The 536,529-nt window shown below is 37.0% G+C and overlaps 15 protein-coding genes, 3 long non-coding RNA genes and 2 other non-coding genes across 26 annotated transcripts; 11 read left to right on the top strand and 9 right to left on the bottom strand.

The window, feature by feature from the left end:
• Positions 1-21,738: 21,738 nt before the first annotated feature.
• LOC105839244 lies at positions 21,739-27,085 on the bottom strand. The gene has a single exon (XM_012685422.3). It carries the CDS (start codon positions 26,848-26,850, stop codon positions 21,739-21,741), a length of 5,112 nt encoding a protein of 1,703 aa, XP_012540876.3. The 5' UTR covers positions 26,851-27,085.
• Positions 27,086-51,636: 24,551 nt separating this feature from the next.
• LOC118646263 lies at positions 51,637-53,652 on the top strand. The gene is made up of 2 exons (XR_004963802.1): positions 51,637-52,410; positions 52,506-53,652. It is a non-coding gene; the product is annotated as an uncharacterized LOC118646263 (long non-coding RNA).
• A 16,855-nt stretch (positions 53,653-70,507) lies between these two features.
• Positions 70,508-72,118, top strand: LOC114254472. Its single transcript, XR_003625857.2, has 3 exons — positions 70,508-71,015; positions 71,564-71,692; positions 71,979-72,118. It is a non-coding gene; the product is annotated as an uncharacterized LOC114254472 (long non-coding RNA).
• Positions 72,119-75,981: 3,863 nt separating this feature from the next.
• On the top strand, positions 75,982-467,744 carry LOC105839462 (neuroligin-4, X-linked). 4 transcript variants are annotated; one of them, XM_036288015.1, is made up of 14 exons: positions 75,982-77,595; positions 130,212-130,252; positions 195,189-195,233; positions 231,795-231,862; positions 356,581-356,656; positions 390,708-391,412; positions 423,572-423,869; positions 432,369-432,521; positions 434,593-434,793; positions 454,938-455,130; positions 457,208-457,652; positions 462,153-462,426; positions 462,924-463,070; positions 463,346-467,744. In XM_036288015.1, the coding sequence occupies exons 6-14, from the start codon at positions 391,176-391,178 to the stop codon at positions 463,981-463,983; spliced, it is 2,586 nt and encodes an 861-aa protein (XP_036143908.1). In that variant the 5' UTR covers positions 75,982-77,595; positions 130,212-130,252; positions 195,189-195,233; positions 231,795-231,862; positions 356,581-356,656; positions 390,708-391,175; the 3' UTR covers positions 463,984-467,744. The 4 variants fall into 4 exon arrangements, with proteins under 4 accessions (XP_036143908.1, XP_036143907.1, XP_036143906.1 ...); XM_036288014.1 differs by lacking the exon at positions 130,212-130,252; XM_036288013.1 differs by lacking the exon at positions 231,795-231,862.
• On the bottom strand, positions 130,233-136,534 carry LOC114254361. Its single transcript, XR_003625727.2, has 2 exons — positions 135,603-136,534; positions 130,233-133,051 (listed from the first exon to the last, which is right to left on the bottom strand). It is a non-coding gene; the product is annotated as an uncharacterized LOC114254361 (long non-coding RNA).
• Positions 186,341-192,946, bottom strand: LOC118645955. Its single transcript, XM_036288010.1, has 2 exons — positions 190,893-192,946; positions 186,341-190,784 (listed from the first exon to the last, which is right to left on the bottom strand). The coding sequence occupies exons 1-2, from the start codon at positions 191,857-191,859 to the stop codon at positions 186,685-186,687; spliced, it is 5,067 nt and encodes a 1,688-aa protein (XP_036143903.1). The 5' UTR covers positions 191,860-192,946; the 3' UTR covers positions 186,341-186,684.
• On the top strand, positions 287,084-292,850 carry LOC118644091. Of its 2 annotated transcripts, XM_036288019.1 has the most exons (8): positions 287,084-287,678; positions 289,257-289,511; positions 289,617-289,764; positions 289,850-290,333; positions 290,419-290,617; positions 290,700-291,060; positions 291,129-291,453; positions 291,611-292,850. In XM_036288019.1, the coding sequence occupies exons 2-8, from the start codon at positions 289,260-289,262 to the stop codon at positions 291,927-291,929; spliced, it is 2,088 nt and encodes a 695-aa protein (XP_036143912.1). In that variant the 5' UTR covers positions 287,084-287,678; positions 289,257-289,259; the 3' UTR covers positions 291,930-292,850. The 2 variants fall into 2 exon arrangements, with proteins under 2 accessions (XP_036143912.1, XP_036143911.1); XM_036288018.1 differs by lacking the exon at positions 287,084-287,678 and having other exon boundaries at positions 288,953-289,511.
• LOC118645958 lies at positions 295,315-297,649 on the bottom strand. Of its 2 annotated transcripts, none has more exons than XM_036288024.1 (2): positions 296,432-297,649; positions 295,315-296,172 (listed from the first exon to the last, which is right to left on the bottom strand). In XM_036288024.1, the coding sequence occupies exons 1-2, from the start codon at positions 296,831-296,833 to the stop codon at positions 296,032-296,034; spliced, it is 543 nt and encodes a 180-aa protein (XP_036143917.1). In that variant the 5' UTR covers positions 296,834-297,649; the 3' UTR covers positions 295,315-296,031. The 2 variants fall into 2 exon arrangements, with proteins under 2 accessions (XP_036143917.1, XP_036143918.1); XM_036288025.1 differs by having other exon boundaries at positions 295,315-296,175; positions 296,435-297,649.
• LOC114254752 (F-box/LRR-repeat protein 4-like) lies at positions 299,377-304,084 on the top strand. Its single transcript, XM_036288023.1, has 4 exons — positions 299,377-300,113; positions 300,202-301,408; positions 301,484-301,808; positions 301,966-304,084. Exons 2-4 carry the CDS (start codon positions 301,297-301,299, stop codon positions 302,282-302,284), a joined length of 756 nt encoding a protein of 251 aa, XP_036143916.1. The 5' UTR covers positions 299,377-300,113; positions 300,202-301,296; the 3' UTR covers positions 302,285-304,084.
• On the top strand, positions 305,287-313,999 carry LOC118645956. Of its 2 annotated transcripts, none has more exons than XM_036288017.1 (8): positions 305,287-306,858; positions 308,441-308,701; positions 308,791-308,944; positions 309,029-309,509; positions 309,595-309,793; positions 309,876-310,236; positions 310,312-310,636; positions 310,794-313,999. In XM_036288017.1, the coding sequence occupies exons 2-8, from the start codon at positions 308,450-308,452 to the stop codon at positions 311,134-311,136; spliced, it is 2,115 nt and encodes a 704-aa protein (XP_036143910.1). In that variant the 5' UTR covers positions 305,287-306,858; positions 308,441-308,449; the 3' UTR covers positions 311,137-313,999. The 2 variants fall into 2 exon arrangements, with proteins under 2 accessions (XP_036143910.1, XP_036143909.1); XM_036288016.1 differs by having other exon boundaries at positions 305,287-307,686.
• On the bottom strand, positions 315,314-324,897 carry LOC105835848 (glyoxylate reductase/hydroxypyruvate reductase). The gene is made up of 7 exons (XM_036288022.1): positions 322,418-324,897; positions 320,611-320,714; positions 320,408-320,535; positions 318,570-318,759; positions 317,608-317,771; positions 316,938-317,231; positions 315,314-315,558 (listed from the first exon to the last, which is right to left on the bottom strand). Exons 2-7 carry the CDS (start codon positions 320,691-320,693, stop codon positions 315,443-315,445), a joined length of 975 nt encoding a protein of 324 aa, XP_036143915.1. The 5' UTR covers positions 320,694-320,714; positions 322,418-324,897; the 3' UTR covers positions 315,314-315,442.
• LOC105839573 (AP-1 complex subunit mu-1) lies at positions 349,203-351,849 on the bottom strand. Its single transcript, XM_012685986.3, has 2 exons — positions 351,611-351,849; positions 349,203-351,191 (listed from the first exon to the last, which is right to left on the bottom strand). The coding sequence occupies exon 2, from the start codon at positions 351,179-351,181 to the stop codon at positions 349,913-349,915; it is 1,269 nt and encodes a 422-aa protein (XP_012541440.1). The 5' UTR covers positions 351,182-351,191; positions 351,611-351,849; the 3' UTR covers positions 349,203-349,912.
• A 111-nt stretch (positions 467,745-467,855) lies between the features above and the next one.
• Positions 467,856-472,714, bottom strand: LOC105839463 (la protein homolog). Its single transcript, XM_036288020.1, has 7 exons — positions 472,199-472,714; positions 471,311-471,661; positions 470,057-470,199; positions 468,935-469,010; positions 468,578-468,832; positions 468,334-468,472; positions 467,856-468,132 (listed from the first exon to the last, which is right to left on the bottom strand). Exons 1-7 carry the CDS (start codon positions 472,520-472,522, stop codon positions 468,035-468,037), a joined length of 1,386 nt encoding a protein of 461 aa, XP_036143913.1. The 5' UTR covers positions 472,523-472,714; the 3' UTR covers positions 467,856-468,034.
• LOC114254479 lies at positions 468,183-468,287 on the bottom strand. The gene has a single exon (XR_003625864.1). It is a non-coding gene; the product is annotated as a small nucleolar RNA U6-53/MBII-28 (small nucleolar RNA).
• A 9,760-nt stretch (positions 472,715-482,474) lies between the features above and the next one.
• Positions 482,475-484,115, bottom strand: LOC118645954 (pre-mRNA-processing factor 6-like). The gene is made up of 2 exons (XM_036288009.1): positions 483,602-484,115; positions 482,475-483,174 (listed from the first exon to the last, which is right to left on the bottom strand). The coding sequence occupies exons 1-2, from the start codon at positions 483,923-483,925 to the stop codon at positions 483,037-483,039; spliced, it is 462 nt and encodes a 153-aa protein (XP_036143902.1). The 5' UTR covers positions 483,926-484,115; the 3' UTR covers positions 482,475-483,036.
• A 3,745-nt stretch (positions 484,116-487,860) lies between these two features.
• On the top strand, positions 487,861-491,635 carry LOC105831167 (origin recognition complex subunit 1-like). The gene is made up of 5 exons (XM_036288179.1): positions 487,861-488,639; positions 489,260-489,536; positions 489,750-490,015; positions 490,902-491,185; positions 491,268-491,635. The coding sequence occupies exons 1-5, from the start codon at positions 487,969-487,971 to the stop codon at positions 491,432-491,434; spliced, it is 1,665 nt and encodes a 554-aa protein (XP_036144072.1). The 5' UTR covers positions 487,861-487,968; the 3' UTR covers positions 491,435-491,635.
• A 2,851-nt stretch (positions 491,636-494,486) lies between these two features.
• Positions 494,487-503,418, top strand: LOC105833761 (tyrosine-protein kinase hopscotch). The gene is made up of 13 exons (XM_012675733.2): positions 494,487-494,600; positions 496,815-497,116; positions 497,253-497,612; positions 497,773-497,985; positions 498,063-498,343; positions 498,499-498,826; positions 498,908-499,064; positions 499,133-499,254; positions 499,348-499,501; positions 499,607-499,934; positions 500,667-501,082; positions 501,338-501,666; positions 501,846-503,418. The coding sequence occupies exons 1-13, from the start codon at positions 494,487-494,489 to the stop codon at positions 502,165-502,167; spliced, it is 3,426 nt and encodes a 1,141-aa protein (XP_012531187.1). The 3' UTR covers positions 502,168-503,418.
• A 1,592-nt stretch (positions 503,419-505,010) lies between these two features.
• On the top strand, positions 505,011-507,422 carry LOC105833757. Its single transcript, XM_028191015.2, has 3 exons — positions 505,011-505,174; positions 505,453-505,572; positions 506,005-507,422. Exons 1-3 carry the CDS (start codon positions 505,031-505,033, stop codon positions 506,209-506,211), a joined length of 471 nt encoding a protein of 156 aa, XP_028046816.1. The 5' UTR covers positions 505,011-505,030; the 3' UTR covers positions 506,212-507,422.
• Positions 507,423-507,580: 158 nt separating this feature from the next.
• On the top strand, positions 507,581-508,873 carry LOC105833762. Its single transcript, XM_028191016.1, has 2 exons — positions 507,581-508,154; positions 508,471-508,873. The coding sequence occupies exons 1-2, from the start codon at positions 507,931-507,933 to the stop codon at positions 508,607-508,609; spliced, it is 363 nt and encodes a 120-aa protein (XP_028046817.1). The 5' UTR covers positions 507,581-507,930; the 3' UTR covers positions 508,610-508,873.
• A 6,117-nt stretch (positions 508,874-514,990) lies between these two features.
• LOC114254503 lies at positions 514,991-524,905 on the top strand. Its single transcript, XR_004963714.1, has 7 exons — positions 514,991-515,143; positions 515,396-515,594; positions 517,516-517,777; positions 519,523-519,634; positions 520,728-520,864; positions 523,514-523,935; positions 524,022-524,905. It is a non-coding gene; the product is annotated as an uncharacterized LOC114254503 (transcript).
• Positions 524,906-536,529: the final 11,624 nt, after the last annotated feature.

Raw genomic sequence — 536,529 nt, 5'->3', positions numbered from 1 at the left:
CTTATTTTCATTTGAAACTGTATTTACCTTTTCTTTATTGCTTTTCCATTTCTTATATTTGACGCAGTCCTTTTTCATATGGCCTCGCTTTTTACAAAAGAAACGACTGACCTCTTGAGATGTTTGTTGCATCTGCTTTTGTTGCACCGTTGACTTCTTATTAAATACCTTAAGTGCTTTGTCCTCATATTTTTCTTCATGATGCCTGGCATCTTTACGCCTGCTATCCTCGTTTAGAAGTTTTCCTTTTACTAACTGCAGCGTGAGTTCATCTTCCGATCTGGTTTCCAATGCTGTAACAAGTGTGCTGTACGAGTCAGGTAAACTACTTAAGAGCATCGCAATTATTAATTTATCTTTGAGGATTTCTCCTAGTGCAGCCAATTCATCTACTATATTCAGCATATGATTAACGTGAGCTTCCATATCACCATTTTCTGCAAGCTTCATACTGCACAACTTTTTTAATAAATAAACCTGATTCGTGAGCGAAGCTTTTTGATGATAGTCTTGTAGCGCTTTCCATGCTTCCTTAGCTGATGCAGCATCCTTTATGTGTCGCAATTGATCGTCTTCGACCAACAAACCGATAGTGGCCCTTGCTTGCCTATCGTTCTTTAACCATGCTGTGTCAGGAGCTGAAGGCCTAGCCTCGCTAACTGTCTGCCACATGTCGTCTCTTATTAACAGTAATTCCATCTTATGTTTCCATACCTGATAATTTCTGTTATTTAATTTCGTAATTGAGAAACGTGTTTCTGCCATTGTTACGGGTGAATTGAGCCCATAACCTGTTAAAATAAACTTTGGTTTTCTTGAATACAGAGTTAAACTTTATTATATCCTTTATTGATATATATTATAGTAATGGCAGTCTTGCTGTATACACGTTTTACTTGTTTAATAAACAGAAAGAAAAATACTTGGAATTAATATCAGTTCAGTCGAGCGACTTAAAAAAACGTTATACAAAGCGTGGCTTTAGCCATAAGCACAAGAAGAAAGGATCGATATAATCGAGACATCGATGCGTCACGCTAGTGACTTATATATCGCCATCTTAACCGCGAAATATGAATTTTTACATTATATCCAACATTTATCAATATAATAATGCCGTATTTAAGAAAAACAACATTTAAATAACATGAATAAAATTTTTCGCATCATAATAAAATCGCTGTCAGTTATGCTTTAATAATTTAAAATTAAATTAAAGTTGGAACAAATGCAAACAAAATAATATTGCATCGCAAAACGTCAATTAGATTAAAGTCATTAAAGTTGAATAAGTCAATATATTTTTTAAACTAAATTAAATTAAAGCTAGTTTGCTTTAATTTAATTTAATTGCTTGTAAAATTAATTTTGTTAAGTTAAAAGTTATATAAACAAAAAACTGACTCATTATCAGTTAAAAGTTGGGTTAAATTAAAACAAGTTAAATTTAAAATTAATTTTCAAAACATTAATATATTTATATTAAATTAAAAATCATAAATTTATTTAAACTAAATTACTAAAACAATTATATTTAGATCAGAAATATATTCGATACTTTATTTAAATTAATTATTTAATTTACTTTATTATAAATTAAATTTATATAAAATTACAAATAAATATTGTCGTTTATATGAAAATGTATTTTTTCTTTTATAATTTTTTCTTTTACACAGATAATTTTTTAAAATTAATATGAAAACGATTTTTAACTTTAACTTGGGTATTTTTGAAACACAATTTTAATTTTTTTTATCTCTTTTTCACAGTGTTAAAAATTTATCTGTGTAAAGAAAAAATATAAAAAACAAATACGTTTCTATATAAACTACAACATTTTTTTGTTATTTAATATAACTTCAATTTACAAATAAAGTATTAAATACATATATTTCTGATGATTATAAAATCTTAAAAAAGTAACGCCAAGTACATAAACGCGTGCTTTCAAAAATGATTTTGAGATCAATAGAATTAGCCAGTATATTTAAAAAAAAGACTTAAAGCAATTTAATAAATTGATTAAAAAATTATATAAATAAAATTAAAAAATAATAAAATTAACAAAGTATATATTTTAAAAATTTAGAAAAACCCCATAAAAATTTATTCAAAAATTATTTAAAAAATAAAACTGTTATCAATGATAAGAGATAGTGAAACAAAAACTTGGTTCGTATCAATTGCATTCTTGTATATACATTTATCAATACTATAATATAGAGCTTTGAAAATACAGAAAAAACACGAGCCGGAAATGTCAAGTTTTTTGTTTCACTATCTCTTATCACTGATAACATTATCATTTTTAAATACTTTTTGAATAAATTTTTAAGTTAAGGGGTTTTTCTAAGCTTTTTAAAAATATACTTGGTTAATCTTATTATTTGTTAATTTTACTTATATAATTTTTAAGTCGATGTTTATTAAATTTCTTTAAGTCTCTTTTTTAAATATACTTGGTTCATTTTATTAATCTCAAAATTTTTTGAAATCACGCATTTATATATTTGGTATATCTTTTTTATCTTTTTATTTAAAATTTTTTAATGAAATTTTACTTTTTTTGTAAAAATAAAAGAATTACGTCTTTTTTAAATTACATTAAGTTTGATTATACATACTTTTGAATGTGTTAACTTCATATTTATGTATGTATATATATTTCTATAATCTAATATATTTTATTTAATATTTAATATATATATATATAATTTTTCACATTAGATTAACGTAGGAAAATTATGTACTAATTGTGACACTAAATCTATAATTGAAAAAACTGATGTAATAAAATCAAACAATATTCTTAATTTTTAAACTATGTTATTCAAAATTTGTATTAAAAAAATTAAAAATCTAAATATTAAATCTATACCTACGACAAAGATATCTGTCAATGTAAATAAGTACAAAATTATTAATTAATGCAATCTTTCACCACGTACAGTGCAAATATAATTAATGTACATTATACAAATATGTTATGTATTAAAAGAGCAAAAAAAGCGGTGTTAATGAATGATTTAAGTATAAAAAAATGCAATTGGCCTCAAAATGCTAAAAATGCATTCATATTTTTTTCAGAACAAATAAAATACATACTTTTGAATGTGTTAATTTCATATTTATGTATGTATATATATTTCCGTAATCTAATATTTTATTTTATTGGTTCTGCAAAGAATATAAATGCATTTTTAGGCCAATTGCATTTCTCTATACTTAAATCATTCATTAACACCGCTTTTTTTGCGCTTTTAATTCATAACACGTTTGTATAATGTACTGTACATCGATTATATTTTTACTGTACGTGATGAAAAATTGCACTAATAATTTTATATTTATTTACATTAACTTGAAATTTACTGTTCTTTAAGATGCCGTTTGGTTTTTGTATTTCATTTAAACAAGGAAGGAGAAATCATTGTAATCGCGGAATCATGCACAACTGTCTACAAGACGGTAAAGGGAGGAGGGGGATTTTTCAACAAAATCATTGTAGTAACATTTGTATGAAAACTACAAAAGATGTACTTCATGGTGCAAAAAATTCCATTTTTGCAGTTTGTATCTTGGCTCTAAAAAAATTCATGAATAATAAAATTCATGAAAGGTATGTGCTTCCTTAAAGTTAAATAATTGTATAAGTAATGCTATAAGAAAAAGTCATGTAATATTTTTAATATTATAAGAAATAATACGTAGAAACTTATTACTATTGCGTAACCATATAAAATATGTCTTGTGACGTGATAGCTCAGCTGCCACGAGTAGCAGCGTTCCTCCCCCGTCACAGGCTGCGAATTCGCGCCGTACGGGGAAAATAGGCGAGAGGCGAGAGGGGATCTTCATGGGGAACCGCGACAGACCTAGCGAGCGTAGCATTAATTTCTTATGATTTTGATTTCTTTGCACGGCGGCCGTCTTCCGATGGAATGCGACGAGAGAGAGCGAGAGAGGAGGAGAGAGAGCGACGACGATGCGGGGAAGGAGGAAGGACGCCACCGGTGCCCGGGAGAGACGAGCACGCGGCCCGCACGGGGATTCGGCGTGGCCCTGGGAGAGCCACGGCCGGAGCCTAAGGCGGCGGTGCCCGACGACACCACAACGGGACGTCCCGGAGGGCTGTGGAGGAGCCCGGATGGGACCAAACGCGTCGAGGGAGGCGTCGAGTCCTCTCACGAGGAACGGAGGTCTCCGCGTACGCTGCCACGGCTCGGGAAATGGCCCAGAGGGAGAAAGAATATTTTGCGGGGGCCTGCGAGGCCCCCGGAAGGATTACGGCGCGCACGTCCCTGCGTACGCAGGACTGCGTGCTTTGCAGCAATTGGGTCGCGGCGCGGAAACAATGCGCATGACTGGGCGGGGGGTCGCGGCGTCGATCCGGGATCGACCGCGATCCACCCCGCTTTTGCGTGCGAGCGGCTCAGCCGGGAAGTTGCGTGTCGTGTCCCTTAACAAAATTATCGGTGTGGCTTGTGCGAGGCCTCAATCAGGAAAAAGGGACGAGCCTGGAGACGAGGGAGGACGTCGCCAGGACATTATCGGTGAGGTGGCCTGTCCAGATAAGTTACTGTGAGCGGTTGCCGGCCGGCGAGGTGTTCCCGGGCCCGTTCTGCATCCGCTTTTGTGTTGGTGCGTGACTCGCGTGGACCGCAGGGCGGTCATACGTTCGTGTCATTAATTGGGAATATATCGGATGCAAGCGGGCGGGACGCCGAAGCGCCGAGCCACGGGGAGGACGATCGTGAAGACGCGTGGGTTCCGTCGGAGATTCCCCTCGACCGGGCGCGCCGCAAAGCCCTCGCGCGAGCGAGTATCGCGTCGCGAGTAGCGGGTGGACGGGGCTTCCGGTTTCGCGACGGTGTGTAGTGCGGTAGCGGCTGGCGATTATTGTGTGACCCCCGCGAGACACGTGGTTGCGTTCTCTAGTTGCCGGGAGTGTCGGCACGTTCGAACGTACGGAATTCATGTGCGCGGAAGATTCCATCGTCTGTCCTTGTCGGCCGCGCGCCTACCGCGGGAGCTTCCCGCGTATCGTTAGCGTCTCTGTTTGGTTTGATTCGCGCCGGGGCGCCGCCTTGTCGGAACGCCGCATGCCGCGTCCCGCGATATTATTGTTTTCGTCTGATTATTAATTTTTAATAAAGCTCGTTATCTGTTGAATTCAGAGCCTAATTTTCTGGTGTGTCGTCCGCCACTTCGTGTCACCGCATTCGCCTGCTCCCTTACGATTCACCCCGCCCTTCTACCGTTAGGCAGAGCTGGTCGAGATTGTCGCGCGAGGATCGAGGACACCTTGTCGTAACGATTTTCGCGAACTGACGCGTCGTCGAGCGCGTCTGGCGCCCAACAATTTTCGTGATAACGCGTGGCCGAGATTCGAGCGCGACAAACACGGCATCGGGGGTACCGGTTACCCTATCGGTCTCGCTGCTTTTTGCTCGCGGCTTTCCCGGTCAGGAAAAGTCGTGACAAAAATTTGGCGCCCAACGTGGGGCCCTCAAGTTGAGGGGGGCAAAGCGGTTATCGCGCACTATCGGGTCGAGCGGCTGGCGCGGGGAAAAGGAGGGGGGCTCCGAGTTACATTTTTTTTTTTTGGTCTCCCCTTTTCCCGCTTACACAGGCGAACTTTTCTTTTGGTGATATTTTGCATATATTGTGTTTGATATTTTGTGAATTATATTGAATTGATATTATTGAAAGTTTATGTTAATTGTCGGGCTTACGTCGGGAGACGAGAGAGGAATAAGTGGCGAGGGCAATTCCCTAAGAAAATTAAACGAGCCAGGAGAGGCTTTGTAGATTTTTTTTTTGTCGGTACGGGCGAAGTTTTTTTTTCTTTTCTTGTGAGCTAAAATACGAGAGTAAGTGTAAATTTTGGGCCGCGCAAGAATTTGCGAGAGGACGAAAACAACGATTGGAATTCCGAAGCGCGCTCGAGTTCGTACCGTTCGCTGTGTTGTTGAATGGCTCAAGGAAGATTTTGGTGATCTTGAGATCTTGTTGACGAGCGAGTAAGATAGCTATCGTCGAGTCTATTGTGTTGAAGAAGGAAAGAAACGGAAGGAATGCCCCGAGATCGCTGTAAACACGAAGTATTGTTCGCACTTATTTCTCGTCTCGCGGCGTACGCTCCAATGATATTATGAATATTATTTGCGATTGACATATGATGTGATATTTTTTTTTGACTACTGTTATTTACTATATTGTGTTTTGATATTGATATTTTCTTTTATTGTGTGATATATTGCTATTTCTTGTGTTTGTCGGCTGGTACCGAGGGAGGAGGAGAAAATAAGTGGCGATAGAGCGTGCAAGTAGAGTAGTGAGAAACGTCCGAAAGTTTTCCATTTCTCTCTCATAGTATTATCGAGCCTTTGAAGAGAGCACCGGATACGAGCCGTGGGACTTCTTTCCACGACGAATTAAATACCGGAGAGGGAAGTCGAGTATCGGAGGGCCAATTGCCAACGGCCAATGTAAAGAGCGAGCGATAACCATATCACGAGTAGATCACGTCGTGCTCCTAATTATTAATTTCTTTTTGCTAGTACGGGGTTGCTCGTACGTAAATACTTCCCGGCCGAAAGGCCGCTAGTAAAACTTTGGGAAGAGAGGCCGTAACGTTGAGCTTAGAGTTAAATTACCAAGGACGGAGATGTTATGATTTACGAAAAGAGCGTTGTTGCGAGCACGCAGAGAATTGAAAGGAAATCGCCATAAATACGAAATATTGTTCGAACTTATTTCTCGTCCCTCGGTGTGCGCTGCTGTATATGATTTATTTGAGTTATTGAATTTGATGATTTAATTGCTGAATATTTGAATTGTGTGCCTTATTATCTTTATGTGACTTATGCCATTTCGGTGAGAGATTTGACTTATCAATTTCTTTTTTTTCTTTTTCGTGATTTATCGCTTTGCGGGACCGGTCGGAGTGCTTTACGATTAATTAATGTTTTTTTTTCTCGTTTCTGTTTTTTTTTCTCATTACTTATTTTTTTTTTCTTTCGATCGTGTGAAGCCTTACTAATTTCTTTTTTCGTGGCATTCCACCAGCAATTCGGTGTTAACCGGTAATTGACGGATCGATGAATTAATACTCGATTTTGTGTGCAAACATTACCTCCGCGGGAGCCTAGCTCTAGAGGAATTATTTTTTTTGGTCGTCCTGTTATTATTGTCGGTCGCTCCTCGGGAGGAGAGGCTGTTTTGCTACTAATCTTTCAGAGCGGAGCATCTAAAAATTTTTTTTTCTTTTTCTCTCGGAATAACTTTGGATCTCTATCGTGTGACGTAGTGTTGTTTCGCAGGCCGATCAATTAATTTCGTGAACGGGGCGAATATTTGCACACGCGTACCTACACTTTTTTTTGTGCTGGTGGAAACATCGTCTTTATAACTAATCTTTGCTATTGACTTCCAATGTTTTTGGTATTGTGCTCTGTTTCCTTTTTGTGTATGAGTTAGTGTAATAATTCGACGGGATACTTTCGTGCGAGAGTCGCGTTTACCACTGGCGATTTGGTCCTTCTCGCGCAATCCACGACGAGTGTACCTTCGCGTTCGAGACCGGTATCGGGTTGTGCGGACACCGGGCGTCGCGGGGCGGCCCGAAATAATAGGGACGCGGGCAGCGTCCCCGGGGAGACCGCATGAACCGGCGAGGGAGAGACGACTCGTGGATCTTCACCGCCGACCGCGAACAGCTGATCGCGGAATTAGAGCGGCGCCGGTTATCTACAGACGGATCGGACTCCGTATTAGCGCTCCGATTACTGCGCCAGGGACAGGCCGCGTTTACGGGCGAGTCTGCGGAAGGGGCCGAGAGCCGTAAGATGTCGGACTCGGACCATCTAGCCCTACCCGAGGGGGAGGGGGACCGACCGGATAGCCCATATGAGGTTGCGAGGGGGCCGATCGGCCACGTTCACGCGGGGCCGTAGAGAGAAAGCGGGGGCCACTACCCCCGGGAGTGGGGGGGCGGCTCCATGGGTAACGCATACAATATTATGCGAAAATGGAACTTGAAGTTTTCGGGAACGCGCGGAGAGGACGCCGAGACGTTCTTGATACGGATCGAGGAGGGGCGCGAGTTCATTCCGTTGGACGATGCGGATATTTTGCGTTGTCTGCCGTTCTTTTTGTCGGGGATCGCGCTGCACTGGTTCCGGGGTAAGAAGGCGCGCTTGACGACCTGGGCGGCGTTTAAGGCCGCGTGGCGGGTGCGCTTTGGAGACCCGGACTTCCAATTCGCGCTACGGGACAAGATAATGCACCGTACCCAGGGGGAGCGGGAGTCCGTCGTCGACTATTTGACGTGTTTGGGCACAATGTTTGACCGTTTAACGCCGCCGTGGGGCGAAGCAGAGAAGATCGGGTACGCGCACCGCCACATGCTACCGCGCCTGCAAGCGATGGTGCCGCGGGAAGCGGTGACGGATTTAGACGCATTAGAATTGCTGGCGGCGCGCGCGGAGAGCTGTCACCGCGCCGCGCAAAGTTACCGGGCCCCACCACCCCCGGAGAGGTCATTATTTCCGGATCTCGCGTATCGGCCGCCGAGAGAAGGGAACCGTCACGGACGGACGACGGATACGATTGCCGCGTTGGGAGTGTCGACCCCCGGGGGGGGGGAGCGGAATGGCGAAAAACAAGAAGGAAAAGAGACCGGCCGCGGGTGGCGATGCGAGCGCGCAAGCCACGCCGGCCGCCCCGAGTACGTCTACGGCGACGCCAGGCCCGAGCGGGGCACGGGCACTTACTGGAAAGTGCTGGAATTGCGAGGGAACGGGACATTACGCGCGCGATTGTAAGGAGGTCCCGCGGATGCACTGCTATCGGTGCGGGAGGGCCGGGGTCACGACGCGCACTTGTCCCACGTGTTCGGGAAACGCGTAGGGGGGTCGCGACCCGGGGGCGGTCCGACTCCTGCACCTATCGGCCCCGAGGGTGCGGTTGCGACGATTCAGACCGACTATGTCTGCAATTCGTTCGGGTTGAGGGACTCCTATCTCTCCTTTCTTAACGTCGAGATATCGGGCCATAGCGTTCGCGCGCTGTTGGATTCCGGATCGAGCCGCACAATACTGGGGGCGGAGACGATTGATTTGGTGAAACGTTTAGGTTTTCGGTTCCGTCCGGCCGCGGATCGGCGGGTGACCACCGCGACCGGACAAACGACAAGAGTGAGGGGGGAGGTAGAGATCCCGTTCGAGCTGGGTAATCGGAAACGAACGGTGAGGGCGTACGCACTACCTACGGTCGGCTTATCGTGCATTCTGGGCATGGATTTTTTGTCGGCTTTCGGGATAGTCGTGAATTTTTCGGCGAAGACATGGGCTTTCGGGGACGACCCGACGAGGCAGTTCTCTCTGGAGACCGAGACCACCCGGTCGTTATCGGCCGCGTTAACGGGGGGGGGGGGCGACCGGCGGTCAGCGGACGGACGGTAAAAACGATTCTAGAGAGACGCGGGGAGAAGGGGCGGTACAACGCGAGGAGGCGAACGCGAGTCTAATGCCCGACACCTCACGGGGGGGATTGAGCGAGCTATCGGCCGCGGAAAATCGCGAATTAGCTGAATTTCTGAGAACTGAGGTTATCGGTGACCCTAAGAGACCAGGAACGACCACCCTAACGGAACATCGTATCGACGTCGGGGGGCACGCGCCGATAAAGCAGCGGTACTACCCCGTGTCGCCGAAAATACAACAGGCTATCTACGAAGAAGTAGATAAAATGTTGGAGGCCAGCATTATAGAACCCTCGAATAGCGAGTGGTCCACGCCCATAGTTATGATAAAGAAACCGAACGGCACGTATCGGTTCTGCCTGGACTTCCGGAAGTTAAATGACGTATCGAAAAAGGACGCGTACCCACTGCCGTACATGAACTCGATATTAGACAAGCTGCGAGCGGCGCGATACATATCGACAATAGACTTGAGTCAGGCCTACTTCCAGATCCCTCTGGAAAAGAATAGTAAGGAATATACCGCCTTTACGGTCCCAGGGAAGGGGCTCTTTCAATTTACACGCATGCCGTATGGGCTCACGGGAGCCCCCGCAACGTTTCAGAGACTATTGGATAGATTGATAGGGCCCGAGATGGAACCGTACGCGTTCGCTTATCTTGACGATATCGTTATCGTAACAAGAACTTTCGAGGAACACCTCCACTGGCTCGGGCGCGTGTTCAATCGTATCGGAGAGGCGGGCCTCACCATCAACCCGGACAAAAGCAAATTCTGTCGCTCGCAAGTCAAATACCTCGGATTTTTGGTACAACACGAAGGGCTAACGGTGGACCCGGAGAAGACGGTCGCTATACTAGAGTACCCGCCACTGCGCAACATTCGTCAGTTGCGTCGTTTCATCGGTATGGCGTCGTGGTATCGACGTTTTATACCACAGTGCGCAGCCCGGTTGGAGCCATTGACTAGTCTTCTAAGGAAGAACCGCTTTTGGGAGTGGGGGGACACTCAAAAGCAAGCTTTTAAAGTGATAAAATCGTGTCTCGTGAACTCTCCCACACTATCGTGCCCGGACTTTGAGAGGCCGTTTGTAGTGCAGACAGACGCTGGTTCAGTAGGCTTAGGTACTATCGCAGGAGATCGGGGGAGCCGAACACGTCATCGCGTACGCAAGTCGCTCGTTATCGGACGCGGAAAAGAAATACTCCACGACGGAACAGGAGTGCTTAGCGGTTGTTTGGGCAATTCGAAAATTCAGGCCCTATCTCGAGGGCTATCGTTTCACGGTGGTAACAGACCACAACAGCCTACGGTGGCTGCACAATTTAAGAAACCCTACGGGCCGACTAGCGAGGTGGGCGCTGGAGCTCCTAGAATACGATTACGTAATCAAATATCGGAAGGGGGCCATGCATCACGTACCTGACGCCCTCTCGCGAATGTACGAAGGGGGCGAGGAACTCTGCGCCGCGATCGCGACGGACGACCAGTGGTACGTCGGGCGGGAAGAAATAACGAGAAATCCGCGGCGGTACCCTGACTGGAAATTGGAGGGCGACGAGCTATATGTGAGAAAGACGCGCGGCATCGCGAGGGTTGTCGGCGACAGGGACCAATGGAAAAGGGTAGTACCAAGGGAGACGCGACGGGAAGTGATCCGCGAGAACCACGATCCTCCTCACGCCGGACATTTGGGGGTCGATAAGACGTACCAGCGAATTGCGTTGCGGTATCACTGGCCGCGCATGTATCGGGACGTGGCGGAGTACGTGCGTCGGTGTGACACGTGTCAGAGAACAAAGGTGGAGCAGGACGCTCCGGCCGGTTTGATGGGACAAAGAGTGATAGAGTCACCGTGGACGGTCGTCGCGGCAGACATTATGGGTCCTCTCCCAACCAGTAAAGCGGGACATTCGTATCTACTCGTCCTTCAGGATCTCTTCACAAAGTGGGTGGAGTGCTGCCCACTTCGAAAAGCTACCGGGAAGAGAATCCGCGAAGCGATAGAAGAGTTGGTCATTTATCGGTGGGGTACGCCGCGCGTGCTTCTAACCGATAACGGGACGGAGTTCGTTAACAGAGACATACAGGCTTTGACGCAGCGGTGCGGTATTCACCACGCGGTTCCGCCCTACCACCCGCAGGCCAACCCGGTCGAGCGCGTGAACCGCGTATTAAAGACGATGATCACCGCGTTCGTGGATAGGGATCACCGTGAGTGGGACGTGCACGTGCATGAATTTCGATTCGCGTATAATTCGGCACACCATACGTTTTTACAGGCGACACCGGCCTTTCTGAATTTGGGACGGGAGCCACCGCCGGTGGGACTGTATTGGGACGAAGCGGCCGTCGAGGTCGAGCGAACCGAACCGGCTGAGTGGCGAGAACGTATGGAGCGCCTCGAGGCACTGCAGGAGTGGGTGGTCGAGAACCTCGAGGCGGCCCAAGAGAAACAGGCGAAATATTATAATCGCCGACATCGCGACCGCCAATTTGAGGTGAGCGAACAGGTGCTGAAGCGGCACCACGTATTATCGTCGGGAGCGCGGCACTTTTCGGCAAAGTTGGCGCGAAAGTTTCACGGCCCTTTCGTGATAAGACGGATTCTGTCGCCGGTGGTCTACGAACTCGCCGATTTGACGGGGGGAGGTATTGGGAAGGTCCATATAAAGGACCTGAAGCCCTACCAGGAACCCCTGGATGTGTAGAATCCCTCCCGGGGCTGACCGTTACGCTGGGGCGCGAAAAGGGGAAGGAAAATGGGTGCCCTGCGCCCTGAATTTTTTTTTGTGTTGTTTTGTCTGGTGATGGTGGCTATATTGTTAATGTCGTCCAACAGGAATTTATCGTGGTCCGCGAAGACCGGACCGTGGTGGCTGCCCAGGTGAAGGGTGGGTCCACGAAACAGGTATACCGAGGGCCCATGGACGAGTTTATGGCCCGGTGGGCGGCCCTGTTCCGAAGGGTCGACGCAGAGTACCCGGGGTTTTGGGTAGATTTGACCCAAACCCTGGAGGACGAGAGGCGGCGAAGGAGGACAACACAGGGGGCCGTCGTATTGGAGGTGCCACTGTCCCGCACCGTGGCGACCCAAACCGAGCCGATATCGGGGGCGACGCGCTCCGTGGGGACGCAAGCCAGCCCCACCCAAAGAACTGTCGGGACCCAGACGGACTGGGGGGAGGAGACCGAGAGACGGGACCAGGGGACCCAGACGTGGAAGTCGGGAGCGGACCCGCGCACATTTGCCCGGACGGGGCTGGGCGCGATAGCCCGATTGTTGGACAGTCTCCCGTGGCCTGCGGAGGAGCGAGCAATGGCGGAGGGCGAGGACCAGAGCTCTCCCCGCGGGGGCCCGCGTAGGGGCCCGACGGCCGCGGAGGGGAGAGAGGAGCCCCGAACTCCTAGTGGCCAAGGGGAGAAGAAGGAGGCAGCCGCGAGGAAGGAGCCCCCGCGCCCCGCACAGAGTGACGAGGAGCCACGTAAGGCGGTGGAGAGGGAGAGGTGCTGGAACTGCGGGTCCCTCTACCACTTCACCAAACGGTGCCCCCGCCCGCGCAAGGATGACCACTGCTATCGGTGCGGGCGGCGGGGTACCACCGTGGGTGCGTGCCCGGATTGCCGGGAGGGGTACGAAGCCCAGGGGCCGTACCTCCCGGGGCGAGGACGGGAGGGCCCGGAGCCCGAACGACGGCGAGGAGGACCGCCGGGGAGCCTCCGAGACCCCCCCAAAAGTATCGGCAGAGGACGCGGGGGGAGCACGACGGAAGGACGACGCACGGAGGCCAGAGACCCTCCAAAGAAATAGGACCCCGCCTTGATGGGGGGCCCCGTTTTTTTTTGTTTTCTTGTGTTTTCTTGTCGGTTTTCCTTTTTTTTTGTTTTTGTTGTTTTGTTGTCTTGTTTTCCTTTTTTTTTCCTTTCTCTTTCTTTTTCCTTTTTTTGTTATTTTGTTTTGGTTGGGTCCAATTTTGTTCTTTGTTTTCTCTCCCTCAATTTTTTTTTTTTTTTTTGGTTTGGACCAGGGGCCTACAGTTTTTTTTGTTTTTGCGAGATCCCCCTGATTTCCCCGCGTCCCGACCCGGGTGGTCGTGGCCTGCCGTGCGGCCGCGAGAGTGGCGGGAACGGGGTAGCGCTACGGCGCGCCCCAGGATCGAACCATGCGTGTGGGGAGTGTCGACGGAATCGCGAGGGTAGAATTACGGATTGGGGTTATTTTTTTTTTCTTTTGTTCTGGTTGTTGGGTTGGCAACCGGATCCAAGTTGCCGCAAGGCGAATTAGAATTTTTTTTGGTGTTTCGTCCTTGGCGTGACCTCGGCTGTCGGGTGACCCGTGGAGATCTCGGAGGTGCTCGCTGGCCGGTGGCCGCAGGGCGGGCCGCCAAGCTGGTAGGGATCCTCTTGGCGTGGGGGAGTTGTGACGTGGTAGCTCAGCTGCCACGAGTAGCAGCGTTCCTCCCCCGTCACAGGCTGCGAATTCGCGCCGTACGGGGAAAATAGGCGAGAGGCGAGAGGGGATCTCCATGGGGAACCGCGACAGACCTAGCGAGCGTAGCTTCTTCTTATTAATTTCTTATATTTTTGATTTCTTTGCGCGGCGGCCGTCTTCCGATGGAATGCGACGAGAGAGAGCGAGAGAGGAGGAGAGAGAGCGACGACGATGCGGGGAAGGAGGAAGGACGCCATCGGTGCCCGGGAGAGACGAGCACGCGGCCCGCACGGGGATTCGGCGTGGCCCTGGGAGAGCCACGGCCGGAGCCTAAGGCGGCGGTGCCCACCGACACCACAACGGGACGTCCCGGGGGGCTGTGGAGGAGCCCGGATGGGACCAAACGCGTCGAGGGAGGCGTCGAGTCCTCTCACGAGGAACGGAGGTCTCCGCGTGCGCGGCCCCGGCTCGGGAAGTGGCCCAGCGGGAGAAAGAAAATTTCGCGGGGGCCTGCGAGGCCCCCGGAAGGATTACGGCGCGCACGTCCCTGCGTACGCAGGACTGCGTGCCTTGCAACAATTGGGTCGCGGCGCGGAAACCATGCGCATGACTGGACGGGGGGTCGCGGCGTCGATCCGGGATCGACCGCGATCCACCCCGCTTTTGCGTGCGAGCGGCCCAGCCGGGAAGTTGCGTGTCGTGTCCCTTAACAAAATTATCGGTGTGGCTTGTGCGAGGCCTCAATCAGGAAAAAGGGACGAGCCTGGAGACGAGGGAGGACGTCGCCAGGACATTATCGGTGAGGTGGCCTGTCCAGATAAGTTACTGTGAGCGGTTGCCGGCCGGCAAGGTGTTTCCGGGCCCGTTCTGCATCCGCTTTTGTGTTGGTGCGTGACTCGCGTGGACCGCAGGGCGGTCATACGTTCGTGTCATTAATTGGGAATATATCGGATGCAAGCGGGCGGGACGCCGAAGCGCCGAGCCACGGGAAGGACGATCGTGAAGACGCGTGGGTTCCGTCGGAGATTCCCCTCGACCGGGCGCGCCGCAAAGCCCTCGCGCGAGCGAGTATCGCGTCGCGAGTAGCGGGTGGACGGGGCTTCCGGTTTCGCGACGGTGTGTAGTGCGGTAGCGGCCGGCGATTATTGTGTGACCCCCGCGAGACACGTGGTCGCGTTCTCTAGTTGCCGGGAGTGTCGGCACGTTCGAACGTACGGAATTCATGTGCGCGGAAGATTCCATCGTCTGTCCTTGTCGGCCGCGCGCCTACCGCGGGAGCTTCCCGCGTATCGTTAGCGTCTCTGTTTGGTTTGATTCGCGCCGGGGCGCCGCCTTGTCGGAACGCCGCATGCCGCGTCCCGCGATATTATTGTTTTCGTCTGATTATTAATTTTTAATAAAGCTCGTTATCTGTTGAATTCAGAGCCTAATTTTCTGGTGTGTCGTCCGCCACTTCGTGTTACCGCATTCGCCTGCTCCCTTACGATTCACCCCGCCCCTCTACCGTTAGGCAGAGCTGGTCGAGATTGTCGCGCGAGGATCGAGGACACCTTGGCGTAACGATTTTCGCGAACTGACGCGTCGTCGAGCGCGTCTGGCGCCCAACAATTTTCGTGATAACGCGTGGCCGAGATTCGAGCGCGACAAACACGGCATCGGGGGTACCGGTTACCCTATCGGTCTCGCTGCTTTTTGCTCGCGGCTTTCCCGGTCAGGAAAAGTCGTGACAGTCTGTAATTCAATTTTAGTGGAAATTAGAGTAAATTTCCATTGAAAATTCTTCCATTTAAAGAATCTTTATAAACACACATGTCGAAAAATTTATCAATTTTACCGCACTAATTAGATATTTTTTTCACTATCAAAGTATTTAGTATGATAAAAATGAAACAAACGTTTAAAAAACAACAGTTATTCACGTAACTTTTTAAACAAATTCCGATGAAGTAATCAATAAATGTGTAATACACAAAGCGTGCACTATGTATGAAAATGTCGTTTACATGTTTTCAAATAATTTAACTGGAATTGATCACAGGGCCAAAAAGAAAATAAAGATGTCATTAGTGGAATTGTTCAACAGATAAAATTTGTATAAAATGTAAATTATACACACATAATTAATATTCATATTAAATTGACTTAAAAAAAACTGCGCCGCTTCTATGGAAAAAATTTCGAAGAAAACGTAAATAACATTTTCGTTGTGGCTTTGTGCGAAAAATAAATAAAAGGATTCATTGTAACTTGTTCTAGCCTGTAGCTAAACTAATAAAGTTAACAAAAAATAACTATTAAAAATAAGACTAGAGTGTAAAAAACTACAATTGATATAAAAAGTACCTTGAAAAAATCAATTTTGCAACAAATTTTTATAAACAAATTATTGTAAATTGACTGTACAAACTAATTATGCTAATCGGAAAAAATAACGAAAGAAATATTATAATATGTGTATAACATTTTTTGTGTCGTTCTTTGATGATTATGCTAAAAATAAATGTGTGTATAACAATTTGTTACAAAATTTTTAAAGCTTAAAAAATCCACACAATAACAAAATTATTACCAAATTATTTAATTTATTTTAATTAATTTTAAAAAATGACATATTAATGATGTATATAAAAAATATTAAATATAATAATTTGTTAATATTCTAAATTTTCTAAGTAAAGAAGGTGTCGGCCTCAAAAACATAATATATATATTTGCATTACGCGAACGAGCAAGACAGTAAGGGAGGCGAGCGAGATGAGAATAACAACGTGCAAGGAAGCTCAATCCGATTCTTGGGCTTCAGCATGCTGTTATTCTCATCTTGCTCACTTCTATTACTATCTCATTCGTTCTTAATGATCTCTCGCTCGCTCCTTTTACTGTTTCGCTCGTTCTTATTGAATGTCTCGTTCGCTCTTGTATTTTCTCGCTCGCACACATACGAAAAATCAATAACTCTGTTACCGTCATTTCGTCCACATAGCACGGAACACAACCAGGTAGCACGGACGCACACCAAACGAACGATTTTATTGACAGGGTCGAAAAGTGGATGTGGTACGTAGTTCTACATCCACGTTTGGCGCTGATGCTACATCCACATTTCGGTCGCACGAGAAAGGCCGCGGTGGCCGCTCTCAGGCTTCTCTCTGGTAAGAGCATGTCGGAGCATGGCGACGCAAACAAACCAAACGTATTGGAGTGCGTTAGGGTGAATAAGAGCATGTTGGAGCATGTGACGCGAACAGACCCAGAAACTTCGGTTCCGGCTCCTCCACCCTCGCGTCTCCGTCCTTGAAATCGGCAAGAAGAATGCAAAGAATGTCAAGCAGAGACTTCAAATTCCTTCTTCTTCTTCTTCTTCTTCTTCAAATCCCCCTGAATAATACAACGACCGATAGTATAAATATCTTTCCTCCAATCAATTTATGATAATTTTATTATATCATGTCGATCGATTATCTTTTTGATACCTCCACGTGGCGAATCCGAGAACAAATGGCGGAAATGCGTAGAAAGACCTATGGGGTCTGTTCGCGTCACATGTCCCAACATGCTCCTATTCACCCCAACGCACTCCAATACGTTGATTCCGATGACGCCAACCTATTAGAATGCGTTGGAGTGAGTAGGAGCATGTCGGAGCATGGCGACGCGAACAAACCATCTCTCTTGCAAGCTTCTGATTTGTTATTTTGTCCTCTTTCGTGAATGGAGGGGGACGAAATAACAAATCAGAAGTTTGCAAAAGAAACAAACATAGGCCTCAGGTGTAGTACCTCTCACTCTAAAGCAGGCGCGCGCTAACCTATCGCAATGCTCAGTCCATTCTATGGGTCTGTTTGCGTCACATGCTTCGACATGCTCCTATTCAGGGTGCATCCCGATAGAAAAGAATTAACGGAACGGAATAGAAACGGAATGGAAATATAAAGAGAGATTGACCAATCAGAGTAATTCCGTTTCAATTCCGTTCCGTTTTTTGACGAGCTGGATCCCCATGTACAGAACTATCTCGGAACGAAAAAGGAACGGACATACTTTCAAAAGTGGCAAAGCATATATCCTACTAATTAGGGTGTGTTCGGGGAGACGCTATTAGCGCTATCAGCATTAGTTTATCCTTGTTCTATTTTTAATGAGTAATGAAGATGAACTGATGCTGGTAGCGCTAATAGCGTCTCCTCGAACGCACCAGTAGGATATATCCTACTAAGGGTGCGTTCGGGTAGAGATACTATAACAGAGATTCGCCAATGCGTTAACGATTTCTAATTGGCTCCCGTCGCTTGGGGTATAACCGGAAAAGAGAAAGATAGATATAACTGACAGAGAAAGCCTAGCCGACCAAACCTGTCACCTGTCAAAAGAAAACAGAGTGTCTACGTGTCTATCAAATAGAATATAAAATCAGAGAGAAACCTGAGGTTGCATATATTTTTCTACGAGTCTAAATACAATGCTTAAATTATATTTATAATACATAATGTGTATATAAACATAATATGTATTTATATATAATAATATATAATTTCTTAATAATCAATTAATATTACTTAACCTTACATGGGAAAATTAATGAAATATGCCTAAACCTTTTTTTTAAATATATTGTGTTTTAATATTTATTTTGTTCACGATTATTAAATATCAATAACTACAAATAAAAAAATATATATATATTGTATTCTTGCATTTATAATCAAAATAAACCGCCATCAAAAACGTCATCCGATATCTGGTTTTACCCCAAGACGGCACATTGGCGAATCTCTGTTATATGGTTTGTTCGCGTCGCCATGCTCCGACATGCTCCTACTCACTCCAACGCATTCTAATAGGTTGGCGTCATCGGAATCAACGTATTGGAGTGCATTGGGGTGAATAGGAGCATGTCGGAGCATGTGACGCGAACAGACGCATAGTATCTCTACGTTCGGGGAGACGCTATTAGCGCTACCAGCATCAGTCTATCTTCATTACTCATTAAAAATAGAACAAGGATAAATTGATGCTGATAGCGCTAATAGCGTCTCCCCGAACGCACCCTAATTAGTAGGATATATGCTTTGCCACTTTGAGGGTGCAGTCCCATGTGGAGCGGATTATGCGGAAGCGGAACGAGCGGATCACCAATCACAGGATCGTTTCAACGGAATCTTTGAAAGAGTTCTATCAGAATGATCCCGCGATTGGTGATCCGCTCGTTCCGCTTCCGCATAATCCGCTCCATGGGACCTCACCCTTAAAAGTATGTCCGTTCCTTTTCCGTTCCGAGACAGTTCTATACATGGGGATCCAGCTCGTCAAAAAACGGAACGGAATTGAAACGGAATTACTCTGATTGGTCAATCCCTCTCCATATTTCCATTCCGTTTCTATTCCGTTTCGTTAATTCTTCTCCATCGGGATGCACCCTAAGATCGGTCTATGAATCCCGTCCTTAGACCCGTAGGTCTTTACTACGCATTTCCGCCATTTGTTCTCGGATTCGCCACGTGGAAGTATTAAAGAGATAATCGATCGACAAGATATAATAAAATTATCATCAAATTAATACACGTACCAAGTGCTCGGTGTAAACTAGAGCAGTAATCCAAAGGGCAAATAAGAAGAAAAAGAAGTGTGAAGTCAGGCGCGGTAAACAAGTGACAAACAGCATATAAAGATGGCGGTTCCCTCAGTTTCGCTAAATACACGAAATAAAAAACATGTTTTAGGCGTTTCAACACCCCTAGGATATATCGCCGGTGTTGGTAGAAGGTAGGTTTTAAACTGACGTATAATATTTACAAATATTTATTTTTTAATTATGTAGTGAATTATAACAAACTTAATATTAGCCGTATGGGTTATTAACCTCACTTTCTGTTCATTAGAGCAACTGGATTTACAACCCGATCACATATTGTCCCCGCTCGTGATGCCAATGATGTTTTGTAAGTAGAAAAAAACTACATTCTTTTTACAATAAAGAAGAGAATGTAGACTACACAAATTACATGTAATAATATATTGTTTTGAATACAGTAATGACAGACACGCTCCACCTACAAAATGTACAAAAAAAAAAGAAGAAGATAAAGACTTGAACGATTCTAATTATGATGAATTTTCAGGATATGGTGGTTATTTTTTTAGCAAGGTAAATAGAATTAACATTGTTTAGTTCCAATCTGTGGATTAAGGGGATGCTGGAGTTGTCTGTTTTACTGACAAAAGACAGTAATATTTATTTTGCAATATCTTTATTTTTTTTATAAATTTAGAAATCTTTCTCCAGAATAAAAGAATACGCATTGCTACCAGTCTGTGGAGTGGAGTTTCTATCAAAAACAGGAAAAAATTGTTAATTTCCCTGGCAGAACAATTTTCTACAAAATTCTAAAAAAACTACAAAAATTTACAAAAGTGTTCTAATTCTAGCATTTTTCTGTAGAAACTACAAAAAATGCTAGAATTGGAACACTTTTGTAAATTTTTGTAGTTTTTTTTTTAATTTTTATAGAATTTTTTTCACCAGAGTTGCTGTCACATCATAACAATGTTTGCTTAATATAAAAGATCTACAGTTTGTACTTACGAAGTTTGTATTCACAGACTAGTAGACGACGAGAACAAACTGTTGAATTTCAAAAATTAGATTTTAGTGCCTGATTGAGACGAAATTGCGAAACGAAAATTTAGGTTATATACACGTAAAAAGTCGATAAGTTGAGCAATAAAAAAAACATTTTTTTTGTTCTTGATATAAAGTCCAATTCACAGATGGATATTAATATGTGTACTTTAATTCTGGAAAAGAATTTCTAAATCTATAAAAGAAATATATACGAAATTTCATTAATGATGTGTACTGAATTGTCTAAAATGCATATACTCTTTTCATATGAAGAGTCTGCCCATTGATTATAATCACATTATTTGAAACATTAATTATTCTGCAATATTGTATTATTCAGGAGTGGGAGAGTCAATGGGGTTACACTAGTTTAGTTACCAAAAAAAACTGTATTTCTCAACTGTTCCACACTATTTACATAATTAAATTAAATAACAAAAAAGGGGTTATACTTTCGTGGTTGCGTGTACTTTTCACCACACTCGCGTTTGAGGTTGAAGAAAGCAAATGGGTTGATCGGAGACCCTTTAGCGAGCGGAATTCAAAGCAGAAATTAATCAGCGGAGCTTAGAGCGCGAAAATAAAGAGACTTCGCGTGAAAGCGGAGACGCGTCCGTGTAAGGTTCTGGCTAACGGTCGAGTGAGTCGGAGACAACGACCTCCGCCTTCGACCGATACGACAACTAAGAGAGATCGAGATCAGCCTATTGAATTCCGCCGCACCGTGATTTTGCGTGCCTAACTCGTGGCACCTCTCATTGTTGTTGTGGATGGAGCGTGTGAGATAAGTTAATCTTTTCTCAAAACATTGCCTTATTTGGCAATGTTTTGCGAAGAGAATCCTTCCAACCCACTCTTAACAATGCTTGCGATAAATTTAATCAGTTTTGATTTACCGTATGCGAGAATCCTAAACATTCCGCCCGCCTTGTCGTGAAGCGACGAAATATTTCGAGCAGGACACTGAGCGGCGCACCGCGCACCTGCCCGTGGTGTTTGTTGCGCGCGCCCTGAGCGCGCAGAGATCCCGATGGATGGCACTAGCGTTTGCTGCGCGCGACACGTGGTTTACGTGTTTACTTGATCATATGGTCGTCTTGAACGCGGCAAGTAAAACTAACGAATAAAAAGTGTGCGCAAGCTAACAAATGACGTTTATACAGCGATACGAAGAAATACATGTGGTGGCTGTCTCACGCGCCTATCGAGTCAGCCTGAGTTCCTGGCAGTGGCACAATCTGTACGATCGGGCGTACTAGCTCTGATTTAGCCGTCTTGACCGTAACCACGCGTGTGATTCCGTCGTCCCCCGGATGTAGTCGGATGATCCGAGCTAGCGGCCATCGGCTGGGAGGAGTCGTCTCGAGGCGAACCAAGCACAGGTCGCCGACCTGGGGTGCGACACTGTGCCTGTTCCATTTTGGTTTGGCGATGAGTCCGTGAATGTACTCACGCGACCACCTTTGCCAAAAGTGGTCGCGCATTGCCTGGATCCGGTGCCATCGAGACAGCGTGGATTCCTTATCCTTCGTCCGGGAGGGCTCAGGCACGGCTAGCAGCGGGGCGCCTATCAAAAAATGGCCCGGTGTAAGAGCCGAGATATCGTCAGGGTCGTCGGACAATGCCTGTAACGGACGAGAATTTAGACAAGATTCAACCTGTGCGAGGAACGTGCTCATTTCCTCGAATGTCAAGGTTGAATCGCCAATCACCCGACGGAGGTGGTGTTTAGCGGATTTTACTGCCGCTTCCCACAGGCCTCCGAAGTGTGGTGCGGCGGGGGGATTGAAGTGCCATCTGATTCCCTGTGCATTGACAGCGCAAGCAATGGATCGGCCCGCGTGTGTGGACGCGCGGAACATCCCTCGGAGCTCCCTGTCGGCGCCGACGAAATTCGTACCACAGTCCGAGAAGACGGCCTCGCAGAGGCCTCGGCGCGAGGTGAAGCGACGGAACGCCGCCAGAAATGCCTCCGTGGTATAGTCGGAGACGACTTCGAGGTGAGTAGCTCGAGTGCAAAGGCACACGAACACTGCTATAAATGCTTTGCGTGCTTTGTAGCCACGGCCTCCTGTGGTGCGAATGCTGATCGGCCCGGCATAGTCGACTCCGGTTCGGAGGAACGGACGTGTTGGAGTCACTCTTCCTGGAGGGAGGTTGCCCATGGGTGGCTGCGGAGTGGATCCACGCCATCGTGTGCAGGTCACACACCTGTGGAGCCAGTGTTTGACGATCGCTCGTCCTCGAGGCAGCCAGTACCGGAGCCGAAGCAATCCTAAGGTCAATTGCACTCCCCCGTGCAGTGATCTTCGGTGGCAGGAGTCCACGATGAGTTTGGCGATCCAGGAAGACGGTGGGACGATGAGCGGATGCCTCTCATCGCTCGACAGCGTCGCGTGCTTGAGTCGCCCCCCGACTCGCAGCACTCCCCTCTCGTCGAGGAATAGACTCAGCCGAGCTAGCGAACTCCGAGTGGACACCATGCGGCCTCGTGAAACCGCGGTGAATTCGGTGGTGAAATGCAACTCCTGAAGTAAACGGAGCCACTTATACAGCGCGGAGTCCAGCTCATCTGGTTGAATTGAGCCAGCGTCAGTGAGGGGTGGGTGCGTGCGCGGTCGTCTCCATCGCATGCACCACGCTGTAACCCGCAACAGTCGCTGCAGAGTTGGAAAACGAAGAAGCATGTCAGGCTCCGACACGGCCTTGGTCGTTGTTGAGTGCGTTGCGGAGCGTGATTCCGGCAATTTCTCCGGAGCTTCTGGACACTGACTCGAAGGCCAAGCTTCCTTGTCGTTAGTCAGCCACGGTGGTCCGGTCCACCAGAGAGGGTGCTCGATGAGCTCACTAGGCGTTATTCCCCGGGAGGCGCAATCGGCGGGATTGTGCAGTCCGGCGATGTGTCTCCACTGTGCCTCAGGAAGTCTCTCCTGGATGAGAGAGACGCGGTTAGCTACGAATGTCTTCCATCTTGATGCATGGCCCTGGATCCAGTGTAGGGTCACCGTGGAGTCAGACCACAAGTAGATTGGAGCTGTGGACAAATGTAACGTGTCTCGCACATGATGCGCGAGACAGCTGTGCAGTGCAGCGGCGCAAAGTTCGAGGCGCGGCATTGAGACCGGCCTCACCGGAGAGACTTTACTCTTTGCCGCCAGTAGGTGTACAGTGATGGTGTCACTGTGGCGGACGCGGAGATACACGGCGGCGGCGTAAGCTCGCTCCGAGGCGTCCGCGAATCCGTGGATTTCAACCTCGTTAGTGGTGGAAGGATCGCCAGTGCCCAACCACCTGTGCAGCCGCACTCGTGAAAGAAGCGGCAGCTCCTCGAGTAGACTCCGCCAGAGCTGCACTTCAGCAGCGGGAAGCGGGGAGTCCCAATCGAGGTTGCGCAGCCATGCGGATTGAATGAGGATCTTGGCCCGAACAGTGACAGGCGCCAACCATCCTAATGGATCGAAGAGTCGAGCCGTTTCCGAAAGAACGCTCCGTTTGGTGAAAGTCGTGACAACGCGCGAATGATATTGAATTGAGAAGGTATCCTCTGCTGGTTGCCATCGGAGACCTAGTGTGAGATGTTCGTTAGACTGCCAAGTGTGCTGCGTGCTTGGCGACAAGTGTTCCACCGGGAGGTCTGACAAAATGCTCGGACAGTTCGTGGCCCATTTTCGCAGCGGGAACCCGCCCGCCATGCACAACTCACGGAGCTCGCGGACGAGAGCGTTCGCGTCATGCAACGTGCCGGCGCCAGTAACGATGTCGTCGACATAGCAATCTCGGCGCAGGGAGGCGGCTCCCTGAGGGTAGCGAGCTTCCTCGTCGCATGCGAGCTGGTGCAGAGTGCGGATCGCGAGAAACGGTGCACACGCGAGGCCGTACGTGACCGTGTTTAATCGATATTCGCGCACGTGGAGTGAAGCTTCAGCTCTCCACAAGATCCGCTGCCAATCTCTGTCTTCAGGGTGCACGAGAATCTGTCGATACATTTTCTCAATGTCGGTAACGAAAACGTAGCGGTGCCATCGCCAACGCATTAAAACGTCTGATAATGCAGGTAAGCGGTTAGCACCGATAAGCAGGTGGCTGTTAAGGGATTCACCAGTCCTCGTGCGCTGTGACCCGTTAAACACCACTCTAAGTTTGGTGGTGGAGCTTGATTCGCGGAGTACCCCATGATGAGGTAGGTAATTTACCTGAGTGGAATTGACAGGAGCACTGATCTCCATATGTTGCAGGTTGGCGTACTCCGTCATGAAGGTGCGGTACAGTTCGCCGAATTGAGGATCCCGCTTGCCCTTTCGCTCCATGGTGAGAAGCAGTCGTTCGGCTGGCGTTCGAGTTTCCATCAGTGAGGTCGGTGCGGTGGCGAACGGCAGCCTCACCATGTATCTTCCGGTGGTCGTGCGCTTGTGGGTGCGCACGAAGAAGTTTTCACACCTCTCTTCATCAGGTGTGAGCGCGGCGGGAGCGGCGGGTGCCTTCTCTTGCTCCCAGAAGAGTTGCACTAATTTGGCGAGCTCATCGTCAATGGTGCATTGCAGTGAGCGACAGTGACCCTGAAGAGCGGATATCTCACTGCCGCCGGATAATATCCAGCCCAGTGACGTTTTCTGAGCGATCGGCATACGCGGTTCGCCTCGGCGGAGTCCCTCTTCAAGGATTGTTGCGCAAATTTCAGCTCCCAGAAGGAGTTCGATCTTATCCTGGTCGGCAAATTGAGGATCCGCCAAGGGAAGTCCTTGAATGTGGGCCCAGTTGTGACCATGCCGAGCTGACGAACCCTGGTAAAGAGTGAGGCGCGGCAGCACGAACGCGATAACGGCGAGGTGGGCGCCAGTGATTTGCGATGTGATGTCGAGGGCAACCTTTCCCTTGGTTGAGCCCGAGTGAGCTCCTCCGATTCCAACAATGGTAACGGTGGTTCTCGAGCGAGGTAGGCGGAGTTGTTGGACCAGGGCTTCTGAGATAATGGATACTTCAGATCCCTGGTCGATGAGAGCACGCACTGCGTGCGGCTCCCCATAGCGGTCGGCGACCATTACTCGTGCTGTGGCGAGTAGGGTCGCCTTGCGGTTGTCAGTGTGGCGCACGGCTGACAGAACACTGGCGTCGGCGGTTTTCTCCTGCACATATGCATCGTGTAGCATTGAGTTGTGTCGAGCGTTGCAAGAAAGGCAATTTCGCGACGACTGGCACCTCGCGACTTGGTGATTTCCAAGGCAGTTGAAGCAGCGTTTGTTGGTTTCCACAAAAGTTCTTCGATCCTTTGCGGATTTGTCCTTGAAGTCCGAGCAGAGCATCAGCGAATGCTTTCCCTTGCACAGAGGGCACTGTGGGGGCTCTGAGAATTGTTTGCCGAGGTGAGCCTTTACATTGCGGGTTGAATTGGATGCGGTCTTCGTGGCCCCCTTTGGATTCGCAGCGTTCAATGTGAGAATCCGTCGCGTCATAAAACTCACCAGAGTTTTATGATCGGCCGGCTCGGACAGGTCGCTGGTGGACGACTCCCACTCGAGACGTGTTCCAGAGTCGAAGAGCTCGACCACCAAATAGTTAAAGAGATCCATCCCGTGCGAGTTGATTGGTCTATTGATGCTTTCCTGAGCGTTCACGGCGGTGGTAACGGCGTTAAGGATACGATAGAGTTCGTCAGCGGTTTCTCCCTTCATCTTTGGCACGGCGGTAAACGTGGCGAAGTTGGAGCGGATCAGTTCTCTCTTATTCTCGTAGTGATTGTTGAGAGTAGTCCATGCGCGTTCATAGTTGTCGTTTGTCACAGTCAATGACCTTATCAATTTTTCAGCCGGCCCATGGACACACGACCGAAGGTAGTGGAGGCGCTCGACCTTGGACAGTGTAGCATTTTCCCCGATCACCGAGAGGAAGAGATCGCGAAAGGATGGCCAATCATCATACGATCCAGAAAATTGCGGCAATTTCATCCGTGGCAGCGAGGTTTTTTGAGTAGGATCACTTCCGATAGAGGACGGTTTGGAATCAGCTTTGAACGTAGCCGCGCATTCGAGAAGGGCGCTACGTTGCATTGCGTAAGTGTTTTCAGCTTCATCGCAAATGTCATTCCTTGCGTACTCACTCTCTTTGTAGTGCTCCTTCATGCTGGCTCTGATGTAGTCGTGCTGTTTCTCAAACTTCGTCCAAAGTTGCTCGAGGATCTTCAGGCGGGTCTCCACCGCGTTCAGCGTGATGTTTGCTTCGCCCATTTTTCGGAGGTTGACCATGGAGCGCGCCATGCGTCCCACGATCTCTTGCTGGCTGTCTATTATGGACTGCACGTCGACACTCATACTGTCGTATGCCACTGCTCACCGGAGAACTCACTACGCTAGACACTCCCGAACTCGCGGATGCCGGCACTTCTATCCGGCTCGAAGGACCAAAAATTTATTCAGGAGTGGGAGAGTCAATGGGGTTACACTAGTTTAGTTACCAAAAAAAACTGTATTTCTCAACTGTTCCACACTATTTACATAATTAAATTAAATAACAAAAAAGGGGTTATACTTTCGTGGTTGCGTGTACTTTTCACCACACTCGCGTTTGAGGTTGAAGAAAGCAAATGGGTTGATCGGAGACCCTTTAGCGAGCGGAATTCAAAGCAGAAATTAATCAGCGGAGCTTAGAGCGCGAAAATAAAGAGACTTCGCGTGAAAGCGAAGACGCGTCCGTGTAAGGTTCTGGCTAACGGTCGAGTGAGTCGGAGACAACGACCTCCGCCTTCGACCGATACGACAACTAAGAGAGATCGAGATCAGCCTATTGAATTCCGCCGCACCGTGATTTTGCGTGCCTAACTCGTGGCACCTCTCATTGTTGTTGTGGATGGAGCGTGTGAGATAAGTTAATCTTTTCTCAAAACATTGCCTTATTTGGCAATGTTTTGCGAAGAGAATCCTTCCAACCCACTCTTAACAATGCTTGCGATAAATTTAATCAGTTTTGATTTACCGTATGCGAGAATCCTAAACAGTATAAAATTTTCAAAAAAGTTAAAACTTTTTTAACCTTTTTATTATTTCATATTTCATGTGCATAAAATATTGTAACAAAAATGTTTTTAATCTCTAGTGAGTTAGGAGATGTCACACTTAAATTTTGTTTCTAGAATAAATTTATTATGTTATGCAATTAAGCCTTCAGAAAAGTAATATAATCTTGAGACCTTTATTATTTATATAAACAAAATAATTATTTTCAATATCTCATAGTTTTAGGAACAAATAATTAAACCATGCAAAACTCTACTAGCATATTTTCAATATATATGAATAAGATGTCACTTTCTATGAGAGATGTCACAAGTATTGAAAAGTTTTAAATAGACTGACTTTAACAGAAATTTGGATGTTTTGCTTATCTACAGTACACAATCAAGTTTAAATTTTGTATATTTGCAATTTGCATTGTGTGAGATGACACTATATACTAATGGATTAGTAGATAGTATAACAATACGTCAAATAGCAAATTGCATTTGCCGTGCATAATGTTTTAACTTTTGTTTTTAATTTAGAAAAATTGTTTTCTAAAGGAAAGTTGATGAATGTTATTAAATTATAAACTTAAAATTTTGATTTTATATTAAAAGATACAAGGTACAAGAACGTAATTTATATTTTTGAAATATTTTATTAAAAAATAAAATTAGACTTCTTCATAAAATGATACTTAAAATTATATTTAGAGAATTGCAGTCAGTGTTATACTTATTTCAAAAAGATTTCGGCTATTTCAGTATCTTTTGGTCATATTTTATAAAAGCTAGATTTTTTTAGTAATTTTTCACCAATTTTTCTACAAGATTTAAGAATCATGGATATTTTGCTATTTTAGATCTGTTTCAGAAATACATATGTAAATAAAAACATACGATAAAAACATTAAGTACAGTTTACTATAAATTTTTTATTGTAACTTTTATATACAGGATGTCTCTGACCATGTGGTTCAACACTCAAAGAGGTAGAAGGAATCGAGATGAACATAAAAGTCCAATATTGTCATGGGTTAAGTTAGGTTAGGTTAGGTTAGGTTAGGTTAGGTTGATAACTCTCTCGTTGTGCGCCACCTTGTCGTGGTGAGAGGGCTTCCCCGGTGGCTCTGGGCCCCGATCCCGGGTGGACTTCTCTGCCTGGGAGACGGGCCGCGGGCCGCTGGGGGTCTAAGAGCGCACGGTGCGGGGCCCGCTCGGGTCTTTGACCCGGATGGTTCCCGCACAAGAGGAGGCCAGCGACTCCTCCAGGGCTCCCCGCTAGAGGGGATAAGTCCCATCGCTGGTAGGGGATGGGGACCCCGACTTCAAACCCCCGGTGACCCGGCACCGTTAGGGGAGGATTTCTATCCTCCCCCCGGGTCGGGGAGTCCCGATTCTTTGGGGGGGGGCCCAGAGAGAGAGAACCCGGAAGGGAGCGCCGGAGAGGGGGGGCCCTCCATTTGGAGAATCCCACTTCCTCTCTCTGACGCGTGGGGGTGGGGCAAGTTGGTGTTTGGGGAGGTCGCCGGGGCCGCCCGGGCGTTTCCGGGGTCGGGGCCCGGCAACAAGGGATGGGACGGCTCCCGGGGCCGCTCGGACTTATTCCGAGGTCGGGGCCCGGGGGCTGGGCTGTCGGGGCCGCTCGGGGTAACCCGAGGTCTGGGCCTGGCGGCGTTGAGGGATGAGTAACCCGTCGGGACGGCTCCTGCGTCCCTTCGAAGTCGTCTCGGCGGGTAGGCGGAGCCCCCTCTCCGTGGAGGGCATTGCCCCGCGGAGGAGAAGCGTGCCGGTCGCCACGGCGGGCAAGTCCCTGGAGGAGGCGCAGCCTTCTGGGACCCATCCGTCCGTGGGGCCCCCCGGGTGGCGCCACCCATCACGGTGCCCGGGACGTCGGAGACCCGGGACCCCTGAAAGCCCGCGACGTCGTGGGCCTTGATGCCCCGGCCCGCGGGTTAGTAAGGGGCAGGAGCCCAGTGCCGGGGATGATTATTCCCCCGGCCCGAGGCATATGCCGGCCCCCCGGGGGAACTCGGGGCCCCGTCCGGGGATCGACTTGTCGGCCCTCGGGCGGGTGAGGGCATGCCCGGTCGGTGGAGCCGTGATGGGAAGTGGGATCCCTTGCATTTTTTTCTTAATTATGTCTTTGGGTTCAGGGAAAAGTGGGAAGCGCTGCAAGCGCATGGGAGAGATGGCCGGAGACTCAGGGTCGGAGGGCGAGTCCCGGGCCGGCAAGGGCCGCTCCAGAAAGGCGGCTCGGGGTGAGACTGCCGAGGGCGGTAGGGAGGGAGGCGTCTTACCCGCACCGTCGCTTGTCTCCACGGTGGCCGAGATCTCGGACATCGTGTCGGACAGCGGCGGCGAGCCGTCTGTGAGCGGGGGAGGCCACGTCGAAGGAGGGGAAAAAGGAAAAGGGAGGGGCAGACCTGCCACCACTGGCGATTACGCCCAGTTGGCACAGGCCAGGGTGCGCCTGGTAGATGTCTGCCGCAAGGAAATGGCCCTTGAGGAGGAGAGGGCCATACTGGACCCCATGACCGGGCTTACGGAGAAGCTGCGGAAACAGGGGTCCAGTATGATGGAGAAGTTCGCCGAGGAGTATTGGAGGGCCCCGGTGAACGATTTGGCGGCGGCTGTCGCCACGAGTGTTGAGGCGGTGTTAAAATGCACCACGATATCGAGAGGCCTCAAAAGCACCGTGGCGAAGCGAATACGGGAGGAGACCTGCAGGGCGGCGGCGTGTGCTACGCTGCTGTCGCTGCAGGCTCAGAACCCGCCGGAAGAAAGAGCGGCCGATAAGATGGCTGCTCTCAGAAGGGAGTTGGAGGCCGCTCGGAAAGAGAGCGGCCAACTCCAGGACGAGATCCGGGCCCTCCGGGACAGGGCGACCGAGCTGCCGCCCCTAGAGCAGCGACAGGCGGCCGCCAGGATTAGGTCGCCGTCCCCGCACGGGGGTGCCCGCGAGGTGCGGCTCTCCCTGCCGGGCGTCGGGGGACGCGCGGCGATGGATGTGGACCCGCCCCCCTCTCCGCCGCGGTTGGTGGAAAGGGGCGAGGGCGGGCCAGTCCCGGACAAAGGGACCGGCGTGGCGGGGGGGGGGTCCGGGCGGCGGAGGCGGCGGCGGGTTGGTCGCGCTCCCTCCGCTCGTGCTCCCCACACTGGGGGGGAAGGAAAGGTACATCCCGGACGAGGGAGCCGTGAGCGCCCAAATTGGACGCAGGCTCGCCGGGGTGGACCTCGAGGCGGCCGTCATGGCCCGACTGGACGATATCTTTGAAAGATGGCTGTCCGGAAGGCCCGAAGTGGCGGCCGCGGTCGCGGGTCAAGGGGCCCGCCGGCCCGGCGGCGTTGGGGGGGGTGGGCCGTCCGCGGCTCGTCCGCGGACTGGCCCCTCCCCCCCCGTCGCTGGCGAGGCGGCACGGGCCCCTTCTCCTCCCCCTGCGGGTGAGGGCGGCGGCAAGAGCCGCAAGAAAAAGAAAAAGAAGAAAAAGAAGAAGGGCGGCAGGGAATCGGGGGGCCCGGTTGCGGGCGCCCCCGGGCCCGCTGCAACGGTCGGGGCCGCCGCTCGGGGCCCGCGGGCCGCTGGGCCGGCGGGCGCGGGCGGAGTGGCCCCTAATGCGGACCAAGGATGGTCCGTGGCCGCGCGCCGGCGGGGGCGGGGCCGGGCTTCTGGGCCCGTCCCGGTTTCCGCGCCGGTTCCGCGGGGGGGCGGCGGGGCGACTCGCTCGTACGCGAGCGTCGCCTCCGCCGCCCCCTCGGGGGCCCGGGGTGGCGCTGTTCGGCAGAATAAGGGCGGTGCTGCTGGGGATGGGCGGGGGGTTCCGGTGCCCCCCGCCCCTTCGGCGGCCGCCGCCGGCGTGGTGGTGCGTCGCGCGCCGGGTGGTGGGGCGAGGAAGTCGCCGGCCACCTGAGCGGTCACTATCACGTGCGAGAATGGGGCCTACGCGGAGACCATGAGGGAGGCCAGGTCGAAGATAGACCTGGCGTCTCTCGGGGTCTCCGAGGTCAGGCCCAGGAGGGCGCAGACGGGGGCTCTGCTCCTGGAGGTCCCCAACAGAGACGGACAGGGCAGAGCCGACCGCCTGGCGGAGAAACTCCGCCAGGTGTTGGAGGGGAGAGAGGGGGTCAGGGTCACCCAGCCGGTCAAGATGGCCGAGCTTAGGCTGGGTGGCCTTGAAGAATCGGTCACGCCCGACGAGATCGTGCGGGCGTTGGCCGACAAGGGGGGGGTGTCCCACGGGGGATGTTAAGCTGGGGGAGCCCAGGAGAGCCCCGGGCGGCCTCTTCACCATTTGGGCGCGATGCCCCTTGGCGGCGGCGAACCGGATCGCCGCCGTCAACGGGGGGCGCCTGGTGGTGGGGGGCTGGTTCCGGGTGCGGGCGGAGCTCCTGGACGTGCGCCCTCTGCAGTGCTTCAGGTGCCTGCAGAGGGGGCACGTCAGAAGCACGTGCGGTAGCAGGGTGGACAGGAGCGGCACCTGCTACCGCTGCGGGAGGGCGGGGCACCGGGCGGCCGGATGTACGGCGCCCGTGAGGTGCCCCGTGTGCGCGGAGGCGGGCCGCCCCAGTGGTCACCGAGTGGGCGGTCCGCAGTGCGGCGCCCCGGTGGTCCGGGGCGGCCTGCCTCCGGCGCGGGGGGCGCGCTCGGACGCGGCCGCGCCGGGGGGCGCGGGGGGCCGCGCGTGTCCTTCCGGGGGTTCTGGTCCGGTCCTGGGCGGGGCTGCTGCCGCTGCTGCTGCGGCGGCGGCCGATGAACCCATGGAGGCGGACCCCTTGCCGGAGGGAGGCGGGGGACCGCCTCTACCACAGGGGTTGTCGCGGGCCGACCCTAAGGGCGCGGAGGACGCCTCTTTGAGTGTCCACAATGCGCCTTAGGGTCGTCCAAGCGAACCTCAACCACGCCCGCCGCGCCCAGGACCTGTTTATGCAGCGGCTTCTGGAGCGCGGCGGGGCGGTCGGGGTGGTCGCGGAGCTGTACCGGGTCCCGCCGGGGGACCCCGTCTGGCTCCGCAACGACGGCGGCACCGTGGCGGTGACGTGGCCGCACGGTGCTGCCGTCTCTTTCGGGTTGGGGGGGCAGGGGGCCTCCTACGTGTGGGCCCGGGGGAGGTGGTGGACATCGTGGCGGTGTACCTCCCCCCCTCCTGGCCCCTTCGGCGGGTCCAGCAACAATTGGACGAGCTGGGGGCTCGCATCCGAGCCTCCCTGGGACGGCCGACCCTGGTGGCGGGAGACTTCAACGCGAAATCTGCGTCTTGGGGTTCCCCGCGCACCGACGTTAGGGGGGAGGTCGTCGAGCACTGGGCGGCGGAGCTTGGCCTCGTCCTGCTCAATTTTGGCGAAGTCCCGACGTGCGTGGCGTGGAGGGGGGAGTCTATCGTGGATCTCACGTGGGCTTCCCCCTCTGCGCGTCCCTGGATAAGGGACTGGCGCGTCGTGGACGACGTCGAGACATTGTCGGACCACTGGTATATCGTGGTGGATGTAACGGTGGGCGGGGGGGGTGCCCCCGGGGGATGGGCGGACCGGCGCCGGGGCGCGCCCGGACCGTTTAAGAGGTGGGCCGTGGGAAAGCTGGATGAGGACCGGCTTCACGGCTTCCTCGCGGCCGGGACGTGGGCGGACGCCGGGGGTCCTCCCCTTGGGGCGGACCGTGCGGGGGACGGAGCGCGTGCCCTGTCGGGTCTCCTCACCCGGGCGTGCGATTTCGCGATGCCCAGGGTGGGGCGACGGGACCGGCGGTCGGTCTACTGGTGGTCCGGCGAGCTGGCCGGACTGCGGAGGGAAGCGGTCCGAGCCAGAAGGGGCTGGACGAGAGCCAGGAGGAGGATGAGAAGTTCCTCCCCGTCGCCCGGGCTCCTCGCCGCCGCCGAGGGGGCCTGGGACGGATATAGAGCCGCCAGGAGGCTCCTTGGCCGCGCCATTGCCGCGGCCAAGAACAGGGCCTGGGAGGAGCTCCTCCGCACCATTGACGACGATCCGTGGGGGAGGCCCTACCGGATCGTCATGGGTAAGATGGTGCGGGGGAGCGGGGCCCCTCCTCCCCTGCGGGACGGGGGGGGAGGGAACCCAATGAGGGAGATCGTGGAGACCCTCTTCCCGGCGGACCCGGCGGAGGCCGGGCCGTCGCCGTCTGGGCGGTGCCGACGAGGGCCCCTTCCGGACGGTGAAGGGTGGAGGGTCTCCGCGAGTGAGATCCGCGAGGCCATCGGGCGACTCCGGGGTGGGGGGGTGAAAGCCCCCGGCCCGGAGGGCATCCCCGGGCGGGTGATCGCCTGCTCGGGCGGCCTGCTGGGGGGCTCTCTCCGCCGGGTTTACGACGCCTGCCTGGAGGGGGGGGGTCTTCCCCGAGGTGTGGAAGGAGGCGCGCCTCGTGCTTCTCCCGAAGGAGGGCAGGCCCGGGGACCCCTCGGGTTATCGCCCGATTTGCCTTTTGGGCGAACTCGGGAAGGTGCTCAAGAGGGTATTGGCCTCGCGGATCTCGCGGTGCCTGGAGGCCGACGGGACTCGTGGACTGCACGAGTCCCAGTTCGGTTTCAGGCGGGGGAGGTCCACCATCGACGCCATCGGGGAGGTGGAGTCGATGGTGGCCCGTGGCATGGAGAAGGGGGGGGGGGTTGATCGCGGTGTCCCTAGACATCGAGAACGCTTTCAACTCCCTCCCCTGGTGCCACATCAGGGGGGCACTGAGGAGGGGGGGGTGCCTCCGTATCTCCGTAGGGTGGTGCGGAGTTACCTCTCCAATAGATGGCTGCTGGTGGGGGCGGGGCCCGGCGAGCCGGTTCGCCGGGTCCCGGTGACGCGCGGGGTTCCGCAGGGGTCGGTGTTTGGGCCGCTCCTGTGGATCCTCGCGTTCGACAGCGTCCTCAGGGTCCCCCTGCCCCCCGGTTGCCGGGTCGTGTGTTACGCGGACGACACACTGGTCCTGGCTACCGGGGGGGGAGAGATGGGAGGCGGAGGCGCGGGCGGGCGATGCGGTGGCCGCCGTGGTCGGACGCATCGGGGCCCTGGGCCTTCGCGTCTCGGTCAACAAGACCGAGGCGATGGCCTTCGGCCCGGGGAGGGCGAGGCCCGGGTTCGTCCGGGTGGCGGGCGGCCGAGTGGAGGTCGGCCGCTCCATCCGGTACCTGGGCCTGGTGTTGGACGACCGTGGGCGGTACCACGAGCACTTCGCTCGCCTTGCGCCTCGCTTGGGGAGGGCCGCGGCGGCATTGTCGCGGCTACTCCCCAACGTGGGGGGCCCGGGGGGGGGACCTGACGGCTGTACGCGTCGGTGATCCTCTCCATGGCGCTCTACGGAGCGCCAATCTGGGCCCGTGAGGGGAGGGGTAGCGACCTGGATTGGGCGATAACTCCCCTGCGTTCGACCGAGCGCAGGGTGGCCGTGCGCCTGTCCAGGTCGTACCGTACGGTGGCGGCGGCGGCGGGTGCCGTCCTCGCGTGTGTCCCGCCCTGGGACCTGGTCGCGCGAGCTAGGGCCGACGCGCACTGGGCCCTCAGGGCGGTGAGGCTGCGCGGGGGTGGGGTGGCGACGGCGCGGGCCGTCGGTGAGACGAAGGAGGTCGCCCGCCGGGAGATGATGGCGCGGTGGGAGCGCCGGCTCCTGGCGGGGGACCTCCGTTACGGCCGGAGGGTCATCGAGGCGGTCGGCCCGCTCTTGCACGGGTGGGTCGACCGCGTGAGGGGGAGGATGACCTTCCATGCGGCGCAGGTGGTCTCCGGGCACGGGTGCTTCGGGGACTACCTGTGCCGCATAGGTAAGGAGGATGGCCCAGGGTGCCACCAGTGCGGGGACGCGGCCGACTCGGCGCAGCACGCCCTGTCGGCGTGTCCCGCGCACGACGAGGCGAGACGGGCGATGGTGGAAGCCATTCGCCCGTCGGACCTCTCCCTGGGGGCGGTCGCGAGGGCCGCGATCGCCTCCGGGGAAAACTGGAGGGCGTTCGTCTTCTTCTGCTCCGTGATCATGGAGCGGAGAGAGGCGGACGAGAGGGTGAGGAGGGGGGAGATTAGTCCACCCTCCTCGCCCTCTGTGAGCGGGCGGGACGGTGGCGAGGGCCGCCGCCGCCGTCGCCGCTATCTCCGGGAGGTCCCGGCGCACCTCAGGGATGCGGGGATTACCCGGAGGGGAGAGGGATGACGGCGTGGGGGGGTTGCGGGGGGGGGGTGGCCGGGCGCGTCTAGCGCCGGGCTCCGCCCAACGTTTGCCCCCCCGCCGCCGATCGGATGGTTGGGGGGGGGCCCTCGTTGCTGGACGAGGGCCCGTACTCAAGATGGTCGATGGGGGGAGGAGTGGGGGTGCTTGGCGCCTGGGCCCGTGCGCCTCCCATGGGAGGGGCGGGTTCGTGCCTTCCCCCTCCTCTCCCCACTGAGAACGCGCTGCTCCGGTTTGGAGCGGTGACGTCGAGAGGCGGAACGGGCGGGGCGGCGCTGCGTCGATAGCGTCGACGACGGCGGCGCCGCCCCGCCCTTCCCCGGCCCGCGTCGCTGGAGCTTCGACGCCGGCCGGGGTGTGTAGGCGGGTGGACGGGCGAGCGCGTCGTGTGACGCCGCCCGTTCACCCGCCCTCCTCCGCTCGGTCCCGGGGAGTTGGGACCGGGCGAGAGGCATGATGTTGCGCGCCCCCCCCTCTGATTTTCTCCCCCTTGTCGGGGGGCGGAGGGAGGGGTGCGCAATCGGGGGAAGCGGCCTCCGCGACAAGTTCGGGGCGGGGACCGGGATCCCCGCTCGGCTGACCGACCCCGACGGGAGGTAGACCCGGGGGGTGGATGGCCTCCCTCGGGTTGGGGAGGGACGGAAGGGGGTTCTGTCCCCCTCCCGTCCCTCCACGGGAGGAAGGGTCGCCGGACCCATGGGGCGCGGGCTCCCCGGAAGTAATGCTACAGCGGTTCCCGGGGAGCCCGATGAAGCGCCCAGACGGCCATCCGGAGTGGTTTTAGTCGGTAGGCCTGCCCGTTGCACTCCGAGGGGGCGAGACCGCACAGGTCCGATTCGCACCCGAGGGGGCGGGAGTCCGACATACCCCGGGCTATTCCCGGAGGCCCGGGGATCCATGAGGATTTCCACTCCGTATAAAAAAAAAAAAAAAGGTTAGGTTGTTAAAAAAATTAATCGAAATATTAATTTTTCAAATTATGCGAATGAAAGCGCGTTGAGGGAAGGACTTGAGGCGCTCGAGCCATAGCATGGCCAACTATCTCAGTATATATATTTTTTAACTGTTAAGAAATAAAGTTAACGTATTTCAGAATGATATTTAAATTATATTTAGAAAATTACGACCAAAGTGTTGTATTTTAAAAATGTTTTAACCATTTTGGTAATTTTTGAAAAATTGCAGATTTTTTTAGTATCTTATTTTTCAACAACTTTTCTTTTTAACAACAAAATTTTAAGTTTAATCGGGGACATTGTGCTATTTTAGAACTGTTTCAGAAATGTTGCAGACATATTTTGCAATTAATAAAGTCTTTCATTTTTTAATTGAAATATTTCTGAGAGTTTTGAAAAATTAATGCTGTATATTGATGTAAGAAAAACTTTATTACTTCAAGCATATACAATGCCAAGAAGGGACTTGGTTTACATTTAAAATCTTAACCTTGCATTCATCTACACCTTAACTTATACCAGTTTAACCTATACTCTTAGTTTCCTAATCTCTATATTTTACATATGTTTCTTCAATCGTTTAACTTTCTTTCTATCCTATTCTCCAGTTGCATAGCTTCTCATTATCATATAAACCTATATATTCTATACACCTATAAACTTAAACCTAATGTATCTAATGTATCTTATCATATCTTACCCTATAAACGCAAGAATTCTTTTTATACAACAGATCTTTTCTCTTCAGCACCCATTGCTAAGAAGAGAATCCTTCATAGAATACAATATACATTTACTTAAATCATTTTTCTCGCTATATACTTCCAATATTTTAATATACCAATGACATAACGATATGATAGTTAAACTACTCTACCTCTTCCATTCCCTACATAAATTCATAATTCTATCCTCACCTACTCTACTTATAATTTCTATCCTTCTACTCCACGTGCCCCTAACCTATTCCCCTATCTACTCTCTACTCTCTGAAAGACAATGAACCCATCGCACAGCCTCTCCTCAGTCTTGCTCTCTTCGTCCTATTAAATTCGTTGTACTTGTTACTCCTTCTATTCTTCTTGTCACCCTTGCGTCCTCGACTCTTCTTTTAATCTTCACTTCTTCCTATATCTTATGTTTTTTCTCGTGTACCTCCTGCTTTATCTCTTTCTGTACTATTGTGAGCTGCTTTCAAGTCCTGATCCATAATCCAAAGAAGACCGCAACCCTTTTTTCTTTGCTTTTTCACACAGTCCGTACTATATGGATTCCAATAGAACTGTATCCTTTGCTCCTTTCCTTTTTACTCCTTTCCCATAGTTTTTCTTCTTGTCTTATCTCTCTTTTGCCGCTCTGACCTAACATTTTCTTGTTTCCTTGTTTCCGGTCCAGAAAGTCCTTTAGATTACTCTTCTCATTTTACTCCTCTCTCTTGTCTATCTTTCACCTCTTCATATCTCTTTTCTTTCCTGTTATCTAATGTGTATAGGGAGCGTCCCAGATGCGCACAGTAATAAACGGACACAGCAGGCTGAGTGAAACGGACACAGTAATAAACGGACACAGACCAAACGGACACAGTAATAAACGGACACAGTAACAAACGGACACAGTAACCAACGGACACAGTAACAAACGGACACAGTAATAAACTGACACAGTAACAAACGGACACAGTAACAAACGGACACAGTAACAAACGGACACAGTAATAAACGGACACAGTAACAAACGGACACAGACCAAATGCGCACACTGCACATGCGCACACTGCACGTGCGCACGGACCAAATGCAATCCATGTACATTGCAAGCAGAGTAAAGTCCACATAGGTTAGCGACTTGGACGGGGTGGGTGCGGGAGGGGGGCCGAAGGCCTCCCTTGCACCCCCCCCCGTGTGTGTGTGTGTGTGTGCGTGCAAAGCATTCACTGTATCACATGGGTTTGCGACTTTCCGAGTATGCATTTGGTCTGTGCGCATGTGCAGTGTGCGCATTTGGTCTGTGTTCGTTTATTACTGTGTCCGTTTGTTACTGTGTCCGTTTGTTACTGTGTCCGTTTCACTCAGCTTGCTGTGTCCGTTTATTACTGTGCGCATCTGGGACTCACTCTGTGTATAGCCATTATCCTAGGCCCGTTATCACTTCTCTCTACTGCATTTCTGATCCATCCTTTGTCTTCATAGAGCCTTACATTCCTCTTCTCTAGTGTACCACCGTTAACCTACCAGAACCAGAGTCTCCATCCATTTGCCTTTTCCACTTTTTCCTTGCGTGACCGTTCTGCAGGTGAATTGTTGTCCTCTCTTATACTTGTTCTTTCTGCATTCCCTTTCCTCCTCCTCTTCCTTACCCTTGTCATTTCCATCATCCAGGGCATGTGTTCTGAGTTCACTTTCTTCTTTATTCTAAATTTCCTAATCTTACCGAGACAATATTATTATCTATTCTACCTATCCTGCGTATTCTATAACTATATTACTTTCGCTTTCATTATTCTATACACTTTACCTCTTATTTTCATTTGGTCATTTCTCTAGAACCTTCGAACGTTAACTTAACCTAACTTAACTTTCTCTTGCTCATTTCTGTATTCATTCTATTAATTCCTTATAACCCTCTCTCACTTTCACTATGACACTCGTATCTATCTTATATCTTACCTATTCGATTCCTCTAATCCTCTTCTAACATTCTTTACCTCTTTTTCTATTCTCTTCTCTATACATTTTTCCGCGCACGACTACGTATTCTAACCTCCATTCCTATAATCATTTATCCAAATTCTGACCTTATCTCCTACTCCTACCGCGTTCCCTTCAATTATCCTACAACTTTACTCTCCTCTCTACTCTCTTACAACTATTTTCTCAACCTAAATCTCATTATTCCGACTATTCCTATCCCTATTCTCACACCGCTATCGCCACACGACCGCTCACTCTCACACCTCCTAACCAAGTCCCTATATTGATGTAATATTTGATGATATTAACAAATTGTGCTACCAGAAACATAACAAAACCTGCCAGTCTGCTGTATCAGTAGATTGGTGGTAGAAAACAAGCAAAATTTGCAACAATGCTTGCTTTCTACCACCAATCTACTTTCAAATTATGTCAACAGAACTATGCTAGCAAATGACGATAATACAAAAACAGTTGATGTCCAGATAAATAAGTTTATGTAAAATCGCGTAAATTTGTATTTATATAACGTTGACAACTTATTTTATATTTGCCTTTAACTATACTGAATTGAATCGAATACTGAATTGAAGCAACATTGTGGACAACAACGCACAATGTATTGCTAGCAGTTTAAAACCAGCTGTTTTTAACAAAATAACAACATCAAAATTATTCTGTATTGTCAGCAATAGAATACATAATAGGATGATATTATGTAATTTTATAAAGTATTATGACAACAGCGTGAATTCAAAATCAAATCATTTTTGACCAGAATATTGCCAACAAGTTGCTAGCAAAGACATCAAGTTGTGAAAGCATTAAATTGTCAACAAATGCAGATTTAGTTGCTACAATTCTGATCTACTATACATGATATAATTGCAAGCAACATGCTGACAACAAAAGAGATACGTTGATATTTGCATGGCAGATTGCTACTGTCATATCTGCTCGAATTTGTTAACAATTTGTTAGCAGACTACTGACATTTTGTTATCAGGAATTATATCATTAATGATATAGAGAATAATATTTTGATATGTCATTTAGGATCCTTTTGATAAGGATGATGAGGAAGCAGATGCAATTTACGAAGCTATCGATAAAAGAATGGATGAAAAACGTAAGGAATATCGAGAGAAACGCCTCAGAGAAGAATTGGAGCGCTATTGTCAAGAACGTCCCAAGATTCAACAACAGTTCTCAGACTTGAAAAGGGAGTTGGTCAATGTGACTGAGGACGAGTGGAAGAATGTTCCCGAAGTGGGAGATGCTAGAAATCGTAAACAGCGTAATCCAAGAGCAGAGAAATTCACTCCGTTGCCGGATTCCGTCCTGGCAAGAAATTTAGGGGGCGAGACGTCCACCAGCATTGATCCATCTAGCGGTTTAGCCTCTATGATGCCAGGTGTGGCGACCCCTGGCATGTTAACTCCTACGGGAGATCTCCATCTCAGGAAGATTGAACAGGCCAGAAACACATTAATGAACGTTAAGTTGAATTAGGTTTCTGACTCTGTAGAAGGCCAAATTGTGGTTGATCCAAACGAATATCTTACACAGCATGATACCTATTTATGGTGGTGACATAAAGTAAGGATTATTATACATGTTTAACTACAATGAGGTTCTTCAGTTTTTTTTCACTTAATCTAAAGACTTGATTAAATTTTGAGAATAATATTATGATTGATATATAGACATTAATTTTTTTTTAATTTTCCTCTAACTTTTTAAAAATTGTTTAAAATAACAGTGAAAAAGTGAAAGAGACAGAGAGAGAAAATTTTTAGAGAAAAAGAACATTTTAAGTAATTTAATCGTAAAAAAAAACATTTTTTTAAACTACACAAGAATAAAATTTAAAAACATTGTTTGAGATTATAAAAATAAAGTTGTATAGTTTTTGTGTAAAAATATAAAATATTTATGAATTATATACAATTCTTTTTAAATATGACACCATCCCAGACAGCACCTAAGACTAAAAGGTGACGAAAAGTTGACATTTTTAAGTTATCTTTTCGTTAAAGCCAAAAGATGTCAGTAATCCAGATAACAGAGATGAAAAGAAATGCTTAAAGAAGTCATTTTAGTGAATGGAGAAGTAGAAAAATAAATACATAAAGAATTCTTGAGGAATTAGCTACAATGAGTTTATATTGAAGTATTTCTTAAGAGTTCATTGTAATGAGTACCTTGCGATTTATTATTTGGAATATTTAGAGTATTCATAGAGAAGTCATTTTAAAGAATACTTGGCAAAGTAGAAAAATTAATACACAAAGAATTTTTGAGGAATTAGCCACAATAAGTTCATATTGAAGTATTAAGAGTTCATTGCAATGGAAACCTCGCGATTTATTATTTGGAATACTTTGAGTATTCATCAGAAATTACTCGAGTGTTTGGATAATCTCAATTACATTTTTATAATTATATATCGCTTAATAAATGCTAATTTATACTTTTGTACACGAAATGCGCTATATATAATTAACAAAACAATATATTAACAAATATGTATACATAAACAAAAAGTATTCATGGATCATAACGGGGCATTAGGATGCGTACGGTTTTTGAAGTCAAGCAACGTTGGCAATGGTTAACACTTGGATGGGTAACCGTTTTTTCAGGTACAGAAATTAAACATGCTTTAACAGGTACGACTATGGCTTGGATGAAACATGGTATAATCTTCTTCCTCTTACAAAATTAATCAAAATTTTTCATTTTTTAAATTTTTCTGAGAAACGTTCCAATATTATAAAAATCGGAACATTTATCAGAAATCTTGAAAATAAATTTTTTAATTCCGTTTGAGATATCTACTTGGAGAACTCCTAATGAATACTTTAAGAAGTTCTGAGAAATCCAACAAGTAATTTTATATAAATATTTTAAAAAGTCCTGAGGAATTTGAATCATGGTGTATGTAACTTTCTACGTTATTCTTAAAGTATTCTTGTATGAATTCCTCAGGTATTACTGTTCAGAGAGGAAGACTACTTTATGAATTCTCTAAGAAGACACTGTGTTATCTGGGTAAGACATTTTCGGCAAGTCGAAAAAGACAATATAAAACTGAAATCTTTTTGTCATCTATCTTTTGTTACGTTTTTGGCAAAGTAAAAAAAATATTTTTGACAAATCTAAAATAGTTATTTTAAATTTATATTTGACAAAATTATTTTAAAAATTACAAGAATATTCCATAGTGCATGTGCTTACAAAGATAATATAGAATTCACTTGTATTGACCGAGTACTTCGTGCCTGACGATCTGAGAAGAAAGCAAATGTAGCGAAAATATACAGGGTGTTTGGTAAAGATTTATGCAATTATAAGCAGGTAGAGCGCATCATGGTGGAAGGATAAGGTGTGCTCGTACGCATATGCTTTTTAACAGCCAATGAAAAGTTGCTTCTTGATATTGCCATCTTGCCGCGGTATTTTTAATTTGTTATATCATAATAATACCTCAATATCATCCAGACCAGAGTATTCAGACTCCAATTCTCAATAATTTGGAAAAAGGCCTTATTCTAAATAATTACAAATTATTAGAAGTGAAAATAATTGAAGGTGACAGTTGGGATAAAAATAACTCACACAGCACGGGGAGCTCTCGAGGAACTCACAAAATTTTTCATAAGTTTCATTTAAGCTTCCAAAAAATTCGCACGGAGCTCCCTGGGAGCTGCTATGTCCGCTTTTGAGAGCTCATTGAAAACTTCATTTGAGCTCGCAAAGAGTTTATAAATCATGTTTTAAGAGCTTCCTGCGAGCTTCAAAGTAATTCCTGGGAAGCTTTTATACAAGCTTCCTGAGAGCTTCATCTATATAAGTTCACAAGGAGTTCAGAAATTATGTTTTAAGAGCTCCCTGCGAGTTTCAAAATATTTTTCGGGAAATTTCTATATAAGCTTCCCGGGAGCTCTTATGTCCGCTTTTGGGAGCTCCTTCAGAAATTAGATGAAGCTATCAGGGAGCTTATATAGAAGCTTCACGGGAATTATTTTGAAACTCGCAGGGAGTTCTTAAAACATTATTTCTGAACTCCCTGCGAGCTTAAATAAAGCTCTCAGGGAGCTTTCAAAAGCGGACATAGGAGCTGCCGGAAAAAATTTTATTTTTATATTTTCTTAATTTTCGAAAGTTCTCTCTGAGTTGCGAAGGCCCACGAACTCTTTTCGTGTAACAAAAACAATATATACTACACTTTGCTGCTAGTGAAGTACTAACTGCTAGGTAAGCCGTGAGTGATGGTTTTCTTTTATAAGTCTTTTGGAGTAAATTTTCTCACGAGAAAAAGGAGCGCCGTGCCTTCGCCTAGTGGCGATCTTGCGAACTACTCGCGGCTATATGACTATACATACAGTACATTAATTGACCCGATATGTTCAATCTCTGGGAGTTTGTTTTGTCGAATTTTGTAAATTTCTTGAAAACTCAGCAAAACGAACTCCCTGGGAGCTTGTTTTGTCGAATTTTGTAAACTTCTTGGGAGCTCAGTAAAATGAACTCCCTGGGAGCTTGTTTTGTCGAATTTTGTAAGCTCCCCGGGAGCTCAGTAAAATAAACTCCCTGGGAGCTTGTTTTGTCGAATTTTGTAAGGTTCTCGGAAACTCAACAAAACGAACTCCCTGGAAGCTTGTTTTGTCGAATTTTGTAAGCTCCTCGGGAGCTCAGCAAAATGAACTCCCTGGGAGCTTAATCGAAGCTTTGTGCTGTATGGGAAAGAGACTAACTTTTTCATAATAGGGCCTAAACACAATGCCAGACAACAGGCAATAGGAACAGAAATAATGAAAGAGAGAAGGAATCTCTTTTCTCTTTCTCTTTTTTTAAAATGGCCGCATCTGAAATCTGCGCAAAACCGTACCGAAATTCGTCTTGAGTACGAGCACACTTGTATTCTTCCACCATGGAGCGCATTAAGCTGAACAGAAAAGTCCTTATCTTTTTTCCATTTTTGCAATAGTTAACGAGTTATTAACTTGTAAAATTTTCTGTATTAGCCCGGCCTACCGGCAAATGCAAATGCGTTGAGCGCTCGACCGCGGCGGCCGCCCCTCCCTAACGCTTGAACCTTGAGATTGCTAAGCGCGCGGGAGGAGTTACAACAAGCGGCAATTGCTACGCACAAGCGACGTGTAACGCGAAATTCTCTCTTCGAATTATGATAGTTTTTTACTTTTTTAAATAAAAATAAAATTTTTTAACGACAAAAAGTATGTGTGTACATACATGTACATACATGTGTACAAAAAATATCAGTTCTAATGCTTAAAGAACCCAGGTAGCAAGCTCACGTCATTTTGACGTCTCAAAATGGTCATTTACTGACTATTCTTGACGTCACAAAATGACGCCCTTATGACGTTAAAATGACGGTCGAATGTCACAAATTCCTGACGTCATGAAATGTACCGTATTTTGACGTCATAGAATGACGTGAACAATATGTTGTCAAAAAGATCTCTAAAAGATATCCCGTTTCTGAAAATCTGAAAATAACATAAAGAGACTTCTAAAAGATAACATATAATGTCAGAATGTTAACCAATGCGTCGTTTTTTGAGAACAGAAAGATATCATGAAACTAATATCTAAAAGATTTCTTAAATCGGATATCTTTAAAATGCAACTAGAGATTAAAAAATAAAATTAAAAAAAAATTTTTTTTTTATTTTTATCAACAGTACGTACTAATTTGGGACCAATTTTTATTAATTAATTGAATTTAAATTATATTATTTTATTTTATTCTTACTTGCCGCTGGTAGGTTTTGAACCCGGGACCTTAGGATTACAAACCTTGTACTCTATCTGCTACGCCAGTTTGAATCATCGATATGGGTACTTGTTATTGTCTACATATACCTATATGTTATAAACTGTCGCAATTATATTATTTTTTATAAGAGCAATTAAATTTTGCAAAACATATTAAAAATAAATAGCATTAACTTATTTACTTATTAATTTTATTGTTAAATTTAACTTTTTCCATAACCTTTATAATTTGATGGAAATTGCGCGAAATTTATTTAGCACTAATCATTGAAGCGTTCAAATGGTTAATTTGACCATTTTGAAATTATTTCCAAGATATCTAAATGTTTTCTTAAAAAAGTTCTCTTAAAGTTGAATATAATATGCTTATATAATATGCTTATGCCTTACGCCTTAAATCTCATTGTATAGACACCGCTTTAGACCGTGTCTAAAATACGTCTTAATGACGTCTTTATGTCCCGATTTTGGATGTATGCTGTCTGGGAAAATAATCGTCAGATCATGACTGAAATATGACTTCGAAATGACGTCATCATGACGTCAATTTTAGGTCATGTAAAAAAATGGTTATTTTGACGACATATGACCATTTTGGGACGTCAAAATGACGTGGGCTTGCTACCTGGGAAGCGATTACTAAATTTATTTTTTTAATAAATAACGATTATTTTGAATAAAAAATATTTTTTTGATGATAGTCTTTAACGTTGTAAACTGTCATTATAAATTTTAAAAGAAGCTGTTATTATATGCTCGAAACAAAATTTATACCTATATATATACTTCTTCAAAAAACATTAGAAAATTTTATTGATTAAAATGGAAATGACAATCAATTAAAATGCTTGTTTCAACTTTATATTTTTAATTAAAAATTAAATAACTAGGACACTTATATTTTTAATAACATTAATCCTTGTGATATACTTATAATACACGGAAAAAACTATGGTAAAAATTACGATGGTAAGTAGTAAACGCGGACCAAGAAGGAATTATGAAAATTTTTATTGTTTTTCATCAAATTACGATAATATTCACACTACTTGTATGATATAATTTTCTGAAATTTTTTCTTACAGTTTGTGGTTACTATCATAAATAATAAATCATACATAATTTTACTATAAAATTTTTTTCGTGTAAATTTACAAATATATGAATTTTTTAAATGTTTAAAAACTTATAAACAATATTTATTTAATTAAAAAAATTTTAGTATGTAATGTGTGTGTAGGGGGGGGGTTGTACATACCTAGTGAACACATTTTATAGCGGCAATATAACATGAAAGTTACATGTAATTTAACATTGTTATTCTTGTGATATGTAGGTGCTATATGACATGGAAATAATTTGTTACGTTATATTTGTTATACGCAAGTGATATAGCTGTTATGAGTGAGGCCCGATTGCGCACATAAGCGATTGGACACAGTAGTATTTCCTGATTGGACACGGACCCGATTAGACACGGACCCGATTAGACACGGACGCGATTGGACATGGACCCGATTGGACACGGACGCGATTGGACACGGACCCGATTAGACACCGACTCGATTGGACACAGACCCTATTGGACACAACAGCGATCGGACACATAGCGTTTAAATCGGACACACCCAGCAAACACAGAATATAGACGCAACATTGCACGAAAGTAACATGTGAGATAACAAATGTTACCTTACAATCATGTTAATGCAATTTAGATTGTTATTCGAGTACAATATAACGGTTTTATATTAATTTTTACATTTTTTTGTTATTTATTCACAATATTGAAATAATAGTAACATAACAACACTTATATAACGGATTTTATATTGAAGTTATATTGATGTTATATAATATTTTATATAATATTCGTATTGCGCAATACAGATCTATTATATTGATATTATATTTAAATTACGCGAGAAAGCTTTTGGCAATGCCATTTCGTGACGCGATACATATCCGCTGCCGGTGTTCTGGCAGAACAAGTCTGATGGTGCCGGTGTACTCGAGCGGTGCTGATTTAATTGTTAAGTGTGATCGTGATTAACGCGACGATGCGACGATTCTGAGTTTCAGCGCGATCCAGACCATCCACCAAGCCCAAGGAAGTCTTATCGCTGTGTCTTGCTGCATGAGACACAAGATCTATTTTATCCGAGACAATCCTTTTTATTTTTCCATTAAATTTTGTACTAAATTTACAATTTGGCAGTAGAAAATAATGTACAGCTATATTTTGTAATTATTTTCAATAATATGTAATTGATCATTCCAGATATTTAGTTTGCAAGATTGAGGTTAGTCTGCAAATTTATAGCAAATTTAATAAAACCATTAATCTCAATATAAGATTACAGTCATATAATTAAAATATAATTGTTGCATAACATTAATGTTTTATCTCAGTTACATGTTATATTTATATAATATAACTATAACTTTGTATGAGTGGGAAATTACAATTAACATAGACGTTACATGTAACGCACATATTATATTGCGTGTTACTTCCCGTTTTATTGTGCCAACATTGATGTTATGTAACTGTGTTTGCTGGACAGAATCAATTGCACACGGACCCGATTGCGCACCGACCCGATTGGACACGGATCCGATTGGACACGAACCCGATTGCGCACCGACCCGTTTGCACATGGACCCAATTGCACACGGCACGGACCCGATTGCGCACCGACCCGATTGCACACGGACTCGATTGCACACCGACCCGATTGCACACGGACCCGATTGCACACCGACCCGATTGTGCACCAACCCGATTGCACACGACCCGTTTGCACACGGACCCGATTGCGCACCGACCCGTTTGCACACCGACCCGATTGCACACGGACCCGATTGCGCACCGACCCGTTTGCACACGGAGCCAATTTCGCACCGACCCGATTGCACACGGACTCGATTGTACACCGACCCGATTGCACACGGACCCGATTGCACACCGACCCGATTGCGCACAAATATATTATTGTACGCACCTGAGCATTCAGTGCTTGTTAGAAATTGTCATTATTTATATACAGGGTGTCCCTAAGCACCCACGCCAATGCTTGTAAAGAGGTAGAAGGGATCGAGATGAACATACAGGTCCAATATTTTCTTGGGTTAGGTTTACAAATAATCGAGATATCAATTTTTTTAATTGTGCGAATGAGAGCGCGCCGCGGCGCGCCGTAGGAAGAGCCGAGCCGCTCGAGCCGTAGCGCGGCCCACTGTGTGAAGCATTGGCTGCCGGTGGCGGGGAGAAGGAGGAGAAGCGGCGCCGCTGCCTGTGCTTCGCCGCCCTCACGTCCCGCAGCACCGCGTCTAGACTTGCATCAATGGCCGCTCTCGCTTCCCACCGCACCGCGCTTAGACTCGCGTCGTTACGCACATTCGCAATTACTTGACAAAATTATTTAGCAAAGATAGGGACAAATTAAAACCGTAATAAACTTCTGTAATTGAGAAAGTCGAAAGAGAGAAAGCGATGGAAACTTATGGAATCTTAAAATAATTTAATTTCTATCGTAATTGTGAATATAGTAAATTAATGATAGTTTTCGGTACATTGACGATATATTCTTTCTTTTTCCTAAATATCTTATTTACAGTATCATACAACTCGAATTTTGTTTCTTATCGAATTGTATCGTACTGTTAAATCCTTGATAAAAACATTGATAAAAATTCGTAAATTTATTCGTCAAATCATTATCGTAAATTCACGATTGATTCTCAAATTGATAGTTTTTTTTTTCGTCTATTATAATATTTGCTACATCGAGTTCTCTCATCGTTATCTTTTTTCTCTTACACGATATATTCATAAATATTTCTTCATATTTAATCAAAATGATGCAACAATGGAACAAACTTTTCTAACAGAAAATGCGAGAACGATAGAAAATAATATCTTTTTTTTAAATTTGTTCCTTTTGATTTAGAGATGGATTATAAAATAAAAATCAATTAGATTTTCGTGTTGCTATTTTAAATAAATCACTGAAAATCTATCGTAATTAATAATGCAATTAAAGATAGCAGAAACTCTAAGTTTTCTATCGTCATAAAAGAAAACTTAGAGTTGTATTGACAATACGTGATGTTGAACGTTAATCTCTAAGCATAATTCGTAGAAGACGCATCGCCCCTAATCTATTGTTGCACGCGTACTGCACGCGTCGCCCGGCCGCGCGAGTCAGCTGGTTGCTATAGAGAAGAACGTTGTCATATTGCTGTTTATGTCGGTTCTCGAGCTGTCAAGCTCGTGTATTGGAGTGTTTTGAATAAATTCCGTTTTTTTAAGAAAACGTGCTATCCTATTTCGTGCGCACGGGAGTGCGCAATTGTGTACAGAGTTTGTAGAGCTGACGAATGCGAGAGCGCGACGCAAGAAGCGCAACACTATTGTGAAATCGTCACATCAACAGGGGGGCATTTTTCTAGATGTTATTACAAAGAATGTAACATATTATGGATAAGTATTTCTTTAATTGCATTATTAATTATGATAGATTTTCAGTGATTTATTTAAAATAGCAACACAAAAATCTAATTGATTTCTATTTTATAATCCATCTCTAAATCAAAAGGAACAAATTTAAAAAAATGATATTATTTTCTATCGTTCTCGCATTTTCTGTTAGAAAAGTTTGTTCGATTGTTGCATCATTTTGATTAAATATGAAGAAATATTTATGAATATATCGTGTAAGAGAAAAAAGATAACGATGAGAGAACTCGATGTAGCAAATATTATAATAGACGAAAAAAAAACTATCAATTTGAGAATCAATCGTGAATTTACGATAATGATTTGACGAATAAATTTACGAATTTTTATCAATGTTTTTATCAAGGATTTAACAGTACGATACAATTCGATAAGAAACAAAATTCGAGTTGTATGATACTGTAAATAAGATATTTAGGAAAAAGAAAGAATATATCGTCAATGTACCGAAAACTATCATTAATTTACTATATTCGCAATTACGATAGAAATTAGATTATTTTAAGATTCCATAAGTTTCCATCGCTTTCTCTCTTTCGACTTTCTCAATCACAGAAGTTTATTACGGTTTTAATTTGTCCCTATCTTTGCTAAATAATTTTGTCAAGTAATTGCGAATGTGCGTAACGACGCGAGTCTAGGCGCGGTGCGGTGGGAGGCGAGAGCGGCCATTGATGCGAGTCTAGACGCGGTGCTGCGGGACGTGAGGGCGGCGAAGCACAGGCAGCGGCGCCGCTTCTCCTCCTTCTCCCCGTCACCGGCAGCCAATGCTTCACACAGTGGGCCGCGCTACGGCTCGAGCGGCTCGGCTCTTCCTACGGCGCGCCGCGGCGCGCTCTCATTCGCACAATTAAAAAAATTGATATCTCGATTATTTGTAAACCTAACCCAAGAAAATATTGGACCTGTATGTTCATCTCGATCCCTTCTACCTCTTTACAAGCATTGGCGTGGGTGCTTAGGGACACCCTGTATATTCCCAGTGAACACATTTTATAGCGGCAATATACATGGAAGTTACAAGTAATTTAACATTGTTATTCTTGTAATATGTAAGTGCTATATGACATGGAAATAACCTGTTCCGTAATATTTGTTATACGCAAGTGATATAGCTGTTATACATCGTTTTGGCGTTACAGTTATTCAACAAAAATTGTATAATCGTAACATAACATGTTCGTATCAATGTTATTACGGAACGATGCGTCGTAGTTGACTCAGAAATCAGACAACATTATAACATCCTGAATGATAGATCTATTTGATAATAAAAAAAATTATTATAAAGATAATGTTTTCAAAAATAACGGTTTGTCTACAATTACTGCGCACAAAAAATGCACAAAATCGAAATTCATCATGTGCTGAATAAAAACAATAAGAAATGTATACTATTCAAATTGTCTTAGAATTACGATCTATATAGTTAACCATCTAATTAATCATTTGAACGCTTCAAAGATTAGTGCTAAATAGATCGCAATTTCCATCAAATTATTAAGGTTATGGAAAAAGATAAATTCAACAATAAAATTAATAAGTAAATAAATTAATGCTATTTATTTTTAATATGTTTTGCAAAATTTAATTGCTTTTATAAAAAATAACATAGTTGCGTCAGTTTATAACATATAAGTATATGTAGACAATAACAAGTACCCATATCGATGAGTCAAATTGGCGTAGCAGGTAGAGTACAAGGTTCGTCATCCTAAGGTCCCGGGTTCAAACCTAGCAGCGGCAAATAAGAATAAAATAAAAAATTGCATAATTTAAATTTAATTAATTAATAAAAATTTATTCTAAATGTAGTATGTGCGGTTGATAAAAATAATTTTAAAAAAATAAATTTATATTTTATTTTATTTTTCTTTGTAACTGTTGTGTAACGGTTAGATAACATGTAATTATAACATGTTATATTGCTGAGTCGGAAATTGTAATTTACATGTAAGTTACGTGTAATTTCAGAGTAACGTAACCTGTTATATTCGGTTACATTGCTGTTACACTGCTGCTATATTACTGTGTTTACTGGGTTTCTTATTTTATTACTCTTCCGCGAGTTTAATTCTCGTCAATTTATGTAAATTACGCTGCCTGAAAAATGTATCAACTCATTATTTATATTGGCAGTCAAATTGATTAGACACTTGCTCCAAATGTAAGAAGATACAAATTTGTATTTTGCGTAAGGTATTAGTTTTTGTAATAAATTCTTTACAGTTTTTCCTAGAAGGGATGGCTTTACAATACTATTATGAATTGCTCGTCAAATTGTGTTTTGTGACTGACGAACGCGACGTGAAATCGGATTGCTTTAGAGTTTCGACTTAAACAATATTAAATAGATAATTTATTTATAATGTTTACAATAATTATTTAGATAAGCATGTGTCTATCTTCGTTCTTTTTTTTTAAATAAATTAAGACAGACACATTTACCTGATATAGTAATTAGTTTACCATAAAAAGTTGAAACAACCAGCCCTAGGACATGAGAAATGTTTTCACATCAGTTTAAGACAAATATTGATAAATAATTGTCAATTGACAAATATTATAATTTGTAATACAAAAAGCTTGGTTTTTAAATAAATGTTATAATCTGATAGTATCATTACGAAGCCCTATTCAGTAGTGAACGATATGCTGTAGTTGATAATAGATGCAGAGAATATCTGTTTCTGTTGGAATCTTTCCAAGTTCATAATGCATAGGCATTAGGTATATTTTCAATTAGGTAAGAAATTAGTCGTATTTAATAATTATAATTCAATGTATTTAAACAGATATATATATGTACTTGTAATATAAATCATCCCTTTCTCTTGACAGGTTAGGTTAGGTTAGAGGATAAACAATGAGCCTTTTGATAAAAAATGTGCAATCGTTCATTGAGGCTTGTTATGATACAATTGCTTTATTTTTCTGCCTATATTTAGTGGTGCGTTATCAGTTGCTGTCACAAAAGAGCTGCACCAGCACTGGATAAATACTGGGACAACTCAAGGTCTATAATTTGGCATAATGTATTTCAAAATAATTACAATAATTATTTTAATATTTTGTATTATTTTACATTTTGCAGTTTTTTGTCTTTTTTAGATTGGAATTTGTGTTTCAATTATATATAAACAATGTAAAGGATTGCGATTCATTGAAATTTAACAAGGAGACTAATCCATGTTACATAAGTGTTTAAATGTAAAAATTAAGATTTTTATAATGACATTTAATTATTCAATAACGTTTTAATATGTGTAATATTGATAATCTTTTATAAACTTTTAGAAGATACGTGGAATTTAGCGCAGCTACTGCAAGTGTAGTTGAAGGATTTCCTTGCGAGAGGACAAAAGTGCCTCTCTATAGATATATATTATCAACAGATCTACACAAGATGTAAGGCCAACTATACAAACTGATAGATTTTGGATAGACATGAAACCGTTGCCAGAAAATACAACGTTTACACAAGTTATGAAAGCTGAAGATTTTACTTGTATTGGAATACAAACTGGAAGACCATAATAACAAGACTCCGATATAAATAAAATAAAATAGTTGTATGTATTTTCTTAAAGTCCAAATACAATGAAAGTATAATAAAAATACACTTATATACTTTGTTTATTGATGAAGTAAGATTTCCGTAAGAAAATAATACAAGTACAATAGAACTAATAACGCAAATATTGTCAAAACTATAATTAAACATTAAATAGATAAAATTGCACAAATAAGTATTAATATAGTAATATAGAAATGCTTATCGCCTGTAGTGCAAATTTTCAGTCGTCAGCATCAGCAAGGTGATCTCGTTGATGCTAGCGGCTGAAAACTTGCACCATTGCTTATCGCTTACATTGTATAATGCATACGGTGTATCACAGCGTCGTAAATAATACTGTTGTTTTGTACAAAACAATGACTTATATCTAAATCTTACTTTAAGTCTAAAAAAAAAAAAAAAACAGAAAAATGTACATCAGAAAATGTATATAGAAAATTCACATTTTGTACATACTTGTGTCAAATGTAGGATGTATCACTTATATTCTTTAACGAAAAGAAAAGAAAGCCTCTTTGGAAATATCAATTGTATCAAATTATAAATAGCACTCGAGATATAAAGCACATGCGCACATATATTTACATATATTATTTTAAATTTGATAATAATTACATACACACTGTTTTGCTTGTAATAATAAACTACTCTATAATTTTTTAATAAAATAATGTTAGTATACACAGGGGTATTCGACAACAAGTATGAAAAAAAAAATTTCAAAATCATTCAATGACTATAAATGACGAAATAACTTGAAAATTATAAATAATAAAATTACAATTAAGTTTTTTAATTATAAATGTTTAAATATTTACAATTACAAAACGAAGAATAAAATTTTGGCAAACACGTACTTAACACATACATAAAGTATTCAACACAGATAGGATAAACTTTAAGCAGTAAACTAAGTTAAATGTTAGAAACAACAAAGTTACGACTAAAAATTTTTTTCTTTAATTATAAATATTTAATTATAAACATTTATGTAAAACGCTCTTACAAACTCTAGATTATACAAATGCAATACTAATCAATATTAAATGGGCCTATAATTAATACTTATTTCAAGTATTGAAAGTGTTGTTAGTACTTTCAATGCTTAAAATAAGTAATAATTACTCGCCAATTTAATATTGCCAAGTATTACATTTTATAAGAGAATACATCATTTTATAAGTGAATATTTTTACGGCGATAGATATTACAATTAAAAATAACATGTTTGCCGAAATTTTGTTGTTTTTCGTTTTGTAATTGTAAATACTTAAGAGGATGCTAAACTGCCCATCAAACTTGATTGAGGTCAATAATGCAGAGTCATTATTTATCTTTGTTCATGAAAAAATTTGCTTTAAAATACAAGTTATATAGCTTATACTTACAAATAAATGGTGTCTCGCAGTTTGGAATAAAAGGAATAAGACTATATTTGTCAAATTACGTTTACAAGCCGTAAAAAAACATATTTATGTGATCAAAAATTTTATTCTTTTAAGCGCTTTTATTTTAAAAATATCTTTTTTGTACGGCTTGTAATCGTAATTTGACGATTATAATCTTATTCCTCAATCTATTCCGAACCCGGGAACACCATTCATTTGTACGTATAAGCTACATAACTTGTATTTTGAAGCAAATATTTTTATGAACAAATAAACTTTAAAAAATTTTTTGCATTTTTGGTCTTTAAATACAGGACACACGGATAATTGAAGAACGGTGACGTCATCAATTATAAATAGAAATTTGTGATTGTTAATATAAATATTTAAATAATATAATATTAAATTTATAATTTTTTATTATGTAAATGCTTTGCAAACACGTATGCATACTTACAAATAATATCATAAATGTTACTATAAACTTATAATTACAATTTTTTTTGTATATGATAACTGCAGTTATCATAAATAGTGTGAATTGTGGCGAAAAACATTTCAGCACGACTTTCAATTCGTTTGATCATTTCAGTATTCGCATGCGCGTTATCTCGCGATACACATATATGGTAATTCTTGTAGAATTGACCGACGCTTTGTCGCTTTCGCGAACCTAATCTTGGCTAATTTGTTAATTTGTGAAAAGACACTTAAGGGACCATACATTGACGCATGAGTAATAAAAAATACGGTATGCAACACGAATATAACAGCCTTTTGCACTCGTGCAGGTAAATACTCGTGCACAAAGGCCGACTTTACGCTCCTGTTACATACTGTGATATTTTACACAATACAAGGAAAATCGATAAGACTATTCTCAAATTTAAAAAGCAACTGGTTTAATAGAAATTTAGTGCGAAAATAGAGTTATCGGCAGATCTTTTTATTTTTTCGCGCATAAGAGTTGAGAAATTCTGACTACACCTCTTTACTAGACGGCATTTCACGACGTTTAAGTCGGAGAAGAAGTTTCAGTGAGGCGCGCGACGCGATAAAGGAAAAGTTCGACATTCATGACAGAATTTTAAAGTTTACGCCCGCGAGAATATGAATGTTTAATGGCCGCACCGGGTCGACCAGGAGGAAACGAGCGGTACACCGGCGAGCGCAATTTGATTTTTTTCGCGCGACACTGATATCCAACGGTAATGCAATTTACATAGCACGAAAAAAGAAACGTTCGTCGACGATTCTTCTTGTCTTCGTTTGCAATCCCGGAAGCATTTCAATTATCCGAGATCTGTTTGTATCTTGCAATAGTACTTCTTCACCGGAAGGCACATTTCAGTGTGTGCGTGTATGAAGTCGGCACCTTATCTTTTTACACCGCAAGTTTTGATACAAGTTTTATTTGCACTTGCGATAGTTTTACAGTTCCTAATAGTTTGTAGCAATAGTTCCGCCAAATTAATTAAAAATATGACACTTTGAAAGTACTTTACTCCTGTGGTGAAATGCCAACGTACAGGTTTAAAATTATTTAAAAATGATTAAAGGCCACAACTATTTCTAAAACCTATCTGTACCTATAGAACTTTTCAAGAATTCTGTAGAAAAAATAATTTTTTAATTTTAAATGCCACGGAAAGTTGGCATGTTTTCAAAGTGTCATTTTTTTTGTTAATTCGGCAGATTTGTATTGCAAGTGCATCAAAATTTGCGATGCAATAAGATAAGGTGCAAACTTTACATACAGCATTTCGTTATATTTGTTATATTTGCATTTGTTTTGCATGCGCTTTATAAAAAAGCAAGGATATTGTTAAATCACATTGCACAATAAATATATTTTATATACAGGATACTTTTTCTGTAACTTGATCTTTTAAAGATTGTCACTATTTTTTAAAAATAGAATTGCATATTTTTATTAAAGAACAAATTCAACCATATAGGCTATATTGGTCTTAAGATGACCTAACATAAAAAAATCACATTTAAATCGATTTTTTATCCAATTAAAAAAATGTTTTTAAAATCTCGCAAAATAATAAAACGTAAAAAATGGTGTTTATTTACAATATTTGCCCCTTTTAAACGAACAACTTTTTTCTTCGGTATTCTTTGTTTACCATTCTTTGTTTAAAAATAATAGAAATATTCTAAATGATCAAGTAGATACAGGAAACATCCTATCACTTCTTATCATTTAACTGAAATTAAAAGTTTGAGTATGTCTTGTATGAAGTTCTTTTACGTCGGATAATAAATATGAAATTAACGTAAAATACAATCATGTAGAATAGAATTATTATTAAGATTATAAAATTTCGGAACTAAATTGTACGTTATTTCAATATTTCACTGCTTACAACAAATGTTTTATATATTATATGATTTACTATTAAAACGCTAATGTACTAAAATGATAATTTAGCGGTAACACATAAAGAAAAATCAAAGATATATATATCTCACATACTTCTTTTCCGTTACGTGACTGAAGAAAAGATAAAATTATTCTTTAATTATAGAAAGGTTTTTTAAATCAATATTAATCCAGTTATAGAATCTCGAAACTGACAATAAGATGAAATACAAACACGTCTTTGCATCTCTGCATGTTATGTCCAAAACATTGCTGCTTTATAATGAATCACCATATGTATAATCGCAAAAGCATATAACAGCGGTCATGATTTCAATTAATGCCGGTTGTTCAATTGTGCAAATTTCTCTCTCTCTCTCTCTCTCTCTCTCTCTCTCTCTCTCTCTCTCTTTCTCTCTCTCCCTATTCGAGCACGAGTCAAGTCGGATCCCACGCGATTTGACTACGCAAAGCACGTATTTCGCGGCATCCATCGAGTCGTTAGAATTCAACCTCAGGCGCATTGTGCCCCGATTGTTGGAAATAATTAAGCTCTCTCCAGCACGCGGGCCGAAGCCCACGGGACAAAACGGCCCCCTGAGGGAAAGGAAGAGAGAAATAAAAATCGCTGAACTTCGGCATACGGATGACGACGTGACAAAACGCGTTTCATGTACGGAAAATTAATCGAACAGTAGCGCAACTTTTTTTTAAGCATTATCCGTCGGTCGGAAAAAAAGAATTCAACGTACGTGTTATCCGTACTACTGGCTGCTCAATACAATAATGTAGCATCAAAAGCGCGCATAAATCTCTCTTCTCATAAAAATGATTTATTACATTGCACGGTTTTGTTATTCATTATTATATTAATTTGTTTAATTTTTTATTTTTCTATCCATTTTTTTTTAAGTACTTACTTTATTATCTTGCGGCGTTGTCTTTCTTTACAATTTTTAAAATTTAATTAAGTACCCAAAGTGTTGCAAAGGAACACAAGCACCAATCGAATATACACACGAAAAGTGGGAGAGAAAATGTACTTTAGTAAAAAATAATAATTTTGCTCTTGATGTTTACATCGGGCAAAACGGAAAATGAAATGTATAAGTATATTTCAGATAGGTTTTAGCGAGTAGTGGTGAAACTCTCTTCTTTCATTTAAAACGTAACACCCATCTCATAAATGTGCACTTTGCGCATGAGGAAGGAGGTTGTTTCGTAAAAGTAGAAATTGTAAGAAGTAAAATACGGGATTAGGAAGGGGCCGTGTTTGCCATGGAGACGACTTCAAATGGATTTGCTTGCAGCAAAGTGAGCTCAGGTCGGTCGCGGCCGACGTAATCGCCAGAATCCATCCTGTTATAACTTATGCAAGTCTTCGCATAATCCGGGAGCGTCCACCTTCTGTGTTATACATTTTCAGAGTGCGCCAGAAAGCGCGTTGAACATGTAAATTTGGCGTTGCGCGGATTTTCATTTCAAACGCGGGGGCAATGACTAACGCGCGGGATGTAAAAATTTCCCTACGACGGATATTCATAGTTATTATCAAGCTATGACGCTTACACGAATAAAATTCACGTCCATACATCTGTCTCTTTATCTTACCTTAATGAACTCTATATTTGCATATGGAGATTTTCCCGTGCCATATGGATAGATTCAAAATATTTTCATCGAGGATTAGAAAACTTCAAGAAAGAGAGAACACAAGACCGATATTCATTTGGTGAATGAGTAGAAAATGTGTGGATAATCATCTTTTCTAATTAGAATTATTAACAAGTACTTGGGTATTCCATTGGTACTTCTTTTTCTACATGTGTTTCCGTTTTTGTAATGATCTGCACTTCTATATATTAAAGTCGTCACTTTTGAAAGACAGCGACAGGACTTGTGTGATTTATAGGTATTTTTTTTTATATCGGTATGCAAATCGATTGGAATCGACGGCTCGACTATAATTTACGATATAAAATGGACACACGCATCCATATACATATGCACTCGTTACAATAGCAATTCCACAAATTATTCTCATTTCGCCATCGCTTCTAACTTGATTATATATTAATATATAATTATTGTTAAGTGGAGCGTACATTTCATTCGGAGATTGTAGTAATTATAATGAAGCGTTAACTAAAAGTATGAATTAAAATACGATTATTCCTAATTATATCTGCGTTTAATCACCGACTAAATTTCTGATTTGCAATTTTGCCGTGCGAAAATTTAGTTGGGCATTCGTATATAATTTTTTTCTGAAAATTATTTAAGACTAGATAGTAATCTGCGAATCGCATTCGCATCTTACTTAAGCTATTGCTGTCAATTTGTAGATAAAACGTTTGAAAAAAAGCTTTTCTCTAACGTATGCATATATCTGCGCTTGAACGAATTAGCAAAGTACTCGAATCAAATGCTCTCTTAACGTTACTTGACTCGACATAGTCTTCTGTCTTCCACAGCTATGGTATTGGTTTTTCGCTTTTATTTTCCTCGAGAGAATGCCGGAGAGAGGTTCGAGGTACAAGTTGTAGCATGTGACGATAAGGGGGGACGATAAATGTTTAACTGTGAGAAATTTGTCACGAGAAGAAGATGCAGAAGATACAGCCAGTGTACATCGGGCTGCTGCGCGCGCGGGCTAGGATAAACCTCCCGGAAATCGCCAACAGTTTTCAACATTCGCCGGTGGAAGGGGGAGGAGACGAGGAGAGAAGGCATTCTCGAAAGCCCCGGTTTCCCCCACTTGCCGGCGTTTCCTCTCGTCTCTTCACCTGCGTGCTGTTCACTTAGCGCTCTCCCTCCGCTTTTTACCGGTCTCTTTCTTGCGCCCGCCTCGCAAGTTTCCGTGGTTTCTATCTCTGCTTATACACCCGCCGCTCCCCCACCCGCCTCGGTGCTTTTATCTTGCTCTTATCTTTCAAAAGACCGGCACGACGCGATGCTCCCGGGAAGTAATTCGCCGTGGTCTTGTTCGGCGCTTAAAGTAAAGTTTAAACCGCATCATTGAATCCATTGATCCTTCCCTCCACCTTTTTCCACTTCCCTGCCTATACCTGCCCCGGTGCAACTATTTCTTCAGATCCTCGCACCCGATTCCCTCTGTTTTTACGCGCCTCGTCGTTTTCAACCTGTTTGTCGCGTTCACTTGATTGTTATCGCGGTTTTTCAGAGGCTCGTTGCTATATAAAAACACATTTTTTTTTTGTCGTCATCTTTTCCCTCGCCTCCACATCAACCTTTTTGCGTTTCCATTTATAAACTGTTTCCCTCAGAATTTATCTTGTCTCGCGGTGGTCCCGCTCTATTAAAACTTTGCGTTCCCTTTGTCTCTAACTTTACCGCACCGCCTATGTGCCGGTCTTCATTTCTTCACCCCTCTCGTTTTCAACCGTATATCTCGTCTTTCCTTTATTTGAGCTTGTTGTCACCCACCTACTTTTAGTTCATTCATTTTCTTTCAAGTAGCACATACCGTCATTAACCATCGCCACTTGAGAGAGAGAGAGAGAGAGAGAGAGAGAGAGAGAGAGAGAGAGAGAGAGAGAGAGAGAGAGAGAGAGAGAGAGAGAGAGAGAGAGAGAGAGAGAGAGAGAGCATGGGATGTAGAATTATAGAAAACAATTAAGTTACACATTACATATATGTATATATGTGTATATATATGTATTTAAATAATATATATATAATTTAATTGGTTTTTTGTTATTTATTATTACATATATTTGATAATATGCTTACGTTTATACAAAGAAAATTGTTAAATTTATAATATTGAATTATGAATTTGAGTTTTATACACAGAGAGAAAGAGTTCTTTAGATTTCATAAAAATTTTATTCGACTATTCCAAAACATATATATTTCTTTGGTTTTAATAAATTGTATTAAATCTAAAGAAAATTTATTGAAACCAAAGAAATATAAACTTTGGAATAGTCGAACAAAACTGTTTATTAAATCTAAAGAAATCTTTCTCTCTGTGCATATGTATATATTTTTTTAAATTATTTTTATAGATAGTCTTTGCTCAATATTTTATTAATTTAACTAAAATAGATTACCTTAAGAATCTGAAATTTGATTCTAATTTAATTACTTATTAGATGCGCATGTTAATATGAATGCTATTTATTTTGAAACTAAGCAATTTAATTGGAGAAATAAATCAATTAGCAGTAGTTCTTTTAAGTACTATGTGTTAATTACTTTTGTGTTAAAACAATAAATTTCGACACTCGTGGAAGTTAAAAATAACAAAACATTATTTAGCTTTAAGTATTAGCTTAAATTTAATTAATTAATTCAACATTAAAATATTGTATATCTTGGAAAAATTTCAAAACGCTCAAAATATTTTATAACAAATGTCAGTTGTTGTAAATTGGCATATTAGCATTTATGCATAATAGCGAGCTACTAAGCAAATGAGTGATTGATCACTAGAATTCTTTATGTAATAACGAAGATATTACGAGGATCATAATCTCATCTTTTCCTTTACATTACATAAGTTTCTATTTTGTAGTGAGAATATACTTTGTTGCACTTACTTGACACAGAATTAAGTATGTCAATTCATTTTAGACTTTATTTTGGTTTCGTATATATATATATATATATATATATATATATATATATATATATGTATATATATACATACTTGCTAATTACATTAGTCATTTTACAGTACTGACGGCGATGTGCGGTAACTCTCTAATTATTACATCGATATGTGTGGTTGATCAATATCGTCGTATATCTACATATTATACATTATATTAATCTATATTCTGTTGAAATTGATTGGCTGTCTGGAGATATTGCAATAATAAGCAGTAATAAGAAATTACAATTATAATGTCACCATATAATGTCACGTAATTAAAAAAAGAGTGCAAAGACAATTTGTATTTCTCTAGATTTTAACAAATTTTAATAATTCGGATAGAAAGTTCTACCAAATGTTACAAAATTTATGGAACATATTACAAATATGATAATATTTATATAGTAAATAGTACAGAGGCATACAATTCGAATGCTAAAGCGTAATTCAATTTAAATTAAAATTTACTGAGTCTCAACATCAACCTCGTATTTCATCGCAGGTAGAGTGTACATGACAGGCATTTGGATTGCAATGCCTGCCATATGTCAGAATTTCAAAGGTGATTTGCTTTAAATAAAGACTTGTTATTATGATAACATGATAACATAACAAAGAATGAAATATTTTTAATTTTACTCTGTTTTTTGCGCGCATATCAATATTCGTATTTTTCTATCGTTACATTGTGACAGCACAGCAAAGAGATATCTTTCTTTCAATGTGATGATCCGTTCAAATACGTATAAAAAGAACGCGCTTTTTCAACGTTATATTTTCCAATATTAGCTATTTGTATAAATACAGAACTTTCGGAAACCGAAATAGGATTTTTATATTTTATTAATAACATTTTCCTATTATTTCGATATTATCTAACAAATTTCAGCATTTCTATCTCGCAGACTACGCGTTGCTCACTCGCAACAATAATATCGCTGCCTTGACGAGACGAATTTCCGCAAATCGATAAAAAACTTTTCAATGGTCGCGGGCGTAAAGGGATCACGCGTAAAAATACACGCGCATACGTACTTACGCGGAGGGGGAGGGGGGAGGGGGCGCGTTGAGAAACATGCAGAGATACAGACAAAAGGGGTGACCTATATACACACGCCGGGGGTACGTCTAATCTGCATTCGCTTTGACTTTTAAATTCCGCGACACAGACTTTACAATGGGGGCGAAGTGGTCGGCGAGATGGAGGCGCGAGGGAGGCAGGCGAGAGAAAGGGGGCGAAGGAGGGTGCCCGACGCGGAGATGCAACGGTGCCATTGCAACGTTGTAGTTCGGTGCAGACGTAGTTCGGTGTAGATTTGCCTAAGGGGTCAGAAACTCTTTTCATTTTCTACGTCCGTCCGTCCGTCCGCCCTCTTCGCCCCGTGCCTTCCCCACGACGCCACCCCTTTCGCCTTCTCTCTCTTTTTTTTTTTTTTACTTATACGCCCGTGCTTGGCAGAAAGGTTATCGTTTATCTCGTAAATACTCGCTCTTTTTAAATGCAAATGGCGAATTGTGTAAAAATAAATTATACGCCGTTCCTTAGACAGTATCCCTGTCCGTTTTCGCTACGTAATAATTTACACGTTCGGGTGCGGATGGAAAATATGGTCCGGCAAATGCAACGAGAATGCGCGATATTTCTTTTCCGTTTTACATGGGATATATCATTAAAAACCCGGCGAGGCATTTTTATTAGCACCCTTTCATGAGTGCAATTTATGTTAAATATGATCGAATTGTCGGTTGCGCAAACTTTTATTAACCTGATAATGGAATAATACTCGATGAGGAAGAGAGCGTGTGCCACGCTGGTGTTTATACAATTCTACTAAAATTAATGGTTGTAAAATTAATTGTGATGCTAACCGGCGTTAAAATATATGCTCGTCGGCATTGATGTAATTACTCGAATATTTTCGTTTGTGTTGTAACAGTAACAGGTGGTGATGCATTTTGTTGAGATATTTTCCGTGCGTATACATTCGTTTACCTTCGAAAACGTAAAACGTTATGGAAATCTAAAATTTTATCTTTCTGACACAGCGATAGTGATGGATGGCATCTATCGATAGAAATCCAGAACCATAAATTGAAATTGCAGCGCACCCCGGTATGTGCGTGACGTTACACCACCGACAATGCGTTTGTTCACTCTTCCACAAAGAGGTTGGATATTTTACAATGTCTAATCTTTATCGTTAAAACTTAAGCATTGAACACAATGGCACAGCTCAATATCAATAGAACAATTTTCAACGAATGTCCACGTCTCGCTCGTTTCATCTTCTGTCCTTCACGGTTCTCTCCATTGTGACGCAATTTCAAGTTCACCTTCTTCCAAGTTTAGGGTCAATAACGACGTTGTGTACTCTGCTGCTCTTACTTAAGGCGACGACATTGTCGTTAACGTGTCTAATATTTTCCTGTCACGTTGCATGGGTGCATAATATTCGCCAGTGAAAGTCAGACTAACGTAGCTTACGCTAATATTGTTACGCCTATTAATTAGCAAAGTTACTTCACACGGCACAAGCTGCAAACTTTGTCCCTGAGGGGGCGGAAGGAGAGGAGAAGGGGGGGGGGGAAGGTGAGCAGGAAGGAAGCTTTTCTCGTTTTCCTTCTCTGCGGCCAACTCGAGTCAACTGATTTAAGTAAGTCAATTTCCCCGTTACTTTATTTTAGCGCATTAGACGAAAAGTTACACCACTCTTCGTCGGTACAGAAAATCCTATCGAGCCGCTTTCTCCGTTCTTACGGAAACTGAGCTCAAGGAGAGATGCTCAAGTGCGTTTAATAAGTATGATTACTACTGAGTCCACGATTGCGAGTTCTCTTATTCCCCTTCATTCTAAAGACTGATTTTACGTTTGGCTTTATTTATAGAAAAAGAATTATACTTAAATTAAAATATGTTAAATAAATTATGGTGGAAATGAATAGAATTTCTGGTTACAGTCAAATGTTTTGTAATTCAATCGGAACATTTAAGTACTTATGATAACTACAAGGATTTGATTAACACTTTCTGGTTGGATGAACAAAACTTCTGGTATATAGCAGTTACGCGTAGTAGAGCCATTAGACAGTGGCGGCGCTTTATTTATTCTTCTCGTAAAAAGAAAACGATCCATAGTAGAATAAAAAGCGTAACATTTTTGATGAATGGGCTAATAAAATAATTTGTCAAGTCCCCAAAATTGGATTAAAAAATGAAAACTTAATGTATCTAAATTAATTCTGAATAATTTCCTACAATTACGTTTTATTTCAGACAGATATACCAGACAACACAAAGTCTAGAATCGAGGTCATAAAACGTTTTAGAGACAAAAAGAGTAGATGTAAAGAGTCTTATGACTCGATTTTGCGTTGTCTGGGATATTAATTTGGATCTTTCCAATTAATACAACCAAATTTTTTTCCAGTATAATCGAAATGCATGCGATTAAGTTTATCTGGTTATTTTAATAAAAATTAAGAATTGTTAATATTTTGCCAAAGTATTTCTTATATCCATTTTTAAGATTTAACCAATTATTTTTTTCAGTATGCACAATAGCAATTGCAAAAAGACATTCGTTTTATTTTTAAATACTCCTCCGATTAATCTCGGATCCTAATAATTTCGCGCGCCCGGAATTACTCAAAGCACATAAATCCCTTTCGACGGCTGGTATGATTAACTTAATTTAATTCTCTTATAAGTGCAAAACATACTCGTATATGCATATACGCAATTTGCGTTCTTTTTTTTACATAAGTTTTTATGCAATCTCACGCGGTGTACAATTGAATTATTCTTAAAGAGACGGTCGTATTAGCAATGATACCGAAAGGCAATCGGTTGCGTTCAAAAGACAGCCAGGGTATCGTGATAGACGAGGCGAAAGCAAAGAAACGAAGAAGAAGGAGACGCACGAATATAACGGGGGTGGCGCAGTGCATTTTCTTTTCAGCGCACAAAGCGGAGTTTCTCGGGACGAAAGCTGGAACATCGCGCCTCTCTCTCTCTCTCTCTCTCTCTCTTTCTCTCGCAGAAAGGAACGCTCCAAGGAGAAACGCTATTTCATCCTATCCAATCGCTTTGTCTGCACCGTGCCGAGGTTGACGGCCCCTTAACACAATTTTTCAAGTGGATCGCCGATGCCGCGACTCTCCCCTTTCGCCCCTCCCTCCCTTTCGTTTTCTTTACATATGTGCATATATACGTATACATTATATATTCCTTTTCCTTCTCGTGCCCTAACTCGAACGGACCGGTCCACCCCCCTCCCCCCCGATGCTCTCATCTTGGTACATCGCGAAGATCAAAAGGCGCGTTCAGCACGAATAAACATTGTGCACTTTAGTCCTCGGCAACGTCGACGGACTTCTACGCCGCGCACGTGCATCCTTTCGAAGTTGCGGAACCGTAAGACCCCCTTGTAAGACGCGCACGGAGTTTAAATGCAACGACGACGAAACTTGCGTCAGCGAAACTACCTTTCGGACTTCTTCTTCCGGGCTCGCGAATGGTACTTGCGCGACGATAGCGCGAATCACTCGAATAGATTACCGTGTCCCGCGCGAGCGATCGTATCGCGACCGGGAAAATTCAAAAGCGTTTCTCCGAAAATGCGCCGCGTGTTCGTATACAGCATTTCGTCGCGAGATCCGCGGCAATGCGCGCATTTACCGCGCGCGTGTACATAAGTCTCTCCCGCGACGGCGAAAGGATTACGCTCGTTTCGCACGACGTGTATACAGTTGCTCGATGACATTCCCGCGGTCCCGCCAACCAACCACCCGATCCCCCCGCAGCCCCAATCCTCGGAGTCTTCGTCGCCTTCCGAAAGCACCCCTATCGGCGTTTTGAATGTGTCGCCGCAATAGTTTACAGGTTGCGCGTGCACCGCGACTACGTGACGAGAACGCCCAACTAAATTAAACTAAACTAAAGCGCCGCATTTGTTCCCACGACGAGAGAGGGAAGGGGGGGGGGGTGTGTGTGTGAAAGGGAGAGTGAGAGAGATAGAGTAACGGTAACATATTACGTGTTACCGAAAACGCGTCTGTGGCCCCTGGACTCGCGCGTCCGACGCGGACTCGAACTAACGGGATGCAATTAATGTCTGTCAATTTTCAGAATTCAATATTCCGCGCTCCGCGGCGTCCGACGTGAGGTTGCAACGAGCGCTTTCCCGGCGCCCGTAACGATGCGTTAATATGATGCCGAAAGTGAAGTTAATGAATTTCTTCTCTCCCTCTCTCTCCCTCCTTTTCTCTCTCTCTCTCTCTCTCTCTTCCTCTCGACAGAATAGTTGAAAAAAAGACTTGTCGTTAATCTTAGAATATTGAAATACATCGCTGATATTAAATTACCAATTTTCAACCTCATTCCTTTCATTTGACAGAAACATTACGCAGTTTATTGTTACACTGAAAAATAAGTCAGTTGAATCAATACAGTTTGGGAAAATAAACGATAATTTTCATTAAAACAGACAAATTTGATTGCGTCGATTCTGATTCCGGCCGTACGAAAAAAAGTCTGGTTGCATTAATTGAAAATCTGATTCTACCGGTATGTCCGTCCCCGAAAGGGAACGAATCAAAATTCTCACGGAAATTATTAGATTCTTGATTTAATTTTTGCAGAACAAAAAACTGCTATCAAAATGCATCTCTCATTTGCTTTCATCTTCGAATAAAATTTCGAGAACTTTGGTTAAAAAGTGTAGATCTTACAACTTTTTTTTAACGAGAAATAGAACATTGCAGCAGGGCGACTGCTATATGTCAACATTTTTTGCAGATCCAATCCTTATAATTACCATATTAAAACATTCCAAAATACCAAATTTGATTATAACAACCAAAAATTTCGTTTACTTTCGCCAAAATTTGCTTAACCAAGCGTATATCTTGTTAATTCGATCACGACTGTTTCTTTTCTTCGCCTGACAGATTGAAACAAAAATATCCGCGCTACCCCTAAACGACGTACATACTTTAAGTTACACCGCATTTAGTTTATTACGCGCACGCCGAAAAGTTCAGGCGGTCTCGTTTCCGCGCTGCAGGTGCATCTCATTAGCCCCCTCGGTCGGTTAATGATGCTTCGACTTAACTTTCTCGCGCGGCATAAAGTTGGCCCGCGGCAATTTCTTACTCGGTTTCTTCCCGTCTCGGCCGCACCCCGGCAACGGATGTTCGACATTCCCGTCGCCCCGATTCGTCCCGTTTCCCACTCGATTTCCCGGCCGTCCCTCTTCCCCCGACGTCGAGCGGGAGAAAGCTTCTCGCTAATTGCTCGGGTTACATTATTGCGCGTTGTAAAGAACGAGTAATCAGCTCCTTAGTCCGCGGATTGGCACATGAATAACTTGGAGGGGCATTTTATATCGATGTTATACTCTCCATTGTATTCATACTTCGCGGAGAGAATTTTCTCTTAAAATTTACCCTCAAAATTTAATAATTGTGGGATAATGTGTGACCTCGAGGAATTTTACTACACTTTTTAGTAAAATGTACTAAAGTATAATAAAATTTACTATACTTTTAGTAAAATTTAATAAAAGTATATTAAATTTTACTAAAAAGTATAGTAAAATTCCTCGAGGTCACACATTATTCCACAATTACTAGATTTTGAGGGTAAATTTTAAGAGAAAATTCCCTCCGTGTTTGATTCCGTATTGTCGAGGAGACAGCATGCAAAAATAGACTGACAAAAATTAATACTATAAATACAAAACGGACAAATTAGCTGTATTATAACATCTAGCGATCGCGGTCGGTCCATTAAAAGTTTCGCAACCCTCCTCCGAGGAATATGCCGTGCTCGTTACGAGTGTCTTAGCTGATTGAAATTTCAAGATGTAAAGTTCAGCGAGTAGGCAATTTCAACTATTTAACGAGTCCCACTTCCTTTTCTTTCGGATCAACAAGTGCCTCCTTTTTTTCTTCTTCCAGAATCTTGTTGGAGATCGATCGTTATCTGCAAGATGAATCCAACCGTCTGGCGTGATAGAAAATCTCGGTGAACGATAATCCTAGAGCGTAACGAGGCAAAACTTTGTTAGCCTTAAAGGCGTGCGGGGCTGAGATTCGCAGTGTCTACTTGAAATTCCATAAGGCCGGGCTGGGATATAGCGTCACGCAGACGCGCGCGTGAACGCCGCCCCCCCCCCTCCCGGATAAAATTTATATTGGCGATGAAAATTCGACGTGGAAGCTCTCCGCAGAAAGGGCCATGCACTTAATCAGAGCGCAATTACGAAACGTCAGCGATTTATTTCACACGTGATTTCGCAAACAGTGGGTATTAGCATTAGCATTATCAATATTTGCGCTAACGCAGGGATTTTATATTAATTAAAACGGGGACGGGACGCGCCAGCCGTCCAGGTAAATACACACGTTGACATTCGCGTCCGATCGTTACGCATAATTGTCAATATAATCGTTGCAATAATTTATGATCATCCCGGGCGCGACGGTGTCGCGTAGGAGGACATGAAGCGGCATGTGTGTACATATCGCGTTATGTATAATACATCTTGGTATGTATACGCACAACGCGTATGCACGGATGCCGCGCCGGTCCATGCACGCGCAAATTATTGCACGCTCCACTTTGAAGACGCGCGCGCGGGCCGAGATATCCAACGGGGGGGGGGGGGTGAATGACACGTCATCCGTGAATACGTCTGGGCAATTTCATCGAGATGCTCGCGTCCGCGCCCCCAATAAACCGAATCTCAAAGCAATTTTCACTTTTATTGGACACTTCGGGACAAAACAGTCCTTCCCGACTCGGCGCGCCCAACTTCCCTCGCGCGGAACAGAAGGCTCCGCTCGTTGGCAAACTTTTTCGCTGCGCCTCCGTAAAAGGGGGCTGCGAAACGAGCCCCGCGAGACGTGCGCACGCACGCGTGTATCGTGTTACGCGTGAGAGAACTTGCGAGCCGATGGTTTACGGCGATAGGTGTATCGCGTCGCGGTGAAATTTGTCGTAGACTCTACCTATTAAAATTAATAGGGTGGGACACCCCCCCCCGTCGCGTTGTTGTGGCGTCCAAAAATTTTCGGCGCCTCGTTCATTGTGGGATATATCATTAATCACGGTAATTAATGTCGCTTTGTGGTTAGTTAGACACGGCCATTAATTACCATCATTTATTACCTATTATCGTAATAATCATAGTTATCATATAAAACGAAAGCTAGAACTCTCTATCGCGCGCAACGTCCGTCCGATCATTTTGTCCAACACATTTATGCATATTTTGTAGTAGCATCGTTTACGATTTGTAAAAAAAACAATTTCTTTTAGCACGGATGCATTTGATGCTTTTTGCAACAGGGAGGGAGAGAGAGAGAGAGAGAGAGGAGAGATTTCAATGATATTTTTAAAATAATTTCCGTTATTGGTGCAAATCCCCGCGCGGGAAAAAGTCCGGGATTACGTTAATAGCCGAAACATATTTTCACTTAAAAAGCTTTTCTGTAACCCAGACTTTAATGCGATTGAAACTCGTATAATAGAGAAAATCGGTTCGAATTCTGCTTATTAAAAATAATATTTTTCCCCCTTGAATTTCGCAAAAATTATTTTATTCCCCGCGTATCGAGCTCACGCCGCGCTTTAATCGGAAATTCTTTATTTTCCCTGCATTCCCCTTTTGGCAACGAACGGCGATCCCGGATTCATAGACCGGGTGTTTTTATCCACCGGTATACCGGGAGATATATGAAACGTGGACAAAACGCCACTGTAATATCTGTCTGCGCGATAATGTACCGCGCGCTCGGCGCGCATACGCCAGCCGTAGTACCGAAGTACGGTTAATTAATTATCCGCGGTGGTGCTCCACCTGCAAAAAGAGAGAGAGAGGCAGAGACAGAGAGAGAGAGAGCACGCGCAAATTGATAAGGTCCGTCCGGTAACACGGATCTAAGCTGTGATGCGTGCGCGCGCGCGAGCAAAGAGTTACATTAACCGACACGCAGGCGAACCCGCGTCTCTGTTTCGAAGCGTGTACACACACGGTGTAGCGGCCGTGTCGTGTAAATCGAGAATCAACGGGGGAACAACGCACGCACATAGATCACGTGTACACACGTGTGCGCGCGCGCGCGCGCTTGTACGCGCTTGTACGTGGATTTAGTTCCGCATCCGAGGCCATCCGACAACGGGGAACAATTCGGCACGCGAGTTAGATGAGCGGCCGGAGATGAGCCAGACGTGCAGTTCCGTGCCACGCGTTTACATCCCGTTGTTGACTTTACGACGATGCTACGCGGGGCGTGCGCCAAAGTGCGTACGTGGGGGTGCGCGCAGGGGTGCGTGCCGTATAGACTTGTCCGCTTCCTTCAGAGATACTTCAGGATTACTGCAATGAGTGTATGCCGTGTTCCCCGTGAATTTAACGTGGACGATGTATGAGCGATGGTACACACACACATACACACACGCGATCGTATTTGCCGAGTTACGTTGGCACACACACACACACCCACGCACGTGCCAAACTGACTAACAGGGATACGTGCAACGCGCTCTCCATATCGTTACAATATAGTGGCTCGTAAACTTGTAACATACATAAGATTCTACCACGAAATTCGCATATGCAGTTGGGGTGTGCGAATAAGATCGACCGTGTTGAATACTAAAAAGTTCCACGCGCGTCGAAGAACTTTTAATTATACTATATTAATGAGATCCGTATTTCTGGCTGTATTTCTGATTAAGAATTTGCTTCAGTTTTGAGATACGATACGTTAAACGGATCTTGAGAGTAAATCTGATATCCGCGTAATGGCATATTTGTAATTCAGCTGAGAAATGGAGAGATGGAGTTTGTCTTGAGCCTGGGTACTATCTCTCATGCTTCAGTAATTGATTCTTGAAACAGGCTAGTATATACATATACATTAATCATTTTTTAGGTCGCGACATCTCGTGTGAACAGATGCATTTTCGCCGTGACAAAGTCACCCGTCTGTCGGCGCCCTTAATTTTATATCAATAGACCATTGAATCGGAAAAAGTTGCATATTACTTTAATGTACTTTAAGGTGCGATTTAAAAACAATGGTTATTTACGTGAAAATTCTGACTTGAAATCTAAAAAACGATTTTTAAAACGTTAAAGTAAAAATTCCATAACATTATTGTGCATTATTATACATAAATAATTAGAAATTTGATTTTTGAAAATGGTAAACATTTGAAAAATAAGGTTTTGTTTTTAATCATTTTGTGCAAAAATGTCGATAGTGAAAAGTTCTAAATGTATCGCAAAATCCATATGTATCTTTCATAAAATATTATCTAAAAAAGAAATTTTATTTTTTGTTCTAGATTAAACTGTGTGGCAGTAATCGTGCACGCTGATTGGACGATCATCTCACCGATAGAATGGATTCAATGCTGCAATTTTGTTGAAAAATAAAATATTTGTATTTCTCCAGATATACAGCATATAAATGTTTTAAAACAGATTTTTAATTTACTTCATTTCCTTTCCAAAAAAAATGATCAAAAATGCTTATATATTTTCACACTCACAAAGGCGGACTTATTCCTTTAAAAAATAAAGTTTTCTTTTGATTTGCATCGGCAAAATATTTAGAAGAATAAATTTATTATGATTACTTTTTATATCTCGAGAACAGTGAAATTCTGTGATTTTAATGAATGGAGAAAAATAATGAAATTAAATCGCGAAGGATTCAATTTAAAGTTTTTCATTAATTAATTAAAATTACCATTTTCAATTTATTAAAAATCACACAGTCTTTTATTTCATTTTAAACAAAATATAGAAGACAATAGTAACGATATTTATTTTTAAGTACTCAAATGAAAAAGTTCTAATTTTTCAGATAATTGACAGATTTATAGCATTAATAGGATTAAAATTAACTTCTTATTCAAGAGGAAAAATATTCTAGTAATAACAATTGATATATATGGACATTTGTTTATTTCTTGAATTTGCGTTGCTCTTTGTTGATAGTACACCTTCTCGTGGAGAAACGTGAGAGACGTCCTACACCTTGACATAGTGGGAAAGTTGCCCAGTATCTCCGGAGGATTTATTCCGAAAGGGAAGCTCTAAGTGCACAAACGTATGCGATCGGGAAATGCTGCACAAAAGTCTCGCGTGATCGTCACATTGTTACAATCGCTTCGGGAGTGCTGTACAAAGTCTCGCGCGATCGTCGCATCGTTACAATCGCTCTGGGAGTGCCGCACAAAGTCTCGCGTGATCGTCGTATTGTTACAGTTGTTTTGAGAGTGCCGGATAAAACGGACTCATGCGATCGTCGTATTGTTACAATTGTTTTCGGAGTACCGCACAAAATCTCGCGCAACTGTAATAATTAACTGTATTTTCGTGAGTGTTTTGCCAACGAATCTGAGAGGAGGAGAAGGCCTGCGAAGCATCCGGCAGTGGCGGAGCAACTACGGGTTGAGGGTGCAATTTATCTTTTATGTATATTACTTATTATGTGCGACGTTTATTTTTATATGTAGATTGTTTCTTTTCAACAAAAAAATTATTTCAATAAAAATTATACTTTTATTCGAATGAAATGTGTTATAGAGAATTCCATTTAAAAAGAGGAAAAAATTCTATTTAGTAAAAATTACGTAATTACATTATTAAATATTTACAAAAAAAATGAATGAAAATTTGTTTGCGTGATGAATAAAAAAATATTAATTACTTTGGGCGTTTTAATAATTTAAATATATTTGTATTTTACAATTCAACGTAGTTTGCAACGTAGTTCAAAACTCCGCTGTGCATCATTTCTGTGAGTTTTAAATTATATTTTATTTTATATATTGAGAGAATATTTAAAAAAACAGAGATTTGTGAAAAAGACCATTGTATAAGATGTAATGCATTTATATATTGAGTAAAAATTGATAAATAAATATGACAGAAAAGATCATATTATAGATACATATGACAATTTATTGACTCGTTACTTTTAAGTAGAACACTTAAAATACCTAATTGTAAAGGACACAATTAGGAATTTTAATTGTTTTACTTAAATTTCTAAAAACAAGTAAGAATTTTATTAAAGATGAGTTAAGCACATTGTAGCGTAAGAGTTACGCGTCCTTTGTGTCAAAGATCCAGGTCAAATCCACGTAGAACATATCAGATTTTTAATTGAGCATCACTTCTTGGAAGGCAATGGCAAGCCACCGAGAGTACCTTTGCCAAGATAGTCTATGGAGCATGCATGAGCATGCAATTGGAGATTACGATCTTCAGTTATGAAGGACCGACTTGAGAGAGAGAGGGAAGAGAGAAGAGGCGGAGAGAGAGAGAGAGAGAGAGAGAGAGGGGGGGGGGATAGAGGCAAAAGGAGAAACAAGCGCATTATAAAAGAATGTGGCATGTGAATAATGGTTTATTAAATGCATTATAATTAATAGAATTTTAGAGTTATTTAATTGAAATAGAAAATAACAGTGGGATAAAATAACAATTAAAATAAATAATAATGAATATCCTAGTGAGAAATATTACATCAAATCGACATCGATTCGACATCAAAATCATCATTTCGATGTCGATTCGACGTCGAATTGATGTCGAATTCATTATCGTTTCTCGCTGGGATAATACTGATATTTTTTAGAATCTTTAAACTTTTACAGTTTAACTTAAAATTTTTCCGTGTACGGAATTAAGAATTATTATATGTATAAATGTATACAATTAACACATACATACAAGACCATAAATGTGTATAGTACAATTAAAATCGATAGGATAAGATCTACTATGACTGTTATTGGCCCTCAATTTTAATTATAAATATTAGAGTATATATTTTTTGGCCTGAAATAATTCACGCCGGTGCAATCTGTCTTCATTCAGTAGTCATCTCTGAAATTTTTATTTTTGATATTATATATAGTCTTCTCAAGTCGGATATTTTATCATGTGTCAAATATCAGTTTTCCGCGTAATGGATTGCTCTCGCAAGGCTGAGAGAGGAAGATTATTCGCACTGACTCGTTTATCACTTTTCAAAGTGAAAAACCGTTTTTCTTAATGGTAAAGTAAACATTCGATCTTATTAGCAGCATACTCGCATCATGAGAAATTGCAAGTGCACAAACTATACGAATTCAACGTGCGCGCGGCGCGCGCGAGCGAGCTTTATAGTATGCGCCACTAAAACGAAATATCAGCAGATAAACGCGCATACGCCCGTTGTAGTAAGTTCGCACCGACACACCTTACGATATACTAACGTGCGAATTGTCGGGAGTCGAACATATGATAGACGAACTTGGCGAGCGAGCATACGTGTGCTCGCCGTAACTTGCAATTGCAGTCCTATCGTTCGAAATCGCGTTCGTTAACTTTTCAAGCTAACTTCCTCCGGCTTAGCCATCCGCCCGGGATCCCCCGCGTTAATCACCGCGAGTAACGAGGTACTCGGGAGGGGCTGAAAAAGAATCCGCGAGACAGATTAAACTACTTTTGCGATCTATGTTAGGCAGATCCCGTTCAGCTCGGCGCTACGAGCTCATGTGTACGTACACCTTTTTGCAATGACCGCACATTTACGCGGCTCCTGAGCGAAACGAGACGTATCGTAGCAAATCGTGCGCGCTTCTGCCCGCACGAGATCTTGAGAGATCCGCGCGTCTGCGTGTCAGCTCGATGTCGCAAATTTGACACGCGTTCTCGACGACGAGACCTGCACGCGCTCCCCTGTCACGTACGCAGACGCTCCTTACATGCGCATACATACGTCTTGGTTGATCGCGGATATATACCGGCATAACGGCCGTAGCGGCAAGTTTACGGACGGATGTACGTACGGATGCACGGACGGACGTCGGGATCGATCCGTGGCCCTGGAAAAGGTGCGGGGTGCGGGGTCGGCAAGCAGCGCGAGGTGGATGGTGGCGCGGAGGGTCGCCCATCTCGTGACGGGAGGGAGAGAATGTTAGAGAGAGGGATAGCAGTCCTGGTGACTGCTGCGCCGTCGCGACGTCGCTCGTCGTCGAGGCCAGCCGAGTCCGCCCGACCAACGTTGGGGGGGGGGGGAGGAGGGTTGGCTCGTCTCTTTCTCCCTCTTTCTCCTCTTCCTCGTCCGTTCCCTCTCGCTCCAGTCTCTGTCAACCCTCTCGTGCTCTTCCGCTCCGTTATTACTGCCGTCTTCGTTCATCCACTCCACCGAATTGCCCGTCTCGCTTAGACCAGTCCGTTCCTCCCTCTCATCCTTCTCGGTCTCTCTCTCTCTCTCTCGCTTGCAACCCTCTCTCACCCTACATCTCCCACTATGCTCCCAGTCTCACTCTCTCACCGCGTAGCTCTGCAAAAACAAGCATACGGCTATCCCCAGTAGCACCCCGGCACACAGACCCGACCAGAACGTCACGTCGGGCGCCCCGCGTGCCTAGGGGTAACGTGGATCCTATCGTCTCCCTCGTCGCCCCGACACACGTCACACACGAGCGTCGCGCGTCACGTGCCACCTGTGCGTGACTCCCAGCACGTCACGATGTAATTCCACGACGGCGGCTAGCACTACTTACCCGCGCGCCGGCGGAAAAACGTCATTCCGAAGCAGACAAATTCCGCTCCGCAAATTTACCGGCGAGTCCTTCATCCAGCTCTTCGTCAAATAGACAAGTTCCTGGATTACGCGCGATAAAACGACATGTCTCTTGCCCCCGCGTAAATCCGGCGTACACACTAATTGTGATCTACTCCTATACAGTGTTGTCAGATATTGGACTCGCGCCTTCCTCGATCACCGACAGATACCAAGGCGACGCGAGGGTATAGTCGAGGTGTCGTCGGGTGATTCAGCCTTCGGGTCGTCGGGAAGTTGGTGATTGCGACCGCAGACAGAGAGATAGAGATAGAGAGTAAGAGAACCGCACGCGTACGTAATAGTCGGCGATAATTGTGCGGAAATGAACGTGCCGGGATCAAACGCCGGGGCAAATCGGTAGCGCGATGTTCTCCCAGTTCTCGCGATCGCGGAATCACGGATCCCGCTCCCGGGGACGTTCTGCAGTTCTCGGATAGTTACAGAGGCACGAGAGCAACCGGCGGGCACTATTCATCGAAAAGTTTGATGCTTACGCGCGAAATTGAAACTTGGCCCGCTCTCGTCGACGACAACGGTCGTTTTAGGATAGCGCTAGATTTGAAACGTTTTATGGGATCGGAAACCCGCGTGTTCCTCGGCGTTCTCTCTTCCTCTCTGTGTCCCGTTCCCGTTCGCTGCCGTCGCGAAACTTTCCCGGACTTTTTCGCAACGCGCGGGTTCGCGTCACGGAACTGGATAGTCATTAGGACGTTATCATCGCCGATGTCAGTCGAAACTTCGTCCGGCTGTCGATAATTCACGTGGGAATCGTCCGCGATCGTGGCTTCGTATCTCGTGTTCAGTCGCGCCTTTAATAACCGCATCGCGCGTGGTGATTGATCGTTTCCCAGTTTCTGAAACGGGAAACCGGTATTGTAACATACGTGAGTGATTAGCGGCCAGAAATGAACGTTCCTTCGATTATCGCTCACTCGTCGGCTCGTTCAACGTGTTATTACTGGACAGATTGGGCTTCTCCTGATGCCGACTCGGGTGTACTGTCCTGGCGCGGCCGAAATTCACGTCCTCGTCGAACGTGAGGGTTGAGTGGTGCCGCGAATTCGTCCCGAGGAGTTAAACACGCACTTTTCGCACGCGGGTTCCCGTGACTCTCGGCTTCGTCACGAGCGAGCGCGAGGGCGTGCAGTGCGGGGGTGGCCCTCATCTGTTGACGCGTTCGCGAGGGTGAATCGGTGCGGAGCGTGTTTCGGACAATACAGATTATTCCGGGCACGAGGACCGGATGCTACGCCGAGCGGCCGGCGGGACGTGGATTTACACGCCACGCTCAGCTGGAAAGGGAGATAGAGGGACTCTGACCGCTCTCGCTGGTAAGTCGATGTTTGACGAGTCTACTGTTGATCCGCCGCGCGAAATCCTCGACCTTTCGCCCCGATGACCCCGCGCCGTTATTAATCGTGAATTTATCGCGAGCCCGAATAAAAATGGAGACTGAATCGCACCGTAAATCTCCCACTGAACGAAAAGCTTTAGGGAAGCTCGATTAATAACCGTTAAGGATTAGAATAGATATCGTGAGACCGTTACTGGCAGTTTTTAAGCTTCCATTGATACATTGTACGGCGAAAGGAACTTGTGGTACTGCCGAGAACATTGGCTTTATAAACAATCTTGTTATATCGGAATCTCTCCCTGCAAAGAAACGACTGTATCGAAAATGTAAAATGCAATCTTGAGGAGCAAAGTTATTAGTCTTTTCTGTAGAGATAAGAAAGTTAAATTTATGACAATTCTAAAGTATAGAATTGTCATAGATTACTTCTGGTCTTCTAGCTGATTTAATAATACGTTTTTTCGAGTTCATCGGGCATTAGCCATAAAGTAATTGTCGTTCGATTGATTACAGCTGGCACTCAATGTTCTTCATTGTGTGAAATAACCATTTACTGATGAAACGATTATACTTCGACGAGTTTTCGTGAATATTCTTTTTACTCTTGAAAAAAAAAAAGGTACTTTTTATACCTTTTTCATGCCGTTCGAGTAATGGAAACTGGCGCTTTTCACGAGAAATGAAAAGCAAATTTAATTATTACTTTTAAAACTTATTCCATTCATAAATACAAGGAAATTATAAAAATGTTTATTTATCGATCAGAGACACAAATATAAATGGAACTGTTGAAGATAAAAACACTTAATACATTGTGCAAAAGAAAAATTCAGCAAATTGCGAGTACTGCAACTAACAATGTTTCTTTTAATTATAACATTTTTATTATTTTTGGATTTCGATTATAAACGTACTCGTAATAAATTTGGGATGAAAGTGAAGTTTTCACGAATAACTAGAAGTTGGATATAGCTGGACCGTCGTAAATAATTTTCCAAGTAGCAGTCCCCTATTGCGTATGCTCTCGCGATTAAATTGATTTACAATCGAACGAAGTTCATAGCGCGCGTCCTCGTAATTCCGTCCGCGATTGAATGCGCCTGACATTTTAACAACGATCGTAATGGCACGCCACACGCAAGCTTCGTCGAATCGTTATAGTTAACTATGCTCCGAATTAATTGATGAGCGCAATCGAATCTGACGGCGATTCCGCCCAAGTAAAACCAGTCGAATCGCGTTTAAACGTAATTATATGCCTGTAATATAATAGTCCCTGCGAGTTTGTGGATTCACTTTCAAATATAAACGTCTCAAATCCGGGTCACGTTGCTGCCATTATCGAGTATACGATTAGTACGGCCCGAATCGACGGCGATATACTCGTATCGAAATTTCGATTTTCATTTCGATACACCCTCGTATCCGCGGTATCGTTCTTAATCCCTGTCCGTCTTACCCTCTTGAGAACAAGACTCGTGTATTGCCTTATTTCTTACGGGAATTACTTGAAGGTAATTTTGAAAATTGCTCGGACTATTATCCGATCCTCGGCAAATCGAGTTAGTCTTTCCGTTTCCTGCCGGAAGAATACTCGCGGAAGTTTTTGCTACTTTTCAAATGAGCGCCAGCACGCTCAATCTTGTTTACTGGCGTTGCATTTTATTCGTACGCCTATGGCGTCTCCAATATCGGAAATGCTTTTCCAACTGTCTTCGATTTTCCACCCCATTTCCAGCGCTACGCATAAAGTTTTCTTATACCTCCCCCCCTTCTCCCTCTTCTCTTTCCCGCCGAGCATTCGATTCTTCCCCCGTAGACTTGATCTTAATCAGCGCTCATTGAATTTATAAAAGGAATGCTGTTGGTTTAATCCTTTCATATTATTGAAAACAGTTTTTTTTTTATTTCTAAATGTATACTCTTTTTTTTTTTCATGAATGTAGAAAGTAATTAAAATATAGATGTAATATTGATGAAGCAATGTAAATACATTAACTTTATTAAGAATCAAGAATTGAAATGGCTTCATGAAATCCTGTGGTAGATCACAGCTTGAATTCAGTGGCATCATTTTCGTAATAGCGCACATATCAACGTACGTGTTCGTCGTAATGATTTGGCCTCTCACATAATAGTCACGATAGCGACCTGCCATATTGACCCGATAGAACGTGCTCAGATGTACTTCACTCCATCATGTTCTCTCTCTCTCTCTCTCTCTCTCTCTCTTTCCTCTCTTCCTCCGTATTACTTGAATATTTATTTTTACGTATTTTTAATGAAAGAATAATCTGTCATGAGAACACTTTCAAGATATTGAAATAAAACAACGTTTGCGGAAATGAAATTTTATGGTTCGAGTATTATATACAAAATATATATCGAATAATAACGAACAATAATACGAAACAGAAATAACATATTATTAGCGTATTTGATTATTTCGCGTTCAGTTGTTTTTGTATCGCTTTGAATAGTTTTCAAGATAAGAGAAACACAACTTTACATTTTGATACGCCGCGGGACATAAACAAGATTGTAAAATTCTCGCGGTTGCCGAGCTTAAAAATTTTAATGAGCGGGTTTAGTAACGCATAAACCACATCTGACTCCCGGCAAAGCCTTAATTGTAGCTTTCGCAATGTACGCTTGCCAATTATAATGCACAATAAAGTGCGAGTTACTGTAGGACAGCGAGAGAAAAGTGCACGGAAATCCGGGATCAAGACACTTGAATTAGATCTTTCCGGTCTGTCGTAAATCCGTCTGAATAATAGAGACTTTCATATCGTACGCACGCCATCAACTGAAAACATTATGATTATTTAACTGAAGACATTGCGGTCGATAAGTAAACTTTCATGAAACGTAGTAGATGAAAGGAGAAATGATGATGATAACAAAATAAGTAAATGATGAGTTGCTAACTTTTTAAGCTAATAACAAATAATTAGCCGATGTTCCAATTTATTAGAGGCTTTAAATAATAATAAATAATCTCTTATAATTTGATTTTAATGTCTCTCTCTCTCTCTCTCTCTCTCTGTCTCTCTTTCTCTATAAAAGTAAGTAGTAAGAAAAATGTATTTTTTGAATGCATTTATATATAAATTTTTGTATATAATGAAGAACACAATTATAGTGAATATTTTTATTTTTTTAAATAAAATTCCAGTATAATATAGCTAAAAACGTGTACAATTACGTACTAATATTTTTACTAAATAAATGAATAAACATTATAATCGCGGGTAAAATGACGTATTCATGTATATAGGTTTGTTAACTACATTTTAAACGTGACTGCGTCAAATAATTAGTTCTTTGAGGTCGGTTATTTGTGTAAATATTGTAAATTTCACCATATGCAATTTATTGATCTTACCAACATATTTAAGTGTGAAATCGGCCGTTGAAAATTGTTTATATTTTTGTTTTTTAGTTATAACTTTTGAATAAAGCACAAAAGCATTTAAATGTATAAAATGTATAGAATTTGGAAAGCTTTTTGCTGATAAAAGTTAATTTTTTATAGTCAAAAAACGAAACTTTATTAAAACTCAATACAATTTAATTAATTTTTGAGGGTTGATTTCACTTTTGAAACACCTTTGATCGCCGATAAAGAAACGTATGTGTCTATTATTTTTGTCCACTCTGCAAGCGCTTGTATCGATTGTGTCAATAAATTCGGCGAGTAACACAAAGGTACACAAAATTCATCTGTAAGTTACATAAATGTGACAATACAAATGTGAAGGAATAATTAGCAGTTGCTACGCTATCAATTGTAATTCTGCTTCGTTTGCCTCTCTGAATTTGCGCGTTCGTAACTCGCCACGCAATTGTAAATAGACTCCCCGGGCGGAGGGGCGGCGACTTGTTACAAATCGTAAGTAAATGTGCCACGTGTTCGGGACTCCTGTTACTCTGCCGTGGAATAAAGAATATCGCTATTAAGCGGCGCGGTTTTCGACGTCGTGAGTTACGTTTCCAAGCTGGCGCGCGATTCTTGACGTCGTCGTCGTCGTCGTCGTCGTCGTCGCAGAATTTTCAAGCCGGTGCCGGATATGGTCGCATACGCGCTTTGCATATCAAGACGCGACTCGTGTGTATCAAGTTACTTTACCCTTTGTGCATCACCGGCCGAGGCACCAGGTTCATCTGTCTCTCCCGCCCTCTCTTGTTCGCGGGAGATGCACACGTGCCGCATACGTGTGTCCGATCGCGTCCCCCTCGTTCGCGTCGCTCCGTTCTGCTCCGTTTTGTTGGGATCCCGGCATCGTCCCGTCGTCGTTTGAGATTTTACGAGTTGATGCCTGCCCGGTAACCGTGTGATTACACGGCCGCGTTTCCCGAATGCCGTACGCGTGCCGTGCATTCACAAATACATGACGTTTTCGCATCACGCAAGATTGCCAACGAAGTCTCTCTCTCTCTCTTTCTTTCTTTCTTTCTTTCTAACAACGAAAACGGTTGAAATACTTTTTCACAAATTTGTTCTTACATATATCAAAGGAAAAAATATTAAGTATCGATCGAGACTTTAAAGTAAATATAGCGTACTATTGTGTTGCTGTTGTTCTTGTTTCTATCCGTCGGGATTATTAAAGTTTTAACGCTTTGAGGACCGGAGCTTTCTAATAAAACACTTTTTAAAAGATCTTGTTTTTTTAGAAGAATTGTAGAGGTCTGGTCTTAGGATTTTTTAATGCAAAATTTAATATGGAGTTAAAAAAACTCGAATCTTATCATGAATCTTAAAAGATTCATGATCTACATAATTTGTATGTTTCTTTCAGTTTTTTAAGATGCTCAAGATTGTTATTATTTTGACAATAATTTGACGATTCACTTGATATATTATTTCTAGCTTTAGTTTACGAATTCATTTTGGACTTATTGTTTATTTACTTTGACATTAATATCTCTTTTTATCTAACATATCAAGTTTTGATGTGGTCTTCAAGAAATCCATTGTATTTGCGTAATCTTCTATATATTAATTTACTTATTTTTTACAATGTAAAAGATTTTATTTATTTAACATTGTTTTTAGAATAAATAATAATAATAAATTTGGTTATTTTATCAAATCCATATTGCTTTGTTTATTGATCTCATTAATGTTGAATATTTTTAATTACGAGTCTATTTATACAGGAAAAGGTGGTAATACGGCCATCTATATTATCTCTGTTATTAGCTGATAAATTCTAGTAATTAGTTATGCTATCATTTGTTTGTTTAGTAGCCTACTGTTATATAATGATGCTAATTTGACAAAACACAACAGTCAACAGTTTGTTATAAGGCATTTTTACTTCTAAGAATTTTGAAAATTTTTAAAGGTATATTTTAACATTTAATTACACATACTTCCTCATTCTTTTTAAACTTAACCGCATTATCCAAATGTATGTACACTTGAATACTTTCTTATTATTTAACTTTTTATTCGGCTGTATATATTTTGAGTTATACAAAATTAAACGATGATATAGGACATAGGATGTTGTCAATATGGTCATCTAAGTGTGCTAGTAACATGGTGACTTTCGAGATTTCCATATTAACAAAATTCCTCGATAAATTGATTAAAAGCTGAATTAAAAATTGTTAATTTTTTTAAATTCTTTAAATGAATAAGGTTCTTTAGATTTAAGGTTATTTTTATTTAACTTCCATTAAATGTAAATAAAAATCATCTTTTTGATACAGTAACTTATTTTATATATAAATATATGTGTTTCTAACAAAATACTGTGATCTTTTTAAACAAAACCAATTTTTTGACATTTATTTTTGTGGTGGCCATATTACCCTCTTTATTTCTCTTTGGCCAATTATGCAGTATCGTTACATATTTATAAATAATATATAATATAATAAATATTTCATAACTTTGAATTGAAAATCTAATAAACAACACTTTGATGAATATAATCGTAAAATTTCAACTCAAAACATTGATTATTAACAAAGTTATTAAATAAAATATAAATGGATGGCCATACTACCTTCTCTATTATATTCTAGTTCATGATTGCGTTTTAAATTTGACAATCACATTGTCACGCAGTTTTAGGGCCGATAAATGCATTTAATATTTGATATGAAAATATTGTTAAGCAAAAAATTCGCTTTGATCGAAAAATATCACTTCCTTTTATTTCTCACATTAATAATCCATGTTATCGTCTTCAGCTTACGTCTACAGGGATACGTAATGTGGAAGTTACTTATGAAATATAAACCGTCAACTATTCTGACATTGAGAAAATGATAGAATGTACCGGGTAATAGCATGTCAGTTTTCCGTTTTATACGTGACAGAAAACGTGCACATTCTAGCTGTGATCTAGCGTGGATTCCACGGGCTCCATGTGACCCATCTCAAGGGAGATCTACGTTTTGTATTACCGCATTCCGCACGGTCGCCAGAAACCGATTTCCATCCGGGGTTTGATGAATGCACTTCCGCTACCATGGGACATTTAATTACCCGCGTCGAACGAGCAAAGTGTAAACAATCCTTAGCAAATTTGCAGTGCCAGCAAGTTAACCGTCTCTAAATTAACTGCTACGTTTATTCCCGTGGCGCCTGCAATTACACTCGATCGCGAGGTGTCATTGCGTGAAAATCGAATTAGACGTGCGAGAAGTGACCCACACCGAAAGAAAAGAAAAGGAAAAAAAAAACAACAACCAGGCTTTCTACCGAGGGAAGGCTCACGCGCGGTTAAGCGCTTCGTTCGCGTTTCATTAGGTCGCGCGTCGCCAGCGCTAAGCACCCTTGTCTTCCGCGAATTGTATACGTGTCGCGCGCAGGGTGTATACACCGCTGTATACACCACTCCGAATACCACGAGATACACTAAGGGGAGACGATTCACCACGCGCTGTCGTCTGATGTGGAATTGGCACAAGTGAAGACATTCTCACCCCTGGCGCGCACCGCCACAAACCCTCCCCGTGTATCCATTTGCCGGAGTAGCCCCCATTATTCACACGAATTTAACCGTGGCAGTATTAGCGTAAGTGACGTTCGCGACGTACAAAAGCGAGGTCGTATCAACGCGTGCCGTGGGTCGCGCGGGTCACCCCGGTGATCCACGCTGAACTCTCCGTACGGGTCGGCAGGCATTTCCGCTCCGAGGAGAAGCATAATCGTGAAATACCTTTTAATATCACCGCGTAAAATCCACGAAGTGAAACATAATCGTAAAATACTTTTTAATATGCGTAATAATATTATGTATAGTGCAATATTAATAATGTGGGTTATCAACGACCCACGCGGTGCTGCGATCAGTTTTTCGATTTGTGATGTTTAATACAAAGAATGGCAAACTGCCATAAGCAGTTACTTGTAATGCTGCTACCGTTATGGTTTTACCTTTTTTAACAATGGATTTTTTGTAACGGCGTTGTTTTCCTTTGGAACGTAGTTACATTTTTTTCTGTGATAATAACGAATTTCAAGGGTTTATTGTTTTACTTCTAATACATTTTAAATCTATTTGTGATAATTTGGTGCATTCAATTTTTAGTTTTCAGTTACTATTTATATAATCTATTAAACCAATCATATTATCACACGTATATAAAAGTATTTTTAAATGTGAAATTATCATGCCAAAATTTTTATCCGCAAACTTTAATGTGCGAGGAACTATAAACCTATTTATGAATTTAATCAAAATTATTAATATACCTTGTTAAACTTGTAGTGTCAAATTAAATTCAATTTGAGTCATTTTTTATTGTTTTATAGATCGTCACTGCTTCTAATCAATACGTCATTAATTTTGACAAGAAACATAGAGGTTAAATTTAATAAATCAACGATATATTGAATAGGTGCTTACTTAATATTAATAGGCCTTACTCAATATGCCATTAATTATATCTCATTGATTCAGTCAAATTAACCAAACATTGAGTAGGAGCAATGGCAATTCAGTGGAATTAACAGTGTAGAAGATAATACATCGTTTTAATTAATGTTATTAATTTTTAATCACTTTTCGCGCTTTTAATGATTTGGATACGTATATTGCGGGTAGATTATTGTGTGCTATATTGAGTTTATATTATTTCTCTTTTTTAAAATTTTATTATTATTAAAATTTAAAATAATAATTAAAATTAGACCCGATGAAAATGTAAAGTCAAACATAAAACTGAAATTGCTTATAGATATCGATTTGTAATGAATTTCAGCGGTGCCTAACAATTCATATAAGGACTGTTGTATATTAAGACCGACGAAATTGTAGTGCGCAGTTTATATGAACTGGAAAATTTTTACTAGATATCAAGATTCGCTATAGAACGATATAGGCAATCCCTTCTTTATGTTTAAAACATTAATTTTTTTTATAATTATACGATTAAAAAAATATTTACAAATATAATAAGGTGAATTTCAAATTCAAAAAACATATTAAACTACATTAATAAATTATCTAATTATACCTAGAATCTTGAATAAAATTTCTGGAAAATTTGGAAATATTCTCATAGAATTCTTTTATAAAATTGAATAAATATTGATTTCAATAAATAAGTATCTAATATATATATCTGCTAAAAGTATTTTTGCTCTATTCTACATATCATTTTGTATAGTAGATCTTCTTCCGTAATAATATTTTTGTAATTTTTTTAGTCATTGTGCAATACATACAGTGATCACGCATCTTGTATTAATTATACCTACATCTTACTTATATGAGGACAGTTCTTTATTTTATGTCTGTTCTTTATTTTTTTTTTTTAAGAAACTTACTGTCCTTTATTTCTGAAAATTTGTATGTCATTTTTATTTTCAGTATTTTTTATACCTTCTTTACTAAACTAATAACGATTTTATCAATTATGCATTGACTGGCTCTCTCTCTCTTTTTCATATCATTTTTGCATAATATTTAAATAAAAATTTAATAGTTTTTTTACAGCATTTGAATTTATAAAATTTTACTTATTTTACATAAACACATATTCAGGAGGGAAAAAACTTACATTGTACTTGTTTGTGAAAGGCGAGGGAAAAATAAAGATGTCCTTTATTTTCGTATATAAAAAAAAAATGTTTACCGTATACACTTGAGTTTACAAGTATAATAACCATGCCACGTGGTGGACAAATCGCCTAAAATTGATCCGGCATGAAACGTGTTAATTCGACGTTTATACGAAGACGACGGCGGCGTGGCGACACCGACAGACGGAGGACGGAGGGTAGCCGACTTAATTAGGAAACGTGCGCCCCTTAATTAACTAGTTAACGTACGCGCGATAAGGTGCGCCGCCTGCCGACACTCGTCGTCGATGCTATCGGGCACCGCGCCTGTTTGAATTCCGTTCTACATGAATTAGACGAAATCGCGAGATCCGCCGGCGCACACGCGGGGGTGGAAGGACTTCTCTATGGGAGAAAGCCGCGGTATTAAACCGGCATCATCGTGTTGAACTTTCCAGTTAACCGTCGGCGCCTGCAGAGATCGCGGTCGCCCGTTCGCTCGCTCGCATACGTACGGAGATTACCGTACAAATTTCATTCGCGCAGATTACGTTTCTCAGAGCAAACGAATGTATTTCGCCGGAGTCCCGCGAACTCGGTCATCACGAGGCACTGCTGGCGTAACATGATACTTGGCAAGGCCGACGTCTCTGTCTCTCTCTCTCTCTTCCTCTCTCTTTCTCTCTCTCGGTATTCTGCTCATCTCCGCCATTAAGATTGATATCTTTAATTCAATTGAAAAGCTTCAGCTGCCTCGCGAGGTAAGACGCTATCTTTGCGAGATCGGTCGCGCTCATCTAGACGATGATGCTTATTAATGCTATTACGCGAAACTGCAAATTGCAGATATATATATATATATGTATCAATCTGATATTTTAATTTGAATGTCATGGCCTAAAGAGCGTTTTAATTCGCGTAGGCAAGCAGCTCTTTGCGGAATTAAGTTTCTTCTCAAACGTCACCGAACACAAGATGTCTCACAGAAAACTAATAAGATGATACTGCCCGCTTAATTTTCTTACAAATTCATTTCCCCGAGAGAAAATACGCGCGCGCCGAAGCCGCGCGTTCCAAATTGGAAAGAGATCGCATCCCATTTCCCCCCTCGTCCGTAGAACCATATTTCTCGCGTGACAATATGCCGATTTATCGAATGCGCTCGCGCGAGATAATAAACACAATAGTGAAGCGGCGCGCGCGCCTACGAGAATATCGTTTATTCGCGCGTACGATATCATTAATCGCCATTGCGCGGGATACCTTATGCGCGAAATTGCAGCGCGAGAGTATACACGACTCGATAACGGCCGATGAAAAATCGCACATTAATTCCAGCCTATTTATTACATTAGAAACACTCGCTGTTATCCGACACTTATTTTTCATTCTGTCATCGTTAGCTGCAACAACCACGGCTGTTGCGAGCTATTAATCTTTTTTCCCCTCTCCCCCCCTCGCCACGACTCGCTCTCCATGCCGCCCCCGCAGCGCGTCTTACCCCCCTTCCCCACCCCTCGTTGCTCTACGTGTGCGTACGCGCGCTCATCCCTCTGATATAATTATAATGGATTGAGATGCGGCGCGCCGCCCGCGAGAAGTGATATCGAATATTCTGCTCGTCCGTATCACCTTGCACCACCACGGGGCGGAAACATCAGGTGGCCCTTGTGAATCCGTTTCTCTCTCGGCGAGAAGCGCGTCAGATAATTCCGCCGGCGACGGCAGACATTCGTCAGTGTCATTCGCGGAGAGGAGAAGCGCCCGCGGTATACGGTGGAAGAGAGAGGTTTTTTTTTTCCGCGCGCGGAGCTGTCTAGAAGATTCCCGGCGTCTGGGGTGGGAAAAAAAAGTTTGTCAACTAAATCCCGCGGAACTGGATTTGACAAAGCAGCAACTACAGACATCTCGGCCCGCGGTTCGAAACGCGTCGTATCCGTTCATTACTCGTTTCACGATTTTTTTTTAAAATTTCTATAAGTTCTTACTATTATTATGATTGTTAATACGATCGTATTATTTTAATTTTACTACAATTGCAGAGGGAAATATACAATTTTTGTATTATTCGTGAAATTTCAACAATCGTGGAACCACTTTCATAAATCCTTTGTGCCGGCCGTATTCCCGAGAGACGAACAGCGGAAAACGAGCACCCTTCAGTCTTCGTTGGTCCACGACGCGTTTGTTCCCGGTTTCCCTATGTGCCACGTTGCCTCCGGCAAGAGTGATATTATGCCGCCTGTTTGGAGTGAAAATTTCGACTGCCGTCGATTTTACTCGGGCAGCTCGTGCTGTAATTTGCGGGAGTACGAATTTATTTCGAATAGTCGTCGTGGGTTTAAATCGTCTTTTAATGGTCACACATATTTCTGTACGGCAACACAAACGAAACCTGTTTTTGAACACCAGACGGGACTGGCTATTTCCTATAGTTTTTTGCATTGTTGAATAGGAGTCTGCTTTCCGAATTCTGGTTCCCTCATAATTTTGAGAAGTTTACAATTAAAATGGCAAAAAAGTAATTTTTTTTTTTTTGTACTTTGTCATGTTGCAACTATGACGCGACGTACTGGAAAAGTTTTATTGCAATTAAAATTAATTATGTTGTTAGGACTTTTAGCCTTCAAAGGGAATTTTTTTTGCGTTGGCTTTGGTTAATAAGATACTCATAATTATCAATTAAATATGAAATATATGCGTATGTGAAAAATGGTTAAATAATATTCTTTGCTAAAATTCAAACATGATTAAATTTCTCTCTATTAATTTATAATTTCACTACTTTAAATTCGTCAATTTTTATATTAGATTTCAGAAAGATTTCTATACGTAACTTTTTACAACAATTTAGACATTTTTTAAATTTTGACACCCGTTATGTTGAATTTATTTTGAATTTATCAGTTCTGCTATCGAATATATATTCAGTTTAAAGAAATTAAAGTTGAAAGCTTTTTAATAAATTGTTAATAACAAATATTTTTTTGCAATAGATTTCATTTAACTAAGAATATTTTATTAATTATAGCCGACTACAAAAATTCATTTTAATAACTAAATGTCCTAATTACACGTTTAATTTTGATTGCAATAAAATTTCTCAAATACGTTATATCATATTTATACTAAAGTATATGAAAGTAGTTCTTTTTCGCAATTTAAACTGCAAATTACAGAACCGCATTTATATTTAACGTTCAAAAACTGTAGAAGATAACTAATTACGTTTTTCTTTGTTAAACAATGTAATATCCATGCAGATCGTACACTTAAAAATTGATATTCGAATCAGACAGATTTGTTCGCAAATCATAAATGTGGACTTTTGCATGTGCATCATTTTCTTATGCAAACGATTAGGAAAGATTTCAGTTGTAACGTCAGCGGAAATACTCGTTAACGCATGGAAGATTGCGCGAGCATGTGTGCGAGTATACGAGTGGTGGTGTCGGCAAATACGATGAAGATGTGTGTTCTTTTGATCCCAAGGGCAAAAAAGAGAAACTCTCGGAGAGCAGCGATGAAAGAAATTAACGAAATGTGTACTCAGAGAAAGAGAGAGAGAGAGAGAGAGAGAGAGTGTGTGTGTGTGTGTGTGTGTGTGTGTGTGTGTGTGTGTGTGTGTGTGTGTGTGTGTGTGTGTGTGTGTGTGTAAGGCTACTATCTTTGCTTTAAATAGTTTAGCTCAAAGAAAATTCAAACTGCTGTGCGTAATATTGATTTAAGTAAATATTGTTGAAAAATTAATTAACCTTTTTGTCTACACGTGGAAATGTTGAATACGATTATGCAAAAGTCTGCTGCAAACGTCACAGTCGCGAAACACGAGTTATTAGGTGTCGAGAATTTTGCAGCGAATTCGCAGCATTTCGCCGGAAAAATCACGATATCGATTTTATCAGATATTTGACTTTCTCGTCGGTTAGCTTCGATAATTATCGGGTCCGATTGCCCGCGCCGCGTCTCGAAATCCGCCAAATATCGGAAACAACGAGCTCAGCTTCGTTTCATTCAGACCGACCGAGACGCGTTCCTCGTGAAAATGGGGAGAGCTCGCGAGCGCGATTAAAAGGAGAGACACGACGCCGCCAACAGCCGCTCTAATTGAGAAAAATAAATTAAAAGCCAGGTGTGCGCGCGGTTAGAATGGAATATCTGAAGATCCCACGGTGCAACTGTACGCGAGTTGCAGCAACGATACGCGGGCGTTTCGATGACTGCACCGCGTCCACTAATTAATTTTTCATGCCTTTTTCGTGGTTCCAATTAAGCTCGAGGTGATCACGAGCTTAATCTCCAGTTCATCTCACGCTTCTTCGTTCGGAATAAAAGCTCGGCCTTGGAAGAAAAGGGCGCCGAGGAACGAGCGAAGAGCGTCGGGAAAGAACGGAGAAGAAACGGGTAAAACCGCACGGCCACGGTCTGCCTTGAAGCACGCTGCTCGCCCGTCGGTATCACAATGCGGCCACGTGCAAATGAGCTTTTAATGCCCGGAGCTCGCTGGTAAATAATAATTTAATCGCGCGCCGTACATCGCCGGTCTTTTTTTCCGACCGCCAGACGGTTGAAATAACCTCGTAATTCAGCTCCGACTAAAAAATACGATCGTAATATTACACATGCTTTTTAAACATGCTTACGGCTACGGCCCGCTTGATGCTGCAGATGTCTCGAAGCGTTCTTTGATTGGTCTCTGTTAGCAAAACTTGCCGTTCTGATTAATCAATCAAATACACCGAAACATTTCTAGTGTTAAGTGGACCTACCTTTCCACAATTTCAAAATTAACTTTATTGTTCTTGCCGAGTATTCTCTACTTTTCTACTAGTAGAGGAGACTTGTCTTTTTTTTAATTATATTTTTGATTTGTATGCAAATGAATAGTTGGAAATTGTAACTTGTTGTTTCAAGCAACTGGTCACTTAAGATCATATCTAAGGTTTTCCTTTTTTATAAATTATATCGCCTTAAAAAATATTGAATTCATGAATTAATATAATTACAAATATATAAATAATAAGAGCATTATTAATACTTATTTTATTAAAAATTTAACACAAAAGAGAATTATTGAATATTCAATAATTAATAAATAATAATAATAAAAGTAAAGAGTAAAATTGACTTGAATTTATTTTCCCAATTGATGTAATTTTATTTATATAAATTATTAATTTTATTATTACCACTTATCAATCACTGATATTAATATAATTTATTATAATATTTATGGTACAATTTAAAAAACTTGATAAATTTGATAAAAATATTAATTTAATTTTTATAATTACATTTATTGTCTGTAGACAACGAATGTAAAATATTTTATGATAAACCTTTTATGATAGGAAATAAAAATTTAGCATAGAATTGCATAATACATTATTATTAATTACTACATAAATTGATTAAAAATTAACATTAATTTTGTGTATGTATATTTAATTTTTAAAATATAATTTTTTAAATTGTTAGCACACATGCACAAAACACGATGCGACTTGGTTGTTATATTTTTGCCTGTATTATTCATTACTCATTAATTTCGTATTTTGGTTATTAAATGTTACTTGTATTAAGTTAAAATGTAAAATATTAATACGATACGATTTGGGTAAATGATATACGCGTTCAGCAAACATCTTCTTTAATATTTGAAACTTTATTACCAAAAAACTTACTATATAACATCTTTGATATATCAACTGCTTGTCTTGGAAGATAGATTATGTGAAAAAAATGATAAGAATCTAGAAGAGAGAAAATTCCTAGAGATCAGAAGCCTTTTTAAATTACCATTGCGTTTCTTTTACCGTCTCAAGCGAACTGGATCAATGAGTAGCGAGATGAAAAGAGACGAACGACATCCTGGGGGAGTCGATCTTATAATACTAACACACTGACGCAGTAGGTGATAGCACACTTGTTAGAGGGACGAGGTCGGCGCGTATCTTCCTGTTTTTAACTTTAACAGTATTGCACGAACATCGTTTCTTTTTACATTAAGTAACAACATGAGATATCCGGTGACGTAAATACCTTGGCGAAAATAGTACGTTTATTAAAAGTTTAAGATGTTTGCTAGGTATTTGATTGGAGTTTTGAAATATTTACTAAAATATTTATGAGATGGAAATTTAAACATGTAATTGTTTATGAAATGTTCACGATTACATTTGATATGCGTCTGAGAGATATTATGTTTCTATAACGTTGCAAATATTCAAGAGATATTTTATTAAAATATTTTGTATCAGTTTGAAACGTTTGTATCAGTTTGAAAATATATAACGTAACATATCTGGAACAATTAACTTATAATATATGACTATTTTGCCAGAAATTTAAATATTATTAGATTTCTAAATTAATTTTTTACAAAACTCCTCAAAAAATATTACATCAAGCAATTATTTTATCAAAATATTAATAAAAATTTCATAATACCATATCTTATATTGTGATTTTTATTTGCGCAAAATAAAACTAAACTCGTCTGACAACGATGCCTGCTCGCTTTTCATTTTGAGAAACCTCCATGTTGTAGGAATAATTACTAATAATTTATGAATAACTTAAGGGATGTTGTGAGATTATTTTGATACACATATGCTAAAATCAGTATTACGTGGAATGTCTTTAAAACATTCATTTCTTATGAAGTGTCTGAGTAACGTTTAATGACATATTTTCAAACTTTTTATTATAATTTTTTAAGAGAGGATTTGTTTGCAACATGCTTTTAAACAAATAATATAATGCTCATTGAAACTCTTCATAAACAATGTAATCATCTAAAATAAAAATAAATTTTTAACAAACAGGTAAAATTCTTTACAAACGGATATAAATACAATCTCTTGTTAATAATTTTTGCCAAAAATATTGACACAAATAAATAGAGATTTTCCTTACGATTGCTGAATTTTGGGGGGAAATCGGTAGCCGTTCTGGAGGTTCCGAAGTTTGGCACTTCTGCCGGAGACAGAACTCTCTTCGATTACTGCTATACAAAATGTCTACTTTCTTTACAATACTTTCTCTAAGAACAGAGCGAAGTCAGTCGCGGATTTTTTTGTCCGCCGGAAAGCCGGAAAATGATTCCAAAAGCTGAAATTTCCGGTCGAAAACCTAGCGATCGTTATGTACCGCGGTTATCGTTTATTTTAAATAAGTTTATCGAGCGCGTTCAGCTTGCTAGAAGCAATTTAGAAACAAAGCGAAAGAGATCGTAAGGTATATGAAATTATTTCTTTAGAATATCCTCTATTTTCAATTCAGTCAATTACTATGTTGCGATACACTACTATTACGTTATAAATAACGTATGGAGGAAAAAACGTGGCTAACAAAGGGAAGGAACTTGCAATTTTTCGTTTCAAATAAAACCGTTCGGATCTCGCTGAATCCCAGCTGTGCTTTTCATCGGTAGGTTTTTGCTTTGAAGCCGCATTGTTCATTTATCACACAAAGTATTTCGCTGATTCGTCGTTTTGCGTGCGCGACGCTGGGATACATCTTTTCAATCTCGCTCGCGTTGTCAGAGCGGCAAACGGGCTCTCGCGGTCTCGCCGTCCCGTAAATTCTTTTTTTCTTTTTTTGCTCTCCCTTTCCCGCGCGCGCCATAGTTTAAACCTTCGGCCTTTCGGCCGTACGTCTGAGAGTAAAACTTGAAGCGATAACCGTCGGAATTTTGTGCTATAAATTCCGTCACTCACGTTCACCTCGTAGTTTACAGCTCGCGTTAGCAAAGCGGCGCCCCTCCCCCCTCTCTTATCCTTCGTCCTTCCCGTAGCGTTTTAACTTCTCGAAAATTCCTTCCGGCGAGACATTTCGTTGTCCTCGGGGCTGCTGCACCCCGACGTTCGTCTTTGAGGATCGAGGATCGAGGCACGTATTCAAGAAACGCGCGCGCGTATTCCCTCGTTCCGGCGCACTCGTCTCGGGATCCGGAACTTTTTGCAACGAATGGCGAACGATAATGGCGCGCACCTCTCAATAACCTGACACGACGACCTCCCTCCCCCCTCTCACCCTCTTCCCAACCCTTGTCCCGCCTATCCTTCCTGCCTGCCTCGCGTTTCTTTCTTCCCCGAGCCGCATTCTCGTCTCCGGCATCGCATCTGGAGTCAATTTCGCTCTCTTCTCCGAGTCGCGTGATTTTCCCGATCAGTTCCGCCACCACGAACAACGACTGCCACCGCAGGCCGGAAAGGGGGAGGGGGAGAGGGGGGAGAGAAAAAAACCAGACGGGAAGCGAGAGATGAAAGCGAGAGACCGAGGGATGGTGCCCCGGGAACGTTGAACCGCCGTGTAAATCTCCCGTGAGATTTGCAAATAATCGAGACATTGCGTATAATGCGGAGCCTGAATGCCGCTTCTTTGAGAATTCCACCGTTCGCCGCTCTCTTTTTTTTCTCTCTCCTCTCAGACGGATCAAAGTAATAATATAAGTCTGATTTATTTCGAGAGAGTGGTTCAAAAGGGGGAGAAGGGTGGAGGGGAAGAGGTGGGAACTGTGGTAAACCCGCTTATCGGAAACCTTGTTAAACTCATCGCGCGTTATATCTGCCCGCCGGTTCATGTTCACATCTCATTCAAATTCATGATGTCTCGAAACTGGCTTACTTTCAAAATAAATAGCTCGTGTATTATCCGTACGTTATATTAACACCTCAGGCGTCCTGATTTCAGATGCGAAAAGTCAATAAAGTAGCATCACAATCCGCGGGAATTAATTAATTTTATAAAAGGACGAGAGGACGTGGACTTCTCTCGCACGCGCGCTTAAAATAAACTTTATAAATTGTCATTTTATAGTACGCAGAAATTATTGCAGTAGAAAGGGCTTGTGTTTTAGATATAACATTACCGCGCGTAATACATCAAAATATGTAAATCGGAGATAAAACGTATGTAAAATGTGAATGTAGTTGATAACGAATGGCGACGTCTCGCTCGTCATAGTATAGATTAACATATTGTGTGACATAAAAATACTAGAGCATGCATGGAAATATTCCAGCTTGGAACATTTTAAACTTGTTCATGTCGTAACAATAAGTTTCGCGACGACACCGTCGTTTAATATTACAACATATAATCTATTTTTGGTAAATCGCCAAAGTGAATTCCGCCATCTCAGGAAAGATTTCTAATATAAAAGATAAAAATATTTTTACTTAGAGGAAGGTCATCAATTGACATACCACTTTGTTTAGATAATATTTCTTAAATAAAAGTTAAATGTTAATATATTACGGTCAAAAATAATGTACTAATTAAAGGTAAAACTTAAAAACTTAAATGTAAATTAGAAAGTGTCTTCTATCAAATGATATAATATTCGTTATAATATTGTTTTACGTTTGGTGATTATTAATTTTTTTTAATGTGACATAACCAAAAATAAACGTCTGAAAAATTGGGCTCCAAAACTGGCATAATAGGCTACGTTTTTTATTTCCTCTTTTGTACGAAATATTTTCAAGTTAATATACAGAGTGTCCAAAAACACGACGGTCAACGTTTGTAAAAAAGTAGAAGGGATCGAGATGAACATAAAAGTCCAACATTGTCTTGGGTTACGTTAAATCGAGATATTAATGTATGGAATCTGCAAACAATTTAATTAATTTTTATTGTAATTGTGAACAGTAAATTAATAAAAGCTTATCATACATTCACGATAGGTTCTTTCTTCCGTGTTATGGCTCGAGCGAATCGAGCTCTCCCCTCGGCGCTCTTATTTGCATAATTTGAAAAATTAATACCTCGATTATTGGCGGACCTAACCCAAGACAATATTGGACTTTTATGTTCATCTCGATTCCTTTTACTTTTTTACGAGCGTTGACCCACATGTTTTAGAACACCCTGTATATAAACATTTTTAAAAGCTTTTTACTTTGATGTAAAACATTTTTTGTCGATTATACAAATGTTACGTCCAGCCTTATAGGATTTAATTCTTTATTCGGTAGGAAGGATATTTCAGGGAGAACAGGTAAGGCAGGGAAGAACGTAACAAAACGTGTAGAATTCCCGTAAGCACACAGTTTAAGAGAGGGTATGTGCCTCGGGTCGAACGCACTTTTTATGACTCAAAAATATAGGTCAACGTGCCGATAGGCCCGCTATAACCCGTTTCGAGTCGTACGTCTGTTGGTCCAAGTTTCGAGTCAACAAATTGAATCGCTTTAACTCGGGATTGGATCAGATGCAGTCTTTGTTCGGGATAGGCGAGGTCGTTATTAATTAAAATAAATGATAAAGTTTCACATAAAATTAACAAAAGTATTTATTCTAATAACAAATAAGAATGAAAATAAAAAGAAATACAAATAAACGCTAAAGTCGTGATTTGACAATTTTGTAATAACGGTATAATTAAATTTAAGACGCATAGTGAGTATGAATATAGTTGTATAAATATTAAATAAGTATATAGTGGGCGAAGAAAGGGAAACAAAGAGATTTTTGTTTTTTAATTCTACAGTATTAACGGTAAACGCGGAGCAAAGTAATAAACGAAGGGTTTATTAAATGGTTAGGTGGGGAAAACAGAGATGCTTGGAGTCATAAGAGGATAAAGCATAGCGGGGAAGAGTGGGGTGGAATGTCTTTGAATTCAGTGGAACTTATGTGAGAGTAACTTGAAGAAGGAGGAGGTGAACTAGAAAAAGAAAATGTTGGAGATATCTGAAGAACGTGTTCATGTTCTTCAGTAATTGGAGGCAAAGAGGAAGGTCGAGGAACACTAAGTTCTTCGAAGGTGGTAGCTGGAGAGAAGAGTCGAGGAACACAAAGTTCTTCGAAGGTGGTAGCTGGAGAGGAGAGTCGAGGAACACTAAGTTCTTCAAAGGTGGTAGCTGGAGAGAAGAGTCGAGGAACGCTAAGTGGGAAATTATTTATAAAATAATAGGAACGTGTCTTAAAAAATTAAAACGGAAGGGAGTAGATGAGTAACGTAAAAACAAAGAAAGAAATTGTGATTGTAGGACTTACTCATTACTGGTTCTCGAATAAATCCGTTGGAATCAAAGGGATTTTTTGACCGAATGGAACGACACTAAAGTTTACTTGCGCACTGATTCTACATGATTACTAACTAACTAACTCTCTTATTAACTGAACTGACTAAAAACTCTAAACGTAACTGAACTCACAACTAACTACTCTCAACTAACTGATTATTACTGACTGCTCAACTATTACTACTGATTTTCTTCAAGATTTGGTATTATATATACAGAGTCTTACAAGGGGAGGATCCAGATGTAGGCGATTCCAATATTCTAATTGGTAGGATTCTTTTTCAGGATTGTGTGGTGGGTGAATTCTACGTTTTCTTATTAGAAAAATAATTCTCTCTTTTGACCAATCATACGTTGAGTAATTCGTCAAAAGTTTCTCTGTTTCCTCCCACATTCCTTTAATTTTATCGAAGAGATTCGACCTATCGCGTAGGTTATCTTCCCTTTGGGTTTAAGAGATAAATAATTTTTTCTATCGTGCTAGACGTGCTACGGTATGGGTTGCAGATGGAGGAAGCGGTTATTTATTTTTTGCTTATGTTTAGATACTTTATTGCTCATTTTTTGTGAGGAAACGTGAAACTTTGCTTAGATCCCATGTTTGTTTTTGAATTTCTATCTTCAGAATTTATTATTTGTTGACTCAATATTCAAAAGGAGTCGGAATTATCTACTTGGTCGTTTCGTCCATCTATGTTTGTCATTACGTTTCGGAGACCGTTGAAACGGAATTTTTTTTGTAAAATTATTTGTTCCTCTGACGAAGGGAAATCGTGGAATCTGCCGGACGTAACACAAATATTCTATACTGTTCCGCACATGCAACATGTAGCGCAACTATATATAAATGTTATATTAGATTACATTCGTTTTTAGAAAATTTTGTGTACAAGAAAGTCATGGATTTTTTTATTATAATTTAAGTTTTTGAGATATATATTTTAACTGAAAATGAATTTTGCAGCTAAATTTCAGATGAAGCTTAGTAGAGCCGCGACATTTGCGTAGGAAAGTTTGCATCACACGTCACGATTAATTTGTTATGTCCTTGGCGCCGCCCCTTAATAACAAGTTATTACTTATCGATTGCAAATGTATTTCTTTTGTTTGTTATCACTCAATTGCGAGCTTACGAGAGCCGGGAAAAATTTCATATTCCTTCAAAGTAACTTATATATTGATGTGAGCTTATTTCACCGTCAAAGATTGTCTATGTCTTATGTTGAGCCAAGAACGCTCGGCACGATTGCGTTCCTCGAAGTGTTCAATGCATTCATCACATTGTTGTAACCATGCAAAAAACTCATTATCGTCGATGACACGTTCGAAATTATTTCCAGGAAAGAGAGATATTACTCTTCAACAATTTTAATATTGCAATACGCAGAAGCAAACAAAAATCAACTATTATCGCGAGTCTTCACATTATTATTCGCTAGCTTCGCGAGACTATTCGCGCGTCAATCAATATCAGAGATGTACCTCGTATTATTACATCCCTTCCATATTTCTTAATATTATTTTACTATATATTCAAGGGTAGAGATGACTCGACATATAAAATCTGAAACGCACCGAAGCCGATCGCAGATCAGCGGTGGTCGTTCAGGTGTTCATACCAGCAGTATCTCCATATTTTATAGTGCATTAAATATGTCGAATTTTGTACCAACGGAACAAAATTTGCGGGAAGCGTTACTTTTTTGCTTCCATTTGAAGAAATCGGCAGCAGAAAGTCTTTGTTTGCTGTCCGAAGCTTATGGGGATCGTGCTCCGTCAATTTTAACATGTGAGTACTGGTTTAAACAATTCAAAAGTGGATATTTTGATTTGGAAGACAAAGAGCGCTCTGGCCAAACGAAAAAGTTTGAAAAAGAATTAAAGGCATTGTTGGATGAAGATCAATGTCAATCGCTTAAAGAATTGGCAAAAGCATTAAATGGGACTGAAATGGTCGTCTCGAAAAGTTTGAAGTCGATGAGAATGGTTCAAAAGCATGGTAATTGGGTACCATGTGAATTGAAGTCAAGGGATGTTGAAAGACGTCTTTTCACGTGTGAATTGCTGCTTCAACGGCAAAGAAGGAAAGATTTTTTGCATCGTATCGTCACTGGCGATGCAAAATGGATATATTATGATAATTTCAAGCGTAAAAGATCATGGTGCAAGTCTGAACAATCAACATCAACAGCAAAATCGAATATCCATTGTTCGAAGGTAATGCTTTGTATTTGGTGGGACCAGAAGGGTGTGATCTATTATGAGCTGCTAAAATCTGGTAAAACAATTACTGAGGACTATTACCGACAACAATTAGTGCAGCTGAATCGAGAATTGAAAAAAAAAAGACCAGTATACGCTAAAAGACAGAACAAAGTAATTTTCCAGCATGACAACGCTCGGGCACATGTCGCTAAGTCGGTCAAGGAAACGCTAGAACTGCTCGGATGGGATGTTCTACCTCATCCGCCATATTCAGCGGATATTGCTCCTACGAATTACCATTTGTTTCAAAACATGCAGAACCAACATTTCAGTTCTTTTGAAGATATAAAAAAATGGCTCGATTCATGGATAGCCTCAAAAGACGAATCATTCTTCTACCGAGGAATCCATCTTTTACCAGAAAAATGGGAAAAAGTTGTAGCTAAGGATGGACAATATTTTTAATAATAGGTATTTATCACTTTGTTTTGAAATAAACACTTATTTTTATACAAAATCTTTTAAAACTAAGTTTTAGTACCTATTTAACTGGAGATAACTCTATCTTATTACATGATGGAGAGCATACAAGCAACATTCAGATTTCTAAAAATTTTGATATTTATAATAATAATAGTAACGATAATAATACCACCCAATGTTAAAATCAAATCAAATTAAATCTCTAACCGACGTGAAAGGAAACCTTTTCCAATCTATTTTGCTTTAAAAACGATTACAATGGTTTGGTTAAACAACTAAAGAATACTATTTGCAATAATTTCTATTTAAAATACCTCAATATATACATGTATGGATGTATGTATATATAATTAGCCAAAAATTAAATTTAACTCACTAAAAAATTTTTTAGATTTTAAACGCTTTGCAATTAATAAGAATTATAAGTTCCACACTTATTTTTTACTTGCAGAAGACAAACCTATAACAATTGTCCTAAAAGGTTTTTTTAATATTCAGGATTGGGTAAGTTAATATATTTTTTTAACTAAATTAAATTAAAGTTAATGAATTATAAAATTGATTTAGTTAAGTTAAAACTTACATGAATAAAAAACTAACTAGTTAAAGTTACGGTAATATCAATTTAACCCAAGTTAAAGTAAAAGTTTATTTTGAGAAGCTTTATTTATGTTAAATTAAAAAGTCATGTAATTTATTTAAATCTGATTACCAACATAATTACAGTATCGATCATCAAATATATTTAATATTTTATTTGTAAATTAAGTTATAATATTAATTATATAAAATAACAAAAAAATATTGTTTTTATGCAGAAATGTATATTTATTATATAATTTTTTCTTTTACCTAGATACAATTTTTAATTTAGGAAAAAAGTTAATAAATTAAAGTTTACATTTTAGAAATAACTGGTTAAAGTTAAAAGTTAAATCATTTAAAATTAAACTAAATTAAATAAAAAAATTATTAACTTTTTAAGTTTATTAACTTTCAATTTTTGATAGTTACTATCCAACCCTTTATAATATTTCAAACTCAATAATTGAGAAAGTAAATTTTCTGGGAATTTAAATCAACTTTCGTATATAAATCAATTATAATTTAAGTCATTATGCCATCTTTAAAATTAACTTAAGCGCTATACATATACACACTTTCTGAACTTAAAAAAATACAATTTTTTTTTAATTCCAGAGTCTATCGGAATAAATTAGCAACAATAAATCAATTATTCAATACTATTGGTGTCAAACTTTTGGACATGTTTTTAAGAACACCTCACAACAGATTGGAATAAGAATCCAGACATCAGCCAAATGTTATAAGTTGTTATAACTGTTCTGGTGATCATCCGGCGAGTTTTACGGGGTGCTCTTCCTTCATTAAATTCATGGAAAAACATCATCTTAAGCAGAAAAATTTAAAAGATTTTAACACTCATCAAGATTTTTTTGTTAAAAATAAAAACTTGCATATCAATATTACTAACATTTATTTTAACTCTAATTCTAAACAATCTATTTCTTTTAATACGGCTAAATCTTCTAATTTGTATGGCTCCACACAATACAAAAAATCATATGCTGATTCTAATATTTAATAAATTTTGCAATTTATTTTTAAATTATATTTTTATATTTTTAATGCCGAAATTTCTTGCCGAACATGGTTACTAAATGAATAAATATCTATTAGTGTGATAAATTCATCTTTGGAAAACTAAAGCAAATAATGAGGCCCTCAAATTATTAATAATTATATTCGATATCTTATGTGACTCAAATTAATAATTAAAGTGCTATAATCAAATGATAATAAAAAAAAGAAAATATTGCACTATCAACACGCAATTTTTAATATTTTTATGTTTTAAAGATATAGGAAACATTATTCCAAAAGATATGAAATATTTTGAATCTTGGGATATGCACATGTATTGTTTCACAAAATCTGAAAAGTAAACATAAGTAATAAGTATACAAGAATTTTTCATGTAGCCGTATTTTCACGACATTATAGTATTTTGGGTATCAATGTAGCGAATTAATAGTAAAATGCCTAAACGGTAAGAAAGTGTAGCTACAAACTGTGACTGTAAAAAATTTTTGTAAAATTACAACTATAATAATGGGTAATTTTGAGACCAACTATAATAGTTGTAAATTTACTTTTGTCTATAATTTTGCAGTGTACAGGTAAAAAAAATTTTATGTCATAAATTTGTTTACAGTGTATACCTGTATACACAAGTGTAAAAAACAAATTAGGAAATTATTGCAAAATTTATTAAACAAAATTACATACACAAGAAAATTTACAACTATTATAGTTGGTTTCAAAATTACCTACTATTATAGTTGTAATTTTACAAAATTTTTTTACAATGCAGAATGAAATGGCTCAAAGTAAAAATAGAAAAACAGAAAATCCGGGAAAAACGCAAAATCAGAATTTAAATGGTTTTGGGTTTATGTATTTGCCAAAAAACCAAAATTGAAACCAGTTTTGAAATCTTTTTATTAAACTGTAAACGTAACCCCAAACCTTAATTTGATTTGGTCCGGGCCCTGATCAACAATTATTTTTCGAATTTTAAACCTCTCTAATCTTAGAACTAAGTAAATAAATTCAAACTAAAAAATATATAATTATATGTAATCGTGTTATATATAATCATATTACATTTGAATATATATAAGAATGTGCATGCATATTAGTTATATAAGATCATATATTGTATCAGTTTTTGATCCAATTATATTATAATATATATGGTAAATTATATTCATATATAATTGCATTAGTCCATTTTTCTCGGAATGCGAAATATCATGTGGAATAATATATATATACATATATATAATTAACTTATAAAAAGATCTGTGTGTGCTCTGTTTGTGTAAAATAAGATAAAAGAATAAAAGAATAAAAACTACATGTCATTTTTTATAATTTTTGAGTATTGTTAATAAATGTTTTGATAAGTGTAATATTGTCGTAATTTCACTTATTTTATGTTCCTGATAGTTACTATATCCTCTGGAGAGTATGCTTTGCTCGTCTATGCACTGTTAAGACGGGATATTTTTTAACCGTCCTGCATTGACCTTGAGTAGGACGAGGTCTTATTGATAGCTTCTATGGATATTCTCTAGAGAGTGCGCTTTGGTCGTCTAGAGTGCTATCAGTAGTCTCTTGCTATCAGTAGGACAAGGTCTTAGGCCTGTGGCACACGCTTTCGGTAAGACGTAACAGTAAGGTTTTGACCAATCACATACTCGATTTAGCCAGTTACGGTTACTGTTACGTTTTATGGAAAGCGTGTGCCATAGGCCTTACTGATAGCTCCTATGGACGACCATAAGACATTTATCTTTCCAGGATAAAAATAAGATAATATCGAGAAGATCTCGGGATCAATTTTGCTGTGTGGAAATGCAGTGCAAAGCTTAGTTCTGGGAAATAAGATGCCGCTTTAAGAGGCTATTGTCAATATTGGCAATCTTTTTTTATTGCAGCCTTTTTTACAATCATTATCAGATATTGCAATATTAAGATGAGATTGATAATTCTTATTCTTCTTTGTTAAATTAGATTTAATGCATTACAATTACTCGGAAAAAAATATGAGTAAAATTACACCTGTTATAATGGATAATTTTGAGAATAGATATAAATTTTCGCGTGTTTACAATTTTGCAATACACAAGTAAAAATAATTTAATTCGTAATAAATTTGTTTACAATATATACACAAGTGTAAAAAACAAATTTAGGAGTTGTTGCAAAATTGTTCATATACAAATAGATATAATTTTACACAAATTTTTTATAGTGTAACACTTTTGCGGAAAAAGCCGTGCAGCTTTGTCTTTATCCACCCATAAAATGAAAAAAGTTTCATCAAATCTTCTTCAAATCAAATTGAATCAGGAATATTCTGACATAAATTTCCATTGTCATATCTATATAGTTGTCTGAGAAAATTAATAGGACAGAGTCAAGATTATCTTATTTTAGATTTAAGAATTTTTTCATTTAAGAATAAAATATTTTTCTCTTAGCAATAATTATGATTGTTCCTATCAATCTTATTTTATGGTACATAAAAGAGTAATGACATTCAATTAATCTAGAAAGCTTTTCTGTAGATGCGTATTTTCTGGTAAATTTAATGATTTTTTTTATAAAAAAACAATTTATTTTACAATAAATTTTTTATAGTTTTTTTAATACTATAGTCTTTTTTATACTTACCTTTTTAAACGTTTCCTTTCATGGCCATTTTAATTAAGCTGTCATTTGCGAATATGAATTAATGTTTAAACATTCAGCATATTGCGAATTAACATTTAATCATTCTACATATTTAATCATTAATACGAATACAAATTAATATTTAAATATCCAAAGCTATAATTTCTGATTTCGATATTCCGAATTATATTAATTAATTTGTATATTATTATGTTCTAAAATTATACACGAAACTGATACCTTCTTTAATATGGTATTTTCCGATGCTGCAGGTAAGTTGTCATTAATTGCAACGAGCGTAATTTATGCACAGATGTATGAGCTGCAGCTGCAAATAAATTGTTTACCGGTAATGGGCAATGCGCAGTGGTACTATAAATTGTAATTGAATTATTACGACCGGCATTATATCGCGCTTGCCTTTAATCAAGCCCATCCGATAACAAAGTTAACGATAAAGATTGCGCCGCACGTTATGGCAAATATATTAACTTAGACCGTTTACGCGTGTTAAAATATTTAATTGAATAAGAATTCGTTATTTCTAGCTTTGTTTTTGCAATGCGACGTAATCGAATGCTGTGTATGTACATGTATTGCGTGTTGTAGAATATCAAAGGGAATGATTAATGTTTGTGCATAGAACTCTATCTCTTTGTGATAAAACAAAATGGAATATCATCCAATGGAAAGCTTCCAATCTGTAGCACAGAGTGAGTTTCCATTAAATTTCTACGATCGTATAGTTTTCCGGACTTGCATAAATGGTAGGCTTGATTAAAATGAACAAAGACACGGACCGATGTTTTCTAGGTAAATCGGGACATCCGAGAGAGTTTCAATCTTAATTACCTTTTTGTCTTTCTTTGAGACATCTTAAGAAATAATTCCTTTTCCTAAAAATCGGATCATACGATTCATGAAAATAACTAATCTGGAGAATTTTTGTATAACAATGACAAAAATTACAAGTAATTAATACTAATGATAGTTTCCGAGAACGATATTAAGGGGATGCTGGATTGCCTCTGAAACTTGATCGGGGTCGATAATGTAGAGTCATTTTCGTGCACATTATGAGATTTCGTATATATTTCTTTTTTATATTTGGAAACTCTTTTCCAGAATTAAAGTACACATATTAATATCAATCTATGAATTGGCTTTTATATCGAGAACAAAAAACATTTTTTTTTTTATTACGCTACTTATCGACTTCTTCCGAATCCGCACTCAAGAATACATATGAAATTTTCGGACAAATTTTTTTCTCATACCAAAAGCTACTAACTGTTTTGAAAGCACATTATATGTTATTCTTTCCTATAATGACAAACCTGCATAATAGTTATTTTGTACGTATAGAATCTTGAAAACTTAGTATAATTTTCTAATTTTTTTCTGTTTTTTAAAGAAAATTGTATCTAGCAGGATTTGTTTATTGTTTATACTTTAATTCTGGAGAAGGATTTACAATTCTATGAAATCAATTAAGAGCCAAGCTTGTCAGAAAATAATTAGCGTTTAATCGGTAAAACAGACGACTCCAGCGTCCCTTTAATACGATAGTTAATTTCGTTAATGGTGACCACTATTGATGAAATAGCAGGGAACAATAAGCGCGCGCAGAAAACACGCGCCAGCGGGAGAATTTCAAGTAAACGCTCGTGTAGTACAATCGCAATCAGGCCAATCAATTGTCCTCTTTTTGCGGCACGCGTGCGGTAGCCGGTGCTCTTCTTTAAACTCGTCGCATGATCAAAAAGACCAGAAGAGAGCGCAGGGAAACCACCTACCGCGCGGAGCGGAGATGGGAGAAAGAGAAAGAGTAGAACGGAAAGAATGTAAGGGGGACAAATTGTACGAAAACTAGATTCGCGCGCGCGGTTCTTGAAACGAACACGCGAGTCGTGGCGGACTCGAGCGCACTCGGAAAAGTAATTAGCATAATAAATTAGCTCGCAAATAAAAGCGGTCCGCGCGCGTGCGGCGCGGGAAGCACCGGCTAACGACATCGCTCTCGTGATTAGGATAACAAAGAGAGCTCGCGGCCTCGCTCCGAAGGGAGTAGTTTTGCTTTACAGAGGTGCACGCCAGCGAAACGTCAATTAGTGCGGCGAATGAAAGGACGGGTTGGGGAGGGAGGGCGAAGGAACAGGCGAGGGGGGAAAAAAATGTTGTGACGCCAGATGGAAGGAGCAAAGGAAAAGACGCGGGTAAAGAAGCGGGGCACAGCGGGAGCGAAGGAGACGGGTGCGTCTTTTGTGTCGCGCGATTTTCATCCGCGGCACGGCCATGGTGTTGTTGTTGTTTTTTTTTTTTTTTTTCACGGTTACGACCCACCACGACCTCGCCTTTCTCGCTGTCGACGACAAGGAGGGAGGGAGGGAGGTTTAGTTCCAGGCGCCGAAGGTGGGGGGTCGAAAAACGTTCCTTGAAGCAGAAGCGGGTGAAATTAGTTTAGCGTCACTTCGTTTCGGTATCCACGGTTCATGGGGCGCGCTTCGAACTTGGTTCTCGGCAAAAGAGTCGGAACTTCTTTTTCCGCTCATTCAGTTCAGGTACTTCTCGAACCCCGAGAGGAGAAAGAGAGCCGCGTGTAAAGAGTACGAGGGAATATCTGCTACGAAATCCCTCCTCGCTCTCTCGGCAGGGAATCTTACTCCTTGCTCTCGAGTTTCATTGCGGAACTTGGTCGCAGCAGCAGCGGCAGCGGCGGCGGCGGCGGCAGCGGCAAGAGCGCTGCAAGCTGATTTTTCTTTTTTTTTACGCGAGGATTTCATTCTGTACGAGTGCTTTTTTGCTAATCTTGTAAAGTAAAGAGCGAATCTTTTTGCGACCGCTCAGACGCACGAGAGAATTCTCCGTAATTACTGAGGATATCGCAAGGTGCCTTTTTCGTTCGAATTTTGCGGGGATCTTGCTCTCCTTCCCACTGTACTTGGAGGCTACATTCATAAAGCATTTATTCGTCCCATTAATTAGTAATCCCCCCTCCCCCCCCCGCGGAAACGATACACTGCGAGGGCTCATTAGTTATTTAGCTCCTTTAAACTTGCGCCTTTGTTTACTACGGGCGAGCGCCAAAACAATATATATATTGTACTGATTCATTTTATAAGCGCGCCATAGTACGTTTACGAAATCAGGAAATTTACGTTTAATGAAACCCAGGGTGAAGCTGTAGTCCGTGAAACTTATGGCGCTGCATACGTCGTACGATCGGACGTTAAAGGTTAATCAGACCGGCGATGAAACGCGAATTTCGCACAATCACGAGCGGTCGTAAACATCGGGGCGTAAATTGTGAGAGAGAGGATTGCGCTATATATCTCGGTGAAGAAGTCGGGGAGGGGTGGGAGGGGGAGCGGAAGCGAGAAACAGAGAGAGAGAGAGAGAGAGAGAGAGAGAGCGAATCGTCATAAAGACGTCATAAAAGCCCCGTCGGTGGGAGAGGTACAGCCGATATTATTCGCGCGGCCGTCAGGAATTGCGCCTTATCTATAATTTGGTTTTTCAGGGTGAGACGAATGTGCGCGTCTCTCGTAGTCGCGTCGTCGTCGCCGTTGTCGTCGTCACGTTTGGCCTCGTAGTCGCGTCGTCGTCGTCTGGCGCGATACATTCCGCGCGTTTCTCGGCAGCCGCAACTTTACGTCCGTCGGGCCATATCTCCTGAGTTTTCACTTAAACAGAGGGAGGGAACAATCGCCACGTATCTTTCCTTTTATTTCTATCATTCGGGCAACGAAACTAGCGCGCGCTTCTAGTGTCCCTCAGGGTTTCTCACCTCCTGTTTCGCGCCCGGCCACTCAACGTTGCCTCGTCATCGGGGTCCTCGAGTTTTACGTGCCTTCGTCTCTACTACGAGCCCAAAATTTATTTACTGCTGTTTAACGCCTTGCCTTTCAGCTGACATTTCAGCGGGGGAGCAGCGAGCAACGCTAGCCGGCGCGTACAGCTGAGCCAATCATCGCAATCTTGTTTCCTCATCTCTTATCCCCGGTTCGCTTTCGGCCATTTGGGAATTGCTCGTTTCTGCCGTCGGACTCGCGTTATTTTCCTTGCGTCATTACACCCGCATTGGAAAGCTCATTGCGCGCGTTTTATGACATTTATGTTAGTTATCGTTTTCCCGTTGATCGCTCAATTGTATTTGAAGGGACGCGCGCCGTAGGTTTTTGTCGTGAAACATCTGTCCGCCCGGTTTTTTAGTCGAATAATTCTCCCAGGTGTATCGCACTCCGGCGAATTTTTAGTTCTATCCTGTGCAGCGATTTATAATTTAACCGGATTTGTCCTAATTTAAAAAGAGGTATATAATAAGGAAGGGAGCAGGCAGTGGAAAGTGCTCTTAAAAACAACGAACTGTGCGCGTAGCGGTCACATGCAGGCGACACGGTAGAAAATCGTGATTTTGCAGAAGGCGGCGGGTTCCGTGCCGCAAAATAAAAAGAACATTTATCGGCGGTCGCGCACCGATGTACCGTCGTTTACGAAAAAACCATTTCTTAACGACGAGGAGAGAGAGAGATTGATTGATTGATCTTTTATTAGCTTTCTCAGCTATTTTCAATACATATATATACAATTTTATGCTACATCATTAAAAACAAATTCTTTTAGCATTCGTTTAAACATTTCTAAACGATTACAATGTTTAACTTCGTGTGGTAATGCGTTGTACATTAACACACCCTCATAAAATAAACTTTTTTGCGCGCTTCTTGTTTTTCAGAATTCAATAACAATATCTCCTGTCTGCCTAGTTTCGCGTTCTCCCTCTACTATTTTAAGTCTATTACTAAATTGCTCCGGCATCATATTATTTAAGATCTTAAAAATAAATATGCACATATTGTAATACAGCCTTTGTCTTATGGTCATAAATTGCAACGCTTGGTGCATACATTTAACTTTGGTACGTTTGTCACATTGCAATATGACTCTCATAGCTCTATTTTGCGCTATTTGGAGCCTACTTAACTGTGTATCCCCCATATCTATTAGTAGCGTTGCACAATACTCAAAGTGAGGTGCTATAATTGTCTTGTATATCGTACATCTAGTGTAAGCCGAGATAAAGTTCCCTATTCTATTTAAAAAACTTATTTTCTTCCCTATTTTCTTTAGCATGTAATCACAGTGACCGCTGAATCTAAGTCTATCATCAATAATTATGCCCAAGTACTTTATTATTTCTACGCGCTCAATCTCATTTCCATCCAAACATCTCACAATAGTATTGCCTCTCAATTCTTTCCTTATACCTCTAACTAACATATATTTTGTTTTCCCCGCATTCATCTTCAGTTTATTAATATTCATCCATTCCTCCACTACGTTAAATGCAATATTCAATTTTCTCTCTGTCTCCGCACTACTCTCACCTGTTACATATATTAACGTATCGTCCGCAAACATTTTTATATTACACACATCCGAGCAAACGTTAACAATATCATTCATATATATTATAAACAACAATGGGCCCAATACCGAACCCTGTGGCACTCCGTATTCTGTAGTCAGTATCTTAGACCATCTATCATTAAATTGAACTTGTTGCATTCTATCTTTTAAGTACGACCTAAACCATTAAATTCTAGAACTGTTCCTGTAATACCATACTGGTATAATTTCTCTAATAATCTTCCTCTATCAATTGTCTCGAAAGCCCGTTTAAGATCTATAAAAATAACTCCTACTATTTGTCTCTCACTAATAATCAATTTCCATTTATCTATAACTGTTTGAATTGCTGTTTCACACGAGTAATTTTTTCTAAATCCTGACTGATGTTCCGTTATAATATTATTACTTTCTAGGTAGACCTCAATTTGCTTTTTAACTATTATCTCTAATACTTTTTCATATATTGGTAATATATTAATAGGCCTATAATCACTTGCCTTCTTAGGTTTCTCTACTTTTGGTATTGGAATTATCGTAGATGTTTTCCACTCTTTCAAGAAACAACCCTCATTCAATGACTTATTTATTATATCACAATATTCCTCTTCTATGACACAAAATACCGTTTTTAATATATTGCTAGTTATTCCTTCTTCTGTACCTTTCTTTTTTGGTAATTCCCTAATGATTTTTCTTACTTGTTCTGTCGTAATTGATTCAAATTTTTCTAGCTCTCCCATCTTTTCAATACAATAAATAGTTCTCTTATTTGTGCTCGTTGTATAATTCTTATCTATAGATTTTATTATGTCTTTAATACTTTGTGTATAGTATAAGTTAAATTTATCAGCTATATCACACTCTATATTATTGTCTAATATTTCAAAATCTATTTTTCCTACAACTTTCGCGCCTATTGGTCCTCCTCTAATAATTTCTTTTAATGATTTCCACATAGTTGTGGGATTGTTACTATTATGATCAATCATGTTTTCATAATATTCTTTTTTCTTTGTTCTAATTAAACTAACTACTGCATTTCTTTCTATTTTAAATTGTTGCCAGTTTTGTTCCGTGCTATCGTACAGTGCTTTTCTATAAGCCTCATCTCTTCTAGTCGCTACCTCTTCTATTTCCTTTGAATACCATTTTTTCCCTTCCCATATTTTCGGTATTTAAAAAATTTTTTTAGGTGCTGAGATGTCTAGCGCATCTACAATACTATTAATTAAATTCTTTGCCTTTACATTAATATCTAACTCATTAATATCTAAATCATATCTTTTTTCTAAATTACTCTCCACTAGCTTAATAAACTCATGCGCATTATATCTACTATAATCCCTGCCACTGAATTCTTTATATTTATTTACAGTTTTGTTCGTATTTATCACGACTTTTATCCACGCATGATCCGTTATCTTAGGTTCGTACTTGACTTCTACATTTATATCTTTATTCGCAAAAACTAGATCTATAATTGTTTTACTATTTTCGGTAACTCTCGTTGGTTTATCCACATATTGCTTCATACCTAGACTTTGCATAGTCGTTAGTAGTTTATTTGTATAAAGAGTTTGTCATACAATCTATATTAAAGTCTCCTAATATTATACACTCTTCTTTTATCGTTAATTCTTCTACTATTTCCTCAAAGAATCCTATAAACTGTCCATGTGACGCACTCGGTGAATGATATATTACCATTAACACTCCTTTAAATAATTTTTCTTTCACTTCTATTGCAACGCACCACACAATCCTTTCTAATTTTTTCAATACTACTATTTCATACTTGATATCATCTCTTACATACAGAGCAACCCCCCCCCTGTATTTCTATTTTCCGCGTCGCATCTAACCACACTGTATCCCGGTACACTTATTTCACTGTCTTCAATTTCCGCAATCAGTCTCGACTCCGACAATGCAATAACTGCCGGATTTAATTTCTTCATAATCTGAGACTGTATTTCGTCCTTATGTGCCATTAAACTTTGCGCATTTGTATATATTATCTGATCCTCTTCTTTCTGTAATTGCTATTTTTTGGCTTCCCATCCACCTCTCCTCTTCTCCTCTTCGATAGCCTTCTTATATGTCGGGCATTCCGGATTCAGAGCATCATGATCGTCTTTTATTTTTAAATTATATGTTTTTATTTTAAACATACAATTTACACATTTGTTCTGCTTCTCTCTACATTCACTTGCTTTATGCTTTCCTGTACATTTATGACACGTTTCATCTCTCGTACAGTTTTTTGCAATGTGGTAGAATCCCCAGCACTTGAAACATCTCTTTATGCTGAAGTGATTGAACACAGAACATTTTCTCCAGCCTATATTCAACTTTTTTTTTTTTAACATCAATTCATGTGTTACTTCATCTACTTCAATTATTAAAGATCTACCTTCTTTTCCTTTTCTTCTAGATTGACTATCATCCATATTTTTTCTTTTCGGGATTTTCTTAACTATGCTTATACGAGATTCACCAATACTATTCTGTTTCTTTATTGTATCTATTAGCTCATCGTCATCCAACTCTATTTCTTCCTCGCTAATATTAACAATTTTTATTTTCGGCTTCTTTTGTAGTGATTCTGTAACATTATAATTGTCACCTAGTTTAGACTGTACTACATCTTTTAATTTATCTATTTCTTCTCCGGTCTCACATCCTAGAATTACTGTTCCTTTTCTTCCTTTTCGTACCTTTGTTATCCCCATTGGCATATTCTTAATATCAACTTTTTCTTTTATTATTTTTTTAGTGGTCTCACTTTCTTGCTGAGTCTTCGGTTTGATGATTATGATGTTTTCCTTCTTTTTCTTTATTGCCTCACTGTAACTGCCGCGCACATTTTCCGCTGACGCCTGCATTCCTCCTCGTATTATTTTTCGTAGGTCTTTCATTTCTTGTTTAATAGCTTTTATTTCCTCTTGCACTGTTTCCTTAATCAGCATTTTTATTTCTCGTTTGCATGCCATTTCATCTTTCATCTCTCTCATAGTTCTTACTAGCCAATCAATTTTCGTATCCATGCCCACGTTGACTCCTATCGCTCTGCTTCCGCCACTTCCCGTAGAACTTAGTCTTTCTCTTCCGCTTCCCGTCTGTATTGGTGTTTTTTTCACATCTATATCTTTTTCACTGTCTACTGTAAACTTCTCATATGGGCCAGGACAAGACACGTATTCTCGATTTCTGTCATACACCTTATGTTTACTTGCACATCCAGGATGGAAGAAAAGTTTGACACATGACTTAATTACATGTCACAACCTGACTGTTTATTTCCTTCTTACATGCGGCACATCTATATTCCGCATATTCATCGACCATATTATAGTAGGTATCGGCTGATGCCGATCCTATCGATACGGGCGCCCACTCACGTACGTAACTTTAATTAATATACACGTCACTATAAATGTCTACCTGTCGCGACATGTATGACCCGCATGGAAAATATACTGATTTTCCGCATAGATCCACGCACTCTCGCTAGAAAACTTTGGTCCTATTTGGTCCTTACGCGTATTCTTACAGCCACAACACTTTTTTATAATTTTCTGTTACTTCTTAATCACTTTAAATTAACTGCATTTGCGGAGCGATCTTTGACACGTCCATCACGCAGCAGGGAGAGAGAGAGAGAGAGAGAGAGAGAGAGAGAGAGAGAGAGAGAGACTGAGAGAGAGGGAGGGAGGGGGGAAAAGAAGAAGAGAGACGCGGCGTTGGTGGTTGGCGGTATATTTACTTCGATTCCGGTAATTAAACCTCGTTAAACTACTTTGGCGCTTAATTGCTGGGTTAATTAAAACGCTGACACTACCCGGCGCGATGAAATTAACAGATTCATCGTGCCGAGCGGATTAAAAGTCCGTGCCTTGCGTAAATCGCGTTATCCGGCGACATCGCTGGGGGGCACACTTTTGTCGCGAATCAGCCTGCGAGAGACAAGGACAGACGTGCTGCTGTACGCAATGTACGCCACACATCGCAGCCACTATACGTTCTCGTGACTGTCGTCTTTCGCTGCTGAAGCTGCAAAGCATCTGCATCCGGCTGCTTCTGCAACGTGTTTCGTCGTTGACGTGCAGTCCGAGCGGAGTTTCCGAAATGTCTGCGTTGACCCCGTGTCGAAAGTTAACTCCGCGTCTTCAAGAGGGTGCAGCCAAAGAGAAAGAGAGAGAGAGAGAGAGAGAGAGAGAGAGAGAAGATAACTTTGATCCAAAGGCGTTGCCAAGGGATCGTCCCACTTGGTCTTTTTTTCCCACGTTCGACTCTCTCCTCTCGAACGCTCTCTCATCTCCTTTCGTGGCTCGTTTACTGCCGCTTGCAGTTTGCAGCTGCGGATGCGATACCCGTGTGCGATGCAGCTGCGACTTTAACTCGACCAATGAAACGGCAACCGATTCGACCCCGTCTAATTCGCCATTGCTCTCTCGTTGCTCCACTCCAAGCCAATTTTCTTCTCCGTTTTCTTTGCATCGAAAGCCGGTTTTCTTTCGCGTCATCGAAAACGCAAGAGTTTGTCTAAATAACTGGAAATGAGTTTCCTAAGAGAGCAAAACGGATGTATAATAGAACAAACGTAATGGCGGAGTAGAAAAGGAAGTTGTTAGCATTACCGTGGTCGAATTGTTCGTTGGGTTAGTAAAATCGACATTTTTGAGATGAAAAAAGTGCTTGTTTAGCTAATTATCCTTTTCTTGCAATCGTTAATTTTTTAAACAGTGGACTTAAAATAAAAAAACCTTAAAATGTATATTATGTTTATATTTTATTAGGGAAGAAGTTAAATATTGTATTAGTTAATAATCAATATTTTAATTACATTTAAGAAATCTAAACTAAACATTACATTAAATGTGTGTACGTCAATGTGTTTAAATGATTCTAAACCCAAAGTTGTGAAATATTTATTACTTAGATTGCTATCTATAAAAATGTGACTGCGTAATGGTTCAAAGAAAAACAGAGATGCCGTAAAAAAATAGATTTAAAAAGGTAGTTTTGATTTAAAACGCAGTGTATTGTGAAAAAATTGTACATTTATTTAAAATGAAGAGAAAATATTATAGAGTTTATGCAAATGTGTATATCCATACACATCTGTTTCATATTGCATAGACTACAGTATCTATGTATAACACATGTAATATAAACTATAAATTAGCAGTAGAATTATAAATTAATAAATAACTAATATTTTGACAAGATTAAAAGAAGCTTTAATTCTGCTAATGAAATAACAACCAATTCGACTTTATCTCATTTACTCTTGTTGCTTTACTCCAAGCCAATTTTTCTCTCCGTTTTCTTTGCAACAAAAGCCGATTTTCTTTCGCGTTAACGAAAACGTAAAAGTTTGTTTAAATAACTAAAAATAAGTTTCTAAAGAGAATAATTAATTAAATTAATTAATTAAATCAACTCATACGACAGGACGCTTATAGTAACGGAAATATTTAAAAAATAAGATATATGGCCATTATTTTTATCCATTCTTCCTCTCTAAATATAATATTAAATATTTATAATATTAAATCTCTATTTTTCTTTCTCTCTCGTGAAGAAATCTTTGCTATTCGGGAGTATAAATTATCACTCGACTGACCCTCTCTTTATGTTCACTATTATTCAATATACATATATACTATAGTTTTCACGCTACTGTTTTCTAAGGAAAATAACGCGCTGATCTAGTTGGCGAAACGCTTCCATTTTTCTCAATCCGTTCGGAACGCAAACAAGGGATATCTCAATTTATCTTTTCCCGAGGACTACGGAGTGCTCGGGGTATATCTGTATAGCGTGTTGCTTCGCACGGAGGCGTGCGTTTATGCGAGGCGTGAGTGTTACTCTTGGCGTTGTATAAAGTACCCGTTTTCGTTCGCGTCTGTATACGAGGCAGGCTACTCGATCCGCGCAAAATCCCGATTACGGTCCGGCTTTGTGCCGTCGAGTGTTTCGATATCGCCGGGTGTCTCGTTAATCACGGATTCCTTGGAAAATTGGAGGCGAAAATCCCGGTACCAAGGTCGACGCCGCGCCGTCAGACGGACGGGCACACGTGAGGGCGTTTCACTAATGTGCGTCGTGCGGTCCGAGTCGAGGATGATATTTTGGTTTTGGCACTAATGGACCCGGCAAAGTTTTCGAATTGTTGAACGCGACAGTCGCTCCCGACAAACCGCACGACTTTTTGCGAAAAATGTCGTCTCACCCCCGGGGAGATTTCGGAAAATTCGTGAGATAACGAGCACGCGTATAAATAGATCCGCTCTGCGAATGATATTGCCAAGACGGCAATTGAGAACTCATAAAGGGAGATACGGCGGGCATGACGTGTACGTGTACGGGCGAGAAATATGGGCAATATCGTTCCGTATCGGCTTCCATGCTTCAGTTTTCTTCCCCCTCATTTAGGGATCCCGGCATCTATGGACTGAGCTAAGAGCATAATAACTTTTCTTATCTCTGTTTTGCCGCGCGGAACATCTATAATATCCAACTCGTACGAGAGACACCCGGGCAATTGCTTACGTAATGGCGCAATATCTTCGCTTCAACATTCCCTGACGACCGCGTTATTGATGATATACCCCGTGCACTTACGCGAACTCCTGAAGAAGTTAATCCGTTTAATAAGATGAGGCTGATCGCAGCGAAAGAGGACACTTTTTCATCATCATTCATTAATTTATCTCCTTGTCACCCGCCTACTGTACTTTAGCGCTTCCCGTATCATTCTTTAAATACACCGTCCTAATAAAAGCGTGCATTGACCGGGGCTTGGATTTTCGCGGACCACCCTCTAATTGACCCAGTTCGGCAAATGAGTATCTCACGGTACAGTCGATGCCGCAAGTTATCACCCGAAATCTCTGCCGCCATTCCCTCCGGAGGGGCAGTAACAGCTTTCGGGAATCTTGACGTTGAGAAAGTGTTGATAACGATAATTCTGGAAAAAGTACAATTAAATTGCAATCACGGAGGGACTATATTAAATTTTAAGCGCCTTACATTTTTACGCGGATGGAATTATTCTCGCGGAGGCGCTTCCCAGAAACTGAAATTTTCATGTCTACGGCGCGCGTTAAAAAGTTCATGAAGATTTCCGCAAAAATATTACTGCAGAGATATACCGCAGGAGAGATTCCCAGATTCTGACAAAAACAGTATGTTTATTGAAAATTTATAAGAGGTTCGCTTAAGTGTTTGCTTAAGTGTTGAGTAGAGGTTTACTTCAAACTTTAAAATGTTTATTTCAAGTGTTTATGAGTTGGAAATTTATGGAATTCTTTATGAAATGTTCATGGCTGTGATAGGAAAGTGTTGTATGACATCTTCGAAATGTTGCAAATGTTATTTTTGGGTTATTTTAATAAAATACAATAAAGTGCAAGACACAGTGTAAGCTTAATCTTTCATGATCGTTTTAATAAAATGGTTCTATGATGCAAGCTTCGAAATTAGAAGAAAAAAAGTAATTAATTCAACAAGATATGTAGTTGTGGGCTGCCAACTACAGATATATTCAATATAACAATATATGTTATTGCAATATCAACATTATACTTGCATTAATAGCAAATATTATTGTATTGAGTATAGTTGGCAGCCCGAAACTACACATTTTATTGGATCAATTACTTTTCCTTTTGTGTACATACATATTTTAGTTCTGTACAAACGTTTTCAACGTCTACTTAATACTTAAGAAAACATCTTATAAATTTTCAATATAAAACTATTTTTGTTAGGTTTTAGATATCATTAGGTTTCTGAATATCCTGAAATACGTTTCTCATTTACCTTCGATTCCAATTTTGGAGACCCGTATCAAGAAACGATAACTATTGCGCCAGTTATATTCTATTTTGGTATGGTGTTTTATTAATGAGAAATAGAACTATGTCGCGTCCATCTGACGGGGGTGTCGTGTACTACTCGCCAGAGATTTCCATGTTCTAGAGAGTTTATTAATCATTTATGAATGGAACGTTTGGGAGATGTCGTGAACTCTTTGTTTGATGCACAGAATGTTACGGAAGAACGTCCGGATTGTGGACGTAAACGAAATAATATAATTATACATTGTGAAAGCGTGGGGAAAGGGGCGTGAGGCAAAGTCACCGATAAATTATCTTTCCTTTAATAATTGCATTGTTCTTGATTATGATAATTACGAAGGAGATTTGAGAAGTACGCGAACTACCCGGTGTCTCATGGCACGAGTCGCATGGACTCGTGGCCGTCAAGCCCTTGTAATCAACGACCTCGTGGGTTGAAAAACTCGGTTGTGAAGGTCGATAGCGTGCACGGGGACCTCGTATGGAGGACCCGGGGCCGTTCAGGCTACCGAGACGCCGCACAGTGGGCCAGAATTGACTTTTTTCGTTCAAAATGGTCTAGAGACCTCAATATTTAACCAAGTAGAACAAATTTTTTTTTAAATTACTCGTAAAAAGGTACCAAAGAAGACTGTCTGAGCCGATTTTTAACCAATTTCATCCCTCAGGGCATACAACCCCATATTCTCATTGAAAAATACAAAATACCATTACGTGATAATGACAACACATAAAACGGTAACTTTTACCTGCAAAACCTTACGTATGGACTCAGTGACATCGAAACAATACAAACTTACATTACAACAATGACTGCATGACTTCATGACTTTATGTAATCGAAATAAAAAATATAATAAATTATACTTATAACTTAGTACGACTCGAATCAGCTGCACTTAGGATGAAAAATGTACCTAGAATGTGCTACAAGGAGGCTTCGAGTTTACATTCCATGGGGTTTTGTTTTTTTTTTCTTTTTGCAAATTTAATTTTTTTATTTTTGTAAATTTTTTTGTTTTTGAATTAATACTGAATTTTGAATTAATAAGTCCAGTAGATCCTGTGCTTTCGGATCAATATTTTTAGGTTTTTTGTGCCATTGAATTCTTAAACTTGCTATATAAGGATCCGAGGAAACAAATAATTTTTTATGAGGTCTTCAGAGATCAAGATACATACATGAAGATATATATGGAAAGTAAACATTAAGCAATCTTTATTATTCTATTACAAGTTAAAAATGCAAAGTTATCTTAATTTGAAAACTGATGTACAAATCAAAACAGAAAATTAAAATACAAAAAACATAAAAATTGATTAAAGATTTTTGAATCAAAATTAATTTAAAAAATTTTTTTAATTACAAAAATGTAAAAAATTAAATATACAAACAAACCAAAAACCATGGAATGTAAACTGGAAGCCTTCTCGTGGTACATTCTAGGTACACTTTTCATCTCAAGTGTAGCTGATTTGAGTCGTACTAAGCTACAAGTATAATTTATTATACTTTTTATTTTGATTACATAAAATCATGAAGTCATGCAGTCATTGCTGTAATGTGAGTTTGTATTGTTTCGATGTCACTGAGCTCATACGTGAAGTTTTGCAGGTAAAAGTTACCGCGTTATGTGTTGTCATTATCAATGAGAATATAGGATTGTATGCCCTGAGGGATGAAATTAATTGAAAATCGGCTCAGACAGTCTTCTTTGATACCTTTTCACGAGTAATTTAAAAAAAAATTTGTTTTATTTGGTTAAATATTGAGGTCTCTAGACCATTTTGAACGAAAAAAGCCAATTCTAGCCCACTGTGCGCCGCACAGTGGGCTAGAATTGGCTTTTTTCGTTCAAAATGGTCTAGAGACCTCAATATTTAACCAAATAAAACAAATTTTTTTTTAAATTACTCGTGAAAAGGTACCAAAAAAGACTGTCTGAGCCGATTTTCAATTAATTTCATCCCTCAGGGCATACAACCTTATATTCTCATTGATAATGGCAACACATAAAGCGGTAACTTTTACTTGCAAAACCTCACGTATGAGCTCAGTGACATCGAAACAATACAAACTCACATTACAGCAATGACTGCATGACTTCATGATTTTATGTAATCAAAATAAAAAGTATAATAAATTATACTTGTAGCTTAGTACGACTCGAATCAGCTACACTTGAGATGAAAAGTGTACCCAGAATGTACCACGAGAAGGCTTCCAGTTTACATTCCATGGTTTTTGGTTTGTTTGTAATTTTAATTTTTTACATTTTTGTAATTAAAAAAATTTTTTAAATTAATTTTGATTCAAAAATCTTTAATTAATTTTTTATGTTTTTTGTATTTTAATTTTTTGTTTTGATTTGTACATCAGTTTTCAAATTAAGATAACTTTGCATTTTTAACTTGTAATAGAATAATAAAGATTGCTTAATGTTTACTCTCCATATGTATCTTCATGTATGTATCTTGATCTCTGAAGACCTCATAAAAAAGTTATTTGTTTCCTCGGATCCTTATATAGCAAGTTTAAGAATTCAATGGCACAAAAAGCCTAAAAATATTGATCCGAAAGCACAGGATCTACTGGACTTGTATTAATTCAAAATTCAGTATTAATTCAAAAACAAAAAAATTTACAAAAATAAAAAAATTAAATTTGCAAAAAGAAAAAAAAACAAAACCCCATGGAATGTAAACTCGAAGCCTCCTCGTAGCACATTCTAGGTACATTTTTCATCCTAAGTGTAGCTGATTCAAGTCGTACTAAGTTATAAGTATAATTTATTATATTTTTTATTTCGATTACATAAAGTCATGAAGTCATGCAGTCATTGTTGTAATGTAAGTTTGTATTGTTTCGATGTCACTGAGTCCATACGTGAGGTTTTGCAGGTAAAAGTTACCGTTTTATGTGTTGTCATTATCACGTAATGGTATTTTGTATTATTCAATGAGAATATGGGGTTGTATGCCCTGAGGGATGAAATTGGTTAAAAATCGGCTCAGACAGTCTTCTTTGGTACCTTTTTACGAGTAATTTAAAAAAAAATTTGTTCTATTTGGTTAAATATTGAGGTCTCTAGACCATTTTGAACGAAAAAAGTCAATTCTGGCCCACTGTGCGGCGTCCCCGCCGGCTATGTGGTTTGGTGGTTTGGGACGTTTTGCGACATACCGAGAATTTAGAACATAAAAATCGGGATATCAGCGACCGCACACGTAGGGCGGAGGGGGAAAGCTGTGCCGGTGCAGACGAGTCCAAGGCACAGCTCCAGTGATTTCCGGGGGGGATAATCTCCACGAAGGAAACGAGAATCAGTCCGCATCCGCGGGGAGAATCCGAACGAGGAGCGGCACGTATGGTCACGTACGTGCGAAAATTATCACGTGGGGGAAAAAGAAGGAAAAGAGTAACGTTACGCAATTAATATTAAATTGAAATTATGTTTGATAAGTTAAATGGAATTACGAAATGATTCGCGCCTGAAATTCTCATTTGCGATCTCGTACGAAGTTTGCGTGGAGGGAGAGAAGTGCCGGTAAATGATGAGCGAAAGTGACAGGGGGGCGGGAGGGGGAGGATGCTGCGGCGCGAAAATGAGATCAAGCGAAACTGAGAACACCGAGCGAAAAAACGACTGTCGGACTTCTCCTCTCCCTTCGAATGTGCGGCCCGCTTTGTCCTTTTTTTTTCCACAGCTTTCACGGTCCACGAACGCGCCGACGACGACCTTTTGTCATTGCCGACGACAAATTTGACGGGCTGGCATTAATCTCGGCTCTATTACCGGGCGGCGTCGCGCGGTAATTTCTACTTCCTGAATTTTCGCTGGTACCGCCGACAGAAAAACTGCCGGAACGAATTACAAGCCCGGCGACTGAAAGAAATAGGACGCGCGAGGGGATGTGTCAGTGTGTAATCGTACAGCTGGAATTCTCTCTGGAGGAGTCCTTTTTTCCTCCCCCCTCCCCCTCCACGAACATCCGCGGTATGCCCGGTAAAACGTACGTGTGTGCCAGCGTGACTCACGTCGTGATTTGTAATTGGGTGAGAGATAGCGCGTACGGCGAAAAAATTTTTCGGGCAGTTTGTAAAACCGGAGCGGCGAATATACGGCGAAAGAGGGAAAAATCTATCGTACAAAGTTCCGCGAATAATAATCGTGGACACGCTCATGAATATCCCTCCGCTTTCTACTTTAACGGCGAACAATACGATTTGAATGGCGCGGACTTTCCAATCGTCTCATTTTAATTGGATACGAATAATTAAGAGAATAAATGAGATTTACGTTAGATAACTCTCAACTCTCTGTTGAATGTGTGGTCACATCCCGGTGGTGATCTCGTCATCTCTGTGCGGGGAAAGACAATGGAACGTATTCTAATTAGAATTTACTTTCATTTTTGGTTTACGTACCGTTATTAAGATATACGAGTTTTGATGTGAAATGCCGCGTGTAATTTGGAGAATGTCGGGCGGTTCGCGAACCAGTTTCCAGGGACTATAGTCGTAAGTTCCTTGTTAGCATGTAAACTTTGACCAACTGCGTATCCATTAGCAAGAGCAAACACGACATGATTAATGTATATACAAGGTAAATATTAAATAATTCATATTTATTGTTCTCGGCATAAATTGATATCAATATTTAATCAAAAACGAAAACATTTGAGGGATAAAATTTGAACAATGCGCATTTCACGATTGAATAATGCCAAAAATAACGCACGTTGCTGTAAATGATGATAACAATTTTGTGGGCATTATTTGATTAAATTGCAATTTCAGGATAATAAAAACTAATTGTTAAAATTTGAAAAGAGCTCTTTCCGGGGGAAAATAATTGCGAAAGAAATAATCACGAGCGCGATTTGTACGCGGAAATTCGTACGAGGGTATAATTTCTTCTTGGTGTTTCCCGAATCGAGGATCGCAGTTAACAGCAAGAAATTTGGCTGTTTCACATTAATCTCGGCCCCGCTATTCGTCGATAGGAGGAGAGCTGCCGCAATTTTTGCCTCCTGAATTTCAATGGCTCGTCCCGCTGAAAAACCGTCGCAGCGATTTACTCCATGTCAACCATCAAGAGAACAGGAACGTCGACGTGTATAGGCAACAAGGAAAAAGGAACGCGAAGGAAAATTACCGTGCACGCTGCCACCGAAATAAAAGCAGCTGCTGCCACTCGCAGCGAGAATATTTGACTTCCACTCTATATTAGATATGCTAATTTTTCTAAAGTAATTTCTCTACCTCGTACATTAGCTTTCGCTCTTAACTTTCGCGTTTCCTGGATACTTCGCGTACCGTAGCGACTTGGCGAAACAAAAGGCTTCTTTCAAAGTAAGTAGAAATTGTAGAAAATTATTTTAATAAGAGACCATAGTACACAGACCGATTTATACTTATCTTGAAAGATTTAATTAATTTACTGTTCTCATTATCAGTGTTAATGTTAATAAATTAATATCTAATGTAACAGTGGATTAGATGAAAGTTACTGAATGCATACTGGTTACTTAAATGTTATCTTATCAATATTTTATATTTTTACTTGGTATAAGCAACATTAAGTAATAAAAATAAATAAGAAATGAATAAAGAGGCAAACGTTTAATGGATATATAATATATTTTGTTTTGTGAATGTTAATAATAATAATAAAAATCTGGTACAAATAATGTCAAATTTTTGATTTACGAATTTATATAATTGATAATAATGTAATCATGCAATTTTATATTTAACTTTTATATTTTTATAACAGAAGAAGTTTAATATTTAAGAATTTTTAACATTTTGTATATAAAGTATACATATTTGCAATTATTATAAAGATTAAATCAATATTTTTACAAAATTTATAGCAAATTTCTTAAATTATATTATCACAAATTATATTACAATAAATGATACAAGACTAAAATGAGATAATAATAAATCTAATAATAGATGTGAATAAAATATATTAATTAGATAAATTCAAACTGATTCTACTTTGATCTTATTTTTTTATTACTGGTACTATTAATTATTTATTAATTATTTGATTTTTTATTGATAAATTATTTAAATAATTAACATTTATTATATTAATAATATTGGTTGACGATTCCTTATATTTTTAACTTTTTTAATTAATAAATTCAATATTTTTAAAAGCGATTTAAAAAACCCAAAGATATAAACAATAATTGCCTAATTCGTATTTTGCAGCATGTTGTAAAAAAAGGCTTATAATAAATTAATTTAAGAGAAAAGGTTAAACATTACAAGAGCAAATATCTGAAACATCAAGCTACAATTTCCAACGTTCATTTGCCTACAAATCTTCCCAAATGGAAAAATATGTATACAGTAAAATATAACTTAAATATATATTCGGCAATTCTCTCTCCTAATAATGGAAAATTTATATTTGACAAGCTTTTGTCACTAAAAAGTCCTGTTTAAATATAAGTGAGATATATAAGTTAAAATGATATTTGATAGCGTAATTATTGACAGCGGGAATACTAAAGCTTGATATTTTATAGTTGAAAGATTTAGGTTGGCATGAAAGAGTAACCGACGGAAAGTCATAGAATGTAGGTGCGATAAAGAGTGACGAAAAGGGAAAGCGGGCGGGAAGGACGAGAAATTAAACGGACGTCGTCGAGAATTGCTGGGTAATTGAAAACCCGACTGCAGGACAAGGAACGATATCTCGTCGCGAACCTTTGTCGTTCCCGACGCGCGAAAGCCCGGAAACCGGCTGGGAAAGCGGAAAGGGGCGCGACGGGACCATTCGAACATTAATTTAGATATCTCGCCTGACGAGAGCTGAATATGTCTCCTGCGATAGAGACAGTTTAGTCGTGCTTCTGCCTCGTATTGGCGCAGTCAGAAACCATGTACACCTTATTCGAATTTATGCAAATGCGAGACTTTACGAGAGTGTGATAATCTTCAAGCAGGTAGCACATTGTAAGATTATCACATTTTTCTTATTCTACGATATAGAATTTTTGCCTGAGTTTCCACACGCGACTTGCAAAGTGTTGAAGCTCCAAGTAGAAAGTTCGATATTAACATATATATATATATAGAGAATTTGGTGTGATAAAAATAATATGTAATATTCAGATGCCAATGGATCAAAGGGTTAGATCTACAGGATTTTTGCTTCTTTGCAGCTCGAAATCTAATCCTAATAATATCCTTTTTTTCTTTCTTTTTTCTCCTCTTCTCTTAATTTGTTTTGTAAATCCACAATACGTTTTTCTGTAAACTTATTTAAAGAAATAAAGATGTAAAAAATTATTTAAAAAAAGATCGAGACACACATAATTTTTTAAATACATTGAGGGAAATTTTCATTAAAGTACTATATACGACTAGACTGTTTCTGTAAAACTTCGGCTATGTGCTGTAATAACTGTCGTGCAGTCATTTCAAACTTAAACATTTTGTAACTTCAATCCTTTGATTCATTTTTATCTTAATGTTACATATTACTTTTATGACATCAAACTTTATATCTTAATCTTGAATTTTCCAAAATCCGCAGAATACATATCTGGATCTCCTCTTGTCAGAATCGCTCTCAAAGATTATGATACTTAAGAGCGAGAGAGAGAGAGAGAGAGAGAGAGAGAGAGAGGAGATCACACGGCATCCCGCATCAGGCTTAATGCAATCGTCAATCCGGACATCCTGTCGTTCACGCCACTTCCAACTAACTCGACGGCACAACTATGAGATTGCAATTGCTAATATCAGAGATCCGTCCTTTGTTGATCTTGCTCCGATGGCGTGCAATTAGCGCAGCTCCGTGGAACAGTATTCATCTTCCGCCGCCAATTTGTTGGTGGTTCGGTAGACCGTGTCGTGTACGAATTCTGTGTACCTAAGGTGTTCCGATTGGCCGAGCCGGCGGGCAATTATGTACAGACAACGATGTAAATCCGTAGCGATTAACATCGTCCGCGTGGAGTTTCAACGGCCGTTTCACTGAATTATCTGGAGGCGCCTCTTTATACATTAACGTTAACAGATTTGCAAAATTGTGGCTATCGCGATAATGGGATTATACATCGGGTATATCGGAATTTGTGTGTAACAATAATCTTTCTAGGCCACATTAAAAAGTAAAACAAAGATATAATTAATTCCAGACCTTTCTCTGTTAGATTATGGCAAATAATATTGTGAAGTGTCGGGAAAAAGATGACATTATTTGTGCTGATAATAGTAAATAGGACGAAATGATAAATATTATTGACAAATGTCAACGTTACGTCGGGCTTAGACGATTAAAAGATTTGAACGTATCATACGTTCGCTTTGTTCGAATAGTTCAAAGAAGAAAAAGAGCATTTAATTTGAATATTTCGGACAGTTCGGACAATTCGAACTTAAGTAGTGACTGGTCTGTAACATCGATTCATTATGTCTAATGTTCCGGACGGTTTGGACAGTAAAGAAGATTGGAAATACGATGAATTGGTAACAAAGGAGCAAATTTTATCAGTCTATTCTTTGATTATATAAAAGTCATAAAAATGAAAAGTAATTAATAATAATGTAATTTTAATAATGTAGTAATAATGTGTAATATTTAATAAGTAAAAAAAATAATTCAAATAGTAATAATAAGTATTATCTCTTGATAATAAAATGCAATATAATATTTGCAATAAAATGTAACTTAAAAAAAAGTATTCATCTATAATAACTTTAATTAAATACTTTGAAATGATGATAAAATATATGTATGTAAATGGACGACATAAATAGGTAAACATTAATCTGAGTATTGTATTAATAACAAATTTGAATTTTATATAAAGTTTTGAAGCTTTTTAGAAAATGTGTTAATAATTTCTGAATTATTAAATAAAATTTATTTATTTTTCATCACAATATGTTCCTTTAAAAACGCATTTTTGCATTGCAAAATGTTATTTTACGTTTTTATTTATTATCCTATTTATTTTATTTTAAATGTAAACATTTTATAAAGATTAAAATGATTATATATAAGCAATATCATTAATAATTCATAAAATTTAGGCTCGAATTATGATAATTTCGAACTTCCGGGTTTGAAGTGAGTTTCAAGCGGTTCGAATTTCAATAAATCACATACTTTTAGTTCGAGTGGTGAACCACTTCTGAGCGCTGATAGCGGTATACAACGAGTCGATTTTTCTTCGATGCATCGTGCTACATGATACAATTCTCATATACGCGCAGGTTCAAATTGGAGCGGTAAAATTGATGCTTACGTTATCCCACGTTACGACCGCGGGCATCCGTGAGCCTGAACCTTTGTCGAACCTCATGGCAAACGAGCAATTAGCGCAGGCATCGCGGGGCGCGCGGTATTCATCTTTCATCGGCAATTTGATCGTGCTTCGCCGAGCCGTGTCGCGAGTATCCGGGAATGGTCGGCGTTCTGTGATTGAATCGCGCCGACGATACATCTAATGACACTACCGCCGGGGTTATACGTACGTAAATCACGAGATTGGCGGTGTAAACTCGCCAAGAGCAGAAAGCGCGCGCGCGCGCGCATGCGCGCGCTTCCATTTATCTCAATGGGGAAGTTCAAGCTTTCGCCCCCCTCGGACGATTGATATATCAATAAAGGCGTTCGATTGCAACACGTGAGGCATTTCTAAAATTGGATTCGCGCACGCCTCACACGCGATACCTACGTACGTCGACGCGCGTAAAACAAGTTGTATTATAATTATTATTGTTGTTGTTGTTACATAGGAACATTATCGCGCCAGTTTTTTTACACGAGATATTCCCACTCGCGGGATGCGCGAAAGAAGTTACGATCGTCGATGTTCGTGCGACACCGACGGACCATTATCACTAAAGTGGTACAACGATCGTGGTCTCGTGCCCGCGTCAAGGGACGCGTCAAGGGTTTTATCGGGGACCAAAAAGCTTGCCGCTGTCTCGCGTCGAAACGCCGAAATAAATGCTAGGCGCCGAGGAATAAATCACCCCGAGAGAAATAAATGCTGCTTTCGTCTCGTGCACGCCGACAGGTAGAGAGACACGGGAGGGAGGGGGGAGGGACGGAGGGTAGAGGGGGTGGGTCGGCCCCTGGGTCGGGGTATCGATCAGGGTCAGTCTAGAATTTCCGTCGAGGACCTATATCAATCGATGGAGGTACGTGCGCGTCGCAGAACCGCTCTTACGACGTCCGTTCTACCACGTTTGTTTCCGAAGAAAAGGAGAGACGCGGTGTCCTCTCTCTCTCTCTCTCTCTCTCTCTCTTTTTCCTCCTTGTCCTCCTCCACCCTCTCCTCGCCGAATCGCATCCACTTCGAGAAGGTCTATAAATCTATCTTACGGACTCACTGCCTGTTTGCAGGCGTGACATTAGCTAATTGGTTGGTTTTGTTGCCATCGGAGATTAAGCATCGTCTTCCGACAAATAACAGAACTGTGTTCTTCATTTAACTTAATGTGCGTTACAATAATGTCGCGTCAATCGAGCCCCTTTACTTTGAATCGTTTTATTAAAACCGGTAGGATTCGAGGTTCATTTATGGAAAATTTAATGTCAAATATACGACTCTCGTTAAAAAAGATCTTTCTTTCTAAAAAAGGATGGCATTTTGTTATTATTGCCGTGCTAAAATCGATACATTTTATGTGATTTGAAATATAAAAGGATAAAATAAAGTGCAAAAAATTGAAGGAAACATTTATCGGCTTATCTCATGGAAAAAAATTCTATAAACATGTGTTTTATTTTCAAAATACAGGGTATCAAATTTGAGAAAAAGAATAAGAAACTTGTGAAAATCTAGGGCATACTTAGAGACATTTTACTTATTTTTGCGTACATACGATATTAAGAATCATTTTTCAATATCGACGAAACATTTTTAGCAAAAGCATTCCAGCAATGTACGTACGGGTAATCATATTAAAAATTTTTTTTTTATAAAAGAATGATACGCAGCTGCATTTTTTCAAGTTTAACAACTTTTATGAAATCCCGAATTAAAGCTCTACAAAAACTGCCTCTTGTGTTTTTTATGCCGTTAAAAGTTTTCAAATTAAAGTAAAAACTGTAAATATCATCATTTTCAATTTCAATCTTTTATTTTAACTCGAAAACGACTAACCGCATGGAAAAAAAAACACAACAAGTTTTTATAGAGCTTTAGTTCGGGATTTTTTAAAAATGTTGAATGAAAAAAAAATACTTGCGGATCAGTCTTCCATTAAAAACACTTAAATGTGATTATCTGTTTCTGGCGAACCTAAAAATGTTTCAACGGTATTGGGGAAATAATTCTTAATATCACTCACCCAAAATTTGTGATTAAAATATCTTTAAGTGTTTTTCAGACTTTCGAAATTTTCATATTATTTTTTCTTTGAAAAGAAAACTCTATCTTAGAAAATGTTTACGGGACTTTTTTTCACGAGATAAGGAATGCAGCCTTAAAATTTTTGTACTCATTTAAGAATCACTCTCTATATATATCAATTCTTAATCAATAACTAAAAGATTCGCAGCGTCGGTGATCGATTTGTCCTTACGTTACGCGAAGCGTGCAAGTCGCATATAAATCCGGCCGCAAATTAATGAGGAATATGTATCGTTACATTATGCTTACCTGTGAGGGCGTAAACCAATTATCGCTCGCATGCATTACGAAGTCTGACGAAGTTGCTCGCGAAGTCCACATTGCTCCTGTAATTTATCGACTGCGCACACGCTCAACTATAAATTCACTTGTGCCTCGTGAACCGCGTGTATAATGATACCCCAGCAATTCGTCTCGCGCGATATCAATTTATCCAATCGGGCGAATACCTCGGCGTTTCGCTCGAATCTTCAGGACATCCTCTCCTCTCGCTTTTGTCTCAGCTTGAGAAGCGTTTTGATTTTCATTGAACAAGTCGCGTGTTACATACGGGTCTTTTAGAAAGCTTGCATTTCGTCGACGTGATTGCTGTTGCGCCCCCCCCATAGGGAATGCTGCACTTTCGTTTCGTGCGGTCGGTCGGTCGGTCGGTCGCCGTATAAAATTAACGTGACCACGTACGCAACCCCGTGGCCGCGCGGAATATAATTCACGATGTGACCGCGACACCGTGTAGAGCGTAACGAGTAGTAATTAACGTTCTTTCATGTCTCGCGTAACTTTCCTTGCCGCCTGCATCTCCGAAACGAATTACGCGGCCCATAAAAAATCGATAGAGCAATCGGTTGACACGTGCTCTTAAAATTTTTAACTTTGTTTTTTTTTTTTTTAGATTTTTCTCTTTGGCTTCTCCCCTTCACGTTCGGTAAATAAGTAAGTTTTAATTTTTAGTGTATCCCTTTGTCGTCGATTTCTTTTATGATTTATACAGGGCGTATCAAATAACCTATACGTACCATCATTTCTTCTCGGCAACGAATAATTGTCGCAAGTCGGGGAGAAAAATTTTATCAAAGCCTGTCTGAACTATCTAACGGCATTTCGGTTTTCCAGAGTATTGGAAGTAGAATGAATCTGGGTTAAAATCTGGTACATCCGGGTCATGTCTGAAATTTAAAATGGGATCGTAGGTCAAGTTGGATATCGTTGGATAAATCTTTTAAAAATAACTTCTGCTTAAATTTCTTTAAATTATGGTTTTCAAGGAAAATAAGAAAATGTCAAGTTATAGTTTGTTTTTTTGCAGATTTATATAAAAGAAAAGCTATGAATGTACGAACTTCGGATCTCTACTTCTTGAATTATCCGAGTAAATTGTGTTTTTTCTTGGCATTAATGTAGTATAAATGTTAATTTCTAAAGAAGAGAGACTTTAGAAGGTCTCTTTCAGTATTGGTAATCTTTCTTGAATATTGATTTAATAATACCGACAATATGTATCAATATTTTTACAACCTGAGATATTATGTCTGTGTTTATGTCATTTATGGAATTATACTGACGGAAACACTGACGCATTTTCTTCATACAATCATTGCAATTGTCAATACAATTATGCTCGAGAATTAAAAAGTTTGAATTACCATCAGTATATTACATCATTCTATCAATATTAATTATATGTAATCAATAATTATGTTAGTATTTGATAGTACTGACAGTATTATTGATCATACAAAGGCCCTATAATATGGACAGTCAATAATGCTGTCAGTACAACAAATACTGACAATATTATTGATCGTGCGTAATTAATATTGATGGAATGGCGTATATTGACGAGCTAAAGTTTTTTATTCTCGAGTATCATTATTGCCGTGTGACGAAGACATTGACTGTGATAACGATTGTGTGAAGAGGATGCAATCTGTATTTTCGATTGTGGAATGTAATTTTACCATGACGTGAATGACGTAATCGTAGAAATAACTTTAGGTAGTAACAATATTGATGTATACTGTCAGTATTACGTGATTCAATATTACGTATTATCGATCATGTAAGGCCATTATTACGGCCTGACACACCCGGTATAAGGGATGTCGCCATGAATAATTGATTATCAGCTCATGAATCTTATCACGAACGTTTAGCTTGCTCGGCTCGACGGAACAAACAATTGATCATAATATTATTATTTGTTATATGCGAGATATCGTTCCATTTCTATAATCTCGTACACTTAGCATACTTCTTTTTCGACCCTTTCCTTTAATCTGAGAAACTTCCAGGCGTGCATACGAGCAAAAACTCGTCCATCGTTCTCAATTAGATTCTGAGATCGCGTAATTGCATTCCGAATGATTTACACAGCGGTCGTGGAATCAGCGCGGAAGTCTCGGAGCCGCGAAAGTTTCCCGGAGGTCAGAGTTGAAATCAGAAACAAGTGCGGAGATATGGAACACGTTCCTTGGGCAATTAGTATCACGGACGGGCGGAGGGGGGGGGGATGGGGTTTCACGGCCAGTTGTTGTTGAATGGTATTTTTCATTGGTTGTACAACAAGAGAGCGCGGAAGATAAATGCGCCATGCCGGTTAACTTTCGTTCGGCGGCGCATCGAATTGCACGGATCGATAGGTCGATGGGTACTGGGAGTTTGAAGAGACTCATTGTTGGTCTACCGCGAGGGTGGCCCCTCGCGCGTCCGAAATCCGAAATAGATACAGCGAAGTAGGGCGGATTTTTCGTATGAGGCTATTTACTATTCGTTGTACAATGGCGCATGAAATACGGCTGGCACAAGTTCAACCGCCAGTGTTTGCCAGTGTCGTCACCCAAATTGTCTTTCACTGTACGCTGTACTACAATACATCCACAACTTTCTGCAAACGCGTATACGGACGCAATCCTCGCGTATATACACCACCTAAATGTCGTCCGCCAAACTTCAATAGGGGGCTCGCGAGCTTGTCGTGAAATGCGCGCGTCACTCGTTCGGTACACAGAATAAAATTTAATTAAACTTGGCCAATGATATGTGACAAAGGCGAGCGATAATAGATTTGTAGATCGATCAAGAATCAGCCGAGAATTGTTTTTTAATGAACAGCGAACATGAAATTTTTACATAAAGTAAGAATTTTTACATAAATTAAGAAAAATCTCTTTTTTCCTTTCTCATTGTCAATTGCAAATTGTGTTTCGTAATTCTTTGACCTTTTACAGTTAATTTGGTATGCGAGGTTTTTTAAAGAGCGAGAATTTTTTTTATTCCTCATTGCCGCACTTATAAATTATGCTTCGTAATTCTTTAACTTTTTGCACACTGATCTGGCAAAGTTTTAAACAAACTTCTGCCAAGAAATGAAAATATATCATCATCGAGAACATACTTCTTCTGTTATCGCTAAAAATGTTTCTGGCTCTTCAGGCACCGTGTCCGTTCACGCTCTTTCAAATATTGATGGACATTGTTCTCGAAACAAACGACGCCGTTCGCGGAACCTATTTACAATTTACGCGAAATGTAACGTTGGCACAACTTCAACGACCAATTGGCTATCGATTCGCAGGCGTTATGGTAACGTTTTGTTACTGTACGAGTTATACGCTGCCCATATACGTGGAGACAGTTATCTGCAACAGGCGCAGTCGACAACGGCCACATTGTATGTAGTATGCACGTAGTTATCCGAATTTTCATACAGAATAGAACGTGTCGCTGCTATCTCTAGAAGGAAAGTAATTCTAACATTAAACTTTTGTATGCACGATAATATCAGTTTTACATAATAATGATACACTTTCTCGCGTATCATGTTTATTATTATACATTTATATTCAAACGTGTTGCGCTCATATAACTTAAAATTATGTAGCTAAAGATAAAAATATATTCTTTACATTACATTGAGGGAAAAATCAGTGAGGTTAGTGATAATATACTGACTTTCAGTGGTTTATCTACACGGAGAAAATTTTATAATAAAAATTACTATGTACGATAGTAGCTACGGACTATAAGAAAAAATTTCAGAGAATTGTACCATAAGTACTGTAAATACTATGGTAATCTAATGAAAAGCGCTAGTAAAGTATAAATTTTCATAATTTCTTCTTTGATCAGCGCTTACTATTTACCATAGTAATTTTTAATATAAAATTTTTTTTCTGCATAATTTGTTAATTAGTAAAATAATTATACTGATTTTTTAGTGATAATATATTAATTCTCAAGTCAAAATTACTAAAAGACTGTGAAATTTCAATAATTATTTAGATAAAAGATAAAATTGTTTTATTTAGATTATCTGGGATTATTTTGAAATAGTATCATTATTGTAAGTAAAACAATTTAGGATATGAACAATATATTTTTATTTTTTAACCTTATTTTTTAAAAACAAGAATTCTTCAAATAAATTAATTTAATAAAAAATATTTTGTTTTTAATTTGGATCAGTACGTAAATAAAAGTTAAAGTTAAAAAATAGAAGAAAATACGTAACTAACATTACAATAACTGATGAAGTTTCTCTCTTGTAAAAATTTTCAAATTACTTATAATTTTGAAGCAATTCACATTGCACTACTATTATCCAATATATGCAATCTGTTGTTATTACTTGTGGAAGTCGAAGCTGATAATAATTTATAACCGTTATTGTTTATATTAACTTTGATTTGGTCAAAATAACACTTCTTTTAAGATAAAGATGAATATACATTTTAATAATTTAGATAACGCTAAGATAAAACTGTTCTTTTATTTTTAGAAGATTATCAAACTAATTTTATGATAAATAACTATACGCAATGTGACCTACTTACTGTTTCTAAGTAGTTACACACTGAATAGAGCAAATAACGCTTTTATGTCGCACAGCTTGTCAACGTGACTTGTTTGCAACAGTTATCTGTTCAGTTTGTGTACTCCGTTGTTGATAATGAGGTTAAAAGTAGAATTTCCGTGATTGTGTTTCTTATCATCTAATATTTCGTGGATAAGTTACCGCTTTTTGTAATTACTAAGAGTGACGGTTATTTATTTTTGTAGTATTTATTATTGTAGCTCTATATTTATACTTTACAACGCTGTATTTAATTTATTTCTTGTTACAATGACCGATTTATAAAAAAAAGAAATTTTTTGTAAGATAGAACCAAGATAACCAATGTAGTAGATCAATAAAGAGTACATACATCAATTGTAATATTTTTTTTAGTACTTTTATTACTTTTATTAGAGATCGTAAATTTTTAACCATCTAATAAACTGCGATTTATGAGTTTTAAGGGGGGAAAAGTTTGGTTAATGGATTGTTGACAAAAATAGTCCTTTATATACTTTTATACGTCAAATACTTAGAGTCAATATGTCAATATATTTACAATTAGAGTAACATTAAACTTAATTTTTTAATCACTTTTTTGGGTAAAAGGGAGGAAAACATAAATCCAATATGAAAATTAAACGTAAAATCGTACATAAACTTACGCATACTTTTTGTAAAAAATGCTTACTATATCCATGCAAACATTTGAAATTAAAATCTTATATTTTAAATTAATATTTAAAAATGTTTTCCACTTCGAATCTGTTTACACATTAGTTTTCAAGTTTGTGGACGCAACAAGAAAATTAAAAAAAAAAATCGCAAAGCCCCGAAAAACCGTAGAATACAGTTACCTCAGATAACGACAAATACTGTTCACATTATACACATCATATACACATATTTATTATCACTTATATAACTTAAATATTATCTGGCTGTAAATTACCAAAATGCTACAAGTAGTTACTGTTCACTATTTATTATCCCCGCACTCTGGCAAGCTTGATATAATTGCGTAATGCAGAAAATTAACGGGGAACGTTTTAATCTCGTTCGCAGCGCGCGAATCAAAATGTTGTTGAATGCTGTGCGTTCGAAAGTTAAATCCTTACGAACTTACGAGCTTACGTCGCACGCGCAGGGTTATACGGGCTTAAGTCCTTTATGGAGTTATAAACTGGCGAGAGCTACACGCTCGTAGAGTTAAATCCGCATAAGCACTAAGAGTGCAAAAAGTCCAATTAGACATGTATGATACGGATTAACGCATCCAATATGTACAGACTAATGCTGTTATTAACAGCTGCTGGATAGATGCCTTTAATACATATTACTATTAATAATCGTGCGCGTGTGTAATTGCGGAAATGTCGCCAATATACGTTAATTCAGTTAAATATTTTTATTATACATTTTCCGTATGTATAACGCATACATACATACCAACTAATACACCGTAATTAGCAGCGGTCAAATCTTGGAAAAAGGTTGCAGAGTATACGACAAAAAATATTTCACTCGCGCGATTACTACCGCCGCCATATCTCGGCAATTAAAATCTTATGCGGCGCAATTCCGCTTTATACAATTGAAATGTTCGCGCGACGGTGACTCTCGCGCGGTTCTCGGTAATTGGTGCCGCAATCTGCGGGTCCCTCGTGTCTTATGATCCGGAGTCGTGTCACCAGCAGATTACGGATCCCGCTTCTTTGTGTACGCTGGCAACATTTGCGCGCACGAACGTCAGCGGCGTACGTACTACGATAGATCGGAGAAGTCTATTACTGATCAATCTGGGAGGGGAGGGGGAGGGGGGGCTGTCGTTTAATCATCGACTACTGGTAACGATGCCACCCTCCTAGGTTGTAAGCTGGATGGCGGGTGTTATCAATTTTAGTGCTATTCGCCCCTACCATTATCGGCGTCGTTTCCTCGTGCACGTGAAATAACGACGCCTAGCAGGTAGCCGTTGTGTTATTGTTGCGTAATAATGAAAGAAGGCATCCGTTCGGGCGAAGGGTATCTGGATAAGGGTATCAAATCGATCATACCTCTCTCGTTCTTTCTTTCTTTCCCGCCGAATGCTTGCACTTAATCGCGTAGCGCCGAAAAATGGAAGTGATACACGTTAAAATTAAAATCTTACTATAATTATAAGGGGCATACGTACCATCGCAAAAATAATAGGAAAGTAATCAAATATCAAGAATTCCTTCACATCAAAAAGTTATGTTTATATTTCTGACATGAAAAGTTTAGAAATATTTTTCTTTAATTGAAACTTAATGCATGTGCATGATGATTGTACACTGAGAAAAAAAAATGTTAATTTAACTAAATTTTCCAATTAAATTAAATTTTATCTATTCAAGTATTTATGTATTTTAATTACTATATAAATACTTGAATTAAAATTTGTGCATTTAAATTAAATGCATAAATTCTTGAACTGACAAAATTTTTATTCAGTTGAAAAATTTTGTCAGTTATTAACAATAATTTTAAAACAAATTAACAATATTTTTTTCTCGGTGTATGATTAACTAATTCGATTTGATTTTATATTGATTTGTATATTTTAAGAAACTAGAACATTACAAGCGCGCGCTACGCGCGCTATTTAGCTCTTTTTTTACTTTGTAAAAATAAATTGGAATAATTATATATAATATCTTATACAAATTATCTCTTGCTAACTCCGTGATAACACCTTCTCACGAAGTTATCACAGTGAAAGGATCAATCACGTCGCAGAAAATCGATGACAACAATCGTATATAATAATTGTACAGATTTATAAAAAGCTTGCCTGAAAATATTTGATTTATTATAACGTGGCGTGTCATATCGCCAAGTCAATAACTTGACAATCCCAAGATCCAAAATCACACGGCTATAGATGTGAGAGAAAAAGAAAGTCGAGAACAGTCCGAGATAGAAGATAGTTTAGGCGAGAAAGAGACGAAGCTCGAAACGGAAGGAGACAGCAGATGCTCTCGCTGCTGTAGTAAAATAGTAATTTTCAAAAATTTTTATCTCCAAAACTAGACATAGAAAGATCGCACAAATTGTAATTTTTCATTAGGGCTATAAGTACTACAATATATAAAAAAGTCAAGGAAATTGACCGAACTTTTTTTCATGTAAATTGTGCGGAGTTCTTTAGAAAAATAATTACTATGTACATAATTGTGTTCTACATGTGTGTTTTGTAACAGATTTTCTGCGCTAGAGCAGCAATTAATATTTTTTAATTTTTTTACAATATATCCGCAGATATAATATAATACATTTTCTTCCAATGGTTAAATATTAACCGGCATAATGATGTTATTATTATTAATTTTATCATCTATTTCAACTGTGCTATCTTCGTATAACAAAGATTTTTTTCTTTTTTTTCCAATAAAAATCAAACTGATCCAATAGAAGCGTTATCCAATTCTAAACAATTTGTAGTATTTGAATTTTCTATATTATATCAAAGTAAAATTTTTTAAATAATGTATTGAAGTTGTAACACGTTTGGATGATTATTATGACCATTGTAGCTTCTCATTTTTGCAAAAAGTAATTCTATAAGTTGTGAGAAAATTTGTAAAATAGTACGTATTTATAAGATGTATTTGAAATTAATAATTCCTGGGAAACAGATAAAACAGACCTTGCAGCTATTGCAATATCATGTTTCCCTGCTTGATATTTTCCATAGAAATGTTCCTTTTTAAGGAGAACAAATATTCTATATTTTCTTCTACCATTGCTTAAAGATAAAAAAAATTATGTATTGTAAGAGGTTGTTTAAAATCTTTACCAAACGAGCTTTTTGAATTAAGAAAATCAAATAAACGATCAATTACTCGAATGAATTTTATTGTACGTTCACTGTCTTTAAAATTATTCCAATTAATACTTTTATTATCAAATTCTTCATAATCTGCGAGAGCATTTCTAACTAGTTTAAGCATATAGCATGCATCTAAAATAACGTATACTTTAGAATTTTTAACAAGATGGATAAAAAATTTTTTAATATTTTGATGATCCTTAGGAAATATTTCACAACCTAGTTTTCTCAAAGCGCTAATATTAGTACTTTCACTATCACAGGTTATTGACCTTACTTTTAATTTTGCTTTGCTTGTTAAAATTAGTATAGTTTTTGTTAGTTCCGCTAATGTTGCTGATAGCATTCCATTAAAAAAAAAAAAATGCTATTGGCCACTTCCACTTTCCTTTTAAATTCACTATCATAAAAACTAATACCTCTTTTGCTTCTATTTCATTTCTTTCAAAATTAAAATTGTTTCCACAATCACAATAGTCTATATATCTGTGATCTGTTTCACTCCAACATAATTGTTGTCGTATACTCATTGCATCAAATATCAAAGAACAATCTTTATCTTCATTCGGTACTTGTTCCAATACTTGCAATACTTCAGAAAAAAATCCACAACAATACACTTCAATAGTGTATTTAACTTTTTATATGTTACTTTTTAAATATAAATTACAACGATAATCGTATAAATAATCTATATAATTATACATTTATACAACTATAACAATCGCAATGACAATTACTCTAGCAACACAAAGTAAGCGCAGCGAGAGAACCAATTGCCAACGCGGAAAAGCGACAACAATAAATTTCGAGAGACGTGAGCAATCGAATTTACATGCATTTTTTTTAGATAGGATACGTTTACTCTGGTAGGTGATTTTGAACCTCTGGATCTCAAGTTTCTTACATTATACGTGCTGCGCCATTTCCTCAATCGATAAATACATGTTATACATATATTGTTTGTTTACAATATAATCATTGCGCACGATTATTAATAAATTTTTTACAAATATAGTTTAATATATAGATTACGAAAACAACAATGTGTTCTAATTAATGGTTTGTAAAATAACATCGGATAAGGATCTGCTAGTTTTGCTTGGACTGACCTCATCAGACAAATCACGTAAAATTGCAGAACACTTTATATAATATATATATTCGTATATATATACGAAGTACATTCGAGAAATCTTGTACTTTCTAAAGGAGAAACATATAAGATTATAAGAGCGATATCTCCAATCGTATCTTCCATCAGTACATCTTCTATCATTCGAAATGTTATTTCCACTTAGAAATTAGTATCTCGAATTTGGATGTAATTAATTATGTATTTGCAAACGGCAAAATCGTGTTTCCAGGGGAAAAAGCTGTTCCCGTTGAAATAGAGTAGACAATTCCGCGCGAATCAAACGTCGTTAGCCGACGAGTGCGGCGCTTCGCTTCTGAATGCGCGGTTCCTGCGGCGAACATATTTAAAGTAACAGCTACGCGATCGTTACATACTACGCGCGCTCCGCCCGCATTACTTTCCGGGACACCTTTCAATGAAGACCCCGGGTGCAAGCTGCAGCTAACGACTTCCGTGCGCCGTTTCGACGAGTAAGGAAAAGAGTTTCTTTCCCTTTTACTGCGCCCACCAATGGTGGCACGGTGCACGCGATAAAACCGCCTTAATCTAAGTTTCCTCCCTCCGCGCGAAACGTGATGTGAGTTTACTTAAGATTCACCTCGGATCTAAATATTGTTGATTGCAATGTGAATTTTTAGAATGAACGTTGGGAAAAGGCATAATACGCACCTTTCTTCCTTCTCTTCTCTTTATTTTGTGCAATATCTTTCCTTAAATATTATACCCCGTTCTTCAGCGACCTTAAACGTAACTTTAATTCAGACGAATTAATGTAATCGTAAAACGTGTATTATATTGATCACTACCCTCATCTCTCTCTCTCTCCCTCTCTCTTTACTCTCGAGTGACTTATACTCTAAATTACCGCTTTAACAAGATCCAAAGTTTGGCCGTCTTTGGGATAAAGCATGAGCGTCACGGCCAAAAGTTTTGTCAGGTCGACGGGAAACTCATTCTCCGTTAAAGAGGGGTAAATTCCTTTCGGCTCTAATTACGGGATGCGACGGCCTTACGGCCGCCTTTATGGGGCTGTAACGTGAAGATAATCGTTGTTCGTAGTGCGCCCAGCCTCCGGACCCCACTCTATGGGCTTCTTGGTACTGTCACTTTGACAATACCTCGCCGAAAGATCGATAAGGATAATTTACGAACTATGATATTCAGGCGCGAGTGACGCGACTTTGCAGGAAATACTTTTTTTTTACGAGATTTAAATTCCTTTGGATTTATAGCCGTTTTCGCGTCCTCCGTAACTTTTCATAAGGCAGCTTCTCACGGTGTGATAGATCTCCATTGTGCGCTACGGTCGATGACGCCAGCTATAAGAATTTGTAAATGATTGATGGAAATAATTTGTCGGTAATAATATATATCTTTCGAAAATAGTTTGTCCGTTTTTTGTTACTGCTCGTTAGCAAACGTAAAAAGTTTTTGCTTTCTTTATTTTTGTGTAGAATTAAATATAGAAAAATTATTAGAATTTTGCATTGCAGATGCAATACAACACGAACGAGTTGCAATCATAAACGTAACGTTTACATCACTATTTTATGCATTTTGATGAAACGATAAAAGAATACATACGTTTGAATAATATAAAGTATGAAATAAATATAAAAAACATATATTACTTTATTTCTAAAATTTTATTTAGAAATAATTTATTTATTTTTTATCTCCACTTTTTTATGTGATCGAAATAATTTTATATACGGTAAAAATACTACGCATAAAATAGGTGTATTTCAAGCGAATCTAAAAAAAAAGATCATTGAGTTTTAATAAATTAATACCTAGACATAGAATAAATAATAGTCCAGTTTTAAATTTAAATATCTTGTAATAATTTTAAACAAATTTGATTCAAGAAGATATTTTTATTTTTGATATCGTTTTTGTACAAATTTTTAAAATATTTGAGAAAAAAATATAAACGCTATAAATTTGAAAGAAAAATATTTATATATATAAATGTTTTTTGCAATTTTTTTTATTATTAGAAAATTTTCTGGCAAGTATTTGCAAATCTGTATGGACGTGTAAAAAATCTCGCTATTGCGATTATTTAAAATGTAGAAAAATTAGAAACAAAATTTCAAAAAATTTTATTCAATCTATATAAATGTAATTCTTGTCCAAATTACAAACAAGTTAACAATTAATTTTTGTGCAAAATAATTGAAAAAATTCAATTGTTTTACTTTTCTGAGATTTTTTCTTTCTCACAAAAATTGTAAAAAATTGGAATTTTTATTTAATGGTATAATACTTTGAATGAGAGAAGAAATGTGCATATCTACAAAAAATGTTTAGGATTAAAACTAAATAAATTATTGTGTAATTTTGAAAAATGTTGTTTCGAGAAAAATGCGTTTAATATCTTGCAAACAGTTTACATGTTAATAAGTGCTACTTAAATTTTTATAAAAATTTAGAAATAATATGTATCTTAAGAGACATCAAGGAATATCAAGAATTAAAAGAAGGTGTCAGGTTATATATGCATATTAATTTTACAAAATATAATTTATACTATAATCATGTGACTGTTATGAATTATGAAGCAAAACTGTGTAACAGTTATTTGGTTTAAAGTAAACATCGAGTCTTAGAGTTATTATTAGAGTTATTAAATATTACAAAGAGCACATTTGAAAACTTATCATTTTGTTATTTTGAAGGAATATTTGTCCAATCCTTATTAGTATCGGAATTTCCCTTTATAGCCATAGCTTCCCAACTGTCTAGCGTTCACTTATGTGCAATCAGAATGGCTATTTGCTGATTTATAAAGAAACTATAATCAAAAAGTGATTTCTTTTCCCGGCTTAACTTATCTCGCGAATAAAAATCGTTCTTTGAGTATAAGGGAGGAAATTGAAAGAGAAGATCGGAAAAAGAGCGGCTCTTCTTGCAGTACCTATCCTGCCGGTCCCAAATTCCTGTGGCTGCGGTCGCAGAAGGATGCATGTGAGGAGAGGGATACGAGGGGGAAACGGCGCGGGGAAGGAGACGGAGGAATGTCTGCGGTGCTGACTGCGGAAACGTAATTTCTCGCTACGTTGCGGTCGGTAGACCTTCTTCCTCGTGGCACCGCCACCTTCCGACCTACGACCTCTCCTTCGTTTCTCGTCGAGGAGAGAGCGTCGAGGTCGTCGTCGTTGTCGCCAACGCGCCGCGTGAAAGCGCCGAGCGAGGCAAACCGCCGGAATTTCCCGTACCTGACTGAGTTTTCTTTCATTTTCCTCGCGTTCCTGTCCCCGCCGTTTACCCTCCCGCGCCGTTCTCGCGTTCTCGCGCTCTTATGTTCCGGCTCTCGGCTCGGTCGCGCGGAAGTGAATCGCGGACAGAATTCTCGCCACGGAGATCCGCACCGATATCCCGCCGTAACTCCATTAGATACGATTGAGATATGAACTTTCGAGAGCTAATTCTCGCTCAAAATATCACAAAGTAGAAATATCACAAAACTTTGTCATTAAATTTACCATAATGTGTAATCCCAAAAATTCAGAGAGTTTGATTCGTGTCCAACGCAGCAATTTCGGTCATTGCCACGTAACTTCGATTGTGCGTGGGAAAAAGGACTGAAGGCAAGAACCAATCATATTAAGGAGTCATATTGAGTACTCAATAATTTTTTAATATAATTGGTTCTTGAATACTCAATAATTCTTTGATATGATTGATTCTTGAGTGCTTAATTCTTCAATGTGATTGGTTCATGGGTACTCAATGATTCTTTAATATGATTGGTTCTTGAATACTCAATGATTCTTCAATATGATTGATTCTTGAGTACTCAATGATTCTTTAATATGATTGATTTTTGAGTACTCTGATTCTGTAATATGATTGATCCTTGCTTTTAGGTTTGTCTTCTTTCCCCAACCATGGCAACGATCTGAAATTGGCATTACTGGCCCAACGATTGGATACGAACGAAGCATACCGTTATTTTCGTGTCTCAAGTCATTCTATACACTCACAAACTCTCATGCGAACTGCCGAGAGTTCGGCTCTCGAGTTCGGTCTCGTAAGAAAAATCCTATCGGCGCTCGTGGTCGTCGTTCGATTGCCTGGTGCACCCCTTACATCGGCGACTACTCCTTCCCTCCGTTTCTCCCTGTGTCATTTCCTGCCCGGTCGCATAGGTTTTATCGGTCCTGGGATTCGTGACTCTTTCATCTGGCGAGTTTTCGGACCAACCTTCGCGTTACGAACGTGCAGCTTCCGTCTTCGGTCTCGAAAGGATAAAAGAATGTTATATCTTTCATGGACCGTTTCGTGTCCCAGGGTAAGGTGAAGTGCGGGCGCGGCATTTACGACACGCCTACACAAACATATAGGCTACGTAATTGCGTCCGTTTATTGCGCCGATGCTACACATGTTGGCTACTCGTTTATTTATCGAGAGCCTCAGCGGCTGTCGGGCCGATCGCGACAGCTGCAAACCGCGTACGGACTTTGATTGTTGTTTATTCGGCCAGGACGTCACACGTGTCGCTACCCATGCCACGAACTTTGGTGGGTGAGCGATCTCATCCCCTTTCGCACTGAAAGATGAAACAAACCATTGTTGGTCTCTGGTATTGTAATAAATGTAACGGATTTGCAAATGACTTATTTATGTGAATTATGGCCGTAACCAGGATTTTTTGGGAGAGGTGAAGGGTATCAATTCCATGATAAAATAAACAGTAATTTTTTACGTTAATAAATTGTTTAGTTTTTTTGTTGATTTTGAATGTAAAATCAAATATTGGCTTTATTTTTTTTTCTGAAGAAAAGAGAGGCAAAATATAGTTACAAAAAGAAAAACGAAATATGTAGTTCCTTAACATTGCTTTTATTAGTACATTGTTAGTACATTATTATTATAGTACATATTAAATATTTATGATAATTAAAAAAAAAATTTAAGAAAAAAATTTGCTTTATGAAAACATTATTAAATATTATTAAAAATATGTTATTAAACCAAAGTATTAAATAGAAAAAAACTGTAAAATAAATAAAGAAGATGTTTCAATAACATTTACAAAATTAAAGAATTTTAGGTTAATTTTTTAAAAGTAATATATCTTTAATATTATATATAGGTGTCAACAAAAAAACTTACTCAAAGTCAAAAGTAAAACTATTTCCTGTAATTAAAAATGAAAAAAAATGTGTGAATTAAAAACTTCAGAAGGAAGGTTAACCTCCAACGTTGTTCTCTTGAATACATCCATGATAGTATTTTACTACAATTTTGCAGATAAATTTTAACAATATTTTAATAGATCTTAACTTTGAACATTTAAGTAAAGTCACGTATTAATCTATATCTAGGAGATATTTTAAATTCGAGGCTTTTTTGCATTTTCCACAAATTCAATAGATTTTAATTTATTAAATTTTTTTAAACAAAATTGGACTGTACAGAACCCAAATATGTAAACAGAAAAAAGTTTTAATAATAAAATAAAAAGCTATATCTGAAAACGTAAACAAAAGTTTTGCCAAAAAAAACACAAAGAGTGTAGGTATTGTTTGAAAAATGATATGGTTTTGAAAAAATCTGAAACACAAATTCAAGTCCGTTTTAGAAAAATCATGAAATAAAAAAATACGTTATAATATTTTGAGACATGCTTGAAAAATAAAATTATAGATATATTTATAAAGTAAAAAATAATGTTGTAAACATAATATTATGGCAATAAATAATATTTATTGACATAAATATTAATGTAAAACATATGAAATATAATTTCCATCTATACAGTGTATAAAAAAGGAAAACATTATATTTTTACTTTTTACAATAAAAATTAAAGTATCTCAGCACTTCAAAGTTACAAAATATTGACATAATTAAAAAAATATTAATGAAATATATATATATATTTCTCAAAAATTATTTTTATTTACAATTTTATTAATGAAAGTAAGTGTAGCTAAACAATTGTAATAAAAATGTGCTCACGCTTATAATAAAATGCGTTTTAATATCCATTTTAATATTCAATTTGAAATATTAGCAAACAATTTTCAAATTTATATTCTCCGGTTATAATTTAAATAATTTAAACCAGGGATTCCCAACCAGTGATCCGCGCGGACCACCAGGGGTCCTCGAGAACTAAATTAAGGTCCGCAAAATAAAGTCACATTGATTTTCAATTAAAAGTTCTCTATTATAAAGATATATTTAAATATTATTTTAAGTTTAATGTTAATTAAAAGTTATAATTAAAACTTATTTTTAAATTCTCGGAATGTTTATTTTGAACCTTGGGGTCCCTGCACCAAACAAAAAAGTCCTAGTGGTTCCTGATTAAAGAAAGGTTGGGAACCACTGATTTAAACAAAACCTTTTTTTAAAGCGTTTAAAGCGCTTGAGCACGCATTACAATTAAACCACCGCTATACAGCGATTAATGAAGGGAAACAAATGTTTTCGATTTCACAATTCCTTTCATGTAGCGTTAATTAGGTATGTTTAACGACAATTACTTTCACGAAATTCTCTCTTTGACGTGTACATTTACAATATCCTAGAATATTCGCTTGTCGTATAAACTGCAACGTTTACTGTGTAAACCTAACGGTATTCCCGCGAATCGATCGAGCAAACGCGCTCTCTCCGGAGCCAAATGCGTAAATGCGGTAATTTCGCGGGCAACGGTTGGCACAGCGGGAAGGCCGGAACGCTACGAAAACCCCGTAACGCTATCGCGGTTACGTCATCGCGGCGAAATATTATCGGACAAACGGCCGCCGCGGAGCGGAACAAACTCGCCGGGGCAATTTTTCCGACGTCGCCCGTGCGTTCGTGACGAATGGTCTCCCCGCGAATTTTCGAAAAGTTCCTTCCTTCTCCGCGACGGGGCTGGCGAGCTGCTCCCCTTGATTAATCGTGTTTCGTCGGCCGTCCGATATATCCATTACCACCGCACCTGCAGCCCGGCCACCTGTTTCGCGCCCGGCCTATCTATCTATCCTCGGCGGCGGCGGCGCCGGCGGCGCCTTGGCACTTCGCGTTCTCGCGCCGCGAGAACGCGGAATTAATCAATGTTCCCTCAAAACGCAAACCGGCCAGTCAACGGCGCCCACTTTATTCCTCCGACGGCGCGACGCGCGCCGTCGAGAAATTGCGACTGCCGCAATTTGTCACCCCGACCTCTTTCCTCTCTTTCCCATCCCGTTCACGTGTTACTCGCCGCCACTCGGCGTATACCGGTTTTAAATTGCATCAGGATATTTCTCGCGGAAATAATGCCGGGCTAACGAATTTGTCCCGGCGAATAGCGATATTATCAATTCGGCGCCGGCCGCCGAATTTAATTCGCCGCCTCGATCGCGTTTCCCGGTTCACGAGAGACGCGTCGCGATGCGACGCAATACAATGCGACGCGATGCTCTATCTATCTGCCGAATGGCAATCCTCTTGTCACATTGGCTCTCTCCCTCTCTCCCTCTTTCTCCCTTTTTTAGCGCCCGACGGGGTTTTCGAACGTGCGTAACTAACGTGACGGGAATTCTTCCCGAGTCACGTGCGTTAAATAGAAAAAAGTGGATCACCCGCGACGTTGACTGACTGTAAAAGGAATCTTTTATTGCGAAAATAAGATTATCACGTGCGGCATTGTATATGAGGCGCTAAGTAGAAGCATATTATACATGGGGTTGCTGAATACTTACTCAAAAGACTTGAGGGAAATTTAATTTTGTGTTGCCCATTGTCCGGGGTTTTTAACGATCCGAAGTAATTAAAAAAGGAATACTTTTTTAATGATCCTCCAAAAGTGTTGGAAGCGGCAAAATGAGCGAAATAAGTGTATATGTTAAGCCTTAACGTTCACACTTCATGAAAATCACTCATGACATTTACAGTGAGGATGTTTACACCTTTAATCATTTCTTAAATGATTATTGTAATGAAGGTATTGATTGTTTTAACTTGAAAAAATTACTGGATAAATTTTGAACATCCTCTTTCAAGATAAAATTGTTTTTTTTTTTTTATGAAACCTGAAGTCAAGCATGAAGAAAAATTCGAGAAGTGAAAAAATCGAAAAAATGACTCTTTATTAAGAAATTCATAAATTTTACAATTTTTGATATTTTAAGCTAAATATTTAATGAAATATTTTTTAGATGTTATACTTTGGGGACAAAAATGTTTTAAATGTTTAATTGGAAAATCGTGGTGAACGTTAGGATAAAAATTGGGGTAAAAAACGAACGACTTTTACAAAGTATACTTATTTATTTATAAAAGAAAAATGTTTTTTTTATTGATATCAGTATGCACAAAGATGTTTAAGATTGTTAGTTTAATATTCAATAAAAAAGAGCTGTATACAAACTTTTTTGAAACCGAACTTTCTTGGGATCTTTTAGATCCGACTGTAAAAGTCAAGGGTTAAATGATAACGTGGCGCGTTGCTCAAATTCGCGTTTCCATAGAAAAATGAAAAACAAATTTGTCTGAAACGCGTTAGATGGCTCAATTTATCCGTATTATCCACCTCGGCCTCTCGGCGGAGACAGCCGGCGGGAAAAGCTGCCGCGCCGACAACGGCAGACGCCGCGAGAGGTGGCTCGAAGAGGGCCACGGGGGAGGCTCGAGAAGTCGAAGAGAAAGGGAGAAGGGCATTATCGGAAAAGAGCTTTGCCGCTTTATTACGCGCTGTCGAGGGCGAGGGCAAACATTTGTAGCGTATGCTCAAATATTTTGCCACCAAGCAGTCCTCCCCCATTTCTAGCTGTTTTAGGTCCCCCTTGCCTCACCCGGGTTCGCCGGGTTTGGCATCGACCTGCAATTGCCACCCTCGGGCCGAAATGGACCCCCATTACGAGAGGTAATAGAGGGTCGCATTCGCACCCGGGAGAGGCTCGCGCGATACACCGCGGCTCGTATAATCCGACCGTAACCAGCCCAGAAGAAAGATTCCCTCGTTGTTGAAGACAATGCTTGTTCGCACGAGAACGTCGTCCGGTGTTTTCCAGTATTCATAAATTTCCCGCGGGCCACGCGTGAAACCACGTTTCTGCTCGGTTAGATTTAAAAGGGAATTGATCCTCCCATTTGACGGAAAATGGAAATGCACGGAATAAATATCCGTACTTTGCGGACGGTCGATGCTTTACGATCCGCGTACATTTTCTAGTATGAATTATTGATTTTTAATTCTAAAATTTAAATCCTATGTTGTGAAGCAATGTCTTGGGGATATAACTCGAGTTCGGAAAAGTAAGCAGCAAGTGTACCAAGAGCATGGTAAATGTATGTACAACGTTGCGAAGTATGTCCCATCGAATAACAAAGAGCTAAAGTATGTATCGTCAAACAACAAAGAGCTAAATTTAGATTGAAAATTCACATATGTGTGTTATATATATGTACATATATTATATATATACATATATATATTTGAAATTTGAAGGGGTCGCGATCGCATTACAGCGGCTGGGTCGGAACTTCAAGAGGAGAATCGTAGCAAAATCGATATCGCGTGTTCTGTGTACCGATATTGCTTCTCACGACAAAAATACTCGAGCAGTTAATTGCAGTAAAACCCAGACACATTTTCTTCTCTAAAGAAACATTTCACAGAAATGATTAACCAAAGTTACGGCTATCGGTGTTGTAAAATGAAAACAAATACTTCAAACTATTATGGATTTTGTCAAATTTGTGTTTAATATCTTGCTAATTAATAAAGTTTGAAAACACCACAGATTACAAATTAATCAATCATATAAACTGTAAGTGCTATTTTCAATAAAAGCTTTTATGAGCTTCTAGTATCTTTTGCTACAATAAATTTACGCAAACTGTGTATACTTCCCGGTGTTAATTGTACGAATAACCAAGATTACTAGCGTTGCGATTATTAGCAACAATTAATCTTTCTGTTGATTTAAAGGGAAAACTAGGACGTGCTTTGCGCTCGCTGCAATGTTGTTTCAACGCGGAATAAAAGTTACGCGAGCTAACGAAACTCGTCGGCAGAGAGTTAATTTGAAAATTTCAAGAAAGTCAGAGTATGTTGCGTGACAATATATCATGTACTAATTATGACGTCCCGTGTTCTTGCTCCAAAAAGAGGTCAGAGAATAATTACAAACGGTTGCAGCTAGACGGGTTGTTGCAGAGAGGCGTCCCCAACAGCACGCTGGCGTTGTGCTTTACATAACTTGCACGGCGGTTTTTCTTTACCGGTGGCTCTAATGGGCAGCTTAATTAACAAACTATTTTAATTAAAGTATCGAGGCATATTGAGAAATTAACTTTGGGATATTTAAAGGTAAATGTTGATTCTTCGAGCAATTTTTAAGTTCGCGTTTTCTTAATGAAGATTTAGTTTTGCAAATTAAGATGTGAAATTCCAGGGGAGAGAAGTTCCGGGAGTACAAATTTGTTCGAGGATACGTTCTTGTCGCCGGTGGATAGCTCTCTTTTTTTTTCCTCCTCCCCCCCCCCCCCCAGGACTGCTCGCACACACGGCTTCTCAGTAAACCGGTTTTCCGCTCGCGGTGTTAAATAATCGATTTACCGCGCTCGAGGAGTCCGTAGCGGCGGTAAATTAACTGCGCTCGTAGGAAGCTTTCTTCGGGTGTATCACGATACACAGGTTACGTATCCCCCGATTTTGCGACAAGAGGGGAAAAAAGCTACGGCTATACGGTGAATTTAACGGGTGGATGAGCAACAGCACGTCGTGATTATCTCGCGTGTCCGAGTATACGAGGTTTCCCGGCATTTTCTGTGAATTTACGTTTTCCACCGGGCCACGGGAAATTAAACGTCGATAGGAATGCCGATTTAGCTCTAGAGACGCGGGTATATACGAGAAAGCTGTCCCGCCCGTATGTGAGATAACTAAAATCCGACGTTTATATTCCCGTATCCATCCCGGGAGGGAGAGACATTTGTTTATGATCTCCCGTTCTGCGGAGACAAATATATGAAAAAATCTTGTTCTCTCCGCGCTCATAAAACAATCAGTTTCTACGCAATGTTTTATTCTTGTTATGTGTAGCACAGCTGCATTTTTATAACGGATTATAGTCTGCAAGGGTAGATATTACTTTTGGGTCCACAGTTGAACTTGCTATTTAATCCTTTGATTGTGCGACCTCAAAATGGAATAGTAAAACCAAAATGTGCAGCGTATTTTCATATACATTGATTTAAATAATAATATATATATATATATAGAGGAGGAGATAATAAATTTGGTCTTAAATTTTTATTTTGTACAACAACTTTAATATTTTAAGTTGAAAACTTAATGTTACACTTGTCAATGTGTTATTTAATCAATTCTAAAAAAATTGTGAATTATTTTCTTGAAGCTTCAAAATATTTCCTATTTAAAACGTTATATTTATAAAATGTAATGACACTGCATAATAAGCCGAAAAGAAATGAAAGGGTAATGTGCCCTCTAAAAATAGATTATAAAAATTGGTTGTCTCTTCAAAGGACAGCATATTTTATTAAAAAATTACATATTTTTTCAAAGCCATGAGAAAATATTGCAGAACATATGCACAAAAGTATCATATATTATTATATATATTATATATCTCTTTTTCGAAGTTTCGAATATTATAAATAGTTATTCGGTGAATTTATTGTAGTTTTATTACTAAAATGTCTGCAATTTACATTTTGTGCATTATAGATTTTCAATACTGCAGTCAATATGCAAAAATTTCAAATATATACATTTGTATTCATTATGCAATACTTCTCTTTATTTGAATAAATATATAATTTTATAACTATTATATACTTTCATAAAATTATATATATGTGTGTGTGTGCGTGTGTAAAATTTAATAATATGTATGTTTTATATGTATGTGTACACAAAATCCGCACGGTTCTGAAAGCAAATTAAAAAGTTTAATTTTAAATCTATTCGTTACATATACGGATTCTTTTACAGTTATTTCAAAGAGTTCATCATCGTATTCGTTTCATTGAAATACTTGGAAATTTTAACTTTCATGTCCGCCATTTGAAATTTGCATCAGTAATTTGATAACTTTGAGTAAAAGTTGAAATCTTCGATCCGAAAGATTTCTAAAAAATAATTTTTGAACATTTTCGGTAATGCTGATGAAAAGAATTCGAGAACGATTAATTCCGCGACGTCTACAGACGTCACACGCATTCGTAGGTTAAGGAAATAAATTGAAAAACGCGACGTACATGACAAAACGAGGAGGTGGCGCACCACGAGTAAGCCAGGGCGCTGGGAGACGCGCGTTCTCGCCATTATCGAAAATTCGCCGCTTCGATTACGTACGGCCCAACGGATAGCGTGCTCAGCACACATAAGCGAAGGGGAGACACCTTGCATGGCCGAGCAGCAACGGGCGGCGCCCGACAACTGCGCGGCGAGAGATAGCAATTTCAGGCTTGCACCGGCACACTCGACGACGTGTTTCCTTCCACGATCGCGGCGGCGTGATAGGGGATGAATTAAAGAAGCGCTGATTTAGCGCGTCCGGCGTCGCGACGCGACGCGTCGCGTCGCGCCTCCATTAGCAGGAATTAGCATACGTTTCGCCCGGAGGCGCGTTATCGCGCGAAGTGCTGGTATACGGAACCGGGAATTATTTTCTCTAATCCAATGAGGAGTCGGAAGGGGAGGGGAGGAAGGAAGGAGCGAACGAGAGACAGAGTGAGAGAGAGCGAGAGGCGATAAAAGCTCGCCTTTCGCCGTCGGACGAGTTGCCTCGTCCGCGGCAATCGGTCTTCATTAGCTCGGCACCAACTTTTCCTCCGGCTTAGCTGAAATTAAGCTCGCATGCTCGCGCTAATCGCGCGATAACGAATTACCGCGGACGGGCGGAGTCGCGGAATTTAAGGAAACGACGAGTGGGTGCATTATCGCGATTGCCGATTGAAATGGCGCGGATCGGGGGGGGGGGGGGGGGGGGAGGGAGGTCCGAGGGACGACGGCGTGTCGGCGGACGATGGAATTCGCTATTACGAGGAACGACAGTTTGCGGATTGGAAAAGCGAAGCGGGGCTATTAATCCCCCGCTCGGCCGCGCCGCGCGTTTTCCGCTTGCTCCTGCGGTCCGGAGAAGGATGGAAATGTCGAAGGCGTGCTCTTTTGTTCGACGCGTTATCCGACGGCGTCGTTTGATGGTCTCCAATATGTACTTTCGGGATCTTTGTAGAACCGGTCTTAACGAAGATCATCCCGCTCTGTTTATACAGAGCTCCTCACGCCTTCCTTTCGCCTACGGATTCGTCTTTGAGCAATTTAGAGCAAAGTTTTCCTCGGCCGAGAGTACGTGCCTGTCGGAAAAGGTGGAAATGATCGCGTCGTTTCTCTACAGCGACGTGTAAGTAAAGGATTCGGGGGAATATATAATTTTCAAGTACATATTTATACGCTTAAATGAGCTGCGGCAAATATATTTTCGTTGTGATGAAAATGTAAGATCCGACTAGAAATGTATCTAGTGAGCCCCAGATCGATCTCATTTCGCTATCAGATCCCGTGTTAAAATAAATTTGTCAGGACTTGATCAAAAGCATATAACACGATGGCATAATAGTCGGATCCGAATATTCTCATCAGATTTATATTGGATGATTGAAATATTAAATCCTTATTATATTGGAAAAAGATTTAGAAAAAATATTGACAGATTTAATTAATACATTTGTTAGAAAAGAAAACGAATGAAATATAATTCTTGTAACAAAATTGCTAGAAATTAATTCTTTTCTGTCAAATATAATTCCGATAATATCGAAGCCGTTACATTAAAAAAGAAATTCTAGATAAATTTTGCGATGCAATATATATTTTCTTTGGACATTCTAGAATTTAATTTTTATATTTATTTAAAAGATTTCTGTCTAAAAAATATAAAGATTGCAAAAAATGTAAATCCAAATAGGGAATTCGCTATTAGTGCACACTTAGTGCGAGCGCCCGTTTCCGCTTCGATTTAATATTTAAACTTATAGACAAAAGATAATAAATAATATTAAAATAACATAAATATTAAACGTTTTATTGATAAATATAGAGAAAAAGAATTCTACATTTTTTTTCAAAATTTTTTGTAAAAAACTGGTTTTATATTCGTTTTTTATTCCGAATTTTAAAAAACATGTTTTTTTCGTTCCTAAGCTTCTTAGCTATAACATATTAAACCCAGTCATACAGTTTTAGTTAACTAAAAATTCTGTTTTATTTTACAATGATACTCTGCTAAACGTCTGATTTAATCAGAACACTTTTCTTTATGCAATATTAGGCTAACGTGAGAAGCTCCTAATATGTTCCTCATTATTTTAATCTTAAAGATATTATACTCAAACTTAATGAGAATTTTTTAGATGTACCTTAATTTAGAATTACCTTATGTCAATTCAAATCCTAACGACAAATACTAGTCGGGGATGTACGGAAGCGAGAATTGTGCGAGTACAGTTGGACTTGTCAGAGCGGAATAGGAGGAGAAAGCTCCAACGGACGGAAGACAATGGTACGGCAACTTGCAAATTGAAGCACTGAAAAAACACGATTAATCTCACTCGTATCGCGTTTCCTCGCGTTCCATCGTGAGAAACAGAGGAGCGGATCAAAAAAGCGCTGCCGTATTGCCGTATTGCGCCCTGCGCAATTCTTTCAATAAAACGACCCCGAACCGGATTTCGACTTTCGTCAGATTTCCGCGAATCGAGAACGAGCACGAGTGTTTGCGCTTAAAGTAGCCATCAATGGAAGAAATTTAATAGGGGTGATCGCGTTTGCCCCTCGCGTATACAAAGAACAACTTTCAATTTTTATGCGCGCTCGCCGTCAAACAATCGCGAAAATCACTCACTGTTTGCTGCCCTGTTTGCACGCACGCACGAACGAGCCAATCTATAGTCGGACCAATTTTTACGAACTTCCACGTCATCCAGTTTATTGAAATCGTTGAGCGGAGCCAATTTTGGTCGAAATCGAACGGAAACGCGTGCGATACTTGTTTTTTATCGCGCCACGCACGCCGATCTTCCCCGAGAGAAGCGGGACCGATATACAGATTGCGAAACGGCGTAATGGAGGCAAATTTTATTAAGCACGTAGAACGGCATAATGACATCAAGTCAGCCCTTCTCGCGCTACAATGATTGCCTGCATGTGAAGTTTCTCAGTTACATTTCCTACACTCAACTTCTGAGACGTTAAGTTCCCGAAACTTCGTTTGATTTACCGTGGGCCGTGTGCATGCCCATCGGCCTGTGACTATGGAATATATCATCATCAATCGATCGATATATACTTGATATACTTTCCAAGTGTTGAATGTTAACTGAAATACATGAATTGCAGTTTAATTAAATATTGCACAAATATTGCCGATTTAATGAGTATACTTGCATATATATTTAGTTGAATGCCTGAGTTAATTTGTCTGCCTACGCAAACACATTTGCATTAATAAATATACTTTTCCTTTATATCTTGAATATTTTCAAATATGAATTTTAAATTATATACGTACGTATGTATATGTGCATTTCTCTCTCATTATCGAATTCAAAATTTCAACGATCGGTTCGCATATTAAAATCTTTTTATGACAGATAATTTATTAAAATAAATATAATATAAAATAATATTAAATTTCTTTCTGCAAAGCGATCTTTAACTGAAGTTCAAAATATCTGCATAACATTATAATTATATTTTAATATCAAAATAAAATACAATTTCAACGAACAGAGTGTAATATCGCATCTCGGTAATAAACGTTTCAAACTTAGAAATCCGCTCATTCACTACTCAGTAACGAAATTGATCAAATAAGAGTTCAAGTTTGATCGAGTTAACCAGGATCGAGTTAACAATGACATCGATCAAAGTAGGGCGTGAGAAAAGTATTAAGAGAAAAGTATTTAAGATTACTATAATTGATCTTCATTCTAGTATCGACGATAATTTTCAAAGACGCTTCATTAAGGAATTGTAGAACTTTACCAAATCAAAGAATAAAATTTTTTCCAACATTAAATGAAATTTTTATTTAAAAAGATAGATAAATAATGTATTTTTTGCTTTAAAAATATGTATTTCTATTTAAAAAATTAAAATGCACAATTAGAACAAAAATGAAAATAAATTAATAATTTATAAACAGCGTTCTAAATAAATGCGCATACACGGAGAGAATTTTCTCTTAAAATTTACTTTCAAAATCTGGTATTTGTGAGATAATGTGTGACCCTGAGGAATTTTATTATACCTTTTGGTAAATTCTACTATACTTTCAGAAAATTTTACTAAAAATATAGTAAATTTTACTATACTTTTAATAAATTTTACTAAAAAGTATAGTCAAATTTCTCGAGGTCACACATTATCCCACAATTACCAAATTTTGAAAGTAAATTTTAAGAGAAAATTCTCTCCGTGTACTTGCACTCACAATTTAGTTCTAATAAATTATTTGAAATTACAAAGAAATGTTTTTCTTTACATTTATCATTTTCGGATCATAAAGAGAGTTTTCTAAAATTTTATTTTTTGTAAAACTACACACATTTAGATTAAAAAATGGCTTTTTTTTAAATATATTTTTGTTATATAACTTTAGAAAAAAATAAAAAATAAAAAATCTTCGTTATCCGACTAATACACAAATAGTACTAAAAATATTCCTTTGAAATTTTAATATGTTCGGATAAATCATGGTTGAGTTATCCGTGACTCTCATTAAAAAAATATTTTGAGAAAAATGCAAATTCAAAGTTTTATAATGTTTTGCATCTTTTACACTTTTTTAAACAAATATATATACTTTTTAAAATAGAAATACATTATTTATCTATTTATTATTTAAAAATAATTTAACATATGATAAAAAATGTATTATTTGCTTTTCTATTTGCTAGAATTTTATAACGTTTTAACTGTCTTACATCATTGTTTGCATAACGTAGTACTTTGCATAAAATTGGGGAATTCAACCATTATATTTATACAACTTCTGTACAGGATTATATAAATTTATCAACGATATATCCGTAATGCTTCATTACATTTTAGGCGAAGAGATAATAGGAATTTTATTTTTTACATTTATGGAAAAAAGTATCGTGATATTATAGCTTTTTCTCGGTACATTTTGTAGCTAAATTACAGAAAGGGTATAATAAATCATGTCATTATCTTTTAAAAGATTTTTTAAAAACTTACAAATTTTGATAATTTGTAATGTGATATTCTTTTTTGATCCCCTTAATGTGATAAAAATTTTCTTTTTGTTCTTGTTTTTAGATTAGATGAACAAGTTTTGTGAAACGCTAATCTCCTAAATTGCACCGTGATATTAAATCGTGATTGTATCTACCGTGATACGAAATGCTTGTTTTTTTTTTTAATAAGAAATGAGAAATACAGAATAAAGAAAATAGTGTTTAGAATTTACGAATCATGGCTTTCAAAAGAAATGGAGGAAACATTGAAAAAGATTGAATGAACTAGAAAGAAAACATAGCATTTCCGTAGATTTCTATAGATTTCACGAACGATAATAGAGAACTGATTTTGGCAATCTGTGCGATAGATTTATGTAGAACTCCTTATTTGAAAAAAATTGTAATAATGCAAAGAATATAAAATAATTACGTAAAAAAGAGGAAATATTATACTTTATTATACAGAACTTAGAAATACTTTTCATAATTTTTGAGTTATAATCCTTTATATAAAAAAATGATCTCTGCAACTTTCCCCTATTTTCCTTGACTTTTCGCATAAAATTCGAATTATCGGCGCATCCACGAATTAAATAACGAAATGAAGATTAAACAACGTTTGATCAATCACTGTATTTTAATAGTAAAGCAGTGCAATATTCTCTCTAAATTCAGTCTTTAACCGTTTGCGTAGACAGAGAGAATTAACAGACTGCGGGAATGCGTGTGAGAATGCATTCGAGTGGCTTCCGTTTCACTATACGTTCGTCGGAAGGTTAACAAGCCTCTCTTCATAGCGTAGGACTCGCTTTCCCCAGATCGCTACGGGTTTCTTCTGCAAGAGTCGAGACGATAGGCGGGCAAAGGACGACGGCCTTTCAGGAATTCCAGTTGAACCGTTGCTCCGCCTGAAAACCACCTAGGCGACCTTAGACGACCACGCGTAAATTTCATAAAGTAGTCGTTGAACGGGGCCGAATTTTTTTCTTTCTATCCCAAGTTCTCCCTTTCTCTTTTTTTTCCCCCCTATCTTTCATCCCCCGTTACGGTACAGTACGTTCGCTTTGAGAGGCGCATCGACGCGGCACGCATCCTCGCCCTTCCCAATAAAACGCCCAGGTGATCCGCGAAGTGGTAAGTAAGCTATCGAGCCCACTTAAAATTGGAAATGCAATTACCCCCCCTCCCCTCCCGCCCTCCCCTCGAACTTCGGCACCGCCTCCCTTGAGCGCGTTCACGCGAAGGGACACGATTTTTATCTTCCATCACTTCCCCGCACGCTTAACGATTTCGCATAATTAGATGGAGAGGACGTTACTTTCCTGATTAACCTAATCCATTCCCGCGGCCGACAGCAAATGGGAATACTGGTAGTCGGGAAAACTGCAGTTAATAATTTAATAACGTGTTTAATGTAATAACAAGCGCGCGAAGGGAAACTCTTGCATTTTGGATTAGAAAATTTTAATCCCGCCATAACTCTTACACACACACACACACGCGCGCGCGATCCGCTTATACGGCATTATATACGGCAATACGATACTGAATCACGCGAGGGAAGGCTACTCAAGTATAAAGCTAGTCTCCGTTATGGCGACGTAATGGCCGCTGCATTACTCTTTCCAGCCGGGCGCATGTTTTATTCGGCGACGTCGATGGAGATGATCCGACCGGGCTGCTTAACGCAAGAACACGAATGCATTTTGTAGACAATATATATGGCCGTTGTCGGGCGGCGCAGTTGGATTTCGCGACGCGATTTCGCTCCGGTGGGAGCCGCGCGGTGAACGGGAGGGGAGGGGGAGTGGGAAGAGACGGTGAACAAAAGTCCGGGTGGGTGGGCTCCGGAGGGCTGAGCGGATGTTGGTTCGGTAGTATTGCTTTGGTTTGCTTTACAATTCAAAGAAGGTCCGCGACTCTTTTTAAGTATTCAGGATGCAGCATCGTCGTGGGAGTGCGACAGTAAGTGACGGTTTTCGCGGACCGCCCCCTCGTCTTCCGGGACAACGACGAGAGCCACCTAGCTCCTGGAGTACTGGTCGAGTGCTCGCGCTTGAGACGTTCCCCGTCCAATAAAGTTACGCCCGGGGAGAAACAACGCATTAATTGAAATCCGTTTATGCATCCGTCCGGGAGAAAGAGAGGAGAGTCGCCCGCCGCGCCAATAATTTACCTGCGCTACTGAAACTCTTTAGAACAGGCGCGCGTTGAAAATGCTGGCATCTTAATCCATTAAGCCCCAGGAGACCTCTACGCGCTTTTCCGTTTTAAAAGTTTACTAAAAACGAATCTAACTTAATTTATAATCTAACCTTTATATAATCGTACTATATGTTGCGTCTTACGGAGCAGCATAAGGTATTTGTATAATCGACAAAAAACGTTTTGCGTCGAAGTGAAAAGTTTCTAGGAATCCTCAAATACATTAACTTGTAAATATTTTGTATTATACAAATTTGTATTATGCAAATAACTCATGTAAAAAAAAGAAAGGGAAATTCAGGTTACATATATGTTAATTTTAGAACTTAATTTCTCAGAGATTTATTTTTTATCATGTGCAAAGACATTAATTATTACAACACACACATAAAATAATATTATAAAAACGGTTATACCATCTGATAGCGGACATTCTAGTTTATCGTTGAGCCCAGTAAGATCTCAAAGGAATTTGATGAGATATCAAATGAGCTAATTAATAAGTGCCCCATCTTCAAAGGGCGAAAGCCAACTTCCAACAAGCGTTGAGATTAGTCAAGGAAGAAACCTCGGTAATTAAAAAAAGCTTAGCAGAGATTTTGCAAAAACTATGAAAATTGTACTCATTTCAGTTTCTTTTAAATCTTTAGTAGACATCCAAAGTTGTGACAAAAGGACATTTAATGGACGTTCGCCGTATCTTACTTGAACTAATAGACGTCCCGAAGTTCTAACTCAAACGTCCATGTGCTATTTGGGTTCTTATTAGTTCTCACATCTGTACATCGTAATGGCCCTTAGCGGTTTTACCCCTCGCTTCCTTCGTATAATCGAATCGAAGTATTAAAGTCGTAAAGTTGTCGCGAATAAAAATAAAAAGGGCGAAGGAGCCGCGCGCTCAACTTAAAGTAATTTCACCGTGCCACCGGGAATCACGCACGTTAAAGGGGCGGGAGGCATTGAAAAGGTATTTGACAACAAATTCGAAACTCGGCGCGCGGCGCGCGGCCGGAAGCGCACAGAGTCTCCCGAAGTCTCCAATTACAATCGTAATAACATCTGATACCGCGGTGGTAATGACAAAAGCGCGCCCGACGCCACCGTCGCGCAACGGCCGAGATCGTGTAACGCGTGGTCATTAACGGTGTGTCTTGATTACAGAACAAAAATCGCTGAACGCGCGGGAGGGATGGGGCGGTAGCGGCGGGGCGGGGCGGGGGGATGAACGCGAAATTCGATCGCTCCGTTGTAACTCCGTTCATTTTTCCCGCGCCGCGCCGCCAGGGACGCGAAATACGCGTCGGGGAACACGCCACCGCGACTCGCAGATAGCGACGCGACGGCGACGGATAGAAAGGGAAAAGCGGGCTGCACAAGCCGCGTGTGAGTTTATTTTCGACTTCGTATATATACCGACCGAAGAGTGACGAGTTTTCTGCTCCTGTTTCGATGCCAGGAGATATTGCGCTCGCCTTTGACGCATGATATATTGCGCCGGCGATTTATCTTCTTCCCTCTGTTTATGCTCATACGCGACATTCCTCTCTGTCTCTTCACCCCCCTTTCCATCCTCTCTCTCGCTCTCTCGCTCTTTTGCGCGCGCGCGTCATCGGAAATGCCCTTCTCTGTCTCTCGGTCTCGTCAAAGAGATATAATATCACCGGGTGGTTCGCGCACCGCCGGACAACGGATAATTTCGCGAAATTACGCGCCGGATGCTTAATTGCTTTTGCGCTGCCATTCGGGAAGCGCCAATTCCCGTTGTATTCGGGGCCGCGCGCATTTGCCGCCGTTGGGTATCTGCTTAACCCGCTTTTACATCATCGTTTTGCAAATCCCGTTCGGACCCTCGGTAAACATCACCCCTCCCTCCCCCTTGACACCATCGACGGGGGTCGCGCGCCCGCTCGAATTTCCATTACGCGATCGCATTCGTAAATCGAATCGCTTTTGCAAAAACGCGTTTTTCCGTTTTACTCTCTGACAATGGGCAAATTTGCAACGCCACACCGTACATATTTCGATTCGCCATTATTTTTCCACTATGTCTCTCTCTCTCTCTCTATTTTTTTTTTTTTTTACAAAGAATCCAAGTTTACAGTAAACCTGCGTACGAGTCTTACTCTCTCTCTTTTACTTCCTCCATTCCCGTGAAAAATCCTGTTTTTGAGCGGCTCGTTTCCGGGATGCGACTGTTTAAATAATAAATACGACGTCGCACCGCACTCCACAAACGATCACGTCGAGCTCTGAAATAAAAATCAGCTCGCGAGAAAGTGCGAATCCAGCCCGGGAAACGTCGGGGCCTCTGAAAAGTCGTGACAACGCGAGACAAATTGCATCGGAAGCGCGACGCATCGTCTTTTCTAACGACAGAGGGAATATTTCGTATACCTGCCACCTCGGATATTCAATTCGCGCGCCTCCTCCAACGTTGATTATATCTCGATTTGATTCCCCCTTTCATTTATTTGGCATATAATTTTCCAACTGAAACGCAAAATGGAGTTTCGAGAAAGTTCAATGTCTCTCGATACCCTTTTTTTCGAAATACTCTTCGCACGTGTCTTTCCGTAGATTAATCATTGCCGGTTTATTTTAAAAGCTATTCCACTGTTATAAATGGTACACCTTCGGCGTTGCTAAACGATTTTTCTGACACTCCGAATCGTATGTCTATAACTTCAACAACGCTCGCCGGTAAAGCGGTCTCAAAGAGGAATCCAAACGAAATGAAATACTGGCACTTTCAGCCTTTTCCATTTTCGCCTCCCATTTTTCTTCATCACTCCGCTTGAGCTTACGAAATAGATTTCGCTGTTTTATGTGAAAAATTTGTGCCGTAACTAAAAACCTTTGTTACGCGCACTCCCTCTCGAAGAGGAATATTTTATCGCGGGGAAGCAATTTTTATTTGCACCACCCTTCTCCCTCCCCATCCGCCCGTGCAAGTTGTGTGTTCGCTTTCAGGTATTAGTAAGGGGCGTGGAAAATTGGACACGCGACCGATGACGCAGCGCCGGTCAAACTCGTGTGCGTCGAGCGCAAACGCGCAAGTAATTGCAGGCGCATTGATAACGGACTCTGACGGAATCTCAGGGAGATTCTTTTTTCATAACGCGCGGCCGACGACAACGTTGCACCGCTCGCGCGTTGCATTCGCAATGCCGAGCGTATTATGGGAGGGGGGAAAGTTCCAATTTATAAAGCGCTGGCGCCGCGCTAGGGATCCGACGCGAAAGCGGTTGCGAAAGCAATTTCAATTTAACTTTTTAATTATAAGTCGACACGGCGATAGGCCATCCGCGAGCTTATGCATTCCATTGCTTGCTCCGGGGGTGAATCTGTGAAAACCACCGACGGTCGCTACCGCCGCCACCGCCGCTACCGCCGCTGCCGTTGCCGACGTTCCCTTCTAATTTACGGTAAACCAAATTTACTGCCGGTATCTGCTCGTGATTCGAACATTCCCGTTGCTTAATGTACGAATCGCTTTCCCTTTAAACACTTTGACGTCGCTTCGCACAGTTTATCAGAGATGTTTAAATTACTCGGCACGGTCCGTCGGTTTAACGATATGTGCGCGATTTCGTACATGTCATTAAATTGCAAATTCAATTATGCGTCGCCGGAACATACGCGGGAAGAAATTAAATTGGAAAGCGAAAATATTTGAATCATTGCATTCCTTTTTGGCACAAGTGCAATTTTTTACAAATTTTACTCTCTCTCTCGTCTCAAATTTCAATTTTTATTAAATGAAGATTTTAACATTTAAATTACACAATTACTTAATAGTAATAATGTAATAGAGATGTTGAAAAGTAATCTTGAATTTTACATCAAATCTAGAAAGATTCAGAATTATTCTTAAAACATCTTTTATCAATTTAAAACTCGAAATATTTTCATTTATTAGAAAAATTAGTATTTAAAAATTTACAATTTAGAAATAATATGCAATACACGATTTGTTCTCCACAGGCAATCATATTTTTATTTACTTTATAAATGGTCTGGGTATTTTTTGTTTAGTTCAAATTTGTATTATTTCTAAATATTAATTTCTATAATAAATAAAAATATTTTGAGTTTTAAATTAATAGAAAATATTTTTTCACTATATTAGCACAAGATAATAATGAATTAATGAAAGGATTGTTATACATGTATTACTCTTATAAACTCAATACTTTTTTAGAAAATAAAGGGTTTTTAAATGGGAAAAAATTCTTGGTAAACATGTAAGATTAGTATATTAGTAATGATTTGCAATTAATAATTAGTAAGCAATTAGTAGATATGGTTTGAAATATTTGGTTGCTACAAACAAATATAATAATAACAACAACGTTTGGTAATAATTATGAACATTTTGTTATAATTATATTGTTTTGTTTAATTACTTTAGGTTTAGTTAAAATTATTTTATCAAAGCCTTTGATAAAGTAGTTTCAACTAAACGTAAGATAATTATAACAATAATTATATCAAAATGTTTGTAATTATTATCAAACGTTTCATTATTATTGCTATATTTGGTTATAACAATCTAATATTTCAGGCAATACCATTACCAAATGCATTTCACAGAATATGGTGCTCTCTCAGCAATTTTAAATGATTTATTCAGCATAACGTGCCAAGTAAGGTTAACTAATTCTTATTTGATGTCGTATTATGACATTTGTAATACAAATTGTTCATATTTTATGATTTTAAATATTAAATTATATTATTAATAGATTATAAATCTATATATATCTTTAAAAGATGAGAAAGATTGAAAGATATTATAAATAAATAAACGATGTATAACATTTATCAATTAAAAAAATGACATGACACAGAAGATTTCGAATCCTACCAAAGTGTATTTTTTAAAAACAATGTGCATCAATTGAAATAGTTAATTTCTACTAAGCTATCATATATTAACAATGTTAATTTAAAAAATACTTCTAAAACTTTTTGAAGAATTCTTGACTTTGAAAATTATTATTTTCTCTCTTATTTTTTACGATGCTTATGTCAAGAATGTACAAATATTAATGACGCTACCTATCTACGACGGCTGAATGGCATTCACGATGGTGCTTAAAAACTGTCGGACGAGTAGGTTACTATTTTATGGTCTTTAACAGCTTGATGACTATCGCGCGACAGGCTGGGATTATCTCGCAGTTCGCGTATGCAACGTCATTAAACGGCGAATTTATAAGTCTAATATCGATGTTACCAACGGTATTAAACTTATAAATCCCGACGAGTTCGTTCACCGTTCGTAATCTGGATTTATTAATGTCGGGCTTTGCGAGTGAACTGTATCCAAATTGAAAATTGAGAGGGTCCACGGCGATAACAAACGCAATCGCCGCTGCAATCGTGATTACGACGCAGCCCATAGTTGTGTGTTTCGTAATTTGTACGCGATACTCTAAGCGCGTATGAATAATTTATGCGCGGACGGATATCGTTAGCTATTATTGATTCATCCTTAGTGACCATAATCATATACCGCTACGTAAACTGTAAAATTATCCGTCTTTTAGCGTTTAATTATAAAGTTGCTTCTAAAGAACAGATGTCCTATTGGGATACGTGAATTTTAATATTAAATAATACATTTATGTTTTTAAGTTTGCCCGTAATTTAACTGTTTCAATATTATTCTTTTGGTCATTATCAATTAATTTATTTTATAATTGCATTTTAAGAATGATTTGAATAAACTGATGATTATTTATCAAATTTCGTTCCTCTAATTATTGTCTCTATTTATCTGATCGTGTCGCGAAAAATCATCAGTGCCGACACTCGACGAAACATTGTTTTAATTACGATGGCGATTCCCAATCCAATCCCGAAATGTTTTCAACGGCTTTATAATAGGATGATATTGCTCGAAAAAAAAAAAAAGAAATCGATGCACACTGATTGAATGGCGAATTAAAATTTTACCGGGAAACGAACGGACGAAAAAGCAACCTGTGCCCATTGCGTGCGCGACTGTTGTGTACTCGCAATCGCGATCGCTTTTGGTGCGCGAACGAGCGGGGTTTTACGTAGCGTGCGTATGCGCGCGTGTGCGTGTGTGCGTGCCAATTTCGCCACGATTTGACCGCATGGCACACAAGAGAGATCCACAGGACACGCGTGCGACGACAAGAATGTACGTTCGTTTGTACGTGCAAGCGATGCACTCATATGCACTTTTCGAAACAGATGTGCAGATCCTTTAAAGCGAATGATTTAGGAATTGATTATACAGAATATAGAACATAGGATATAAACTCAGATATGATGGCCATAGTTTTTTTTTTTATGCAAAAAACGTACTTCTATTTTTATGATTTTTTAATAACGTTTGGTATATTATATACTTTTTACTAAAGCTTAAAGCATGTAGCACTATCAACACTATCAACATTAAAGAGAATACTTAATAAAAATTTTTTATTGTCAAAATATTGGAACATAAACATTGGCTATTGTTGGCCATACGTATTTTATGTATTTAACATTTGTAAAATAATTTTTAAAAATTTATAATTTTATATATTTAGTTTTATTGCCACATATTATTATATATTTAATTTTATTTTTAAACATTTTTAATAATAAAAGTTTATACAAGTTTAGCATCTATTTAACTCATTGTCGGTACTAAAAAAGATCTATGATATATCAAATTTAAAATATTAGATACACAACTTTATTCTAATTTTTTAAATAAATTGTATACACAAACATTTATCCTGAAAAGTCATGGGCCATCTTATCCAAACTGTGAGAGAAAGATAGTCATAGTATTTATTTAAAAATAAAAGAGGAAGTAAAAGATATAATCGCACATTACAAGTTACATATACCTTTGTTATGTGTCTAACGTTAATTGTGAGAGTCAACTGTAATTTATTCGACGTTGTGGCAATTTATAGTAAACACACGGAACCCTTTGTAGGCAGTCAAAAGCAAAAACGTAATATAGTATCCACAATAATGTTATTTCGAATAAAATACGTACATAAATTACAATAAATATCGATTATCTGTAAAAATAATTACAAGAACACATTATTTAGCAATCGTTGGAGAGGTTAATTACAGCCATTGGTCATCGTCCCCGTACGGCCATCATACCCTAATTTACCCTGTTAGATATATATTTTATTTCATCACTGCACGCCGCGTCTTTCAATTCACGTGAAGAATTGTGTAATACATATCTTTCTTTGAATTTATGAATTGAAGGGAAAAGACGGATGTTCGTCTATTCATTTTATAGAAGCTTCGCGCATGTAATATCTATGAGGAAATTTACAAGCCACTCCAAGGGCGGAGTGGCTCGGGGTAACTTCCCTTGCGAGAGCACCACGTCGGAGCGGAGCTCCGTCGTACATAAGTGCAATATCCCCGTCGTAAATGGTCGTGTATTACGACTGATTGTGAGTGAAGAACCATGCGGAAGTGATCAGGTAGTCGAGCAAGCAGTTCGGCACGACTATTGTCCGTCCGATTGTTGTTACGCGATTCGCCCGTCGGAATGGCGAGACACGGGGAGAAAGAGGAAAGTGAGAGAGAGAGAGAGAGAGAGAGGAAGAGGAGCGAATTCTCGCGATAAGACGTCACGCGTTGCATCTCGAGATGCACCTGTGTGCCGTTACCGGAAACGAGAGACGCCCGGCACTCCCGCGACGTAGCCCCAGGTCAAACATGCAAAATCCATCCGGGCACGTGAGCCGCATGCGAACGTGCCGCTGCAAACCGAGCTGCACTACGTGCTCTCGTAATACGTATAACGAGGGTCCAAGTATATAGACCGTTATGCAGGTGCGGAAGTTTCATCCTCTCTCTGCCACCTGGCCGGTTTATCCCGTCCGCGCGCACAGCAGCCCGTCCTCTTTGCTCCTTTCCCTCTCTCCCCCCCCCACCCTCTCTCTCTCACTCTGTCTCTCTCGTCTCCTGTTCGGACGATCTCCTCCCGGAACTAATACACGGATCCTGCTGATCTCGCTTAACGGCCGCGATATCCATGGACGTCCAGATATACTCGGCCGGGCACAGCTCGCTATCGCGAGCGGGTGATCGCGCGAGAGTAGGCGTTACATGGGATCGTCGACTGATTAGGAGAGATAAAACCGTTTACATTAACGCTTCCCGGTGTTCCGACTAAGAACTGTCGTTTCCGAGAAATGCAATTTACGTTATGGCATCCAGCGCCGCATGTATGTATAACGTGCCGACGGTTACTTCGTATTAATGTAAATAGATTGTGTGTGTGTGTGTGTGTGTGTGTGTGTTTGTGTGGGCGTTAAACATTGCATTAATATATTAATATAGAGATCCACACGTAGTGATTATGATGTAAGTATAACCAACCGCGAGCTTTGAATTTCCGAAGACGGCTGCATCAGGGTTTCGCTTGATATTCCATATTTCAATTATGCAGCGATTGCCGTTGATTTCGCATGCGGAAGTTCCATCCTTTAACACCTGGGATCTACCCTTTCGGTTAGGATTGGGCATCCCCGGCCATCCCGGGGGGCTAATATATACCGATCCTCGGGCCCTGGATAACGCTCGCGATAACCGATAGGTATGGAGATTTCATCACCTACTATGTACACGTATACGAACCCACCACGTCGCGTCGGGGCGCGATTTACGGACGCGTGCGACGGATTTTGCGACAGATTTCGCGCGTCGCGGAACCGTATAATTCCGCGAAAAGAATGGAGGAATCAGCGACTTTTCTCGACTCCTCCTTCCGTAATCCACTCGTGGGGGATTACGGAGCGCGGAGACCGCGGCCACGTGATTTCTTTCACTGTTTTTTGCCTACGAATGACGTTATCGCGTGGCTTTTGTAAAATCAGAGGAGGCGAGACTTTCACCTCTTCCGCTCACGTGCTTGTCAACGTCGAAATCCACGTAGTAATTCCCGCTGTCACCCGCGCACGATGGCAGCATTTACATTTTGTAATAATATCCGGAAATGATCTATCACTTTGTACACGCTTGGCGAAATGCTCAAATATCAGAGGCTACGTCGCGCGAAACGTGTATGCATCTGTAATGTTAAGTCCACGTACATACCTTCGCGCGCCATATTGCGCCGCCTGCGGAATCGCGATGCAACGTCCAACCGTTTTAATTATCAGCGACATCAAGTCGACTGTGCGTATATAACTCCCATTATGCAAAATTCAAACCGTTTATTCAAGTGAGCCGTGGTTGGCTGGAAAATTGACGTCTTTCGGCAACTGAATTTAAAGCCCCGCTACAAGTATCGCGTGACGCAAAAATAGAAATTATATTTTATTGAATATCATGCAATATTTCTATAAATGCTTATTTTTATTTTTACTACAAAGTACTTTATATAAATATTTTATATTTATATAATGCGCGGCAAACAAATATAATAAAAATAAAGAATTTGTAATTCTACAAGAACAAACGCAATATAAATTTCTTTGATATAATGAGCTAGTTTTGATTTGAATTGGAATAAAATAGATATAGCAATATAGACGTCATACATAGATATTATACAGCATTTAACGATCTTCCAAATTTTGTACTTTCTAAAACTGTAGCTCTATATATCACGAACAGATTATTATATGACATTAATTTATAAATTTTTTTAACTATATGTTCTCCAATTTGAATCATAAATGGTTTTTCTTTGTAATTAAATGATAAAAGAATATTAAAATAAGTGCGTGTGATGAAATAAATTTATTTTAAAATTGTATTTAAAACATTATCTAATCTTATTTGGAATGTTGATTAAAATTCAAAATTTGAATACCCATCCTCATATAATATCTTCAGATAAATTATAGAACAATCAATAATGTGTTATTTAATAACAAAGACTTCTAATTGGGACGTAAAATTATCTCAGGTGCTCTCAGGTTTACACGAAAGAAGAAAGGGTACACTGAGAAAAAAGTGTTGTTAATTTGACTAAATTTTTCAACTAAATTAAATACTTGTCTATTCAAGTATTCATATATATTTCAATTAATTATATAAATACTTGAACTGAAATTTGTGCATTTAAGTTAAATGCATAAATTCTTAAGCTGACAAAATTTAGTGGGAAAACGTCGTCAAATCAACAATATTTTTTTTCCTCACCGTATCCTTCGCAGATTAAATGGAATATCCTGATAGCGCTGTAAATGTTTCTGTATTTTGTGAGAGATGCTTTCAACGAAATTCAGGGTTTTTGTGAGAGAACGACAAACGACGAAAGAGCGTGTGCTAACTCTAGATCTTAATCCAGATTTAAACGAGGGAGAGGCGTAAGCTATAGTCCAAAACGTAAACCGTGGCTAGATGGAAACGTCGCCGTGCATCATAACCGGGGAATTGCCCGGGTCTCGGTCGCAACTGCCACGCTCTCGCGCGACTAAGCCGGTTATAAACTACGGAAATATAATATTTTCGATTGATGTTCACATGTAAATCTTATCTTAAGACACTCGGGGTCCTCCCCCGGCGCACCCGGACGTCCCACGCCTCCCCCGTCTCTCTCCCGCTCTCCCTCTCGCTTTTTCTCCCGCGTTCCCCAGGTTGAGTGCCCATAAGGACGCCGGTTATATCACGCAGAAAATCCATTCTATTCCATCAGCGCTCCGCTACGATATCGCCGGTAACCGTGCAACGGGCGCTTTTATAGGCGTCCAATCATTTTTAAGAGTCCTACGCGCTCCCAAGGCATACCCTCGCCCATTCTTGTCGATCAGAAAATCCCAGTCCCACCTTAGAGGGAGGACGGGGGTGGAAGCGCGCGCGAAATACTTTCTAGATCGATGCCCGAATTAAATCTGCGGCCGGGAATATATATATATATAAAATACATATATATATCTATATAGGCGTGTGCAGCTGTCGAGCCCTCGAGAGCGCCATTAAAATGGAATATGGAGATTCGAGACGAGGTCGAGGTCCTTCAAAAGCGGTCGCCCGTGATTGCATCAACGTGCGGAATTTCGTGAAGCGAGGGCAAACTCGCTGAGACTATCTTCCTCTATCTCTCTCTCTCTCTCTCTCTCTCTCTCTCTCTCTCTCTCTCTCTCTCTCTCTCTCTCTCTCTCTCTCTCTCTCTCTATGCACTTTCTTTTTCCTTTTCTTCGAGATTTTTTTCGAAGAGCATCGAAATTCTCGAAACAACTTTGTAGTCGGCGTAACGAGTCGCCATAACGTAATGTAGTCGACTATAAGATATCATAACACTCGTTATGCCGCTTGTTACGCATCTTTTTGAGATGCATTTTTACTTCTGCCTCACTCTCGAGATTCTAATTTTTGCAGCATTCTTATTGGGAAAAAGAGAGAGAGATATTGTGTATCACGTATAAATATCAAAATTATTTTAACGCGGAATACAAATAAAGCGCATTCCCGAAATATTGATTTAAGCAGCAGCGAGCAGCCGCGCGGTTACGTTGTATTCAAGGTATCCATTGACAAATTATTGTTGCAGAAGTGCCGCGCTGAAACGGCAGGTAATTCCGTGGCAGTTTCCGCACGCGTAACGTAATACGTGCGATCCATAAAAGCGTACATTGCTCTTAAAGTTCTGTTAATTGACTCGCGACTCGCTGCGCCGCGATTTAAAGCCGCCGGTGAAATTTACGAACATTCCTACGGCGCGCATAGAGACGTAACCCGCAATTACACGTACCGCGAGATTATTGCAGCCGTTTCGCACGAAATTTCCTGGGATCGCTCGTCCGCACCGGGTGGTTATTCGAATCGCCATTGTACCCTCAGGGTAACCTCAGGTGAGGCCTGTCGGCGGTACGGCAAAAATCCGGAGGCGTTTACCGTTGGTGCTTTTTTTTTCTCCCGCGCGCGTGCGCGCGCGCGCGCAGCATGAATCGCAACAATCGGGCGTAAGAAACGGAGCGGCTATTGCCCCATTGTGGTTAAGTCGCGCCAAAAGCGATTTGGGACCGACGACGGCAAAACAGCCCGATGTGGCCTGGAGCTATAGCAAACGCGAGAAAAAGCTTTCGATCCGCGAACGCGCAATCCCCGAAGTAAACGACGAGCATAAGCCGCGTAATTAAGTTGGCGCGCGCGGGGAAGAGATCTCGCCCGCAGTTTCCTCAATTGTGCGAATTAATGCGACCACGTCTGCAAAGAAAGAGAGAGAGAGAGGGACGAGATGCCGTTGTTGGAGTACCGGCCGGAGCGCTGTAGAAATGTCTATATCAACGCGCCACAGCCGAGGTGGCGCGAAGAAAAAAAAAAAAAAGGAAATGAAGGAGAGGAAGAACAAGGGCAGCGAGGGAGGAAACGGCGAGAGAAGGAACGGCGGTCCCCGTGTTGAGAGGGCAATACGAGCAAGTTGGAGAAGGGTGCGGGCCAAGAGAGACGCGGCATTCTATCGTTTTCACGACGTGTCTTACAAAGGATCTGGATTTTCAAGAGTCGCTCGTTCGGGTTCAACACTCGCTTGGAACGGACGCGTTTAAACCGCTTAATTCCCGATAAGCTCGAAAGCTGATCTTCGTTGCATTTAATGACACGAAAGCGAGGGATAAAATGTATGTGTGTGTGTGTGTGCGTGTGTTTCTCGTATTGCTTCGCGCTTCGCGTCGCCAACGTCGCGTTTCTTGACGAGTTTATCTTCATCCCTTTGTCCGCTGTAACCACCATTCGACCTGTCAATCGGGCCGCGACAATTATTCGCAGACGCGATTGTCGACCCTCCTGTCCTGCCCGAGCTGCGGACAGGGGGTCTAAAGAGACTCGCGAGACTTCGCGTTCTTTCTTCCCAATGAAATGATCCGGTTTATTATACTCGCGAGGACATCTTCGCCCGGATTAACAATTACTCACGTTAACCATGAGTTCGCGGAATTCACGGAATCTTATCTTTTCTAAATTTTACATCAATCTTACAATCGCTCCGTATTTAAACGTCACTTCCACTTAATACCGTTTTTGATGAATGTAGGGTAAGATCCGCAAATCTCTCTATTGACGAAGCGAGTCAAAGCTAATTAAAAATGTCTTTGATGGATGTGCGCGGGGGTAGGGGAGGGTGAAGTGCTTGTCGCTTTGACAAATGGCCGTGAATTCCGGATATCGTTATCAGATCCTCGCGTGCGAATAGAATTGGCTTGTTTCGCGTGTGCGGCCGGACAGATCGTCGACGATAACCGAGACGCCGCCGCCGCCGCCGCTGTGAACTTTCGCTGAGAAATGGAAAAGTTGGCTGCCCTCGGTCGCGTGACAGCGTCCAGGCGCGAGAGACGAGAGATAAGGGCGCGGGCGACGTCGACGACGACGACGACGACGGAATAAATCTACGCACAAGGGCGGGGGGTGGGGGGGGGACGCGGCATGCTCGCGAGGTGGGAAACTTCGTTAGGTGGCGCGGCGGTGCGAAACAGTGGAAAAAGGACGGCGGGCAAGATTGCGGAGCGGTTTTTTATCTGGCGTAATTGACTTACGAGAACTGGGGTCTCGCGTCCCGTAGTTTGCTTCTTACGCGGGAGAAATTCTTAAGCGGTCGAGCGTATCATAACGTTACGCGAGAAAAGCAATCGGGGAGACTCCGGACCGCGGCGCACGTTCGACGCCCTCTCTCCCGTTCGTCCCGGAGTTCGGGGGCGAAAGGGGGGTGTGAAGAGTCACGATCCGGGGCACGGGGGACATTGGCGGGGTTCGACAATTAGGCGAAGGTGTAAATTGAGACTGCGGAAGCGCCGGGTCGCGCGTTTAAAACGACCTGGACCGGCGATCCCGGAACTAGCCTTCGCTTTTTGCGGACGGTTCGTATTCATCAGGGAGGAGAGATTACTCCGACTCTTTCGAGCATGAATTATCTTCCTCGCTTTTGGATAGGCGAGACGCGAGACTGAGACTCACCTTACAAGATTGATGGAAATGAATGAGGACGAGTAAGAGAGAGAGAGAGAGAGAGAGAGAAGAATGCGAAGAAGAAGCGCGCCGGTACACATGCAAATTGAGAGTGGTTTAATTGCCGACGCGCTGGTCCAGTTACCGCCTGCCAAGTTTCTCATTACGAATCCTGGCATCGCGATGCGAAAAGCCGAGATTACTACCGTGCCATTGACCACCGTGTTCATCCCGGCAGCCGCCAACCAACGTATATCCCTGCATCATAGGCACACATACGTCAGTGCGCGCGATGCATTCCCTTTCGCTCTTGCCTCCTGCCTCCCCCCCCCCTCCCTCTATCGCCCTCGTCTCTCTTGGTCTGCACATGAAAACCTCTTCAGGAACTGCATCAAAGGAACGTTTGCCCCGGGCTCTTTATCGGATCGGATTCAGAGCCGGCTCGTAAGCGCGCCTCGCGAAATTCCCTCGTTTGCCCCGTGTTTCGTCGGCCCTCTGTCATCGCACGCTTATACGCCCATCGTATTTTACGGTTCGGATTCCGAAACGTAGATCGCCGCTCGGGCCGTACGATTGTCTGTCAGTCTGCGTTCGCACGTGTCGCATCGGGTTGGGTCGCGTCTCGCTCATCGTCGGATCTAATCTCTGAAATTGAAGGTAACGACCTGACGCTGAATACGACTTCCGTCGGCGCCGGTGATTTCGCTGTCTCTCTCTCTCTCTCTCTCTCCCTCTCTTCCTCTTTATCCCTCTCTGTCTCTCTCTCTTTCTATTTCGCAGGTTGCCTTCCGGCACGCTAGATTACCATCTGCGAAACGGAATCGTCGATTACAGCACGGAGTTTGCAATACAGTTAAAATTTCATTATCTACTGACCGTAAAAAGCTGTTCCCTTCTTATCATTTACAATTTAGAAGAATTGCTAAATGTGTATTAGTTGCTGCAATCGTACCTCGTTGATCAGGTGTTAGGGTTGTTATTTATATTAAATTATTTAGACGAAAAACGTTCTTATTATTAAAATATATATTATATCTTCATCTTTACACGTGAAAAATAAAGTGTTATTTTTTCAAATTATGTGTTATCTTATTGCTAGTATTATCAAATTATTTTAATATTATCAAGTTATCTGTGTGTATTAATGTAAATAATAATAAGTAAAAAATAGTATCTTTAACTTTATTTTCTGAATTAGTATGCCCCAAAACTATAAATGATTCAAGAACGTTTACAAGCTACTTTTTCAATTATTAAAAACGAGTTATATTTTGGTCTATATTTTTCATCTCCAATTTCTATTTGCGTATTAATCCAAATTAAAAGAAAATATTTTTTATCAAATTGAATTATTTAAAGAACTTGTATTTAAAAAGTAAAGATTTAAAAATAAAAATGTGAATATTCAAGGCTTTAAAAGGTTAGACCTTTAAATCTAAATTTCAAAGCCTAATGAATAATAATGTTAATTGCAAAAATAAATTTAAATCAGTTTTGACATTCTTATACATGGAAACGATTTTGCAGACGTATTTAAAATTTAACTAAAAATAATTCTGTTGGACCATCAAAATATTTATGTAGAACACTCAGGTTGATTGCTAGAATGTCAAAACTTTTTGCTACACTGCTCATCATGCTTGAACGTCCATCATAATTATTTGCATCTAACAAATTTATTTTTAAATTTATATCCATACAGCTAAATATTTCAGTTAAACCGTTTTTTTTTAAATTGTGTATCTGAAGCATCACGCTACCATTTCCAACGTTCATTTGCGTATAAAACTAATTAGAAAATATATTAGAGAAATAACTTGTAAGTGACACACATTCGGAAACTCTTCTCTAAAAGCCATAATTTACACGTAAAGAAATATAATTTAAAAAATGACTTAATTACAACAACAAGACATATATTATATGAGTGTGTTTCAGTAAAATCAAGCAAAATTTCTGGTTGTAAGGACTCGAGATTTTTTATATCTGGAATGTTTAATAGACTTTACTATCTGATGATTCTGATAAAATTTCTGATTTGTTTTATTTTGCATAGACATATTGGTTGAATCAGATTTCCAATTAGAACAACGAGACTCTGTCAGTGAATGATCTACATAACGATTTACTTGATACGAACTTTTTTGTAATTGTACGGAAGATAGAAGACAGAGAGCTGCCGAAGGAGCTTGAAAGAGGAGCGAAGCAATTTTTTTCTAAGGCAATGTATACAACTGCGGAAAATGTGTGCTCCTGATGTGTTGCGGGATGATTGAGTTCTGATCCGAAATTCCGATCACGGAACGGCACGGCAATTTACGAGAGAGTGCCAATAGACAGCTGTTGTATAATGTACGATATAATGCGGTTTATAGCTCTCCGCGAGAATGATTCCAATACGAACGCAACTGCCGCCGCCGCCGCTTGAATGGGGCTAACACGAAACGCCTAAAATATATGAGGTGCTCCTGCGGCCCGTGCAAAGAGAATATTTCTTGCCGCGCGACAGGCTCTCCGTCCACGATAAACCTCGTTAACTTTCCTCCCACGTTGTCTAGGATCTCTCACTGCTGCGTTCGTTAAAAAGAGAAAGAGAGAGAGAGAGAGAGAGAGAGAGAGAGAGAAGAAAAAAAAGAAAGAAAACCGCACTCTTATTCGAGCGTGCCGAAGCCGTTACAGTTAGCAAAGTTTCTTTCGATCCTGAATATTTTCTTAGGCAAACGAGACAGCACGTTATACCTCGACTATGTACTTTATCAGAAAGATACATAATCGCGCGCTCGCTATACGCTCCGCTTAGGTAACTGTCTTAGCAACGTTTCGATTTTCCGAGCGATCGATACGCGCCCATATCTCATTACACCAAGACGTCTCTCTCTCTAGTGCGAATATCTCCCGCGCGCACTAAAGTACGTATATTACCCGTACAACGGCATAACCGTTGTTGGCGATAATGGACAACGATAAGGAGCGATACCGTTATTATTAACATGAGGATTACGCCTGTAAAGCAATACACCGGCGAAGCAGAGAGAGCGAGGGAGAGAGAGAGAGAGAGAAGATGTATATATACATATATATTATTAGCATTACAACAATATTGCGTTATTGCAGAAATGCTGTTGAGATTGCAGGTGGGGGATTCGTTAATTAGTTTTGCGAATTAGTTTCCCTCGGCACTCTCGCAGAATGTAAATACGGCGATAAAACACAGACGAAATAAAACAGGCGCCGCGTAATTAGATGAAATTTTTGAAGCGATGGCACTTTCTCGGAAACTCGCGTAAAGGAGAAGCGTCTTCGCTTTGAGGTAGCGAAGATACCCAAGTTACTTTTAATACGGCTTGGTATCTTGTAAATTAGTTTTGCGAAGGGAGGGAGAGAGAGAGAGAGCTTTTGCACATTAATGGAAGAATACGCGCGAGATAATCTTGTAAAATATAATCTCTCGTACGCGCGCTCTTATAAATTAGATGAAGGCATTACGGGGAACGTCTTAGTTAATAAGAGAGGAAACGACGGACGGCGACTCTCCCGCGAGGAATTGACGATCGGATAAAAAAAAAAGAGTGAGAGCAGGAGAGAAATGGGAGCAAGATTTTATGGACTATAACTTATGCAGCATCTCCTTTCCCGTTTCGTTAATAAAATTCCGACGGTTGCGCTAAATTATTGTCGAATCGGACGATTATATAGATTACCGGGCAAAAATGTAGGACGTGTATTGACTGTCGGGAGCTCCACGTCACGTGATATCATTCCGTTTCGCAAGTGCACTAACGCGCGATCGAGGACCCGTGGTCAAGTGCTCGTGTACATTGGAAATGTACACGGGAAACGCCATCGCGTTTGACGTGGCTCGCGCGATGAGAATTGAGCGTATAATGTTCACAAATTCCCGAGAAAATATCGGCGATATTTCATTACTAAAATATTAGCGTAGACTCCGATGCGCGCGCGCGCGCGCGCGCGCACCAAACTTTTGATTAATCTACACGCTCGCGTTCAGCGGCATAGCGAGACTGAAAATTTAATATTAGATTCCGAAGGACTTTCCACCGACTGACGCGACGCGGAGTATCGCGAATTACGTTTTACAAGTGCGTAATTATATCGAGTGCACGCGAAGTATGCACAATGGGAGATACCTTATACCGGTGATAATTAATACGGAAAAAGAAGGACTCTTTTTAATACGTTCATACCGAACCTGTGTATACGGAAGCACCGCATGTTTCTCTTTCCGGATCTCTCCGTTCGGCCCTTCTCGGATTGAGCCCGAGAAAATTAAAAGTTGCTTTAAAGCGCATTCGTTATCTTTGATTAATGAATCGCGCGGCTTCCTTTTGTCTTTGCGGTTCTCCCTTCTCGTAGCATCGCGAACAAATTGATAGCTCATTATTAGGCAACGTGCGTCCTCCTCCCCTCACATAAAAGCCGCCCGGTCGGGCGCGCATATATTTTATGTGGTAATAAATCTTAAATATATCCAACAATTAAAATTTTTCCATGGCGCGGCTAATAAATTTTTATCCGAGCGAACCTGCATTTTTGCGCGAAATTCAAAGTGTTACCGTTACCGTATTGCGATCGTCCCACGCATCAACAAAAATCACGGACTATTATGCCGATACAATCCGTCCGCTTGCACGGTATATTAATTGCAGCGCGGTCCGCACAATTTTTCGTTATTCACTCTTGATGCGTTTGGTGCCGCGCTGTATAATATTTCACAATCATTGTGTCGACTGGAAATATTTAAGCTCTCAATAAATAATTTCGCCGGCACTGCGAAATTAATTGTCGCACGTATATTTAATTAAAGATATATTATTATTAATTAATTTTTTATTTAACGATTAATCGAAAATATTAAACTCTGACACACACACACACACACACTCTCTCTCTCTCCCTCTCTCCCTGTCTCTTTCTCTTTTATCATGTAAATTTAGCGGACCTTGTTCTCGTGCCACCGCCCGTGAACGCTCGACAAATCAAGGCGGTATTCGGGCGGGACCCGTTGTCATGAAATTATTAATGGCAATAGCAATCATCACACCGTCATTATGCCGGCGAATTAAACACCGGTAAGCATTACCGTCAGGGTACCTGCACACTACGGTACCTGTACAACACTCCTGTATATGGAAATTTGTCTGGGAGGTACGGAAACATTATACTTTTAATATCTTTTTTAATATCCCCGGTTACACCGTAATGCGGCACGCTTATTATGTTTTGACAAAGACCGCCCATCAGGTCTTCTCAAATTCTGAAAGAGGGAGGTCCCTATTAAATTTTAATTATAATTATTTGATATTTTCCTCGGTGGATAAGAAACGGAAGGGAAGGAAGGTATATTTTGGAAACAAAAATCGACTCTATCTTAGGTAATTTAATTGAAGGGTTTCCTATGTCTATTTTCTAAAACAAGTCTATTTTAACAAGTTTATTTGGGGTATAGTGCTAAATGAGGCATAGGGCTAAATCTATAAGTAGTCACATTGTAAACAATATTATTACGGCAAGAATTAAACAGAAAATTAGAAATATAACTAGGTTTTATAAATACAATATTATGTTGTGTAATCTTTATTGACTTCTCTCAGGATTACAATTTTATTACTCATCATATTTTACATATATATATATATTTTTTTAAATAATTATATATATATATTTTTTTTTAATTTTATATATATATATATGTGTGTGTGTATAATATTATTAGCAAATATAAAATTTTCAGCAAGAATTTAAAAAGTTTAAAGTAATATGAATGTTTGTAATAAATTTCAATTGAAATTGTTTTTCTCAAAAAAGGTAATAGAAATCTAGAAAATAATTGACTATCTAGTAATACAATTCATTGGCTCATAGCATCCCCAATACATGCCAATGTTAAACCAATATTTCGCTAATAAATAGTGGTACTAAAAATACTTCTTATTCATTTCGAAAATTCTATACTACGTGTTCACAGGTTCATTTTCTGTGGATTCCTTAAAATATTAATCCTAAAGTCTAAATTTTTGTTTGTATAATCTATTATAGGTATATACAGAAAAACATGCCATGTTTATACAAAAAAATATAAAATAATACTTTTGTTAAGAGTAACCTGTAAGAGTGTTGTAAATAAAAAATGAAAAAATTGCTTTATAGTTTAAATAATATTTTCTTTTTCACCTTTTGTCATTCCCAAGTAGCACATACTCGTTTCAAAAACGTTTCACAAATGTTTCTTCGAAACGTATCATAACTGACTCTTGGAAACGTTTCCAATTGGTAAAAATGTCCATTCCAAAAACGTTTAAGAAACTGTTAAAATTCATTTTTTTCCTTTAGCTGTGAAAAATTTATTTTTTCACAGATAATATATATATATATATATATATATATATATAATTTTAAATTAAAAAGTTAATTTTTATCCTATCTGTAGAAAAGTGAAAAATATGTTTTTGAAACTATGGTTTTCGTTGAGACGTTTTTTTATTAGTGCTTAACGTTTATAAAATATTGAATACATTTAGAAAACGTTTATAAAACAAACATGTGCTACCTGGGTTACTAATTGTATAAAAAGGTAAATATAAAATATTTTATGAGATAAATGAGTAATAAATATAAATCCTTACAAAAAAACCTTACAAGCTGAGCTTTTTTTTTCTTTAGGTATTTAAAATTATTAAAATATTATTAATTGAAGCCTACAACTTTGTTCTTACATCTATTATATGTCTGGAGAAGAAATATAATCACATTAAAAAAATTTATAAGAGTACACATTTATAAAAGTTTTTATTTCGTGAAAATTTAATAGCAAATTCGATTGGATTCACTAGTGCGCACTGATGCACAAGCTGTCTTACACAAAACAACGTAAAGATATATGACATGTGATATGTCATTTTTACACTTAGGTTAGATTAGCGGCTTTAATGTGCACCAGTGCGCACTGGTGCACTGCAATCGAAGCGAATCGCTATAACTTTTTGAACTTGTTTGGCTTTTGTAGGAAAGCCTTCAATCGGTCCCTTCTTTTCAAGCAAAGGGGACAGAAGCAAGGGCACAGAATTGCACATCGCGAAACGTCACAATTGTTCCCTGTTTTAATCAACGTGACTACGTCGCATGCTAAATTATAAATTGATTTGCCAGAGATGAGATTAAGTTACGTCGTTGCGAATACATTTGCACCTCGACCTATGCGCATGATACGCAACAAGCAAATGTGCGTTTCGATTGCGGCATGCGGACCCTAATGGTCGCGCGACTGTTACATGTAATGACAATTATGTCGTTATAACTGCGGGTAAATAGGGGGATAAGTGCCAACACGCGTACGTGACAATTCGCGTTGAACGCGCCTCCCCCCCCCCCCACACCTCTGGTCGCCTCTGGTCCCCTTACTACCGCCGTTATTTTCTCCCTTGTATGTACGTTCAATGAAAACTATCCTCATATTTTTCGGATAGTTATCAGGGCGTTTGCTGAACTCCGAAATTAATTACGCGACTAATTCAATTACGCGCGGGAGTTAAAAGCACCCTTTGTGAAAAAGTTATGAATTTATGGGGAGCATCCCGGACGATACGCTCCCGCTTGGATATCAAAATGCCGTGATCAATGAATGATGTAATATTCTACTTTACTTTGTTTAAGCTTGCGCGCCAATAATAATATCGGCAATTATGATCGCCACGCGATATTGCGGTGGTGTCGCTTCGTTTTCTCATTTCGTTTCAAAAACGTACAAAATCGTCGAACAGAAATTATTACGAAAAATGGAAAAAATAAACGCTACCGAGAGAACGCAGCAAACCGACCGTATTACAAAAAAAAAAAAAATTTCCAACGCCACGAATTACGAGTAATAGCTTTTACGTATTTCGACTTTACAACGACCGCAACTTGCAACGGGGGAGGGGGAAAAAAAAAACATTTAAAACCGCGGGGGAGCATCGCGATGCAAAACGCCTACCTACCCGCAGCTGTTAGCATCGAATTAACGAGCGTTCGCGCTGTTACGTCAGCAGAAGTGGACACCGCGACACTATACCCGCTGGATGTTAATAGCAATGTAAATATCAGCGTCACCCTATGCGACAACACGCACGCAGTCTACGGAAATATCGCGGCATGGTAATACGGCTGACTTTGCTATGTAAATCTCTTATGGCCGCACTTGCGTCCCGGTTTTTGATGCTCGGACTTAATTTCGCGCGACGAGTGCGCTGTTTACCGACGATTAAACTATATTGCATAAAATCTCTTATTTTGACAATTATGTCTTAAACCTCGAGTTAATTCTTTTTTTTTAAAGCAAAATGCGCTCAACGCGCATTAATAACGTTAATCAAAATTATATAGACTTGTTTTTTACAGAGTTTTCGATGCTGAAAATAATGCCGCAAATAAAATTTTATTAGCACGCCGGATTTTCGAAATAATTAATGTTTAATGTGCAAAAAATACATTCTTTGCGATATTTTTATAAACAAGATTTGTTATCTTAAAATTTTGATCAAAATGTATCATAAGTATTATATATTATAATATACATATAGTTTATTTTTTATAAAATGTTTTTTTTATATTTCAGTATACCTTTATTACTTTCAAATACTTTTTAACCACGTTATCAAGAAGTTAAATATAGAATTTTATTAATATTACAAATTTCCGCTTATAAAATTATACGATAAAATTATATATACTTACTTATAATTTGTAATTATCAATGCATACAGTGTAATTTATCATAATAAATTTTGCTAAATATGTATAAATTGCATAAAATTATATTATACATATAATCTATGATATATGTATATGTATATACAAATTGTATAATAAATGTAATATAAATATATTAAATAAATGAAATGTGTATATGTATTAATATATTTATATTATTATTGTACACATATTTTTTTAACAAAACCTGTTACGATAAATTATTCTGTGTATATTATTAATATATGTATATTATTAATTAGATAGTTAAACAAACTATAAATAAATATATTTATATAAATATATATAAATATATAAATAAATATAAATGACTTCATCATTATTATAAATAGAAAATTTGTTATTTTAGTCAAAACCTTATAACACACAATTAAAAAGTAAGATATTGAAATAAAAGAAATATTTTATAAGAGATAAATAATGCATTCATAATATCTAATCAAAACTTTTAAACAACGTTTTCTACAAACTTTACAACTTTAAAACTTTTTTACAAAAAATTTAAATTATACAAATTCACAGAAAAATTTTTTGCACATTAAACTTTAATAATTTCGGAAATCTGATGTGCTGGTAAAAATCAGCTTGCGATATCGTTTTTATCTATCTTGTCTTCAATATAATTTAAAAAAAGTTTTTTTTACAAACTCATACAATTTTTTGAATTATATTTTGGTGATTGTCGGCTGTTTAAATTCGTCGAAGGTGACAATATTTTTTTACTTTTGTCGGTTTGTGCATTTTTTTTATATGTCTTACATGTCCGCACGGACGTAAATGTGTACGACCGTATCATTCTGCTGCTGCAAAATAACAGTCTCGACAAATTTGTAATTCAAATTGACGTGATATAGGATAAATTACTGGCCCATCTAGAAGCTTCCTCTTGGCTCCTTCCAGAGAAAGGAGCGGAAGGTCCATCTACCCGGTATCCTGGTGCGCGCATAAACCACCCGCCTGGCCTATTTCGCGCTATTCCGTCGGACTAATTTCTCAATTACAGCCGAGTTATTGGCTTGGAATTCTCGCCTCGCTATTGCAAAGATGTCACAGTTTGTTGTATGCAAAGTATAACTCACGATTACAAATAATTCCTGATAACAACAATTTTCGCAAATGTGATTACATTGACGTGAATTAACATTACAATCAGTGTGTTTTGCCTTTATCTATACAAAATCTGGATGATTATCTGGATGAAGAAATTGTTTTTTTCTTATCTTTTATTTAAATTATTAGAATGTATATATTATTATCATTTTTATTTTAGATTTTTGAAATGTTATATTTTTTCACATATTATCTAAATTAATGTAAGCAACAACAAATATGAAGTATTGTCCTTAACTTTAACTTCCAAGTTAATATTTAACAGTAAACTTTTTTAAATTTGATAATCGTAGATCGCACAGAAAATAATAGGGCAATATGAAAATTGGTTCAGAACTATAAACTCAAAAATTTTTAGGGACAAGGAACTTATAAGAGAACCCCGCGAACCCGAAAATTCTGATTTTAATGAAATAAATACATGAATTTAGAAATTTTTTGTTTCGGCTTATAAACCATTCAAAAGTTGAAGGTTTTTGCCTTTTCTCGATGTATGTCGTAAATTAAACAAAATATTAAAAGATGTCTTATACGAAAGTTTTGCAGCATCAATATTTCTATTTAACTATGCTACTTATTAAAAAAAAGTTTAAAACAATTTTTTTTTCAAAAAATAAATAACTTAAAGTTAAATAGAGGTATTTATGCTGTAAAACTCTTGTATAAAACATTTTTCGATATTTTGTTTAATTTATGAGATATATCGAGAGAAGGCAAAAATATTTTTGTCTGTAAAGGGTAGTTTCATCCTTTCAAACTGTTTATAAACTCAAACGAAAAATTTCTGAATTAATCTTAAAATTATTTTAAAATAAAACGCTATAGGTATAATTTTATCCTTTATCTAGTAAATTAAATAAAAAATTAAATTACCTTAATCTTATCTAAAATACACATATAATTTATCTTATTTTTATATCTAAGAGTCGGTTGTTCCAACTTCTTGGTAAACTTACCTATCAGATAAATATATATGTTCGTCTTTATTTATTTAAGAGAAGAAATGAAGATAAACACATGCTTACCTAGTAGATAAATTTACCAAGAAGTTGGAACAACCGGCCCTAAATAAATTAAAGTTATTTAAGAGATCGCAACATTGATCATAATACACGGACAGCAAATTCGAAATAAACGAATGACATTGCCGATTTTATACCTCAATAATTTTTCAGCAGTTTCCACTTTTAGAAACTGAAGTATCGCCCTCGTTATTTTACCCGAAGCTTTGCTTATCACTCGCAAAATTCACCAAAATTGTCGGTTCATTAATCGATGTGCCAATGTTGACGTTTACATCGGGTAAAAAATGAATTTCCAAAATCAGACGGTGTTGAGTATTAAAATAAAGTGTCATGTATTTAAGCGGCGCGTGTAATTAAACATACACAACGTGTAACAAAATTTCCTCGCTGTTCGTGCACGGACGGTCGCGAGCCGTGAAGTGACGAGTAAATTGTAGGAACGTGCCGTGCAAATATAATACTGCCGATTGCAACGCGCGCGTTGCTCAATACGGCGGAATATATACGGAAGCATTTTGACGTCCGTTACGAAATTATCCGGACGCGATTGGGCAACGATTAATATCGCAAAAATTCCACGATTTTTCGGAGGGGGAGGAAAAAAAAAAACAACATACCGTGTATAGTAATAACGCGTGGCCGACAGTGACCGGTCGTCGATGCATTCATTATGTACATTTGATGTTTGCGTAATTGCTTTTGCTTTATTATTCCGCGGAGTATCGTATTTCGATTACTCCTGGTAACACGATTTTCGACAATCGCTGCTATTTTCGAATACATGAAATTTTCACGGGGGTATGCCCCGCCAGCGTATCACTTCGCCGCGGATAACGAGTATCATTAATATTCATTTTAATGTTTTTTTGGCTGCCCTGTAACAATAAACGCGTAACATTATCCAGTTAGCGCGCGCGTGCAATCTTTTTGGGGAATTGACGCGACGAGGAGGATTACAATAATGATAAACGACAACAAGGAGGATTCTGTTTTTTCGCGAAAAATTGCCAAATAAAATCCCTCTTTTCTCTTTCACTTCATTCCAGCACGGCAATTAGCAACGTACCGCTGTGATCGTAACAGGTATTCCCCAAAGAAATTACGATTTTATTATTTAAAGTAGACGTTGCGAGGATTAGTGACTTTATGCATTTATGCTAAACGTTTACCAAGAGAATCGAGGAGGGAGAAATTTGTTCCTCTCGCAAACAGCAAGAAACCCTTAATGCTGAAGCTCACAAACAATTTTCGCGTTCGCCACGAAGAAGCAGCGGCGAATTTCGGTGGACGGGGTGTATGGGAATCCCGAGGCGGATCGATGCCGGATAAAAACGGTGGATCACAGAAACGCGGCGAACTCGCGGAGAGCTCATAAATAAAAGATATTGCTGACAGAGAGAGGGGGGTAGGACAATTATTCTCGCATAGAACGACATGCTTCTTGCGTCATCGAATACATTATACCCAGTGTGCATTACACGATGTACGCTTGCACTTCGCGGGAGATTCCACTTAACCAGGGGCTGGGAGATTGTCTTTTTCCGCCGCCAACAAAAACATCGTCGCGCGAGTCAACTCCACGGTGGGGAGAGGGGAGGGGGGGGGGGCGATACTACGTTCCCCCCCCCCGCTTCCCCCCGAACGAGTGCATATTGCGCCAGGAATTATTCTATGCAAATCGCATTATTCCCGCTTCACCGCATTACAACCGACTGTAATGTATTCCAGAGGGGGATTTATGCGGCTTTACCGAATAATACCTGACTTAACACATTACTACAGGGAGTTGGGTGCGCGACAATAAGAGACTCGGCGAAGGGGATGAGCGTGCAATCAGTTGTTCTTAATGTTCGATCCGCGCCGAGGATGAGACTCATTGATAAAAACAATCGACAAACAGTTGCGCCATAGATAGTCAATGACCAGGCATCGTGCCAATGACATTTATTTGGAATATAAATTAAATTAAATTTCTATTTATCTTTTAATGTCTCTTAATGACATTGCAAAAACATGACATTCCGACTAGAAGTTTTCTTCAGCTATCCCAGTCAGGTTGATCTCTTATTTCGTTAGTAGGTTCTGTATTGAAATGAGTTCTCTTTCAGAATCTGATTAGTCGTCCCCAGTAGCACAAATTATTGACGAGACATTGACATATACATTGGGTCAATATTGTGCCATAAATTGTGCTACTAGGGATGTAACCCAAAATTGTAATCAGATTCTTATCCGGATATTTCTGCTAGTTTGTATCGGGTCAAACTGTTCAATTTTTCTTATATTGAAAAAAACCTAGTTGCATTATTTAAAATTCTATACGAATGGATTCAATTATCTATCGACATTCACACATTCACTTCAGAAAATGAACATTAGATCGTAGGAATTGCCCGATAACATGGTTAACTAAGATAAATAATATGTTGTCCAATTTTGAATGTAGGAAACCTTACTGAAAAAATCATTAAAAACACAAGGATAAATGAAAATAAAGTCCTTAGTAGAAACTAGTAATAAAACCTACAAAAAAGATTATATTTTTCAATATTATCTATATAATGTTCAGTATAAAAATAGAGAAGGTAACGTCTTAATGTGTTTCTCATTTTAATTCTAAAGGTGTCATCCAAGCTCGATGACGATATTCTTTAAGTGTGCCTCGTTCAGGACGACGTTACCTTAACGTCCTTATGAGATATTAGGCAAACCTAACAAAGTTTCTAATCTTTTATGTATGGAATTTTATGTAAGAAAGAGTCGTATAACGGGATAACATAAAGACATATGTAAATTCATGGCAGACGGCGAGAAACTGTGCAATACTAGCGCTAACCAGATTAACTGGATGACGTATAATCTTCTTTACAGCTCTTGTTTTTGCTGCTCTTTTACTGCCGCGTTCACTCCTGTGAACGCTGGTTGTCGTCGTTTCTTGGAAAATGCTGTTACTTAAATGACGTCTCCTTATTGCGGTTTAAACTTTCTTTATTTGCTTGAAATTTACAAGGCGAGCTCATGGTCTTACTTTGGCGCCATATTCTTTTTCAACTACTAATACTACTCTCTCACGCACGCTCCTAACACACTTCTGCCAACCCGTGAACAACAAAGTCAACGCTTATACCACTAGTGACATTTTACCGCAGCCTACTTACTAGATTTACACGAACTCAAACACGCCGCCCGCCTTGACAAATAGAAATATTTGTAAAGATACAAACACACAAATAGGACGTATAAAGGAATAAAGAAAACCTACATTAAGATAAACGGAAATACAAATACATTAATCTTTCAAATTCTACCATTGTTTAGTCCTCAAATATCGGCGAAATGTTGACAATTGCTCTCTTATATACACCCTTTCTGGTACGCACAGTAACCGTTCGGACGATTTTATCCGCCCCTGGATGTACTTCTGTAATTCTGGCAAGAGTCCATTTCAACGGCATGCTTTCACTCTCCTTCAACATCACCAACTGTCCTACCTGAAACTTGGTACTGTTTTCGGAGTTCCACTTACTTCTTTGCTGACAGGTTGATAGGTATTCGCCTTGCCATCGTTTCCATAATTGCTGCCGAATTTTTTCCACATGTTGCCATCTGGATAAACGATTTGCGGGAACCTCCTCTAAATTCCTTTCAGGATAAGCTTGAGGGCTTTCCCCAATCAAAAAATGACCTGGGGTCAGCGCTCTTAGGTCGTTCGGATCTTCGGATAAAGCTGTTATCGGCCTCGAATTCAATATAGCTTCCACCTGAGCTAGTACAGTGAACATTTCTCCTACTGTGAGGGAGACATCACCTAGCGTTCGTTTTAAATGTAACTTCATTGAACGCACCGCCGCTTCCCATAGACCTCCTTGGTGCGGCGATCTTGGTGGAATAAAATGCCACTCTATTCTTTCGCTTGTTGCAAATTCTTGTACCGTGTTTTTAAATTCTTCTGCTTCCAGGATCTGCTGCAATGCCCGGTCGGCCCCAACGAAGTTCGTTCCGTTGTCAGAGTATATCTCTTGAACTTTACCTCTTCGTGCGGTAAATCTTTTTAAAGCACCTAAGAAGGCTTCCGTTGTCATATCCTCAACCAGTTCAATATGCACCGCTTTTGTAGTCATACATACAAATATGGCCACGTATGCTTTATATTTTTTGCTATTCCGCCGGACCCGATCTCGAACATGAAATGGTCCGCAGTAATCCACTCCTGAACATAAGAAGGGTCTGTTGATGTTGACTCGAACTGACGGCAGCTCGCCCATCAGCTGCCAGCTAGGCTTAGGGTTAGCCTTCCGGCATGTCACGCAATTACGAATCACCTTTTTTACTCGGCTCTTCGCAAAGATCGGCCAAAATTCTTCTCGTACTGAGTTTAATGTCGTTTGAGCTCCTGCATGAAAAAGTCTCTCGTGATGATGCACTATGATCAATGTTGTAACGTGATGTATTGCTGGCAGTAATATAGGGTGCTTTCTTTCTTCGTCTATCAGAGCGTGTCTTAATCTTCCTCCTACTCTTAATATTCCCTGGCTGTCCAGGAAAGGATGTAAAGCTGCTAACTTGGATCTTCTGTGAATCTTGCCACTCTTCAACTCCCTCAAATCTTCTTGGAACACTTCTTCTTGTGTCAATTTGACTATTGCTAACTTTGCTTTATTAACTTCTATAACCGTAATCGGCCCTCTTTCGCGTTCTTCCTTTTTACTCTTTAGATTCCTGCTAAACCTTATTACATATGCTAACGCTCGCAACAATTTGTTAAATGAAGAAAATCTTTGGTATTCTATAAATGCTTCGTCTATTTTCGCTAACGCTATCACCGCTTGTCTTTTTCTTTCCGGTATCTGTTCAGCTGACAATTCCTCTCTTTCCTTAGGCCATAAACTTTCATTTTCTTTTAACCATTGAGGTCCTTCCCACCACAATTTTAGCTGCATTAATTGCTTGGGCATGGTGCCCCTTGATATGACATCAGCGGGATTTTCTTTGGATCTCACATGTCGCCACTCAGAAATTGAGGATTTGTCATGAATATTGCTAACACGGTTGGCTACGAACACTTGCCATTTTTTAGCCGGGGAGCCCAGCCATGCCATTACTATCGAAGAGTCAGTCCAATAAAACCTTTTTTGCATCTTTAAGTCGAGACATTTTATTATCTTTTCCATCAAATCTACCAGCAACACGGCTCCACACAACTCTAACCTCGGTAATGATAGCGCCTTGATAGGTGCCACACGCGACTTCGCGCATAGCAATGAGACTGTTACCTCCCCTCGTTCGTTTTGTTCACGTATATATATGCATGCTCCATATGCCTTCTCGCTCGCGTCACAAAATCCATGTATTTCTACTTGACAGTTTTTATCTCCTGAGATTACCTTTCTAACTATATTTAAGCTATTAAGCATGCACAGTTGTGACCTTATTTTCTCCCACGCCTTTTGTATGTGCATTGGCACCGACTCATCCCAATCTACGCCTAGACTCCATAATTCTTGCATGAGTAATTTAGCTGATACTATGACAGGCCCTACAAGTCCTAATGGATCGAATAGTCGGCAAATTTGTGCCAGCATAGCTCTCTTTGTTACACGTGCTTCGTTATCGTTTAGTGATACCTTATAATAAATTGTATCCTTGCATGGATTCCACAATACTCCTAACAGTCTGGATTCCTGCTCCTTGCTTAGACTCACAGCCTCATCTTCAGTCTGACTTAGCTTATTTATTAAAATGTTCGAATTCCACTTATGTAATTCAAACCCTCCCCGCGCTAACAACTCCGTTACTTCCCCTTTTAGCTCTCTTATCTCGGATTCTGAATTCCCGCCGGTTATTAAATCGTCCATGTAAAAATCTCTGTTGACTATCTCCGCGGCCCTTGGATAATCCGATTTTTCTAATTCCGCTAATTGCTTTAGGCATCTGGTTGCTAAAAATGAAGCAGGTTTTGTCCCGTACGTTAAGGTCAGTAACTCGTATTCCTCCACCTCTGAATTAACCTCTTCCCGCCACAGGATACTTTGTAAACGCGTTTGTTCCTTATTCACCAAGATTTGTCTGTACATCTTTTTTATGTCCGCGCACAAAACATATTTATATGCCCTAAAGCGTACAATTAATTCGAATAAGTCCGTTTGAACTACCGGTCCCTTATATAATGCGTCGTTCAACGACCTTCCCTTAGCGTATCGACTAGACGCATCAAACACCACCCGCGTTTTTGTGGTTTTACTATCTTCGTTTTGCACGGCGTGATGTGGTAAGAAGACCCGCAATTTATCGCTATCGTGATTCTCTATTCGCTTCATATGACCTAATTGAGCGTATTCGCGCATGAATTTAACATATTCAGTCTTAAATTCTGGACGCCTTTCAAATTTCCTTTCTAAAGCTAGCAGTCGCCTTAACGCTACTTTTCGGGAGTCTTCTAATAATTCTATCCCTTCTTCTTTGATCGGTAATTGAACAATAAACCTTCCGTCCGGTTGACGCTTATACGTTTCTAAAAAATGTCCTTCCACGTATGACTCCTCGTCATTTGTCGCTACACTTCCCTTATAATTTTCTGTTTCCCAAAACTTATTCATGGTCTCATTTAATGCTGCCATTGTACTCAAATTGCATTGGGTTTGTACTCGCTTGTTAGATTTAACTTCGCCTATTGGTCCCGTGACTAGCCACCCGACTAATGATTTTTGTAATATGGGGCCCTTTACGCCTAACTTTATTTGCCCTATACAGATTAATTCCCAAAAACTTTCCGCTCCAATCAATAAATCTATCTTATTTGATACATTAAAACTAGGATCCGCTAACTTAATATTCCTTGGTATCTCTAACGCCGTCGTGCTTATTGAAACCGTAGGTAGATTTTGCGTAATTTTAGGAAGTACGATGCAACTTAAATCTCTTTCGAACGTGCCAAAACGGGATGCTATTTTTAAATTTACGGTTTTGGTTGACTTTGACGCGATTTGGTTTATCCCTTTTATCATTACTTTCTCATCAACGGTTTTCAATTTTAACGCCTTAGCAAATTCTTCCGTTATGAAACTAGATTGAGAGCCACTATCTAACAATGCTCTGCCTTCTTTGTAATGACCCGTGTGGTCCTTGACTTTAACTATTGCTGTAGATAATAATACCTGATATGCTCCTACCGACTCCACTACTTGAGAACACGCGTTTATAGTATCAACTGATTTGTCTTGGTTAACTTGCTGTGTCACACATAAACTATTTTTCTCAGTCTTATCCTCCTTTGAAGATTCGCGAACCTCGTGTAACAAAGTGCTATGCCTTTTCGCGCATTTCTTACAGCCACCCGCGTAACAGTCCTTTGCCATGTGCTTACCCTTTAGACAATTCAAGCAAAGCCTCAACGCCTTTACTTGCTTTAAACGATCTGAAACCGACAATTCTTTAAATGCCTGGCACTGGTATATTTGATGATCGCTTTGACAATGCGCGCATTTAACGCCCGTTACTGCAGCGTGATTGGTCGTGACTTTACCTTGACTAGCCGAGCGTGAATTATCAACCTTTGGCATGGATGGATTCCTTCTGGCCACAGCCTCCAACATCTGACATCGCTTGGTTAAAAATTCAATTAACTCTTGGAACGTAGGCAGACGTTGAGCATCCACGTGGCTTTCCCATTCCTTTGTTGTGATGTAATCTAATTTACTCGTTATGACATAAATTAATAAATCATCCCACTGACTCGTGGGTCGTTTTAAAGCCGCTAATGCACGAATGTGCTTCAATATACCGTCTAATATGCTGCGCAGAGTTATACTATTTTCCTTTTTTAGCGTAGGTAGCTCAAATATTGCCTTTATGTGATTTTGAACCGCGAATCTTTCAATGTCGTAACGCTCCTTTAACCTAAACCAAGCGTCTCTATAATTGGCTTCAGATATTTCTAAAGATGCTATAGTTTCGGCCGCTTCGCCCTTCACTGAAGATATTAAATAATGGAATTTTTGAATCTCATTTATAGACTGGTTAGAATGTATTAATGACTGAAACGTATTGTAAAAGGAATGCCAATCCTCGTATTTTCCGGAAAACACTGGCAATTCAATTTTAGGTAATTTAACCTGGTTGTCATTATTGCGTATTCTTTGATTCTCCAATACATCGACTGCTTGGTTTAGGTTATTTTCAGCGAAGGCTGGTCTCACTCGGTCTCTCACTAATCTTTCTCCGAATAACCTTAACTCTATATACCTTTCCTCTTGCTCGACCAACTCCTGGTCTACCTGCTCTTCACTAAATGCTTCAAAAATTGCTAATTCTGTTAAACTTTCCTCAATAGCCTTCCAAGCTTCTTCTAACTTTTTTAACCTTAAATTTACTTCGTCTACCTTAACCCTGTCCGGCTCTACGGTTCTTAAAAAATTCTCTGCTCTCGTGAAGCTAGCCTTCGCTATCCTTTTTTTCTGTTTCAGTTTTGCTATTTCCGGATTATTCTCCATACTTATTATTTAATTTATCACGCGCCACGTAATTCAACTAACATCAAATGCTACAACGAACTGACTTAAAATGCTTGTACCGAACTGATTAAATTCTTATAACGAACTGACTTGAAAACGCTTCTAATAACTGACTTGAAAATCCTTACATTTAAGAATTTGTCCCTTGAATTTGCTATTGTTCGCAATGTCCTTTACTTATCGCTTATGTAGGAGGCGCACGCTTGTCTGCTCGTCTCGTACTGCTGTCGTCTTCACGTTGTCATCCACGGATTTTCTCTGCTGCTCCCCCTCGTGCCCGCTTGTGATTACTTCCGCTGCTGTTGTCGTCTCTGCGTTGTCACCAGCGGATTGCTCTTGCCGCCAAACTGCGTGCACGTGGTGATGGCGTCGTCCGTGCGTCGTCCGTGTGTCTGCGCGAACGTATTCGTCCCTCAGGTATAATGTACTCGACCGCGCCGGGCAGCATGGACGTTCCCGCGCGCCGAGTATAATGGCTTCTACCACGCCGGGTAAAATGGACGTTCCCGCGCGCCGAGTCTAATGGCTTCGACCACGCCGGGTAACATGTACTCGTCCGCGTCTTTCTGGCTTGCCTTACTCGAATTTATGACGCCTCTGAATTGTCCCTGGCAGCAATCCAGGACACTTGCTTCGCTCGCTTCCAAGGTCGGGCTGCTCCTTGTGGTCTGAAACCAGACCTGCCGCCCTTTCGATCCCGGTCTCGTCGCCCAGGATCCGGCTCGAAGGACCAAATGTTTTTGCTGCTCTTTTACTGCCGCGTTCACTCCTGTGAACGCTGGTTGTCGTCGTTTCTTGGAAAATGCTGTTACTTAAATGACGTCTCCTTATTGCGGTTTAAACTTTCTTTATTTGCTTGAAATTTACAAGGCGAGCTCATGGTCTTACTTTGGCGCCATATTCTTTTTCAACTACTAATACTACTCTCTCACGCACGCTCCTAACACACTTCTGCCAACCCGTGAACAACAAAGTCAACGCTTATACCACTAGTGACATTTTACCGCAGCCTACTTACTAGATTTACACGAACTCAAACAGCTCTAAAGGAGCTTAACGATCCGCTGTGTATTCGATAATGGCGATACCGATGCCATTAAAAGGCGTTTGTCTGCCGGCGATCGGTTCGGCTGTGGATTTGCATAAAATGATTGGAAATCTCCGACGGGAAGGAATGCTCGTTACTCAATCAGCGACTTATCGCTTGCACGATGTCAAATTTCTTCCGTCAGCCTAATGTACGGCCCTCGACCCCTCTCTCCTCTCCCTTCTTTTATTCAGGTTACCCGCGAAAGCGGAATAATTATTTCAAGTTTATGCTCAATTTCTCGCGAGCGAGGGATGCGACGCGCGAGATTACGTTCCCCGGGTTCACGCGCGCCATTGTAAACACGCTGATACTTCACCGGGAGTTAACGTCGTGGACACGTATCGCCGCGCGGCAATAAATTACAACGTAGATTAGAATAGTTAATGCCAGCGCCGTTCGAACGCGACGTTACCTAGTAAATCTTGCAATAGCGCCGCGCGACAGCGGGACTAAGCGCGGCGGCGGGACGGGGTGACGCGTATCAGATAGAGGGTGGCCGCGTCTAACGCTATTAACAATACATCAAAATCAAACGGAGAAAGTACGGTCAACCTCCCCCTCCCCCCCCCCCTCGCTCGCGGGAAGCGTTCTCGCGCCCGCAGAGAATATTTCACGTCGGGAATAACACGTTTGTCACTACGAAGCGCGCGAACGAGAGGATCTAAATCGAAAAAGAAGAGAGGGGATTCCCCTTTTCTTTTTTTTTTTTCCTACAAGAGCGATCTACGGAACGCGTGAAAAATTATGCGCGTCCGAAATGGGGATCCCCGGCGTCCCCCACCCCCCCCCCCTCGACATAAGCTATTTTTCTCGCCGTGTTTTTCTTACGCTCTACCTATCGTTTCCCTCCCTCTTGCCGTGCCAACCCCTATTGTCGCGAACGCTCAGACGAAGTGGCCTCCACTTCTGAGTGGCACGTCAAAGTTCCGCCGGACGACGAATGAGTCCGGGATTTGCCCGGGTACTGCTGTCATCCACTCGCGCGAAGTCTTAACCCCCGAGCCAGCCGAGAGAGACAGTCTATTACCGGCGGGTGCTGAAATCAGGGTAAACGCCGGCTCGCTCGAGAGCGAGGGTGGCGGCGACGGCGGCGGCGGCGGTGCCGTGTGACCTAGCGCGCGCGAAGCACGATGGATGCTTTCCTCGACGGTGGTGGCGGTTTACCAGTTGAAGGCGCCAGGACCAGGACCGGAATTTTCGAACAAAAGAGCAGCGGTCCTGATTTAGTGGCGCGCATAATTTCGTCCTGGTCATAAATTAATATTTCCCCAACCCCCTCTTTGTCCATTCGTCGACCTGCCCGCGGCCGTGGAAGAAAAGAATCTCCTGATGAATGAAAATCTTTATATATATATATATATATATATATATATATATATATATTACGTACAAATAAATTCCGATGTATGTGTATAATAATAATAAATTCGGGCGCGCCATAATTTTGGCAGCAACTTGAAATTTACGTGTTTGCAACACTTTGCCCCATATCTCGCGTGTTTATTTGCATATAAATTATACAGAAATACAGTGATTATCGCTAAAATGTTAATTAAACATTATAAATTGATTGATAATGTGTAAAAAATAAAGCGAAATGTAACCTTACATTTTAATCGTGAAAACTTTGTTGATTTATCGATAGCACACACAAAACGTTAGTAAATATCGCTCGCAAAATGCAAGTAAATATACGAATTATAGGAAATTTATTATTTCTTCTGAGTTTACAAACATAATATATCATTATATAATGCTTTATTTATATTTAATCATTAAATTTTGCATCATATAATTAACGAATAAATTTTTGCATGTTATTTAACACAAAATAGATATTTTTGACAGATGTGGACGAAATGAGTGTCATTTTTTTGGCAGATTATTTTCTGCTTTCTCCGTTTTTCTTTTTGACAAATTTTTCGACATTATAATCGCGTATGAATTCTCATGAATTATAACTAGAGCATCAAAATCAAAACGAATATTCTTTTTACGTCAATTCCGGCCTCGATGAGAGAATTTCATTTATTGTTTCAATGATTATGCTGCTTTAATGATTAGCAAATGAGGGTAATTTCCATAATAATAAACGCTAATTTATAACAATTACAATACAGGAAAGCATTCAGATTATCGAATAATTATCATTTATCGCATAGTTATTGCTTTATTTAATTCGCATTTAATGCATACATTTTCCATATTTTTGTTACAGATTTTCGGATTGGATGGTGGAATATTAGACCGCACGTTTCCTAAGGTAAGGCTTTATAAAATTATACCTGCGAGAACTTGATTTGTAACGCGATTGTATTGAACGAAATCAAGATACATGCGTTACACGGGGTGGGAAAAAAAATGATCGCGATCGCGCGAACGTTCCGAATGGAGGAATGGGAATCGAAAATTTAAGGCCGGCGCGCGGAGCCGCGTCGCGCCGGACGATGCATGGCAATGCAAAGCTCTACTACGTTAAAATTAAACAGTCCGCTAACAGCTTCGGAGCGTTTCCATCAATTTAGGCTGAACCCTTTTTTTCTATTCAAAACGGACGTCGCTGCCGGCTTGGCTCCGCACTCGCGGAAATTTAAATGTACGTCGGCGGATGTGGGTAAATGTATGCCTCCACGTGTACGCGAAGCTTATCCGCGGATTAAGGCTTGAGCCCCCCCCGGAATGGAGAAAAAAAAATCACATCGATCGACTGTTCTCGTTCGACGTCGCTGCTCGTGAATTAAACGACTTCGGCTCGTTCGCGAGCGCAATAAAAAGCGCAGGATAATTAATCACTCGAAAACTCGTGATTTGCAATCGACGAGCGTTCCACAATGATTATTGTAAGGGCATTAATAATAATAGTAATTACGATTTTATGGGCACTTATCGGAATAATATACGCGGTAACCGCTCGCATTCAGCGAGAACATAGATATCCATTGTAAAAATTGAAATACAAATGAAAATATAAAGCCTCTATTACGGAATTTAATAACGTGGAAAATTGCGAGCGCATAGCCATGTAAAATTCGCGGCAAATTCATAATAACGATTTGTTACGCGCATGGCAGAAATTACAGAAGGATTTTGCCCCGATCGGGGGGGGGAGGGAGGGAGAGAGTGTCATTACGTCATTTGTCCGACACATTTATATCGGGGAAAATGTTGAATGAGAGTAAACGCGATTTTCTAAACTCTCACCGAACCGCGCGCCTATCCCCCTTTTTTTTTTTTCGGTATCCCGATGTATGTATTTCATGCGACCGTTGTAAATAACTGCGTCTCGCGACACAAAAAGTTTAGTTTTTTATACAACCCTGGAAAATTGGTCGACATGAAATATCGGTGTTAAATAAATGGAATATTCTATATGTCGTATGACGCGCCGAAATTGGAGATAATAAAATGTTACGGAAGAGAGAGAGAGAGAGAGGGGGAGTGTGTGATGACGCGCCGTTGACGCGAGGATGTTGCCACGTGTAATCAACGCCTGATCAGTCCTGGCTGGCTCTCGGAGTTATGATAACGCGAGTTTCCCGTTAATCCGATCCATAATTGACGGGATAATTGGCGACGCGCGACTGTGACAGAATTCGATTGTCAAGAATGCGCGGGCAATAATTAATTGATAGTGGAATGGATCCTCTCGATGGCGAATTCAATCGCAAGTAATAGAGAGAGCGCGCCCCGGTTCCGACAGTGGGGTCCCAATTAAAGATTGAGAGCACTCTGTCGTGTAGAACGCCGATCGATGGCAACTGTCGCGTAGACGCGGATTGCCACGCGGACAAACGTCACGTTAAAACGACGCGATTTGTCACGATTCTTTCACCGCGCGACGTCGCCGGTCGTCGCGGGATTATTTGCAGAATTTGCGGACGGGGGCGAACTCGTTTAAATCCGATATTACGGCCTCCTGTATGCAGGCAGCCCGGTTGTGCGGTCAGCTGAATCCGCATCATGAAAATATCACGTGGCATCTGAGTCGCATTTGCATAACGCGCCCACTGACACGTTAGTCTCGGGGATCAACAATTATTACATCGTATCGAGCGATTCAGAAAATGAGCGCGCCGTGACATTTCATTGTCCGCCCACGTCGCGATATTGAGGGGGAGTTTCGTCAAAATATCCGATAAAGGGGATCACTTGTTACGTCTGAGAAAATCTCCTTTCCCCTAATAATAAAAGGATCGATTGAGGCAATTCTCGATTGTTAAAAGACATCCTCGTTATTCGTGCCGAAAGGTGGGATATTTAAAATTCCACGGAGGCGTCGAGTTACTCTTAAAACACGAAATTTCCTCTTCCAATTTCCGTCAAAGGGGTCTCGTTTAGCGCGGAGTGTCCGTACTACTTTCCTTCTATTCCTTCTCCGCGTCAAGAGAGAGAGAGAGAGAGAGAAAGGGAGCTGGGAGCGCGTTTGGTTTGAGCCGTCACGTTCGTCGCGGTGACAATTTGTCGGGCGACATTACGTCAGGTCGAGCCACTGAAATTTTTAATTTCTTGCGAGAGACGAGAGTAGCGCGAAGGGACTTGTTCATTTGTTTCGGGACAATTATATCGCGAGAATGAGGCGCTCTGTGGCACAAAAGCGGGGGGGGGGATCATCGCGCATCTCGCCGAGAGACCAAGTGTAGCTAAATGTAGAACAACACGCTCTACTAGATCTTACATTGTGAACTTCATTCCAGTGTGTTGCGGTTTGTTACTTATTAGATTAACTTGTAAAGTATATTTAATCTTAGTGTACAGTTGATCTTTATGATTTGTAAAGATGCTTTTCTCCCTCCGAATTATATTAGCCCTTGGTAAAGTTATTTTCATTTTGCTACCCCCTTTCCCTCTCCTCCTTCTTATAATTTATTTACTGTAAATAATTGTGATTTTTTAACCTGCAATTGGATTCATATCCCATACAACACAAAGCACTCCAACAACAACGTTGCAATCTTGCAGATGCAATATTGCAAAAACATTGTATTATTATGGGTTTGCTAACTTTCAATAGTAATGTCACAGTAATGTTTTAGAAACGTTGCAAAAATATTGTAATGCTGCATTTTCTGATTATTATTATAAGAATTATTATTATTATTGCTATATTACTATTATTATTGTTTTATTATATATATACCTATACTTGCATAACATTTAATGTAAAATTAAATAACATAAAATTTTGTTTTATATAAAAGAACAAATATTCCAAATAAAACATAATTATATTGTTACGTCCGGCAGACTCCACGATTTCCCTTCGTCAGAGGAACAAATAATTTTACAGAAGAAATTCCGTTTCAACGGTCTCCGATAATTTTTATGTGTCTAGGATTAGTCTGTTAGAAACGTAATAACAAACATAGATGGACGAAACGACCAAGTAGATAATTCCGACTCCTTTGAATATTGAGTCAACAAATAATAAATTCTGAAGATAGAAATTCAAAAAACAACCATGGGATCTAAGCAAAGTTTCACGTTTGCTCACAGAAAATGAGCAATAAAGTATCTAAACATAAGCAAAAAATAAATAACCGTTTCCTCCATCTGCAACCCATACCGTAGCGCGTCTAGCACAATAGAAAAAATTATTTATCTCTTAAACCCAAAGGGAAGATAACCTACGCGATAGGTCGGATCCCTTCGATAAAATTGAAAGAATGTGGGAGGAAACAGAGAAACTTTCGACAGATTACTTAACGTATGATTGGGCAAAAAGGAAAAACTATTTCTCCAATAAGAAAACTTAGAATTCACCCACCACACAATCCTGAAAAAGAATCCTACCAATTAGAATATTTGAACCACCTATCTCTGGATCCTCCCCTTGTAAGACTCTATATATATATAATACCAAATCTTGAAGGGAGTCAGTTGTTTTTTTTATACCAGTTAGTAATAGTAGGCAATAGTAGTCAGTAATGAAAGTACCAGTAATAAGAGTTTAGCAGTCAGTAATAGATAGTCAGTAATAGTAATGGAGAGTAAAGTTTTAGAGTTACAGTTTTAGAGTTAGTTAGCTAGTTAGTAATCATGTAGAATCAGTGCGCAAGTAGACTTTAGTGCCGTTCCATCCGGACAAGAAATCTATTCGATTCCGACAAATTTGCTCGAGAACCAACAATGAGTAAGTCCCACAATCATAATTTCTTTGGTTTTTACGTTACTCATGGTAACATCTCCCTTCCATTTTAATTCTTTAAGACACCTTCCTATTATTTATAAATAATTCTCTCTTAGAGTTTTTCGTCCCCCTTCTTTATTCGGTTTGCGGATGCGAGCCCGGCAGCTCGAGAGTCCGACCGGTCGTTCCGGTGCGCGGATTCAGAGACGGTCATTCGAGAGTCCGACCGGCCGTTCCGGTGCGCGGATTCAGAGGCTGTTGCTCGAGAATCCGACCGGACGTTCCGGTGCGCGGATTCAGAGGCTGTTGCTCGAGAGTCCGACCGGGCGTTCCGGTATGCGAATTCCGCCCTTAGTGTTCGAGAGTCCAAACAACAATTCACGGTTTTAATTTTCAAGAGTCTGCACTTTCCTAACCTTCTCTCTCCGAATTACTTAAGATATAATGTAACTCACAAACAAAAAGCTGCCCATTAGTTTTACACTTCCGAAATTTATATTAATAACCTTTGTGTTTTTTTTTATTTTATTAATAACCCTTTGTTAAACTTTTAAAACTTTTGTAAACTCAATCGAAAATCTATTTTTATAACCCTTTGCGTATTTTTAAACATTGTAAACTCTTGCGAAATTTATTTAGAACCATTCTTATAATTTAATCTTTATAAATTCATAGCCAACAAATTATGTTAAATCACGACTTCAGCGCTTATTTGTATTTCTTTATATTTTCATTTTTATTTGTTATTAGAATAAATACTTTTGTTAATTTTATGTGAAACTTTATCATTTATTTTAATTAACAACGACCTCGTCTATCCCGAACAAAGACTGCACCTGGTCTGATCCCGAGTTAAAGCGATTCAATTCGTTGACTCGAAACTTGGACCGACGAACGTACGACTCGAAACGGGTTATAGCGGGCCTATCGGCACGTTGACCTATATTTTTGAGTCATAAAAAGTGCGTTCGACCCGAGGCACATACCCTCCTTAAACTGTGTGCCTACGGGAATTCTACACGTTTTGTTACGTTCTTCCCTGCCTTACCTGTTCTCCCTGAGATATCCTTCCTACCGAATAAAGAGTAAAATCCCATAAGGCTGGACGTAACAGAACAATTAAAATTTTTGGGGGCTCGTCCGGGATCAATAGGTGTTGTCTTTGAGAAGGAATAAGATGAGGTCAATTTTGAAATAATGCTGAAGTCGATAATTTATATAAAATCATTTTAGAAAATTAAATCCAGACAATATCCAACTATATGCTTTCGTTCCTAATAAATAATTCCCTGAATTAATTATTTCCTTTTTTCAGTAGACAAATTTGCATGTGAAAATTGCATCAAACTGAACTCTTATTAATATGTATATTTTTGACAACCTTGAAAGAGTAATGATTCAGTCAGTGCATGAAACTAGATATATTTATGAGCGTAAACAAATTAAAATAATATCGAATTCAAATTTTTTTGCTATATTATAATTCATTGTGATGGCCATTCCTTTATTTAACGGCAAAAAAAAAAAAAAATATATAATCAGCTTTTACCGGAAAAAAGGGGGTAAAATCTATCCCGGCTGTAGAGGTCAAATTTTAATTTACACAATTAGTAGAACAAAAGAATTATAAGTAAAGTGCGTGTTATCCAAGATGAAGATTTCGATAATTTGCCCAATTGACAAAATATTTAGAGCTAAATTTTGGTTTATTTAAAAACTTTTTACAAAGAAAACTAGGTTGCATTTATAAAAAAAAAAAATACATTGTCGTCTTCGTAAATTGAGTAAAAAATAAAAATTACGTAAACAATAAAACTATCGTATAAAATTTCAGAAATGTTCTTTTTCTTAAAATATTAAAACGTCGTGAAATGTTTTATAAAAAAAAAATTTAAAGTTAAAAGTTAAATCAGAAATAAAAAAAAATTTTAGACGCTTGCATAACCATAGCCGATATCTCGTAAATAGAAAGAGAGCTTCGCACAATGGCATATTTACGACCAGGACAGGATGATATTTCAGGTAGAAATCAAAGTATTAACCGGTTATGGGAAAATTGCCAGTTCTGTTATAAGAAGGGGCATTTAGCCTCTAATTGTAGAACACAAATCCAATGTCAAATTTGCAAAATCCACGGGCATGCAGCCGACAAGTGTTACTTCCGCGATGCTCCATCTCAACAACCCGTTAATGTAGTACAAGAAAATTACGTCATTTGCCAGTTATGTTCTAAACCCGGTCACCATGCTAAATTTTGTAAAATTTATAAAACTAATGAACAAAATAAGCCTTACGTAATCTGTCAATGGTGTGATAAACCGGGTCACACGGCTAATAATTGTTGGAAAAAGCAAAATAAACAATATAACATAAATAAAAAATCAAAAATTGCATGCCAAATTTGTTATAACTTTGGGCATATAGCTAAAGATTGTCGATCTAAATTAGAGCAAACCGCAGTATCTGTAGATTCATTATTCTGTCACTATTGTAAAAAACGAGGGCATCTTCTTAAGAATTGTAAACTACGTATCACAAGTAATAATTATATGAATGAGCCGGAAAACTCCGATGGCTTCTTCGAAGTCAGGTATACAATTGGGGACCGAACGAGTTCCACATCCATGGGCGTCACAGAAAATGTTAACCAAAACGCTTGGGAACCCCGACCCGTAATGATAAACCTCGACAAACACAGTCGTCCGCCTACTGTTCAGATAAAAATTTGTGAATCAACTTCTCCTATAACTTTCGCGTTAGATACAGGTTATGAAATAAATCTAATTAAAGAAAATTTTGTGCCCAAAAATAAAACAATCAATTACGACAACATATTAGAATTAAATGGTATTTACGATTATCCAACTTACACTCTAGGAGAAATTAATTTACTTCTTTACGGAAAGGAAATAACTTTTCACATTGTAACTAACGACTTTCCGATCTTACAACCAAGTATATTAGGCAATGATTTTTTTTATCAAACTTCCGCAAGAATAAATTATGCAAAAAGACATTTAGACGTTTTTGGAATTAATCTACCCTTCTTTTCACCTGAAATGATTATAGTAGCACCGCGATTAAAATCACCATTTTACATTAGAGTAGAGAACCCTGAAATAAGAATCGGGGATATACCTAGATTAAAAATAGCGCATGGAATTTATGCGATAGAAACTCTAGCGGAAGTTAGCTCAGGAAAGGCGTATATAGATGTTGTAAGTAACTTGGACGAAGAAATAGAAGTCCAGGTACCAACCCTACGTCTTAGATCTTTCTCAATTGTTGATCAAGAAGTCTCTAATAAAATTTATGAGGAAGAAATAAAAGAAAATATTAACAATAAAGATAAAACGAACAACAATTGTAACGTAAATTTGAAAAACGATGAAGACAAAATTATAAATGAAAATAAAAACATAATAGAAGAAGAGAATAAAACAATAAATAAAGAAATTCAGATGTTAAATAAAAAAGAAGGGATAATTGAAAACAAATCCGAAGACGAAATTGAAATTAAAGAAAAAGATAAACATATACTAATACAAAAAAATAAAAATTTGAAGGAAAAATCTATTCTAGAACAAAAATCAGGCTCCTATGCCTCTCCCGAAGTTCTAGATTCCCGAATTGGAGGGGGAAATTACCAAACCCCTCGTGAATTAAGTAGTGATCCAAAAGTCCTTGGAAATGAGGATTTCCATATCTCTCCTGGATTGCCCAGAGATCCAAGAATTCTTGAGGAGGGAAGTTACCAAACCTCTCTTGAATTGACCAGAGATCCAAAAATCCATGAGGGAGGAGATTTTCAAACATTCCTCGGGCTGCCCAGGGATCCAGAAATCCTTGGAGGGGGAAGTTACCAAACCTCTCCTGTTTTAATTGATGATCCAGAAATCCTTGGAGGGGGAAGTTACCAAACCCCTCGTAAATCAATAAATAATTCTGAAATCTTAAAGGGAAAGGAATATCAAATCCCCCTTAAAAATTATGATACAATAAAGGAAGATCTCCAAAATTCTATAATGTATTCTTCAGTCGATTGCAAGGAGGGAAGCAACCAAACCTCACTATGTAACACGACACGATTTTTCTTAAAGGAGTCAAAAACAAAGAGCTCCTTAGTTTATCTAAAAAAATTAAAATTCACAAGAATCGGAATAAATATAAAAAATAAATATAATAAAAATAACAATTCTCATATTGCTATCGAAGAGCTTATAAGAAGAACTAAGTTTTATAATGCAAGAAAATTATATGATTCCAAGAAGAAAAATAAACCACTTTCAAAAATCCTTGTATCAATGCAAGTCCAATCACAGAAGATAATAGAAAAATTCATGCGGAGAAGAAAATCGAAACATAAAGAAGAAATAAACAGCAATGAAATTAATGACGATAAAATTCTTAACCTTAATGATCCGGAAAATGCAAAATTAATTTCCACGATACTGAAGGACTCCAATGAAAAGGACAAAGGCTACGAAGACTTCAACTTCTCTGATGAAAAAAGGGGAGATTCATTATCTAACGATGTACCTGTTAAGAACTCTAACCAAATGTTATTTACATACGAGGAAATGTATCAACCGCTAAAATTACAAATTAAAGAAAAAATATCAGTCCATGAGTCTTTTAAATCTAACAAAATACAATTTCAAGACCAAAGAAATTATAAATTTATTACTATTTTATACTACATTATTAGTATGATTACTACATTGTTATACATTTATCATTACATTTGTCAACATTTGTCAAAATTATTCAAGAGCTTGAAGAAATATAAATACGAACCTGAGGAAATCGAGAACAGAAATGATCCCCCGGACAAAGGATACCTTACCTACGATGAAGACATAAAAGACAAGAAACAACTAGATTCGCAAGAACAAAAAAATAAAATTGAAGATAGAAATGATCCTCCAGACAAAATAAATGATATCAAGGATGATGGAAGAACACGCGACAAAGACGGAGAACTAAATAATGATAAACAAAACCAAATTTCAAGCAAGTTACGAATAAATCCTCCACTAGTAATATACAACTATTTGAAAATATTACAATCGATATCTACAATTTGTTAATATTATAAAAAATAATATATGCACTTCAACTATATTGACGAGAAATCTTTAGACTCCAGCCTATGGAAATAAAAAAAAAAAAAAAAAATCAATCAAGATTCTTATTCCAAGTTTTCTTACATTGAATAAACCAAAAATTAAATTTAAAAATTATACAGCCTACTCATCAGTAAAAGATAACAAAAGGCAACAAACTGACAATATTTGGAATCCATAAAAAGCTTCTAAAACCATAAAAATATTTTGCAAAATAATAAGTTATATTATCTCACTTTTAAATCACATGCTGCGACATGTATCTCTATCCATTTAATGGATCCTCGAATCACATGCTACGTCATGTAGAAAAATTTATACACTACATCCTTCTTCATCATTTCTAAACAATTATCCCGCCACGCAAAAAGGAACCGAGAAGAATAAATACGAATCCTTAGGAAAAGGGACAATAAATGCAACAATAATCTAAGCTCAAGCATCATGGCGAGAGCGAAGACAAATAATTATTGGCTGGAATCAAGATGAAAGACATCCAGCACATCACCAAGGATAGCAGCATATGAAATATAAATTTATAGTGGATAAGGAATAGATAATTGTAAAATTCTTTAATAATGTCAATTGTTAGTTTTATTCTTATAATACCTTTATTTTCGCGACAAAATAACATATAATTTTAGCCTATAATTGAAAGAATAACAAATAGAATAATAATTACGTAACCAAGATTGAATAATAAAAAACATATATAGATAAAAAAAAAATTAAGAATCTTTAATATTTTTCTAAAATTAAAAATATTCCTAAAATTTGTAAAAGAAAATAATTGTGTTAAAAAATCAATATATTCAAAGGTTTTAACTAAGCTACAAGCTTTAACTCAATATTCAATCTTGTTTATAAGCCTAATAAAATCTTAGTTTGATAAGATTCTATAATCTAAGTAATCGTTATTATTGCGTCAAAACAAAATATTCCGTTTAGAAATTTCGCGTGACAAGTCGAATGAATGATATACAATAATTGTCCACGCTGCAATTGCGTCTTTTCTTCATATATAAACCAAGTTAAATTATAAAACGAAGTAGAAAAATAACCAAGAAATATAATATAACTTAAGCGAATCAGACATTAATGAATATTGGAATTCATATTTAAGATACCTTTTCTCTCTATCAATATTTTCATCGACATTAAAGTTACATATATTAATAATTTTATATCTTCATTGTTTTATACTAAACATTAATTTAAGGTTCAAATTTATATTGCATATTTGAATAAGATATAATGTTACGAAAACTTGTTACATAACATTGTTCCATATTGCCAAAATAAGGCAATTTTAGAATTTAAATGTTACTATAAGACAAATTAATCATAGTGTTTCAGAAGTTTTCCTTTTCTATTAAAAGGAGATATATGAATATAATATAATAAATGCTTAGATAAAAGAATAAATTAAAATAAAATTATTTGAATAATAACAATTTAAATAGATCACCTGAGTGTCAAAAAACAAATCCGGCAAAATGCCGCTTTACTCTTACAAATTTTAAGCGAAGAATGAAACCTCGCTAATTGATTATTTGATCCAATTCCGGCACTTGATGCCGTTCAGATGTGTTGCTCTGTTTGAGAACTCATCTTCTGCAAAATCATAACTACTCTAACCCTGCGCGAAGATATCGGCAGGATGAATTGATTATTTGTCGCCCTCCTGAAATTAATATAAAAGAATTTTATTTGATGCAATATAAAAAGTATAACAGTGGTAAAATTGGCGACACACCTATATCAACAAATGTTGATATGCCTGTGGAATGCGATGCACAGGATCGAGAAACACTCAATTGTCTCTGGACAAAATCCGTTCTTAATGAAAAAAAAAACCAAGGAAAAAGGGAGAATAGAAAAACCTAGTTGACACTCACGTGATTCTAAAATATTTTTAGAAAAAAACAAGAGAAAAAAAACATAACGGTAATAATAATTTTAGAAAAAAAAGGGAAAGCTTCGAAATATATTTAATACAAATTTTTTTTAATTAAAAAAATTTATAAATTAAAAGCGCGTATACATGCGTAAAACAACTTATTAAGTGAATTATAATCATTATCTACTGCGTAAAAATGTGCGTACATACGAATAATCTAATTTAGAAATTAAAATAAAACATACACGTGTAAAGGAAGACGAAAGAGCAAGAAAGGATTTTAAAGATTGCCTTTTCCTTCCTCTTTCTTAAGAGACAAGCGTTGATATAAATAAATACCTAAACGAATAAGGAAAAATAGGATATTAATGCGATACAAAATAAATATAATAATCCATGAAAAAGAGAAATCGTTGCTCAGCCTATTAAATTCTGCAAATGTTGTGTTCATACGCCCCCAACATTTGTCTAAGGCGGGGAGTGTTACGTCCGGCAGACTCCACGATTTCCCTTCGTCAGAGGAACAAATAATTTTACAGAAGAAATTCCGTTTCAACGGTCTCCGATAATTTTTATGTGTCTAGGATTAGTCTGTTAGAAACGTAATAACAAACATAGATGGACGAAACGACCAAGTAGATAATTCCGACTCCTTTGAATATTGAGTCAACAAATAATAAATTCTGAAGATAGAAATTCAAAAAACAACCATGGGATCTAAGCAAAGTTTCACGTTTGCTCACAGAAAATGAGCAATAAAGTATCTAAACATAAGCAAAAAATAAATAACCGTTTCCTCCATCTGCAACCCATACCGTAGCGCGTCTAGCACAATAGAAAAAATTATTTATCTCTTAAACCCAAAGGGAAGATAACCTACGCGATAGGTCGGATCCCTTCGATAAAATTGAAAGAATGTGGGAGGAAACAGAGAAACTTTCGACAGATTACTTAACGTATGATTGGGCAAAAAGGAAAAACTATTTCTCCAATAAGAAAACTTAGAATTCACCCACCACACAATCCTGAAAAAGAATCCTACCAATTAGAATATTTGAACCACCTATCTCTGGATCCTCCCCTTGTAAGACTCTATATATATATAATACCAAATCTTGAAGGGAGTCAGTTGTTTTTTTTATACCAGTTAGTAATAGTAGGCAATAGTAGTCAGTAATGAAAGTACCAGTAATAAGAGTTTAGCAGTCAGTAATAGATAGTCAGTAATAGTAATGGAGAGTAAAGTTTTAGAGTTACAGTTTTAGAGTTAGTTAGCTAGTTAGTAATCATGTAGAATCAGTGCGCAAGTAGACTTTAGTGCCGTTCCATCCGGACAAGAAATCTATTCGATTCCGACAAATTTGCTCGAGAACCAACAATGAGTAAGTCCCACAATCATAATTTCTTTGGTTTTTACGTTACTCATGGTAACATCTCCCTTCCATTTTAATTCTTTAAGACACCTTCCTATTATTTATAAATAATTCTCTCTTAGAGTTTTTCGTCCCCCTTCTTTATTCGGTTTGCGGATGCGAGCCCGGCAGCTCGAGAGTCCGACCGGTCGTTCCGGTGCGCGGATTCAGAGACGGTCATTCGAGAGTCCGACCGGCCGTTCCGGTGCGCGGATTCAGAGGCTGTTGCTCGAGAATCCGACCGGACGTTCCGGTGCGCGGATTCAGAGGCTGTTGCTCGAGAGTCCGACCGGGCGTTCCGGTATGCGAATTCCGCCCTTAGTGTTCGAGAGTCCAAACAACAATTCACGGTTTTAATTTTCAAGAGTCTGCACTTTCCTAACCTTCTCTCTCCGAATTACTTAAGATATAATGTAACTCACAAACAAAAAGCTGCCCATTAGTTTTACACTTCCGAAATTTATATTAATAACCTTTGTGTTTTTTTTTATTTTATTAATAACCCTTTGTTAAACTTTTAAAACTTTTGTAAACTCAATCGAAAATCTATTTTTATAACCCTTTGCGTATTTTTAAACATTGTAAACTCTTGCGAAATTTATTTAGAACCATTCTTATAATTTAATCTTTATAAATTCATAGCCAACAAATTATGTTAAATCACGACTTCAGCGCTTATTTGTATTTCTTTATATTTTCATTTTTATTTGTTATTAGAATAAATACTTTTGTTAATTTTATGTGAAACTTTATCATTTATTTTAATTAACAACGACCTCGTCTATCCCGAACAAAGACTGCACCTGGTCTGATCCCGAGTTAAAGCGATTCAATTCGTTGACTCGAAACTTGGACCGACGAACGTACGACTCGAAACGGGTTATAGCGGGCCTATCGGCACGTTGACCTATATTTTTGAGTCATAAAAAGTGCGTTCGACCCGAGGCACATACCCTCCTTAAACTGTGTGCCTACGGGAATTCTACACGTTTTGTTACGTTCTTCCCTGCCTTACCTGTTCTCCCTGAGATATCCTTCCTACCGAATAAAGAGTAAAATCCCATAAGGCTGGACGTAACAATATATTTTACACACACATATGCACCAAGTCATTAAATACACTGTATATATGTTAAAATTATTATTTTTTATTTTCTAAACATTATTTTTTAATGGCTGTCAAAAAACAATTTTTTTCCTCTCTCTAATAAAATAATTATATTAATACTGTTCATATATTAAATTTGTATTAATCTTTTTTTATTCCTAATAAAATATATATGTGTTTTAATTAAATTAAATTAAATTTGTTTTTATTTATTCAAAACACGAAAAATCAATAATAATTAATAGTAATTTATGTTACATAATATTAAGCAATAATAAGAAAACTTTTTATCTATTATTGCAAATACTTTGCGCTGCAACATTGTTACAATATTATAACGCTAATATTGCTAAAGACGGACATTACGACGTTGTTGTAACATCGATATTGCATCTACATTATGCAACTAATATGCAATATTGCAATGAAATATTTCAGCTTTTCAAAATCTTTCAGTGCTGCATGGGACATGTTTTTAATTAACTTACGACAAGCGTTCGTGAAAACGCATGTGGAAATTTCATTAGCGTTGCGTTATCAGAAGCTACTTACGAAACGACGACGAAATTGTTGCTCGTTGTCACGCCAACACTTTCCTCCGGCTGTGTTATTTCGCTTCGCGTGTCGCCGGTTATATTCACCGTGGGAGCGATACCCGCGCAAGATCTCTCCCGCACCCGCGATTGTCAGGGTCCATTTACATCCTAGACACCGGATCGCGCGAGTGTCGAAGCGCCGCAACGAACGTGCACCGGGAAACCATCGAGTCTCGTGGTGGTAATTCGCTTTCGGCGTCAGTCAGCCTCATACCGCCTGCTTGCCTGGCGGTACGACGCCGTCGCTTGTCGCGAATGCGGAGCGCGCGTTGACTTTGTTGCTGCTGCAATACAGCCCGACTCCCTTTCCGCGTTTCAGTAGTAGTGCCGTGTAAACGGTCAGACGGAGCTGGTTCCCTTGAGAAATCCCCTTTAAGTAGCAGTCTCCGCGTATTACGAAGATATTTTAAATTACCGTCTACGCGGTGACATTTGAATTTTCTACTGATTCCTGGCCACTAATTTCTTTGTAGAAAGTTGAGAAAATATTTGTAATCTGCTTAAACCAGAAATAATGAATATAACGTTAATTCTACGTTTAAAGAAAAATTAAAAATTATTTTTGTTTTAGGGCTGAAAAATTGAAACTATGATATTATTATTTTTTTTTAATCCCACTCTTTTCTAGAGAAATGATTTTAATTACGCGATTTTTATAAATCGAAAAAAAGAATTAAGTAAACTTTTTTGATTTGATAAAAAAACCAGAAGAAGAACTGAATTTAATAAAATTATATCTGCTTCCTTTCACAGAATATAAAAAATTAGAGCAAATAGAAGAGAAATTGATATTAATGCTTCTACATGTTTGTGCAAAAATCATATTAATTAATCATGTTAATTAATATTTTATATTAAAAACTTAACATTTCTACTCGCCAATACATTGTGGGCGTGTATGCATGTATTTAATTAATTCTTAAAATTATAAAATATAATTAGGATATTATTTATAAAAATGTAATAACATTTCACAACAGATTGAAGAAAGAAACAAAATGCAAATGTAGCCCTGCCTTTGAAATAAATTTAAAAAATTAGTTTTTGTTTAAAAAATACAGCGTTTCGTTATAACAATATATATTTAGTCAAAGTAAAGAGAAAATATTGCAAAATATATCCAAATATATGAACGTACACATAATCTCTTCAGTATAAATGTAGACTGTAATCTAGAAAATCTATAATATATGTAAATTACAGATTAACAGTAGAACTCCGATCAATTTATCGAATAATTACTTCCATATAAAAATTTCGAAAAAGATATTGTTTCTTAATTATGTTGAGACGTCAGCACGCTTGGGGCATTAGCAAAATCTCGTGGTATTGTTTAATTTTGTATAACTTGAAATCTATATAGCCAAATAAAATGTCAAATAATAATAAAACATTCAAATATATATAAAAAACAGTTATATCCGTGCGATAATATATCCAAGTTTTAAAAAATCAAACAAATGTGTAATTTAACATTAAAATATATTTTAAAAAGTTTTTAAAATACTCAAAGGTAAAATTGCTCAATGTGTATGAACATACTAACGCTGCGACGAACTACACACATTAAACGAATGATTACGTCAGTAATGATTACATTACTAAACTCTTCACCTATTGAAGGATATTACGAGTGGTCTCATTACATCTACAAAAATCATAATGCCATCTTTTTCTCCTACTTATGTAACCTTAGGTGAAATATAAGTTCAGACAAAATGTTCTATTCGATGTACAGTAACAGACGGCTGGAAATCACCCTGAAAATGCAAGGAATGGTGCATTCAGGATATTTGCTATGCATTTGTTTCGCAACGCGTGAAATATTTCGTAGAAACCACGACTTTGTTTACATGCCCGATGCTCGCTGCCAGGCGCTTGTTGTTCTGGTGCGCAGTATTACAACGCGTTGTGTACGCAAGGTCGCGTGTTACCATTTGTTCGCCAAGTCTCGTATGGGCAGTTGCGATAGTTGTTACGTACGAGTCGTGTGAATATTCCTTGCGATCGTTGAACAACTCGCCAGTTAGCGGATGAATGACAGTTAATAATGCAAAGCTCGTCGACGTGAATGTTTAGAGGGGAAATTACGGGTCTTGTAGGCTTAACTAATGTCCACTCGTTATCTTTGTTATTAGATGACGAATTTTAGTGATCACTTGTTGAATCACTTGTTTAACAGGCTATTGTCATGCAATGGCGCTAATACAACAACGTACAATGTTGTCGACGTTTATTATAAGGGATTTTAATTTTTAAGTATTTCAAAACTTTTAAGATATATTTTGGCATTTAATTACTTCTTCATTTTTTAACTTGGGCATATTACTATGCAAATATATGTATATGCAATTGGAGTTTTTCAGCTATAACTTAAACCAAATGATAATGTGTGAATTTAAATCTAATATCTTATAGTTTATTTATTATGCATATGTACATTTATTAAGGAGCGTTATTATTCATGTACGACTTTCTAGTCAATAGACACGAATTTTTTAAATTATTATTTTATTCATATACAAGGTACATGAATAAATAATTAAAAAATTAATTATTTTTAAGATAAATTAAATAAGTTTTTAATAACCTTTTTTTAAATTAAATTATTTTTTAGATACCAATATGATTTGAATTCTGTAAATGTCATTTAGATTTGACAGTTTAACCTATTCTTAAAAAAAAAAGGGTACTGATTCGTCTTATGTAAATTTACCAAACAAAGATAGTATAAATTCGTAATTCAAGGAACGAGAAGGCAGAATAATATAAATTCATAAATCAAGAAACAAGATTTAAGATTTTCGGAAAAAAAGTTGTGTAGAAGATCTACAAATCAGTACATAAAACACACACACACAGATTGTAAGATCTGTGATTTTACGTACTTTATAATTTTTAAGATTAAATATTAATAATAAATTGTCGGCATCATATATATTGTTTGTAGTCATTAAAAAGTTTGTAATTTCGATTTTTTATTATCTAGTTTTGGGTTTAAATGCTCAGTAATTATTAAAAGAAAAGTTTATACTTTCGGGGAAAAATTGAACAACTCTCACATACGGAGAAAATTTTCTCTTAAAATTTATTATCAAAATTTAATAATTGTGAGATAATGTGTGACCTCGAGAAATTTTACTATACTTTTTAGTAAAATTATACTTTTAGTAAATTTTACTGAAAGTATAGCAAATTTTACTATATTTTTAGTAAATTTTACTAAACAGTGTAGTAAAATTCCTCGAGGTCACACATTATCCCACAATTATCAGATTTTGAGGGTAAATTTTAAGAGAAAATTCTCTCCCTGTATGAACTGTACTAAAATTTCGAAACCTTGAAAGACCTTTTCTAGCATATATGTACGGCAAGCTTATTTCATATTTCACGAGAATCTGTATTGGCACTTAAATAATAATTCCTGTAAGTAAAAGCTAAATCTACAGAACTTCGTTATGTGCATGAACCACCTTAACTATTTTTATTAATGACACGACTGTCGATTATTTCTCTCATCGCTAAATTGAGTTTCTGCTCGGAACTTAAACCTTTTGAAAGAAAACAAATTACCTTGTTTATGGCATATTGTCAATTCTTGAAATTCCGCATTGCAGCCGTGAATGATTGAGCGGAAAATGTTGTGTGAAAAATTGAAAATTACTAGGAGATAGCCTTCAGTTATCAGTCTTTTAAGAAATTTTCCGATATCAGTCGCTTGATCTTGGGGAAAGCTCCTTCAGCTAACTCGATATGTTGTCACGTACGAACGTAATTATCGAACAAACTTAAGTCGTTGTATTAACTTGAGCCGTTCAGGGTTGGAAACTGCTAATGGGAATGTCATTAACATCGCACTCATCGACCCGTAAATTCGTAAAAACTTTTGCAGACGGTAATACGATCGCGAAAGCAAGCACGATGTAATCCGTTTAAAAGCTCCGGCAAAATGTATAACACATCGCTCGCATAAAACTGTTAAATGCTAAAACGTCGCTAAGAGCGCCCGGTGTATCCCGAAATACCAAAAAAAAAAAAAAAGAATACAACGTATCTGTCGATATGGAGCATCTGCGCCGTTATTTAAACAGTCGACGATAACGAGATTCTTAAGGGGATGCTAAAGTGCCCGTCAAACTTGATCGGGCTCGAGTCATTCGTGCTATGTATTTTTTTTATAGGTTAAAAAATTCTTTTCCATAATTAAAGTACACGTATTAATATCAGCTTATAAATTGGACTTTATACCGAGAATACAATTTTTTTCCGACTGCTCTTTTTATCATCCTGCATCAACATTTGCAATTATAAAAAGTTAAAGTAACTAATCTTTTTCTCTAGGCTTTTAATCTTAGTTTAAATTGCATAATATTGTTCGTATACGCTATCTCTAAAGGAATACGGTTTTATTTTGTACATACATATATATCATAAATTTTGCATATTAACTAAATATTGTCATAAAAGTAATTTTTGTTTTTGATATAAATTCAACCGTTTTTCTTCTTCTTTGGATTTTTCTGCGTAATTATGTGAAAGACTTTTGCATTTCTATGAAACGAATTAGAACATCAGTTTATTTAAAAAATGCCGGTAAAAAGACGGCTTTAGGATCTCTTTAATGCAACGCAGACTTTTTTAAATTTCTCACGTCGAACTCGCTGCACAAGTGCAATCCTCCAGCTCTAGCGCGCCCGGTCATCACGAGCATCGATAATAGTCGCTGATAAAACCGCGATTACATGCAGTTTATGCAGGCATTACAGATAATCTCTATACCTCGCGAGAAGGAGCCGACGGAGAGCGGGCCGTTCATCGTCACGCGTAAAACCGCGATGCATCACGCCGAACCGACGGTATATGCATCTCTCGCATCTGCGCACCCTTGTCTTTTTGCTTGGGGCCGTCGTCGTGTGTGTCGCGCGCGAAAAGTTTCGAGCCGCGCGGGTAAACACGAATGAATCATCCGCCGCGCGTCGACGGGCGATGTCCGATGGATCGACGGCGCGCGGGCAGATGCGGCCTGCCCTTTTTCCACGACTTTTCCCCCTCTTTTCGACGTCGCGTCACGCGATGGTCGAGCCGAATAGGGGACGAATTTTCCGACGGATAAGTTGCGCGAAATTTTCGGCGAGAGACTGTTTACCGCCATCGCGAGACGAAATTTTGTTCTCGAACAAAGGGGAACCGTTTAACGAAAGGAGCGCTTTGACGCTTTTCGTTTGCCCGCGCCGACCGACGCGACGGGGGCGACAAAGGTCCTCCCCGAGGTCTGAAAGTGGCGTCGCACTTTCCGCGGCACGTACGTGTCTTAAAACAGCGCTTTTGCTCTTCTACGTAAAGAAACTTTAGATTCAACCGTCAATCCCGCCGGAAATTCCCGGTTCCTTCTTTCGCTCGGTATTTGCAGAACGCGCCGGAACGACGAGCGCGCGCGTTCCGGGTAGGATTTATGGTTGCGACAAATTTGACAGGTACTTCGGAATTCGCGACACGCCGTGCGGAAGTGCCATTAAATCCGAATGACGTCGCCTAACGATAATACGATTAAAAATCGCTCCGGCGCGCGCCGCGCTGCGATTTTAATGCGGGAGAAATGTGTGCAGCGCCCGTGAAAACAAACTAATTCGATTGATAATGCTTAACTCTCATAGTACAATATGAGGTAGAATTATGTATTTTATTGGTTCGATCATGCAAATAAAGAGAAGAATCTAATCTATTACTTTCTATTATTTTCAAGTATCATAAAATAATATTGATTATTATTATTAATATTATCATTATTCAGAGGAGACTATCCTATTAATTTTCTTTTGTTTTATACAATGGAAATTTCTGAGAATGTCGTAATATTCTTGATTATTAATAGATCGAGAAAAATCTTATTTCATTCTTGTGAAAAGAATTTGTAGAATTATGTGGATGTATATATCAGTGGAATTAACTTGCAACTTTTTGTTAAATTTTGCGATTTACGTCTACTTTCCTCTTTTTATTATACGTTACCATTTGTTAGCAATGATTTGCCGAACGTATGTAATTAAGAAATGCGACATTTAATTTCAGGCACAAATAATACGGATAATATTTTCTAGTACTACAAAAGATCTTGTTAAAATCTTTGATACATATATTTTTTAATAGTTCATATTATTAGTAATATATTAATAAATAATTAAACTATTTTTTATTTTTTGTTTTATTAATAATATGTATATTTTTTGCCATTATTTAAACATTTTTGTATTACTTTGTTCACAGTAAATGACAAATTTTAGAATAGTTTGTGTATCGATTTATGACAAAATGTACATGATATATTTTCATAGTTTAATATAGACCTCTACCTATATCTCTACTATTATTTATTTATATATTAAATATGTATAAACTATTTATATATTAAACTATATAATTACAAGATGATAAAAATAATACGATAAACAGGTCAATATATTGAGCCAAGATAAATTTTCCTAATACATTATAATTTATTAAATAAACATTATATAACTATAAACGCGACTAATAACCAACTGTGTTAAAACATGTTAGATTTCGAAACGTTTTGACTATACTTAGTTCTCTTCAGTTATAATAAATTACCAATATGTATGAACTTAAACATGAATGAAATAATGGACACGAAAATATAATTAAACAGTTAAAAATGATGACCATTAAACAACATAAAACAGCGCATGTCATATAAAAATGTGTCATGATAAATAAAAACGTAAACCAATAAATAACACAATTAAATAAATAATAAAATAAAAAATAATAAAATTTTTTTGCAAGTCGGTTTTCATATTAAAATAAATCTAAAAAATCAAAAACGATGGAATACGTGTTATAAATAACATAAACTGATATGCGTATTGTAAAAAAATGTAAACTTGTATATGTTGATCCCAGATTTTAAAACACAATATTAAAACGAGCAACAACACACAGAGTATTCTACAAAGCGTTAAAGACCAGTGTAACGTTCGGTAGTCAGAGGCAGAATGAGCGAAACTTATTTTCCGTTAGTCATTTTCGACAAAATGTCAAATAAACAATAATAAGAATTGTCAAGACACTCCGTGCTCTTCTGTAAATTGATCATTTCTGAAATTAACCTTTTTTGGTATCTTGATTCAGAATCTAATATCTTAACGTTATTCCAATCAAACACGTGGTTATTTTTTTAGCATGTGTTCTGTTACCACGGAGTGTCTCGATAATTCCAATTTAAAATTATTCGCATGTTCTTTAATTCTGGTACTTAAATGTCTCTTTGTCTGTCCTACATATGACGCGTTACAACTTTTACAGCATATTTTGTAGACAATATTATTCATTAGATTTATGTCAGTTGTGTCCTTTTGCACCTTAATAAACATGTTTAATTTGTTGAGGCAACGAAAGTCAACCATGAACAAATCTTTATTAACAAATAAGGCGGTTTCAGATATGTGCCTAATATAAGGTAATACAAAATATTTTTTCTTTATGCGTTGACTTTCAGTTTTAGCCTGATTAGTTTGAGAGTCTGTGAGTTCCACTTAATTATTGAAATGTTTCTTAAGTATGTTATTAATTTCATGAAAAACAAGATCCAATGGATGATAATTTGTAAAATCTCACGTCTGCATGTACGTATGTATGTATTTGTAATTGTAATAAGATATTGGAGATACACAAGGAAGCTCACTTCGTAGATACCTTCAGAAAATCTCTAGTAGCGTAAAGGCCTTATAAGGATTCATTTTACGCATAGGCGAGAGTTATTAGGCTTTCCTCAGATGCATTAATTGTGTGATGCACCGTGTCTAATCTTTCTTAAGGGAATCTGCTCGTCTGCACAGTTTCCTATCGGCGATGTTTCAAATTACAATTAATTATCATATATGTACGTATAATATTAAGTAAAAATTTTAAATATAAGAATATATAAATTGAGGTTTATAAATATTATTCTATATTATTTTATATGTCTCAAGACAATAAGTCAATTTTGTTTTTAATGGAGAAGAACGGAAATTATTAATTTCATCATAATATGGCTTTATATTTTTATACTACCTAAGATTGTAATAAGGTTAAGTACGTCAAGAATATTTTTAGTCTTGTTAATATAATCCTTTTGAAAGGATAGGTATTTTACTATCGATCACTTTTTTATCTATTTAAAATGGTTTAAAAAGTAGTAAAGTAGTAAAGTTTATAAATATATTTTTTTATTTCTAGAACAAATAGACATTTGTTCTAAAGAAATACGGACGTATTTCTTTAGAAAAAAAGTATACGATTTAATCACCTTTGAAATTTCGAAAAACTTTCGAGAAATAGATAGAAATCGGTCGAAAACAGTCGAACAATTTCGATGATTGGTTTTTATTATTAATATTATATTGGCATGTTGTCCGATCACATCAGCAAGTTCCTATCGCGTCGTACCCCGTAGTAGAATTTTTATTATCACGTATATGATAAAACATTGTACAATACAATTAAATAAGATTGCACTTTTATTGATAACCTGTCGAGTACTTTTTAATTTACACTGTCATCTAACTATTCATACACCGAGAAAAAATATTGTAATTTGACAAAATTTTTCAACTCAATTAAAATTTTGTCAGTTGAAGAATTTAACTGAAATGCACAAATTTCAATTCAAGTATTTATACAATTAATTAAAATATGTAAATACTTGAACGGACAAAATGTAATTCATTTGGAAAATTTAGCCAAATTAACAACATTCTTTTCTCAGTGTATGAATTAATGACATTTCTTTTTACAAAAGCATTAAGAAAAGATTTGAGCAATCAGCGATCGCGAGTGGTGATTTGCGCGTTATAATTACCTCTCATTCCGTGTTCTCCTTAATAAGCGTCTCATTTGCCGGCCGCTTAGGTATTAACTAGTACACAAAACCCGCTTACGTTCGCCTTAATGTTCCATTCGATTTGGCGAGCCGATACCGGCCCCGAAGGGATCGAAGTTAGTAACTTCCGCGCTATACCTACTACACCCTTTGCAACATTACACGCGGAACAACGAAACGAAATTGATCGGAGTTTACTACTGTCGTAACCTCCTTACGGCTCCATTGAACGTGGCCCCGCGCTCTCGGGAGGTTCTTTTCGTCGTAAATATCTGGCGCCGACGTGACGCGCCCAGAGCAAACTCTCCCTAACTCTAAGCAAAGCGTAGCGTTTCACCGTTTTAGAGCGTACTACGGGCTCCATGGTGGAATTGGCGGACTTGGTCGGTGAGGAGGGGCGGGGGTGAGGACCTGCCAGACACCCGCAACGCGCGCCATGTCGTTGGGCCGCGTGAAATCTCCGGCGCTCCCCGGCGCGTTTCCTACCGATTTTGCAATAATGACTTTGGCACATATGCGGCACCCGTGAATATACGTATAACCCCGAAATATAACGGCGGCGGCGGCCGGCGTGCGTATAGATTTCCACGGTTAAGTGAGATCGCGGCCGACCAACAGCTTCGTACAAGTGCAGAATAATGTAGCCGATAAAACGCTTTTGCGGATTCCGTTGGAAACGTATCCGCTTTCTCCCGTGCGGTGTAGCGCGATAACACACTCGGCGCTCTCGATATCGGGATCGGATTTCAAATTAATTTTAGAAAATGATCTACACTCGCGCCTGTTCATAACTTGTACATATTCCAGCCGGGCTTCCTTTTTCCCGTCTAGGGAAACGCGCGCGCGCGCGTTCCGACAGGGAGAGAGAGAGGAATTTAAACAAAAAATCCAGAACTTTAAACGTGAATATCCATTTCGAGATTGTAAATTTTAACTAAAGGACGTAACGTGATACTTTGTTTCTCCATCATCGAAATGGGCGGGGGGAAAAAAAAAAAAGGAAATATGAAAATTCAGAGATAGCGTACGAATCGAGCGCGGAATGTTTGAAGGGGGGAAAAAAAAAGCGCATTTCGCTGTTTGATGTAAACCGTGATATATTTTTAAATACGATCCGACCGAGTTTCTCTCTCTCTTTCGCGATTAAATATTTCCGCGATACAATCCAATTTTTCCCCAGGGGCGTGTCCGACACGGCGTCGGTCGGTTCGCCGTTGCATAACGTAGTGCAATTACTTTAAACGGTTTGGCGAGCGGAGCGGGCAGGGAGGGAGGGAGAAGAGAAAATAACAGAAAGAGAGAGAGAGAGAGAGAGTGAGTTGTACGTGCCGGAGAGTACCTACGAACTATTAGGCGGCACCTACGCGGCGCTCTCTCGCGATTTTGTTCACCTCCCCGGATAAATTCCGACGCGGCGCGGCAACGGAACACAGTTGCCTCGGGAGCTGCTGAGCGTGTCCCCCGTTAAACGCGATAAAATCTGAAATGGCGGAAAAAGTTACGCGCGCCGGCCGTTCCAGTTCGTTCCGTAGCTACTAATACTTCCTCCCGTGGCGTGGAGCCCGGCAGCAGCTTATCGTGTCCCGGTCGTTGATTCTTCGCACGAATTCCAGCTAATCGTGTCGCGCGCGATGCCGCCAAGATTTTCGGAGGATTATATTGTGGGCGCCTCCCTCTCTCTCTCTCTCTCTCTCTCTCTCTGTCTCTCTCGAGGAGCACGGAACACGCGAGGAACGAGAACGCGCGTGGCGTGTCCTCCTGCAGAGCAAATCCTAGCGGGGAGTATTTGGGTATATTGTGCCGCACAACGGGCCGGGATTCGAATCGGGACTTGTGTCGGTGCCGGTGAATTCCTAGAGGGTATTTGGACCTCCTCGAGCGTGTGGTCCAATATAATCGGTTGATACCGAGTGATTTGGCACCGGCCGGGAAGTTCGCCCGGCCGTATTAGACGTTGGCTTTCCCCCCGGTATAACGCGCGTCCGATAAATTGAATGTTCCGGGGGGGGAGGGGGTGGAATGCGAGGGAGAAAGCGCGCTGCATATTTATCTTAACCGCGCCCGCAATACTGTCGGCGTGAGAAAATTGATTTGACGTATCGCGGCACTAAATGAAAACCGATGATGGGCTCGCATTCGATGAACTTTCTCAGTGCCGGCCCATGCGACACTTACGCGATAACGTGCCGCGTTAACGTTTCAATTCGCGTACACCACGCGCAAACCACGCGATTAGAACGGCGAACGGGGGATCACCGGGGGATGGGGGAGGGGAAGGATCGATTTCGGGATTGAGTAATGCCGAATCGGATTTTCCAATATTCATAGATGCGAGCGAAGGTGAGAACGCGGGGGAAAGGGGGTACGCGCGAATGTCATCAACGTTCATACCCGTTCGGCGGACCGTACAAAATGGAAAAGCGGGAAAAGCGCTTCCGCTACTGTACCCTTTTTCACGTGATAGCTGTGCGTCATCTACAGCCAGCCGGACAACGGGGGTTTGGATTTCGGGGATTGGACGGGATAGGCGATGTTGCACGGGCGATAACGGATCCTATAGCGAACGGTCCGAAACAAGACGCGCGAGATGGCTAATCGTATTATTTCGAGGACAAGTTGCGCGCGACATTTTTTAACGGAACACATCAGAAACGGGAGCTTCAGAAATGTCCGATATTACGACGCTGTAGTTTTATGATGTGAGAGAAAACTTTCTTGTCGTTTGAATTCTTCATTCGGACATCATCATCGCTGAAGAGGATTAATGTGACAAATGAATTATAAAGGTGACGGTTGTTTGCTGTCAGTCAGTTCTACAAGAGCAGATACATCACGTCTACAAGAAGATTTATGAGAATTTAAATAATATATAACGCCAGAGGGGCGAGAGTTGGGAGAAGGCGTCACTTAAGCCTCTTGTTAGAATAACTTTATTATGTCACTTAAGCTACGAAAAAATTAATGTAATATTCTTGAGAGAACTTTATTTATTCATGCAAGTAAAGTAATTAAAGTTTTAATTTATTCCAAATTTTTGGAATAAATTGATTAAACAACATAATTTCTTTTGTCGACGATCTGGCAGAGATTTATTGAGACAATTTACAGCTCAACTTGAGATAATTTTCCGCCTCAACTTAATATAACTTAACGACGTTTCGATCTTACAGTCTTGACATACTTTTTAACAATGTAAAGACCGGATTTGGTGAAAGTTAACACAAAATCATCACTAAGATCTAGAAGGTCCAATAAGTTCATGATATTGTCCCATAAATGTCATTGTCTACACTGTGTTTTCATTCTTATATAATTTCTATGTTTACAATATATAAATTTGTTAACAATAATTAGACTATTCTTAAGAGACAAACCATTACTGTGTCTGTACGGTAGAGAAGTCAGATCTACAAAATTGATTAAATTCAACAAACCTGACGCTTGACGTATATGGGTAAAATGCCGCCTCTTCTGAGGAAAGGTGTTATTTAAATTATTTAAAAATAACACATAATAGGAACGTATATATTTTATCTACAGTATAATTAATTCAAATTACAAAAAATAAGATAAATGAATAATTTAAGAACCAACTTTTTATATATCTATAGATTTTAACAGCACTTTATAAATTTAAAATGTTTAGGAATATGAATCAAAATTTTAATTCATAAAATTATTTTAATAAAGGTGTCAAGCTCGAAAAATTATATTTTGTACTAGCATTTTATCCTCGTGTGTAAAGAAAAGATTTGCAACATGTTCACAACATGTATAATTTCATAAAATATTTATACTGGCAATGCGACTGTAACAAAACATAATTTAAAAATTGTGTAAGTTATCTAATTTTAAAATAAGCATGAAATTTAGTTACAAATATATAAAGAGCATATTTCTCTCGCGATTTTTCTTTTTCTATTATTACATCTTTGGTGATCCTTTATTAATATCGATTTTTCCTTCATGGTCATAGCTTTTCAACAGTCCTATAATAACAGCGCATACTTATTAGAATAGCTAATCTCTAATTTATGAGGAAACTATAATCAAAGTGGCTTCTCTCAAACCAATATCTTTCCCCTACTCTCCAGTTTAAAGAATATTGAATGCCGTACTTCATCATTGCCTCATAAGTCGTCTCAACTTCTATTGCTGTTTCTTATAGTCATCAACAATCTTTATAATCTAGACATGCTTTTGATTGATACTTTTCTAACGTAATTGAGAAAACCGACTTGCATATATATTCGATTTAATAGCAAAACTGCTCTAGATAACACATACGTTTTCTTCGACGATTCCTCTTCGCAAATACAATAAATTGTCGCTTTTTCGAACTGTTCAGTGTAAAGTTAGTTAAAAATAAATCTAGACATTAATAGGCTTTAATAAACCTTAATGGAAACTGAAACAAAACATATTGGACAATTACATAAAAATAGGCTATTGAATACATTTGACATTGAATATATGTTTTAAAATGATGTATACTTTTAAAACTCTCATAAACTCTTTTATAAAACATAGTGTAGCTATTGTGGGACTAAAGCCAGTATTTACAATTGATTCTTATATTTAAGACCGTCTTAAGTACGATCTTAAGACGTCATCAACCACAAACACAGAGCCGAGCATCTTGTCTCGAAATGAAATTCGATGGTGAATATTGGTTTAAGGCTGTAACTCGAAAATAATTAACGCAATCGTAACTCGAAATTAATTCACGTCCTCCGTTAAAGTTCTGAAGAGGGATTAGCGTGAATTATTCAAAGAAAATCTGCCGATAAAACGGCGTCGATATTTTAATGTCGGTTATCGGCACTGACTGGATCATTTTCTCGAGATATCACGGCGCAGCGAGGCGCACGGTCCCTCGACATCCATAAAACAAACATGGAATAATATCGCGATACCTCTCGGAGGTCTCGGTGGATACCGACGAGCTCTCGTCGCAGCGGCGCGCGAAATTACGAGCAGCTCGAGAAGAAATACGTCCGCGGGGCTATGCACGCCAGGGCGCTTAAGTGGCGACGGCACTCCGCGCGGCGGACATCATGGGGCGCGTTCCCACACTCTCCCCCCCCCCTCCGGCAGGGGGCGTGCGGCGCCGTAAATAAAGCCGGCATCGCTCGCAATATCCTCGCATACAGATCACCGGCCACGACTAATGCGCCGCCTCGTTAGATATAAGCCGAGTCGTTTGCAGATTACCTGCTTTCTTTGTTGGCGCAGCCGTGAGGAAAGACGACGCGAAGGGGGGAGGGGAGAGAAGGATGAACCGGGGGGAACAAAAAGGGGGAGGCGCACGTGAGAGGGTGAGAAAGAAACGCGTAGGAAAGCGGTGGATCCTGCAAACGGAAGGGAACACTCCGTTAAGCTAAGTCCACATCCTTCACCGCGACAATAAAGACGGCTGTCGCGAATAACGGCCGCAGCTTCTGCCGCATCTTGAAATGAATGCTCCTTTATACGGGTACAATCCAGGGGACTAATGATAACTTTTTGAAGATTTGAGGATAAGAATCTTTCGAGGAACTCTCAGGATAATTCTCATTATCAATCAAGAAAGAGAAAGAAAACAAATATTTTTAAAAAACTGTTCTTTATTATCTTATGTAACTCTCGTATCAATAGAGAGATAAAAATATTTTACACAGTTAAAACAAAAAAGTCATTTGGAGAGTCAGTTAACTGTTCCAATTACTGCTGCTTTTTTCAATTGTCACGTTAAAATAAAAGGCATGAGAGTGTTATGTATTAAAATTTTAATTTTAACGTTAAGTAAGACTGTCATATATGCCAAAATAAAAGTGGGATAATAAATCGAAAGGCAATATGTATTTTAAATACGCGTGACAGTATTTAGGACGTTGGCAGACCTGACAGTTCAATAGATTCAATTTATTATATTTTTATTTCTTTCGTTGTATAAATAATCAATCAGTTTTCTGGTTTGCTTTTATTTTGTGTATGTTAAAGTTTTTTTTTTACTTGAATCGCGATGAAAAAAAAGTATTTATAACATATTTTAAAAATACAAAATAAATGTATCAACTGCCACTGTGTGCTCGCAAAGCGACATCGGCAATTGAGACGGTTGCCTCGCGAAATTTGTTGCCAGATTGACGTCGGTGATTTCATGATGAAGCTTCCGTCGTTTTTAAATGTAAACGTTAAGCTCTGCGGGTAATTAAGAGATTTCCGTGGTCACGCATATCTCTCTTCTCTCTACACTAACCGTAGAGTTTACGTATGATACTTGCTTACAATACCGTAATTCTCCAAGCGAGTCGACGGGTATATTGTACCTTGTATATCTAGTATCTATCACGCAATCCACGTACACGCGGGTGTATGCGACAGTCGCCGTTGTACACGCTCGCGCGGTACAGCGCATCTATCTGAGAAATTTACGCTGAAATTTCTAGCTGACGTTGTCTCTTTGAAGTTCTTGGACTTAAAGTTGTTTGAACTAAACACTATGTGTCTGTGCGGCAACGCAGAATGGTTGAAGTTTTAACTTTTTCATCTTTCTCAGTGGAAGGAGCACTCCGGCGCGCGGTTAGCGCTTTTACGTGAATTTGAAAGTAGAGCTGGTTTAATTTATTCTTTTTCCATATCTTTCCCCCACCCTCCCTCTCTCCCTCTCTTTCTTTGTCTTGTCATTAAAAATACAACGTTTAGCTTATTTTTATCTCGAAAAGCCATTTTCTTTCCCTGATGTACTTCGGTAATGAGCAGGATGATAAATTGATTAACTCCATCGTTTGTCTTATTTATATACTTTATCATCTTATTTTTCTTATGATTTTATCTGATTAATATTTAATTCGCTCAAGAAAATGCTCCCTTTTTTTTTTGTTTGTAATTATAAACAGAGATTTTACAGGATTTTATATTTGAGTAAAATGCAGGCAACAGTATTAAATTTATTGCGCATGAATAATATTACGAGAGACCGAGGTCTTTACTTGATTAAAGCTTTGATACTCTCTTCGGGAATCTGTTGAAGTTACGGCTCCAATATAAACGTCTAGAAAGTGCAGTTCTGTGTCGCGCCGTCAAGTAACTATTAATTGACGAGTATACGTGCTGTGAATTTTCGATGGAGTTTTAACGTGACACAAATCCGATATCGGAGCTATCCGATATCGGGCGCGGACAAAGTCTGAGTGACGCAATATCTGCCCTGACGGTATTACTGATGTTTAAACATTCATACAAGTACGTTTCGGCGACTTATCTGATACCGTCCCGCCTCGCGGTCCGTCAGGTCTTGAGCTTAATACCATCGGTAATACCCCTTGTAAGTTTTTCATTTACGGCATCATCGAGAGAGAGAGATAGAAGAACCCAGCGAGAAACGATAATGAATTCGACATGAATTCGACGTCGAATCGACATCGAAATGATGATTTCGATGTCGAATTCGATGTACTATTTCTCACTGGGGAAAAGCTACGTGGCTTCGCGCCGTTTTTATTTTCTCGATCCAACTATCCTTTCGTCGGTTCCGGCATGTGACGTCCGACTTTTCCATTCGCGGGAAACAATCTCAGACGTCGGGGATCAAAATCCCCTGATCTGCTACACACGACAGATCAACTCTCCCGTCCCCTTATCCCCCTGACAGTCTCGGCGAATCAGCCGACAAAGCCGTTACCTGCCAGGGTTGTAGCGGCATGCCATCGGATATCGGTCGCCGAACAAACGACGGAGGCCTCGCGAGACCACAAGGCTGCAGGTATCTCAATATATATCCGTTGCGTACCCGGCCAGATATATACGGGCGTACCCGTTTGTTCTCGCTCGCTCGCTCTCCCCCGGACTTTCCTAACAAAGCTCCGGACTCCTCAACCTTCCTTCCTTCCTTCCGTCCCGGCCAAAGCCGGTATTTGGGATTTCCGTTCCGTCTCGCCGTCCCCGTTCGCCGCCGCCGCCGCAGTCCGGTCGCCTCCTCTGCCTTCTCCAAGCCTGTCCCGGTTCTACGTTGGCGATTAGTTGCGGACACGTTACCGCTCCAGGGCAGCGAATCCCGCGGAACGAGATGAGACGGGGACGAAGGAAGGGTGGAGAGGAGAGAGGGACGGATGAGACGGACGGGCACAGACACGGAACTTCGGTTCGGACTGTTCTCGCCGATCGCCCGCCCGCCGGCGATATTAGGCGGGAACTTTGGCCGAATTTATGTGGACGCGCGTGCTCTAACGGGGGGGGGGGGAGGGCGGGATAGGTCTCGTTACATCGTATCGGCCACGTCGATTACGGATGCCGGAAACACTGGCGAACTGCGTCCCGATTACACGATCGCGACGGCGGATATATATGGATTGCAACAACAGACCCGGTCGGCGAGCGCGCTTTGGCGGATTTCGCGGCTGAGCGACCTCTATCGTTTTGACGGCGGAGGCGCGACGGCGGAGATGGGGAGAGGGGGGGGGGAGCAGACCGATCTGAACATCGGCTACAAATGATTTGGAAATTACGACCTCTTCAGCGAGGGAGGAGGCGAGGGAGGCGCAGGAAGGCGCGGTTCCGTCCCTCATCCCCCGAAATCCCCCCCCCCCTTCTCCCTCCACCGTCGGTCGTTACACCGGGATTCTCGGTCCCGATTACATCGTTTCGGCATTTCCTACCCGGGACTCGCACCCTCGCACACCCTCTCCGCTCCGGTGGAACTTTGTTCCTCCCCCGTTACGTTACGACCGGTGATGAATCAAAAATGAACAGACGACGTAAGTCTCGACGCAGTGCCCTTACGGTGAAGGGAAGGGGGGGAGGGATATCGACCGAAAACTTCACCGGCGAATTTGCGCTCGCACACTTGATGGCGTCTTTACATCATCGACGGCGGCGGCGGCGGCGCTGTCGTCCATATGGTGACAAATAAAGTTGCGTGCCCCCGTCGCTGCCGACTGGCTCTGATGTTAATGATACGCAATTCACGTTCGGCGGAAGCGTTCACGCGTGACGTTACATGATGCGCGCAATTAGAATGATTTGCGGATGCGGGAGTTACGCGCTTTGCAGTTGATTCCCTGTGTAACACTGATTTTAATGATTTACCATTGAGAGCGGCAATGTTAACATTTTACCAATTTCATCCCTGATAAATTTAACGGTATTGCATATTTATCGTTGAAAGCGGAGGTACGATTGCGGTGGTTCGAAATGCGTTTCTGGCATCTATGTATCCTCGTTTGCGCGTTCCCGGATTCTCCGTGAATTCGTCGAGGGGCGAAGCCAAGAGCGGATTGAACATTGAGGACGCAGGGATGGAAATCTACGGGGTGCCGAGTACAGTCGTACCGCCCCGACGAATTGCTACCCCATAGCGCGGAATTAAGCGCGAACTTCGCCGATGAATTTACGTCCGCGCGGGGCGCGTTTGATGGCGTCATTACGTCACGGGCGCGACAGTGGAGAGACGAGATCGTAGAAACAACCTTGATAAATTACATATCCCTATTACATAGCCGGCGCGGCGGCGATGCAATAGCGTTTACGCTCAGCGTCACGGGGATGGATCGTAACTCGCCGACCTGATCGTTCGCTCGGGAATACGACAGCTTCAACTAAAATATAATATTTCAGATCGCTCTTTTCGCCGGGCAATGTTGCAATAATTCGATTAGTTGCGACTGACGGCGCAATTATTTCCGATTTGACTGGCACGCAGAGGTTTCCCGAATGCGCGGACGTGACCATTGAGTCGAATGGAATTAGGATTTAGAATTTTCCGATTGGAAACGTATTGTGTAATATATAATCGTAACATATTTCAGATTACATTGTTACCTAAAAAGTGAAGAAAAATGACATAACTTTGATCAACTTGACATTTTTCATCGTGCAAGTTTTATTTTGGTGTCTAAAGGTACAAAAATAATTATAAATTATTTTTTCAAGCTTTGACATTAATATAGAATTTTTTATAAATTAAAATTTTTTCTAGATTTTTTAACTTAAAAAGAAAAAAGAATTGAATTCTGATCAAATGCACATGCAGCATTTATGATGTCTGACCAATATAAAAGGTCTGTAAAGAAAAGATAGTTTTATATGTATTTTTGGATTTATATTTTTAACGTTATTATATGGTGTTTTGTAGAAAATATTGGAATATTAACTTGAATAAATTTAAATAATGTAAAGACAAAAGAATTTCGTACTACAAGTTCAATCTGAACAGGAATAAAATTTCCTTATATTTTTTTTCAAAACTTTGTCTTAATCTTTACTTTCACTTTACCTTTACTTCAACTTTACCAAGATAAATATTTGTCGTTAATCAAAAGTACAACATTTGCTCATTTTCTATATTTGTAAGTTGTAAGTTAAGATCAACAGTATTAAATTTTAAACAATTTTTTCTAGACATACGTATAATTACTTAAGAAGATAAGATATTAATTTAGAGAAAATATAAGATAGAATATATATATATATACGACACTCTATAAGATTAAGAAAATTTAAAAACTATTTACTTTATATAAATACTATAAACAATAAGTTTTTTTTACAACGGCATAGTTTTTTTATTATTAAATTTCTTTATTACTCATTATTAGAATTTATTAAAGCTTTGATTGTCAACTACAGACTGTGTACTTTTACATTCAACAACTATACTTTGTAATAATAATACACATAAATGTGAGAAACTGTAATTTCACAGGATAACACGATTAAAGGTGCAATGTGTCAAAGTAACATTGCCTTTCCCTATATGGATCAAATATCCTACATGGATTCGAGTAACCGTGCAGTGAAGTTAATTCCTATCGTATTAAGAGAGTTAATAAAATTATTGCGAATAGGATATCGTTAAACGTTAAATTTGGCGAAAATATTTCTGGAAGGTAAATTAACAATTTTGTCCGTATCTGAGGACTAAGTTTGTCAAGATAACACATTGCAGCACAACACGGCGCATAGCGGAACGTGTACACAATATTCCAGAGAACTCTCTCTTCACTCTCTCTCTCTCTCTCTCTCTCTCTTTTTCGCTCTTTATTTTTCGCGAGTGTGATTTTCCCCGTAAGAATACAGTTTACAGTGCGGAATAAAAGTCGCACCGTGTTGCTCTGCCGCGGTGCCGCTTTCAAGTGTTTCACTAGTTAAACCTGTTATCTCGCGCACTTGTCCCAAGAATTTTTGACCGCGCAATAATCTTGTTGCACCAGCATTCGGTGGGAATATAAAAGTATAATGCCGAATATTGCATATTGCAGCGCGCATGATTTTTGAAATGGTAAAAAGCGCGGATATTGTATGCTAAATTATAATAACGTTATACGTACGCTGCAGAAAAATATCGCGTTGCAAACGCGTACCTTTTGTTTTCAAAGAGGAAAAAAAAAAGAAGAAACACACAGACGTGGAAGATGTTATGTACAATGCGTAAAATATTGAAAGATAAATCTTTTCGTAGAGGACACATCTGCACTTTGATAATTAAAAAGGATTCGTGAAATATCGTAATCACTATCGGAGAGGATCATGGCTAATCCTCTTTAACGTGCTAGAAAATTAAAGCTGCGTTTCAGGTCGGAGCTTTGAACTAGTTCCGCTAGTTAAAACTTCGTAATCCTGCATCGCGTAATGGAGTATACGTTTAGCCGCGCGGACGTACATGCATTAGGCGATATATGATTTTGCATTGTATATTCCGTACGCTCACGGTGTACACGCATATTTATGAGTAAACCGTGCAGAAAACCCAAAGCGGTCAACTCACCGTGATACTCCCCGATTGCGCGCAGCCGGGCAGGGTTTTAATTTTAATCATCGCGGTAATCCATGCGTATTCGGATCTTCGGTGATGCATCGCCATTTCCTTTTCGACTAATTACCCGTCGAATGAAAACGGAAACGAACAAAGAGAGAGAGAGAGAGAAAGAGAGCGAACGTCCGTGATTAAGTACATAGGTACATACCGCGCGCGTATATCGTATCTCTAATAATATAAACTGCTTTAGCGCAGCCGAGATTAAGCGGGGCAGTGTGCGCCTACCTAGTTGATGGCATCATTATATCATGGTACAACAACGACTAGATCATAGGAGCAATCTCGACATGGCGCGGCTCTATTACGCTGTCCTGTACGCATTTTCGGTAATTCCCCGCGCAAAACGAAATTTAATAGCCGTATTACCTCCCCGCGGGACCCGGGCATTTACATGCCGGGTTTCAGTAAGTCGCCCCCGTAATTGCGATCTATTTTTTGCTCCCCACGCATGAAAATCGATGAGCGAAACTGCAAAAAATATTTTTCTCTTAACAAGCGGCATGTTCACCGATGTTATATACATATACCCGGCGGGCGTGATCGTGACGAAAAAACTAGACGAGACCCCGGCAAAAAAGGAGCGAACGAGAGAGAGAGAGAGAGAGAGAGAAGAAAGAAAGATCGCTGAAAATTTTACTCTGATTGCGTCGACCGTAATAGTGTTATTACTTTCAAAGTACATTTCCTCACAAACAGAGAATTGCATTCATTATCAAGTTTATTTTGTACCGCACTTTTTTAATGCGGCGACCAAAGTTTCCGGTAACTTTCCAGAGAATCTCGAAGTTTTAACAATCGTATCTCGTATTGCCACCGCAATGATTATGAAAGAGATTGACCTGCTCATTACGCGTAAAGCGCAATTCTGCTGGAATTACGCACAAGAAGGAAAATTTTCACTACCGTAGCTAATCATGGTTTTGCCAAATTTATATTTACTGCTGCAATGAAGAAATTTACCACTTTTTGTTTTGGCTTCTTAAAAAAATATTGGATAAAGATGCCTAATATGGGACACCCAATTATTTTATAAGCGCGATTACTGTTTTTTTTTATAAACGTTGTCTCATGTTAGTAACCGATAACTTTGAAATCTCATGTAAGTGGCAGCCGCATAGCGCACGTGTGCGATAAATATAATTTAATAGCATAATGATTCGATATTTATTTTTAATATGTATTATTATATTTTTTAATTACTAACATCAAGTATAACCACTATATTCTGATGTTTAGTCATTATCTTGAATATTTTTAACGCATAACCTTGACATTTGTATGATTTGTATATTTCCTAATTTGAGATAGACGTTCCTACTGTAAAGTACAACACAAAAACAAAAAATCTGTACAATTTTTTGTGCAATCTTTATTGAGAAGGGTAATTTTTAATTTTAAATTCAATAAGTTAATTTATTTATCAGAATGTAATAATTTTGTTTTCTGTTTTTTATTTTTTTATTTTACTGATAAAACCTGCCTATGACTTGTTACATTTACGTAACTATAATAAATAAAAAGATTTTTAATTAAAAATGTGTTTTTTTATATTCAATTTTCTAATATGAGACTATCTCATATTTTTATAAATCCATTCTTTCATATTGGAACACCTTTTTTAAAATAAGCGAATATTTCAAGTTTCTGAAAAAAAATTTTTTTTATTACTAATAAAATACATGTTTGAATTGTTAATACATCTTACAATTAGTAATAAAATTTGAGTGTACTAGGTATAAAACTACGTAAACATTTTAAGTTAAAAATTACTGTTTAAGAAAATGTAAGCTTTAAAAAAAAGTCTTATAATAAACACTTTCACCCTATTTGTCTGCTACATAATCATATTGACTACAAACTGAAATCTGTCATTCCAGGTAACGGACAAATCTTATCGTAACAAGTTGTTTATCTGCGAGCACTGGCAACAGATGGAGTATTTTTCGTAAGTAAGAATCATAGAGAACAGTATGAAAAAGCGCAGCATTATGATTCTTCATTCGTGTTTTGAACAGGAGCGTTCTATTCCATGAAAGAATTTTTCAAAGTTGAGTCTCAAAAATTTGACTCCAAGATGAAAGTAAATGAAGTGACTTTGGACAGTGCAATTTTGTTTTAAAAATTAATTCAGGAACTTGATATTCGGACTTGCGATTGCATTTACAATATTAACAGAAACGCCAAAACTTGTGCCTCCCACAGTGGAACTGCAGCTAATGCTTGCAACGCGAGTGCTACCATACCCATTCGTTAAAACATCTGCCGTAGCAGATATTTTTGTGACCCCACCTATAACGTCGACAACTAAATTAAATTTAGTTATGCTAAAGTTTTAGTTATCCATATGTTATAACCGAAATTTAGTTACCGCACACAGATTTTTGCTGCTGCAACTATACTCTTTTTTTTTCCCCCGGTAGCGGTGCAACGAAGCGGTGTATGTATATACAGGACGCGAATCGCGAGAGATTTCCGGGAGAAAAATCGTGTTTTCAGTAATTTGGGGGGAAAGGGGAAGGGATGATTAATAGTTTTTTCTTCTTCCTTTTTTTTTGGCCTCGGAAATGAGCGAGCGCTGTCACGAGAAGGAGCTTCCCGTTTTTCTCTTTATTCCTTTCGATCGCACCGCGAATTTTCACCGCCACCACCGTCGGGGGATGCACCGACGTACTTTCACTTGTAAACGAGGCCAAATGAAACGCGGAAATGGGAGTTTATGGCTGGCGGGCGATTCGGCGGGCTTTCAATTGCTACCCCGCAGATGAAATTAAGCTGAAACTTCCGGGCAAATGCATACCCGTATGCATACGACATCGCGCGTTGTATGTACCAGCGTGTGCGAATAACATTGCAGGAGAACCCCCCCCCCCTCCCCCGCGCCGACGTGAATTATTTTTGACCCTACTATTCGAGAACGATTTGCGTTGAAAGCGTCCGAACCGCGTTTAATCTTTAACCGCGTATGATCGCTAGACGACCAATTTCAACGATTTAATCGTCCTTTCACCATTTGACATGCGGCGCATCGATCGGTACACACATAGCGCCTCCGGTTGTTATAAATAAACGTTCGCTTCACGGTTAGATAAGCGATACGATTAAATGACGAGATAACGATGTGATTCTTGTCAAATGTCAGGAATGTTTAACGTTAACACCATTCTATAAAAAGCACATGTCACATAGATAGAGGGAAATCACCAATGCCGACATAGATCTTTTATAATTAAAGCGACACTCTTTTATTTTTCAACAATTAAACTGCACTTTAATCGTGATACGAAACACATAATTTTCTTAAATGATTAAAAGTACATAATTAAGGCCTCTGTTGCATTTTTCGAAATTGCTGCTGAAAATAATTTTTTTCAAAAACGAGAATAAAATTTGTACGATAATCTTTATTAAATTACTTAGTTTAAACAATAGTGATAGTATTAAAGTATTTTGCATGTCTCTAGCTTAAAACTGTTTTAGTTATAGTTTTTCCTATGTTATTTTTTTTATAATGCAGTTTTAAACATAAATACAGATGCGGCGGAAACCGTCTCATCTGTCAATCTATTAATAAGTTGGCTCATCTATCAATAAGATAGACTATAGGTTAATAAAAGCTATGTAGAATAGAATAATTTATTCTTTATGTATTATTTATAATTTTTATATACTATATGTATATTATATATTACATATTATTACGTTTTACACACACACACACACATACACACAAACACACACACACATACCTCGTGGAAGCATAAAATATAAATCAAAAAAATGTTTTACATTAAAATCAAAGGTTTCTAGATATTTTCGTATACATTAATTTATAAATACATAAAGAGAATTTTCACTAAAATGTCCGACTCTGAAGAGCATGATAGACGTAGAACGTTTCAAAGAATTATATTATTTTCTCTGTTTTATTAATATTTGTTTTACACATATTTTATATTTTAAAGTATGAAATATGCTTGATTATTTTTACTAAATTGTGTAGCTGGATTTTGAAATAATTTTAAAATATGTTAAACAGTTTATGATTCTTTATTGTTTTAAATAGAATAAACTAATAAATTAAATAGAATTGTCAGTTAAAGACAAACATATGCAATAATATTTATGCAAATTGGTAGTTGATAGATTGCGCCGTTTGTAACATAAATACACATAATAAAATATAGCACATTTATCAATAGAAGATATTACGTAGTATGTAAAGCAGAGAACTCATAATTCAAAAGTAAATGTGTAAATGTGTTTTTAATGCATATATTGTTATAGATTTGTCTCAAATTGTAAAAATTTTATTTTAGAACATTTGACAATATCGTCAAATGTTGCATGTTAATTTTTTTACATGGTATATGTTGCATGGTAATTTTTGTCAAGTTGCCTTAAACTTATTAGATGATAAAATTTGTAGCGAATTTTATGTAAGGAAAAATTCGTTGTGTATTTTGTATGAACTTATAAAAAGAAAGGGAGAAAAAGTACTGTCTATGTCGATTTTGGAACTCATTTTGTCTAAGAAAACTTAATAATTGCAAATTTTGAAATAATATTACAAAAACTGTCATATTATCTACTAAAAGACTACTAGAACGTCTACTTTGTATTTATGTTTTTAAAATAGCATTTAATTGTTTAAGAAACACACTCCAAAGAGGTACGTCGACATCGGCAACGTTCATTTATGAAATTTCTTTCATCCTTTTGATCCGGTATTTAACAACATGTATTTAATAACAACACGCTACAAAAGGCTGGCAACAAATTTGGTACAAAGCGGCGCGTTCGCCGTTTTTGAATTAACGATTAATAACACGGGCGTTCACGTAAAACGCCGTCGGCGACGACGAGTGACGTTAAAGTTTCTTTACGCTTCGTTGGTTTCGCCGCCGCTGCTTTCGACGCGGGTTATACCTGTCCCTCGATTTTCAACGTTACGTTTCAGAGCCGCCTCGTCGCGTCGTCGGTGCGGCGAAAGCGCGCCCTGTAAGCGACACTAAACAGCGCGCGAATATAGGAAGCCTATTGCAACGCTTAAGAGAGCGTACGACGGTGAAGAAACGCAGCTCTCCGCTCCGCGCTTCCGTAAACGGGCTTCCACGCGAGCGATATTAAGCGTCTTCCTCTCCCTCCCTCCCCCCCCCCCCTCTCCCACCCCCGGCTCTCGTCTCCCCGCAATTTATGCCTCTGCCCGGTGTGCCGACATCGCTGTGCTTAACAACGAAGATGAGATCGCGTGCCCCCTTGCTGCGAGCTCCCCGACAAATTGAAACATCAAATTCGCAAAATCTTTATTACTCCGCAACCCGTCGCCCCCGCGGCGATGAATAGCGCGCGCGTGCCCGCGCCTCGGGAGGCGCGCAGCAATTCCGCTTTCGCTACGTGGAATACGCTCCGAGCTATTGTGTGGAAAAATATTAATCCTCCTCCGGTACCACCGGAGTTTCTTTATTTATGGAAAAAACGGAAAAATTCGAAATGCTCTTCGCGATTTAATAGAAAACAATATGTATAATTTTTTAACGTTGCCCCGTGTGCTTCCTTCGCGTCGGGCGTTGCACTCTCCCCGCCAGGGTTGCGCATAGTTAACGGCGCTTTTTTTTTTTTTTTTACAAGGAATGATACAAACAATTACGCAACGAAATCGTGCAAAACAAGTTTCATAAAGGGCAAAATAGAAAAATTTTTTGTACAACACAAGGGAGCCTCCGTGTCTACCGGCTTTCACATGAACAGCTGCAATCGCTCTGCCTTTTTTTTTTTTTTTTTTATAGTTATCGATCGATAGTTATCAAATTTTCATAATTGAATATCGCGCTGGAAAAAAATTACACTCCCGCCGACGTTCGTCGGCCCAAATACGGTTTCCGCAGGCTTTTCAAAATCGAGCGACCAACTTTAATGCCCGGCACGTTGCTCCTGCTTCAATTTACGCTATACCATTTTGCAATTTGTTGCGAGGAGGTAATTGAATCTTCTCGTCTCCCTCGCCCGGGCAGCGGGGTGGATAAACACTCTGACGTAAACTTGGGCGATGCAGCCGCGGGAGTAACATCGATTCCATCGAGGAGAGAGGGGTTATTTTCGCGTTTAAGAGCGACCTATTTTTGAAGGGTTTTGCTATGTACTCGAATGCTCGCAACCCGTGAAGGGGTTGGTCAGCCCTTTTCTGGTTTTCCCCCGAGTGGGAAGGTTACGATGGGTTCCCGATAGTTCAACAAGTGCTCTTGAACCATTATCAAGTAGCAATTTTTCTTACGTCATCCGGAGCTTGTGCGCTACTTTCGCAGTACTTTCGAATATTCGTGCATCGCCGTATATTTCGGCGTGCTCCCCGTACGTTCTTTGACGTGCCTCCTTTGTGCCGCGACAATTTCAACGACGTGACGCTATTGCGATGACGTTTGGCTTGCGAGCGGAAATTCGATTTGATTCATCGTACGCTAAAACAACAAAATAATCTCCTTTTATCCCGGCAACCGGGCTATATTTCGGGCATTTTGATAACCTCGTTCTCGTAACTACCAAAGGGCGGCTATTTCTCTCCGCCCTTCCGACAGTGTCAGGAAATTTTCCGCAGCGCCACAGTGGCCGGTATACCTCACCCGTTACACAGCGCGCCGCTTTTCCTTTCAATTTCCGGTTTAAAATGTATTTATAAGCGGCGCGCGCGCGCGCGCTGTATATTTCCCGGCTCGCAAAGAGGCTTCGTTCTGCACGGCGCAACGGAGAATACGGACTGTTAATTAAAATCAGAGAAATATAAAATCGCTAAATTCGCATTTCCGTTTGTACGCAAATTTATATGCGGCAATTACGCCAGCGCGGCGACGATAAATAGCGTCGATATTGCCCCGCCGGAAACTTAACGGGAAACATTCCTCGCGGAATTTATTCTTCGCGCCTCGGGCGTCGTGGAAGTCGCGCGGATGCTCGCGAGCTCTCGCCTTCTCTCTCAAGAAACGATTTTCCTTTCAATTTACAGCCCTGCTTGACGGTAATCCACGCCGTTCGTGTTTTAAAGGCGCTGCTGGAATGGTCTGACCAGAGCCGGACGTAACTACTGGCTGACATAACTAACGTTAGTGACACATAACCGAGATAACTGGCAAGCTTCCACAGATTACGCTTCAAAGAAATACAAAGAAATTGTTCCTGCGGTCCTCTAGAGTTCATATACGTGTACACATCACACATAAGTGCATTTTTTATGTTACACTACATACAATTACAAAACTAATTTCTGAACACAGGATTTTGGGAATTTATTTTAAGCTACAAATACCTTTTTTTTTAGAGAAATCGATTGAGAGTAAACACGCGGTATATTTTTATCAAAAGCGAATTTGTGTTGTGTCGTGTTTTGTTTCGTTTGTTTGTTTTCGAAATGAGAACACTTATTGACCTGTTATTAATAAAATCAGATTGAAAGATTATTGTCCTGTGACCCATTAAATATATCTTATTATATTTAAATAAAATTGCAACAAATAAGCACCGACTTTACATTTATTTTTATTGATTTTTACGTCTGAAAAAAATGTACATATGTAAAAGTTGATAAAATTGTGACGGAATATTATTAAATAAACAAGATAATCATGTTGTATGCAGTCACGTTATTAATTGCCCGGGTACATGAAATATTGATAGTTTATTTTATGCTATATACTTTTGATCGAAGAACTTCATTAGTAAGAATTGTCATTTTTAATTGATTTCTTGAGAAAAATGTAGAAAAAAAGTAATATATTGCTCTCTGTCTCTCACACACACACACACACACGCACACACATACTATATAGGTACCATGACTGTTATAATATCTCCGTTATTAAATAAGGAGTTGTAGTCGTTACTTTTGGATTTATTTATTTAGTAGCCCACAATTATGCAATAACAAAAAAATGTAAATACGAACTAATTGACATTTGTTGTAAAACAAATTTACTTTTGAGTATTTTAAAATTTTTTCAAGTATATTTTAAAGTATGTTAATTTATTTCTTTATTTTTTATAAAGTTGGGCTTATTATAGCATAAATATACAGAGTGTTTTAGTCAAATATATTTACCTTTGAGGAGCCTCAACCGCTAAAAGGTTTTTATGAATTTGAAGGAAAGGTTGAAAGTTTTATTTGATATCATTATATATTTAAAAAACGGAAATTTGTTGATATAAGCATGGTTAGAATTATCTTTAGTATGCCATTCTTTCACTCTTTAATTATTATTCATTTGTACAAAATTTTAAAATTTTTTAATAAGCTCTTTCTTAATAAAAAAGAATAATTTTTTAGTGAAGAATATGTGAAACTCGAAACTTAAAAGAGGGATTGAATAATGAGACAAATTAATGATAATTACAATTTTAAAATTATTTCTCGAAAAGTTATGAAATTTCTCAGCTTGTAATAAGCTTATAATATAGCCTGTTTTTCGAAGTTTTCATATGGAAATAGTTAATCAATAAATTGATCTTTATATTACAATTTACATTACATACATTATAGATTTTTAATACTACAATCTATATATACTGGTCAACAAAATTAGCGCATACGAAAATTTGTGTCAAAATTTTACATAACTTTAAATAAGTATAACACAGAGAAAAGTCATCGTATTTTTATTTACCGAACATTTTAAAACTCTATTTTCGAATGAATTTTAGAAATTTCAATTATTTTTTTTCACGAAACGGCACAATAATAAAGCTTGACCCGTTAAGATAAAAATTTTTATGCAACTTTGCTGCATTACACCTGTTATAGAAAAATCGCGAAGACTTTCTGTTACTTGCATCTTACAGGATCTTTTCCCTTTATTTTGAGTGGTCATTCATCACTATGTGATTTTTTTAACCGAGTAATCGATGTTTGAATAAAAAGTGATTACTTTGACTTTAATTGCTTACTCGTGATAAAATCAACGTACAGCATAAAAAAAAAAATGCATTTTCGAATATTATTATTGCTTTTTTCGTAGATTTACTTTTTTTTACAACAAATCGCGTTCAAAGATTACGTAAAAGATCGCATATTTTACGGTTTTCATTTAATTCAATATATTGTCATGATAAAAGATTCAATCACATCACTAAAGCAAAGTTCTATAGTACGATTACTCTCCAGTACACGGAGAGAATTTTCTCTTAAAATTTACTGAAAATCTGGTAATTGTGGGATAATGTGTGATCTGAAAGAATTTTACTATACTTTTTAGTAAAATTTACTAAAAGTATAATAAAATTTACTATGCTTTTAATACAATTTACTAAAAGTATAATAAATTTTACTAAAAAATATAGCAAAATTCCTCGAGGTCATACATTACCTCACAATTACCAGATTTTGAGGGTAAATTTTACGAGAGAAATTCTCTCCGTATAATAAACACTAACATTGTTTGATCGATTACTACTTGTAAACGTTCTCATATGTTTATGCACCTCTCAATAATGTCTTGTGGAATTTTATGCCAAATTTGCCTAAGCGCTTTTCCCAACATCAATTAACATTCGAAAATGCAAACTTTCAGTTTTTTATTGTTTTTTTTTTGCGGAGCGCTGTACGTTGATCTATTCACGAGTAATAAACGATGAAAATCAAAATGGCCATTTTGTCTTAAAATCTGAATAACTCGGTCCAAAAAAATCGCACAGCGATGAACGATTATTCAAAATAAAGGGAAGAGATTCCGCTGCAAGATGCAAGTAACAGAAAGTCATCGCAATTTTTTCCACAGCACGTGTAATCCATCAAAGTTGCATAACAAATTTTATTTTGACGAGTCAACCTTTATCATTGTGCCGCTTTGTGAAAAAAAATAATTAAAATTGCCAAAATTTTTTCAAAAGTACAGAGTTCACGTTTTAAAATGGTTTTCCGAAAAATGCGATGATTTTTCGCAGTGTTATACTTATTTAAAGTTATGTAGAATTTCGACACAAATATTCGTGTGCTAATTTTGTTGATCATACACTATACATGTCATACACTATACATATATTGAACAGATCATGTGTACGTTCCATATATTTGAATATATTCTGCAAAACTTTCTCTTTATTTGTCTTTTTATTTTGTTATAAAATACATAATTTTATAACGAAACAATGTGTTTTTAAACAAAAATCAATTTTTTAAATTTATTTTAGGAAAGAGTCACACTCCTATTTTTCTCCAATTGTTATGCACTGTCATCACATTGCATATTTTTACATTTTTATGAATAACATCCCATTATTATGATTATAGTTATAATTCTATTATATTATTATTATAGTATAATCCTATTATACATAGAATAATCCTATTTCAGAATTCTTTAAAATCGATTAAACGCATTGGAGAATAAAAATGTTAAATTTTCAATTTAAAATATTGATTGTTAACAAAGTTATTGTATAAAATGCAAATGGAGGAAAAAGCTGTAATACTTTTTCTGTAATATTTGGCAAATTTGTAATATACATAAAATGAACTTGTATATCTTGTGTTAATTAGTTTCCTAACTATATATATGTACATACAAGGAAAAATTGCTGCATGCGTCCCACTAAAATTATGTTTCATTATATATTCCATTTTATTTGTGTACAGATTTGTACACAAGTAAACATTGGAAATTGTAGCTTAATTATATTTAGTCATATAATATTTATATGTTGTTTTGACTAACGATAAATTAATTCAAACTAATTAAAAATATAAGAAAACATTAACTAATACTTACTTTATTAATACTTTATCGAAAAGGGGATAAATAATACTGGCTTAAATTTATTTTTGCAATTGATATATTTTTATTCATATCAATTTTTTTATAAAAATTAGGTTTATTGTTATTACTTATCAATCTTACACAAACATCATTTATTGCAATAAAATGCCTTCTGACACGATATCTCGTAATATCACTCAATAACTTTTCACTTCTGCCTAGCCGTTATAATCCACGTGTCAATATTAAGAAGTACGATACGAGCTGCACGAGATCGAGGATACTAAATTCACCCAGCGTCGACGATTGATCGATCGCCGTGCTTGTCGCAGTCCGCTCGTCCGCCCCGGCCGATCAGCCCCCGTTATAGCGTCCGAAAGCGCGATAAAATAAGGCGAACTATGGACGGGGCGCACCATCGCCATCGAGATTTAATACTATTTCCCCGGGATCCACCTACCTGGCCGGCAACACACGCCCGCGCGCGATATCTTCCGAGCCGATCCGGAAAAAGGAGTAAATACGGAGTAAATACAACAAAGGGGTGGGCAGGTTTAGACGTGGTTCCCGTAAACCGCTTTCCCGCGGGCGATATTAACGGGCGGTGGCGGCGGCGGAGGCGAGTCCGCGTACCCGGGAATTTATGGTACTAAAGCTGTACGTACGCCTTTCCCTCCTCGTTCCCTTCTCTCTCTCTCTCTCTCTCTCTCTCTTTTGGGCGCTCGGTCGCTCTTACACAGCTCTCGAGCCTCTATACCAAAACCCGTTAATACCAAAGACAAACTCGGTGGCTGTGCTTGCGTCCGGGGTGCTTAGAAGGGGACCGCGCGAGTGCTTTCTGCCGGAGTTCTTCGTCCCGGGGTCAACTTGGGTCATATTTGCACAGCGCATCCCAGGGTCGTCGTAGGGTCTTGGAAAGCGAGCGCGCGCGCACGCGACAGGATAAGACCAGGATCGAGGGGAGAGGGGAAGGAGTGGGTGGGTTGGGTGGGTTCAGGGAGCGGATTGAAATTTATCGAAGCGGCCAGTCGTTAAGGCGAAACTCCGTTAACGACTGAAGAGCCTCTGAAGTTTCTGAATGCGGGCGGCGGCGTGCCACCGGGCTGCGAGGGCCGCGGCGGACGAGCATTCATTATGATCGATTAAAGTTGCGCCCAAGTTCGGCCGGCATTTTTTTCCCCTCCTCCGCACGCCAACGATTGACGAGCCGATATCCGTTTAACCGCGATTAAACGGGCGCAGTGGCTGCGCGTACGAGCAACGCAGATTTCCCTTTAACGAAGAAGTATCGAAGATCGGTACTTATATTCAAGAGTTTCCTAAGTAAGACCTTGAAACACTTCAGGTGTTTCACTGGGTGAAGTCATACCCATGTCAGACTTGAGATGATCTTGAACTTAAGATCGGACTATGAATATTACCCTTAGGGCCTCTTTCACCAACCTCTTAAGTTAGTTAATCAACGATTAATTCGCGGAAGTTCCAAAGGGAAGTTTCAGCGTAACCTAAGATTCTGTTGTGTGAAAGTCAAATATGTATGTGAAATATTATTATTTCCGTTGTTTTGAAATCTAAATGCTTTATGTGAAATTATAAGTATTATTAATATCCGCACTGATAGAAAAATATATGATATTTATGACTATAATTGCATAGTAAAATAATTATAGTTAGGAATATCATTTTTATAGTAATTATTACTACAATATTGGTAATAATAATTATAATATAATGTACATTGTTGAATAACTATAAAATATGGTTGGGTCCCCAATGGACCATAAATTTATAGTTGGTTTAAACTATATTATAGTTCTCATAACCATAATATTAGTTTATGCAACTTATGATATGGTTGCTATAACCAAAATGAAGATTTTTATACAGTTAGTTGTACCATAAAATGATCATTATAAGCATTTACCATAAATATACAGTTATTACCAATATTATAGTAATAATTACTATAAAAATGATATTCCTAACTATAATTATTTTACTATGCAATTATAGTCGTAAATATCATATATTTTTCTATCAGTGCGATCATTAATGTAAATAAAAGTTGTTAAGAATATTTAAGAATATTCTCCTTTCTCCCAATAACAAATTGTGTTTGGTTCTCACGTTGGCAAGCATGATTAAATTAATCAGTCGGTTAAATTAACCGGAGTTGATAAAAGAGGCTCTTAGGTAAGTTTCCTTTAGTCCTTGTATTATTTGTAAAACAGTGCCTTTATGCAATTGCGCATTAGAAGGTATTAGTTGGTAGATTCTGTTCCGGTCCGTTATAAATCAAGCTGAACATTAGACTTCAATCCTCTGTATCGTAACTCTTACTCATTCCCCTTATTCGCGTAGCCGCGAATGGTAAAACTGTTACGAGTTTGAAGTTTCCCCAACGGTGCTCCCAATTGTGCCACGGGGAAACTCCAAGTACGAACTTACACCGCTCGGCATCGAAGTGAGATTTAAAGTGGTACATAGCAGATGTACTTTCGCCGTGTTCTTTTAATTCTGCGGCAAGTTTAATGTGAATTTTTGTTTCGGAATGTTTTGACTCTACAGTACCAGCTGAAAGTTATTGAAATTTGAAAACAGACTTCTTAAGTTTATTCTTTTTTCTCCCATTTCCAACGTCAAGAAATTCTAATCGCGAATGAACATCCGAATTTTGACTCTGAAAGTAAATGCGAAGAAGGGAACAATAAAAATTCGGCTTATGCGTCGTGCAGGCAAAAAAGATTTTATTTCGTTGCTGTTTTAAATAACTTTTAAACATAAGTGGATTTAAACAAAAACTTTGGAATATTTATAAAAGTTTTATTTTAGTTAAGTTTAGTGCAAAAAAGATTATTTAATTTGTAAGATTATTTTCTCATTAAATATAAATTAATATTGTAAAAAATGATTTTATATAAAAGTCAAAAGCAAATAAAAAATATTTTTTTTATGAAATAATTGCATTTAAATTTTACGCAGATGTCCAAACATAATATAATATTAAAATCTACACTGACAGAAAATAATGCTTAACTCAAATAAATATTCATTCGAACAGTATCAATAACATATTTTATAGAAAATGAATAATATTTATTTCAAATACGAAATATTTTTTGAATTATAGAAAGTATTACGTGTTTAAAATAAGTATTATTGATTTTCTATAAAATATGTTATTGGTACTATTGAAATAAATATTTATTTGAATTAAGCATTTTTTTGTCAGTGTATAAAATTTTTTTATTTTTTGCCCTTTGATGTGACACATTGTTACTGCGTTAATCATACTTAATTTTTCGCGCGGCAGTTACGTGTTAAATGGAAAGAGATTTACTTATCAAAGTTGTCAACAATATTGTTTAATTGTCTGTCAATGGGTGAAAAAAAAATGGATTCTCGATCGGTAAATTTTTTCCAACCATCCATAAATTTTGTGCTATTGTGCGTTGATTTTTGATTGATATTAACGAAGAAAGATTCGCTCTATCGACTCGCATTATTCGCATACTACGCGAGCTGCGCTAATCCGTTAGCATTATGCCACGTATAAAGGGGATTTATTCGGATTCCAACGGCATGAAAGTTGGCTAAAACCGCCGAGGCAATTGAGCGCTCGCGAGCGGCTAATTAAAAGCAGACGTAAAAACAATGCTGCAGGTTAGCGGACGGTTGAAAGGGCCGCAACCGCTGGCTAATGCGAACGAGATGCATCCCGCTGATGAGCTCTCACAATGGCCGAGATTATCGTCGACCGGATGATTTTACATGGATACGATTGACAAATCCGTTAAAAAGCTTACATTCCCGCGGACGAAAATATGATCGACCGCGCAAACTCAATTGTCTCGGCGGGGAGGGAGGGTGCATCGAGGAAAATAATTGGTTGTTTCATCAATGCGTCCGCGGAGTTAACCCTTTTACGAATCCCATCGATAAAAGCACGCGACCGCGTTGCCTGTCAGTTTAGCGGACGTTTTATGGAACGACCGACGGATATATCGCCGAAATTTATATCGGCGCCGACACCGCCGGTTAATTGCGCCGATTCGAAATTCCGAAATTTCCGGGACTCGCAATCCCAACTCGGGGCCACGATTATCTTAATTTAATTTTATGTGTGTTTACCGTTATATGGCTTCGTAATATCGACAATTCCCGTAGCTTATATTTGCAATTATTTCTCAAAACGCTGTGATATTTGAGACAAGCGTCGTATCACGGCCGACCTAGCATTAGAGAATATTATAGCGTATGTATAGGGTATTATTATGGAATACTGTTGTTACCGTATTTAATAGAATCCAGAATTTTCACGATTCCTGTTTTTGATTTTCATCTTTCGCGGGAGACCGACTTTTAAGAGAGTATCCTTCTAATAAATTTTTTTATAAAAAAATATATATAAGTATAAATAAAAATATACATGATTACGAAATATATTTATTTATGTTTATATTAGTTTTTTTGCAAATTTTTATTTAGTATAAAAAATAATAGTTATACTAAAAAAACGAAAACTAATCAAAAAAATTACTTTTGCATTGTTTCTTTTCCAAAAAATTAAATACAAAAAATAAGAAAAAATTGTGCATGTACTCTAAAATTTCATAGAATAAAAATGCTGCCACTACAATTTTTCGAATAATTTTCCACTCCAGTAAGAGTTAAAGTTCACTCTATTAAAGTGAATTTCTTGATATTCATTCTCTGATGACATTCAAGAGAGTGCCACACATCGACGCACGGGTAACAAAAAAAATACAGTATGCAACATAGACGTAACAGTCTTTTGCATTTATGCACAAAAAGTCGACTTTACGCTCTTGTTACATAATGTACTAATTCAATTGGTTTTTGTCTTTCCAGTACAACTATTATTTTTTTCATACCAAACAGAAATTTTACAAAAAATAAAAATTAATATAAACGTATAAACATATTTCATAATTATTATATATGTATGTTTATATATTTTTATATAAAACATTCCTACCGGATAATGTAATTTAAGGTGCGCAAGAAAGTGTTGGCATGTTTTTGAGAATATTTTTTAAAGAAAATTACTGCATATATTTTTCTATGCTTTTACATCGATTTATAAATATGAAATGAATATTTAATAAAATAGTATAGAAAAATTGTATAAACAATATACAAATTTTATACGGTTGAATGTTTATTAATTTTTATGTTGTGTATATTTAAAACAAACACGTTTTGCAAGTTGTTACAATTTCCAAAAAATATATTTCTTTTAAATTTAGTTAACAAAAATTAATAAACATTTAGCCGTACCAAAATATGTAGATATTTATTAATCAAGTAGATGTGTAAAAGCGTAAACAAATGTGTGCAGCAGTTTTTTTAAATTCTCAAAAGTAGGCCACTTTTTCACGCTCTAGAAGGAAACATCCTCTTAAGGAACAATAAATTTATCCCCGGTAAAACGGGAATTGCTGTCCACACTCGCTAGACAAGAGGAATCGTTCCTCTTATCAATTATTGATTTCCAGTGCTTTGGACTTCCGAGTGCTTTGAGCTATTCTTTTAGTAGCTAAACCGTACAAGATGTCCGATACCCGATATAAATCGCGCGTTCGAGACCGCTGTTCCTTTAGTTCACGAAAGGCCAGTGCCGCGACTGTTCGTGAACTCTCGTGAGTAGTAAAACCACTTGGCTTTTCACACGCGAGTGCCAATGAATTTCATGTTTTACCGATATACTTCCGAATTGGAAGGTACGGCCTATACTTGGCGACACTTTGACAATCGATAGCGCATTCTTTTTTTCACGCGGCGATTATAAAAAAAGAAGAACAGAATCGTGATTTACTTGGCGACGTCAGACGAATCATTTTCGGGACAGATCCCGTTAAAGTACGCGCGATTCGCCGCTTATGAAATAAACATGAACGCCCATCCCACGTTATTACCACTCCCGGTATTGCCCGGTATTCGCCGGGTGCACCGGCTTACTACCCATTAGCGGCGCTTTAAGCCATTTAATCGTACGGTACACCTGCCTTTCCGCGAAGTCTCTTAACGTAAATTAATTAAGGTACCCAGACCAGACTTTTACCGCGGGGAAGTAGCTGCCAGGTTATAATCAAAGTTTCTTCGCGTACCAGAAAGGGGCAACCGGCGCGTGGGCAATGGGGGGGGGGAGGGGATAGGGGTGGAGGAAGAGGAGACGTGCGCGGACGGCAGGCTTACAAACTGCAACCGGGCGGCGAGAGGAAAAAAAAGAAAGAAGAACAAGGAGGAGGGGTGGGGAGAGAGGTGGAAGAGGGAAGAAGAAACATAAAAGAGTAACGCGCCACGTCGGTGGAACTCGCGGGGATGGAAAAAGGAGAACCTTACCCGGCATTACTCAACCTCTATTGGATAGAAATAATGGCGCACATAAAAGAGAGTCCCGTGGAATGGACGACGAAGCGTTCGCGTGTTTTCCCGGCGTATACACCGGTCACTTTCGTCCGCCCTTCGTACACCCCCTCCCCCCCGCGCGCGCGCACACACACACACGCACACATGCATCCCCATCCACCCCCCCCCCGCCACCACCCCGGTCACCTTCTTTTTTGCCGTGGGGTCGTCCCGCGACGTCGCGACACGTGCAAGGTCCTCCCCATTGTGTCTCGCAAAATTGGCCGGCTACGTGCGGGGAAGGTCGCGTAAATCGCGAACAAGAAAGACCCTTGGCGCGCCGCCGTTACGCTCGGGCATGCTTGCGAAATGGCACGGCTGTTACTTGCGGAAAATGCGATACAATGCAGAAGCGCGGAGCCCGGGGGGGGGGGGAGAGGTCGTCGCTTCAAAGGGCCGCGTTTCACCGGAAAAACTGTGGGACGTGTCCCTTCCCCTTCCTCTTCCCCTTCCCTCCCGCCGCCGTAAACAGAAATACAATCGCGTCGGGCGATAGACAATTTTACTTTCCAGCGCGCGAAACAAAGCGGCGCCGCTGATGTCGTCGCCGATTGTTACAGCCGACGACGTTACAGATTGCGCCGCCCGTAATTGGGAAATTCGCGATCAGGTATTCCGAACGGGAGCTCGTCGCCGTCGGTCAAAGTCGCAGACTTTATTTCGACAAATTGAGGCATTTTCACGGACGACCCTGCGCGTCGGGGTGTCGTCGTCGCGCAAGCCTTCCTCCCCTTTCGCTCGAGCGCGACTTGGAGTGATCGTTAAAAACCGTTCGACCGTTCCAATCTAATTGCAATTAATAATCTCGGAGCCGGGAAGAAGCCTTTCAAAAATACTTGGACGTGACGGCCGCGTCTGGCGGGACCGCGACGCCGCGTGGCGTTGAACCCCCGCGCTCTTTTCTTTTTCGTCCATTACATTAAATTGCTCTCGTTACGGTTATTAAGCGGCACTCACGCTCCACTTTCAAAGACTATGCGCGGCGCGGCACGTCGCAGGGGCGAATTACATTAGATTATAATTACACATTCGCTTAACAAGCGCTTGTTAGCCTGTCGCCGCGTCGCGTCGCGCCGCGTCGCGCCGCGGCGACGCAGCGAAATTTTTCCGCGTAATTTTCCCTTTAACGGAACTGGCAATAAAATGTATTTTATACCGCGGAGGCCAATGAACATGCAACAAACCGGCGCGACGCGACTCGACGCGAGCTTTGTGCGACGTAATGGAAACGAGCGCGCGCAACCCCCGCGCCATAGCGGCGGTGTAATTTTCGAGCCGCGCGGCGTAAAGTCTTGCACAACACGAGAGCCTTATTAACAATAACGCAATTCCTCCGACTGAATAAGGAGTAATGATGATGTAATTTCATTTAGTACCCCTTTAGGCGGAATTAAGGTAATCACTCCGAAGTTTCCGCCCGCCGCGCGCCGCGACGAGTGTTACGCGCGCAAGTTAACACGCCCCGTGCGCGAATTTTAAGAACGAAAGCCAGGATGTTTAATGGGTCTTCGTGACCCGCGGAAGTTAATTACGCCAGTCGCGTGGTGCATTTAATCAAATTTCATTTGCAAGCTGCAACGACAGGCACAGGCAGATACGCAGCATAACAGTTTGCAGTTGCAGTAGTAATTATGGATTTTGCAAGGCTTAATTAGAAATCCTCCTGCTCGACAGAAACGGCATCGCGCGAGCGACATCTTAAATTTTTTCTTGGCCGTTTACAAATTATAATAAGAAGGGAAAGGTCGTCGATATCGGCACGGGTCTCCTAAAATCTCTTTATTTTTTCGGAAATTAAACGTTGTATTTTATTACTACGCAGAAAAGAAGGATATTCTTGTTTTGATATCTCCAGTTTCTAAACGGAAATATTGAGATGAGATTATATTGCGTTAAATCGAAAAGATTTACTTGAATGAAGATTTATTTCAAAATTTTATATAGTTTAACCAAGAAAGTAATATTCTTGTTATTTAAAAATAATTTTCTTGAATGGAAAAGAAAAATATTCGATAGAAAATATTACATGTTTAAATCGAAGATTATAATTTTCTTAGAATAAAATTATTAAAACAATTATATCATATTTTTAAAATAATACTTATAATATTGAAATAATATCTTGAAATTCAAGATTTTTTAAGTCTTCTAAGAAGATTATATATTGTTGCTTATATATAAAACAAGGATTGCGTTAATTTGAATGCATAAGTTTCAATTTAAGAGTAATTTTTTTTCCGTGTACTGATAACAATATGATAATAACATCTGTTTAAGTAATCAAAGAAGAAGACTTAAAAAAAACAATTCCTATATTTACAGCTTTTTTCTGTATAAAATTTGCTAAAAATAAATTCTTCCAAAATAAGTACAAAAGTTTTTTTTTGCAAATTACGTAATTTAATCCTTTATTGCTCTCGTTTGACTTAAATTTTCACGTCATTAACAAAAATTATACAAATCAAAATTGAGAAAACAATTCTACAAGTATATTCTAGTAGATTGTATACATAAAAAATTAGTTTTTATTTCATATATGCCTGTGCAATTAAAACAATCTAATGTTAATTGAGTGTTTGTTTTATTTGAGAATAATGAAGGGTTATAATGTTAACAACATAAGCAATTATAATGTTAATAATATGCTTCCTAAACAGTAGCGAATGTATTATTAACATTATAATAGATTATTTTACATATTTATAGCATCCTTCAAAACAGTTTTATTGATATCTTCTTTTTCTTTGTTCTTTTAATTATGTGGTTATAACATAATCGAGGTACAGCGTAAACTGATACATATCTGATAAGACAAACTATAAGATAATAAAGATGAGCTTGAATAAAAGTTATAGCATTATAAAGGTCCATTTATTAAATTAGTAACTTTGCCTGAGAGGTGGAAAAAAGTAGTAGCCAGCGTGGGAAAGAGTAGTAACCAACAATCAATATTTATATATTACTTTACACACAATTACATTTTGTGAATGCTTAAGGTATTTGCAAAAAATAGATATAAAAAAACGTTTTAAGACACACTCTCAGTAATTAAACATGTTTATATACTCGGATTCTTATATGAAAATTTAATATTCTTAATCTTAATTTATTAATCTTAAATGTACTTTTTAACTAATATTAAATTTAATCTTTAAGATATATATTTATATAAGGTTATTTTAAATATTATAAAAATTAATGTAAAAAGAAATAAATTTGTTATCCAATTAAATTTATACTTCTATGACGTTCCTAAAATTTTTTAAGAAACATTATGTTTGTCAAGAAAATATTTTTTGTATTTATTTTATAAACACGTACAATACGTGTGTATAATCTTAGAAACGCATAAATATTTCCAAAAAAACTTAAAACAATAAATGCAAACGTTTAGATTATTCAAATGTTAATTTGTTTAAATCTTTTAAAAGTTTATATTATTTTCGTAATAAATCGAAGCTTTTTTATATTTTTGTGTACTAATAATAACATTTCATATTTTGTTTTTCTTAATTACGTAGAAGCTAAATAATTTAATTATATACTGTTTGTTTTTTCCTTCTTTTTTATTTTAATTGTTGTAAACTAGAATCTATTTTTTATTATTTTTACATGTTGGTCTGCTAATACGTACTTACACAAATTTTTTAAAAATATATTTTTAATTTTATAGACATATTTCTTATATTTTTAGTAAACATTATATTAATAAATTTTAGCTCGTAATTTTTCTTACAATATTTAAGCTCGTTCTTTAATCTTTTTTTATAATTGTTGTTTTGCAAACTCGAACCTACTTTATAATATAATGTAATAGATTATATAGATTATTTTATATTATGAATCTTTATACACAGAAGTTCAACAATCTTGACTCATACATGTTTTGTTACTCGGACATTTACCTTATATATCAAAGTTTGAAAAGTTTCTAGAAATCCTTATTGATTTGTAAGTTTTGTATACAGATGATTTATATATACAAATAAAAAACAAAGATAAAATATAGCATTATTGTCTCTTATATCAGTTTTAGGGCTTATTTTGTCAAACTCATTTTTGCTTATTCTGTACGAAATACTTAATTATTACAAAATTCTAAATAATATTATGAAAACTGCTATATTATTTAAAATACCTTCTAGTTTATATTTTTAAAGTTTTATAAATTTTTTTAGTTTTTTTTTTTTAAATATTATCTATAAACCAGTGGTTTGTCGGATGGGCGACCTTCCTCTATTAATTATGTACATCTGACCGAAAGAACTTCTATCACGTTTCAAAGTGAGCGATTCCAAATTCGTCAAAATGGTTTACGTTATTAAATTTGCATCAATATCGATAGCGGTTGACCACATCATACATATATGAAATATTTGATATTACTTACGTGATGATACGTTCATTCGCGCAAACATGTTCGGGAAATGATCGAGATTATTGGGCATTACGTTACAAGCGTTTTCTCTGGACTACTTTTTTCCCGAAATCGTATTTCCGCGTATCGTTAATCGATTTCTATTGTTTCCCGATTTAACGAACGCAAACATTAATTAAGAGCGCGTTCCACTTACTCAGTGCTCGCAAGGCTCTGGCGAATTATTTCATCCTTGTTGTTTATCATATGTTAACAAGGACAAACGATACTCGTGGGTGTTGCGAGTGTTAAGTGGGACGCGCCCTAAGTAAACGAGACATGCGAGAATCGTGGTTTAGGATAACAATGTATGCGCTGTGCGAACGTTCGGACTCCGAAAGGATTTCTCGTTTCCTCCCTTGTGCGGTTCGGCCAGCAACGAATCGACGAATTGCGGCATCGCGAACGAATTTTAATTGCATCCACGATGCAATCGGCGCGCGATCTAATTGTGACAATTATCGCATGCGTAGGAACGGTTTTGAGTTTCGCTTTCCCGTTTTCGATCGTCGGAAATATCGCGCATTTAAATTATATGCGGTCGTTGCCTCCACGTACGATCGATCGAAACAGGCGCTCGCGCGATTTGATCTGTAATTTATCGTAACGGCAAAAAATCGGTTATTGCGATTGCGGGTTAAAAGTAAATATTCCTGCTATTGTTGCTTGCAAAAACGTCAAAAAATTTGTAAAAATCAGAAAAATCGCAAGAAATTAATCGAATTATTGTACCGATTCCCCCAAAAACAGAAAAATCAAGAAAATCAAAATAATATCAATTAATTTAGTTAATGTGACATCAAATTGACACATTTTAACTCTTCTGTTCTCCTTCCCTGCTTAAAAAATCTAATCGAATTACAGAAGAGAAAGTTTATGTAATTTTATTCATGTTTTTGGCAAGAGAAAGTTTGTGGAATTTTATCGTGTTTTTTGGCTCGTAAATATCAGATTTATTATATCTTTTACGTTACTTAGCATATAATTTAGTAATAATCCTTAATCAATGTCTATTTTTTATCGTGTTTTGTCGAAATGATTAAATATCTATCATGTTTTTAGCTTCTGCTTATATATGATGCATTACGTAACACTTTAATAAGAGTTCATGCTTTTTATATATGAATAATTTTAACATTTTATACATATATAGATTATTTATAATTTTTCTTTCAATTTTCAAGTTGAATTAAATAATTTGCCAAGTTAAATAGAAAAACGCATACGTTTAGAAAAACGATAAAAATATAATAAATAAATTCTCTATAACAACTTAAATGTGCGTCTGATTGAAACGATAATTACTATAAAATTGTATAGATAGAATTTTAATAAAGTTTAAATCTCTATTTCTGTAACTCTCTATCAATTTTCTGAAAAATATGGTTGTTATGGTAAAACCGGGCTGTTTTTCAGCTGAGAAAATTGGCTTGTTCAGAAGCAGAACTTAATTACCCCATTAAGCCCCGTATACGTCTAATAGTCGGCAGTATTATGTTAAAACGGGATATACCATCTCGAGAGCAGGGAGAGAACAGCCATCTTACCATTAATTATCCAACTTTATCAGTCATCGACGAATACTGTTCGTGACAGTAACTCCACTTTGGTAGCCGGTTGCTGGCTTAGCCGCGCTGCTGCCGCCCGGACGATCGGCGTACAAATAAGTGTCTGGCGCAACGCGCGAGCGACAAAGCGTCCGCGTTTCCCCTCCCCCTCCCCCCCCCTTGCACGAGCGCTCCTGGGAGAGAGCCGATAATTACCTTCCAGACAATTTAGCGCGTCGCGCATTCACGGGGAACGACGGGCCCCCGATACCCGTCACAGACTCCTCCGACATTAGGAGCTAACTAGGACGCGTAATCTAGGATCCGCAGAGCAGAGCGGAGCAGCAACGAGGCGCGCATCGCTTCACGTTTCTCCCCCTCCTCACCGTGCCTCGCGCTTCCTCTTATCGGTGTCAGGGGTGGATGGGAATATCCACCCTTCCGTACGGAATCCGGACGTTGTTGCAGCAGCGGGGAACGCACAGCTTGTTCGCCGCTTTGCAGCTCGCCGGTGGGTTTCCACGGGCGGGCCGCGTGGCCCTCGGTCGTCGTCCTCCTCGGGTCGCGTCCTCGGGATCAGAGGCGGAGCCACGACCCTGAAAATCGACGAATTTCGAGACCCTGGCTTCCGACCCTTCACCGCAGCAGCAACAGCAGCAGCGAGGCGCGCAAGGAAGCGGCGGCTGCAGTCCGCAGGGATTACACGAACCGCCGTCACCGCCGCCGCCCGGCGGTGGCCGATTGCTTGGCAAATAGGATTGTGCAGCCAAACAACTAGTAGTCTAGTAGTTACGCGAGATTGTATCGCATTACAATAGCAGCGCCGCTGCATATTATGCCCGCTCGGCCACCGCATCGCGCCGGGTTCTTCCCCGCGTTATTTGCATCTCGTCTCTACCCTGCACGTCCGTCCGTTCGTTCGTCCGCGCGAAACTCGGAGCATATGTAACGAGATCTCCGCGAGGCGGCGCGACGCGCTCTCTCAGTTTCTGAAAGACATTTCCTGTATGAATACGTAGACTCCTCTTCGTTTTTCTCTCGGAACGAGAGAAGCTCGCTCGAGCGGAGCAGCAGCGGCAGCAGCAAGCTTTCCTCGAGATTCCCGATATCATGCGAAAATTTCAGCCGGCACATGGAACTCTCTCTCTCTCTCTCTCTCTCTCTCTCTCTCTCTCTCTCTCTCTCCCTTTCTCGCTTTCTCTCTCCTCCCTCTTCTCCTCCCTTCCGCCCTGTGCCCACGTCAAATCGATATATTGGCTCGCTATGTTTGCCACGCGGGTTACGCGACGCTGTTCTTTACATCTCGAAGCAGCATTTTATTTCTCGGAGGCAAAAGTCAAACATTTATACCGCTGGCTGAATTTATTTAAAATCTTCGTGCGGCGATCGATTTATCGCGACTGAGCGGGGAAACGCGCATAAATTTGCATACGCCACTTGTCGTTGAATCGAAAGGGATCCGCGATACCCTGTCGTTGTTAACGCGTGCCCTAATTCTTACGTGTCGCTCATTTACTTTTTCCGAGTATTGCGAGTCGATTAACGCGCGAAAATACAAATAATATGAGAAAACGCGGAGGATGAATTATTTCTATTGCGCCGAATAGGGGAGGTGGTTTTCTCGCTATTCTTATCCCGGGGGGAAGGGGGGGGGGGCGCGAATGCAGAGCGGGAAGGAATGCTCTATCGTGCCAGCGCGAGCCGGCCCGACGGCGGTATCAAACGTGATTTACGGCGCGAATAAATCTAGCGGTGCCGTTCGACGGTAAAAATCCAACAAAAAAGCGACGGTAATAAAAGCGACGAGATTATTGTTACAGCGCCCGTTACGCACGCGCCCGCGGTGGAGCGCCCGTCGTCTCGGCGAAGGGCGCGAATTCGCGTATACGCTCTGTCTTCCCGGCGGCGCGCTCGCACAATTTTCTGGCAAGCGGGACTCCCGCGATGTAATAACTAACCGTCCATAAAGAAACGGTAATGTCGCATTATTTTTGCCCGTACGTATTCAATCCGTCGGCTCTGCCTCTCTGGCTCTCGGCGACGACGACGACGACGACGGCGACGATGTTACATACGTGCTTACCCCGCCGCACCCCTCGCGAGCGGTGCTCGTTAAAAGGGTCATAAAAAGGGATTTGCTTCGCGAACAACACGTGCCAACGCGGTATATAACCGCGATGGTGCACCAGCGAGGCAACAAGGATCGCTACGAGTGACTATACATCGGCAGCTTCGAATACAAAACGTCTCCTTATCGTCGCGTATCCTGATAACATTACCGTGCCGCTGGTGCATCTGAAATACGAAGGAATTTTTCTGTAACGTCAATAACGTCGATACAGCTACTGCGGGATTCCAATAATTCGATGGAGAAAAATTTTAAAGTCGATGGAACAATTATAATATTTGAAAATGTAATATTTTTTGTATTATATTTTATTCATTCATGCATATGTTATATATTATATCCCGTACACATTGTGCACTCCATTTTTCAAAATATAGAAAGATATAGAAATAATCATACAATAATAATTGTACGAAAGATAGGAGTGCAGGAAGCAACATTTAATAACGAAAAATGAAATAAATAATGTGGATGAAAATTTAACGGATTGCATTCTATGTTGTGCGTACTAACAACGCTCTAAAAAATTAGGTACAACTGATAATAATTTTTTATCAATTTATGTAGTCAATAATCGTGCAATTTTATATTAAGTTTCTTTATATTTCCATAAAAGGATATGTTTGTTGTACAAAATTTTAATGTTATTGTATTAATTCATGTAATTTGTAAAGTAAATTAATTGTAAAAATAATTTCAAGCCAGTATTATTTCAACGTTACCTTTATTATTGTATTAATTATTAAATACTTAATATTTTTTTATAAACTATTAATAAAATATGTATTATTTAAGTTATTCTTTAAAATACTTAATAATTAATAAATAATGATAAAGAAATAAGGGCGTTAAAATAATATAGGCTTGGCATTATTTTTATGATTGATACATTTTTAATTCTATAAATGATTAATTTCATTGTTATTTATCAAACTTACACATTAATACGCATTCAGCAAGTTTTTCTTAAAGTTCAGCAAACGCAAGAGACCCTTTTCGCAAATTGACGTAGGGTTAAACAATTCGTCGTAATCGTGCAAACGTAATCGCAATTATAGACAATACCTGTGTTAAGGTACCGCAATAGAGATTCGGTTTGCGTTCGGCAAATATCAGAGAGGAGCATTCTCAGGGGAGGGCGAGCGCATGTGCTCGGTGGTCCAGAGGTCCTTCCGTGACCCCGATCTCGTGCCTTCGAGGAGAGGTAATGCTCACAATGCATGAGATTGTTGGCGCACAGAGACAACGGGCACATCGTGACCGCTCATCTTGGTAGCTGGACCACGACGGCGGTGAATATCGATCTCTATGACTGACTCTCCTCTCTCCTTCGGCCTCCGTCTCTCTTCCCGTTTCTCATCCTGTCCTCGGTAACCCGTTGGGGATCGTGCATTCCACGGACTTGCGTTAGCGATCGCCTATGCAGGCCGTGAAACGCGAGCTTCACGCCGACTGGACGCGAGATTTCACGGATACGGTATATTGCCCTGTCTCTTAGGGAAATGTCACCGATCCTACTAGATTATGTCGCCGGATTTCCGCTCCGCTTCTATCGACGGAGGATTATTTCGCGAGAGTGCCTCTCCTCTCTGCCCGACGTTTTCGATCGCGTCCCACATCCCAGCGCGAAACTGTATCGTGAAACGTATATATCTTTCGATATAATACTTTACTTGCTCTCTAACTGGGAAACATCGGGCGATACAAATATTTTCACGATTAAAAATTCCTGCAAGTCATAATTATTATGTTTGCAAATTATATTAGATCTATATAAAAAAAAAAATAGACGAAACTTCTAAGAAACAGTAATACACACTTGTATCAGGCTTAGTACCTTCAAATTCGAAGTACTAATTTAGAAATGGAAAACCATGACATTTCGAGTTACACATAGGAGGTACTTTTTCTATATAGATATTTACAGAAGGTAATAATAAACTTAGCGATAAATTTGGACGTATTGCTCTTGTAAACTCACTTTTTTTTACAAAGTTTAAAAAGTACACTGATTTCTAGTATGTACCTCTTGCACATAATACGAGGTGCTCGATATTTTTACTTAATTCTTACAAGATGTTGATTTACGCGACATGAGATATAAATTGTTAAATTCTTATAAATTATATTATTAGGATATACCTATATAAAAAAATTATAAATAGACGATATGTAACGTATTTATTAATTACAAAAGGCGTAGAACGTAACGTAGACTTGAAATCGAAAAATCTAGGTTCAAATCCCTCTACGCGGAGTGAATTTTTTTTTTAAATTTGGTAATTGTGGAATAATGTGTGACCTCGAGAAATTTTACTTATTTTTTAGTAAAATTTGCTAAAGGTATAGTAAAATTCATTATACTTTTAGTAAAATTTCCTAAAAGTATAGTAAATTTTACTAAAAAGTATAGTAAAATTCCTGGAGGTCACACATTATCTCACAATTAGCAAATTTTAAGAGAAAATTTTCTTCATGTAGAATAAGGATATCTTTCAAAGGCAATATATACATAACAGCGAATCAATCTTAATAGTTAACTTTAAGAAAAATTATTATATGAGCCAACACCTCGAAATAAAAAAAAATTCTCTACAATGTTTTACGCCGGGAATATAAATTTTCATTGAGACTTATTTTTAATGGTATTATCGTCCTCTGCATAATGATACATGATTAAGGATACACGTATAAAGCACTCCGAAGACTTGGCGGAGGCCCTTCTCTGCCACTTCCCGCAATGACGCACAGCCGCTTTCAATACTCAATACTGAATACGGCGGCGCCACAACGGATCACGATGCAACGTGATTTCCAGCATGAAAGCATTTGTGACGCCATTCTCGCGAGCTGTCCTTCTAATTTCTGTCAGGACTTGCGGCATACCGATAGCAGCCTAACTCCTCCCTTCTCCTCCTCCTCCTCCTCCTCTAAAAGCTCATGCGTTTACGGCGCCTCGTAATGCCGTATCGTCGCGCGAGCACTCTCCGTCTTGGTTCGTCGTTCCCCGTGCCGTTCCGCTCCGATGGCACGAAGAGAGCTCGCTCTCGGAAGCTCCGGGCGTCGGCATCGACAAAGAGGCCTCAGAGAAGCGGAGAAATGGATAGACAAAGGAAAGAGAAAGAGAGAGAGAGAAGAGAGGGAGAGTGCCTTGGGGCACGAACCCCCGGAATCGAGGCGCGCGGTTATAATGGGACTCCGGAAACAATGCTGTCCGGTATCGAACCGTCTGCCTCGATATCCCCGACGCATACCCGAAGCCGCGGAAAATGCAGCAGCTCCGTGCAGCAGGGAGATCGCGGGTACGGGGTTAAGTCGTTGGTCGATGTTTTGGCCCGGCGATTGGATAAGGACTTGGGACAATAGCGCGGGCTTGCGCCATACCTGCGCCGCCAGAAGAGCCACCTTACAGTATCAGAGAGGCTTCGAAGTTGCGCGTCGCGCGGGTCTACCGATTTTCCTCGTCTTTGACGTTATAAATTAAGAAAACTCGCCGACATCAACGCCATTAATATTTACACGAGAGACTCGGATGGATTTGCTGGTGGGACTTGTTCGCCAACTCGACAGTCACGATAGCTGAGTTATGCTTGCCGTTAGGAGCAAACATAATTTATATAATTTAATTAATTTTACTATTTAAATAGACCCCCCTTCCCCGTCGAAGTGATTAAAGTTTAAGCTATTTAGGGGTCGGAAACATTTGCAGAGAGCAGGAGTTAGAGCGTCCTGAGAAAGCATTTATTTATATAAAATATAATCGTATGTGTTGTGTGTTTATGTGTGTGTGTGTATATATAATGTTATATAAAAAATATGACACACATACATAGAAGTAAAATCATATAAAGTATATATAAAACATTTATATAAGAATAGAGTTAAAATGTCGTAATAATATCAGATTTCCTTGCTTGTAAAATTTGTTACATTATTTCATAACATTTTACACGTTAATTAAAAGCGTACATTCTTCTCGGCCACCGAAAAACTTCCGCTTGTAGAAGTGTTATTCCCTTTTACGGAAAATACAGACTTTGCTGTGCGATAATTAAATAGCGGCAAAATCATGTAGCATGCTGCGTAAATTTCGTTTGGCAAAGTCGAAAACATTATTTCTGCGTAAAATAATTATTTACAATGTGTTTGGTCTGTTGCGTACAAGAACAAACAACTTTATACCGACATTTAATACGCGGCAAAAAATTCCAGCATTATTTATCTCATTTTCTGGTCCTGCGATATGATAAATTGGTCATATTTAAATTAAAATTAAACAGGCCCCGTTGCTCGAACTTTTCATTCTACAAATGTTGATTAGAGAGCTGATACGTGTATCTCACGTAGTGATGGCGAATCGAATGACATTACGTAACAATTGATTGATAATTTTTTTCATCGCGAAGCAATAAGGGTGAGCGGAATTTGATCTAGAAACGGGAAAGTTACTATCGTAAGCGACACGAGTTTGACCCCGATCGACGTGGGAATAACGTCACCGCGGCATGAAATTCTTCGGGGCAAGTTCTCAGTCACTGGAGAGTACATGCTGCCGCCGCCGTCAAACTTGCGCCCCTTGAAAAACTGTTGTAACGGCTTTAAAAGACGTAAATTGGCGGAAAAATAGAGAAGACGTGTCAGTGATCGAACGGGATCTCGATCGAGTACAATGTGAGTTTGAAACTTGCCGAAGCTTCTTGAGCGACAGCAATCGTCTATCCCTCACAATTTTTATCAAAAAGAAATGTATGGGAATTTATTACGAAAGAATTATCAATTTACGTTTCTCATATTAAAAAAAAAAAACAATAACATAATTTCAAAAAGGGTATGTATATTCAAAAATCTATTTGAGTATATTTGGTTCAGTAAAACAATTTTTTTGAATTAATTAAATCTCTTGTTTGAATTTGAGTAGATAAAAAGTTTGATGGAACAAAACCGTTTGATAGAAAATTAAATAGTATTAACATAAAAAATTTAGTGAATAAAATTAATAATTTTACAAAGGTACAGATATTTCAGAAATTATAATTCACTATATGAATAAAATGGCTCAACAACTTAAATATAAAATACTTGACATACAAACCAAAAACTTACAATATGCGTTTCCGAATTTGATATATATACATATTTTTATTTTATGCTTTGCATTTTTTCTGCTTATACTGACCTTGAGTAAGAAGGATGTTTAAATAAAAACCACTTGATGTTTTTTTATAAAAATTTTCATAGAACAAAGCAAATTACGTATAGTGTAACATCGATAGTATACAAATGTAATTTTCTTTAAATATTTTAAATAATTGTGTTTTATAATATTTCTCAAACTCTATTTTATAACAGAAAAAACACATTTAAAAATGAATATTTTTGTGTTTGTTTAGATTTAATTCAAATGCCAAATACATGTATTTTTATATTAATTGTAAATATTTTAATATAAACATGCATTAAAAAACAATGTTTTAAAAGTGTACAATATAATAAACAGATTTGATATTTTTATATAAACTATATCCATATAACATTTATTTATAAATTCTGAATATTTGCTTACATTTGAAATTTTTGATTACTAATCACACACAATCTCACATGTAATTTTATTCCCAAAAGCTAACTTTTATTTCACTAAATTAATAGGAATAATTAATTCAATTATTTATGCTAATAAGCATCTTACAAAGTTCTTGTTATCAAGAAATTTATTATAAAATATGTTATTCAGTAGGAGATTAACTCAAGAAAATTAATAATCTTAAATTGATAATAAAAAAGTCTATTAAGTATTAATATTTTCCAAAATTAATTTAATAATTTTTTTCCTTTATCAAATAGCTAAACATTTGAAAATATTTATCGCATGCTTCGACTCAATGGAACCTTGCTTATACTTTTTGTGCCATATCATAATACATTTACAGTTCTTGAAACATTAGTACAAAATTGGTTTCACAAGATACATCAAAGTAAATATTTGTTATATGTACATACATATATATAGATTATTATTTTATCACTTTCATCTAAATAGATATTGTTAATTATTTTCTGTCCATTTGTAAAATATTACTCTTATATTTATGTAAATAGAATGTAAACAGTTACGTTTTGCATTTCAAAATTCATCTAATTTTCACTGCAAGAATTGCTTCAAAAATTCGGATTCACGATTAAACATTGCAAGCTTTGAATGACATGCTAAATCGATGATATAAAATAATAAAATAATAAAAACCGATTTTTTGATAAGTTCTTTTAAAGGGATGAAATAAAAAGATCTATAGTAAAAAATTAAATTTTTTATTATAATTTTATAAGTTGTAACTCAATTGCTTTGTATAATTTTATTTAATTAATTTATTCATTTTAATTATTACATTGGATTAGACTATGTTTGAGTTAGTTAACATCAAACATAGTTAATTGAGAGACTCATTGAGTTAATTATTTCTTATTACTTCTACAGTTTCTATTACTGCTTTTCTTGAATTTGTGTGAATATGAATTTACTGATAAATGTCAAGTTATCTAAAAAAATTTATTAAAAAATTTTATAGATAAATACAGAAAAACAATCCTTTTTTTAGGAGAAAATAATAATAAAGAATTTATATTCAAAGTGTAGAATTTACTAACAGATTTTGCAGAAAAACGTGTTCCATAATTGTATACATTACACATATATATACTATGTTTTAAAATAAATATATAATTTATATAATATCATCCCGAGTAGAAATTTTACTCCTTTACTTTTGATTTTAAAGTCCTTTTACGTTTATTTTCAACATTTGGAGTAAATAGACTTCTTTTGATCTACACTTAACTCAAATATTGGCTAATATTATATAATAATATAATAATTGATTAAGTAAAGTAATTACTATAATAATGTTAAAGATATGATAATTAATATGTGTTTCTTTTGACAATTAATTATAAATGAACCAAGCATGACATGTAATCAATGAAATTGTCTGGAATCTAATAAATACATAAAAAATATAGGAACATCGGTTACAGTCTTACAATTAGAGATATGACAAAGAATTTATTGGTTTTAGATTTAAATACAAAAGTGAGTAAAATAATAATGAATTCCATAATAATATAATAGCGATGTAAATTATTTCTTAATTGAACGATACTATGAAGATATAAAACTCAATTGCACAACCGTTAATCATAATATTTTTGTCTTTTTTTAATCAGCTTGAAATGGAATAATTATCTATATATATCAGAATTAGTAACATAATAGCAACTTAACCGCAGTTTCAATTTGAGGCTGCTTGCTTAAAAGAAAATTATTAGGAAGAAAACGCAGAAGTGTTTTGTGATTTACGCGTCTTTAGTTTTTGCTATCTGCCACATGCAACCAATTCTAATCCAAATTTTGCCTTTAGAATTAAACATTATAATTTATAAACTACATAACATAATTTACAAAATCTTTTAAAGGCTATTCTACATAAGAAATACAACATAAATCATAAATGTGAACAGCGTTTTATTCAACGATATTAATGCTTTTGTTTGACTGTCATGTTTACAATCTATGACTCGCGTTCTGTGCCAAATCATAATCATAACTAAGAAACCGAAATATTCGGTTTCCCGTTTCGCCATATCAAAATATATTCATCTAATTTCGTTACGTCACTGCTCTCTTTTGTTAGCACTCTCATTTCGACAGAACTTCCATTTCTCTCTCTGAGAAAACGGGACAAACTATACGTGGGTACATAAATTATAATACAAATTATAACACACTGCGATGTATTCTTCTTCTATCGTCAATTATGAAATTTTGTTGAAACAAATATCTATGCAAGCAAAAAATTTGATTATCCTAACATGCTATTTTTTTCTAATGACATAAGTTTTCGTTAATCATAAATTCAAACAAACTATTTGAATTTGATCAAAAAATCTTGTTTGATTCAACCAAATGGAGAGTTTCTCGGCCTAAGTAGCATGCACGAGCACAACCTGTACATCACTTTGTCAGACGCTCAGCTTTTCGAGAAGCCGGTTGCTTTATGGAAATCGTTTAAGTGACAAGGGCTGTTACTACTTCCCAATCCCCCCGGTCCCGAATACCCGAGAGCCTCGTTCTCCCCGAACGCGGACGTATCATCACGCTAATATCCATCATCACGTAACAGCGATCGCATTAATATCAATAACCCGACCGAGGAGACCGAGGGGAGGAGCAATTTTCGCCGGGACAATACTTCTCCCTCTTGCCCCTCCTCCTCCCCCCCGGAATCTCGGAGAAGGTTCGTGCATAAGAAGCAGCTTGCCGATTATCCGAGAAGCCCGCGAGAGCCCCTGCGGCGGACTTAATGCATTCGGCGCAGCGCTCCACGAGGGACTGTGCCGAAGGTGTGTATCGCCCCTCTGCGCACACACCCCTCTGGCGAACGCGCCGCACAGCCACCGGCACGGAGCCGCACAAGACCTATACCCGCCCGCCGGCCGACGACGCCTGCCGGAGACACCGTCGAACTTTCGCTCGGCGAACGATATCAATTTGGCTAACGACGGGGGAGTTTTCGGAGAGCGGCCGGGGCAGCCCCGGGACGGCTAGATGAATACCGAGTGCGCGTATATATACGTACATGTATATGCAGCGATGTACATTCATGTATGGTATATATTATATATATATATATATTTTCGACCGCAACGCGTCGAATTCTCACACACCCGCGCGGCGCGGCGAGAGCCGCTTCCTCTCGCGGTTCAAGTTCACTTCGGCAGGCGTATACGTGTGGGCGTACGCCATAACCGCGTGATTTATCGTTCTACGTGACCCGACGAGTTCCCCGGATTCCTCCCTTCCGTATCGTCGTTTCTCCTCCAAATCGTTCGACCCTCGGCGGCGCTTCTGCTTCGGCTCTGCCATTCGCCTCCTCCGCTTCTTCCGCTGGGATCCCGCGCGCGGGGGTGTTCGCGTGACGGGAGCCCTCGGCTGATTTAAAACTGACGCGCGGTTTTCTTTACGACGTGGGACAGGACAGGTAGACATCGGGAGCACGAGAAATCGCGAAGTGAGAACTATAAAACGCGCGCGAAACGAGCGAGAAAGGTCATTTTCCGCCCTGTCATCCATGGTAACGTATGATAAACCTGTCGGCCCGTCTGAATGCCGCATTGTGGAAAATTAATTAAGTTCGCCAAGTTTCGTTCTGTCCGTAGGCGGGCGTACCAGAACTATCATCGTGCCCTCCAGTCGTACTTCGGAATACCAGAAAACGTACCGACAGAAGAAGAATGATCTCTCTCTCTCTCTTTCTCTCTCTCTCTCTGTCTCCAGACGTATGTGTCGTTAGTGTACACAGAAAAATATCCATTTTACTGCCGAGAGAAACAATTTCAGTTTACTTTCTTCTCTTAAAAGTAATGGTCATCTTGAACAAAGAATATTTTCCTGAGAATAGACTTAAAATATACTTATTACAAATTTTAGAAAAATTATTGTATATCTGAAAAAGGAATTTATAATTTCTGTAAGAATATTTAAAATTTAATCGAAGAAAAATCAAAGTTATAAGTAAATCGAGATTTAATTTTAATTTAATATTCTTAATTAAAGAATTAAATCACTAAAATTAAGAATACGAGGATGTAAACTTGTGAATCGTTTGAAATAAGTGTATTTATTTTACTCAGATACATATTTTTATATGTGTATTATTGTAAGTAAATTTTACTTGTTTTAAATAAATAATGGGTATTTTTATATCATTTATCAAGAAGATATTCGTTGCATAACCATTACTTTAAAGGAAAAAAATAAATAACTGCTTTTTTAGTATGAGAATAATATTTTTCTATTTGTGGAATAAAAACCATTCTCTTTGCGATGATTGTTAGGCGCAATATATTAATCGCATTCTATTACACACAAAAAATAAATCCTTGTTGCAAGTAAATTTTTATTCTTGAACGCTATATATCTTGATATGAGCATGAAATATTGTCCTCAATTAAAAATGTTCACTTACATTAATAATAAATAAGTTTGTGTGTATATTTTATTTTTTAAATAATATTCTTTTTTCTAAAATTGTTATATAAATAAAACAAACCCAGTACATAATTCGGAAGCTATTTATTCTTAAGAATAACATGCTTAATATTGGGTTAAGTAAATTTGTTCGGGCTCATGCTCGATAGGCTCGTGCGCGTGAGTAGGAAGTCTCTACTATCCACCGCTATGTGACGCGTTCTCGACTTTCTGGGTGAATAAAAGGGCTTACCAAAAGCGGGAAAGGTTTCGCCATTGACACATAGACTGAATTATATTGGTTTGTAAAAGAGATCGACACAAATGAGAAAGATAGAATAAAAACTTTTATTTAAGAAAAATGTGTTTGAATTAAATTAATTTATTTTAAAAGAAAAATTATAGTTAATACAACCACATTAATGTTGAACTAATGCAATTTTATTCTTTAATTAAAGCAATTTTGTTTTCAATTAAAAAAGATTTTTTCTCTTGCCTTAACTTATTGTTAATCAAAAATTATTTGTACTTGGCGCTATTTTAAGTATAAAATATTCTTGAATCAGGGCATTTTTGCATTTTTTAAAGAATACATTTTTTGTGTATATATATTAAAGATGTGTAATCTGTCTAAGTAAGTATTATATGTGCGTGTGTGTGCGCGCATATATACATACAATATATACATATATATATATATATATATATATATATATATATATATTCGTGTATCCGGAGAAATATGAAATTCCACGCTGGAGAATGTATAGATACGGATATAATACCGTATTGAGGAATGTGCGATCATTCCTGGCGTAGAATGATACATGGTACGGTAACTCACGTCGTCGGCGGTTTAACGGTTAACTCGGAACGCTCTCTTCCTCTCTTTCTCTCTCTTTCTCTCTCTCTCTCTCTCTCTCTTTCACGTGCTTTATCTCTAAGATATACGGAAACGTATTCCCTGTCTTTTTATGCCGCGCCGCGAGAATCATGACGAAACAGGGACGTATAAAAATTGCGAGGGTAAGAGAGATATCTATGGGGCTCCTTTACACACATATCCGTAGATTCTGTCTCTTTTTTTCTCTCTCTCTCTCTTTCTCTCTTTTTGATATGCAACCGTATCAGGATTCAGATCCACGCACGTAGATCTCTACGTATTCAGAATACGCAGGCTCACGCATACAAACGCACACGCCACGAATAATTATATACAACCGCGGCTTAAAAGCAGTTTTACTGGAAATCGTACTCGCTCGGCTTGCGCGTTAAATATTCATTTTCCTCGACGGCTGGCTCGCGCGCGCGCGTTAAGAAAGCCTCCCGCGGACGGTCATAAATTAAAGCTTAGACACGACGAAGACTAATTTGCCCTACTTCAATTATTATTACCCGCACTTTCGGCTTTCAATTGGTATCCCTGTTCTCTCGGTGATTATTTTTATTTTCCCAAATTATCCATATATAACAATCCTCCCACGGGGATGCGCGCGATGATTATGCGTATACGCGTATCACGTATGCAAATGTCTTGGGAACGGCTCAGGAACCACCGAGCTGTTGTATGTTCGGTATGAAACTTAAATATCTCTCTTGTTCACGCTACGCGGCGCACGGTATTCGATATCCTTTCGTACGTACGTACGGGTTTGCGAGTAAGCCGATACGGGCGAGAAGATAAGAGGGGGAGTGGGGAAGAGGAGGCAGAATCGGAGATATCGGACGGGATGGGGCGGGAGAAAAAGACGGAAATGCGCGCGGCGGCAAATAAAAGTCGCGATAGAGTAAACGGATACATACGCGCGTATACGTACGGTATACGCGCCACGCGATCTCCTTTGCCGCCGACGACGACGCGCTTCGCATCGAACGCGACTCGAGATACGCGACACAATCGCGCGCGACCGCCGCGCGAAAAGGGAAATACAAACAGCGCGCATCCCTCGCGCGAGTATCCTTCCTCCCTCGTCTTCGTTCCATATCCCCCGCGTTTAACTCGGCTTCCCTATACGCGACACGGTTTTACACCCTCACGTAAAGATCTCACGTGCCCATTCGGATCATTTTCTTTCACGACTTTTTTCCCGGCGGGGTGGGGGGGGGGGGGGGTGGGGGGAGGGGGTAGGAAGCAGCGACTCGGAGGGACCGAGTCTTTTAACAAGTTCCCGGAAGTGGCGCGACTATAACTCCGCCGCTGTCGGAGCGCGTCGAATAACGTCCGCAATTTCGAAAGATATTTTCAAACATTTTTTCCCACCCCCCGATCCCCGCGCGATGCAGCGGGCGACGACGATCGAGCCATCCACCTTCTCCCGGAAGGAGATTCCTCTCGCGTTTTACTGCCTCGCTTTTACACCTTCCTTTTTGCACTCTCCTTCCCTCCCCCGCCCCTCCCGAAACTAAAGCTCGACGTTGCGCGCCCTTCCGGCTTACTTTTTTCTCGTTTTAGCGCCCGATCCGCTCGGCCTGAAATCCCAAAATCGCCCGGCCATCTCGCGACCGGTTTTTTTCATTTAAAATTTAATGTTTGATTTTGTGAGGGGAAGAAGGGGAGGGGGGGGGAGGAAGAGAAACGAAAAAGCTCCCACGTGATAAATCTCGCGAGATGGAAAAATACGTTATTATTATACCGTGGAATGGACACGTGGTACACACGCGCTAGAAGTTATTCCATTTCCGGCCGAGATTTCCCCTCCCTTTTCCGGAGTTTATTAAATTTTAATTTACGCGTGAGGGACCCGCTGCCACCAACGCAACGCATCGCATCGCTTCGTTCGCTTCTCTCTTTCTCTTTTTATTCTTTTTCGTTTTTTTTTTTTTTTTTGCTTAAACAACGAAACGTCCAACGCTGCCGAGACGAATTCCATTCATGGAGAACGCGTCGCTCGTGTGACAACTTTTAAGCCGGCCCGTTGTAACGAATGCGACGCGGAGGTCGAAGAGGAAAATACGATTCGGGCGGAAAAGGGGGCGTGCATTTGTCATCGCGGCTTTTCTCGATGCTCCGCATTGCTAACGTGAGTTTATTTAATGTTGCGCTCGAAACAAAGCCGAATTAAACGGAAATCCTTCTGAATTAATAGTTAAGCACAATATGATTACAAACAGACGAAGTAAACGCTATTAATAAAGGGAAATCGTCAATATCGACATAGATTTCCTAAAGCGACACTCTGTCATTTTTCAGAAAATAAACATTGTACTTTATAATATGTAAACATGCTTAAATAATTAAAGAAGCAAAAAATTCATAGTTTGTACATTTGTGACTTTTTAAATATAAAATCTGTTAAAAAACAAATTCTTTAAGAGTAAGAATAAAATATGCATGATTTATTTTGCAACATACATAATTTAAATAATAATACTGTTAGGAAGCATTAGTAGATCTATCTATTAAGTTAATAAGCTACTTTCAATCTAAATCTTTATATATTGATGCAGCAATATGACGCGCTACTTGTTGCATCTTGCAAAACGATATAAAAAATTTGTACAAAACTACAAGAAACGATTTACGATTGAAGTGAAAAGCTTCTAGGAATTCTTATATACATATATTAACTTGTAAGTATTTTGTACAAATAATTTATGTACAAGAAAAGAAAAAATATGACTAGGTCAGTTTTGGGATTTATTTTGCCAGACATTTATTTATGTCTATCTCACAAAAAATGCAATTTTTAATATTTTTACATTTTTAATTGTAATTGACAGATTATTTTTCTTTTCCGTTTTTTTTATTTGGATTATTTTTTTATTCTTATTTGACCATGAGAAAGATTTTTTACAATTTTGACATCCGTTTTTATACCCTTAGAAGATGACATAAATTGCAACCACAGATACTTTTACGATCTTATGCTGAAGAGGACTCGAAATGTTTGCGCACTCGATGTATATAATTTCGTTTGCGTTACAATGCGTTTAACATCAGCCTAAGTAAACTTCTTGCACAACTATAACCAGTACTGACTCTTATTGGCAATCTTTTCTTCAACGTATTATTTGAATTATGAGAGCCTTACTAACCGTTTTCAATTTAATTTAATTAAATTAATTAAAACTTCGTTGGGAGTATAAAATTAGATTTTATATGTACTTTGATTCGCGAAACTTTTCTTTAAAATTATCACTTATATTAAGTCTTTTCAAAAATAGCTTTGCGTGATTAATAACAAATCTGTACTTAAATGAAACCCAAGACTTTTATATAAAATTATTTATAAGCTTGATAAGAGAAGATGCATGCGTATGCAAATATTTATATATAAAATTATTAGATATTTATTTATAAAATTCAATCTTGGCACAAAATTAGAAATTTATTTTTGCAATGTGTTTAAAATATTTCTGCATTATTATTAAAACGTTGCACATCTATATTTTAACAATATTTCTGAAACATAGCAAAATTACAATGTAGCTGCAAGTTTTGTGCCGTATGAGATGTTACATATATTTACATTATAAAAGAGTGGTAACATAAAAGATGTATATCATCGCAACGTAAAATCGGATTCTATCGAACTGATCTTTTCATATTTACGGGGTATATAGTATATTTTTGCGCGCGGAAAAGAAGATTAGCTTCTTTTAATGTACTTATGATATAAAATAACTTTGACGATAATGAGGATATCGTTAAATCTCTCTGCAGCAAAAGTGAAGCCGCTTGTTTATTCATTCGTGAAAACGTAATCCTATTAAAACTCACGCTGTTTACACTGCCGCCTTATAGCGGAAAAAGTATTCATCATTCGCGTAATATCGCGAGAAACTTCTAAGAAATAAATGGCTTCGGGACTTAATGAACCCGGACGAAAGTTCCAGCAACAAAACTGCTGATTACATTTCAGATTGCTCCGCCGTGCCTTGCCCTTCGCTATGTCGCTTGATTAAATCGATAAACCGATAGACTTGTGTATTATTAAATTGCGCCGCGCACGGCCATTTGTATTACTATCGAATTAGAACGCGTAGAATTATGTGCATTCGGGACGTCCCGAAGGGACGACCGCGTTACTCCGGGAAATCGATCATACTGCTGTTTATCAGCCTCCAGAGCTTGCGAGAGAAATTTTCCGTCCCAACAACGCTGCCTGCTTAAAATTCTGCTTTACCTTCAAATTAATTGCCTTTTGCGGTACAATTTTAATAACGGCCAAATTATTGATACTTTAATGTCACGTGTGACGACTTAGTAGTTAGAGAGTTAAAGTGTTAAAATAGTGATGAAGTAAGCGTTCAAAAGGGGTACTTTAGCTGTGATGCGGCTATACATTTTATCCCGTCCTCTGACAGATCCTGTGCTTCTTCTACGCGACGTAATCTCTTTGCGCACGAAGAGGGAAAAAGTTTGAAATGGTCGAGTCAAAAGTAGCCGGAACGGGAGAGAAATAACAGACAGGAAGAGAGAGAGAGAGAGAGAGGAAAGGACCTTTGTCGTTTACTAATGCGTACAGTAGAATGCCTTGATATTCTTGAGGAAACGGATTACCCGTCTCCAGGCGAGAATTTGCGCTGCGAGCAAAATTACGACTGTTGAAATAGCAATTAGCGATTCATTATTCGTCGATATGGAGGATGTAATTACGTTGTTCTGCCGACAGTTCTCCCAGTGACAGAGAAACTGAGGGAGCTGTTGGGCAAAAGAGAGAACGAAAACGAAAGAGAGAGAGAGAGAGAGAGAGAGAGAGAGAGAGAGAGAGAAAATCAGACAGACGGACGGACAGATTTCGAGTGGATACGATAATAATTATTGACATATTCACGTGTTAGGGTTGGTGTGCAATGGTACGGCGGCTTTTCGATCCGACGCACGCATTAGAAATTTACGTATTTGGCCCACTTAATGGCCGGTGCGCACTTATGCGGTTGGGAATGTCGTCGTGCGATTCACGATAATCGTATTTAGGCTACGTGTCGCGCATTGACAAGCGATCCGCCATCACCTGTTAACTACAATCGAGCAGATAGCTCTCTCTCTCTCTCTTCTCTGTGTATGTGTCTCTCTCTCGTCGTGAGCAAACCTCATCGTACATAACTCAACGTGTAAAATATCTTTTTTCTCCACGAGAGTTACTCTACGTCTCATTACCTTTCCCGCACTCATGAAAGAAATATCATTCACGTATATTTTACATTCTGTCAGTGTATCTTGAATATTACGTCAAAAAATTCCCGATACCCAAAGATCTGTAACGTTTCATTATTTCTAGAGCGGAAAATATCTATTATGAGAAGAATCGTATGTGCTCGACGTTCGGGTAGCTTTATCGATGTGATTAACGAGCCATTTTCACCGCGAACGAATATTTGCACCGTACATTTTAATTCATCGTCTGTGAAATTTTTCAGCAAAAAAATTATGCGTTCTATTTCCCGTAATTTATTCCATTGACAGACTATTTCATCGTAAACATAAATATTCTTAGAAGCCAGTGGAACAGATGCAGCAAAAACGAAACGAATTTTATGCATCTCCAGATGCATAGACTCATTTTACAGACTGTAAATTGGAACAAAAAATAATAAATTATTGGAAGAGTAAGAGCTTAAAACTCAATGGCGTAGCTTTGAGAACAAAAAAGAGCAGGAAGAATTCATGATAAACTAAAGAAAATGTTAAAGGACAGAATTGCTGAATTTGTACCACTTAAGTTGTTTTTTAAAATGACATTTTTCTTTTGATACTGATTTATATGCAAATAAACGTTAAAGCTTGATTTACGTTTCGAGTTTATTACTACTATTTATCAATCATTTTATCAATAAAATATGTATTACAAGACTTTTTGCGACATGTTGCAAAAAGGTAAAGTAACCGCTTACCTAAATATACGTGTGAGTCTTCTAGTAATTAAGTAACTAACTCTCTTAAAAGGTCACATTTTTTATTAACTATATATTAAAGAAGTAATTTAATGTATTTTGACATTTTTAAATAATTTATTTTATTTTATTTTTATCTTCTTAATCATTTTTAAAAATGGGAAAAAGAGAAGGTAAATAAATTTAAAGAAATATGTTTATTTTATAGAATTATAAAAATAGGTTAAGAATACGAGAAAAAAATCGATATTAAAGAAGAAAAAAGTATACCCAGCGAGAAACGGTAATGAATTCGACATCAATTCGACGTCAAATCGACATCGAAATGATGATTTCGATGTCGAATCGATGTCTATTCGATGTACTATTTCTCTAACTGGATATTATCGTTTCGAGATAGATGCGTCTCGAACAGGAAAGAAGAAAGAACCGATATCAATCTCTACATTTTAATATTGAATTTTCTCAAATCTGCAAGATACATATCCGAATCTCCCCTTGCAAGCAACATCGTTGCCAAGACTAAGCAATGTGCCACCGCGGTCTTGTCTAAATATTTAATTTTTTCATTTACGGCTCAGAGAAGTATTTGCTCTCCCGCCTTTTCCAGTGTCGATTCGATCCAGCGCAGAACGGCAAGGATTGCAATTGCAGCGACGAATCTACCGTTTCGTAAATTGGTCGGCGCAAAAAGAAATAGAAGTTGTGGGCTGGTGTGGGATAGCGAGATAGAGAGTGGCACAAGGTTGCAGAACGTGACCGGATTGTGGCAAAATGCCGTCGGCGAACGTCAGCGATTTTTCGATCTTTTTTCGCCCCCTTTCTTTCTTTCTTTTCTCTCCTGTTTTCTATTATTTAATTCGTTTTTTAAAGCCCTCTCCCGGATATTTCTCCCGATAATTGAGTAACGCGACTTATTAATCTCGCGAGCGCGAATACAAGCGAAACCGCGTCCGCGTTGCTGGTTTATCGCGGACGAGTCGCGTACGGCCGGTCGCGAAAGCAAAAAGTGTAATAAACATGAATCACGTCCGCGGAGCGAAGATTTTTTCCCTCGGGACGATCACTAACGCAGCACTTCATCCGGTCAATCGACGGAACCGAGTGAATTAATGAAGAGGCGGATGGAACAAATTTCGCACGTCCGATTCGGAATTTAGTTCTGTCGCTGTTGTCGTCAACGAACGTTTTTCCTTCTCCTTTTTTTTTTCGAAAGTTTGGATACGGAGAGAAAAATCGTTCCGATACATCCGCGAGAACGCCGCGAAAAAGCGCGAGTTGAAAGAATTCTATGCGATAAAAAATGTTGCGTGCAAACGCAAAGGGAAAGAGAGATAGATAAGAAACGCCGCGCCGCCGGCGATAAATGCAAGAAAGTGCACTCTCGTATCGCTGAAGTATGGGAAATGTGACAGTATGAGAAACGGTTTCGGCAGTTGCATCGTTTTGCAGTCTACATTAAGCGCGACACCATATAACCGCAGCAAAAGAGGGAAAAATATATATATAGGTACATACGTGTACGCGTGGGTGTATATATATATATATATATATATATAATATATGTATGTATATTGCGTTGCGCGGATGTTGCAAAGATATTAATTTAATCGGGCCGCGTTTTGATATTTTTCCAGTTAATCCGGTTTTTCTTTGCGCGTGATGTTTTTACGGAAGCAACCGTGCCGAGCGTGGCCGCAGTGGAATTGCATTGTGTTTTACCGGTCGAAACCGGTTATGGAAAATAAAAGCTGCATTCGCGGTAAATACAAACTTCGTGCCGGCTATTAGCCTTTCTCCCCGCGTCAGATCAGAAATTCAGTGGTGTACGCGACAGGCGACGTTGTCGCGTAAAACCCGACGTTGAATATTACAGGGACATGTGTCCCCTGGAACTTTCGGAGTGCCGTTACGAGTGAGACGTCGCTTAAGAAATCGACAATTGCTTTCTTAAGCTTTATTCAAGTGTTAGGGAGGTGAGAATGGAGTCGCAACGACTATGAATCGACTGCTCTTGATATCGAGAGAGATTATCACGTGGATAAAGGAGGGGGTGAAACAGTAATCAATAAGGTTCTAATGCTGGAATTATTGACATAATTTCCTTACAAAGAAGGAAAGAAGATATAAAAGTTAATACACGATGTAAAGGTTTATTTGAATAGGACTAATTGGAAACATAGTTGCCATACTGCAGACGAGCAACCATCCCCTCTTTTAGCGACCCATCGCTCTCCACCAAGCGCCAGTACCAGTGGCACATAGAGTCCTATAATCAGAGAAGCGCGAACTCTACCCCCACCTTGCCACCCGCCGCCATCTTAGGATCGTACAGCCGCGTAGGTTGCGTATATGTGTACTCACCATGATTACAAGTGTGCATTTGTTTACACTGTGTAACAACACACACATGGGTCACGTGGACCCGACCAATCAGAAAGTAGAAACAAGATCGCGCTTCTCTTATTATAGGACTCTAGTGGCACATAGCTCCTTGTGGAATGGGATATTGTTATGGAAGAGATGGGGGGGGGGAGGCTCGTCTACAGTATGGCAACCTTGGAAATTTAGAAAAGAATCTTAGTTAAGGTGTATTATTGTAAGGTTTTCAGGCATTGTCTGGTAGAAAAACTGTACAGGATTTCAGAGTAGAGAGATTCTAAACTAAAAGCATATGTTGCAACCAGAGTTGCCAGGTCTCCGGTTTCCGGCCTTTTGAACAATTCTTTGGCTCTCCGGTGAACGGGAAGAATCTCCGACACTGATCTCTTTAAAATTTTCATAACCTTCTCTTTTAGGAGGTGCAAAGCAGCTTTGTAAGAAAGCAGACATATTTGGATCGCAATAATTGATCTCTGGAAGTAAGGTTCAAATTTGTTTGACTTCTCTTTTTTACACAGAGTTGACAATTTGGATAGCAACAATTAATTTCGGGCAATCGTCACCGGTCTTACAACCATGGTTGCAACATGAGACGTCTGCGGATTTAGTAGGGCGTCCCCTCGCGCGACGAGAGACTGCAAAATTTACACAGACCGGCGCTCGCGCGAATTTGAATAAGGAATGGCCCGTGAATTATTGGCTACTCTCCGGATATCGGCTTTCCTCGCCTCGGTGCGGCGCGAGGGATTCCCCGCCTCCGAGATCTCCCGATTCCCGGCCTAATTACGCCTTCGTCGCGTTTTATTTTATCCCCGTTCCCTCACTCCGGAAAACCCTCTCATTAATACGACTCGCGAGCCTTCTTACAAACTTTCCGCTCGGTGGACGTGTAAACGGCGTGAAAGCGACGAGGGGGACGGGGAGGGGCGCTTTTCACCCTCTTCGGCGCGGCTCGCGAACGCTCCTCTCGAACGAGATGGAAATGAAATTGCCTGTTGTGTCCCGAATTCGTTTTTCGCTGTCGCATCGCCTCGCATTAAAAGCGGTTGGTATACGGAACGGCTGCGTGCAATTCTCTCCGACGGCCTGCACCCGAGCGGCAAATTAAAAACGATGAGATCTGATATGAATTTATTAAGAAAACAAGGTGCACCTCTTTTCACCGAGAAAAATTCCCAGGGCGCGGATATATATATATATATATATATATTTTTACGCGCGGTTAAAACATTCTGGATTTTTCGCTGCTTCTAAATGAAGCGCTGACAGCGTGACACGATTGCAAATTCAGTGCCGATGAAATTGCGCGAAATGAAGATATTTTTAATTCAGTGTAATATCGCGCCGGAAACATTGGCGCGGTTCGAAAACGCAACGTTGTTTTTAAAAGCGCGACGGACTTGGTCGGCGCGGATGATTCGAAAATCTCGATCGGGATTTTATCTTAACGGTCACTCGCCGCATTTTGCGCGTAAGGGCCGATATCTTGTCTCAATCGGGGAGATTCCATTATTTTTATTACTCGCCCGGCAGCGTTTAACTTTCGTTCCTGACTTTATCTTCCCTTTCTACGGGTGGATTTACGCTGGCTCGGGTCCTCGGGCCTCTTCGTTCCCCCTTCGTAGGATGCTTGATCCCAATATCGTAATTGAGTGAGACATCGCCGCGCTAAAACATGCAATAAAATCGCGCGAGTAAATTGCGTGTTTACAGCTGCGGGGAGTGAGGGATCAGAAGCGACGACGACGCGCCGACCCCTGCATAGAAAACGTTTTGGGATCGAAGTAGAATCCAGTTCGATTTCTCCAAAAAATTATAAATTTTCGTTGAAAAACCGATGTAGATTCAAATTAAAAGTGTAATGCTTTGTAAACTCGATTCTAATTGCGAAATCTGAACAGGTTTTATTAGCTTTTTCCAACGTATAACTCTTTGAAAATATTTGTCGATATTTATTTTATATCAGAGTTCAGTAAAATATTGAAAATTTAAATATTTATGCTTTTACAAGTAAATATAATATTTAATTAACTTCTATCTGAAATTATTGGTTAAAGATAATTAAGTATCTAATTATGAAAAAGGGAAAATAATTAAAGAGAAATTTTTTTTTATTTCTTCTTTTTCAATTACTGATTATAATAATTAGAGAACTTATAAAACTAATGCTAACTCATTAAGAATATTTTTTAAAAATTGAATTATAAATACTTTTTATTAAACGCTAAGAAACCTAATTTGAACAATGTGAATCGTCAATCTAATTGAACCGTTCAATAATTGGCCATAATGTAATATATGTGTACATATAGACATTTGTTTTTTATGTGACATGTTTACTCATTAAAATACATAAATAAACATTATAACGTTAATTGTAATAATGTTAATTACAATAATATTATTATAATATCAGTAATATTACATAATGAAACTCATATAGAAATTTCCATAAATTTTCCCAAATACAGCTTAAATTTCGATTAGAATGCCCAAATAATCAAATTGCATTGCGATACCATTTTTTTATAAGTATAAATATTTGAATTGCTTTAATATTTAATTTTATTCTAATAAAAAATAAAAATAAAAAAATACTTCAGACAATGTTAAAAAGAGCTAATGGAGTCTGTTCAAATTTTGCAATAAAATTCGAATTTGCAAAATATTACATTTCTGACTGGAATTTCGTAATTTTCCTAAACAAAATCTATATAACATTTTTTAGAAAAAATCTAAAAATACTTTTATGCATAAAAAAGTACATAAAAATTGATTAATATATAACTTATGAAAATGAATTTTTTGTTATATTAAATTTAATGTTACAAAGATGAAAATTTCTATTCAGTGGCATAAAATGGGATCATCGTCTATTCGATTACATTACAAGTGTACTGATTTTAACCACGAAAAAAAGGAATACAAATTCCGGAATTATTTTTATTTTACTCTAAACAAATAACCCAATCTGGCCTAACCTAAAACCTAAAAACAGATTTCCTAATTAATATCGTAGTGTGATTTATTCCGTTTGAACAAGCTTTATCATTCTAATTGAAATTTAAGTTGCATTCGCGCAACATTTTCATCCGAGTCGAATCGCTCTTTCATTCGGACGCGTTTCAACTAAAAAATGTAAAGTAAATCATAAATTAAGTAAAAAGTACACATCGCGCATACATGGCTTCTCTATCGCGAACGGGATAATTTTAATACGGGACTTGCCGATCTCGGGGTCATTTTCGCAACACGCTATATAAACCGTGCACCGAATTATATACGCGGAACAACCTCGGGTTGCCTTTTTCGCATTCGTCAGTTTTTTTTTTTTTAAACCGTGATTCGCAATATTACACTGACCGCCGCCGGACAAATTAAATAAATACCGTACATAAAATCAATTTCATTTGTTTGCCGTAGATTGAATTACTTATTGCGATATTGCGTAACAAAAATATATCGGCACGCGCATGAGCGTAAGGTCGCGCATCCCACGATGCAGCGCGCGTGTATGCTCGACAAATGTTTACCCCGGCGGGTTTCGATCTGACGTTAATTCACTTAATATACCCGGCCGCGCGCTGGTAAACGATATCTTCCGGCGGCGGCGGCGGCGGCAAGCCCGTTCGTTCAACAAGAAGCGATCCGTCCGGCGACGACGGCGACGACGATGACAACGACAACCTCGATCATCGCTCTCTCTCTCTCTCTCTTTTTTTTTTTATCGTCGCAACCAGCCAGCCAGCCAGCCAGCCAACCATCGGCGGCATCGATTCTTCGCTTTATTCCTTTACGCGCGCGTCCGCGGCTTAACGTGTCACTTGCCCGATACCCAATATAAGACAACGCCGCGCTCTCGCCGTGCCGTGGAAAATGTGGCGGATGAATTTTACCACCGTTCAACATCAACAATATTGATTAAGTACACAGCGCATCGCGGCGGCCGGCGCAATCATCCCGCCACACCGTTGCCCGCACCGGGGGTTATCGCGATAACCGTACGGCCACTTCGCAATAATGTCAGTGGATATAACAAGCGCGCGACAAACCCCCATCCCCCCCTTTTTTTTTCCTCGCCACCCTTTTTTTATTTTTATCGCGCTCGATCAAATTACCTGACTTGGATGAAATATCGCTCTCTCCGTTATCGGAACGATTTGCCGCGAATGCTCAGGTATCACCAATGATTCTCTTTCCCGTACTTTTCTTTCTCTCTTTCTCTCTTTCTCTCTCTTACCTGCTGTGTCTCTCGAATATCAGTCGAAATGGAAACGCATTGAGTTTATTATAACAGAGGAGAAACTCGATTGAGAGGAGCGGAGAAAAATAATTTTTTTTCCGACCGAATATATTTTCAGATCCCGCGGTGGCTTATTTTATCCCGTCACAAAATGTTATTTCGGTATACAGAATTTTACCCGGTATAAGCGGGTCCCGTTTTTGTAACATCGTCCCCTTCATTGATTTAATTACCGCGGCTTCGTTCCGGCGGCGGCAGCTAAAACGGCGGATTAACGATTGCGCGGAGGCTCGTAATATGCATATGAAATAACATGCGAATGTTTAATGTAATGTAAAATTAAACGTTTTATAAACTCGTAAGTCCTTTCCGTTTGACGCAACGCGGATGAACGTGATGTCAGGTACATCGGATTCAATCGGGTCTTCTCGGCGTATTAATCGGATTAGCTGGAGAAACATAAATATGACAAAATTACCGTGATTAATTTTGCTATGATAAATGCGTAACTTTTATAAAGTAGAAGAGGCTATACGTGTATATTATATCCCTACATAGAGATATTTTTTATGTAGATTTTTTACCACTTTATTATCCACTTTTATTTTTATTTTAAACACTGTTTATGAAGAGTTATTATAATAGTTAACCAAGATAAATAGATATTTATATTTATTATATAAAAATGCATAACTCTTTATATCGCGTACAGAATAATATTTTTATCACTTTTAACAGTTTGTTTTCATTTATAAACTGTCTCTGGGTGCAAAAGGTAATTGTATCTACAGAAAAAGTGATTTGCTACTGTTCTTTTACTAAATAACATAAATTATCTTTAACAAAAAAAGTTTCCTTGATATTAGTTTTAAAGTATATTTATCACAAATTTTTACAAACTCATTATCATATAAAAAAGAATTTCTACTTTTTTTAAAAGATGTTATAAAATTGTAGGAAAAAATCAGAGTAATTAACGAACCGAAATTTTTCTTTAATTTAATATTTTTAAAATATTATATTACTAGGATTCAAAACGTATTTGGTGTTATAAATTTTAACAAAAAAAGTTTATTTTTAATAGATATTTTGTTTCAAATAAGTAATGAATTATTGTGAGTTTCTTACCAAGAAAATATTTATCTTCGCAAAGATGACTATTATTTCAAAGAAGGAAATGGAATCGCTTTTCTTAATAGGAAAATAATATTTTTCAGCGTAAGGACAGATTATGTTACACTTAGATATACATAAAATGAACGCAAATTTGTAGAAAAGAAAAAGTAATTCTGTTTTATTCGATTCTAATTAAATTATTACTACTATAGTAAAGTTAATTTTAAACTAATTTTAGCGCTAAATTAGTAAAGAAAATTAAACATTTAAAAACATATACTAACACTTTATGAAATATAAAACAAATATTTTTATTTTTTTCTAAATCTTAAAATAAGGTTAAATTTAAAATTCTTATAAATCGTAAAAGAAAACCATACTTTTCTTACGGAAAACAAAACCTTCTGCTGAATGTATTTCTTCTTATTTCTTTTTTTTCTCTTATTTTCTTTCTCCATTTTCTTACGCTTTTTTCTTCAATTTCTATTTTTCTGACGTATCAGTGAATGATATTCTGACTCGAGCTTTCCGTCTTCAAGATTTATGTTTCTTTTTTCGAGGTCCAACTTGCAGAAATGATATAATATCAAATGGAAACTCTTTTTTTTTATTAGAATACAAGTGAACTAGCTTTAGTCGAAGATTAATGCAGAATTAGGTCTAGAATTGTTTAAAACAGTTTAAGTAACGTCCGAGGCGGGTTATAAAAATAAAAGTAGTACACTGAACTCATCGTTCTCAAGACGTTACAAGTGTTAGGTACGCGCCTGTAATACAACTCCGCACAAATACAAAAAGATATTGAGATTGAACAGAAAAAATGTAATACAATATTAATACAATTATAAACAATAGCTAAGATTACACAGAATCTTATAGTGTATTTGTACTTGAATCTCCCATAAAAAATCACTTTTTAAAGAATTAGAGAAAAAAATATTTACGACGAAGGTTCAAAAACAAACTTGCGCCAGCAGAAAGTAAACGGCTACACCGACCGTAATTATTTAGGTTTATTTCGGAAACAAATGATAGCTAAAGTAGTATACAACTGAGCAATCAACATTACAAATTTCGTTATTATTAAAAAAAAGTATAATTGGCGCGTCTTAGCAATCTTCCTTATCCTCTCTTCCTTATAAATAAAATGGCGATTTTCGAAAGTGCATTCGCACAATTCTGAAGAAGGGGGAAAGAAACATTCCCTTGCGACGGTAATGATAGCGAGGGAGATATGCAGGCAGACAAATGTTTCAATCTACTCTTTATAATTGCGCATCTAAATTTTTCACCAAACAAATGCGAAGCTGGATGGTTACTCTCCTCCGAATGTATGTCAAGTGGTGCGGGCCCGCGATTTTCCAGCGGATAAGAGCAGCAGCAGCAGCAGCAGCAACTGGAACAACGACACAACGAAAACACACAGTATCGCAACACACGCCCCCGCGATTTTCTCATTGGATTAAGTTTCCCCGGCACAATCGCCGAAGAAGATTCGAGGCTGTTCCCTCGCGGTTCTACCGTGAAAAAACGATGAACGTAACCGCGGGAAGCTTTATAAATCTTAACGTCTACAAAAGTGGAGCACTTATTTCTATTTTAATCGCCCTCCTTTTATTCCTCTCTCTCTATCCTGCCCCTCCCCCCCCTTCCTTCCCACCCCCTTTCCTGCCGCCCTCGCTTGCTGTCTCGCGATAAACCGCCGTCTTCGTGGCGAGCAAGTGCTCCTTTCCATCCCCGACGAGCGAGAGCTCACGTCGCTCTCGGACAAGTGTCCATTTACTCCGAAAGGGCCGAGGAACGAGCATGGCAGCCGTGTAGTAAATCTCTCTCCGTCTTCCCTTCTGTCTCTCTTCTCATCTCCTCTAGCAGGGGGGAGGGGGGGTATCTTCCTTTCGTCTGTCCGACGGTGTGGGTGACCGACAAGCGAGAATTTCGCGGAGAACGGACGAAAGGAAATTACGTTCGCGGTGTCAGCTCTTAGGCGCGCTTCCTTACGACTTTCCTTCTTGCGCCCGATCGATATTACGCATACCTCGGTACCTATTGTAAGGGTATTACATCGGCGGCGCTAAGAGGAATATCGATTATTGGTCTTTTAAATTTTATACGGGAAAAAGATGCTACTGTTTTCCCTTTCTAATAAGAATAAACTCTCTAAAAACTATTTAACATGGTGGGGTAGGCGAGAGATGGTTCAGCTTCCCGAGTTTTCTTAAATATTTCAGATTTTTTACGGAGTTTTGTTAATTTATTGTCTTCCCATTGCGAAAGTTTTAAAGTTTATTATTACTTTTATGTTCCTTCCTCATAAGTCTACAACTTATATAAATTAAACTGTAACTATACTAGCAAACCTACTTAAAGATTAATAGTTTAAAGAAATATTATTTATATTTTTGTGTATATCGCTCATTTGCTACAACGACGTAATTAAAAAATTATAACTTTTTATTATAACTGTTTTTATCTGTAAAAAAGTTTTGATAAATTTCAAACATTGAGTAAAAAGCTATCAAACTGATACATCACAATCATTTTTTTATATTTTACTTATAAAACATTTTTTAATAATTTAAAACACAATTCAAACCGAAGAACTTGCTTTTTTATGTCGTATCAGATAAACGATATTATATAACAAACAAATTATTTATAAAAACACTTTAATATTCGAAAAATGTTTCAAGTTTCAACATATTATTTTTAATGGAACTATGTGTAATAATTTACAATTGTTATACATAACGAAAACTTTTTTCTTTGAAAAACTTTGATAAATCTATTTAAAATTTAATATATCAAGAAAGTTATAATTTTGTAAGCTCTTATTACATTTAGGGTAACTTTTATCACCAAACCATAACGGCAACAAACGAACAAATAATATTTTATGTTAATAGACTTTTTAAAGAGAAATTTTAATGCATATTAAAATATGTATTATCTATACAAACGTAAAGCTTTTACAACCATGTACACAAGGCTATAAAAAACTATTATTACACATTCATAGATATGAAAATATAAACTGCAATAATATCTTATTTCATAATTTGTTACCATGCACACAGAAAAAAAGAATATCAAACATTAGTGTATCAAGTTAAAATTAATATATCCTATTTAACTATTATTTTATATGCAAGAAATTATATTTTTAATATATAACATAAGGAGTTTGATAATCTTAAATATTTTAGCAAGTCAATATATATTTTTATTTCAATTTACTATAATAGTCATCTAAAGAATATAATTGATAATAATAGTATTAAAAATTTTTAATTCTTAATTGAAGATATTGTTATCCTTTATCTGAGGTTTTTTTCTCTCAACTCCTGAAAATTATTATTAAAAAGAATATAATTTTTATACTAAAACCATACAAAATTTCTTCAAGTAAGCGAGTTCTGTAATCAAATTATGTTTGTTTAACACTATATGCAGAGAAAAATCCAATTTCTCTCAGACCATTTACCTTTGTTATGTTACGAAAGCATTTAATTACTATAAAATATTAAACAGTATTGTTAAAATTATTATATTATTTGATAGAAAACACTTTTCAGTTTGTTTTCAAAGCTTTACTTTTAGCTTTTGTTAAAAAAATATTTTTTTTTAAAACAAATACATGCCAGTGTATTAGTGACCTTTCTCTATAATCTCATTTTAATATATAATATTTTAAAAAATAATAATTTCAAAATAAAGGAACGAGAAGGTTAATAATTCGTACGAATTGTTTTTGTGAAAGCTTTTCTGCGTCCTCCTATTTCTCTTTTGTGACAACTGATCTATCGTACTTACAGAAAGAATGTCAAAATAAAAGGAACAAAGAAAATCGTTTTCGATTAATCGACGCTTGTTACAAAATAGCTCAAGTTTATTGGGGTGAATTTTTCCGGCTAAGGGAGCAGGACGTCTTTGCGTGAGTGAGCGAGCGAGCGTTTTCCAGTCTCGACCAATTTCGAGTTACGACGAATGCCTTCGAAGGAAATCGGATCCCGACGGCGACGTCGACGGCGACAACGATGGCGATCGTCGCGTTATCGTCCCCGCTTATTCTAAATAAGGATTCAGCCACGCGCATCCCGACGCGCTCGACACGGGAATGCTATCGCGCGAGATTGCATTCGTCGCGCCGTTACGGTACGGAAATGTACCTGCGAAAAGAACGCGGAGGCGTTCCTTTTGAATGATCTCTTTCTCCGACGAACAATCGTTCTGCGTCGCGACAAACGAGGCCGGAGCTCCATCTTCTGCAAATTCGTTCCGCGTTGCAGCAAGGTACGAAATATAACATCTTACTATGGGAGATTGTCGATGTATTCTGTTAATCTCAATATATTTCACGCGCAGGAGTGATTCCAGAATTTGTCCAAGAAAAAGAAAGAAAAAAGAGATTATTTTATTACACAAATAGTAATTTTTGCTTTAATATATTGCTTTTTCGGAAATTGTAAAACTTAAAATGTTTCCTCATTTCTGATTTTAATTAAGAAAATATATTAGGTTTTGTAAATATTTTCTTTTTTACGAAAATATAGTCAAGATATAGTATTAAAGATAAAATTATATTGCCGTTAATACGTCATGATTATTACGTCAATGTTATGTATAATGTTAATTACCATTTCTTAAAAAAAATTTTTTTTAAGTATAAAATGGTTTTTTGAGAAACATTGTTAAATACTACTAGAAATCCAATATTAAATTAAAATTAAATAAAAAAGGAGAAGTGATATGTAAGCTAAAAAAAACATTATTTAATAAAACTAAATTATGAGACAATTTTTATCCCAAAGTACTTTAATATATCTTTAGGATTCACAGTAATGCCTTCGTGCATTGACATATGTAAGAGCCGTACTATTCAGACGAGTCTCTATTATACCATTGTGCTACGCAAATAATGTCTAAAATTTCAGGATTTGGCCCTTCAATCTTTCACTTGGATACCCGCATGATTTCACGTATAAAAATAAATCCGATCTTTAGCCAACTTTGTTAAGAGTTGCTTAAAAACCATTTAAAATATACATTGCGTACTAGTTATCGTTTTCATAATAAATCAATACTGCTTTCTATCGGCGCTTCACAGCAGATATCTCCTTTCTCTGCGGAGATGAATAGAGATTGTTTAGTATTATTGAAACCGCAATCTGCATTGATTATATCGACAAGAGCGCGGCGCGCTTTGTGCATCCCATAGGGAGAGAATCGATCGATCCGCCTTTTTACATAATGACGCGAGATTGCCAAAGGTAAATTTCCGAAGAACGTAACGAAGAAAACTCGGCGATTCTGAAAAGTGTATTTATCAAACGGAAAATGTAAAATTCTGCAAGAATAATCGGGACCAAAACCATTAAAGAGCGGGCGGAGGCAATCGACGATATTGTATGAAACTTGAAAGAGCTAGAGATAGAACGTCTATCAGATCTGTGTGTGTATATATTATATACTATGTGTGTGTGTGTGTGTTTGTGTGTGTGTGTTAATAATATTTGTAAAAAATTATTACAAGTATATATATATATGTATATATATTGCACTTTATAGTATAATATAATTGTTTAGAAATTAGAACAATATTATTATTTTTTATTCAACTAGTATTACGTTTCAAACTTTTTTATTTTATCATTAAAAGCAAACATTTTTTCAGATAAATTAAAGAACTCAGCCACATCAATATACCTGATGAAAAATAACTTATCAATTAAATAATTAAATCGATGTCTTTTCCATCAAAATGTATTGATTTGATGTTCAGTTATTATTATTTCTCATTAGACGTTTTTTTTTATGTGAAGTATATAAGTAGTAGTGTATGACCCGACTGCTCGCAGAAGACGTAACATTCATTACAAATGCATGTAATTAACATCTTCGATAACTGTTGGTACAGAAAAAGTTATATGATTCCATAAATAAAAAAGTTATATAAAAAATTATATATATATATATATAATTCCATAAATATAATTCCACTTACTAAATAAAACATAACTAATCTACTAAAAGTATATAGTTTGGGAAAGTAAAAATAATTAAATCGATAAAACACAGAAATCGGCACTTTTTAATAGGATAAATTCGTATATTAGTTAACATCCAAAAATAATAGATAAATAATAGAGAAATAACATTTAAAAAACAATTAAATGACGTTATTTCTACAATGATAATATGTCATCAAAAACGTCTGTGTTACGTTATTATTTAATATTTAATCGATTGACGTTACATGACCTTACAACTGGCACCCTGTGTTAGTAGACTGTTTAGTTGTTTATTGCTGGGTTTCATTCCCACTCTAACACGGAGTTGACTAACGCGAGGTTCCACTCACGAAGTAAAAGTAAGGAGACTTATCTATGTAGATTGAAAGTGGTCACGAAAAATGTTCCGTGTGTGGCCAGGTTTGCCGAATGAAATGACATGGACCATTTCGTTGCCATCTTGAAATTTGTATATGTACATAGTATTACGTTTAGTTGAGTTAGTAATGACTAAGTGTGTGTATGAAACACTACGTACTCATTATTAACTCAACTAAACGTAATACTACGTATGTACATATGTATACAAATTTCAAGACGGTGACGAAATGGTCCAAGTTTTCCATTCGGCAAACCTGGCCACATACGGAACATTTTCCGTAACAAACTTTTTCGCTTTACACTATAGAAGATACGTCTCCTTAGTCTTACTTCGTGATTCCACTGTATAATGATATCTTGCTACCTGAGTAAGCGCCTACAGCGCGCTCAAAGGAGATGCAGCCTTAAACATGTTACGATCACGTGATCACAGAGTAAGAAAAATTCTCTTTAGATGAGTTTCTTTCCTCATTTTTTCCTCGTTGGAGAGAAATAGAGAAAAGTACCATCTGCGCGGGGATCACAGACTTCTATAATATACTAGACTGCTAACCTTGATTCCCTAGACGTACCAGTATATAATGTACATGTTATATATGACTGAATAACCGATCGGAATATGTCGTCTGCTATGTATGTATGTATGTACATACATTCTTCGTCAAGTGGAATGTATATATACAAATATATATGCCAATAAATGTCACATATAAGTGTTACGAGTAATTTGTCAACATTTTTTAAATGTTTATATATATATATATATATATTTACATATACAATATATATCGTAGCAAATATATATATATATATATATATATATATATATATTTAAAGAATAATACTTAATAATACTAATAAATATATCATTAAAATTTGGTTATTTTATACAAAAATGCTCTTAAAATGAGGTTACATCATTTGTTGTTTAGTTTTAATACTTACGAAAAGAAATGTATACCCTTTCTTATATATATTTAGGCAGCCTTTTATCACATACCTTATTGTCATTTTGTCTTTTTCTTTTATATTACAATAGCAAAGAAAGAATGATGCGTTTAGCGCATAAGCATGCAAAGCGTCCAAGAAGAACGCTCTCATATAATCACATAATATATTGTATCATACATCTCACTCACTCCTCTAGTAATCCATAGTCATAGGACTATAAGATATTATTCACATTACAATCGGTAATTCAGTCTACCGCTTATGAGTTCCTATTTGCACATACTTTTTGGGTACACACGAAATGGAGAATATATGTACATATATAACGAGTTTAGCAGTCTAGTATATTGTCAAAGTCTGTGGTGGGGATAGCCTACTCTTCCAAAGTTAGACTATATTGGGCGAATTCCTTGCTCGATCTTTTCCGAGTCGACGACCGCCGATGCCGAGTCGTAACAGCGAGTCCTGGCCGTTTGAGTATAAATGAGAAAAATTTAAACAAAGAGTGAGAATCCCGTAAACGAACGAAATAAGCGAGCATCGAAAAACTTCCACGTTGGTAAGGTCGTCGATTCTCTGTGTAAAAAGCCACGCGTGATCGGTAGAACGCATTCACGTGCCGGAATCGAGCTTAATGTTTTGTGTGAGTCCGTCAAAAAAAGTACTTCCGTGATTAATATGACCGATCGACCCCCAAACGTGACGAGCTACCGCCGCATACTCCCGCCAGCAGTGTATTATCGTATCGCATCGTGTTTCAGAAAACACACGCCCGCCAGAAATCGCAGCTCCGAACGAGGTCGCAGAAGAGCCTTCGGTAATGACCGAAGTACGGTGACACATGTCCGCTATATTGGTTAGAATACGTGCGCGTCCCAGCGTAAATTGTATATAATAAGTTTAAAGCCCGTTTAAAATAGTCGCAAGTGACTTGCAACAGCCAATGATTGTCGAGCTTTAACTAGAAACTAAGCGTTGCGTTTTTTTGTAACGCGGTCACAAATTAACGTAGAGACTTGTGGCGTACCGTGCAGTATTATAAGATGCAATTGTTTCCGTAGAGAATAAAGCGAGATTGTAATTTGAGCGAAATCTTTCGTGCCGCAATGGTTGCGCGTATACGTTTCTCGCGAGTCTTGCTTGAAAGTATTATCGAAACAACGATCGCGCGTGTGATCATATGCCCTGTCACGTTCATTATCGTGTTCGCCATTACGACTTATTGTGTTGGCTTTGACTATCTTTAGTCTTCGCGAAGCGGAAATCTGGTGTTGAGCGGAGATTTCTCTCCCTGTGCGAACGAGCTACCGTATGCTATACCGTTACATCGTACATACGATATTATATATATATATTGAAGATTGGTAACTGATTCCTACTCGCCGCTCCATTTCTTTTTCTTTGTTTCTTTTCTTCTGCAATAAATGTTACTTGTCTATTAAAATTATTTTTCTTAACTAAATTACGTTAAAATTAATGGACTAAAAAATAAACTTAGTTAAATTAAAGGTTACATAAATAAAAAACTAACTCAGTTAAAATTAATTAATTTAACTCAAATTAAAATAAAAGTTAATTTTTGAGAAACTTTTTTTTAATATTGAAGTAAAGAAGCCATATATTTATTTAAGTCAGATTATCAACTCAATCACAGTATTGATTATCAAATATATTTAATATTTTATTTGTAAAGTAAGTAATTATATAATAATAATTATATTAATAAACAAAAAAAATGTTATTTTTTTATAATTTTCTTCTTTTGGTCAGATAAAAATTTTAACTTAAGAAAAAAGTTAATAATTAAAGTTTATATGTTTCAAAAATAACTAATTAAAATTAAAAATTAAATTAGTTATAATCAACTAAATTAAGTTAAAAGTTATCAATTTTATATTTATTCTTATTCTTAATTATTATAAATAGTTATTATCCAACCCTGATAATATTATGTTATGATGGCTGATAATGCATTTACTTTTATACCAACACAAAATATTCTAATGTTGTACAGCACTTTCAATGTTTTTGCAATTATACTATAATGTTCTAATTTATATAAAAATTCTGATATGTGCTAAAAAATTACGCAAAAATTATATAATATTTGTCATTTTTTTTTTTTAATCTTTTTTAGAATATGACGTCCAACTGTAGTCACTTGCATTATAATGATGCTAATTTTGATGACATAAAACACAACTCCTTTCGAGGTACGGATACTGATGATAACGAGACAACTGTCGATTGCATTTATCAATTTGTAAAAAATAGCTACAGTTATCAAGATGACTCCATTGATTATTGTAATAAATTTTGTACTACTAATATAATTGGACCACCTGAGGATTTATGTTATGAATATGTAAAAAAGACATTTAGTGATCATGAGGTACCGCTTACTGTCTTCTAGAAAATATAATGACATTTTAATTTTATGCCACACACACACACACACACAAAATGAAATAGTATTTAACTTTTTTTCCTAATTTAGATATTGACCGCATCTCGCACGAATATAGGTTTTGTGGCCGATACAGGTTTAACAACCGATATATGTTACAACATTGATAGTATGTATTATGATAGTACAGATTATGCATATTATACTATGGAGCTTATAATCGACCAAATTTCTATTGGTACATACAAAAATTTATATATAAAATAATTTTAAAAAAGAAAAATTTTTGTTTTAAAAAAGTTATTATATTTTTTCTTTTAAAGATATTGAGTATCATGTAGCTGTATATCCAATCAGAATCAGCAGATATGGAGCATTTAAACTTAACGACATAATTCAAATTTGGGCTCAAGATTCTGACAATCAGTGGTTCCTCTTGTGGAATGATTCATGGACAAATCCTTCAGAGGAAATGAAGCAAGAAAGAACATTACTTTCTATGCCTCTACATCCGTGCAACTTTAAAACCAAAATGCTCAGACTGGTATTTGACCATAGATTATTGGAGGAACACAAGCTAGATGCTGTAATGCTTACCGGAACATCAGAATTGATCCTTCCTAAAAGACCTCAAACAAAAAGTTTGAATATTTTATTAAGAGACATTCAATTCTACAACAATTTTTCGACGGTTGTTCGGCAAAACGTTGGCGGTATGCTATGTCCCACCGATATGCTTACATGGGTTCACGGCGATATATTTGACCTTCTAGACAATTTTCATAAACATGGCATTATCTGTAAAAGGTTAATAATCATCATCTTTAAATAATATTTAATTTTTGTATTTTTTTTATGAAAATAATTTTGATCCAATGTTACATACTTACAGAAATCTCATAGTACAGAGTATTTATAAGGATCATCTTGCGCATAAACAAGTATCTCATAAAGTCACCCCAGATTATATACAATCTCTTAAACAAAACTTAACAGTCAACGATTATTCTAATTATGATAAATTTATGAAAGATCTTAAATCCTGTTGGGATGAATCTAAGAAATCATATGACAGTTTCTCGAAGCTTTGTGTACGGTATATTTTAAGAAACCTATTTCTCAAATTATTTATTGTAATACCACATTAAAACTTTATTGTATATATTTTTACAGGATGAAACAATTTTAAATATATTAAAAAATTTAGACTTGAGGTCATTATGTCGCGTAGGTAGAGTAAATAAACGGTTAAATAATTTAACACGTGATCCTTTCCTTTACACAAGCTTGAACGTACGGAATATACATTTTACATATTGGCGCTCTAATCTTTGGTATAAATTTGATTACTTTGCCCACAGATGTAAATATTTAAAACAATTAGATCTGTCTTTTTGTGACATTCCAGTTCTGAAATTTAATATGTTTATTAATACTTGCGGCAAGCATTTAACGCATTTAAACTTATATTGTTGCCGATATGTTGACGACTCTGTTCTACTTCAAATTTCTAAGACGTGTCAAATTTTAAAAGGTATAAATAAATATACAAATATTATTACAAATGCGGATAAGTGACTAATAAATGTACACTTTGTTTAGAATTGGATTTAAGTAATTGTCATCTCGTAAATGATAAAGGATTTTCTTATCTTGAAAATCTGAAGTATTTGGAGCGTTTACATCTTCAGGAGTTACGAAGTATACAAACTAAAACTCTTTGCAAAATGCTGCAAAGAAATCAACAGCTACGTGACTTAAATTTAGCATACACATCTTTATACATAGACGATGTCACAATGGAATTAAAAAATTCATGTCCAAATTTGGAAACGATAAATTTAAAAATGGCAAGAATTACATCAAAAAGTATTTATGCTCTTGCTGATTGCAAGAATCTACGAGAAATAGATTTTGGTTTGGCTTAGTACGTATGTGAAATAATTTCTTTTAAAGTACATCGCTATTCTTTTTATTGAAATTTGTATATTTACTTCTATTGCACGCATTTTGATACAACTCTATTAATCTTCTGTTTGCGCTAAAAGACCATAGTAATTTTATGACTTTTTTGTTTATAACAGCATGGAAATGGAAGAAAATCAGGAAGATCTAGAAAAGAGCTTTCATAGATTGTTTTCTTCTCTGCGCTTAGAAAAACTCGACATAACCGACATTATGCTTACTTACAGTATTTTGGAAAGTTTAATAATGCTGTGCAAAAACTTAAAAAGCTTAACGTCTCACGGACGTACTGCGAAATCTGACTCCAACATTTTCCAGTGTCCTAAACTAGAGAAAATTATAGATAATGATTACTACAAATGGCGTCTTAATGATAACTGGTCTATTATATGGGACTGTTTTTCTCAGTCTGCATCACTTATGGAGAATCAAGAATGAAAAAATTTGACTATCTCTAACATAAACAAAGATCTCAAGAATAATCTCTAAAAACAAAGGGGCTATAAAAATTGTTTTTTTTAATCGTTTTCAAAAGATTGATTAATTTATTGACGTCAGAAATAACATCAAAATCAATCTTTCAATAGTAGCTGTAATATGTTTAAATTCTGAGACCTATGTATGGCGTAAATTATATCGTGATTGGTTTATTAATCATTTATATCATTTAATTTATTTAAAATATTTTTTAGCGCTGTTTCCTGATTACGTTTTTAATTGCTTATTGTGAATCTATATTATATGTAGTATTATATGTGAATATTAAATATTATATGGAGTATATGTAGATATTATGAAAGCTTCTTGAATGACAAACTGGCCTTGCGTGTGTGTGTGTGTGTGTGTGTGTCTTCTAATCTTTGCAAAATAAAGCAAGTGAATTTTTTTGCCCAAGAAATCTCGGGACTCTAGGATTGAGTATACCATTATTTATCACAATTAAAAGCTAATCCATTTAAAAGCTTGCATTAATGTTATACAATAAAATTATTATTAGATTTTTTATTATGATTTTAGTTTATGGAATATTATAACCGAAAGTGAATTTGACAGTTAACATCAAATTTTGGATAAGCTTAATAGAACCGCGACATTAGCGTGATAAAGTTTGCGTCACACGGCACGATTCCTTTATGTACTTAGCGTGATATTTGAATGAATCCTATTAACTATAATTGAATACAAATTAGTTTGTTGTGTTACGAGTGCGGTAGGTCAACTATTTCCTGCGAGTTCGGGAGCAGACGCACGAGACGAAGATGAGCGACTCGTAGCATAGTCATAGTATTCATTTTTTGTTAAATTGTATACTCAAATGTACTGATGACATCAGTTTTTCAATCGTTTGTTTTATTCATATGGTCATTTAAAAATCAGAAATTAGTTTTAAAATATATGTTATATATTTAAGAACAAACAGACTAAAAATGAACCTATTTCAATCATTTAAAGAATTTAAAAAAAAGATAGATATAGGTAGAGTGTTTGTTTTTAATGCAATTTAAAGTTAATTTGTTAACAATTTAATTACACAAAATATGTTAACAAATAATTCTACAATAACATCTTCGATTAACTTTTGTTACAGAAAAGTTATATAAATTATATAATTCCCTACTTACTAAGTAAAATATAACTAATCTACTAAAAGTATGTAGTTTGGGAAAGTAAAAATAATTAAATCGATGAAACACAGAAATCAACACTTTTTAATAGGATAAATTTTTATATTATTTAACATTCAAAAATAATAGATAAATAATAGAGAAATAATCTTTAAAAAACAATTAAATGACGTTATTTCTACAATATGTCGTCAAAAACGTCTGTGTCACGTTATTATTTAATCGATTGACGTTATATGACAAGAAATGACCTTACAACTGGCACTCTGTGTTAGTAGATTGTTCAGTTTTCTATTGCTGGGTTTCATTTCCACTCTAACACGGAGTTGACTAACGCAAGGTTCCACTGGGTGTTTCCAATTTGTTTGTTGAGTTAATTTTTTCTAGGGACGAAATATATGATAAGCATAACCCTCTAGTCTCATCACACTTTATGACAACTCAATGCTGTCTTATTGCCATTGAATTGAGTTAACTGACAGCAGCGACAATATGGAAGGTACGATATAGATAATAATTTTAAAAAAGTTTATTGTTAAATTTAAATTTTGAAACACATGATAAATATAAATATAAATATTTAATATAAATATTTAATTCTAAAATATTTTAAATACTAATATTTTATATAAATACATAAATATTTTATTACAAATACTTAATTCTAAAATAATTATAAAACTTAATTATAGAATTATTTACTTTTATAATATTTTATATACAAGTATTTTATTTACATACGTAAATAATTTATATAAATATTTTATTATAAATAATTAATTCTAAGATAATTTTAAAATTTTATAATTATATAAAATTACCAAGCAATTTGAGAAACGTTAATGCAAGTTTAAAAAATGAGAAATTTAATTATTTTAATATATTTACGCATTATTGCCACGTTATATAATTAATAGAATATAATATATCTGTTATTTGTTTAATATTGAATATTTTAATTTTTATTTAACCACATTAAATATTTCTAGATAAGAAATGGATGTACAAGGCATTTTAGAAGTATTTTTTAATAATCCGCCATCAGATGATGAAGATAATTATTTTCAACCTGAAAGGGAAGATCATATTAAAATTCCACATTTTTACGAAAATATTGTTTTAATATATTCTTTATCAAGTAAAACTAGAAAAAAGGGGGGAACGATAATTTTTCTCTATTTTGACTTATTAATTTTACACAGATAGTTACAAACTAATAAATAAGTAAAAAATAGCGAAAATCTTCATGTCAGATACATAAACATAAGGAATAAAACTTTTACATTATAAGACTACATTATGTAAGCAACCGATTGATCAGCTTCATCATCTACAAGCAAGTACTTCCGTTTCTACATTCCATATCTGACGTATTAATAGAAAAAATATTTTCTAATGCTATTGCTTTAAATGATACAAACACTTTGGAAAAAATTGAAACTGTGCGACCAAATAATTTGATTTATTATCACCAAATATATAAAATAAATCTTTTTAACAAGAATATTACTGCCCCAATTTACTTTGTAAAAGAAAGATGTTACCATTTTATTGTTGCCGCTTTTCCATGATGCTGATTAGTTCTTTTGCTACGCTTACTTCGAACTGCGAGAGTAACTATCATTGCAACTGAATTTTGGCAGCTGTTTTTATATAAATAGTTATTTATAAAATTATCGTTGCAATTTACTTAAAAAATAAAAATAAATTTTTTTTTTTAAAGCCATGTAAGTGATTTCGTTGTTGACAGTTTTTCGCAAAAAAAAAACAAAATTAAAAATACTTAAGAAGAAATAAGAAAAAAAAGAAGAAAAGTAAAATAAAGTAAATCATTTATACATGTAAATAAAGTATAATTAATGTGTAAATAAATAATTTAATATCTTAGAAAATGCTAGAAAGATTGTTATTGTTTAATTGTTATATAAATTTTAGAAATTTATATCTGACAGCATGAATATTATAAAATATAATATCTACTTTTTTATAGAAAACGAAGAATATTATAAAAAAAATAACTTAACTAGAGATACCAAGAGAGAGAGAAAAAGAGAGAAACACCAAAAAATTTTTGATTTCGTCAAATATATAATTTTATCATGGTTTTACTTTTGACTCTCTGTAAATTTTTTTGTGTTTATTAAAAACTGCCAACGTTGAATAAATTACATTTAATTTGTTACAATTAATGTTAAATACATTGAATTTTTACTGTCAAATTTTTATCGATGATTATCTATACAATCATCGTTGCAATTTATTTTTAAAAAGTAAAAAATTAAAAGTCAATTAGCGTGCGTCTGTGGTGTATGGTTACAAGTTCATCTCACACATCTAGGTTTAGAAAATGATTAAAAAAATGAATACTTCGGTGTAAAGAGAATGGCAAAATCATGAGATTGCGTATTATTATGAGCACTCACTACGTTCATTTAATTCTACGAATATATTAGCATCTGAATTTTGTTCTGCTTTGGTTTATTGAACTTATTTGAAAATTATTAAGGAGGTAGCGCAAGTTTTTGGCTTAAATTTTATTATTCTCTGCTATTCTCTGCTATTATTTTATTATTATTTGCTAAGCGCAGCAAGCGCACGCTGCGATCACCCGAACTACGATTCGCGCTCTTTATCGCACTCTGTCTCGATGTTATCTTTTACTCTTCAATCTGCCTTTTTGCACATTGTTTTCTAAACGTATAAACAATTATTATATTAATTTTTAGCCTTGAATCTTATGATTTTTTTTACTGCTAATTTTTCTGCCGACACTTTCTCTTCCAGGAAACGGTCTGCCAAAAATTATGACATCTTGTTTCAATAAACACTAAACATTCCCGCAGATTTTATGCTTGAATCTTATTCTTTTTTTATCATGAAATTTGTTATCTTTAGCCGCCCGCCCTCCCCCACCCTTAATCTTCCTGACCGCTCAGGCAGACTGGCGATTTAGTGTTCGGCAATACCAAAGGACTCTTTTTAGATAGAAGACATTCCACGATGCTTATTGATGCTATTTTTATGTAGCTAGCTCTCGGTCTATACCTGGATCCACCCGCGTGATTAAAAATTTCTTTGCGCTGTGAATAATTTTTATTTTTACTGATAATTAAAGTTATTGATATTATGTTTACATTTATAAATATTTTTGTATGTATACATGTATATATATACATATATATATTTAGCAATAATATAATGTAAAAATTGCAATTTTGTCAATAGTTCTCTACATTACTTAGAAGGTACTATTGCTGACGCGGTTTTTTTATATTAATAACTTTAATTATCTGTAAAAATAAAAATTATTCACAGCGCAAGGAAATTTTTAATCGCAGGACACGAGGTCATACGCGCGATCGGCGGCTCGGCCGTCGAGCCTAGAATGGTAATGGGGGTATAGCAGGCGGTGCCTCGGGAATCGGCTCGAAATGTGCAACTAATTCCGAGCACTGCTTTAAATAACTGAGTAATGACGTCACTAACTGAGTATAAAATACTAACATTACTGAGTGACTCAGTCTCACTTTCAGATAAATGGAAAGCAGCATTGGGCGAATTCCTTGCTCGATCTTTTCCGAGTCGACTACCGCCGATGCCAAGTCGCAATAGCGAGTCCTGGCCGTCCGAGCAAAATAAACGAGAAAAATTTAAACAAAGGGTGAGAAGCCCGTAGACAAACGAGAGCCGAGAGCGGGCATCGAGAAACTTCCACATCAGTAAGGTCGTCGATTCTCCGTGTAAAGCCACGCGTGATCGGTAGAACGCATTCACGTGCCGGAATCGAGCTTAGTGTTTTGTGTGAGTCCGTCAAAAAAAGTACTTCAGTGATTAATATTTAGAGTGAGCGATCGACCCCCAAGCCTGACGGGCTACCGCCGCATATTCCCGCTAGCAGTGTATTATCGCATCGCATCGTGTTGTGAGCGAAACACTCGCAACCAATAAAATTATATTATAAAAGAAAGAAACTAGAATATTAAAATTATCATATAGCTCGCCGAGGAAGGCTCGCTATCACAAGGTGTCAGGTGACATATGCCTCGTGCGCTGCCGGCATCGCACTGGTCAAGGCACCAGCCACCTTAAGGAATGTAGCGAAGCCAGCTTAGCAACAATCATGCCACCGGAAATGCATTTTGGCAATTGTTGCTAAGCTCGCGAATATTTCCCGCGCGCCGGATGCGCGCGGTAATGACCATATATGGTCATGCGGAGGGCCCGATGCCCCCACTAATAATCAAATCCGCGACATTATTTAAGCTGCTGCCGAACAGCGGCCCGCGGGATCAGTGACAGATAGTCAAGCCGATACGTACGGCCCGTACGAGTGTAAGACAAAAGAGTTCGGGACTTAGCCGCGGCAAAGCCTCGAGCGCTATCTTCGAGTCACGCGCCGTATCTAATCTACTCTCAGTGTAACACAACGCGGCACCTTCGCCGACCGCAACTATTGTACTACAGCAGAGAAATAAAGCTTTTTTATTAAATTAACTTAAAATCAGTGAGTGAGTGATTTGAGGACCCTGCCAACAAAAGCCGCCTTTTTCCGCGAGTTCCTACTCCTTGGGCAGCAACGAATCCATAAAGATCTTTTGTCGCACCGCAAGGTACGGCAAAAATCATTTGTTGCACCGCAAGGCGCAACAATCGTGTCTCAAAGAACACACGCCCGCCAGAGATCGCAGCTCCGAGCGAGGTTGCAGAAGAGCCTTCGGTAATGGCCGAACTACGGTGACCCGTGTCCGCCATATTAGTTAGAGCACGTGCGCGTCCCAGCGTAAATTGTATATAAGTTTAAAGGGCCATCTACAATGGAGAGTCGTAGGCCGTAGCAGTAGTCGTAGAAAATATTTTCATTTTGTACTGCTTTACTGCTTACGGCCTACAGCAGACATTGAGCCAATTCGGTGCGGGCTTACGATAAACGTTGGGGCGTTCTGGGTTACTTTTCAGTTACCTCTCTATGATAGTTGGCTTGTGTGTTACTGCTACGTTGTCTACATTGTAGACAGCATACGGCCGTAGATTTAGCGCTGTTACGACTAAAACACTCCATTGTAGATGGCCCTTTAAAGCCTCGTCAACAGAAATCGCAAGCGACCAGTTGCGACTTGCGCCAGCCAATGACTGTCGAGCTTTAACTAGAAACTAAGCGTTTATTGGCTGTCGCAAGCCGCAACTGGCTGCTCGCGATTACTGTAGACGAGGTTTTAGGATCTGAATACAGACTTTTGCAAAACTCATAATATACAACGCATAAAAAAATTAACCAATCAGAGGCCTTTACTTCTATCCTAGAGAGGGAAATAGGCAATTCTGATTTATTGATTCTTTATACGTCAGACAATGGTGTCGGTTTGTAACTTTGCGTTTTTTTGTAACGCGGTCACTAATTAACGTAGAGACTTACTTGTAGCGTATCGTGCAGTATTATAAGATGCAATTGTTTCGGTAGAGAATAAAGCGAGGTTGTAATTTGAGCGAAATCTTTCGTGCCGCAATGGTTGCGCGTATACGTTTCTCGCGAGTCTTGCTTGAGAGTATCGAAATAACGATCGCGCGTGTGATCGTACGCCCTGTTGTGTTTATCGTGTTCGCCATTACGACTTATTGTGTTGGCTTTGACTATCTTTAGTCTTCGCGAAACGGAAATCTGGTGTCGAGCTCGGAGATTTCTCTCCCTGTGCGAACGATCTACCTTATGCTATACCGTTACATCGTACATACGATATTATATATATATATTGAAGATTGGTAACTGATTCCTACTCGTCGCTCCATTTCTTTTTCTTTGTTTCTTTTCTTTTGCAATAAATGTTACTTGTCTATTAAAATTATTTTTTTTAACTAAATTACGTTAAAATTAATGGAAACTAAAAAATAAACTTAGTTAAATTAAAGGTTACATAAATATAAAACTAACTCAGTTAAAATTAATTAATTTAACTTAAGTTAAAATAAAAGTTAATTTTTGAGAAGCTTTTTTTTAATATTATAGTAAAAAAGCCATATATTTATTTAAGTCAGTTATCAACACAATCACAGTATTGATTATCATATATATTTAATATTTTATTTAAATTAAGTAATTATATAATATTAATTAGATAAATAAACAAAAAAATGTTGTTTTTACAGTACTGTATTTTTATTTTATAATTTTCTTCTTTTGCTCAGGTAAAAATTTTAACTTAAGAAAAAAGTTAATAATTAAAGTGTATATGTTTCAAAAATAACTAGTTAAGGTTCAAAATTAAATTATTTAAAATTAACTAAAATAAGTTAAAAGTTATCAACTTTATATTTATTTTTAATTATTATAAATAGTTATTATCCAACCCTGATAATATTATAATGCATTTACTTCTACACAACACAAAATATTCTAATGTTGTACAAATGTACAGCATTTCCAACGTTTTTGCAATAATACTGTAATGTTCTAATCTCTATAAAAATTCTGATATGTGCTAAAAAATTACGCAAAAATTATATAATATTTGTCATTTTTTTGTAGAAAGAGAATATGACGTCCAACTGCAGTCACTTATATTATAATGATGCTAATTACTATGACATAAAAAAATCCATTCAAGTTACGGATATTGATGGTAACGAGATAACTCTCGATTGCATTTATCAATTTGTAAAAAATAGCTATAGTTATCAAGATGACTCTATTGATTATTGTAACAAATTTTATACTACTAATATAATTGGGCCACCTGAGGAACATTTATGTTATGAATATGTAAAAAAGACATATAAAGATCATCAGGTACCGCTTACTGTCTTCTAGAAAATATAATGACATTTTAATTTTATACCACAAGATGAGATAGTATTTAACTTTTTTTCCTAATTTAGAAATTGTCCGCATTTCCCACGGGTATAGGTTTCGTGACCGATACAGGTTTCATGACCAATGCAGGTTACAAAATTATGGATGATATGGATTGTAGTACCATGGAGCCTATCGATCAAATTTCTATTAGTACATATAAAAATTTATATATAAAATAATTTAAAAAAAAACAAATTTTTATTTCAAAAAAGTTATTATTATATTTTTTATTTTAAAGATATTGAGTATCATGTAGCTGTATATCCAATCAGAATCACCAGATATGGAGCATTTAAACTTAATGACATAATTCAAATTTGGGCTCAAGATTCTGACAATCAGTGGTTCCTCTTGTGGAATAATTCATGGACAAATCCTGATTCAGAGGAAGAGAGGATATTACTTTCTGTGCCTCTACATCCGTGCAACTTTAAAACCAAAATGCTCAGACTGGTATTTAACCATAGATTATTGGAGAAACACAAGCTAGATGCTGTAATGCTTATCGGAACATCAGAATTGATCCTTTCTAAAACACATAAAGAAAAAAGTTTGAATATTTTATTAAAAAAAATTCGATTCTACAAGTCTTTAACCTCAGATTTTATCTTTATGCAATCTGTCGGACTATGCCCCACTGATATGCTTACATTTGTTCACGAGGATATATTTGCCCTTCTAGAGAATTTTCATAAACATGGCATTATCTGTAAAAGGTCAATAATCATTGGCATTAAGTAATATTTAATTTTTGTATTTTTTTTTTTTTATGAAAATAATTTTGATCCAATGTTACGTATTTACAGAAATATTGTACAGAGTTTTCATAAGGATCATCTCGGGCATAAACAAGTATCTCATAAAGTCATGCCAGATTATATACAATCTCTTAAACAAAACTTAACAGTCAACGATTATTCAAATTATGATAAATTTATGAAAGATCTTAAATCCTGTTGGGATGAATCTAAGAAACCATATGACAGTTTCTCAAAACTTTGTGTACGGTATATTTTAAGAAACCAATTTCTCAAATTATTTATTATAATACCACATTAAAGCTTTATTGTATATATTTTTGCAGGATGGAACAATTTTAAATATATTAAAAAATTTAGACTTGAGGTCACTATGTCGCGTGGGCAGAGTAAATAAACGGTTAAATAATTTAACACGTGATCCTTTCCTTTACACAAGCTTGAACGTACGGAATATACATTTTACATATTGGCGCTCTAATCTTTGGCATAAATTTGATTACTTTGCGCACAGATGTAAATATTTAAGACAGTTAGATCTGTCATTTTGTGACATTCCTGTTTTGAAATTTAATATGTTTATTAATACTTGCGGCAAGCATTTAACGCATTTAAACTTATGTTGTTGCCGATATGTTGACGACTCTGCTCTACTTCAAATTTCTAAGACGTGTGAAATTTTAAAAGGTATAAATAAATATACAAATTTTATTACGAATGCGGATAAATGATATATGACTAATAAATGTACACTTTGTTTAGAATTGGATTTAAGTAATTGTCATCTCGTAAATGATAAAGGATTTTCTTATCTTGAAAATCTAAAGTATTTGGAGCGTTTACATCTTCAGGAGTTACGAAGTATACAAACTAAAACTCTTTGCAAAATACTGCAAAGAAATCAACAGCTACGTGACTTAAATTTAGCATACACAGATTTAAATATAGACGAAGTCACAGTGGAATTGAAAAATTCATGTCCAAATTTGGAAACGATAAATTTAAAACTGGCAAAAATTACATCAAAAAGTATTTATGCTCTTGCTGATTGCAAGAATCTACGAGAAATAGATTTTGGTTGGGTTAGGTACGTGTGTGATATAATTTCTTTTAAAGTACATTGCTATTCTCTTTATTGAAATTTGTATATTTATTTCTATTGCACGCATTTTGATACAACTCTATTAATCTTCTGTTTACGCTAAAGGACCATAGTAATTTTATGACTTTTTTGTTTATAACAGCATGGAAATGGAAGAAAATCAGGAAGATCTAGAAAAGAGCTTTCATATATTGTTTTCCTCTCTACGCTTAGAAAAACTCGACATAACCGACATTATGCTTACTTACAGTATTTTGGAAAGTTTAATAATGATGTGCAAAAACTTGAAAAGCTTAACGTCTCAAGGATGTACTGTGAAATCTGACTCCAACATTTTCCAGCGTCCTAAACTAGTGGGAAATAGACGTAATTATTACTACAAATGGCGTCTTAATGATAGCTTGTTTATTTTATGGGACTACATGTCTCGTTCTGCATCATTTATCGAGAACCAAGAATGAAAAAATTTGACTATACTGTATAGTTAACATAAACAAAGATCTCAAGAAATAATCTCTAAAAATAAAAGGGTTATAAAAATTGTTTTTTTTAATTGTTTTCAAAAGATTGATTAATTCATTGACGTCAGAAATAACATCAAAATCAATCTTTCAATAGTAGCTGTAATATGTTTATATTCTGAGACCTATATGTATGGCGTGAATTATATCGTGATTGGTTTATTAATCATTTATATCGTTTAATTCACTTAAAAGACTTTTGAGCGCTGTTTCCTGATTACGTCTTTAATTGTTTATTGTGAATCTATACGTATTATATGTAGTATTATATGTAGATATTAAATATTATATTATATGTAGCATTATATGTAGATATTATGAAAGCCCCTTGAATGACAAACTGGCCTTGCGTGCGTGCGTGTTTGTGTGTGTGTGTGTGTGTGTGTGTGTGTGTGTGTGTGTGTGTGTGTATTAATAATATTTGTAAAAAATTCAAGTATCAAGCGACGCGGTAGCGGCGCGACACCAAGTACATAAAGAATTTTGCTGCATGATGCAAATGACGCAAACTTCACTGCGCAAATGTCACGCCGCTACTAAGCTTTATCTGGAATTTAGCTGTCAAATTCACTTTCAGTTAAAATATCTCAGAAACTAAAATTATAATAAAAAATCTAATGGCAATTTTGTTACATAATATTGATGTAAGCTTTCGATTGCGACCACTCTGATTAAAATCGGTACACTCATTTCTGAGATCTCGTAATCTTTTGCGCGAAAAAGCTCACTTGGATTATTTTCCACAGATCACATGTACATACACACACACGTAAAGCCAGTTTGTCGTTCAAAGGGCTTCACAATGTTCCTACATACAATTTTATAAAATTAAAATAAAATTATTTTGTAATGTAAGTGGTGAATATTGGTACGCGAAAAAATATAATAAACTTGATAATTCTAAGATCTTGTGATCTCTTGCGCAAAAATGCTCACTTGAGTTATTCTCCACACATTCACATATACATGCACACACACATCCAAAACCGGTTTGTCGTTCAAGGAGCTTCACAATGTGCCTACGTGTAATTTTATAAAACTAAAACATATAAAAAGTTATTTTATAATATAAATAGTGAATTTGGTATGCGAGAAAAGTATAATAAGTTAACAAAATTAAAATAAATATATAACATAAACAAATACATGATATATATGTAAATGTCAAAAATATTAATATAAAAATCTATATAAATAAAAATATAAATGTATGTTTGTTAGTTGGCTAAGATCTCCGAAAGTTATTTACCGATTGCTTTGTAATTTTGACACAACGTTGCGTTCGACTTTTGTTGTGTTCTTATGGAGTCTGATTTTAGATATACTGGTTGTTTCAAAAATGCGGGCCGTAATTTTGGTGAGTCTTACGACCTTTTTTGAAAATGTCATTGGAGAGTAATTAAATATATATTTTGTAGCTTTTATTTCAAATTTTAAATTTTGGAAATATTGGTTGTTTCAAAAATAAGGGACGTTTTGGGGAATCATATCTCCGTGTTGAAGGAAAGAAAAAGGAGGAAAAATACTGTACAAAAAAAATGAAAATTAAATAATAAAAAGAAGTTATGATTAACAAAGAGTGTTACAATCTAATAAGCGACCAACAAAAAAAAAGTGTACAAAATTTAAAAAAAGCCACAGCAAGCGTGGCAGGGCAAAGCTAGTTAATAATAAAATTACAACAAACGTCTGAATGTGAGTAATGTAAGTGATATTAGTACACGAAAAAATTTAATAAAATTAATAAAAATAAAATAAATAAACAATAATAACAAATAATATACATAATATATATGTAATAAATGTCAAAAATATTAATAAAAAATTTTTATCTGTCAATGCAAATAAGTATAAAATTATTAGTGCAATCTTTTATCACGGTGAAAATATAATAGATGGACATTACACAAACATGATATGTATAATACTAAAAGCGCAAAATGGGTGTTAATAAATGATTTAAGTATAAAGAAATGCAATTGGTCTTGAAATGCTAAAAATGCATTCATATTTTTTGCAGAACAAATAAAATAAAATAAATTATAGAAAATATATACATATATACATACATACATATCAAATTAACACATTTAAAAATATGTACAATAAAACTTAATGTAATTAAAAAAAGAAGTAACTTTTTAATTTTTACAAAAAGGAATGAAATCCCTCAAAAAAACCTTAAAAAGGTAAAAAAGATACGCCAAGTACATAAACGCGTGCTTTCCAAAATAAATTTGAGATCAATAGTTAGCCAAGTATATTTTAAAACACTTAAAGAAGTTTAATAAACATCTATTTAAAAATTGCTTAAACGGGCTTGATGATTAAAATCGACCAACGGGATTATAGTAAAGCAAAAACTTAGCGTGCCCGGCTTAAAACGCCCGACTTAAAATGATCAATGTTATACAATATGAAAATTATTTGTACGAATAAAATAATAAAAAAAATAATAACTTATAAAAAACTTCACAAAGTTAAAAAAGATATGTCAAGTATATACATATGTCAAGTATATAAACGCATTTAAAAATGGTTCTATTCAAAAATTATTTAAAAATGGGAATATAAGTGATAACATATAATAAAGCAGAAACTGACAGATAGTAAAGCAATATCCGAGTCACATTAATTGCATTATTGTATATATATTTATCAATATCAATAACATAAACATAGAGTCTTGAAAATTTAAAAAAAATACAAGCCGGGTACGCCAAGTTTTTGCTTCACTATAATCCCGTTGGTTGATTTTCATCATTTAGTCATTTAATCATCAAGCCTGTTTAAACAATTTTTAAATAAATGTTTATTAAACTTTTTAAAGTCTTTTTTTTTTATCTACTTGGCTAACTGCATTAATCTCAAATTTATTTTGGAAAGCACGCGTTTATGTACTTGGCGTATCTTTTTTACCTTTTTAAGGTTTTTTTAATGGTATGTATATATTGCACTTTATAGTATAATATAATTGTTTAGAAACTAGAACAATATTATTATTTTTTATTTAACTAGTATTACGTTTCAAACTTTTTTATTTTATCATTAAAAGCAAACATCTTTTCAGATAAATTAAAGAACTCAGCCACGAGTATATCCGATAAAAACCGCCACATCGATATACCTGATGAAAAATAACTTATCAATTAAATAATTAAATTGATGTTTTTTCCATCAAAAATATATTGATTTGATGTTCAGTTATTATTTCTCATTAGGCGTTTTTCCTATGTGAAGTATATAAGTAATAGTGTATGACCAGACTGCTGGCAGAAGACGTAACATTCATTACAAATGCATATAATTAACACCTTCGATTAACTTTTGGTACAGAAAAAGTTATATAATTCCATAAATAAAAAAATTATATAAAAAATTATATAATTCCATTTATTAAATAAAACATAACTAATCTACTAAAAGTATACAGTTTGGGAAAGTAAAAATAATTAAATCGATAAAACACAGAAATCGGTACTTTCTAGAATAAATTTTTATATTATTTAACATTCAAAAATAATAGATAAATAGTAGAGAAATAACATTTAAAAACCAATTAAATGACGTTATTTCTACAATGATAATATAGTATATCGTCAAAAACGTCTGTTACGTTATTATTTAATATTTAATCGATTGACGTTATATGACCTTACAACTGGCACCCTGTGTTAATAGACTGTTCAGTTGTCTATTGCTGGGTTTCATTCCCACTCTAACACGGAATTGACTAACGCGAGGTTCCACTCACGAAGTAAGGAGACTTATCTATGTAGATTGAAAGTGGTCACGAAAAATGTTCCGTGTGTGGCCAGGGTTGTCGAATGGAATGACTTGGACAGAAGCGTTAACACTTTTACATTTCATTGTTTCAATTTACGCTTCGTAGAAGGTTTGTTAACGCTTCTATTACTCTCCCTTTACATTCGACTTACGCTCCGATTTTACATTTTTACCAGAAATAGCCTTTCTTATATATATTTAGGCAGCCTTTTATCACACACCTTATTGTCATTTTGTCTTTTTTTTAATATTACAATAGCAAAGAAAGAATGATGCGTTTAGCGCATAAGCATGCAAAGCGTCCAAGAAGAACGCTCTCATATAATCACATAATATATTGTATCATACATCTCACTCACTCCTCTAATAATCCATAGTCATAGGACTATAAGATATTATTCACATTTCAATCGGTAATTCAGTCTGCCGCCTATGAGTTCCTATTTGTATATACATACTTTTTGGGTACACACTAAATGGAGAATATATGTACATATAACGAGTTTAGCAGTCTAGTATATTGTCAAAGTCTGTGGTGGGGATAGACTCTTCATCCAGGGTTAGACTATATTGGGCGAATTCCTTGCTCGATCTTTTCCGAGTCGACTACCGCCGATGCCGAGTCGTAACAGCGAGTCCTGGCCGTCCGAGTATAAATAAGAAAAATTTAAACAAAGAGTGAGAATCCCGTAGACGAACGGAGCGAGCATCGAAAAACTTCCACATCGGTAAGGTCGTCGATTCTCTGTGTAAAGCCACGCGTGATCGGTAGAACGCATTTACGTGCTGGAATTGAGCTTAATGTTTTGTGTGAGTCCGTCAAAAAAACTAAAAAAGTACTTCAGTGATTAATATGACCGATCGACCCCCAAACGTGACGGGCTACTGCCGCATATTCCCGCCAGCAGTGTATTATCGTATCGCATCGTGTCTCAGAAAACACACGCCTGCCAGAGATCGCAGCTCCGAACGAGGTTGCAGAAGAGCCTTCGGTAATGACCGAAGTACGGTGACCCATGTCCGCTATATTGGTTAGAATACGTGCGCGTCCCAGCGTAAATTGTATATAATAAGTTTATAGCCCGTTTACAATAGTCGCAAATGACTTGCAACAGCCAATGATTGTCGAGCTTTAACTAGAAACTAAGCGTTGCGTTTTTTTGTAACGCGGTCACTAACGTAAAGACTCACTTGTATATATATATCTCATTAGCGTATCATGCAGTATTATAAGATGCAATTGTTTCGGTAGAGAATAAAGCCGAGATTGTAATTTGAGCGAAATCTTTCGTGCCGCAATGGTTGCGCGTATACGTTTCTCGCGAGTCTTGCTTGAGAGTATTATCGAAATAACGATCGCGCGTGTGATCATATGCCCTGTCACGTTCATTGTCGTGTTCGCCATTACGACTTATTGTGTTGGCTTTGACTATCTTTAGTCTTCGCGAAGCGGAAATCTGGTGTTGAGCAGAGATTTCTCTCCCTGTGCGAACGAGCTACCGTATGCTATACCGTTACATCGTACATACGATATTATATATATATATTGAAGATTGGTAACTGATTCCTACTCGCCGCACCATTTCTTTTTCTTTGTTTCTTTTCTTTTGCAATAAATATTACTTATCTATTAAAATTATTTTTCTTAACTAAATTACGTTAAAATTAATGGACTAAGAAATAAATTTAGTTAAATTAAAAGTTACATAAATAAAAAATTAACTCAATTAAAATTAATTAATTTAACTCAAGTTAAAGTAAAAGTTAATTTTTGAGAAGTTTTTTTTAATATTAAAGTAAAAGCCATATATTTATTTAAGTCAGATTATCAACACAATCACAGTATTGATTATCAAATATATTTAATATTTTATTTGTAAATTAAGTAATTATATAACATTCATTATATTAATAAACAAAAAAATGTTATTATTTTATAATTTTCTTCTTTTGGTCAGATAAAAATTTTAACTTAAAAAAAAAGTTAATAATTAAAGTTTATATGTTTCAAAAATAACTAATTAAAGTTAAAAATTAAATTATTTATAATTAACTAAATTAAGTTAAAAGTTATCAATTTTATATTTATTCTTAATTATTATAAATAGTTATTATTCAACCCTGATAATATTATGATATGATGGCTGATAATGCATTTACTTTTATACCAACACAAAATATTCTAATGTTGTAGCGGCATTTCCAACGTTTTTGCAATAATGTTGTAATATTCTATTCTATATAAAAATTCTGATATGTGCTGAAAAATTACGCAAAAGTTATATAATTTTTTTTATTTTTTTTTTTTAGAAAGAGTATATGATGTCCAACTGTAGTCACTTACATTACAATGATGCTAATTTCTATGACATAAAACGCGACTCCTTTCAAGGTACGGATACTGACGGTAACGAGACAACTGTCGATTGCATTTATCAATTTGTAAAAAATAGCTACAGTTATCAAGATGACTCCGTTGATTATTGTAATAAATTTTGTACTACTAATATAATTGGGCCACCTGAGGATTTACGTTATGAATATGTAAAAAAGACATTTGAAGATCATGAGGTACCGCTTACTGTCTTCTAGAAAATATAATGACATTTTAATTTTATGCCACAAGATGAAATAGTATTTAACTTTTTTTTCTAATTTAGATATTGACCGCATCTTGCAGCGATATGGGTTTTGTGGCCGATACAGGTTTCTTAACCGATATATGTTACAACACTGATAATATAATAGATGTGTTTGATAGTATAGATACTGCAGGTTATACTGTAAAGTATATGATCGACCAAATTTCTATTAGTACATACAAAAATTTATTTATAAAATAATTAAAAAAAATTTTTTTTTTTTTTCAAAAAAGTTATTATATTTTTTATTTTAAAGATATTGAGTATCATGTAGCTGTATATCCAATCAGAATCAGCAGATATGGAGCATTTAAACTTAACGACATAATTCAAATTTGGGCTCAGAATTCTGACAATCAGTGGTTCCTCTTGTGGAATGATTCATGGACAAATCCAGAGAAAATGCAGCAAGAGAGTACATTACTTTCTATGCCTCTACATCCGTGCAACTTTAAAACCAAAATGCTCAGACTGGTATTTGAACATAGATTATTGGAGGAAAACAAGCTAGATGCTGTAATGCTTACCGGAACATCAGAATTGATCCTTCCTAAAAAACCTCAAACAGAAAGTTTGAATATTTTATTATATGACATACGATGTTTCAAGGATTTTGCGAGAATTGTTCCGCAAGGCGTTGTCGGTATGCTATGTCCCACCGATATGCTTACACGGGTTCACCACGATATATTCGAACTTCTAGACAATTTTCATAAACATGGCATTATCTGTAAAAGGTTAATAATCATCATCATTAGATAATATTTAATTTTTGTATTTTTTTTATGAAAATAATTTTGATCCAATGTTACATATTTACAGAAATCTTATAGTACAGAGTTTTCATAAGGATCATCTCGCGCATAAACAAGTATCTCATAAAGTCATCCCAGATTATATACAGTCTCTTAAACAAAACTTAACAGTCAACGATTATTCGAATTATGATAAATTTATAAAAGATCTTAAATTCTGTTGGGATGAATCTAAGAAATCATATGACAGTTTCTCGAAGCTTTGTGTACGGTATATTTTAAGAAACCAATTTCTCAAATTATTTATTGTAATACCACATTAAGGCTTTATTGTATATATTTTTGCAGGATGAAACAATTTTAAATATATTAAAAAATTTAGACTTGAGGTCATTATGTCGCGTAGGTAGAGTAAATAAACGGTTAAATAATTTAACACGTGATCCTTTCCTTTACACAAGCTTGAACGTACGGAATATACATTTTACATATTGGCGCTCTAATCTTTGGCATAAATTTGATTACTTTGCCCACAGATGTAAATATTTAAAACAATTAGATTTGTCTTTTTGTGACATTCCAGTTCTGAAATTTAATATGTTTATTAATACTTGCGGCAAGCATTTAACGCATTTAAATTTATGTTGTTGCCGATATGTTGACGACTCTGCTCTACTTGAAATTTCTAAGACGTGTGAAATTTTAAAAGGTATAAATAAATATATAAATATTATTACGAATACGGATAAATGATATATGACTAATAAATGTACACTTTGTTTAGAATTGGATTTAAGTAATTGTGAATTCGTAAATGATCAAGGATTTTCTTATTTTGAAAATCTTAAATATTTGGAGCGTTTACATCTTCAGGAGTTACAAAGTATACGAACTAAAACTCTTTGCAAAATACTGCAAAGAAATCAACAGCTACGTGACTTAAATTTAGCATACACAGATTTATACATAGACGATGTCACAATGGAATTAAAAAATTCATGTCCAAATTTGGAAACGATAAATTTAAAAATGGCAAGAATTACATCAAAAAGTATTTATGCTCTTGCTGATTGCAAGAATCTACGAGAAATAGATTTTGGTTTGGTTCAGTACGTATGTGAAATAATTTCTTTTAAAGTACATTGCTATTCTCTTTATTGAAATTTGTATATTTATTTCTATTGCACGCATTTTGATACAACTCTATTAATTTTCTGTTTACGCTAAAGGACCATAGTAATTTTATGACTTTTTTGTTTATAACAGCATGATAAACGGAAATGAAGAAGACCTAGAGAAAAGTTTTCGTAGATTGTTTTCCTGTCTACGCTTAGAAAAACTCGACATAACCACCTATATCGTCAATTACAGTATTTTGGAAAGTTTAATAATGATGTGCAAAAACTTAAAAAGCTTAACGTCTGAAGGACGTACTGTGAAATCTGACTCCAACATTTTCCAGTGTCCTAAACTGGAGAAATTTAAACATAAATATTACTACAAATGGCGTCTTAATGATAACTGGTTTATTATATGGGACTGTTTTTCTGAGTCTGCATCACTTATGACTCATGGAGAATCAGGAATGAAACAATTTGACTATTACTAACATAAACAAAGATCTCAAGAAATAATCTCTAAAAACAAAGTGGCTATAAGAATTGTTTTTTTTAATCGTTTTCAAAAGATTGATTAATTCATTGACGTCAGAAATAACATCAAAATCAATTTTTCAATAGTAGCTGTAATATGTTTAAATTCTGAGATCTATGTATGGCGTAAATTATATCGTGATCGGTTTATTAATCATTTATATCATTTAATTTATTTAAAATATTTTCGAGCGCTGTTTTCTGATTACGTTTTTAATTGTTTATTGTGAATCTATATTATATGTAGTATTATATGTAGATATTAAAAATATATGGAGTATATGTAGATATTATGAAAGCTTCTTGAATGACAAACTAGCCTTGCGTGTGTGTGTGTGTGTGTTGTCTAATCTGTGGAAAATAAGGCAAGTGAGTTTCTTCGCGCAAGAAATCTCGAGACTCTAGGATCGAGTATACCAAAATTTTAATCACAATTAAAAGCTTGCATTAATATTATACAATAAAATTATTATTAGATTTTTTATTATGATTTTAGTTTATGGAATATTATAACCGAAAGTGAATTTGACAGTTAACATCAAATTTTGGATAAGCTTAATAGAACCGCGACATTAGCGTGTTAAAGTTTGCGTCACATGGCACAATTCCTTTATGTACTTGGCGTGATATTGCTACTGTTGCGTGATATTTGAATGAATAACCTATTAATTATAATCAAATACAAATTAGTTTGTTGTATTACGTGTGCGGTAGGTCAACTATTTCCTGCGAGTTTGGGAGCAGACGCACGAGACGAAGGTGAGCGACTCATAGCATAGTTATAGTATTCATATTTTGTTGAACCGTATATTCAAATGTACTGATGACATCAGTTTTTTAATCGTTTGTTTTATTCATATGGTCATTTAAAAATCAGAAATTAGTTTTAAAATATATGTTATATATTTAAGAACTAAACAGACTAAAAATGGACCTATTTCAATCATTTAAAGAATTCTAAAAAAAGATAAATATAGATATAAATGGAGTGTGTTTGTTTTTAATGCAATTTGAAGTTAATTTGTTAACAATTTAATTACACAAATATATTAACAAATAACTGCACAATAACATTGAAATGATACAGAACTTTAAAATCATTAAGAGTTACAAAATAATTATTAATTTTTATCATTTATATGTATTTTTACATATATATATAATAAATATATATGTATTTCTATATATATATATATAGAAATGCGAAACGCAGGTAAACCAGCACAACTCGGTGGACCAGCAAATTCCATCGATGTGATAAGACCGTGCAATCTCGACGTTATGATCCGCGGATAAATCGACAGGCGTTCAACAATCCGAATCGTTCCCACGAGGAGGCCACGTGGAAAAAGAGAGCGCGGGGTGGATCGTTAAAATTGCCTTTTCGGCTCGTGCGTTCAGCCCATAGATTGGTTTTTCTGATACAGAAAAGCGCGGAAGAGGCCGCTCGAATTTCCCGAGCACGCTTGGTAGGCTTTTTCAAAGAGCAGTTCAGTCCTTTAGCGCTCGTTTTCCGTGGAGTTTTAGTTTAATCCTTTGGGGACCGTTCTCCAAAATGTAGTTTCGTGAAACTCTCTTTTCTCAAAGTTCGTCTGTTCGGGGCACGATAACTACACGCGGATAAGAACTTTGAAAAATACTTTCGGATTCCAAAAAATAATCTTAGGTAGTATCTTATTTATAAGATCATTTTAGAAAAATTAAATCCCACTTTCGAGGATTATTTAACTTACAAAGTTTACAGAAATTAGAACAGAATGAAATTTACATCATGTCGTCCCTCCGAAAATCGATTAAAAATAGAGAAGGTGTTGTAAAAGCTGTTGTACCCAGAAATGTTGTACCTTAGGACACACTAATTACTTTTTTTAATGGTAACAAAATTTTTAATGTTGATGACATAATTATATTACTTTAGGTTATCAACCTAAATAATTCTGTATTTTGTGCAATCGTTCAATTTTTATCGAAACAAGTCTGTTTTTAAACTTTTTTTATAAACCTTCTTTGCGTTAGTATTTTTTTGAGAGATTTTGTGAGATTCGAATATATCATAAGATTCTGTGTAATTTTAACCATTATTTAGAAATAATACTTCAAAGTATATTTTAAGTATTATTACACCTGTTCAATTTTAATATTGACTTTATATTTCAAGTGAAATTGTATCTATAAAAACATTTATATACGGATATTTTTAATATCTGCAAGATGAGTTGAATATACTTTTATTATTCTCAAGTTTTACAAAAACCTTCTCACGGGCTACTTGAACTATTTCAAACAATCCCAGATCTAATTCTGCATATCATTTTGCGACTACGTTTACTTATCCATCTACTCCAATAACAAAAAAGTAACCTTTTAAGTTAATGCCATTTCCGAAGGATGAATCTCGAAAAAAGACATATTCTGGTAGATACAATTTTACCTAAAATATAAAACAAGTATTGAAATTGAAAACAAATAAAGTTAATGAAATCTAAGTTTAAATTAAAATTAAATTGAAATAAATGTCGTCGATAAATAAATAAAAAAATTTAAACAATTTAGCACGAATTTGTTAAAATGGTTCTGCACTTTGATTTATACAAACTCTATTTTATATAAACTCCACGTTGAAAATACCTTTGCAAGGATAAAATGTGAAAATTGTTTAAAGCACTCTCTATTTATACTGCATTCATGTATAAATTTTATGTTTTCAATTGCAAGATAAAACAATAATCGAATAATAAACTCGATTATTCTATTACTAAAAATAAAATTATAACAATGCAAAAATTACACTAATGACAATAAAAATAAGGCAGAAAAAAAGAATGTCTCTTATATATGAAACAAAACTTCATAAAAATAAAACAAAATTATGGAGATAATAATTACTAAAAAATACGATTATTATTTGGTTAGTTGATTTGTGTTTAATTATATTGTATCTAGCTCGTATAAGCAATATTTTAGCAAGAATTTTTTTTTAGGTTATGTTTTACGAACCTGAGAAACCGGCCAATAAAATTTTTTTTAATTTTTTAAATTAAATCGTTAATCACAATTGCAACACTACCCACCTGTTATTGCCCATAAGATATAATTTTATAGATTATAGATTATAAACACTACTGAACACAATTTAAATTTGAATTTATGAATTATTGCAAATATTGTATAAACTGTAATTTCTTTTCGACAACAAACATTTTCATGTTTGCATTTACTCGCTTGCATTTATTCATAATGTTGTGTGTTTCTAAACAAATAAGGATTATTACTACGATATAAAAACCAGAATTAAGAAAATTTAAAAAACAACTCGTTAATTCACTATTAATTATTAAGTCAAAAAAATAACTAATTACAAGTTACTAATTCTAAAAAGTAACTTCAAGTAAGAATTTAGACCAATATTAATTCAATATTGGCATAATATAGGTATGATAAATTTGTTAAATTCGTAACTGTTAGTAAAAAAATATAATCACGTTGGCATTGCAGTTATGAAAAAAAACCATTATCAATCTGTTACTAAAAAGAAAGTAACTGTAACGTTACAAGTAACGCGTTACTTCCCGAATAATAACCCTAGTAATACAAAGCTCTTTTTGAGAAATCCATAAACATACATATCTTTGAAGTTAGAATATTATTTATTTAAAACAAAATATCATGTATGATATTTTTTATAAAATCGTGTGTGCTTTAACTTTTCAATTTATGGGATTAAGTATTTTAATCAATAATAAATAAATTGTTAAGAATTTTTTGAAAATTGGAATAGACTTTAAAATATTTAAATTGAAAAATGAATTTTAAAATTATGAGAGAAACTTCAAGAAACAACTAAATATATTAATGTAATTGTACAATTTTTGAAGATATCCTACACCTTCTTATAAAATCATACTATAATATAATAATAAATTAAATAATTGGATTTGTGATAAATAATATTTTTAGAAATATTTAAACATAATTCACTTTATCAGAAATATTTGATTGTTTAATCGATATATTTAATTTAATGAATAAGAATAATCAAATTAAAATAACACAGGAGAATAATTTTATTTTAATTTAATGAATAAGAATAATCAAATTAAAATAACACAGGAAAGTAATTTTATTTGTACAATCTCTGTAAAAAAATCAAAGAGAATTTTATTAAAGCGTACATGAGAATATATAATAATCTTTAATAACGTTTTTGAATAGATAAAGTAGTAAATATAAAGAATTTACAGCACATGCAAGAAATATAAATTATTATAAAGGGTACACCAAGGGCTTATCCTCAAGACCATTGATAATATTTTGAGCTGCGGTTAATGACATGTCATTGCGAGTCTTGATGGTCGCGCTGCCTAAATGTGGCGTAATTTCTGTAATTACCAAAATAAACTGATATATCATATTACGTATAAATTATAACATTGTTGTATATTATCAGTAATAAATTACCAGTACATGCGAACTATTCGAATACGAATTAAATTGATTCAGATAAGATTTGATTCGGAAATGTTCAATGCTTTTAATGATTAATTCAATGACGTTCAATAAAACTAATATTGAGTCGTCAAGAATTTTTACATTAGAAATGTCTTATTAAATCAAAATTATTTTTGTCAAACCTTAGCAGGATGCGGTAAACTGACATTGATAATTTTATGTAGAAATAAAATCAAATATAAAGGACTTTCTTTCGAATCCTGACTAAGATATTATTTTATTACATCTCACAATAATTTTTTCATTGTTTTTTTCTAAAATTAAGAAAAGTAGGAATCTTGTAGATGTTTACTAGAATCAATGTCAGCAATTTTAAATTGCTGATCAATATGTAAGTGAATTATTTATGTACTCATTTATTAGAGAATTGCATTAAATAAATTTTTTTTAATTATTGACATTAGTATTTCATCAGTATTGACACTATTGTATCTTCACACCATGTTTAGTTTTGTAGTTGATTGATGTAATCACTAATTTGTAATCTTTTTGAAATTTTATGAAAACTGACATATGATTGATTGGCACATTACTTTGACCATGCGTATCTTTTTGTTAATTCACAAAAGTTCAACAGAACTTTCACATAAGTCGATAAGAAATTGCGAATTATTATAGCTAATTTATATTATATTAAAGAGAATATTAAACGGTTATATTATATTATTAGGAACATTTGATCACACGCATGATTAACACTCGAATATAGCTCTTATTAGTATCTCTTTTTTATTTGTCACAACCCATGTACAATATTTCTTTCATTCATTATTAAAATATTATTAAAAATCGAACAATAATTATGTTGTTACTAATAAACATAAAATTTAAATTTTGAAAAATATTAATTTTTAAAAAGTAACAATACTTATAAAGACTCCCAAGAGCACAGATTTTAAATATACACATATACATTATTCCTTTGAATATGTTATGTTGTTAGTTAAAAATTATATCTTTTAAAGATTTAATTCAATTTAATTCGATTCGATTCGAGTCAAATTTTATCGATTCGGTTCAATTCAGATTTGAACAAAGAAATGAAATTTAATTCAATTCGTCAAAAAAATCTTAATTTCCATATTTCTAAATTATTACATTCCTGAATATTTTGAAATTGTAGAATCAAATATTCTACAATTTCAAAGAGCATAGCATAAAATACAACACTCACAATTGATTTTTTGAATATTCAAATGTAAGATAAAAAGAAATAACATATGAAAATAAAAAATAAAAAAATACCGACCGACATTAGGTAGTTTTAGAAGGTCATGTCCTGGTGGCAACGGTTCTGGATCGGTGACGTCTAAACCAGCAGCGAATATCTTTCTATTACGCAGAGCCCTCACAAGTGAATCGGTATTGACGATTTGGCCGCGAGCTACGTTCACCAAAACAGCCGTTTTCTTCATCTTGTCGAATACGCTGTCGTTGAAAAGTCCTCGAGTTTCATTAGTCAAAGGTGCCGCAATCACGAGAAAATCACTACTTTTTAGAAATTCATCCAGGGATGATACAAATGTAGCTCCAAGTTCATCACCTGAATCATATTATTCGTTTTAAAGAATAACTGTATTATTAGTTACATGTAAAAGATTTATATAATCTCATTTAAATGTATTCTAATTTTAAAGTTTGCGAAAGAAATTTTTTTGCAAGTAATAAATTTATTAAAGATTTATGTAATTATTTAGATTTATTTATTATTAAAATTTATTATAAAATCTATTAAATTAATTAACAATAAATTTTTTAGAATCTCTATATATATTTTGGAATAAACATAATAAAGAAAATTAATCGAACATATATTAATCTATATTTTGTAATTGAGAACTATAAAATAAAGGACAGGGAATACAGATATGTAAGATATGAAAACAAAAAAATAGTTTACTAATGATCCTTAAGCGCACCTGCTTTCTTGCGTGAACGTCCATTATAAATAAAGCGCCCCACTTCAAATCCCTTTAATCGTTTAACTATTTCTTGACCAATATTTCCTAAACCAAAAATGCCGACTGTAGAACCTCGTAAATCTTGTCCCAGTAGCCATTGCGGTCCCGATTGTGTGTTATTCCTAAAATATTTTATGTATGTATATTTATTACTATACTATTCAGTTTTTTATTAAACAATTCAATAAAAAGACAAAATAGAAAAATGAATTGTTTTAACTAAATACATATTTATATAAAATACAGGTGAGAGCAAATTTAAAGAGTAATTCTCAATGAATAATAATTATCAAAAATCAAAAATAATAAAATTGCGATTATAAGATTTTGTCTTTTAATTATAAATGTTCAAATACACGATGTAAAAATGCCTAAAACAAATATTTAGATACAATAAAAAATAATCCCTTTATCAAAATTGTGCTATTTTTGAGTTTACAATTTTTAATATTCATGGAAAAGTGCTTAAAGCATGCAAATATTTTAATATTTATAATTAAAAAACAAAACCGAAGTTGTTGTTCTTGATTTTGTAATTTTAAGTATTTACGTAAAAAATCCTAAAGCAAATATGTAAGCGTTTATACATAAAAAGTGCAACCTCAATCACAATTTTATTATTCATAATTTTTACTTTATTTTATTATCTAAATCACTAAAATTTGCTCATCTATTGTCGAACTCCCGATAAATTAAAATAATCAATATAAATTGCATAATAATATATAAACTTATCATATGTTAGAAAGAGATCTGACATTAGTCGTTAACTATAATATTCATTGATTAAAAATATGCCTTATGTCGTTAATTTTTCTATTTAATTTTATCAGACTTTTTAAGCGAGAGGATTTTGATGTCGATTACACTTAAAATGTAATCTAATTGTAAATTGTAATAAAATAAAATAAAACAGTTACTGTTCTAGCGCCATGCGACCCTCATGCGAACGTCTCGCCGCGGATAATAACAACAGCACTGCGATTTCCGCAACTGCATCAGACAGTATCATCGGCGTATGTCCAACTTTAATTCCTCTCTTTTTAATTTCTGGAACATCTAAGTGATCGAATCCTGCAGACATTGTTGACACGACTTTTAAATTTGGTCCTGAAAAACAAAAATTGAATTCGTCAAAATGTAGTGCGAAAAAAAATATGTGCATAATATACATATTAGGATGCTGCTTATTTTAACAAGAAAGGTTTGAGACAGATATTCTCATACACACGCACGCACGCACGCATTTATTATAATTATAAAAAAGATAAAATATAACGATCGCTACCAGTAGTTAAAGTTATCACTTTTTATAACTTTAATTACCGGCGAGTCTTAATTTTATGTAAAATTTTTTAAATTACTTTTTTATAGTTATGAGCAAAACAGAAGAGCGCCCGACTTAAAAATTGATTTGTAACATCCTAATATACATGCAACGTATTGGACATATACTGGATCTGTATTCTCTAAACGTGAGTGGTACATACTGCGTGATATTCTCAGTACATACATACTGCTAAATATTAGTATGTACCAGAATAAATGAAAGGGCAAACGTAAGAATATTCGTACAATCAGTATATATAGTGAAAATATCGCAGTACGTTTCTCGAATATTCTGAGAATATCAGCAATATACTATTGTGATATTTTCTGAAGATTAATGTTCAGAGTTCTCGGTATCTCTTTAAGATTTTAATTATGTTAAGATTTAATGCTGTTAAGATTTTAATTATGTATATAATAATTAATTGAGCTCATTAACCTACAATTTTACTAATTCAAATCGTACGTAAGTAGATATAAAATAGATATGAACATTTTATTAAAAGCAATTTATCATTGAAAACATTAAAAAGAATGTTTGAAATCAAAAGTAACCTTAAAAAAAATTAATTCGTTAATTGTCATGTTACGCCTTTTAATGATAAAACTGAATGCTGAGGTTTGGCATGAAAAAGTATCACTTTTAAATTGCGTAACTTAAAAAGTAAATTCTAAACATACAAAAAATAACATATTGATTTAAACATAATAAATATATCTTTCGTTCTTCGTACATTATATATGAAATATATATTCACAGTATAAGCATAGAATATTCAAATAATATCATGTGCTATAATAGGAATAAATATAATAATAAAACATAATTAAAAAAACATTAAAATCGTGTAAGAAAAGATATTGTGAATCTCTCGAGTCTCAGTGATCATAAAAATACATTCTTTTAATATTTTTAATACGTCATTATGTTTGAGGAGACAGCTCTTTAATCGGTCAAGATCGAACCAAGAATTCATTATAAGTCGATCGTTTTCATACGGAATCACATGTCAGCGTATTTAACATAGTTTATTATTGCATAGAAATTTTAAATTATTAATACAAACCATTTTTCATTTATTTTCTACTTCAATATTATGAAAAAAACATTTTAAAATAACAAATTGTTGTTCTTATTGTTTACATTTTGTTTGTTATTTACTATTTTGAAGCTGGCAATTCTCTTGAATTAAAACATACGAAAAGTCTTCGAAACTCTCGTTCCATTTCTTTTAATTGAAGAACCTCTAAATTCTTCCGCATTTCTTAATCAGTGTTTCACCCAAGATATATCAATTAAAAAACTTTAATCGAATTTAAAGAGCATATTTTCTTTAATAAATAATTAGGAACATTTGAATTGCATAATTTGTGGAATTACTCGAAATAAAGAAATGTTATCAAGAAGATCAACAAAATGGATCCTTACCAGCAATGTCCAGCAACTCGCTATTGACAAGATGATGGCTAGCGAGGAATACAGCATTATGACCAGGAAGAGCTTTCAATACTTGTTCTCGATTACTGACGCTAGCCGGTAAAATAGTGACATCGCATCTATGTGCAACAATGGTAAAAATAACAAGTAATCTCTAGAATCTTTTGAAATATTCCACATTTATTCAGACTTACTTTGTGCGAAGCAAATCGATACCAACAACAGGCACTTCATTACTAGTCACCAAAACACGAGGTCGAGCTGGTAAACTCGTCATTGTGCTGTTTAAATAAGGAAACTGAAATAAAAATGATGGTAATTATTTAGTTTAGGGAATACGCGCCAATGATCAATCTGGATTTTGATGTATATTATAAAATAAAAGTAATATATGGCATATGTGATTTTAAAAGGTTGCCAAAAATAACAAAATATTTTTAAATAAAACGAATTACGGCAAATTATCAAATTACAACAAAATTGCTTAAAATTCATAGGTGATTTCGACAATTTATCCATATGGAAATCTTCTAATTATATTATAAAAAAGCAAAAAAAAACGAAATTATTGATTTAAAAAAATGGCCAATGTAATATAAAACACCTAAGAAATTTATATATAAAACTTAAAAAACTTTATATTAAAAATGTATATTTATTTTATTCAAAAGTACAAAGAAGAAAAATGTTTTTTTTAGAGGAGAGAACGCAGTTATGCATTAGATGGGGCGGTTATAAAATTCACGATGGCGCACGCTTCACCCCGGAACACGAAAACACGCGTATCTGCTGTGGGGCTTCCCCCTTCGACCTTCTATAACGACATCAAGTCGGATAAATGCTCAAGATAAACGAAATTTGAAACGACCGGTAGCTCACAACAGTAAAACTCGAAATATTCAATATCAAACGAAATGAAGGGTACGGAGAAACCTTCGGAATGTGAGTTCCCGAACGTAAACACGTCGCGGAGCACCAAGTCCGACAGAAAGAGATAACGACAGTTAAACGCCGCGCTGTAAACACCGCGCTATGAGGCGACAAGCACAGCGATCGAAAATACGGAATTCCCTGAGAAACGCTGAAATTTCTCCATTTACCAAAATTAATAATTTTTGCGAAAATCGCAAAACTCGCGACACGCACGAAATTAACGCATTGGAAAAAAAAATAATAATTTGACTAAATTTTTCAACTAAATTGAATTTTGTCTATCTCAAATATTTATATATTTCAATTAACTACGTAAATATTTGAATCGAAATTTGTGCATTTAAGTTAAATGCATAAATTCTGGAACTGGCAAAATTTTAGTTGGAAAATTTTATCAATTATTAATATCTTTTTCTCAGTGCACGACTAAAAGGAAACAAATTAACACAAAAAGATGACAAATCGAAGTCACATAACATGCAAGCGCGATACTTCTCTCGCTCTTCAAGCCCGCAATTATTAATAGGTTGAATTTAATTATTTTATTTTCCACGAGGCCAGCCCCACGTTGAGCGTCAAATTTGCGACCATGCTCGCGCAACGGGGCAACTTTGTCCCTCCCCCCCCCCCCGGCCGTGCCGTTATTCAACACAAAATGTTGCACCCTGAACGAGAAAGCATGTGATTTTACATAATCCTCGAATGCAATATGGTCGCGTCACTCTTTTCAAAATGTCTATAATTACTCTCAAAAACTCGAGAAATATTACTTTGACTCGGCGCGGACTTCGACGGCTCCGCGATTGCCGACTGCTCAGGTCCGGGAATAGTAGAGGGGGTGGTTCGGTACGGGCGGATTGGAATACGAAAGAGAATTATCGATCCAAAAGTTTAACAATAAAAAAACGAACAATTACATTTTGCGGATCGGCGAGGCGACGATACCACGACAAACTCAAAGTTATTGCTGATATAAAATCTCGCGGAACGATCGCGATGCTCGGTCGACGCGCGATTCGCCCGATCGCGAAACCGACGACTTTATAGAAAATGTGATGTTTGTCTCACCAATAATCTTGATGATTGTCCTTCGACTATTCGCCGTCAGTCGTCCGGGTTCGGGTTCTGTCGCGAGACGTATCCGCAGCCAAAGTGAGGATGTCGATCGTTGATCTTGCGGGGGTCACGCACCCCACTTTGCCTAAAATTGTGTCGCACCCCTCATTGGTCTCGATCCTGCGTTGCGATTCACGTGCGTAGATCCTCGGGCGCGAAACTCAAATCATATTCATGAGGTCCTCTTCAATATTTCCGGCTATGAATTTCCCGAAATCGTGGGCGGTCGTGTCACCGTCCGTTTGAAATATTACTTACAATCTTATCTTAATTATCATATTTTGCATAAAAGGTAAGAAAAGACAACTATAAAAGTAAAATTACGTTATGCAAAAAAAATTAATATTAAAATTAATTAATTAAAAATAGAAAATTAATAACAAAATTATTTTTTATAACAGTTTTTATAGCGCATTAAGATTTATACATATGTCTGATAAAACACTGCAGTTAATTATTAAAACTAAGCTCGCGTTTGTTTCTTTAAACATGTAGTTTATTATTTTACAGCGTACATAATATTACTGATTGCACATTTTTTAATTACGCTTTTTATCCAGTGTTTTAATGATTTATATTTTGATTGATTTAAGCATTTATCATGACTGATGAAGACTTGGTATTAGTCGAAACGTTTCAAAATATTAAAATACACATTATTTTTTATTTGATTTTATTATTGTTTTAATTTTATATATTGGTAATATTTAATATAAATTTACAAACATTTATATAATTTTACTGACGTAGCTCGCTTATTGACTTGTTTTGACACATTCTATTGCTTTACAAAAACCGAGCCTTATTTTTTTGTGTGTTTTACACGTTGGTCTAACAATGCGTTACAGAAATACAGATTATATCTTTTAGATACCATAAATATAATTTGCCGTTCATTAATAATGACAAAAACATTGCAGATTCAATGAAACATTGGATAGACATAAATTATAGATTGATTAAGAAGAAGAAGATGAAATTTGAATAAGAAAGTAATACTCAGATATGGAAGAAAAGAGTATATAAACTGGAGAAAGAAAAAAGAAAGGGAAAATAATGAGAAATGGATTTGGTTAAAGGTGTTTGTTTTCTGTTTATAACAAGGCAAATTTAAAATGTAATTTCAACTTTATTTAAAGTAGTAGAATAAAGAAATTAAAATATTTGTTTTATATTTTTTTGTATTTCATGAAGCAAAATACAAAACAAATAAAATATATTATTGACTTTATATTACCGTTAAATTGTTTAAATTTCTTTGTTTTTCATCGTCGAAATATATTTAAATTTAACTTTAACTAAATTTTAAAATTAATTTAATTACTAATATAACTGCAGAGAGTTACTCCAATAGTTTCAGTTCAACCTAGAGTTGATTCTCAAATAGAATTAAAGTTATTCTTTTACAGGAAAGATTGTTGGCACAAGAAACAAGTTGGCATTGCGTTCCGTTTATAAATCTACGGCGAAAAGAACAATGGAAAAGTTATCATAAAATATCTATTTTATATAAGTACTAATTTCAAAGTTTTATTTAATACGTATACATACAGAAATACATACTTGCAATCTGCTTTATTATTTTATAAATTTAATAGAATTTGTTTATTATCTAGGCAATTTATTCCATTATAATTATTAATGCAAATTGGCTATAATGCAGCCATAATGCATTTCACATACTACAAAGAAATTATATATTACACAAAATTGTTCCCAGCATAAAAACGTACAGAGATTTCCAAATTAGTACAGTTTAATCATAATAATTAGTTGTTTAAAATGTGAAACGACGAAACTGTAAAAACTGTGTCAACGAGCTTCGGTCTTCAAATTTGCGTTCTATTGGCATTTAATAGTTACTTTTAAAAATCAACTTTTTCAACTCTGTGAACAAAAAACAGTGGTTAAGATATATTATATTCTTTCTGCGAAGCTAAATAACAAATTTAAATTTTAAATTATATAAATATAACCTATTTATAAACAACGTTTACATAAACAGGTAAAATAAATATAGAAATAGAAGGAATTCTAAAAATGTGTTTCCAGACACAACAGTCTTTCTCCTAATTAGTAACAGGAGATTGAACAGAGTGACGTCAGCGCCTACAATCTCTCGACGGAAATTACACAAAAGAAGCGGCGGAATGATATCGCGCCGCCACACGTGTTAACGATATTACGAGAAAATTGCGGGAACACTCCCGTTCGATCCCAAAGGGGTTCTCGAAGGAGGGCTCCTCTCTCCTTCCGTAGATCGGAAGGGGAGAAAGAGAGCGCTCGGACGTTATCGATCGCTTCGCGCTCGCGCGAATGCACGTCGAAGATCTCGTCGTGATTGTGATTTCTCGGAACTCCCGGTCCGGCTCCGATCACAGACCGTCTCATCACGAATTCATTGATCGCGACCAAGTTGCGGCGCGGGGGGAGGAGAGGATGGGGGGGGGCGATAGGGGAGGTGGGCGTAAGAGAGATAAGATCTCCTTTATATCCCCGGAGGTGCGAGGCACAAAAGCACGGCGAGAACTAAATTCGCCGGCTAACCAACGACGATTGCTTGCGCGCCCGACAATCGTCTTTCAGGCCGGGACGAAGATAAAATTGATCGACTCCCCGTTCACCGCGAAGAGGGCGTGGAAGTAAAACGGGAAGTTAAAGATCGGCTGCGGAGCCAGATTACGTCTCGCGACCATTCAGATACCGCGGCTTTTCTTACGTTATTCTCGCGAGATGATCGAAGAACACCTGGATGAGAATTTAAATTACACGGTATAAGATGTCGGGCAAGATTGAACAGAGGATTGAACTCGGGGAGAGTCTTCTGAACTCTGAGGTTTTATTTTGTCTTAAGGATTTATTGAAATAATGCCGCAAAGAGTAACAGAAGTATAGTGGGAAAATGATTAAGGCTAACATTTGAAATGTGTCGTGCGACGAGTTAATTAGGCTTTTTGATTGGCGATAAGCTAGAGTATTTCTAGAGACTTCGAAACCTCTCTAATCTATGACGAGAACGTCCAATCAGCTTGTCGTACGACACATGAAATATTAGCCTAAGGTCGGATCTACAATAGGTGTAGTAAGCTTTATGCCATAAGAAACTGATCAATTATAATTGAATGTGAGAAGGATCAAATCAAATATAATTGGTTAATTCCTTATGTTTGAGGCTTACTACATCTATTATAGATCCGGCCTTAGCGTGCGGCTTTGTTGTCGTTGGTCCAGTACAATTCTAGAATTCGCTTTTTAGTTGTGGACAAAAGGAGAGTGGGAGAATGGTACATTGAGAGGAAAAATTAGTTGCAATAGTCTAAATATTACTATAATTTACAGTCATTTTTGGATCTAACTGTATTTTTATAATTATTCAACAATCTAAATTATAGTTTGTTCCAAATTATATATTAAAGTTTTTATAATTGTAACAACTTATGATATGGTTGCCATAATCACAATGGAGATTTTAATTATCGTAATTTGTACCATGGAAAAATTATTATAAGCATATTGTTATTATTACCATTACTATATTATAATAATAATAACCACAAAAATGATATTCTTGATTATAAGTGTTTTATTATGCAATTTTATTCACAAATGTCACAAATTTTTTTATTAATGCGTAATAATAATAATAATAATAGTTTTATTGCAATTAATGAAGAGATTTGAGAAAAGAAATTATTGCAAAACGAATACATAAAATAAACAATTATATACGCACACACACTGAAAGAAAAGTATGTCGAAGTATTGAGAACCAAATATTTCTTATGATGTTTTCTTCGATATTTATTTGTTATAAAAAAATTTATTTGTAAAAACGAAATATATATTTCTATGAAATGCATTTTATTTTTCTTATTAATTGGTTTATTTTTTAGTTGGTTATTTCCCATAAAAAAATTTGAAGTATTTTTCTCTAATAAATGATTTATTTAAATAGGGCGAATTAAATGTTTTATTTCTAGCAATTAAATTATTTATTTTTTCTCACACTGAATGTTATCTCTTTAAATCAAAGATATATTTTACAGAAATATATTTTAGAAGTATATTTCACAGAATATTTCACAGAAATGTATATTTCGTTTTCACAAATAAATTTTTTTATAACAAATAACTAGCGAACAAAACGTCATAAGAGACATTTGATTCTCAATACTTCGACATTCTTCTCTCATTGTCAGTGCAATAATAGCAGAAATTACAGATGAATAAAATACACAGTTTAACGATGTAATGTTTGTATAACGAACCGAAATGCAAATAATATCATCAGGAATAAATTTGAAAACAGAAAACAAAATTGACTAATAATAAATTATAGTTTAATTATGGATTGCAATCATTTTTTTTTCTCTATGAAACATATTCATAATGTAAAAGAGATTTTTTCCCGAGTGCTCCTTCAATTGAGGTGCCTCGTCATGTATTCATCGATCGTGGTGAAGTGCCGAGAGAGGATCATCCGCATCTTCGGACGTCCCCACGCCATTTCTAGGACCCCAAGCGCGAGGACGAGAGTGTTGCAAGTATAGGTGCGCCCACAAACAATAGCAACGCGCCCGACACGTTGCCACCGATCGGATCGAGAGAGAGAGAGAGAGAGATGGAATATTTATCAGACTCGGAGAAGAGGAGGTCGCACGGGAGGCAGAGGGCAAGTTAGGGGGGAAATCAAATTCGGGGGTGAGATTTCGGGGCCGTCCTTCGGTGGACCGCGAGGATCGATTTCGCGCGCGCGGAGAGTTGGCTCCGACAGCAATCGAGGGACGTCGGATCCTTTTTTTTTTCCTCCCGCCGATACCGGACTTCCGATCGCTTCCTCCACGGGCGGCAAAGGATAATTTGTATTCGCGAGCTCGGCATGAATTATTAAAGAGCCCAAAGCGGTAAACCATTGCCTTTCGCAAATTGAACGTAGAAAATGTAGACTCGATCGTTCCGCAAGCCCGGCTTTATCCCCGCGGCCAGCGTGATTGTAAACGTGTTTTCCCGCGCCGGTCCGATGAATCCGATGGATACCGGGAGATAAGCCGCATCAGATTTCCGGATCGACGAGTAATCGAACCGATAGGAAAGAGGATCGTGGAGGACGGCGGATTGGCATTCCGAGAACAACGCGCGCGCCCCCTCCCCCTACCACCCAACCCCATGTGACTTCGCGAGATCTCTAAGATGCGGTAATGGCACCTTTCCGCCCTGCGCTTTTGCGCGAATATACATATCTCTACGTCGGGATCGCGGAAATCGTATCCCGGGGATGCTTCCCCGATGGAATATTAAGCCGGGAACGAAACTTCACCATAATAACTCGCGCGCGAAAAAGGAAACGGTATCTTGAAGGAGTGGAAGAGGGGCGGGGGAGATTACCAAATAGAAAGTGGGTAGGGGAGGTATAAGGCGAGTTCGATACCTCGGCCGGGGTACATTGAATACGTGCAAGTATGTTTACCTACGTGCGCTGCACCAGCACACATACATACGTCACACGTTCGAGCGGCTGTAAAGCTCGCCGGTATCCCGAGTAAAATCTCGTGTCCGGGAGTCTCTTTTTTTTTTACCCTCGCGCTTTTCTAAGGTCTAGGAAAATTTATGCTTGTCGCGGGGAATCAGAGGGGAAATAAAAATCAAGTCGAACTTCTTGCATAAATTTCACGCAACGTCCATACCCATGCACCGAGAGAAAAAAAAATAACTGCAGTAGTCGTGATATTACTATAATTTATAGATCGCATTTTGGGATCCAACCATATTTTTATAGTTGCTCAGCAATATAAGTTATAGTTTGCTTAAACTATTGTATTGAAATTCTCGTGATTAATTATTGTACCAGTCTATGCAATTTATCATATGGTTGCCATAACTGGAATGGAGATTTTAATATAAGTTGCATAAAACAATCACTGTAAGCGCAGTTGAGCCCGTAATTGTTACCAAATTTATAGTAATAATTACGAGTGAGTCCCAGATGCGCACAGTAACAAACGGACACCACCAATCAAATTCTATAAATTCATCCTAACCTTAACCAACCCAGCAATCTGATTGGTGGTGTCCGTTCAATGGGACAACTGGGACGCTCCCACAATTACTATAAAAATAATATTCCTAGTTATAATAATTTGATTATGCAAATGTCGCAGGTCTTTTTCTCAGGGTGCCGCGAGAGAAATTTTTGCTGTATAAATCCCCACCCCCCCCCCCTAAAAAAAAAGAAAGATTAAATAGGATCGAGCGGAAAAGTTTTACATGTACCTGGCGTGTGATTTATCGCAAACGGGCGACACACGATTTGTCTCGTCTCTTTATTTTTCGATACCTCGGACGGCCATCCGTTATGATCGGACTCCTAAAGCCGGTGCCGAGTATTCGCGTCGGCGTGGTGTGCGCGTGTATACGCGTGCGTGCGTACGTAATCGAGCTGTAATACCTGCATACCTATACGGGAATATAAATAAACGGGGGCGGCGCGGAAAAGCGGCGGGTGGAGAAAGTAACATTGTGACGGGGACGCGTGCGTATGCATATGCATTCTTTCTTCTTAGGTGAGCGGCCAGGAGCGGCGGGAACGGGCTCAAAAACGGGTTCCACACGTGAATAATTTATACGGCGTGTCCTACGAGACGGCAAAATAGGAGAGGGTTGGAGAGGGGGTGAGAGAGGGAGGCGTTAAATATGTATTACGTTGGAATTGAATAACGCGAGAATAATTCATATCGGGCGGTATAAAATTGCAAGGGGAGGGGGGGAGGGGCGCGCCCCTAAGCCCGTCACGTGTCGAAAAAGGGCGAGAGGGGAAAGGGTGGCGGCTCGGTCGAAGCCTTTCTTGAACGCGAATCCGCGATCAGGCGTTGCGAAATTATTTCGCGCGCCGGAAATATTTGACGCGCGGATAATGGGAAACGAGAGGCTCCCGTGATTCCCGATGGAATATAAAATACCGTGCGTTGAACGCCTAAATACCGCGGCCCTTCGACCGGCATTTCGCGATGCGGTGCACGCGCCGCGAGGAGATCAACGCGGGGGGGGGTAAACCGGGGCACAAGTGATTGACCTTTCACGGCTGTTTTCGAAAACAATGAACCGAAAAAAAAAAAAGAGAAAAAAAAACAAATTTTTGTTTCCGCGATTTCAGTCAATCTGTCTTGCTCAATATTCAATATTTGCCCTGAAAACACCTCCCTCGCGACCGGCAATCGCCAGCAGTCGCAAATATTGCCGGAGTGCATTCATCGAGTACAGGTATTTCGGCAAAAAGCGGTGTGCTCCCGTGTCTCCCGGTATTCTCACGATCAATCTTACGTCTCCTCTCCGTCCGTCTCGTAATACTTCTTCCTCTTTCTCACTTCCACCTCCCGATCCTTCCTCCGCCTTTGTTTTCCTATCCGTCTCGGCTCGCCGGCGAGTTCCCCCTCTCCCCCTCTAAAAGCTCCCTCGTCTTTTCTCATTCTCGCGCGTGGCTGTGGCACGGAAAGCTCGAAAACTTCGCGACTGGACAATGAATGCCGGTCGAACGAAACGACGAACGGGAAAGTAAAAAAGGAATAAATAGCGAGACAGATGTGCTCGGGGGGAACAAAGGAGGGTGGCAAGGACGGTCAGCGGGAGAGGAGAGACAGAACTCCGGGCTCCTCGGCGCGGCGACCGATTCTTTCCGAGAGGAGTCGCAACTTTTCCGTCGCTTCGTCAAACGAGCCAATGTTTACCGTTCCTCGACAAAGAAGGGGACGACAATCGTCGACGAGTGTCGGGGGGGGAGGGAGAGTTTTGGACGCATTAGCATCCGTTTGTACACTCTTGCTGCGATCGACACCCTGCCGCGATCCTCCCTCCTTTTCCTACCGATTTTTTTTTTTTTTTTACCGCGGCAAGCGGCGAAGAAGGTCTCGCAAAAATTCAGTTGTATCAGAATTACGAAAACAAGAGGGCGAGGATGAGAGAGAACCGTCTCTGGTTAACGATTCAGCTTACGGTTCGCATTTTATCACGCTTTTATCTTATGCCCTCTAATGTTTTCCTCGCGGAGCTATTACACAAATTGCAGGTAGCATTAATAGAGGCCGTTAACAAAGATCACAAAGATAAGTTGCGGTGTACCTTTGCCACTTCGCTTTAACCCACGGTCGAAAGAGAACCCGAAGAATATCCCGTTTCGGATAAACTCGCTTCTCGCGGCGATAATAAACGAGCTTAATTAATGGGGAGGGCGGATAATCTCGAGTTAACCAATCTAACTTGACAAACCTACTTTAACCTACACCCGTGCGAAAGGAAGAGCTCACCCTTCCCACCTGCTTGTCTGAGGGGGGAGGGGGGGGAAGGGGGGGTTGGATCCATTTATACGGCGTTTAAACTCCCCCGGTGACATTTGCCAAACGGAAACGGCAAATCTTTCGGATTCGCTTCGGCGCGCCGGCTTAACCTGGCAGATTTCTTTTTCAGCGTGACAGAGTTAATTAACGATTCCCTCCGCCGCTGTTTCTATCCCCGCTGTCTCCTTGTCCCTCTCCTTGAGACACCCGTCTTTACGCTCGGTCGTCGCACCCACGAAGGCGACGTAAAATAACGTGTCTCACGCTCGCGCACGCGTCGGACGGAGAGCAAGCGAGATTTTAATGAGATTCATTTCGTTCCGCCAGCGTCAAAGCCGGCCGGTAGTAACTTCTCTCCGCGTGCGGTGCCGGTTACTTTCGAAAAAGTGCCGGCCTCTCTCTCTCTCTCTCTCTCTTCCGGAAGTTCCGCCGCGGCGACGATGCGCGTCGCGTCGCGTCTCAGCCCCGTTCTCTCCGTCGTAATTATGCGCCCCGAGCGGGGAAAATAGGCGCGCGCGCGCGGACGAGAGGTTTTCTGATGTAACCGGTCTACATTAAAGCAACGAGATGAGGGGATTATGAGAGCGCTTCCGGGGAAAGGCTCTTTCGTGGACTGTTGCCTAAACTCGATTACGATTATGAGACAGTATTTTCGGTACACGTTTTACGTACCCGAGAAAGTATAGGGGAGAGCTGCTGAATGCGCGTATAAGTCGTCCAAATTATTTTATATTTTATATTTTTACTTAATCTAAGCGACACTGAGAAAAATATGAAATGAGAAATTGATAATAAAGAAGTTTGCGGATTGCAGTTTGTACTAGTAATATGTTACATTTTTACTGAATGTAAGCAGCGTGGAGAAAAATGTAAAATGAAGAATGAATAATAAAGAAATTTGCGGATTATAGTTCGTGCTAACAATACTAAACAATGCTTGGAAAACTCAGGAGGGTAGGGGGACCGCGGCTCGTTGACACAAGAGGCATTGTGTTTCGTTTATGCATTTATAATGGAAGAAACAATGGAAAAGTTATCGCACAATATCTGTTTTATAACGTAAGTTATTTCCAAGGTTTTATTTATAAATCAAACAAGTACAACATTACAATAAAAAGGAGGAAAAATCTCATTCAAGAGAAGACAAGTAAATTTCCGAGAATTAAAAAATTTTGTATTAATGTTCTTTAGCTTGAGAGAGTAAATTTAAGTCACATATTATTAGTTAAAAGAAAATTTTCCGCTACACGACATTATGTTGAATAATAGTATTGATATTAGTTGTAATAAAATGATTGAAATGAAATGTATGTAGAAATAAAGTACGTTAACTCAGGCTTAATTATTTCAGGTAAGTTTAGTTCAAATGAGAAATGTGTGAGCATTCAATTACAATTTCATTGTAGCAAAAAAGTTTTATATTTTACATTTCTATATTAAAACGAGCTACATTTGAAATAGTTTATTTTTCTTTTTTTGTTTCATCACAGCATACAACTACTCAATCTTTATAAATTAATTTTAAAAGATAACTTTTACTTTAACATTTATACATTAATTTTAAAAGATTATCAAAAGTACATATTTGCAATTTATTTTTGTCTTTATTACATTTTCATTAAATTAATGTTGAGTTTGTCGTATGGGCAACTTATATCTGGTTACTTGGTTACAATGCAGCATGTTCATATTTTACTTATCACAAAGGAATTGTCCTCGACATAAAAATTTAGAAAAGCTTCTCTATTACAATAGTACAATTTAATTACTTTTACTCAAAATAATTACTTGTTTAATATGTTGAATACCAATATTGTGAAAACTATGCCAATGAATTCCAATTAAATCTTACAACTGATGGATAAATAACGTCTATTAATTTTTTATTAATTGTAGTTAATATAATATGTAATTATACATACTTTTATATCTTTATATTTTTATAAAGAAAGGTTTGTATTTTAAAAAGTTTTAGATTTATTGTAATGTATACATACATATTTGTAATTGTGTTATAAGGATTACATTGATTTTTTTAAATCTATCAAGTTTTTCCTAAATTGTACCACCACAAATTTTATTGCAATAAATGATATTAATATTATAATTGTAATAAGAAGGGCAGGTACAGTATGATGAAAAATAGTAACCATTGTAAGAGAATACGAATATATATATATATATACACATATATATTATAAGTATAAGTATAAGAGAGAGTTCGGCGATGTGTCTCGTCTTTCGCGTTCCCCCCCCCCCTCCCGTCGCTCCGCATTCTTTACATTTGCTTTTCGGTTCAATCACTCTTAAATCTCGTCAAGGTTTACATGCGTAAATAAGGTGATCGCTATTTCCCTTAACTTAACCGTTTTGAAAGTCGACAAACATATGTTACTGGCTCGAATAAATATATCGGGTGACAAAGTATTTTTCCGAAAGTAATGCCGCTCGCACCTTAATATATAAACGATATTAAAAGAGTCCCGATCCTACATAATATTAATGTAAACGACTGGCAAGTAATAATTAAGAGTAAAACTAATAATTGATATGAATAATAGTATGTCAATTGTAAGAATGAAGTCAAATCAGTTTTCAATGTTCTTACTTTTTTCTACATTATTATTTACTTAATTATTCATCATTAAATATTTGATACTTTTGTTCATTAAATAAGAAATGAAATAAATATTAGTTAAGAAGTCTTTATACTTTGAATTATTTTAATTCATACATTCGATTCTTTCACAGACAGATTACATCATATAACCTTTTGCAGCATGTTGCGAAAAGGCTTGTAATAAATATGTTCTTAGAAAGATTAAACATTGTTATTATACCTGAAATATCAAGTGTTACAACTTTTAACATTTATTTGCACGCAAATCGGTAAGACAAGAAAGAGAACTATAATAAAAGAAATATAATAAAAAATAGCTTAAACAGTACGCATGTAGCAAGTCTCTTTTGCAAAAAATTGCACACAGGCAGTAACATACGCGATTAATTACTTAACAGAAAAATCTGTGCGCGAATCCGTCTCCTTTCCTTCTCTCGCATAGTTCTCACGAGTTATTTGATCTCGAATCGAGAGCAGCCGTACTTTGTCGAATATTTTTCGAAGAGAGTTTGAGAGCTGAGTAACGGGCTTACACGGCGGACAGGAAAAATGTTCGCGATAAAATACTTTAACGCGCGACACAAAAGCTTATTGGACACGTCTTCGCGTATCCGATTCATTAATATCTTCATCTATTCCGCCGCGTAAATGTACTCCTTGTAACGTGGGGATTATTTGCGGTAAAAACAATGCCACCGCGGTTGGCATTCTTTTTATCCGTCCCGAGACAATGGCGCATTGTTTCGTAGCGGAGAAAGCTTCCCTCCTCTTCGTTCCCGTGATTGATCGATCTCGCGCGGCGCGGGATCATCGATCGCGCGCGCATACGGCGCGCGACACTCTCCTTTTTTCCCCGTGTACAGCAATGATCCGTAACTAAATGCAAATGCGTGTGGACTGCAGTAAATGCAAATGCAAAGAGACATCTCCTCGTCCTCGCCCTCGTCCCCGGCGCCGTCGTCGACTCAACTTTAAGCCCGCCTAATGCATTCGAGTGCGACAAGAGCAACCAAGTTCGACGAACTCCGGGGGACGGCGTGTAAGCTGCCGCCTTTATGCAAAACTGCGACAGCATCGTTTGACTTCATTATTGCCGGCCCGATTTAACGATAACGGCGCCTCCCCTCCCTCCCCCCCTCTCCCCCTTCCGCGGGATAACAGATGGACGAGGCGTCAGAGAGACGTCGGGAGGCGGAAACCGAGACGGTCGGCCGGTCGCAACGCATCGCGATATACCGCGCGTATAATGCAATACATAATAATAATGCAAACACAATGTCCAAACGCGCGCGGCGCGAGTAATAATGCAATGCTCCGCATTGTTAAGCTCCGAAAGTCCAAATAAACATCCACGGTTGCACAAAAGGTTCTTTTGTTCTCGAACGCCTCCATTATACCCCGCGAAGAGAGAAAGGGGGAGAGAGAGAGAGAGAGAGAGAGATGCGCCGAAATACGAATGATAATTGTTAACCCCGCGCAGTAGAGCTGCCAATGTGTCCCGCGCGTAATGCAATATAATAACGCATTAAAGACGTTATACAGTTACAAACGTCAAGCCGGGAATAATTATGGCCGGCGCGTCGCGCGCCACAAGCGTGAGCGTTGCAGCACCTCTCGTATATCGGGTGTATACGTTGTACAACGGTGGAATTGATGAGGTCTGAATTGATCCGCGCGCGTACGACGCGTTCTAAATCAAATAAGGCCCCCCTCGTCAAAGACAATTCGATAAATTTCGAGCCCGTCGGCTGTAGCGCCGCTCCTGCTGCGAGGCAATTATGCAAACCGCGCTCATTAACGAATGCAAAGTACACTGGAGAGATTTCGCGGTGGATCTTCTCTCCTCCCCCCCCCCCCCTCCCTCCTCGCCGTGTACAAGCCCGGGATCGACACATTACTCTCGCTTGCAGGTAATTTATCTACGTTTACAGGCATGCAAATATATGCCGTCGCGCGTATATACCGGCTCGAATCGCATTGCGTTTATGGAGAAGTCCCGACCTATCTGACAGCGTAATATCTAATTCCCGGTTAAAGCTCCTGCGAATCCATCATAATAATCGTGAACGGAATAAATGACTTTAGCGGCGCAAATTAAACGGCCGTAAGTGTACACGGCATCAGTCCGGAACAACATGTTGTGGCATGTTGTTACTATGTCTATTATACAACATATACGTAAAATTAATAGTAAGAATAGGTTGAAGTATAGAAGAACAATATTAAATTGATCGACGAAAACGTCAGAGACAGATCCACATCAAAGCGAATCTCGTTGTCCAATAATAATTTTGCGTGTATTATAATTCTAGAGTTATGCGTACTACGTGCAGACTATTATCATCGATCCTTGTTGAAACACAGACCTAAAACTCCAATTGGAACATGTAATATCAAAGATTAAATTATAAAGTACAGAAACCTTCTATTAATCTATCTCGAATATTTCAGACACAAAGTTTTTGTACTACATATTGACGTTTGCCCACTGAAAATCATATTTTCTACTTAATGTTCAAATATTTCTCCTTTTTTTTTCATAGTAGTTTCTTCTAAACAGGCACCAAGTAAATTTTCTTAACTTTAAAGGAAATTCTTCTGAAGAAAAGATCACTAGCAAATACTCTTAATTTTTATAAATATGTAAATAATAAGGTAAAATTTTTTGTAAGATTTACTTTAGAACTAATTTTTTTCTTATACTATGAAACAAAATGTAATTTTAAAATATTACAACATTCATTGTTTTTCGCCGATTATGAAGATTAAAGCCAAAATATATTCATCAAAAATTATAAATACTAATTTCTGAAAACACACATGTTATCTGAAACGATTAAATTAGCTCTTGAACTTTTTAATACCGTCAATTATTATTTAAATATCACGATATTTAAGTTTTTTTTAGTACCAAGCACTATACTGCACTCGCAGACATTAAACATAACTGTCATAGAATTCGTTATCCAGAAAAATTATACCTTTTTGTTACGAGAATCCTAAAACCGTCTGTTTTACCGACAATTTTTAAATAAACTAATTGTTTAAATCTGCTGAAAACAAATTCTTCAAAAACAAAAATAAAATTTGCATAATTATATTTCGCAAATTGCATAGTTTAAACAATAGTGGGTATATATTATTGATAATATTAGAGCATTTTATATATTTGTACCTTCCTAAAACTGTTTTTTTATACTTTTCTCTTTTGTATTTTTTCTCATAATGCGACATGAAACATAAAATTATCACAGAGCATAAACCAGCGCATTTCTCTGTTACTAAGAGTATATCGCAGTTGCGTGGTTTATTTTCTTCATAACATAATTTTATTTTAAATATATAAATTGTTTTATTTTATTTTTTAATTTTTAAGCCGCTTTATTTGTTAAATGTTCAATTCTAGTCTTTTCCAACATATAAACTTGTGGTTTAATACATAGAAATATATTTTACTATTTAGTCCATCAATTTATTTCTGAATTTTGCCAGTTTAGGGATCCAATTTCTCAAGCGTTTATTTTTGGTTATGTTGCGAAAACATTAATTAATACAAAATATAAAACGATATTATAAAAATTGCTACACCATATGGTAGATAGTATTTGATACTTTTATTTACATTTATGTTTTCAAAGTTTTAGTTTTAGTTTTCTTTTTTTTAATATTATCTAAAAACGAAATATACACCAGTATATTGATAATATTCTCTTCTGTGCTCTTATTTTTATTCCTATTCGTTAAGAATGTACATGTTAAAAAAGTCTTACAAAGTACACATATAGTTTTCTTATTCCGAGAATACAATTTTTTCGATGCGATAAAGACGTTGCGCGACTCCTGCAGCACGAAACTTCTAATACAGCTCACGCTATGTTTAGTAAAGCTCCGTAAGCTCTAGATGACGGTTACGTAAATTCCGAGGTAGAAGCGCGCGGTCGACATGCATAATATTACATATATGCACAGTGTTAAAGTTTCGTAGGTTGAAATAATAAGAGCTGACTCGAACTTGGTTGTGAAGCATCGTGCGGAGTTTAGATGGAGTACTCTTACGTATAATTGGCTAACTGTGGGGGTTAATTTCATCCCCCCGTAAACTCCAGTTAGACCAATCGGTTGTTAAATGAACAAACATTCGCCTCAACTTTGATCTTACGTAAGTTGTTAACACAGTGATCCCGTTAATTTATTGTATACATTGATTTTTGTAGCAAGACTTCACGCGAGAGGAAAAAAAGGGATGAAAGCAAGAAGAGCGAGATGATTCGTGTCCCGGTAAAGTAAAATCAAAGGCAACATCTTCCTTAATCACAAATTTAGTATAATAAATAAATTATGATAATAATCTGCCGTAAGTCGAAGGATTAGTGCCAAATAAGGCTAAGGAGAGCAAAGTGAAACGAAATTTATTTATGTGCACTTTTCAGATCCGCGGAATAGCGTAAAAAGCAAATATCGGGGGAAAATTAAACGATATACAACATCGAAAACAGCAAAGTAAAATGTAACGTTCAGGACGCTGTGCGGTCGTGGGTAGACGTTAAATATTTTATCAAAGAAAATTTTAAAAAATCGCTAATCGTATAGTCCGTATGTGGTTTAAAAGCTCCGGAGAAACAGAGAGAGAGAGAGAGAGAGAACCGTAACAAATTTCCGTAAAAATTTCCGTACGCTTTTACCCTCGAGCGTGGGGGGTTTATTTTACTGACTTTTGACAATAAAAATCTGTCGATGCCGCCCGCTCGCAACAAAGGCACGCATAAATATAGATATAAATGCAAAAGTTTTCGCAAAAGTACAGTAAGATCCCGAAGAAACGTCGTCGTTGTCGTCGTCGTGCACTCGCATCGCTCCCTCCTCGCCCCCGCCTCTGGAACAAACAACGGGCACATTGGTAAATGCAAATACAGAGCAAGAGTCTGGAGACGTCGTCGGCTTGTCCCTTCGGTCGAGACCCCCCGGAGAGTTAACGCAGTCGAGTGCGCAGCGTGCGCGCGCGCGCGCGCGCGAGGACGGTGGTGTTGTTTGCCGGCGTATGCCTGTATGCAAATGCGCGGTAAAGGGAACATCGCGCTACATCGCGCGCGGGGACCAGTAATGTCGATCTCCCGATTGTCGACGTTTCGACGGTGCGTTATGTAAATAAACGGCCCGGTTGGCGCAAACTCTCTCTCCCGCAAACGGCGGCGGCGACGACGATTCCCGCCTCCTCCTCGCCTCTTTGACCAATTTGCCGGACGCACGAATAATTCCGCGCGGGACGAATAACAAGTGTGCGAGCGGGGTTGCGAAACCGCAATTTCCTCCCCGATATATTACCATATTTTCCCGCCGCTCTGTTTCTTTTTACCCCCCCCCCCCTCCTCTCCTCGCCGTCCTTTTTATTCCTCGCGCATTCGCGGTTATAACGTCGCGAGCGGCGACGCGGCGTGCACCGGAAAAATTATAGTCTCGAAATGAGAAGAGTTGTAGGAGTTCCTTCCTAACACATAATCTTAATGAATAAAAATATACTGTTCTTTCCAGAATGTCGTTTGAAACTAAGGGTGTTGTTTCTAATGAATTTCTGAGTAATGTGTTCTGTGTAGACCATATTTATTTTTGGTGTGTGTAACACAATTATGCTGTTATAATTAAAAAAATAGCTAATGTAGGGTAAGATAAATATTCTAATTACTGAACATAGCTTACACCTGTCCGCTTACACGAAAACTTATTAATCTTTAATATCTTTTTTGTATTCTCTAAGGTATTTATTAAGTACATTTTAAATTATAAAAATTAATGTTAAAATTGATTTGTTACACATGTAAGTTAGAGTTTTGATTTTTTTTTTAAGAAATAATATATTTATCAAAAACAAGCTTTGTATTTATTTTAAATAATACATTAAAGAAATTACAAATATTTAAAACATTAAAGACAAGTATTCTGTCCAGTTATTGATTTGTTTAGATAATAATATAATTTGCAAGTTTTTATTTTTAGAAAAATTAAAAAATTTCTTGTATATTTGCATATTAATAATGTTTTATATTTTATATTTTAGTTAATTATATAATTAAACCATTTTATCAAATAATATAAGCTAAAGCTCTAAGAATAATAATTAAATTTAAGAAATGCCTTTCTGAGACATTCCGATGCTTCACTGACTTTGAATTATTAAATGTATGTCACACTAATATTATGTAAATAAATTCAAATAGCGCATTCATTTTGACTCTAGTGCAAGTCCTTTTCAGTGCATAATATTTGCAGAGTGTTCAGGTGTTTGAATCTTCCATCCATTCTCGTCGTGTGTGTATCTCAATCGTTAAATTGTCATCGTGTTACATTGTTAAATTTTGTAAAAGTTGAGTAAATGGATAAAAGACAAGCCTAACTCTGAAGTAGATAATACTGTTGAAAACTGTCAACATGTTATCTACTTCAGAGTTAGGCTTGTCTTTTTCTATCCATTTACTCAACTTTTTACAAAATTTAAAAATGTAACACGGTAACAATTTAACGATCGAGACACATACTTGACGAAATTAGACGAGAATTAAATTTAGATGTATTACAGTATTAATTAATGTGAAATGCATTCAATAGAGTTCACGCACAATCAGGAGATTGTGCTTCGACTCAGAATGGCATTTTTCTAATTTCGATTATTTTATATCATAAATTCTCACAGAAATTCAATAATCTTGGTTCGTTATATATTGTAACTTTTAACTTACTGTTTGATTGATCAAAACAAAAATCGTGATATTTATAATGGGTGAGATAGCAATAAAAAATAATTTAAAGAGCTAATCTAATTATCCCAGACAACATGCATATTTTTAAGATGTATGTATATATTTATAATTTTTATTAATTTATTTTTTACCTTCATAACTGGCGGAGAAGTTCCAATAAGATTCAACATTTAAAAATTACACTTTTATTTGTGAAAAATGAATCTTACAGCAAAATCTCATCTTATTTATAAGTCTACCCCTCTTTCCATATTTTGGAAACGATTAAAACTATAATATTCCGCGAAAAATGTGTGTTTGATCATTTCGAAGGATTCTTTAAAGGAGATTGAAAGTAGAGTAGTTTTTTAAATGAAGTCTTTCAAAGTGCAAACAGATTTTGTAACATTTTATATAACTTTATCATAAAAATCAAGAATATCTGGTACTAATGTATCTTTCAGAGAAGAACTTCCTTTAAAGTTAAAAAAATCTTGGTCAAAGCTATATAAAATGCTTGGAAGACTATATAACAATAAGAGGGAAGTTTTGTTCCTTCGAGTTGAGAGAATACGATACCTTCGATGACGCGTTCGCAAAGAGCTACTTATGCGTTTGCGCGGGATATTAGATTTGCCTGCGAATGAAATGCCTGATTGTTTCAAGGCATCGAGTTGCGGAAAACGTCAAGTGAACGTCAAATCTCCGGAGACGCGGAGGAGATTGCCTCCAGTGCAAGGGGCGTTATCGATGCGATGCGTATGCGAGACAATGCGCGGATCCTTATCGTGGCGCGAGTGCCAAGCATAGTTACACAGTTTCTAAGTTTCGCAGATGTAACACGCTGCGTACATTTAACATAAACAACAACCCCCCCCACCCCCTCCATCCGGATCAGCAGGCAGCCGCGTTCGGTGCTAAATGCGCGGCGATAGCGCAGGACCTGCGTTCGATAAGTTTAAAGCTGAACTACTGATGTCAGTAGAAACGCGAGATGCAACAACACGAATTACGGTTCAGCGTGCAACTGGCACGTCGAATTGAACCGCGGGGTGAGATAACTTTAAAACGCGGACAGGCGGTATCTACATTTCATCGTTGCAACTGGTGTATTTTAAGAAAGTCCTGGGGGGGGTCTCACGAAGATCGCGGGCCTGAAAAAGTCCGAGCTTCGCCGAGCAAGGGGGTTAAGTACCCCCCCCCCTTTCCGTGTCCCTTTCGTAGGAAAATCGTAGGATCCGCCTCTGGGTCGTGGCACTTTAATGCATCATGACAAACAGTCGACGTCGGGAGGGGATGTGGCGACGGATCAGGTTTGAGCCCTACGAAAATCACCGCGATCCCGTAAGGTCGCCACGATGGGACGGTCGTCCGGGATCGTCTGGGATGGCGGTTCCAGCCGGGGATGGCGGAAGAGGGGGAGGGGGACGTAATTTGCAATCAGACGTCGAAGTCGCAGGACGAAAACAAGGAAGTGCCCTCGCGCCCGATTGGCCCGCAGCCAAGTGACGGATCGCCGCGGTCTTCGCCCGGAAGGGGTGGCGTTTTGTCACTCTTGCGACCCTTCGCAAACGCGAAGCGTATCCACCCCCTCGAAGGCTTAACACGCTCACCTTCCCTCCGTCCCGGAGTTTCACACTCCGATTTTCCCTCGGCAGGCTCATCAACCTCCTCGCCCGGATTCCCTTCCCTTCTACACGCGCGACCTCAGACCCCCGTCTTTTTCGCCCGGTGATAAATCAATGCGGAGCACTATTTGCGAAAGCGCGCGCCCCGGCGCTGGCTTTGCCTCGCTCCTAAACGACTGCGGTAAATGCTGCTTTTTCGCACGCGCCCTATAACTCACGATTTCCCTCTCGAGACTGTCGGCCGGAAGCCTCGACCTGCGTGCACGCAGCTTGCCAATGTTTGTTTGCTCGCTCATCTACGAAACAGACGATCTGCAAACTAGGGACGCGGCTTTTACGATTGCCTGGATTTTCAAACGATTAAATTGTGTGCGCATTGCATTTAGATCGTTACTGCTTTATTTGTAACCTTTTCTTGTAGAATTTTTTTAAGTCTATATTTTATTAATTTAAAAAAACAATTTATTCCATATCACGCATAAGAGAAGGTAGAGAGTTTCTTCGGCCTGTATGTTATCTATCTGTGCAACTATCTATTAAAAGATAAGTATTTGTTAAAAACATTTTGTTAAGAAGATACGGATTTATAAAAGTGAAATATATAGTTTGCCGTTTAAATTTAAATGGCAAAAATGCTTTATAACTTTACTATTTATTATAATAATAAAGTGAACTATGCTGCTATTAAAAATTATATTTTGTCTGAGTATATGCAAAGTAGAGGAAACTTATGCTAATATCGACGTAAGTCTCTTAAGGCAATATCCCCTCCTTATTTCTTAGAAGCCAAACATTGTACTTTATTAATATTGACAAAAATATGATCTGCTTAGACAATTAAAGAAGTAAAAACCAATAGTTTATACATTTATGATTTTTTAAATATAAAATTAGCTAAAAATAAATTCTTTAAAAGCAAGAATGAAATTTTACATGATTTTTGTTTATTACACAGTAACAATAGTAAATATATTATTAATATTATTAGTTTATTTTACATGTTTGTAGCATCGGTTTTATATTTTTCTCTGTTTTATTTTTCTTATAATATGATTTAAAACATAAAACTGAAATGCAGTGTAAACTGGTATTGTCGATAAGACAGGCTATAAGATTGTATAATAAAAACCACATAAAATAGAATAAAGAACACAACATTAGGAAATCTATCGAGTTAGTAACCTAATCCAATCTTTGTTTATTGTCGCGCTAGTTGTGTCTTGCAAAGCAGCACAAGAGATTCGTATAAATTGAAGAAACATTTTATATCAAAATAAAAGGCTTCTAGGAAAATTCTTATATGTATAATATTAACTTGTAGGTATTTTGTACAAATGACTCAAAAAAGAAAAGAAAACAAAAATGTAACGTTACTGTCTACTATATCAATTTCAAGACTTATTTTTTGCTTATATAATATTTGTTAACTTACAAAAATTATAATATATAACAAAAAAAAAATAAAAATATTGCAATATTCAAAACAATATTATAAAAACTATATTGTGATAGAAGACATCTTTGTACTCATGTTTTTAAATTTTTATTTTTACTTAAAAATATAATAAAAATAAAGTAATATGTTGATATTGGCGACTTTCTTCAAATTTTAAGAATTTTTTAGTCTCATAAATTTATTACATATATATTTTTCTTACATTTGAATTGTCTATTACTAATTATTTAAAAAAATTGTTTAGAATTTAACGTTGTCAATCTTAACCAACAATTTATCAAATTAACAACAAATAGAAAACAAAGAAATATACTTGTTTGAAGGAACTCTATACTTGTGATCGGTAACTCTGTACTTTGAAAGTACAATTTTGAAAAAGATAAAACAAAGTTTTATTTTTGTTGAAATTGAATTTGAAATATAAAATTATCTTCTTATTATTGTAATTTGTTTAAGTTAATTTTCATATATTTTATGTTAAACTTCATATAATGTATAAAGAAATTAAAAACATTAAATATATATATAAATATATATATACATTAAAAATATAAATAAAAATATAAAATTATCAACACTTTTTTTAGAAATATTTTTTATTATATTAGTGAGAGATGCATTATGCATGCTTTTAACCAGAATTGAATTTTTCTCAAATAATAAAAAAGTATAAAAAATAATTTAAATGTACAAAAAATATGCTATGTTGTATAATGTTAATATTTTAAAAAAGATTTTAGAATTGCTTTAGTATTTTTATACGTGAAAATACATTTTGCACAATGAAGAACGTCAAAATCGATCATATACCTTCCCCTATTAGACGTTTTGATTTTATAAGAAATATCTCATTTAATAGAAGCATATGATATCTGACTGATACTAAAACAAATAATTTATTTCGACGATCGAAAGAAGACAGTTCGATCAATTCAATACTTCGAAGATACGCGTTAAACAAGGCGGTAATTTCGTTAATAAATCGACGATAATAACAAAACTGCAAAATGAAGCATTCGGCGTTCGTAAAACGTGTATTAAACCACGGGAAAACGTGTCGCGCGCGAGGAGCGCGCACGTATGTATATATTTTAGCCGGGGAAAGGATAGCTTTAGGATTCATAACAGCGTATTTTCGTGCATCGTAACTCCGCTGCGAGGCACTTTGCACACAAGGAACATAAACTCGAATTGAGTTTGGCGATGCCAAACTCCCCTAAAAACACCGTACGCGCACCGCTCGTGCACGTCCCGCGGAAGTTGCACGCGGCTTTCACGGGACTTATATAATATAACGGCATTGTGGTAAACACCGGCGGTTAGTATTACACCGCGGGAAGTTGCATTCGCGACAAAGTGCCCCCGCTTGCGAGTGTGTGTCGCCGAGAGCGCACGGAGTGAGAGAGAGAGAGAGAGAGAGATACGCGTAGCGTCCCGCGTCCGCACGATGTCCCTTTTACGGCTGATCTTTACTGCCGCGGAATAAAAAAGTGTCGGAAAGCGTCGCGCGCGTAGAGGCGGCGAAGTTAACGCGTGCTGGTTTGCTGATAAACCGCCGTAAAGGGCTCCGCGCGTACGTTTCCCCAATTTAATTCAAACTCACAACGAAAATCTGCGAAATGTCGCAGTTGATCGACACGTCGAGGAAGCGAAACGGCCGACATTTGTCACTGCACGCGGCGATTTTCAACATGGGTCCGAAATTAATGACGTGCGAATGTAAATGAATGTGGAAACGCAAGAGTACGCCCTGGTACGTTCAAAGCGCGCAATTAGTAACAAACGTGGCTATTTGGTGCGGGGGAAGGGAGGGAGAGGGGTGGGAAGGGAGAGGCGGAGTTTCATCAGAACGATTGTAAACGGGACATCGGAATTCACCGTCTCGAATAATTCGATTCGGCGCGATCGCGCCGAATTTGCGAAAACCGTGTGTCTCACAATCTGTATTTTAACGCCAAACGAACGCGTGTTTCCGCGCGTTGCGATGCAAATAGTATTATATATTTAAAAAAAAAAATCATTGCTGCCGACTAATACGTTTCGTGTACGATGAATATGCGAGCGCGCGCGAGTACGTATGTATGTACGCGCGTACAAACGCGGAACGATGGGTATGTTTTATTCACCCGTTCGCCGCGGGACGGCGCTCTCGCTCGACGGAGAGAGATAAATAATGAATACTCGTGTTTTCGACGAAGTCACCCGCGCGCCGATGTCGATGATGTCGCAGGATCTCGCGTCGAAAGATTCGAGAAGGAGAAAGAGAGAAAGGGAGAGAGGTGTACACGTATAACGGGAGTATGATAACTATTTAAAGTAGCCGCCGCCGAATGCCGCGACACAACTATGTAATATTTCGTCGTTGCTTCGTAGCTATTTACTTAAACGTCGGAGTTTCATTATAACATTCTCCCCCTGAGAGGAATCTTCCGCGCGCGTAACGTTCTGTAACACCGCGCGCGCGCGCGCGCACGCTCGAATAATTATATCAAAGACATGAGGTGGAGAATAGTGACGTTGAGCACAATTGGTGATTAATATTATCAACAATAATTGATTTGGTAGCGGCTCGATATTTCCATTTTGTGCATGTCATTATGTAGATGGGGTAGAAGCTCGCGCGCGCGCGTAATTAGCCGGGGAATATATCCGCAAACGAAATTATTTTAATATCATTTCCTCTCCCTCTCCCCACCCCGCTCTCTCTCTCTCTCTCTTTCTCCCCGGAATATGCCCGGCGTGTTTAATACGCGCGTTATATTTAATACCGGGCGAACGTATCCGTGATACATGATATAAATTACAACGCGCGGATAAAAAGCCGCGCGCCGAGCTTTCCTACTTTTCAGCATGAAATACGTGGAAATACGGAATATGAATTTCCCCTCCCGATGTTAAATATACAGATCCCGAATGTATCGGAACGGCAACATAACGGAGTACATAATGGTCAGCAGATTTTATTGCCGTTATTCCGCCCCTTCGATCTTCATTACGAACCTCACCCTCGGCAAGAGCCACCCGGAGCTACCGTGTTTAACATTTGGCGAACACTTGACCGACGTGTACGAAGTTTCGGACGGATACTCGCGTTTAGCGTTAAATTCTGCTCCCGGGGTTCGCAGTCACCGAAGTTGGCGAATTTTCGCGGCGGCAGGGTGGAGGGAGGGGGTGAGATGTACATACTCTCTCGCTTAAGCGGACTAAATTACTCGGTTCTTGCGCGGCTTCCGCCACAATCGATATCGGCATCCGCGTGTTTTTCAAAAGTAACTCGTTAACGCGAGTCGTCCCCTCGAAAACTTTCCTCCGCCGCTGTCTCCACGAGATGCTCGCGTGCGCGTGTGTATGTGCTACGTACACTTACAGGATAAGTTTTAATATCTGCGGGACGCGCTGGAAGCAGGGAGGAGAGAAGAGAGAAAGAGAAAGAGAGGAAGGGTGGAAGGGAGAAAGAAAAAATCTGGCAACCAGGATGAGAGTTTGCGAAATCGCTCCGAGTACAACTTTAAATCCTAGTTCCCACATGGTCGATGTACAGAACGGACGTTGCCAGGGTGACGGTGACAGGGAAGTTTCGCAGGAGCTCTTCTTCGCATTACCTCGCTGGGCATCTCTCGATTGGGGGTCAAATTTCCTCAGCGCCATCGTCGGCTGGACCGGCAGATTTGCTTTTTTTTTTTTATTAGCGGCTTTGCAGCACAGCGAAAGAGAGCGAGAAGTGGAGAAAGAGAAGGAGATGAATTCTTCGGAATTACTCGATCCTAATTCCATCGTACATTTCGCGGGAGTTGTACTCGATTCTGGGATGACTCCTCTTCTTCTTTTTCTTCCTCCTCTTCCTCGAGATTCGTTCTTTTCCGTTCTATTCTCCTCGCTTCCTCTGTTACAAGAGAGCGGTCGGGCGAGGCGTGGCGCTAAAAACCCTCTCGTATTTAATTGAACGGATCGGATGAGTTAATTACGATACCCGAACTGCTAATATTTACGCCGGCTGTCCGAGTGGTCGTTATCGCTAGCCACCCGCGTCTCTCGCTTAAAAGTAGAACGCGTATCGTCCGCGGTGCGCCGTCTTTCATCGATTTTCGCCTCGCAACAAGATACTTATCTCGGGGGAAATGTAACGCGGTAGTAAACGTAATAGAAATATCAGAAAATTGTGTAGTCAAATGGAAAAATGACACGGGTATAAGCGATCGGCGTGGAAGACGATATCGTTGTACATTTGGATGGCGACCGAAAAAGAAAGAAACTACTTTTTTACTCTCCTCCCGCCATACAGCACAGATAGATTGCCACAGCATTACAAAGATATTTCATACATCGTAAGATTGCAAGTTCACAAAAACGAAAGATTGCTGCAATGGGTATTGCAATATATCACAATGTTTTGGTGTTTCTGTTAATTACACTTCGGTTGCCATTATCACGTTTTAGCACACGTAATTTTTATAAATATTATATGTTCCTGAATATAATTAATTTTTACACAGAAGGAAATCAGAGACTCTATAATCAAAATACATCTTATTTGCTTTCATCCTCGAAATCAATTTTGGCGATTCGCACCTACAAGAAATGATTTCATTAAAATACAAAAGAAAAATCTCATAGTGCGGCGCCTTTTTTTCTCTCGTGTGGTTTTTTAATTACGAAAAATAAAACTCCGTCGCGTCCGTCTGACAGCGTATGGCTCCCAGATGAAACACCGCAAGGACGCTACTTTTTGCGCTATCTTTGAAACGGTACACTGAAAAAAAAAAAATTGTTGACTTGACAAAATTTTTCAACTAAATTAAAATTTTGTCCGTTCAAGAATTTATGCATTTAACCTAAATGCACAAATTTTAATTCAAATATTTGTATAGTTAATTGAAATATATGAATACTTGAATAGACAAAATTTAATTTGGTGGGAAAATTTAGTCAAATTAACAACATTTTTTCTCAGTGTACTACAACGTTGTTGAAGTAACGTTTCCAAAAAAAAATTCTACATCGTCTTTACAACATTGCGCTGCACAGCATGCAATGTTGCTGCAGGCCTCTGTGCCGTTTATGGACGTACGCGATCTCCCGAATTGAAAAATTTTAATATCAAAGTCGTACTCGGGGTGCCGCCGTGCCGAGTACATATTTCGAACACCTTGCACGCGCTCGCGGACGTAATTCACTCGTAACAACCCCCTTTACCCCATTTCCAGGGCTGATTACTATCTATACAGCAACCGAACATTACCATCGCTATCTGCGACCGTTGCATTCCGGCGCGCCGTTATGCGGACCGTAACGACGGGGCCGGTCCGGGATGAAAGAAAAGAAAAGGGGGGGGGGGAAGGGGTGGGGGAAGAAAAAAAAAGTATATTCATCCGGCACCTCTGATGAATACGGGATAAGCGACGCGGACGTTTCTATTCTCGATACCTGGAACGCGTCACCTACCGCGGTAGAGAGCGAGGGAGGATGGGAGGACCATTTTTTTTTTTACCCTCCTGCCGCACGTTTTTCGATTCGCGTCGCGTCGCCCGCGCGCGAAACTCTGTGCGAGTACTTGGCGGGACTAGTGATTTCCATAAAATTATTACACGCTCGTGCGCTCATGCCAAAAAATTTGCATACCGCGAGCTGCGTTCCGGCGTCGCGCGCGACAGAGGACGAGGGGGGGGGGAGGCGGGGAGGGACCGAAATAAAAAGATTTCGGGCTTCCGCCGTTCCCATTCCGCTCTAATCGCGTTTTCATGTCCGCCTCCCCCGCGCGACACGGGTTCCTTCGCGAGAGATGTCTCTCGTTTTTTTTCCCCTTCCTCGCGTCGTCGCGTATCGACGTGTGCGCTTGTGGCCGTGCCGGTTCGATTTTCCATGGCTCGGAAAAATTCTTAAGGGAACCTCGAGGGGAGGAGAGGGGAGGCGACGTGCTACAGCGGAAAGAGATGGAAATGATAGGAAATCGATCGTCGAGCAACTTGTCTGCGTTATTCCTTTTAAAAATTTTATATATATATATATATCTTCATGCTATTTTACATTAACATCGCAATGGCATACAGCAGTAATATTGCGATTATTAAACATGATGTTGGTATACATTAATCATCATTGATAAAATACTATTTTAAAGTTTAAATCAATACCGAGCTCTCTGCCCATTCGTAAACTCGCCTTGTCGAAGGAAAATGTTACAAAATAAATTGCCGTTATATTTACAAGATCCTGTCGCAAGATTCATTGTATTTTTATTAGACGCTACCACTCTATATCGTCATCATGTTTAAAAAGTAAATTGAGACATTTATAAAGATCGCGACGCCGAATGTGAAATCTAGTTTTTTTTTTATATATATATTAAGTACTCTTCAAACGCGTATTTCAAATGTTAAAAGTTTTCGAAGGCGAACGCGTTAGCCCGTTTCAGGAAATTAAAATACCGTGGATCGCTCGGAATGTGAATTTTTTTTTTTTTTCCCGAAAAATGCGGAATCAGCGTTTGAAAACTCGATTTATTTCTACATCGCGTTCTACGCATTTTTCTCACTGGCCGTCATTCATTCGTATTTCATCGTGGATAAACGAATATCGATTCCGATCCTCGCGAAAAACTCCGTGCAGCTACGCGCGTCTTCTAGTCGTCGTACTCGACGAAGCCGCCCGAGATCCTGAGACACTCATCGGCCACGTTGTCGCGTAGCTAATTCGTCCGCAGCTGGTAGTCGCCGTTCTGCGTGATGTAGCGCACCCACGGTAGCGCCTGGTAGCCGCTCTTCTCGATGATCTTCAGGTATCGCACCTGAATGCCGGACGTGGTGAAGTACGGTATCTCGAACTTGACCTGTATGGGCGGCTTGCCCTCGACGTCCTCGCCGACCACCGACGGCAGCCCGAAGTGCGCCCGCATCAGGTACTCCTTGCCGCCGGGGAAGGACTTGATGATCCACGTGATGGCGCTCTGCTCCGGCGAGTACTTGACGCTGCCGATCGTGGTCTTGAACTTGGGCGAGTCCGCGTCGTTCGGCACCGGGATCACGATCTCCACGTTGTTCGCCGTGGAGCGGCGCTTGAACTGCGACCTCGCCTTTATCATGTACTCCACCCGGCTGTGGGCGTGCCGCTCGATCACCGACTCGATCCATATCAGCGGTTTCACGTGCGTGTTCAACCGATACGACATGAGCTCGAACTCGCCGTCCGGCGGGATGAACGAGATCGTCCGGTCGTTCTCGAACCGGGAGAGCCTCACGCACTGATGGAACTTGACGTCCTCCAGCTCCACGGATTTCGATTTGCCGCGGCCCGTCGACTCAAACAGCACCTTGTCGTTGAGACCCAGCCGCAGCTCCGGCATGCCCGACAGGTAGACCCTCATCTTTATGGCGCCCACGATCTCCGAGCTCAGGACGTTCCCGTTGGCGTTCGCCAGGAGATTCACCGACTCTATCACGTCGAGGAAGACCTCGTTCTTACGATACTTGATGCCCTCCGACCGCCACGAGACAGCATTGGTCACGGCCATTGGAATTCTAGGTTGAATCTCCAGCTTATGGCCCTCTTGAGTTATATATTCTTGCAGAATCTTGCTGTCGGTGGTCTGAGGATAGCCAAAGTCCAATAGCTCGTCGAGCAATTCATAGATGACAACAAAATTATCTCTTATACTCTCTTCCTCCAGTTCCTTGAAATACTCCTGCATGACGTGCACCACTTTGTGCAGGAATACAAAGACCAGGGATATATTCGCATTCTTTTTAGTCGTGGACACAATGTACAGATTGTTATACTTTATGTAGGCATATGTGCACTCCGGAGTCTGAATGATGGGCGTGAGGTTGCCCTCCTCCTCGCGCTCCATCACCAGCGGCATAAACTTTTCTATGACACCGGTCTCGATGTCGCCGCGATAATTCCGCGAAATTAGCACCTTGCCCTTCACGTCCAAAATGTATATTGCTGACGTCGACATCTTGTCCAAGCTGCAAATAACGAGGAGAGAGGTTAACTATATACCACCTGTATTTAAAATCTTTTTAAAAAGGAAACTACAAGAAAACTGCATTGCGTGACATTTGACACGCCCATGTAAGTTGGTTAAAATCATTATCGCCGTTATCTCAATCACCGAGACTGTCAAATGCAGCCGACTGCCGAGGTCGCGCGAATGTTTAGGTTATGATCGTCGAAAGTGAGAGACGAGATCTCGTAAGACGAGATTTCAAGACGAGATTCGCGAGCTCGTTTGCGAAAACGATAATTTGCATTCCGTCGGGGGGGGGGGGGGGAATTGTGTGAAACGAAACAGCAATAAACAGTACAAGTGCATTTGACGTTCGGCTGTTTGACTTTCCGATATACGAGATAATTCTGTAAAGTTCTTGAAAGAATCGATATTCACCTTGATGTACGACGCTGCGAATGAATCTTTCAAGTACGCCTTACGTGTTGTTTACATTTAGGTGCGATTTTTCACGGAGTCGACACGAGAAAATTGAGCGACAAAAACATAAATCCAACACCTTGCGCTTCCGGGCTGCCACTGTGGACCGTCGCGAAGTTGCTCGAGATCCGAAGCGCGTCGCGCGCATGCGTCTGCAGCCAACTTCACACGGCATATCGACCGCGTCGCTGTGTGCCCGTTCGAACATCGTAAAATAGAGACGTTCGTGTCGATACTTTGTTATTAAAGTATAATGAATCCATTTAAGGCCACAAAAACTTTTAGAGTAGGGTGTTCAGATTAAGTATTAATGTATAACAAGTATATGAAATAATAATAAAAGGTTTGAGTTTCAAAGGGAAAAAAGAAGTAATGGTTAAGTAAAACGTTAAGTAAAAATGCCGCGTATAGTCAGACTATGTAAATATAATATGAACAGTGATGCGCTTAAAATTATTTAACTTTAAATTATATAAATAAAAATAAGAGAAAAATATGTAAACATATTATATAAAATAACAATGATTTAATTTTATCTGTAAAAGTTAAATTTGTATATAATTTTATTTAAATAATTTTAAAATGCTATTGTTTTTAAGCAAACAATTTAGGCTATAAAAGCAACACATATTTATTGTAAAAGTTTTTGAATTATTTATAGTTTTGGGGCAATTTTTATATTATGTTATTTTTTGTGATCTGTTGTTATCACTTCAAAAAATTATGTTAGGATAAGCTGTAACATGGAGGTTAAAATTATTTTATTGTTGTTCACATTAACTTTAGATAATTTAAAAAAGGTAATATTTTTTTATATAAGTTACAAATAAAAATAATATATATTCTAGTAATCTAGATAAAAGTAAAATAAAGCCATCTCTTCATCTGGATAATAATTTTATGCAGGTAACGATAATTGAATATGAATATTGTTAACCAATTTGGATTAAACTCTCACACCAAGTACGAGAAAAAGAGATACTTTGATGTTAGATGTAATATATTTATACACATATATATTTTTACAAAAGTGTGTCTGTTAAAGTAATCTCACTGTCTTTAGGAATATTTTACGCGGAATAATGTACTTTTGTTTTATCCTTACTACTTTTTAATTCGTTTATATGTAATTCTTGGAGAGTAAAGGGATTTAAGGAGATCCGAGGAAGGAGAATACCGATAAAACTACACTGCGTTCTTTGTTCGTTAATCCGGACTCATTCGGGCGGATACAAATATTTCTAAAATCGCGCTTAATACAGCAACGGAGATAAATCCGGTCTAAGGCATTTTAATCTGTACTCCGTGTTTCACGAAACATTAAATCCTGCTTGAAGCCGTTTCGCAGAAAGCGCGCAGTATCTCCGGCAAAGTAGCGCCTTCCGACATTAAGATTCTATACAACTGGAAGTCATTTAATCTCAGCGGAAGATTTCAACGTCGGCCACTCTACGAGGAAAGGAGCGATAGTAGTGCGCTGTGTATAGGATATTCCGTTCACAGTTTGAAAACAGAAAATAAAGGTGAAGCTGTTGCAAGGCAAATTCGACAAACGAGAATTGCGCACTTTTCTCGTCGGTACGGGCTTTTCGCGGATTACGTTTATTATAATATATAAATCGCTTACAAAAATTTAAGTAATGTAACAACCAAATGCAAAAATAACTAATTCCATCAATATAGCTTTCAACGTATCAAATATGAACTAATCGGATTCTCTCTCTCTCTCTCTCTCTCTCTCTCTCTCTCTCTCTCTCTCTCTCTCTCTCTCTCTCTCTCTCTCTCTCTCTTCGAGATAAGATAAATTCCCGTGAGTCCGATGAATTAAATATCGCGGAACGTAATAACGCAAAATCCGCCGCGCCTCGAGCTCTTCGTGGATTAAAATTTTATTTGCGATGCAAAGTCTTGAGTTTCGCAAATATCTCCCGAGTCGTAAACAACTCGCATGCTCACCGCGCTAGCGTAATGCCATCGATTTCCTAGCGTTGCCGCATATGCCGATAGACGCGACGGTATACCGGCTGCATTAAAACCGGCTGCAAATACACGTCGATAGTGATTGCCGGCTTACAGATTCCGTCGAAATAAAATGCCCTCGCTCGCTTTTCCCGAAGAGCTTCGACACGCGTGACACGTAGCATATCACGTTGCGCGGCATAAAAGCGCATCGACAGAGTGTAAGCCATTGCAATTTCCCGAAATGTTTGGTGGGGAATCATTTCTGAAGCGATCCACCCAAATTTCCGAAGTTGTCCGGTCGTGTTGAAATTTTCTCAAATTATCGCAGTCCCATAAAAAAATCGGTATCGAAACTATCTGACCAAACGGGTCGTCTATTTACAGGGGCTCACGTTTTTATCATTTGGACCGTCTCGTTCAACTTCAAACATTGATTCTTGACAGAATATTTCAATTTTGAAAAGAGTTTTCAAGATGCAACCTGTTAGAATCAAAAGTATCCCTGAGCACACGTATACAGTTACGAAATAATTGTTGTTTAGACACAGGATTATTGAGAGTTTATTTCAAACTCTACCTCAAATTTGCCATATATAATAATATTATAACTTTTTAGAAACAACTCGATTGAAAATGAAAATTTTTGCACGTTATTATTACGTAGCTTGTCTGTACGAGCATCTACCTTTCGATAAAATCTTGGCTCATTTTTTATCCGCGTTGCACCTCAGGTAACACGATTCTGGAAACAGGTTATATTGAAAACCAAGTCTATCCATCTTGACCTTAAAATTATTTTCAAAGATTTAATTCTACTTTTTTAAAAGACATTTGAAGAAAATTGAAGATATCACAGATAATCTTAAATAAATTTTGACCAAAACAAAATATTTCATGTTAATAAGTAGCATAAAAAGACTTTTTGAAACTACTCGTTTCTTAAAATCGAAAAGGACTGTCAGAATTAATTGACGTTTAAAATTGGACGCGGCGATAAAATTTGTCTCTCGCCGAAATTAGAACTAATGAAAGTAAGAGACAATACAAGCCTTCTACATAGTCCTTCTTATTGTACAGGCAAGTGCATATTACAATAAAATATGGAAAGTGACATAATAGGTCTTCAGACAAAGGTCTACCTTAAAACTCTTAATGCGCTTCTATATAGGTAGAATTTCCATTGCGATGTGAAAGTCCACTTTTCAACATTTTTTTAAACTGCACAAAATGTAATACAGATGTAGGCACATTTGATGAAACTTTTCATTTGAAGATTCTTTGAATATGAAATTGATTGAAATAGAATTTATTATATTTTCAATCTTTATATTATATTTATTTTGCTATGTTAGATTTAGCATTTCTGAAGCGTTTAATTTTGAAGTTTCTTTATTTAGTAAAAAAATTTATAATGTTAAATCATATGCAATATAAGTAATATAAATAATTAAATGATTTGTACGTCGTGAGTAATTAGTATGAAATGTAACTTACATTTCATCCTTTTAAAGCAAATTTTGAACACTTTTCCATAAGTTTAAATTAATGTAAATTACCGTCGTATTCAGCGACCCCAGAAAATGTGAGATTACACATAACTTACATTACACTTTTTAGCAAATCGATCCAATTCATCCATTTTATATTCCATCGTTCTTTGGACGGATCAGAAATAATGCTACAAATATATTTTATTAACTTAAATTTTCTTTTTTTCTATTATTTATAATATACTATAAAGCGGCGTTCCCAAAATAAATCGTGGAGAAAAAAAGAGAAGCATTATCTTTGCTGCGGTCGGCTAGGCTCGATAAAACTCCGATCTTCGCGATTTTCGCGCGCCGCACGCTCAAAACGGGATTTGCGCCCGGCGTGTAAAAGCTCGGCCTCGTCTAATCGATTTAGCGTTTATAACGGGCATCAAAAGGCACACTTCCGGCCGTCCGAAAATCACAGCTATTCGGTGATATTCGTTCAACTATTCACAAGCGGTCGGCCCAACCATGTTATCTGCGGTCAGCGTGACGTACCCCCATTACGTGCTTCGATCGCGCTTATTTTCGTTCGCAGTGGCGCGATACCAGCGAGAAGTCCTATCCGCGGCTTTTGTTGTACCTGGATTCTGGAATAATCGAAAGGACCTTTTGCGCTTATTGGACTACTTTCCAATGCTTTAGCCGTCACATCGGTCGTAACGCAAATTATACTTGCAAATTTGGGAGATTTGGATTTTTTATTGAGGTACAACGCGAGTTGGATACGGAAACAAAGACAAAAAATGAAACCGTTAACAAAGTATATCAACGCTATCTTTTTTAAAAAGATACAGATGATATGTTGCAATATTAGTAATGTCCCACTTTTCTATTTTATTGAAATATATTCTGTCCGAAGCTATAATTAACTTTTCATATATTCTGGACAAAATTTTATTTTTAAAGGCTTAATTTGTTTATTGAAGAAAAATATATAATAATAAAATATTTACTATATAATTGTTAAATAATAATTGTTAAAATATAAATAATTTTTGTATAGATAAAAAAATGTAAAATATTATTCGTATGTGTATAAAATTATTTTAATTACACGTTTCCGGCTTTTATTTGAGCAAATTTATAGCTTATATCATTATAATTAATATCTTTAATAATATTATATTCGATTCAAATTATAGAAATATTGAATAATCGTTTTTGTTTGATAATCAGTCTTAAACAATTCTTAATTGAATTTTATTTGTTACGATATCTTAGACGAAATAATATAATAGAAATAAAAGAATGAGAAATATTAATATTCGAATATGATCGATTCACTAACTCAAAGTCATAAAGTGCCTGTAGGGAGTCATAGCTTTAAGATTTTGTATCAGTATTGAAACATAAGAGTATAAGCGGCGAAACTTAAAATTAAAAAAATATTTTTGACAATTTTTTTATCAATTTTTATTCCTTCTTTTTTAGGCCTTCTCTTTCGTCCTGAGCGTTGAGCCTGTGTGCATCTATTGCCTCTGCCTCTTCACATCTCTAATTCTGTCAGGTATATATAATCGTCAACAGCATGTAATTTATAATACTAGAACATTACAAGCGCGCGCTACGCGCGCTATTTAGCTTTTTTTTACTTTTTAAAAATAAATTGCAATAATAATTATATATAATTATATATAATATCTTATACTACAAATTATCTCTTGCTAACTCCGTGATAACACCTTCTCACGAAGTTACCACAGTAAAAGGACTAATCAACATCGCAGAAAATCGATGACAACAATCGTATATAACAATTGTATAGATTTATAAAAAGCTTGCCGGAAAATATTTGATTTATTACAACGTGGCGTGTCATATCGCCAAGCCAGTAACTCGACAATCCCGAGATCCAAAATCACACGGCTATAGCTGTGAGAGAAAAGGAAAGTCGAGAACAGTCCGAGATAGAAGATAGTTCAGGCGAGAAAGAGAAGAAGCTCGAAACGGAAGGAGACAGCAAATGCTCTCGCTGCTCGACGCAGGTCGAAGAGTAGGGCTCCCATCTACGAGCTCTGTGTGCGGACGGTATACAGCTAGTCCTGCTGGCATGAACATCTCAACTGGCATCTCTTAACGCACCTTTGACTAAAGTAACGCACGTGCCCGCTTGCCAGGTAGTTCGCCAAACTGCCTTTAGAGGACTTTTCCTCTTGCCACTTTCTCCTAAACAAAAATCCGCCACTTGCTTATATTAAAGCAGTACGTAGTGATATCTTTACCTCGTTGTAGGTCTTTGCCCCCCCCCCTTTTTGCCCCCTTATTGAAATTCGAGCGATTTAGCCCCTAACATTCTTCTGTAACTCCACGTACGTAGCAGTGGCTACGTAATGTCCTCGTGGTGTTGCCAACGTGTTACCCTGTTGATATATATGTATATTCACAGGATTCGGCCGTGCTGACTAAACTTTCTGAATGCAATTTGTTTTGTTAAAAAGTTCTTTTCTGATATAATACCATTATCAACTTGTTGTTCCCAAGTATTTAATTTTTCCAGAGAGTCTTCTAAGATCTATTAAAAATATTAAGTATAATATGATACTAAGATAAAAAACAATTGTGAAATATAATAAAGTAAAATATAATTAAATATAACTTATTTTTGCAATTTTTACAATATTTAAGGAATAAACAGATTCTTGGTAACCTAATTATTATTAAATTGCTTGTCTATTTAATATCGTAATATTATTTTTGCTGAATTTAAAACTGTTTCCAACATTCGGCGCTTCAGTTCAATCTTAAAAGATACATAAAATTATAAAAAATATTAACACAATCCAGTTATAATCAAATGTCATTTTTATTGATTCCTTTTGTACTATGTCGTTTATTACGCTCAGTCCTTCGAATATTTTAATTTTTTTTTCTTTTGCTTCCTGTAAAAATAGTCAATTAAGATCTGTATACATACGGTCTTGCGAAAAGTTAAAATTGCTACATCGAGCGTGAAAAATAATATTTTACTATTTCTTTTCTTGGGTATGTAATGTCTGAATGGGTGTCATTATATCAGGTCGTTTGTCGTTACACATTTCTTTTTTACTGGCGGAATACAAGTAACGTGTAGCGAATCAATATCTTTTTTTCTTGTAGTTTAAAGATTTTTTAAATGTATTATATTCAGCAATCTTTTTCGCCAACTCTATTATTTGCATTAACTCTGTTATATTGTTTTTCAAAATGTTTCTTAAATCATTGGAATGGCTTATGTTGATGATGAGCTTTCGGTTTCGTACTGCACATGGAACTAAAACAAATCAACACTGTAAAAACCGTTATCTCGAATACTTTAAAAAATAAGTGGAAACGGAATTTTACATAACAAAGTCTGTTATCTTTAAGTTCTCTTCTAAGGGTGATATTAGCACCTTCAGTTCTTCAGAAATGTTTTTATCGTTTATTTCATTATATACATATTATTATTATTTGAAGGAAACTTACGATAGCTTCCTATGATAATAATGTCACTTTCATCCTTGTCAATTAGATGAATTAAATATTTCTACATGTAATATAAATTATATGTATGTACGTAAATAAAGTGTATATGTGATTACGTGCATGCGTGTGAAAAAAATTAAGTTTAAATATTATAATTACTACAGTTACCTTTATCATGTTTTTATCATAATTTATTATGTTATGCGAAATTAATATTCCTTCTACAGCGGCTATACAAGAGGTTGTTTAAAATGTTTTCCAAACGGGCTTTTTGAATTAAGAAAATCAAATAAACGATCAATTACTCGAATGAATTTTATTGTACGTTCACTGTCTTTAAAATTATTCCAATTAATACTTTTATTATCAAATTCTTCATAATCTGCGAGAGCATTTCTAACTAGTTTAAGCAAATAGCATGCATCTAAAATAACGTATACTTTAGAATTTTCAACGAGATGGATAAAAAATTTTTTAATATTTTGATGATCCTCAGGAAATATTTTACAACCTAGTTTTCTTAAAGCGCTAATATTAGTACTTTCACTGTCACAGGTTGACCTTACTGTTAATTTTGCTTTGCTTTTTAAAATTAGTGCAGTTTTTGTTAGTTCCACTAATGTTGCTGATAGCATTCCATTAAAAAAAAAAAAATGTTATTGACCACTTTCACTTTCCTTTTAAATTCATTATCATAAAAACTAATACCTCTTTTGCTTCTATTTCATCTACTCTTGCAACACGAAGTAAGCGCAGCGAGAGAACTAATCGGAATCGCGGAAAAGTGACAACAATAAATTTCGAGAGATGCGAGCAATCGACTTTACGTGCATTTTTTCAAATAGGATAATAGTGAGTCTAAGAATAAACGATACTTAATTTTTTTCGTCGAATTTAGATTTTTCTCTCGTAGGGGAGGGATGATAAATTTATTCAAGAGTAATTTTTTTCCTGTCGCAGTTTAATTTTAATTGCGGCGATTGAGGCGCGCGTCATAAATTCATAGTCGCGGGGGCAAAAAAGCGCGAACAATATTCCTGGATTAAACGACCGTGGCCAACGAGATACAGGACGTCCCCTCTAATGAATACATTAACGAGCGATGAGCGGTGGTGGCCTACGCGTCCGCGCGTGTGATCAAGTTCCCCGGTTGTTTTAGCATAAAATATTGAACAGATACGGATCGAGCGTCGCCGCCGCCGATCGTATGCATCCTGTGCATCCAGATGTGTTTGCTCAATAAACATTTCCCAGTATTTAGGAAAACAGGCTTGGCCCGGGGACGAGTGTCCTCGTCGAATCCCGATTTCCTATTTTCCATTAAATTTCACTGTACCGCGCAGCGCTGCGCCCTGATAAATGTTTCATACCGATCTCCCCCACCCTCTCTCTCTCTCTCTCTCTCTCTCTCTCTCTCTCTCTCTCTCTCTCGCTCACTTTGACCGCGTGCAGCAACATCGTGAATATTATTACATAGGAGTATGAAATCCGCGCGATTTCTATGACCCGCTTGTTTGTTGAGAATAATGGAATGTGTCAACAACGACGAGTGATTTCGAATAGGCACGTATCGACGTAATATTACATCAAATTCTGACATTAATGCGGCATTACTTACACCGCGCAGTAATGATGATATCGCGCACGCGGATACCATTCGAAATGTGGGCGTATTTTTTGTCTACGATCAAGCAACATTTCCTTCTATCTCGAGTTTGAGGGGGGGGGGGGGTGGAGGAGGAATCAACGGCGCTCGCCGTCGTCCGTGAATTAATCATGAGTTTGAAAATCATTCGTCGCGCACGGCTTATGCATCCGGCGCGCGGAGCGCCGTCCGGGCGAATATTTACCCCGGGTGCGCGATCGGGCCGCGCCGAATCGCGCAGTGTTTGCGGCAAATTCCACGAGAGATTCCATTGTAATTGAACGAGACTGACTCGATTATAAAGTCAAATCATCTCCAGGCGGGACGTGAGACGTGCGGCGGGGAGCCTCTCCTCCTTCGACGAGCGTTCGAGTGCGTTTTCCCTTCCACTCGCTTCACGACTTTCGTTAACTCACCCTCACGTCCCTTCCGTCTTTTTCGCTCGTCACTCCCGCGCGGCGCCGAGCCGGGGGGGGGGGGGGGTACAGAGACAATGACGGGCGTCTGGGACACCCTCCTCCCGCGCCGATTCGCGGAACGTTCCAAAAGAGAAATTCTTTGAGAAATTCTGAAGTCCCCGAGCTCGCGCAAATTACCGGTGCTGTTAAAGGACGGAGGAAACTCGACAGAAGTCTCAAAAAATGGAATTGCCTCCAAGGTTCTTGGAATAATAAACGTTGTTTTAATTTAACGTCAGACCCGTAATAAAACGATGAGATATGACGTGATATAACGACGGAGTATCCCATATAACTCGATGTTGTACTTCAGTAAACGAAAAAAAAAAAAAGGTAGTTGGCAACTTTCGTCGTCCGCACTCGTTTCGAGATTAATTTGTTTCGCGAAACAACGTGTCGTATGTAGAATGTGGCGTAAACATTCTGAAAATAAAGTACGACAATTTAAAGGATTAATATTTTTGTGATCAATTGCGTACACGATATTACGGCTTTCCATTTACATTTTGTATAATTATTTTATAAATAATAATTAATATTTTAAAGAAATACTTAACGATTGCATTCGTCAATGTGTTATTACATCGTACAAGTATCCTAAATGTGAAATACGATATTCACAGACACATGATAATTATTCAATTTAAGAGAGTATGAAATACTTATATACAAAAATAATTTTATCTATTCGTGATATTCTTTAATAGAATACATTGAAGCCATAATTTCAAAGAATTTATCAATACGTTTCAGAATAATTATATTTACGTTTGAAAATAAATTCAGCTATTTAATAAATATATATAGTGTTCTCTTCGGGTGCCATATCGTGGTATTACAGTTCGAATATCCCGCCACAGACATTCGATATTTGGAGTATGTACTCCTGTATTTAAAGCCACAAAATTTTTACTGTGGTTGGCTATTTTATATGTATAATCATAATTACTTAATAATAAACTGTATGCTCGCCAACAATTGAATAATAGTGCCCAGTAAAATACGATGACGTATAATTGGTAACAAAACTTGAGATAATCGCTGTTCAACGGGTACAATAAATAAACGGCCTCTGCTTCGTTCAATGGCTCCAAATAACTATTGACCAGTTATAAGACGTCCGCGATGATATTTATCAAATTTCGCTTCGTCGATTTCCACAATTATGTTTGGACCGCCTATTTGCTTTTCACCGTCTGATATCCATTGTGCTGACAGATATAAACATACATACATACATACATACACATGTGTGTGTGTCTTTTATAATATTAACGTTGAAATTATAAATCATACCGCACGACAAAAGTTTATCCAGTCAACGGCTATAGAAGATGCAATCGATAATTCAGATTGTAAAAATGGTTGACGTGGAGAATTCAATAACATGCAATAGCAAATCAAACGACAATTTTTTTGCAAATTTAATGCAGCACGTTCAAACCATGTTGTCGTTAAAGCACTCATTTGGAAATTACATGTTTGTCGTTTTCGTTTTCTATCACAAATTTGCTTGTAATATGTTTTAGTACAATGATAAATAAGACTTTGTGAATGCTGTACATCTAGGTGTATAATAGCACTGCGGGCATTTTATTTGAGATTGAATGATTTTCTTGTCAAGTAAATATTCAATTTATTTATCATAATTATCCGTTAAGTGTAGAAATTTATGAAACAACATAAACGAAAGTAAGGAATCATTATCGAGTGCTACAAGTAATCATTTCTAGATGACTGAAGAACGGCTGAAGAATGAACTGAGAGTGTTGTGTTTTTACACTTAGTAATAAACATTTGCTACATAATACATATATATACATATATATATATATATATTTGTCAACAATTTGTTCTCAGTTGTAAATAAATGCATTAGAATTATCGCGTTAAGAAAGCGCGGGTTGATATGCGGAGCAGGAGGTTCAGAGCGAGGAATCAAGGCCGGATCGAAATTTTACGAAGGTCTAATGTCTCGGAAAAATTGCTTCTTTATTTTACACTAGTGAATTTCGTTCGTCTGTCTACCGAACACAGAGTGTATGTCGCTTTTCCGTACGCGCTCATTTGCTGTAACCTTCTCGATCTCCTCAGTGACCGTAAATATTTCTCTTCTCGCTTTCTCCGTTACCTTGTTTCCCGATCGCGTTACTACTGCATTATAATATTTCCTGAATATTCTTTCTATAATTTTTCTAAAGTGTGATGCACCAAGAAGTAAACGGGCGTTGTCTGGGAGGTCGAGAAGGCCGGTGCAACAGAGCAAACACTGTATTTAAATGTTGCTCATTGTATCTGCTCTTGCGATTTTTATTTTAAATTGTTTTTAGTTCTTGCTTTTCTGGATCTCTGTGGCTATATAATCGCCACAATATACTTATTACAAATATAATAAAGGATATGTGCATACATTTTAATGACTACAGAGGTTTTTATCACGCAATCCTATCTTTCAAATTAATTAAAACAAATAAAGTTTGAATATATTTGTTTACATTACATAGTTTTCGAAATATTTAGACATACATGTCACAATTATTTCTTATGGGAAATGTAAATTTAGAACAAAATATACTTAACATTTTTTAAAGCATTTGTTGAGAGAAACAGTGAAACAATAAAGAAAATGCTGTTTTTAATAATCAAAGTCATCATACAGAGTAATTACGTGTTATGAATCTCTTAAAATAAGACGTACGATGTTCACCATCCCGTTAGAAGAAAATTGCAAAATATCAATGACACCTCGAAACGAAAACGCTTTTCCGACTTTTCAAAACTTATAATATGAATGTATCGATATTTTTAAAAAGTAAAAAAATTCGAACTATTGAGCGATATACATGAAACAAACTTCTAAATTACAATGAATTTTACAAATACTAATCTATGGCTATGAATATTCTTGCAAGTATGGTTATGTTGATTTGCAAACGTAAAAGTTTTTAGGTAATTATTTTACAATAATTAAATCTGTAACTACATAATTAAATACATGTTACTAATATATTATTTATATCATATATCGTGAAGCGGTAGTACCGTTGCCACGAAAATCAGCGTCTCTCCCTTGCCCCAGGCCAAGACGAAAAGCGGAATCTCCGAGAGGGAATCGCGACGGTCTTTGAATTATCTAATTTTAAATATTTTCGTTTATTAACGCGGACGGTCATCTTGCCGCGTGATCCACGAGAAGTTCGTAGGAATGGTGACGGGGGACCGGAGAGAGAGGCGAGGGCGAGGAATTCCGCCGGGCGAGATATCAACAACCACAAGTGAAGAGCCACCGGAGGGGCGAGACGAGAGGGCAGTGCGCGAGAAAACACAGCACTAGCCGGGAAAAGTCAAAGCCGGTAAGCGGAAAATCAGCGCCCCAGCCGAGTCTGAAACGGCACGCTTGCAGGAAGCGATGATGTAACAGCGGAGGCGACTGGATCAGGCCCCCTAAGGGTTGCGGGACTCTCTCGCGAGAAGTGGAGGGCAGCGAGCGCAGTCGGGGTGCGCCGGAGAAAGCCGGCGGAAAATTGCATTTCGAGAAGGGGGGGCCCGTCGGGTACCCGGAAGGATTAGAGCGCGCACATCCCTGCGATCGCGGAACTGCGCGCCCTGCCGCGATTGGGCCGCGCGATACGCGAAGCTAATGCGCAGCTCTTAGGGAAGGATTGCGGTACTCGCGGTGTCGATCACGGATCGATCGCGATCCACATTGCTTTCGTGTACGTGCGCTAGTGGAGTGATGGCGTCCGGAAGTGGACGTGCGGAATTCACAGCCCCAACGGTATCGGCGAGCGAATCCGCGGAAAGAGAGCCGCCGAAGAAGGCCTGGAGGACGGAGGAGAGACGAGATCCGGAGGACATAATCGGTGATGTGGCCCGTAGCGAAATTTCGGTGGTTTCTTTACAGCCACCGGCAGGTGAGCCAGCCCCCCTCTCGTTCTGCGTCCGACTCCGGGTTAGTGTTAATGTTACGTCAGTCGCGGAGTGGTTACGTGATATTGGTTAATTGTCGGACGCAAGCGAGAGGGGCCCGATCTGCGTGACGGGAGAGGAGAGCGGATTCTCTCGTGGGGTAACACTATCCCAGCAGGGCAGGCTCGTAATTTTTTGAAAGAGGAATCTTAGGGTTAAATGATTATGCATATAAATACACTCAGGGATTATTTCTTGAGATATTTCCTTATGCCATTTTTGCAAATTTATTATTTATAGATAAATACTTTCTGATATCTTTCCATTGATTCACTAATTTATCACGAATACCACTTACATAGTAAAGATTGATCACTTCCAGTTTCTCACATTGTAAAATTTTTTAAACATGTCTCACGTGTCAATTTTGCACTTTTTAAGTTTAAATATTTAACATTTTTACACATTTCCAAATTCATAGAGTTATTACAATCATAATAAAAAGACAAGTCAATTTTCTCTAAACGTTGGCAAGAGGAGAACAATCTACGGAAGCTATTCGATAATTCCGATAAATCATTCCGAGAATAGTACGTTCTACTATTTCTAAAACTGCAAACAAAAATTATATGATTACAACCCTTTAAAGAGAAGAATAATATATTTATTTAAAGATGCATGCAAAAAAGTCAAATTCTTCTGATTTCAAACTACCATCTGCTGTATATAAATTTATTCTTTCCAAGTTTGAACATGAATTTTGCAATTCTATAGCAATCTGGTTTATGTTTAAACTTTTCTCTGTATTGTAAATTTAAGTCACGCATCTGTCAATTTCTCTTACAGTATTCTGTAAAACGTTTCTGTTTGTATGTTTTCTATTTTTTCCAGATGTAGACACTTCAAAGACTTTAAATTTTGGAGGTAAAAAAATCCTTTGTCATTTATATAACAACACATATTTAGATACAAAGCTAAAAACAATATATATATGTATTAATTAATATACAATTCACCCGTATTTTTTTAAAACGGTTGTATATATTTATACCTTCTAATTCAAGATATTACACGTCCTGTAAATATCTCCATCTAAATTTTCAGCATCTAAATTTTCAATATTGCTAACTAAATTTTTTAATAATTTTGCTGCTTTTGGTATTTTTTTGTTATTAATTAATTTAAATTATTCATTCTGTTTGGGCTATTTGCAAAATGATTAAACAAATTTCTTATAAATTCTTCTACAGATTTTGGTGACTTTGTCGTAGCTTTTGAAGAACATAAGTATAATGAGTGACATACACAACCTAATATAAATATATCCTTAATTCTTGAAATTTTGTTCGAACGCTTGATTTCTGTCACATCATAACAGCGTTATCGGCAGCTAATCCAACAATACTTTGAAGCGGTATTTTATTTTTTGTAAGTCCAACAATTGACTTAAAAACCGTTTCAGCATTAGTGGATTGAATTGGTATAAGACCAAAAAATTTATCATTTACTTTATTATTATAAAAAAACTGCTATAATAACTGCTAAACACTTTTTTGTTGCAACATCTGTTGTTTCACCGACAATTTTATTCTTTAATTAAAGCAAATTTTGTTTTCAATAACAAATTTTTATAAATTTTAATCAAGAATAATTTATTCTTAATTGAAGAATATTAATTTATTCTTGGCGCTATTTTAAGTACAAGATATTCTTATACTAAATCAAGGCATTTTGCATTTTTTTAAAAATACATTTTTTTATGTGAATATGGTAATTCTTTGCGTGTGTTCAGAAAACCATTCATTGAGCGATCAAGTAATAGAATGTGATCTTTGTTAACGATCCGAGGAGTGGTGAAACATTTATAGCAATGTCTGGGAAGGCCAACGTATCCCGCACTCTCTCTTCAACTTGTTCCTTCTCTTGAGGAACGGTTTCTTCTTGGTCCACATCAAGCTGGGAAGTTTCCTTAATATTTATATTTATCAAATTTTTCAAGTTATCTAAATCGTTTTTAATTTTTTTTCTAGTTTCTAGTGGTGTCGTAAACAATTATATTAACGTTTTTAAAATCCGTGTATTTAAAGTTTTCAACATTTTTTACACTTTGAAAGTAAATAGTTAAATTAAAACTTCTCGCATTTTATATTAATTGGTTTTTTGAATTGAGTTTTTCTTTTAAAGCCAATTCCAACTTGATACTTTTTTTTAATAAAATGTTTTTTATATGTTCAGTAATTAAAATTGTTTTATTTTCTAAAGTATGTTTGCATTCTTTGCATTGCTTTCCGTAAACTGTACATATTCTATTCGATGCTATATTGTAGCACTTTATTATTTTGAAAATCAAATCCTTTAAAACATATCCGTAAAAGTCATTTAATAAAATATGTATGTTGAATGTTAAAACCGTGTTATGACTTATAACGGTTTTTATGTAATTTAAAGCTTCTTGTACCAAACTATATTTGTTTGGGGAGCTTCCTGGCTCGAAAATATAATAATAATAACTTCCACTGTTCAGAATTGTGGCCATTTTATTTATATTCGGGTGTACATAACGTACTGCGAAATTGAAATGTTGTGAGAATTAATACCAGGTCCCCATGATATATTTATGGTTTTGGACGTGTAATTTAAATAACTATGACTAAATTAGCAAATTAAACGTTTTGTTGAATAGTAACTTTCAATTAAAAGACCTGGATATGATTTTAAATTGCATAAAATAAGATCATGTGAAACAAGTTATCATGTGCATTCAGGTGTCGAACATCTAGTCGGTGCAAATTAAGCATAAGTGTTCGGATTCTCAGGAGAGTTCGCGCGATCCTTCTATGTTCTCTAATATTATAAACATTCTGTCGCTTCACGCTGAATGTTCAGTTGGTGTGAACGAGTAAGCCTTGGTTTCAGTTTTTTCAAATAATAGAATATCCTGGATACGCTTGTTACATTTTCTCTCTCCAAATCGTTCCGATATCTGTGAATCACTGCGTCCCACATCCTGAGACTTCAATTTGTTTGTGCCGTAAGTTTTAGTGTACTTATCGTTCATTAAGACGTTGGCAATATGGACGCCAAGAACAATTCCATTGTTTTGAATTAAAAGAATCATTAGTTCATGTATCAAGAAGAATGAAGTGCGACCGACTATTTGTTTATTTAGCATTATTTTTTCAATTTTGTTTTTACAATAATTTATAACAGTCTGCTTGTATGTCACACCATTAAATAAATAATTAATATCTTTAAACTTTGTTTAAGCGTTTACTAATTATTTCAAATAATTTAAATCTAATAATGTCAAAATGCTTATAAATCTAATATAAATGTTACATTGTATACGTAAAAAAAAAATACATCAATAAAAAATGTTAAATAATTATATATCTAATATTTACATATATACTGAATTACAAAAATGACTACTGTAAAGTAATTAATAATTTATACACTCGCAAAATAGTCAATATCTAATTTATGAAGTCGCTTTACATTTTGTAACAATTCGAAACAAATTATTACTTGTCTAAATTGTCTATCACCCTTCAATAATCAAGATTTAATACAATGTTAATACGATAATATTTTATAACTTGTAACATGTGAGGCTCCGGCTCATACTTTTCCTGTCCGCTGGCCACCATTAACTCGTTCTCCGCGTATAATCGCTCACAGTATCTTCTCCACGTTTCTATTATGCTGTCAATTTTCGTGACTGGGCTGCCATTCTCGTTGTAGACGTTCCATGTGTGAGGTTTAATTTTTTGTGTGACCTGTTTGATCTTGTGGAACACATCTTTCGATTGACATTGATTTGCATGAGATTGGATGTCCACACGGATGTTTAGGAAGTTGTTTCTGTTTCCTTTCGACAGTTTGCTTGGATGGATGACGATAATCTGCGGTATTTATCTATCGCTTCAGTGTTATTTAAGTCGACTGCCAGCAATTTCCGTCTCTCCTCTATCATTTTAATGGTATCGGCTGAAATCCACTTACGGTTTTTTAACCGTTCTTTTGATTGTTGTGCAGTTAGGGATATCTCGACAGCATCTCTGAAACGGTTTTATAAGTCCTCTGGGTCGGTCGATGCTATTTCCTGCTTAAGGCTGCTAATTATATAAGAATTTTTTAATATAAATTTATATAATTTTTTACATTATGTATAAATTTATTACATTATTATTCTTGTATTAATCTATTAAATAAGGTTGTTATTTTCGACAACTTTAAATATTCAAAAATAACAGCCTTACTATTAAAGTTAAACATATATATTTATTTAATTATTGTTTAATAATTTTGGCATTTAAAAAAAAATAATTGAGTTTCAAATTTCACCCTAAAATTTTTAACAATGAGCCTTTATTACCAATGATAACACACGTTCGTACTAGAGATTCAAAATTTTATTTGAAATCCCTTGGCTCTAACAATTTTATTTTAACCGCTGGTCTCTTAGGAATTTTTAAATTTTTCTTCTCAGTCTTATCTTCGATGTCTTTAAAAGTGGTATTTTCTAATTTCTCGCAATTCAATTTCCTTTGGTAAATATCATCGTAACGCTATAAAAAGTTACAGTTAAAAAATATCATTAATATGTTAACACTAACAACAACGTAATCATGGAGCGAGTCCCAGCTGCGCACAGTAATAAACGGACATAGCAGACTGAAACGGACGCAGTACCAAACAGACACAGCGCGAAACGGACACAGATCAAACAGACACAGTGCGAAACAGACACAATACCAAACAGGTTTTAGGGATAAAACTTGCAATACCTTCGTCTAGAAGTATAAGGAAGTAATGGTCCTTCCCGACGATCTGTATGTCCTTGAATACGTGCACATTTGTATTTGGCTCCTCGTTCGTTAGCCTGTTATGTTCCATACAAGGACCAGTTACCTCGCTATCCTTCGTGGGTACGCCGCTGGGTGTGATCGCTCTCAGTAAAAGATACTATCTCTACCGAATCCCCATACACCTCCTATATACTATAATAATTACTCATTGGAATTTGGTGTATATTTACAAAGAATATCATTTAATTCGTACAATTGTCTACTTGTACAGTACGTATTTTTCGTATATCAACTATGTCACATAATGTACATAAACTTTTGTAGTCTTTATAATAAATTAATGTACAGTTACTGTAAAATGTATCTGGTTTTATCTTAGAAAAAAGGTACTCAACACCACATATTACAATTCCTTTTTAAAATATATTCTAAGCGGCGACGATGCTTTTGGTCTTGTCCCTCGACTTCGGCGGCTGATAGGTTTGCTCATAGCGCCGGACGCGCTCGTGATTATCGGCGAGCAGGGAGGTCGAAGAAGTTCTGCCGTACGTACAAGTGGTATTCCGGCCTTAGATTGTGGTATATTTTGTTCGCGTGTGTCATCTTCTCTGTCCCTTGAGTCTATCACTTGAGTAGGTAACAAACCTTGCAACAATTCTCTTTGCACTGCTAGTTGTTGAAAAAGTTTTGGTTTTTTCTCTGCAATTTCATCTTAGAGTCCTTGAAGATCGATATTTCTATATTCCTTTCCACCTTCTTCGATGATCATCAAGTCGCTTTTGCCGAGAAGGCTGAAATCGGGTGCAGCCTTCTTCGTCGTCGTCGTCGTCGTCGAGGTCCAACAGCGTGGACCCGAATGTCCGTAGCAGCGCGGCCCGACGAGCGGCATCTGGAGTGGTCGTGGTTGCGGTGGAGAAGGTTGCGTCGTACAGCCACTCCTGCCTGGATCGGCTGGTAATAAAATATTTTTATTGCTGGACTTTTTATTACATATGTAAAATTGTTAAAAATTTATTTTGTATACAAAAAATTCCATACAAATTAAGCATTGATTCTTTTTATAAATGCATAGTAAAACTTATTGTCATTAATTTACAATATCCATATTACATCAATGGTATTATCAAGTATGTAAAAATAGTAATATAAATTTGATTTAAAATGTGAGGTTTATAATTTCTTTCTTGATGTCTATGATTTCCATTTGTAATTGGTGGACTATTGTCATCAAATTCCATAATTTTTTTCGCCTCTTCAGTACGTAAATCGTTGCTTGTTTTCTTGCATCTATTAAATGGCTAGCTACTTTTTGTCGAAGAGAAGCTTTCAATTGTCTTTTTTGTGTGATTAATTTTATTATTAAAACCAATCAAGACACAATCAAATATCGCATCTTGTCCGTTAGGTTTTTTTCCTGTTAAGGTCGCTTTGCATTTCTTGCAGATTGCGTAAAACCGTACGAAACATTTGGCATTGTGACTTGGAAACAGTTGCATTTTTGAATGTAAATGCGCAAGGAATTTTTTCTTGCTCCCATATTTTTGCAACAAATATGTTTGTCCATTCGCCAAGTTTTAATTTTAAGTATCGACGATTATAATATTGTTTCGTAATTGGTTTAATAATGTCCCAATTCTTTTCAGATATTACAAGTTTAAAATTTCCATTACTTTCAAAAGAAGGCTTTTTATCGTCACTCTTGCTCAAAGAACGCTCAAAAGAACTTTCTGATTCATTGACGGGATTTTTAATACTATAATAATCTATGCCACGTTCTTTCAAAGTTATTCAGCACTTCAAAAGTTATACCTATTTTTATCCGTTATGGTATAAATATGTTTGAGAGTAATATGAGAATCCAACTCTTTTATCTTTTTGCTAATTTTCCGATATATTGGATTTGCTGGTGAAAAACACTTCCGATTTGGATAAAAACATTTATATTCAGGCATTTTTAAGTCATGAATGAGTTTAGTTGGATCGTACATTTTGTTCAACGAAAATGCTTCCAATCATGCTATAGGAGCGTTTGTCTCTATCTGTGTAAGACCGATGCTGCGCCAAGCGCATTTCTGTGAACAGTCAACTTGCGCCGAGCGCGTCCCTACAAACTGTCGACTTGCGCCGAGCGCGTCCACACGAGCAGTAGAATCACAAAACAATTCTCTATTTCTTTAACTAAATTTCTTTTTTTCTCATTTCCTATATCATATCTATTGCCCTCGCGCTCCATCCATTTCTATTATAATATTTCTCTCTCTCTCTCTCTCTCTCTAACTTATATTGATCTTGCCACTCTTCCTTTTCTTTTTCTTTCCCGCATATCTTAACCCAAAAATGGGTGTAATATATTTTTGTAAAGATTTAAAGTTTAGAGTATTGAGCATATAGAACACAATATAGTTTCATTTTATGTATAACATACCAGTATAATGGCCGTAATATCTATGAGCATAATTTCCACTTGGCGACATTAATAAATTATCAAATAAATAGAAGTCTCCATTATAAGTTGCGAGAATTTCTGTTCCATTATGATTATATATAGCGCGCTTACAGAATATTTCATCCTTGTTCTAAAATTTAAATTACATATGTACAATTAAACACAGATCAAAAGAACAAATTATAAAGTCCTACTTTAAAAATACAAAAAGAACATAATTTTGCTGGAGTATTTAAAAGTTTAGCTAGATACAAACGTAAGAGAGAGGGAGAGAGAGAGGGAGACAGAAAATAATTTTAATTGGCCTTAACATACTCTAAATATTCGAAAATAATTTTGTTGAACTACTAAAATAATTATATAACATTTATAACTTAAATGTTATATGAAATAATTTATATAACATTTAAACATTAACTGCTACTAAATTCAAAATTTTTTACAGTATAGCGCATTATAATTAAGTATCCTACATAATTATTAAAATAATCCAATACTTCTAGGGGTCTATATTTATATATAGCCAAATTTTTAAATACTTCAATAAAACCGTTCTATCCGTGTATTGCTAAACTTTTACTAGTAGGTTTGTAATATAATGTGACGTACCAGATGATTAGGACACAAATTATACAGTGGCATCGTCATTCTTCGTTGATCAAAAACGTTTACGTAAGGGGTGTTATAATCACTCACGCAAAATTCGTTGTTATTAAATGGATTACGATGTATACTTTCTATGCGGACTTTTGACAAACCGTTCTTTACTACAAGTAACCTATATTGAATCTAAACATTTGAAAGAGGAATCTTAAAGTTAAGGGATGGTGCATATAAATACATTCAGAGATTATTTCTTGAGATATTTGCCATTTATGCAAATTTATTATTTATAAATCAATACATTCTGATATATTTCTCTCCATTGGTTTACTAAGCTATCACTAATACTACTTATATAGCGAAGATTGATTACTTCTAGTTTCTCACATTGCAAAATTTTAAAACACGTATTATGTGTCAGTTTTGCACTTTTCAAGTTTAAGTATTTTTACTTTTTGTGTGATCTGTTTGATTTCGTGGAACACATCTTTCGATTGACATTGATTTGCATGAGATTGGATGTCCACACGGATGTTTAGGAAGTTGTTTCTGTCCTTTCGACAGTTTGCTTGGGTGGATGACGATAATCTGCGGTATTTATCTATCGCTTCAATGTTATTTAAGCCGACTGCCAGCAATTTCCTTCTCTCCTCTATCATTTTGATGATATCGGCTGAAATCCACTTACGGTTTCTTACCCGTTCTTTTGATTGTTGTGCAGTTAGGGATGTCTCGACAGCATCTCTGAAGCGGTTCCACAAGTCCTCTGGGTCAGTTAATTCTCCCATGTTGGTCGATGCTATTTCCTGCTTAAGGCTGCTAATTATATATAAATTTTTAAATATAAATTTATATCATTTTCTACATTATGTATAAATTTATTACATTATTATTCTTGTATTAATCTATTAAATAAGATTGTTATTTTTAACAACTTTAAATATTCAAAAATAACAGCCTTACTATTAAAGTTAAACATACATAATTATTTAATTATTATTAAATATCTTTGGCATTTTAAAAAAATTAATTGATTTTCAAATTTCACCCTGAATTTTTTAACAATAGGCCCTTATTACCAATGATAACACGCGTTCTTACTAGAGATTCAAAATTATATTTAAAATCCCTTGGCTTTAACAATTTTCTTTTAACCGCTGGTCTCTTAGGAATTTGTAAATTTTCCTTCTCAGTCTTATCTTCGATGTCTTTAAGAGTGGTATTTTTTAATTTGTCGCAATTTAATTTTCTTTGGTAAATATCATTGTAACGCTATAAAAAATTACAGTTTAAAAATATCATTAATATGTTAACACTAACGACACCGTAATCATGGAGCGAGTACCAAATGCGAACAATAATAAATGGACATAGCAGACTAAAACGGACGCAGTACCAAACAGACACAGTGCCAAACGGACACAGAACAAACAAGGTACGCAAGCAAAGATATATAAAATAAATTTTTATAAAGTGCTCCCCTTATTGGTAGATGGCGATAATGTTGTAACAAAAAATTGTATCCACAGTTATTCTATATTGGAGATTCGATAATCTCGGGTGCTCACAAATCGCGTACACGCGTCAAAAGTACGGTCGGGCTCGCGCTGCGCGTTTACTTGGCGCAAGCCACTACCGTGTCTCTTAATATAATTATTCAATTATTGTTTAATATTCTTGGCATTTCTTAAAAAATAATTAAGTTTGAAATTTCACCCTTCAGTTCGTGGGTCATTTTTATCGATGAGAACCGTCGTTCCTACTTTAAATTCAATATAAACCTTGCAATACCTTTGCACTGATGAATGTGGAAGTTCTGGTTCCTGTACGATTTTGAGTCCTTAACTATTGAGAAATTTCTATTTCACTTCTCGTCCGTGATTCTGTTGCACAGGAAGTTACAGCTGTTTAATAATTTTAATTTTAAATAATTTTAAATAATTAGTTAAAGGCGCTGGACGAGACGGAGATTTTCGTGGAATTTGTTCATTAATCTTGAATTTGACTGGATCTAAAGGGTCTACTTGTGCCTCCGGGGGGGAATAGTTTTCGGAGGGGTTTGACGAGCCTTTTATAAGCCTCCGCTGATTGAGGGGTCGCTTTGGCGGAAAGGACCAGTCTCGGGAGCGAGCCGATAACTACTTCGTCGCTCGTGATATGGGGTTTTTGCCGCGGGGGTGGACGGACCTGGCGGTCTACCCTTATGGGCCATGTGGAAGCCCTGGTAGGGGCGATATCCGTTCCCGAAGGTGGCCGGGGACGGCGAGCGCTTAAGAGGAGCGGGATTCGGTGGTGATGGGACGCAACAGGGCGGCGCCGGGGGCACTGGCTGGGCATTGGAAGTCGATCGTGGAGGGCCCAAGTTAAACGGCTCTGGAGATCCGTGCCGCTTCGGAAAGCCTTCGGGGGACGGCGGTCGATCGAAAATCCGCAGGTCGAAAATCCCAGCTTCAATCAAATGCCACTTGAGCCTCTTTATCTGACGCTTTCTTCCCCCTCGCCGAGACCGCGGCATGATGCACTATAGTCAAGTCAAACGTATGGGTTATTAGGGTGCCCATAATTATGATAGGGAGTACGTGTCAGGTAGGTCTTAAGAAAGAAAAAGTGATCGTAACTAGAAATTATTGATTTGTAGCTGAGAATCTAATTTTATATATATATATATATATATATATATATATATATATATAATAGAAGATCTTATAACAATATTCTCAGTATATTATGTACGGTATATATATTTACAGTACGATAATCAAAATAAAGAAATTATTTCAGAATCAAATTCAGATTTTAATTCATTAGGAGTTGACCGCCACACAGGTTTAACCATGCACGCAGTTTTGCGGAAGGTGGTATACCTTTGCGACACCTCTCACAGATCTTACAATACTTCTTGTTCATGAAGAGGCTCCAGTTGTTCGGCATCCATTTTCTGTATCCATTTTCTCTTCGCAGTATCACATTAGGCGGAATGACCTGGTTTCTTTAAAATGGAACACCCAGTTCCATGTTTAGTTTTCCAAACACCCCTAGTTTAGATGTAATATAGTCTTTAGGTATAAAGGATAAAAAATGATATATAATTTTCTTATCTTGATGACTCACATGTTTGGTTTGCTTTTTCGAATATCTATTGAGTATATCCTTCCATATTTTTTACCAGAAAGTACCACATGAGGTGTTTCATGATTCACAGCTAATGCGTAGATTGATTCATTACGCGGAAGGGTTGCCAAATTCTTTGACATGTCGCGTTCAATATGTAATAAATGTACACCAGAAGAACCACAAGTAATCAGAAGAGAATCTTTATATGGTAACCACTTGAACTAAACGCATGCAATTTAGAGAAGTTAATTAACAAATATGCAATATAATAGTGTCTATAAAATACTTATTAAACATTTCAATTGTAAGGTTGTAAAATGCATACTTCTTGCAAAGTGTGATGACCGCTTGAATATACCCAGTAACGATTCTTCTCATTAGTCCAATTCCAAATAAAAATTCTACCATTGGTAGAATTCGCTTCAATATAATTTTCAGCAAATGCTAACAAATCCCCCTTTTGATTGAAGCCTAAGGCTTTCCTAATCTATAAAGAATAATTGAATATCAATAAAAATTAAGATTAAAAATGGTACAAAAACAATCTAATAATAAGTAATATATAGATTAATCTTATATAATTCAAAATACAGCGTTTACATAAAATAAATAATTTACCACAGAGGAAACATTGAAATCATCCATAATATTGAGATGCTCTACTGTATACAAAGAACTGTAGAATCTTCTTTGAAATAACAAATTGCTGCCTATTTGACGATTAATTATTTCCAATACAATATGCCAATTATAATTTTGGTTCTTTACTTTTAAGTCACAAGACATTTTTTTGTTTTTATCACCATCAGTCTTTTCTTTGTTCTTTATTCTCTTTAGCTTTTTACTCTTATTTTCATCTGTTGCCTCTTTATCCTCATCTGTCACTTCTTCGTCTCTCTCCTCGTTCTCATATAACGTTTCTATAAAACCGTTTGGTTTGGTTATTCCAAGGTCTGTAGATGAACGACGGGGGGGGGAGGTTTTGCCATGATCACACGGTCACGGTCATGTACTAATAAATCTATGTGTGAAATGCGCATATTAAAGTCACGTGTTAGAGCCATCACACAATGGCTACGGTCCACTTGACGCTACAAACGTTTCGAAGCATTCTTTGATTGGTCAATTCGTAAAAATCTTTGTTTCGATTGGTCAATCAAACGCTTCGAAGCATTTGTAGCGTCAAGTGGACCGCAGCCAATGCCAGGCAGAAGAAGAAGAAAGAGAGAAAGAGAGAAGAAGATCCTTTCTCTCTTTCATTATTTCCGTTCCTATTGCCTGTTTTCTGACATATTGAACGTATAAATTTAGGAAAATGGTCCATCAATAAAAATGGTAAATTATGTTCATGTAAAAACATAATTATTTTTAATTCAGAGCTATAAACTCTTTTCTCGTGTATTATGTCATCATTACTGACAAACTTATCAATTTTCATACATTCCCAGACAGCACATGTAGATTATGAGAACGATAGTAGGATATTGCGAAAGTATATTGCAATATTCGTATAATATTGGAGATACGTCTGTGATATGCCGAGTACATACTCATAATGTACTATGTCCGCGTTGCCTTATTCCATAGAATTTCGCTGGCAGTTTGTGAAAATATTCCGAATATATCTCAAGAATGTTGTACGTATGTCTAAAGTATATCTTCAGTATATTCACAATATGTCTACAGTATGTTCGCATTATATGGGCTCATGCATAATGAGAGGAATAAAGAACAAGGAATTAAACATACAGAATTAGCAAGAAGAAAGAAGAAGAGGAATTAATCATTTCGCACATCAGGAAGCTATCGCGAGAAATGAAGTGCAATATTTGTTGAATACGCTGTAGTGCGATTCTGTAACTCGTTAAGAGGTATTGGTATCGTTATACAGTTGTTACGCAGATATTTTATATGGTAAAAAAGCTGCGCAACGACAATATAACGAAACCGATACCTCTTAACGAGTTACAGAATAGGCCTACTGGGGTGCTTTGGGAAATTATGCTCAGATAATTGTAGGTTATAACCTAAATAATATATATATACTAGCGGTATATGTACGAAGAAGAGAAGTGTTAAAATCGAAATTGACACATTTCCAGTCCTATTTGGAAGAATTCGATGCACAAATACATGACGTATTAGAGACGCGACTAGATACAATTAAATCTATTTAGAAAGAATTTGACGACATTTAATTTAAAATAGAAAGATTAGACGATACAAAAGTGCAAGCTATGGAGCGTGTCAATTTCGAGGAAACATACATGCGTTTAGTAGGACGCGCGACAAGTATAATTCGTCGGCGGGAAGCGCCAGTACAATCGCAACAAGGAGTAGCACCGCCGATACAAATTGGCACTCCTAATTTAGATATGATCAACCATCGAATCAAATTACCCACTATGTATTTGCCCACATTTGACGGTAGTTATGATAAATGGCTTAATTTTCACAATATATTTCAGGCATTGGTGGATAATAATTTGAAACTTAGCGAGGTGGACAATAATCTGAAACTTCAAAAATTGTATTATCTGCGTTCCGCACTTCGAGACACAGCTGCAGACGTAGTACAATCCCTTGAGGTTTCAGCTGAAAACTATGCCATCGCATGGGATTTATTAAAGCAATTTGATAATCGACAATATTTAATATCAAAACATATTCAATTATTACTCGATCTGTCAGCGTTACAGCGAGAATCAGATACATTAATGCGTAAATTAGTATATGATATCCAAAAACACGTGCACGCGTTGCAAACTTTGAAAGCATGGAATATTATTGTTGTACATTTGCTTAATTTAAAATTAGACAAGGTTACGCAGCGCGAATGGAGAGTTGAACGAAGCAAACGCGACGACTTTATATTACATGATTTTATTAAATTTATGGAGACTCAAGCAACAATTGTAAATACCGATAATTTTAATAAACCAAAATCAAATAATTTTTCGAATGTAAAACGTGATAAAACATCGCGCACAGGTCACGGGACCTGTGGCGACTTCCGTGGGCACGAATTGGGCCAAATGTCCAAGTTGCAAGGGTTTCCGTTTATATCAATATCATAAATTTCAATCAATATCCATGCCGCAACGCGTAACCGAAGTCAATCCGAATTAAACTATAGCCAATTTGCCTGCGAGATCATTCTGGTCAGGAGTGTAGTTGGAAGGATTGTAGACTATGTAACGGACGTCATAATACGTATTTGCACACGGAAACAGCGTCGCAGGTGACTGCGTTTCTTACATGTAACGAGAATCGGGATACTGACGCGGCAGCGGTCGCAGCATCTCAACATTGAGGAGAGTATACCGTTTCAAAAGTGTCTGCCGCTACGCTTATGTCTGACCGTCGTGCCGCCACACGTGTTCTTTTGTCGACCGCTGTGGTTTTAATCAGGGATAAATTTGGACGTTATCGGCAATGTCGCGCTTTGCTGAATTCAGGCTCACAATCACATTTGATAACGAAGCGACTTTGTGAGCAGCTTCAGCTCGACCGACGATCGCTTAGCGTAGGCATTTAAGGAATCGATGGTCACTCCTCCAGTATCGCTGGACAGGCTAGCATGATAATCAAATCCAAAATAAATGGATATCAAGCACAAATGACGTTTTATGTTATCAATAAAATCGCCGATCGATTGCCTGATGTCACTCTGGATACGTCAAGAGTGAAGATACCGGAGAAATTAACGTTAGCCGACCCCGGATATTATATTTCTAGTTTGATCAATATTCTTATCGATGCATCGATGTTTTGGGATCTGCTATGTGCTGGTCAAGTAAAAGTAATGCGCCAATCAGCCTGTTATACAAAAAAACTCAGCTGAGATGGATAATATTGGGAGAAATACAACAGTCCTGGTATTATGTGTTTAGCCATGACCAGCAATTTGTTGTCGCTAGATGGAGAAGTTCTGAAAAATTAAAGAGTGCCATGACAGCCATTCCGTGACCGAGGAGGAGCAAGCATGCGAAAGGGATTTCGTGAAAAGTGCGAAATATCTAGACCACGGATGATATCAAGTACACTTGCCGTTCAAACGAAGTCCTAATGAACTAGGAGAATCATATTCAACGGCCCTTCGGCGACTTCATGCAATGGAAAGAAAATTTGCCAAGGATCCTTTGTTGCAAAATCAATACACTCAGTTTTTAAAGGAATACGAGTCTATAGATTACATGATAGAAATTTGTAATCATAATGATTCGTTCAACCAGGTCCATTATCTCCCGTATTACGCTGTCTGCAAGCAACCTAGCACTACCAAATTGAGAGTGGTGTTTGATGCTAGTTGCAAGACTTCAGCATGACTCTCGTTGAATGACATTTTGAGAATAGGTCCCACTATTCAACCTGTTTAATAAACAAGCACGCCGGAAGCAAATGATAACAGACTCAATTAAAGATGGAAGGAAATTTTAATAATTTCAAAAGAATTATTGGCAGAATATAAAATAATCTATGACAATTTTGGTAGAGACGGACTATCGTAACAAATATAATGAAACACACATATAAGATTACATACATATAAGATTACACTCATATAAGATTACACAACAATAAGAAATTATTTAAGTTAGTAGTTTACAATTATTCATACAGTAAATTCAACGGTTAGTTACATTAATAAACGTGCATTTCATGCAGTGAGCTTTATGCAATAAAATTATAATGGTAAGATTTACAAATGAATAAGGAATATTATTTTTGAATAATAAGCATAATGAATTTTATGAACATTATGGAACAATACAACGATTTAGATTTTTACATCAATAACTTTTAATTAAAAAACGTGAATGTTCTTTGTCGCACATAAAGCCGGGATAAAATGAAAATAATATTACATCAACAGTATTTCTAGAGAATTGACGCATATGCAAAGAAAGTTATAGAAACTTTGAATAATAAATGTTTAACATTTATGTAAAATGTCTCTCATCAATTTATTGAATGCAGAAAGTAATGCATCAGAAAGTAATGCATCTGATAGCAACGACGGCATGAAAACGTAACTGAATAATTGCTGGATAGAACAGCTGAACGGAAACCTCTGAGTTGAGTTCTGTCCTGTCGGTTAGCCGTCGTGCTAGTACCGAAGCAGGATGAAATCACTCTCAAGAACTCAACTGAATTCACTCTACAGAGGTTCCGTGTACCTGGCGCTCGATCTCTTTCTTTCTCTCTCAGCAGGCCATAGATTCTGGAGTTGAATATGTCTCTCTCGCTCACTCTTTCTCTCGGTAGGCCGTAGTATGGTATCGAGTACGTCTCTCTCTCTCTCACTCTTTCTGCTCGCCGTGGTGACTGCAGGAATTGAATACGAACTCTATCTTTCTGCAAGCCGTAGGGTCTGCAGGAACTGAATATGCAGTGTACTTGGCCGATGATACGTCTCTGCTTGGATGTGCAACAAATTTGCACGAGATACGTGGCACGTAATGAAAGCCTTTTACAATACGTATGTATTGTAATCTCAATGAGCGTCTTACTCCAACGCTCGTCTCAGAAAGAATGAATGAAAAACTGACTGTCTGTGTGTAGCGTCGTCAAGAGGAATTGGGTCAAACAACGCAAAATCAAACGTGAGTCGCGTCGAGAAGTCGGTCAATGTCCTCGGTATTCATCATGTACGAATGTACACAACTACATGGAAACTATCTTATGCATATGCGTCTTTAAATTCCTGAACACAACCAGACCTATTTGCATGCTATTCAGACAACATCAATACGCAATTGCGGCTGACATTCGACAAATGTATTGTCAGGTGGAAGTCGTGGAAGAACATCAAGATCTACAACGAATATTATGGCGAGAAGATCCAGCAGAACCTGTTAAGGTTTTCAAGATGAGAACCGTGACATATGGCCTCGCGGTTTCTCCGTTTTTGGCGATCAGGTGTCTATATCAAACTGCACCTTAAGGGGATGAATTTTCCAAAGCTAGTCAAATTATCAGGCGAGACTTCTATGTCGACGACTTGGCGGGTGCCGATACAGTGGAATATTTGCAACGCATTAAGGATCAGGTGTCAATCGTTCTTCAATCGGCTTCATTCCCGCTACATAAGTGGCGATCAAGCGTAACAGTATCAACAAATGAGGACGATTAAGGCAACAAACAACTTATACCTCAAACTGATAAACAAATAAAAACGTTGGGTATAGTGTGGAATCCCAAAACTGACCACTTACATTTCAATTTGGAATGGACCGTGGATTCTGGTAAAGTCACAAAACGCGAGATTCTGTTGGTTATTTCTCGGATATTCGATCCCTTGGACCTAACGTCACCAATCATCATTGGAGTAAAAATCATGCTACAGGAGTTGTGGCAATTGAAAATTGGTTGAGACGAGACGATTCCACTGAATCTTCGTACGCAATGGTTACAGTACGCAAGACAACTGCCGCACATTCAAGAAATCTGGATACCTCGCACGGTAATCATAAATAATCCGATACAAGTCGAGATGCACGAATTTTGTAATGCCTCCGAACGAGCATACGGAGCATGTCTATATGTAGCCTCAAAGGATAGCTTAGGCAATCGCTCAACTCGGTTGTTACGTGCGAAATCTAAAGTTGTGGCATTGAAGAAGATATCATTACCACAATTGGAACTTTGCGGTGCTCTGCTATTGGTTAGGCTACATCGAAAACCATTGAAGCACTGACGATAAAAAGCGATGCACATTATTATTGGTGCGACTCAACCATCTCTCTCTAGCATGGATTGCGAGATCACCGGCGCAGTGGAAAACTTTTGTGGCGAACGGCGTAGTCCAAGAATTATCCCGAAGCGGAATATGGAAGTACGTGATGTCCAAGGACAATCCAGATATTGTCTCAAGGAGACTTAGCCCCAAACAATTGTCATCCTCGATGTGATGGCCCGGACTGGCTGGCACAGACAGAAGAAATGCATTTTGCGACCGAGCCACAACCGACAATGGAGATTTCCGAGACCAAGAGAAGTGCACATTTACCCTTACAATAAATCAATTTAAATTATTCGACAGATATTCTTCCTCGACCAGATTGATCAATGTTGTCGCTTATTGTTTTCGATTTGTATACAATATTAGGAAAAAACAACATTTGCGAGTAGGAAATATAGTGCTGATGAAGGAACCTAATACTCCTCCCATGCGATGGCATTTAGGACGGATTATCAAACTGCATGCTGATGTGGATGGTTTGATTCGAGTTGACATTAAAACTAACAAAGGAATTGTAACGCGAGCAATTAATAAATTGTGTCTATTTCCATTAGCGGAGAATAGAGAATGACATTGAAAGCATGAGCTTTCAAGGCCGGCGGTATGTTCGGATTATCGACCGATTGATCTTACATAGTACGGACTATTGGCGCCGTTGTCGCTAGCTAGAGTTTGAAAAGAATTTCGTACATGAAAGAGGGGAGTCGATTTGGAGCTACAGATGTGGCAATACGTATTGTCAAAAAAATATATATATATATTAGAATAAAGTAAAACTATATCGCTCTATATAGTTATCTTTGAGTAATTAATTTAATGTTGTACTTGTCTGAGTTATCAGAAAAATCAATTTAACATTATCACGCAAAACGCTAGTTTGTTTTCGAAAGATTATCGCAAGATGAGACTGGCGGTAGAACGTCGCGTGATCAATGCCTGACATCCGACGATCTCGAAAACGTAGGTTACGGTTCTCAGGCAACAGGACAAAAAATAAATAGTGTTTATCTAGAGAAATCGCCTAACGATTATAACAGAAAAATAGCATTTTTTTAGAAAGAGCTTGTCAAAGCAATTTCAGATTAAGAACATTTCCGAACAAAGGGATCTTCCTAGAAGAACGCTATCATAAAACTAAGCAACTAAAAGATGCTCGGAGCACTCTTTGTTACTACCCGCGTACTTCTTGCCAAGTCTCTCGCGCGACATCACTCCATACCTTTGCCAAACTTACGTACTCTCGATTTCTTTTCGTCGTTCGCGAAAAGAATCGTCGACCTTCGCGATCGTGTAATTTCACTGTACATTAACAGAACCACTGTTTGTGTATATTAATTGTGTAAATTTTTGAATTGTGTTTCAAACAGAATAATTTAGCAATCTAGAGTGATAGCCTTCCATTACCGCCTTCCCCGTCCGTTCGGATTTCCCGCCCTTCTACAGCAATCACTTAACCTCTCACGTACACTCCTAATAAATGAAATAAAGTTTGACATGAAATAACTCAATTGATTAGTTTGAAGGATGGTAAGGTTATCCGCAGCTTCGTTATAAATGCAGCAAAACCACATCTTTTTCTCTGCCCGATTCTCATGGATGAAACGTCAAACCAAGCCGAAGATAAAGCGATATAGTGCAAGGTTGAAGAAAGAGAGAGAGAGAGAGAGAGTCTCGCGCAGTTATATTACACGCCTATTCCTAGGGCCGTCTCCTCTGGGAACGGCGAACGCCACATCGAGGGGCGAAAGTTAGTGCCGCCTGGGGGATCGGTGCGACCGATAATTGAGGCTTGAATTAAATTAGCCTTCGGTGTTCCATTCCAGAACGACTGAAAGTCTCGCGCGTTGCTCGCGCGATAACCGAATTGACCCACGTTCTCCGATCTAATCGCGATTATCGATCACCGCTCTTACGCCGAGGTTTCATTAGGATCGATATCGTCCCGCAGTTAAATCGGTTAGGCAAGATGCATAATGGATTAAGCAAACGCACGTGAGTTCGATAGCGATCGACGGCGGAGCTCTCTTCCCCACGACTCGCCCGCGTCTCTTCTCTCCGATGCTTTGTTCTTACGCGATTTTGCCATGATTCTTGCGATATAGAAATTAAAATAAATGTTTGCGTACGCGCGGGCACGGGGAGAGAAAGGCGACGTGAATTGCGGTATCATTACGGGTCGGAGAGCCGCGCGTGGGTGGCCGCATCGATTTGCGAAAAATAAACCGGAACAAGGAACTTTATCTCGTATTTCTCCGCGACTTTGGAAAGTTCCGAATATCAGAGTTCGTAATTTATCGTAAGTACTTATCCCGCGGGGTCCCCGCGGGGTCGCCGTATCTATTATCGTCGCCAATTTTTCGTCCCGGGGAAAACCGCGTGTTGCCGATGCGCCGTGCGCCGCCGCGCCGCCGGTATGAATCCCCGATATGACGCAACTGCCAAAAGACACCTACAGCTGCGAATTTCTCGTCCGAATCGTCGCTGCCATCCATTTACGTTAAATAAATCATATTACGTAATAACGTACGGAGTTTATAATGTACGGCGACATGGAAACGCATTCGCGTCGAGTAAATGGATTTACTTAAAAGTTTAATAATACATGCAATAATTTATGTGCGCTTTAGGAGAAGCTACAGCGGAAATTCATTAAAACGTCGCGACAATGAAATCCGATGAAATGATTAAAACGTATATAATAATTTCCGTTCTCTCTCGTTAGAGACTGCATTTTGGGAATATGTTAATAAGTACAACAGAGGAGCCAGTTTTGGAGCAAAACCTATTCTTGCGCGTCTGCAATCGAAAAGAGGGAAAATTAGCTAAAGAAATTGGTGCGCTTTCTAATTAATTTGCTTCCCGTCAGCTCGAAATCCGCATCGACCGCGCACGAAAAGAAAATTTCCCCCTTCGTGAGAGAAAGAGAGAGATAGAAATCGGAACGATCGACGCTAATCAGCGCACCATGTAGCCGCGATTAAAAATTTAAATCAGCCATTCGCGGTGATATCGTTAGCGAGGAAGAAAGTTCGCGGGGCGATTCCGCTCTTAACCCTAAATGGTGACACGGGGGAGAGGAAAATTGGCGAGGGGGCTCAGAAATCCGAGGGATTGAAACCAGAAGGAGGGGGAGTTGATCAGCGAGATGTCCTGCGGGGAGATAAGTTTCTCGGTGCAATCAGTGCCTCGCTGTCTCCTCCGTCCTCCCCGCCAACCCGTCTTCTCGCAGTCTCATCGTCCTCGCGCCTCTCGCGTCAACCAGCTCGTCGCGAGTATCCGTATCGTTGCCGCGCATTCACTTCCCTTCTTCACGTTTCCGAGACTTGAGATAATGCCGCTGCTCGTGATACTCGGTTCATTCGACTGCGCCGTTGCTCTCAAAGGTAATTTTGTTTTTTTGTTCGTTTGTTTGTTTGTTTGCCAATTTTGCACCGAGATTTAAGGAAAGTTGCGAAATCTATTTGTGACAGATTAGATTTTTTTAAATTAGATGTAGCTATTGAGTATATCTCTTTTATGTGTTTGCTCGTTTTCTATCTTGAGAGAGAAGTAAAAAGGTTGAAAGTACGGAAACTAAAATTTGACTTGTTAATGTAGACACAAGAATAATAAATTGAATATCTTTTTGTAGGCTATTTTTACAAATGTATTAACGTAGTGCTAATGTATTAATTAATTATATATTAACATAATAAACATGTCGAACATGGCCCATTGTGCAGTGTAAATGTGTGTTTTAAAGGGATAATTCGGAACAAACAGATATTGAGATGGCTTTTTTTAATTAAATTTTTTATGGCTTTATATATTAATATTTTGTAATTTTGTAAATAGTTTTTTATTGTTGATATATAGTGATAATATGAATATAGTATAATCGATGTATATAAATGGATATATTAATTCTTTTATCAATTTTATAAATTAAATTTATTAAGTCTCGCTAACTTATTAACGAGTCAAAGTTTTTCTTTAATTCTAAATTTTTCTTTAATTCTAAATCTTTCTATCTCTTTTTAAGCAATTATCTTTAGGAAGTTTAAGGACAAACTTAGATTCGATTATGGTTTACGATTTTGATAATGCAGCGGAATTTATTTAATAATCGATTGTGGAATAATACCGATCATACGGATTAATTAATAAAGTGATTGCTTCGGTTAAACGCATTATAGCACTGTGTGCCGCAGATTTGCGCGCGACCAGACCGGCGAAATCCATAATTTCAGGAACTGCCGATCGATTGGTTCGTGTCCGTTTATCACTGCGTCACGTCCGACCGAGCGGATTCACCGCAAAACCGGACGGTGGTATCGAATGGATCAACGATTTAAAAAAAATGATAAATGGCAAGTCCCATCGGCGTTAGCGCAATCTGTTTGCATTGATAGGTTCATTGTTGTAATTACGTGCGCGGACAAAGGACTATTTTTACGAATGATGGCTTTGTATAAAAGAATAGATCCTATCGTGAAAGATACTCTCAAATTTGCGGTAACGAGATTCCAATGTTAATCTAGCGCCAGTCCATGCACGATTCGTGGATTCAAAATTTGTATAAGTTCGCTATTCGTATGAGATTTGCAAATAAAATGGGCACAATCAAATTCGTTTTCAAGTTACTTCTCGTGGCAATTCGCTAGCGAAGCGGTCCTTTTTTAATCAAAAGGTACGAATTATTACAAATTGCGCCAGTCCATGCACGGTCTAGTGGTGACTTTACATTTATCTAGAAATTGCTATCTACGTAGTAATATAAACAATAGTTTTTTTTTTGTGCGTACATCGCGTTTTTCTTCTGCAGGAAAGAAAAAAGATTTGGAATGAACAAAAAATCTCGTTAAATTTGATTCATTAATATAGACAAAAATAAACAGAAATATAAAATCGTTTTATGCGTTATTTATACCATTATATTCAGAGCCGTCTTGACCGAGTGTGCAGAGTGTGCGCCGTTCACAGGATACAACGGGCGGCAAATTTTCATTAATAATAGAATTTGTGGATAGACTAAAATAATGTTTGTTATAAAAATACAATATATAACATTTTTCAAACTCGAGTCAGAAACGAGATATCAAAACAGTGCCACTATATATTGAAATTGGCTCAAGTTAATATAAAGTCTCGTCTACAATGAGTCCGTTAGTCGTTGGTTGTAAGAAATTTAACCAATCATGTTCGTTTATTCTTCTCTAAGATCAACTGTTATTGACTAGATTTCTTACCAATGACTAATTTTCTAACCAATGACTAACGACTCATTATAGACGAGGTATACATACAGTCTCGTCTACAGAAGTCGCAAACAGCCACTTGCGACTTGCGTATACGCTGCAAACCCAAGTGTGTAGTTTTTACACACTTAAGTGTGTAAACTCATGTAGTCACTTTTTACGCGTTTGTACGTGTGTAATTTTTTTACACGGTTTATCTGTGTAAAATTACACAGATTTCTGTGTAATTTTACACGCTTTAATGCGTATTTTTACACGTTTATACAAAAAAACGGTCACCCATCCAATCGTAAATCATCGCCAACGTTGCTTGACTTCGAAGATCCTACGAGAACTGACCCTTTGTGATAATCTATAAACACTTAATGTTTGTAGATACGTATTAATACATATAAATTAAATTTTATATTTAATTATGAGATATTAATTTTTTGCCATAATCAAATTAAAAAATTTATATATATTTTACTGTACTAAATTAGAAAGTTTATCCCGATTTTTTGAAAAATTAATCTAGTTGAAATTATGCATAACAAATAGTAATTTTTTTTTTATTTCTTTACCACTAAATTTACACTTGACGTTTGCATTCGGTTTACAATGTCAAGCACGGTACCTTTTTCATAATCTTTTTTTCTCTATGCACGGAGAAAATTTTATATAAAAAATTACTATGCTCGGTAGTATATAACGGACCATCAAAGAATTAGAAAAGATTTTTTCTACGTTTTTATGTTTAAGTATGTGTTCATTAATATTGTTCATTAATCAGAAACATGTTGAATTTTATGAATAAAATATCTCTTTTCCAAATATAATAAACGTATATACATATAGTATATAATAATTTTACACATTTACACACTTATATTACACACTTGATTTGGCTAGTTGCACATGAAACTCATGTGTAACAAGATTTAAATGTGTAAAGTTATATTTTGCGTGTATTTTTACACATTTGAATTATTTGGAGGTACACGTTTTTACATTTAAATATGGAAACGTGTACTGCTACACGGTCAAATGTGTAAATTCATTATCTTTACGCAGCATAGTGTGTTATTATTACACAGAAAACTGAATTACACACATAAATGTGTAATTTTACACATATAAGTGTGTAATTTTACACACTTACACACTTATATTACACACTTGGTTTTGCAGTGCTTGTTCAATCCAACAAAATTAGATTTACATAAATTTTAATTTAATTTAGATTCAGTTTAATAGTGTAGGGAAATTAACTACGGAACCAAGGAAACCGAAAGGGTATCGGACGGAAACTTTACGTCAGGATGGGCCGGGATCACGAATTACTCAAAGAGCCTCGTTGTACTTAGATTCCTTTATTGTATGCCCGGCGCGCGGGCTAAGTCGGGGTTCGGTGTGTTTGCTACAGCGCGGCAAGTGAGACTGTCCCCGAAAACGGCTGCTGAGATCATCCGGGATCACCAGCCTCGAATCTTGTTTTCGGAAACACAGCTGATACCAGCACGCGCGCATCACGCGGCGCTCACTGCGAATCTCATGGCTCCGAGAATCCTTTACTATCTCTCGCGCTAGTCTTACAATAGGGGCGGGAAGGGGCGGCAATTGTTCACTGACACACGGGCAGCACTAATACTTAAGACGGCCCTGCATATATTGATAATAAAAATAATCTATCTATTTGCAGAGTTACACAATATTAACATATAACGAAACTTGATCCAACGTAGGAAGTAAATCTGTGAGTTCGCAAAGATAACTCGAGAATGAACAAAAATATCAAGATGTTTTCTTCAAATTAAAGAGTTGAATTTTGTATAGAAGCACAATTAACGTTATATTGTTATTAATTTAACATTTTATTTGCCAATAAAAGCACTCTACTTTTTCAATTCTTTATATTTTTAGCTTCCATTTGATTAATTTTTATTGTATATTTCATTTAATTCATTTTACAGTGGAAAGCTTTCAAAACATAAGTTTTAATTAAATATCACTCACAATTTTTAACCATGATTTACATTAAGCGCAGCAGCTTCAATTGTTAATATTTTGTAATTTAAAAATACAATAACTGAGATAAGAGCGTGATATGTATAACATAATCCATGTTGATACTTTTGATGTTTGCAGCATATTACATATGATATTTTGCACTGAATGGGATAATCTGCTTGATATTGTGTGACTACTGTACGGGATAGATATTGATTCGATTCTATGCAAACTTAATTCTTTATTCGAATTCGTCAAAGTATAACAATTATTATTCGCGAGAATACAACGGAGGAATTAGTTGATGCGAACGAGTCGAGAGCCGAACGAGAAGTGGAGGAGAGCTCAGTTTCCTAAATAATATCTCTCGTTTGAAAACAAATATCGATTTCTCTCGTTCGACTAAGATCGAGTATACAACAGATCGAATTGGTCTCAACAACTACATCTAAAAACAAAGCGTGCTAGAAGTTCGATAACACCGTCACTAAAAGATTCGATAGTTTCATATTCAAGTAAATACAATGTTCAAACATTTATTTGAGCCATTTTCGAAATCGGATTCGTCGTCAGCTACAAATTTTCCAATATAGCGAAAAACACATTTTTAAGCCGTTTCAACTTCATTTCTCTTAAAAAACTGACGCGATGCTACATTTTTCTTTACAAATTTATATTTGGTGCATCGAAAAATATGAAAAATTACTTTTCTTTTTCAAACAGCAACACATGCAGCCCAGTGTTATCAATTTAATATTGCAATGTTATTAATTTGGTTTAACTTAAAAATTGTACGTGTTTTAATATCAAAGATACATCGCACAGAATTTAAAAAATTTAAAATGTAGGTAAAACCACAGAAGAGATATACATATTGTCAACAAGATTCTGTAATCGTTTGCTAGTCATTTCTAGATTTTAATTAACTTTGAAAACAGCTTTTTATTGTTAATTAAATGATCGAAATACAAAAATCGAGATTTCGTATTCAATTTATGCCTTTATTAACGAGGCAAAGTACACTGTGTTTCCGTCACTTCAAAACCCTTCCCCCTTCAGCGCGTGTAAACCGCTGTCGTAAAAAAGAAAAAAAAAGAATAAATAAAGTAATGAATCTTGCGGACGTTCCATTACATCGTATTTTCGCTTGCTTACAGACCGAAGCCTGCCTTTCAACGTCCAAAGCCGGCCTGCTCCGCACGCTCCAGCGTCGTCTTCCTAACTTTCTTATTCAAGATGTTTTGAGAGCAATTTAACTTGGACTCCGGTCGAAGGGTGCCGGTTCCGGAGCCGCCGGCGCGGAGGTAGTTAAGAGCTGAATAAAACGCGCGGAAGGAAAGTGACTTGGGCCGAAACGTAATGCGGGAATACGGCGGAGGAGGGAGAGGCGGGGGAGGAGAAGAAGCGGTTCGCGGGACGTCGTCGTCGTCGTCGTCGTCGTCGCGGGCGAATTAAAGTGGTCTCCCGGAAGTCCGCCGTCGGAGTACCCCGGCACTCTCGAGACCACCCGCCCGGACTCATCACGAGATACCACGGCCGGCTGGCTCGGCTGTCCACCGACGACCAAGGTCGCCGTACGGTTATGCTGGTGGCGTCGCTGCAGGTGGCCGCCAGCAAATGCTGTCATGCCGCTACCATGCCAGCCGGCGGCCCGGGGCCGGCCGCTGGTCACGACCTGGTGGTGCCGCCTGATCAGGTTCGACCGTTGGTCCTCGCCCGTGGGACGGCTCGCGCTCCTGCATCTGATTGTGATCCTGCTGATCCTGGCCGACGGCGGCCGCGCCGCTTCCTCGCAGCCCGCGACCCGCTACGCCTCGCGCATCGTCGAGACGAAGAGCGGACAAATACGTGGAATACTTCAGGTGTGTATCGATTCTTCCTGCTAGGGATGCCAGAACTGCGGGGAGGGGATGGCGGAGAAGGTGGTGGAGCAGGAGGAGGAAGTGGAGGATGACAGAACGTGTGGGGTATCGAGCGACGAACCACATTCCCGGTAGGATTTGAATATCCTGCACAGGCAGGTGGTACGAGGTAACGCCGCGGAGCCTGCTCGGACATCGGGTTCGACCCGATGTAAATGGCAGGTCGTGATTCGCACGATCGGTCCGTTGCAGTATTACGCGGCGCGTTGCGCCGCTGTTTCCGCGGCGAAAAGCGATCGAGATTTATTGCCCGGATTGATCGCCGCGGAATTTTTCTGCCCGCTGTAGCCGCTCGCGAAGAGTACACCGATCATTCGTGACAGCGCGCTTGTCAACTTCTTCTTTTTTTTTTTTTTTTTTTTTTCATGTCAAATACTTTTAATATCGGGATTCTTTAAAGAGCCCGGAGCCACCTTTCGTAAAGGGAAATATATACCCTCGCGTTAGATTCCACGATGTAGAAATGGAAGCCGGCTGTAAAACGGAACGGTATTTGCCGGGAATCGATTTGCAGAATCTCGCGCGCAGGTCTATTCTACCTGTTTACACAGGGGGAAACGGTGGGCGTTTATGACAGTGGATATGCGATGACATGAATATTTGGATATTATGTGTACAAGGACGGGATAATATCTTGGACGCGAATTAATCTCCCGGTTGCGGTTCAACGTGCGAAATGTGAATCAATTTTGGTCAAGGGCCGTGTAAACGGCGCGCCCGGTTAAATGTCTTGTTTAACTGATACGTATCGAAATAATAATAATTGCCAACTACAGCGGGGCCGAGCACTCTCTCTCTCTCTCTCTCCATTGAGTTCTACGTTACCGTTAATTAATATATATTTTCATTTGCAACAATACAGCGCTGTATCATTGACGTTACGGAATATAATAGCAACATTTAACAATACTGAATAACGCGCTTTTAACGCGCGCGACGCCGAGCGGAGTTCAGCGCGTTGCATTCAACGGGCGACGACGCTCCCGCGCGAGATTTTTAATCTTGGCGCGTCACGGCGGCGTTTCGGCAAAAACGAGGACAAGAACTATATCTAATGTTCTCTCATTAACATCCCGGGGAACCGTCGGTGTCCCCCGGCGCATTAATCTTGCGATTTCAATTACTTCCACACTACTGTCTTCCTACATCTCTTAAATTTGACCGCGCGTCCTCTTCTCCCGGCGCTTTACTTTCCGTTCCCCTTTCCCCTTCTTTTCTGCCTCCTCTGCTTCTTTTTCTCATCACTTGTTCCGTCCAATCTAACTCGTTCTCAGTGCCCAACACCTTTTCCCTTTTTTCCTTCCCCCCCCCCTCCTCTCCCTCATCTCTCCTTCTCTCGTTGCCCACCGACGTACTCTTTCATTAAATGCGTTACTGTCCTCCTATCACTCTCGCAAAGTTTGCAGACCTTCTCTCGGCACTTTCCTTTCCCCGGCGCGTCAGTTTTCTCCTCTCTTACCATCCCCTGAACTTATTACCGCACCTAAATCTTGCTGTCGGCCCGACGTTAAAACTTCCCTTTGCCTGCTAAGTATCTTTACCGACCGATAGCTCTTATACTCCTCTTCCGCGCGTTCTTTTTGCCAGTGCTATAGCGCGCTCTAATTAACTTAAGAACACGCGTGGCGCGCTCGTCGGCACCCTCGTCGTATATTCACAGTTATACACACATTTTCTCTTAATTAAGCACACACAACGCGTTTCCTTTAAAGAGCGTGAATATGACGGCGTATTAATGATGTCAAAAGTACGTATTCTTATGACTAACGTCAAAGTGACCCGTTATGTATGTTTTCTTACGTGACTTTAATGTCGTCTTTATTATGCTCCATCATTAACGCGTCTCAATTGTTTCAAATATGCCATACATAATAGTATACAATTTGTATAACAGTCATTACATAGCTTATTTATAATTACATGTAAAAGGTAGAAGGGACTTTTTATATCTTATCAATGCATATTTAATATCTATATTAAAAATGTTATATATTCAAATGAGCAGCAGAAAAAGCTAATAGAAACTATTCTGCATATGTGGAAATGAATAAAAAAACTGTAATTTTATGTTCGTATTTATGAAAAGATTAGACAGAGTGCATTATAATTAATCTGTGAATGCATCTCTGAAAAGCTCAGCATCTTTTTTTGCGCGTAAAGCGACTTTTTATAGACCTTTACGCTATTGAAAGTATTTTTGGTTCTCTAAAAGCGAGCTTCCCAGTGGATCTTCCTGATCTTTTATTAGAATCACAAATGCGTACATACATAGGTTTACACGTACACGCAGGCACACATATTTTAGATTCTACAATTCTTTTAGCAAGAATAAAGTGAGATTTTTTTCAGATTGTTCTATTGTTAAATCAAGAATTATGAGATAGCCATACATTTCTATTCCATGTAAACCTGTCTAAGAAAGTTAATGGGGTAGCACCAAGATCATTTTATTTTAGATTTAAGAATTATTCCATTCTTTTTCATCTATTTCTTTTTTTAAGAATAATTTCCCTCCTAGTAATAATTTTGATTGATCTCTACATCAATTTTATTTGATAATAGGTGGAAGGATCATAGCATTATCACAGGTCCAGATATTTTTACTGTGGGTTCTAGCCTGGACGGGTGACCGTTAAATGAGATTATGGCTTGCGAAGGATAACCGTTTTTCATAATTTTGTCACGTATATTCTGAAATGTGACGCTAATCGATAAAACTTATTTAACTTGTAACGTATGTATAGCAAAAATAACGTATTTTGTACAAATTTAAATGACATCATCGGTACAAGATACGGAGTTGCCGTTCTGGAAACCTTTTTGCAGCACGCTGGTAACATGTGGAGGGGATGGCTGACACGTACGCTCCACTCCAATTGGAAGACGGACATACTAGCTGTCCCCTCCACATGTACCGTGCTGCAAAAAGATTTCCAAACGGCAACTCTCACGCGACATTACTTTACATTTCATTTTCACATACCCCATTGTCGTTACATTTTAATTATTAACAATTTAACCGATGATGTAACGTAAGAAAAAAAATTCACGGCAAATTGCGGAAGTTGTCATCGGGATTTGCCAGAAAACCAAGACCGTTCTCGTAAAATGGTACACTACAAGAGCGTTCGAGCAGCGAGAGAGCAAGAGCTTTAATTCCGCTCGCAGAATTAAAATAATTAAATACGTACGAAACACGTACAGTGGAGAAATCCCTGTCTTTTATTCCTCCCCCGCTTCTCCCTTTCCTTCCCCCCATTTCCAATACACGGCGGCATAGCTGCGCGCCGCAGCCGGAGCGGAAACTAAAAGCGGTTCGATATCTCGATTTTCCCGCACGACAGCGAAATTTTTTTTTTTCCAGGAGACAATTTGCTGGCAGCTCGTTCGTCGGGGCCGAAGCGTTTTCACAACACCGATCAGTCAGAGAGTGGGCGAGGCCGATTTGACATTTACCGCGACATTCGCTACGCCGGATGGTAGACATCAATTACGTCTAATAGATATTCATATCGACAAGAGGCGGATCGATGGTCGAACGTCCGATGATTCGACCCCCCTCGCGGCGCCCGACCGACCGCTCGCTCGTTCGCTCGCTCGCGAATACGAGCCGGCGAATTTCGCGCTTCGCGTTAAAGTGTCCGCGGGCGGGATGATCGCCGGCCACACCTCCGCCACCTCTATGTCGGCTTTACATCGCGAAAATAAATTCGCGGCCGCGGGGTGGAGAATCGCGGGGAAATCGCGGCCAATTTGATACGCTCCGATATCAATCCGACAACGATACCGCGAGCTTTCATTCCCCCGCGTGTTATTTAACGCTTTTCTGACATTCGCGCGTCATCGGCGCGAAATTGCGAATCGCGCTTCCTCAAAAGGGGGAAGGGGGTGGGAGGTGGGAGGTGATCGCGAGCAACTTATAATACAGTTGCCCCGCCGTGATCCCCGGAATTTCATCTCGGCGCTCCTACCGTCAAGGAGAGGAGGCGCCTCGTGTAAGATGCGTATACAAATTATACAGGATATTGCAGGCGTCTCGGAACTTCGATACTTCGGGGAACAATGTTGACTTATTAACTACTGCGAGCAAAGAGCGAAATAATTGAAGCGTTCGTAAACGCGTATAGTTGAAGTAAAGCAAACTTGAGCGACGATTCGCGGGAGAAGCGACAGGGTGAGAGAGGGGGGGGGGAGGGAGGAATTCCCTTTAAATACGTAGCTGCGTCTAAAAGCGGATCCCGCGCGTATTACGCGGGCTGTAGATCGTACTCTTCGTACCTTCCGTTCCTTTCAGCGCCTCATTTTACCGGTATACATCGGCAAGTCTCTCGTGCGCGCTCTTCCCACTCGCCGCGCCGTCTCGCGCGATTGAAACATCCGCGCGGATCAGAGACGCGCGCGCGCGCGCACGCACAGTCGCTTTGGCGGGAATTGCGGATCCGCAATTTACCGGCCTTTTTTCGCCCGGCGCGGTCCCCGGGCGGATGGATGGATAACGAGAAAACTTTTTCGCTCAGGACGCCTCGTGGCCTTTACATTACGTCGTAACGTGCCGCACAACTCACGGTCCTCGTTTTTTTTTTTTTTTTCTTTGTTCGTCCCGCTCCTCGTGTTCCGCTCTCGCGTGTTCACGCTCGCTCGCGTCCGCCCGTTCACCGGTCCATTTCGCGCGATCGAACGCCATACGTTTTGCCCGGGGGGGGGGGGGGAAGCATTGCGCTCTGTCAAACGCGCACCAACTACAGAACCACGACATCCGCGCCACGTGCAGCTTCTCCACGCTCCTCCACGCTTCTCATCCCCGTGATATAGGAGCACAATTGTTTTGCATATTGCCATCCTCGGGCACGTTCCGCCATTGAATCTTGAGCGATCGAATTACATGCTTCGGCAAAAAATCACTTTTTCTTGGACACCAGAATGAGACAAGTTATTCCCTGCAGTGAAGACGAATTCGGTTTTCAAACAAGAAAAGGAAAATGTATTACTGTCTATCGTGTCAATACTGGAATCTATTCTGTTTACTTACTTTGCAAAACTTTGTTATTGCAAAAATCAAAACGATTCTGCAAATTGTTATATCTGATAAAAGATACTTTTTAGTCATTTATGTTTCTAAAATGTTTCATTTTTGTTTGTTAAAAATAGAGAATTCAATAAGTTGATATGTTTTTTTTAAGTCATTAGTTAAAAGTTACATAAACAAAAAATAACTCAAATAAATCACGTTAAGATTAAATTAAAAATTAATTTGAAAAGCATCATTTATATAAAATGAAAAAGTTATAACTGATTTAAATTTTATTACAAAACAATTATGACATACATCATCAAATATATAATATTTTACATGTAATTTAAGTTTCTATGAAACAACAAGAAATATGTGGAAATTTTTCCACTTATACAAATCAATTTTTAACTTAATTAACAAGTTCAAGTTATATTTAAAAAATAACTGGTTAAAGTTAAATATTAAATCATAAAATTAACTAAATTAAGCCTAAATTTAACTTTTTAATTTTTAAATTTTAACTAATTACTACCCAACTCTGATTAAGTATACAATATTGTAAAAAAAAAAGTGATATGACAGTATTAGCAATCTCCCTCTACTGAATTTTGTACATACGCTGAATTCATAATGGAATCTGGGTCAATTTGATATTCGGACATTGTCCTTATCAAAGACACCCCGTGTCTTTCTTTGGCATTCGACTGAGCATAATCCGAATATTAAATGTGCTTGTGTACGCCAATGAAAAACGGAAATATAAGCTTCCCGCTTATTTCCGTGCGTCAATCTTAGAGAAGGGAGAATCACGTTAAATCCTTTGAGTATATACCACCTTGATCAAAAAGTTCCCGGAATCACCACCGTGTGGCACTCTCAGTCACCAATTTGACTTCTTTTTTTTTTGTGGGTTGCCACACCTGTCAGCAAATTCCCTTCAAATTTCAGCATCCTAGCTTGACATTTGTGAAAGTGACGCAGTGTTGAGTACATCTGTTTTTGTGCATGTTTCGATTTTTGCAATGGAGTTAAATTTGTTGTATAACACGGTTGTTTGCTATACTTCCAGATTATTCTATTCGGAGTAGATTTAGGAGTACCCAATGCCGTTTTATAGGCCTGACATAGACTCTTTCTAAGTAACTAATATAGGAGTTAGCAGCACTCTGATACCATAAACTACCTTACTCTATTTGTGCACCAATAGTGGCATTGACAAACCTCATGCAATCGACTGGGCTAATGCCCCACGAATATCCCGCTATTCACTTTAATATGTTAGAATATGTTAATGTTTTGTGTTTAAACTCATTTATGTGTTCCCTCCATCTTAGGCCTTCATCCATTATTAAGCCAAGGTATTTTACTTTTTTCTAAAGTTGGATGGATCTATGATCAAGGACGATAGGATTATTAATGGATATTCTTTTTCTGTTAAAGATAACACATTGGGTTTTAGGTAAGGAGAGATCAAGGTCGATTGAATTGAGTCATTTTTTTAACTGATAAAAGCAGATGAGAGTGATCTCTTGATAGAGTCTAATTTTTTATCAATACATATTATAGCAATATCATTCGCAAACATAACTGCCTGGCAATTGTAAGGGATTTTCCATAAAATGTCCTTGATATAGAGATTGAAGAATAAGGGGCTCAGGGCAGAACCCTGTGGAAGACCCATCTGCAAAAGTCTAAACTCACGCCATTTACCTGACTCGAAAAAGTTTGCTTGTTTCGGTTTTAGAACATTCCTAAAGAAGAGTTTATATTTTGTTGGAATATCCAGTTTATTAATGGTTTAAAACATCATCTGTGGGTTGACCTCATGCTGACTTGATATCTAATAACAGTACTCCCGTCATTTCTCTTTTAGAGAAAAATTTGTAAATTGCTACATTGATTAGAGCGAGGCAATCCTCACACGATCTTCCTTTCTGAATCCAAACTGAGTGTTCGGCAGTAATTTATTTCTTTCAACGAATGAGCTCAATCTTTTTAGAACCAATTTTTCAAAAATTCTAGATACGGTAGGCGTTAATGATATAGGTTCTTTATTATTAGCTTTTGGAATGACTATAACATCAGATTTTTCCCAATCCAACGGGAAAGAACTATCATCATTTGTTATTTGTTTTACGGTTTGTCTCGACCGTAGGCATGATCAACACTTCCACGATCATTTACTACACGGTTTGGTTTCAATTTTTTCAAATAATAGAACATCCTGGATACGCTTGTTACAGTTTCTCTCTCTAAATCGTTCCGATATTTATGAATCACAGATTATAAACCTTCAGGTGTCAAGTGACATCGAGTCGGTGCAAATTGAGCATAAGTGATTATTGAATTTACCATGTGATGTATGATTTAATGTTTGTTTATTGCTATTTATTTTGTCGTATAATCTTAAAATTTCAGCATTTAATATTTTTTGTAGTAAATGATCGTGAAAGTGTGATCACGCTTACGGTCGAAACAAAAGTCAATGGCTGGCATTGTGTATGTTTTTACACACATACAATTCGTACATTAAGTACAGAATAGTACAGAAGTGCATAAGAAATGTTAAAACTGCGGTGCAGGTAATGATATTAACGCATGCGCAGAGAGAACAAATATCACCCTATATCTTTCTCTCTCGCACAGTTCTTGGACACACTTTCGGTTTACATGTAACAAAGCAATTCCTGCTCCATGTATATATACTCAAAGATTAAATCGCATTCTTATTTCGTTCACCGAGACAAACTGTTTGTAGGTTTTTTCTTCATACGTTCAAGTTATTACGCACGATTTACTTAATTATTCCGCATTCCGAAGCTGCGAGACATACGTTTGAAGCACTTTACAAATTTTCCCTTACGGCGCATAATAATTCCCCGTAAAACTACGTGTGCGCGAGATGATATCCCATCGCGAATTTCTTTTTTTTTTCTATTTAATCCACGTTCGTCATCCGAACGCGTCCGTCGTCGGCCCGATTGGCATTGCAAATGCATTAATGTATGCTCTTACCGCGTTCACGTCAATTTGCCTTTGTACCCGGAAATTTTTCTTCGTCCTCTCTCTCTCTTTCTCTCTCTCTCTCTCTCTCTCTCTCTCTCTGTTTGTCTGTCTGTCTCCCTCTCGCTTTCTTTCTCTTTCTCTCTCGCCGGAATTTCAATCTTGGAAATATTTTCCCGACCGGAAAGTGCCGATCCATTTTTTCTTCTTTTATCACGACGCTGTCCTTTATAAACGCCCAGGGAAAAAAACATCGCTCTCTCTTTTTCTCTCTCTCTCTTTTTCTCTCTCTCTCTCTTTCTTTCTCTCGTTTTTTTCAATTTCGTCCTTCATAATAAATCTCTTCTGGATTCTAATCGGCAATCCGCTTGACTAAATGCAACTTTATGTCATCGTTTTGTAGCCGCCATCTTCATTCGTCTTTATATTCGCGAGCGCGTACGAATCTTGTCTATTTCCAGCTGCATTCACGGGGAGATTTTCCGCGAAACAGCCGTTTCGCGACTTTGAAGCTTAATAAATTTCTTTTACATTTATGTGCTCTATAACTCATTGAAACGCATCACCACCAGCAAAAGCTTCCATACAACCGTTATTGGACCGTGTGTGCAGGGCTGACGTAAATCCTCCGTATCTTCGCCATTTTTCCGCCCGACTTCCTTTGTCGCGCACATAATTTATTATACCTCTAAATTTACGTAATTTATCGTCCGGTTTAAATCATCCCACTGGAATTTTTGCAACAACAAACCGCATAATTGTTGCCGCATCTACAGTCCGGCATTCTCAACTCGATAAGGATTGTATAATAATTTTTCTCTAACGCTTGCAAGTTCATCCTGGTTCGCTCGACTTGACTCAAGCCAGTTTTAAGGATGTACATATGTGTCACACTTTTAAGCATTACTAAAAATTTTAAAATTTTGTAAATTGTCTTATTATTACATTTGAATACTTGTGCAAAATTTGTTTGTAATTCTCTTATAGGTTTAAAAGTTATTTAATTTTTCGTTTACTTTTGATTCTTAGGTAAAAAAATGTCATATGTACTCGCGTCTTATATTGTATTTATTTATAAATTTAATAAGGAAGTAACATTACGAATTAAATACATTTTTTACGTATGCCAATAAATCTAATAAATATTGATGCAAAAAATTCGTTTGCTCGTTTAAAAGTTATTTACCTAAAATTGCAATAAAATGACATTTTTGCTACGTTTTTTTCTGAAAAAAAGCCTTTTTTTTCGTTGTTTTGTTTTCTTTGCAGTTGATTTTAGGATCAAAAAATTTTTTGTAATTGATTAGAAGAAAATAAATCTACATAAGAAAATAAGAGGTCTATAGTTTTTAAATTTTGATAACTTTTTAGTATATGTTGTTAGAGCCAAAACTTCTTACAGTTTTATATAAAATTTGTGAGTAATTCTTTTATTATTTAAGTTATTTGAATTTCTGTTTGCTCTCTTTATACAAAATAAAATTGTTTTGTAGTACTTATTCCATGAGAAAATAACATTACAAATTAAATCAATTTTTTACATATATTAATGAAAATCTATATAAATATTCGTACAAAAGTTTATTTGAATCCATTTACTTGTTTCAAAGTTATTTACCTAAAACTGCAACGAAATAAAGTTACTTTCGCTGCATAAGCCAGTGTAAGCCAAACTTTTCATTATTTTCTCCTTTGTAGCTGGTTTTAGAGTCAAAATTTGAAGCCGAATTTTGCAACCAAAACTTTTCATCGTCGAGGGAAAAAAAAAGAGTGAATATAAAAAACCTGCAGTTTTGAAATTTCTGACTAACTTTTAGCTTTGACATTGTAGAGTCGAAAATATCCTCCCTTAAGCATTGAGCACCTTGCAATTCGGAAAATATATTACACATCGAGTTCTGTTTTTCTCCCACCACATTTTCCCGCGGTACATTATCTCTCATATAAAATTCGAAGCATAATTTTCGCCACTAATTAATGCGGGACTCCTATCCGCTATCACAATTAAACGTATACGTGCAAATATGCAGAAACGCGGTATTAATTCGCTTCGCTTTAGCGATGTTACGCCTGTCCTTCGCTCACTGTTGCATCCGTAATTTATGACGTAACCAAATTTATTTCGCTTGTTATCATCTCCATGCGCGGAACCTAATGAATATCGCGCACGCGAGAAATGTAAACAATCCCTTTAGGGTAACAGTTGTCACGGAACGAATGAACGTATGCAAATTGTCGAGTGTACTGTACTGCAGTTGCTGCGCAAAACGTATGTACAACCGAAATGATAAATCAGCAAAGCTCTCGCGCGAAATTATGCTGTCTTCAGATAAACAGGCGTCTCCCCCCTCTCTCTCTCTCTCTCTCTCTCTCTCTCGCCGCGCTCCGCGTCTGGATTTAGTATTAGATTTATTTCGACACGTTATATCGGGAATACATATATTTCTAATAGGTTTTTTTTAACTAGCGTCGTTTCGCAGATGGGATCGACAGCGCATCACTGTCCTGGATAACACCCTCAACCCCCTCCCCTTTCCTCGTTCCACGTGTTTCCGTCTACACGTGCGCCGGTAAATGCGGGCCATCAATTTCACTTTGTATCCAGAGGAGAGATTTCGAGGGAGGGGGGGTAACTTCCCGCACGTCCCGTTTATTCCATCGCTCGCTTTCCTCCGTCCCGTTGAAGGGGACAAAAAGGAGAGAACGGACGATTTCACCTTTGCCCTCCGAACTCTTCAACTTGTCCCGGAGATACTCCCCGAGCTTCCGGCTCATCGTTCTTATTGCCCCTAAAAGAGGGTGGAAGATACTTTACAGGGAACACGACAGAGGGATAATCGTGACATCAGTTGTCGTCTCATTGAAATCAAGTATACACACACGCGCGCGCGCGTGCGTATACATTGCGTCCGGATCTCAATTTTAACGAACCGAATCCTTCAATCGGCTCGAAGTGAATCATTGTGAAAAGTATCGAAATGCTAATGGCCGTAAAACTCATTCCATCTAGAGGATCTACAGTCTTCCGACGGGGGGGGGGGGGGCCGAGTAAATCCGCAACTTCGCAGTTCGGTACGAAGAAGAAGAGGAAAAAGGGAAAAGTCTCCCCGCGCGCGTCCCGCAAATAATGAGAATTACGATCACGTCTGCGGGCGACTGATTTCGAAATAAAATTCGTTCTATCCGCCGGGAGATTATAATAATTCACCGGGCACCGTTACGCAGTCCGCCCACGAATCGTTCCCGCGTTCCTGCCGCCCGCGGCTCCCCTCTGCACCCCCCGCCGCGTCTCTCGCCCGAAAGGAGCAGACAGAGGCAATAATCCGGCCATAAGTCTCATCCCATCGCGTAGATAAGATTATTGCGCGCGACTATTACTCGAACTGAAAAGCGCCCGATTGAAACAGGTGGGGAGGATCCAACAATAGCCAAGGCGGTGGAGGCATCGATCTGCGGGTCCCTTTAATTGCGGGAACAAATTTGCAATTAATTTCCTTATCTCGCGGCGAGAGTGTTGCTAGGTGAAAATTTTAAATACGGAGAGCGCAAAAGTAACGAGGTGGAATTTTTGCAATTACTTTTGCCGGCTAAAGTACACATCAGGAGGTGCAGTCAAAGTTTTGCCGGGAAGCGTAATTGCCTAATTTTCTAAAATGTTAGGATAGCTCTTACGCAGCTGCGTGTGTGTGTGTGTGTGTGTGTGTGTGACATTTCATTATTCTAAATTAGCGCAATTAATGAACGCGCTAATGTCATTGAAATAACAAACCTGTAACCCGGTTTCAGGTCGACGCGCGTAATTTTATTCTCGCGGAATATCGTAAAATGTAAAGGCTCCAAATCGGCGCGTGTTTAAATCGGATTCCAATGTAATATTTAAATTTTAGCGTATTCGACACACGCCGCCATGCCAAACTGCATCAATCGCGACACCCGGACCGGTCGGCTGCATCAGCATCATCAAAGTGTGGCCGCGCAAATTTTGGCGCGAAGGGAGGGCGGGGGCGGGATTAATGGGGATTCGTCCGCGGTGTAAACGTACCCCCGCTCGAATCGGGGATTAATATCTCGGATTTTCTCGCCTCGACCTATTTACCCCGTGTCCACATTTTAATTCACAAGCAGTTGCGCCGTCAGCTATGCATTTGTGCATCAACAAATGTATTATGTACCTATATTTGTTGTTGACGCGTATATATACGGTCATGTTATAGGACCGAAGGATAAAAAAGATTTTAACCTTTTCCTGATGGAACGTATGTCTTGATCCTTCGAAAGTTTATATCTTCCGCAAAAATCAAAGTAACTACTTCTTTAGCTTCTTTACTTCTTATTTGAAGAAAATGAGAGATAGAACTCTATACAAAAAAATCACCTTTGTAAGTTTTATCTATTGATCTACATACCTATGTATAATAGGTATAGTATATGCAGGATGTATAAGTTTTTAAGGTCGCTTACGATGAATCTACAATAATAACTTTAAAATTATAATAAAGATAGCGGACCAAAATGTTACATTTTGATCAAGTAACACTTATTTTCGATGACGGAGAACACTCCACCGTGAGTCGTAGCTCGAGGTTTTGGCTTCTCGTCGGAACTGGTTCGGACGGGATGCGAGAAGTGAAGTTCGCTGCTGCCGGGCGACCTTATATACAGTCCCCGGCAGATGCTCGGGGATTTTCAGCGGTCCTCGGTCTCTCGATTCTGTATCTCTTCGAATTGGGATACTGGCTCGAGAGGGGAGTACGTACCCAGACAGCACCAGATATCGTACGAATATTATACTCTCATACGTAATGTACTGTGATCATACCGAATATACGTAAAACATTCATATAACGTCTCAATAGAATGTCATTTTGATATATCCTCAAGATAAACTTAGAATATAGCGACTGAACTTCGCAACTCCTACGGAATATACTGAGATTATATCTAATATACTCAAAACATCCGTAAAATATCCTATGATATATCTCATGTATATCTATCACATATTTCCAAAATATCCGCGTAATATCGAAAGTGAATCATGTCAACGCTATCTATGATCTGTAACGTTACGCATTTTCGTCTGCCGTGTGATGCAGACACGTGGTGAAGTGTAGGGTGTGAACGTGCGAACACGAACTCACGGACAACGTAGTTTTCTCAGGAATTACGCCCAGATAACTCTGGTATGTACATAAGATATAATATAGTAACGTAAACTATAATAATATATATATATATTGTATATATACATATATTATTTAGGTTATAACCTACAATTATCTGAGCATAATTTCCCAAAGCACCCCAGCGTATTCAACAGATATTACGCTTCATTTTTTGCGATAGCTTCCTGATGTGCGAAATGATTAATTCCTCTTCTTATTTCTTCTTGCTAATTCTGTATGTTTAATTCCTTGTTTCTTATTCCTCTCATTATGCATGAGCCCATATAATGTGAACATACTGTAGACATATTGTGAATATACTGAAGATATACTTTAGACATACGTATAACATTCTTAAGATATATTCGGTATATTCTCATAAACTGCCAGCGAAATTCTATGGGATAAGGCAACGCGGACATAGTACGTTATGAGTATATACTCGCCATATCACAGACGTATCTCTAATATTATACGAATATTGCAATATACTTTCGCAATATCCTATTATCATTCTCATAATCTACATGTGCTGTCTGGGTATGCCTCCGAGATGCGCGTTATCTCGGCGGCGCGAAGATCTTATGGCGGGCGTGTTGCCCGGTGTTCGGCCCGACGGTTGGTCGACCGGGCCGCGCGGTCGTTGTTAGCCGCTAGGAATGTGGCTCGTTACAACCTCTCCCTCTCATCTCCTTCACCAAATCATCATCTTTCACTCCGGAGCCTCACAACTCACAACCACTCCTATCCATCTTTCAATCTCCTGCTGGTGTTTCATTCTGTTCATGTGGTCCATATATGTGTTTGGATCAAAAAAACTACACTCGCAAAGCTCGCAGTAAAGCCTTTTGCCGAACAGACTGAATTGACGAAGAATTGTGCAGCATGGTAGTCTTTTAACGTTTTTTTTTTTGTGTCCTTGCGGACAAATTCTTTTAAATTAGACATTTCCTCCTGAAGAAAAAAGGTACAATTGTTGAGTCTGAGACTTTGGGAAGTCAGTAGTGTAGATTTCGATGTACTCGATGTAAAATGTTCACATCTGGACATTCGAACATCCATAGGACGTCCAATTACCATCCGTCGGACATCTCATGGATGTCCATGGGATGTCCATTATGCACAACTTTGGACATCCCTAGGACGTCTAATACAGTGCATAACGGACATCCCATGGACGTCCATATAATGGACCATTTTTTGACAATTGTGTACTTATAATTTGGACAGGATTTTTAATAATAAAGTAATTAAAAACAATTAATTTTTGTTATATTTACTTTATTTACTTATATTGTTATATTTATTATATTATTTATATAAACCTATATTTCACTGTATTAATATATTTTTAATAATATTATATATATTATATCGTATATAGAGTTTATAAAGTTTGTAATTTATATAAAATCATAAAATTTAAAGTCCAAACGTAGACAAAAATTGAATGTCCGTAGGATGTCTGAAAAAAGACATCCATTTAATGTACAACAATGAACGTCCGTTAAATGTCCATTTTGCATCCACGGACGTTCGGATGCAAATTGGACTTAAACTGGATGTCCATAAGATGTCCTGTGCTATCTGGGTTTTTAGTTCAGGATAGACCGGATGCCCACCGATCCTAAATATACGGTATCAAATCTTTCTCTCAATATAATAAATGTCAAATTCAATTCTTTCCTAACCGATCCAGTGCCTGTGCAACGGCTTGAGGCCTCGTGGTTACCGTGGACCAGTTGGTCACAGATCAAGAGACACGGTAATAGCTCGTATAAAGAAACGTCCGTCTTCCTCAGCTGCCCAGAAGTCGATATATTTGTACTGTATTTTCATTATAGTTAGATCAGAGTAAAACGGGGTAATACCACAAATATATCAACTTACAGCGATATTAATTTTTTTTCATAAATTTATAATTATATATTATCCAGAACGAGATCCATAATATTCAAAATGCCGTATGTCATGCTAAGAATGATAATAGAATAATAATGACTGTTAATAATGCAAAATTAAGATTGATACACGTAAAACTTTTCGTTCGATTGTTACAAGCATGATTCACATTACTGTTCTATTTATAATGGCTCTTATGTACATGTATATCATTCCTTTTAGTTTAATCGAAATAATATCATAACATTATTGGTAATATAGCGAGAAAGAATCTCGTAATCGTAGCTAATGTCGATCCGCACGTATGTGTATGTGAAACATACATGAAATACGATTCGCCGAAGTTTCTTGCGTTGCTATATTAATTATATAATTTGTCGATAAATGGCAATTATACGTATCGCTTCTCATTACGGTTAATCTTAAACGTTCGACTTAAAAGTCTCGAGACAGGAATTGTTAGGATTGTCATAAACTCGTCGTGAAAGAATTCCGCTTAGACCTATTTGCGGCTATTTATAAATTTTTATAAATTTAATTTATTAATGGACCATAAAGTCGACACATAATAGCGCGCATAATGCGTATTTTTCTGTAAACACAGTTGAATATTATTGATAATTCTCAAACAAACATTCTATGGACTTACTTATAAACAAACTTACAAAACATTTAAATATTTAATAAAAATTTTATAAAATATTAGTTAAATATTCGTGTGGATTCGAAACGGCACATTAAAAAAGTTATATAATATGCAAAATTAGAACTAATAACGGCTTTCTAACTTTGGTGGCGCGGTGATGCCCACACATGGGTAATGGAATCATTCAAAGGTACATTAAAAACATTTTTAATAAATTTTCTATCCGCTCGTAATTCGCATTTTACAGTTGCCGACGGATATTACATCTGAATTGTCGCAACCATATCACCGTATGACACTTGCATATACAGTGGCTCGTTGGGATTGTACGTCCAATCTGGATTGTCCGGGTCCACTGTAGTTGTGATAGCCATCAGTCGTGACACGGGCTGTTGTACGGTAGCCGCGAACTCGCCATGGTTGTTTTCTAGAATTAGTGATGAGGATGAGAATGATGCATTGTTTGATTGTTGTACAGAAAAATACAGAATAAATACAGAAAATAAATACAGAATATTCTACAGAATAAAATAAAAATTAATTTTGAAAAACAGAGTCAAATAACAAGAAGAAATATTCAAAAACTTACTAAGTAATGTAAGGGACAACAGGATTCGAGGGTGTGTTACGGAAAAAGAGCTTGCGTGTGGTTTCGATACACTCTTTATTCTCTATAGTCTTATCACAAACACTGCAGTCACAGCCGTACAGAAAACCGATTCTTCTTCTTCTTCTTTTCCTTAAGGCCCCCGTGCTCCCGTCCCTGTTTATCCTTTGAGTATATATGGAAGAGGAATGCCAGCACTGAAAGTGTGTCCAAGATCTGTGCGAGAGAGAAAGGTATATCATGATACTTGCTCTCTCTGCGCATGAAACATTTTGTCGAAAGGGCGTTAATTAAATGCAGCAACATTTTCTACACCTTTTTATATAATCTTTAATAAATGTTGACTTAAAAAACATAAAGGATTACCTGATTAAAATCAAGTTGCAAGAAAACAAAGTCTCTCTTTCGTCATTATAGCATCCACTAGCGGAAAGCGCGCCTAATAGCACGAGATGTACGTTGTGCGATTGAGGTTAGAGTCTCACAAGATTCAAATTTTATAATATCCATATAACATAAATAAAACAATTGTTGTGTAACCACGCAACGGTTACATCATTGTTTGGTTATTGTAACATACAAATAACGGAGTAATATCATAGCTTCATAACTTTGTTACATCACATATATGAAGTAAAGTTTCGTAACTATAATATAAGTAGAGTGTAACATCTGTTATATTACATGTTACTCCCACGTTATATTGCATTTATATTTGGTGTTTGCTGGGGCAAAACCACTATATTCATTGCAAGAAAAATTCAATTTCTAAATTCGATAATACATGCTTAAAATCATTTAATGAACTGAAATCTGCACTTATTTCGTTCCCTATTTTACAACTGTATAATCCAGAATTGGAGACCGAACTCCACACAGATGCTGGTTCTATCGCGTTAGCAGCTATCTTGCTACAGAAACAAGAATCAGGTTCTCTAGCACTTGTGGCGTATTTCAGCCAGGCGACCAATTCTGCCGAGAGCAGATATCACTCATTTGAACTTGAAATGTTGGCTGTTGTGCGTGCAATAAAAAGATTCCATATTTATCTATAGAATATAAATGTAGGATATTGTAGAATATGAATGTGGTTCGAGGGAATACGGAATGCTCTAAACTACACACATTGTACAAGAAACTGAGAATTTATTATATCGTAAATACAGCACCTCTCTGGGTGACGATCGGACACGTACTGTGTTCCCGCCGCTTCTTCATCTACCGTCTCTCTCTTACGCCCGCCCCTTGTCTAGCCTCGAATCTAGGCTCGCTCGCTACGACGCGACGCCTTCCAAGGGCGCATGATTCAAAATAATATTATTGCCTTACAACTCGGCCTTTCCTGATCACCTGTCCGGCCTCGGACACAGTTAAAAATAGAACAAAATAAAATATAACGAAGGATTACAATCTCTGAACTTATTACTACCTTATAATCTAACAAGATTCTAACTACTATATACGCAATTATCGCCTTTTGGTTAAGTTTGCCAGGGTCTGATATTGTTAGCTTCCCATGTTCCTTCATAGGGACGTCGCGATGACTGAGAATTTTCTACGTCCCTAACAATATATCTATCATTTCTAAGGACCTTGGTTATTTCATAGGGTCCCTTAAATTCGGGGATGAGTTTCCTCGACACTCCGGGAGTATTATCGAAATTTCTTATCCCTACGTGATCACCTTCTTTGTACCGGCGCGGTTCCTTTCTGCTCCGATCAAAATAACGCTGGTTGTACTCTTGACTTCTTAGAATATTTTTTTCGGCCTTGTCGCGTATCATTTCGAGATCACGATCAGGAGTAATCTCCTCCTCTAGACTTTCTTTGATCCTATCGATACTTTCGCCGCGTTGGTTTACTCCAAATAATAAGCGACTTGGGGTATCACCCGTGGACTTATTTATCGTGTTATTTATTGCGAATTCTGCTTCTGTCAAAACCTTATACCAAAATTTTCCGACGGAATTATCGACTGTTTTAGCAAGAAGGGGACCTAACACTCGGTTGACGCGCTCCACCTGCCTGTTCGCTTTCGGAGAGCCCGTAGCTATTAACACGTGTCGAACGTTATTTTTCTCGAGAAATTCTTCGAACTCATCCGAAGTAAAGCTAGTTCCTCTGTCGGATACTATAGTGTGAGGTCGGCTGTAATTTGCAAAATGCTGTTTCAAACACTCAATTGACTCTTTGGAAGCCGTAGTCTTTGTCGCATACAACTTTGTATATTTTGTAAAGGCATCAATAACCACTAGGATATGTTGTTTCACTAAATGTTTTTTATCTTTAATTCCTAAATGGTCAATGTGGAATGTTTGAAACGGTAAGTTACCCTTAGGTATACAATGTAAAAATCCCTCTGATTTGCCTGCACCTGGAGAGAACGCAATACACTTAAGACAATTGTTAATATAATCTTTAATTTTAGTACGCATCTGTGGAAACCAATAAGTTTGATCGATAGCGCAATATGTTTTTTCCGGACCAAAATGGCCTAATTCGTCATGATATTTTTGGAGTATATGTCTTTCCATTTTATCCGATACATAAAATCTTAAATCGTTGTTTTTCTTTCTATAGACTAATCCGTTTCGCATCTCATATTGTTTGTCCTGAATTTTCTCGAGTTTTTCGCGCAACTTTCGAATTTTGGGATCGCGATTCTGACCTAACGCTAGTTCCCATTCGAGCGGATTAGCTTCAACTACAAGAATGCTCGTGGCCCGACTGAGGGCATCTACATGTTTCATTTTAGTACCGATTCTGTGTTCTAGAACATAATCATATTGCATAAGTTCAATAGCCCAACGTTCGATTCGCGGATTTACATCCCTTTTTTCCAGGGTCATTTTTAATGAAGCGCAGTCAGTTACAATCTTAAATTTAAGACCGTGTAAATAAATACGAAAACGACGTAAGGCATAGATGACCGCAAGCGTCTCCAGCTCGAAGCTGTGGTAACGGCTTTCGGTGTCGGTCGTTCTTTTTGAGAAATACATAACAGGGTGAAATTTCGCGTCTTTTTTCTTTTGCATGAGTGCGGCACCGAAACCGTGTGAGCTGGCGTCTGTGTGGAGTTCCGTCTCGTCATGAGGACTGTATATACTAAGTACAGGTGCCTCTAGCAATTTCTTTTTTAACATCTGGAATGCTTTAAGTTGTTCTTCTCCGAATTTAAATTCAATGTTTTTACGGAGTAGTTCGTAAAGTGGTTTCGCGATAACGGAAAAGCCCTCAATAAATTTTCGGAAATATGAAGCCATTCCAAGGAAACATTGTAGGCTTCTCACGTTTTGTGGAACCGGATAATTTTCTATCGTCTCGACTCCTGACCTATTTGGCTGAATTCCGTTTTCAGAGATGCGATAACCCAAAAAATCGATTTCAGTGTATAAAAACTTACATTTGTCGATTCGGAGCTCCAACAGATTTTCGACCAGACAATTAAATAATCGCTTTAATACCGTAAAATGATGTTGTAAAGTGGATGTCGCAACCAGTATGTCATCCATATACACGACGATGTCTCCTGACTTAATGAGCTCTGCTAATGCTTCGTTTACGAACCTTTGAAATCTCGATGGTCCTACCTTGAGCCCGAAAGGCATTTGCCGATACTCGAATACTCCGAAGGGGGTCGTAAATGCAGTATATTTTACCGATTCGTCAGCGATTCGAATATGGAAGAAACCATCTTTTAAATCAAAACTACTGAAATATTTTTTGTCTTTTAAAATATCAATCTGATCCTCTATTAATGGAAGAGGATAATTGTCTCGACGTAAAACTTTATTTAGTACTCGATAGTCGACACAAAGTCTGCATTCGCCGTTTTTTTTCTTCACTAAAATAATGGGAGAAACATACTCTGACTGACTAGGCTGAATTATTTTTCTCTCTAGTAGTCTGTCTAATATTTTTCTTAATTCATCCTTTTCAGAAATAGACAATCGACGCGGATTGAAATGGAACGGTTTTTCATCAGTCAAACTAAGTTTTAATTCCATATCGACCTTCGGAATATTCGGCCTTGCAGGTTCAACGTACTCAGACTCAAAGAGCTCACGTAACCTTAACTGTATTTCGCATGGTATTTTGTTATTAATCTGAAGCGTATCTGAAATTATATTTCGCGGATCACTGATTTCTACGTTCAAAATTTCATTTACAGCTTGGGCTTCTAGTTTTCTTAGACCCAGACCGAATTCTTTTAGCACATCGCGTCCTAATACTATCGGGTTTGCCATAGTCGTATCCGGTACAACTAATATTATCAATTCATTTTTCGTTTCGCGATCAAGAGTAATATTCAAACGTATGTATCCGACTATATGCAACGGAGAGTGATTGATACCGAAGTAATTCTCTGAAGACTTACCAAACGATTCTATAGCCTCCGCCGGAATGAGACTTTCCTTAACAAAGCTAACCTTGCTACCTGTATCCATTAACGTATTTAACCTGATTTTTTGACTAGCGTCGGAACGGCTTATTTCATAATCGACGTCTCTGAAGAATGTCGCTTCCTTCTCTGCCTCGCCGGAAATGGAGCAGACTTGGTTCTCCGCCTCGTCGACAACAGCAACCTGCTTGGATGTCGTGGCCTTCGCTGGACAGTCTTTTGATACGTGGCCCATCTCGCCACATTTAAAGCACGAGCCCTTCTCGCGTTTCGGCAGTTTGCAATCGGCAGCCAGATGACCCAATTTGTTGCAATTGTAGCAGCGAGGGCTCTTTAATTTTTCCTCATCGCTTTTCGCCTGCTTCTCGTCCTTGGGTAAATCAGCTGATTTTGTGTCGTTTTTACCGGCTGATCGTGAGTCGCGTTTCGCATTGATTTTCGTCGTTAATCGCAACGTCACCTTTTCGAAAGCTTTTAACATATCTTCCTTCGTGGAAAATTCTTTCAATCTCGCCAAATCTTGGAGATGGTCGCTCGGAATGCCATCGACCAAGTAGTCGACCATTTCTTCCTCGTCTATGGGAACGTCTTTTGCGAGCACAATTTTATCGTGGAAGTAGTCCGCGAAACTCTCGGATGATTTCCACTCTCTCGCCTCGAATTTTTTCCTCAGTGTTACGCGTGCCGGACGATGGTCGTACATTTTCCTGAAGCCGTCCATAACCTCATCTAGGCTCATGGCGATAGTGTTCTCAGCTTGAAACCAAATTTTTGCCTTTCCCTTCAATTTATTACTGACGAGTAATTTGGCGCGATCGTCGTCCAGACGATAAGTTTGACATAGCTGTCGGATTTGTTGCTCCCACTTCCGAAACGTACCGACACCTCCGTCGAAGAATCCGACTAATTCCAACATGGCGTTTATGTTCTCTCTTCTGTATGCATTCTCTACGGGTGGCTGAACATCGCGTCGCAGTTGTTCGTTCTCACGTCTGGCTAAATCGAGTTCTCTTCTCAAGAGTTCATTTTCCCGCCTTTCGAACTGTAGCTGCATGTCATGGTATCGCCGGGTTAAGTTCTCGATTTCTCCGTCACTGTCTTCTGTTTCCGCGCCATCTTCATTCGCGTTGGCTTCGTTCGCAACAGTCGCCGCCACTACGTTCATCCACTCACCGCTGGGATCGCTCTCCTCTAACCGAGCAATCAGGTCCTTCTTCTTTCCGCTGGTCGGTAACTCTCGCCTCGCTAACTCGGCCCTAAGTTGAGCCACCGAAAATTTCTTCGAACTCATGTTGCTTGTTCTGTGCCGTCCTTGTGTCCTTGCACCACGCACTCGTATCACGACGGAATGCTATCTTCCGGACACTTTCGCGAATCGTCTCTTAATGGCGCCAAACCGATCGCGTCTCGCACACTCCTGTGCGTAGATGCTTACACGTATGTACACGTTCGCACACCGAACAACGTCACACGTCGCCTTGACTCGCGAATCCGTTTCTCGGTCCGTCTCACGGAATCGTTTCTGTCTCTTAAAGCAGCGGCACGCTTCTTCGTGTGATCCGGCGTACCAACGAACGGAATATGGCCGCCGTCACTGCGTTGCGGCTGACGTAATCTTGCCGAACTTCTTCCTTGTGCGCACGTGTCCCGATCCCACTTCTGATTTGTAGGATATTGTAGAATATGAATGTGGTTCGAGGGAATACGGAATGCTCTAAACTACACACATTGTACAAGAAACTGAGAATTTATTATATCGTAAATACAGCACCTCTCTGGGTGACGATCGGACACGTACTGTGTTCCCGCCGCTTCTTCATCTACCGTCTCTCTCTTACGCCCGCCCCTTGTCTAGCCTCGAATCTAGGCTCGCTCGCTACGACGCGACGCCTTCCAAGGGCGCATGATTCAAAATAATATTATTGCCTTACATAAAGTTTACTGTTATTACAGATTGCCATGCGGTAGTCTATGCAATTAATAAGGCCAATTGAATCTACGAATTGTTCGATGGACCATTCGTTTACAAAATTATGACTTTACAATTAAACATCGTCATGATAATAAGATGTCTCATGTGGACGCTTTAAGCCGTGCTATTGCGGCAATAGATACTCTCCCGATTGAAGTCGAGTTGCAACACAGACAGTTTACTGATCCAAAAATTTAAGTTATCGCCAAGTTGTTGGAGCAGCAGCCACATGACAAGTTCGAACTAAGACACGGGTTGGTGTATCGAAAGTGTTCTGATAATAAATCGCGTTTCTATGTCCCGGAGATTATGGTTTCAAATATTTTACGTGCTTATCACGTAACAACGCGCATTGCGGTGCTGAGAAGACATACCAAGGAATTTATAACATTTATTGGTTTCCCCCGATGAGAAAAGCGATTTGTGAACATATCGAAAATTGTTTAACGTGCTTTGTGTCTAATACTTCGATGCACGTCAAAGAAGGTGAAAGTGAACTTCAACTAAAGGAAACACCAGATACGTCCATGTCTGTTTTACACGTTGATCATTTTGGTCCGATTTCTGAATCCTCTGATGGGTTTAAACATATTCTGGTTCTTGCTTTTACACGATACACTTGGCTCTTTCTGGTTCGATCTACAAGTACGAAAGAGACCATTAAACATTTGACTTTCGTTTTTAATAATTTTGGTAACCCTTCTATTTAGTCTCGGATCGTGGTACATGTTTTACCTCTTTTGAATTTAACGAGTTTGTTCAGAGTCGAAGTATTAAACATAGATTAGTGACGGTAGCCGCGCCGTGGGCTAATGGACTCGTTGAGCGTATCAACCGTTTTCTCAAAAGTTCTCTAAAGAAAGTCGTTGAAGACTAGAAATTGTGGTCAAATAAAATCGCAGACATTCAATCTGTTATTAACAACACATATCACTCATCAATAAAGTGTTATCCGTCTAAACTGTTATTCGGTTACGAATAACAATTTAAACTCTCAACTGAGTAATTTTCTGAATGATTTGGCTGGTAATGTTCTTTCTTCTAGAGAACTTTTAGATCAAAGAGAAAGAAACCGAAAAATCGCTAAAAGAAGCTTCGTATGACTGGGACTGATCATATTCTACACAAAATAATTGTACACGGTCAAAATATTCTACACAAATATATTGTACACAAAAAAAATTTGTACGTGAAAAAACTGTGCACATGCATTTTCGACACGACGGCACTGATCAGATTCTACACGTACACAATCAGAATATTCTACACAAATAAATTGTACACCAAAAAATTGCACGTGGAAAAACTTTGCACAAGAATAATTCTAAAAATATCTTTAATTAAAAATTGCACACGGATATACTGTGCGTTACAAAAACTGTCCACTAATTATTTTGTAAGATATATTTTAAAATTAAACACTCAAATAGTTTGCACGTGCATTTTCGACACGATTAGCATTTCAAAATATTAAAAAAATTAAATAAATATTCTGCACAAAAATATCACACGCTACAAATTCCTATACAGTTTCTTTGAAATAATATTTATAAAGAAAAGACATTGTACATTACAATATTTTCAACGAGTAGTAATGTTATCTTATATTTATTTCTTTCTTTTTTCTTACATGCGAGGCCCTAAATACTAGCATTTGCTATTATATCGAAACATAATACTCCTTACATGCACAAAATACCATTATTAATATATCTATTTCATCACTCTTTCTCTAGTAAAAATATTTTTAATTTATTTCTTGACTGTTCCTCGGTTATTTCGCGCTCTTCTTCGCATGTGTAGATGCATTCATATTACTACATTCAATTACTTGAATTATTTTTATTTATTTCTTTTACCTGTCCGTACTATGTGAAAGCCATGAGCATTACATCATTGTAAACAATTTTACTTTATTTAACCGAGCTTATAAAAATCTCTCGAATATTTTCAAAAAATCTATTAGAAATTTTTGCGTTGAGAGATACTTGTTGTGCCGGAAGACAAATTTGCAGATGAGTTATTGTTCCGTCGAACAGGGAAATACTTAAAGAATTTGGGAGAGATCCCGATTCTTTAGGTATAACGTCTATGTCGACCCTTTTTACATAAAAGAGTTTAGAGCGAGGGTAACGGACGGAGCGGGGGAATAGGACGAAACAGGCCTATCCCTCGGTTTTCGTTAACTCACTTCTGTATAACACTTCGAAGAGTGAAGTAGTCGAGCCAGTGCGTAATTTGTATTACAATCGAGTCAGTGCGATACCGAATCGCGTAAGTGTAGAGCAGCTCGCAACAACGGTTGTGAGACCGCACTTACAGCGGCGCAAACGTATGCGTCCGATATTATACTTTAGCGTGAAAGGGTTGGAGTGTACGTGTGGGAGAGTGATCAGACGAAATTACGAGATGGATAATTTACGAGTATAAAAAGCTTTATTCGAATTCGCTAGTACACCAGACGCGACGTGTACGTCTTAATCGTTCCGTATCTCGTAGACTACTTCTACGTGAACCCGTGTTTTTCCGTTCTCTCCGCACTTATCCCTTCCTGGGATTCCGTCCTTGATCTGTTATTGTGGTTCGTTACCCGATTTTAACTATCGTTGTTTTTCGTTTTCGCGGCTTTGTCAATTTTTCTCGTCGCTGTTCGCGCGCTTATTTTCGGGCAACGACCTGCCGGTTTGCGGGCATGTGGCAACGCGATCGCCACAATACGAACGATCATTCGTAAGCGGGGCCCCGGCAATCGAAGTATCTCCCGACGAGAGATACATACGTTAAACGTAACGTAAATCTACCAGCGTCTCCTCATCGAGAGCGAGACGCTTGCGTTAATCGTAACGCAGGTAGCCATCATATATTTATCGCTTCATAATTTATCCGGTCGAACCTTCGTCATTGTAATCTATCGTAAGGGGCAAAGTTTATGCCTCCGGGCTTTTCTCCTTTGAGCCAATAAAGGTCATCCGTTGTGCTCAAATTATTTTCCTCTAATTATTTTCCTCACCCACCAAACCACAACCACGGAAATTTCTCCATGTTGGAGCCGTTTCCGACCATACAGTTATTTAACAAATGGATAAAAGAAGTGAATTTAAAATGTTTCGATGAGAACTCGAAAAAGTAAGTATTATTTATATATAATAATGATTAATTAATATGAAAATTAAAATATAATTAAAAGTTGTATAACGTGCAACAGCATTATTATTATTATTATAGGGCTCAAATAAAAATAAATTTCATTTATATTAATTTTAAAACAAATATATATATATATATTTTTTTAACAATTTTTTTTTTTAAATAAAAAGTCCGGCTTGGACCCTGGGTGCGAAACAAGAAACATCTCGATAAGGCTTCGTTATCATTTTGAAGGCGGAGATACTCCTCATAGCATCTGATACAGCAACTAATGTGCCCACAATTAGTCCAGCCTTTCGAAGCCGTTGCTTCACGGCAGATAGAGCATGTGATACGAGGCACATTATCCAACTCTTCTCTCAAGTGATTTATTTGCTGTCCGAGTTCGGCTAGAAAAAAAAAAATAACAATGCAGTAATAACAAAATATTATTCCACTATTACGTCATTTTCGATCATTCACATTTTTTATAAAATTATTTACATTATTAATATTAAATTAAAAAATATTTTTTTTGTTTTCTTTTTTACAATTAAATACTTACATAAATTAACCTTTTGTAAAATTATGCTTACAAAATTCTCGTATTAATATTTAAAATATTTTTGAAATATGCTAGCAATTTGTGCAACATCACGTGGCGCTGAAGGTCTGCTCTATAATTAGAAAAATTATTTTTATAAATATTTCAAATTATATAATTTGTCTCTTTATATTATTGTTTGGGCTGATATTTTATTTGTGTAATGTAATACAAACAAATACTGTATTCCTCAATAAATTACATTACAGAATCAGGACAAATAAACATTTGTGGCATATTACTTTTACAACTTGTGATAGGCAAAGTCTCATATTGCGAAATATTACATTGAATTAGACTTATAATTTGGATCTAAATTTAACTTACTTTAAAAGTTCCATCACCAAACAGAACCTGCTTCTTTTAGAGCCTCTAAATTGATGTCGATATAAAAATTAAGGCATCTGAGCCTTCACAGGCCAGGCCACGATATATTTGATTGACTGCATGGTAAGTCATGATACTCTGAGATAAATCGCGTAATGTATTTGGTACTTCAGGTACATTCATTCTGCGATACTTGTATATTAACGTATGTAACTGCGCTTGTCGAAAATGACAAGCGATTAAAGGAAATCTATAACATAATTGTATTATTGTTACATATTATTTAGTGTTTTACAAATCAATGAATCAAAATCTGAAGTATGACCTTTATAAATGTATTTCGTCATTAAATTTTTATAACTTTTATGAGTAATAGAAAATCAAAATATCTAATATAAAAAATGTGTATTATAGATATTAAAAAAAGAAACATAAATTTGAACATTAATTGAATGAATTAGTATTATTAATTAAAAATTTTTACAAAAGTGAACATTTGAAACTTACTCTACTTTTCATATCATGAAAAATTTCATTTAAGGGCACTGACGTTTCTTTACATCGTCTAAGCAATTCAGTTTTCCACCGATATTTTTCGAATTAAAAGTCAGGTAAATCACTTAAATGCTCTATCGTCCTTTCTACATCGACAGTTAAATTCTCATCCGTTGCATATAATCGTCCTGTGCAGCCATCTAAGCGCTTTTTGCAACGAAATATTACATTATTTTTATACCTTAAAATTTATTGCGTTCTGATTGACAGTTATTGTACTCTACTATTATATTATACTCTAAGTAATTATATTCTATAATTTTAGTTATAATTTACCATTCGTAATTAATATTATAATTTAGGTTTAATGTTCGAGGTCGAAATCTGTCAGGCTGACCGAGCTGTAAGGAAGTAACTGTAATTTGATTTTCGCGTTTTGTTGGCAGTGGCGCTTTGATAGTGTTATAGCGTCTTCTACTGGCAAGAACTCGCTGGCACTCAGTGCCCCCTAGTTTTTCAGTTTTTTGGTGGGGTAACACAAAAGTCCACCAGTTTCGCACGCTCAGTGGAATACCTTAAAACTCAGTTTTAAGAAAGAGCGGGAAATAAGAATAATGAACTAAGGAATAAATGCACTTTTAATAAAAGAGTACATTCTAGAACATTCTACAAAGAGACAAATTAAATTAAATTTCGATGTCGAATTCATTATCGTTTCTCGTTGGGTAAGTGAACAAGTGGCAATTGTACAAACCTAATGTAGCGGCAGATTTTACATCAGCACGGTCGTCTCTTGTTTTTTGCTCGAGTTGTCTCAAGTAATCCTTTTTCTCCTTTTCACACATATTTACAGTTAGAGAGGGTGGTACACACAAATTTTTAAAAACTTCTACAAGCTTGAATGTTTTATTGTTTACTGGTTTAGACTCCTGATTGCTGGTATAAAAACCTGTGTTTAACGAAATTGCAGAATTCTGAAATAAAACACAATTTTGTTTAATCCAAGACAGAATCGAATATATTACACTTCAATATTATCTTACTTATAACCCAGTCAGAAATGATTTCTCGAAACGATGTCGTTTCGATGTCATAAAGATCGAAGAGCTGTCGATTCGAAACTTGTGTCGAAATTTCAACATTTTCGAGTAACCAATAATTGTGTATAAATGAAGTATAATGAGAGTTTTCAACATTTTAAAAATTTTTTAAGTATATATATACAGGGTGATTCAAAATAACTATATGTCCTTGCATAGACATATTCTTAGTAATATTCTGAGTCAATTTTTTTTTGCAAAAAATTATCCAGAGCTTAGATTTCTAGATATAATAAGAAATAGTTTACGTATCCTGAATCAGATACAAGAGGTAAGCAGGGGTGGCACAACTCACCGCTGCTCGCGGGCATCACATTAACAAACGGACACAGTAATAAACGGACACAGTAATAAACGGACACAGTAATAAACGGACACAGTAACAAACGGACACAGTAACAAACGGACACAGTAATAAACGGACACAGTAATAAACGGACACAGACCAAATGCGCACACTGCACATGCGCACGGACCAAATGCACACACGGAAAGTCGCAAACCCATGTGATGCAGTGAATGCTTTGCACGCACACACACACACGGGGGGGGGGGGTACAAGGGGGGCCTTCGGCCCCTCTCCCGCACCCACCCCGTCCAAGTCACTAACCTATGTGGACTTTACTCTGCTTGCAATGTACATGGATTGCATTTGGTCCGTGCGCATGTGCAGTGTGCGCATTTGGTCTGTGTCCGTTTGTTACTGTGCGCATCTGGGACGCTCCCCCATCCGTTGGGGATATCGGACACTGATGACTGTATCACTGGCTTTTACACTGTATTGGTGTATGTAGATATGTGTGTATGTATGTGTCGTATATATGTAAATGGTTCGGTTATGGGTGAGTGTATGTGTATATGTTTATGTGTATGTGTTTGTCCGCATTGTAATGAGCTCGATCCGCGTAGGTTTACTATGCCCAGTGGCCGTGCGGTACGATCACCCTTGCGCGGGAAATATGCCGGGCTCTAGTGCAGGTTATTGTACAAACTCGTCCAGTAAAGGCAACCAAATGAATACACTACTTCCGCTTTTGAGCAAAATGGCGACGCTTAGTCACTCCCTAGAGGATCACTAGATAGTGTTCTCCACAAGCGCCGTAGCGTGCGTAGTGATTGGTCCTCGGGCTTACAGGACCTCCGATTGGTCCGATGAGTTCGATTGGTTGCACTGTCGATCGTAATATATATGTGTGTGTGTGGTTTTACGCAGTGGTAAAGAAGATAGTGACGGTTGAGTAATAGTCGGCATTTTGGATATGTAAATCCGTTTTGTGAGAATAAACCATCTTAAAAGAAGTAACAGTGCGGATCCTATCGCGTTCCTGTCTACCTAGACATCCCTCCTTACACCCTGACACTCTATCTTCCCTCCAGGAGTGCTAAAATAATCTCTTCTGCGAGTTCGTATTACCTTGCTGTAGGCGGGAGACTCAAATCTAGTCTCCAGTCCTTACAGTAGCTCTTTTATTACTTGAAAATCGTTTGGTTGACTAATGAAGGGAACTTTCCACCAAGAGACACAAATCGACACAGCAGTAATCTCTTCAAAGTTCCCCGAATGTCTCCTAAGTACCATAATATAATAGGGTATTACAAAAGCTGAGAAAATTCATGATGATTGTGATGTAAGAGTTACGAGCCCCTGTTTTCTATGCCAAAAATTCAAATACGACTCCCAGAATATATCAAATTTTTAATTGATCACCATCTCTCGGAAAGTAATGGCAAACCACCGAAAGTATGGTATCTTTGCCAAAACAGTTACCATGAAACATGCATGAAATGAAAATCTCAATCTTTAGTTATGAAGGACCGACATGAGAAAGAGAAAAAACTAATAAAGATCAATTAATACCACACACACGCGCACACACACGCGCGCGCGCGCCGCGTGCCATAAAACTAATTTTATGAAAAACAACGTTCAGAGATGAAAGCGGCGGGGTCGAAGAGAAACTGCCCGTACTTGAGAACGTTGTTCTCGCACGCGAATCTTTTCACGAACGGCAATCCTTTCGTCGAACGCACGCGCTCGTGTGTTTCCATTTTCTTGCGATTTCGCATTAAGCCTCCGTACCGTTCCCTCGTAATGGGAATTTATTTCCAACTACGTGATAGCTCGTCCGGGGAATACGAAAATGAATGCCATGATCGTAAAATAACAAGCTGCGTCATGAACCAGGACGAACGTGCTCGTACATACAAAATTTCGGAACTTTCCCTTCCCTCCCCCCCTTCTCTTTCCCTCTCTTTTTCCTACTTAATCGAGAGTAGTGTACGTTATTTTTTAAATTTTATCCTTCTATTCGTATAGTTTTGAAATGCCTTCTTTCTTTTTAATATTTTAATTCCCTGACAAAAGTCAATTACGAGATCGTCAGCCGGAACAAAATTCGCAAACTCATGGAGCGAAATTAATATTTCAACCCACGTCATCGCCATCATTCCCCCCGGGATTTTATGGGAGCCCCGATAAGCGATTGTTATCGGCAGTCGCATGACGCGCATTTAATTTTTAATGCAATTGGAAATGTCGAGTCGAATAACTCTCATTTCCGTTTCTCTTCTTCTTTTGTCTCCTCGTGTCTCTTTTTATCCCTTTTTTTATTTTTATTTTTTTCCTTCAACTTCTCTGCCGTAACTCTTTACGGCCACACTTTTTTTCATCGACGAAAACGCGACGCCGATACGTTAAGGGAACTTTGTAATTTCCAGCGCGAATCGTAGAACGGCCATTTCGACGGGCAGACCTTTCCCAATTGCACTCGGTGATACAATTAAAGTTGAGCCGCAGTAAACGAGATCTATCGATCCCTCCGATATAATTGTTTCCATGTTGCGATCAAGCAGCAATTTTTTTCCGTTTACGTCACGAGAAGTAAGAGATGTCCGTGCGTCTTTTCGAAATATTATAAGTACGCGTCACGTAAAATCAAATTCCTCTTATTGTTATTTAATCTCACAATTCAATTAATATTTGAATCTAACAACAACCGGAGATTCTCCCCCGTAATTCTGTCTTTCCTTCCGACGCGCGTTTTCTCTACATCGCCGCGACGATTTTCATCAAACACGAGAATCAAGGCTCGGCCTTTTTGCGCAACGTTTTTAATCACCGGTTCGTTTAGGGAAGGTTGGATCGTATCTTCTCACGCGAGCCTGGTACCTTTCGAATCACTCGCCTGATGCGCTTCCGCCGCGCGTAGAGGATGAAATGGATATTGGGTGCAAGAGCGGAGAGAGAAAGGTGGAGGAGCTTTTCCAGCTTTCTGGCTGTCTGTTTCCGTTTTTCTCTTCCGGAGATCCGTATGCCCTGAACAAAGAGAAAGAGAGAGAGAGAGAGAAAGTGATATATCTCCACGGGGAAGCATCCGAGCGTATTTTGGAAGCTACTTGCGCGAACGGACGGCCGAGGGACAAGGGGCAGGAGAGAGAGTTCATGTTTATCAATTTCAGAGCTATCCCAAGACGCCGGGTGGAATCGATAAAACCGCGACCCCTGATAAAACGACCCCGGGAATAAAACCGATATATATATATATATACACACATAGATGTCATTGTAACGCGATAAAACTGATACACATAGACGTTGTTGTAACTCGATATAAAATTGCCGGAGATGGATGTCCGTGCTCCGAGGACAGTTTTTAAAATAGATAACGGCGAAATATCGGGGAACCGCCCTCTCGCCGCGGATATTAAATTCGTGTTGTGTTTCTCGTGTTGGCAGGATTTGAACAGTCGGCACTTGGACCCCGTGGAGGTGTTCCGCGGGATACCCTACGCCGCGCCTCCGATCGGAGATTTGAGATTCCGACCGCCGATCTCGCCGATACCTTGGAGCGGCGTCAAGCTGGCGGACACCTTCGGCGCGGTGTGCCCGCAGAATTATCCGGATCTCGTCAATAGCACCGCCGCGCTCTTGCAAATGCCGCAGGGCAGGTATCAGCAGCTCAAGAAGATGGTCGCCTTCCTGGCCAACCAGAGCGAGGACTGCCTCTTCCTCAACGTGTACATACCCGGAAGTGGTAAGAAGGCATATATGTCGGATCTATTTATTAGGAGAGAGTTTCTTGAATGCGTGTCGCTTTTTTCTTTCTACTTTTAGTACTAATTTGTATACGACAGAACGTTGGAAATTATAGTTTGACGATTCAGGCGCTTTTTACTATAATGTTTGAACTTCGTTAATAACAAATTTATTTATTATGTTTTTGCAACATGAATTGGATTGTAAAATAGAAAATTTATTGAAATAATCTGAAAATAAGGAATTCTTAATTAATATCTGTTTTATTAATAATTGATTAAAAATTTGATTAAATTTTTGATTAATAAATAACAATAATTTTTAAAAGAAAGAACGCCGATAAACTGATTTAAATTTGTTTTTGCAATTAACATATTTTTGTATTTATATTAATCATCAATTTTATTTTATATATGGCGATGCAATTAAGGAAATTTGACAAATTTTATAGCAATACCAATTTAATTTTTATAATTGCAAATATGTATATATAATAAACGTAAAAAATATTTTATAATATATAGACCTTTTTTAATAAAAATATATACACTTAATACAAAATTGCAAAGTTGATTACATTATTATTAGTTACGTGAATTGATAAAAAATTTATATTAACTGAACGTAATTTGTCCAATGTTGTTAACATGCATAAAACAAGATGTAATTTGTTAAATTCGTCTATATTATTTGCTTTCTTGTTTATTTCATATTTTTATTATTATAATATTGCTTATACGGATTCAGCAATTCTCCCCTATATATTTTGCATAATTTTTAATCATAATAGTATTTAACTTAATCAAACAAATCTGATTGAAATCTTGGGGACGTGTACAAGTCGTTGAAAAACATTAATGAGATTATTTTAGACAAGTGATTCTTTTTATTGCACATGTGATCCACTTTCTCGTAATACTTCCGTTCGTTAGAAATTAAATTATAGCACGTTCTCCCGAAGAAGTAGATTTGCCTTTTTTACGGAAAAAAGGGGCAAGGTCACGCGATAAATAACGTCCTAAAAGAGGCTATGCAAAATTACGTTTCTATTGTCGCCTAAAGTACCTCGGCAGTAACGTAAAGTTTCTTAGTTCTGACAGAGTAAAAGGGATAATAAGTTTTAATGAAGGTCTTTATTCTTCGGGAAGATAGTAAAGGTACTCCACATTGAGTTAATGAAAGTTCAACTCTTGCTACCTGAATAAATAATGTATTTTTCGTATTTTATTATTATTTATTTAAGCAGCATGGTTTGCAAGGATTGCAACTCGATTATCAATTTTCGAGCTTTATTTCAAGGGAAAACATAATGCACGTATACACACAAGCGCACAAGCATACTGCTTTATAAATAAATTTTTTTAATGTTGTGTTGTGAAAGATTAATAACGTTTTAACGGTTCAAAGCGGTCGTACGTTATAAGCACGGGCGACGAGAAAAAAGAATTTCAAATTGATTTCACGCTTAAAATTGTGTATCGGCGGCAACGTCCAGGTGGCACAATCGACCGGGGTTAATTTTATACGACTAACAAAATTTTTATGTGGCGGAAAATAACATGTTACAACGAACCGTTGTAAAGTTTTGGGGTCGCTGCGGCCATAATTCGCCTTCTGAAATTCTGAACTATATTATCTATCGGAGCCGACAATTTATGCGTCCGTATAGTATTACATGGCGCAAGTTGCTTCCTAAAGTAATTAGTCCTAAAGTAATTAGTACCTTTATACCGGGTAGTATCAACCTGGGAGCAGCCGCATGCGTTACGTCGCACGTAGCTCGGCGGGCGCGATGAAAGATAGAGGCGAATTTGCAACGTAAAGCGGCCCGTCTGCGGCGCCGTAACCTCAGCCGGGCTAAAAAGGGAAAAGGAAAGAAGGATTTAAAATTGCACGCGAATAATAAATATGAATACGAAGCAGAACGCAGGGGAGAGTAAGAAGCTGTAAGAAGGAGGACGATTCCCAATCGACTTTTTGTTCCGGGGAAAGTAACTGTAAGCCAATCAAACAGTTCCCGCTCTGTAAGGAATTCAAATTTATGTATGGTATATAGAAAATTTTGCCGACACGAGGATCGAGAGTATAATAAAACAATGAAAGTTATGCGTGAGTAAAATATTCATGCAAGTTGTAAATTATGTTTTTTTAAAGTGCATTGTAAACGCGATTACAATAAAAAATGGGATAATACTTTGATTTTAATTAGCTATATAAATAAATCTCATCTCATGTGCCGTTTACTGCTCGTGCAATTTTGCTCTTTTTATAAATAGAATAATTGAATTATTTATATTTCATAATATCAATTTTAGAATATAGTGTTTCATAACATAAAAAAACTAGATTTTATAATAAAATTTTTTGTTTTCTTGTATAATAATTAATGTTTAGGGAACATATTATTAAAAGTAAACGTCTAAAAAATTGGACCTTAAAGCTGGTATAGTAGAAAGTTATCATAGAATTCAGCCCGGTAGTAAAGAAGATATTCAACTTAGTTAATTACCACTTAATTCATATTTATACAATACGTTATACAATAAATTGATAAATCAATTAATAAAATATATTTCTATGTATTAAATAACAAAGTTTAAAAAGTGAAAAAACTATAATTGAGTATTTTTAAACTAATTTAAGGGCCAAAAAAATAGAAATATATTGATTTAATAAGGTTAAGATTTTAGGCCTTCAAAATAATAATAATAATATGTCGATAAATTAATAAATTGAAGAAATTCAGCAAACTATCATAGTGCAAATTGTATAATACCATTAATTTATTCATCTTACTTAAGACGCGCAGTGTTCTGGTTTAAACGGTTAAAAGAAAAGGTATTTTTTGCAATTTTTTCAAAAGGAAAAATACAACAAAGCTATTTAATCTTTTAGATATATTTAATACACATTTGAAAAATACAAAAATATTTTTAATTATAAAATTATCGCAAAATGTCAAAATTATCAGTAGACCATTGAAGTGTCTCGTCTCAAATTAGCGGGCGTGATGGAGTCCGTACCCATTATTGTCAAAGAAACCAAAATTATTTTTAATTTACATACCTATATTTTTATCATCGATAAACTAAAAGAATTCAGAAAAGCCTTTTTAAACAATTTTTATCGCACAAACAAAGCAAATTTTTTTTCAAAAATTCGTCACTTTTTCATTCATTCTTAATGACTTTTAATTATATGCTTTCTTTGGGGTTTTTTTTAGTTTTTTAGTATCGTAAAAGAATATGTAAATTAAAAATAATTTTTAACCAAAAAATAAAATTAACTTGTTGCTAGTAATTAAAACCAGGAATAAACAATTTTTAAGTAGATAAACTGGCAAAAATAATTTTGTTTCATACATGAACTATGGGCTCCATCATTTCCGCGAATTTGGGATTCTAGCGGCGAGGCATAGTCAACTGATAACTACAACATTTTGCAACAATTTTATAATTATAAATTTTTTTCTACTCTTTAAATGTGTACTAAAAATGTACTAAAAATGTATGTAAAAGATAAAAGAGCTTTTGGTTCCTTTTTTTTTTTTAAAACTTGTCAAAAATATTTTTTAGCCGTCCACACTGAAAAAAAAATTTACTAGATTGAAATAAATATTTTTTCAAATAGTACCAAGCAGAAGTTTTGTAAAAAATAAATAAAAGTTATTTCAAATATGATAATATTTTCTATAATTTAGAAAATGCATTACACATTTTCTATCAATCTAGAAAATGTATAATACGTTTTCTAAATTATAGAAAATATTATTTGAAATAAATATTATTTATTTTTTACAAAACTTCTGCTTGGTACTATTTGAAAAAATATTTATTTCAATGTAGTAAATTTTTTTTCAGTGCAAACCAGGACACTGTCTTAATTGGAAATTCATGCAAAAATTACAATTTATTCTAAGCTTGTATGTGTCTTGTTTCATGAAAATAATACTACATGAATATATGTAGTAACCTATCTTAAAGTCCTTTTAGTTTAATCATATCAATAAAATTTATTATACAATAATATATATGTGTTGCATTTACGGCACGCTACAAAAATTGCTAATTTAGTCGATTTTGTATTAGATTTCTGAGTGTCCATTAGGTAAAACCATACGCAGATTGTTCAATTCAAAATTCTTATATTTTTTTCAGGGTAAGCGCTTCATGTATTTTATAAGAAAGACGAGAATTAAGTTGTGTACATCTTATATTTTAAATTTAATATATTTGTTTCCTCGCGTGTAAATCCCGGGTATTGCTTTCACGGTCGATGCGAACAGAGGCACTGGCCTCAGGTTAATTATAACGAGGACGATCGCTGATTTCGGAACAGGAAAATAATAAAAAATGGTTCTTTGGTCACTATCTCGAAATTTATTTTAACGAGAATCAAAATCAGTCGGGCAGAGGTTCGTACCGAGTCGATTAACTTTGCAGAAGTGTCTGGCGCAAAATCTTCAAGCAGGATCAAATGTACAATAACGGAGATGACGAGATTTCCCGAAATCTCCCGAATTCATCTTGAGTCGCGTTCGTTTTAAAACTAAATCTGGGCTGAGAGACAAACACGCGCCGTGCTCGTGTACATGCTTATCCGTTGGAGCTGTAGACTTTCACTCGTCATGTCAATATATGTATTTCCACTTAAAGTAATACGAAACAATATCATAGATATTTTTTTAGTACTGACAGTGAGTTAAATTTAAATTTTAAATACGTTTAGATAGACGAGCAATACTTTACTCCTCACGAGATTGACACAGAATTGGAGACGGTAATGTAACTTGCGCTTTTCTGTCGCGACGGAAAAGTTTGTTTTGCATGGTGAAACAGAGTCAGTATTCAAGGAGATACTCAAAGAAATTTTATCGGCTGTCAAACAGCACGGTCATCAGTCTGACTAACATGTTTACTTCTTTTCTCTATTTGCCTCATGGCTCTCGTTTCCTATTGCTCTCATCTTTTTCTTTTGACAAAAGTAAGCATTGTTATTGGGCTCTCTATGTTTTGCTGCTCCAATCGGCTTATATTACGGACTAAACATGTTCTTTCGTTAATCTTTACTGTGCGCTAACCGATGGTGCATATTAAAACCATAATACGTAAATCAATGTAAAATGTGTATTTAATATAAAGGATTAAATATTCTCAATACATTTTATTGGTTTCTTTGGTAAAATTCTTTGGTAAAAGCTTTTGTGCATTTGCCATAGTGCCCCCGATAGGAAAAGATTTATAAAATTGACAAGAGAATTGTAAAAGATTTATAATCCATCATTATGAGGGCATAGTTGAGAAAATAGATGTAGAAACATTAACCTTTTATAAAACATTAATAAATGTTTGCGCATTAAATTTTGAAATAGTATGTTGGCATAATAATAGCGATATGGCGAATCATCTTAACAGTACATTTGCAAAATTAAATTTAGAAATAAATTGTGCAATAATTGAGAAAAATATTTCAGTTTTAACATGTTTAAAACATTTAGAAATATAATTGTGCACAAAAAAGACTCTAATTATTCCCCAATTATTCCTAAATTATGATACACAAATATTGAAATATGGAATGTGTAATATTGCATGTTTCAATATTTGTGCATTATAATGTAGAAATGATTTAAGAGTTTCTGACCGCTATTACTAATATCAATGAAATACTTAACTCTCCAACGGACGCAACTAATTTGTCAAAGTGCCTCTTTTTTAATTTTTATTAAATGTCTAGTGAATAAGCGATATTTGTTAAATTCATTGTAATACTTTTTGAAATTAATTTTGAATTAAATATTGAAGATTAAATGCTGTAAATATTGCACATTATTATTGCTGCATTATTGCTGCATTATATTGTAAAAATATTTAAGCTTATAATGTGATAATTTTAAATGCTGAAATAATTGCAAAATATTTATGTTTTAATATTTGTCTAATCTTTAACAAATATTATTTAAGAATTATATTCTGACAAAACTGTTGCGTTATGGCGAATCATCTTAGCACAATCTTTAATGCCATTATTGTACAATGTTTGCAAAATCTTCCTATCGGGGGCGTTTTGATAGTAATATTGACATGACGACGTGAAGTCTAATTCTAGTGAGACAAATTCTAGTTAAATTCTCGTTGATAAATATTTGTGATCACATGCGCGTTCCTTCTCTTAGGCAATCTTAATCCAAACTAGAGAGGAAGATAATAGTATATTTATTAAAAAATAGAAAAGGAAATAAAACGTATAATCACACATTACAATTTACATACCTTCGTTATGTGTCTAACGTTCATTGTAACGGTTCAACTGTAATTTATTCGACGTTGTGGCAATTTGTAGTGAACACATGAAACCCTTTGCAGGCAGTCGAAAGTAAAAACACAATATAATATCCATAATATTGTTATTTCGGATAGTATACGCACATAAACTACAGTAAATATCAAATATCTTGAAAAATAATTACAAGAACACATTAGTTAACAGTTATTGGAAAAATTATAGCTGGCCATCTTCTCCGTATGGCCATCATACCCTAATTTACCCTAAAGTTACGTTATTTCTGTAAAATCTGATTGTAAACTACCAAATATCGGAAAAAGTTTTTCACTATGTACTTAATCAACCGCCGTGTTGCATGACGCCTTCGGGTGCGATCAGGTGCGGATTTCGCGACGATTAGAGCGCGATTAACGATCGTCGTAAACAGCTGCTCGATATGCGATCACGTTCCCCATAGATAAGACGAGTTACAGAGCTATATCGATCGGCATTCGGTAATCGGCAAAGACGGCGCCTCGGAACCACGACGTTACGCGTCGACAGGTATCTCCCGTCCGGGGATGATCGATACTAATTGGGCTAGTTTTACGAGTTAACGGATAATCAAAGTAAGATCGTGGCGCGATTGAATTACTAACTACGATGATTGCGAGCTCACGTAACTTGGCGAGGAAAGCGTGAAGCCGCCGCCGCCGCCTCCTCCGTGGTGATTTAGGATGATGTCTCCCTAGACAGGTAATCCGATGTAGTATAAATCGTGTAACAGACAGACGTTAATTAGTTGCGACACGGCGGACGGATAAACGCGCACTCCCGGTTTATTACTTGCCTAAGACGATTATCAATTAAACGGGGAGGGAGGGGGGGTGGGTGAAGGGACTTTTAATCTCGAAATCCCAAACGGCTGACGGAGAGCAGGGCGTCGCGGAGAAGGACGACCGCGGTCGGGGGAGGGGGGGGAGGTTCGCGAAACCCCTAGGTACTTGTACAAACACGAAAACCTCGAGACGCGCGCGGATCAATAAAAACCGTCGCGTAATCCGCAAAGCCTTATTAAAACAAGCTTTTCGCTTTAATTTACCTTCGGTTTCGGCTTAAGAGTCGACGCCCTCGGCGTAAAATTTTACGTCCGCCGTAAAAGACGAGCGTTTAAAAAGAGGAGAGAGAGAGAGAGAGAGGGGGGTGTCCGTTTTTTATCGGGGGCAATTTTTCCCAAACCCGCGGCGTTTACGACGGCGCGAAAAGTCCTCCCCGCCACGGCGAGAAAAATAAATTGGCGAAACAGCGGCGATCGGCAAATGAACAGGCGTGAGCTATTTTTCTCCCATAGAGCTCGACCTATACCATAACTACGTGCGACGAATCGCGATGGTTGCGCGTCGCCGCCGCCGTCGCCGCCGCTTTCGCGAGATCTCGCAGGCCCGTGAAAACGTGACGAGCTCGGATCCTTAGCGCGGATTACGCGGATGCAATTAATCATCTTAATTGCGCAGGTGGGCGAACGACGGGAACCGACTAATTGGCTGCAGGGACGATCTCATTTTACAGGCCCATACAGGACGAGAAATGAAAACGTGCGCGAGCTTGGGGGGGGGGGAGGGAGGTAGATAGATTCAAGTCGGAATATAAACACTATATATGTAATGTATATATACACTGAGAAAAATATGTTGTTAATTTGACTTAATTTTTCAATTTGATTAAGTTTCTTTAGTTCAAGTATTCATTTATTTAACTTAAATTCATAAAATATTTGAGTTTTTAATTAAATCTATATTTGACTAAAGTACATAAATATTTGAATTAAACAAATTAAATTGAGTTGAAAAATTTAGTCAAATTAACAACTTATTTTTCTCAGTATATATATATATATATATATATATATATATATATATATATATGTATATGTGAAATAAAGTTACGAAACACGTACGAAGTATGATACTCTTCAAAATGATGAAAGCCCTCACTCGACTCGCAATCCCGCCGCTTAACGTTTCCGCGACTCGCTCGCGGGTAAAGGATATAAAACGCGGGTATAAGCACGATGCTGCGTAAACGATAATGTCGCCCGGTATTACGGGAAAGTTGGATCTGTCAATGGGAGGTTTATACGGATAAGAGGTTTATTCGCGGAAGAAAATGGTGGAGCGAGACGCGCGCGGACCGTTCCGCCTGCTGTATAACACCCGCTTACCACTGCTTTCAGGATCCCGAGGACTGGAGGCGCCGTACGCGGTGATAGTGTACGTACACGGCGAGAGCTTCGAATGGGGATCGGGCAACTTGTACGACGGATCGGTCCTGGCAAGCGCCGGCCACGTCATAGTGATCACGCTCAACTATCGTCTGGGTATCTTAGGTACGTGCCACCCTTTAATCAGCCATCTCTCGCATCCCCGAAAGCATTTTTATTAAATAAACCTCCCCGACACGCAACATTCTACGATCGCGGAAAAGAACCACCCACCTTGCCCGAAGGTAACTTAATTTGTAGCTCGTAATTGATATTTTTATTTACTTAGTTAGATTTTTCTTTATATTTTTGAGTGCGCCACTTTATTTGTAGTGCGGATGGGCATATCTACGATTTTTTCAGGAAAAAACGAGAGATATACACTGAGAAAAAAAGTAATTGATTCAACAAAAGTTTTTTGTTGTGGGCTGCCAACAAAAGACATATTCAATACAATAATATATGGTATGGTTCAATACAATAATACATAGTTCAATCAACATCATTGCACTTGCATTAACAGCAAATATTGTTAAACTAAGTATATCTTTTGTTGGCAGCCCGCAACTAAACGTTTTGTTGAATCAATTTTTTTTTCTCAGTGTATTAATGAAGTTATAGATCGCCTATCCGGTCTGCTATCGGATTTTGGTGATGAATATAATTTTTCTATTAATTTAATATTTTTAGTTCATATAAGAGAGATATAATAATTTCTACTATTAGATAGAGAGCAAATTTTACACTGATAAATCATTTTTTCTATTTTTTACAATGTCCCCTCGTTTCTCATTTTGAAAAATACAATATTTTGTAAATTATAATTTACCGTTTTTCTTGATTAAGATGTACGTGAAAAACAATTATTGAAAATGAAGCCGTGTAGTTTTTTAATATTGCTATTTTTTATTGTTACAAAGTACTTATAAATATTTTTCTAGAAAAAGATTTTTAATTTACAAAAGAATATTGAAAAGTCTCCTCTAGAAAAAAGACTGCTAAACTTTACTAAAAATGTAATATTAAATTAACGTGTTAAATGAAAAGAAATGAAATGATCAATAATGCGAAAGAAATCATTCAATACAAAATTAAAGAATTATAGTAATTCTTTTTATCCAAAGCGATTTGATCTGCACATTTTCATGTGACGACAAAAAATCTACTTAAAAATAAAGTTGTATTTTTTAATAATTATAAATGAAAGAATAGATTCAAAATTTATAGATTGAGGGTTTTAACTTTTTTTTATCTTTAGATATGCCCATATGAAAAAAAGTTTTTTTCTACACTGAGAAAAAAAATTGCTAGATACAAATAAATATTTCTTTGAATAGTGCTAATAACATATTTTATAGAAAATCAATAATATTTATTTCAAACAAGTAATATTTTCTAAATTATAGAAAACTAGTACTTGTTTTAAATAAATATTATTGATTTTCTGTAAAATAATATTATTAGCACTATTCCAAGAAATATTTATTTGAATCTGGTGTTTTTTTTCTCAGTGTACGAATGTTATTTAAATAGACACTAAATCAATTTTCGATTAATTATATTGTCGTTAATATCGGGAAAAGTTGCATCAAATCTCTGTAAAACGGAAAAGTCGCGTCTCGCGCGTCTATTACAACTCGCATTTCCTTGAAAGTAACTTTGTATCATTAACTGTCTGCTATATTCTAGGAAATAGAGAGATAGCTTCGTAGAAACTATTTACAGTCTTAAGTCAATATTGGCATTTCAGAGACTCACAAATGTATCTCCGTCGCAGTGCGCTGTGAATATACGAAAGTCCGAAAATGTCAGTTCTATCTATTTACTTACCAAACTGCCTCGGTTTATGACTTAATAGCGTAACGAATATTTACATGCTCCGTTTAATTATCGTTACAGTCGAGAGACGTTAAATCGAATTTTGACACGCGTATCGCTCTTTATTTCTCTCGCGATTTTCTTCGGAAATTTCGAAGGGAGAGAAATTCCCGTCCCTTAAATCGAGCACACGTGCTTTCATGGCGAACGGAACTCGCGGACGAAATTTTATCGAACAAACGCTACCGCATCGTAAATGTTGCGTGAGAACGAGAGGAGAGAGGAAAGAGAGAAAAAAAAAAGGAAAGAAATGCAATAAGGGAAGGGGAGAAAAAGGATATCGCGGGATGAATCGCGAATGGTTTTGGCATCCTTCCAGGATTCTTGAGGACTCGTCCGTTCGCCGACCGAACGAGCGGATCCGGCGGGAATTTGGCTTTAAAGGACATCGCGATGGGACTCCGCTGGGTGCGTGAAAACATCGCCGCCTTCGGCGGCGATCCAGCGCGGGTAACTCTAATGGGCCATGATACCGGAGCGGCGCTGGTGAATTTACTATTGCTCGCCCCTTACAGCAAAGGTAGGAGAGAGGAATCCCTAGCGTAATTAGCAATTAATCCTTCGGCCCCGCGCACGAATTGTTCACTGAGAGAAAAAGGTGTTTAGTATTTATGACTGTAATACCGCATGGTAAAATAATTATAGTTAAGAATTCCATTTATATAATTATCACTACTAGAATGTTAATAATAATCTTGAAAGTTTGTTAATTGACTATAAAGACGTTTCATTATATATTATGATATCTAAATTGTTCATTTTCTTGTCTTCAAACGTTTTTTTTTATATAATATAATTTATTTTTAATTCCAGCTTTCTTATTTTAGAAACTTTGTTGTTTAATACATAAAAATGTTTTATTACTCAGTTTATTAATTTTTTGTTATAATTAACTTTACTGTGAAAAGTGTTTGAATTGTTATTACTGCCTATGGTGTAAGTTTTTAGGAACCAATTTCTCGATGTTTATTTTTTATTATATTGTAAAAACATTATTGCAAAATACGAAACAGTATTGTAAAAGCTATCATCTGATAGAAGACGCTTTCTAGTTTTCATTTATATTTTCAAAGTTTTATTTTTAGCTTTTGTACTTTTAAAAAATGTTACCCAAAAAACATGATATTCCTGTATTGGTGACTTTTTTCTAGTGAAATATAAATATACGGTCGGTAGAAATAAAATAAGTATTCTTGTGCAGTAAATGCAATTACTAATTTAGTAACAATAATAACTGGCACAGCTACAATTTGGCTAAAACAACTGTAAATATAATTGGCATCGAAATGACTATATAAATTATAATTAAATGATAAAAAATGTTTTTCTCCCAGTGTCGAATTCCGCGGGATTTAGTTTTTAATGGCACGTTCTTACGACGTAAGCACCTTTCGATAATTGGAGGGAAAAGAAACGTGGAAGAAAATTGAAAGACGCGGCGCGGAAGGAACTTGCGTTTGCGAACGATTTGCGTATCTAGACTTGCGAATAAATAAAGTACTCGTGTCTTTTCACTCAATTTCATCCGATCGATGATCGCGCGATACCTTTTGCGATACTCGTATATATCGCGCTTGTTCCTTTGTGCGCGCTAACGAATCTCCGCTGGCAGCTTTAATGCCGTCATTCCGCCGGCAGGCTTAACAGTTCATCGGTCACTCTCGCCACGATGGACTGCCGCGATATATAAAATAAATCAATTCGATCGGCGCGCGGTATAAACACCGGGTGCCGAGGGCAGCGGAAATATTTGCTTGTCGAGTAACTTGATCCAATATTTACGTAACGCCGCCAACATATTAATAACGTTGTTGTTTACGACAAGGGAACACGATGAAAAATGATACCGATGCCGTTCCGCCGACCGGTGGAAAATACACGCGTGAAACTCGACGTAATCGAGCGTGGGGCTGCGGCACGTTCGATCGATTCCGGCTCTATCGGCGATGATCTCGCCGAAAACCAACCCGCCCGGCGCGAAATAAGCCCGGCAGGTTAGAAGCGAGAAGAGACGCTATTTGCAGGACCTTCGGTAGATTAATCGTCCGAGGATTAGTCGGCGAGGGTCTCGTGGAGAAGACAACCGAAGGGTTGGTCCGTCCTCTCAAAAAAACATCACCGCGCTCGGGAGGGGAGGGGGGAGTGACAAATTGCAGGACTCCATTTTATTCGATGAGAGGAGAAAGCGAGATGTGAAACTTTTCTTCTTTTTTTTTTCCTCTTCTTCTTTCCCCCCCTTCCCCCTATCGTCTTTTTTTATCCTCGACGGATAACACCGGCCGAAATTGAACGATCCTGCCGGCTTTTGTCCCTTCAGGTGGTCGCGGGATTCCCCGCGATGGCTACTTCGGCGCGGGTGAAAGAGGGTAGGGAGGAGAGGCGAGGAAATTGCGCAATAATAAAAATGCATGGTCCTCGGGACGCGCGTCGGGGGGGGGGAGGGGGGCGCGTGGAACAAAAGCGGAGAGCGCTAAAAGCGTCGTAAATATATCGCCGCGCGATAAATCTAGCGCGAACGCGATTACCGCGTGATATAGTTGGACGGTAATTCCGCGCCAATCAGGCAAATTATGACTAACGCCGCGGCCGTTTCGCCACCCATACGCTTCGCATAATCGACGGTGTGGATTCATTCGATTTGGCACGCTTAAATCTTAACCTTCTGGCCGCGATAGTTTATCTTCGAGAAGCGGCGCGATCTTGTTTTTTTTTTTTCGCAAAATTATTTGCGGAGTCAAGAGAAACCGGAAAAGCCGTCGGAAAAATTAAAATATAGAGAAAACTGAATGCTTTGAGAACCTTCTCATAAAATTTATTTTGAAAATCACTGTATTTCGAAAAAAATTATGTGACTTTTTTCTGACTTATTAATATCGACTATACCTTGTTAAAGTATAATGAAAAATATGATGGATTGTTTTTATTTAAACTTAACAATTAATTTTCGGTGACTTTAAACTATTAACAGTTTGTGATTCTTTATTGTTTTAAATAGAATAAGTGCCAAACACAGTAGTGATAAACACATACGATACCTTATATTAATTTTACAATACAGAGTGATATTATCTATTTAATTCAATCGCTCATGATAATTTTAGATGCAACACTGCTTATACCATAAATAAATAATATGCATGATTTCGATAAAGTTTGTTCTTTATATTTCGAAAATTTGAAAAATATTCAAAATTATGAAAAATCATAAAGTATATGTTCGATCATTTTAAAGGTCTACATACTCCCCCTCTCCAATCTTCTTAAAAAAATCTTACGTCTTGTAGAATGATCAAGCACGTATCTCGCAGTTTTCATAATTTTGAATTGTTTCTAAAATTAAAATTAAATTACTATAATGCCAAGTCTAATTTTAATTTTATTTTTCAAAAAAATTGTTAAATGGAATTTAAAAAGTTATTTATGGAAGTATTGTATTTTTTACGTTTTTTGCAATTTACAGAAAGTAAATCAGAAAGACTCACATAAATTTTTTCGAAATACAATAATTTTTAGGATTAATTTTATGAGAAAATTCTTAGCATTTAGGGTCCTTCGGCCATATTTTAATTCTTTTTCCAATTCTTTCAATTTTTCTTGATTGTATAAATAATTTTGCGGAAAAAATTGTCTTATTTCTCAAAAATAAACTATTGCGGTTAAGGGTTACGATTTAAGTGATAAATTGCATTAACATACTTAAAAAAAAATATTTGATTTTTGCAAAGTCAAAATATGCATTAATGACTGTCGCGTCTTCCACTTGTGTTTAACATAGGCTCACAAGAGAATAAAAGTTCTACTCTTCTCAAATATTGCAGAAGATTTATTCGCGGGCAGAATTACAAAAAGACTTTGAATATTATAAATTAAGCAGACCGAACTGGCCTCTGTAATATACGGCTCAACGGTCCGTGCAGGAGTGTCGCAAATTGATTCTAACGTTCTGCTGCTCGTCTTTATCCCTACTCGGTTCGCTATCCAAAAGCTACCGAAAAACATCGAAAATCATCACCGACACTCTCATCGATCACGCACTGATCATTCGAACGCAACATGTATCTTTCCTTTGCCGCCAATGCGTGAATGCTATACAATGACGTTTCACGAATCACTCGATCGCAGCAAGGATATAAAAAAAATTATATAAAATATTTTTAATATGTCAGTAATTATATTTAACACGAACAGATTAATTGCAAAAAATGTTTTTACTTCTATCTTGTATAAAAATTTATTGAAATTTGTTGAATGTTTTAAAATTAAAAATAAAATACTTCTAATTAAGATAGTAATTAGAAGATGATGTTCTATTGAAATAATTAAATCTTTATAAGCAATATGCAAATTAAAGACAAAATATTCACTTGTGAAAAAAGACAAAGAATCGATTATTAACAAGTTAATCGATTATCGCACAAAGACAATATAATACAATCTAAGCTGTAGGTGGATTAAATATAGTTGAAATGAATAAAAAAGAAATTTAAATTTCTTATCAGATATATTTCAAATCACATTAAAGGAACAGAATAAACATAATACGGATAAAAAAAAGAAACTTAAAACAAATAATTTGAAATAAAGAAATTGAAAATCGAGGCACTTAAAATTTTGTTTGACTGCAGATTTAAGAAATCGCAGAAACACGGATAAAATTAATGTTTCCATTTAAAAGCACAAAATTAAAATTTTTTGTACTAAAAATGCTTGAAAATATAAAAGTTAGGTTTTATATAATTTTCTCGTATTTTAATTATTTTTAAATTAATAAAAAAGTTGCTATATTTTTTTGTTTTAATTCCGTGTTCTTTTAAAACTTCAGGGAATTTTTTTTCCAAAAAGTGGTCAAAAAAATCAGAAAACTCAAAGAATATTTGCTTTTAATTTATTAACAATCTATATATATCTACATTCAAAACAATTATTCTTGGATTTCTATCACAAAATTTTTTATTTAAACAGAATTAAATTGCGGGTGGCTATATATATTAACTATCATTAATATCGGCGTAGACGGGCACGGCCGTAAAAAAAAAAAAAACAAGAAGACATCGTTTCCCTCGCGACGAACTCAATCTTGGTTCTCGGACGGTTGTCACCGTCGATAGGAAAAGCCGAAAGTGTAAATAGTCGCTCGGACAGGCGGAACGGACGCTAAGGAGCACGGAGGATAAGCGACATGGGAAGAGGTGGATGGTCTCTCCCGCGGTGATGGTCGGCCGGAACCACTCTCCCGTCTGGCCATTTCCCGGACCTCCGGTTGTGCCGGAAACAGCGCAAACAGTTTACATCTCGAGAAGGGAGCATCGCTCTTGCTTGTGCATTCCTTCCGCGTCCCGGCCCTCTCGAGGCTCGACTCTGGTCTTAAAGTGAGCGAGTGAGTATGCGAGAAAGAGCGAGAGAGAGAGAGAGAGAGAAAGAGAGACGGGCGGATCCTCGGGGAAACCGCTTTTCTTTGGCGTCCCGGATGCCGCCTAGGTCAGTCAGTTTTTCCGACCTTACCGCACTTTCCGCTCCTTCGATCCCGACGTCGGCGCCGCCGCACAGTGGGCCAGAATTGACTTTTTTCGTTCAAAATGGTCTAGAGACCTCAATATTTAACCAAATAGAACAAATTTTTTTTTAAATTACTCGTGGAAAGATGCCAAAGAAGACTGTCTGAGCCGATTTTCAATAAATTTTATCCCTCGAGGCATACAACTTCATATTCTCATTGAAAAATACAAAATACCATGACGCAATAATGACAATACATAAAACGGTAACTTTTACCTGCAAAATCTTACTTATGGGCTCAGTGACATCGAAACAATACAAACTCACATTACAGCAATGACTGCATGACTTCATGATTTTATGTAATCAAAATAAAAAGTATAATAAATTATACTTGTAGCTTAGTATGACTCGAATTAGCTATACTTAATGAAAAGTATACCCAGAATGTGCCACGAGGAGGCTTCGAGTTTACATTCCATGGGGTTTTGTTTTTTTTGCAAATTTAATTTTTTAAATTTTTATAAATTCTTTTGTTTTTGAATTAATATTGATCAATACAAGTCCAATAAATTCTGTGCTTCTGGATCAATATTTTTAGGCTTTTTGTGCCATTGGATTCTTAAACTTGCTATATAAGGATCTGAAGAAACAAATAATTTTTTTATGAGGTCTTCGTTTGTAGCTAATCTGCTGCACTTGCGCGTGTTGTACTCTCGTGTCCTTTTAAAAACTTTATTTAAAGCTTCATGTGCTTCTTCTGTCAACAATCCAATAGGAAGAACAGCACATTCAACAATTCTCCACCCATGAATTAAAATTTTGTGGACAGAGGAAGGCATCTTGTACCAAGGATATAATTGTACATATAATTCAGCTGTTTGCAGACAAAAACTTTTAAATTTTTCAATATTTATTTTGTAGCCACACGTTATAACTTGTAGTATAATACTAAATTTTTTTATTAACACTTCGCTTATTCCTGTTATTTCGTGGGTTAACTTAGGATCTGCAAAAAATCTGCGAGCAGTATTGCCATCGTTTGACGTTCCACAACCTTGTTTCACAACATCAACGATCAATCCCATCTTTTCACGGAAGAGTTTTTGAATTTCAGCTTTCTTGTTTTCTTTTAGTCTTTTTTCTTCATCTGTTCTTGCTATAAAGTGAGCAAATGGTAAACAATAAGAAATATGTATCAGGCATTCCATTAAGCGAATCCAGGCATGCAATGTAGCTAAACCGTATTTTAAATTTTCAACATTTTCATCTTTTTTTTTTACTTCTTCTAGATCGTTCATTTCTTTTGGTGATGCACCACATATATAACACACTGCTGCCGACTTTGTTTCCGTAACATACTGACATATTTTTCCATCTGCCATCGTGAAATGCATTTGGTGATCAATCGTATATTCTAGTCCATCAACACAAATTTTTGTAGGAAGGAGATTATTAATCTCGTCTTGTATTAACTGCACGTCAGTCAAAACTTTTTCTTTTGTTTCTTTTATAAATTCAAATTTAATTGGCCTACAATATCTTGCAGAAGCTGGATGAGGGTTTTTCCAGATAATTGTTTCTGTATTTTTTATTTTTAATACTAATGGTACCATAGATGCCATGAAAACACTACTGTCTAATAATTGAGAGTCGGAAAAAACTTGCTTATATATGCTATGACCCGAAGATCCGTCACAACCCCATTTCGTAATTAATATAAAAGACGTATAGTTTGCAATACCTTTTATAACGTTCGTGCTTTCAGATATAGCAAGTATGCGTTCAACAGTGTTATCCAGTAATTTTTGTAAGTTAACTTTAGCATATGTATCAGTGATTTCAATCTCAGAACCGTCCGGATAACATTTTTTCTTATATTCAGCAAGATTGTCATACGAAGGAAAGATATTTGCACCTGTTTTTTTTTTTACAATACGTCGAATGTCTCTATATTGCTCCTTTGATAATTTAACGTCTTCAATTACAGCAATTGCTTCGTCAGCAGTGAGTGGTTGAATTGCTTCTCCATGAGAATTGTCAATGGTTTCATTATCATTATCTAATTTTAAAATTTCAAGGATTTTTTTAGCTTCTTCTTTCTTTCCGGATGATTTTAAATTTAATATAAAAGCTTCTCGAATTTCATTAGCAGAATAATTCTCATTAAGCTGCATTATCCTTCGTCTTTTAGTGGATATTGAACATTCATTGAAATCACTAATAGGTCGCCTCCCATACTTTCTTTGCAGAAAATCAAAAGTAAATTTACCATCTATCCAAGTTTGATTGGTTTTCTTAAATCGATCTTTTTGGTAAAAACTTTTCTTAAATTTTTGGTAAAAGATTGCAATAAAATAAGACAGTCGTGATTCGAATATTTCTATTTGCGTTGAATCAAGTCTTGTACTAATATTATTTCCTTCGTCAATTTTATTCAACAAAATCGTTGCATCTTTAGTATTTGTCTCAAATAAAATGTCACAAAGTAATTTATTCGGAATTATTATACTCTCCATTTTCTGTCTTATTAAATATTATACTTAATATATTCGGACCAATATCAAGCGAGTTCTACAAGAGATACAAGTCAGATATAAAATAAATCATAGCATTAAGAATAAAAATATAACAATACAGAGATATGAAAAGCAAAAACAAGAGAAAGATATAAATTAAAATAAAATATTGAAAACTTACATGTCCAAAGTCAATGAATAAAATTATAAATCAAGTAAAATTAAAAAATAATGAGATGGTAAACAATAATGTTAAAGAAAGTATAAAATCATCATACGTCCATCATATGATGAGTCTGCGAATCGACTGAGGATAAATAACAAAACAATCCGTGATATATACGGAAAGTAAACATTAGGCAATTTTTATTATTCTATTACAAGTTAAGAATACAAGTTAACTTAACTTGAAAACTAATGTACAAATCAAAACAGAAAATTAGAATACAAAAAACATAAAAATTGATTAAAGATTGTTGAATAAGTATTAATTCAAAAACAAAAAAATTTATAAAAATGTAAAAAATTAAATTTGCAAAAAAAACCCCATGGAATGTAAATTCGAAGCCTCCTCGTGACACATTCTGGATATACTTTTCATCAAGTGTAGCTAATTCGAGTCATACTAAGCTACAAGTATACTTTTTATTTTAATTACATTAAATTATCAAGTCATGCAATCATTGCTGTAATGTGAGTTTGTATTGTTTCGATGTCACTGAGCCCATAAGTGAGGTTTTGCAGGTAAAAGTTACTGTTTTATGTATTGTCATTATTGCGTCATGGTATTTTGTATTTTTCAATGAGAATATGGGGTTGTATGCCTTGAGGGATGAAATTTATTGAAAATCGGCTCAGACAGTCTTCTTTGGCATCTTTCCACGAGTAATTTAAAAAAAAATTTGTTCTATTTGGTTAAATATTGAGGTCTCTAGACCATTTTGAACGAAAAAAGTCAATTCTGGCCCACTGTGCGCCGCCGCCGCCGCCGCCGCCGCTGACGAGACCAGGTGCGGTTCCGCACTTCTTACCGCCGCTGGTCAGAGATTGCAGGCGGTTGCAGGATGCGCTCTTTCCTCGGCCGGCGGCGTGGAAAATGCACGGTCCAAGTTTACGGAGAGCATGGCGAACGGAGCCGCAACGAAGATGCATCGATCTTTTAATCCGCGCCGAGGGAGGAGGAGAGTCTTAATTTTTTTTCCTTCTTCTCCCTCCCCCTTCCCGCGTAATTTTCTTTCCGCGCATCCTGTTGCGAGTGAATCCCGGAAATATTCGTAAGCCCCCGGAGGAGACGACGCGAGGTAAGTATTTCGAGATGGTTTTTGGTCGCGCGAAGGGATTTGCGGCGGCGGAGAGAGAGAGAGAAAGAGAGAGACTCCCCTCGCTTTGCTTCCGACAAACGACATTGGCTTCTCTCCGGCAGACGAATGCATCGTCTACAGTCGCTTAATATTGCAGCGGAAATGCTGCGGCTCGGGGCGGTCGGTCGGTCGGTCGGTCTGGGACATACAGCTATGCAAAGTTAACGGGAGACTGAGTGGAATGAATGGAGAAGTGTCGATGAGAGAGAGAGAGAGAGAGAGAGTTTGCCCGAACCACAGCGCCGTGAAAATATTAATAAACCCCTTACGCGTCTCGCGACACGAGGAGAAAACCCGGTGCGGGAATGCACGTTCGTTCGTCGAGTGATAAGAATTCCGCAGATTAAGTCGCGGAAACCAGTGTAAAACTGATTTCTTTTTTTCTTTTTACGGGTGTTACGTTGATTCCCCCTCGGCGATTTTTCGCGGCGCCTAACGCGCAATCCGCTTTTCGCCGATGCCGATTTTTGTTTTGTACTCTCGATACGATTACACGGAGAACACAGCTAATGGCTTTGCCCGGCGTTGCGTAAAAAGTTGCGCAAAACGATCGGTTTGGGTTCCCCCCCTCCCCCCTCGCGCGCTCAATAACTACCCGTCGAAGCTAGTACGATTGCTTTCCCGTCGTTAGCTGCTGTCTGCCTTCGCCGGCGGATTTTTCGATGTCCGATGATAAATGAAGACCGCGCGCGCGTCCGCCCGCTCCGCCGGGCATCCGCCGAAGACATAAACGTTTCGTATTACATCGATCTCCCCGTGTAATTCAGAAAGCCACTACTTTTTCCTCCCAGGGGTGTTTCGGGGTCGTTTCCCGCCCCCCGCCGTTTCCCTTTCTCAATCCCCGAAGAAGACTCACCGTCGACGTTACGTGTCGTCGCCCGGGAAGAGACAGGAGAAATAAGCTTTTCGTGGCGCGGGGAGACAGTCTCGATTTATCGTTTCTTCCCCCGTTGTAATTTTTTATGAGCGAAGAGCCGTGTGCGGCTCTTCCCATGAAGCGTCTTCTCGTGCACATGCGCGCGCGCACCTCTGTGTGTGTGTGTGTGTGTGTGTGTGTGTGTGTGTGTGTGTGTGTGTGTGTGTGTGTGTGTGTGTGTGTGTGTGTGTGTGTGTGTGCGCGCGCGCGCGCGCGCGCGCGCGCGCGCGCGTGGATTCTTCAATCCTCGGACCGAGACAATACTCCATCCCTTAGAGCTGCGTCTCTTTACTCGTTCGTTCCTCCGGACCAGAGAGATACGAGCGATTGGCTCCGTGAGTAATCAAGGAGGCAACCGAGTGTGATTCCTGGCAATTGTCTGATTTGCTGCACCCCGAAGAAGGCTACATCACACGGCAACTCGGGCGTTTACGGGCGCGTTTCGGATTATGTTTGCGCGAATACGTGAGGGGGAGAGAAAGAGAGGAAGGATTTCATTCTCTGAAAAATATCTCGAGTGAAAGCCGATCGTTCAAACACGGTAGATCGACGCAAAAGGAAAAAGGGAATATACAGCTCGGGGTGCACGAGAGGTAAAGAAAAATAATCCAATACGAATGTCGTCGCACATACAAAATGATCTTTAATTCTCCACGTTAAATTTATTAAACGTACATACACAACGGCGTTTCAAGAAATAATAATTATGAAATTTGTTATTAAAATTCATTACGATTAGAAATGTATAGCGGGCTCTCTCTCTCTCTCTCTCTCTCTCTCTCTCTCTCTCTCTCTCTCTCTCGTGTCCCGGGGGAGAATGGTATACGGCGAGAAAAGCCAAGCACTATGCAATACCACCGCGCATAACAATAAGTCATAAAAATAGCGTTCCAAACAGCGTTTCTACCTTCGCGTCTTCCGTTTTGCGCTCGGCGCACCCCCTTCTATTTTGCAGTTCGTTACCGACAAAAATAACCGGGGAGAGAAACGTCCCGGTGACATTGCAAAAAAAAAAAGAGAGAGAGAGAGAAAGAGTGAGAGAGAAATTTCCCGGATTTTCGAGAACCGCGCCGTTATTGGTCCACGTACAATAGCCGGATGCGAAATTGATTTCGGCGTGTTACTCTATCATCTCGACGATCGCCAAAATCGTTTTTTTTTTTTTTTGATAGGCCGCTAACGCACGAAATTTCGATGTAACGCTATTAAATTATTTTCAAACTATTGAATTATTAAACCGCGACACAATACCCCGCCGTTATTTTATTTCGACTTTCAGTGCGTACGGATACAGCAATATGCATTCAGTAAGTGAGATTGTCAAATGTAAATTCAACAGTTTAGCTCGTTAACATATAAATTTATTTATTCCATACTTGCATTTGTGGAGTTGCCGTTAGCTTTTTCGCAAACGGTAGACGTGCGGTATCTCGACAGAATTAATGGACGTTAGAATTCAATTGGGGGAAGCGGAGTCAAGCGTGTGTCGCGCAATCTGCTCCCGGGCAGTTTTCGCTCTTACGTGTTCAAACTTAATTCAATCAGTATAGCGTTCCCGGAGGCCCGTACGTTACGTGTTCATAGAATTTTCACGAGACACACGAGAAGTAATTTACATGCGGAATGCCGGCTGAACCGTCACCGGGAAGGTGAGGGAATCGTGAGAGTCCTCCCGATACGACGACGACCAAGTCGTGCGGTCGTGAAGTAAGTAGACGGACATTCCGCTCCCCCAGCATTCCCTGAAAACGAAGAAGATAAATTAGAACTGCCGTATTTCGCGCTGCCTCCTTTCAAAGTGTAATTTGCGTGCCATCTAAATAGGATTCTTCCTGAATTGGATGGAAAATTTGCGTCGCTTCCGCAAAACCAACACGACAGACGTTATTATCTTTTTATTTTTATTTTATCTTTCTTTTTTTTTTTAAGTAAAAGATAATAAGCGCTTTTATCTCCTCCTCTAAAGAGAATAATGTTTTTACAACAAAATTATGGTACTCGATAAATTAACGTCTGTAGATGAACATCATCTGCGATAACGCTTTTCTCTGTAAAAAAGCATCGCTACCGTTGATGCGTGAATATCGTATAACCCATGCGCATGATGAACGCCCGATTTTTTTCCAACCCCAGCGAAATACCGAGAAAAACCCACGGCTGGGAACAAATACGTCTTTTTAGTCCATTATTTTTTATCCCATTTAACGAACGCTGGAAAATCAAACCCCTGTAAAAAAATAAAAATCACATGTGCGCGCTTATATCTTCGAACTTTGTGCGCATAGTGGTATTATTTACAAGACAATACCTCTCTGCAATTGAAAAGTATTCGTGCGAATCGAAATCTATTTTGTCATAAAAGTTAGAGATACGTCATACGTATGTACATACATACATCACACGTATAATAATAACATTGATTTAGTCACTATTAATAATACATATTATAGTTAATATATTTTTTTAACTAAATTAAATTAAACTTAATGGATTATAAAATTAATTTAGTTAAGTTAAAAGTTACGTAAATAAAAAACCAACTTAGTTAAAGTTACATTGAGATTACTTTAACTCAAATGAAAATAAAAGTTAATTTTGAGAAGCTTTATTTATATTAAATTAAAAAGCCATATAATTTATTTAAGTCAGATTACCAACATAATTGCAGTAGTGATCAGCAAATATATTTACTATTTTATTTATAAATTAAATTATAATATTAATTATATGAAATAACAAAAAATATTGTTTTTATGCAGGAATAAATTTTTAATTTTTTTTTCGCCTAGATAAAATTTTTAATTTGGGAAAAAAGTTAATAAGATAAAAATTAAATTCTTTAAAATTAAATTAGAAGTTATTAACTTTTTAACTTTATTAATAACTTTCAACTATTTAACTAGTTACTACTTAACCCTGCAAATATAGAAATATATATATATATTTATATATACATGTAAATATATATATACACAGAAAAAAAAAGTTATATACACAGAAAAAAAAGTAATATAGCCAATAACATATGTGATTGCGGGCTGCCAACTACATAAAATACTCAATACAATAATATTTGCTATTAATGCAAGTACAATGTTGATACTGCAATAGCATATATTATTGTATAGAGTATATCTGTAATTGGATTGGCAGCCCGCAATAGCATATCTTATTGAATGTATTACATTTTTTTCAGTGTATATATTCATGTACAAATATATTTATATAAAGTAGTAAATTGGATGTAGGTACATTATTTGCCTAATTAATTTGTCAAATTATTTATCTAATTGTCTGAATTGCATCTTCAAATTAGTCAAATTGCAATAATTCTATTTTATTTTACTAATTAAACAAATAATTTGGACACAGCCAATTTACTATTTTATATGTTAATAAATGTACATTTTACACACACACACACACACACACACACACACATACATTCAATTCTCTCTTTACAAACATAAATTGCGATGCTAAATTTAAGCTTATTTAAAATCCACGCCCTTCTATTACATTTAAATCATTTTCCGTCCATATTTCCTTCTCTCTAAATCTAAATCAATGAAATCTTATTGATCTGTAGTGTTAATAACCGTGTACTTACACAACTATGATCATCAGTGACTGCTTACTGTCTTTCAATGATTTTGAAAAAGATCAATGTATTATTATTGAAAAATAGTACATACATCACTGATTGATATAATCACAAGCATAGCACCGATTATGAAATCAAACTATTTACTATTTTTCAGTGAATAATGCATTAATTTCCGCTTAGACGGCGATTCTATAATTTTTTGAAATATTCAAAGTTGATTTTATTCAATCCAAAGAGAGAAAGAACTCTGGCATTCTGCCGGGTTAGAAATTCGACAAAAATCTAAACGGAAATCACGCATGTGCGTGAATAACTTATGCTAGTGAGCGTGCAGATCATTGAGAAATCCCGATCGGTCACCCGTGCGGTATAACGACGATCAGCCAGCCAACTAACTATCCAGCCAGCCAGCCAGCCGCTCGATGGCCAACGTTCGCCCCGGGAAAATCCATCCCCGGACGTAAGCCGGCCTGATTACCACCATCATGCGCCGTTGTTTTTTGTTTGCCTTTAATCTTTCGCCGCTTCGCTAACGAAAAGTATACAATTTCCGCCAACCGCGCGCGCGCGCGTCTTTGTTTCTTTTTTCCCCTCCCCCGAACTGCGGCCCCCCCGCGTTTCGTCGCGCTCGATGAAAGAAACCATTATTTTCGTCATCAACAACCGCAAAAAGGACACCGTAGTTAATTCTCGCTTGATTCTCTTCGAGAATCGCTCGGCGCCGCGAGGCCGGGCGTTGTCCGGCCGACAATGTGCGAGACCGAGTGAAGGAGATCGAATAACCGCGGAATGACCGGAGCCAAATCCCCTGTCGAAATTTCATCGACATGTCGCAACGCGACGCGACGCGACGCGACACACTCCCGTATCATGGACGTGACATTGTGGAGGAATTATGGTAGCCGGGCTTGGTCGGCTGGCGGAACGAGGCTAGTCGCGAAACTACGGGGGCGGGAGAAAGCACGGAGGGCGGTTGGACACGGGGCCACCTCGGATGAAATATCGCGGTTTAACGTGACAGTTTAAGGGCGTTAACCCTGGCGACGCTAATGTCGTCTGCGCGATGGAAGGCGCACGGTACAGAGAGTGTACCCGCGCTGCTGACCGGCTCTCCTCCATCCCCCTCCCCCCTCCCGCCCCACCCCGCGCGGAAATGGCGATCCGTATTTCTTCCGTAACATTTATTAATACGCGTTCCCGAAGTACAAGCCTGCAATAGTCGCGCTGAATCGCGATGAAAAATGAAGTAATTGCGAGAGACGTGAGGGAGCGGGGAATCCGCGGGAGACGAGTCGTTTATTTCGGCGGACGCACTTCGATTCTCTTCTGAAGTCCCAGATATATGGAGAGAGGCGCAATCGGCTTAGGTATAGTGCAGCAAAAAGCTTTAGGAGTATTAAAAGTGGGCGTCGAATTGTGAGAACCGCCCCTTGGAGAAAGTAATGAAAAATGAAATAAGGTACCTATACCCAAGAGGGTAATATACCCAATTTGGCTCACCACCCCCTCCCCCCGTTTCCAAATATACTTCACAATTCTGTTACACAAGGACTTTTACAGATAACGCTAATATATCGCTCGGGGAAGTCGACACGGTGTACATTTATGCCAGTTAAGTGGTCAATATCTGCTTTCTACGGCTTGTAAATCATACTTTATTCAAATTGTGCTGTTGTGAATCTAAAATTTCAGAAATAAATTCTTGCTTTGTATAACTATCGTGTAACAATTGTCGTGTAAATATTCGCAATTCATATTGTTGTAGCTCTTTATTTATACTTTTCAACACTATGTTGACGTTTTTAATGAAACGTGTTGTTTAGAATTAAAGAAAGCCCTTTGTATGGTGAAATCGTTATTGCCAAGGACACTGGAAACACAATATCTTTCATTATTATACAAAAAGTTAAGATTTTATTTTTTTACTTAGTATTTCTTGTCTTTCCCCAATTAGCTGGAGAAGTCTTTTAACAGATAAAGTTAAGATAACGCGATAAATAAACACAGTTTTATATTTAGTAAATAGTTGTATGTGTAATTTTTTCCGTAAATGTACTAATAATTAATGCTTAATTAAACATGTTGATTTCTTATTTTACATTTTTTCAAAAATATTTATGAAAAAGAAGAAAATATATATTAAGTCATATACATATGTAACAACATGGCCCAAGTGCTACCTTTTTTTTAAATCTTTACTGTACTTATATAAGTAATGAAAAATATTTTATATTTTTTTTTGTTTTTTAGAAATGTTCTCTATTTTAAACCCCATATTTTTCAATTTTGTATTCATCAAAAAATTGAAAAAATTCTTAAAGCTTAAATGGACCATATTGGGTACAGGTATCTTAAATGAAAAATAAAAGCACATCAATTCAGCACGCTTGCTAAATATAATAGATACGTATAAGAGATGAATATGTAATGCATAATACTACATAATGCATAATACTGCTCTGTATAATACATGCTCTGCATAATACTGCTCGGTAGAATATAAACAATAATATTGATGATTGGTATTATAAATAGCTACCGAGTCAATTTAATGAGTATTTAGCATTTGTGGTTGCCAATCAGGATTAACAACAACGATTTCGCCCTCTTGATTATCTACTCTCTAAATCTCGTCCAGTGAAACGTCACTCTAAAACAATGAAATTTGAGCTTGTGCAATGTTCGAGTGATTTGTCAGTTTATTAGGAGTCAAATTTCAAATTCGTATAAGAGTGATTAATAGTCCTGAATAGAATTTTAACTCGCACTCGATTCGCTCTTTCAGAGTGACGTTCCACTCTACGAAATTTAGAGAGTGGAACTTTAATATTTTTTAAAAATCTTTTCACAAAATAAAACGGTGTACCTGAGATTAAGAGAATAAAAACGCTCTATTCGTGATGGCCAATGAAGGACCTTTTTGAGGGGAAAAAAATCGCCCGAACGCGGCGAAAGGTGCTAAAAATCACGAGGATAGGGGTGGCTTTAACCGAAGCGAATTCTCTGTCACGAATATCGGCGCGCACATCGTCGAATCGACGACGTGCAATAGTCAATCTGCGACGCGATGCTATCGAAGCGAATAAATCGAGTTCTACGTGGCTGTGATCCCTGCCTCCCCTCCCTCTTTCTACCCGTGCAGGAACGTGCCTCGCAGAAATAAGGGAAGAAACGCGACCGACGTCTATTATCAGCGGCACGATACGTGGCCGACGTCGATTGAAAAAGCGACGCCGCACGGACGATTCGCCTCGTATCTGGTACGGGGACGACCCAGACATTCATAAATATTTATTACTATTTACTTTCTAAAAATATATATAAATATTTCATATTATAAATATTTTTCATGTACTTGAAGGAAAAGAGTCATGACACCTTCATTAAATATAATAAATAAAAAAAAGTAAAGATTTACCATTATCATCGCCATGTTTCGTTGAAAATTTTTATCAATTTGTACTTGAGAAGGACCTAATCGAGGTCGAAACGTTGTACTTAACAATTTGATCCATAATAAAATTGCCAGTTTGGATCGAATCTCCCAAATTGGAGTTATTACTTTTTTATTTACCATTATATTTTATACATATGTGTATATAAAAAATAATAACTCCAATTTGGTGGATTTGACCCAACTGGCAATTTTATTATGAATCAAATTGTTAAGTGCAACGTTTTATGTATACATATTTTACAAATACTTTTATGATAAATCTTTATGATCTGTTTAACTTAAGATTACAAAAATACTTAAAAAATAATCACATAATTATTATAACAGCACGCGATATTTATAAGATTTACAAAATAAATATTTTGTCTGGGAAGGTGGAGCAACGACCGCTGGATAATTGATTCCAGCACCAGTCGCTCGGCACGAGGCGCGGATGATGAATCGGTGAATCGTAGAAACCATTTCGAACCGACGATCGACGATAACTACCGGGAATCAGATCCCGCTAATTTCGCGCTTAAAATTAGCCGTGAGATTCGACCGACGACGGATCGTCGGTATTTTTCTTCCGCGGACGTGTCGCGCGCCATTGGCAACGCTCCAGAGGAAGTGGATAGCGCGCGTCGGACGGCACCTCTTAATAATAATAATAACAGCGATAAAGCGGTCAAAAGCGGGTGCACCCTTGAGTCACCATGCGTACGCGCGCACCAACCCCATCCCCTCGCCGAATGCGCTGCCTTGGAAATGAAACCGCGACCGTATGATGGAAGACGAGGAGAATCTCGCTCCGTGTCTTCTCGCTCCGTGTCTTCTCGCATCGTCGCTCTCTTCCCTCGTGACTTCTTTCCCGGTTTTACGGCTCGTTGGCAGCAGAAACTCCGCGTTAAACGCATCCGCGATTCCGCCGTTTTTGGAGTACCGCCGCCGACGAACAAATTTAACATAATGAGATGCGACGTTTCCCTAAGTAGTTGGCGAAGGAATGTCGCGCATTCTATGAATGCCAATGGTGCGATAATAATGTTTCGCCGATAGTAATACGTTTGTGATCAGCGCGCGCGCTCGTTTGCTGTTACCTATGTAAAATTACGTACATACATGATTACCAAAATTGAGAAATGTTTACCTTATTTTATCTAGATACTATTAGAATTTATATTATCTACATTTAAATAATTATTTAAAATAAGAAGTAGCTTTATCTTATCTTTATATGGATTATTAGAATTTATATTATCTTCATCTTGGATAAAAGAAGTATTATCTTTTTCTTATATTATCTAAATCAACACGAACAACACTGTAAAAAATTTTTGTAAAATTACAACTATAATAGTGGATAATTTTGGGACCAACTATAATAGTTGTAAATTTTTCGTGTCTACAATTTTTCAATATACAAGTAAAAATAGATTTAATTTGTCATAAATTTGTTTACAGTGTATACACAAGTAAAAAAACAAATTAAGATATTATTGCAAAATTTATATATAAAATTACATATATAAAAATTTACAACTATTATTATAGTGGATTTCAAAATCACCTACTATTATTGTTGCAATTTTACAAACATTTTTTACAGTAAATAATGAGAATAAAATATTGTTTTTAGCTTCAATTTCTATACAAATTATCATTTATCCTAACAGAAAAATTTTTCAACGTGTAACGACAAATTGCACATATCGAAAAATAATAGTGCAATATAAAAATTGCTTCAAAGCTATAAAATTTGAAAACTTTTATCAAAAATTTTGTCAGTTATAATGTGAGTTATATATTCCCTTTTCAATTAATAGAGGAAAATTTTTTGTCCAATTTGTTTTTAAGAAATAGAAATATATTACTGTTATATTTTGAATTGTTTTACTCAACAACGATATCTTAAAATTATTTAGATAAAGCGACAATATATTATAATTCTTTATTTTTTCTATCTAGATAAATTTAAAATTAAACATATCTAAGATATGTTTATACATAATTTTTCCAGATAATTTTATATCATCCAAGCATTGTTTATAATATATTTACGAAGAGAGAGAGAGAGAGAGAGAGAGAAAGAGAGCAGGAGAAGGCAGGAATTTCACGTATTGCAAAATCGAAGTTGCGAATTGCGAGTTGTTTTCCGATCTAGGAAAAAATTGGGAAAAATATCGGACAGCTGATAATCTCTGCTTTCGTTTATTCAGAAACTTTTTGCCCTTACGAATGGGGAAAGCTGCTGATAACAAACGCCGGGCGAAAAAATATCCACTGAGGTTGCCTCTCGCCCGGGCGATTTATATCGGGATGAATATCACTCGCGAAGAAATTAAACGTGCACGCGCAAATGTCGGGCGTGTAAAGTCATAAAATACAAATATTTGTACGGCGCATCAACGATACGCGAATGTTTATGTTGGACACATATTGCCTAATATTTCTCTTCGCTGCGGGACGAGGCGCGCGCGCGCGATGTTTGCATTCGAAACAACGATTTTCATAAAGAAACCAGTGACGGTTCGATAAACGACTTTAGCGTCAGCATAAATGTTTGCCGGCGAATATGATTTTCCGGTTCGTAACCGGAATACGCGCCAGAGAGATACGATCGAACGCGCGATATTAACCGCGCCGCCGCGCCGCTCGAAAACGCGCACCGCCGCGTTACGTCATAAAATTCAGCTCATTAAAAGCGAGATTAATTAGGTTCTGCAATATCGTTTTCAATTGGCATGAATTTTCCATGGCGGACGAGAATGGGAGGGGGAGAAAAACATGATTTTCCGCCCTTTAACATCGCCCGGCGGCCGCGGTCGAAAATGACGCGCGATATTAATTACTCGCCGCGCGCCGCCTAGAAAATTTCCTCGTCCTATACGCGTGGCGATCGAAAACTGAAAATCGCAATTCAACCATAGAACCATGAACCGCGTGACAGTTTTTATAATCGGCGGATAATCGACGCGCGCCCGTTTAACTCGTTTCGACGCGCCGCGCGGAAAACAATCCCGGCGGCGTATATAACGACGACGAACGATGGGTAAGCGGGGAAAGAGGGGCGCGATCATATTTACGTCCGCCTCTAATTATCCATGCGAGGATAATAACCATTTGGGGCAACTCCCGTCGGGCTCATCGCTTCCGCTCGATCGGCCGGAAGCTGACGATATCCTGCCGTATTCGATACGTATTACGTACGAATTACGACACGGGCTAAGCGCCGAGCAAAGGGATGTTTCTCCATCCGCGAGCTTGGCCTCTCCCTGTGTATATGCATGGCACTACACCCCGGCCCGTCTCTCTCTGTTCTTCCGCAGGATTATTTCACCGTGTGGTATTATCCAGCGGCTCGGCACTAAGCCCCTGGGCCTCGGTGCACGATCCGAACGATCTCAGGGCGAAGGTCGGCGAGCAGATGGGCTGCTCGACCGAGGCCGACGAGGACATAGCCGACTGCCTCCGAGGAGTACCACTGAAGACCCTCATCGGCGTGCAATTACCGGAAATCAGGTGAGCGAGCACTTTAGACACGAGTGGCGAAGCGCTCCTGCATGTACAGAAGTAGGAGGGAGTTCCGTTTCGCCCTCCTCTTCCTCCTTCCCTCCACCCGCGACGGCAGAAAAATTAAAATAATGAAATATGTATTCGCGAAATTGGCACAGACGGAATGCATCGATGCCTCTTTCCTATCTTTTTATTTACGGCAGCATGTCGACGTAATAAATATTACCGCGGAATCGGCCCCGCTTGTGCCGCACGCATATGTACATTTGCGCGCGTATGCGATACAATATATTTATGTATATGCAAGATACATATTCATCGCTTGAATATTGGAACTATGCATTTCGATGAAAAGTGGAAAATGCCGGATTGTAAAAAATTCAATAGGTATGATTGATACGTTAAAAAAAATGACGTCTGGCCAACGCAGCAGCAATTACCGCGCTACAAATTTATAACGATTTCATGAGTTCACGGCTGCGATGAATTATGATGAACTGTCGAAACTGCGTGTAACGATTTTAAAGATCTTGTAGTGATATAAATTGCCACGTCGGACATTTACGCTTCCGCAAGCAGAGATATTGCATGTCGCCAGGTCTTAATTCTTACGGAGACACATTTTTTTTATTGTAAAGATTTGTATTAATATTTGTTTTGTGTTTTTGAATTGTTTTTTTTTTTATATATATATAATTACGAATCAATTTAGAAAATTCTTAAATGACTGATCGAATATAGCAGAAAAATATTTACATCAATTTTTATTTTTATTAAATTTATCTTTTTAAAGCTTTTTCGGTCGTTTATGGTAATATGAATCTGAGCTTGAAAAAATAAAAATAATGGATCTAATATAGTACTTAAATTGTTAAAGCATTAATAATTGTAATTTAAATGATTTTTTCTCTTAGCATTATCTAAAATTAAAGATGGATATTTGAAAAAAATTCTAATACTAAAATTTGTTTTTCTTTTTTTGAGATTTTTAATTATATTTTTATGTTTGTTTTACATTTTGTTTCTCTACGTTTTTGTACAAATATATGTTAAAAATATTTAAAAAATGTTTTTATTATTTAAAATAAATTTTAGAAAAACAATTGTTCTAGAAACTTAAATTAAAATCAGTCTTTTTTAAGAAGTAATTACACGCAAATGTACTATTGTTAATTTTTTAAAATTTGACCTAAAATATGTAGAATCAAATCTAAAAAATAACGTATAAAATTTTATTAAATCTTATATAGCTACAGAAAAAAAATTCAAAGAATATTTGATAAATTTATCCGTCAAATTATATTTTACACTTTTTTATTCGCTTTCTCTCCTTGTAAGAGTTTTATTATTACTGTAAAAAAGTTTTTATAAAATATTATATAAATATATTATATATATTTACTTATAAGATAATAAGTTATTTCTTTCTAAAAAGAAACACTCTTAGTATATTTTACATATATTTTTCGAGATAAAAAACAAGCATATGAAAAATTTAAGAACAAATATTTAATACATTTTAAAGACAAACATTTTAGATTGTACAGATATATTGATTCATTTAGACGCTTTATAAGTTATTATTTTATAATAATGTGAAAGGTTTCATATTTTCGTCATTATATTAATAATAATGTTTTATGTGTATTTTATATTTCAATTAATTATATACAATTATATCACATTTTATATCGTAAATCTTTACCAAAATTCAATAATCTTAACTCTGCAACGTTACATGTTCGATTACACTGGCATATTTAACTTAAAGGTTGAATTAAATTTTATCGAAGTTAAATTTTGCGTCACTCGCGATCGTTTACATACGATTAACCATTAGGCCGTGCGAACGCATTTCCGAGTATATTTACCGCGAGATCGAAATGAATCTGCGATACTACTAATTACAAGGATAATCATGGCGCGCGCGCGCACGTACACACTGAATTATTATCGGATTACCGTCGGATCGTGGCGGGTTAATAGCTCTCGCTTTATTGATTTAATACCCTTATTATATCAATTTAGTATCGTGGTCGTTCGCACGAACAACTTACCCCTCTCATCCCGTTTGTCCTTCCAGATTCGTGCCTCGCATCGGGCCCGGCATGCCGGTGGACCAGAACAACCCGGACCCGGGCCTGGACATGGAGCGCGCGAGCGACGCGTTCATCAAGGTGCCGCTGATCCTGGGTGTCTCCACGACCGAGTCGAATCTCGACTTCAACAACAACGATATACAATTCGGTTTCGAGGAGGACCATCGGAATCGCATCCTGCGCACCTTCATCCGCAACGCCTACGTCTACCACCTGAACGAGATCTTCTCGGCGGTGAGGAACGAGTACACGGACTGGGATAAGCCGGTGCTTCACCCCATCATAATACGGGACTCGACCATGGAGGCGTTGAGCGATGGCCACACGGTCGCGCCGCTCATGAGGATCGCCTTCTACCACGCCAGGCGGGGCGCCAAGACGTACTTTTATCATTTCAATCATCAGTCCAAGGACAGCGGCTACGTGCAGGTAAGACATGCCGTTATCGCCCGAGGGAAGTTCGCGGGAGCTTTACAAAGTAGTTGCTCCGCGAAGAAACTTTTATCGTGGTCATTTTGCTCCTACACGGAAAAATAATTACTCTCAAATTGAAACTTATGTATTCAAATTAACGCGATCCTTGTTTCATATATAAGCAACAATATATAATCGTCTTAGAAGAATTTGAAAATCTTGAATTTCAAGATTTATAGTCTCATTTCAATACTATAAGTATTATTTTTAAAATATGATATGATTGTTTTGATAATTTTATTCTAAGGAAATTATAACCTTCGATTTAAACGTGTAGTATTTTCTATCCAATATTTTTTCTTTTCCATTCAAAAAAATTATTCTTAAATAATAAGAATATTATTTTCTTGGTTAAATTATATAAAATTTTGAAATAAATCTTTATTCAAGTAAATCTTTTTGATTTAACGCGATATAATCTCATTTCAAGATTTCCGTTTTGAAACTGGAGATATTGTCAAAACAAGAATATTCTTTTTTTCTGTGTAGGTACCCCAATTTCACAACATAGCTCTTTTCACGCAGCTGATGCCAAACAAATTGATTTGTATTATTGAAAACGTAACAATTGTTTAGCATGTTTTTGGATTCCACGAGATTACTAATGGAAATTAATGAAATGTTTTTAGCAATCGTTAATAAGATTTTACGTACACAGAAAAAAAGAATAGGTATTGTTGTTTTGACAATATCTTCATGTTTCAAAACGGAAATTTTGAAATTAGATTATGTTGCGTTAAATCAAAAAGATTTATTTTAAAATTTTATATAATTTAATCAAGAAAATGATACCCTTGTTATTTTAAAATAATTTTCTTAAATGGAAAGGAAAAAAATGTTGGATAGAAAATACTACATGTTCAAAACGAAGATTATAATTTTCTTAGAATAAAATTATCAAAACATTATATTCTTAAAATAACACTTATAGTATTGAAATAAGAATATAATATTTTGAAATTCAAAATTTTCAAATTTTTCTAAAAGATTATGTATTGTTGTTTATATATGAAACAATCGCGTTAATTTGAATACATAAGTTTCAATTTGAGAGTAATTTTTTTTCTGCGTACTATTTGTGCACATTCTTAATTTTGCCATTTTAAAAATGTCGAATATTACTGTACGAATTAGACAGTTAACCTACGATAAATTTTAGTGCTTACTTGCATCTGGAATTGCTTAGTTTTTAATTTATATCTGTCATAATTTTTACGTTATCTTTTTTCAACAGTGTTATCAAATTTTCCGTTATATTTCTTTGGTCCAAGAACATACTTTATCAGTTTCTTATTTGCATACGAAAAAGCTGCATGATAAAGATTAAATTTTTGCAAAAATATACAAAAAAAGTTTGCTCTCACTATTTACATAATTTACATAATTTTTATGTTATATTATTTTTATCACAGTATTAAAAAAATAACATAACGTATAGTCGTTTGTTAAAATAAAATTTTAACGTAAACTTTAATAGAAGTTCTCAGAAATTACGCGGCCAATTGGGGTTAAATGCTTTATAATAATTTCGCCTTAAGTAATATTCCACATAATTTTGCAGATCGAAGCATGTTGATATTTCGATTATACCTCCTTAAGCAATAGCCAACGATAAGAAATTTCCGGGGCGTGAGAGATTTCCGAGGGGAAATTTGCGAGTAATCGCGTAATTCAGGGTAGTTGCCGATCGACGTCGGGGTAGTATCCGCAGTATCTCGGGGCGTCGATTTTTCTCTATCGTGAAACGATATCGTTCCGCTGCTAATACAGCTATTGCGCCCGCTACTAACACAGCGGAAGGCAGAACGGGCGAGTGGGCAAGAGTGAGGGGGTAGGGACGATGCTGCTTAAGTCTGAGTTAACTCCATTAACTTGACGTCCCGAAGAGAGACTAACGTTCGCCCTCGACACCTAGTAGTCCGCCGGCACTTCCAGTTAAGGAAGCAACCCGTTCAACCCCTGCACACTCCGACACACACACACACACACCCTCTCGATTCTACGTCCTTGTAGCTGCTCATCCGTCTCACTCTGCGTCGCGCTCGATCTATACCCGGGCTGGTAACCGCTGGCCATGACTTCACGATGAAGACACTGATTTAATAAAACGCCCCGGGCGACCCGCGCGCACCGTGTTCGCATTTTGTCTCGGGAATGACGGGGATTTGTCACGCTTGACATAATAATATCGGGAGGACAAGAAAGAAATTGTTATATCGGCCAATTTGTAAGGTCGCTGCCAAGCGGCACGTTAAACTCGCGACGGGGAAACAGATTGACGTTTTCAATTTAGAGGGAAGAGGGAGGCTCGCAGGTAAGAAATTTTCGTACGGTATGTTTACTGGATATTCGAGAAAACGAATTATCCTCGATGGCAAGTGCGGAAGTATATTATCAGGGTGTTTACTACGGAGAAAACATCCTGGAGTTTATCGGGGGATTTACTTTTTATCCACGAAAGTCCTTGATTTTCATGGAATTTTATTCATACTCGGGGAAATTTTTTTGTATTTTGCTTTTAAATTTATATTCTATCTCTTTCTTTTCTGGCAAAATTATTTCTTTAATTGTTTTTTCTTGACAATGCAAAGTTGATAAAATAATAAATATGGTATATTCATTCACATGTAAATTGTAAAATTTTATTTAACAAAATTAGTAACAATGACATGGATTATTTTTAATTGGGCTTTAACTCACCTTTTAAATTTTATATTTTCAACAAGCTAGATTCAAGACATCGTTAAGCGCTATTTTTAGTTTACATTAATCCTTTTTAATATTTTCTCAAATTTAATAGTTAAAAAAACTAAAAAGTGGCTTTTTCTTTAATTGTATAATTGCATAATTTCTGCAGTAATTGTATATTATATTAAAGAACAATAAAAGATACAAAAAAAATAAATTTACTTTAAAGTTGCATTAAGAGATTATAGAACCCAGCAAATCGAAAAATGTGATGTTTTTCAACATCATGTAAAACTTTTATCTAAGAGATAAAAGTATCATGTGTTTCTATTTTGAAAATGTGTATATTTATCACATAAAAGTAAGATCTTATATTACATTAAGAAAATATTATAAATCTTTGAACGCAATCCTCAAAACCTTATTTTTCTATAAATTTAAGTGTAAAGAAAAAAATTGCTGACTTTTAATTTCCGATAATTTATCGAGGCTGAATTGGTATGCGCTTTTATTCAAAATGTTGCTATTATTAAATTACTTTCATATTCTCTCTAATGTACTTTTTTCATAAAACTGCATATTTTTAAAGTAGAAAAATGCATTATTTATCTATCGCTTTAAATTAAATTACAGAGTTTTACATAGATTAAGAAAATACTGTATATTTTACTTTGCTAAGCTCCTATAACTTTTTGAAACATTTTCTAATCTTGCAAGAAATTTGAATAAAATTCCTGGAAAAATCCCGATTGTCTTTCTCGCGATATCAACTTTTTTTTTGGACGTTTGGAAACGCGCGTGGGAACAACAAAAGTCAGCGTTAGCAGCGCGCGTCACGTTGATACCCAAAAGTTGTTTAATCCTGCTCGACGAGAGAGGGATGCAAGTGATCGTGTATTTAACAGCGATTCCAAGCATCAACGTTACTTTTTTCTCTTCTCCTCCCTTTCTTTACCTCTTTCCCGTCCACATGTGCGCGAAGCGCGATTTAATTAAGCGCCGAGAGCGAAAGATTCGTCCTCTAATAAGTTTTCGCGTCGCTTTAAATAACACACCATCGAAACGTCGGACTGGTTTACGCGCGATGGGGCGCGCGATAAGTAAAGAAATGCACGAGTGAATTAGACGCAGGGAGACACAAAGGCGACGGGAAAAAAGTTGCGCCGAAGAGGGAGAAAGAGAGAGAGAGAGAGAGAGAGAGATAAGAAAGCGATATCGAAAGACCACTGAATGCAAATGCGACGAATGAATTTATTTGAATTGTTAATTGCGGCGTTTTCCGCCTGTCCCTCCGCCCCCCTCCCCCGCGGGCATTCTTTCCCACGCGCGTTTCGCGCGTGGCTAATGGGGACGCGCTCGGAGCGGCGGGACGTGATAATACGTGTGATATACCATTTCACCCAGATATAACGGAGAATTTCGTAATCGGAAATTATGTGGGCGTTGTACAATTCCCCCGGAACGATTCCTGGACAATCGCCACTCGTCGCGGTTCTATTAATTAACTAAAACTCTAGTAATTAGCTATCAATGATTAACTAATATTCTGTTTCGGCTAATTAAATAGGACAATCGTCAATAGCCGCTAATGATTTAACAACTGTCGTGAATTGGATATCACGTTGAATACTGCGGATGTAGTAAATATTATAATAGTTCGCGCTTACGGACTACCGAGCGCATAGGGAGAGCCGCGGCGGTATAATTATCGATTACGGGCTCTCCGGCTCCGATTCTCTCTCCTGTGAGCGGGAAATCTCGTTGCAGCGGCTGGGGAGCGTTCGTGGGGAGGACATACCGTATATTTTCGGGCTACCGCTGGTGGCAGGCGGGGCCTTCTTCCCGCGGAATTATTCCCGACAAGACCAGGGCGTTGCGGAGGCCGTACTCACCTTCTTCACCAATTTCGCCAAGACCGGTAACCCGAACGAGCCGCACAAGATCGAGTCGGTCGACTACGGCACGCCGAAGGAGAAGACGCGATTCCGCGGTCTCACATGGGAACAATATGAGACAGGATCTCAGCAGTATCTCACGATAGGTGGGTATCTCGCGCTTGAGGGAGCAGAGAGAGAGAGAGAAAGGGAGGGGAGTTTTTCCCCGTTATTTTTCGATAAATTTAATTTTCCACAAAGCGCCTTTCTCTCCCGCCCTCCGTTTCTCCGTAGAACGTCGCGATCTTTTTAAAAGTTCCTCTAGAAATTTGATTGTGTACAATGGACTTTGTCCTCTGTACCTTGACGCTCTTCCTTTGAAATTCCCTTGAAAAGTTTAATTGCGTGCAAGGTTGAGGTCCTTTTGAGCGAAACGCAAAATTATTCCCCGTTAATAATTACATAGACAGATATATACTTTAATGCAATTCGATAATTACAATTAATTCACTATTAAATAATTATGCGCGATAATGCAATTGTTCAATAGAACACCTACGATTAATTAATATGCAATGACTATCCTTTAGAGGATAACGGATACACAGGTAATTATATCAAAGGAGAGCGGGGAGCGTTTTTAACCGTCAACATTTTATTTCAGCGTTGAAGCCGAAGATGAAGAGCCATTATCGCGGTCACAAGATGGCCGTGTGGCTCAATCTGATACCGCAACTCCACCGTCCTGGCGACGATGACGTCTCCATGCGGCATCATCACTTCCGGGAACGAGGCGATCATTACTACGCAGGTAACATTTTTTTGCAAAGGTGCAAAGAGGAAATTTCTCTCCACTTTAATTCTCACTTACCTAACTCAGGATATCGATCATGTAATTTTCCTCCTAGGGCGGAAACGTGAAAAGTGAAAAGTTTCAAGTTACTGTCTCTTTCTATTCAACACAATAGAAAGAGATAGTTACATGAAACTTTTCACTTTTCACGTTTCCGCCCTAAGGAAAAAGGGTTACATGACCGCTGCCCAGAATGTACGACTCAATTATTCCTTGCTTTATCATTAAATCAGGACCGGTTCGGGACGAATGGTACACGCCACTGCCGCTGACAGGTACGACTAGAACGAGCTCCTCCTCGACCACCGCCTGCAGCACGTCCACCTCCGGCGAGGACAGCCTCATCGAGGACAATACCCCGATTCTGGACGATTCCGAGGACGATGCCGAGCTGCTGCAGAGACTGGCGTCGCGCAACTACTACAGCACAACCACCGCGCTGGGGATCACCGTGGGCGTCGGCTGCATCCTCCTGGTTCTCAACATGCTGATCTTCGCCGGCATTTATTACCAGCGGGATCGCGACAAGAAGCGCGCCGCCATGGATTGCAGACCGAACGGCCAGGAGTCTCTGCCGATGACCACCAGGACGGCGATGAAGCCTTCTGACAATCCGCGACCCACTCAGGAGCCACCCCCTTCGTACACGACCCTCGCGAGAAGTCCCTCCGTCCAGGAACAGCACTCCCAGGACAGCCAGGACAGCGAGCAGTTGAGGAAAGACCCGAGATCCGGTCACGGGACCAGCGGCAACGCCCACAAGGACGCGATCCCTCCGAAACCACCTGCCAGGACCACCAGTTCGCTCACCACTGCCGGCAACACCAACACCATCAAGAAACGCGTGCAGATACAAGAGATATCTGTATAGCATTAGGGGTTGCCCCCCGAGGGCAACGCGCGGACGAAGAGGGTGACCTTCGTAGAGGCGGAGAGGGCCACCGCGGAGTCCAGATTTTGAACAGTGTTACCTTAATCGATCGTCGGACAGTGCCGATTAAGGAAATCTCTTCTTATTTATCGCGGTTTGTACGCCGAACCTAACTCGAAATTAACAGGACTCGTAACACGGATATTTTACAGTGTGCATTGTGCGTGAATTGTGATGTCGAATAATCAACGTACGGGACGGCGCGCCTGACTATAGCCGACCCGTTACTACTGAAAATGGTCGATTATCACCAATTGTTATTACATGCGGCGCGGGGCCGCGGCTGACTGTAACGCGATCACGCTATTAAACTGTTATTACTGCTGGCTTGCGCCTGACTGTTACTACTTAAGAAAACTACTTTATGACTGGTTCTTTCTACTGGTAGAAATGTAAGATTGCACGTTGTGGTCGTTATTTCTAATAGAGACGTGGATTATAGGTAGTTGCTACTTATATAAAGAGACGGGATATTCTTTGTTGTTTTTAAGAAAGTAATCGCTGAAATACGCGCGTCATAACTCGCGGCTACGTTAAGTACAGGGACGGGAAGTAACGTGTTACGAATAACGCCGTTACTGCTATTTTGTCTATAATAACGATTTGGTAATTAGAATCTTTTATAACGGTGGGGGTTGAAATAGTTTTATGAAAAAAAAAAAACTCATTTCACATGATAAGTAAGAAATCAAAGTAATGCATTAATAACATCTTTTTTTCAATGAATAATGTTAGCAAGTTACTTATATCAAAAGACTATTCAAACCTTGGCGTTATAATTGCCATTATAAAAAATCGTAACGTCATTACCACATCGTTATTATTTAAAAAATGAGTATTAGCAAAAGAATAAAAATGACGCGTTAGTTGTAATGACTCTCATCCCTGATTAAATATATACCAGGTGCTCAAAAAGTATTTTATTCAAAGGACTTTTGCAATTGAAGATATCGACACGATCCCATAGAGCACAAAAAAAGCTTGCCGCAACATTGCAAAGTAATGTTGTAAAAACATTACAAAGATTTGTTTGCAATACTTTTTTAATAATGTTGCAGCAGCGTTTAAAAAATGTTATGAAAAAATAAGATCCTATTTGTTTAATCGTATCACCGCTGAAATTAACTGCCAGACGCGGCGAAGTTCGACCTTTCATAATTAAAAACCGCACAAAAAAGCGCAACATTATGAGATTTTCCACTTACTTTTCACTTAATTATAATAAAATAATTCCGTGAAGGGACGAATCCTCAAAATTGAGTTAAAAATGAAAATAAATAAAATATATTAACTGTAAAATTTTTTGTTCTTCTGCGAAAATTAATTCAGGAACATAATTTCTTATAATAGAACAATATTCCTTATAATGAAATCTGTTAAATATTATCAAACACGCCAGAAAACATATTCTGTTGTAATGATGCTGCAACATTTTAAAGATGTACATTTTACAGTTGCTGCAATGTTGCAGTCTTGCAATGAAATATTTCTGCAAGCTTTCTGTGCTGTACGGGATGTTCTTCCAGCCATTTAATTCATCGGAATAAATTCTGATTCTCTCAGAGACCGTGGCAGCTAGGTGGCCTTAAATATTACTACGTCAAATATAAAGGAAACGTGTCGATATCCTTGATATCACAGAAAAGAGCGCCTGACGAAAAATTATTGAGGCGAAACATATAATGAAATTCTTACGAAAGAACATTAAATTGAATTCTCCGCTAAAAAGCAATTATACGCGTAAGAATACCGTGTGCAGATCGATGCATGCTAATCGACGAAGAAGACTACGACGACGACGTCGAATCTGATCTAAGAAATCTCGAAACGGAATCGGAATACCAGAGCCAGGTACACGATCGCATACCATCGTCTCGACGACTGCTTTGTAAAGCATTGATTGGGAGGAAGAGGCACTCGATTTGAAGCGGATCAAACGGCTCGGATGCGATAAGCGTTCGTTATTCGGAGCGCTATTCGCGAGCGAAACGAATACGGTGTACGAAAGCACCATCCGTAAAATGAAAGTGCACTTGTCGTTCGTTTCCACCCTTGTGACGCGCAGCCCGAGCTACATCCCTCGAAACGTGTAATTTCGATTCCTTGATTTGAGGAGAACGGCTTAATAGCGCTCGCGAGTGCTCGCGAGGCTCCACTCGGGCGGAAAGCGCAATTCTCCAGCCGCGTTACTTGTCGCGCGAGTGCACAATCACAAGTACATTCGATGGGGTAAAGCCTCGTGGAAACGGCATTGGGCCGAACATTTCGCGACTTTCGAGAGCCGACTCGATCAAGAAACTGGATATAGAGAATAGCCCGACAGTCATAAGTATCGTACTCGCGGCTAGAGCTCCTCGTATGATGATATACGCGCGCCGTAAAAGCATTTTCTCATCCGTGAGCCTTGAGACTTCGTTGCTTGACAACGCAATCTTGTAAATCCTCTTCCACTTTGACATGCAAAACAATATATAAGACAGCGTTAACATCAGAAGAAAATAATAATCGAGATATTGGATGTATTTATATTTTTATTTAAACTGTTTGAATTAATGTTACAGAATTAAGTACATAGTAATTTTTAACTTTAAGTTCAAGTTATTTACATGTATATATATAAAAACAAAAAGTGTGAAATGTCGAGATGAACCTTGCTTAATGACCCTTTAATTCTTTCAAACCAAAATTTATAGAATAATATCGATAAATCCTTCATATGTAACATTTCTAAACTGAGACTATTGCCAAGATCGAATAACTGCTCAAAAAACGTAATGATAAAAAAAGTAATTTCTCTTAAAGTAGTATTAAAGCTCACGACTTGTATGGAACTTTCCTTCTATCTCTTTCTCTCTTTCACGACCAAATATCCTAAGACGCGATCGCGCTCGTGTTCACAGAGATACATTTTGTCTTTGTAGAGAGTTGTTAATCCTGAATTAATATTCATGACCCGAGATCGCTGAGACTACTAGGCTCCACACAGATACCAAGTTTTGAAAGTCATCCTCGTTATTGTTTGCAACTAAACCAATCTGCAGGCGAAAATAAAGCGCTTCTCAGGATATAATAAAATATATTTATTAGTTATAATAATATCGAGTAACAAAATCAATATGAAAAGCGGGAAACATTTCAAACACAATCACCGATAGATTTTTGTTCAAGACGCTTCTGTCACGTTTGTATTTTGATTCTTGAAATTGTGGCAAGATTGTAAGAAATTCATTCGTATATAATGATAATACAAGAACTGAATTTCCTAACAATGTAACTGTCCTAGAAGAAATCTCAAAACTTTTTCCATCTAAACTGAGTTTTAAGATCATATTGAAGACTGTTAAAAAAAAACAAGATTTATCTAATCAATTACGTACGACTCCTCGGCACATGAAACTATACATATGTATCAATATGATTAAGAAGGTAAAACTGTAAGTACCATGTAGCGTATAATATGCACAGACTCGATGTCGCGTAAAATCGTATTGCCGACTACAATAGTTTTAAGTACGTGCATACGTCATTACGTGTAATTTTTCAAAGCAACTGTTCGCGGATGATCTTTAACACGTTGTGATACTTGCGTGAAGGTAGTATTGACGCACGTAAAACGACAGTGAAATTTAATTACGTGTTATAGTCTAGAGAAACCAATTTGTAAATTTCACTGTACAACAATAAATGCCAATTTATAAAGATACATTTTTGTTTATTAATCATCTGTCAAGCAATGAAGAATTATCAATGTATCATATCATTTTTTGAATCTCGAATCAACCGTGAAGTATTAAATAATTGAAGAACACGCATTTAATCAAATATAGATGAAGTTATATTTTCAAAGTACTTAAAATAATATACATTAATAGGAAATATAACAAAGTTTAAACTAACTCGTTTTCTGACATAAATGAGTGTTTCTCTCCTATGTATAATTTGTTAATACATTGAAAATACAGTGTAATGTACACTTATAACTTTAATGGTTTTAGGAATCAATCTTATTTTCGACGCATTTCTTTTTGTTTGGAACTAGATCTTGTGAAGGACTATTCGCTCTCTTTTTTCCAGCTCGCGCCCCGCGGCCTTTAAACACATAAAATATATCATTAGTATTTGCTTCTTTAAAGCACAAAACTATTTTACGTAATAAAGGATTCAGTTGTTACAGGTTAACTCAGCGAAATCTATATGTAAAATTCATGATTTCTCGGTATTAGCATGGCTAAACATCATTATAGTATATTTAATATAAAATATTTCTAATATTTTAGAATGGCCTTTTACCTTTCTTACCACCTCGCTTGGCTTTATTTAATTTATTTTTCGATTTGCTCATCATCTCTTCCATCACTTTAGCGAGGTACTTTGCTTCTTCCTGACCCTCAAGGATTTTGCAGGTAATTTCAGTGTCTTGGATTACCATCTTAAAATACAATTAAAAATAATTTGCTCGATTAATGTTCAATTGCAAAATTACTAGAAAACTATTACAGAATTTTGAAAATTTTATGCCAGATATATCTCTTACTTTGCCTTCATTTGTTTTTTCTAACACAGGTTTAGCAGCATTTGCTCCTTGCAGACGTACCCAACCTTCTGTATTTCCTCTTTGGAAATCGATGTATGCAATATTAGCATCAAATTTGGAAAAAGATTCTTTAATATCTTCTCTTGTACATGTCTTGGAAACACCAGATAAATAAATAATTGAACCTTTTGGCAACTTATTATTTTCTACAGATATTTCTTCTACTTCCTCTTCCTCAGTCTCCTTTTCTTGTATCTAAAAGAAAAAAAAACAAATATATTGACCAAAACTGAAAAAATTAAATTAAGAACAATAAATCGTAGTCATATTTATCTTCTATTTACTTTGGTTACTCACAGTTGATGTTGTCGTTTTATCTTTCTTTTTCCTACGTTCTTCTTTCAGCTGTGCTTTTTCTGTGAGGTAATCCGTACTACAAAAATATATACAAATTATATATTATATTTATATCAAAAATAAAAAATATAGAGAAGACCAGAGCTCATTAGTACAAAAAAGAGTTAGCAATACGTTCTGTATTACATATTTATGACAAAATAAACAATTAAGTCTTAGTAAATTATGTCTTTTAACATAAGTACAATTTCCTAAGTTTTAAGTTAAACAAGTATTATAATTTAAAAAAGAAAAAATTTAATTCAAGAGAAGGCAATTAAATTTCCGAGCATTTTAAAGTTTTATTATTTATAAGTATTGATGGTTCATATAGTAACAGAAACTCTTCTTTTAACTGATAGTAAGTGATTTAGATTTGTTCTCTTAAGATGAAGATCATGTTCTCTTAAGATGATTTTCATCTTAAGAGAACAAATCTAAATCACTTACTATTAGTTAAAAGAACAGTTTCTGTTACTATATGATATCTTATTTTAATTAATAATAAGTCATTTATTGTACTAAAAATATTTAAATCAATATATTTAAGGTATGTTAATTCATATTTAAAGCAAACTTAGGTCACATGTAAATAAAAGTATACAAACATCCAATTACAACTTAACTTTAACAAACGCTATATATTTAATATTTCTGTATTAAAGTTACATTTAAAATAATTATTTTTCTATAATTTCATTTTCGACCATCAAAATAACTTTAAAAGATCTTTACATCTACTATCTATTAAGTATATTCTGTTATCTAAATATCTACATTTTATTTTTATTATATTTTAACTAATTTGATATAAAGTTTGTCGTACATAAATAAGTTACACCAATTTATTCTGCTATTGGAGCTACAATGCAGCATATTTACATTTTACTTATTACAAAGAAATTGTATATTATATTTAATCTTGGTATAAAAATAGAGAAAAAAATTTTATCACATTAATATAATTTAATTATAATAATTGTTTAAAATTTCAAATATTAAAATTGTAAAAATTGTGTAAACGAGATATTGTCTCCTCTATATCAATTCTTTTTTTCTCTCTTTAGATAAATTTTTACTTACGACCATTTCCTTATTAATTCGGTATCTTTATATTTTACAGATTCTAAATCCATAAATGCTTTTGCGTCATCGAGAGTTTCGAATTGCACGAAAACAGAGCCTTTGAAATGATAAGATTTATCTTTATCTTGAAACTTTCTCATCTGCAAAATAAAATCATGTAATTTACTAAATATATTAAAAATAATTTTCAATATTTTGATTTTTTTAATGTTATTATCTATTGCTTAAGGGGATGCTGGACTGCCTCTCAAATTTGATCGAGGTCGATAATGTAGAGTCATTTGTGCACATTATTAATGAGATTTCGTATATATTTCTTTTATAGATTAAAAAATTCTTTTCCAGAATTAAAATACACGTATTAATATTAATTTGTGAATTAAACTAGTGCTCTGTTTCTATCCTCGGACCGCCTCGTACCGATTCCTCACTCACACATATATACGAAATTTTCTCTGAGGCTTTTTTCTTATACCAAAGCTTCTAGCTCATTTCTGCAAGCATTTTATTATTCTTTCATATAATAAGATTAATGCGTACTAGTTATTTGTACTTACAAAATTTTTAAAACTTATGTGTTGCAAATGAAAGATACGAGACGACTGCACAAAAGTATAATTTACTAACTTTTTTTGTTTTTTACATGAAATTATAGGGAGGCACTATTTGTTATTGTCTATACTTTAATTCTAGAGAAGAATTTTTAATTCTATAAAATCAGTAAAAAAATAGGCCTAATTAAAAATAATAACGTTCAATCGGTAAAACAGACGACTCCAGCATCCCCTTAATTCATCCAAATAATTCTTTACTTGGATACTATTTGATTTTAAGTTTATTATTTTAAGCTTATTTTGACGGATTCAAAATATTGACAGATGTTTATAGCTAACAAATTAATATTAGAATACTTTATTTGAAAAAAAAAAAAAAAAAACATTATATTTCTTATCTTCCTGTGTCAAACAAATATTACATATTCTAAATTTAGAGTAGCAACAAAATCTTAAAAAGATTATTAACATAAGCATTAGTAAATTAATTATCAATTTAATATTGCAGTACTGTTATTCTCGTTCAACTTGTGAGAACTGTGTTTCAAAACTGAAAGTAATAGTATGCAATTTAAAGAACTAGAAAAAGTATATAAAATCTCACAATATATTAAACAGTAACATTCTGCTATGGGTTTTTCTAAATTTTAATTATATACAGTAGTCTTATCTTAATTAATGAATTATATATATTTACCACGATTGTTTCATATGGTTGGTATGGTTCAAAGAAGGTTTTCAGGTTTTCGATAGTGCTATCTAATGGAAACCCTTTGGCATAAATTGTTCGTGCTTCCTGAGCCTTCCTGTATCCCTCATTAAATTCAGGAAGGGGATGTTTTGGCGAGCGACGTATTTTTTTCCTGTCGTCAGAAATCTCCATGAGATCACTTGTCTCCAAAGCCTTCAGAATAACATCAACATTCTTGGTAAGAGCAGCCAACAATTTAAAATTTAACATGACTGTCATTGGAATCCAGCCGTCGTCCAGTTTTGTTTGGACAGTGAGAAATTTATCCCTTTGCATATTTACATTGCCAAAGTAATACTGCAAGGAGAAATTTAAACAATTAAAGAAACAGCAAACAAAAAATCAAGTAGCTTCATTCAATAATGTATTATTCTATTCTCATTTTTGTGTACTGAGAGATAAAGGTAAAATAATGCAATAGCGCTGAATAGCACCGACAAGTATCCTTTCTAAACATACCTACAGGTGGCAAGTCTCATTTTATGCTAAAGTAAGTTTTGTTCAATGATAAATGTGTACTATATATTTACATTGCTACTTTTAGCACTGCAAAAGGAAATAAAAAGATAGAGGAAGCAACAAAAAGATGAGTAGTCTCAAGTGAAAACAATCAACTTGTAATCAATAGATCCCAGGTTCAATCCCGAGCTCCGTCCTTAGTTTTTAGAAAAAAGAATTCATATTGATTACCTTTTAAACAAACCATTGGGACGTTATTTTCAACAATAAAGTAACTTGGTATTAAATCTTCTTTTATGAAACAAAGTGTAAGCGAAGGAGGAATTAAACTGAAAACTATAAACTGTTATTCCTAAATATCTTACAGAAGTATACCTCTACTTGTGCCTTAATCTTCGCCAAAAGATCCTCGGATGGTTCTTCTTCTGTGGGATCTTTTCCGTTTGCTTTTTCCACTTCTTCTGTCCGTTGTATTTGTTCCGCATCAAGAATCGACGCATCGTCATTAACCTCGGCGACGGTATCGCCGTTCAAGTGATCGGCGCAGACCTCGGCGGCAGCGTCGTCGTTCCCGTGATCATCGGCGACCTTAGCGGCAGCGTCGTCGTTCGCGTGGTCATCGGCAACCTCGGGGGTAGCGTCGTTATTCGAGTGATCATCGTCGACATTTTTCTTCTCTGGCTCGTCTTGTTTTTCCATGTTTAAATATTCTATCGTGATTTATAGAAATGAATACGAGCAACACAATTTTTTTGTTTTTTTAGATAATGGACAACGAAGACACTTTGTATTCTACAATTCAGAGAACGAAAAGAAAAACTATTTCCCGGTCTATACACGTGCTCTTTCTGGACTTCTTTGCATCCATTTGCATCTGGCTTCTTTTAAGATGCCCTTAGGGTATATTCACACAACTTGCATAAGCACATAAGGCTTTGTCTACAATAAAGATTTAGGCCCGTTTTAAAATAAAGGTGCCTTTTCACGCTGACGCTTGACGCTCATTTTCAGCATCAAAAGACATCACGTGACTAAAAATAAAGATACCCATTCGTCATTTTTAGTCACGTGATGTCTTTTGACGCTGAAAATGAGCGTCAAGCGTCAGGGTGCAGTCCCATGGAGCGGATTATGCGGAACGAGCGGATCACCAATCACAGGGCCGTTTCGACGGAATCTTTGAAAGAGTTCTATTAGAATAAGGGCCACCGCACAAACTCTTCCATAACGCGTTACGTTACGTTAAGTACTCCATACAAACTTAAGTTGTATTTAAAATTTAACTTAAATCAACGCACAAAGAAATCCTTAACGTAAGAACTTAAGAACTTACGTTAAAAGTTTCTTTGTGCGTTGATGTAAGTTTAATTTTAAGTACAAACTTAGGTTTATGGAGCACTTAACGTAACGTAACGTGTTACGAAAAAGCTTGTGCGGTGGCTCTAATCCCGCGATTAATGATCCGCTCGTTCCGCTTCCGCATAATCCGCTCCATGGGACCGCACCCTCAGCGTGAAAAAAGGCACCTTAAGGGCCACTTGCACCAAACTTTGATTAACTTAATCGTTGATTAGTCCATTGGAATTGACCAATTGCATTTGTTAATTTTGCTTAACGACAAATACAATTGGTCAATTCCAATGGACTAATCAACGATTAAGTTAATCAGAGTTTGGTGCAAGTAGCCCTAAGGCCTATTTCTACCAATGTAGATTAATTTTAATCTTGGATTAACTTACTACTTACCTCTTTCTCATTTTTGAAACTAGAATAAGGCCCGGTTTCACAACTCACGGTTAAATTAACTGGCCGATTATTCCATTGGAATTGACCAATCGTATTTGTTAATTTTGCTTAACGACAAATACGATTGGTCAATTCCAATGAAATAATCGGCCAGTTAATTTAACCGTGAGTTGTAGAACCGGGCCTAAGATAACAAGTAAATTAAACCAAGATTAAAGTTAATCTACGTTGGTAGAAACAAGCCTAAGGCCCGGTTCCACAACTCACGGTTAACTGCTAACGGGAGGTTAATAGATTTTCTGTCTCTCCTTAGATAATAATATAGAGAAAGATAGGTAGTCGATTAATCTCCTGTTAGCAGTTAACCGTGAGTTGTGGAACCGGGCGTAAGTCGTCAGTCGTTGGTTATAGGGGTCGTAGGATATTTAAGGGCCATAGCAGAATGGCTGACTTACAATCTTAAGACATGTTTTATGGTTTAAGCCTTATGTCTTGAAGCAACGCACAATGACTGTCTTGTGTTTTATGTCTTATAATGGCAATATCGAAGACGGCAAAAAGAGGCGAAAAATAAAACGTATGTATAAAAATACAGTACAGTAAAATAAATGTTATTATTACAACTAATAGCTTTATAAATATTTTTGCGTGTTTAACTATAATAAATAAGTAACAATAATTTCATACTTTAAAATGTTTGAATTTCAACAAATATGAATATAACCTCTATAACTTTTTCTTCTATATTGAAGATCAATTTATATTGAAGATATTTTAATTATACTATTGAGGCTACATTCCAAAACGTCCTTTCCGAGGAAAATTTTACTCGAAATATATAGTACACGTAACGTATCCTATATTACATTGAGTAAAATTTTCCTTGGAAAAGACGTTTTGGAATGTAGCCTGAAATTGTAATATAATTGTAAATAAAATAAATGTGATTGAAAATGCTGTGAAATAAAAAAAGGATATATTTGTAAATATAACCTTAAAAATGCTGAAAAACTTTAGCATTTTTGAGATTACATTTACAAATATATCCTTCCTTTATTCCACAGTTATTTTCAATCACATTAATTTTATTTACAATTATATATTTATATATCCAAATATATATATATGTAATATCCTGTATTAATGTTAAAAATAGAAAATGCCAAATTGTGTAGCTTTTGGATGCTATAATACATAAAAAAAAGGTGCAATAATGCGTATGTTTCCACAAGCTTTAGAACGTCGAAAAATATGGATAGAAAATGAAATAAGACTTGAAATAAGACTGAAATAAGACTTGAATAAGACTTGAAATTTGCCGCCTTTACATGCCATGAAACGGAAAATGGCGACTTCCGTCACATTGGCAAAACTCTCCTTATAGGATCTCTAGCTCTATCTTTCTTCGACATTCACTGAGCAACAAGGATAGAATACTTTTAGCTAGAGTTTCTATAAGGAGAGTTATGCCAATACCGCTCTTGATTGTGATTGGCTCCGCCAATTTCCGTTAAACTTCCGGTAGTTTTAGTAGAGCACTAAAAAAGTAGATATTCTCACGTTCGCCATTTTTCTTCAAACTAACAAGTAACTAGCATAATGTTTTACATATATAATACATTGCAATAACCTTTACAGTCTCAAAATCATAAATATCGTGCCTTCGTTTCATTGTCGCATAAAGTTTGGTGTTTCCAAAGATTATTAACGTATATATATATACAAAACATACCTAATTTTTCATGCTAGTTAGAAGAAAAATGGGGGACGTGAGAATACTCACTTTTATAGTGCCTTAGTTTTAGCCATCGACATATAGGCCAGTATTCATAGTCGGATCTTATATTTAAGGCCGGAATTCATAGTCGAATCTTATTCAAGTTCCAGCTTAAGCACGATCTTGAGACGTCAATGCTGTTATTTTATTGGTTAAGTAAGTGTGCTTTCCAGCAAGACACAGTGTAACACAGTGTCCACTAGTGTGAGCGAGACACACTGACATGTTCTTTCTCACACTAATGGACACTGTGTTACACTGTGTCTTACTGGAAAGCACACTTTGTCTCAAGTCGGCTAGAAGCTAGACTTAAGACAATGCTTGAGCTTAAGATCGGTCTATGAATCCCGTCCTAAGATTATCTTAAGTACTGTCTTAAGATGCCATCAGCCAATTACAGAGCTGTATTAGCATCTTAAGATATTGCTTGAGACGATCTTGAAATAAGATTCAACTATGAATACCAGCCTATGAATACCAGCCTATGGCTCTTAGCCATAGTTGAATCTTATTTCAAGATCGTCTCAAGCAATATCTTAAGATGCTAATACAGCTCTGTGATTGGCCGATGGCATCTTCCCAGCTAGCCAGGCCTGTTAAAATCACATATCGTGAAAGCTTTACAGCAAAGATTATTTCAATTTTGACAACAATTTTATGACAAGTAATTGTCTGTTGCTTTGTTTTCTAAAAGTTTCGAGCAAATTTACGGCAAAAGTTTTCATCACACGATGCTGCAAATAACAGAGAAAGACTTGTACATAAATATTACGTATAGAAATTACAAGATTTGTTCCGACACGATAAAATGCAAAATTTAAGCAAATAACAGAGCAAACCTTGCTACACGACATGACAATAAATTTATGGCAGAAACAGGAAATCTTGTTAAGCACAAAATAACGGCAAATTAGTAGCAAGAACAAAATAAAACTTGCCGAGCATACTTTTGCAACAAAATTGCGACAAGGTGTGTCCGTAAACAAGATTTTATTAATTTAATTTTTGTTGGCAAGGCTTGTCGCAAATAGTATGACGCACATTTTATGCAAATAACAGGGTTGCATTATCGGGTTTTAAACTTTATTTCTGACTTTACTATCTATCTCGAGATGGCGCATTTCTCGTGAAAAAGATTTACCTACTGAATTAATAAAAGGGGCTCGTCGAGAACAGAGAACCAAGTATGATTGCACATTTGATATTGGACTAATCAGTCTAATATTTCAGTCTAATAATCATTTTTGTTGATCTAAATTTCGACAATATTTGTCCTGTTCTTGCCACAAATTTGCTATCATATTATGCATAGCAAGGTTTGTCTCGTTTTTGCCACAAATTTACTATCAGCAATTTGTAGAAATGTATATATATTATTAAAAATATGCTTCAACCACATTCAATAAAACGTGGATACAAAATAATCCTGCACAAATCTTACGCACTTATTTGCTGAATAATTAATATTGCTATGAAATATACGCACAAGCGGCACAATCACCATGGCACGAGGACGAGAGAGACGGATTCATGAAACCAGTCGCGGCACGGCACTCGCACTCTCGCACATGCGTGAATTGTAATTTATCATGAATTCTCAGAGTATTCAAAATTTGAATCGCGAAGTATTCATTATAATGAACTTTTAAGGAATACTTCAAGACAAACTGATGATTATGGCTAATTCTTTACGAATTCTTCAGACATTTTTTTCTAAATCTGTATGTATTCTTTGAAATGAATTCTCTATGAACTTGTATTTACCTATGTGCTATCTGGGAAGAAACAAGGAATTAAACATACAGAATTAGCAAGAAGAAAGAACAAGAGGAATTAATCATTTCGCACATCAGGAAGCTATCGCGAGAAATGAAGTGTAATATATCTGTTGAATACGCTGGGGTGCTTTGGGAAATTATGCTCAGATAATTGTAGATTATAACCTAAATAACCCAGTGAACACAGTAATATAGTAGCAGTGTAACAGCAGTGTAACCGAATATAACAGGTTACGTTACTCTGAAATTACACGTAACTGACATGTAAGTTACAGTTTCCGACTCATTGTCAGCAATATAACATGTTATAATTACATGTTATCTAACCGTCACACAACAGTTACAAAGAAAAATAAAATAAAATTTCATTTTTTTTAATTATTTTTATCAACAGCACATACTAAATTTAGGATACATTTTTATTAATTAATTAAATTTAAATTGTTATTTTTTATTTTATTCTTACTTGCCGCTGCTAGGTTTGAACCCGGGACCTTGGAATGACGAACCTTGTACTCTACCTGCTACGCCAATTTGACTCATCGATATGGGTTATTGTCTACATATACCTATATGTTATAAACTGACGTAATTATATTATTTTTTATAAAAGCAATTAAATTTTGCAAAACATATTAAAAATAAATAGTATTAATTTATTTACTTATTAATTTCATTGTTAAATTTATCTTTTTCCATAACCTTAATAATTTGATGGAAATTGCGATCTATTTAGCACTAATCTTTGAAGTGTTCAAATGATTAATTAGATGGTTAACTATATAGATCATAATTCTAAGAAAAATTGAATAGTATACATTTATTATTGTTTTTGTTTAGCACATGATGAATTTAGATTTTGTGCATTTTTTGTGCGTAGTAATTGTAGACAAACCGTTATTTTTGAAAACATTATCTTTATAATAATTTTTTTTATTATCAAATAAATCTGTCATTCAGAATGTTATAATATTGTCTGATTTCTGAGTCAACTACGACGCATCGTTCCGTAATAATATTGAAACAAACGTGTTATGTTACGATTATACAATTTTTGTTAAATAACTGTAACGCCAAAACGATGTATAACAGCTATATCACTTGCGTATAACAAATATAACGTAACAAATTATTTCCATGTCATATAGCACCTACATATCACAAGAATAACAATGTTAAATTACATGTAACTTCCATGTTATATTGCCGCTATAAAATGTGTTTACTGGGTATGTACAACCCCCCCCCCACACACATTACATACTAAAATTTTCTTAAATTAAATATTGTTTATAAGTTTTTAAACATTTAAAAAATTCATATATTTGTAAATTTACACGAAAAAAATTTTATAGTAAAATTATGTATGATTTATTATTTATGATAGTAACCACAAACTGTAAGAAAAATTTCAGAAAATTATATCATATAAGTAGTGTAAATATTATCGTAATTTAATAAAAAATAAAAATTTTCATAATTACTCCTTGGTCCGCGTTTATTACTTACCATCGTAATTTTTACCATAGTTTTTTCCGTGTATTATAAGTATATCACAAGGATTAATGTTATTAAAAATATAAGTGTCCTAGTTATTTAATTTTTAATTAAAAATATAAAGTTGAAACAAACATTTTATTTGATTGTCATTTCCATTTTAATCAATAAAATTTTCTAATGTTTTTTGAAGAAGTATATATATATATATATATATATATATATATGTGTATAAATTTAGTTTCAAGCATATAATAACAGCTTCTTTTAAAATTTATAATGACAGTTTACAACGTTAAAGACTATCATCAAAAAAATATTTTTTATTAAAAATAATCGTTATTTATTAAAAAAATAAATTTAGTAATCGCTTCTTTAAGCATTAGAACTGATATTTTTTGTACACGTACACACATACTTTTTGTCGTTAAAAAATTTTATTTTTATTAAAAAAGGTAAAAAACTATCATAATTCGAAGAGAGAATTTAGCGTTACACGTCGCTTGTGCGTAGCAATTGCCGCTTGTTGTAACTCCTCTCGCGCGCTTAGCAATCTCAAGGTTCAAGTGCTAGGAAGGGGCGGCCGCCGCGGTCGAGCGCTCAACACGCTTGCATTTACCGGTAGGCCGGGCTAATACAGAAAATTTTACAAGTTAATAACTCGTTAACTATTGCAAAAAATAGAAAAAAGGTAAGGACTTTTCTGTTCAGCTTAATGCGCTCCATGGTGGAAGAATACAGAGGTGCTCATACTCTAGACAAATTTCGGTACGGTTCTGCGCAGATTCCAGATGCGGCCATTTTAAAAAAAGAGAAAGAGAAAAGAGATTCCTTCTCTCTTTCATTATTTCTGTTCCTATTGCCTGTTGTCTGGCATTGTGTTTAGGCCCTATTATGAAAAAGTTAGTCTCTTTCCCATACAGCACAAAGCTCCGATTAAGCTCCCAGGGAGTTCATTTTGCTGAGCTCCCGAGGAGCTTACAAAATTCGACAAAACAAGCTCCCAGGGAGTTTATTTTGCTGAGCTCCCGGGGAGCTTACAAAATTCGACAAAACAAGCTCCCAGGGAGTTCATTTTACTGAGCTCCCGAGAAGTTTACAAAATTCGACAAAACAAGCTCCCAGGGAGTTCGTTTTGCTGAATTTTCAAGAAGTTTACAAAATTCGACAAAACAAACTCCCAGAGACTAAACATCGGGTAAATTAATGTACTGTATGTATAGTCATATAGCCGCGAGTAGTTCGCAAGATCGCCACTAGGCGAAGGCACGGCGCTCCTCCTTCTCGTGAGAAAATTTACTCCAAAAGGCTTATAAAAGAAAACCATCACTCACGGCTTACCTAGCAGTTAGTACTTCACTAGCAGCAAAGTGTAGTATATATTGTTTTTGTTACACGAAGAGAGTTCGTGGGCCTTCGCAACTCAGAGAGAACTTCCGAAAATTAAGAAAATATAAAAATAAAATTTTTTCCGGCAGCTCCTATGTCCGCTTTTGAGAGCTCCCTGAGAGCTTTATTTAAGCTCGCAGGGAGTTCAGAAATAATGTTTTAAGAACTCCCTGCGAGCTTCAAAATAATTCCCGTGAAGCTTCTATATAAGCTCCCTGATAGCTTCATCTAAGTTCTCAAGGAACTCCCAAAAGCGGACATAAGAGCTCCCGGGAAGCTTATATAGAAATTTCCCGAAAATTATTTTGAAACTCGCAGGGAGCTCTTAAAACATAATTTCTGAACTCCTTGCGAGCTTAGATGAAGCTCTCAGGAAGCTTGTATAAAAGCTTCCCAGAAATTATTTTGAAGCTCGCAGGAAGCTCTTAAAACATGATTTATAAACTCTTTGCGAGCTCAAATGAAGTTTTCAATGAGCTCTTAAAAGCGGACATAGCAGCTCCCAGGGAGCTCCATGCGAATTTTTTGGAAGCTTAAATGAAGCTTACGAAAAATTTTGTGAGCTCCTCGGGAGCTCCCCGTGCTGTGTGGGTTATTTTTATCCCAACTGTCACCTTCAATTATTTTCACTTCTAATAATTTGTAATTATTTAGAATAAGGCCTTTTTCCGAATTATTGAGAATTGGAGTCTGAATACTCTGGTCTGGATGATATTGAGGTATTATTATGATATAACAAATTAAAAATACCGCGGCAAGATGGCAATATCAGGAAGCAACTTTTCATTGGCTGTTAAAAAGCATATGCGTACGAGCACACCTTATCCTTCCACCATGATGCGCTCTACCTGCTTATAATTGCATAAATCTTTACCAAACACCCTGTATATTTTCGCTACATTTGCTTTCTTCTCAGATCGTCAGGCACAAAGTACTCGGTCGATACAAGTGAATTCTATATTATCTTTGTAAGCACATGCACTATGGAATATTCTTGTAATTTTTAAAATGATTTTGTCAAATATAAATTTAAAATAACTATTTTAGATTTGTCAAAAATATTTTTTTTACTTTGCCAAAAACGTAACAAAAGATAGATGACAAAAAGATTTCAGTTTTATATTGTCTTTTTCGACTTGCCGAAAATGTCTTACCCAGATAACACAGTGTCTTCTTAGAGAATTCATAAAGTAGTCTTCCTCTCTGAACAGTAATTCCTGAGGAATTCATAGAAGAATACTTTAAGAATAACGTAGGAAGTTACATGCACCATGATTCAAATTCCTCAGGACTTCTTAAAATATTCATATAGAATTACTTGTTGGATTTCTCAGAACTTCTTAAAGTATTCATTACGACTTCTCCAAGTAGATATCTCAAACGGAATTAAAAAATTTATTTTCAAGATTTCTGATAAATGTTCCAATTTTTATAATATTGGAACGTTTCTCAGAAAAATTTAAAAAATGAAAAATTCTGATTAATTTTGTAAGAGGAAGGAGATTATACCATGTTTCATCCAAGCCATACTCGTACCTGTTAAAGCATGTTTAATTTCTGTACCTGAAAAAACGGTTACCCATCCAAGTGTTAACCATTGCCAACGTTGCTTGACTTCGAAAACCGTACGCATCCTAATGCCCCGTAATGATCCATAAACACTTTTTGTTTATGTATACATATTTGTTAATATATTGTTTTGTTAATTATATATAGCGCATTTCGTGTACAAAAGTATAAATTAGCATTTATTAAGCGATATGTAATTATAAAAATGTAATTGAGATTATCCAAACACTCGAGTAATTTCTGATGAATACTCAAAGTATTCCAAATAATAAATCGCGAGGTTTCCATTGCAATAAACTCTTAATACTTCAATGTAAACTTATTGTGGCTAATTCCTCAAAAATTCTTTATGTATTAATTTTTCTACTTCGCCAAGTATTCTTTAAAATGACTTCTCTATGAATACTCTAAATATTCCAAATAATAAATCGCGAGGTATTCATTGCAATGAACTCTTAAGGAATACTTGAATGTGAACTCATTGTAGCTAATTCCTCAAGAATTCTTTATGTATTCATTTTTCTACTTCACCATTCACTAAAATGACTTCTTTAGGCATTTCTTTTCATCTCTGTGTTATCTGGGTTACTGACATCTTTTAGCTTTGACGAAAAGATAACTTAAAAATGTCAACTTTTCGTCACCTTTTATTAGTCTTAGGTGCTGTCTGGGATGGTGTCATATTTAAAAAGAATTGTATATAATTCATAAATATTTTAATTTTCACACAAAAACAATACGACTTTATTTTTATAATCTCAAACAATGTTTTTAAATTTTATTCTTGTGTAGTTAAAAAAAAATGTTTCTTTTTTACGATTAAATTACTTAAAATGTTCTTTTTCTCTAAAGATTTTCTCTCTCTCTCTCTCTCTCTCTCTCTTTCACTTTTTCACTGTTATTTAAAAAAATTTTTTAAAAGTTATAGAAAAATTAAAAAAAAATTAATGTCTATATATCAATCATAATATTATTCTCAAAATTTAATCAAGTCTTTAGATTAAGTGAAAAGAAACTGGAGAACCTCATTGTAGTTAAATTTGTATAATAATCCTTACTTTATGTCACCACCATAGATAGGTATCATGCTGTGTGAGATATCCTTTTGGATCAACCACAATTTGGCTTTCTACAGAGTCAGAAACCTGATTCAGCTTGATGTTCATTAATGTGTTTCTGGCCTGTTCAATCTTCCTGAGATCGAGATCTCCCGTAGGAGTTAACATTTCGGGTCGCCACACCTGGCATCGTGGAAGCCAAAGATGGATCAATGCTGGTGAACGTCTCGCCCCATAAATTTCTTGCCAGAACGGAATCCAACAACGGAGTGAATTTCTGTTCTTACGCTGTTTACGATTTCTAGCATCTCCCACTTCGGGAACATTCTTCCACTCGTCCTCAGTCACATTGACCAACTCCCTTTTCAAGTCTGAGAACTGTTGTTGAATCTTGGGACGTTAGCGCTCTTTTTGAAGATAGCGCTCCAATTCTTCTCTGAGGCGTTTCTCTCGATATTCCTTACGTTTTTCATCCATTCTTTTATCGATAGCTTCGTAAATTGCATCTGCTTCCTCATCATCCTTATCAAAAGGATCCTAATTGACATATCAAAATATTATTCTCTATATCATTAATGATATAATGTCAGTAGTCTGCTAACAAATTGTTAACAAATTCGAACAGATATGTTCAATGATAAATGTGTACTATATATTTACATTGCTACTTTTAGCACTGCAAAAGGAAATAAAAAGATAGAGGAGGCAACAAAAAGATGAGTAGTCTCAAGTGAAAACAATCAACTTGTAATCAATAGATCCCAGGTTCAATCCCGAGCTCCGTCCTTAGTTTTTAGAAAAAAGAATTCATATTGATTACCTTTTAAACAAACCATTGGGACGTTATTTTCAACAATAAAGTAACTTGGTATTAAATCTTCTTTTATGAAACAAAGTGTAAGCAAAGGAGGAATTAAACTGAAAACTATAAACTGTTATTCCTAAATATCTTACAGAAGTATACCTCTACTTGTGCCTTAATCTTCGCCAAAAGATCCTCGGATGGTTCTTCTTCTGTGGGATCTTTTCCGTTTGCTTTTTCCACTTCTTCTGTCCGTTGTATTTGTTCCGCATCAAGAATCGACGCATCGTCATTAACCTCGGCGACGGTATCGCCGTTCAAGTGATCGGCGCAGACCTCGGCGGCAGCGTCGTCGTTCCCGTGATCATCGGCGACCTTAGCGGCAGCGTCGTCGTTCGCGTGGTCATCGGCAACCTCGGGGGTAGCGTCGTTATTCGAGTGATCATCGTCGACATTTTTCTTCTCTGGCTCGTCTTGCTTTTCCATGTTTAAATATTCTATCGTGAATTATAAAGATGAATACGAGCAACACAATTTTTTTGTTTTTTTAGATAATGGATAACGAAGACACTTTGTATTCTACAATTCAGAGAACGAAAAGAAAAACTATTTCCCGGTCTATACACGTGCTCTTTCTGGACTCCTTTGCATCCATTTGCATCTGGCTTCTTTTAAGATGCCCTTAGGGTATATCCACACAACTTGCATAAGCACATAAGGCTTTGTCTACAATAAAGATTTAGGCCCGTTTTAAAATAAAGGTGCCTTTTCACGCTGACGTTTGACGCTCATTTTCAGCGTCAAGACATCACGTGACTAAAAATAAAGATACCCATTCGTCATTTTTAGTCACGTGATGTCTTTTGACGCTAAAAATGAACGTCAAGCGTCAGCGTGAAAAAAGGCACCTTAAAAGCCACTTGCACCAAACTTTAATTAACTTAATCGTTGATTAGTCCATTGAAATTGACCAATCGCATTTGTTAATTTTGCTTAACGACAAATACGATTGGTCAATTCCAATAAACTAATCAACAATTAAGTTAATCAGAGTTTGGTGCAAGTAGCCCTAAGGTCCATTTCTACCAATGTAGATTAATTTAATCTTGAATTAACTTACTACTTATCTCTCTTTCATTTTTGGAACTAGAATAAGATAACAAGTTAGACTACATTCCAAAACGTCCTTTCCGAGGAAAATTTTACTCGATGTAATGTAGGATACGTTATGCCCAGTCTACAATGAGTCGTTGGTCGTTGGTCGTAAGAAATTTAACCAATCACAGTTGATCTTAGAGAAGAATAACCGAACATAATTGGTTAAATTTCTTACGACCAACGACCAACGACTCATTGTAAACTGGGCATTACGTGTACTATATTTCAAGTAAAATTTTCCTCGGAAAGGACGTTTTGGAATGTAGCCTAAATTAAACCAAGATTAAAGTTAATCTACGTTGGTAGAAACAGAGGCTCGATTCTTGAATTCATTCGCAAGAGAAACGTATTCGCAAATTCTGATCTTACAGAAAAGTTGAAAATTTATTGGCTATTGTATGGCTTTCAACCAATAAACTTGCAACTTTTCTGTTAGAGCGGGTATTTGCGCATACGTTTTCTTGCGAATGAATTCAAGAATCAAGCCCCAGGCCTAAGTCGTCAGTCGTTGATTATAGGGGTCGTAGGATATTTAACCAATCATATTCGTTGAGATCGGTCTTCTGGTTCTAGATTGGGTTCAAAAAGCACGCTTTTGACGCTGTGAGCGTGCTCTATCTTTCTTCGACATTCACTGAGCAACAAGGATAGAATACTTTTAGCTAGAGTTTCTATAAGGAGAGTTAATTGTGCCAATACCCCTCTCGATTGTGATTGGCTCCGCCATTTTCCGTTAAACTTCCGGTAGTTTTAGCCATTTCCAGCACCAATTTAGCAATCTTGCGGTGTCTATGCGCGACAGCCATTTTAGTTTTGCGCATAGAGAAACGGAAACGGACTCAGGGTGCGGTCCCATGAAGCGGATTATGCGGAAGCGGAACGAGCGGATCACCAATCACAAGACCGTTTCGACGGAATCTTTAAAAGAGTTCTATCAGAATGATCCCACGATTGGTGATCCGCTCGTTCCGCTTCCGCATAATCCGCTTCATGGGACCGCACCCTCATGCGCTCATGCGATACGTTGGGTGTTTACGATAATGGCTATCCGAGTAATTTTCTCTAGGACCGAAATATATGATAAGCACAACCATCTACTATCATCATGATTCGTGACAACTCAATGCTGTCCGGTATAGCCAAATCATCACGAGCAAGTTGCGAGTTGCGAGTTCCGTGAGTTTGTAGCAGGTAACCTAAAAAGTACGACATAAATGATTTGATTATTACAATTAAAAATAATCTGTTTTTAATGTATGGTAAGATTATTAACTTCATTAAAATAGTAATTATATAACACAATCATGTATTTTTAAAGTATTGTCTAAAGTAATATTAAAGAGATTATTTTATTTACAAATATTTTATTTATTAATTTGTCTATCAAGTTTCTATTATAACGTATATCTAACGCATATCTAACGTATATCTGTTTACAGTATATCTTAATTTACTATGCACTTGTATTACAAATTAAAAAAATTTATTGTAAACATTATTATTAGTTTCACATTAGTGAAATATTCATGCATAATATTTATACATAGATATATGATTTTTTAAAATAATGATAACACCATGCAACTTATCATTAACAATTGTTACAAGAAAGAAAAATATTTATACTTAAATTTTTATTTTACTTGTAATCTAAAAAATATTATTAATAATGATTTATTTAGTAATTTTACATAATTTATCTCATTTGTTTCAAAGTGTTAACACCATCCGTTTAATAAAAGATGACTTTTCTAATATATATGTTAGTTAATAATAAATGATAACATTTATTGAGAATCAATGTTTAATTAAAATATTATATTAGGATTTGAAATAATACCGTTATGATAGAAACTTGATAGATAAAATAAATATTTGTAAATAAAATAATCTCTTTAATATTACTTTAGACAATACTTTAAAAATACATGATTGTGTTATATAATTACTATTTTAATGAAGTTAATAATCTTACCATACATTGAAAACAGATTATTTTTAATTGTAATAATCAAATTATTTATGTCGTACTTTTTAGGTTACCTGCTACAAACTCACGGAACTCGCAACTCGCAACTTGCTCGTGATGATTTGGCTATACCGAACAGCATTGAGTTGTCACGAATCATGATGATAGTAGATGGTTGTGCTTATCATATATTTCGGTCCTAGAGAAAATTACTCGGATAGCCATTATCGTAAACACCCGGGGTGCGTTCTTAAATTCGCAACGGATGCAGCCAGATACACCAGAATGTCATTCCATCTTTGTTACTTACGGAAAGTTGAACAAAGATAGAATGACATTCTTGTGTATCTGGCTACATCCGTTGCAAATTTAAGAACGCATCCCCGTTGTCGTCTCATGCGGTCTATTGGTCTGTTCTTTCTAGCTGCACTGTTGCACTGGTTAGAATGGCAATAAGTTAGAATGAGAAAAAATATACTTGTCTTACTTTGGCTTAGTTTACATCGTGCATTTGATACGCGTATCAGGTACCATATTTGTATCAAATTCGTACTAAATATTTAGTACGCACGATGTAAACGCTGCCGGATCAATTTGGTACGAGCGTATCAAGTAGGAGTATCGTACTAAACTGATACGCGTACTAAGGGTGCGTTCGGGGAGACGCTATTAGCGCTACCAGCATGGGTGCGTTCTTAAATTCGCAACGGATGCAGCCAGATACACCAAAATGTCATTCCATCTTTGTTACTTACAGAAAGTTGAACAAAGATAGAATGACATTCTTGTGTATCTGGCTACATCCGTTGTAAATTTAAGAACGCACCCCTTCAGTCCATTTTTTCATTACGCATTAAAAGTAGAACAAGGATAAACTGATGCTGATAGCGCTAATGGCCTAGTTTACATCGTGCTTTTGATACGCGTATCAAGTAGTGAATTTAAGCTGATCAGCCAATGATTAAACACATTCACTAGTTATTTACTATTTGATACGCGTATCAAATGCACGATGTAAACTAGGCCAATAGCGTCTCCCCGAACGCACCCCAAGTGATACAAATGTCGATGTAAACGCATAAAACGCATTTTAGAGAGAATTTAGCAATTGAGCATAACCTCAGTGCTAAAATCTAAAAACCGGTGTGAAAATGTCTTAGTAGGAGACATCAACATGAATTAAATTTGTATTATATTTTTCACAGTACATGCTTAGTACATTCGATGTAAACGCGCCCGTACTAAGGCTTTGGTGCGCACCAAACTTAATACGCGTACTAAGGTTTTGACGATGTAAACTAAGCCTTTAACTTATTGCACCAGTGCAACAGTGCAGCTAGAAAGAACAGACCATATGACAAATACAACCTGGGAGTTTTAAATATCATGAGGTTATGTTCAGATGTGTGCGCAGTATGTAGAGCTTGGTGTTGATTTAATTCCAAAAACACCGTCCACAAGATCAAAAATGAAATTAAAAAAACAAAATTGTGCTCATTTTGTGGAAGATGTCAATAATGTTACTCCTAAGGTTTACAGACCTAGATCGAAATATGTATCTTCCTCTGTAAATAAAGAATCAAAAAAAGATAATGTATATAAATCACAAAGTAACAAAATACATTTTGAGACAAAAAAAAATGTTTTACTCGAAGATACTCTTAAAAAATTGAAAGTTGAGAAAAGTTGCAAGACTATTTTAACTGTGTCTAATAAATGTGAATCAATGTGCAAAGATGAGAGTAAGAATAAAACTGGTAAGATTGAAGTTGTGCACAAAGTTAATAAACATTTATCTGAAAAAACTAATCAAAGGAACCCTGATGCTATTGAATCATCAGTGGTATGGAATGGTTTGAGTACTCCAAAGGTTCATGTGTTGTTGAAACAAGGTTCTTTGACACCATCCATGAAAATAAGAACTGATATTTTAGCTAAACCAATCACAGCATTGCAAGAAATCAGAACTAGATTGCACGTTAGTGCAGTGCCTAAATCACTGCCTTGCAGAGAGGAAGAGTTTAATAACATTTATACATTTATAGAAAGCAAGCTAATGGACAAAAGCGGAGGGCACGTTTGTGTTTTTTTGTTTGATATTTATATTTACTTTTTTTTTATATACTGAAATACAAGGTTGTGCAAATACTAATTAAGTTGAACTTAATTTTTAAATTCAATTACTTCAATTATTTTTAAAACAAACTTATTAACTTTTGCAGGTAGTAATTTTTCCAAGTTAAAAATTTATGTAAAAGAAAAGAAATTTCCAATATATAGAAAACAATGTTTCTTTGTTACTCTTTATATAAATTTTATTTATATAAATAAAATATTAAATTTTTTTATTGTAATTATCCATCCATATTGTAATCTTTTAATTTTATTATTTAATGTAATTTTCAAAAATTACAACATTCTAATTTAGTATAAGCCTGGATCTACAATAGGTGTAGTAAGCCTTATGCCATAAGAAATTGACCAATTATAATCAAATATGAGAAGAATAATCGAATATAATTGGTTAATTCCTTATGGCTTAAGGCTTACTACACCTATTGTAGATCCGGCCTAATACATTTCAAAATTGACTTTTAATTTAAACTATTAATATATATATTTAAAATTAATTTTATTAAAAGAAGATATTAACTTATTCAATTCCACTAAAATATTGTATATAAATATTATAGGAGCATTTATATAAACGGTGTACCAGGTACAGGAAAAACTGCTACCATAAATGAAGTTGTCAAATGTTTAAAGAGATCTGTGGAGAAAGATAAACTAGATTATTTTAATTTTGTTGAAATTAATGGGATGAAATTATCTGAGCCTAGACAGGCCTATGTGCAGATTCTGAAGCAATTATCTGGTAAAATTCTAATATGGGAACAAGCATATAATATATTAGAAAAGAAATTTAATAACAATACTAAGAGGCCAATGACATTGCTACTTGTAGATGAGGCATGTTATTTATCTTTATTTATATAATATGTATTTTTACTTATTTTTTGTTTAAAAATTTATTAATTAAAATTAAACTAATTTTTTATTTAAAAGTAAAATTTTTTATTTTATATCTTTATTCTCTAATATCTATTATTCTAGATTGTAATATTTAGTTTTTATTATTTTTTCTAATTTGTTTTACTAATTATTTTAATTTAATTTTTGTAGCTTGATTTATTATGTACAAAACGACAGGATGTAATATATAATCTATTGGACTGGCCTACAAAAGCTTCTGCTCGATTAGTAGTTGTTACAATTGCCAATACTATGGATCTTCCAGAAAGAGTTTTAATGAATAGAGTTACGTCGCGATTAGGTCTTACCCGAATAACTTTCGAACCATATAATTATAAACAATTATATGAGATAGTATTAACCAGGCTTAAAAACACCGACATTTTTGAAAACGAAATTATACAATTGATTGCACGGTAAGCCTTGTGTAGTCTTTCTTTCAATTTACTATACCGTCCGTAATGTATCAGTGCTGTACTCGTATAGTTCACGATTTTCATGGTACTATGCGTGAACATGTCCATTTAAGAGTAAAAGAACGGATATGTACAAATTGACCTTTAATCTTTTTTATTCATTTTTTCTTAGTTTTACACGATATAAGAATGTAAGACACACACACACACACACCTATTATCAAATTTTAAGAGATAAGTTTATATAGATTAATATATATGCCTAAACTTTTTGAAATTTCGTATAATTTGAAGTAACTTTCTAAAACAGCATTGAGAGTGTTAGAAAGATTGTAAGTTATTTCATTATGAATAAAATATAAGAATTTTGAAAAACTGCATAAGAAAGGAAATAGTTTAAAGAACATTTTGAAATTGAATAAATAAAGTTTTACCATATTTCATCATTATGTGTGTAAGAATATTATGTTTATAAATGCTATATAATTGTTTTTAAAGATGACATATTAGTGAAAATGTGGCAACGTTTATTACTACATTTAAATCATCATAAATCATCTTCAAATTTTCATCAAATCTTTTTTCAACGTTTTTCCATATCAATATGAATATTAACAAAGAAAATATTTAAAAATAAATTATCAGTTTTATTGTTTAAATTTTATTTATTATTTTGGAAATTGCAATATCAAGTTACTTTATTGATATATTTTTCTATATTATTTTCACATAACGTTTTATTATTATAGAATGTTTTTAAAATTTTCAATCCATTTTCTATTCTTAATTTTTAAAATGATTTTTTTAGTAGTTGTTAATTTTCATAATAAAATTGATCAAATTTAATTAAATATTTTAAGAATATCTTATGCATTTTGTTTTTTAGTAAGGTGTCCGCAGTATCAGGCGACGCTCGTCGCGCTTTGGACATTTGTCGTAGAGTGGCAGAAATTAACGAAACACGCAATAATAGTACAGTGAGTGTACAAGATGTAAATGACGCTCTGTCAGAGATGATAATAAATCCAAAAATTCAAGCGATAAAACATTGTTCAAAATTTGAGCAAATATTCTTGCAAGCTGTATGTGTAGAAGTCAAACGTATTGATGTGGAAGAAGTTTGTTTCATAAATGTTTATAGGCAGTTTGACTCTTTATGTTCTTTCGATGGTTTGTATAAAAGTATACTTAATAAGACAGTGTATTGTGTATGAGAGAAATCTCTTTTTATTATTGTAATTTCTGTTTTTAGGTTACAGAGCTCCTAATATTTCTCAAACTCTTGATATTTGTGCAAACTTGGCTGATTATAGACTATTGATATGTGAATGTTTAGGAAGCGATATACATCAAAAAATTCTATTGAATATATCAAAGGACGAGATGCATTATGCATTGCAGAAAGTTGATTCCGATTAAAAGGTATTTAAGATTTGAATAAATATCCTTGATTTGTTACTAATTTAATTTATATTAGTTTAACTTTATTATGTAAAGAACTTGTGTGAATAAATCTTGACAAATTATAACATTAAAAGGAGGATGTTAAAAACGGTCGATTTTCCGACTACAAAAGGAATGGGTTTATAATAATTAATGTTTTTATAATAATTATAAGAACAAAAAAAACAAAATGAAAATTTTTAACAAAAAAAAGTTTAAAAAATGGAGACAACCACCACGTCCTCGTTCGTGTCTCTGGCTTCGGTTGAGTGTAGTATTCGCACTGGAAGTACTGGGACTCTATTCTTGAATTCATTCGCAAGAAAACGTGTCCGCAAATACCTGCTCTAACAGAAAAGTTGCAAGTTTATTGGTTAAAAGCCATACGATAGCTAATAAATTTCCAACTTTTCTATAAGAACAGAATTTGCGAATACGTTTCTCTTTCAAATGAATTCAAGAATCGAGCTCCTGAAATAATATATACGAGTGCGAGCGCTAGTGTCGCGATCCGACAAAGAGGGTCTAAGGCCAGTATTCATAGTCGGATCTTATATTTAAGATCATCTTAAGTACTGTCTTAAGATGCCATCAGCCAATCACAGAGCTGTATTAGCATCTTAAGATATTGCTTGAGACGATCTTGAAATAAGATTCGACTATGAATACCAGCCTAAGAAGTATCCTTGTCCTTTTTTAACTAATGCGTTCACGTGACTGTACAGTCCCGTAAAAGTTTATGAACAAGTAGTTAAAAAGGGACAAGGATACCTCTTAGAACGCTCTCTCTCGGATCACCTTTAACAAAGGGATTCTACAGCCGCACTCGTTCCGGTTATATTATATTTCAGGGGGTATTCGTGACGATATTTGATATTCTGCCACGCTATTTTGAATTTCGGGATCTTGATATTGAAACATTATTAGCGATCCCAAAAACTATGAAGACTAGAACCAGGAGACCGATCTCCGTGGTTTTGAGTGAAGCGAAAATCTGTTAGAAATGTAGTACCAAATGGTGGCGCTGACGATGCTGATACACCGGGATTACACCGGAATATTGGTATAAGAAAACTGAGATAGGCTGGTATTCATAGGCCGCTATTCATAGTCGGATCTTATATTTAAGATCATCTTATGTACTGTCTTAAGATGCCATCAGCTAATCACAGAGCCGTATTAGCATCTTAAGACATTGCTTGAGAGGATCTTTAAATAAGATTCGACTATGAATACCGGCCAATAGTCGAATTTTATAGCGTTTTTGATTTGCTGACTCGACCCGACTCCGAGTCAATGGTTTGTTCTTTTCCACTGCAAAAAAAGTGATAAACTGTGCAAGAAATGAAGATAAAAGGAACAGACCATTGACCCGGAGTCGGGTCGAGTCAATCGAAAACGCTATTATTTAAAGATCGTCTCAAGCAATGTCTTAATCCACCAAACACCAAGTTACATGTAACGTGCCTGTTAGTTGTAATTTCCCACTCAACAATGTAATTGTAATATAACACGTGTGTTATATTACAATTATATTATTGAGTGGGAAATTAATTATATTTTTAGTCACGTGATGTTTTTTGACGCTGAAAATGAGCGTCAAACGTGAAAAGGTGCCTTAACTTATTGCACCAGTGTAGCAGTGTAGGTATAAAAAACAAACCTTAGGTCTGTTCTTTTTAGCTGCACTGGTGCAACTGAGTTAATCGCTCCGGGAGCGATTAATGATGGCTGCGTTCAGCAGAGAAAGAGAGCTAAATTCTCTCTAAAATGCGTTTTATGCGTTTACATCGACATTTGTATTACTTGGTACGCGTATCAGTTTAGTACGATACTCCTACTTGATACGCTCGTACCAAATTGATCCGGCAGCGTTTACATCGTGCGTACTAAATATTTAGTACGAATTTGATACGAATATGGTACCTGATACGCGTATCAAATGCACGATGTAAACTAAGCCATTTCCTCTGTCAGGCTCTCCCTACTACGATGATGTCAGAAAGAGAAAGAAATTCTTCATATATCTTTTCTCTTTCTTTTCGTATGCATCAACGCTTACAGCGGAATGCTCGATCTATATTTACTATGCTCTGGTTTACACCGAGCACTTGGTACGCGTATCAAATAGTAAATAACTAGTGAATGTGTTTAATCATTGGCTGATCAGCTTAAATTCACTACTTGATACGCGTACCAAGTGCTCGGTGTAAACTAGAGCTATGTCTATGGACTCGACAGAGACATGAATATATTCTCATATATTTTGTCTCTTTTTGTGTTGGACATCCCCACCACTCCGTTTTCTAGAAGGAAAGAAGCGCCACACATACGAGCAGTACGACAGGTACGAGCCAACTTACTTGGTGTCTACCTGGGCCTTGGGCTGTTACAATTAGTACAAAAAATTTTTACATACAAAAGTAATACTATGCATTCATTTTGATTGGCATGCATCTTTTAGATTCTAAATTATGTACCACTTAATGAATGCACAGTGTTATCTTTGTAAGGAATTTTTTTTCGTACGAATTCGAGAATCGGGCCTCAGATTGTATAGTTACGAACATGTTCCCACACGAAAAAAGACAGAATATATCCACTTCTCTGTCGATTCTCCCCGCGCGCGTCGCGATGCACCAAGGCCCCTCCATTAATACAAGCTCTATGGCTGAAAATGAGCGTCAAGCGTCAGCGTGAAAAGGCACCTTAAAGCATAGGCCGTCCCTCTAGCTAAACAGGGACGGTACCTTAAGGAAAAGAAGAAGACATGGAATATATTCCGGCAAAGAGATAACAATATGTTGAATATTTTGTCGGTTATGATTTGTGTGTATTATATCCTTGTCATTGAGGCGTGATAATCTTGATTCTACACAAAAATGCAGAGTATTGAGTAGTGCAGATGATTGAATTCGTTATATTCGTCATATATAGTAAACAAAAAACAATCATTGGTGTGTATTGGATGCCATGGGTTGCTGTAAGATGTAATATTTTTGGCGAGATCGACAACTTTTAAATTAATATGGATGACGACCCGCGACTGTCACATTATGTTTACATTTATATGGCAAACAGAGATAAACCAATAAAATTTGCATTTACTGTTGGTGATACTGTTGAAGACTTGTGCATAAAGGTGCGGATATATCTTTCTTTCAGTTAACCAATGTAGACTGCAATGTTACTGCATATCCTTATGGCAAAAGCAAATGTTTTTGATTTAATAATTTTCATATCTTTGTCATGCAGTGGGAGGAGTAAATCTAACTGGACACAAATCTCAATAAATAAAAAAATCAATTTATTAAGTAAATCAAATAACATAGTAAAGTATTTTAAATGTTTGTACTTGCATAAACATATAAAGTATTATTTATACAAAATCAAAAATTTGTTTTTTGCCATAAGGATATACAGTAACATTGCAGTCTACATTGGTTAACTTGTATAACATAGATCTTACCATAAGGTGGATAAAACGTTTTGTTGCCATAACAACGTCCACAATAATTGATTTCTGAGAACAATAGTTTACTGGCAAACACATTGTGTCTTTGCATAATTATAAAATTTTTATAATTAAATTTTAATATTTTTATATTTCTCATTAAAATTATATGCCTTATTAAATTAATATTTTAAAAGAATAATATATATTTTAAAAGAAATTAGAATTATCACCAAGATTTAGCTACAGACTGTTTAGGCTTTGTCAATTTATTTATATGCTTAACATTTATTGGTCTAAAGAATTTATTGTTTATATACTTTCATTTTTTAATAAAATAAGTATTGTGTGATTAGTATATAGAATAAAGAAAGTTTTATCCAGTTTTATTGCAAGAAATTATTAAGGATGTATCGGACTGAAGTTCAAAATCGTTGCTAAAAATTTGTGAAATTGTTCTCTTAGTTTCCCTAATATACTGCAAAAAATTGAAAACGCATCCACTAAACGGTTGCTGAGTTATAACTATTTTCACTGATTTTATATGGTATCCTTTTCTATCTTATGGAAAAAGATGATCTTGACAGATGAAACAACTAAAAAAATATAGAAGAAATAGTATCAGTGTTTTGAATTTTTTTGCACATCTAGTATATAAATAGATGAAAATATCTGCCAAGTTTCAATTGTCTTCACTACACCATTTTAAAGAAATAAAATATAACTTGAGATAATTGTGCATTTTTACTGTCAAAAGTTTAAACTCATAAGTGAAAAAATCACAAATACGTGAAAAATACCTTTGAAGAGTAAGAATAAGACTCTAATTATCGTTCAAGTTTCTTACATCTAGATTTACTATGCATTAGGCATAGATATTTAAGTATTTCAAATTTCATGCACTTTTGTATAAGATTGTATCCGATACACCCTTAAACTATGATTAAATTTTTTGTAGTATGTAGTTTAAAAATAATGTGCAATTTTTTGAGATATATCAGTTTTTATTTTTTTATTACAAAGATATCTGATATTGAAATAGAATTATACAATTGTAATTTATTTGTTTTTGATTTAAAGATTAAAAAATTTAGATTTAAATCTGTTTCTTATTAAATACATTGTAACAAAAGACTAAAATTTGTAAAATTAATAAATATTGTATTATGAATTATAACCCTATTAGTTTTGTTAAGTTTTAAAGAAAGTTTATTTATTAAATAGAAATTTAAGTACAAATTTATAATTAATAGGATAAAAATCTTTAACATAATTTTATTATTAAAAAAAAATTGGAGTTTTGTCTAGCGCTAAATTTACATGTCACTCACTGTGCACAGTATGACATTTAATAATATTATAATATCATAACATCTTTATTAAACATAACAATGAATCAACTTGTACAGTGATTTGGTGTGATGTAAACTAAATATTTTATATTGTAAATATAAAAAATATATAAATACAGATAAAAGATTTGTTTTATTTAATATGAATAATAGGATTCAGAATTTACTTATTGATCTTCATAAATCAATTTATTAACTTATATATATTATAATATATATATTTATTAATAAATTATATAAGGAGAATAAATAAAATTAATTACATAAATAAATAATATATATAATAAATCTTTATATATATATATATAATAAATATACAATAAATCTAAATTATTTATTTATGCAATTTATTTTATTTATTCTCCTTATACATTTTATTAGGCGTTTATTATGTATTTATTCTCTTAACTATAAAATATCTATGTGATTTACATCTTTTTTTATTAATTATTTCTACAAATTATATTTATTTTTCCATAGTTTATCTTATTGATATTTGAATAAATTTTAAATCTTTCAAACCTGAAAAACAAAACTGTTTAATTTCTAGGTATGCAATGCCTTTAATATAAGTCCTTTAGCAAGACATCTATTTGCATTGCAAAGTTATTCTTCAAAACTATGGTTTCCTTGTGGCCACATACTTGAAGAGGATTCTGAAAAGTACAGATTCAACTTTCGCTTAAGATTCAAACCATCCAGTATGGACAGACTGAGAAAGATAGATTTAAATGCATATAATTATTATTTTGAACAAGTTCGCAGAGATGTATTGGATAATAAAGTACCTGACATTGTTTATGAGAAACATAAACATGAACTAATTGGCCTAGGAGTTAGCGATATGTATAGGTAAGATACACACCATTCCTTCCTTTGATAAACAATATAAACAAAATTTTATTTTAAAAATAATTTCTTTAAATTTTCCATAAATTTTACTTAATATAATTGCTGAACATTGTGTGGTATATTTTATTTGTTATAGGGTAATGTTAGAAGAAGAACTCCCACGAGAAATTGTAGAATCAGACTATAAGAAGTACATACCTAAAGAATGTATAAAAAGACATGCCTTTTTTATTAAAAAACCTATTCACAATGCACTTACGAAATTGTCTGGATATGATGCTGCATACGTTAAGGAGCAATATTTGAAGCAATTTGAACGTATGGCTCCAAATTATCCATACGAAGAGTACACGGCATTAATGGATAAAGATGTTCCTAATTTAAAAGCTAAAGTCTTACTTAGGGTTACTATAGAGCAAGTAAAATACTGTGAGATTGACATTGGTACTTGGAAAACGATTTGTAGGATAGAGGACATTTCCACTCTTTCTATAGGGTAATAATAAACATATAGTAAATTAACATAATAAAATATTTCAAACGATATTTCAATACATTAATTTTTTTTGCACAATCAATTATAATAATTTTTACGACTTAAAAATAATGAATATTTAAATATTCATTATTTTTAAGTCGTCATTTTCATCTTTTAGAAAGAACAATACTGTATTAATTGGGAGAAGAACTGGCATACCATTATGTGTACAATTCGAAACAAAATCGATTTTATTGTCATTTGTATCTGCACTGGACGGATATTATCGCTTATCTGTTAAGTGGAATTTCAATCTCTGCAGTGGTGATACTAGTATTATCACACCTTCTTTAGAGAGATTACAAAAATTGAGGTGCCATGGACCAGTTGGGTAAGATAATTTCTATAAAACACAAGATTACATCCTTCACATTTAATATTTACAAAAAATATCTAAAAATGTGTCAGAAAAGACTTCTCGTACACGAAACTTAAGGAAAAATGTGCTAACGAGCCAGGAAGTTACATACTGCGTGAGAGTGAAACCGAGTATTGTGTTTACTATATCGACGTTTACAACAGAGATGGAACTATATCTTCGGAAAAAGTGATACAGACGAAACCTGATAAATTTGAAATGACAACAAATAGTGCTCGGGTGTATGAATCTTTAAGGCATTTAATTTCTTCATTCCAAAATCCCAATGAATCAATATACTTTGGAAAGTGTTTAGGATTTTCAGAATATGGTATGTACATTAATAATAAAGTATAAATATATATATATATTTTTTTTACGTACACACGCACGGACGCATGCACACGTGAAAGAGGAGGGTATATCTAAAAAAATATTCAATATTTTAATTTTATATTTATATAAATAGAATTTTTATTTGTTTAGACAAATCGAAATTATTACTTTGCGCTTCGGAAAATGTCGTAAATGAAGTGGCAGTAGACGAGGAGATAGTCACCACTCTATTGCAAGGTGGACCGCGATGCATATCTGAAAATGAGTTGCAGATATACAAAGCAATCGAAAAAAGCGATGAAGATTTGACTTGTACTACTACAATGACGAGTTTACATCGAGCCATATGGCGAGTTGCTAAAGGCAAGAAGCTCGAAGTCATGATGAAGATACTCAAGATGGGGGAAAATAATTATACCAAAGAATTTTTAGAGTTGATCGGCAAGTGGAGCCAGTTGCGATCAGGAGCACTAGTTAGGTGAATATCAGAAACTTTGGAAAAAATTTGAAAGCATGGAAGCTGAATGAATATATTACATTTTACTTATTTCATTTTCAGATTGTATGGTATAACTGTAACACCGATGATCGGAATGCTACTCGAGTTGGTAAATTTAGGACCATTGGACAAGTACCTGCACAGTAATAGTAAGTCTGTACTTACAGTCGACATGGTAGAAGCTACTGTTTGTCTGGCAACAGCTCTATGGCATTTGGTAAAGTTCTCCAAATATTTGTGTGTTATATCTTAGTGTTAATGTCTTAAATATATAAAAATATGCAGGAGGAGAATCGTGTAATTCATGGAAATATAAGATGCCGGAACGTTTTCGTGCATTCGCATACAGATAACAGTTTCATTGTCAAGTTGGGAGATCCTGGTCTCTTCACTTACACCGAGGACGAGTAAGTTAAGAAATAGAAATTCTGTTTAATTTACGTTCATTGTTTTTCTTTTGTGTAATATACAGATTCACGATTTTTCTTTATTTTGCGCAGCATATATTGGATACCGCCAGAATACTACGAGGATTTTGCATCCGCAAAATATAGCCTTCAAGCGGATATATGGGCGTTGGCGACAACTATTTGGGAGATATTTTCTAGAGGGGCTACCCCGCCTAAATATCATAAAATTCAAACTGTTAAAATGGTACATCTTTTATAAACAAAAACTTGATTATATTATTTCTTTAATAGAACTAATAGTCTATTTAGTTTTAAACTAATACTAATACTAATTATGAATATCTTGTAGTATTATGAATGTGGGAATCGACTGCTTCCTCCAAAGGACTGTCCAAATGAAATCTATAAATTAATATTGGAATGCTGGGGCAAAAATAATGTACCAAGGAAACAGCCTCAGGCTATCATGCGAGATATTAATCAGATTCTATATGAAGTATATAATGCTCGTAGAACTCATACTTATGCTACTATATGTCCCAAGCTGTTCAAAGAAGTGGATGGAAACAATGACGAAAATGGCAGTATATTTACAGAAGAAAGCAAATCAAATAGTGAATCGCAAACGAGTTTAGTCACTGATTATACCAGTATTACTTGGAACGATCACGATCATGGTGAGTAAATTTATAAATCTTTTTTATTACATAAGCAATTAATATATTATCCTTAATAATTTTATTACGTAAGAGATGTATACAAAATAGAGGACATTTAAAGCGTTACAAATTATTATTATTCATGTTATACATTTTAATTATGTTTTCTTTACATTGATTGATCTCTTTATTCTGTACATAAAAATATTAAGATAATTATTAAAAAATTCATGATTTACATAATATTTTATATTTTATGTTGACATATATCAGAATAAAAAGTATGAAATCGTAAATTATTAATTTTTCGGTAACTATAATTAATTTCAGTTAATTAATTTATAATTACCTTACCTAAATTAATTATCTTAGTACCTTTATATGTGCAAAATAACTAAAGGAATTATGGTTAAAAAAATAATATAATTTAACAAAAAATGGCGATAACCTTCATAAAAATGAATTTTTTTTCGATAATTAATTTTATCAATTATTTGTCTCTTTTTAAACTTTAAATATATAACTTTTGTTTGAAACATTTTTTGCTATGATACGTAATTTTGAAGTAATAGTTTGTAACACTTTAAGTGGTCCACCTTGTATGTGCAATGATTGCTATCATGTTTTTAAACATTAGAAAAGTCAAGAATTATTTTCATTATAACATACTATATATTGATAAATTTACAAATAATAAAATTTAATGACTGATGACTGAAGTTAAAGTTTAAAATTTAATTTCTTTAAAAGTTACAGAGCAGCTGGTTAGTTACCAGAATCAAGACAGTAATAGGGACGAATTGTCATTTTATTTGCGTTGGCTAAATAGTGAATTGTACAAGATGCCAGATAATGGTAGCGATTGTGGTCCGAGCTGCGACGAAAGCTCAGGCAAAACCAACAAAAGTAAAATTAATGACAAAAAAGCTTGCAATAGCAAAGATAGTTCCCAATGGCAGCGTACCTATGAGATAAATGAAAACTTGGATGTGATCCTGCAAGGACGCATAGGCGAAGGTTTCTACGGTGAAGTGTATAAGGGTACACTCAGAAGGCGCAATGGTAAGGAAGTTGACTCAGAACAAGATGTTGCCGTCAAGAAACTCAAGACGCAGGAGGATTCAGAAAACGTGCTTGATTTCGAGAGAGAAATTAAAATCATGGAGGTAAATCATTGTTTTTAGAATTGTTTTTCTAAAAATTGTTACACAAAATTTCTATATCGAGAGTTTTGTAAATTCTTACGCGTGCATGTAATATATGCGTTTATCTTAAAGAGACTTAAAAAATGTAAAAAAAATGTAAAAAAATGTAAAAATGTTTCTATTTTTTATTGGACTCAAAATTAGTATTCATATATGAATTGTATAAGATAATAAGTAAAGTAATAGTTTAATTGTTTCTTTTCTTGTTTGCTTTAGAGGCTCAAACATCCTAACATTGTGAAAATTCTATGCTCAGTGGATCGAATCCTGGTGATGGAATTTATTCAATATGGTTCATTGTTAAGTTATCTAAGTTCCCATCGATTTAGTCTTGCATATAAAACACTATTAGGCTTCGCTCTGGACATCGTCGCGGGCATGGAGTATCTCGGTAGTATGAATATTGTTCACCGAGATCTAGCAGCAAGAAATATCTTGGTAACGAGCGAGGATCGAGTAAAAATTAGTGACTTTGGTCTCGCGCAAGTGATAGCTGCGAGTGATTATTATGTTTTTAAAACTCTTCGTAATATTCCAATAAAATGGTAATTATTGCAAAAAGTTCTCTAAAATCTCCTTTTTTAATATTTTGTCTAAAGTAAATTAAGTTTTCATATTTAAAAATAATGTAATATATATTTTTTATTGATTCTAATTTTAATTCTAGAAGATCGAATTATTTCTTTGCACTAATGTGCATCAAAAGAAAAAATTATATTTTCAGGTATGCACCAGAGAGTTTGAGGCATAATAAATTTTCAACGCGTTCGGATGTATGGTCATTCGGCGTGACGATGTACGAAGTTTTCAGCTACGGCGTCGATCCACAGTTGTCAATCAGAATGGGTGAGAAAGAAATCTTAATGACAACTATAACTGACCTATTGAACGCATTGGAACGTGGCCACCGTCTTCCTTGCCCAGACAACTGTCCACAGGAAATCCATAGAAAACTGATGCTATCATGCTGGCAACTGAATAGCCACGAGAGACCGATTTTCTCTACTTTACGTGAGGATATCGAGCAGCTGCTCTGTAATTATTAGGATATTTCGCGATTTCATCAATCGTTTGTTGTTATTTTAAAAATGTATGACGTATCTCACTCGTGATTCTTATACAACCCTATGAAATTTAGTTCAATAGTTTTTAGTGTCCACGTAATGTCGTTGTGGCGCTGACAACATATTCAACACATTCAACTCTGTCAAATGTATACATATGCATTTGTTGCGGGCATATTTTTAACGCTGTTGCACATTCTTCAGTTGTATTTCATATGTCTAAAATCACAGAAAAATTTCATAGGGCTGTTTTTATATCAATGGAAGATTCTTTGATAAGTTAACGATAAATAACTTATTTTTCGTAAAAGTTATTTTTTCCTTTACAGGAATATATTTCTTTGTAGAGAATTATGTATAGGTATATAATAAGTATTATGTGTTATTTGCGAAACACCTCCAATTAGCTCTAACTTTAATAAATATTATCAGATTCGTACTAAGTAATCTCCAGTATGAAAAAGCTGGAAAATATTTAAACAAAAGTTGTGAACAAAAACGATATCTGTAATTGTTTTGTTCCACATAGCTTTTCAACTTTTCTGTGAAGCAAGATGCATCCTACTCTCTCCCTTCCTATGCTTTAACAAAGATTTGCCCCTCCCTAAAAGCATTTCTATATTTCATTTCCTTAGTAGTTTTGTTGATTGGTATTGAAAAAAATTGATTTTTCGCACCAGTAGCTATTATAGACATTTACCGATGATTTTGATATAATATTTGACTAAACTGGAGCTATTTTAGATTTCGTTAATAATAAATATTTACTCTATATAATTATATGTTATTATATTAATATTAATATATAAAATTTAATATAATTACATATATCAAATTTTATATATAATTATATATCAAATCTATATATTTTTATATTTTTAGATAAATAATTGTTTAAGAAAAATATTATTCTTTTATCAAAATTTTATTTAAAAAAAATAGGAATCAAAGAATCTGCCATGAGAAAATTAACAATTTTTCCGATCTTCGCATCTTGTATAGAAGAGATGTATCTAGTCGAAGATTTGTCGCCATTTTATCATGTAGTGTGTGAAATATATAATTAAGTATAGTGTCAGTTTATTGTTCTTGAAACAATTTCTATACCTCTACATTCACATAAAACACATTATATCACGATACATAATCATCCTATACCACTTGTATTTTTTCATAGTTACATGTAAATTGTTTTGTTATTTGTATAGAAATATAACAAAGTTATTCAAGTCACACTTATAATTTTTATTCCAACGGAAGATTCTTTAATTGTAAATTTATATATTTTTAGATTTTAAAGAAAAAATGTTTTTCTTTAAAAAGTTAAAAAAAAACTTAAGAAATTTGCTTTGAAATAATTAATTTTTTCTATGTGTCTCTTATAGTATGTACGTACATCTTTTATTTTTCTTAACGTAGTGAATGTAGAGTTCCACTTTTAACATGAAAAGTTATTTTTTTTATTATGTAAATGTAAACGATCTGGAATAACTTTATATTTCAGTTAAGAGTTATTGTTATCAACTATATATTGCAAATTATTGATTGTTTTATTAATATCTAAACATATTAAACAGCTTATTAGTATTGTTAAATATTTTTAAAAGATAAAGAAATTAATTAGTAAAACATTGTTATATTACGATTTTTCATTGGAATTATATATTTATTTAAAAATTCGTAAAGAAAAAAGTGAACTATTAGAAACAGATTTATTAGAAACACAATTATTAGAAACACAGAATTATTAGAAACAAATAAAATTTATAACCATTTTAGCAATTTAAAATAAGATTATGTCGTATCATGTTTATGTTGTATTTATTCTTGCAAAATTATTGAAAAGTATATTTTTAATATATTTATTTATTATATTATTTATTATATAAATGACATAAATTTTTGTATTGCATAAACACAAAAATATTAAGTTTTTATTAGTTAAATAGTTTTTATAATATTATATGTAACAATTATACATATAAGAATTTTAACTGAAATCCCATTCAAATTATTACTTCGAATTTGTAATATAAAATCTTACTTGACTGATTTTTATAACGTAAACGAGGTATTTTTTAATATTTTAGTTAGTTTTAGATCGATACTATGTATGAGTCATAACTTATTCCAATTGTATAAATTGGATCTCGGAATCGTTAAATGAAAGGTAAGTATGAATGTTGGATTAGTAAAAAACTTTCTATGAGTTTCATTTTTTTAACATTAGAATGAAAAAAAAAACACTAAGTAACTATCCTTCAGGTTAATATTCTATGTTTACTTACGTCTATATTTAAAAAAAAACTTATTTTGCTTCTGACGACGCATTTTTTAAATTTAAAAAACCATTTTAGAGAAGATATGTTTAGCCAATAATGTACTGTGTAGAGATATTGCATCTATCTCTACATGTTGCACGAGTATTTTACATTACATTTTTTTCTCTCACTTTTATTTAACATTTTCCTGTAATAATCGAAAAATTGCCTTGCAGCGACCAAAATTGTTGAATATATTGTACGGAAATAAAATAATGTGAGGAAAAAACTGACTAAAGACAATTTCTGTATGTATATCCCACCGATGGTTTCTTTCTCACGTCATTACGCGAATATCGTATGCGTCTTCCCGATCAATTTTTGTGACACTTAAAAAAAATTTTTGCTTCCGCATTAAGTGCGTGTACTTTCCTTCGGTGTAATTTGTTCAATAATAACTTGATAAGGAAAAGAAAAAAGAAAAAATGTAAAATAAGCAGACCTTGAAAAAAAGAAGAAATAACTATAATAAAGTAACAATCGGTTCGCTTCTGTAGTCACTTCTTTTGAGATCTTTGAAGCAAATGGAATATCCTGAAGAGGATTACTATAAATTAAACCGATTTTTTCTATCGGTTAGCGGACTATGGCCTTATCAAAGCAAGCGGCGCGCTCATTTAATAAGAGCTGTTATCACGATCGTCATGTTGTCGTCTGCAATTTTTCAGGTAGAATTGTAATTTAGAAAATAATTTCCTTTTAATTATTTTCTAACATTTTTCAAACATAAGGATTGAAAAGTATACACAATATTAGATTACAAAATAATATACAAATTTAATAATATTATTTTCCAATGTTATTATTTCATCAAAGCTATAAGAAAAAATTTTCATAGAAATTTTTAAGGAATTAATAAAATTTAGCTCGGATAATTAACTTCTCGATGAAATTGTTCTCGATCTAATTTCTTCACTTTTATTAAGAGTTAATAATATGTTTTCAGATTTCGAGCTTGTTTACACATTACGTCACTGTAGACTTTTTAGTAGATGGATTACCATCACTTATGCTTGCATTGGGCAGTCTGAGCAACTTGTATATGCGTATCACAAATGTAGACAAAGTAAACATTTATCAATCCTAATAATTTATATCTCGTAATTTAACAAATTGTTTTTGTTTCTAATGTGTAAAAATCTAGACTACGATAAATTTTTAGATAAATATAGAAGAAGTTATACGAATTTTAATTTGGTTATTTAATCTAATCTCTCGCTAATTAAGACATTTGCTTATGATTTACCACGTATTTTCCACGAATAATTTTATAATTAATAACAAATAAAAGTAAGAAAATAAAGTAAATAATGATAAAATTAAAATTAGATTATATGCAACATTAAATTGTAAATCTTTTAGAATTGAAATTGCATATTATAATTACGTCAACATATCAGTGCGGTTTAATAGATGTTAATCGGTTTTTTGAAATATAAAAAGTATATAATTATTTATTTACTTATTAACTGTACCAAAATTTATTTTTTTTTTTTAGTTTAGAGAATTATTCGAGCAGATGTCAAAAGACTGGGCATTGCAAAAGACACGCGATGAAATCAAGATTATGCACGAACATGCTGAGACTTCAAGATTATTCACATTATGTTATATGAGTAAGAGAAACATAAAATCTCACTTTGTCTACAGAGGAAAAAGACAGGCATTTCTACCTGTCAAATCAAGAGTGTATTTCTGTGTATAAAACTGCAATAATCGTGTTTTTCATTATAAACATGAAGCATATGTATCGTACACATAAATTTCAATAAGCAACAGACGACATTTATTCTAGCTATTCATAATCACAATTTCATCTTCACAACACATTTATAATTGCTATTTAATTCAATTATTATAATTGCTCAGTTAATTAAACGGAAAATTTTCTAAGCATAATTTATTTGATTTAATAAATATTATTCACTCTTAAAACTGATTTTTCCTATATCTTTTAAAACATCAAAAAAACATTTTATTGAGTTTATATATCATATAAGAGAAACTTATTAAGTCATTAGAGCTTGAGTATATTATATAGCAGAGATGATGTTTATATAAATTAAAATTTTGAGAATAAAATTTTATTTTAGATATATTTTCGGTATTTTAATTTGAGATCTTAGAGGAAAATCTGTAATAGCGAGACACTTGGTAAACTTTAACTTGTTACAAGATAGAAATAAATCTTCCTTTAAGGGATATTCTCGCTTTTGAGTTAAAATTATTTTTAATGTATTTTTTAATATATAGTTTGAACGTTGATAGAGAAAGCAGATTAAAGGTAAGAGACTTGTATGTTTTTATTAACATATAAACAGTTTGCAAAATTAGAAACGTTTTTCTCAAAGCATTTTAAAAAATTTTATTGTCACAATTCATACTTTTAATCCAATTAAATCAAAATTTGTGGTAGATATTCATAATATATTCTCCTTTCTTATCCCAATTACAATCAAATAAATTTAACTTTAATTTTTCCGAAAGAAAGTCTCGAAAAATTGAATTCTTTTTCAGAAAAAAAAATCGTCTTCACGAAGATTAATTTGTTAACTTGTTTGTAACTTGGATGAGAACTACATATAAATTAAGATTTTTTTTTACCTTTTTCTGATAATTTCTGTATCTTGAATCATCAGTAAAATGGTATTTTTTCTACTCATACTGCTTAATGGCAATTAAATCATGTTTTGCTTGTAAGATTTAATCACAAAGGATTAAAGAGGTAATAGAGTTAAAAATAAATAAACAATTTAAATAAAAAAATTGTTTAACGTAAATAAATGACGCTGTTAGACCGAATAAGGAAAACAATTAAAATAATTTATAAGTAATAATAAATTTAATAGAAATGTGACTACTTTATTACATTTAAAGATTTTTAGCAGCGCCAAGTTTTTGTACATTAAAATTTGTCTTGTCTTTTTGTAAATTTTTGCAGCTTTTTTAGAATTTTGTAGAAATTTTTCCGCCAGGGTACTATCACAAAATGTATTTTTTAATTCAAATAATTACCAAAAATGTTTTATGTTAAGATGATTATAAAAAACATTGAGATATCAAACAATAAATGTTTTTTCAATTTATAGTTTTTATATTGAAAAAAATTATTAAAATAATTATAAATAATTATATAAATAATTATAAAAATGTTACCAAAAGCGCGAATAATCCTTTTGTATATTTCACATCTTTTCAGAAATATATTGCTTTCTGAAAAATTCGAAAGTCAACCATATGATAATTTGCGGAAATAAATTATTAATAGATTAATGTGTATCATCATATTAGTCATTGCATTTAAATTTCATTTTTTTACACATAACTCTCTCTATAAATTATCAAGAAATTAATTAATAAATTAACTTAATTACTGAACTTTTCAGTCCTGACGTATATAAACGTAGTGGGATACAACATATGGATGTTCATACCAGAAATTCTTGATATTGTGGTGCCTATGAATGAATCTCGCCCACGAAGGCGACCCTTTAAAGCTGAATTCTTTATCGATGAGGAGCGATACTTTTACCTCATTCGTTTCCATATATGCATCGTGCTTGTAATCCTACCTATAGCTTATGTCGTGAGTTCCACTCTATTTGTGACTCTCACGCAACACGTTTGCGGAATGTGCACATTGTTAGGGTAAAAAAATATTCCTTGCAATTTACTGCTATTTGCGAAAGAGTAGACGACTCTTAGATTGAGCTAAAAATCGAAGCGTTCACAAACTCTCAACTAGTCAACCCAGCTGTCGAGTTGTGTATATACTTTTTTTTATTTAAATAATATCATAGTGTTTTCTTCTCACACCTTAATATCTGTTGTAACTTTTTTTATTCTTCACATGAAGACTAAACAATCGTTTCGTCTTTTCTTCCGCTCATTGTAAGATGATTATACGAGTAGTTCGAGCAAAGCAGTTTTATGCTAAGAGTAACTCTAACGATAATTTCGGCAGGTATCGCGCAGAACGTTTATTTTCCATTGTAGAAGACAAGACAGAATACAGTTTAATTCAGAAATCACAAATAAGTACCAGAAATGTGGCCGTTTTTGTACGCCAGCATTACAACATTTTACAGTTTGTATTTATTTAATACACGTAATAATCTAATGCGTAATTTCATTTTTCACAAGTAATGAAGCAGAATGTATGCTGCAAAGAAAATTAAAAAAATAACAATCATGGAGTAATAATGTTCCTTTACGCGTATTTTATACAGTTTTAATCAACAAAAGTTCTGTTTTTAAATAAAATATTAATAAAGGAAGGAAAGTAATATTGACACATTTTGTTTTTGGATAATATATATATATATATATATTTCTTAAACAAAAGTTTTTGAATAGTATTCTTCAACTAAAAATAAAACTTTAAAAATATAAATAAATGTAAACTAAAAAGAGTACTTTTATCAATTGGTATAACAGTTTTTATAATTACTGTTTTATATTTTGCAATATTATTTTCGCAATATAAGAAAAATAAACATTGCAAAATTGGGCCGCAAAATTGACATAATAGGTTTTTTTTTCCTTTAAACCATTTGTACAAAATATTTACAAATTAATGAGAATTTCCAGAAGTCTTTCACTTCAATATAAAATATTATTTTATCGATTATGTCATTTGTATATACAAATGTCTTACATTGTTCCACAGGATGCACAAGATAATATGTAGCGCGACTATGTATAAAATTCAATTTGTTTTTAATAAATTTTATATAGGAAAAATCTATGTGAAAAAACAAGATATATATATCAATAATAAAAATTTTTATTTTTTAAATATTTATGCAAATCATAGTTTTGTCAGTATTAATTATATCTACAATGCAATCTTTTATTTTTGAGAAATAAAGGGATATTGTTTTAGGAGATTTCTGCTAGTATTGGTGACTTTTTTCTATAAATATATCAATATAAAATATATCAAATAAAACAATTTAATATAATATACAAAGAAACTTTAATAGACATTTCTTTCATCATATCTCTACGAGTAAATATAATTTATATTTACTCGTAGAGATATGATGAAAGAATTTATATTTATAGATTTTGATTATATAAGATTATTACAAATATCTAAGTATTTTATTATGGTTATTTATGCGGTGAGAATAATCTTATAAAATTCAGTATCGAATTCCCAAACGTATGTTTTATATTTTAAGTTAATATACGTATTAATTTATTCACATGTGAAAGAGATTCTTTACCTCATTATTTACCTTACTTTAACATGATTGTCTTTTTTCATATTACAAGATTTGTCGATATTATTGAAACTTGTCATACATTACCGTTTTTAACGGATCTCACAGGAATATTGTTTTTGATGAGTCTTACGTTAATCCAGGTACTGTTAACAGCAAAAATATGTTTACAAGTATTATCGAAGTAATAAAACAGAATTTTTCAGGTATTAACTATTTCTGATATCGAGCTAGCTATTAGATCTATTGGTGTCTCTGTTGTATCACTGTGTTATTTATTCGTGTGTTGTTACATGGGACAAAGGATCACGGATGTAAGTTCCAGCGTATATGAGAAAATGTGAGTAACGTATAATAATTTTTTTAAATAAAATATTTGAAAGTAAAGGAAAGAGACAGGTCATCGATATTGACATACCACTTTGTTTTTGGATTACAATCAAGAAGAAATATATTTCTTAAGTAATGCATTCTCTAAAACAAATACAAAGAAATTTGTATTTCTCAAACAAAAATTAAAAATCAAACTTTTGAAACATAAATACAAACTAGAAAATCTTTTGTCACAGATGAGAAAAGTTTTTATTATTTGGAATTGACAATTAGTGCAATAATAAAGTTTTTTGTAAGATAAATAAAAATTAATGTCTGACAAAATAAGCCCTAAACCCAACATAATAGGTAGTGCTACATTTTCTTTTTCTTTTTTTTTAACGTGAATTATCTGCATAAAATATGAGTTAATGTATATGAGGATTTCTAGAAACCTTTCACTTTGATGTAAAACGTTATTTTTCAATTTATACATAAATTTATATATTTGTACAAATACCTTAAACTATTTCGCAAGATGTAGCGTGTAACATATAGCATAATATGTATATAATAATACATATGCATACATATAATAAATCAATTGATGTTAAGAAAACACTAGAATTAATATTTCAATATTCAATTAATCGTTAATTTATTATGAGCTACAAGCATCATAAAATTGTAATCAAATTGACGTTCAATTTAATGTGAGATTTAATTTTAGTTTCACGCTGTAATTGCATTTTAAGTTCGACAATCCGTATAGAATTAAAAAAATATATTTCACAATTAATACTAAAATTTTATTTTTTATTAAGCACCAAAATCCGCTTGACAAAAAAATGACATTTTTTTTCATAATTGTAACTTGATGTTTTAGGTATCCATTAGAACAATGCTCAACTTTTCATCAATAACAAATTAATTTAATATAAATCTTCTTGCAACATGCTACAAAAAGTACGATCTAACCCATAGCTGGCACCCCGGAGTCTTTCAAATCCCAAATACTAAATGTGTACTGTAAAATAGCTATTGATTTTTATTATTTGAAAAAAAGTGAAGTAGTTTTCAAATATTATTTTACAAGATTTCGGAGTTTATTTTGATAAAATATAATTCTGAAGATGGAAAAAAATTTAAGAATGCAAAAAAAAAACGAAAATGACTACTTTAATTCAAAAATTCATAATTTAACTTTTTATTGTTTAATATTAAAAGCTAAAAATTTACCTGCAGCCTCTCGAGACACTATACTTTAAAAAAAAAGTTTGTTGGTGATGGTTATTGGCACATTAAGGCCTCTGCGGACCCCATTCCGTTTTGTTCGGCTGCCACGACTAGACTGACGCTATTGAGATTACACAGTGTGTTCGAGGCGGTTGAGGGTTCTTCAAACTAATAATAAATAGCGTCACAAGTATAATTCTTGAACAATAAGGGAGAGTAAATTGACGCTAAAGTAGACTGGAGTTAGCTGGATCCCATGGATACCAGCTAAAGATTAAACAAGCGTTTACTTGCTTTATTGTATTTTATTGTAATAAAATTTGTACTGGTTTTAAGAAACCTGAAAGATTTTATAAAAATATCAATTAATTTTCATAATTGCATCAGTAACTACAAATATATAATTTGTACTTGTAAATTTCGTAATCGTTTTTAAATGTCCAAAATTTATAAATCAAAATGATTAAAAATATTAAAAAATTATAAACTAATATTTATTTTATTAATAATTTATCAAAGAATAGATTAAATATTTAATAATTGATAAATAACAATAATAAAAAAGCAAAAACGTTGAAGTAAAATTGAATGAATTGAATAATTAAATTTATTTTTGCAATTAACATATTTTTATTCATATTAATTATTAGCGTAAAAATAACATAGAACAAAATTATACTATTACTACTTATTATTAGTTTTATATTCACATTATTTGTTGTAATTTTGTGTTGCTATATTTTAGGGTACTTTATAGATTTTATAAAAATATCGATTTAATGTATATCATAGTTCATCATTGCATCAATAATTGCAAATACACAATAAATGTAAAATTTTCAATAAATTTTCTTTTAAAAAAATATAAAAAATTAATATAAAATAGCATAATTAGTATATTAGCATATTATATTATATCAGCTGCATTAAATTGATCAAAAGTTAACATTGTACCTAATTTGTTGTACCTGATTTTTTAAAGTGTTGTTAGTATGCACAAACAAAATATAACCTGTCAAATTTCTGTCCGTATCACTTATTTTTTATTTATTTTATATTTTTGTGGCACTAAATATTGCTTATTTTAAGAAAAAATATAAAATAGATTAAAAATACGGTTTACCTGATGATAACGGGTACATGAATTTCGTTATACATGTTTTATGTGATTTCGTTCACATGTTTTATATGAATTACGTGGATATGAATTTATCAATACCCATGAAAAAATGATTTAAATATAATTATATATGACGTCATATACAAAATTATACACTGAAAAAAAGTAATGTTTTATCCCGTCGTTGTTTAAAATTAATAAGAAATAATAAATTATATCGAGTGGAAAGACAGGATTAATGCAGCCGTTCCGTTAAGGAATTGCCGCCAAAATTATTTATCACAGTATATCTTACTAAAATGTGCTCTTTATTGCGTGCTTGCCTCTCGATACGTAGATGCCGACTGACTCACAGGTCGTTGTCGAAATACAAGTAAATATAATAATAAGAGTGCTCGCCACATCGGCGGTGGCCTTTCCAGGCGCGTCAATATACTCGTTAGAGCCCGAACAAGTAATATATTCAATAAGATATATGTTATTGCGGGCTGCCAATTACAGATATACTCAATACAATAATATATGTTATTACAGTATCAACATTGTACTTGCATTAATAGCAAATATTATTGTATTGAGTATTTTATGTAGTTGGCAGCCCGCAATCACATATGTTATTGGCTATATTACATTTTTTTTCTGTGTATATAATTATGTACGATTTATATATATCAGCATATATAATTATATATAAATTATATATGGGCACCATATATAATTTATATATATTTATATATATTTATATATATAGACTCCATTGTTCTTGCCGGGTTATATCTGATTGTATCTATTGAAGTTGAGTGATCATATATAAATATATTGTATATATATAGTCATATAAAGTCATATATATGTATAGTTTCATATATGAAAGAACAAGAACAATGGAGTCTATATATAAATCATATATAAATTATATATGGGGCCCATATACATTTAATATAATTATATGTGTTAGTATATATAAATCATATATAATTGTATAAATTTGGATATAATTATATATAATTGTATATGACGTCATATATATAATTATATTTAAATAATTTTTTCACGGGTATGATATTTACATAAATATAATATAATGATTACATTGCTAAATCAATATAAATTTTTTTCAAACTTTCAATATAAATTCTATGTGGACACTTAGAGACATATAGAGATGTTTATTATAAATGTATTAAAATTTTAATATCTAAATATTCTAATCAAAGATTTAAGCGATTGGTACGCATTCAGCAATTTTGCCCTAATTAAAATTTTGTGTCCGTTCAAAACAAAAAAAGTTGAAATAAAATTTATTGAAGAAAATAGAGAGAAAATATTTCTGAATTTTATTTATGCAACATTTTAAACAAAATATGTCCGACAATATACGTCAGATAATTATTAAGATGTATATATAATTATTATATGTATATTTAATTTGGTATGTTAAAAATGTTTACTTATTATTAAAAAGAGATTAGATACATATTCTTCTACTTTATAATTCTTGAATTTGTTTCCAAAATAAAAAAGAAAAATTGCTTCTGCAGATACAACTCTATGTGGCACAATACAGTTGTTTCAGAGCAAAAGGAATTGTTAATAATAATGACGCAACGCTGTTACTCGCTCATCGTTACCGCCAGTAAAGTTTACATAATGTCTTTGCAGAATTTCGGAATGGTAAGAAAAAAGTACGTAATACAATCAGTACATGCGAATTATATAATAACTAAAGAATATGTATCTTCCGAAGATACTTCAAACAACAATCTCCTATTGCATATTCGTCAAACAAATCTGAAAAAGTTTTTATCAAGTTATAAGCGTAGAAATAACGTAGAAAGATTGAGAGAATGTTGTGGTGTATTAATCTTCTTACGATTATATAAAAATTTTTTTCTTTATAAAAACAGAAACTTATTTGCAGTTTACAGGTAAGTGTAAAAAACATATAGAATGAATAATATGATATAATAAATTGATTAAAATCACTTACAAAGCACATAAATACTTCTTAGAGTAACAGGATATTTGTAATAATAAATATTTGTCTACTTCTATAGCGTTGTTTAGAAATTCTTCTTTTCAGAATACTCGAATAAAAATATTTCAAGAGTCGACTGTTAAAATTAAAAATTGTTTGATACATTTTTTTATAGAAAAAAAAAAAACGCATCTCGATGATTTGGTCATTTATGTACAATAGTCAGACTTCCCTTATTCATTGTTCGTTTCCCCCTTTTACATTTAAAGAATCGAAAAATAATTGCGATGTCGCCGCAGCGGTATAATCACGCGTGCAGAAAAAACTAACACTGTAGGTAGGAAATTGCCTAAAGACAATTTTTGTCCGCTGACCATCGGGTGCTTCCCACGTTATTACCCGAACACTGTACGCGTGCTGTCGATCGATTCCCTCGATGCTTCTGAAAAATTCGCACTCCCCTGCAAAACGCATGAATTTTTCTTCAATTAATTCACTCGACAATAAAGATAAAAAAAAAGTAAACTTTAGAGAAAAAAAATTGAGATGATTATTTAATAAAATAATAATCGACGATCTCTTATTTCTACGGTCAGTCTGTTCGCGACTTTCGAAGCAAATGGAACATCCCGAAGAGCATTACTACAAAATAAATCGACTTATCCTGTCGTTTAGCGGACTATGGCCTTATCAAAGCAAGTGGAGGGCTTATTCAATAAGGGCTGTTATTACTATCATATTGGTGTCGTCTATAATTTTTCAGGTAGTCATTAGAAAAAAATTTTCTCTTCATTTAAATAATTAAAATACTTTTTTCCAATTAAATATTAGGCATCCTATCTTAAAGATATCTGGAAACAAAGATGCATTTGCAAAGATATATCACGCATATATCTTTCTGTTAATTCTATATGAAACATTTTCGAAGTTTTAAAATGTCTCTTCAACATTACATTATCTTTTGAAAATGTTTATCAAATTTTGTTCTTATCAAAGGTTAATAACATGTTTCCAGCTATCGAGCCTCTATACATTTAACATCGACGTGGACTTCATAATCGATCTGATACCAATATTTGTACCTACATTTGGTATGCTGAATCACATGTATGCGCGTATCAGACATACAGACCAAGTAAGCTCGGTCGATCATTACTTATTACATTCTTACAATAAGCTTTTATTTAAGGGGGAATTTAAGGAGATGCTGGAAAGTTTATTTCATCAATTAAACTATCATTTCTAGACATAAAAATACTTTCATTGATTATAGAATTATAAATTTTTTTCAGTAAAATTAAAGTATAGGTAACGTAGAATGGAGTCAATAAATAAAAAATTAGAAAATTTTGTTCTCAACTTCAACGGTCAATTCATGATAACATTTGCTTCACATAAAATTAAGTTTTAAATTCTATATATATGTGTGTGTATATATATATATGTATATAAAACAAGCATATTTTTCCATCGAAATTACATGACAGAATACAGATGAAAAAAGATAAAATGTGAAATTTTGGAAATAAATTAACAGCTAAATATAAGAAAAACTGAAAATTTTTGCATACATGCGTGCAGTAATAGTTGTAATAATATAATATATGTTTATGTTTACTGCAAAAATATCATACATAGATAGATTTGATTGATAAAACTAATATCACCAACATCATAAAATACATAAACAGTTAGATTATAAACAATTTATATTAAAAAAATTAATTATATTAAAAAATTAATTTAAACAAATTGTACTTGTATCTGTATGTACTTAAAACTTTAATTGGCTTAATTCTATATAATTACGCTTAATTCATGTCATTATTTTTATTTCGTTCAAAGCTATAAACAATTTTTATAAATAATAAAATCTCTTAAAATGAAATAAAAATATACAATTTATCATTCATAAATCTTCTAAAATTTAAATAGTTAAATGATTATGTTAATACACTAATTAATAATGTAGTTTATTATTTTATTTATTTTTAGCTTAGGCAATTATTTGAACATGTATGGAACGATTGGAGATTACGGAAAACACGTTATGAGATTAAAATTATGCACCAGCATGCCGAGACTGGGAGATTAATGACGTTTTATTACTTGCGTAAGAAAAACATTAAACTTCGCTTTATTCAAGAAAAAAAGCGCTTTTCTATTTGTAAGATCGACATTGTATTTTTGTGTGTAAGAACAATCGTGCTTTCTCTTCATTATCAGCATTGGATATTATTCATCGTACGCATTATTTTCGACGATTAACATGCGCGATATTTCTTTTAACGATTTATATATAAATCACAATTTTATTTTTAAATTTGTTATAATTATTATTATCAAATTATTATTAAATGAATGTGGAATTTTCTAAGAATAACTTGATTCATTGCTCACATTTCTCTCTCTCTCTCTCTCTCTCTCTTTCTCTCTCTGACTCTCTCTACACTTTTTTCTTAAATCTTTCTCAATTTCTTTCTTACACCACGTTTAATATATTTTTATTAAGCGACATTTTTTGATAAATTACAACAGATTATAATAAAAATAATTATTAAGAATTAACTAAATTCTTTTGGACATTATTTATGCTCTACACTTTGATATTTAAATCACACATACACACACACACACACACACACACACACACACACCATATATCCTATCATTTCAAGATCATATTCCTAAGAACATAAACCTAAGGATGTGTTCTTATATCCTTAGATGCCCTTAGATCATATGCCCTTTTGACTAAAGTCTTGTGTTTTTCCAATATAAGGCCATCTAGCAGTCCTAAGAACATGTCTTAAGAGCAGGTAGCTTAAGGTTTCCATTTCTGACCTTAGGGCACCTGCTCTTATGTAGGGATATTTGTTGGACCAGGGTTGGACGCTACAAACGCTTCGAAGTATTCTTTAATTAGTCAATTAGTAAAATTTTTTAATTTTTCCAATTGGTTACTCAAATGCTTCAAAGCATTTGTATCATTAAATGGATTACAACCGTAATTTAAGTAAAAAAACTGTATTGATCTGTTCATCAATGTATTCAAAATTTATAATTTTTTATATGGATATTGATAGAAAAATTCATATTCGAGAAATGAAGATTTACAATTATTACATTTTTCAGTTTTCCAGAGCGTATGCCACACAATATACTACATATGGTTGTTCGTGCCGGAAATTCTCGATGTTATATCACCCATGAATGAATCCCGTTTGCGAATGCAACCTTTTAAAGCTGAGTTCTTTATCGATGAGGAACGATATTTTTACCTCATTCGCTTACATATATGCATCGTAATTTTTACAGTACCAGTACTTCTCCTTGCTTATACTACACTGTTTATGGTTCTTGCGCAACATGCTTGCGGAATGTGCGAGTTGCTGGGGTAAGAAGTTGCTCCTCGAAATTATTTGCGAAAAAGTAGGCGACTCATTGCAAATAGAGCGCACAACTGGTCTATTAATCCTATTGAGTCTGGATATAGATTTGCACATGATAGATACTTTGATTTCTTCCTTTTCATAAAAAAAAGACGTAAAATAATTTTTCTCATTGAAAAGAATTCTTCTGACTCAACAATGTTAAGAAATTATTATTATATTAATTTTTTCTCATATTTTTAAATATTTTTACCATTATTTGTTACATATTGTTATTCTCTCATAGATAATAATCAAATATTTCGTCTTTTATTCCGTTTTTTATAAACATCATTCAAAGTCAATTATATGGATAAGAGTAACGTTGGTGATAATTTTACTAGGTATCGAGCGGAACAGTTATTTTATATTAATAAAGATGCGACAGGATGTGATTTAATACAAACAAAAATAAATTATGGAAACATGGTCATTTTTATGCGGTTGCATTACAACATTATACAGTTTGTACTTTTATACAAGTTATATTATATCTATTAAAGTAGTTCAATCCAATTTATTGAACATTTTGCGGAGAAATGAGTATGAGTTGGAAAGTAATCACAAGTAACTATATTGTCTATTTGATTTTGTCTTACATGCAATTTTAGCTAACAAATTATTGTTAGAATTAACATATTTTAAAAGATATTTTTTCAATTGCTTCTTAACTTAATAATTTCTTAAGGGGATGCTAAAGCTGTCCTGTTTTATCGATTATTTTGCTTATTTTCAATTCACTAATCTTTTAATTGTATTTACAGAATTAAAAATCCTTTTCCACATTAAAGTACAGACGATAACATAATACGCACGTAAGAATTTTATATAAAAAACGAAAAAAAATTTTATTGTAATTTACAAATTAAAATTTTTTTTCGTTTTTTATATAAAATTCTTACATGTGTATTATGTTACCGTCTGTACTTTAATTGTGGAAAGGGATTTTTAATTCTGTAAATACAATTAAAAGATTAGTGAATTGAAAAAATAATCAAAATAATCGGTAAAACAGGACAGCTTTAGCATCTTTCATAATTATAAGTTGTAATTGAGTATGCAATTGTAAAAAAAATAAGAAACTTGATTATTGCCTAATAAGGCAATTTAATTAATAAATCAAAACAATATTTTGCTTAAAAGATTCATAAAAAACTTAGAATTGTACATTGTGTAACAAAGGCGTAAAGTCAACCTTTTGTGTATTCATCCGCACAAATGCAGAAGACCCGTGTTGCATACCGTATTTTTCGTTATCCGTGCGCCAATGTGTGGTCCCTTGAGTGTCTTAGGTTTTCGCAAATTGACAGATTAGAGAAGTTTAGGTTTACGAAAATGACAAAGCGTCAATTTTACAAAAGTTACCACATGCGTGTCGTGAGATGACGCGCATGCGAGTGTTGAAATGATCAAACGTGCTGAAAAAGTGCTGGAATGTTTTTCGCCATGAATCACTTTATCTTTTGGAGGATAAGAACTGTGTAATGATGTTAAAATACTGAAATCGGCAACTTTATATTCACAAAAAATGATACAAAAGAGACTACTTTTGACGCACATATAAAAAAATATATTATAAAAATTATGATCTCTTTCTCTCTCTTTCTCTCTCTCTCTCTCTATTCATAAAAGTGTAACATTAACATTACAAAAAATATTTTTATATACAAAAAACATTCTTTCTCGTTTTACAATTTCTATTAATATATATAATTTTCTTTTACATTGCAAGATTTATTAATATGATAGACATCTTTCACACAGTACCGTTTCTAATGGACATCCTAGGATTAATATTTGTGATAAGCTTTGCAATGATTCAGGTATGTTGATAGCAAAATAAAATTGCTATCAAAATTTTATTTAAAAAATATTTTAAATAAAATTTTGTTTAAAATAAATCTTTTTTTTCTCTAATAATCTTTAATAGGTTTTCAATTGAATCATAAAATCACCAAATACCAAAAAGTGATCTCTTAAATTAGAAATTGTACTTCAATAAAAAGTTGTAATTCAGTTTTTAAAAATTGAATAAATTTAAGAAAACATTATCTTTGTAGAATACTTATATTTATAAATAAAGAGAATACTTTTCACAAAAAATGACATTACTTCAAAATAATAAAAAATTTTCTTATATTGAAAATATTTATTCTTGTATGGTAATACTTTCTTATAACAGGAATATGTTTACTGCAATAAAAAATCAATTTACATTCACACAATCAGCAAATATATTCTTTAAAATACTCGCTATATATATTTGCAAAAAAAATACATTATATTGATTTTAATATAATATTTAGAGTAAGGAAACTTTAGAAATAAATAATAAATTAACATAAATTTTAAGTTTTGTTGCAACTATATAAAGTTAGTGAAAAGTACAGCGTACTTTTGGTCTTATATGTGTTATTATTTTTTACGAGAAATATATCCATCTAGTGATAAAATCACGTACTACTTCCGGTTAAGTGAAACTTTAACAAAGAGTTTATTGTTGAAGTTTTAAATGTTGGGTATTTGTGTATAAAAAATTATTGTATTATATATACATGTTTATGTATGTATTAATTATTACAAGTAGTAACGCAGAAATATTTCTAAAATTTGTCATAAATTAAATAAAAATGTATAAAGTTCAAGTAATTATTGTAAATTTATTAATAACTTTAATAAAATAATTTTCTACCAATAAATAATTCTGTTATAAAAATTTTTGTTATAATGCAAATTATATTATTTTATCGATAAATTGCTTATTTTCAAGACAATATTTTAATAAAGTAAAAAAATATTTATTATGTTGAAATAATTATACTTTTTACAATTTAGAAATTATAATTAAAAAAATATTTTTACTAAACAAATAAATTTCTTTTCTGTGTATCAAAATGCAGAAACGAGATTTTTCAGATGCTAACCATTGGCAACGATTTTGATCGAGCCTTCAGATCTACTGCTATCGTTATTGTAACACTGACGTGTCTATTTGCATTTAATTACATGGGACAAAGAATCATGGACGCAAGTTCGAGCGCATGCGAGAAGGTGTGAGTAATGAACTTTTTTTGTTGTAATAAATACATATAAATACATATATATAAAAAAAAGGAAAACCTCTGTTTCTATTTTATTTGGAGCAATATTCTACATTCAACCAAAAATATGCGTTAGACAATTATAAAAATGCTACTAAAATATATGTATATTCACAAAGATAAAATCATAATATTAAAATAATTCTGAAGGTATTAAATATATACTGCCATAGATGTCAGTTTTTTAAAATAACGTTTATTATATATAGTCAATACGGCTCTGTGATTGGTTGATGATATCTTTTAACAATAATATTTTTAACAATAATATCGATTAAGCAATCATTTTTGTAACGAGATTTTGTATGTATTTCTTTTATAAATTTTTTTTTAATTTTATTTTTTAATTCTATTTTTATAAATATTTTTTTGATTCTTAATATAAACAGCATTGCCAGTTTTGATAATCTGTTACCGAGTCACAGTAAAAAAGAGAAGAATTAAAGACGAGAACCAATCTCATTAAAGACACAGTCAGCGCTCAGTGATTTTTTAATATGATTGGTTACTGCCTTTAATTCTTTTCCCTCTCTGTAACTCGGTGGCAGAGTCAAAAACTGACAGCGCATGATATAGTCTAATTTCCAAATAGGACGTATACTTTAATTCTAGAAAAAGATTTCCAAATATATGAAAAAAATACATTACGAAATCGCGTTATAAAATTTTCGTAATGCGATTTTATATGTATTTCTTTTATAGATTTGGAAATCCTTTTTCAGAATTTAAGTATAAATATTACCAGTCTCGAAATTGTACTTTATACCGATAAAAAAGTATACAAAATCTTGTCGACTCCGACAAAGTTTGACGGTCATTCCATCATTTTTTTAAATATAAGAATCGACTATAAATACCTAAAGCTACCCCGTTTTACCGAACAATGTGGTTAATTCTGATTCATTAATCTTTTAATTGCTTTTATAGAATTACAAACCTTTTTCCACAATTAAAATACAGATGATAACACAACGCGCATTTAACAATTTCGTACAAAAAACAAAAAAAATTTACAAGTTTACATTTTTTTTCGATTTTTGTACGAAATTGTTACGTGCGCATTATGTTATTTTCTGTATTTTAATTGTGGAAAATAATTTTGCTATAAAGGCAATTAGAAGATTAATGAATATTAATTAGTAAAACAAAACAACTTTAGGTATATCCTTAAAAATTTGTTCAAAAAGTTTTAATTAAATCTAATATCTCTTATATACAATATATAGTGTACATATATATATATTCATATATATATATATATATGTGTGTGTGTGTGTGTGTGTGTGTGTGTGTGTGTAATTTGTTAGGTTATTAAAGGAAAGTCGCCAATATTGACAGATCTCATGAAAAGCGACATCCCTTTATTCCTCGGAAATTAAATATTTGGTTACAAAATATTTATGTTTTAATTTTGATAAAAATGTGATCTACTTAGATAATTATAATTAAACAAATAAAGCTTCAGTTATACCTTACAACCTTTTTCTATATAGAATCTACTAAAAACGAATTTAATCTAATCTAAACTTTTATAATCGAACTATATGTATATATATAAATCATATATGTGTTTTGCAGAACATTATAAGGTATTTGTATAATCAACAAAGCATCAATGTTTTACATCAAAATGAAAGGCTTCTAGGAATCCTCATGTATATTAATTTGTAATTTAGGATTAAGGACTTATATTTAAAAAAAAATGTAGCCTACCATACCAGTTTTTGAGTCCAATTTCTCAGATATTTATTTCTAATTATATTGCGAGAACATTACAAAATATAACTGTTGCAAAATATAAAGCAGTATTATAGAAACTACTATACCACTTAATATAAAATACTTTTCAATGTTCATTTACATTTAAATTAAAAAAGATTAATTTTAGCTCTTGTTTAAGAAATATTAGCCAAAAAAGTGCTATGCTACTATTGGTAATCATCTTCTACTAAATTAATTAAAGAAAAGTTTCTATAATAACATAGATCTCCTAAAGGCACTTTTTTATTTTTCAAAAACTAAACATGTGCACTGTAATACTGATAAAAGCATGATTTGCTTGTTTAGATAATTAGAGAAATAAAACATGCACATATAGAGTTCATAAATTCATGATTTTTTTCTATATAAAATCTACTAAAAATAAATCTATCCTTTATACATACATACTCGTTTTACATGTTGCATCTTGCGGAAAAGCATAATCGGTTTTACATTGAAGTAAAAGACTTCTGAAAAAATTTTCATTAACTTGTAAATATATAATTTCATATAAATAACTTATGTTAAAGAAAAACAAAGGAAAAATTTAACTTATTATGTCAATTTTAAGTCCCAATTTTTTTCTAAGATTTTCCTCTTCGGTTATGTTGTAAAAACATTTATTATTACAAAATGTAAACCAGTATTACATAAACTGCTATACTATCTGATAGAAAACATCTTCTAGTTTTTATTTATGTTTTCGAAACTTTATTTTTAGTTTTTGTTAAAAAATTGTTATTTAAATATAAAATGGTATGCCAATATCGGTGACCTTCTTCTAATATTTATTTAAATAAAATTTATTTTTCTTACTGAAACAAATTTAATCTTGTATAGATACAACTGTATGTGGTACAATGCAGATGTTTCAGACCAGAAATTGTTAATATTAATATTGAAACGACGCTTCCGTCCGCTTGTCTTAACTGCTTCTAAATTTTACGTAATGTCCTTGCAAAATTTTGGAAGGGTAAGGAAAAATCAGAATATATATCGATCACGAAAATTGCAATGATGAAGGTATAAAAAATGTTCATCTTCTTAAGATTCTTCAAACGATAATCTCCTATTGCATGTTTATGAGGCAATTTTGAGGACACTTCCATCAGCTGTAGACGCAGACATAAGAATAGAAAATGTAGCCTTTTTAGCACGTAGCCTATCTGAGTCTACGTTGATCTACGAGAGGACATCATCATGTCAGTGGTCTCATATTTAAATTCTTTGCAAAGAAACAAATTTGTTAGTACGTTTGGCAGGTAATGTATACGCAGACAGATATAATGTAACGAACAAATAATGTAATTTTGCAGCATACAAAATTTGTTAACCTTTCTTTGTTTAGAAAAAGGATCCACGTATTTAAGACAACGCTGAAGGAATATTAACTGCAAAACGTAGAGATAAGTTTACTAAAGTGTGCTATGTTAATATGTTGTAGTAAAAAACTCTGAAAAAATTATCCGTGCGAATGAAATAATCTCAAACAATATCACTGATCCAATTTATGTTATTTGGGTATTTTTGAAAGATCAAAATGTCTCCGATTGGTGAAATAAATAAATTCATTTGTGCGAAGAGTTCAAAATGTACAACATCCTTCACAAGTCACGTATCCACTACGAGACCCCGTGATCCTTTGCGATGCATCGGATCGGCGAAAAGTCGGTCGTAAGTCGTGAAGTGGAGTCACCGGCGTCCATGGAAGCCGGTTTAATAACATTAATGAAGGAACAGCCCGCGCGAGCGAGAGAGCAGGCGAGCGCCCCTCGTCTCCCCCTCGAGATTTTCCTCCCCGCCCCTTCTCTCATTCTTTATCCTTAGAGGAAATAAAACCAGAGTTGTAAGAGCCGAATGATTAATATCCAGCCGACAGTTTGTGAAGCGGGCAGCCAATAAACGGGATAAAAATACTCGTGAAAAATAGCGCGCTCATTAGGGGTACAGTGACATCTGCGACTGCCTGCCTCTTGAGTGCTCTCGCGCTCTCGCGAGCAGCCCGGAGAAGGCGGGTCGAAGAGGCCGATGGGGTGAGCAGGCAAAGGAGAAGAGAGCGACGGAGGGGGGGTGGGAGGCAGCTCCGGTGGAGGAACGGAGCGCCGGAAAACGGAGGGACAGATTTATTAAAGTAATGGCAGATTATTTTAATATTCCGATGGGAGTGCGCGCTCCATTCGTTGTCTCGCGCCAATTCAATAATCCGCGCCCGGCCGATCCTTTTCTCGCTGGAGCGCGTCATTATTCGACTCGATGCCCGATGCTTTTGTTTTTTCCTCCCCCCCCCCCCTCTCCCTCGCTGTTCGACGCCACTCTCGACACACGGGAGATGAATGAATTTGTCGGGCGAGAAGTGTGACGGGTGGATGGTACTTTTGCCATTTCACGTCGCGAAATTCGATGCTCTGCACTCTTATTGCGCGGAACATCTCGACGGTAGCGCTAAGGGCACGAATCGACGTTACGTAATATCGACGGAGCTCCGCCGGAGAAACCGAGAAGGAGTCTCGTGCCCTGTTTATTCGAGCTTGAAGTGGCTCGACGGCTAAATTTTTGCCGAGAATACTCAACCGCGGATACTGCGCAGCTGTTGGCTTATGGAGGCTGTAAGTGTTGCCGCCAAAGCAGTGATATCCGAGCAATCGATTCGACCGATACGGCCGCTGTATTTTATTCGTCCTTATCAACATGCTGCGTTGCTGACTTTCATATGTTTTTCCCGCCCCTCTTTCTACTCGCCATGCGAGAAAGATGAAAACATGGGACGGGAAAAATGCGCTTTTCCGCACGAAGTCGCGACGAGGCTGGATAATGAAAGCTACGTTAGAAAAGAGAGTGCATAGGAGACGAATGGGGACAATTATAACGGCGGGGGTGAATGAGACACCGCCGCTATCTTCTAATGATAAAATCGATGGTCATCACGAGGTCGTTAAGCAATCACGACTATTAATCAAGCCCTCATCGTAGAGCCGTTAAAAAAGAATGACTGTAAAATTTATCATTGAGAGACGTGATGGTGGGACCTCATCTCGTTACGTAACTGCATCGTCTTGAGCGCACAATTAATCAATATAATCCAATTGCAATCTTCGTAATGGCGAAAAATATGGCGGAAAAGAAGAGCATCATTGTTGCCATATAGTGTTTAAGTAGAAGCTAAATAATGCCCTTTCCTTAAAATAAGCAAGTTCGAAAGACGAGCAAATAATTTCCTTAATTCTTGCCGTTAGTGGACGCACTGAAAAAATGTATTCTCAAAATAAGAGAACTATAATATTTGCAAGTCATTTTTCTTATTTAAAAAATATAATCTTTCTAACGAATTTCCGAACCATGACATTTTGTGCAGACCATGTTTCGTTTGACATTTGCAATGTATCGTTACAATTTTAACATATCCAGTGTAGTGCGGTGCTTAAAACCTAAAACGTTGTAATATTTAAATAACAATTAAGATAAGAAAAAGTAACTCAAGAAATTAATCATTTCACACAACATAAATGTTTTAGAGATTTAATAAGGTTTCTGCCAATTATAAAAGAGGGAAGTTGAAATTTATTAAAAATTATCAATTTATAATCGGCAAAAATTTTTTAATAAGATTTAATATTTTATAATTAAAATTTGCTTTATTCCTTGAGAAAAATCAGTTGTAGACTAAATTCTCTAAAAAAATTCTCTAAAAAAAATTTATCCTACTTATACATCCTAAAAATTAAGAATATCTACTATTAATCTAACCTTTAGAGAATTTCTTCTCAAGTCGAGTAAATTCCCAATTTTTAAAGAGTACATAAAAATAAGAGAAAAATTCTTAGTTGAGAATACAACTTTTTCGGTGTGATTCATTTTAAAGGGAAGCGCTTCGAAGGAGCTTATCTTTCTTAATCGAGTATTTTCCTTAGTCCACTCGACATCGAAAGGTCTTTCCAAAATACACCGAAAGACGCCATTACCGATACGAGAATGCACTAAAAAAAGGCACTAAAAAAGTTACACAATAATTAGGAGATGTTGATTACATAACTCGTATACTTGTTGCGAATCAGCCTTCTGAACTATTCCTAAGCGCTTATACGAAACTGTTATGCAACTTATAACCCTTCCCAGCTCAACATATACTCCGCAACGTGTGACGGTAACCGGCCGCCATTATGCGCATCGGAATCTCCGATCGCAACCATCAGACCGCTGATATACGCCCGCCATCAAAATCACACGCCGCACAAAGCGGCGCGATTGTATTTTCCTTGCTAGTATTTTTTTTTTTCTGTTAATCTTTTTTATTCTCAATCACGACGCGATCCGATCGGCCGTTTTCGATCGCGACATTGCACTCGAATCGGCCGGCATAATCTTGACGTATATTTTTCCGGACAGCGCGGCCGGGGCGGCGGACCCGGTGGTCGGCGCGGCGATATTCGTTAGGGGCCATTTTTAAAAATTAAACGTCCCACTTTATCGTTACGCGCGGCGATTAATAATAACGGGCGCGATCGGGCGCGAGCGCGCGTATCTTCCATGGCCTCTCCCGGGTATAAATCTGCGAAATTCTGGAATTATCAGGCGGCGGGGCATGAAAGGCTATTTCCGTCGCGCGGAATCGCGGGCAATATTTTACCACCCGGGATTGGGGTTGAACGCGGGACACATCGACGTTTGATATTTTTATGCAGTGGCGCCACCGCGGCGAGATTTACGAGGCAGATATGCGATCACAAAATGTCCGACACTAAATCAAACATGTTGCATCGGAAAACATCCGAAATTATTATTGGGACTTTTATTGGATCGACGGGAATGAAATAAACGTGTGACGTAACTTTATATTCCGCCTCTTCCCTCCCCCACCCCCCGATTCCGCGTGCGCTCGCCAACCTCTTCCCTCCCGCCCCGCACATCTCTTCCTCCCCGTTGTGCGCCGTTCTATCCGCTCTCTTGCGGAATAAAAGGCTAACTTTATGATTGATTCGCCTTTTTTTTTTACGAGCCTTTTTTCGTTGTACGTCAGTTGCCGAAGGCGATGGATGAATCCACAGTTCTCCGTCGATATCGCGTCCTCTCGTTTCTCGAAACGGAACACGCGGGAATCGTGGAATAAATTTCCTCTAATCGTCAGACACGCGAACTCGTTACTTAAAATGAGAATTATTTCGCGTAATCTTTACGCACGAAAAATTCAATTGTCTCTTATTCTAAAAGGATAATTTGTGTTCAATAAGAATTTTGCAATTTTGTGATAAGTAATCTATTTAAAGAAACATAAAAGTATTGAATTTCTTCTGATATTTAAATAAAACTCAGAGATGTACGAAAACCATTCGAATACGAATGGAATTCAATTAGATAAGATTCGATTGAAATTCAAATCTTTATTCGAAAATTTCAAATCTAAGAACTTCGAATGTTCGAATACGAATCATATTGACAGTCTTGTAAAATTATATTTAAAGTAATTTTTCATCATAACATTATTTTTCTCATATAAAAATATTTTATTATCTATATTAACATTTAATCTAAGAATAATTACATTGTTAATTATATACCTATAAAATTAATGTTTCAACGATTCAAAAAAATAAAATTTGATTTATAATTCGTTTTTCTTCTTTTTAAATTGAATTAGAGGTGTGCAAAAACTATTCGAATACGAAAGATTCAAATCAGGTACGATTTGAATCTCCTTAAATATCTATTAAAAAAATTTCAAGTCTAAAAATTTTGAATACGAATCATATACTGACAATCTTATAAAATTATATTTAAAGTAATTTTTCATCATAATATTCTTCTCACATAAAAATATTTTATTACCTGTATTAAAATTCAATATAAAAATAATTATATTGGTAATTATATGTAAAAGTAATGGTTCAACAATTTGATTCAAATTTGAACAAAAAAAAAAAGATGAAATTTGATTCAATTCGATTCGGTTTGACGTCATAAAATCTTGATTCGCACATCTCTAGCTAAACCTCTGTTACGTGCATTATTCATACTTTATGTCATTCCTCACGGAGAAAACGATGGAACGGCGAGGAAACGGGTCACGTCGCATTGTAAGAGGATTTAATGAAAGAGAACGTGTCCCCCTTCCCCCTTCTCTTTCCAAGATCGCCGCAGTTTGCTGTTATTAATCGCGCTAATCGATTTGACGCGCGCTGCTAATACAGCATCGACGAGATGCGGTCTCGTGTGCCGTGTCTATCTTTTATTGATGCGCTTCGACGCTGGCGCCGGTGTCCGACGCCCCCGTAATTGAAGGGACGCCCTTTAATTGCATTTCAAACGATCGCATTGTCAGCGTTTGCGTTTGCGTTTGCGATTGCGCGCGAGCGTCGCGACGTCTTCCGCCCGACGCTCATGAGCCGCAGCGCGCGCGCGTCACCCCGATTCTGCACGACTTCGTTTGGTGGCCGAGGTCCGCAAAATGAAGCTTTCATTAACGGCTTATCTCTTGATAAGAAGTATACTTAATAAAATGAAGTTTAAAAGAAACGAAAATATAACAAAACATGTAATATTAAACGGAAAAGTAAATATTTCATATTTAAATCTTGATTAAAATTAACCGAGTTCAAGATTTATTTGGTTCATCAGATTATAATCTGAACAATAAATGATGAAATATACAACAAAAAATAGAGAAAAAATTAGTAAAACATGTTTATTAAACTTTTCAAATTATAAATCTCAATATCGAAAAGTAAGATTTCATAACGTTACAGATTAAACTTTTTAATGAATTTCCGTTGATCCCCCTGATCTTCACAGGTGCATCCATCATGCTGTCCGCGATTCTGTGACGCAATTCTGTCGACAAAGTAGTGCATAACGCACAAGAGCCGCCGCGGCGCATTCATGTTGCGTTTAAAGTCGCGATGTAGAAACGGAAGTAGTCATTCAGTTGCCGGGGAGGGCTCCTCCGGGATGAGGCGATATATCGCGGTTATTGTCCATTAGGAGAGCCCGAGGTGGCCATCCACGCCATGGACTTACTTTACGATCTCCTGCCTTTTTACGCCGCCGACTCGCTCTCGTTTTCTCCCTTTCTTCCCCCGCCCCCCCCCCTACCCGTCCGTTCACTCTTGGCACTCATTCTTATCCCCCTTCGCTCCTTTATCTTTGCTATCATGGCTTCCTGTATCTTTTTTTCCTGCGTCATCGTCGGGGCGCAAAAGTGTGCTTTATCCCGCGCCTTATGGCGGTTACGACGAGATTGCTGATTCTTGGACGATTAATCCGTCATTCCACACCCTTGATATTGTTCTTGGTGGTGTTGCATTCCTCCTGGAATCGCAGAGTATGATATACCTAAAGGCCACTCACGCATAAGGAGATTCACTCGGGGAGAATTTATTCTTATGACACGATTCGCGACGTTGGTTCTAGATACCACTTGAGTAATAATCTAAAAATAGATGTTTGTCTACAACAATTTCTGAAAGTTGGGACAATTCCAAAATCCGAAAAAATTCACGAAATAAGTAGACTAATTGTAAATACAAATCTTCTTAACATATACATGTATACTTAACAGATGAGAATATTTCTCTTTCTCTGTTTAAAAATATTTTTTGCAATTAAGAATATATTCTTTTTAACAAATATTCTATACAAATCATATTTCATTTAGTGTTTGCAATAATTATATCGTTATAATTTAACATAGTCAGTGTAGCGTTTGTCGCTTAAAAGTTAAAATATCGCAATATTTAAATAATAATTGAGAGGTAATAAAAGTAAAGAAAAGACAACCTAATCATCTCAGACAACATATGCATGTTTTAAAAAAAGATTTATAAGTTTTTATTAATTATCTTTTCATATTTTAGCTTCATCAGTGGAAAACAGTGCGTGTTTTAATTTTTTAAAATTACATTTTTTTAAATATATATTTGTGGAAAATAAATCCTATACACATGTATAATTATATACAAAACAAATCCTATAAAATTTCATCTTACATATAAATTTTTATAGAAATTGACAATATCTGCTTTATTGATTCATTTTTTAGAAAAATTACTTCTGAAATTGAGAAAATCTTTTCAGCGTTTATTTTTTAAAAAGGGCATTACTATAAAAATAAGAGGAAAATCCTTAAGTTAAGAATACAAATTTTTGTCAGTGTGTTTCCAAGCAGGACGAGATTTAACACACTTGCACAACTGTATGTCTCATATTTCCATTTTAATGCAAAAGGCATCTCTTACCCGTACTTCTCACTCGCAAGTTTTGCACCATTTTGAACGGATCCCGACGACTAATGCCCTTCATTAAAAGTTTCACCCGCTGCACCTTGAGATGCGCCCTGTACTCGGAATATCACATAATCCATTGACCCGAGAAGTATCGTAATCGTGAAAAATATATTGCTCTGAAGGGTCGCATAAATCCCGGCCGATAGCTCGTCCCAAAGAGAAGGAGAGAGAGAGAGAAAGAGAACGAGAGAGAGAGAGAACAAGAGAGAGAGAGAGAGAGAGAGAAACAGAGAGAGAAACAGAGGTCCGTAAGAGACGACGGCTAGAGAGAGGGCTGGTTAATTGGCATGACAGATAGAGGGTGCGAGAGAAGTTGTCGCTTAGTAACATTACGTCGCGATGAAAGTGATTTCCAACCCTCCTCTCGTTCCGCTGCCGCTGCTGCTGTCGCTACTTCTGTGCCACCCGCTGTTCCGCGTATTGGCGAAGCGTTTCAAAGTGGATTGCACGAGCGCTCGATGCCTTGTATTATTATTAGAGAAGAAGAGCTCTGTGAGTTTTTCATTGCGCACTATCGTCCCATATCCTGTCTGCTTCGATGAACATATTTTTTTGCCCTCATAAAAAAATAAAAGTACATTCCTTAGCTTTGAAAAAAAATCTCAGATACGCATGTAAAACCGTAAATTATGTAAACATAAAATCAATCCATGTTGTTACTTAAAAAAAAAAGAAAAACGTTTATGTAAGTAATAAATAATAAACTGTCCCAATCGAATAAAACAATATATTAGGAGCGAGTTTATCGTTTCCCAAAGTCGTCAAAGTATCTAAAATTTTTTAAACAAATTTAAGATATTCTGTATATAGATATAGATTACATATTAATCATTTATTTCCAAGTTACAGAGGATACTGTTATATCAAAATCTCGAGATCTCTTATTGTTTCTTTCATCACTAGTCATTCATATTTTTATTTTAACATCCAAATAAACATCCAAATTTAACACCCAATATAACGTAGATGTAACATCATGCAACATCTACGTACACGTATCACATCATATATGTACTATGTTATATAACCAGTTTTTGCTGGGATACTTCGAATCTGTTTATATTAAAACAACACATTTGATTAACTTTGTATTCTGTATTATGACATTAGATCACAGATCTTGAATAGAATATCAAAAATCTCATTGCAGTGAAGGAGCCTCGTCATATGAGGCACTCGCTTCTCCCTCCCCCCCCTCTCTCTCTCTCTGCTCCATCGTGTTTACAGAGTATTAAGCAACACCATAAGTGGGCGGTACAAAGAACACGTCGTGGGTCCATATATCCCCTGTCCCCTCTCGAAACACAAGTCTCTTCCATCCCCCCTTCTATACATCATCCGACGACTCATCCGCTGACTTGTTATTAAATTAATCCTTCGTTTAGTCAAATTGATGCATCGATATCACAGAGCGCTCATAATTCACGGCACCCTCCCTCTCGGCCGGGGTGCACTCATACGAGCATACGCGCGCGCGTGCGTGCGTGCGTGAGTGCGCGGTCCCGCCGCCCCCGGATTCGCGGCTGCGAGGGGTTGCACCCCCGCGGCCCCCCAATTGCGCCGCGCGCAATGCACGCATGGACTCCACTATTTATTAATATCGTTACTTAACATTTCAACCGCTCGTGCATCATGCCGTGACGTCATTAAGATAAATGCGGCCCGCCGGCCGCGGCCTGGCGTCGCTCGATTGTTGTTCATTATAATTAATAATTCGGGGATTGCCCGACGTGCTTTTATATTAAGCGCCGCTTCACGTCCGTATATCGACAGCGCCAACACTCGGGGGTGGGAGAGAGAACAATTCCGTGAATCGAGAGGGAAGACTAATTGAAGGCTTGAGGTAGAATGACAAGAGACACATTTATGAAAAATTATTCTCATTATAAAGAAATTGTCAACATTTTGTTCTGTTTGCTATACTTTACATAATTTTCACAATAATAATAATTCCCTTTTATGAAATTCAATTCATGTCCTCAGACAATAATAACTAAAATTATTTCCCATTAGAGATTATTACAATTATTTACTTTCATTATTATCTGTACATTTAATCAATCCTTTTACAAAGATTTACGAAAGATTATTCCCATTCTCGTCAAACTCTATTGTCCCAGCATATCAGTTTCTGAATGATACTTTCGGATTCAAATGATATTCGTACTCGAAGTAAGCCGGGATCTGAAACCGAATTTGATTCCGCGGCGAAGTCTGAATCTTAAACGGCACGGGGAGGGGGGAGGGAAGGGGTCCGTGACCAAACCAGGATCAAATGATTTGATCCGAGGACACAGGATTAAGGAGAGCATAAGCTAGCATCCGAGTGGGTGCGTTTAGTTTAGGGGATAGAGCGAGTGACCGCGTCGGCCATCATGGGACGGTGAATTAACACGTGCGTACATCAGTAGGTATCAGTATGCATCAGTATTTACTCTCGCCAGACTGTCGAGAGTAAAATCGTCCAAACGCGACGACTAATGAAACGTTAGAAAAGAATAAAGATAGATAACGAATAAAGCGCTTCTTGATCTAATTTGAAGATTGTTGCGATTTATAAAAAAAAAAGATGTCATTACTTATCATTATTTTCCATAAAATAAGGAATGTTATTTGAAGAACATTGCAGCGATAAATGTTATTATAATGTAAAAATTATATTAATCACTTCTTTCTGGATATTCATTTGCATAATGTGCTATTGATGGTATTAGAATTATTAGAAGATATAAAATAGCAATGGCCGATATCTAAAAAGGTAAAAAGACAGGTGAAAGGTAAAAAGTAACGGTTAAAAATTGTTATCCGAACTGTAACACAAGATCAATAAATTTGTAAAACGGTCGTTTCCGCGAAGTAAAACATTAATTATTTCATTTTCGCATTTCGTATTTTGTAAATCAACGACCCTTAATTTTACAATGTCCAATTACATATCCATTTTGATGGGTGCTCCTTTCCACCTCCTGAAAATCCACGCTCGGTTTAGAATGTGAAAAAGAAACAGGACGCGTTTTCCGCTATAAAGTGCAAAACTAGTGCATCGCGCTGGCGGGTAGCTTAAAAAAAAGCGAGAGAAGAGAAAGGTAGAGGAGGAGAGGAAGGGGGAGAGAGAGAGAGAGAGAGAGAGAGCAGCTTTAGACAATAGGACGGCCGAACAGAATCGAGTGCGGAGAGCGAAGAGAGCGGAGAGGCAGGGCGGGCCATAAACAAGTGCTTACCGCAATCTAATGCGTCTGTAATTGCTCGAGCACCGGTATCTCCCCCAACGGTCCCACTTGCTCCCGCGATTTAATTACTATGTAAATGTCGCATTCCCTAACCTGTCCGTTTTCCTGCCCGCCTGCCTTCCTGCCTGCCTAGCTGCCCTCCTCCTGTCCCTTGGATCCTCGTCGTCCTCTGCTGTCGTCCTCCGCCGCCACCGCCGCTGCCGCCCGATGTCCTTAATTACTTTATACGTTATTATAGCCCACCAACTACTACGCCGACCGTACTCACTCCATCCGGCACCCAGGCAGGCATTCCACTCCATTTCGTTCAGCCATATTGCCGCCGGGTTAAAGCGGACTGGCTGGGATACACATTCTGCTCGCTGATTATCTCGAACGAATCGCCCGTGACACTTACGGTCTTGTTAAGTTATTTTACGGATTTTGGGCCTGACTCTGTGTCCACATGATTATTTGCGTCAATTGTTTAAACGGTACGCGAGAGGTGCGGCTTCATTGATACTTGATACCATGGATTTTTCTACTACAAGCAATGAATAGACGATGCCATTTTCCATACTTTTGAATTAATAATGTATTATAGTACATATTATACATAATGCATGTTATAATAATATGTTATTATATAGTGCGTGTGTACTGCAGATTAATTTATATGACCATTAAAAAAATTTTCAGAATATGTATCCCACAAATTGTTCAAGTTAAAAACACCTAAATTATTTTGACATTATAGAGTATCATTAAATGTGCATCGTAATATTGTAGTAATATTGTATTGCAATATTTCTAAAAGCGGATATTTTACCGTGCTGCATTTACATATTTCGCAACGTTTTTGCAAAATTACAATGTTGCAAAATATTTTTACAATGTGTTGTATGACATGTCGCGTGCGTTAAAGCGCGTAAAATAAAAATAATTTTTCTTGCAGATATAGTGAAGTAAAAGAAACGAAAGAGGAAGAGAGAAACGAGGAAGTTTTAATGCGCCCGGGGAGCCCAGTTAAGTTTTTAACCGGTTAAAATAAATATCGTTGGAGCGCACGATGGATAATATTGCTACTGGTGATTTGGAAGTCGGCCATTGGGCGAGCGCGCGATAAACTGCATTCGCATTGCCTCCAAATGGAGAACGATTTCATCCCGTTTTGGTTCCCTCTTTGTCTTCCGGTCTCGTTTCTCCCCCTACCCTTCCTCTTTGCCCTATACTCTCTCTCTCTCTCTCTCTCTCGTCGGACTTTTAACAGTATAAATGGTCCCGCTGTCCACAGGCTTCCGATAATGTGGCGGCCGAGAGGGTCGTGGGAGGATGGCTTTGGTCAGTTTGTCAGCCACCGATGTACCTAAGAGGGTCCTTTCCTCCTGCGTCGATTTGTCTTCCACCGCAATGGATAAACTTCACGCAATCTGCCATCGGTATTTCTCAGAGGCAGACGCGATCTGACGCGAGCACGTGCGCCCCGCACGGATTCCAGCCGTGTCCGCCATTTGACAATAGAATTGATTTCGGAAATTAGCGGATATCCTCCGTTGATAATTGCATCTTTACGCGTGTCACGCCGCGAGCAATGCATTTCGGAGAGCACGCTAGAGCTTATAGAAATACGTGTGATTTCATGTAAATGTAAATATAAAAATATTTTTTTAATAATATATTCGCGTCGATAACGCGTCAATAAATTTAATTTAGAAAGATTATTATAAAACAAAGAATATTTTTAAGCAGGATAAAGGATTATTTTTCAATATTTTGCCGCCATAGAAATGTGATTTCAAAAACATTATTTTGAACATTGATAATAAGATGTAATGATAATGTTATCTTTAATTAAAAATTACAATATAATGAGGTACGTCTTTTGTAGAAGAAACTTTAAATTGTGGTTTAATCAAACGGATACTACGTTTAAAGCCGCATTGCAAGTTAGATAAAACTGAAGGACACGATTCTACAATCAAATCATGGACTCGCTTATAAACTTTATAATTAAAGAAGAGATGAGAGAGAGAGAAAGAGAGAGAGAGAGAGAGAGAGAAGGTTATATCTAAAATAGTTGTAATTAAATAAAAAGAGTAGTCGTGTTTCCCTTGAATAATATCATTTTATGTAAATTGCAGCAAGACTGAAAAAAATTTAATTAACAAGTTGACCAATTTGAAACTGTTTTTAACAGACTATTTTATCAAATTGGACCAGAGGCTATTATCTTTATCAATCTTAAGTTCGCAGATTAGTCGCAATGCAAGATTGACGGTAGAGTAGTAACTCGCATTATTCTTCATAAGTCCGCGACAAACACACACGTGTAAGAAATTCAGGGGAGTCTCGCCCTCGTCTCTCGGAAAATGTA

Source organism: Monomorium pharaonis, chromosome 6 (genome assembly GCF_013373865.1).
Source record: "Monomorium pharaonis isolate MP-MQ-018 chromosome 6, ASM1337386v2, whole genome shotgun sequence".
Taxonomy (NCBI): Eukaryota; Metazoa; Arthropoda; class Insecta; order Hymenoptera; family Formicidae; genus Monomorium; species Monomorium pharaonis.
The sequence above is the reverse complement of the archived record's forward strand: the minus strand, read 5'-3'. Positions and strand labels throughout refer to the sequence as shown.

Bases quoted from the DNA above. Each gene is read 5' to 3' on its own strand.
- LOC118645958 (XM_036288024.1), bottom strand. From the start codon at position 296,833: ATGTGGAAGTTTCTCGATGCCCGCTCTCGGCTCTCGTTTGTCTACGGG. The intron at 296,173-296,431 runs CTGTGAATAATT...TTTAATCACGCG, and splicing joins CGATTAAAAATTTCCTTGCG to GGTGGATCCAGGTATAGACC.
- LOC105839573 (XM_012685986.3), bottom strand. From the start codon at position 351,181: ATGTCGACGTCAGCAATATACATTTTGGACGTGAAGGGCAAGGTGCTA.
- LOC118645954 (XM_036288009.1), bottom strand. From the start codon at position 483,925: ATGGAAAAGCAAGACGAGCCAGAGAAGAAAAATGTCGACGATGATCAC. The intron at 483,175-483,601 runs GTATACTTCTGT...TATGTCAATTAG, and splicing joins AGATTAAGGCACAAGTAGAG to GATCCTTTTGATAAGGATGA.
- LOC118645956 (XM_036288017.1), top strand. From the start codon at position 308,450: ATGATGTCCAACTGTAGTCACTTACATTACAATGATGCTAATTTCTAT. The intron at 308,702-308,790 runs GTACCGCTTACT...TTTCTAATTTAG, and splicing joins AGACATTTGAAGATCATGAG to ATATTGACCGCATCTTGCAG. The intron at 309,794-309,875 runs GTACGGTATATT...ATATTTTTGCAG, and splicing joins ACAGTTTCTCGAAGCTTTGT to GATGAAACAATTTTAAATAT.
- LOC105831167 (XM_036288179.1), top strand. From the start codon at position 487,969: ATGTGTGCGCAGTATGTAGAGCTTGGTGTTGATTTAATTCCAAAAACA. The intron at 490,016-490,901 runs GTAAGCCTTGTG...TTTGTTTTTTAG, and splicing joins ATTATACAATTGATTGCACG to TAAGGTGTCCGCAGTATCAG. The intron at 491,186-491,267 runs GTTTGTATAAAA...TTCTGTTTTTAG, and splicing joins CTCTTTATGTTCTTTCGATG to GTTACAGAGCTCCTAATATT.
- LOC105839463 (XM_036288020.1), bottom strand. From the start codon at position 472,522: ATGGAAAAACAAGACGAGCCAGAGAAGAAAAATGTCGACGATGATCAC. The intron at 468,833-468,934 runs GTGAGTAACCAA...TTTTTCTTTTAG, and splicing joins ATAAAACGACAACATCAACT to ATACAAGAAAAGGAGACTGA. The intron at 468,473-468,577 runs GTAAGAGATATA...TTGTATTTTAAG, and splicing joins AAAAAACAAATGAAGGCAAA to ATGGTAATCCAAGACACTGA.
- LOC118644091 (XM_036288019.1), top strand. From the start codon at position 289,260: ATGACGTCCAACTGTAGTCACTTGCATTATAATGATGCTAATTTTGAT. The intron at 289,512-289,616 runs GTACCGCTTACT...TTCCTAATTTAG, and splicing joins AGACATTTAGTGATCATGAG to ATATTGACCGCATCTCGCAC. The intron at 290,334-290,418 runs GTTAATAATCAT...ACATACTTACAG, and splicing joins CATGGCATTATCTGTAAAAG to AAATCTCATAGTACAGAGTA.
- LOC118645955 (XM_036288010.1), bottom strand. From the start codon at position 191,859: ATGGAGAATAATCCGGAAATAGCAAAACTGAAACAGAAAAAAAGGATA. The intron at 190,785-190,892 runs GTAAAGTCACGA...TGTCGGTTTCAG, and splicing joins TTCACGCTCGGCTAGTCAAG to ATCGTTTAAAGCAAGTAAAG.
- LOC105833757 (XM_028191015.2), top strand. From the start codon at position 505,031: ATGGAATATCCTGAAGAGGATTACTATAAATTAAACCGATTTTTTCTA. The intron at 505,175-505,452 runs GTAGAATTGTAA...ATATGTTTTCAG, and splicing joins TGTCGTCTGCAATTTTTCAG to ATTTCGAGCTTGTTTACACA. The intron at 505,573-506,004 runs GTAAACATTTAT...TTTTTTTTTTAG, and splicing joins GTATCACAAATGTAGACAAA to TTTAGAGAATTATTCGAGCA.
- LOC114254752 (XM_036288023.1), top strand. From the start codon at position 301,297: ATGTTTATTAATACTTGCGGCAAGCATTTAACGCATTTAAACTTATGT. The intron at 301,409-301,483 runs GTATAAATAAAT...CACTTTGTTTAG, and splicing joins GACGTGTGAAATTTTAAAAG to AATTGGATTTAAGTAATTGT. The intron at 301,809-301,965 runs GTACGTGTGTGA...TGTTTATAACAG, and splicing joins ATAGATTTTGGTTGGGTTAG to CATGGAAATGGAAGAAAATC.
- LOC105833761 (XM_012675733.2), top strand. From the start codon at position 494,487: ATGGATGACGACCCGCGACTGTCACATTATGTTTACATTTATATGGCA. The intron at 498,344-498,498 runs GTATGTACATTA...TTATTTGTTTAG, and splicing joins TTTAGGATTTTCAGAATATG to ACAAATCGAAATTATTACTT. The intron at 499,065-499,132 runs GTAAAGTTCTCC...AAAAATATGCAG, and splicing joins CAACAGCTCTATGGCATTTG to GAGGAGAATCGTGTAATTCA.
- LOC105839244 (XM_012685422.3), bottom strand. From the start codon at position 26,850: ATGAGTGTCGACGTGCAGTCCATAATAGACAGCCAGCAAGAGATCGTG.
- LOC105839462 (XM_036288012.1), top strand. From the start codon at position 391,176: ATGCCGCTACCATGCCAGCCGGCGGCCCGGGGCCGGCCGCTGGTCACG. The intron at 423,870-432,368 runs GTAAGAAGGCAT...CACTGCTTTCAG, and splicing joins CGTGTACATACCCGGAAGTG to GATCCCGAGGACTGGAGGCG. The intron at 457,653-462,152 runs GTAAGACATGCC...ATCTCGTTGCAG, and splicing joins AGGACAGCGGCTACGTGCAG to CGGCTGGGGAGCGTTCGTGG.
- LOC105833762 (XM_028191016.1), top strand. From the start codon at position 507,931: ATGTTCATACCAGAAATTCTTGATATTGTGGTGCCTATGAATGAATCT. The intron at 508,155-508,470 runs GTAAAAAAATAT...TAATTTCGGCAG, and splicing joins GGAATGTGCACATTGTTAGG to GTATCGCGCAGAACGTTTAT.
- LOC105835848 (XM_036288022.1), bottom strand. From the start codon at position 320,693: ATGACGAGTTTACCAGCTCGACCTCGTGTTTTGGTGACTAGTAATGAA. The intron at 320,536-320,610 runs GTAAGTCTGAAT...TGTTGCACATAG, and splicing joins ATCGATTTGCTTCGCACAAA to ATGCGATGTCACTATTTTAC. The intron at 318,760-320,407 runs GTAAGGATCCAT...TTTGTTTTTCAG, and splicing joins CGAGTTGCTGGACATTGCTG to GACCAAATTTAAAAGTCGTG.